Source organism: Canis aureus, chromosome 26 (genome assembly GCF_053574225.1).
Source record: "Canis aureus isolate CA01 chromosome 26, VMU_Caureus_v.1.0, whole genome shotgun sequence".
NCBI lineage: Eukaryota > Metazoa > Chordata > Mammalia > Carnivora > Canidae > Canis > Canis aureus.
This window is the reverse complement of record NC_135636.1, coordinates 21,011,656-21,573,601: the sequence shown is the minus strand read 5'-3', so window position 1 is coordinate 21,573,601 and position 561,946 is coordinate 21,011,656. Positions and strand designations below refer to the sequence as shown.

Here is a 561,946-nt window from a genome sequence, read left to right as displayed (position 1 = left end):
AATTCTCCCTTCTCATCCACTGACGCCTATTCTAGGATAAATTCATGTTAGCCTAAATACCTGATTCTGGTTTCTGACAACACTCTTAGGGGTACGTGTATTTTAGTAAGAGGAAACATTTTAATTCAAAAGAATGGATCTCTAATTGTGGAATTTGCAAACCTCTCCTTTTAAAGAGAGATCTGAGGCTCCAAGAAGGCCAAGGAGATGGGCCAGAGGTTACTCTGCTGGTTGAAGCTCTTGGCTTCCCATCCCACTCCACTCTCTTTTCTTGCTACCCAGATGTCCTGCCATGCAGCAGCATCCACCAGAAAATGTGCTTGTATTTCATGGACCTTAGGTACTTGCGTAAGGAATCCTCCACAGATAGTTGTCCATTATTACTGAATTTCTCTAAGAAATACATAGTTCTGACAACTTTGATCAACCACTAACATGATTTCACATTTGCACCACAGGAAATATTGAACAAATATTTTCAATTCTGTAGAGAAATATTTGGAATGGATTTTGACTACTCTCTACTAAGGAAAAAGTTTATTTGACCCCATTTGCAACTCAAGGGTCAGTTTTCTGGACCTGTAACAACCAGAATGTTCTTTGAGCACATGAAAGTTTCCTGACATCCATCATGGACCCTACCGACACCCCCCACCCCAGTCTTGAGGTGCCCTTCCTTTCTTTCTCTGCTTTGGACTATCACGCTCTTGTACAGGTCTCCCCAGGTCCCGTGTCCCCTGATTGCCGCAGTTTACAAGATATGCCGGTATGTCAAATCTCACCACAATGTTGAGGAAAACTGAGTGATAGGAAAGGAAAGCTCTCCTGTCATTCCCAGATGACAGGAAAGATGTGATTTCAGATGAAGCTGTGCAAGAATTGTTCAAGGAAGAACTTTAGCAAGAGTTCAGTTCTTCACTGAGACTTCTTGTTGGCACACCCCAGTTCGGAAATCTGTACCCACCAAATCAACTTCCACTCTGTGAAAGACTCTTTCACTGCCATGCATAGCTCTTCTGCTCATTCAAACGTGACTTAGTCTTGGGTCCTCATCATTGTCCCCCCCATGAGTGGTTGATGTTTCTGAGACTGATTTATTGGGTCTGGGTCAACGCTTTGGGGGCATGGCTGTCAGAATGGTTCTTTTTTTTGTTTTAAGATTTTATTTATTCATTCATGAGAGACACAGAGAGAGAGGCAGAGACACAGACAGAAGGGGAAGTAGGTTCCCTGCGGGGAGCCCGATGCAGGACTTGATCCCAGGACCCCGGGATCACAACCTGAGCTGAAGGCAGTTGTTTAACCACTGAGCCACCCAGGTGCTGGGTCAGGATGGTTCTTGAAGGTATTGGTATTCCAAGTCCCTTCTAAGAGTCCAGCAGGGACAGGGGTCCTTAAGTCCTAATGCTGAACTCCAAATCTCCCTACCAGTGTAGTTTTAGATAAAACTCTTTATTCCCTAATTGCCCATCAGGGAGCTGAAGGCGCATACACACACAAACACAGAGTCTCCCAATGACCTATGTAAATTCTTAGTGTAAACCCAAAAGAAGGAAATAAAATATTTTCCTACACACCCTATAATTGGCATATTTCTCTCTCCCCAGTGAATATAAAATTTCATATTTCTATATAAGGTTACATTTCTTCTTTCCTTTTCTTAATCTGCCTTCTCTTCCCCTTCCCTCTTTCGAATTGTTTTCTCAGGCTTGTTTGGAATATGAAAGAGGTCTATGACTGAGCTGCTATATTTCTCAACAACTGCTCTCAGTCCCACAGAGACCCAGCTAAAGCTCTGAAATGTGTGTGTGTGTGTGTGTGTGTGTGTGTGCATGTGCACGAGTAGCTATTACTTTAGGCTATTTCTGCTACATATATTCTATTTCCTGTTTTTTAAAAAAAGCAGGGCTCAGTGGCTCAGTGGTTCAGTGTCTGCCTTCAGCTCAGGTTATGACCCCGGGGTCTTGGAATCAAGTCCTGCTTTGGGCTCCCCACAAGGAGCCTGCTTCTTCCTCTGCCTGTGTCTCTCATGAATAAATAAATAAAAAGAAATAAAATCTATATAAATAAATAAAATAAATAAATAAATAAATAAATAAATAAATAAATAAATAAAAAATAAAAAAGTCTTGTGACCCTCAACTGCATTCACAATGCCCATCATTCAGAGTAAATAGTGATATGCATCAAATCCCACTATTCTCTGGGCTATTGTGAATTCATTCAAGAGGTTTCCCAGGAAGAATTGTACAAGTGATAATAATAGGGTTGTTGGAAGGTATCAGTGAATTCATACATAATACAAGTACACATATAACCTAAAAGTAAAGTGCTGATCATGGTACCTGGCATACAGCAAGTGCCCTGTACATTTTGAGGATTATTGTGTATGTATGTATCTATGGTTTCCCCATGAGAGTTCAGTTTTTAAAAATGCCATTATGTAAAAGTCAAAAATCTTAGCTCTGGATTAAGCTTTGAACTGGTTGAAAGGAAGCCCCACACATTGTCCAGTAAAGACCTTTGTTCCTTTGAGGAACCCATGCTTCAATCAGGTAAATCAGCTCTGGGTTTGGAAATCCATATGAATCACTAACATCCATGGCACACTTCCGATGTGCTGGGTCCATTGATAATTTATTCTCCAGAACTACTTGAGGAAGGTTCTAGAGTCATCAGTGCCATTTTATAGTCAGGGAACTTGAAATTGACTTAGACAATAGAGTGAATTCTTTGGTTTGCAGGTTGAGAAATGCACAGGTAGGCTGACTTTAGATGTGACCTGGTGCAGATGTGGTTTGAGCCAGTGGTTCAAATCTTGTCATTATTTCTCAGCTCCACTTTCCCATGTTGGCTGTAATCTCAGCAAGCATCTCTCATCTTTAGATGCCTGTCGACAACTCAAAGACCACGCACTTCCTCATTTACATGTCTTCTGGTAGACCTTCCAGAAAATTAGGAAAGCTTCATTTTCAGGCGTCTTCATCAGACCTCTTCTCACGGTTTCATTGCCCTAATTCAGACATCAGTGTGGCCTGGGAATGGAGGAGCAGATGGGCTTTTCCAAATGCCTTAAGCCCAATGTTGAGTATGGAATAAATCACTCCCAAATTGCACCAAAAAAGTAAGAGAAGGAACTTCTCAAAGGAAATTTGGGTTTGTTGCAGATTTTTATTTCAGAAGCAGATTCTGAGATAGACATTCACATGCCCATTTATGAGTGAGTATCCTTGTGAGCAGCACCATTGGATGGGAAGGGAAGGAGGTAAGGTCAAGGAGAGGGAAGAGCTGGACTACAAAGACATTTCTTTTTTTTTTTTTTTTTTTTTACATACCTATCAATAACTACTTTATTTATTTATTTTTTTTAATTATTATTTTTTTTATTGGTGTTCAATTTACTAACATACAGAATAACACCCAGTGCCCGTCACCCATTCACTCCCACCCCCCGCCCTCCTCCCCTTCTACCACCCCTAGTTCGTTTCCCAGAGTTAGCAGTCTTTACGTTCTGTCTCCCTTTCTGATATTTCCCACACATTTCTTCTCCCTTCCCTTATTTTCCCTTTCACTATTATTTATATTCCCCAAATGAATGAGAACATATAATGTTTGTCCTTCTCCGACTGACTTACTTCACTCAGCTACAAAGACATTTCAATAAGAGTTTTGGCCAACTCTATGGGAGAGTCTGTTGCTGGGAGGACTCTTCAGAAGTACCTTGAGTTGGAGTAAGGTGAGTGGGAATGAGATGACCAGGCCTTCATACCACCCCCTTCTTTACCCCCTGTAAAGCAGACATCATTTGTGGGATGCCCAGGGAGGAAGCAGGGCTCTGTGGGAGCTGGCCCTTTTCAGGAGAAGATAGTTCCTGGAGAGAGATTTGGCTGTCAGCTGATAACGCTTCCAGCAGCTGGGAGAGTCCTTTGGCCCGAGGAGGAATCTAGGCCGTGCATTCCAGTAATCACAAAGCAATTATGGGAAGGGATGCCAGTGACCCAACTTCTAGAAGGAAAGCCCAGATTTGCACGCAGGCCTTTGAGATGGCCTTGCCCCAGCTCTTACCTTGTTGTTCACTGTGTGCTGATTTCTACACAACTGACTGCTGCTGAGTATTTCTGGAAAGAATCCCAGATACACAGGATCTAACTGTGTGCTTCCCATCCACGTGTGTCATATGAGTAACTAAGCAGGCAGGATGTGAGGAGGAAACCAGTGTTGCTACACCTCATTGGGTGGTTAGGGAGACAAAATGTCTGGCCAGACTTGCACCAGAGAACTTATCCAGTTTGAACAAGTGAGGAGTGTGAAGCATTTGGAAAGGTTACAAAGAAACCACTATCATAATGAATATTTTTCTGAACCAGCACCATTAGGGTTAAGAGAAGATGGCGAATCAGGAATAGCTTTGGTGATCTTGCAGGGTTCTTTACATTGTGATGCAAAATGCAACATGTACACATCTAAAATTTTACAATTCCAGCTGTCTGCTGGCCAATGTACCAAGTTATGTCATTCCCGACAAAATAATTGAAATGCTGCAAATATTAGATTTGTGCACTTGGCTATTTTATTTCAAATGTTTTGGATGTTCATGGGCAGTGAAATTAAAAACACACCTATCAGAAGAAAACACCCTGGTAGCTTTATAACACCTGGCATGAGGATGAAAACCTGACCCAGCTTTAGAATGTTGGTCCATGGAAGCTGCATTCAATAAACTACTTAATCATGTCTGGTTTCCATGGCAACAGGCACCGAAGCAGCCTTGCTGAATAAGACTGAATGTGATCAACTGCCAGCATGGAAATATAAATCCTCCTCTATTTCCTCTCTGTTTCCCAGCATTTCTTTCTGTGACACATTCTGTGTTACAAAGCAGCACAGGGAACATGGCTTGTACTCCCTCCTCCTAACACTCCCCAGTTTGCAGTGGTGAAGCCCCCATCCTCTGTGTTTTCAGCAAGGAACACAGAAATGGGGTAGTGGAGCATTGCATATATTCTAAAAGGCAAAGAAAGTAATTCCAGGTAGTATATTACCCATGTCCCTCACCAAGAGCCCTGTTTTTGTTTTTGTTTTCTTTCAGGCAGTAATGCCTTTTTCTGTTGGAATCACATCAAAGCGTATTTGTGCTCAGGAGCAAGACAGATTTCCTAAGTAACAGAGAAGCTAATTTTGGAGGATCTTCAGAGGAGGAAGATCTTGGAATCCACCTAAACTTAGATCCAGCCTATGGTGTGGTATGTCTCACAGGGAACACTTGCACATTTCATCTGGTTCATTTTAAACTGCCTGAGATGCACTTAAAGGCTCTGCTGGATGAGCCCGGAGTAGCCAACTGCAGCATCGCACAATCTTTTCCTTTAAAGCACGCTATATTCCTGCTCTTGGAGAGTTCTATGATATGGCCAATTTGTGCTCATTATGACCATATTGGTGGTACGTCTGGGCTGTCAATATTTTTGGGTGAGTTAGTTTTGAGGGGACAAAGTAATAGTTTGTGGTTGGGGTTAGCTGTGCAAATATGAATGTGAACTGTGAGTTTGTATCTCAGGTGTGTGGCCTGGGGTGTCTGAAAGCATGGACAATACTGTGTGGTTTGATCAATGTGGTAAGGGGTGAGCAGTCAATGCATATCATGTATCTTAATTTGGTACAAAATTTCAGTATTATTTTGCCAAGTGTGAACTCTGGATCTTGATTCAAACAAACTATTTAAATTATTTATGAGACAATGAAGGGCATTTGAACCCTGATGGAATATTTGATGATATTCCATCATCCAATGAAGTTGAGTGATGATGGGTGAGAGGGAGTTCATGGTATTGTTTTCTCTACCATGGTGTACAATAAACATGAAAACCACATAACCAGCCCTGGGGAGGGTAGTCTGAAGTTTTCTGGAGGAAGTGTCTTCTAAACTGAGATCTCAAAGATGGGAGGAGCTAACAGGCATAAGCAGAAGGTAAGGGGATGAGAATGAGGTATTGGGTGGGTAAATCTTTCAGGTAGAAGGAACTGCATGGGCATAGGTTGGAGATGAAAGAGCGTCCTCTGAAAGAAGCTCAGTAGGATTCCATCACACTGTGGCAAGAGAAGAGGCTTGGAAATGGATTTGGGGGTCTGCTTTCTGGACATCTTCAGGGCAATTGGAAGCCATTGAGCAAGAAAGTACCAGATTGGATTCAGGGTTTAGAAAATTTGCAGATAGGCTCGACAGTCCCAAGAGAGTCCCAACTCCAGAAAGCTTATGTTGAGTTCTTTAGCCCTTCTCTTTCTGAGCTATAGATCCCATCCTCCTTACCAATTGCCACTGCTTCATGCATAACACATTCTATGGTGGTTAAACTGAAAGTTCCAAGGTGAGGGGAGGGACAGACTGTGTGTTCTTTGCTAGGAGTGAACTGTGTTCCCCCACAAATGCCTAAAGGAGTCTTGACTCCTTATATGACTGTAGAGATAGCCATGGAGGTAGGGTTTTAGGAGGCAAATAAGTTAAGTGAGGTCAAAAGGGTGGAGTCCTGATCTCATGGAATTGATCTTGATCTAATAGAATTATAAGAAGAGGAAGAAGGATGCCTTTCTGTCCATACACAAGCATCGAGGAAAGACACTGTCAGGACACAGTGAGAAGGCGGCCATCTGCAAGCCAGGAAGAGAGTTATCACCAGAACTTGACCATATTAGGATCCTGATCTCAGACTTCCAGACTCAAGAACTGTGAGAAAACAGATTTCTGTTGTTTGAGCCACCCAGTCTATGGTATTTTGTTATGATAGCCCAAGCAGACTAAGACATTCTTCTAAGTCCCCCTCCATCCGGATAGATTATCCTGGGCTAGAACAAACCTTAGACACTTCAGAAACTCTTAATCCATTCTTAATTGATCATTAAAGATCCTCAACATTATACTCTTATTATCCTCACAGTTCCATGTTTATATATGCAAGTGCCTTCCTCAGCTGTCATGAAGCCATGCTATTATGTAAGGAGATGGTTCTACTGATGTCATAAACATGTATAGTAAACTGATGTTAACATAATCGTCCATCTCTCTGGTTTACCTTGAAAAGACTCTTTTTGGGTTGGTAGGGTTCCTTCCTAATTGAATGCTCTCAATCATCACATTAGCATGCAACTGCTAACTCCCAAGATTGGGTGAGCTGCATATGGAATTTAGGTTATTTATTTAGAAGAGGAGAGCCTTTATTTATATTGATGTAATACACTGTTATCTTCCCCTGGCTTCCTTTCATTGATAAGGCAACTCTTCCAAAAACATTGGCAAATGATGGTCTTTGCAAATTTGGACATGATGCTCAAGCTGACTTTCCATTTCCTACACGACAGACCACCAAAGTACGCTTCCCTGAAAAGTCTCTAAACCCAAGGAAATGAGTCTTTTTTAAGAAAGCAGGGTGAGAAGCACCAGCCTTTAGTAAGCTCCCAGGGGAGCTAGGAGCCCTGTTACTGCCAGGGCATTCTCCCACCACCTTCCTCAGTGTCAAAACCGCCTTTAGTTGTGTCCTTTTCTTTGGATATCCCATTTTCCCTAATAGCCCTCTATTAATATGATTTTATGTTCATATATATAAATCTGTATGAATTTGTTCCATGTGAATCAAACTCAAGAACTGTCACCTTCCTTTACACTCCTAAATGAAATTAAATTGGATTCAGTCTGTATTGGCTTCAGGAGTGGAGAAGTCCAATCCCAGACTTTTGGTGAACAGTTCCCTCCTCGCTCCCTAAGGATAGTAACAACACCCAGGTGTGTACTCAGAACAGATATCTTGCCATCTGATCTGTTGGAAGAAATGAATTAAATTCTACTTAATTCCTCTATTGTTTTCTCCCTTAATTTGGGTGGGGGCTCCTTGCCAAGGTCCCTGGGTAGCACCTAGGGGCCCAAACCCATCACATACTTGTAGCCATCCCACATAGAGGCCCTATCTCTGCAGATCTATAAACTCTTCTTATCAATTTTCAGAATTAACACCTCCACTCTGATTCTACCCCCCATCATTGTGCAATGTAGCTCAACTGTATGACAAAGAGTTTAACTGCCACCACAATCAAGATGTAGAACATTTCCACTACCCCAAAACATTCTGACCCTTCATCAACTACTGATTAGTTTTCTGTCTATACAGTTTTGCCTCTTCTAGAATTTCTAATAAGTGGATTCATACTGTGTATGCTATTTTATGTCTTAGTTTATTCATTTAGCATAATGCTTTTGAGATTCATTTATGTTTTATTAGTTCATTCTTTTTTATTGCTGAGTGTTGCTCCATAAGAAGGATATACCATACTATTCACTTATTAGTTAGTTGACATTTGGTTTGTTTCTAGTTTTTAGCTCTTTAAAATTGTGCTGCTAGAAGCATTCCCACATAGGTCTTGATGTGAACACATCTTTCTTCCTTTCGAGTTGTTATCTAGGAATAGTAATATAAATCATAGGATAGGTATGTTTCACCATGGTAAGTTTTCATTCAACGTATGAAAAGCTGCCCCACTGTTTTCTAAAGCAACTCTTCCGTTTTGCATTCCTACCAGCAATGTACAAGAGTTCCAATTGCTTTACATCCTTGTCAACAATTGGTTTTGTCAACTTTTGTGATCTTAGCTATTCTAGTGAACATGTATGGAATAAAATTTAGAAATAAATCTCCATTCTAAATACATGTAGAAACAACTCTAGTACAATGTCAATGCCTCTGAGAAGGATACAACTTAAGGTGCTACCATCTAACATCTTAGCTAGCATTTGCTCATATGGTCGTTCCAGTATAGGGCTGTTGGAATTCAATGACTTCCTAGTGGCCCTAACAATGGATTTTAAACTATTTGCATTCTGGTAATGGGAAAACGAACTATTGCTGTTACTAGAGAAGACAGACTCTTTTCAAACATGAGAAACCAGGTAAAGGGATTCTTTTCTGAGAAAATCTTTAGAGATCATAAAGGTGAGGACTGGGAGAGAGCAAAATCTGGAGGAAAAGATTACTCTTGTTACTATTTTGGATTACTGTGGTCATTAGACCCATTGCCATATCTTGTTGTTGAATGTATTAACATGGAAGCAAATACATTATTATATCACAGACTTGTTTTCTTAATATTTTGATTTCGCTCTTCCACTATAAGAGAGTTCCTTTGTAAATGTATGCATTTCATTTTACGCTTATAAAAATGCTATTCTGAGAAGGAGCCCATAGGTTTCCCCTAATATAACGAGGTCCACAGCATGTAAAAAATTCTAGTGTTTGGGCCTATTTAGTTGATCTTGAGTGATAAAAGCAGCTGTACATGTTTACAAAGCTACTACCTTGCCAGGGTGGGGTCTTGCAGGGTTGACATCTGTCATATAAAGGGTAGGAACCAATTCTACAGTCTCATACAGATGGGCTAAGGAGGGGATCCCTGGGTGGCGCAGCAGTTTGGCGCCTGCCTTTGGCCCAGGGCGCGATCCTGGAGACCCGGGATCGAGTCCCACGTCGGGCTCCCGGTGCATGGAGCCTGCTTCTCCCTCTGCCTGTGTCTCTGCCTCTCTCTCTCTGTGTGTGTGACTATCATAAATAAATAAAAAATTTATTTAAAAAAAAAAAAAAAAGAATGGGCTAAGGAATCAGCCTTATTAGGGAAAAGAAAAACTAGCAAACAGAAAGGCGGGCAGTCCTACCTCCTTTCCTTTCATAGCTCAAGGAAGGTATGCCAGGTCCAGAGCTTTTGTGGACATGCCATAGATTCTAATCAAATGGAGAAACACCCCTCCCTCCTATGGCATCAATTGGTGTCAAGTGGTCTGGACTTGGGATGTCAGCTGTTGTGTGAAGTTGCCAAGTGCTTTGCATCTGGGATATTTGGGGACCTTGCTGTCCAAGAGCTGTTGCATTTGCCCTGCTAGCTGAAGAGCCAAGTATCCTAGTCCAATGTGTCATAAGTTTGGGTACTGTCCTGTACTGGAATGAGCCACACTGGGTCCAGTCCTGACTTTGGCAGATCACTCCTTGATTTAAGGACAAATGAGGGGCAGCCCAGATGGCTCGGTGGTTTGGCACCACCTTTGGCCCAGGGCATGATCCTGGAGACCCAGGATCAAGTCCCACGTCGGGCTCCCTGCATGGGGCCTGCTTCTCCCTCTGCCTGTGTCTCTGCCTCTATCTCTCTCTGTGTCTCTCATAAATAAATAAATAAAATCTTAAAAAAAAAAAAAAAAGGACAAATGAAAGACCACGTGTGAGGCTGTCTTGCTGAATCTTTGCATCCCCCCCAAAAGTCATACACTGAAATCCTAGCCCTCAAAATGATGGTTTTAAGGAGGTGGGGCTTTTGGGAAGTGATTAGGTCATGAGGGTAGAACCTTCATGTGTCCTTATAAAAGAGCTTAGGAAGCTCCCTTGCCCCTTGTGCCTTGTTGGGACACAGTGAGAAGACAGCTGCCTATGAACCAGGAAGTGGGTTCTCATCAGACACCAAATCTGCCAGCACCTTAATTTTGGACTTCCCAGCCTCTAGAAGTGTGAGAAATGAATGTCTGTTGTTTCTAAGTCCCTGAGTCTAAGTAGTTTGTTATAGCAGCAGTCCCAATGGACTAAGATAGCTATAGACACAGATAAAGGTATAGGGGGAGCCTGATGTGGGACTTGATTCCCGGACCCCAGGGTCAGTACCGAAGTCAAAGGCAGATGCTCAACCACTGAGCTACCCAGGTGCCCTGCAAATATGTAGATTTTATATATTCTATTTCTTTGGAGAACGTTGAACACACACAGGTTCCTACCGGTGCATGATACAATGCTTTAAACTCTGGAATTCAACAGGAAAAACAAAGCAAAACAAAACAAAACGCAGACAATCCCTGCCCTCTGGGAATCTCTTGCCTAACTGGAAGTCTACTGGGAAAACAGAAAATAAGATAAGACAGTAAGTAAAATGTGTGGAATGTTAGATGGAGATAAAACTTGGTGGGAACAACTAAAGCAGGAAAAGGCAGGGGCTGACATTTTAGATAAAGATTTGCAGGTAAGACTCACGGAGAAGGTGACACTTGAGAAGACCCGAAGTAGGTGAAGGAGTGAGCGTGCAGCTCTCTTAAGCAAGAGCATTCCAGGCAGGAACCTTCCAGGCACACGCTTGCCTCTGGACTGCCTGGCACAGCCTAGGAACCGAGAGGAGGTAATGTGGGAAAGCAGTGTTGGAGGAGATGGTGCAGGTGATAGAGGGAGGATAAGGAAAAGGTTCTTGGTGTCAAAGGAGGGTTTGGTTTTCATTGTGGTAAAATATACATAACACAACATTTACCTTGTAACCATTTTCAAATGTACCGTTCAATAGTGTGAAGCCCAGTCACAGTGTTGAGTAACCAACTCCCAGAACTCTTTCGTGTTGTAAAAATGAAACTCTACATTCCCCACTGGCCCTGCTCCTCCAGCCCCTGGCAACCACCCTTCTACTTTATGTTTTTATAATTTTGGCTACTCTAGGTACCTCATATAAGTGGAATCAGATAGTATTTATCTTTTTTTTGTGACTGCTTATTTCACTGAGCATAATATCCTCCAGACTTATCTTTATACATTGTAGCATGTATCTGAATTTCCTTTCTTTTTAAGGCAGAATATCATTCCATTGTATGGGTAGACCACAGTAAGGTTTATCTCTTCATGCATTGATGGACATTTAGTTTGCTTCCATCTTTTGGCTATTGTGAATAGTGCTGCTATGAACATGAATGTACAGTTATTTTAAAAAAATTTTTGGCTATATATCCAGAAGTGGAATTGCTAGATCACATGGTAATTCTATTTAATTTGTTTTAGAAATCACTATACTGTTTTCCACAGTGACTGCATTATTTTACATTCCCACTAACAATGCATAAGTGTTCCAGTTTCTCTACATCCTTGTCAATACTTGCTATTTTCTGGGGTTTGGTTTTGTTTTGTAGCCATCCTAATGGTTATAAGGTGGTATCTCACTGTGGTTTGATTTGCATCTCCCCAGGGATTGCTGATGTTGAACATCTTTTTCATGTTCTTGTTGGCCATTTGTATATTTTCTTTGGAGAAATGTTTATTCAAGTCCTTTGCCCGTTTTTGAGTTGGGTTGTTTGTTTTCTTGTTGAGTTTCAGGGATTCTTTATATATTATGGAATATTAGCCTCTTGCCAGATATATATGATTTGCAAATATTTTCTCTCATTCCATAGGTTGCCTTTTCACTCTGTTGATGGTATCCTTTCGTGCCCAGAAGTCTTTAATCTTAATGGAGTTCAATTTGTCTATTTTTACTTTTGTTGGCTGTGCTTTTGGTGTTATATTTAAGAAATCATTACCAAACCCAGTGCCTGAAGCTTTTCCTCTGATTTTTTCCCAAGAGTTTTATAACTGTGGGAAGGTTTTAAGCAGAGAAGTGATGTGCCAATGGAATAGTCACAAGACAGAGATGTGGGAGGCTGCTTGCATTAGAGGCCCCAGTTCCTCACTTCTCTTATCCACATTCTTTGCCATGTCACATTGCTGCTCCTCCCAGCAAGAGGTAGCATGCATTTCCCTGCCACTTGGTTTGATTTCAGCCATGTAATTTGGAATAGATCACGCACTCTGACTCTGAGCTTAATCCTATTACTTGCTTCGGCTGATTGAATGAATCCAAAGTAATGGCAGTCAACCCAACCAGCTAACCACCAGGCATGAATAAGAGCCACCCAGCTGATCCCTAGTTAACCCCAGATGCATCATTGTTGTATGCCACTAAGGTTTTATGGCTGTTTCTTCATGCATCTTCATGATGATAATGGATAACTGATACAGGGAGTAAGGAAGATGTGTTAGAAGGACATTACAGTGATTTAGACAGGAGATGATAATAGCAATGGTAGTTAGAAGTGGCTGGATTCTGGATATATCTTGAAGGTGGGAGTGACAAGATTTGCTCTCATATTGGATATGGGTTATGGGAAAAGAGAAGAGTCAAGAGGGTTTTGGTCCAAGCGATTGGAATGATGGAATTGCCATTAGCTGAGATGAGAAGAGGAACAGGTTGGGTGGGGGGTGGGGTGGGGTGGGTATCAGACAATCGTTGTGGTCGTTTATGACTCTTGGGAGAGTTAACATATGACCCCTGGAATATGAGAGTTCTCATGAACTTAGAGATCAGTGCTTCTTGAATAGACAATTCTGAAAAAGGGAGGCTTCACAAGGCAGACTATACTATATAAGCAGTGACCATACTGTAGCATGCCTCAAAAGGAGAGGGTGGGAAGACTTTTACTTATCCCCATTTCCCTTAGCCTGCGGGCATGAAAGAGAACCTCAAGGGATCTCTCTTATGAGAGAGCACAAAATACGGTAGAGGTCTATACCAAGGGCTTCCCAAGTAGGTGTCTAACAAGGAGATGCTTCACCCAGAGAGAGCGTAAGGCCTGGAGGCTGAAGGGAAACATGATTGCCCCTGCCTGAAGTCAGTCTTCCATGGCATAAAGTGTTCAGATGAAATTACGCAGCACTCCAGAATTATCACATGTACCCTCTCAACAAAGCCCCCCAACTCTGGGGGCCCACCAGTGGCAGACCTTACCTGAAGGAGCCCTCCCAGGAAGCCAGTAACACAAGAGGAGGTCAAAAGTCAGAGACTCCTCAGAAGTCCCAATAGCAGAGAAGGAGGCTGGGAAGGGTGGAGGGTGTGAGGAGTGGGAGAGTTCTAGGTGTAGATTTCCAGCTCTGTGAGAGGGTGTGTCTAACTTTGTGATGAACTTCTATGTTAACCCATTGTTTGATAGTTTGTAACAAGTTATTTAAGCTATTTTGAGAGAAGAGGGGGAATTTCTTATACTTCTATAGACATAATTCACAGACCAGGAGTGGATGTAGGAGGGCTACAGGAAAGGGAGGGAGCCCGGAACAGGAAGCCATCTCTCCTCTCTGATTCTCTTGCCCACTCTTATCTCTCTCACCCCCCTCACTCCCACTCCCCAGACTGGTTTTCTTTGCGTCTGCACACTTGTGCACACAATGACCCCGCAGAGCTCCTGAATTCACATGTGAGAGCCCCAGCCTCCTACAAACACTAAACAATAGCCTCTGTGTTCCAATATGAAAATCCCATAAAGAGAATCCAATTGGCATAGTCAGGTGCCCACCCAGCCAGCTACAGTTAAATGCTGAGTATGGATTGTATAAGTATTGCTGTAGGCTTCCAATAGAAGCAGACCAAAACACAAGGACATGCACACAATTTATTTGGGAGAGGATCCCAGGAAGCACCTGTACGGGAGTAGGGAAGCAACACGGAGAAAGGAGGGAAGCCATGGATATGTTAGTAAAGAACGGGAAACTGGCCCTCATTCCCACAGGGACTTCTGGGAGAGCATGAAGAGCATACCTCAGAGTTGTCCTACTGAGGAGGAAGACCCCTGGGATATTCATCCACCAATTCCCATCTGTCACTGGTTGAGGGCTGCCTTCAGACATGTTAATTCCCTGTCCTCCTAGGAGTTAGCTCAGGTGGAAATTCCAAGTGCTTGCATCAAAAAGCACTTGGTGTGAAAGGTGAGAGCCATAGGATCAAGGTACTAATAGCTTTTGCTGTAGGTATCATTCAGGAAGGGAGAAGGACACTCAAAAAAGCATGGTTGAAAATCTGATTGGATAAAATAGAATTCTCTCTCTTTTTAAAAATTTTTAAAAATTTACTTAGAGAGAAAGAATGCAAGCAGGAGGGGGAGGGGCAAAGAGAGAGGAAGCAAGAGACCCACGCCGACTCTGTACTGAGCACAGAGCCCAACGTGGGGCTCAGTTCCAGGACTCTGAGATCATGACCTGAGCCAGAATCAAGAGTTGGCCACTCAAAGGACTGAGCCCTGAAAATAGAATTTTCAGTACCCCTCTACCTAGACTTCCCAATGAATTGGCAGCATACATGAATTAAAGCATGGCTGACTTAATAGCCAGAGAGAGATCACATGCAGAGACAGAAGTGAACACGTGTATTGGAATAGTAGTGCTTAACACACGCCAGTGAAATTCACCAGCATAGAAGTTGTCCTGTACTGTGTGATTTTAGGTGAGAAGAAGAAAATTAAGCTGTTCTTTTAAACATACTGCTTTTGTTGGAAGGCATCAAGAATGTGAAAACATGTGGCAATGGAGCAATGAATGTTTTCTTTACTTTGTTGTAATGAGGTTTGTGTGCTGATTGGACTTGAGAGAGAAGATACTTCTAAAATACATTTTCCCCCTGAAAATGTCCCCCATCTCTTAGTGCTACAAAGTCATATATTTTTCTAACAGCCTCAGGAGCTCAGTTAGTGCAAGTCCCCTCTGAAAACAATGGAAACTATGCCCAGCCTCTTTAGTGCCTGAAGCAAGACAGCAAATGAGACTCAGGAGAATTGGGGGCTCAGACAGTTCCAGATGATATATGAAGCATAAGTGCTCAGATGGAGCCTGTGATGGAGGGGTGGCGGGTGGAATCTAGCGGCCTTGGTTACCCACTTACAACACTAAGGGTAACAGAGATGTCTGGGGGTAGAGGGTCCTAATGGAGGCAAAGGCATCTTTCCAACAAATGCAGCTGCCTATGTTCCTCAGGATTCTTCCTCTCACCTTGAAATCGAAAAGGTAAATTCTACCAATGGCTTAAAAATGTCCCCTTTATATTTCTCCAGCCCAGATTGGCAAGGACTCAGTGTTTTCCTTGATATGTATTAGTTACCCTACAGTCTTGAGTATCTTAAAACATTAAACATTAAAAGATAGTAAAATCAGAACATTTTTATTAAAAAAAAACCATTTTTCTTTATAAAAAATAATTTATAATGTTAATGGGGTATTAATTTAAAATATCTAAACATTTGGGATCCCTGGGTGGCTCAGTGGTTGAGCATCTGCCTTCGGCCCAGGGCGTGATCCTGGAGTCCTGGGATGGAGTCCCACATTGAGCTTCCTGCATGGAGCCTGCTTCTCCCTCTGCCTATGTCTCTGCTTCTCTCTCTGTGTCTCTCATGAATAAATAAATAAAATCTTTTTTAAAAAAATAATTAAATATTTTGTTTTAAATGTTTAAATTTTTTTTTAAGATTTTTAAAAATTTTATTTAAGACTCCCTATAGGGGAGCCTAATGCGAGACTCAATCCCAGGACCCCAAGATCACAGCCTGAGCCAAAGGCACAGTCTCAACCACTGAGCCACCCAGTGGTATAATTATAACCCACCCAGGGGTATAATTAAAATATCCCTAATTTATAATATTAATAGGAAATACCCAAAACATTAACATTTTTTGGTTTGTATCTGGAGGATAGGATTATAACTTGTTTTTACTTTTGCCTTATCCATAGTGCAATAACCACATATTACGTCTTTTTTTTTTCTTTTTCCTTTCTTTTTTTCTAAAAGTCGAAAGTAGTGCTCGCTTCGGCAGCACATATACTAAAAGTCGAGAGTGAGGAAGACCTCAGAAACTAAAAGAAGACTGATGAACTTGTCTTTATAAATATGAAATACTTCTTGAGTCAAAAGATAGCAAAAATAAACGTAAAAGGCAAAGGATAGACTGGGAGAAAACAATTGCAGTACGTATAGCAGGACGAAAATTTTGATTGTTATGTGTATCACACAAATCAATTAGAAAAAGAAAACAATCTAATAAAAAGGTGGACAAAGATAACAGCAGGGGCGCCTGGGTGGCACAGTCAGTTAAGTGTCCAATTCTTGATTTTGGCACAGATCCTGATCTCAGGGTCTTGAAATTGAGCCCCACGTCAGGCTCTAAGCTGAGTGTGGAACCTGCTTAACATTCTCTCTCTCCCTCTTCCTTTGCCCCTCCCCACTGTGCTCTCTCTCTCTCTAAAATAAATAAAAACACCTTTAAAAAAAGATAACAGCAACTTATAGAAAGTCAAAATTAAAATGTCCAATAAACATATAAAAAGATCTTAATGTCACTAAAAATGAAGAAAATAAAAACTACGACCACTAATGAAATTTTATTATTGCCTAACAGTTTAGGAAACTACTAATATTAATATTGGTAATATCCAGACTTTGTGAAGGTATGAATTCTCTTAAAAACTGTAAAAGGCTAATAGTGCCCAGGGTCTGTGAGGATAAGTACTTGTAAAATTGGCAGAGCACCTATGTGGATATGTACTTGTAAAATTGGCAGTTCCTCTTCAAATGGTGCTTGGAAAATGGACAGCTATATGCAAAAGAATGAAACTATACTACTTTCTTACTGTACAAAAGAAAACTCAAAATGGATTAAAGACTTTAGTGTGAGATCTGGAACCATAAAAAATCCTATAGGAGATCACAGGCAGTAATTTGTCCTGATATCGGCTATAGCAACATTTTTCTAGATATGTCTCCTGAGGTAGGGGAAACAAAACAAAAATAAACCATTGGGACTACATCAAAATAAAAAGCTTATGCACAGCAAAGGAAATAGTCAACAAAGCTAAAAGATAATCTACTAAATGGGAGAAGATATTTGCAAATGAGATCTGATAAAGGGTTAATATCCAAAATATATAAGGAATTATACAACTCAACACCCAAAAAATAAATAATACAGTTAAAAAATGGACAGATGTTATGAACAGACATCTCTCCAAAGAGGACGTTACCATGGCCAACAGACACATGAAAAGATGTTCAACGTCATTCATCACCGGGGAAATACAAATCAAAACCACTACAATGAGATATTACCTCATATCTGTCAGAATGGCTAAAATAGAAAACATAAGAAACAACAAGAGTTGGTAAGGATGTGGAGAAAAAGGAACCCTTGTGCACTGTTGGTGGAAATGCAAAGTGGTACAGCTACTGTGGAAATATTATGGAGGTTCCTCAAAAAGCTAAAAATAGAACTACCCTATGATCCAGCAGTCCCACTACCAAGTATTTACCCAAAGAATACAAAAAAACTAATTCAAAAGAATACATGCACCCCTATGTTTATAGCAGCATTACTTACAATAGCCAAATTATGGAAGCAGTCTAAGTGTCCATCGATAGATGAATAAGTAAAAAAGATGTGGGGAATATATATATTGGATAATATTCACATCTTCTTTAGAATATTATCCAGGGATGCCTGGGTGGCTCAGCAGTTAAGTGTCTGTCTGCCTTTGGCTCAGGGAGTGATCCTGGAGTCCTAGTATTGATCCCATATTGGGCTTCCTGCATGGAGCCTGCTTCTCTCTCTGTCTGTGTCTCTGCCTCTCTCTTTCTGTGTCTCTCATGAATAAATGAATAAAATATTTTAAAAAAAGGAATATTATCCAGCCATAAAAAGAATAAAGTCTTGCCATTTGCATTAACATGGATAAAGCTAGAGAGTATAGTGCTATGCAAAATAAGTCAGAGAAAGATAAATACCATATGATTTCACTCATCTGTGGAATTTAGGAAATAAAACAAAGGGAAAAAAGAAAGAGAGACAAACCAATAAATAGATTCTTAACTATAGAGAACAAACTGATGTTTACCAAACGGAAAGTGGACTGGGGGATGGATGAAATAAGTACTGGGAATTAGAGTATACTTGTCACAATAAAAATAAGTAAGTAAGTAGATAAATAATAAAATAAAATTGGCAGAGCACTTTCTGAAGACAATTTAGTGGCATATGTCAAAACATAAAGTAGACGTACTCTGCATTCCGATTTTAACCTGAAGAACTAGTTACCCATGTATGTACAAGAAGAGGAAAGAGTCATAAAATACTGGAAAGAACACAAATCTTTGGCATCAGAGAATGGTTACATAAACTATGGTTAATCCATTCCATTGGAAACCATGCAGTATCTAAAAAGACTTAGGAGGACCTAGGTGGAGTGACATAACAAGATCTTATAAAGATAAAGGCAGTATAGCACAGAGGTACCCAATGAGGGCTTTAACACTGCCTGCCTGGATTCAAATCGTGGTGCTCACATTGCCTGGCTGTCTGGGCTCAGGTGGGTTTTCTTTTTTCTTTTTTTTAAACATTTTATTTATTTGTTCATAGAGACACAGAGAGAGAGAGAGATGCAGAGACACAGGCAGAGGGAGAAGCAGACTCCATGCAGGGAGCCCAACGTGGGGACCCGACGTGGGGACCCGATCCAGGGTCTCCGGGATCACGCCCTGGACCGAAGGCGGTGCCAAACCCGCTGAGCCACCAGGGCTGCCCTCAGGGAGGTTTTCTATGTTTCCACTTCCCCTTTTGTAAAATGGGGGAAATGATGGTGTATGCCTCTTAGAGGTTTTTGTTTGTTTGTTTTTTTGTTTTTAATGGGAATTAAGTAAAGCATTTGAATTACATTCATCTCATGTATCAACCAGTGCCACTAGCTCTTATATATTAGATGAGAAAAACAAGTTGTAAAAGACCAAGAATGATACCAAAGCTTTAATATTAGAGATAATATACACACATGGAAAATGGCCCAGGAAAAAACACACCACATTAATAGCAGTCTTTCTTTCTTTCTTTCTTTCTTTCTTTCTTTCTTTCTTTCTTTCTTTCTTTCTTTCTTTCTTTTTTCTTTCTTTCTTTCTTTCTTTCTTTCTTTCTTTCTTTCTTTCTTCTTTCTTTCTTTCTTTCTTTCTCTTTCTTTCTTTCTTTCTTTCTTTCTTTCTTTCTTTCTTCTTTCTTTCTTTTTCTTTCTCTTTCTTTCTTTCTTTTTTTGCAGTGTTTATTTCTGAGGAAGGGAGAGGCTTGGGTGGGACTGGAACAGACAAGAGGACTTGTCCTGTCAACTCTACACTTCGTGTTGTTTACTTTTTCACAGCAATAAATTAACTTGCGTAAATACCATGGAAAGCAATACAAATATTTAAAAACCTTAAAACTGCAACCACGCGTACTTAAAGGCAAGGCAACACAGCCTTTGACTCTGAGCTCTAAATTTTTGAGAGTTATAAATGTTTTTCTCAGGGAAGTTGACCAATTGTGTAACTTTCGATATTGTCTTGTGTCTATTTTGGCTATACAAGCAACTTCCTTAGCAACATGAGTTCAGGCTGTGGTTAGGACTACTTTGTAGAGATCAGACGATACAAATGATCTGTCTTTTTTTAAAGATTTTATTTTATTTTTTTAAAAGATTTTATTTATTTATTTTTAGAGAGCGAGAGAGAGTACACACAAGGGATAGGGAAGGGCAGAGAGATAGAGAGCAGGAGTCTGCTTCTCCATCTCACATTCCACATCTCTCAGGGCTCCATCTCACAACCCTGAGACCATGACCTGAGCTGAAATTAAAAGGCAGATGCTCAACTGACTGAGCCACCCAGGTGCCCCTTAAGACTTTATTTTTTTAATTTTTATGTATTTTTAAATATTTTATTTATTTATTTATTTATTTATTTATTTATTTATTTATTTGAGACACACACAGAGAGAGAGGCAGAGACACAGACAGAAGGAGAAGCAGGCTCCATGCAGAGAGCCCGATGTGGGACTCGATCCCGGGACTCCAGGATCACGCCCTGGGCCAAAGGCAGGCACTAAACTGCTGAGCCACCCAGGGATCCCCAAGACTTTATTTTTAAGTAATCTCTACACTCAACCTGGGGCTGGAACTCACAACCCTCAGATCAAGAGTTACATGCTCTACGCACTGAGCCAGCCAGGCATCCCTAAATGATGTCCTGTTAACACACTGGCTGTCACCCACCATGATGCCTTCCAGAGTTGAACGGGGGCTGATTTTCTTGTTTTCGTCATGTGTGTTCATTTTAATTGCACTTCTGCACTGTCTCATAACCTTCAAGCAAAGAGGATGGAATGTTCTCATCCAATTGTGCAGAATTTTTCTTGAGTCTTTGGAAGAAAAACTGGTGAAGAGAGATTCCAGGGTGAGGGAGAAGAATGTCCCATCAGGTTCAGCATGCCTTGGGCCCATGTTAACACTCTTGTGTAGATCTCTTTGAAGCAGCATCTCATTTTCTAAAGCTTGTTATTAAAAGAAAATATCTTGGGGCAGGGCGGGTGGCTCAGCGGTTTAGCGCCGCCTTCGGCCCACGGCATGATCCCGGGGAACCCGGAATCAAGTCCTGCTTCAGGCTCCCTGCATGGACCCTGCTTCTCCCTCTGCTTGTATTTCTGCCTCTCTCTGTGTCTCATGAATAAATAAAATCTTTAAAAAAAGAAAAAAGCAAACATCTTTAGAAATACTTAGGTCAAAATGTCATAGAACACTCATGTATTAATCACCCAGATTTCACTGATATAAAGTACTTACACATAATAGCTTTTGCTGTGATTTTTAAAATTTTATTAAAAAAAAAAAAAAACTTTGTAGAGCTAAAGTTCTCCCCTCCTCTACTCCTCCATCCTTAATTTTACTTCCCTTTGCAGAGATGACCTGTCTCCTGAACTGAGTGTATAACATTAGCAGGCATAGTTTTAAATCTTTCCACATAAATACGTGCCTCATTCAGGACCGTGGCAGGCACATGCAATAAGCTAACTGAGGTAGTCTAATAAAGATTCTACTGGCAAATGTGTAGACTGTGATGAGAAAACTCACATGGGATGGTGAAGTACCTTGGGGGTAGCAACTGAAGGGAGTCATCATCATGTTAAGACTTGGAGGGACTTGTTAGAAGTACCGAGATAGACCTGCCGTCCCAGGAGCTGGCTACCTGATGGCAGCTCTGGTGTTCAGTGAACAAATGCAGCCTGCTAAGGAGGCAGCAGGCAGTCGGTGGACAGAGTTAATCCCCAGCCTTCTTCTCCTCCTCCCCTCAGACTCCTATTGGTGTCTCCAATTGGATGAACCCAACTAAAGCAACAGGAAGAGAGCTCCCTAAAGAACTGTTTTTTTTTGTTTGTTTGTTTTTCAAGATTTTATTTATTTGAGAGTGAGAGAGAGAACAAGCAAAGGGAGGGGCAGAGGGAAAGACAGAGGCAGACTCCACGCTGAGCAGGCAGCCCGATGTGGGACTCAATCCCAGGACCTAGGGATCATGTCCTGAGCCAAAGGAACTTAATATTTTATTCGATTACTTACCCGACTGAACTACCCAAGTGCCCCCCTAATGAAGTTCTCAAAGTGTCCCATCGCCAGAGCATGGTGGAGAAGGCTGGAGGATGGATCTGACAGTGGAGCATATGTATCCAAAACAAAACAAAGTATTGATTGTATGGCTCACAAATGTACTTAAATGGTGTTAGATTTTTACATGTGCTTTTGCAGCTTGATTTTTTCATTCACCATTATATTTTTGATACTTTACCCATGCTGAAAAAAATGTAGCTCCAATTCATACATTCATTTCTTAACTGCTCTATAGTATCCCATCACTTTACAATTATAAGCAATACTGCAATCAATGAACAGGCTTACTTAGAGATGGCTGACCCACATTGGTGGAAAACTCGCTTGGGTATATACATAAAAGTGTGTTTGTTGAGTTGAGGTGATGTACACATTAACATTACTAAAGTATTGCAAAATTGCCCCCTATTATAATTATTCCAATTTTCACTTCCATAGGCCAGAGATGAAAGCCCCCATTTCTGATTCTCCACTCTTTTTTTTTTTTTAAAGATTTTATTTATTTATTCATGACAGAGAGAGAGAGAGAGACAGAGAGAGAGGCAGAGACACAGGCAGAGGGAGAAGCAGGCTCCCTGCAGGGAGCCTGATGCGGGACTTGATCCCATAACCCTGGGATCATAGCCTGAGCCAAAGGCAGATGCTCAATCACTGAGCCACCCAGATGCCCCTGAATTCCCCACTCTTACCACAGATGATTGGACTAGAAAACTTTGCCAACCTAATGGCTCTGAAATCATAGTTCCTTGTTATTTTAATTTGCATTTCCCTGTTAAAGAGCACTATTTACTTTGTTATGCCTCATAATCCCCAATAGTGACATTGAAGTCCCAACAGAATATTATTACTAAGAGGCACATGTTAACGCTACCAATGTTCATAGCAGTCATTACAAAATATGCCTTTTGTTGATTCCTCACATCTTCTGTTCCTTGAGTTTTCTACACATACAGCTCATGAAGGCCAGAGCACATGTAGGTGCTTTCATGAACAAACACTTGCTAACTTATTTATTCATAAGAAAACATCTAAAACCAGTCTTGGTTTCTCATGTTTCCTTGTCATTTTCAAGAGAGTGTATTGAAATGCAAGTCATTTAGAAAATGAGCTCCAAGATTTTTTTTCTATATAAGAAAGAATGGATATTTTTAAAAAGAAGGAAAAAAGAGAATATTTGGAAAAAAAGATACTCTGAAACCACAGGTGTTAGAAAGTTTGTGTTTGTTTAAAATTTTTAAAGCTATAGCATACTTATGTGCTCATGGGATATTTTAGAGACCATATTCTAAAACAAGAAATGGTTACCTCTTGGGGAGGAGACTGAGAATTTCAGACTTGGGGTGAGAAATAGATTCAGTTTCTATCATAGAACTCTTGGCATTCTTAGGGCATCGAGCAGGCTCAGTTGGAAGGGCATACAACTCTTGATCTTGGGGTTGTGAGTTCAAGCCCCATGTTGGGTGTAGAGATTGCTAAAAAAAAAAAACAAAAACAAAAAAACTAAAATACATTATAGACTCTTGGCATTCTTGGCATTTGTTTTACCACCCCCAAAAAATCAGAGAATATGATCTGATTAAAATCCAAATTTGGCGGCACCTGGGTGGCTCAGTCTGTTAAGTGCCTGCCTTGGGCTCAGGTCATGATCCCAGGGTCCTGGGATTGAGCCCCACATTGGGCTCCCTACTTCTCAGGAAGCCTGCTTCTCCCTCTCCCTCTGCCCCTCCCCCTGCTTATGTGTGCACACACTCTCTCTGCCAAATAAATAAATAAAAATCTTTTAAAAAAATTAAGATACAAATTTATGACTTTTTCATTCCAAATAATTTTAACTTGCCATTAAATTGATTATGAAATACCAGAGCTATATGAAAGGGAAATCACTCCCCTAAAATTGTAAAACAGAAATGTCACCACTTCGATGTTGTATTTTCACTATCACCAATTTCTAACAAACAGTCCACATTATGCTTTCAGTTTAAAGGTCAGTAATGGTTGGGGGCCAGTTTAATATCCTGGAAGAAGAGCAAACACCTGGCAGTGTTGCAAAACTACTCAGAAAACTGTAGGCCAGTTTCATGTTTTTATGTCAGAGAAATGTGACATTTGCTTTTCCATGTATAAGACAGGTAACGATGTGATTGTGCTATGTTGACATTTATTTATTTTTTTGCTTGAGAAAAGATTCCACTGTACATTCCTATCTCCGACGCATTTACGTAGATAGATAGCAAGTTGTTTTGTCATCCTGGGTGTCCTCACGTGTGACTACTTTATACTCTGCTGCTGCCTTAAGGCAACCCCTTTGTGGTGCTTCAGTCCTCTGCCCTGGTGGAGCCCTGGTCCCCAGAGAAGAGACACACACTTTCTGGATGAGTGACAACATTTTCCTCGGACCAAGGCAACGATCTAGATCAATCAAATGTCTTTTCCCACAGGCTCAAATAAAGAATTTCTACTGAATATTTAAAAAAAAATTTTTTTTTAATCAGTCAATACTCAAAAAAGTTGTTTTGATTTGGGAGTAAGTTGTATTTTGGCTAATTGGTTTTATGGGAAATGAAGTAAGAAAAAGAGTTCTTATAATAGTAGATATACTAGTTATAATAGTAGGTATACTAGTTACGATTATTATTTTATACACTATTTTGGTATACTTAAAGACAGAATTATACAATACTTTATAGAGTATTTAATATTTGAAAGAAGTTTCACAAACTTCCTCCCCTTCTTCCTGTATAACAAGTTCTTTTGGACCTTGAAGGACAATTTGAAAATCAAAATCCATGCAGAAGGGCACCTGGATGGCTCAGTCGGTTGAGCCTCTGCCTTTGGCTCAGGTCATGATCTCAGAGTCCTGGGATTGAGCCCTGCATCAGGCTTTCCGCTCAGCAAGGTATCTGGTTCTCCCTCTCAATCTGTGATCTCGCTTTCACTCTCCCTCAAAAAGATAAATGAAAACTTAAAAAAACAAAACAAAATCCATGCAGAAAACCATCCAGGGTTGTAAGTTTGAGCCCCATAACGGGTGTAGAGATTAGTTTAAAATAAAATCTTAAAAAATAAAATAAAATAAAATAAAAAAATAATATAAAATCTTAAGGGACGCCTGAGTGGCTTGGTGGTTAAGTGCCTACCTTTGGCTCATGGCGTGATCCTGGAGTCTCGTGATCGACTCCCACGTCGAGCTCCCTGTATGGGGCCTGCTTCTCCCTCTGCCTGTGTCTCTACCTCTCTCTCTGTGTGTCTCTCATGAATAAATAAATAAAATTTTTAAAATATTAAAAATAAATAAATAAAATCTTAAAAAAAAAAAAAGTCCATCCATTTACTCCCCTGCAGACATAACTCTGTCTCTCCCAATGGTAGTCCCTCGGTAATTCACTTGATTGGCGGTTTCCCATTTCCTCCCTCCTGTCCTCCCCCTGGGCTTCCTGGGATCACCTCCCACATAACTATTACTCTGAGTCTTCCTCTCAGAGTTAGTTTCTGGGGTTTCCACATTAAGAATGACCAATGTATTGGGTCATCCCAGGAATTAGACACCCTAGTCAGCCACTAAATAACCAGATGGCCTCAGGTTAACCACTTTGGAAAGGGAAGAGGCTGATTAATCTAAGATAGGATTTTTATTCCATATTAGGTATTAAACAGGCTGATTGGACTATTAATCTTTTAAAGAAATCCCCTTATTGTTCCTCTGATCATAAAGGTAAAACATGACCATTGTAAAATTTCAAGAAATAAAAGAAAATAAAAAGAAAAAAATTAACCAACCATAATTCTCTCCTCAGTGATTTATTATTATTACTACTTTAAGGATTTTATTTATTTGTTTATTTATTAAAAAGATTTATTTATTTATTTTAGGGGGCAGAGAGAAAGAATCTCAAGCAGACTCCCTGGTGAGTGCAGAGCCTGATGTGGGGCTTGATCCCCTGACCCTGAGATCATGCCCCAAGCCGAAATCTGGAGTTGGCTGCTCAACTGACTGAGCCACTTAGGCGCCCCTATTTATTTATTTTTAAATTTTAATTCCAATCTAGTCAACATATAGTTTTATATTGGTCTCACTTGTACAATATAGTGATTCAGCACTTCCATACATCACACCCAGTTCTCATTATGACAAGTGCACTACTTAATCCCCATCACCTATTTCACTTATCCCCCCCTTAAGGTTTTAAATCATGGCTCTTTAATCCTAACTTTTGTGTTTTATTGAGATATAATTAACATATAACACTGTGCAACTTTAAGGTGTACAACATAATAACTTGATTTACATATATTGTGAAATAATTACCAAGAAAGTTTTGCCAACACCCACTCATTTCATATAGTCATAAATTTTTTTTTGCTCTTGATGAGAATTTTTACAGATTTAGTCTCTTATCAGCTTTCCTATGTATCCTACAGCAGTGGTAAATACAGTCATCATGTTGTACATTACATCCTCAGTACTGACTTATCTTATAACTGGAAATGTGTACGGTTTGGCCACCTTCTTCCAATTTTCTCACTCTCCAGTCCCAGCCTCTAGGGACCACAAATCTGATCTCTTTTTCTAATCTGAGACTTGATCCCAGTATCCCAGGATCATGACCTGAGCCAAAGGCAGATGCTTAACCAGGTGTCCCTGTGGAGGCCGAGAAAAATCAAGGCCATTCCACCTCAGGTGTAGCATTAGCACAAGTACAGCCATCTTAGGCCCCTGTGAATAAGAGCTGAACTTTATAGGAAAAACTGCAGAATGTCCTCAATGTCCTCGCAAGGAATCCCATATCAGAAAGACAACAGAGCCTACGCCCGTGGTAGAAAGTCCCATATTAGAATGAGAACAGAGCTCAATGCCCTTAAGCCCCATATCAGAATGTAAACAGAACTTGAGAAATTCCTCCACCCCTTCTGAAAATCCCCTAGACCAGCCTATAAAAAACCCAGCTGGAACCCACCTCGGGGGTCCAAGTCCCTGCACCGCTGTGTCGGGTATACTTGGACCCAAGCTCGAGCTTGCTAATAAACCCTCATGCACTTACATCGGTGTCGGCTCCTTGGTGGTTTCTCGGATTCGCAATCTTGGGCACAACAGTCCCAACATAGTTACCATTTCTATGGTAAGATCTACAATTGCAGAAAGCTTAGGATCAGAGTCCCTCTGCACAGGTATAGTCTAAACACAGAATGTCCTCACTTCTACGTGGAAGCCAAATAGCAAAACAAAACCCAAACTTGTAGGGGCACCTGGGTGGCTCAGTGGTTAAGCTTTCTGCAATTGTTCTTTCGCTGTAGGTAGACACAGCTTGATGTAAACTGCTTGTACAGCATCAGGAAGAAATGGCTGCTGGATCCTTACGTAACAGAAGAGGAAATTCTGGCTGGAAACAGGGCTTTCTTCATCAAGCAACAGAAATTACCAGCCAGTCCTTTCAGGCTCAGGCCAGGAGTTTGGGGGTGGGGGTGGGAAAGGAAGTTACAGAATGTAATAGAAAAAAGTAGGAAATGAAAGTCTATAGCCTAGCATGAAGTTTATTTAGGTGATTGGACTATTTTTCTCAAACCGTGAGGACACACACGGCTGAAGCAGGACAGATGTAGTTAGAAAGACTGACTTTTGATCATAAGAAGGCCTGGGGTCTGGGCCATCAGGTAAGGCAGGAATGGGATCTGATTGTGTTTTGGATGAGAACAGAAAACATTTTGCAAAGGTGACATACTTCCAGATAGATTGAGAGCAGGGAGAAACATGGTGAGAAGACAACCCCAGCAAGTAACAGGAACAATAAGGAAAGCATTAGGTCTAAGCCCTAAGATAAAGACACAAGTTTAAGCCTTTTCTTTGAGAGGAGATCACAGAAAGCCCAAAGGAGGAAGTAGGGAAGGTGAGGCAGGGAGGGAGGAGAGGAAGACTTTTCAACATGGCTTCCGGTTGTGGGACTCTGAGGCTTTGTCTCACTGGCACCGCAGCAGAAGAAATGTTGAGCCGAGCCCAGTCCCAGCTATGGAATCATAAGGATGCAAAATACTTGTTGGTTTAAGCCACTGAATTTTCTTTAAGAAGAAATAGGTAACTGACAGAGTGGGGGAAGACGATGTGGTAAGCCCAACGGCCCCCAAAGATGTCCACTTCCAAATCCCTGCAATTTGTAAATATGTTACATTTCAAGACGAAAGAGACTGTGGATGGAATTAAGGGTAAGGATCTTCAAACAGGATTGTCTTGGATCATCTGAGCCTAACCTAATCATGTAAAGCCTTATAAGCAGGGAACTTTCTCTCGCTGGAATCAGAGAGACATAGCAGAAGAAGTAGGAGAGGTTGAAGCTATAAGGAAGATCTGACCTACTTTACTGCAGTGGGGGGGACGAGGTGGGGTAGTTGGAAAGCCTAAGTAACCCAAGAAGTCTCTCAAAGGAGCAAAGACTGGCTCTTGGGTGACGACCAGAAAGGAAACTGGGACCCCAGTCCTGCCACCATGAGAAACAACTTGGCCAACAACCTGATTGGGCTTAGACGTCAATCTATCCCCGGGCTCTCCAGAAGGGAATAAAGACCTGCCAGTGCCTTGATTGCAGCTTTGTGAGACTTGAAGCAAGGGATCCAGCTGAGCCATGCTATGCCTGGACTTCTGACCTACAGAACTGTGAGATAAGAAATGGGTGTTGCTTTAAGCCTCTGTGTGGTCATTCATTACAGCGGCAATAGAAACCCTATACACCCGATGTGTAAACTGACCACAGCCTGGCAATATGAGCCATACGAACTTCAAGGAGTGTGCCCCAGACTATGGGCAGAGGAGGGAGCAGCCAACTGTGAGGGAGAGTGGAGAAGTCTTTCTGAGGAAGGAGGAGTTTGAATGGTGTTTTGAAGGAGCAGTGTCTCACTTCAGACTTCCTGGGAAACTTGCCCCAAAACAAAGATTTGAGGGCAGGTAGCTGTTTTAGGTGATAATCCCAGGAAATATTAGCAGAGGAACAAGAAAGTGAGGCAGGGGAAGGTAAGAAAACAATAAAAATGAATCACCAAGTGAGTGACCCGTTGTAGGCAAACAGTGTTCAATCCTTTCAGGGGAAAGAGGAGCAGGGAAACAGTGTAGACTATGCCTCAGAACTGTCATATTTGAGGATCAATAGGACAGGAGGATGACCAACTCCTCTCATCATCAGCTAAGAGCTTTTTTCTGGGGGCATTAATTTCCTGATACTTCTGGTGTGTCGTGTATGTATGCAGAGCAGCTACCAGAAACTTCAAAAAGCTCTCAGGCAGAAAGTTGCAGGTGTTGGCCCCTTGAAGTGTGGGTGGCATGAACTTCTGAACCAGTCGGGGCCCAGAGGTAGGGGTAGGACACCTACACATGTGCAAGGGGTGAGGTTTACCAGGCACAGACCAGAGAAGGTGTTCCTGGCAGAGGTACACTACTCTATGAGTAGTCAAACTCATAGAGAAAGGAAGTAGAACAGTAGTTGCCAGGAGATGAGGGAAGGGGTAAAGAGGATTTATTGTATAATAGGCACAGAGTTTCAATTCTGCAAGATGAAAAATGCTGTGGAGATTATAGTGGTGATGGTTGCACAGTGATATGTATATACTTAATACCACTCAACTGTACATTCTCTCTCCTTCTCCCTTTGCCCCCCACCCACCTAAAATGAATAAATAAATCTTAAAAAAAGAGGCATATATAACAAACATTTGTTTATTTTTAAATGTTTTGGTAGGCGCATTTCAATATAATTGGTTTCCTTTGTATCCTTAAATATTTTGTTTTATGAATTTCAAAACATTATTCTAAGAAAGAGGTCCACATACTTCACCAGGCCTGCAATAAGTCCACACACACACACACACACACACACACACACAAAATAGGGGCCTCTGGGTGGCTCAGTTGACTATGCATCTGACTCTCGGTTTTGATCTCGGGTTATGATCACAGGGTCCTGGGATCAAGCCCCCAAGTTGGGTTCTGCACTCAGTGTACAGTCTGCTTATCCTTCTCCCTTCCTCCCTGTTCCTCCCCCATACCTCCCCCACTCACAGTCACTCTCAAATAAATAAATAAATAAATAAATAAATAAATAAAATCTTTTAAAAATAAGAAAGAAAGAAAAAGAAATGAAGGAAGGCAGAAAGAAAGTAACAAGTATAATCTGACACGTAGTTGCAGTTATAGAGGGCTTTATTAAGTGTGGCTATATTCTAGGGGTCATGATCTGACTTGTGTGGCATGATACACAATTATCTGATAATAAATTCATACAAGTAAAAGTTCTGACCAGATTTGCTTGCCTGGGTGATAAATGTACAGCGTGGTCCTCAGTCCTCTTCCACCCCACACATCCCCATTAAGAGCTGTGGCTCACCCTGGTGCTGAACCTCATTGAGTCAGAGCCAGGTTTCTTTGGGGACAGATATGCTATCTGTGGGGAAATGCATGTGTGGGTGGAAAAAATCCCTCGGGTTTTCTGATAGCACTCTCTTAACCTCAGCAGCTGCCCTTTCTCTATTCCTTGATAAACATTGTGAAAACAAAAATACTGGTACCCAAGAGGAGCTAGAGGAAAGGTGGTCACTGTTGCTCTTTCTGGAAAAGTAGAATTTGAGCAGACATATTCAAATAAGTGATTATGTTCATGATGAATCTATGGGGATGAATATAAATTCCAGTTGGGTTAGAAAGGGAAGGATTTCAAGCTAATGAGGCAGAAATGCCTAGCTATTCCTGAAATTCTTTTCCTCTACCTCCTGGGGCTTCCTGACCACATTTCCCAGTGTCTCCTGATGTGGGGTGGAACCCTGGGATTTTGGTCTGATTAAAGGAAGTTTGGCAGATGTGAAATCCATCACTTCCAGGCTCAGCTCTTGAAAGCTTCCCACAGGCAGACATCCTCGTTGCTTTCACTCCCTTTGCTGCAGTCTTGGTGGGAGGCCTATAATCGCAAGGGTCAGTGGAAGGACAATGGAGGCCACAGCATATCCCAGTTAAGGATGCATCTTTCCCATTAGCCCTGGGAGAGGCTAGATCCTGCCTAGATCATGTGCTTGTTCTTGCATGAATCACTGTGGCCTGGGACATGAATGACTAGGGCATGATCCCATCCCTGGGGTGACAAATTGGCCCAGTCAGTCTCAAATCAGATGGAGTGTATTGGTTTCTCATCACTGCTATGATAATTTACCACAAATTTAGTGGCTTAAAATAACAAGTTTATTATCTTACAGTTCTAGAGGTCAGAAGTCTAAAATAGGAAATGCTGGGCTAAAATCAGGGTGTTGGCCAGCCTTCCTTTTAGAGGCTCTAGAGGACAATCCATTTCCTTGCCTTCTCCACCTTATAGAATACTCTTGCATGTCACAGCTTGTGCCCAATTTTTCCACTTTTGAAGCCAGTAACATCCATGTCATGCTGTCATCTTTGTAGTTCAAGTTCTGTCTCCCTTCTTCCACTTAAAAGGACATGGTGATTACATTGGGTCCACTGGATAATCCAGAGGATTATAATCCCACTGGATAATCTTCCACATTAAAGTCAGCTGACCAGTGATCTTCATTCCTTCCACAACCTTAATTCCCTTTTGCCTCCAATGTACATATTTATAGGTCCCATGGATTGTGATATGGATATCTTTGGGGGACCTTTATTCTGCATACTACATAGAGCAAACACAACTACAATGAGAAGAGAAAGGTGATTCCCCATTGGAAGGACTGCTGGATAGACAAGAAGCATATGTCCTCTCCCACACCACTTCCAGATTTCTTTCTTTCTTTCTTTCTTTCTTTCTTTCTTTCTTTCTTTCTTTCTTTCTTTCTTTCTTTCTTTCTTTCTTCTTTCTTTTTCTTTCTTTCTTTCTTTCTTTCTTTCTTTCTTTCTTTCTTTCTTTCTTTCTTTCTTTCTTTCTTTCTTTCTTTCTTTCTTTCTTTCTTTTCTTCTTTCTTTTCTTCTTTCTTTTAGGACACACTTTATTAAGTCCCTCAAGCCTAGTTCTCCTTCTCCTGCACGTCTTGGTTCCCCGGAGACGCCCAGTCCGGCGGGCAGCAGTGAGACCCACCTTGCGGCCGGCAGGGGCATCTCTGCGGGTAGTAGAGGGTTTGCCCGTGTGCTGGTGGTTGCCACCTCCGGAGGGATGCTCCACGGGGTTCATGGCCACACCCCGCACACGTGGCCAGCAATTCCTCTTTGCCTTGTACTTGCGGTAGGCGCGGCAGCCTTCAGAAGGGGCTTGTCGGCGCGGCCCCGTCCAGCGACCACAGCCACCAGGCTCTGGCGGCGGAGAAATGACCTTCTTTGAACCCGACGGCAGCTTCACTCGGGTCTTCTTGGTCTCCGGGTTGTGGGAGATGATGGTCGCCTAGTTCCCGGAGGCTCGGGCGAGCTTGCCCCTGCCACCAGGCTCTCCAGACAGCACACGACGGCCCCGGGCACAGTGCCCACCGGGAGCACATGCCCTGCGGCGCTGGGCTTTCTTGCCGCAGCGCACGAACTGGCCGGTGTGTCCGCCCTCGAAGCGCTGAGCAGCTCCGTCCGCTCCTTCAACCGGTCCGGATCCCGGAAGACGACCTCGGCGAGGGGTGCCCCGCGGCCCGGGTGCTGGATGATGTCCTTCACGATGCCCTTGGTGTAGCCGCGCCGCTCGGAGCACGGAGCCGGCGCCCTTCCTCTGCCCACGGACGCCGCGGCCCCTGGCGGTCTCCTGCGCTGCTGCTGGGGACGTGACTGGTGCCGCCACTCGGGAAACTGTGCGGAGGCTCCTCAAAGAGTTGCAAATAGACCTGCCCTACGACCCAGCAATTGCACTGCTGGGGATTTACCCCAAAGATACAGGTGCAGTGAAACGCCGGGACACCTGCACCCCGATGTTCATAGCAGCAATGTCCACAATAGCCACACTGTGGAAGGAGCCTCGGTGTCCACCGAAAGATGAATGGATACAGAAGCTGTGGTCTATGTATCCGATGGAATATTCCTCAGCCATTAGAAACGACAAATACCCACCATTTGCTTCGACGTGGATGGACCTGGAGGGTATTATGCTGAGTGAAGTAAGTCAATCGGAGAAGGACAAACATTATATGTTCTCATTCATTTGGGGAATATAAATAATAGTGAAAGGGAATATAAGGGAAGGGAGAAGAAATGAGTGGGAAATATCAGAAAGGGAGACAGAACATGAGAGACTCCTAACTCTGGGAAACGAACTAGGGGTGATGGAAGGGGAGGAGGGCCAGGGGTGGGGGTGACTGGGTGGCAGGCACTGAGGGGGGCACTTGATGGGATGAGCACTGGGTGTTATTCTATATGTTGGCAAGTTGAACACCAATAAAAAATAAATTTATTATTTAAAAAAAGTGCATCTTGGTGCACTTCATCTGTACCTTTATTAAGCACTTTTAGCAGATGTTTGTGATGTCCTATGTCACACCTTCTCAACTCGCCTGATTTTAGCACGCCTTTGACAGTCAGTTTTCATGCTTTGTCAGCATTCTTTATAAAGCTTACGTGGAAACTACTCTGCTTTCTTGAAGACAATGGAAGTTCCCTTGGGAAAATTCAGGTAACTAGAAAGTGCAAGGGAGCTAATGCCCTGGGAGGGAGCAATGTTCATCTAAGGGGGGATGGAATCAACAGTTAAATGCCACAGCCTCCATCCTCTGGTAGAACACTTCTGATGTGCTTTGTCCATGGTTCTTCAGAAGGTCCCAGTGGGACTGAGCCTCAGATGCCCACAGCGGTAACACACTTGTGTGGGCTTTTTGCCCTTCCGTGTTTTTTTTTTTCCTTTCTTTTCTTTCTTTTTTTTTTTTTTTTTATTTATGATAGTCACAGAGAGAGAGAGAGAGAGAGAGGCAGAGAGAGAAGCAGGCTCCATGCACTGGGAGCCCGATGTGGGATTCGATCCCGGGTCTCCAGGATCACGCCCTGGGCCAAAGGCAGGCGCCAAACCGCTGCGCCACCCAGGGATCCCCCCTTCCCTGTTTTGTTCTCCCTACCCCTCACTCCTGCTTCCTGGGATCATCTCCCAGGCAGGCTACCCACACCCACGTCCTTCTTTCAGATCGTGCTTTTTTGGAGGAACCCAACTAAAACAGCACTTACACCTCATGTTTTATGGAGAGTCAGTGATGTAGGGCTCAGCAGGTTAGAGCCTCGCTGGTACAATCCAGCACAGCTGGCTTACAGGTACCTGTTCTGACTGGCTGGCATCCAGTGGATTGGTTGGTGCCCATGTCATATAAGTCACCTCCCACTTATGAGATCTCTCAGTGCCATAACATAAATCACTGTCCCTGACATGTCCTTCTTGGCTGCTTATGAGTTTCTCATTCAAGACATGTGGGTAGTGAATATAAATAACTTTTTTTTTTTTAATTTTTTTTTATTTATTTATGATAGTCACACAGAGAGAGAGAGAGAGAGGCAGAGACATAGGCAGAGGGAGAAGCAGGCTCCATGCACCGGGAGCCTGACGTGGGATTTGATCCTGGGTCTCCAGGATCGCGCCCTGGGCCAAAGGCAGGCGCTAAACCGCTGCGCCACCGAGGGATCCCTGAATATAAATAACTTAAATCATAGTCCTACTGGGCCATGTGCTAAAGTCTGTGTTCCATAAATGGGGAGAAAAGGTTATCCGAGGTGACTCCCCACTCCCCCCCTTCAGTTCAGGCTGAGGTCAGGGTTGTTTATTTGAATGCTGGCAATCACCCTGGGAATTTATTTAGGTGCCAAGGGAAACATGAGGACAGTGGACTCCAGAAAGATTGTGCTCCAAGGTACATAAGATAGCAGGCACAAACCCAGGAGAGGACACCAGGGGCTTGCCCTAGACACAACAAATGCCTGGTGACTTCTTGGTTGGCTAATGCAGACAGCATTTAATCTATGGGCCAGAGGGAGATGATGCAGAAGGCAGAGACACAGACTTCAAGAAGGCTTTTGTAGTCTCTCTGTGGTCCAGCACCCACTAAGCCCAGAGATGCAACATCTCTTATGAAACCTTGTCCCTCCTGCAGGTACTGGCAGAGCTAAGAATGAGGTCTTCGCACACTTAGCATGCCTGGCAGCCCCTTTCCCCGTGTCAAGGAAGCTGAGTCTGAAATGAAGAGCTCCATATGGGAAGTTTAGGGGGAGAAGTTTTGGGAACAAAATAGAGGAAGTAAGTGAGGGGGGTTGGGCAGATTGGGAAATGGCTGTGATGCTGTCACTGTACAGGTTTCAACCAAACCCACTCAGAGCTCTGGAATTGGGTGGCCCTTCAGAGCTGTCTTGACTGGAAGCAACCCATCTTTGGACTCAGGCTACCTCCAGGAAGGTCACATAGCCCTGGTTAAGGTAGCCACCAGGGGCCAACCCTCCTGGCAATGGAGGTGGTGAGTTTCTTGGTCCTGAAGTGAGGATCTTGACAAGACACCAGAGCACCTGTTACAATTACTGCATACCACTGCCCCCTTGGTCCCACAAAGGCCCTCACACCCTGACCCTCGTCTTTAGTGACCTTCAGCTTCCCTGGAAACTGAAAGAGCTGCTTTTACCTTAAAGATGTTAGTGGCTGGCTACACATACAAAATAAATACAGGTTGCATTTTAGTAAAATTATCCTGCCTGCCCTCAAATGGAGTATTTTAGAGCCTTCAGAGCAATCAGGCTTGGTTCTATTTGATGTTCGCATTAATGTTGACTTTAAGAATTAATATTAAATAGGGTGGGATAGTTTCCCATATGACAGATGAAAAAGCCAAGGTTTGGAGAAGGTAAAAAACAAAATGACTAAGAGAAGAGCCAACCTAGAGCCTAAGCCTCCTGACTTACTGTTTCCAGTCTGCAAGAGAATAAAATACCTTGAGCTGTCCCATGTACACTTGTCAGGGAGACACACTGCCCCCCCACCCCCATGATCCTGGCCTCACTTCAGGGCTACTAGAAAGAATGGCAATCTAGAAAGAAACTTCTTTATAAAGAGGAGAAGGCTCTGTTTAAATCCACATGCCATAGGAAGGAAGAAAGATGCCTATTGTACCTGTGGTACAAGATCCCTTTTCTCTGGGACAGTGGGGAGATTTGTGGAGGGAGGATACCAGGGAAGGTCAGGGCATGAAGGTAAAAAAAAAAAAAAAAAAGCTGAGCAGAAACGGGCTGTGCTTCAACTTGCTCCACAGTGAAGCAGAGCCTAGCCTCTGGGTGGTGTCCACCTTCTGCATGCTGGCTGTACTCTGAGTCTTAAAGGCATTGCTGTCACAGAGGTGTCCTCGCTCAGTGACTGTGGAAGGAGGGGACTCCATTTCAGTGCAGGAAACCTGGTAAGGATTGTGTGCGGGACTTGGGTCGAGACACCAGGACTCTCCCAGCTTCCCTTTCCTCACCTGAGAGGCAGATGGTGCTGGGAGAACCAGATTGAAACAATTGGGTGAATGGAGAGTTCTTTGAAGGGGTTAGGGAGCAGAATGGGGAGAGTCACTAGATGTACTTTCCTGGGTGTTGGTGGCTGGATCTTTTAAAGCAAAACCACTGATTTAAAAACCCTTAAGTAAGAAGTTCATGTATGGATATTCCCAATGATTCTGATGTGAGGTCTGGCGATTATGTCAGCCTGGGTGTCCTGGAAACAAAGTTGTCTTAGACTGTCTGCTCTTTGCAGTTTCTCTCTTCTGCTCCTGTGGCCACCTCTGTGCGTCTTCTCTGCCACAGCAGACTCCATAGCTTTGTCACCAGAGTCCCCAACCTGGCACTGCGTTTTACTCCCCCTTTTGTGCCCTCCCCCCCCCTTGGCTAGCAGGCCTCTGGGGACTGGAAGAAGGACTCCATGTAGGATGCAGAGAATGGAAGAAGCATCCCTGCTCATGGGAAAGCTAACCCGTAGGCCAGGATCAGGAGGCTGATGGGGTGGAGGAAGAAGGCTCCGTGGTAAGGAGGAGGATGGGGATGAAGGTGAGGAGGAGGATGGAGATGAAGGTGAGAAGGAGGATGGATATGAAGGTGAGAAGGAGGATGGATATGAAGGTGAGGAGGAGGATGGGGATGAAGGTGAGGAGGAAGATGGAGATAAAGGTGAGGAGGAGGATGGAGATGAAGGTGAGGAGAAGGATAGAGGTGAAGGTGAGAAGGATGGGGATGAAGGTGAGGGGACTAACATGGTTGCAGGCAAATGGGATGACCATGTTAACATTTACCAGGATGATCAGACAGCATGAAAGGAAAAGTTAAAGGAGACAGACAGACACAGAGAGAGAGACCTGCTTACCTATATTCACTTTCCACTTCCCATCTCAGAATCTCAATGTGGTCACCTTGGTGTAGGGTCTGCACCCCACCCTGCAGGCAGTGCCACCGCAAAGGTGAGTTGCTGCCCATCACCAAAAAAAAATCACCATGTGAATGTGGGACAGGGCAGGAGGAGACAACGGAAGTTCCAAGGACCTGCTTTTTTCCTTAAAAATACTTCGAAAAGGAATTCTTTTTAGTATTTTTAATTTAAATTTAATATTTTTAACATTAGAAAATATATGTAGCACTTTTTACTTACTAGCTTATTATTATTTTTTTTGACGTATACATATTTAACATCGCGTTAGGGTCAGCCACGCTTAATGACCTCCAGCAACCAAATAAGGCTTCAGAGTGCCTTCTGACCCACTTCTAACTTTACTTGTGGTGTGATCATGTTCATTACAATCTCAAGAGAAACACACACACACACACACACACACACACACACACCTTGTAAAAAGAGAAGCAAAACAACAAGAAGTCTTATCCCAAGCATTCCATGAACTTTTTTGTGTGTTTGTTGTAGAGGTCCATTTGAACCCCAGAATTAGCTTAAAGATTATTTTAAGCCTAAGACTTTTGAGATTCAACAGATGCAGAAAAAAGCCTCCTTGAGCTTCCCATATCTGAGGAAAAGCTGCAATTTCTGGGAAATGAGGCTACTATAAATCTCCTAGGAGGGAAGAGTTTTATGAAGATGGGAATACCATTCACACCTGTACAGACAAATGTTATCACAAAGTGCTTATTTCTCACCTGTTCTAAAAACTCATTCATCTTTCCTTTTTTTAAAAAAAGATTTTATTTATTCATTTATTTGAGAAAGAAAAAGTGCAAGCTGGGGAAGGGGCAGAAGGAAAAGGAGAAGCAGATTCCTCACTGAGTGGGGAGCCCCATGCAGGACTCCATCTCAGGAATCTGGGATCATGACTTGAGCAAAGGCAGATGCTTAACTGACTGAGCCAGCCATGTGCCCCCTCCTAAAGAAAAGAAGCTTTCCTAAAGACATCTGGAAGCCTTTCTCCTTCCTCCATTTCCTCTACTAAATTAGGTGCATAGGGATTTAACTTTAACCATTTGGTAAGTCAGCTACTTTTTCTGTTGGCTCCTATATGCGTGGGAGACAAACCTTTTTTCTCCTTTGTCAGTTTAGTTCACAGGCCTCTCAGGTACTGAGCATAAGAGGGTGGAAGAAAAGTTTTTCCTCCCCTACAATATCCTTAGCTGTCTTGTAAGTGGTTGGTTTGTACAAGATGGTTTAAAAGGTCAAAGACAAGATCTCTCCCACTTTTATTTGTCACTGAAGTTGCTATTTATTTGTTTGGCCTGTTTGATATATGTGTGAAACAATGTCTAACAATTAGTTGGATTCTTATTTTGCTGAATTGTTCTAACAATAACAGCAGTAGCAACAACAAAAAGTAATCATATTGGATAATAATTATAGTATACTCCCTAAATGCCAGGCATCATTCCAGGCCTGTTGATTCACTTATTCTTACAACTCCATGATGTATATAGATGCATTAAAAAAAAAAACAAAAAGGCACAGAGAGGTCAAGTAAATCACCCAAGGTCACCCACCCAGAGGGCATCTCTAATGGCCAGTTGGGAAATCCTGACCTTATCTAGAAGCATATCAGAAACTAGCCTTAAGGATATCAGATTCTAAAACCTTAGAAGCCTCTTCTCTTTTCCTTATGACCTTCCCAAATCGTAGATGTACAATCCTTTCTGTCGTTCTATTTTTGAAAACATTTTCTTCTTCTGGGTTTAAAGAGGAAGTGTTTTCTCTACCCCTTTGAATTCCAGGTTAGTCCCTTGTACTGTAGAATTTCCTGTCTCACTCCTCCTCATTCCTTTGTTTTGCTCTCCTCTTTTTAAGGGGGCCTATCTTTGTTTCTTTGTTCTGCCTGTATCTCCATACTGTTCTGGGAGTGGTTTACCTATGGTTTATCTTACCTCCAAGGCAAGAATGCCATGGAATAGACCAATACACAACTGTAATGTCATTTGGTTGTTGGAGTTGAATAATTTCATGCAGGCTGTAAACTGCTTAACGGTGTGGGTATCACCACACTTTTCTCCACCAGAGCACAAAAAATACTTATTGAATTGCACTGCAATGACAAAGCATGTGGGGAATGAAGTCACCAGAATAGGGCTGGCTCTTGGAGAGTCCTGGAGAAGGGGATGAGTAAGGCTCAGGTATCACAACAAATGATCACTGAGTTCACTCAAATTCCGGACTGGGCATTCAGCTACAACCTGGAATAATTCAACAATGCTAAAGTGTGAACTTTATTTATTCATGTATGAATGGACGCAGTCAGTCAACTTGTCATTCCATTCAATAAGCAGCCTTTTAGGTGTTTGGAATCACCTGGGATTTGGAGAAGAAAAGATAAAGAAGACTGTGGGCTTACCCTGAAGAATTTACAGCTGTAAAGGGAAGATCGATAAAGTAACAGGTAGGAAACACATGCAATAATCCAGGTGAAAATTCGATTCAAGAGTCTGAATCCTCCATGAAACCCAAGGACAATTCATAATCAAACAAACATTTGTTTTGTTCTTTAGTTTCATAATCCGTACCTAAAAGCCTTGGTTAAATGACTTTGCTGTTAATAAGCCATCATTCTTTGTTTCTTCATGAAGTGGTGGCCCAGTTGTCTTTCCCCCTTTATCTATATGTAGCACTATTTAGAAATAAGTGGGAAACTGGGAAACAAAGTGAAAGGGGGAGAGAGAGACACAGAGACAGAGTGAAGGTCTAATATCATAGCATACTGACCTGCAAGGTAACAGAGGTTCTTTCTCCAAGCTCCAGGACTTTTCCCATTATACAAAACCTTTATTGTTATATTCATGGTGATTTTATATTCACAGCAATACAGTTGCTGCCCTGAGTCTCTGGTAGATTTTCTAGCTGAGTGAGGAACTTCGTGCTGCAATAACCCCAAGCCAAGTCGAGCTTTCCCTGGGGAGCAAAGAGAATGAACTCCAGGAATGCCATACCACTGATGTTTCCATCACTTCAATCTGGAAACTTCATCATTGGTGATGATGGAAAGAAGATTCTCGTCTAAGCTGCACCTTCGACCGTGAAAGCAGCATGGAATCTTCCTTAAATGATTGTATGACTGTACTAAGCCAGAGCAAACCGCAAAGGATGAAGAGCATCCATCTAGATTAAGGGAGACTTAAAGGAGCCAAGGCCAATTTTTTTTTCACTTGCTTTGAGTGGAATTGTGTCAGTCTCCACTCTCTGGTTGTCAGGAAGAGGAAGCTTTTGCCACCAGATGTTTTCTCAGAAGAGAACGGGTTGAGTGCATAAGGAAACCGTAATGATAAAATGAATTTAAAGCTTTTTATCATTAAGCTATAGAAAAGAAGAGGTATAAAAGGACATTCAGTATGGCAAGATGAGTTACATTCCATGTAGCAAATGTTTTATGGTTGGTTTCAGGATGAAAGGAGTCAAGATACTCAAAGCCCTTAGTGCCAGCTCATAGGAAATATTATTACATATTAAGTATTTTTCTTTTTTTTAAGATTTTATTTATTTATTCATGAGAGACACAGAGAGAGGGAGAGGCAGAGACACAGGCAGAGGGAGAAGCAGGCTCCCTGCAGGGGGCCCCACGTGGGACTCCATCCCAGGTCCCCAGGATCACGATCTGAGCCAAAGGCAGATGCTCAACCACTGAGCCACCCAGGTGCCCCCTTGTATACCCTTCTATATTAGTTTTCTATGGCCACTGTGACAAATTATCACGAGATTAGTGGCTAAAACCAACACAATTTATCATTTTACAGTTCTGCAGGTCAGAAAAGATAACCTGAGGCATAATAAAAATTTTAAGAGTTGGAGCAAAAATGAGTTCAAATTGAGCAGTGCCAAACCAGAAGTGGGTAGAAGTGCTCTATCACAGGAATGAGGAGAAACATTATTTCTCTTTTGTAGAGAAAAAGTGGAAGCAAAGCAAGAACATTATTTGATTGGCAGTGGCTGCTGAAGCATTTGCCTCACTTGGGAGAGCCTAGTCAACTGTAATTGGTTTCAATTTCTTAACTTTGAGGCATGTATGGGTTTAGGGTTTGGCTTGTTTACATAGGCTAAGGTATTAGAACCACTTCATCTAATGGCCTCCTTGTTTAATTAATTTAAAAGAAGTTGACCATGGGTCAGCAGGGCTGTGTTCCTTCCACAGGCTCTAGGGGAGATCCTCCTACCTTGCCTTTTCCAGATCCTAGAGCCATATGCATTCTTTGGCTCCTGGCCCCACTACTTCCAAAATCACATTTCCTGTTTTGATTTTGACCCTCCTGCCTCCCTCTTATAAGGATCCTTGTAATGACATTGGAACCAACTGAACAATCCAAGATCATCTTTCCATTTCAAGATCTTTCATTTAATCACATCTGCAAAGTCCCTTTTTTCCCATGTGAGGTGATATATTGACAGGTTCTGAGGATTAGGATGTGGCCATCTTTGGAGAGGCAATTGTTTGGTTCACCATACTTCTCTCAGCTCCTGCCTCCACCTCCTGCCCCAACTGTAATGATAGTAATTTCTATAGGCTGCAGGGCCACTATGTGCAGGCCCTGTGAGGTGGGTTTTAGAGACAGCAGAAATGCAGCTGGGTAAAATGGTTACTGTCAGGGTCTGACTATATCCTCTCACATTTTACCATTTCTGGGGCCAGGGATAGATTATCAACTGCCCACATCTACAATTATTTGCCTGAGGGTCTGTCCTTCTCCTGTGGGAGCAAGGAGTAGGGGAGGTGGGACAGCCAGAAAGGCCAAGGAATTAATGCTCCCCCTGCCCACCCCAAGTAGCCCTCCATCAATAGCTGATAAAGAACCAACTCTTTTGCCCTGTGGTTGGGAAAATTCTTAGGTGCCTCAAGATCTGTTTCCAGGGAATCCAAACCAGGACACTGGAGCAATTTAAGTAACTTGCCCAATGCCTCATGGCTAGTAAGTACAGGGGTTGGACTTGAACCCAGATCTGCCTGCAAAACTCATGCTCTCAGTTATTTCTCTTAGCTGGCTTCTTGCTGTTATACCTGAGGAAGATGGCTGATTTGGGATGATCAAGATCAAGCTAGAAGGTATCCCCTTTCAGTTTCCTGATTTGGAAGAAGAGAAAATTCCCAGAAGGTGGGTAGAGGCTGCAATTCAGCCATTTGAGATCCAGAACGGTTGGGGGTTGTGAATCTCAGGCTGCAGCAACCTACTGAGCCCTAAGCACACTTGGGTACCACATACAGAATCATGGGCCAAGTGGGAGTCATTATTTTATTATTATATCCTTATTTTATTGTCATTTATTGTCACTGATTTCCAGTTCAACTGCAGGACATAGTAACAAGGAACTGGGCTTACAAAAATATGTACACACATGTACTTTATCAGTACTCACATGTGCTTAGGGTAGTACACATCAGGGCATGGACCATGACTCTAGCTGGAAGAGGTAAGTTTCTTAAATGTGGCTCGACTAGAATGTAGCGTTCCTGGAATATGCATTTCAGACCATAAGCTGCCTGCATTATTGAAGAACAAAATGAAATAGGTAAGATGTCTCTCTTTTTTTAGCCTTTAGGGCTGGTTCTGACGTAATTTGAAATGTGATTTCACAAGGACAGACACTCATGTGGGAGACTAAGACTGATTTCGCTGAAGTCTCTCTACTCCTAAGAGCTGTACCTTCTAAGAAAACCCTTGCCTGTGGGGCTTATGTGTTTTTTTTCTGTATTCAAACCCTGTAGTCTCTGGAGGAGAACTCTCTGGAACTCTCTGGTATTACGCTAAGTGAAATAAGTCAGACAAAGACAAATACTCTGTGATTTCACTTATATGTAGAATTAAAAAAACCAAATGAATAAACAAGCAAACAAAATGCAAAAACAGACCCATAAATACAGAAAACAAACTGGTGGTTGTGAGAAGAGAGGAGTGTGGGGAGATGGGCAAAATGAGTAAAGGAGGTGCCAGAGTTATCGGCTTTCAGTAATGGAATGAATAAATCACAAGGATGAAAGGTACAGTATAGGGAATGTAGTCAATGATATTAAAATACCATCGTGTGGTGACAGATGATTCTTAAAAAAGGGTCATATTCAGAATATTGCAAGGCTGCCAATTCACAGTAGATGTACCTGGCACATCCTGCTTAATGCTGGATGACACTTGGTTCTAATCCTGGTTTTGTTACCAACTCATGGTGTAAAACCGTAGGGGAATCTACTTAACCTCTCTATCAGTTACCCAATCAGTGAAACAAAGATAATATTACAGTTTTTGGCTGCACCCTTGATGGAAAGCCTGCAGAATAGTTCATGCTGGTATATTTTTGGTAAATTAATCTACCTCTACAGCTGGACTGTCTCAGGATGCCTAAAAAATATGAGGGTTTAAGAAATTGACTCATTACTGAGTTTTTCAGTCCTTGGAATCCTGTCATGCCTTAATTCTGGTTTTCTCTTCTATTATTGGTTTATAATCCTTGGGCTCTTGAATCTGCCATAACAACTTTATATTATATATCATGTGTTATAGTATATGTAATAATAGATATTATATTAGATACCATGTGTGGTTGCATAGCATTTATTACAAAATTATAATACAGATTTTATTTGAAGTATGGTTGAATCAATTTATTGTTAATAATACGGCAATACCAGTACTATTCAACAATAGCTAAGAGATATAGTCAATGTGACATTACCTGACCAAACTCTTCTTGACTTTTTATTTTTAATATTTTATTTTTAAGTAATCTCTACACACCACATGGGGCTTGAACCCACAACCCTGAGATCAAGAGACACATGCTCCACCAACTGAGCCAGCCAGGAGCCCTGATTTCTTTTAATCCTAAAGTGATTTGCATAGTGTAGCTAGTTCGAGAAATTATTTTCAGAAAAGATGATCCAATTTAACTTTATTCTGAATTCAGTAAAAAAATCTTGAACTATTGTTCGAAAAATGTTGACTTCATCTTGATCAAAGAGTTTGGGACCAAATGTTTTCCCCACCAGAATGATTTCAAAAGATTTATGTGGGGAAAGACAACCACACAGTTTCACAAAGATCCCTAAAACTGACTGTTTGGGCTTGGCTTAGGAAAACAGGGTGGCAGGGAATATTAGAAGATCGTGGGCAAGAGGGATCACTTATGTGCACTTAGAGCACAGTGGTGAAAGGCAAAGGGAGGGAAAGACTGTGAGGCAAATGGTCCCAAAACTGTCAAGGGAAGCTCTAGAAAACTTGGGAATTAGAGAATTCTACTCCCTTACGTGGTAAACTGCAAGAGTAGCCGACACCTTCCGGCTGTAGTTCCCCCTAGTCAGATGTTATTTGCCTGGAGCCAACTCAGTTACATTTAAAAAGGAAATGTGCACACTAATATAGCACATGCAAATTTTTTCAGGGTGGGGGGGGCATCTGTTGTACACAGGCTGGGATGTAGCTGCCTTTCTTGAAAACGGGTCTTTTTGGCTTTCCCATCATATGTTGTAGGTGTCCTTTTGTTGATCCACCCCACTGATGGAAGCAGATAAATCAGAATATAAGTAAGCCAATTGCTCAATTCTGTACAAGCAAAAGAATCCAAGTCATTCAGGTTAGCCTAAAACAGAACACCCCTGTAATGTGATCAACGTGGAAAAAAGCATGCATCAGAGAAGGGAGGACAGAATGAATAAGATACCCCTGGCTGGTAACCCTGCACAGACTTCCAGGAATAAGCAGGCAGCAGGCTCAGAAATGCCACTGATAGCTGGCAAGTCAGCTCTTCCCCAAAGCCCCGGAGATTCTGTGTTTCTTTTTGGCTTTTTGGGTCACTAAAAACAGACTCTTATAATAGCACAAGTTTCTGAAGAGAAATTGAATATAATTCCTTTAATGAATATGGGGATATGAATCTACAGGCTATGAACTCAGTGAAGGATTGGCAACAAGGGGAAAGAACAGGGTGCAAGGCCAGCCTGCCTGGGCACCCACAATTGCTTTGTCTGTTAGGCTACTCAGATGGTATTTAATTCTTTTGTTTATCATTGGTGATTGTGAATGGGTCTATCATTTATCTGATCTTCTGAGTTTTTCTTTTTTTAAAAATCTTATTTGTTTTTGTCTTCTATATTCCCAATAATGGATGTTAAATTTGACAAGAGTATATATAATGAGTCTGTGTCAAAGACAAGGCTCTCGCTTTTGGAAGAATGTTTAAACAAGTCAAACTGAATTTGCTAACTAATTTTTAGGTATTCCATCCTTACGGCTATAAAAATACTTTACTTCAAAAACAAAACAAAACAAAAAAAAAACTTGGGGTGCCTGGCTGGCTCAATCGGTAAAGCATGCAACTCTTGATCTTGGGGTCATGAGTTTGAGTTCCATTATGGAAATAGAGATTACTTTTAAAAAATAAAAATTAAAAAGTAGAAGACCTTTAAAAAATGATAAATAAATAAAACCAAATTTGATATTTTAAAAAAGATTTTATTTATTTATTCATGAGAGACACAGAGAGGCAGAGACATAAAGGCAGAAGCAGGCTCCTCGCAGGGAGCCCAATGCGGGACTCAATCCCTGGACTGAGTTCAGGCCCTCACCTGAAGGCAGATGCTCAACGGCTGAGCCAAGTCAGGTGTCCCCCAAACTTGAATGTATTTATTTATTTTTAAAGGTTTTATTTTATTTTTTAAGATTTTATTTATTTATTCATAGACACAGAGAGAGAGAGGCAGAGACACAGGCAGAGGGAGAAGCAGGCTCCATGCAGGGAGCCCGACGTGGGACTCGATCCCGGGGCCTCCAGGACCACACCCCAGGCTGCGCCACCAGGGCTGCCCCCAAACTTGAATTTAAAAGCTTAACTTTGTCGTTGCAGATCTGAAATCCATGAGCATCTAATCCCCATCATCCCACAAAAGCTCTTGTTTCTCTTTATATTTTAATTCCATATTTTTAGACCTTCTATGACATTATTATTTTTGTTTCTTATGTTGAATGTTTATTTGGACTTACACTGCTCTTCTTTCCTTACGCTGTCTCTAAGCTTTGACTTTTGTTCTCACCCTTTGACACTGTCAAAAATCACAGCTCAGTCCTCTAGCTGTTACTTTCAAATCAACAAATGATCTTAGGGCAAAAACAGTTCTGAGCACCATGCTCCTTTTCTGGATTATTGCCTTATCCTAGATTTTGGCTCAGTAATTCTTTATTCTGTTATCAACTCATCAATCATTTAGATATATATTTATGTATCAACCTGCTTTTATTTTTTTATTATTTTTTAAATATTTTATTTATTTATTCATGAGAGACACAGAAAGAGAAAGAGTGAGTCAGAGACACAGGCAGAGGGAGAAGCAGGCTCCATGCAGAGAGCCCGATGTGGGACTTGATCCCGGGACTCCAGGACCATGCCCTGGGCTGAAGGCACACACCAAACCGCTGAGCCACCCAGGGATCCTCAACCTGCTTTTAAATTGTATACAAGACTTAGCTTGTATTATCTGGCTACCCCTACCAGAAGTGAAGTCAAATAATTTTTTAGCACAGATCTTTACCAATGTGAGATTTTTGGAACTTAAATTTCTTTAAAAAAATTTTTTTAAAGATTTTTTTTATTTATTTGATATATAGAGAGAACACAAGCAGAGGCAGTGGCACAGGGAGAGGGAGAAGCAGACTCCCCAATGAGCAGGGAGCCTGAGGTAGGTAGGGCTCAATTCCAGGACCCTGGGATCATGACCTGAGCAAAGGCAGATGCATAACCAACTGAACCACCCCGGCACCCTGGAACTTACATTTCTATAAGAGAATTCTCACTGTACAGCTCTTATTTATATACAACTCTCTATCTATAGGTCCTGTTTCTCCCATATTTTCCTACTGCTAAATCCCCCATTACCTGCTTTGTGATTTCTTCATTCCACAGGCCATCCCTTTCCTGATTAGTCAATAGGAAGAGTGGAGGTGACAATAAATAATGTTTTTCAACTGCTTGAATGTTATGGTCCTTCTTTCTTCTAGAAGAAGGTAATATCTTTGATGAAGACTGGCAAAATAACTACGGACTCGGTGCAGAGATAAAAATATGGGAACACGGTAACAGCACATATGGCTTTTCTCTGTCTCTGACAGTGGGCAGGAGTAACTTAGGCCAGCTCACAAACATAGCTACAGGGCAGTATGTACTATTACCCCTCAACCCCACCCTCAACTCACTGTGATTTCCTGGGCTTTAATCTGCATCAAGGCCTTTGATGCTTTGAAACTACTTCTGCTGCCTTTGGTGCTGTTGCCATTGTTACCATGGCTACCGCCAAGATCAAGTGATACCTGGACCAGATTATACCTATGGAGATTTCCTTCCTGTTCCAACCCAGCCAAAGATACAACCTTTGAGGCGTATCCATGCCCTTTGTGAAGAATTGATATATGAGCCAAGGTTGCCAAAGAAGCAGGAAAACTTCCTTCCCTGCCTTTGTCTCACAGTCTATGACACTGATTCCAAAGAAGTTTATAAATGAAAATCACAACAAGACACTGTGTTCTACCTACGACGCTGGCAAGATCAAAATGTCTGATAAGATGTGTCAGAAAGGTGGTACAGAAGCAGACATTGCAGGCGGAATATAAATTGATATAATCTTTTGGGAGAATAATTTGGTCATATCAATCACAATTTACAATGCTCATGCCATTTGATTGTGCAAATTCATCCCTACTTTATTCTTTAATATTTGCAAAATGACCTATGTACGATGATAGTCAATGTGGCAGTGTTCCTCGGTCAAAGGTCAGAAACAATGGTAGAGCAGATTCTACGTGGCCTTTCCATATTCCCTTGGCTAACCTCTGAGTTCTCTGGCAGCCAGGGTGGAAAGTTCTGCACATACTAACAAAACTTCCCACCTCAAGCCACCTACAATGCCCTCAAGAGCAACCTTTACTCACTGGGAATGAAAGATAGTGCCTGCCTCAGTTTTCTTGGGCTGTCATAACAAAATACCACAGACGGTGTGGCTTAAAAAAACAGAAACTTTAGAGACAGGCACATCTATTTAAAAACAAAACAAAACAAAAATTCAAAAAATAAATCAATTACCTCACAGTTCTGAACACTGGAGGTTCAAGATCAAGTTCAAGATCAATTTAGTTTCTGGTGAGGGCTCTCTTTCTGACTTGCAGATGGCTGCATTGTGACTATGTCTTCACATGGCCTTTCCTCAGCAAGTATACACAGAGGGAGAGAGAGAAGGCAAGAGAGATAGAGAGAGAGCAGATAGGCACACTCTGGGGTCGCCTCTCAGAAGGACACTAATCCCATTAGAGCAGGGCCCTGCCTTTATGACTTCATCTCACCTTAATCACTTCCACAAGGGCCACATACCCATACATAGCCACACTCGGGGTTAGGGCTTCAACATGTGAATTTAGGAGGATATGGATGTTTGGTTTCTAACAGTGCATAAAACCCCGAGCTCCCTCACAGTGTCTTTTTTTGAGGCACGTTCTACAGTTTCTGAGCAGAGGGGTGTTCAAATTTGATTGTGCAAATTCATCCCTACTTTATTCTTTAATACTTGCAAAATGACCTATGTACGAGGATAGTCAATGCGGCAGTGTTCCTCAGTCAAAGGTCCACCCCCAGTGGAATTGAATCCAGTTTTGCCCAAAGTTATGATTTACATATTAATTTACTCTTTCACAGCTTTTCTCTCTCCCTTTTTTCACTGAGCTTCCTGGAGTCACCTCCTAAATAAATGACCAACATTCAAGACTGTCTTCTCACCAGACAGAGAACCGGTTCCAAACTCAGGGTCAGGTGCTTGCCACTCACGACCAATACTTGAGAGACAAGTCATGGTAGGAAAGGAAAGATTGCTTTATTCATGAAGCCAGCACCCTGGGAAGGTGGTGGACTAATGTCTCAAAGACCATCTTTCCCATCCAGGGGGAGCCAGAGGGCTTTAAAGGGGAAGGCATGAGGAAGGAGGGGGGCTGCGTGCAGGAGGAGGTGTTTGGGCAGTTAGTCCGATGTTGACATGACCCTGCACAGACTTGGTGGCATCCGGGGCAGCCTTGTTCGAATGTGGTCAGGCCTTACCTTCTGGGAAATCTGGGCCTTTGCTCCTCAAGGTCGGTGGTCTGCAAATCTCAGAGTAAGTTAGTCCTGCTACCGATCAAAGGACTTAGGTCAGCAACAGGGAGTGTGTACGCTTGAGGTTAGTTAACCCTTAACATGGGTTGGGGTGCTATTACAAGTAGAAGTGAAAGCATCGAACATTAAGTCTTTTTTTTTTAATATTTTATTTATTTATTCATGAGAGAGAGAGAGAGAGAGAGAGAGACAGAGAGAGAGAGAGAGGCAGAGACACAGGCAAAGGCAGAAGCAGGCTCCATGCAGGGAGCCCCATGTGGAACTCCATCCCGGGTCTCCAGGATCACACCCTGAGCCAAAGGCAGACACTCAACCGCTGAGCCACCCAGGAGTCCCTTAACTTTTTTTTTTTTTTTTTAAGATTTTAAAAATTTATTCATGAGAGACACACAGAGAAAGGCAGGGACATAGGCAGAGGGAGAAGCAGGCTTCCTGTGGGGAGCCCGATATGGAACTCTATCCCAGGACCCCAGGATCATGACCTGAGCCAATGGCAGATGCTCAACTGCTGAGCCACTAGGCGTCCCTATTCTTCAATTTTATATAAATAAAATAACTCGGCATGTCACCATTTTGCATCTGGCTTCTTTTACTCAATATGGTGCTTGTAAGGCTCATCCATGTTGTTGCGTATATACTGACTGTATATTAAGTAGCCTACTAAAAGCAATACAAAATTGATTACAAAGGCAAATCTTCATAATTTTATTCCTTTCATCTCTCATATCAAGGAAAAGAAATATAAGTAATCCAAATAGGATATGCCGTTTAAGGAAATATGATTTTCCACATAATTTTTAAATTATTTTAACATTATCAGAAATTCAAATTTCTATGGGAAATGAGTGCAGCTCCCCAAATCCCTCACCATTTATCTGATCTCTTGCTCAGGGAGAGAATTCTCTCTCCTGTGCCAGTTGCTCCACAAGGACTCCTTAAAAATTTGTTTCTTTATATGTTCCCTCCATGTTTCAATTTCGCAGGTCCTTCTCACCTCTTATAATCATGGATAATTGTCTATGTTTATATTGTCACCTTAGAAAAATTCTCTCGGTGTCTATGAGCCTGGCCCCTGAGATGAGAGGCAATTCAGTATTGCTTTTTGGTTAGATCTGCTATGGGTTCTACCCACTGATCAACCTTGCCATTTAGATATTTCTGTCCTTCAGTCATAAAGAAGCTGCACAGAAATTTAAGACCTTCTGTGCAGCAAAAAAGAAATCATCAACAAAATGAAAAGGCACTGGGAGAAAATATTTGCAAATCATATATCTGATAAGGGGGTTAATATCCAAAATATATAAAGAACTCATATAGCTCAATAAAAAACAAACAAACAATGCAGCTAATGAATGGACAGAGGATCTGAACAGACATATTTCCAAAGAAAAGAAACAGATTGCTAATAGGTACATGAAGAGGAAGCCAAAGGAAACATGGAAATCTAGGTCTTTAAGACTATATTTAAGCTGGGGAAAGGCCTACACATGATTTCAGTATTATATAAGTGCTTCTGGTTTACAGGAGACATCCTAATTTAAACACACATTCATACATTTTATATATATTATATATATATTCACATTTGTGTATTATTTATAAATGTATAATATATACATTTTATATATTTATGTATATACAAACATAATTATGGTCTATTCTTTAAGGTGGGCTTTAAAATTCAATAATCAGCCTTGATTCTTGTCTCCTTTCTCTTTGGGCTAGTTCCTCACCCTCTTTGCCTCTGTTTTCTCATTTGTAAAATGAGAGAACCACCACTTGTCTTTTAGAGTTGCTGGATTAAAAGAAGCAATCAGTCTTATGGTTCTTTGGGCAAACAGCACTTTTCAAAGATGGTTGAATAATACCTCCTGTCTTACTTATTTCTCTACAGTGGGACCTCACCACTACCTCATAAAGAGGTTCAGTCCAGTTACTTTCCCTGTGAATAGGGGAGTGGGAGGGTTGTGGCAGCTTCAACCAATGGCACACAAAAGTAATGATACTGTTTGACTTCTGAAGTTGGTTCATAAAAGACTATGCAGTTTCTGCCTTGTTAATTGGTAAAACTACTCTTAGAGTCTTGGGCTACCATGAAAGAATTCTGACAATGAAAGGCTGCCATGGGCAGCACATAACTAGGCCACACACAAGCCCTCTGGTTGGCAATCCCAGTCTTTTGAGTCAGCCTGGCCCAGAAGTCAGGCAGGTGAGTGAATAGAACTCCGGATGATTCCAGACCCAGCTATCCAGTCACACTACCCTTCAATCTTCCCGGTTGAGACTCCAGACCTCAGAGAGTAGAAACAAATCCCTCCCATTCTACCTGAAATCCTGACCCATGGTACCTGCAAACAGAATAAAATGGTTGTTTTGAACTGCTAAAATTGGAGATATTTTTTATGTAGCAATAGTAATTGCTAAAGCAAGGTATGACACATAGCTGTAGAAATTAGTTCTTTTCTTCTTTCCTTTCTTAGATAACTTATTAAGATACCAGAGAAAGCAACTGATAATGTTGGGGGTCTTTAAGAACAACAAGTTAGAAAGTAAGTAAAACAGATATTAAATCATATATATGCCACAGACAGAGGCGGAGTCAAGGGGCTGGATAGAGAGTCATTCCTGGCAAAGCTGCAGCACATTTCATGTCAGCAGGCAGGTGCCCAGAGTTCAGAGCTGGGCAAAGCTGACTCAGAAATGTATGGGTCAATATGCCACAATTTCGCAGGGAACTGGTCCCTGGTACTTGTCAGCCTCAATAGCATGACATACTTGGGTAAAGGGAAAGACTTCGTTTGGTTAAACCTGGGACATGGAGTATTGAGATGCAAGAGTGGGTAGTAAGGAAAGGGAGGAGGATGGGCTATAGGATTCAACCCAAGATGAAATAATACCCAGACTATTCATTATCCAAAGGAGCAGGGTTTACTCAGCTTGGTTAGCATGGCTGTTGGTATCCAAGATGATCAGAACCAAGGAGTGAGACCAGGCACATGTCTTTATAGATAGTGAGTCTTCCCTGAAATGGCTGTGTTGAAACTCCCAGTGTATTTCCCAGAAGGAAACTGATGTCACATATAAATGGGGTAATTGAGAAGAGTTTCATAGACTGTTTACAAATGTGGATGGTTAAGGGAAACCAAAATGCAAGATGTGGTGCAATGAGTCTAGCCAGAGTGGGGAGCCACACCTAGGCCTAAAGGGTAATAGGCAGTCGCAGCTTTAGTTAAAGAGAATGGGAGCCTCTTGGGAGAAGCTCTGGCTTTCAGCAGAAAAATTCAGCCAATCCACAGCCATCAGTGTGGAGGACTTCAGGACAGTAAGTTCTCCAATCTTACTCTCCCTCTGTCATTACTCTGCTTGGCTGAATCCAAAGGGAAGCCAGAGGAAGGGACCCATTGAAGCAGTCCACAAAGACTTCTAGCAGCCTTCTAGGGCACAGGACAGAGAAGAGAAAGGTAGAGATTGGTTGGAATCAGAGGGACAAATGTAAGATACCCTGTACATCGTTCTGTACATCCAATTGAGGGCAACACTCCTAGGCTGGAACAGAAGGAGGACAGTGAGGACCGTTGGAGGAGAGGTGGCTGGTAAGGGCTAAGCATGGGCTTCCAGTCCTGGCTCTGAACACCCCTTTCCATCTCCCTTCTCCCAGGGGAAGAAGGGGATGTGTAGGGGGCTATCACGTGCATTGTAGGATGCTTAGCAGTACCTTTGGCCTCTACCCTCAAGGTGCTAGTAGCAATACTCTATCCAGTTGTAACAACCAAAAGTGTCTCCAGACCTTTCCAGTTGTCCTCTTGGGGCAAAATCACCTTTGGGTAAGAATCACTGCATTCATCCATTCAAGAAATATTTGAGGAGATATTCATCATACGGTAGACATCATGCCTCTCCTCCTGGGGTAGGGAGACACTGTGTACCAGTGGATGTGGCCCTTGCTTTCTCAAACTTCGTAGTCTAGTGAGGGAGGCCAACATTAAATACACAGTTATACAAATGACTCACTTTTGAGGAAAGTTATATTTAATAGAAAATCTGAATGACCTTCAAGCAGGTGCCAGTTTTAGAATAAAAACCATAGACATAGAAATACCAGGCTGTAGGGGCAATTATTTTTATTGACCTTTAACTTTTTAAAAAGTTTTTCTTATACCTTGAATCTCCAAATACCACACACCTTGAAGCTGAAATTTAAATAACATCTGTTCAAATCCAAAAGTTATTGTGGTAGGTTGAAATGGCTGCAATTTCTTTGCCACTCTTTTTTTATTTTTAAGCAATCTCTACATCCAGTGTGGGACTCAAACTTACAATCCGGAGATCAAGAGTTGCATGCTCTACTGATCAAGAGTCACTCCTCTTTTCTCTCATCACCAAGAAGTGAGAATCTAATTTCCTCTCCTGGAAACCAGAATGACTTTGTGCCGGGCTTGACCAATGGAGTGCAGTGGAAGTGATGCTGTGTGGCTTCCAAGCCTGGGTCACAAGAAATTTAATCTTTGAGAACATGCTTGGGCAGCCCCGAGCCACCATGTAACTAGTCTAGCTATCCTGCTGGAAAGAGAAAACCTGTGGCCAAGCTGTGGATAGTGTGGAGATAAAGGCCAAGTAGAGATGCCTGAGATGCCAGTTGTGTAAGTTAGAAGCCATTTTGGATGTTCCAACTAACGGAGACTTTAGCCTTCAGATGACTCTGCCCCAACCACCATCTGACTATAGCCACATGAAAGTCCTCAAATGAAACCAGCAGAAGAACCACCCAGTTGATCCCAGTCAATCAACAGATCCATGAGTGGTGATAAAATCATGATTGTTTTCAGCTGCTAATTTGGGGGTGTCTTGTTATATAGCAGTAGATAACTAAGACATGGGACACCTGGGTGGTTCAGCGGTTGAGCATCTGCCTTTGGCTCAGGGCCTGATCCCAAGGTCCAGGATCAAGTCCCATGTCAGGCTCCTTGCAGGGAGCTTGCTTCTCCCTCTGCCTATGTCTCTGCCTCTTTCTGTGTCTGTCATGAATAAACAAATAAAATCTTTAAAAAACAAACTATCACTTCATCCTTAAAAAAAAAAAGAAAAAAAAGAAACTCAAGAAAGAGTTAACTTATCCAACTGCAGGAGTATTGGGAATGATATTTATTTTTTTATTTATATCTTTTTAAAGATTTTATTTATTCATGAGAGACACAGAAAGGCAGAGACATAGGCAGAGGGAGAAGCAGGCTCCCTGTGGAGAGCCCAGTGTGGGACTTGATCTCAGGACCCCGGGATCATGACCTGAGCCAAAGGCAGACACTCAACCACTGAGCCACCTAGGTGCCCCAGGAATGATGTTTAAGTATGGAAATGCCACCAAGGAATTTTCTCACCATCCCTCATTTCTACTTCTTTCTGTTGGTTTTATTCCTATCTACTGTGGACTAGCATTGTCTACCTAGTAGGAAACAGAGTTATGAACAAATCCCCAGTTTCACATCTTACAAATGACACTCTTGGAAAGAGACTACTTTTTTCATATGTGTTGTTTGAAAAATCTCAGGGATGAAATCCATTTGGCCAAACTTAGGTCCATCACCATTTCTAAGCCAATCAATGGTGGCTTGATGAAGAAAGGGAGGGAGGAAGGGAGAACCATGAAAGAAAAAGCAGTTTCCCACATAGCCATGTGGGAAGGTAAGGATGGGTGTCAGTCAATTTTGTTATAAGCCACCTCCAAACAGCAATCATTTTAGCTGCTCACATTTTTCTAGTCAAATTGGCATTTTGCCTGCTGAGCTAGGGCTGGATGGTCTAGGATTGCCTTACTTAATTATCTGGTGGTTGAGAGGCTGTTTGAGTTGGGAGTGGGGAAGTAGGGAGAGGCAGTTCACTCACATGTCTGGCACTTGGTTTGAGATCAGCTGGAGTGACAGGATGAACTGGCCACATGTCACTCATCATCTAACAGGCTAACCTGGGCTTGTTCACATGACAGCATAAGAGCCCCCAGCAATGAGTTAAGCCCCAATGTGATGTATTTTTCAAGCCTCTGTTTATATCCCATTTGCCAGCACCTTAATGGCTAAAGCAAGTTACATAGCCAAGTCCAGATTTGAGTCACACAAAACCTCCATCTATCTCTCTTTTTAAAGATTTATTTTTAAGTAATCTCTACACCCAGCATGGTGCTTGAATTTATAATCCTGAGATCAAGATTTACATGTTCTACTGACTGAGCCAGCCAGCAGGCACCCCTCTCCCACACCTCCCCTCAAGCCCTCTACCCCTTGATGGGAGAAATTGCAAAATATTGAGGCCTTTTCTTCTCCGAATCTATGACATTGTTGTGTGTGTGTGTGTGTGTGTGTGTGTGTGTGTGTGTGTGTGTAGGAGGGAGGCGGGTGGTGAGGGTGAGGTGAAGGTAAAGATTTTCACTGGAAGTGCTATAGACAAGGCAATTAATGTTGACAATATACATGAACTGAATTTACCCTATAATTATCTTGAACCTCCCACTTGGCCTTAGCAATAAATGTACAATCACAAAGATGGTGTTATGTAATTTTGTGAATAGAGATATGATGGAATGATATAACTGATCAATTAAGCCCTCCCAGTTTGCCTCAGATGTTCGTGAGAAGTTAGCCATTTCCTGCCCTCTACATATTTCTGGTGTGAACATTGCCCCAGGTTTTGTTTCAGAAGCCTTGGCAGCTTCTGAAAACAGACTGTGTCACTGGAAAATGTTGTGCAAACCAGATCCTGCTGTCTGCTAATCATAAACATGTCCTTTCCCAGAACGGATTCTCCAAAACAATATGTCCTAATGTTCTTTGGGTCAAAATTAACTACAAACGATTAGAATTATTGCTTCTGACTATTGATTAGCACATTAGGTGAGCCTAGAACAAAGACTAATTGATTATGCATCAAGCATCAGCAATTCGGACTCTTAGAATTTTTGTTGTGTAGTTCTTTTTATAATATATATAAATATTTTATTTATTTATTTGAGAAAGCAAGCACAAGCAGGCAGAGGGACAGAGGTACTCCAGCTGAGCAGGGAGCCCAACTCAGGGCTCACTTCCAGGACCCCAGGAGTATGACCTGAACTGAAGGTAGATGCTTAACCAACTAAGCCACCCAGGTGCTCCTTGTTTTTTCTTTTTAAATAAAGAGGGTTACAAACTCTCAATAGCATCACTGTGTAATGGCTAAGAGCATGGACTCTGGAATCAGAATTCAGACTTCAAATCCCGCCTTTCCCACTCATGATGACCTTGGGCAAGTTACTCAGCCTATATGTGCCTCAGTTTCTTTGTCTATCAAAATGGGGTGTTGTACTAGTATTGACCCTTAATAATTGTTACAAGGACTAAGTGGATGAATAATTCTGAAGTTCTGATCCCCGCTTGGGGTAGAACGAATGAGATACAATCTGAGGCATTCTTAGAAATGTCAGTGTGTCATGAGGATATTATTCATATCCCTAGTCATCATCAGAAAGGCCATCACCTTTTTCTTGCTAAATTACAGCAGCTGCAGCAGCTCAAGGAGAAGAGGGCAGTCACATAGCAATGAGACTATTTGCAAATTGCATTTGCGGTGCAAGGCTCAGGGAATGAGTGGGTCAATGTCAATACTGAGGTTTAGAGAATGTCAGAAGATTTCAATCATTCATGCTTTCTTAGCCTCCTCTTTCCATAAGTTGTGTTTTTAAGTGAAGTCAAGTGTTAACAAACTGTTATGAAAATCACAGTCTATATCTGTCAATCCACACATGCCAGCCAGCCTTGGCGTTCTTGAGCTATTCACCACAGAAAGCAGTGACATTCAAAAGAATAGTTGATGGTAAAGAATAAGTACCTGATGTAATTATTCAAGAGGCATGAAATAAGCCAATTTTCTCCTTCCCATTCTTTGAAAGAATCAAAGTACACAGGATACAGAGGAATAAGCAAACTCTTTGTTGTTGGCATTGGAGCACTTAATTAAATTACATGAGCTTTATTTTTAGGTTCATGAAAATATGTGTATGCCCCACCCCAAATGCCCATCTTAACCATCATTTCATCTTATTATCCCTCCTATCCACAGAGCCAACACAAATAATTGCTGAGTGAAATAATGAATAGCTTCCTCCTTATAGCTGATCTCACAAAACACTTTATCAGGAAACAATTACTCTCTAAACTCTGGGTCTACAGAAATTTCTGAAGGGTGGGCAGATATTTGAGGGGGACTGAGCCTATCAAAATAGATCTGAAAAAGGCTCCATGTGAGTAGATCTAGGACTGCTAATATTCTAAGAATGAAGAAACCACAAATAACTAAGAAATCGGATTTTTTTTTTCCTGATTGGATATCATCGTTTGCAACTTCATGCTCACCCTTTGTCATCTGATTCTGCCCTTCTTCCCTTAATACCATGCCACCTTCACCTCTCAAGAAAAGGGGTTTCCTCCCTGCTTTGTTGCCTTATTGATCGTATTTTATAAAAATTAATTTTAAGAACAAGGTGCGGTCTATCCTTTTAAATGGAATTTGTTTCTGCCTTCTATGAGGCCTCATGAAATCTCTAAAGCACTGAGTTCTGACCACATGAATAGTTTGGAAAAGATGAATTGCATTGGAGGGAGAAAAAAGGCCAGTTCTGGATTAGATTAATGCGGTTGACACATTTGTTTTTCTTCAGAAACAAGCTAGGGAAAAATGGTAAGATTCAGGCATCTTATTAAGGTTATAGGGTTTGCTGGCAAGAATGCCTGTGTCCTTTGACATTTGTACCAACCCAAATATTCCAGTTACTCTTGTGTGACATAGGCTGTGCCAAGCTTGGCATAAAACAACCACTATTTTATCAGGAATTCAGAAAGGGCACAGTGAAGACATCTTGTCTCTGCTCCTCAACAACTGAGGCCTCATTTGGGAAATCTCAAATAGCAGGGAGTGACTTGAGACTTGATGCTGACATCATCTGAAGGTCTGCTCACTCACACGTCTGGCAGTCCTTGCTGGCTGTTGGCTGGGAACTCAGCTAGGCTGTTGGCTGGAATGTCAACATTTGGCCTCTCTATGTCTCTGTTTGAGCTTCCTCACAGCAAGGTGGCTGGGTTCTAAGAGTGAGCATCCCAAGACAATGTGAGTGAACCTGTGCCATCATTTATGATCAAGCCTTGGAAGTCACACAGTGTCAATTCCACAATAGTCATAAACCCACCCAGATTAAAGGGGAGGGACTATAGGCTACATCTTTCTATGTCAGTTATACTGAGTATCAGTTAAGAAGAGAGGGAAGGGAAATGTTGTGGCCATCTTTGGTAAATACAAGGTGCCACGCTGGGCATAAAATATATTTTAACTTTTCTTATATTGTAGTGTGGAGGACAAAAATATCTCTAACCCTTGAATCTCTCTTAGCTTGAAAATAATTATTTAGTATCTTTTTTTTCTGTAGACCACTGAGGGGGAAAAATAACACAGACCAAGATAGAGAAAATGGGAATAATTGGTAAATATACAAACTTTGATAATAACAAGTCCTCCTTGAAATCTGAGAATATGCTAAAACTAAACAAAGAGGGTTAGAGTGAGTGGGAGAAAATGCTCCATCAGATCAACAGCACCCTCTGGGAGAAGCTGGAAAAAAGCCAAACTTGGTAAAGTCAAGTATCAATGAATCAAGACATCTTTCTGAAGAATCAGCCACAAGCTAATAAATGAAACCTTGGGTTTAATGTGGTGCTTATGCCTAACATCCTTTCTTCCCTTCCAGAACCAAATTTTGTGTTTCGAAGTCTCAAAGCAGACACTCTGCATCTAGGCCAAAGAAGTTTCTCTGCCCCAATTTCTCCTCCATATTTTTCTTCTTCTGCTTTCTCTGGCACCCAGTGTTATCCCAAGTTCAGCTTCAACTCCCCAAAGGCACATACTTCTGGTGAATTGCTGGGAGAGAATGCTTTTCCACTCCATTGCAGTTCTGTATTATAAATTTCTGCTGTATACTTGAGATTCTCCCCTGAGCACCAGGAGGTTCTTACCATGACTTGAAAATGTGTAAAGTTTAAAAAAAAAAAAAGTGTAGAGTGATAGAGATCCTCCTTCTTAATTAGATTGGGGTATTTATAAATTGTGGTACGAAGGGAATGATCCTAATAGCAGTAGTAGGCAGAATTATGGTTCCTCAAAGATATCTATGTCCTTAACCATGAGACCTCTGAGTATGTTACCTTACATGGCAAAAGGGACTCTGTAGAGGTGATTAAGTGAAAGATCTGGAAATGGAGAGATTATCCTGGATTACCTGGGTGGGACTGATGTAATTATAAGGGTACTTAGAAGAGTGAGGCAGGAGGGTCAGATTTTGGGGGGATGTGATGATGGATTAAGAAGTCAAAGAGAGAGAGGGACAGAGACAGAGACAGAGAGAGGGACAGGGAGAGAGAAGGAGACAGAGAGAAGGAGACAGAGAGAGAAAGAGAGAGAAAGTTGAAGATGCTAAACTGCCAGCTTTGAAGATGTAGGAAGGGGTCACAAAGGAATGCAGGCAGCCTCTTGAAACTAAAAAAAGCAAGGAAACTTATTCTTCCCTACAACCTTCAGAAGGAATCCAATCCTGTTGATCCATGTTGGATTTCTGACATCCAAAACTTAAAGATAATAAATGTGTTTGTTTTAAACCACTAAATTTTTTGTAATTTGTTACAGAAGTAGTAGGAAATTAATACAAACAACTTATTTTTCTTGTGGTTGCTTGTTTCAGAAATGACATGAGGCTTTTGGTTAAAGCTGCTTGGTAAAGAAATGTTTCTATAAATCTGTATGGATTGAGTTTGAATCAATACGAATGAAGTTTAAATGAAGCCCTGGACAGTGACTTCTGAAAGCTATACATGAAGATGTGGAGAAGAACAAAATCTGATATCACTGTTCTAAAAACAACTAACTTTCTTCTTGCTTAGGACATAACTACTCATGTGGAGCATAACATAAACATTATATTTGACACTTGAACTGATTAAGTTTGTTACAACAGGCCTGGTTCATATTTATGTAAATGAAAATATGTTTGAAATTTGTCCAGAAAATTATCGACACTTCCAACCCTAGGTTGTATGAAACAATGAGAAATGTCAAGTGTCAACAGACTATTCAAATCTCACGAGTAATACTATGAAATTAGACATGGCTACATGCTACAATTACTTATGACTAAAGAATGGAATTTTTTACTTTTTCATATCTGTGTTAGGGTATAGAAATAACACAATTCTTTTGAGAATCATCCAAATCATGTCTCCATTTGCCTCTTCAGATTTAACTTGGTTGCCTTCTCCACCCTGCTCTGTGCCCTGGAAGGCTGGCTTAACATGGTCCAATTCAATGGACTTTCTGGCCTTCCCTGCCTTCTGGCTTGAGACTTTGGCAGAGATTTCCAGCAGGTAGCCAAACGGAGTAAGAAGGGTGAGGTGGAAGTATATGTTCTTCCAATATCCTCCTAAATAGAGTAGTACTCAAATCCTTGATTCAGAGTCTGCTTTTGGAGATACAATCTAAGACAGCATGATATCTGGGAACTACCTCCTCCTTCAGGATGGACCCCTGGCAATCTTGCTTATATTTCCCACAGCTGGCTGGACTCAAGCTGCACCCATCAAATTCTCTTTCCCTGGAATCTTATATTAGAATAGAGAGGATATTGGTCAGTGTCTGCAGGAGGCTGCGGCTCTCACTTATGAACTCAGGAGCCTTTCAAGTGTACCAAAGGGTAAGAGAAGCAGAGAAAGCCAGTCTGCAAGACAGGGCAGGGGGGGTGGTACAAGGAGGCATGGGAGACAGAAAGAGAGAGAGAAAGAGAGGGAGAGAGAAGAGGAAAATGGCTCAGAGAAGAGACATGGCTTCTTGTTCCAGGCTCCCTCCTGTCCTAAAGTTCTCCTACACCCAGCTCTTGCTCTGTGAAGTATGCCAAATTAAGTACAATCTAGGTATAAATTCTCCATTGCCTCTCAAATAACTTCTATAACATGCCATCAAAGAATCAATTAACCCAGAAAATCATCTTAAAATTACACTCACACTCTCAGTGAGTCAGAAAGTTCTGCTCCACTACATTCCCTGTGAGAATTTCCTTCTTGAAGATTTGAAAGCACAATGATTGCTAATTTCCCCACAGGTGAATGAACAATTCTTCTACTACCCTCCGGCATTCATAAATCTGGCCTAAAGACCTGGTTGGCACATACAGGAAAGTGTTTGTGGTCCAAGGCAACCCAGAATGGAACAATTTATGCCCTAATGACCTAGCTGGAGCAGCACGAGCTCACCAAGCCACCCAGATGTAGAGATAGGTGGCAGTAGGAGGAAGTCAGAGAAAGTCAAATAAGCTTGAGCAAGAACAGACCATGTCAAGCTCCCCAGCTCCTCCTTACTGCCTGTCAGAGTTCTGAATCCCCAGCCTCCTGTGTTTACTACTGGGCCACTCGAATGTGTGGTTGGCATAGGCAGCTGCCCCTATAATGCTGCTACTGGGGAGCAGCAGTACCCTGACCAAAAGTATCCTCTTCCTACCCTCCTGGCAAAATTCATAAATTCTCATTATTGAGTTGTTCTTTCGGTTAAGATATTATTTCCAGAATGTCACTGCTACGGCACGGATGTACTATAAAAGTGCAGATAAAAGAATGGAAACATCACCATTACTTTGCTGTTCAGAGATACCAGAAAGGGATTGGAGAAGGAAGCATTAAAGGACCTTAAGCTCTGTTGGAATTAGATTCGTTTATTGAACAAATATCTGTTGAGTGGCTATACTACGCATTGGGAATATAAACAAATAGACTCCTGCTTTTATGAAACATAGAGATTAAGGAAAAGGATAGAGATCAAATTGTCACTCCAAGGTAGTGGTTCCCAACTAGGGGCCATCTGAGAATTTCTAGAAACATTTTTTATCACAACTGGAGGAGTTGCTCCGGGCATCTATTGAGTAGAGGCCAGAGATGCTGCTGAACATCTGTGCTAATGCACAGAACGACCTCTCCATGGTAAAGAATTATCTGATCCAAGATGTCAATAGAGCCTTAGTTGATAAACCCTGTACTAAGACATTGGTTCTCAGAGTACGGTCCCTGAGAGGCAGCATCAATGGCATTAAATGGGAACTCATTAGAGATGCAAATTCTTAGGCCCTACCCTAATCCTGATAAATCAGAAACTCTGGTGGTAAAAGGCAGTGTTCTGTGCTTTATTTAACAGGCCCTCCAGGGGACTTTGACGCGCACTAATGTTTGAGAACTGCTGAATTAAGGAATCTATCATTACAAGTGAAGACAAATACTCTGAAGGAAAAGAACTCTGTACCAATGCTACTCAAAAACTGGTTTACCCACTATTGGGAGCATCATCATAGGAGAGGTTGTTAATATAAATCCCAGGTCCCACCCTCGACCTGCTGAATCATGGAGAGATGTGTAGGGGCTAAATTGAGAAAAGCACTCGGGGCTATTCTAAGTAAGACTTCACATGACAGGAAATTGGAAATCTCTTGGCCCTGAGTGAGCCAAGTTGGACAATAAGCAGGATTTTGTTGGAGAAAAGATTAGCGGGAAACCAGATTGAAGGTTGTCAAGGTAGCTCCACGGGGGTGTGAATGAAGGCAGAGGCAGCAGAGATAGAATGAAGGAAGTACACGTGGGAAAACCTCAGAAGAAAGAGGGTACGGGATGTGATGACTGATTGGATTAGGGGATGAAGGTGTGCCAGGAATTCTTTTGACCAGAAGTAACCAAAAAAATGAAATTCCTATTTATTTATGTATTTATTTATTTTAAAATTCTTTTTTAAAATTTAAATTCAATTAATTAACATATACTGTATTACTAGTTTCAGAGGTAGATATCAGTGATTCATCAGTCTTATATAACACCCAGGGCTCATTACATCACGTGCCCTCCTTAATGTCCATCACCCAGTTACCCCTTTCCCTCACCCTCCTCCCCTCCAGCAACCCTTGGTTATTTCCTATGGTTAAGATTCTCTTATGGCTTGTTTCCCTCTCTGATTTCATCTTGTTTTATTTTTCCCTCTCTTCCCTTATGATCCTCTGTTTTGTTTCTTAAATTCCACATACGAGTGAGATCATGTGATAATTGTCTTTCTCTGACTTATTTCACTTAGCATAATATCCTCTAGTTCCATCTACATCATTGCAAATGGCAAGATTTCCTTTTTTTCATGGCTCAGTAGAATTCCATTGTCCATTGTGTGTGTGTGTGTGTGTGTGTGTGTGTGTGTATACATATATATATACATACTCACATCGTCTTTATTCATTCATCTGTTGATGGATAGCTCTTTTCATAGTTTGGCTATTGTGGTCATTGCTGCTATAAACATCGGGGTAATCCCAATTTAGAGTGGCTTGAACAGAGATAAATTTATTTTTCCCCATAGCAAGAAGTCTTAGATGCAGGCAACTGCTGCCTTTGTTTCATGATTAAACAATATCAAGGCTGGTTTCTGATTCTCTTGGCCTTTTCTTAATACTTGTCCCCACATGGTCACATGGTAACCACTGCAGCTCCAGATGCCTTGTTTGTGTTCAGTGATGGAAGGACAAAATAAGAAAGAGAGGATCTATTCCTTCCTTCCTTCCTTTTCTCTCTCTTTTTTTCTAACTTTTGTTCTTTTTTAAGTAGGCTCCACACCCAGCATAAAGCCCAATGTGGGGCTTGAACTCACAACCCTGAGATCAAGACCTGAGCTGAGATCAAGAGTCCGACACTTAACCCATAGAGCTACTCAGGCCCGTAGGGTCTGTTCCTTTCAATAAAAAAGCAAATTTTTTGTAAAATCACTCACAGACTTCTACTTATTGACCAGAACCACATCACATGAAAGTGTATATAAGTGTATAGTTACAAAGTAATGTGAGAAAGTGTTTATCATTGGCATCTCCATGGTGGAGAAATAGATTAGAAATTGGTGTTAAGCCCTCCAATCTATAGCATCCACAAGGGAGGAAGGAGTAAACTAGACTTGCTCCAGCTTGAGCTAATAGGGAAACACTGGCACTATTTCTTAGGATGGGAAAGACACAGGAAGAAACAAGTTTGGAATGGGAAGAACATTATGGTAGATTGTCTACTGCAATAATTTCATCTACTGTTGTATATATAACCCTCTGCTGTGAGACTGCTACTCCTACTATCAAGAAGTAGAATTTATTTTTCCACCCTTTGCATTGGGGCTTTGCTGTGTGACTTGCTTTGGCAAATGAGGCATTAGCAAGGGTAATATAAGCAGAGCCCTAACAAGCCCTTGCACACGGAGGCTTGCTCTCCTTCAGCCAGAGTTGGAACACTGAGACAATGAGGTGGTTATGTAAGCCTGGTGAGCTCGATACGGGAGAACTGAAGTACCCCAGACAGGAGCCAGCACCAACCACCAGATACATGAGTGAGCCCATTTTAGACCATGGAGGTCAAGATGAATTACAAGATGACTGCAGCTGCATGATTGAACTCTACTGAGATCAATTAAACTGCCTAGCTGAGTCCAGCCCAAATGTTCCTCCCAGAAATGTAAGCAAATCAATATCCTTGAAAATGTCCCAGAAGCTGAACTTTTTGATCTGAAGCTGGAGTTAGAGATGTGGGAGTTATCAAGCTCATACGGAGCACATATTTGAAATGCTGAAAAGGGATGAGGTAGCCTTGGGGCAATCTTAGGAGCACCAGTGAGAGACTGAAAGAAAAATGGAAAAGAAATGGGCATAGAGCTCATAAGAGGCTGTAAGAGGAATTTCTAGAAGAAGTAAAGTATCAACAGTGCCATGGACCAAGGAAGTGTTAGGAAAGATGAAACCTGAAAAGAGAACATTGGATTTGACAATTAGTAGGTCATCAGAGATCTTGACCAGAGCAGTTTCAAGAGACAGTAGGGGCCAGAGGTCAGGCTGCAAGAGGATTACAATGAATTGAAGAGTGTCAGGTGGGAAGTAAACTGTTTATCCTGGGAGTTTGGGCTATGTAGGCAAATAGAGAAGGGGGAGGTAGCTTGATGGAAACACACAGGCAAAGGAGGCCTGAACCTTGCTTTTGTCTTTCAAGATAGGGGAGGCTTGAAAATGTTTACAAAGTGTTGGGACAGGGAAGATAGAAAGAAAAGCCATAATATCCACTGGGGCTTGTTTCCAGAGAGGCAAGATTTATCTTACTAAGGAGAAAAGGTGCCACAAAACAGAGAATGAAAGAAAACAAACACACAACTAGAAGGTAGGCAATTGTGGTGAATGAGAGAGATAGGTTGTAGATTTGGGGATGGGAAACTGAGTCACATGTTTGACAGCATGCATTTCCTCTGGGTTGTCAGAGATCAGAGAGGCTATAGAAGAGTGGGGAAGCTCTGGAACAGCCTCTACTTACGGGGAGGAGGGAGCTGACCAGGCACCAGCACTGGATTCACCCAGATGCCAGATCCATCTGAGGCTTGATCACTCAGCTGGCCACTATTATGCAAGGCGTGTAGCCTTGGCAGTCTGTGTGTAGGAACTAGAAATGTAAATACTGGTTCAATCCATGGATTTCCTCCTAACTTCATTCCCTACAACACAAACTCTTCTTTTAATTCTTCTGATTATTAGGTTTAACTGGGCACATGGCTTTCCTCATCAAAGACTACATTTCTGGGGACTTGGCTAGGTCATTCGGTAATGTGGCTCTTAATCTCAGGGTTTTGAGTTTGAGCCCTGCATTGGGTATGGAGGTTATTTAAAAATAAAATCTAAAAAAAAAAAAAAAAAAAAAAGATTGTATTTCCAAGCTTTTCTTGCAGGTAGATGTGGCCACGTGACTAAATACTGACCAGTGGAATAAGAGTGCCAACAAGGGTCCTTAACTCGCCATCTTTCTCTCTTCCTGTTCCTTCCTGGCTGCAATGCATATACAATGGCTTGAACCTGAGCAACTATTTTGGATTATGAGAGAGAAGTCACATATTTAAATGGCAAAGCAACAAGGTAGAAGGGATACTGGTACCAATGATCATGGAGCCAATATATCAGCACTGGACCAGCTACCACCGGAAGTCATTTACATGAAGAAAAATATTCTATTATGTTTAAGTCAATTTTCTGTTTTATATAAGTGAAGCTAATTCTAAACTTCTATATTTACTACTCTCTTGGAGACCCTCACCTACATTGATAGTCTGTCAATTCAGATGCCAATGTATTCCTCAACTTCCTGTTTATGCTTCCTGTAAGATCTTTTTGAACACCTACGTCATGGTTTGACCTGGCATGAGCCCTGCTTATTCAAATCTCTGGCCAAAGGCTTATCATATTTGGGACACTTCTGTTTATATTTTACTTCTGATTAAATTGAAGTGGAAATACCCTCAATTCTTCCTCGGCTATTTTTAGTATTGTATTATTTTCATTGTGCTATTGAAAATCATGCCATCAATAAAGAGGGCAGGTGATGTAATGAACTTGTGTGTAGTATGCAACTGATGAATAACTGAAATCTACATCTGAAACTAATGATATACTTACTATATGCTAATTAACCAAATTAATTAATTTATTTTTAAAGATTTTATTTATCTATTCATGAGAGATACAGAGAGAGAGACAGAGACATAGGCAAAGGGAGAAGCAGACTCCCTGCAGGGAGCCCCATGTAGGACTCGATTCCTGGACCTGGGATCACACCCTGAGCCAAAGGCAGACACTCAACCACTGAGCCACCCAGGTGTCCCTAATTAATTGAATTTAAATAAAACAATAAAAAAAGAAAAAATCATGCCATCGTATATTACAGATTAGTTAATTCATTTATTCAACTGATCACTTTCTGTGTGCTTTGAAGTGATGGACACTGTGGAGACACAAAAATCAGTAAGATATGGAGTATTCCATCAAGAACCTGATAATTCAGTGGAAGAGAAGAATATGAAAGCAACTGACATAATGAAAATAGAAGCGAGGCAGTCATATTCAACATGTTTTGGGGAAGTATGCAATATTTAACTCTTTTGCATTTACTGCTGCAGTTTATAAGACTGGAATTAGAACTAGGGTTTCCTGATCCCCACTATTCTGGTCATAGTATCAGACTCCACCCTAAGCCATCAACCCATGTTTCATAAAAACCTCTTCTTGAGGGATGCCTGGGTGGCTCAGCAGTTGAGTATCTGCCTTTGGCTCAGGGCGTGATCCCGGTCCTGGGATTGAGACCCACATCGGGCTCCCTGCGAGGAGCCTGCTTCTCCCTCTGTCTATGTCTCTGCCTCTCTCTCTGTGTCTTTCATGAATAAATAAATAAAAATTTAAAAAGCCCTCTTCTTGAAAAACAAAATCTTATTTATTTAAAAGTTTGAAACAAGGACCATGGAAGAAATAGAGGTTGACTTAAGTTTATTCATCTGTTTACCATTGTCAGCCCCAGAGGTAGATGTTGGGATAAAATTGAAACAAATGATTGATGTGGTCTTGTCCTCATGGATAGTAAAAATAAATCTCCCATGTAAACATTAAATGCTAACTGTGATGACAACATTTCTGAGGGGAGATACATGGGGCCCAGAGAAGATATAATGAGAGTGTTGGTCTTTGTTAAAAACAGCGTGGCAGGGGCTGGGCTGGGGAGAAGAGGTGGAACGGGAGCCTAGCAAAGGGAGCATGGTATAGGGAGATGGATGGGAGAGATAAGTAAATACCAGACTATGGAGGTCTTGAGGAGACATTACAACTTTGGCTTATTTTAAGAGCAACAGGAGGCAAGTGAAGTGGCTTGATTTCAAATCGATCCCTCTGAATATAGGGATGAGGAAGAATAGGAAGCAGGGAGACCAGTTTGGTGGCCATGGTAGGAATGCAGCTGTGAGTTGTGAATAGCCTGGATGAGGTGTGTTGTGGGGAGAAATAGGAGAAGTCATCAAGAGGACTTAGTACTTGTTTGAATCTGGGATGTGGGAGAAGAGGTGGCAAGAAGGACACTTGGGTTTTTGGGTTTCTTCACCTGATGGATGATGATATTATTTAGTGAGATGGGAAGAAAACAAACAAGATTTGGGGATGAGGGTAACATGAAATGGGTCTTTCTTGAGTCCAGTTTTGAACATGCTGACTTTAAGATGCCTTTGAAATATCCAAGTGAAAATGTCATCTAGATTCACTTAGAAGTTGGAACTGGGGGTGGGGGGTGCAGAGAGGGGTGGGTTTACCTGTGGATTGGTTTGAATGGAAGCTGCAGGCAGGAATGAGACCACTCAGCACCTAGGTGGTGTATGCAGGGGTGGGTGGGGGGCAGTAAGTGGGAGAACCACAGGCCTGGGTGGCCAGGTAGGGCAGCAGGACCCTGCATAGGAAACAGGGTCAGACTGGCTAAGGTAGAGGGAGGTAAAGCAGGAGATGGTTGAGACTTGCAGGCCAATCAGAATAGCATTGCAAGGAGTGTTCGACAATGTCAAAAGCTGCTAAGGGAACAAAACAGCCATTTGGAAATTCTAAAATTGGATGCAAATAATTCTGGAAGAAAACACATATGAATTCCTTGATACCTAGAGGGTGGGGAAAAGTTTTTGTTTTCAGTAGGGTTTTTTTATTTTTATTTTTTTTTTTTTGTAACCTCTACACCAAATGTGGAGCTTGAACTCACAATCCTGAGATCAAGAGTTGCATGCTCTTCTGACTGAGCCAGCCAGCCAGGCCTTTTACATATGTATGTATGTATGTATGTATTTAAGTAGTTAGTAAGGGAAAGGTATTTTTAACTCAAAATCCAGATGCAGTAAAAGAAAAGATTGACAAATGTTATTATTTAGAAACCTTTGCTTGCCCCCCCCAACCCCCACAAAAAAAACACAATAAGGAAGCAAACAAAAAACCATTGTACAAAGTTAAAAGACAAATGACAAACTTAGAGGAAACATTTGGGGCATTTATAATATATATTATGCATGCTACAGGTAAAGGAATGGATATATAGATATAGATATGGAGAACTAGTAGAGAGGGAACAACTGGGTAGAGAAGGGAGGGGAAAGGGAAGGAGGGGGAAGGAAGGAAAGGAGCAGAGATCAATAGTGTAAGTGTCCCGTGAACAGGCCAGGACAGATGATAGGGCATAGAAAAACACCAAGGGACTATCAGCAACTTCTGTGTTAAATGGACAGAAAGAGGGTCTGATTTGGGTTGGGTGTTTAATAGCATTAGGAAGCAAGGTAGCAGCTGAGAGGGAAAGGAAGAAAATGTAAAATAATCTTGGTGGAGGGAAGGAACCGGCACTGACCAGGGACTGTTGAGTGAGTGTAGGTGGTGAGGGCGAACTTACAAAAGACCATTGTGCCCCACGAGGGACTTTTCCCTGGCAGTCCTTGAGAGTGGAGTTATTTGACTCTTTATTGTCCTCTTGGGGCGAAGGAGTTCCTTCTAATTTGACTCTATCATCCTGGGAACTTTTTCCCTACAAATCCAGGAAGTGGGAGGAAATGTAGGGATGGTCAGCAAGAAACAGTTGAATTCATATTAAAAATAGTATTGACTGGAACACCTGGGTAGCTCAGTGGTTGTGTGTCTGCCTTTGGCTCAGGTCATGATCCCGGGGTCCTGGGATCGAGTCCCGTATCGGGACTCCCACAGGAAGCCTGCTTCTCCCTCTGCCTATGTCTCTGCCTATGTCTCTGCCTCTCTCTCTGTGTCTCTCATGAATAAGTAAATAAAATCTTAAAAAAAAAAAAAACATTATGACCAACTCATTAAGTTTGTCAGGAAACATAGGTGAACAATGTCAGACATGGAGAGAGCAGAAAAATCCCAAAGGTTCTGAGAGAAACATTAGGGATAGGTACTAGGAGAGGTTTAGGAGTTAAGTTTATCTTACCACCTTAATTCAGAGCTTGCTCTCACTGCATTTTGTTATGTGATTGAATGAGTCAACCCTTGCTCATGTCTCAAAGTCCTAACGCTTCCTAATGTTGTTAATCTTTGAGATGGTTCTCTGAAGGGGTTGGTACAGGGGGTGTATCTGTCTCCTGACTGACTGGAGGTGCCACAGACATGTCAACATTGGTCTTTTGTTAGTTTCTTCTTCCTTGCCTGCCGCTTCCTCTCCTTCCCTCACTCCAGTTCCATTCAGTCTGCAAATTAAATATACATTAATAGTTTTCAGTCATGAAAACCTCTTCATAGCCAGGGCTGGTGGGACTGACCAAAGCTTATTTTTATTTTTTTAAAGATTTTATCTATTTATTTATTCATGAGAGACACAGAGAGAGGCAGAGACATAGGCAGAGGGAGAGGCAGGTTCCCCACGGGGTGCACGATGTGGGACTCCATCCCAGGACCCTGGGATCACCACCCGAACCTAAGGTAGATGCTCAACCACTAAGCCACCCAGGTGCCCCTGACCCTTAGTTTAGTGTCGCTGGTGCTCAGGGGATGGTAGTTTATACAGTAAGAGAAAGAATGTGACTGGAGTGAGTTTCTTTTGCTGAGGGGGTGTGGTATTCCTGTTTAGGACCTCGAGATCCTTAATCAGAGCAGAATATGGACTCATTCTCCATGGAAAGGATTAGAAAAATCTGTGATGACAGTAAAAACATTTAAAAGCAAAAACAAACAAGCCAATCTCCTGCAGGTCAGGTGTCCTGCTTGGAAAGACACGTTAGCATCTAGGCACTGCCAGAGTCCAGCTCTGTGTCTGTAGGGCCTCAAAGCAGAAGAGGGAAAGAATACCAGTTTGTCACCAAGCACAAAGTCCAGCTACTTGCTGGAAAATTGCTGTTCCCAGGTGGAGAGAGAGGGAGGTGACGTCAGAGGGAACCCAGCCAAAGTTTGACGTATTTGTGCAGTTGGAGAGTAGATGACCAGCCAGGCTTTGTTTATGTGGGACATATTGACCTGGGAAAGACTAGAGCTCTTGGAGTCTTGGGGTTGGTCCAAAAGCTGGGAATAGTAACTCTGATTCCTTTTAGAATCATCGAGTTCTTTGCAGTTTATTTATTTTAACATCTTTTTGTGTCTTTCTCCTGGGCAGGCTCCTCATACCTCCTAACTCGAGGACTGATGGGGTTTCCAGGGGTTACTTCCAATGACCGAACTTTGAACTAACTGCCTATGTGGAAAGCTGATATGAAGATATTTTCATTCTGAAGAACGACTCTAACAATTCAAAGGAATTAATTTGTAACAGTGGGACTTCAAGTACCTAACGTGACCAAAGATGTTTTGGGGACAGGAGGTTCTACCCTGTGCTGTTCAAAGACTAAGTAGCCTCCTACTTTGCCCTCTTGAGACTTTGGCTCTGCCCTTTGGAACTTCAGAAACATCCAACTCATTGTCATTCTCAGAGGCTAGTGGATTTCAGTCCACTCCACGGACCAACTGATAATGGGTATTTATAACTTGATATTATCAGTAAAAACAGTAGGTAAGTGCTTTTCTCATCACTTTGATAGCAAAGGGAGAGTAGGCTTCACACATTGCCTTCATGTACTGAGGGGAGATAGATTTTATTGCCTCCTTTTTTTTTATTTATTTTTTATTGGTGTTCAATTTACCAACATACAGAATAACACCCAGTGCCCGTCACCCATTCACTCCCACCCCCCGCCCTCCTCCCCTTCTACCACCCCTAGTTCGTTTCCCAGAGTTAGCAGTCTTTACGTTCTGTCTCCCTTTCTGATATTTCCCACACATTTCATCTCCCTTCCCTTATATTCCCTTTCACTATTATTTATATTCCCCAAATGAATGAGAACATATAATGTTTGTCCTTCTCCGACTGACTTACTTCACTCAGCTATTGCCTCCTTTTTATAGAACAGGAACATTAGGAACCCCAGGAGCTAAAAGTGCTGACTCTTGGAGTGTCACTACAGACGTGAAGTGAGCACTCAGCCTCTCTCAACGAGTCTGTCTGGCTATCCACAACAAAGGAGGTAGCCAATTTAAGATAATAAGCCCATTGAACAGGATGTCTTCACATTTTTATTTTCTACATCAATCAGTTTGGAGCATCTGAGCTTTGTAATTACACATTTCTCCTTGTTTATGCTCTTTTGCTAAGTGATTTTCCCTCTTGGCCATTACACAAGCCAGTTTAGCAACAAGGCTCTCTGACATGGGGTTTTTATAGTACACACAAGGGATATTTCTAAAGCACACAAAGGACTTATGTCACAGATACCCAGCATGAGGCTATGTCTGCTCTACTGTAATAATGTTTTTTAAAATAATTTATGTGGGGCACCTGGGTGGCTCAGCCGGTTAAGCATCTGCCTTTGGCTCAGGTCATGATCCTGGGGTCCTGGGATGGAGCCCTGCTTTGGGCTCCCTGCTCAGCGGGGTGCCTGCTTCTCCTTCTCCCTCTGCTCCTCCCCCCTGCTTGTGCTCTCTCTCTCAAATAAATAAATGAAGTCTTTAAAGAAGAAGAAGAAGAATCATGAGCTCCATGTGCTCCAATTCACCTTTTAAAATTAAAATTTAAGTCATTTTCTAAATTATAAATTATTTTTAAATTATTTTCGGGAGCTAGGAATAGTGCCACTGATTCCTTTTAGGATAATCATATTCTTTGCAGTTTATATATATTTCAATATCATCTTAGCCAGCCATTTATGAGCTCTATCACAGGTTACCTGCATTCTGTGTGTCTCTGTTTTCTCATCTGTGAAAAACAGACATAAAAATAGTACCTTACTCACAGCTTTGTTCCAAAGACTATACGAAAAAATCCATGTCATTAATGCCCTTAGCACAGTCTAGAGTGCTGTACTAAACTTAGCTATTGTTAGCATATTATAACTGTTTTGAATTACAAAAGTAATATGTACTCGCTTTAAAAAAATCCAAATAATGTAGAGGTTTATAAAGTAAAAAATGATAGTGTCCACTCTTCACTTAGCCCCATCCAGTCCTACTTTCTAGAGATAGCCACTGTATATTGACTGCAATTTTTCTTTTCTTTTTTTTTTAAGATTTTATTTATTTATTTGAAAGAGAGAATGAGCATGAGCAAGGGAGAGGGGCAGAGCGAGAAGGAGAAGCAGACTCCCCACTGAGCAGCGAGCCTGATGTGGGGCTCGATCCCAGGACTCTTCAATCATGACCTGAGCCCAAGGCAGACCTTTAACCAACTAAGCCACCCAGGTACCCCTTGATTGCGATTTTACTATGCACATTCATGCAACCACCTTAGAACTTTGCTTGTCCCATCTAACAACTGATTATGGACATTCTTCCTGAGTAGGTCCCCGGAGCCCCCTTTTTATGCAATGTGGGCATTAGCTCCTCGTCTAATTCATCCTTGGTTCCAGTATGTGTTTAGAGCAGCTTTTCACATTTCTGTACAGTCAAATCCTTGATCTTTTCCTTACGCCTCTTGGGATATGTACAATGCATAGGAAGACCTTCTCAGGGACCCGCATTTAGAAACACACTTCCCAGGAATGGAAAACAAAGACTTGCACAATTCAAGGGAACTTTTGGAACATTCGTTAAAATCTGTGATTCATTAGCATGAGTGTATTTTACTTTTTACTGGAGAAGTTCAAAGACCGAAATACTTTTAGGTGTCGAGGGGAATGCTACCTTCAGTTAAAGACAAGAAAAGCAGGAGTGAAGACACCCCACAATCTACATAGGCCTCTTCATGGCACCCACAGGCTTTTTATAGGTCATGGTGTGGAGTGAGTGGGGAGTAGAAGTCAATAATCTGGTGCTCAAAGTTGAACCTGCAATTTAACCAGTGTGGAGTCTAAGAAGGTGGCTTTTTTTTTTTTTTAAGATTTTATGTATTTATTCATGAGAGACACAGAGACAGAGAGGCACAGACATAAGAAGAGGGAGAAGCAGGCTCTATACAGGGAGCCTGATGTGGGACTCCATCCTGGGACTCCAGGATCATGCCCTGAGCTGAAGGCAGGCACTTAACCACTGAGCCACCCAGGCGTCCCAAGGTGGCTTTATCTTACCTAATTTCAGGAGGTCATTGTCAAAGACTGTGACAGCAAAATCATGTAGAGAGATTGAAAAATTACCAAAAAAACAAGCTGAAGCCAGTAGTTCTTGACAAGTTCCATCAAGTCCTCTGCATACTTGCTCACACGTGGGTATTGAGACACTATCTTTGAAAACATCACTCAAAGGTATTTGCCAAAAAGACAAGTGGATATTTACAAAGAAAAAGATTGAGTGATTGTTATATCCTTGACAGTGAGGTATTTCTATAAACATCTTACTACTTATGCTTATGAAAAGTATACTTTTCTTTTTTCTCAGTAAATGCATACTATGTCTATATAAAATCAACACAACTGGCTGAAAAATAAATAATTAAAAAATCTTTTATATTTGACTTACAGAATGCCAAATAAGCAGATCAATTAAAAAAAGAAGGCCTATTTTGAGGCTTTATAGACACTACTATATATAGAGTATACTATCTATTTATATACACTTTTAAATATAAATATTATATATAACATGCAATAAATAATTATAAATTTTAATTATAAGTTTACTTTAAAATTTTAAACGTAATTACAAATTTATATATACAATTATAATTATAAATTTTATAAATATATAAATATTTATATCTATTTAATTCAACAAACCTTTACTTAATACCCACTATGTCACAATAATTTTGTTAGGAGTTGTGAGATTTTGAAGATAAAAAAGATAGTCTCTACTCACAATATAGTTGTTTATATTCTTTTATATTTTCTAGACCTTTCAGGGAATAATTTAGAAGAACACCAAGCAATTAGGAGCAGACTATTTTATATTTTATGGCAAGGACAATTCTGTGTGGTCTATCATGTTAATCAATTAGTATGCTCCTCAGACATATTATTTTTAAAGGCATTGTGTAGCAGTCAGCCACCAGAATATCCTCTGATGATCCCTACCTCTGGCTTAGCCCTCAAACCCTTGGGTAGTCCTTTCCTGGAATGAATCATCCCTAATTGACCAGTAGAATACAATGGAGGGGATAGTGCACCACTTGGCAGGCTAGGACTTTAAAGATATGGCAGGTTCCATCTTGGTCTCTTGGGTTGCTTACTCTAGGAGAAGGACTGGAATTTGGGTTAATGGGCAAAATCCAGCCTGCAGATTATTTTGTCTGTGGGCTAAGGTTGGTTTTCCTATTTTTAAAATATGTTGTTGTTGTTGCTGTTTTTAAAGAAGAAGAATATGTGACAGAGAGACTGGAGGTGGTCCACAAGGCTTAAAATATTTACTATCTAATCCTTTCAGAAAGAGTTTGCCACCCCTGCTCTCAGCAATGCAGGTACCTTGCTGTGAGGACATGTATACGGAGTGTCCTGGGCTTCAGCTGGCCCTGTGGAGAGACTAGTATGGAGAGAAACTGAGGCCTCCCACCCAGAGCCAATGTAAACTTGCTAGTCATGAGTGAATCAGCAGGAAAGTGGAGTCTCTAACTCCAGTGAAGCCTTCAGAAGATCGAAGCCTTACCTGCCATCAGCCCAAGTCCTCATGAGAGACACAGCCAGAACTATGTAGCCAAAGTAATAACTGAAGCACAGAAACCATAAGAGATAATAAATGATAATTGCTATTTGAAGCCTCAAAGTTTTGGGGTAATTTATTATGCAGCCATTGTAAATGGAATATATTATATATTGTCTAAAGTCCCCAAATATGGATGCCTGGGTGGCTTAGTGGTTGAGCGTCTGCCTTTGGCTAGGTCATGATCCCGGGGTCCTGGGATAGAGTCCTGCACTGGGCTCCCTGTGGGGAGCCTGCTTCTCCCCCTGCCTATGTCTCTGCCTCTGTGTGTGTGTGTGTGTGTGTGTGTGTGTGTGTGATGAACGAATAAATAAAATCTTTTTAAAAAGTTCCCAAATAAAATGCTCATTCACTTCCTTTAATAATTCTTGGAGATGGGCAGAACATAAACACAACAATCTTCATCACCATATTTATTGTATCTGATGATTTGCAGGCTTTGCAGTAACTACTAAGACCTCAGACATCACATCCCAGTAAATGTGTAAGAATCAAATTATTTTGGGGTACCTGGGTGGGTCAGTTGGCTGAGAATTCTACTCTTGATTTTGGCTCATGTCATGCAAAGCCCCACCTCAGGCTTTGCACTCAGCAGGGAGTCTGCTTGAGGATTCTCTTTCCCTATGTCCCTCTTCTTGTGTGTGCTCCCTCTCTTAAATAAATAAATAAATAAATAAATAAATAAATAAATAAATAAATACATACATAAATCTTTTAATAAAAGAATCAAATTATTTCTTTAGTATTCATAAGCATCATCAATGTTTAAATCTACAGCCTCTACAAGCCCCATTTGTTTTCTGCTGACACAATACTTTTATTATACCTGGCATTGTTCAAATCATTTATTTGAGAGGAAAGTGAATTTAGAATTGCTGGCCATCAGTCTGTCAATTATTCCATCAAACAGTTGCTTTTAGAATTTTTTTATATTTTTATTTAATTTTTATTTATTTTTTAAGTAGCCCTGGAAGGCAGTTATTGTTCCCTCTGTACAGATAAGAAAATTAAGGCTTCCAAAGAGTAAATGACTACAGTCACATAATTGGTTAATATGAGGGCTAAGACTGAAGCTCAGCCTCCTGACTCTACACTAAGGGCACTTGTTTCTTCACCTTTGAATGTGGCTAGTCCAGAGTGGCTCTGAATTATAGATAAGATGTGTCTGTCTGTCCCTATCATGAAATGGCATGTCATTTGTTAAGCTCTCACTGGTGTGGGGTGCCAGGAAATGGATCCTTTTCCCTAGTGTCATGTGATGTCCATCAAGCAATATTTTTTAAGTCTTTACCATTGCGCTGATACTGAATTTAGAAACTAAGGTCCAAGCTCTTGTTCATTATAAATATACAATGTCCAAATGCTGGGTATCCATTGGCACAGAAAATCCATACCTTCACTTTCATGGATCTTCCAGTCTAGTCTGGGAGCTTATAGTCTATCTGACACTTTTTTCCTTGGTTATCTACTTATTGCTTAATTATGGTTTTATAATATTGTATGAATGAAAAGCAATAAGATGCTTTGAGACTCATCAGCTACTTAACCTTTGAACTTTCGTAAGATTTTCTTTCTTTTTTCTTAAAGCTAAATCCCCAGATGGGTGAGTAATTAGGTCAAGGTTCAGAATGACAAAGACAGATAAGGTAACTGCAAACAACATCATCCCACTTTGAAAGAGCTATTTTGGTCTTTCACCTAAAGTGACTTCTTTCTGCTGAAAGAGATTTGGCAGCGGTAGCAGCTAGCTTAGCTGATGGCAGAAAAATCAACCATGAAATAGAAAGGTTTCATAAGATTGTGACATGACCCAGATTTTACAGCCATTATATAATCAATCAAAACAGCAGGGGAACAAAAATAACTTATACCTTACTTTTGGAATGCGATAAAATCTCTATTTTTCTAAAGTCTAAAGTCTCTATTTTGTCTTGATCACGACTTCAATTAGTTTTCATCTCTTATGCACTAACCAATTGAAAGTGGTAAGAAAGGATGGTCAGAGGCATGCTCTGTGGCAAAGAAAAGTCACTTGAGACTTCAGAAAGTTGCTCTAGGAAGCCCATCAGAAAGATAAAACTTCTCATGGAAAGGCCACAGTATTCTCCTAATAAAAATTAGTTTGTAAGCAAATGGTTTTTCAGGGGAAGGGTGACAATGGCAAAAGGTTTCAAGGTTTGTCTCACTGATTAACAGGTCAGAAGAAGTTATTTTTTTTAAGTTTTTATTTATTTATTTATTTGAGAGAGAGAGCACGCACGTGAGCATAAGCTGGAAGAGGGGCACAAGGAAAAGGAGAGAGAGAATCTCAAGCAGACTCCCCCTGAGCGCAGAGTCCTTTACCCCAGCTTGATCCCTTGAACCTAAGATCATGGCCTATGCCAAAATCAAGAGTCAGCCACTTAACTGACTGAGCCACACAGGTGCCCCAAGAAGTTATGTTTTTGAGACTTGTTGAATGGGTTGAATTGGATAGGAGTGGGGAATGGGGGATACCTGGGAAATAACCATTCATGCATATAAAAATGCGTCCTGGGGTACCTGGCTGGCTCTGTTGTGATGAAGTTCTGGAATATAAGTGACGTTTGGTGGGGTGAGGTTTGGAGCTGATGGCCAAGAAAGAATTCTTGAGATGTCTTTGGTGCAAAATGGTGGTTTTATTAAAGCACAGGGACAGGACCTGTGGGCAGGAACAACTGCTACCTGGGGTTTGTGAGGAGTGGCTGATTATATACCTGGGAGTTGGGGGAGGTAAGGAAAAGTGAGATTTCAAAAGGATTTTCACATGCTAAGGAGAACCTACAAGATAGTGGAGGCCTTGCCATTGACAAGTTAGATCGTTTTTTTCCCTCTAGCAAGGCATTAACAGGAAGACAACTGGAAGCTTCCTGAGGAAAGCCACACATATCCCACTGTGAGCGGGAGATCGTTTTGTGGGATATCAGCCTGTGCTTTGTCCTCAGCTAGACCTCTGTTCCTAATCGGTTGGAAGGGCATGCAACTCTTGATCCTGGGGCCATGAGTACGAGCCCTACATTGGGGGGTAGAGATTACTTAATTAAATAAAACTTTTTTGAAAATAAAAAAAATTTTAAATCCTTTCTGACCACTTGCTTATGTGTGAGTAACTGGGCTGAGATCTGGACTACAAGTAAATGTGAGATAGACATGGTCCTTGCCCTCCGAGCAGTTACAGTTAGTGAGAAACAGAAAAGGCAAAGGAATTTTTTTTAAAAAATTATTTATTTATTCATAAGAGACACAGAGACAGGCAGAGACATAGGCAGAGGGAGAAGCAGCCTCCGTGCAAGGAGCCGATGTGGGACTTGACCCCAGGATCCCAGGATCACACCCTAAGCAGAAGCCAGACGCTCAACCACTGAGCCACCCAGGCATCCCAAGGCAAAGGAATTTAATCAGGGTAGATAGAGGAATGGAGGGATTCCTGGAAGGGACAACTAACTCACATTTGAAAAGTCAAGACACTTCCTGGAAGAATTCCTCAAAGCTGAGATCTGACAGCTAAGAAAGACCAAAGAAGAGTGTCCCTAAGGAAGGAAATTCCTGGTAATTCCAGGTAAAAAGCTCAGAGGCAAAAGAGAGCAAGTACAGAGTATTTAGGGAAAGAAAATCCTGTATAGGTGGAAGGTTGGGGGACAGTGATAAGAGATAAGGCATAGGGGTCCTCTAAGTCTTGTTAAGAGGTTTGAGATTTAGCCTGAAATTCAGGGAGTGGTATACTTACTATTCATAAAAAACAAACAAACAAACAAACAAATAAGACAAAGCAAAACAAAAAAAATCCCAAAACCCCACCTGGTTGCAAGAGAGTTGGAAAGATGTCATCCGGGTGGCAGGTAATGGTGAGCTATACTCAGAAAGTTGCTGCGAGGATGGAGAGAATGAATAGTTTAGTGGATAGTTCTTTAAGTGAAAGAATCAGCAGGGGAGGATTCGATTATGGATGGATACAGGACATGCTGACAAAAGAAGAGAAAAAGTTCCTGGCTTTGGCAACTAAATAGTCCAACTCAACTGGGACAGGAGACTGCTCTTGGGGTAGGAGCAGGTTGATTGAGACATGGAGGAAGGTTGAGTTAAAGGTGGCTGGAGGATATGTTGATTTGACTCTCGGGAGGACACTAGACTTGGTGGTTTGGGAATCATCTGCATAGATAGGAGAAGAGAAGATTTAAGACAGAATCCTGAGAAAAGGCCCACAATGGAGAGAAAGAAAAGCTTGTAAAGGAAATTTGGATGAATTTTTGAGAGAGGAAAGAGAAAAACCAGAAGGTAATATTAGGGAACACAAGGACAAGAATTTTCCAGAGGGAAAGAGTGACCAACGGTATTCAATGTCATTGAAAACCCGGTAGAAACATCAGACAAATTAAATTTGCATCAGACATTTTAAAATGTCAACAGCAAGAAATACAGAGAAAAGGTGAGAAATGGAGAATAAAGGAGACCAAAGGAACATGAAAACTGAGAATGCAATGCAGGATCTAGGATTTTCTTCTGCTGTATCTTCTATCAATTTTAATGATTATATAATAATCCAGATGATTAAGTTCATTCAATTATATTTGAGTTTATCATTTTATGAAACAAACAGGAAAGTAACTTAGTATTGTTCCAGGCTTTCTCTGCTCACAATCTATGTTAGTTTAGAAGAATGTTTTTGTGAGATACATTACACGAAAAAAGGTGAAAAGTGCATCTATACACTTTAATTACCAATGCTGGAAGTCAAACTGAAATTTACAGTTGCTGGGTTAGACTTTTCTGAATATGTTTTTACTTCTGACTTTATCTTTAAATTCGCCTTCAAATTTGGCATATGGTTTGACCAAACCTCAGCTAGCATTATTTAAAATATTCATGTCAAGTGAAGGATTCCTTAAATTTATGGGATTCTATCCTAAGATAGGCATCCGTAGAAGATGTGAATGTACAGGATTCTTTCAAGAAGATCGTGAAATGGGAGAATAACCTTCAATCTCCTTTGTGTGGTCATGCAATTCTGTCAGTTGTGCACGGCTAAACTGCATGCAACCTACTAAAATACTTGCGTTGTCTTTGTTAATTTCTCTCTACTCTTCATGTTTTTTAAAACGTAGACATTTAAATTCTTAAAATTTAAATTTTTAAAAATTTAAATGTTTTCCCGTTTCCTTTAGCGTCCACCAAGAGCATTTATCAGTAAGCCTTCAGAAATTGTCCGAACTGTTTGTCAAGAGCGCAAAACTTCACTGGCTGGGCGAATGCCCTCAGTCAAGATGGCCGCGACTACATTCCAGTGCCCTTCCTTGCCCTCAACAAACGTGGCTACAATGACTTCCTTTCAAACTGGCTTTTCCCATAACAAACATGGCGCCTCTGCTTCCGGATTTCGATGCGCTGTTCTTGAGGGCCGGTGAGTGTTAATGGGGACTTTGCAGTTTTTCTCAATTAACTTGTCTCCGTGGGCTGAGGCGTGACCTGGGATCCGGAGTAGGCAGAAGGTCTGGGCAACGCATCAGATCGTTCTCTCATACTTGGGAAGTTATGGCGGCGTCTCTTGACACGGTTCCAATTTCCTGGTGTCCCCCCTCCCTCCTTAACCCAACAACACGTGGCCTCTGCGGCCAGCTCTTTGGGGGACATCACCTAAATTTGCAGGCAGTGTGACCGGATGCCCTTCCGTTCTTATTCTCCTTTTTTTAAAAACCAGCTTGTTATTTTTACATATTTATTTATTTAAAAAAACAGCTTTCTAAAGATATAATTCACATTCCGTAAGACTCATCTGTTTAAAATGTAAAATTCAGTGGCTTTCCAGATATTCCCAGAATTGTGCGGCCATCGCCACAACGTGATTTTAGAGAACATTTTCATCACCCCGAAGAAGTCTCCTGCACCCGTTCGTGGGTTCCATTCACCGTGATCTTCCAGTCTTAGACGTATTGTCTAAGTAGTAGACTAGTCTACTTTCTATAAATCGATCAATTTGGAATTTGATAGAAATAGACTCATACAGCATGTGGTCATCAGATAAACGGAAGCATATTTAAAGTTCTGAGTAAGTAATTCGAGCCAGAAGCGATTCAAATTGGGCAGTGGCCAGTCTAGCAGGTAGGAAGGACTCTCAGGAGCCGAGCAAAATGAAAGACTTAGGGCCTCAGGGAGCAGGAACAAGGAGTTACACTAGGCCAAAAAAGCAAGTTGGTTATCACAAGGTTACTCCTCTGTAGGGGATGGCAAGGATCTATCTGGCAGATTACCTAAGGAGGGCTGATCAGGCGATTCCTGATTGGTTGTGGAGTTTAGCACAAGTGACACCATTTTGGATCTGTTGCCTGTTTTCTAACACTGGCTTCTTATCACTAAGTATCATATTTTAAGTTTGTCCTTGTGGCATGTATTAGAACTTAATATTTTTATAAAGCTGAAAAATATTCTGTGTGGGCATATATCCCATTTTATTCATCCACTCGTGTTGACGGACATTTGGATTGTTTCTACTTCTTGCCTGTTATGGATAAAGCTGCTCCGAACACTTGTGTAAAGTTTGTGTGGACATGTATTTTTATTTCTCTTGAGCATATGCATAGGAGTGGAATTGCCAGGTTAAAGTGTAACCCCATTTAAGCTTTTGAAGCACTATTGAACTGTTTTTCTAAGTGCCAACGACTTTCTCTGTGTGGATATCCAGTTGTCCCAGTGTTGAAAAGACCATCCTTTCCTTCTCCTGCGTAATTGTTTTGGCACCCTGTGGAAAATCAATTGACCGCGACTGTAAGATTTTACTTCTGGACTCTCAGTTCTAGTCTGTTGGCCTATATGTCCATCCTTATGCCAGGACTGCACAGTCTTGAGTATTGTGACTTCTTAGTAAGTTTTGAAAGAAAAAACTTTGTTCTTTTTTCAAGATTGTTTTGGCTATTCTGGATCCCATGTATTTCTGTATGAATTTTTTAAGCACTTTTGTCAATGTCTGCAAAAAAGAAAAAAAAGCCAACCGGGATGCAGCTAAGAATTACATTGATATGTAGATCAATTTGAGCCATGTTGACATCTTAAAATATTGTCTTCCAATCCATAAATGTAGGATATATTTTCATTCGTTTAGATTTTTCATGTCTTTCAACATGTTTAAAAAGATTTTATTTTTAAGTAATCTCTACACCCAACATGGGACTTGATTTTTTAACCCCAAGATCAAGAGTCATATGTTCTACTGGCTGAACTAGCCAGGCACCTCCTTTCAAAAAAAAAAAAAAAAAAAAAAATTTATATATATATATATATATATATATATATATATATATATATATATAGTTTATATATATATAGTTTTTATTGTACATGCCTTACTCATTTTTATTAATTATATTTTAAATATTTTATTCTTTTTGATGCTATTGTAAATGGAATTATGTTCTCAATTGTAGGATTGTTTATTGCTAGTATATGTAAATATTTACATAATATTTTCACACATTTTTTTGCTAGTGTAAAATCATTTGCATATACTTTTACTATATTGATCTTATATCCAACAGTCTTGTGTGGTTTTTTTTTAAGATTTTATTTATGTATTCATGAGAGACACAGAGGCAGAGACATAGGCGGAGGGAGTGGGACTTGATCCAGGACCCCAGGATCACAACTTGAGCCAAAGGCAGACACTCAACCACTGAACCACCCAGGTACCTCTCCAACAATCTTGTTTAAGTTGTTTAATGGTTCTACTGGTTTCTAAAGAGGATGCCTTAGAATTTCCTATCCACAAGATCACATCTTCTGCTAATAGAAATAGTTTTACTTCTCTCATATATGAAAATCTTTATGGAAGACTTTTATCTGATTTTCTTGCCTAATTGTGCTGGCTAAAACTGCCAGTATAATGTTGAATAGAAGTGATTAGAGCAGACATCATTATCTTGTTCCTGAACTCAGAGGGAAAACATTTAGTCTTTTACCATGAAGTATGATGCTAGCTCTGCATTTTTTTTTTTTTTCAAAAAAATGCTCTTTATCAGATGGAGGAAGTTCCTTTCTATTTCTGGTTTGTTGGGTATTTTGATCATGAAAAAGTATTTGACTTTATCAAATGCTGTGTGTTGTGGTTTTTGTCTTTTATTCTAATATAGTGTATTACATTGATTGACTTTCAGACATTAAAACAACTTGAATTCCTAGGATAAGTTCCAGTTCCACTGGGTTATGGAGTAAAATCCTTTTTATGTTTTGCTGAGTTTGGTTTGCTGTATTCTGTCAAGGATTTTTGTTTCATAATATTGATCTGTAGTTTTTTGTGATATCTTTGTCCTGGACTTAAATTGGGACATGTTCCCTCCTCTTCCATTTTTTAGTAGAGTTATCTAGGCGTGGGAAAGATAAGTGCAGTAGGAGGAAATGGGGCTTGTTGGAGAACTTGAAGGAAAGCCATAATGCTTGAAGCCTGGAAAGCAGTGGAGTATCCAGGCTAGAGAGAAATTTTTGGATGGTGATTAATGTCTTAGAGGAGGAAAGAAGATAGAGCCTTGGACTAAACGTGGAGGAAGTCCAGTTGGGGATGGAGGATGAGCCACAGAGCAGGCAGGAAGGAACAAAGGCAAACAGATGGGAGGACAGTCAGGAGAGGGGCTCCCTGAAAAGCAAACAAAGGATGGCAGAGTTTCTAGAAGTTATACAAGAGTGATTGAGTTGGTGGAGCTCAGAAAATGAGCCAATTTAGATTCTTGAGAAGTTTGTGGAAGGGAGAGGAGACTTGCTGTGGGGAGGGCAGGTGCCAAAGATTTTCTTTTCACTTTTTTTCTTTCTTGGCAACTTTTAATGTTGATGTGATTTTATACCTTCAAAAAATTGCAAGATTAGTATAGAGAACTCCCAAATAATATTTTCCAGGTCTACCAATTGTCTCTACTTGCCCCATCCATTTACTTTATCATTCTCTTTCTCTTTCACACACACACTTAGAACTATTTTAGAGTATGTTGCACACATCATGTCCCCCTACCAATGAATATTTGAGTGGCATTTTCAAAGAACAAGGACATTCTCCTATATACCAGGTTTTGTTGAAAATGGGAGTGATTTGGGCATATTGAAAAATTTAAGTGTAGGTCCAGTGGAGCAGAAGTGGGAGAGGGGGGTCATTACTGAAGGCTTGATGAAGGGTCCAGAGAGTGTGATTTAAGGAGTAAGTGGAAGCATTGGACTCTGCCCCAGGAGGGACAGCTCTCCATGGTGAAGAGAACTGAAGTAGTGGACAAAAGTGGGAGTCTTGGCTCTGTTTGATAGGGGAGTGGAGGAGGTTCCTCTCTGCAGGATTCCGTTTCCTTTGTCAGGAAGTGAGCAGATCTACTGAAAAGAGCAGAAAGGTATGTGAGAGATGGGAAGGGTCTGACTTGAAGAAGACTGGAGAAAACATGAGAGTCAAGGGGTTATGAGATAAACACCTCAAGATTCATGTGGCCAGACAGCCCATTTCAAGCTGATGCTCATTCATTTTAGGGTGAGCCAGCTTGTTCTATGTAGTGACTCAGGGCTAGCGCCTGAGAGTGGGTAGGTAAGTTGAGTTCATCTAGGCTGGTGTTTTGTCAAAGGAGTGTGATAAAAGGACAGAATGGCTAGGGAAGGGAAGTTTAGGGTACTAACCAGATAATGAACTATAGAATACACTGGATAAGGATGAAAGAAGTAATATGGGTGCTGAATGGGAAATAGAAGGGCAAATAGATGGTGAGGGTAGGCTGGGAAGATAGGAGCCTGTAAATTGTTTTTTAATTATTACTATTTCACTTATTGGAGCTAGACATTACTGAGCATGCATTCTGTACTGAGTATTTTACATGCATTAACTTCATATAATTCCTATGACAACTATATGAGGTAAGCATAGTCATCAAGGCATTATTTTAAAAGGTTGTATTTATTTATTTATGTATTTAAAGAGAGGGCACATGCATGAGTGTGAGTGGCAGGGGGAGGGGTAGAGGAGAGGGAGAGAGAGAGAATCTTAAGCAGACTCCACGCTGGTTGGGGCTTGACCTCAGGGCCTTGAGATCATGACTTGAGCTGAAATCAAGAGTCAGGCATCACCCTAGGTCATTGTTATATATGAGGAAACTGAGAGTGACTTGCCCAAGGTGACACAGCTAAAAAGTGACAGCAGGGGTGCAAACCCGAGTCTCTCACTTCAAAGGCACTACGCATCTCTGGACCTTTCTGCAGAGCTCCCCAGTTGTGTTCCCTGCTTCACTTATACCCTCTTCCAACCCATGCTTCATTTAGCTGACAGCGTGAGCATTGGAAACACAGATTGATCATATCACACACTAACTCAGAAGCTTTCAGTACATTTAAACGGAAATATATACACAAAGATGAACAGGTGAATAGAGAGTTGGGTAGATGGATAGTTTTGTGTTAAGGAAAATCATAGTAGTATGATAGTAGTATGAATGTTAATTGTAAATTCTAGACAGCAGGTATGGAGATGGTCATTGGATGATTCTTTCCACTTTTCTTCATGTTCGAACATTTTCATGTAAAATGTTGGGAAGGAAGAGCCGTGATTGGGAAAAAAGTTGAAGTTAAATGGTTTTTTAGATGGGACCTTGACTGACTAGGATTTGTAGGTCTGTAAGGGTCTGTAGTCACGGAAAAATGGCTGTCTTTGCTCAGCAAGCAGCTTGTAACGTACTGAGAGACTTTTTGTGCCTCTACCTCTCCATTATTGGAAAAGAATGCTTACATTGTGTAATTAAAGTACTTTTAAGAGAGGATAATAAGCTCTTCTGGAGAAGGAAGTAGAACCACCCATTGAAAGTTGTAGCGCAAAGATAATCATTGCATTCTATTTGTCAGCTTAGGTGTTTGCAGACCATTGAAAGGGTCTCATCTGTCCCTAGTACTTGGCTTTCTCCTGTGCAAACTCAGACTTCCAGGTATTTTGCATTCACAGGCTCTGACTTTGTAATAAACAGGATTCTGCCTTTCAGTAGGCTGGCTTTCTTTCTTTCTTTCTTTTTCAAATGCCCAGTTTGGAACATATTTGGCGTTTAATACCAAATGCTTCTAAAAGAAAAGATGGATGTCACATCACCGTGCTACTTGTTTTCAAGAGGGATTTTTTCCATTTGTTTCACTAACAACACTCTTGCTTGAGGGTCAATATCAAAGTCTTCTTTTCAGGCAGGCAGGATATACTGCTGTCCTTCACTGACCTGTTTTTTCCCTCCCAGGAGCTTCCAGAGCAGTGTTTGGTCACATGACGGGAGAAGGAAAAGACACCAATGCCTGTGGCAGAGGTGTCTACTGATACTTCAGGCTTGATTGGCTGATATAACATGTGTGAAGAGACAGGATGTTCTTGCTTCTTTGGGAACCTTGATCCCTCTGCTTCTTTCAGAAGCAATCAGCTGCTATCTTGGCTCACTCTCTGCCTAAGTGAATGTTCACAGCAGCATGTGACCGGGTGTCCTCAAACAAGAAGAATCTTGCCAGGCCTCACTGTTGATTTGTTTTTATACACCCCTGCCTTTGCCTGATCAGGTGGTACTTTGGGCTGTGCAGATGCAAGAGCCTGGGAGGTCTTGGAGCTGGGTTCATCCTAGGTTGGTACTTCTTAGATGAATTTCTTTGGGCAAATTACCCTACCTCCCTCTGGGTCTGACTGTCTGCTTGTGGTCATAGGGTAATAGTAGGATGACATGCTTCATAGGGCTCTTAGCACAATGCTTGGCATCCAACAAACACTGGATAAATGTTATCTAGTCTTATTATTATACTATTCATGTTTTCTGAAATTGCTTGTTTCATTCAAACATGTGTCTTTGAGATCTTTCAAGTTCCAGATGTCATTTTTCACAGCTGCTCAGTGTTCCATAGTTTGGATTACTGCCTCCTCCTAAAACCATTCCTCCTCTAGTTTTCTCTAACTCAGTAGATAAAACAAACCCAGCTGTCGAAGCTCTCACTCCTTGTTGACTCTCACTTTCTCTTTAGCTCCTTTATCCATTCAGTTATTAAGTTCTATTCTCATTTTAGTTCCTAAATATGTTACTTAATCTGTCCCCTGCTCTTGTGTACCTTGTCCTCGTACACAGGCTCCTCCTCTCTTACCAGGATCATGGCAAGTGAAGGAATTCCTGTTGCTTCTCAGATTGCCTGCCACTGGACTGAAGCCCTGCAAATCCATCTCCTATCCAGCTGCCAGATCTGTAGATCTGACCATGTAGCTCCTCTGCATGGTGCATGGTGGCCCATGGCAGGCAAAATGCTCTAATATGATTTGTTGATGACAGTAATTTATGAAACACAGAGTTGCAGAGGGCTTAGGATCTCCCTAGGCCCATAGTTATTTGATAGGGGTGGGCAGGGCTGAGTTCATTGTAAAGAACCCTCCAGCAGAGAAACCAGCATCCACAAGTAAACGTGAACAGGGGAGGGAGGGTAAGGAACACCTAATTTTATTTTATTTTATTCTTTTAGGAGCACCTAATATTTTTTTTTAATATTTTATTTATTTATTTATGAGAGACACAGAGAGAGAGAGAGAGAGGCAGAGACACAGGCAGAGGGAGAAGCAGGCTCCCTGTGGGGAACTCGATGTGGGACTCAATCTCAGGACTCCGAGATCACGACCTGAGCCAAAGGCAGATGCTCAACTACTGAGCCACCCAGGTGCCCCGGGGAACACTTAATTTTTTTTTAAAGATTTTATTTATTTATTCATGAGAGACCAGAGAGAGAGAGAGAGAGAGAGAGAGAGAGAGAGGCAGAGACACAGGCAGAGGGAGAAGCAGGCCCCATGCAGGGAGCACTACGCGGAACTCGATCCCGGGTCCCCAGGATCATGCCCTGGGCCGAAGGCAGGCACTAGACCGCTGAGCCATCTGGGCTGCCCTACTTAATTTTTAACAAGGAATGTCCAAATGTGAACCCAGTAAGCCACCTTTGTAGTCTACAACTCAGCTGGAGAGTGTGTATATGCATGTTGCTGACAGCAGCCAGACCATGCTGCCTTCCCAGAGCTGAGGTAGGGATAGGGGAGAGCCCCACGGTCATCTAGCTGAAACCACAGGGTTGCCCTTCCCCAGTTGCCCACACACAACTGTCCTTTGACTCTCACTTTAAACTCCTGACACTCATGCCACTTGTGGTTGCCCAAGCTGGTTCTACTGGTATTTATGCTGTCTGCTGGTCATGGTCTGGCCTGCCCCTTGCTTGGGGATAACCCCGTCTAGAAAGCTCACTGTCCCTTTCTGAGTTCTTCTTTGTCTTGTCCTTCTGTTTACATGGTATGTCTCTGTTTTGGATTGGCCCAAACTGTGAGCAACTTGAAGAAGGGTTTATTACATTCACCTTTGTATATCCAGGACCTGGCATGTTAAATAATTGACTAAATGCATGTTTCAGTAGGCCACAGATAAAAATACAAGTCACCTACAATCTCAGTGTTCAGAAATTAAACCCCTGGGTAGCCTGGGTGGTTCAGCGGTTTAGTGCCGCCTTCGGCCCAGGGTGTGATCCTGGAGACCTGGGATCGAGTCCCACGTCGGGCTCCCTGCATGGAGCCTGCTTCTCCCTCTGTCTGTGTCTCTGCCTCTCTCTGTGTGTGTCTCTCATGAATAAATAAATAGAATCTTAAAAAAAAAAGAAAAAAATTAAACCCCCGAATTAATTACCATTGAAATTAATTTGGAATATACCCCTCCAGATGCTTTTTTTAAAAGCTATAGATCTGTAGATCTCTCTCTCTTGCTCTCTCTCTCTCTTTCTCACACATAAACACACACATGATATTGTATTTTATAAAATCTGGATCAAATTCTACCTATTGTTTAGAAATCTTTTTCCACATGATATGTCATAAACAGTTTCTTTTCTCATTAAGTATTCTTGTAGTTCTTGGATTATAGTGCCGCACAGTGTTTCATCATTATCAGACATGCAGCTTATTCTCCAGCTGAAATTATTTTATATATTTTTAAGATTTGTTTATTTTGGAGAGAGAGAGAGTGCATGAGCAGGAGGGGCAGAGGGAGAGGGAGAGAGAATCTGCAAATAGACCTCATAATCTCAGGACCCTGAGATCATGGCCTGAGCTGAAACTAAGAGTCTGATGCTTAACCCACTGAGCCACCCAGACGCCCCTCCAACTGAAATTATCAATGGTTTCTTTCTGTGCCAAGAGCATTTGTTTTTCCTGATGAAGAAACGTGGTAAGCACATAGTAGGTCTAAAGTAGGACAGGGAAGACTGTTAGGAAAGTAAAGCCTTCTGGGACTTTAAGTGGCAGAGGCTGGAACTTTTGCCCTTCAAGCTGTGGCCAAAATGGCGGCTCCTCTTGCGCCATGCCTTTTGTATAAAATTGTTTTTTTCCATAGCAGGACTATGGCGACCCAGGAAGCCACTCCAGGCAGCCAGTCAGAGGAGAGCAGTGTGTTGGACTTGCCATCGGTTTATGACATAAGAGATTACATTCTGCAGAGACCCCAGCAGGAGGCCGGCAGCGAGGCTTTCAGCTCAGAGGAAGCCCTTTCTATTCCTTGCTCCTCTGATGTGGATTCAGGTAAGAAGCAGGGTTTAAAACAAGCTAACATTGACACACACACAGAAACACCCTGATAAATATGGGTACGTTGTTCATTTGTCTCTCTCCCTTCCGATAGCACCTCTCTGAGGAACATTCATTGTCTCAGGTGGAAAACATCTTATCTAGCACAGCTGTGGGGAGAGATTTCGCAGGACAAACTCTCTGGTATAACTAGGACAAGGAACTGTTTTCTGGAGGCCTATTTATTTATTTATTTATTTATTTATTTATTTATTTATTTAAGACACACAGAGAGAGGCACAGACATAGGCAGAGGGAGAAGCAGGCTCCATGCAGGGAGCCCGATGCAGGACTTGATCCTGGAACCCTGGGATCATGCCTTGAGCTGAAGGCAGATGCCCAACCACTGAGCCACCCAGGTGCCCCTCTGGAGGCCTTTTGTGTCTGAGTCCCTTTTTAATCTCTGTCCGGCTGCATTCAGAGACTCAACAGGGAGAGGGTGGAATTGTTTCTTGTTTTGTTCTTTTGAAACTTGAGAAAGTAGCAATGTGAGCCTGTTACATGTTACAGAGCATGTAATGGGGACTTTAGTCTTCCTTGCATGGAAGTATACTCTGTATTTGGGAACAACTTTTCTACAAATTTCCATGACTGAATTGCTAAAAAGCCTATTATTTAAGCTTAATGATGATTTCTTGACATAGTTAGTGACCATCTCTGGTTGCAAAGCCCTTATCTTCTTCCCTATTCATTGCCCAGCCCAGACCCTGAGGTCCACAGACCTGGACTCAAAGCCCTGCCACTTACTGGCTGTGGGACTTGGGGCACGTTTCCTAACAGCTCTGAGCTCTGTGTATTTGACATCATCTCTTAGATTTCTGTTAGACTTCTTAAATTTGATATATCCTAAACCAAATTGCTAATTCCTCTACCTGTCCCCAGTTCCTCCCCACCTTGTATATGCACACCTATTCCTCAAGGCTTTCTCATCCCAAAAAGCACTTTTATCCATCTGTTCACTTAGGCCCAAACCTAGGAGTCATTCTCAACCTCTCTCACATCCAGCCCATCACTGTCAGCTCCACTGAATATCTAGAACCTAAACAGTTTGTTCGTCTCTATGACCACCACACTAGTCTGGGCCACTTTTGTGTGTCTTCTGGATTATGGTTGTCTCCTAACCAGCTCTTTCCATACCCACCCTTCTCCTTCTACAGTCTCTTCTCAACACAGCCACCAGAAGATCCTTCTAAAATATAAATCAGTTCATGTTAGTCCTTGGTACAGAACTCCCTTGGCTTCTCATCTGTCTCAGAGCAAAAGCTGAAGTCTTTACCTGGCACTCATGCTGTCTGGGCCCTGGGCCTGCTGCCTCTCTAACCTCACCTTCTACCATTCTCCTTGCCTTTACTGGGCTGGGCCGCTGTCACACCAAGTGTGCATTCACTCTTCACAAGGTCCATCCTTACCTCCCAAGTCTAAGAGCCAGCCACCCTCACCCTTACCTTCGAGTCTAAGAGCCAGCCACCCTCCCTCCTGCTGAGGTTTTTTTTGTCATACTCTTCCCAGGCTCTATTCTTCTCCACAGCACGAGTACCATTGGGCACCAGGTATGACTCTTAATTGGTCTCCCCTCACTGAAACATCAACTCCAAGATAGCAGGTACTCAATAAATACTTGTATGAGGAATGAATGATAAATGTTAATTGCTATTACTATTTCATTATGAGATATACCTAGATGGATTTAGGGCTGAACTTGATCCCAACATAAAACATCTCTCTTCCCCCACCACCTACACCCCCACACGTAGCTTAAGGCTGATGATGAGCAGTTTTGGAAAGTTCCATGTATAAGGAGTGGGAGTCATAGTCATAGTCACTGAATTAGGTGAAGCCTGAATTTAGCCCCATAGCACCATCAGTGTTGGAGGAGATTGTCCAACTGTATGTAACTGATGGAGACGTGGCCAAACTGTCAGCCATTAATGTGTGCGTAGCGAGTTATCAAGTCATGTGCAATGGTATAAATCCTGTGCTGTTTCTGTCAAGATAGAACACAAGAGGTGTGTAATGTGCACCCCACACCCAGGTGAGTCCCTCTAGGTCCGTGCCCTTCATGTTCCCAGCTCTCATTTCTCCTCCCTGCTTGAGCCTCTGCCCCAACCCTGGGTGCCCAGGGCCTCCACATGTCACCCATCAAAGCCTCCCAAAAAATAGTTTGAAACTTGGACTGAAAGATAAATGACTAATTGTAGCTTCAAGTGTTAGCTTTTCCAAGAGGGTCTTTGTTTAAGAGTACCTAGCCCTAAAAGAATGGTTTAATTTCAGGAATCAAGGACAGGTAGAAGAGAGATTTGGAGGCTCTGTCTCTCTTATGCTCCTAAAATGCATCCTATTCATGTTTTCTTTACCTACACATTCTCACACACACCTCCTCCCCCATGTACCCCAACTTGACCTTTCCAAACGAAACCCTTCCTAGCATCCAGTTTTATCTCCTGTTCTTCCCCGGGGCTATGTCTCATCATCATCTGCAGCTTGTGTTTAAAACACTCACATTGGTTTGCATGTACTACCCCAAGGAAGGTTCTACAATTACTTTTCTCTGTATAGCTAGATGCTGGAATGTCTTAGAATATGTGGATACTGATCAGTCCCATTTATGGTGAGCTTGCTCCCTGTCAGATTTTGTGTCATTGGGCTCCATGCTAAGTGTTTCACAAAGATTGCTACATTTAATTCTTACCACAAACCTGAGAAGTAGAAAGCAACCCTATTTTATAAATAAGGAAATGTAGGGGTGCCCCGGGTAGCTCAGTTGGTTAAGTGTCTGCCTTCAGCTCAGGTCATGATCCCAGGGTCCTGGGATCAAGTCCCACATTGGACGTCCTACTCCACAGGGAGCTTGCTTCTACCTCTCCCTCTGCCTGCCCCTCCCCCTGCTTGTGCTCATGTATTCCCTCTGTCAAATAAATAAATAAAACCTTTAAATAAATAAATAAATAAATAAATAAATAAATAAATAAATAAGGAAATGTAGACTTGGAGACTTTAGGAAGCTTGCCAGTGTCACTTAGTAAATGGGGTAGCTGGGCTGAACCCCAAAGGCACTGTTCTAAATCACATTTTTATTAGAAAAAAGTTGCTTTTTCTTTCTTCTTAAAGATTTTATTTATTTATGAGAGAAACAAAGAGAGAGGCAGAGACACAGGTAGAGGGAGAAACGGATCCCCATAGGGAACCAGATATGGGACTCGATCCTGGGACTTGGGGTTGTGCCCTGAGCCCAAGGCAGATGCTCAACCACTGAGCCACCCAGGTGTCCCAAAAGTTGCTTTTTCTAACAAAAATAACCAAGTAGAGGATATCACTGCAATAAGGAGCTGCCCAGAAATAAATTTAGGCAAGTTTGTTAGCTTGGTATTGCAAACAACTCATTTTGGGAGGGGGTAATTTTAGGGAGGAATGTTAAATTTTTAGTACTATTTTATTCAGACTTAAATATTTATTTATTTATTTTTAAAGATTTTATTTATTTATTTGAGGGAGTGGTGGGAGGAGCAGAGAGGGAAGGAGAGGGAGGGGGAAAGAATCTCAAGCAGACTTGGCACTGACTGAGTGAGCAGCCTAACATGGGGCTCGATGTTATGACCCCAAGATTATGACCTGAGACAAATCAAGAGCACCGACTCTTAACCAACTGAACTTAATGGATTGAGCCAGGTGCCCAGAATTAAATATTTAAAAGCAATTTTATTTTGCTATGCAGTCCACCATTCTGCAATACCTTTATATGCTATGCCATCTATTACTCAACAGTACATATTATGATTACTTAAAATTGGACCAGATCCACCTAAAGCTTCCTAAGAACTAGTGAAAATTATATCTTTCAGCCATGATGGGAGCAGGGTTTATGCTAGGATCAAATGGAAGGCAGCCACCTTTGTATTTAGTAGCTTCATAGCTGATAGTTTATGGTAAGTGGAAATAAATCCACTCAGCTTTCGCCACCAAAAGGGAACTTCATTCTAATATCACTAGGTAAAGTTTACACAGCTTGGAAGACTATTTATTTTGTTGTAATATTTTTGAGTTGTGAGAAAGAGATTTTTTAAAAAGATTTTATTTATTTATTTGACAGAGAGTACGAGCACAAGCAGGGGGATCAGCAGGGAGAGGGAGAGGGAGAAGTAGACTCTCCACTGAGCAGGGAGCCTGATGCGGGGCTTGATCCCAGGACCCCAGGATCATGACCGAGCTGAAGGCAGATGCTTAACCGACTGAGCCACCCAGGCGCTCCAGAAAGAGATGTTTTACAAAGTAAATTGAGGAAGGGTTGTCACTGGTAATCTGGCCATTACCAACCAATGAAATGGTTCAGGTGGACAATCCTAAACTCTGGGAGAAGTCACTGCCCTAATTGCCAAAACTGATTTGCTCTGGGCTGATCATCTTCCACCTCCATGTTCTCAAAATTGTCCAGGGTCTTTAGTTTTAATTTTCTGTTTGTAAGTAGGATCCACCTTCCTACCCTTTATCGTGTTCATGGGTGGTTTTAGTTGTAGGTTCCCTCCCCCATGCCTTTCAGCAGATTTTGCCCACAGTTTAATCTAGTTCTGATAACACTGGATCTATTTGCTCAGAGACAGAGCCTGCGTTTACATTAGTCTCTCTTGGTGCTCTGGTGGCTACCATTCTGTCTCAGACTTTTCACATATCTAGCTCCCAAGCCTACTGCATTTTTGGTTTGCTCGTTTGCTATTGTGTGTTATTAGGAAGTTGATCTTCTAGAGATTGGTAAATACAGTCAAAGGTTTCCAGCTGATAGTCACCATTGGGCTGTACCCACCCTAGTACTCTCTTGCTGTTGGCTACTCTCATGTAGCTTGTGCTTGGCTCACAATATAATTGACTAAGAACTGGTAGAGTATGGCAGGTTTACTTACAGTGCAATGGAGGTCTGAAGGTGAACCCAGGACCTGGAGCTCTAGCTGCTGGGTGAAATAGGAGCCAGGAGCTGACCACTAAGACTCAGTCAAATTAGCCCAGTTGTCAAAATCTGCAGTCAAAATTCAGACACACAGTTAGCAAGGGGGTGGAGCCACAGTGGTAGTATAGGGTACCCGCTGGTAGCAGAGCACAGCCCTCCAAGGGGTAATGCAGCAAGAGTACCCAGAAATCCCGGGCAGGTGGCAGGCAGTGTGCAGGTGGCTTATCAATGAGTGGCAAGGTCCCAACTTCAAGGTTGAAGTCAGCATCACAGTTGTAACCCCTTGAAGAAGAGCAGGTAAGGGACAAGTGGTCTTAGCTTTGGGAGATGGCAGGGACCACTGGAAAAGCCAGGTTGTAAGGATATGGACCCGAGCTTAAGCCTCACTTTTGTAAAGCATCCCCCATTTCACTGTGCGGCCTCTGGGTTTGGCTTATCACTGACCTGCTCTTCCTGGTGAAGCTTTTTGAAAGGGTTGCCTATATTCCATCCCATGTTCCTCTTAACGATTGTTCCTCACTCCTGAGCACATGTCCTCTACCCCCATAACTCACTAGACCAAGCCTGCCCTTGCTCAGATGCCAGTGATCTTCCCTAGGAGTTAAATCTAATGGATACTTCTTTCTCTCTCTCTCTTTTTTTTTTTAATTTAAAGATTTATTTATTTATTTGAGAGAAAGAGCATGCATGTGCCCGTGAGTGGGTGGGGAGGGGCAGAAGGAGAGAATCTCAGGCAGACTTCCTGATGAGTGTGGAGGCCAAGGAGGGGCTCAGTCCCAGGACCCTGAGATCGTGACCTGAGCCATAATCAAGAGTCAGACACTTAACTGACTGAGCCACCAAGGCACCCCCCCTTAATGGATATTTCTCAGCTCTTATCTTGTATACCCAACTGCCATATCACTGTTCATGCCCTGGAGGAGGATATTAGTGGCAAGAGACATGAGACTTAAGAGCACTTTCTAGAAAATAATGAGTTGATAGCAATCTGAGATATTAGTCAGAAAAACCTCAAAGCCTTGGTCATTTCAGCCTGGATACCCAAAGGCAGGAGAGGCTGAACTCTGTCCAAATAAACACAGCTCGTCTGTCTTTTTTGTTTTGTTTTGTTTTAGCTCGTCTGTCTTGAACTGGTGTCTTGAGCAAGTGTCGTCTAGCCACTCTTTATGAAGTGATGGTAGAACAAGCCACTTGTCGCCTAAGCCAGGTACAAGAGTAGGAAACTGCCCCCCTCTGCCCTTCCTGGTGAGATCCAGCAGAAGACCACACTGCTAAAAAGGTCTTCTTGAAACTGCATATCCATCATATTCCTCTGAGTCTCTTTGAGATGTCATTGTATATACTTTCCTTCCAATTCTCATCAAAGCTCCTGTGCCTCATTTTCAGGGCCATGTGTAATCGCATGCCCAGGGCATTTGTTCAAAATATTTAATGACCAATTCAGCAGTATTTTGCAATATTTTAATAACTGGCAAGGTACCAGGCAACATACAGGGGCATGCCAGCTGAATACAGGCTCCTGTTCATGGGTGTCTAACTACTCATTAGCATAGGCCTGCCACTCCTGTTGGGCTTGCTTTTATGCTGAGTCAGGCCGTAGTGTCTCAGCTGCGTTGTTCCCATCCTTGAAATGTGTTTTTTCCTCTCTGGTCAACTCCAGGCCACTTAAGAGACTGCTGAATTAAGTCTGTCAGTTAATCTGTAGTACACATTTATTGATAGGCTTAGACTCCCTGCCTCTTAGATACTTGCTTCCTTTCTCTCTTTTTTTAATTGGGCTTAAGAAAAGTGTAGAGTAAACAGAAGTACCAAGTGAGGTGGTCATTGGTCTTGGATAAACCCTTCAATAGCAAAGTCACCAAGGTTTCCTGGCGGTGAAGTCCTGTGTGTACTACTATAGCGTGAGGAAGTCTGCATAGTTTGTGTTGGTGATCTCATCAGGGCTCTCTGCAACCTTTGTTCTGGAGAGCACCCCAGATACATTCCAATACAGGACAAAGAGCTCTTCTGAAGTTTTTGCTTACACATTGCAGTATGGAGGTGGTGAGCCCTTTCCTTAAACTTTAACTTCTAAGAGCATCTGTTGAGAAATTGGTTGAATGTATACAGCAAATTGAATGCTAAGCGTAATAATTCTTTGATGACTAAAAACCCTAGCTGACAGCCCTAGCTATATGTCTAAAGTTAAATAGTGGTTTAATGTCCTCTTATTTTTCTTTTGCAATCTGTCAACATCCCAATCTTCAAAGGCCATTTTGTAACCTGGATATTTAGGCATTTCATCCAAGGAAGTTGCTATTTAAGAATAGATAAAAATGTCTTTTTTCCTTTCTATGATTCATATACCTATTTGTAATTCTGGAAAATCTTATTTCCATAAGAAATTTTAAGCTCTTAAACCTAAAATCTCAAAATAGAGTTTATGTAATAATTATAGAATTCCCAATGTGGTGGTGTCATTTTATATAGGAGTCAGGATTTATTTTAGACATGTAAATAATGTTAAAGATGTTTTCCTTATAGTGCATTAAATGATACCCAACCTAGTGGCTAGTGACCCAGCGACCTCTAAACTGGACCTAAGGTATAGGGAGGAAGGGAAAGAAGGAGATTGATGAACTAATTCTCTGAGAAATCTCAGAACAAAATCTTGTGCTTACTATCCCCTGTCCAGCTGATGGGTTTTATTTGGAAAGTTTGAGTGTGCCGTCTGGCAGAGCTCCCTCAGGTGGCATCTGCAGATTTAGCCACTTAGGCTTCATTTTAGGATCCTAAACAGGATTTTGAACTCTTTGCTTGCTACTGTTTTAAGGCGGCAGTGTGTTCTCATTGTGTGACCCAAGTAGTGAAGCATAGTAAGTGCAGAGGACGAAGGCCCACAGAGTAAGAGAAAACCACTGGGCCAGTGGTTTTCTTTCTTTTTTGCCTTCTTTATTCCTTCTTCCTTCCTTCCTTCTAAGATTTTATTTATTTATTCATGACAGAGACATGGCAGAGACGTAGGCAGAGGGAGAAGCAGGCTCCCTGTGGGAAGCCTGATGCAGCACTTGATCCCAGGACCCCGGGATCACGACTTGAGCCAAAGGCAGATGCTCAACCACTGAGCCACCCAGGTACCCCTGGCCAGTGGTTTTAAAACTCAGCTCCAGGCCACTCTTCAGGAGCTGTAAGGTCAGGACTGAACATCTGGGGGCCCTGGCCTCTCCACTCTTGCTCCCCATATCAACTTATTTGTGTTATAGGCTTCCAGATGAGCAGTCATTGAAAGAAAGGATATCAGGGCCAAAAAGAGTTTGAAAACCCCCCAGCTCACCTTGATATGTCATTTTCTGCAAGGGACAGTGGGGCTTGATGATGAAGAAGGTCACCCAAGGTCACATAGCAACCTGGCAACTCTATCTCTTCAGTGACTCTCTGTACAGATTTAACTGTGACTTTTCCATCCCTTTTCTAAAAAGAGAAGAATACAGCTCTCTATTTTAGGCTGCTAAAGTGTAGGTAACACTAAATAGTCATTAGAAGTACTAGTTTAAGAGGAGAATTGTTTTCAAAGGCTCAAGTATGCCAGTTGCCATCTGCAACATCTCTCATTGCTCCTCTCTTTTGAGTTTCAAAGACATCTGCTATGGGAGAAGCTTGTTTGCTTCTGTGTACTTTGCCCGCACTTAAAGTTTTAAAAAGAAATCCCCACTGATTTGAAAAACAGGTTGTGTTCCTGTTGAGAGCCACGCCTACGGGCATTTATCTTTGCAGTTCAGGTGTACAGGGTCTGACCTGAGAGCTCTCTCTCCAGGCTTCTACAAGTAAGCATTCAGTCATGACTTGTCACTCAGCTGTGTCTTCTTAAAATATCAGAAAACAACTTGATTGAAGTAGTCAAATGTCACCGTCATCAGTACAATTCACTTTTATGTATTTGTAGGACAAAGGAGACTATATTGAATTGAGAAGACAGAAAGATTAATAGTTTATTGTACACTTACATTCCAGATGCTGTGCTGTGCTATGCATGTTTTATCCACCATTTTTTCTGATTCTCACATCTGCCCCCGAGAAACAAGTACTATCATGATCTCCATGTTTCCCAGGAGGAAATAGTCTTATAGAGGTTCTATATTGATATGTTTTCCAAAGAATAGTGGAAAACCAAGACTCAAATCTGGGTCAGGCTGACTTCAAAGGCATAACTTTAAAGAAATGCAAACATTCAGGTATGAGTAAGTGCTAAGTAGTAAGTTTTAAGTATTTCTCCTTCAGTCTCTGCTAGCTTCTTCCTGCTAACCCTGCTAACCCCGAGTATATCTTCAGTATCAGCACCATCCTAGGAGTGACTAGAACTCTGGATCATTTTGACCAGAGTTATGTCCACTGCTCCCTGAGCTTGCCTTTCAACCTCTCCTCTTCCTTTCATTGAAGAAGCTCTAACCATTGGCAGACTATTCTCAACACGAGGTAGGATCCAACTTCTTATGTTAAACCTGAGGGAAGAAAATGAGTCTTCTCACTTTGCTTGCTGGAGTGAGTACAACCCTTCATAACTTTTCTGTCCAGAAGAAATTTTCTCATCTGGCCCAGGAACTATTCTTAAACTTGGCTCTTTGCCCATTGAAGTTATAAATCATGCTGTTTGCCAAGTGGCTGCCCTTTATTTACCTCCAGGCTCCCTAGAGTTTTTTGTGGAGCTGGGTTTTGCTAACATGCTTGAAGTTACAGAAACCCAGCTTATTGGAACATATCTTTTAAGGGTAAGCACTTTATCCATTTTGGGTCACCCATGCTAGCCTTTCGAGATTCACATTTTGTTCTTTGATTGTCTCATCACACAGTGTTTGCAGCTGCTGCCTTTTAAACCTAGACCCTGACGTGTGAGCAGAGAATAAGGGCATATAGTGCCTGGCACATGGCACATAGTAGGTGCTCAGTAAAGGCTGGTTGAATGAATGCCTGAAAAACATATATGAGTGTAATTTTGATAAGGTATGAAAATGATATAAAGTCTCACAGTCCCTTGATTGCCACGTTAGAGCTTTGTCATCAAATTTAGCTTGTGATTAATCTTATGTGGACTCTAGGATGAGAAAGCTTCTAAGTTGAATACCATCTACTCTTACCTAATCCCTGCAGATTTGCCTGGCTCTCATTTGGGAAGTCTTCAGACTAGCCCATACTGGCCTCTCTAAAGCCCTCGGCTTTTCTCCTGATGAGACTACAGCAGAGAAAAGAACATCTGTGAGGAGATAACGTGCTTCTGAGAGCAGAAAATTATCATTCCATTTCGAAGAAAGTATGTTCCAAGCAGAGTTGTTTCTTTAACTCATTTTTCTAGGGAATATTTCTCTAATTATAGTGCATGTGGCCGTGGCTTTAAGGATATCTCTAACGACTGCTTTTTATTTAATTTGATTTTAATTTTTTTGAAGGTTTTACATGTACTTTATTTCTTCAATCGTGCCATATTTTAATGGGTGCACAGTGCTTTCACTTGGCATCAATCAGGAGTCATTCCTGAGACAATACAGTATTACACCAGCTGGGACGATTACTGATCTCTCCATTCCTTTGGGGTAACTCTGCCAACAGGGGATAGGTCCCCTTCTATTCCAGTTTGTGTTGCTGTATATGCAACACAGAAAATGGTTTCTTTAGCTAATACAGCCTTACCATATGTGTCATGGAAATCAGGTGTCCGTTTCTGGTGCCTCCGCCTTGCTATTGTTTGCTGAATCCTTTGAACTTGAAGATGACTTAGAGCATTTTTTGTTTTGTTTTGTTTTGGCCATGGGAACATGGGAAGCTGCAAATAGAACAGAAAGGTGGTAACTCCAGCTGCTGTCTTGCTACAACTTCATGCCAAGTTCCCTTGCAAAGCACCCTCTAAAGACTGCGTTTTAAACTGTTTTCTTTTTTTTTAAGTTTATTTACTTAAGTAATTTGTACACCCAACATAGGACTTGAACTCATGACCTCAAGATCAAGAGCCACACACTCTTCCAGGCACCCCAAGAAAACTATTCTTATTACATCCTATAGCATTGTGACTTTGTTCCTGCTCACAAAATAATGCACTTGAGTGGAAAATTTAAATAAATTCTAAAAACAGACAAACAAGCCAAGAGATTTAGCTCCATTTCTTTACAATATATTCAGTTGATAGATCCAGAATTTTCTTCTATTAAGAACTCTTGGAAAATATGGGGAATATTGAAAATGCTGGGAATATTGGGCACAGTATAAGTAAAAGAATGAGGAAGTTACCCATGAGCCAGTGCCATTTTAGAAGTCAAGTTTGAGGAAGAATGGGTTAAAATAATATTCCATGTTTTTAGCCAGTAAAAACCTAAGCAGCTGTTCTCAGTCTACAATCTGGAGATGGTGCCCGGCAATTGCTTGCTTTGGGGCAGTGTTTGAGTCTGCTGCCCTCTAGTGACAACTTTTTACAGATTCCTGAACCTTACCAAGAACAAGAATTTAAGCCTTTTTATAATTCATTCTTTGCAGTTTTTGTGCCTACTAGAGATAAAGCTTCCAAATTATTAGAGATTATTTTCTCAGAATCTGAGAAGCTAACTTGTCTTAAGGCTACCAATGTTAAGTCTAGTGACCGTACATGTGTTGTGTAATTTGTGGACACGTTTTCATTTATCTTGCTTGATTGATAGGAGGCTAGAAAACAAAGGTAGAAAATGATATCTGATTTTTCTTTTGCATTTGGCAAGAAAAAGTTGTGCTTTTCTGCAAAGATAAGACCAAAGGATTTAAATTTGCCCTATTTGATGAAGTTATAGCAGCATGAAAGGGTAATGAGATTTTAAAAATCTATTGGGATTTCTAATCTGACATGATGGCCTAGCCATTACTTCCTACTAAATACAACTATAAACCATGGAAACGTGAGAGGCAGTCGAAGAATATTGAGCAATGGTAAGAAGATGAATTGCTTTTTGGGCTCTAGGACCAAAGAAGGAGCAGCAGAGGCAGGATGTCTTCTGTCCTCCCACCCAGCAGAAGGAGGTGCATTTCAGCCTGCAACTCAGCAGCTAGAAGGGGCCCAGGTAGGCTCATTTCTCCCCAGGACTGACCGGTTGGTCATCCTACATCACCAGGAGAGCCCAGCAACCAACAAGAGGGAATCTGTAGAAAATCTGTAAGAGTAAGTGGCCAGAGGAAGCCCTCTCCTCTCAGGCCTCTGCTAAGACAGGCCCAGGTGGCCGGGGCGTGAGCAGCGGGATTCTGTTAACACAATAAGTGACCTGGCTGGAGAAGCCCCTTTGTCTCTGTGGACCTGAGACTCCCCTTGCTCCCTGTCCTCTTACATTCACTGGGCCAGCTGGGCAGCAGCTAGTGGCACTGGAAAAGGGGGCCTGAGATCAGCCACCCCCAAGAGACACCCACAGGCTGGGCTGGTCCCTCGGGCAGCACTAGCGGGGGCCTGTGGGAGCCTTAACTGTACCCAATAAATCAAGGAGACCAAGGAAACAGCAAAGGCTCTGAAAATTAAACTGTCCTTAGAACCACAACCCATAAAAGCAGCCCATGGCCTGTGTGCTAAACCTAAACAGGATGGCTCTGTGCTAAAATAAAGGGTTTATTTTTTTTTAAACTTTTATTTTTAATTTTTTTAATTTATTTATGATAGTCACACAGAGAGAGAGAGAGAGGCAGAGACACAGGCAGAGGGAGAAGCAGGCTCCATGCACCGGGAGCCCGATGTGGGATTCGATCCTGGTCTCCAGGATCGCGCCCCGGGCCAAAGGCAGGCGCTAAACCGCTGCGCCACCCAGGGATCCTAAAGGGTTTAAATAGGACCAAGATCACTCGTCTGACCAAGAGCCAAAAGTCACGAGTTGAATGAGTCAAGTCACTGAGACAAAGTAGGCATTGGAATTAACTGCTAAGAATTTAAAAGCAATCACCATAAAAGCTCTTCAACAATCAATTACAAGTTCTGTTGAAACAAATGAAAAAATAGAAAATTTCAGTGAGGGAATCCAAGTTATAAAAAAAGCAAATGGAAATGATTGAAATGAAATCTACAGTAGCCAAAAATTTGATAAATTGGACCTCCTCAAAATTAAAAACTTTCTCACTCTCTGCAAGCCCACATTAAGAGGTTGAAAGGGCAAGGTACAGACCAGGAGAAAATATTTGCATATCTGCTGTCTAACAAAGGACTAGTGTCTCCAGTATATAAAAAACTGTCAAAACCCAACTGTAGAGGGGCACCTCGGTGGCTCAGTCGGTGAAGTGTCTGCCTGCAGCTCAGGTCATGATCCCAGGGGTGGGATCAAGGCCCCATAGGGGCTCCTTGCTCAGGAGGAGCCTGCCTCTCCCTCTGCCCCTCCCTCTGCCCCATCCCCTTGCTTGTGCTTTCTTTCTTGCTCTCTCAGATAAATAAATCTTTTTTTTTTTTTTTTTATAATCTGTTGGGCATCAAAAAAAATCCTGGCCCTTTTTTCTTTTCTTTATTTTTTTTAAAGTTTATTTAGCTTTTTTTTTTTTAAATAATCTTTACACCCAATGTGGGGCCTGAACTCATGACCCTGAAATCAAGAGTCACACGCTCCTCCAACCCAGTCAGCCAGGCACCCCAGGCCCTTTTTCTTTTAAGTGCTTGTGAGATCACCTTTTCCTTGTTTTCCTCTGCTTCCTTATGTTTCTCTGAAATAATTGTGTTTTTTTTTTCTCCTGAAACAACTTTAGAAATCATTATACAAATAAACAGTTGCCTATGTTTGATCATTTTCATTGTTTCTGAGGTTTTGCTTTTATAGAGGGCTGTGTTCAACATCCTTCTGGGTAAGCCCTTATATTTATCTTAAATTATTCTTCAAGCTAAATTTCTGTAAGAAAAATTGCTCTCGTTTGTCCTCTAGAAAAGGGATGCAAATCATTTTTTCCAAGACTCTTTTCAACACTAATATTATAATTTCTTGAAACCTTGCTAATTATAGGGGGGGGAATTTTCATGTTTTAATTTGCATTTCTATGATTATAGTGTAAAGAAATACTGTATTTTCTTGGACATTTTCTTTTCTATAGATTGCCTGTTTTCTATTGGAATTGTTGTCACCTTACTAATTCATAAGGGTACTTTATACATCAAGAATACTAAATCTTTAGCGTTTTTTGCCATAATTTTCCCAGTTTTGCCTTTTAATTTTTATATACTCTGATTAAAATGTTTTCTCTAAAATGACCCAATTAATGTGTACTTTATTTTTTAAATTTATTTATTTATTTATTAAAGATTTTATTTATTTATTCATAAGAGAGAGAGAGAGAGAGAGGCAGAGACACAGGCAGAGGGAGAAGCAGGCTTCATGTAGGGAGCCCAATGTCGGACTTGATCCCGGGTCTCCAGGATCAGGCCCTGGGCTGAAGACAAACGCTAAACCGCTGAGCCACCCGGGCTGCCCTAATGTGTACTTTAAAAAAAAGTAAAATATCAAAAGGAAGCAAAAGAGAACATTTTCTCTTCACACCCTCCCTTTCTCCTTCCTAGTGGTAACCAGTAGTGTTGTGTATATTCTTAGGGGAGTATACTATAAATATATCTATCTCCATGTTGATAAACCATATATGTAAATATATGTATTTTAGTACAGTTGATTATGCATAGCTTTTAACCTGTCAAAAATTGAGAAAAATACAACAAAACAAGTAAAACTAATGAATCCCTGAAGTAGTAATTAGTAAAAGTTTATTGTACGCACAATAAAAAGACAGTTTGCAAAAACTGAGAGTGCTCAAACCAAAATATGGAATGAGGCTCAGAAGTATATTGTTATAAAGCAGTGTATGTAATGTGGAGACTGGGACTATTCATTGCAATAATTGGTTACAGTGTTAGAATTTTCTTAAATGTAAAGGAATTGGTTAGTGGTTACCACCTGTCAGTTGCAGGGAACAATTTAAGTTTTGCTCATGATTTTCAGAGGCATAAGTAAGAAGTGACCCAGGTCACATTAGCCTTTCTCATCTTGTAAAATAAACTAAATTAAGCTTTGCATGTATGATTAACTGGCTGTGTCAGCTCAGGGAATTTTCAAGTCTGGTCACTGTTTGTGTTTGATTTTAGCAAACCAGAAATCTCCAACAAAAACATATTGTTCTGCAACTTGCTTTTTAAAATTCCACATTATATCACAACCATTCTTTAGCTGTTAATACCTCAGCCAGTTTAAGGTGTGCGTAATATTTTGGAGTACAAATACACTACAATCTTTTTAACTTTCTCCCTATTAATGGTCATTAGTCTGTCTCCCATTTTTGGCTACTATAAGTAAATGTGGGTTTTTTTGTTGTTGTACAGAGATTTTAGATTTTTATGTAGTAATTTTATCAATCAGTGCCTCTGCTTTGGTGCAATGTTTAGAAAATCATTCTAATTCCCAACATTATATAAATAGGTATCTCCTGGTAATTTTACAGTTAAAAAAATTTTTTTTTAACTTTAAAATGTATATCTTGGTATAAGGTGTGAGGCAGGGTGATAGCTTTATTATTTTCCCAATGGGAGCCGATTATCTTAATGCTATTTATTTATTTATTTTAAAGTTTTATTTACTTGAGGGGGAGAAAGAGAGTGCGAGTATGTGGGGGGAGGGACAGAGGAAGAGGATCTCAAACAGACACGCCAAGGAGCAGGAAACCCTACCTGGGACTTGATTCCTATGACCCATGAGATCATGAACCTGAGCTGAAACCAAGAGTCAGAGGCTCAAACAATGGAGCCACCCAGGCATCCCTTAATGAATGCTATTTATTAGTGTAGAAGCACCCCTCTGGTTTTAAGTGTTGCCCTTCCTCTCAAAAAACAGAAATCATATTCTGTATTCTTATTTTTGACTTTAGAGCCAGACTAGTTTGGATTTGACCTTGACTGTGACCTTGGGCAAGTTGCTACACATTGTCTTGTTCAATTTCATCATCTGTAGATGAAAATGATAATACTGCCTGCTTCCTAGGTTGTCATGATGATTGAGGGAGGCAACGGAGCTCAGAACACTTAGTAAAGGCCTGTGGTCATTACTATTGCTGCTGTCACAGTTAGTGGTGCTCCCACAGGTGTTTCTAGACCTCTAGTTATCTGTTGAGCTCCTTTCAGGAGGAGATTTCTCATCCTTTATGTTGCTCAGTACTGGGCAAAAAAGTGATTTGTACTGGCACAGAGCCTTTACAGGGAAGTTATTCTGATTAATAATGACTCAGAGTATCCATAGAATTACTTCCTAGCATTTGCTATTAGTATATATGTTTTCTCCTAACTTTGTGTATAATTTTAGGCAAATAATCTAATCCTGTTCTCTTCATTGAAGGTGCATATGTCAGCAGATGGCTTCTCATTTGCCAAGTGCTTTGATTTGTGTTTGGAGATGCTTCCATGTAGTCTCCACAAATCATCTTATGATGAAGGATCTCAGTTAATATGAGGTGTCTTTAAGCAAAACCACATTTGTGAGAATTATGTTGGTGAGAATGTATTCTCTGGCATGTAAGATTTAATTTTTAAGTTATCTCTGCACTCAATATGGGGCTTGAACTCATGACCCCAAGATCAAGAGTTGTATGCTCCTCCAATTGAGCTAGCCAGGTGCCCCTATATGTCATGTTTGTTAGAGGTCCACCTAACCAGTGGAGTGGTTAGGTGGACCTACCTAACCATTCCTAATGCCTGGAATGAAACTTTTTTGTTGCTGTTGTCCTCTTCGTATCCAGCACCATGCTCTAGGTTGAGAGTGACATAAAACAGTGGGAACACATGATTTCTGTATGCAAGGAGCTGGAGGTCTAGTTGTAAAAATATGATACATAAACTTAAAATCAGAGTCAAGGTCAAACCCAGACTAGTCTAGCTCTAAAGCCAAAACTAAGAATATAGAATATGATTTCTGTTTTTTTGAGAGTGAAGGCAACACTTAAAATCAGGCAATGTAGGTTTCATAGATGCATAGAACAAGTAGATGTGCATATACTCATTTAAGGAAAAAAACATCTATTCAGGATGAGCAAATATCTTTATGTCAGAATCCTCTATAAAAAGAGTAGCTGTTGAAGCTACTACATTCTGAGTGATGCTAGGAAGATACAGCTTAAGGAATAGAAATTGGCATGTTATTTTATACTTACCAATGCTCCAGAGAAGAGCAATAATACAAGATTTAATCAGATCTTGGAGGAAACATTTTTATAACCGTTTATTACTAGACCTCAAGAGTTTTCTTATTGTGGGTACTTTCAAAATTACCTGTAGAGTTTTAAGTTATTTTTTTTAAATTGCCTTATTGGCCATAGTTATTTTATTAATGTTATTGATATATTATTAATGAAGTATGGAGAAATAGTCATAATAAGAAACAGGTGATTGCTCAATTATGATTTAAGGTGGTACAGTAGAATTTTTACTTTCATTGTACATCCGAGACATGCCCTACAGGTTCCCACTGCTTTATGTCTGCTATAAATTTTCAGCTAATTCCCTAAATTTGAATTTGAGTTACTTTGTGAAGATGAGAAGATCATTGGTCTTTGTGCCAAGTCTGTGGCTAATCGTGTCTTCTTCCTTCAAAGAATTGAGTTGATTGAAATATGTTGTCTCTCAAATCTGGACCTGATGATTATGGATTATCTGGTAACTTCCAACAGCTCCAAGACATAGCAGCCTGAGCAAAAATAGGGATAGCAAGATTTAGAAATTGGGAAAAACAAATTTGGAATTATCTACATGATGCTGTAAGGGAGAATTTTTAAAAATGTGTTTATTTGATGGAGAAAGAATGAGAAAGAGAGTGGGAAGAGGATCAGAGGGAGAGGGACAAGCAGACTCTGCTGAGTGTGAGACATGGGGCTCAGTCCCATGAACCTGAGACCATGGCCTGAGCCAAAATCAAGAGTTGGGCGTTTAACTGCCTGAGCCTCCCAGGTGCCTGTAAATGAGAATTTTCTTTATGTATTCAGGTGAATTTTGTGGGGTCAGTATGAACCAATAATATCAGATAATCCTACTTTAGTTATTTTAGACAGTGAACACAGTTGCCTAATATTATTTGCACACATTCATATTGCTGTCTATTTAACGCTTTTTACTCATCCAGTAAGCATTGAATAAGTGCATACTCTGTACTGAACACTGTGCTTGCTATTGGCTATCCAGGTACCTTACAGGATGGTTGAAGGGAAATGTCTCTTCTACTGCTAGAGTGTTACCACAATGCTTGCCACTACCTGCAACCTTTACATCAGTCTAGACAGATTCTTCCTACTTGTGATCTATTTCCTGATTTCATCTACTGAGGAGGTGACATGGTGTTTACCCACGTGGTGGGCACTCAGCAAACACAGGCAGGGTGTTAGGACATGGGAGGTGAGCTCAAGGAGACTTGGTCTCTGCCAGTAGTAAACTATAAACCACATATCACTTTCCAAATATTAACTTAACCTTCAACAGGCATGAGAAGTTGATGTGTGCAACTAACCAGAAAACTAAGAAGGATACTGAATGTCTTTCAGCATATTAAAAACTGAGAAGAAAGAGACACAAAAAAGAATGACATCTTGTCATTTGCCACAACATGGATGGAGCTAGATAGTATAATGCTAGGCAAAATAAGTCAGTCGGAGAAAGACAAATACCACAATTTCACTCATCTGTGGAATTTAAGAAACAAGACTAATGAATGAAGAAAAAAAGAAATAAACAGACTTTTAATTATAGAGAACAAACATAGCTACCAGAAGGGAAAGGAGAGGGGGAGGGTGAAATAGGTGAAGGGGATCAAGAATGCATGTATCATGATGAGCACTGAGTAATGTAGAGAATTGCTGAACACTATATTGTACACCTAAAACTAATAAAGCACTGTACGTTAATTATACTGGAATTGAAGAAAGAAAGAACTGGGAATTAAAAAACAGCTCTGGATTCTATTTTTTTGCTCAAAGTTATAACAGGAAACTTTCTTGCATCTAACAATGTGTGATGTGATTTAGAAAAACAATTTTTTTGTAAAGATTTATTTATTTATTTATTTATTCCTTCCTTCCTTCCTTCCTTCCTTCCTTCCTTCCTTCCTTCCTTCCTTCCTTCCTTCCTTTATTCATTTATTTGATATAGAGAGAGCACGAGCAGGGTGACAGGCAGAGAGAGAAGCAAACTCTCCACTGAGCAGGGAGCCTGGTGTGGGGCTCCATGTGGGACTGGATCCCAGAACTCTGGGATCATGGCCTGAGCTGAAGGCAGACACCTAACCAACTGAGTCACACAGGCGCCCCTGATTTAGAAAAATTTTAATGTTTAAAATAATACTTAATGTGCTGTAGAAATTACATAAAGTTCTGTGTTCAAAATCATTGTGCCTAGTAGAGTGCCTGGTACACAGTATATGCTCAGCAAATACTAATCAAATTGAATGGCAGCACTAAACTTACCATAGAAAAAAAGCAAACACTATTGTTGATGATGATGGTAGTGATGATAATAATCCTAAATAATCCTAAATCATTATCAGCACTGACATCAACAACATCATCCTGTTGTTCTGTCCAATGGATAAGGTGGGTTTTGGGGACCAGTCAGCATCCTGACTCCTTATGAGGTCACTTTCAGGAATTTCTCTAGCAAGCTGCGAGGATCAAAATAAGACACATGTCCATCATGGGGATTTAGATCTTGACTTCCTTGTTTTCTAGCTGAGTTTTCATTTTCCCTTGCAACTTCCTTGACCCACCCACCATGCCTGGTTTCCTTACCCTCTCAGCTTTGTAAGAGGCCATCCCTGGTCATTCAGCCCTCCCATTGGTGGCCTGTCTTCATTGGGTCTCTGAAGACAGGTTAGGAGGGTGTTCTGGGGTCAGACCTCCTGCATCCAAATCTGCCACCCACTCAACTCTATGACTTTGAGCAAGTTACTTAAACTTTCTGGGCCTCCTTTGCAAGACTTGAATACTCATGCTATGTCATAGAGTACTGTGGTGAGTAGTAAATGAGGTGATACTCTTGAGGACGGCTTTATTTTTTATTTTTTATTTTTTATTGGAGTTCAATTTGCCAACATATAGCATAACACCCAGTGCTCATCCTGTCAAGTGCCCCCCTCAGTGCCCATCACCCAGTCACCCCAACCCCCTGACCACCTCCCCTATGACTACCCCTTGTTCATTTCCCAGAGTTAGGTGTCTCTCATGTTTTGTCACCCTCACTGATATTTCCACTCATTTTCTCTCCTTTCCCTTTATTCCCTTTCACTAATTTTTATATTCCCCAAATGAATGAGACCATATAATGTTTGTCCTTCTCCGATTGACTTATTTCACTCAGCATAATACCCTCCAGATCTATCCACGTTGAGGACGGCTTTTGAATGGTACCTGGCCCTTCCTAATAATACCTGATCTGTCGTATGGACCATCATTGTTGCTGTCAAGGGCATCTTTCCCCTAAGCTCTAGCCCATCCAGCTCCCAGGACTTCTCCCAGGAGGAGTCCCCATCTCTCTGACCCACTTTTGCTGAGCTGGATGTGGTCTTTTTGAATTGGTGTGTTTTGTTTTGAGTCCGTTTCCCAATACCTCAGAGTCCCAGGAAATCATTTGTAGGGCTGGCTTCATGTCAGCTTATTTCTTGCTTTTAACCCACATTGTTCAAAAAGCATTATGTGGCTCTGTGCCCTGGTTTCCTTCTCTGTGAAATAGAAATAGTGCCTTTTTCTTCTCTTTTCTCAGAGGTTTTGGTTTGCTTTCTTTCTTGTTTTTCTTTGACTCTACCTTTATTTCAGGCCAACTTGTCAACTTCTCTGTGTCCTTAAAGCCACCTTCAGTCCTTGGTGGGATAAGGTACAGGTATAAATAAATAAAGAAGCACATAAATAAAATAAGGAGTAGTTATGAAAGTGCTGGAAGAAGGTCAAAGCATCATAACACACAAGACATTTTTAGCCAGAAAGCATTATCCACGGTGGAGATTGGAAAATCCATTTTGTCATTTTGTTGGCCGAGCTTAGAAATGTTCAAATCATTGTAAATTTGACTTCATGTGATATTTACAGAAAATGGAATATAAGAAAAATGTGGGGGCAGCCCAGGTGGCTCAGTGGTTTAGTTCCGCCTTCAGCCCAGGGCCTGATCCTGGAGACCCAGGATCGAGGCCATGTCAGGCTCCCTTCATGGAACCTGCTTCTCCCTCTCCCTGTGTCTCTGCCTCTCTCTCTTTCTCTGTGTCTCTCATGAGTAAATAAAAAATAATAAAATAAAATAAAAACCTTAAAAAACAAGAAAAATGTGGAGGAGGTGCACTTGCTTTGGTCCTTTGAAGATAAAAGTTCTGAAATAGGCAGCAAAGCAAAGGATATGCTTTTAAAACATGTGGCTGCAAGTACTTAAAGGGGAAACAACATAAAGATAATAATAAATCTCATACCCTCAGGAAGTGTTCACTGCAAAGGTCACACAAGAAAATGATTACAAAAGGAGTATAAAGTCTCCTCTAAATAGTAATCATGATCCCTGACATTTATTGAGTGTTTACTTGGCCTTATCCCAATAGGCAAGGGGAGATGTACTATTTATATCCCCATTTGACAGTTGAGAAAACTGTTGCCCAGCTAGGTTATTTAGCCAAGGCCATGTGGAAGTAGGCAGCCATCTCCAGAGCTTGGTTGATCACTGCTTGCAACATTGTCTCCCCCCCTCCACACACACCTAACCAGGTGGTTCCTTCAGGCCACAGCCTTGTCATGCAACCAAGCTCTGGAGATGGTTGCCTACTTCTTGAGGTTATATCATAAAATTCTCTGTCATGCATACTCCGGGCTAGGGCCAATGCAAAGACAAAGTGAAATGGGTTACATTTTGTTCTGGTGCCCATCTGGCCTGATTACCAGCCCTGGCTGTCCCTTCTTACTGTCCTGGGCTTATTCCTGCCCTCAGTACATACTCAGTTAAGCCCATAGCACTTGTAATTCAAGAGGGGCCGTGTCTTAATACAACATTCTTGAAGGCTTGAAGACATTTGTATTTTACCTTGGTTTGATTGCAGATTGCTTTGAGAATCTGATAGAATAAAAAGCTTTCCCCAGGCAAAAAAAAAAAGAGGGGGCGGCTTCAAATGTGGCCTGTGGTTTCAGAGGTATTCCCTGAGAAGCTGAAGCCTTGGATTTAACATTTAAAGGGATAAAACAAAAATAATAAGAGTAGGTGGTGGTGGGCTTGCTATTCGGGTATTGGGAGCCTGTCTCCTCCCTCTTCAATCAAAAGAGGAAGCTTCTGGCTCCTATGCTAGATCAATAAAATTAATGTGAGGGGCCCCTGGGTGGCTCAATTGGTTAAGCACATCTGACTCTTGATCTTGGCTCAGATCATGATCTCAGGGTCCTGGGATCGAGCCCCACATCAGGCTCTGTACTCAGTGGGGAGTCTGTTTGAGATTCTCTCTCATCTCCCTTTCTCTCTCAAATAAATAAATAAATCTTTATAAAAATAAATATAGGGGCACCTGACTGGCTCAGTTGGTTAAGTGTTTGCCTTCCACTCAGGTCATGATCTCAGGTTCCTGGGATTGAGTCCTGCATCCTCACCAGGGAGTCTGCTTCTCCCACTCCCCATGTTCGTTCGTTCTTTCTTTCTTTCTTTCTTTCTTTCTTTCTTTCTTTCTCTCTCTCTCTCTCTCTCAAAATCTTTTAAAAAATGTAAAAAATTTAAATTAATGCAAAACATTAGGATAGAGCAAGAAAAAAGTAACTAGTCAATAGTGTCTCCTTTGTGTTTTTTTACGCAACGTTATCAGTTCCTGCAGGCCAGTTTTGTTTGCTCAGGGTCTGTGAATTTTCACTATCTTACCCTTGATCTGTGGCTACACAAGAACATCTCAGTCATGGCCTGGGGAGCCTGGGTGGATTAGTTGGTGCCTAATGCCTGGTTTCAGCCCAGATCATGAACTTGGGCCCCACATTGGGCTTTGTGCTCAGCGGAGAGTCTGCTTAAGATTCTCTCTCTTCCTCTGCCCCTCCCTGCCATGCTCTTTCTCTAAAATAAATAAAACCTTACAAAAAAAAAAAAAAAATCCCAATCACGGCCTGACATAAGGTATACCCAGGAATTTCATGGCAGAAGTTGCCTGAGAGGAAGGTGTCCATCTATCAGCCATCCCTGTCACCTGGGCATGTGTCCCAGTGCCGCTTGACACTTTGTGCCTACATGGAAATACATGCTGGTGCATCTACGGGGAATTTGTGAAGAAGCAGGATTTTGTTCACTTTTGCACAAGATGTTTCCTGTAGACTTTTGGAAAACAAGGTGTTTGAAGGCAAGGGGGAGAACAAGAGCAAACAACCTAAGAGACTCCACATATTCAAAGACTCCCTGGCAGTTTGTTTGCCTGAAAGAAGGCTGTGTGCTGGTAGTGGGATAGAGCCCGTGCTCTACCCTGGTGGTGCAGGGTATCCCGGTGGGGTCCAGGCAGCAGGAACCAGGCAAGGCTCTAGCGATCAGCTGAGAGGAAAATAAAATCTTACAGCATGAAGCCCAATTGCCCTTTTTCCCTCTAAGAAGATAGTATTGTCCCAACCTAGGCAGGCTGTACCTTTAGTCCTTCACTTTTGGTCATGAAGGGTCATGAAGCTTCAGTGATAGGATGGTGTTTCCCGTTCTTATTCTTTTTTTTTTTTTTTTTAAGATTTTTATTTATTTATTCATGAGAGACACAGTGAGAGAGGCAGAGACACAGAGGGAGAAGCAGGCTCCATGCAGGGAGCCGGATGTGGGACTCAATCCCAGAACCCTGGGATCACGCCCTGAGTCAAAGGCAGATGCTCAACCACTGAGCCACCCAGGCGTCCCTCCTGTTCTTACTCTTTGTCAATCAGTGCCCCCAAGTTCCCTTTTGGATTCTTTAAGAAATTAGGATTTTCGGTGCCTGGGTGCCTCAGTTGGTTAAAATATCTACCTTCAGCTCAGGTCATGATCCTGGGGTGCTGGGATCAAGTTCCATGTCCTCAGCAGGGAGTCTGCTTCTCCTGCTCCCTCTGCCCCTCCATATCCACTCATGCTTTGTGTGTCTCTCTCAAATAAATAAAATCTTAAAAAAAAAATTAGGCTTTTCTACAGCAGTACATTGTATCACTTGCTTTTTAAAATGTAATATCTTTTTAAAAATTGAGATATGATTGATATATAACATTAGTTTCAGATGTATGACATAATTCAGTATTTGAACGTGTTGCAAAAGGATCACACAAAGTCTAGTTAACATCCATTCAGTTCCTTAAAAAAGAGTGAAAGGTAGATTATTAGGGACAGACAACAAAACAGGAATGTAAGTACTTGAACTCAGCTAAGTTTATGATAGGACTGAGGTGGGCCTAATGTGATAGGACAGATGACTGGGCCTGGTGACTCCCTTTCTCTGTCAAATGGGGAGAAAGTACAGCCTTTGGGGTTTGAAGGGCTTTAACACTTTTTATTTGGTGTCCTTAGGTATGTTAAAGAACTTCCCGGGGATCCCTGGGTGGCTCAGTGATTTAGCGCCTGCCTTTGGCCCAGGGAGTGATACTGGAGACCTGGGATCGAGTTCCACATCAGGCTCCCTGCGAGGAGCCAGCTTCTCCCTCTGCCTGTGTCTCTGCCTCTCTCTCTCTTTCCCTCTCTCTCTCTCTCTCTCTCTCTCTCTCGGATAAATAAATAAAATATTTTTTAAAAAAGAACTTCCCTATAATTCAGTCTTTTCATCTGTTTTATGGGGATAATAATACCTACCCAATAGAGTAGGGCACACAAAGTGTCACAGATGGCAGTCCCATCTCACACTTTAAAATCTTCAGGTATCAGGCTCAGTGGTCTGTAATGAATGCACTTACAGATTGTATCTTCTTCCACCCCATTGAAAATGAGAACATTTGCCTGTCTCTTTCTTCCAGTTCCTATGTGCCATCCCTTGTAATAGTTAGGAAGCACTGATTCTTCCCTGTATTCGTGTGAGGAAGCAGATTCTCTGCAGTAAATGTGTTCATTTCCACTCTTGTCAGGCGTGCAGTTTTGATAAGCAGTTTCCTAAGTGTTGAAGGAATTAGGTTTAGGCTGAAAAGAAACCAATTACCTTGAAAGAAGTGGCACTGAGGCCTGTGGTGGTATCCCAGGGACTGTTGAGGTTCCTGGCATCTGCTACCAGCCATGGGCAGGGAGGTTTCAGCATCAACATGTCACTGTAGAATGATGGGAGAGTTAGTTTTCCTAGCCATCTGGCCTGCCCATGATAAGCGTATCAGGCAAGGTACCAACATTCCTTAGTACATCCTGTGTTTGGGATTTGGTGCACCTAGGGGTTATGAACTGAGTGACCTGGGGTGGGGGAGATGCGGGAACGGTAGCTGTGTTGGTTGCCACACATTGTATTTTTCTATTGCAACACTTGCTTTTAGTGTCTGAGAGTGAGTGGTCTTGTCACCATTACCCATAATCTTCTGCTTTGAGTTCTCTTTTGCTCCTGGACACACTGGCTTAGGAATCAGTGGGCTGGCAGCTGTGTGTCAGGGCAGTGCCTACTGCTTTCAGCTAGAGCCCCACAGAGAGGTGCATCTCCTCAGCCAGCCTTTGCCTCCTGTCCCTCTCCTCTGCAGGGCTGAGGGCAGCTCTTGGCCACATTTGATTGTGCTTGAACTGTGATTCAGAACTGGCCCAGTGATATCATCAGTTTAAAAAAAGATTATAATCCAGAAATATAACATAAACTCCTAACTTCCGAAAGTATTTCTATAATATCCATCCATATATATATATATATATAAAACACTGCATTATTCAAAGCAGTTTCATAAGTTAGAGTCCTATTTCTGTGGAATGTTCCACATTTGGCAAGTCAAATGCCCTAGAATTATTTTGACATTGCTGGAAAAGAGGCACCCCTTCAACTTCCTTTTTGAGGATATAGTCTTTCTTTGTCAGGCTTCAGGATTCCTGCTCCCTAGAATCCATCCGGGATTTCAGGCAATGAGCTACAGAGAATAAATCCAAACTGTATCTTTCTTTTTGTTGAATACTTACTACTACTTGTCTTTGGAGGATGGTCCCCATTTTGGTATACGTAGGATGGTTATAATACTTATGATGAAGGCCATAGTCATCCTTTAATTTTTTTTTTTTTTTTTTTTTTAAAGAAAAGTTAGGGACACCTGGGTGGCTCGATGGTTGAGCATCTGCCTTTGGCTCAGGTCATGATCCCGGTCCTGGGATCACCTATTTTGTTCACTGTCAAGCACAGGGCCTGGCACATAGTAGATGCTCAATAATCATTCCTTGAAAGGATGAACAAAAATCTCTCCACTAAAGGAAATGTAATCCACAGAAAAGAATAACCTTGCTATCTTACAGGAGGCCACCCATTCACTTAATCAGTGATACCAGAATTTTTAGAATTGGAAGGAAGGGCTCTTAAATTTCATTCAGCATAATCTCTAAGCAATAGCTATTAATCACACTACTACCATCTATCATTTTATTTAAATTCAGTAAGTTAACATATAATGTATTATTGATTTCAGAGGTAGAGGTTAGTGATTCGTCAGTCTCATATAATATAATACCCAGTGCTCATTACATCACGGGCCCTCCTTAATGTCCATCACCCAGTTACCCCATCCTCTAACCTTCCTCCCTCCAGCAACCCTCAGTTTGTTTCCAAAGTTTGTTGCTTTGTCTTCCTCTCTAATTTCATCTTATTTTATTTTTTCCTCTCTTCCCCTATGATCCTCTGTTTTGTTTCTTAAATTCCACATACAAGTGATATCATGTGATAATTGTCTTTCCTTGATTGACTTATTTCACTTAGAATAATGTCCTCTAGTCCCATCCATGTCATTGCAAATGGCAAGAATTCTTTTTTCTTTTTCTTTTTTTGATGGCTGATTAGTATTCTATTGTATACATACACTATATCTTCTTTATCCATTCATCTTTTGATGGACATCTGGGCTCTTTCCATGGTTTGGCTATTGTGGACATTGATTTTGTAAGCATTGGGGGTGCAGGTGTCCCTTCAGATCTTTGTGTCAAGAAAGGCTATTTTAATTTGCAAAATGGAAGGAAGGCCTAATCCCAAAATAAAGATCAGCCTTCGGTGGTTGCTAGTTTTCTCACTTGGCCACGGACTGGTGAGAATTTCATCATGGCCTACCATGAGTCTAGAGGCCAGTGCCTGGGACACTTTGATGGGCATAGGGCATAAAGCACTCCTTGCGCTGCTCTGGTGCTTAATAGGCAACTGGAAGTTGTAAAGTTTGTGGATTATATTTTTAGTAGATTATGCCAAGCTTCCACTCAGTTACATTGTCTGTCTCTCTGCCTTTCAGTGTAAATCGTTATGTTGATGAGAGGCAACGTTGTCATATGCATCACTCTCACAGGGTATCATGCCCCAACAATGTACTGAGTTCTTTTCAGCTTTTTCTGTGCTCTTCTGGGTTGTTTACCTGAACTCTTGATGATTGGATTCTTTAAAAGGTAGTGAAGACCTTGACTTCAAGGAGCTTTTATTCTGGTTATTGTGGTCATGGCTGGAGGGGGTAGAGAAGGGGTACAGAGACAACAAAACAAAGATAACATATCAGCTGGTACTCTGAGGAATGAGAATGCAACATAAGAGATGGGGATGTGATTTAAACACCATGGCCAGGAAAGGCCTCTCTGAGAGGTGATATGAGTAGAGTCTGGAAGAATTTTCATAGTAATGGAGTAAATTAATATATTTTTCTTTTGCTTATAAACTTTAATCATGTGATAAAGACCTTCTGTACTTTTCTATGGTGGAAGAAAATGCAAATATTATAAAAGAGCAGCTGGAGAAAGAATCATATATTTAAGCACTATTTCCTCAAATTATAAAGGCAAAGAGCAACAAACAAAAAGAACTGAGTTAAGTGGTTGTTTTGGACTTTATATGAAGAAATTAGCCAACTTTTCTCAAAACACATATAATAGCCTCTCTTCGATGGCATCTTGAGTTTGATCCAGAAAAGCATCTTTAAAGGTGTTAAATATTTATAAACACTGGAAAAAGTAAATCTCATCTGTGAAATTGTATGGGACCTGAGAATCTGGAAGAAAAGTACTGAACACTCAGTGGTGGTTTATTTAGGAATATCTGTATATTTTTTGTTCCATGTTCCTGAATTTAAAATGCTTCTGAGTTCAGCCCTATGTGTATTTAATTCCTTAACGTAAATCCAATGTCAAAACAGATTAATGAATTGTCTACTCTTAGCTACAAGTTTAACTTGAGGCTGAATTTGATAACATCTTTATAAATACATTCTGTGTTTCCAGGATTACTTTTTTTAATGGTCCATACCACCAGGGGACTGGAAACAGACATCAAGAACTAGCTCTAATAGTTGTATGGTAACAGATGGTAGCTACACTTGTGGTGAACATAGCATAAGGTATAGAATTATGGAATCATAATGTTGTACACCTGAAACTAATGTAACATTATGTGTCAACTATACCTCAAAAGAAAAAAAAAGGAATTAGATTTAATGTTCTTTTTCATGCTCCTTGGGATTTTCTGTGATTCTAGAATCTAATGGTCTCTGAGAGCAAGTGGGCCTGGTTGGGGTATTGGGTTGCTTTCTCTGCTAGCAGATGAGCTTGATGGTTGGTTTGACGGTACTAAGTGAGCCTCTTCAGCCTTGATTCTCAGCTGTAGCCACACATTAATATCACCTGGAGGGAGCTTTAATGATATTGATGCCTGGAATCCACCTCTAAAAGGTCTGATTTAATGGGTAAGGAAGGCAGCCTAGAAATCAGAATATTTTAAGATTCTGGGTTCTAATATGCAGCCAAGTCTTAAAAACCACTGTCTTAGTGCAGTGCTTTTCAAAATGAAATACGTTTATCAGTCACTCAGGGATCTGGTGAAAGTGTGGATTCTAACACAATAGAGTATGAAGTGGAAAGACCAGTGATGTCTAAGTAAGACTGTAGAGCAGACGTTGGCAGACTAAGGCCGCATGGACCAAATCTGACCCAAGGCCTGATTTTACACAGCTTTCTGGCCCTTTACAGAAAAAGATTGCCAATGCCTGCTCTAGAAGGACTCTTTATAAAGCTCCCTGTAACCATTGAAAATCCCTTAGTATTATCCCACTTTATGGATCCCATGCGCCACTTTTCTTCCTATACTTAGGAATTTGACTTTATATAAAAATAATGGTGTAACTGGTAGATTACTTGCTGGTTAGCTTGATCCTTTCAAGGCTTGTTTCTAAACTCGAGAGGGAGATTTTAGGGCAGCTTTATTAACTCTATAGCTAGCTTAGGTTCCTACCAAGGTGTGATCTTTCTGGGTCTCTACTGAATACACCAGCTGTTCAACAAAGGCTCTCCATTCCAGCTATCAGAGCATGCATGTCTCCCAGCCCTGTGTGAGGTCTGAGATGTGCGTGTCCAGCTCACAGCTCCCCTGGCTTTGCCTGGCTTTATGGACTTTTGCCCTAAATATGCACAGCTTAGTAATCAGTGAAAGACTCAAAAATAATAAACTCTATGCTGATTTCTGGGGTTTTATCTCTGTGCAACCCCTTTCTCTGCAGGAGTTGACTTCATAAATTTCAGGCATCTCAAATTCTAATCTCTGTGCCCTGCCTGGATCCTCCCTTCTTGCACTGTGGTCCAGAAAGTGCCTCCAGGCAGAAAGTTGGGGCAGCCATAGGCACATCTTACTTGTTTTCCTTCTCCTAAACTTCCTGTGTTCAGTATCTGAAAACAGTTGTTTTGTCCAGCTTTCTCATTTCCAGCAGAAGGGCAGGTCTGATGCCAGTTACTCTGTCATTGCTGGAGGCTATTTACTTGTGTTTTTTTTTTTTCCTTTAATATTTTTCTGTAGTAAGTAAAGACACCATTTTATAGATTAGATGACGCAAGGTTGCCAAGAGTGAGTAAGAGGCTTGAAATCACATATCTGAATTGATAGGATGGCAGAATCCTGATCACATGATCTGACCCACCTCACTAAGCTGGATCCCACCTGCAGACCTAAGCACACCAGTGGGTGTTACTGGCAGAGACAAAAGCTGTGGAGGAAAGAGAAGAAAGGGTAAAACAGGATGGTGATAGAAGAGTGGGGGAGGGGAGAGAGAGCTCTCTTCAGCTGTGTATCAGGAGAGACACAGGAGACCCCAAAAGTTGCATCAGATACCACTCCCTGTCACCCATGGGAATATAGAAATAATACCCACCATGACTCCACCCTTACACTGTGCTGAGAGCTTTCAATGTATATTGTCTCATTTAATCTTTATTCTCTACCTAGAAAGACACTATGATCCCTATTTTACAGAGAAGGAAGGGTAGGCTCAAGAGAGGCAAATTACCGGCCCAGAGGCACAGGTGACATTGTAACAGCGCTGAGATCTGAACCCAGATCTGCAGACTCCAAAGCTTGTGCTCTTCATCAGAGGCCATCTTTCCTGCACTTGCTGACTTGCCTGATCATTTCTCCCCTTCTGTCTCATTCTACTTAAGAGTACTTTTATTTCCTCTGACTTTATTTAAACTCATATATGCTAATTGGAGGAGGTCTGGGAAATACAGAACGTTAGAAAGAAAAAAAAATCAGATGATTTTTTTACCCATATTATACATTATTTCCAGTCCCAAACTTTGCTTATGAACTGTAATGCTCACCCTTGTAACTGCCTTGCCTTCATCAGATAAAGTGCCCATTGAATGCTTTCAGGTACCGCAGGAACTACGTAGAATATTTAAAATATCACGTAGCTTGCTAAGGAAATCACACCTTTGTGTTTATGTGTAAGAACTACTGAATTCCAGTGGATTCACAAGGAGGGTGTCATAGTCTTTTTTTAAAATCCTTCAAGTATGTATATGCTATCTTACGTTTCATGGTCCTCACAGCTCCTGGCACTGTACTATGCCCATAGCAACTCAACAGATACCCTTTGATTGATTGATTGATTGATTGATAGGCCTTCAGAGATGAGGATTAAATTCAAATATTCAGTGAGCACCTACTGTGTGCCAGGCGCTTAGCTAGCTCCTAGGAATAGAGTGTGAGCTAGATATGGTCCCCCCTTTCTTGGAACTTCCCCTCTAGTGATAGAAAATCCAAGAAATCAGCCTCTGAAATGTTCAGATTAGAAGACATTCTCCCACAGTGGTATTTCTACTAGGCAAGCTTGGAGTTGTTTGTGGTGGATAGGCTTAAAAAAGAATAGCTGTGAAAGACCAGGCTAAGTTCATAAAATAAAGAATGGAAAATGTTACTTGAGGCTGACATTCAGTGATCGCTTAGCCAGCTGCTGTACTTTCTCGCAGAGGAAAGGTTTTATTTATGTCTCTTTTAGTTTCTTCTTCTTTTCATCTCTAGGTTTGATGTATAAGCTTCAGCTGGGGCCTTTGATTTACAGTGTTCTAGAGAAAGAGACCGGGGATGACAAAGCCAACCAGGCGTACCTAAGAGCCGGTGTGTTGTCCTAGATCTGGAGCAGTCTGAGAGCCACATGGAGGATTTCAGCAGGTGCTCAGGAAAAGCCTGCTGGGAAGGCAGCTCCCCTAAAGCCTCATAAAATAAAGAGCTTTCCAATCCTTCCCTGAAATACACAATTTGCTTGAGTATTGGAGGTTATGGCAGTGATTTGTAGTCCTTTGAAAAATCTTTTACTATCTGAGTTCAATCAACTGAGAAAAATTTTAAAAATATGGATCCATCAATTATAAATATATTAAAGAGGCAGCTTTAAAAATTATGTGAAAGTCTGTGACCAACACCTTTTAACCTCTAAAATATACTTTAGTAAAACTATAGTTACTGTTATAACATGCTGGATATTGAGAGGTAGGGAGTTTAGTTATCTATTGGGAGTAATAAATTATCCCAAAACTCAGTGGCTTAGAACAACATATGTTTATTTTCTCAAGAGTTTCTGGGTCCAGAGGTCTACTGGAGGGTTCTGGTTCTGGGTCTCCCATGAGGTTACAATCAAGCTAAAGCCTCTACTGGAACCAGAGAATCTGCTTCCAAGAAGATTTACTCACATGGCTCTTGGCTAGAGTTTTTGATTCTCCACATGGGCCTCTCCACGGGGCTGCTGGATGTCCTTGTGATGTGACAGTTGACTTCTCCCCGAGTGAGTAAAGAGAGTGTTGGAGCAGGAGGGAGATTCAAAACAGAAGCCACCGTGCGCTTTGTAACCTAATCTTAGAAGCGACAAGACCATCACTTCTGCCTATTTTTTTGGGTCACACAGATCAACCCTGCCACCCATGGAAGGAGACTACACAGAAATGTGAACGTCGAGAGAGAGAGATCCTTGGGGGTCATCGTGGAGGCTGTTGGGCTATTGGCCAGGCAAAAGTTCACTGAAAAGTCTATGATGTTGGGGCACCTGGGTGGCTCAGTGGTTGAGCATCTGCCTTCGGCTCAGGGCATGATCCTGAAGTCCCAGGATTGAGTCCCACATCGGGCTCCCTCATGGAGCCTACTGTTCCCTCTGCCTATGTCTCTGCCAATCTCTCTCTCTCATGAATAAATAAATAAAATCTTTAAAAAAAAAGTCTATGATGTTGGCTCAGGTGCATTGATACTTACTGATTCCATTGTTTATCTTCTTGAGAGATGTAAAAGTGAAAACCCTGGGCAGCCCGGGTGGCTCAGCAGTTTAGCGCCACCTTCAGCCCAGGGCCTGATCCTGGAGTCCCTGGATCGAGTCCCATGTTGGGCTCCCTGCATAGAGCCTGCTTCTCCCTCTGCCTGTGTCTTTGCCTCTCTCTGTGTGTCTCATGAATAAATAAATGAAATCTTTAAAAGAAAAAAAAAAAAGTGAAACCCAGAGCTGTGGGGCTGTATGTGTGTCCATAAGTCTCAGCAATGAGGCCGATTGTATAATTCCTTGTCATATTATAGGGCCAAAGAGCTGACACCTGAGAGGCAGGGATTGGTTGCCAAGACTTTTGAGTTTGGATGAATAAATCTCAACCTGAGTAAGACTAGGGATACAGTACAAAGGAAAAGCCCCTGTCTGCTTTGTTCACTGAAGGAAGCACTGACCAGGCTTAAGTTGTGGGAAATCTGAGGAGGGAACCTTTTTTCGATGGAACATCTGGGAACACCTTCTTTAAACCACTGTCTGGGCTCCCTTTAGCTCTCATTTTCCAAGAGATGCAAAGGGATCTAATGCTGTCTTGCTAGTGGAGCATCTCTTTTATTCTCCCCCCTAGCAGACCTGGGGTCTGGTCTTGAGCAAGTCACATGCTTGCTCTGGACATTAAATTCCTTAACAGTAACAAAGCCGTTGGACTCAAAGGAAAGGTAATAAATACAGTACCTTCTGGCTAAGTCATGCCACAGCTGGCATTTCACCAGCTATTGTTCAATGAAGAATTACCTGGGCATTCAAGCATGAAAGCTACTGGTTCCCAAATGGCATTTTATTTCAACCCTAGGATGAGTCAGTCCTGTGGCACGCAAGGGGAGATACCTGACAATAGCACTTGCTCCAATAACAAGTAGTCAGAGGGAATTACCAGAGCCTCCCAGACATACTGAGCAATGTACAAGTGATCTGCCTGTTTGCATCAAGGCTGCTTTTTCCAAAGGCTTATGGTTGTTAAAAGGATAATCGGTTTTCATTGTAAATATAGAAAATCTTAAAGAAGAAAGCTCAGGAAGAAGAAATTCTAGAAGGAAAATGATGGAAAGAAGTTGGGATAGTGCTAAAATATATCTCATGATTTATTGTCTTAGAACTTCACATTAGTAAACTCTGATTGGTGGGTCCATTGAGGTTTGCTGTATTCGCTTTTGTATGTTTCCTGCCTATTTGAATATTTCATTTATTTTTAAAAAGCAGTGCTGAGAAGAACATAGTCTCCTTTTTAAAACCTGGAGGTAATCATTAATCATTGTTCCCATTTTTGTGATTTACTTGCACTTTTTATTGTTAACCAAAGAAGGATCCCACTCTCTGGTTAATTGTGCATGCTGCCTTTTTTCCCCTATGTAGAATAGGGCCCTAGAAGGGGAATTGCTACATTGAAGCTCATGCACAGCTCCAAATTTGGTAGATAACTACTGATAACATTCCAAAAGGCTGTGCCAAAAGTGCCCCAAAGTGCCTATTTTCCCACATCCTTGATGACACAGGTGAAAAACAACAGCTCATTTGCATTTCACTTATTAATAAGATTGACCATCACCCTATAGAATTTTATTAGACATCTTTATTCTCCTGTAAATGACCTGTTGGTATCATTGGCCCTTTTTTTTATTGGATTATTTGCTTTTCTAATTACAACCTCCATCCAGATTCTCCCATTGTAAACATTTTGCCATATTTGCTTCATCAGTCTCTGTATAGTATTATTTTCTTTTAATCAAATTGAGAGTGAGTATATATATACATGATGCTCCATTACCTGTAAATACTTTAGTGCAGTGTATATTTCCTGAAAAACAGGGATGCTTTCTTATATAAGTACAGTATAATTATAAAAATCAGGAAAACATATTTATGCAGAACTTTGATCTGATCCATAGGCCCAATTCCATTTTTGCTGACTGTCTCAGTTTTCTGTAAACATACTATGAGCCTTTTAAAAATATTACTTAAATTTTTAAAAATGTATATATTTTAATATATACATGAGTTCAGCACAGGGCTTGAACTCATGATCCTGAGATCAAGACCTAAGCAGAGATCAAGAGTTGGGCGCTTAAGTAACTGAGACATACAAAGCTCCCCCAAAATATAATTTTTAATGACTGAAAAACATTCTATTTTACAGCCATGCCATGATTTATTAAACTTCTTTTTTTTACTGGTTGTTACTAATATTTTTACTCTTACAAATAATGCTGCTATGAACATAAATGTCCCCTCTGTTTTGTGTGCACCCTGCTGACACACACACCGCAGCTGGCACTTTTGAGAAGATGCGTGGTTTTTGGTGTGTATTGAGGGGCACCTGGCTTAACTGTTTTAATCCCCCCCTTTTCTTTTTTAAAAGATTTTATTTATTTATTCATGAGAGACACACAGAGAGAGGTAGAGACATAGGCAGAGAGAGAAGCAGGCTTACTGCAGGGAGCCTGATGCGGGACTCGATCCCAGGACCCTGGGATCACAACCTGAGCAGAAGGCAGACGCTCAACCGCCGCGTCACCCAGGCGCCCTCTAATCCTTTTAAATGATCTCCAGCCAGACCTCCTCCCTGTCCTTTTCCCCACCCTTTCTCCTTCCAGCCCTGCCTGCTGCTGATTGTAGGGTCATGTCAGATTCCGGCTGGGAAACTCACTTTTTGTGAGCCATCTTCTTTCAGCTGGGTGGAGTGTGGTGCACAGCATCTTTGGGTTTCATGCTCTCTCTCTTGCCCACTGGGCTTTGTAGCTTCCAGACATTGTCCCCTGCAAGTTGTCCACTGGTGGCACCCTCCTGGCCTTCCAGCGTGTGGTGGATTGGTAGGTATGCACGTAGAGATTCTGAGCCTGGCTACTGATTCTTTCTGGAGAATATTCTCCTGACAGATAAGCTATGAGGTTAAAGTATTTGAGTCCCATGGCTCTCTGGGAAAATGACACCTGCTTATCCTTCATGTGGCAGGCTGGGGTGGGCCCCCTCTTCCCACATCCCCATAACATTCACCCCTTCTACAGGTATTGGTGCCTGCTGTGTGTCCTCACTGAGGTTACCCTATGGGTTCAAAATGTCATCTCATTGTTCGGATTTATTTGCCAATGAAATGTAATATTTAAAGAATTGTGGTAAAATACTCGTATCACATAAAACTCACCATATTAACTGTTTATAAGTGTACAGTTCAATAGCATTTAACTATATTTCCAGTATTGTGTAGGCATTGCCACCATCTATCTCCAGAACTTTTTTTTATCTTCCCATCCCAAAATTCTGTGCCCATCAGACACTAACTCCCCGTTCCCTTCTTTCCCCAGTCCCCGGCAACCACCATTCTATTTTCTGCTTCTGTGGATGAATTGCAATATTTTCATATTATTGGCCATTCACATTTCTTTACCTGTCAATTCTTTGTAAATGTCCTCATCCTATATTTTCTGTTGGGACATTAGTATTTTTCTCATGGAGTGGGAAGAGTTTACTAGGAAAATTGAGAGTGAATGGATTAAGGATTTTTCATTTTTTTAAGTGTTGTTTAAAGATTGGTGGGTTTTCTCTGCCTGTTCTTGATTCCTGAGAGATTTGCCACCTTTTGACCCTGTCTGGTCTCTCAACTGTTTTCTCTCCTTACAAATGGGCTCGGTACTATTTTACAGCTTCTTTGAAGAATAATTGACAAAATTTAAACTGTACATGATGATTTGATTATATATGTTGTGGAATAATTACCAAGATCAAAATAATTTACATTTGTCACTTCACATAGTTAACTCTGTGTGTGCATGAAGGGGGAGCGGGGGTGGTGAGAAGGTTTAAAAATAAGATCTTGGGATCCCTGGGTGGCTCAGCGGTTGAGCTCCTGCCTTTGGCCCAGGACATGATCCTGGAGTCCCAGGATCAAGTCCCACATCGGGCTCCCTGCATAGAGCCTGCTTCTCCCTCTGCCTGTGTCTCTGCCCACCCCCCTCATGAATAAATAAATAAATAAAATCTTTAAAAAAAAAAAACTTTTAAAAAAATGCCCTAGGCTTATGGTGCTTATACGGCTACAAAGACAAGACAGTGAACAACAAAATAATTAACAGCATTAATTTAATGTTACATATTACATTGTTTTGCTGAAACTAAGTCACATCTCACAACATGAATATGACCCTGCAGTGACAATATGTAGATAAATAAATTTTTAAAAAACAGAAAGAGAGAAGGGAAGAAAAAGAAGTGGCTCAGCAGTCCTGGGCTGGGAGCTGGGCTGCCCGGTGAGCTTTGGCGCCCCCACTGGTCCAGCCTGAGGCGGTGTTGCTGGGGTCTAGAGGAAACTGGGTTGTTTCTACCTCTTCTCTTTTTTTTGTTTTTTTTGTTTCTACCTCTTCTAAGGCTCACCCCCTGAGCTCCCAAACCTTGCTTCTTGCTTCTTCTTTTCCTGAGAAACTCAAACAACAGAAAAAGAACTTTGCCATTGCCCTGCCACCTGCTCCTGTCCCCGCAGGACCCTGTCTGTCGTCTGTTAGAGTGGGAATGTTATCTCTGCTCCTATTTAAAGCCCGTCCCTCCGAAGGTATGCTGTCCGGCGTCCTCTCTCCAGGTCACGGTCACATACATCACACCTCCACTTATCTCCTCTCTCCTGCATTATTGATTTTCCCCTCTTGGCTGGCTTATTCTTAGCAACCTAAAACTTGCTAAAATATCCCTCATCTTAAAAAAAAGAGAAGTCCTCCCTTGACCCTGTATTGCTCTTCGCCTCCTGCCTCACTTCCCTGTTTCTTTTTACAGCAGAGGGCCCTGAAAGACGGGTCTGATTTGTCTATACTCACTCTCTCCATTCTTCCCTTCTCGATTTCTCTCCAATCCACCCCAGCCAGGCCTGTGCCTCTCCTTTCACCCACCCCTCCACTCACCCCCGCCTCCTCCTGCCACATGCACTTCATCACTGCATTCTGGGTTTAGACCTATGGCCACACTCGGCAGCTAAGGAGGCTGGCAAATGCAGCCTACCTGTGTGCTCCAATAGGGGGAAATCAATCAGAAGTTGGGGGTCGGGGGCACAGGTAGAGCAATGAGAAGGGGAAAGAGGGACCACTTGCAGTAGAACGGAGTGGGATGTGAATGGGTCCTCTCCTCCATATGAACCTTAACTGAAGAATGTAAAGAACCACAAGCGGCTCTGAACAGTGCAGGCCCTGCCCACGGGAGCAGGGCTGCCCTTTGTAGAGTCGGAGCCCAGAGGAGCCAACCAAAAGCTCTCAGCAGTCAGCTTCCCGATCTTGACTTTAGAAGATGAAGATTGCTTTTTGTTTTTCATGTAAGGAACTGGATTCTTTATTTGTGATATCCATAAATGTTGCTATTCTGTATTTCTGTCTAGGAAGGCAATTTTCTCCTATATCATTTTTTTGTTTCTTATAAACAGCTTGAATCCTATCACGTGGAAGGGCTACAATTATCCATTTGTTAACCAAGCAGAACACACAGATATTTTGCTTTACAACTTGCGCCTAAGATAGCAGTACAGCTGGTTCATTAGCTGTCATGAAGGTTGCATTTTTAAGGGGGAAATGTGTCCAGCATCCAGGAACAATTTTCTGATGAAATCTCCAGTTTTCTTTAATGTGGATGGAAGCTTGTATCTTTTCCAATTTTAATTGAAGATCCTAAAATTTATATTGTCTTTTCCAAATCCTAATGTTCACATTGCATCTTTCTCTTCTCTTTCTTTCTTTCTTTCTTTCTTTCTTTTTTTTTTCTTTCTTTCTTTCTTTCTTTCTTTCTTTCTTTCTTTCTTTCTTTCTTTCTTTCTTTCTTTCTTTCGTTTTATTTATTTATTCATGAGAGGCACAGAGAAGGAGGCAGAGACACAGGCAGAGGGAGAAGCAGGCTCCCTGTAAGGAAGCCCAAAGCGGCACTCCGTCCCAGGACCCCGGAATCATGACCTGAGCTGAAGGCAGACACTCAACCACTGAGCCACCCAGGTGCCCGCCCCCCCCCCAAAAAAATTGTGTTTTTCAAACCTAAAATTGTGGATCAATTCCTATGGCCTATCTTGATCTTCACGGTCATCAGAGGCCTTAGCTTCCTTTCCAAAACCGCTGGATGGCTTAGCCTATTGTAAATGGGGGAGTAAGTCTCCCTTGTGGGGTCTTCAAGGATGATTCCAACACAGCCACAGAGAGACATATGAAATGAAAGGATCTATTATGCTCATGGGGCCTAGAGGAGGGAGGCCACCTGGGGGGGAACACCCAGGGAGCAGACTTAACCTAGCAGGTGGGGAGCCATGGGCAAGTGCCCATTTGGAGGTCAGGGTGAGATAGACAAGTAGAGGTGGGAGGAGATTTTACTGATGTGTTTGCCTGTCACTCAGTCACAGTCGGGGAGGGTAAGAAGAGGAACTGTAGCAAGGACCAGCATTATCATACTGGTGTACCTGGGTGGATGCTCACAGCCTGTTTGTGGGGATGTTGAGGACTCAGAAAAATAGGAAGTTTCTAATACCAGCAATACACTTAGCTAAACCAATCCCTTTCAAAGTACTTCATCAAATCTCTCCTGCCATACCCAAAAGAGAGGGTGCACTCCTTTACAACAGATCAGTCTGAAGCTGAAAGGATAAATATTTGCATTAATGCCAGCTTTTCTTGGCTTCCTTTGTTTGAATGTATGGAGCATCACTGATTAACAAATGTCACCTGCCGGCTACTCCCTTTTGCACGGAAAAGCTGAGGGTATGCATAATCACGGCAACCTGCCCTGGATGTTGAGTGAATGACTGTAGAAATGGACCATTTTCTGCAGCCCTGTCTTTACTGTGCATGGGACCCAGCAAGAGGATGTTCAGGAAGAACAGAATAAGGCAGAGGCTGGTCAGTACGATTGTAGCTATTACTAAACACCCACAGTGGGTAGGCCCCCAGCCGGCCTTTGTGCGAGCTTGTTATTGGATTCCTCATTACAGCCCCGGCTAAGCTGGCATGCTTGGCAGCCCACGGTGCAAATGAAAAATATATGAGTCTGACTCAGGGAGCATTTCCTTTCCTCCCTTTCTCCTGAAGGAAAGGAAAGTGATTGCTGTGGAAGCTATTTCTCATATTAATAGGAACATGATGGTTTGGCTTTGCTGGCCAAAGAAAGACAGTCTGAGTTAAGATGGTGAGGTGCCATTTAACGCAAGTAATGAGAGGGACGTGCTGTCGTTACCTGTTCCTGGTGCTCCTCATTTTCCCTGAGCACTGTTGTTTTCATGATCTTATCTGCCAGAGACCTTACGCAAACATAACTGATTGATATTTCCCTTATGGTGTCAGCTTTCATCTCAAGAACGGGTTATTATGCACCTGCCCATGTGGGAAGCATGGTTTGCATTTTCTGGACTGAGAGGGGTTGTGATTTAAGCTCCATCGGAGGGAGCCCTGGGCTTTTCTTTATTGTCAGTGAACTTGGTGTGAACTTGGCAGCAGGTTATTTTCCTGTGCTGTTCCATGTTCTTTTTTGTTTGTCTGTGATCAAGCCATTCATAATTTTCAGATGGCAAAAAATGGAATTAAACTCTCCATTATCAAAGCTCCTACAGGAAAAATTATTTAGTTTTATCCATTCTCTGTAACCATAACTCCCCTTCCCCCATATTTGAAATAACTATTTATATATGTTTTTTGATAATGTGAGGTTTCTTAGGATCATAGTTGTGGTTTATAACTACGATAAGTGACTGTCATTTATTTGGATATGGCCCTTTTTTTCCCTTTAGGATTTCTGCCATTCTGATGTCCAGACAGGATTCTGCATTGTCACTGAGGCAGGGCTTATGTAGGGTAGCAAGAGTTTCTCCAAGTAGCTTTATTTCAGCAGTCTACATAGATAGCTGTCCCAAGAATTTTGTCATCAGTGCCTTGCTTCCTGCAAAATCTTGAGCTCTGAAGTCCCCTTCTTTGTCCCAGCCAGAGTGGTCAGTCTGGCACAGAGGTTGAGAACATGACTCTGGGTTTGAATCTAAGCTTCACCACTTACTAGTTCAGGACCTTGAACAAATCCCTAGGCCTTTCTGTGCCTCAGTTTCCTGATTCATTGGTGGGATGCTATAAGAAAGCTATAGGAGTTCAGTGAATTATGTTCAAGCCTATGGAATAGTGCCTGGCATGCAGTAGGTTTCACATAAGCACGGTAGTCTATGGCTAGCCTGTCAGCCCATCTCTCCCATCATCCCCCCTTCACCATCACCATGACCTTCCATCCCTCAGGCCACCCCCTTCTCCCACAGGCATCTCTCTGTCTACATTTGCCTCTTAGGCCTTCACCAGCACCCACTCCCTGAGACCCTTGCTGTGTGACTGCTACAGATAACACTGTCCAAGCAGGTAATTTGAGGAAAGCTTAGTAAAGGGATTATTTACAAAGCTGTGAGCAGGTGTGAGGAAAGCACAAGGGGAAGCCCAGTACCCAGGCCTAGAAACCCTGAGAGAGCATGCCCACAGGAGTTGTGTGGAGAGGGCTGCCTGATAGGAGCCATGAGCTTGATGGAGGGTTGCCCCAATCCATGGCAGGTGCCCTGGAAGAGCCAGGTAAGTAAGGAATCTGAACTCACCTTTCTCCCTCCTTGCATCTCCTGCCAAATGCCACCTCCCTGGTTCCCAACTCCAAGACAGAGAGAGCAAAGGTGCTGATCCATGATGTAGTCCATGTAAGTCAGCCTTCCAGGGTAGAGCAGGGTAGAGCCAGGTGGAGAGTGGATCTATACCAGAGGGAAGGGGGGGAAATATGCACATAGGGCCCTGAGGACCCCTGGTCTGCAGCCCCCCCTCAGCTTGAGTTATAGCCCCATGTAGGGCTCTGTGCTTGGTGGAGAGTCTGGGGATTTTCTCCCTTTCCCTCTGCCCTTCCCCTCCCTCCTCCGCTAGAGCTCTCTCTCTATCTATCTCTCTTTCTGTCTCTCAAATAAATAAATAAATCTTTTACGAAAATTAATTGCATTGAAATGACTAGTGGAAAGATACAATAAATACTACTCTCCTGGCTAAAGACGGCATTAGTTATGAATAATGGATTCAACATAGTTAATACTGGCTAACTAGAGCACATATGGTCTATAACCAAGTCATCCACTGACCCCCCTATTTCCGCATCCAGGTTTTGTTGCTGTCATATTCTCTGGGGGCACCCTATATGTCACTTTTTGGAATTTATCTGTGTAGTCATTTGTTCCTTGTTTTACCTCCTCTTCTAGATCTTTAGCTCCATGAGGACAGAGACCGGATCTGTGTGTGCATCACAGAATCTCCAAACCTTAGAACCTTAGTCTATGGGACCCGATAGATCCTTCACAAATATTTGTTGAATGAATAAACATGTTGATCACCATACTCCATGACATGTCATAACCTCAGGAGTCCAGCAGATGGGGATTCTAGGTGCCATGGAAGGGCCAGTGAAGTTTCTTTCCATGCCCTTTAAGTCATTACTGCTGGAAAGGGTTATTTCTTTATGACCCTCCCTCCCTGCCATTATATCAGCCACCCTTTCCACTCATATGGGAGCAGGTCTTGGACCAAGAACAAATTTCCTTTCCCTGCAATCTTCATAGGGATTATGATATTGTGGGAATTATTTTTCTGAAAGTATTCCATTTCTCATTTCTCTCCCCTGATCATGTTTATTTGTGGTTTATTAATCTGATGGTGCCCAGAAAAATATATTTGATTGTTATTGGGACCATTTCAAACCTAGTCAACAATCTAGAAAGTGTGTCATGGGGCATTATCAGGTCTTATAATTGAAAATTGGCATCATTTTATGCTATTCCCTACTGTGATAGTCTAACCAAATTTTATTATGAATGAATGACTTCAGGGAGTTCTCTCTAAAGGTCACAAATGATGTTTAATATCCTCAAAAAAGATTACTTTTTGGGAACAGGAAGTAGCAACACAGCCTGGAAGCCTTAATTTATTTAAGCTCTATCATTGCTCAGTAATCTTTTTATCTGCCGTTTTTCTGACATTTAATATTCTGGAGAAAAAAAAGTTCTGGAGAGGAAATTAAATTTGAGGGTTGAGATAACAGGACTCTTATGAAGCTTATATACTGGAGATGTTAGAAAAAGATCCTAATCCAAAAAAAAAAAAAAAAAAAGCAAAAAGCGATCAGTTTTGAGAGATTAAGTAGGATTGTCAAAAGTGGAAGCCTCAAGAAAACTGGAGAATATTAACTCTGGTGCCATGTTGTAACAGGTTTTTACTGAGGCATCTGTTGCAAACTAATTGCCTTTTTTCTGCCTGATAACCAAAGTTTAAGTTTGGGGCTTTTGCAATAGGAGCAATTAAAAGCTCAATGCTGTTATATTTTTCATTAATTTACCAGTGAGTGACTGGGTTTATGTGATGAATTGATTCATTTTGAAGATAATTATAGTTCTAAGTTGTGTTTTACTAGTTGGCTTGTCTTTTGTAATATAATTTGCCCTTCACTACAATATAATTTCTTCTGCCCTTCTGGTTATCAGCCTTTTCTTTGGCGGGGGGAGGAAGCATAGGCAGTATCTATGAAGATAATATTCTTAAAATAGATGAAAATAGAATGGTTTGGGACCTCCCAGTCTCGGATGACAGGAGGTCAGATTTGGACCAGGCCTGATATAGGTAGGATGTCCTAGTCAGAGAGCCAGCAACAGGCAAAAGCAGAGATGGGTTCTTAATCCTCACATAAACTACTCCATCTATTTGCAGTACCTCCAAAAGCTGAACATTTCTATCCCCTGTAACCCAACATTTCTGCTCTCAGATACATACCCAACGGAAATGTATCCTTAAGTTCATGGAAAGACATGTATGGGAATAGAGCAGCACCAGTTATAACAGCCATGACTAGAAACTGCCCACATGCCCATCATCTGTAGAATGGGTTAAGTGGTTGTGTGTTCTTACAACCTGGATGAGTCTCACAACTAAAAGGCTGAGTGGGAAGCCATCTAGGAGTTAGAAGTCAAAATGACAGTAACCTCTTTGAAGGGTAGTAACTGGAAGGGGACACGAGAAGGGCTCCTGTTCTGTTTCTTAATCTGGGTGCTTGTTATACTGGGTATGTTCAGTTTGTGAAAATTAATAGAGCCATTATTTAGGCACTTCTATATGTGATGTTATAATTTAGTAAAAAGTTACAGGGGCACCTGGGTAGCTCAGTCAATTAAGCATCCAACTCTTGATCTCAGGGTTGTAGGTTCAAGCCCTGCATTGGACTCTACTCTGGGCATAGAGCCTACTTAAAAAAAAAAGTTACAGGCAGCCCGGGTGGCTCAGCATTTGGCGCCGCCTTCAGACCAGGGCGTGATCCTGGAGATCCAGGATCGAGTCCCATGTCGGGCTCCCTGCATGGAGCCTGCTTCTCCCTCTGCCCGTGTCTCTCTCTCTCTCTCTCTCTCTCTCTGTGTGTGTGTGTCTCATGAATAAATAAAAAAATAAAATAAAAATAAATAAATAAAAGTTACAAATATATCGGTTTGCAAATTAGACATAGCTATAATTTTAAATACTTTATTTGAGAGAGAGAGATTGAGCACAAGTCATGGATGGGGGGCAGAGGGAGAAGGAGAAGCCAACTCTTTGCTGAGCAGGACGCCCAATAGGGCACATACCAAGAAAGCACAAAATAGCTTTCTTGGTATTTTTGGTTTAATGGGCACATTATTTTGATTTGATTCCAGGACCCTGGGATCATGACCTGAGCCAAAGGCACACGCTAACTGCCTGAGCCACCCAGGCACCCCTGGCCATTGCTATAGTTTTCAAGCTGACTCATTGCAAAGTATATTTATAGTGACACTTTGACAAAGGTTCAAGGGTACACGAGTACTATAGTGCTTTGTCTTTAGGTAGAACCATATTATCTTCCAGATGGACCCACTAGGACACTTCGGCCTAGCCGTGATTTTTTTTGTGGAGAACCATGGGAGCTTATCCAAACCCCCATTTCCTTTAGGGGCCCCTCTAGTTTTCCAGCTGAGTGAAATCTTTGTGGCACCTCTGACCTCTGCTCTGTTATGAGCTCCGATGACAGCCATCAGAAGAAGAACTGGGCTAACAGTTAACAGTGCTTTAGTTGTTTGATTTCTTTTGATTCTTGACTGTGAGTTTGTCCAGGCCAACAGCTCCACCCTTCATTTCTCCATCCAGGGTCAGGCATTGGTGGACATTTGATAAATATTTGACACATGACTGTTGCTCTTAAAGAGGCAGGACAATGAACAGCAGAGCAAGCATTTGCTTTTCAGTGGCAATAGATGTATTGCTTAAAATTGTCTCAATTTGATTTCTTGAATCCCTCTGATATCTCTCTCTCTTTAAAATTTTCTTGTTTATGTGTTTATTGTGGAAGATTGGGAATTATGAAAAGACACACCGAAGTAAAAGAGAAACACCCATAATCCTTCCACCCAGAGGAAAAACTTACTATTTTGCTGGGATTTTGTTGGTTGGTTGGTTTTTGTTTGTTTGGTTTGTTTTTTTGGCTATAATGTCATTGCTTTTATGCTCCCTGCCCTCCCCTCCACTCTCTTTCCTTTCTGAAGACTAATGGGAATGAGTTGAGGAAAGAGACTGCTCAACTTTTTTTTTTTTTTTTTTTTTTTGTTACTGCTCCCCATTTCTAAAGCGTTCTTGGATTGGGTAGAAACTGTGCACGTTAGTTACTACCTCTGTTTTTCTTACTCTTCATATGCTAAGGTGTGACTTAGCTTATGAGCTAGGCTTTCATGCCTTACCTTGCCACAGAAGAGTCTTAAGATGTAACTCAGGCTTCTCTTAGCCCTGCTTAAAATTTTTAGATTAGCTTGGCCAGTGCATACATTATATTCCAAATCACTAAAAAGAATTTAGAGTTCTTCCAAGATAGAACTAATCTGTTTACTAATATTCTGTCCTCAATCTCATCCTGAGAGCAGGATGAGAGCTTTTAAATCTCTTAGACTTCAACATCTTTCAGACCCTGAGAATCTCATTAATCCTAATTCTCTGCCTGAGAATCTAAACAGAAGAGTTGCATCTCTAGGTAGAGATTTCTGGGGTTTTGTCCTAGGCTGTACTGTTCCTTCTGTTTCTGGAACCACAAGATGATGATCCCCTTCCCTCCACCAGCACTGTGTGGCTGATGCACCTGTCTTCTTTGTCATGACCTGGAGCTCCCCATCTGTCATCTGGAGCACTCATGTACACATGCCAGACAGTGTTTGCACTCTTGCTTTTTCCTCCTAAAATAGACTCCTGTGCTTCTCTCCTTGACTTTCTTCCATTTTTTTGCTCTCGACTCCTCAGAGCTTTGTCCCTAGTTTCTCTTTAGACTTCTGAAGTATTTCAGTGGTATGCCTTTATTTTTTAAAATATCTTATTTATTTATTTGAGAGAGAAAGAGCGCAGAAGGAGAGGAGGAGAGAGAGAAACAGATTCCCTGCTCAGCAGGGAGCCCAACACAGAGCTTGATCCCAGGACCCAAGATCATGACTTACACCGAAGGCAGATGCTTAATCTTCTGAGCCATGCAGGTGTCCCTAAATGATACTCATTTAAATGAGATTATTCATTGGTGAGAAGAAAAATCCCTCCTGTAACACTGATAGACTGTTTCTCTTGACCTTTAAAATACTTTAATGGGCACATTATTTTGTTTGCTCAGTTCCGCCCTGGTTGGGGCCTGTGTGACATTCTGCATTATCTCTAAGCCTGTGCCTAACAGTGTTACTGCAAATGATTGTCCCGAACAGAGTCCATCTAAAGTGAGACCCCTGCTGTATGGTGTGTATGTGCAGTGTACAGAGAGACAGAGACAGAGAAACAGAGAGAGAATAATTTTAGAAAATCTAGTTACCAGAGTAGTTAGAGAAAAGAGAAAAGAAATATACATAGTTTGAATTTGCACCTTTATCATTTCCTTCTTTTTTTTTAAAGATTATGTATGCATGTATTTATTTATTTATTTGACACAGAGAGAGAGAGAGCACACAAGCAGGGGGAAGCAGCAGAGGGAGAGGGAGTAACAGGCTATCATCCCTATGCCAGGACCCTGAGATCATATCCTGAGCTGAAGGCAGACACTTAACCAACTGAGCCATCCAAGGCGCCCCTATCATTTCCTTTTTGACTAACTCTTGGCCTCTGTTCAGTTACCTGAAGTGGCCCTATAATCCTCATATAAAATGCACCTGCTGTCCTTGGCTTTGAGGAAACAAGAGTTCAGGTACGTTTCCAGTGGATTCCTATCAACTTGGTGACCCTTGGAATGCAGATATATGCTGAGGGCAAATTCATAGCATGATGTTTATGTTATGATGCTCGATATTTGGGAAAGCAAATGGGCAGCTTCCCCTCATGTCTGAGAGGAGGGAGATGTATGTATGGTGGAGACTTTCTGCATCAGACTTTGGGTGAGTGGTTCCCCTATCCTGGGAGTCCTTTTCTTCAAACATGACTTTCCAAAGTTAAAAAAAAAAATTTTTTTTGACAGAGAAATTAGCAGTGTATAACTTTTATGCAGAGGAAGAACTGGGAACGGGATCATTTCTATCACGATACAGAAAAAAAATATATTACAAACTTAGCTGGGTTGCATGCTAATTGGACTAGTTCTTTGAGTAAAATAGCTTTCTTGGTATTTTTTGGTTTGTTTGGGTTTTTTTTTTTTTTTTTTTTTGCTTTCTTGTTTTTAAATTAAAAGTAATCTATAGACATTATGAAAAAAATCTGCTGTGTCCAGGTGGATGAGAAGAGTAACAATAATGAAAACAACAGTTGGCATTTGTTGAGCATTCTGTTGTGCTCCCTCATTTTGCTTCATTTCATCCTCCTCCAGTTCTGTGGGTGAAGTACTATGATAAAGCCAGTTAATGTTTTTAACCCTGCCATCTTGAACTTACTGGAAAACCAAGTCCCCCGTTGTCGTGGAACACCTGCTGCCACCTGTCAGGACGCAGGTGGTATTCTGCAGACACGGGTCGGAAAAGGAGAGGTTCAGAGGTCTCACTAGCAAGGGCAGGAGCTGGGACCAGACACAGCCACCTGCCTCTACAGCCACCTCCCTCTTCCACAGCCTGCCTTTAGGTTCTTCCTGCTAGTTGTATTGTTGGTGATTTGGGATTGTCCTTCTACATTAAAACCTAGAGCAATATAGTAATTCATTTTTTCTGGTTTGCTGAAACCCATTACCTCAGCCCTGGTGTCCTACTAGAAATAGGACAAGGACCGTCTCTATAGGAAGTCACAATCCTTTAAGAAACTGGCCACACACAAGCTTTGGGGAGAGGAGGGCAGAGACACTAAATACCATGTATGCTCACTGCAGGCCTGGGGGGAGGGACCAGCCAGCTCCACCTGGGGAGGCTCCACCTGGGGAAATGGGGAAGCTCCATACAGGAGGGGCCAGGACATAGGGTCCCCCAGGAGCAGCAGAGTCTCCAGGTGGAGAAGGCCTGTGAGGGGAGAGTCAAGACCATATTTGGCAGCATGCAAGTGGCAGGGCTTTGAGCAGGGTGCCCAGCGAGGAGCACAGATGGTGTTTAAAGTCAGCTCTGAGTCACTCTTCGAAATTGCAGAAATTCAAGGAGAAGGATTTGGAAGCCCTCCAGCCCTGCTATGTGACCTTCTAGTCTCTCAATAATCATTTGGTGTCTAGCTCATAAATGGGAGTTCTCTGTAAAATTGAGTGCTTTGGGAAAAGTGGCAGAATGATTTCAAGAGAAGAAGAGAATTCTTGTGCCTTTGCCTGAGAACCACTGGATTTACTCTCATTCCCCTAAAGGGTTTTTTCCTGGCAAGTTGCCTGCCTTCCAGCTTTGACCAAGGCACCAGTGGGTTCTCAACTCTTTTCTTTTTTTTAATAAATTTATTTTTTATTGGTGTTCAATTTGCCAACAAATAGAATAACACCCAGTGCTCATCCCATCAAGTGCCCCTCAGTGCCCGTCACCCAGTCACCCCCCCCCGCAAGCCCCCTGCCCACCTCCCCTTCCACCACCCCTAGTTCGTTTCCCAGAGTTAGGAGTCTCTCATGTTCTATCTCCCTCCCTGATATTTCCCAATCATTCTTTCTCCTTTCCCCTTTATTCCCTTTCACTATTTTATATATTCCCCGTATGAGTGTAACCATATAATGTTTGTCCTTCTCTGAATGACTTATTTCACTCAACATAATACCCTCCAGTTCCATCCACGTTGAAGCAAATGGTGGGTATTTGTCGTTTCTAATGGCTGAGTAATATTCCATTGTATACATAAACCACAGCTTCTTTATCCATTCATCTTTCGATGGACACCGAGGCTCCATCCACAGTTTGGCTATTGTGGCCATTGCTGCTAGAAACATCGGGGTGCAGGTGTCCCAGCATTTCACTGCACCTGTGTCTTTGGGGTAAATCCCCAGCAGTGCAATTGCTGGGTCGTAGGGCAGGTCTATTTGTAACTCTTTGAGGAACCTCCACACAGTTTTCCAGAGTGGCTGCACAAGTTCACATTCCCACCTACCGTGTAAGAGGGTTCCTCTTTCTCCACATCCTCTCCAACATTTGTGGTTTCCTGCCTTGTTAATTTTCCCCATTCTCACTGGTGTGAGGTGGTATCTCACTGTGGTTTTGATTTGTATTTCCCTGATGGCAAGTGATGAGGAGCATTTTCTCATGTGCTTGTTGGCCATGTCTGTCTTACTCTGTGAGATTTCTGTTCATCTCTTTTGCCCATTTCATGATTGGATTGTTTGTTTCTTTGCTGTTGAGTTTAATAAGTTCTTTATAGATCTTGGAAACTAGCCCTTTATCTGATACGTCATTTGCAAATATCTTCTCCCAGGTTCTCAACTCTTAACCTGTCTCCACAAATGACTGGATAAAGGTTACATAAAAATCCCAATGCAGAGCCAGAAGATACTTGGCTTCTCCATGTGAACGTGCTTGAGATGGAAACTATATTTTCTGTCAAATGATTTTCTTGTTGCCTTGGCAACTGGTTGGGTTTTTTTTTTTTTTAAGCTTTTGATTTTTCTCCACAATGTGAGCTGCTTCCTTTGACTTAGCTCAAACCTGTGTACAGATTTCCATCTTATTCAGAAAGTCTCTAGTGTGTTTATGAGGTATGGATTTTTAAATTTTTCACCATCTTTACAAGGTTGAACAGTAATAAATAATTTCACATAATTGTTAGCCTACCTGATTAAACCAAAGCTAAATCAGAGTGATTTTTTTGTTTGATGTCAAATACTGTAACAATGGTTCAGATCGATTTTTATAAGATATCACTAAATATTTTAATGTTACTCTTTTTAATGTCTCTGACAAGGTCTAGGTGGAAATTTTTAAAAATATTTTTATTTATTCATTTACTTAAAGTGATCTCTACATCCAGCATGAGGCTTGAATTCACAACTCTGAGACTAAGAGTCGCACACTCCAACTGAGCCAGCCCGGTGCCCCATAGGAAATTGTTTCCATACATTATAAATGCATATCGTTCCATTCTGTCTCTGCCTTGCTCATTGGGCTCTGCCACAGTGGCCTCTTGACTAGTTCTTAGCCTTGTTTAACTGTTCTCATCTCAGGAACTCGGCATTTTCCATTTTCTCTGTCTGGACCCTGCCACTCAGATATTTGCATCACTTCCTCCCTCCCTCATTGCATGTATGACTCTGGGTAAATGCCACCTCCTCCAAGAGGGCTTTCTGGACCTTCCTGTCTAAAAACAGCATCTTCATCCATCACTCTGGCCAGTTTGGAGATGAGAGGATCCATTTCTGGAAAACCTGAATGAATTATCAGTCCCACTATATGAAGCCCACCAATCTGTAAACAGTACCCATGGCAGGGGCTTCAAATTTGCTTTTTAATGCCACATCATTAAATTATGAACGCACAGCCAAAAATATTTGCAGGAATCTTCCATCACAACATATAGAGACCAAGACTAATAAGAAATAAAGGAATAAAGCCTTCCTTCTGTGCACATGTCTGACAGAGTTTGATCTACATTTGATTAATATGAGATTTAGTCCAGCATGTGGCCAATATCCTTGGCGGGCAGGGCCATTTGTTTAACCAAATCCATTTTCACTTGCACACAGAATAATTAACTCAGGCTCACTTTGTTGGAAGTCGTGCTAAAGACATTTATCATTTCCTTCTACACTGTGGAGACCAATCAGACTATGACTTGGGTTGTTGAAGCTGTATGCTTATCAAAAATGGAGTGGATGCACATGATACTAAATTGAACTTTTAATTACTGTGATTTAATGACATCTCTCTGCCATGCACTTAATCTTCAGCAAATATTTACCCTTCCCAAACTGACAGATTTGCACGTTATAACTTGTAATGTCAAACGAAGCATTTCTCTTTCCCCTGCCCCTAGAAGGATCTCTTTAAAAAATTATAGTCTTTAAAAAATAGCTGACATATTCTCCTTTATGAGGAACTTTCAACATTTCAACAATTCCGTCAACTGAATTTCAACATTCAGTCCTGTGATTTGGAACTGACCCTTCTCTCTCTCAACCTTAGTCTATATTTATTGACATATTTATTTTAGATACAGTTTAATATTTTTATTCTATTATCTGGGTCATTTGCATAGAGAGATGGGTAGGTGGGGGAATGGATGAATGGATGGATGGAGATAGACAGATGGACAGCCTGAACTGTACTAAGGATGTGTGGAAATACAGTTTCAGATAATAGGATACATCACAAGCTTTAGTCTCATGGTTTCCAGTTCATGAGAGCTATGTAATAGCTTTCCAAGCAGAGGCTAAATAACCATCATTCTATTACATCCAACATAGTTTCCCAAACTTTTTGATGAAAGTAGAATTAGCTAGATGTTCCTAAAAGCTAGAAAGTCCTAAAATAACTTCAGGATACTTGTAAATGTTTTTTTAATTTGTACCATGGAACTAGTGTGAGGAGCTGGAGTTGGAGGTACTTATTGAAGCCTGGGCATGGATGTTTTGGTCACTGTTCGGTGAAAGAACCCTTTCTACAACCCTCTCTGCCAACACCTGAGAACACTTTCCAAACCAAAAATAAAATGGCCAAGTGAATTAATATATTTCTGAATTATGAAGATGAGAAATTGTGAGACTTAAATTCTAGAGGTGATGTCAGGATTAATGAGTATAGTCAACATGAGCATGAAAGTTTGTCAAGACCTAGAGACCTCACACCCATGAGCTTGCCTGTGCACTGTATTATTCTCTTATATGGGGCCATACTTGAGTTTGAATCCTGACCTTGCCACTTGCTAGCTGTGTATCTTTGACCATTCTTAATCTCTATGCCTCAGGTTCATTGTCTGTGAGTCTATCAATGAGCGCACTCAATGCCTATTCCAACCTCCTCCTCTTACAGGGGATGGAAGTTCCCATTTTCAGAATCTCTTATAGCTACTGTTGTGGATGTGAGTTAGACCTGCTAATCAAATACAGTCCCATAAACATTTGGATTCAGACCTAGATTATGTGGGAAGAGAAATGGGACATGGGACATTCATTTTCAGCTAGAACCAGAAAATAATGGCTTCCTTGATTGAACAGGCAGCTTCCTTTTTGGGAATCTTCCAGATTGTAGCAGAAACGGTTTTAACTTGGAACAGCATCTATAGCAGCACCTTTCTAATTGTTCAGGTTTCAAATAATGATAGAGCCCCTTTGGCTGATTTGGGGAGTAATTCCTCAAAGCTCAGCCTGGAGTCTGTTTCTGCATCTCTCCCAACAGCATTCTGTACCATGGTATACTTATAACTACCTTTCTTTCTTCTTCAAGTAGCCAAAGTGATTTATGTTGGCTGCACCTAAAGATCACCTTGTAGAGTTGCTGATAGAGTTAAAAAGATAAAACATTACAGTGCTTAGAACATCTGGCCCTTTTTTTCTTTTTAAAAATATGCTTAGGGCTTTTTCTGGCCCTAGTCAATGGTATACCTACAACCATGAATAACACAGATATTTATTAGTTTGTTGGTTCATTCACTCATTCACTCATCCACTTATTCATTCATTCGTTCTACATTTTTTGAAACAAATACTTGCTGAATGTCTATTCTAATCAAGAGATGTTCTAACTGCCCTAGGATGATGGTTACAACCTAAGTGAATATTAGAACCATCTGGGAATCTTTTTTAATTTCCGTGCCCCATCTGGGACTTATTAAAGACAGGGAGTGTGTGTGTGTGTGTGTGTGTGTGTGTGTAGGCTTTCTCTCTCTTTCTTTCTTTCTCTCTCTTTCTTTCTTTCTTCTTCTTCTTCTTCTTCTTCTTCTTCTTCTTCTTCTTCTCCTTCCTTCCTTCCTTCCTTCCTTCCTTTCTTTCTTTCTTTCTTTCTTCCTTTCTTCCTTTCTTCTTTCAGAAAGAGAGAATATGCCTGCATGCCTGGGGAAGGGGAGGAGGGGCAGAGACAGGGAGAGGAAGAGAATCCTAAGCAGGCTGTGTGCTGGGCATGGAACCTGACATGAGAGTGATCCCACTATCCTGAGATCACAACCTAAGCCAGAATCAAGAGTCAGACACCCAACTGACTGAGCTACCCAGGTGCCCCTGTAGATATTTTTTTAATTGAGATACTATTTCATACACTGAAGTATACAAACTTTATGTGTTATGGGTTGGTGGATTTTTACATATGTATACACCCAATTAACCACTATGCAGATCAAGATATAGAGAAACAAAAAATGTGCATGAAAGATTTGTTGTGTGTATGGATTTGGGGCAGAGGGCTTTATTTTAGAAGCTTAAGTTTCAAATGCATTTGAGATTTTGCCACTCAGAGGTCAAAAAAAATTTGGTCCTCTGGAATAACCAGTAAAATCAGATCACTTTTTTCTTTTTCATAGTCCCTTACAAATTTGTGTTCCTTTCTAGATTTATGGAAGAAAATAATTTCATTTACAGGTGAAATGAAATTAGGGAGGACCTTAGATAACAGAAAAATTGTAAAATATCAATAAGGCACTAAAAGTTACCAGTAGTAACTTTGTGAGTCAAAATCGCTGTCTCTGTTTATCTTCTTATGATTGGCATAGTTTTTTGACTAAAAGAAAATTTAACTGCTTTCTTAAAACGAAGCTATACAGTTTCTTTCATGTGATCTTTTCAAAGAGAGTGAATATCATGAGAGCAAAAATAATTATTTTCCTTTTTTTCAAAAGTGTTTGGAGCCAATGACTGCATAATTGGTATTGCAAGGCTGAGGCCAGTAGAGCAGCAGGCATGAGCTGAGTTAAGAAGATAAAGTTGGTAATTATTTGAAAAGCAAATGGAAATAGTTGATTACAGAAAAAGAAAATGTCATCTGCAAAACAAAACATTGAGAGCATCTACATTTTTTTAATAAAACCAACTAGAACTTTGAAGTTGAATTATTTTGCATAATTGGCTCATTACAGAATGAAACTTTGAGAAACAATGGAAGGTGGACATGAATTATACTTTTAAGACAGCCACATGTGATTTGGGATCAAAGTCTAGCATCAGGACCCTGTTTTGAGGATAGCTAGACTGTATTAGTGAATTAAACAGACTCACATCACCAGAGGAATAGAAAACATGAACATTTCTCTGTAGCTCATTTCTCTGCCTTCAGATAAAATCTCCATAATTGACCGAGGTGATATGAATATTATCCATTTTGAGCATTCTTAAAGAATGAACTTTGGACAGGAAAGCAATCTGGGTATGACATTTATTATTCTGTTGATATGGCCAGGTAAGAGAATGATGTCATAATTTCCTCACCATTTCCTGAGTGGTCCTAGGTTGGCAGTTATATTCTATTAGAGCTTGAAGGTATTATTCCTCTGCCTTCTTGCTTCTACTGCTGTTGTGGAGACATCAGCTGTCAACTGAGTTGTCATTCATTTATGGATAATCAATCTTTTCTTTATTGGGTGGTTTTAGAATTTTTATTTTTGCCTTTGATAATCTGCAGTTTTATCTCATGCGTAGCAATAAGGGTTCTTTTTATTTATCCTGCTTGCAAAACATTGTGATTGCTAAATTTGAGAATGCATTCTTTGCTCAATTCTAGGAAATTTCCACCCATTCACTCATTGCACATTGCCTTTTCCCCATTGCCTCTATTATCTCTTTCTGAAATTTCAATTAGATGCATGTTGGACCATTTCACTTTGACTTACATATCTCTTAATTTTTTTGTTTTGTTTTCTCCATCTCTTTGTCTCTCTGTGCTAAATTCTGAGTAATATCTTCAACTCTTATTTCTATTCCCTAATTCTCTTTCCAGTGGCATTTAATCTTCTGTTTGATCCATCTACAGAGGTATAAATACCTATTACCCTAATTTTCCATTTTTCTAAGTTATTTTTGTTTATTTTTCTAATTTACCGACAAATTATTTGTAAGTCCCTTGTTCCTACCTAACTCAAACTATCTCCTAATTTATTTCTTTAACATCATCAACATACTTGTTTTATATTCTGCAACAATTAACTAACATCTCAAGTTTCTGTGAGTCTCATTCTGGAACTGGCTCCAGTGTATTTTGTGAGTATTGTTTTTATTGTGAGCTCCTGTTCAATGGAACCTTATATGCAGGGTTTCTTTTGACTTTTGAGTGAAGGTACATTCCTCTGAAGAGGATTTGCATTTGCTTTCTCTAAACATAGAAGGGCACATTATTCTGGAAGCATACTAAAATAAATTCCTGGCTGGGGGTTTTTAGACTACAAAAATAGTATCAGTTCAGGCCACAAACACATGTGAGGTCAGGCTTATAGTTAAATCTCCAGAGGAATTTTCTTCTTCTTCTTCTCTCTACCCAGGGCCAAAGCCAAGACAAACAAGTTTTTTTACTGGGACCCTTTGCAAGGCATTTTTTTCCCTAGTTCATTTTTTCTCCAAGGGTGTTACTTCAGGGCTCTCAGCTTCATGCAGTGACCTCCTTCCAAACACCCCATCTTGCTGTGACCCTAGACTTGGTGTCCTGAAACCTGAGTACCATTTAAGTTGATTTGCTAGATCAGGACACCAGCTCAGGGTTCATTCACCTCTCAGAATGTCCTCTGGGATTTTGCTTTTGGACTCTGAGGACTTCCCTTCCTTAATTCCAGCTTCCTTTATTCAGTCATGCATCTTAAAAGACTAAGAAAAAAATTTTACCCAGAATTTTTAGATATTTGGTAACAAGAAGGATTTTCGGGTGCCTGGGTGGCTCAATGTTAAGCATCTACCTTCAGCTCAAGCTGTAATCCCAGGGTCCTAGGATTGAGCCCCCATGTCAGGTTCCCTGCTTCGTGGGGGGTTCCTGTTCTCCTCTCCCTCTACCCCTTTCCCCTGCTTGTGCTCTGTTTCTCAAATAAATAAATAAAATCTTTTTTAAAAAAGGATTTTCATAATATCTGTGCATCACTTTTTTTTGGTCAAAAATACAGAACTATCTCTGCAATCCTATCAGAGGCGTCCTTGTAAAGCTAGAAACTCAATTCCATGTTTGCCCCCACGACTAGCCCTTAATAATCCATGTTGGACTCATTTCAACACAAATACATCCTAAACCTCTCATGTCTCATATTTTCTGCCACTCAGCCAGCTCCAACTTTTATTTCTCTGCTGTCTCCAAGGCCTTTTCTGAATAGGTTGTATTATATTATGCTGTTTTTTAAATGTTTATGGCTTTTCCCCAGTTTCTGAGCTTTTTATGTTTCTGATGTTTGCTCTGGGAGAGAAGGCTCACAGCTTTGCCCTTCTTCAGATTCACCTGTAAATGCGGGAAGCAGGGGCAGGGTGGGTGTGTGAGGAAGGATTAACTCCTAGGACCATTCTCATTGCCTTTCTCAGTCTTGTCTTGCCTTTTAAAATTTAACTACAATTCTGACTCCGCCAGCAGCCATTCTATGAACAGAGATCTTTTCTGCCCAGTTTCCCGATCTCTTTTTTGTTGTTGTTTGATGCAATCTGTCTCCTTCTTCAGTGTATTTACTAACCTTGACTTTTCCCTGAAACTCTTCCCTTGATTCATAGTTTCCATCAACCATGAAACCATCACCACCATGAGGCTCCTGGAGGTTAGTCATTGCAGTCCCACCCACAACTACTGGTCCCCCTCCCCCGCACCCCCTGGGAGATGTTTGGGGGACAGCTGGAGGGCCCCACAAGCCTGGGCTTCTGTGTTTGACACTCCCACATGCTGAGGAACCTGCTGTTTCCACCCACACTGGGATCATGTTTGTTCTGCAGAGCATGCACTGGGGACCTCTCTGTAGTCAGTCCTAATGGTGAGATGGGTGATGTTTGCCTTGATTTATCCCATCAACACTGAGGCCAGGGTGGGGCACTAGCTGTTGGTAAAGGCGACGTTTCTTCCAGTTGGGAGAATGAACACTTGTTCATCTGGACTTCCTTTGTGATACGTGTCTATCACTGCATGTAGATATACAAGAGCATTTACAATTCACTTTTAAAAATCTCTGGTGTTAAATGACCAATACCTTAATATTTATATCACTGCTGCTGGTGTTGCTCTTGTCACCGTGATAGTAATTACAGAGTAGCTTTTATTTATTGGGTGTGAACTGTGTGCTAGGCTTTATGCTAATAAATCATTTCATTCTTACAACTGTCCTATGGGGTATGGATCATTATTATTATCATCCTCATTTTACAGATGAGAACGTGAAGATTCAGAAATGTCAAGTAACTTGCCCAAGGTCACATAGCCAATAAGTGGCCGTGCTGGCACTCAAAACTCAAGCCTTCTAAACCCAGTCCATGCTCACAAGCCTTTCATCTATCAGGATAGAAATATTCAGATTTCTGATCTATGACTATGAGCTGTTTACAGAAGCTAGAACTTAAATTCACGTTCATTCTGCCCTTTAAAGTAACACATCTGTAAGTATATAATACTATGCTACCTGCCATCATGCAGAATTGGTTTTGGAATTCCTTTGTAAGAACTGCTTTCAGAACCAGTGTGTGTAATGTAAGAAAAGCAATTTATTTTTGCTTGATCACCTACATTATTTCTCAGATTTTATTCTTAATGCCTTTTAACAATTTCCAAAATGGTAATTCTGTCCTCTGAGGATGGAGATTTGCCACCCATGAGGACATCCAGAAGAAGCTTCCAGGGGGAGTGGAGACACTTCCTAAGAGGCTCCAGCATGTTCTCAGCAATGTCAGCATTTTGAAAATTAGAGCTTGGCCTCCCAGGGTGATCACTTTGCAGGGGAAGCACTCAGCTATACATTTGCATTCTGGTGTATTTGTTTACAATTCAACCTGTTACTTCACAGATATACTTAAAGTTGATTTTGATGTGGAATGAAGTCTGTTTACACAAATATGCATCTAACAAAAATCCTTTTGCCTACTGCATAAAGGAAAACATCAGATTTTCCTTGTCTGCTGGTCTCAGAAAGTCTGCTGATGTCAACAGTGAAATTGGCTCTGTTTTGATAAGAATTCTGTTCTGTTCCTCTTTATATCTTAAAATTAGGAAATATTGACTTGTGGAATTGGACAGATGGTGAGTAGGCCCCCATTCCTCTTCAAGGAAAAAATAATCAGTTTTCTGCTTCCCCAACAAAGGGTGATGATCCCTCTGCTAAATACATCTCCAGCAACACTTCAAGCATCATTTTTAAAATGCTTATTCTTTTTTCTTTTCTTACAGTGAAGGTTAAGGTTAAAGCTTCAAGCCTCATCTTAATTAGCTGCTCACACTGAACTTAATTCTGCTGAAGTAAACAATCGTATTCAAAATAGCAGTGTTGCCATGGCAACCTAGATCCGGAATCATTTGATTTTCTTTTCTGCTCTTGATAGTGCCTTACTATCTAGGCCATGATATGAAATAAATCTGCTGAAACATCCCATGTAAAATGAGATTGAAAAAAAACATTTGTCAGCGGAGGGGGACTTTTTAAAAAAATATTTTATTTATTTATTCTTGAGAGACAGAGGCGGGGGGGGGGGGGGGGGTTGGCGAGGGGGGGCAGAGACACAGGCAGAGGGAGAAGCAGGCTCCATGCAGGGAGCCCGACATGGGATTCGATCCTGGAGACGCCTGGAGGGGGACATTTTTAAATGATTGCTTTAAGTGTTGCAGGAAAGCTCCTCATTCCCAATGGCTCCTGAGGGAGATACGTCTCCGGTACCCTGGTCTGACAGCCTTGCCTCTTAGTACCCTCTCAGGGCTCGAGGTGCCAAAGCACCCATGAGCTGTGCCCCAAAACCTGGACAGGGTCAGGGGATCCAAGGTCTTGGTCCAGCTCTAGCTATCATAGTCTGGTCCTGAAAGTGCAAGAGAGTTGAATCAGATCATTCCCCCTGGCTTTTCTAGCTGTAAAGGGGTCAGGTTCTGATCTTTTAATTTGGCTTTTACTTAACAAAATGCAAAACGAAGCTGTTTTAAATCGAGCCTCAGGCTAAACCTTCATCTCCTACTAAAGAAGAGAATTGTTAAGCATTTTTAGGATCTGGGCCTGTGATTCCTAAACTTGTATTACCAGAATCATCTAGGGAGAACCCCCTTGCCTGGCTTTTCCACAGCCAATGTGGAAAGCTATCATTGGTCCTAATTATGGCATATGTTAGATGTTAGCCACAGGAAGATCACTTTAGTTAAGAAAGTTAATTAGACTTTTCTGTGGTCTCTTCACCAACCCTCTCGTGAGGTGATTCTGGAGACTCGGTCTTTGTCTCAATTTTCTTGCCTGGAAAATGTGGCTCTGGTAAGCCGGCTGGTTTCCTTGCCCCTGGATCTGGCTTAGTGCGTGACTTTTTTACTAAATGGAGCAGAGACACAGCGGCGTCACTTTTTGGAAGCCATAAACTGACACTGTGAAGGTTGTCTTCCTTGAGAAGATTTGCCATTAAAACAAAAACAAACCTGGAGCTCTTTTGCCCAGCCTCAGACTGGGATATTCTAGTCATGAGATCAAGTGGAGAAAAGTCACAAAGATACTGTTTTTCTCTGTGATTCATCTTGCATGCCATTAAAAAGAAGATAGAAAAGAGACAAACCCCGTAGAAGAATGGTAAAGAATGTGAATTTTTCACAGTACAGGAAATCCATGTGGCCTCTAAGTATCAGAAGAGCAGCAGTTCAGCCATTTTGAGTGTGGAGGGAAATGTGACCCCGAGTAAGGAGATGGGATTGGAAATGCCCAACCAGATCAGAGTTTAGCAAAGTTACAGAGAAATAGGGAAACCGAGGTCCTGCTGGTGGGAGTGCCACGGCCACTTTGGAGAGCGATTTGGCAGGTTCTGGTGAAATTGAAAACTCATATTCCTTTCGACTCAGCCCTTCTGCTACTGGTCCAGAGAAAGTCTGCATGTCCACCAGGAAGTGGGTACTGGGGCTTCACTGAGGCCTTGTTTGTGATGGGAAGAATTAGACACAACCTCCATGTCCATCAGCAAGAGAATGAAATGGATGAAAAATAATGCCGTATGTTCTTATATTAGAATACTATAAAGCAGATTCACATGTATTATCAACAATGGCTGGAAGTAAAACTTCATAAAGTGGAGGGGAAAAAAGCAAAACTTTGTATATGGAAAATAAAATGACCATCACACAAAGCAACACTATAATATATGCAAAGTATAAAAATGAGCTGGAAAGTGTGCTTGGCTGGCTCCGTAAGTAGAGCCTGTGACACTTAGATCTCTGAGTTGTGAGTTCCAGTCCCATGCTGGGTGTAGAAATTACTTAAAAATAAAATCTTTAAAAACAAATAGTAAAAAATAAATAAAAATGACCTGGAAAGAATGAATTTCCATGTGGAAGTGGGCAACTTTGATTAAAATATTTCATTTTTTGTTGTTTTATTTTTATTTTTATTTCAGTGTAGTTAACAGTGTTATATTAATTTCAGGTGTATAATATAGTGATTCAACACTTTAACAACACCCGGTGTTCATCAAGACAAGTGCACTGCTTAATCCCCATCACCTGTTTCACCCATCCCTAAAATGTTTACTTCTTTAATAAGAAAAAAGTCTTGAAGCAAATATGACAATATGGCAGTTGTCATTTTGGAGTGGTGTGAACTTGGATATTCTAGTTCTCTGTAATTTTCAGAACACTTTAATTGCTTAAGAAAATATAAAATGCCAAGGTAAAAGTGAGATCGTTTACAAATCAGACGGCAGAGATGAGCCTTATTAATTTCCCTGGGCACTTAATTTTAGGGCTCTTCACCCATCACACATATTTTTGGGGTTTTCCAGCCCTCATTTTCTTTCTCAGCAGTTGCCTTTTAGAGGACCCTAGCTTCTGCCCGTTGCTTATGTTCACAATTAGGATGAAGGGTGACAGCATATGCCACCTCCCCTCTGGGTGATTCATCAGGATTAGCTTTCAGATGTAAACAAGTACAGGCTCCGACTGAGGTTTCAAAAGCACCTGAGCAGACCATCCATCCTTTGAAGTGTTAATTTGGATTAAATATCTTGCTAATCACATCCTGCCACCACCCCTCTGTCAGTCTGTGGGTTTTGTCCTTTAAAGGAATAGTTGAAAATTCTAAAATGTACAAGTTGCAGATGGCAGGGTTGCTATCAGGCAAAAGAAGGCAGTAAGCTTATTGATTTTTCTTTGTCATTAATTTTATGTTATTAAAGAGACAGAGAGTAAAGTATCTTAGAACGCTAATGCTGGTGTTATTATTTTTTTCTTTTTTTGAAGATTTTATTTATTTATTCATGAGAGACAGAAAGAGAGAGAGGCAGAGACACAGGCAGCGGGAGAAGCAGGCTCCACGCAAGGAAGCCCGATGTGGGACTCAATCCCGGGACTCCAGGATTGCGCCCTGGGACGAAGGCAGGCGCTAAACCACTGAGCCACCCAGGTGCCCCCAATGTGGGGGTTATTACACAGTGGTGGAAAACCACATGAAACCAGAAAGAGGAATCAGAGTAAGTTGGTATAGTGAATTGAGGCCCTTTCCTTGCAGAGCAGAAACTAAATAGTTCTCGGACAGCTGGCAGATAGGAGAAAAGACTGCTGTGAGCACAAAGAGTAAGGAAAGGAGGATTGTCTTGGAGTACAGTAGGAAGTTTAGGGGAGAAAAAAAAGTGTGTAGATACCATATTATTTAGCCCACAGCCTGGAATTATCTCTGGCACCAAAACTTGCCCCTCCCCCTCACAAGACATAGGGATGTAGGACAGGGGCTTAAATGTGATGGCTGTGTCATGAGACATGTATACATGTAATGAGTCGTGTGATCCAGGGCCCTTTTGAGAGTGAAAGAAGGTGCTATGAACAATTAATTGAGATAACAGGCATAAACTGGGATTGTCCTGGGCAAACCTAGTCACCGTAGTGAGTACTGCTCACCCTAGTAATCATGTGGGTTTACATCTTTATTTGAGAATGAAATTCATCAAGTAAATCAAAACATGAAACGTTTTAAATATCTGCCTTGTGCTAGCCCTGCTCTAGGCCATGGGGGTGCAGCAGGTATCAAGAGAAACAAATTCCATGAGCAAACAAATCATACATTATTAGATGCTACTATGTTTATATAGAAATATAGGGCAGATAAGGGATATGGGGACAGCCAGGGCCTGGAGGAGTGAGGGCAATATGATTTTATTTTTATTTTTTTATTTTTTATTTTTTTGCAATGTGATTTTAAATAGCGAGCTCCGGTAAGGTATGGAAGACTGAATTGTTGGTCACCAGTGCTCTCTACCTCCCCCTACAGGAGAAGTGTTCATCCTCGTTCCTTTGAAATCAGGCTTGGTGGTAGGAATGAACATTGGCCAATGACATGTGAACAGAAGTGACAGGGCTTTCCCGGTCACTGCCTGCTCCCCCATGCTCTTTGCCCTCTGCCGCGTCACGAAGCAGTGTGGAGGTAGTGGCTGCCCCGTTGGGACCTGAGGAGGTGACCGAAACGATCGCACGGATGTGTGGAGAAAGCACAGCAGGTGCAGAGGTTCTGAAGAAGGAGCTTGCAGGGATCAGAAAAGAAGCCAGCTTTCTGGAGGCAATGATGCAGGGGTGTTGCTCCAGTCAGACGTTCATGCGGCCCGTGGGGCTGGAGTTAGGACTTAATCCTGTTCATCCAGTGAACCTGATCACTCCTCTTTTCCTCTGCAGGGTATGGAGTGGGATGGCAGGAGTGAGAGGAACAGAAGAGGGTAGGAAGGAAAAGCAGATCTGGACAGGGAGGTGCAGACTGCAGATCAGGGCTCCAGATCCATGGGCAATAGACCCTACTGTAAAAAAAAAAAAAAAAGATAATGTCACCATGTAGAGATCGTGTGGGGCCTTTGAAGTCTGATAGCTGTCATAAAGGAGAGGAGTCAGTGCATCCAAAGTATGCTCCTCAGGGACTGTTGATCAGGACATGCCCCCACCCCCCACTTTGTTCTTTTACACCCATGACGTTCTTAGAGGCACACAGAACCCAAGGGGCCCCCAACAGATAAACCAAGGCAGCAGGGCCACACTTAGGAATGTACCGGGCACTGGCCTGCAAAAGGGGTAACGTTCCCTTTGAGCACCATAAAAGATGACCGTATCAGCCACAAGTTCTTTCTCTCCTTAAATCCTGATAATTCTCTATTCTTTTTTATTAAGTCTTTGATTTCTTTCAGCTCTATGCAGCCTGGAAACCACAGATCCTCCCAACTAGCAGTTGCTAGTAAAAGAGAGTCTGAACAACTAAGGCAGAGTGGGCAGCTATTGAGACTGATGCAGGAGGGAGACGGGATTCTAAATATCAAATCCTTTTAGGAAAAACGTGGTAAAAGTTGAAAGCTAAAATGTTCCATGGTGATAAAATGCTACTACGCGTTCATCAACCCCAGAAGTGGCCATGAAAGATTCTTTAGAGGAAACTCCCATTAAACATTTGGGTTTCTAAAGGCTAATGGCCTCTTTTGGAATGCAACTATTAATCTCAAATCCTCCATGCAAATTGATTGCCTGGATTACTGAACAAACTACCATCTATCACTCCTAAAGATAGAAAAATACTTTCAGGTTTGTAAGAATCTCAAACATCTGTATGTTAGCTGTTTTCTCTCTGGTTAAGAGAAAATTTAACAAACAATTGCTCTGGTAGATAGGTGACCCTGAAACAATGCATGCAAAAGCATGGCCATCCTCCTCACTTCTTGTCAATTCCTAAAGAAATTCTATTCATGATGGAAGCAAATTGGAATAAAAAGGGAAATTCTCCTCAATTTAGATATTGCCAAAATCATTGGGACTGGGGCCCTTGCTGAGAACAATGAAATGGTCTCAAGGTCTGAGAAGGGAGGAATGCATGGTATCAATAGGTGCCAGTAAGAAAGGCATTGTGGGGGTGTCTGGGTAGCTCAGTTGGTTGAGTGGCTGCCTTTGGCTCAGATCATGAACCCGGGGTACTGGGATCGAGCCCCACATTGGGCTACCTGCTCAGCTGGGAGCCTGTTTCTCCCTCTTTCTGCTTGTCTTCTCTATCTCTGTCAAATGAATAAATAAAATCTTAAAAAAAAAAAAAAAAAAGGAAAGAAGGAAGGAAGGAAGGCAGGCAGGCATTGTGCAGGGATCAACAGCAAAGGTGTCTTGGAAGTCCAAGGCAACTCAATATATTACAATGCAGTGGGACTCAGCATTTACCTCCTACTCTTTCCAGAATCCACCCTTTGAGCCACTGTTCCTCCCAGGGGTAAGAGGCATTATTGGCATTTGGGGGAGGATGATTCTTTGTTGTATGGGATTGTCCTATGCATTATAGGATGTTTACGCCCTTGACCTCACTCACTAAATACAAGTAGCACTTTCCAATCACTGACACAGAAACATCCCCAGACTCTCCCTAGAGTAGACATTACTGTCCCAAGTGAGAGCCCTATGAGTCTGGACTATATTAATACAAGAATAAGGTGCCATTTGAACATAGCTGTGAGGATGTACCCCTGCAGGAGCTGACTGAATCATCAAAGATGGCCATTCTGTCCACATGTAGGACAGGAAAAGGAAAGCAATTAGCTCTATTTGCTGGCAAAGAAATCCCAGATAATCAGAAAGGCTGCAACAGCCATACGATCAGAGAGATGGCTTTGTTGTTGGTAATAAAGTGAGTTTTAAAAGAAAATCAAAGACTGAAATGAGCTGGAGACAGTGTTCAAAAGAACTGATCTGTAGTAAATAACCCATGTTGTCATTGCTCTTCTGGAAAGGGGCAGGAGTGTTTCTTTGAAGATGAGTTGCAATCTGCCTGATATTTTCATGAAAAACAGAGGGGACATGCTCAGGTTTTAGGCTCATTAGGTTCAAATCAAAGTTATTGACCAGTTCCTTACTAAGTACATGCTGTGCTACTTAGAGGGTTCTGTGTGGACGGCTGCCTCGGGTGGCAGTTTCAGGAACTCCCCAGCGTTCTCTGTTACTGCTGAGGATCTTTCTCTCTTCCACTCTTCCCATTGACCCTTCTCAGCCCCTGACTTCCTGCCTTATGTCTCTGGGCCCAGATCATCTTTGGGGAGGGTGGGAAGCGACACCTCATCCTGCCATTGTGGGACCCCTTGCCTGCCCCTTCTTCCCTTGGCTCTATAATAGCCACAAAGACTGTTTGCCAAGCCCTGGGCTAGGGCTTTTTTTGTTTCTGTTAATATTAAAGTAGGTCACCAAAGGAAGTTTTAACAATTATTCCTCCAGAAGATTGTTTTCATTATTTTTTTTAAAGAATCTCAAACTCATAGAAAACTTACAAGTACAATACAAAGAACCTCTTTCTCCATTATTATTTGAGAGTAAGCTGTCAGCCTGATGCCCACCACTTCTGATTTTCCTATAAACGAGGACATTCAGCTACACAACCCAATGGAACTCTCAAAATCCGAACATTTAAATGGGTACATTATTACCGTCTAATCTCCAGACCCCATTCAGGCAATCCCAGGAATGTCCTTTTTTTTTTTTAGACTAATTTATTCATGAGAGACACAGAAAGAGGCAGAGACATAGGCAGAGGGAGAAGCAGGCTTTCTGCAGGGAGCCTGGGGTCACGACCTGAGCCAAAGGCAAATGGTCAACCACTGACCCACCCAGGTGCCCCCCAGGAATGTTCTTTATAGCAAAAAGATCCAGTTGAAAATCATGTGCTGTGTTTAGTTCTGTCTCTTTAGTGTTCTTCAGCGTAGAGCAGTCTTGTTCACTCTTACCTTGGTTCTCATGACCTTGGTACTTCTGAAGAGGACAGGCTAGTCATTTTGCAAAATGTCCCTCAATTTGGTTTTATCTGCTGCTTCCTCATAATCAGGGTCGGGTGATGTACCTTTGGCAGGACTACCAGAGAATTTGTGCGGGGTCTTCTTGTTGCCTCTGGTCAGGTGGCAACAGGATTTCAATTAGTCCCATCACTTAGGTCACTTGATTAAGGTGACATGTGCCAGATTTCTCCACCATGAAGCTATTCTTTTTCCATTTGTAACTAATAAGTATTTTATGGGGAAGTACTCTGAGACTATAAATAGCCTGTTCCTCAGCCAATTTTCAATTATTTTATGGATTTGTTGTTTTATATTTTCATAAATGGGCTATCATCAGTTACTATCATTATTTATTTTGATGCTCTATTTGTTCCAGATGTGGCCAGATGATCCCTTTCCAGCTGGCCTCTATTCCTCCTTGACAAGCCCCTATCACAATTTGAGCATTCTAGAACAATAAGATATACCAGTCCCATCATGTACTTTCCTATAACCACCCTGGAATCAGCCATTCTTCAAGGTGGCCAAGTGCTCTGGGTTGTTGGGCTACTTGAATGGTGGACCAGTGGATGTCTGTCCATGTGTGGGGCTACCTGTGTCTCATACTACATGTGTCCACATCCTTCTTGGATGCTTTGGATTATCTACTTCTCTGTTCCTTGTTTTACCAGAGAAATTCTAGAAGACAGACCATTTACTAAAAGTCTTGTAGATGGGGAAACTAAAGCTCAGCAATGTAGTATGATATCTAGCTGGTAGCAAAATTAGAGTCAAAACTCCAGATCCCTTCTCCTTTTCTAAAACCACCCACTGTATCATACAACTTTCTTCATCATTAGCAAGTACAAATATTTTTTATTATAGCTACTAATTGAGTTACTGGAGGGTGTGTGTGTGTGGAATTAAAGCTAGTAATTTATTAAAGCTTACATCAGAGCAGAAGAGGAAAATATAATATTTTGATTTAAAGCATAAAATTTTAAAGAATAAAACTGGTTGGTGTCTAGGGAATTCTTTAGATTCTTGGTGTGGAATCTTTTCTAGAACACATTGATAGGAAAGTCCTTTGTTTCAGAAGAGCTAAGAGATTCCTATATTAAGAATTCGAGTTCCCAGAGAGGTACAGAAGTGAGATCAATTCTGGCTTCAGGGATCCCTGGGTGGCGCAGGGGTTTGGCGCCTGTCTTTGGCCCAGGGCACGATCCTGGAGACCCGGGATCGAATCCCACATCGGGCTCCCGGTGCATGGAGCCTGCTTCTCCCTCTGCCTGTGTCTCTGCCTCTCTCTCTCTGTGACTATCATAAATAAATAAAAAATTAAAAAAAAATTCTGGCTTCATATTGTCTATTATTAAATCGCTCAGTTTATTTGCTACTCCTTTAAAAACACAAAGGTGGAGATTTTAATTAGAGATAAATAGTCTATAGGATTACTATAGGGAATAGAGAAAGACAGTGTCTGAACTGTGTAAATGCCCAGCACTGTCTACATTAAGGGGTCTTTACTACACTTGTGCCATGGATCCTATTAGCATATGCTGAAGCCTACCGACCTTTTCTCAGAATAATGTTTTTAAATGCAAAAATGAAAATATGTAGGATTGCCAAGGAAAAAAGTACTGAAATGTAGTTATTAAAATAGTTAAAGAACAAATGCAAAAAAAAAAAAGAACAAATGCATGATATTATAATGAATATATGCTTTTAAACTTTACTTTTTTAAAGATTTTATTTAAATTCAAGTTGGTTAATATATATTATTAGTTGCAGGGGTAGAATTTAGTGATTCATCACTTGTATTTAACACCCAGTGCTCATTCCATCAAGTGCCCTCCTTAAATGCCCGTCACCCAATTACCCCATCCCCCCACCACCTCCCCTCCAGCAATCCTTAGTTTGTTCCCTATGGTTAAGAGTCTCTAATATATATGTATATAAAAAAAAAGAGTCTCTAATATATGTTTTGTAAATTAATACTTAAATTATAAGATTAATCTAATAAATTAATACTTAAATAATAGTATCTAGTATCTAGAACTAATAACTGTGGTAATTTCAAAGCGCTGTGTATTAGTCTCCTTGGGTCGCCATAACAAAATACCATAGACTGGGTGGCCTACACAACAGAAATGTATTTTCTCAGCATTCTGGAGACCAGAAGTCTGAGATCACAGTGCCTGTATGGTTGGGTTCTGGGGAGGGCTCCCTGACTTAGAGAAGGCCACCTTCTCATCGTGTCCTCTCGTGGCCCTTCCCCAGTTCCTGCACATGGACAGACAGAGAGAAAGAAAGATCTTGTCCTCTTTTTTTTTTTTTTTTTTAATTTTATTTATTCATGATAGTCACACAGAGAGAGAGAGAGAGGCAGAGACACAGGCAGAGGGAGAAGCAGGCTCCAAGCACCGGGAGCCCGATGTGGGATTCGATCCCGAGTCTCCAGGATCACGCCCTGGGCCAAAGGCAGGCGCCAAACCGCTGCGCCACCCAGGGATCCCTTGTCCTCTTTTTATAAAGCCACCACTCCTATCAGAATGGCTCCCACTCTTACAATCCTAATAACCTCCTAAAAACCCTATTTCCAAATACAGTCATGTTAGGGATTGGGGCTATCACTTGTGAATTTTGGAGGGCCACACTTTAGTCCATAGCATAGTGATAGGCATAAATGATATTTTAAAACATCTTTTGCAGACTATCATGTGATATGAAAATAGCTGTGAGCTATTGGTAACAAAGTCATAGGTACCACTACTAATAGGTTTGTTGACTAAATTTATTATGAAAGAAAACGCTTAATTTCCGGTTGAGGTTAGAGAAAATAAATATGATTTTCCCCCCATCCAGATACACAGCCACCCTGAACTTTTATGCAAAGACCATAGATGAAGAACTCCTGAAACATACAAATAAGATATTTTTGTTTTGAGCTAACAGGTCGCATAACCCCAGCATGGTGGGAATCAGTTCTGAAATCAGCTAATTCTGACCATTACCAGTCACCTAAGAACAGTCAGTGTGGTGAATAGAAGAGACATCACCTGCTTTTGGCTTTTTGGAATATGTGTCCAAGTACTGGAATGTGTTTTGTCTTACAGACACCAGTAACCTCAATACTGAACAACATGATTCCGGGACCTCTGAGAACTTCTGGCTTGACCCTTCTGTGCAGGGCCAAACGGAGACCAAGGCAGAGGATGACGGGCTTCGGAAATCCCTGGATAGATTCTATGAAATGTTTGACCATCCACACCCAGCTGCTAGAAACCCACTCTCCACATCGGTCTGCCAGTGCCTGTCTCAGAAAATCAACGAACTGAAGGGCCAGGAGAGCCAAAAGTATGCCCTTCGCAGTTTTCAGATGGCCAGGGTCGTCTTCAGCCGGGATGGCTGCTCAGTCTTACAGAGGCATTCCAAGGACGCCCACTTCTACCCAGTGGGAGAAGGAAGTGTGCTTCTGGAGGACGAAAAGCCCACCCCGGGACTTTCAAAAGACATCATTCATTTCCTCTTGCAGCAGAACGTGATGAAAGACCTCTAAGTAGCTTCCCCCCGCCCGCCCCCCCGCCCCCCCCGCCCCCCCCCTGTGGTAAGAGCAGGAAGTGTGGAGGGTGCCCTGTGGCCGATGCTATGGGTGCACCACTCATATCCCCTAGGGCCTCTCCAGCCAGCCCTGTGTGTCCAGCCCCTGGGAGCCAGTTGGGCCAGTAGCGTTTGTGGACTTTATAGATCCTATGTCCACACTACCTCCCACCCCACCCTACCCGTCCCTTTGACTTCAGGCCAGTGACTGGCTGGGGAGCCCAAAAGCACAGCTTCCTTGCCCCAAGGAAGGAAGGAGGTGCTCTGAGGCATAATTTACTCTCCAGAGCTCCCCTCTGGATCAGGCCAAGACTGAGACTTCCCACGATATCACACCTGGCTCAGCCTCTTCTGTCTCCCTGTCCTCCTTCTTCTGCTCACCTACTGGTGTCTCCTGGAAGCCTTTCCTTAATAAAGTTCTTGTACCTGAATCCTTGACTCAGAGTCTACTTCTTGGGAGAACCCAACCTATGAGAACAGGCTTTCTCATTAGATGAGCTTTTTGAAGGATTTAAAGCTCTATGCCAAATCAAGTAGAAGAGTCATACCAAGTTGTAAAACTGAGACCATGTGATTGGGAATGTATCTCCCAAAATAATCTAAAGATTTAAATACAGTTTAAAATGCATCACATGTTAATCATACCCTTGCCTCTCCAAAGCCAGAATTCCCTGTTTTATAATCCTAGCAGGGTGTGGAAGGAACATTTGGACCCTTTAAAATAAAAGCTAAAATTTGCAAATTAAAAAAAAAAAAAAGAAGAAGAAAGAAAGCCTCTTTGTCTCCACCAGATTGCAAATGTGAAAGGTGTGAAGAAAACAAATATGCGCCACCGCCCAAAGTCTTGGAGGCTCAATCATGCCATGCTAGGCTGAGGAGACACGGCCTTGGCAGGCCTGGAGGAAGAGAAAGAGGATCCTTTGCCCAAGTGGGCTCCTTCCTATCATTTTTGCCTTCTTCCTGCCTGCTGCCAGCACCCTCTGTCACCCTCTGAACAGGTGGCCCCTCACCCCTGTTCTGTCCTTGCTTGGCCGGGCAGTGGCTTTAAATAGCTGGGAAACGAACAGGGGTGGTGGAAAGGGAGGTGGGCAGGGGGTGGGGATGACTGGGTGACGGGCACTGAGGGGGGCACTTGATGGGATGAGCACTGGGTGTTATGCTATATGTTGGCAAATTGAACTGCAATAAAAAAAATTTTTTTTAAATAAATAAATAAATAAATAAATAAATAAATAAATAAATAAATAAATAAATAGCTGGCACCGGCTTGCACTGGCAGATGCTTTGCTCCACGGCCGTGTCCTGAACCCCGGTTTGAGACTCAGGTGGTAGAATGACATCACCTGGCACCAAGCTCTCTCAAGCTGTAGTTGGAGGGCTCCTACTAATCCTTGCCTTGACAGCCCTGGGACTAAATTACACTGATGGAAAGAGTTATATCATTTGGGGGAACAAGAGAAGCTGGCAACCCTGTGCAGTTAGATTTTGAGAAACTTTAGGTGAAATTTGATTGGCCTAAGGCCCCATAAGTTTGCCAGAAAGCAGATTTTGCACTAGATCATCCTCAGAGTGTACATTAAGAGTGAGTGAGCCTTTTAAGGCAGAGCTCTTGGGGACTCTCAGGTAGAGAAAGGAGACTTTTAAAAATCAGGAATTACATAGTAAGTAAGGCTTCCAGTTCTGAGACGATCAGAGAAAGAACAGTATTTCACACTGAAGTGCAGAAGCACCGCTGGAAGGCAGTGCTTTTTTTCCTAAATGGTAGGAAATAGGAAATGAGTAAGTCTTTGAGAGATACTTGAGGAAACAAGCCTCCAGGTTTTTCTCTGATGAACAATCTTGTGACTCTCTCCCCAGGGGCTTCTCCTAGTCCCCTGGCCCCCAAATACTCGAAACCCGCAGGACTTGTTGAAAACGTGCAGGTTGAATTTTAAGGTAGGTAGTTTTATTGTTTTTTAGCATGAAACAAATTAATGGATGCCTCTGAAGGATGCTGTACTTTTTGCTATTATTCAGGCGCTGAAAGAAATATTGGAGATTAGTTTCCATGGCCACCAACAGAGGGAAACTGGGTTATTTTCTTCTGTTCTTACAGGACAGAAGATGGAAGCCACTTGAATCTCCATGCAGGAAAACAGCAGCTTTGGTTTGGCAGTGAGATTTTAGTATCAGTAATTTTTGTGACCTTTATTATTATGGGTGCTGAGGGTGCTCAGCAAGAGGTAGACTCTGAAGTGGGAGATTTCAGAAATCTAAAAGCCAGAATCACCTTAGCGTATAAAAAAAAAAAAAAAAAAAAAAAAAAGGGATCCCTGGGTGGCGCAGCGGTTTGGCGCCTGCCTTTGGCCCAGGGCGCGATCCTGGAGACCCGGGATCGAATCCCACGTCGGGCTCCCGGTGCATGGAGCCTGCTTCTCCCTCTGCCTCTCTCTCTCTCTCTCTCTCTCTGTGACTATCATAAATTAAAAAAAAAAAAAAAAAAAAAAGAAAAGGAAAAAGAAAAAAGAGTGTGCTGTGTGTTTGCTGGTATCTGAGTAAGTGCTTGTGACAGGTCAGTACAAGATATTTGATTCCCTGCAATCTCACTCTCTAATTTGATCTTCGTGAGGGTAGGATGGCATTTTTCCATTTATCTCTGTTTACCTTTAATAAAGACTAAGAGATAAGGATATTAAGGCTCTGGCCTTTGGTATAATCATCTATTTCTGCCCTACAGATCGCTTCACCGAGGTCTTATCATCCCATGAACATTCTGATTGGCCTACAATATCCTCTGTGGCCCTTTCCAGAGATCTGTGTGAGGGTATATTTGCTTGCAGGAACATCAGAACTCTGAAGAGAAACTGCTATCAATGTTTTACATTTGTGTGACTGCTACTCACTTCATTAGTCATTTCTTTGCATGACCTGTGTAAGAGTACATGCCATAGATCTTATTACCAGTAATTAGCACAAACAATATGGAGATACTTTTCAAACCTTTTGCTGAATTATCCTAGTCACACAGAAAAGAGTTTCTAAGTGAACACTTGATGATTTTCACAAACTGAACCCACTTATGCACCCAGCATCCAGCTCAAGCAACAGAGATCACCAGCTAACCCAGGTGGCTCCCTTCTGAGTGAGGAGTTTCATCTGGAGAACAGATGAGAATTGTTTGCTCAGACCATTTGTTTCTCAAACTGCTGGCAGTATGCTGTAGGTACTACGTGGACAATGTTTATTTTCATTGTTAGCTATAACATTTAATATGTTATAACTACTGCATTGAATCTGTGCTTTTACAGATAGCATGTAGGATAAGACCAATATAAATACTTAAAATTTAAAAGTGAATTGAATTAGGGGCACCTGAGTGGCTCAGTTGCTTAATCTGACTCTTGATTTTGGCTCAGGTCATCATTTCACAGGGATTGGGAGATCAAGCCCTGTGTAGGGCTCTGGGCTCAGCAGAATCTGCTTGAGATTCTCTCTTCCTTACCTTCTCCCCCACCACCCCCCACCCCCACTTGCACTTTCTCTCTAAAAAAAAAATACCCTTTTTAAAAAAAAGTAAATTGAATTTGCAAAAAAGTAATAGTGCAGACAACATATAGATATGTCAAAAATTATACAGGCATTATACCAGAAAATGATGGAAATTTGGAAGACAATCAGATAATCTATCCTACATTATAGTATCCCACCATCTCTCTCCTGGAACACTGCAAGAAACTTCCATCAGGTCAAGCTACATCTTCCTTTGCCTGTCTTTACCTGCAGACATGTTGCAAATCCTTTTAGAAAGCAAAACATATGTGAATTGCCAGCAAATTAAAGAGAAGGGACTAGCCTTGTCGAATATGAAAACATTTTTAACTCTACAGTAACTAGAGCAACAACAAAAGTAGACCAAAGAAAAAGAGTTCAGCCCATAGATATAAATGCACATATAAGTTGAGAGTTTGATGAAGGTAACATTTCAGATTTGTAAGAAGGTAGAATTTTTAGCAGATGGTTTTAGAATAATTGGCTCCCCAACTAGGGGACAAGAGTAAGAAAGGCTAAATTCTTCACCTCAGTCTTGATATCAAAATGAATTTGAGATGGATTAAAAATGAAAAGTAAAAAAGATAAAATAATAAAAATGCTAGAATAAAAAATGCATGATATACATACATCTGCACTAGCAGTGCCAGCAGGCCCAGCGTCTCCCAGCCCATGCAATGGCCAATGGTGACCTAGGGCATTCCCCTACATCTGCCCGATGATATCCATGTGGGCACATCACATGCAGGGATCCAGTGGGAGCTTACGCAAAACCAGAACAAAGTAGACCAGAACAGCATTGCAAGGGCTCAAAAAACTGTCATTGAAACTATAGACTACAAAAGGAAACCTTAAAAAACAACCCCAAAACTTAAACAGAGTGGCTGCCTACTAAAATAGAAGATTTATATAAGATTAAGAGTATCCTAACATAATTTGCAAAATGTCCAGGATACAGTGAAAAAAAAAAAAAAGTAACTTGTCATACCAAGAACCTGGAAAATCACAACATGAGTGAGAAAAGATAGTCAACTGACACCAATAGTGAGATGAATCAGATGTTGGAACTATCTGGCAGAGATTTTTAAAGCAGTTACCATAAAATGGTTTCAGCAAGTAATTATGAAATCCCTTGAAACATATGAAAAAATATAAAACCTCATCAAAGAAATAGCAGTTACAAAAAAGAACCAAGTGGAAATTATAGAACTGAAAAGCACAGCAACCAAAATTAAAAAAAAAAAAAAAACTCATTGGATGGGCTCAATGGTAGAGTACAGATGACAAAAGATGGCATCACTGAATTGAGAACAGTTCAATCAAATTTATTCGATCTAACAAACAAGAGAAAAGAGACTGGGGGAAGAAAAGGAATCTGTGGAACAGTAACAAAAGATATTAACATGGATATCAGAATCCCAGAAGGAGATGAGAAGGATTGTGGTGCTAAACAAATACTCAAGGAAATAATGACTGAAAACTTCCATTTGGTGAAAGACAAAACCTACAGTTGCAAGAGCTATGTGAACCTGAACTAGGATAAATTTAAAGAAATCCTCATCAAAACACAGCATAATTAAACTTCTGGAAACTTAAGGAAAAAAAAAAAACTTTTTTTTTTTTTTAAGATTTTATTTATTTATTTATGAGAGACACAGAAAGAGAGGCAGAGAGAGAAGCAGGCTCCATACAGGGAGCCCAATGCGGGACTCAATTCTGGGACTCCAGGATCATGCCCTGGGCCAAAGGCAGGCGCCAAACCGCTGAGCCACCCAGGGATCCCAGAAAAAAAAAAATCTTAAGAGCAACCAGAGGAAATGATGCATGCCTTAGTTCTACACAAGTACCAATTCAAATGACAGCAAATTTCTCATTCAAAATCATAGAGGCCAGAGGAAAATGACACATTTTTCAAGGGTTGAAAAAAAAATTGGCAACCATGTCTTTACCAGGCTCGTCCTGTAGTTCTAATTTTCCATGGGACATTCTACTCAGATGTGTCCTTGTCACCTTAAACAAAATGTATAAAAAGTCAAGTGTATCCTCTTTCCCACAGGCTAATAATACCCCCATTTGATGTATGTCATCCATCAGTGGCATTAACATTTGCTAAGTCACCCAGGCTTGAAGAAATTTGGACTCATCATGACTTTTACTTCTGAACAGTCCACAATAGCCCGTAGTGGTCATTAAGAGCTGAGACCTAGGAGCCCCCCTGCCTGGATATGAATCTTGACTTTAATCATTTATTAGCATGCGTCCTTGGGCATGTTACTTGAACTTACTATGCCTCAGTTTCCTCATCTGTAAAACAAATAGCAATTGTACCTAATTCAGGATGCTCAAATGAGTTCGGATTTGTATGGTATTTAGAATAGCACTTGGTAGGCAGTGTTGGTTTTTGAAGTTTTTTGGTAGGGGTGTGTGTGGTTGCTTAAAAATTGAAATTCTTAACTTCTGCTTCTTCTTTCTCTTCCTACTGCTATCACCTGTTCCAAGCTTTTATCTCCTTAAGGCCCTCTCAAGGTTCCTGTTTCCAGCTATTCCCACGCACTATTGCTGCCATATTGGTCTTCCTAAATCTAGTCAGTACTGGATCCCATCCCACCCCCCACAGAAAGTCCCCAAGATCCTTAACACTGCAAGGTGAAGCACAGACCCAGGCCCATGCTATTCTAACCTGAGTGTTCTTCCCTCTTCTCAGTCGTCAGACCTTATGCCCAAGCTCCATGGCCTCCAAACCATTCCATTCCTTCTCTAGCCCCCGTGACTCTCCCCATCACTCATGCTGTAATCTCAGGGCCTCCCTGTAGCTATTAACATGTGTAAATCTTCTTTCCCCAAAGAGATGGAAAGTTCCCAAAAGCTAGGGAGCTTATCTTAGCCAGGGTGGGCACAGACGAGTCCTGGGTAAATACTGATTATGACATGAGCTTGTTCTGTAGTCCCATCTTCTGTTCAGTCTCCTGGTAGAGCCAGCCTGACAATTCTTTCCTCTTCCTGCAACTGAAACCATATAATTTTAAACCAGGAGTAAGGAGGAGGGGGAAGTAGGTGGCTTTGTCCCTTCTGAGAAACTTCATGGCAGAAGGAGGAGTCCAACTGTAGGCGGCAGAGGCAACAATGCTGCCATTAACAAGCAGGATGTCCAGTGAGGCTCATCTAACTCCTCCAGGCCTCGTTTCCATCTGCAAAATGAGGCCATTAGCAAAGCTCCAAGTCCCCCTCAGGCTCAGACATTCTGTGACAAACCTCCACGAGGGTGGATTCGGGAAACTGATTTTGAAATTGATTGAGCGGTGTGGTGTTACTGCATGGAGAATTAAACTACGGTTCAGAGCAATTCATTTCCTGAGTTTCGCCGATCAGCCAGTATTTATTAGGCACCATTTACTCTGCAGTACCCAGCGTTGGGTCCTGTGGAGACATAGAAGTGGTATCTCACAGGAGCCGTGGCTTCAAGGAGTTTATTACATAATAGGAATTTATTATATAATAAAAGCTCACCAAGCTCGTGATCCAGGAAATTACTTTCTGTTTGTTTACCCACAATTTCTTCTGTAAAATAAAGTTTTATCTGAACCATCACATATAATCCCTATGTGCACCATGTGTGATTCAGTCATTTCTACACTGGTTTATTTGAAACACACACATATTACATATATGCTCTATGTGTAGACATAAGTAGATGAAGTATATTGAAAACCTACGTATTTAAAATATCTCCCTTGACAGACTAGATTTTCTTCTTAACTTTTTAGTAAACCAAATGATGTAGATTTTCAAACTGTCACGAGCGTACAGAGAACTGTGCTATGTGTCCATCACCTGCCTTCAGCAGCTGCCAGCTTCCTGCCCTTTTTTATCCACCTCCCCCACCCCCTCTGTGTGTGTGCTAGAGTGTTCTTAGGTTATCAATGGTGAAGGCCCTTTTTGTTTCATGCCCAGTTTGCCACGGCCCACTCCGGGACAGAGCTCACGCTCATGAGACGGGCAGCTCACTGTGCAATTCGACGACACCCAGACTGGGCTCTACCCTGGCCAGTGGGACACTAATCCCTCCTTGGATGCCATGACAGAGCAGTTTCTAAACACTTACTGTCAATACCTGCACTTAGCACAGACCAACAGCTCACAATTTGTAACCTGGCATCGATCCACAGACCACACTTGGAGGATTGCTATGCCAGAGTATTTTAAAGCAAATCAGGCATTCTTTTACCTCACCTGTGAATTGAGTATCTATCGCTGATGGATTAAGGACTCAACAGAACAAAACAAAGCAAATGACCCTGACCATTAATACCTGAAGATAATTGTCAGTAATTCCTTAATGTTATCTAATACTTAGCCCATGTTTAATTTTTCCCCATTTGTCTCAAAAACAACTTCTTACAGTTGTTTTGTTTGAATTAGGATTTAAACAAGGATCTACCATTGCATTTGTAGCTCTTAAACCTCTTTCAATCTGCACTAGCCTCCCTCTCCTGTAAAAACTATTTGGAACTACTCTCCAAATAAATTGATTTATCATTAAACTGCAAAAGTTTTCCTGACTCATTGTGATTCCAGTAGGTTTTTTCCTGCATCTGTTATAGTGTGACCATGGGAAGCGCTTCATGACAAATGGCCTTTACTCTTCCCCTAAAAATCCATGACCTATGCATGTTTCGACCACATTTCCCATTCTCCAGACTTGTTTTCATGGCTACAAAATTATTTATATTACCACATACATAAAAGTGCCAGTCACTCTGACCGTCTGATCTCTGATTGTCTTTGTCTCCCATGGGACCACTCATATAGCAGGCACTTGTGGACACTATTAAATGAACCATAGATGTTCTTGGCTGTAACATGCCCAAGGCAGTGTTTATCATGTACATTCACCCCTTTGGGGACCTATGCACACATAAAGTGGCTTGAGACATTCTTTGATTTTTTTTTAAAAGATTTTACTTATTTATTCATGAGAGACACACAGAGAGAGGCAGAGACACAGGCAGAGGGAGAAGCAGGCTCCATGCAGGAAACATGATGTGGGACTCAGTCCCGGGCTCCAGGATCACACCCTGAGCCAAAGGCAGATGCTCAACTCCTGAGCCACCCAGGTGTCCCTGATTATTTGATTTAGACCAGATCTATCTGTGGGCTTCACACGATGACATCTTTTTCCAGACACTCCTTCCCTATCACTAAGGATGCAGAAACCCAAGTAGCTTTGGGTCTTCACTGACCAGCACTTCATGTAGAATCATAGACTTTGAACAGTAAGGGAAACTTAGCAATTATGTAGTCAAGCCCTCTGTGGGGAAGGAGATAAAGACCCCTTTGTCTAGTTATCTAGATGCTCCCTGGACAAGATCCCAGGTCTCTGACTTCCAGGGTGATTCTGGTGTATACTAGGGGATGTCACTTTCTGTGCCAGAGTTCTGAATTGTACACAACAGAAGTGGACTCTAGCTTTTAGTAGAAGGCTAATGGGTGGCAAACAGAATTGACCAGAAGTCTGGATAATCAGGTTTTGAAAACAGGCAGGATCTGAAGGAGGCTGGACAGCAGGAACACAGCTGAGGTCATGCTGCAGGGATAGTCTGGTTGGAATGTTCCTAACTCTGGCCCTGCTGCACTCTGGCTGTTGAACACCACTGCAGCAATGGCCAGGAGCCTAGGTGCCACTGCTGCACTAAATTCTAAACTATCCCTGTGTCTAAATTAAGTCCTATGTGGGGATGTCTGATTTGCTGAGGCTAGATCATGTGACTGTCCTCTAGCAGCCAGGGGTCAGGGAAAGATCCATCTGGTCTGGCTTCCTTCTATAGTAAAAGGTGAATCCTGCTTCTCACCATTTCCCACATCATAGAGGAAAAGGAATTAGGATGCTAAGCATTCCCCATAACAGCAAAAGACCTGCCCGTCTCCCCACTTGAACTTCTGTTACTGTATAGAGACATAGACAACAGTAGTTATTTTATTTCAACAAAATATAGAGTTATTTCCTACCTACCCCCAAAATGAATTTCATCAACAGAAAAGCACTATAATTTTTTAAAGATTTATTTATTTATTTTAGAGAGAGAGCAGGGGGAAAGAGAGAGCAGGGGAATGGGCAAAGGAAGAGGGACAGAGTCCTCAAGCAGACTCCCCGCTGAGCATGGAGCCCAGCACAGGACTCAGTCCCAGGACTCTGAGATCATGACCTCAGCCGAAACCACAGGTCCACCACTTAACCAACTGAGCCACCCAGGTGCCCCTAAACAGCTTTTAAACAAGAAGTGTACAAAGGCTTTAATCTCATTGAAGAGGTAACAGTTTCTTCTGTGTCTTAGTGTTTCAGTGATTGTTTCCTGGCCTAATCTCTGGGGAGAAAAACCAAAGATCAATCTGTCTACTTGACTTTTACTCAGATGCTCCGTGTAAGCACAATGGCTTCCAGGGCCATTAAAACTTCTTCTCCAAGGGTTCCATTAGTGATTGGACTTGCACTTGAAAGTCTTCCATTGCTGCTGTGTATCAGGCTGGGGCAGAGATGAACCGAGACCTAGGAGATTTGTTGAGGCAACAGCCTCTGTTCCCTCGGTGTATTTCTGATGGCTCTCAAATTCCAAAATGGGAGGTGGTGGTGCGTGGTTAAGTAATATGAAGCCAGAGCTGACACTGTGACAGCTGTTCCCAAAGGCACAGAATTTCTTTGTTACTAGGAAAAGATGCCCTTGAGTTTTCTGGGCTGAGGTAAGAGTGTTTGGCAGGCCCTGTCTTCTCTGCTTTCTGATTGCCTTCATGGATTACAAGATGGAAAATAATGAGCCAGAGGGATCTTCAGAGCATTTGTCCACTGCCTGTGTTTAGGCACAGGCTGAGTTTAGGTTCCCTCAGCAACAGACCCTGGGGCACATAATTCAAGTGCAAGTAGTTCATTTGAGTGGGGGAGTGAGATGGAGTGAGAAAAGGAGGCCAGTAGGGGTGCATCATCAAGCAAGCTGCTACTGTGGAAACTGGAACTCAGCCCCACTGCAGAACTCGGGGGTCGGGGCAGAACATAAGCCTCAGAGTTGTCCTGCACAACAAGTGAGAGAGCGAGGGTAATGCGAGTACCAGTTCCCATCAGTCTTTTGTCAAAGGCTGCAACCGGGAAGGCACTAATACTGCAGCATGTCTGGTGTGCAGTGTGTATGGGCAGAGCGGACCCCAGCCACCACACAAAGCCCTCAGGCAGATGCTGGTGGTTGGAAGTCACGGTATACATGCAATGTCGAGGCCCAAGGAGATCCAGGCTGGGCATCTACAGCATCTGCTACTCTGTGTTCTCTCATCCTCTAGACTTGTGGACAGACTTTCTGTTCCCCACCCATCTGTGCCACCCCCAGACCAAATTTCTAATTGGTATTCACTACTTCTATTCGCTATTTACTATTCAGTAGCTCTCCACCCATGTCACAGTGTCGCTCCATATCTAGTCCTCTTTAGCTCTGCCTGGTAACATGTTGGCAGCTCAGACTGACCATAGCCCTCTAAAAACTCAATAAACTTGACAGATTGACACTCCCTTCCATTTAGTAAATGTCTTATAGGATATTTGGAAATGCTGCAGTCCATAGCCAAGGTACTTCCAGCAGGTTCTTGTCAGCTTTGATGTTTGGAGAGATTTATAATTTACTAAACGTAATGAGTTTGGGGGTATGTAGAGAACTGTGATTCTGAAGAATACAGTATTGCTCATTTCTAGGGACGAGATCAGGTTCCTCAGGACTATGAATAGCATTTGCTTAAACGGTGGATCAGCCAGCTGCGAGTTGACAATTTGGCCATGTCTGTGAGAAAGGCTAGGACCTCAGTGAAAGCAGAAACATTTACTCAGTTGTTGTCTTGCATATGAACATCCTACCAAGATTTACTGAAGAGGGTGCCTGGTTGGCTCAGTCCGTTAAGCGACAGCCTCTTGTTTTCAGCTCAGATCATGATCTCAGGGTTGTGGGATCAAGCCCTGTGTCGAGCCCCACATGGAGCTGCAGGCTCAGCATGGAGTCTGCTTGAGAGATTATCTCTCCCTTTGCCCCTCGTCCCCGCTCGTGCTCTCTCTCCCTCTCAAATAAATAAATAAGTGAAGTCTTAAAAAAAAAAAAAAAGCTTTACTGAATGAGTTGAGAAACCATCTGAGGCTTGTCATGTGATCTTATACTAATGAATCTATCTATTATCTTGAAGTCTAATGTCTTTCTGGTTTTGTCATTTATTTTTTTTTTCTTTCTTCAGTCTGAGTATCAGTCTTTAGTCAAAAATGAGAGACCTCAGAATCAGATGGCTCTATCAAAAAGGACCTTCATAGATCTCAGGGCAGTTTCTCTGCCTTCAGGCAACACCACACTGAAAACCATTCCTGACAGGAGCTGCTTACCTGTGGTTTGAAAACTCTCCCAAAGGAGAAGTGAGAGAAACGCACAGCCTGCGTGTTTTCAGTGCCTCTCCTCAATAAACTTTGGGCTTATCCTTGCTTAATTTCAGCTTCAAATTTTTAACAAATGTCATGATGATCTACAAAGGTTTATTCTGCAAAACATCTCAGGTGTCCTATGACCATCCTAGGCAAGATGATAGTATATAGTTATAGGAAGTCAAAAGTAGTATGTGGGGGAATTTAGTTTCCCAGGGAATCAGTGAAAAACACATGGAGGACTTACTCTGAAATGCATCAACAAATAAGATGGAATAACGGATGGAGAGGTACATAGATGTGAGTTAAACAAGTATATAATATTGTAGTAAAGGTAAAGTAAATGTTTTATAGTAGAGTAAGTTAAAGATAAAGTCTAAGTGGTGGGTATATGTGGGTCTTATTTGTACATTTTTTTCAAGTCTTCCGTATGTTTGAAATTTTTCATAACAAAATGTTGGGGAAATATATGCAGGATATGTTTTGAGTATTTAAATGTCTATCCAGGGATCCCTGGGTGGCGCAGCGGTTTAGCGCCTGCCTTTGGCCCAGGGCGCGATCCTGGAGACCCGGGATCGAATCCCACGTCGGGCTCCCGGTGCATGGAGCCTGCTTCTCCCTCTGCCTGTGTCTCTGCCTCTCTCTCTCTCTCTCTCTCTCTCTCTCTCTCTCTGTGACTATCATAAATAAATAAAAAAAAATTTTTAAAAATGTCTATCCACATACGTTTATTTATAACTTGGAGTTTTAAATAACCACAAACTTTCCTGAAGACAATATGTTTTCTTAATTGAAAACATACTTGAATATAAGAGATAACTCTATTGGCTCTTAGAGAGTAGAACTAATTAAACAATCAACAGATCATTAATGAGTACCTCCAAATTGCTCTGGGAGATATGAATATATATATATATGATCCCCATCTTCAAAAAACTTAGATTCACATTGGGAAAATTCTTTTTATATTGATCTATCTAGATATCTATCTCCTATACCTGAACTCTCGTTATACCTAAACTATATCATCTACATCATCAACACCAGTATTTTTCTGCCCAGATCATAAAACTTACCTTTATACCATCAACACAAGCCACGTCACATATGTTATCTACACCTATGTTTAGAAAAATAGCATTTACATCTCGACCCACATCATCTCCTCCATTTGTATTTAGATATTCTTTACCAACATCTACATTTGTATCTATATTACCTACAACTATGCTTTCTTGTTTATCATCTGCATTGTCTACATCTATGCTCACATTCACATCAATGTCTACCTGACATTTACATCCATCTACACTGTGTAAATCGGTAGTTCCCAAGTAGGGCAACTTTGTACCCAGGAGACATTTGGCAACATCCAGAAACATTTTTGATTGTCACAACTCAGGGCGGGGAAAGGCATGCCCTTGGAATCTAGTGAGTAGAGGCCGGAGATGCTGCTAACCATTCTACAATGCACAGGACAGCCCCTGAAAATAAAGTATTATTCAGCCCAAAATGTCAATAGTGCTGACATTGAGAAACTCTGATCTACATGTTTGCAGCTATGCCAATCACATCTACATCTATATTGGCATCTACTCTATGTACATCTATATTTATGTCAATATCAGCTACATCTGCATTTACATCTATGTCATTGACAGCCTCATCACAGCATATACAATATCTATATCAACATCACTGACTTCACCATATACAACATCTGTATCTATATAATGTGCATCTTTTACTTCTACATCTACCTGTATATCGAATTAGCAGCTCAGAGCCTATTTATTATATCAGAGTGAGAATTTTAATTCTCCCCCCCCCCAGCCACATAAAAAATGTGAGTGGGGCAGAGGTCAACCATGGTCTATCACATTCCTTCAAGTGTAAAAGGCATGAACTCTTTGCTGGCTTTGTCCTGGCTTCAAAGGACAACTGGTTCCTGCTAGTGGAAGCCAAAGAGGCTTCCATTTTGAGTGGGATTGAAATGAGAAGTGAAGGATGTGCTTGCTGAATTTCATTCATGCCCTCTCTTTGGTTGCCAGTCTCCCAGGACTAGAGGGCATCTGGTTCAAGCACCATTATATCTAATAGGGTGATACAGAATAATTTCTTCTCAAAAGAACAATTAAGCTGAGGACTTGACATGGTTTGATCACATCTAGTTCCACCTGAACTCATCTGGGCTGGAACACATGCAGTTGGCATAAGGGAAACTGCAGATCCTGCTATCTGACTGAGTGTTTCGGGCCACAGAGTAGTTAAAAGACCTCAGTTTCTGGACCAAACAGCATCTCAGTTACCACGTTCATTTAAGCCTCCTTAGGCATATAAGCTGACTTGTCAGCCAAGACAAAAGTGAAATGATGTTTCTAGGTGAAATTGAGAACATGACAGATAAGACAAATAAGAGCAAATCCCTGTGGCTTCTGTAGCCTGTGACATCTACCAAATACCTTTGCTTCCCTGCAGAAAACTGTGCCTCCTAGAGACCATTATTTTTCCTCCAGGAATAAGATTGGCCCTAGGCAAAATTTCAAAACAAATTCCCACCACCCTTTTAAATCCTTATCCATTCTCAAACACATATTAATCATTGAGATTTGTTATTAAAATATCAGGAATTCTTTATTTATTATTGTGGATTTATGTTTTTTAAAGATTGATTTATTTAAAAGAGAGAGATTGTGTGTGTGTGTGTGTGTGTGTGTGTGTGTGTGTGTGTGCACAAGTGAGGAAGAGGCAGAGGGAGAGGGAGAGGGAGAGGGAGAGAGAATCTTGTGAAGACTCCAAGTTGAGCACAGAACCTGATAGGGGTGAGGAGTCTTGATCCCAGGACCCAGAGATCAAGATCTGAGTTGAAACCAAGAATTGGATACTCAACCAACTGAGCCACCCAGGCATACCTCTATGGATTTTTTAAAAAATATATTGTTTAAGTAAGCTCTATGCCCAACATAGGGCTAGAACTCGTGACCTTGAGATTAAGAGTCACATGCTTTACTGACTGAGCCAGCCAGCCTCTATTTCTTAAAGTATTTTTACTAAATGAGAAATACACAAAAACATTGTAGCTTATAGCAAATATCCAAACACTATAAAAGTATAAAGGTATTCATATTTATTTTGTTTGCAAGTGTCTCTAGGTTAGCAGCCAGTAGGACCACACGTATGTAGGAACACAACACAGTAACAGCTACACACAAGCAGGCAGATCAAACCATGACAACTCTGAAATGCTCTAGAAATATTTACCTGAATCTTCAATGCCAAGCCTAGTGCTTCCTGTTCTTTCAGTGGATACCCTCAATAGATCCCTTCAGACAGTATCTCTCTGCTTATGGTTAAGCTTTAATTCTCACAGGAGAATTGTAATACCTTCTCCTGTTTTCCCAATTTCTCAATTTGTTTCAGAATTTGATATCTAGAAAGTACATAAATTGTAAGAAGGGATGCCTGGGTGGCTCAGTGGTTGAGCATCTGCTTTCGGCTCAAATCATGATCCTGGGATTCTGGGATTGAGTCCTGCATCAGGCTCCCCACGGGGAGCGTGCTTCTCCTTCTGCCTATGTCTCTGCCTCTCTCTCTCTCTCTCTCTCTCTCTCTCTCTGTGTGTGTGTGTGTCTTTCATGAATAAATAAATAGAACCTTAAAAAAGTTGTATAAGAGATGCTGGGAAGGAATTCCCTCATGCAAACACTCCACAGCAGCTCCTTAGTGCATACCACCTCTTATGCCCTCAGACTGCCCAAAGTCCCTTTCTATCTGGTCCCACTAAACCTGCCCTTTCAAGCTTTAGAGAGACACACTCCCTACTAGCAAAACTCCAGTTCTCTCTGGGTTGACTTTAGGCTTCAGGATGGAAGCAATCGGATTGAAGGATTTCATCCTGAGATGTGAAGAACTATTATGACTCCCGTGGGGAACAGAAGCATAATTAAGAGAGTGGAGGCATTTCTACAAGTGTGGGAAAAATTGTCCAAGGCATTCCTTCCAAGGATCGTAGAGGCAAATGTTTCCAAGGGCCACATACATGACAAATGGTGGGAATTGGGCGAAATGTAAAGATTACAAAAGTGGTAGAGACTGAATGTGGCCAAACAGGAGAGTGCAAACCTCAATGAAAACTATTCAAATTCAAATATTTAAAACAACCAACCAGTAGAAGCCAAACCACCACTGAGGGCCATGGTGGGCCAGGTTGGGATCTCTGCACTGAATGCTGTGGTGAGGCCTAGACTGCTTGGGGTAGGTGCACCCTGCACTTGCAGTCACACCTCAAAACAAAATTGAGGATAGTATTTTCTCAAAGGCTAGAATATAGTCAGTGAAATATAGGCATAGCCTTTTATTTGATATACCTAATGGAAACCAATTCCAGTTGCTAGGCCAAATTCAGACTCCTAACAGTTAAAATCACAGATTAAAAGATTCTAACCAACCACAATTTAGAAGAAATAATAATAATTTTTAAAAATGAAGAATGCAGGAGCATTTGGTGCCTAAGTTGGTTAAGTGTCCTACTCTTTATTTTGGCTTGGGTAGTGATCTCAGGGTCGTGACACTGAGCCCCAAATCAGACTCTGCCCTGAGAATGGAGCCCTGCTTAAGATTCTCTCTTTCCCTTTGTCCACCCCACCATGGGTGCTTTGTTGTATAGGACTCATTATATTCCCTACCATTCAATTATTGCACTTATGTTAGGAATGTTCCTTTTTATTAGATAATTGGTTGATTATCCTTATCAGTATAAAAATTCAAACACAATCCTATTATTTCAACTTCAGGCTAGGATGCCAAATAAAAGGCAGGTGTGTGTGTGTGGGGGGAGGGGTAAGAGATTCTAACCATCATGGATCTCTTCTGATTGTGATGGTGGTTTCCTTCCATATAAAGCATCTCAGTGCTTTATAGCATTTTTCTTAGTATGTCTGTGGGTATTTAAAATTCTATTTTTTAAAAAGATTTTATTTATTTATTCATGAGAGACACATGCAGAGAGAGGCAGAGACACAGGCAGAGGGAGAAGCAGGCTCCGCGTGGGGAGCCCAACTCGGAACTTGATCCCGGGACCTGGGGATCACCACTTGAGCCCAAGGCTGATGCTCAACCACTGAGCCACTGAGGCATTCTAAAATTCTAAAATTCTATTTTTTAATGACATCTGAATCTTTCTACCAAATCGAGGTGATCTTTGCAGTGCAAAAGGTATTGAACTCTACTTGGATCCTAAAATATCCTTGCCCTGCTTCCTTGATATAAATATTGAGGATTTTAATATCACTGACTCTATCATTTGAGATGTTGAGATGGCTCTTGCCCACCTGAGAGAGAACGTCAAAGAGGTAGAGTGTCACAGGGGAAGGGAGATGAGAGTTAAAAGCCAGACAAGTTTGTTTTTTAGGTTATTAATAGCTATGTGTCCTGGAGTAAGTCACTTAACTTCTCTGAACTTTGATGTTCTTATCTTCAAAATGAGGATAATGAACCAAAAATGATCCCTACCTCATAGGATTGTTTTAAGGATGAACAGAAATGAGGATGCCTGGGTGGCTCAGTTAAGTAAGCATCTTCCTTTGGCTCAGGTCATAATCCCAGGGTCCTGGAATCGAGCCCTGCAGCTGGCTTCCTGCTCAGATGGGAGCCTGCTTCTCCCTCTGCCTCTGCCCCTTTCCTTGCTCCCCCGCTCTCTCAAATAAATAAATAAAATCTTTTTTAAAAAAAGGATGAACAGAAATGATGCTGACCATGCAGCAAGCACATGATAGGAATGGAGGAGGCATATAAAGGTCCTCAATAAGTGAATGACGATAGTTCCTATTTTTCCTCTCCTTTAATCTTATGCACAGCCCTACCTTATTCTCTTCGTTCATGTAGTTCTGTATTAGTTTCCCAATATGGTAACCTAGCTCCTAATATGGTAACAAATTACCATAACCTGGGGGGCTTAAAACAGCAGACATTTATTGTCTCACAGTTCTGGAACTAGAAATCCAAAGTTAAGATGTCAGTAGGGCCATGCTCCCTCTGAATCCTATTGGGAAGAATTTTTCCTTGCCTCTTCCTACTTTCCGGTGGCTGACAACAGTCCTTGGCATTCCTTGGCATTCCTTCAATCTCTGTGTCTCTCATCACATGCCTTCTTCCTGGGTCTCCTTTGTCTCTGTATCCAAATCTCCCTCTCCTTTTTATTTTTTTAAAATTAAAACAAATTTTTAAAAAATATTTTATGTATTTATTCATGAAAGACACACAGAGAGAGGCAAAGACATAGGCAGAGAGAGAAGCAGGCTCCATGCAGGGAGCCCGATGTGGAACTCGATCCAGGGACTCCAGGGTCATGCCCTGGCCGAAGGCAGATGCTCAACCTCTGAGCCACCCAGGTGTCCCTCCCTCTCCTTTCTCTTATAAAGAAACCAGTCGGGGATCAAGTCCCATGTCAGGCTTCCTGCATGGAGCCTGCTTCTCCCTCTGCCTGTGTCTCTGCCTCTCTCTCTCTCCTCTTTGTGTATTCTCATGAATAAATAAATAAAATCTTAAAAAAAAAAAAAGGAATAGAGTATAGAATGAAAAAGGCAAATAAGCCCCTGCTCTCATGGAGCTTGCACTCTAGTAGAAGAGGTAGGCAACGAACAAATAAGTAAAATACATATGTTGTTTTACTAGTGGTGATAGGTGCTTTGGAGAACAATAATACAGGAGGAAGAATAAGGGAATGTCTGCAACAGGGGAGGGAGAAGGTTTGGGAAGCCCTCACTGAGAAGGTGGCATTGAAGCAAAGCTCTCAAGGAAGGAGGGGATGTGTGGATCTCTGGCTCTGTATATAGACACAGCAAGTGCAAGGGACCTACGGCAGAAGGATGCTTGGCATGTTTTAGAAACAGCACATAAACTAGCATGGCTGGAGCACAGTGTGCAGGGGAGTGTGGCAGGAGAAGTGAGAGAGGTAAAGGGAGCCAAATCCTAAATGGCTGGTATTCAGTGTAAGGATTCTGGTTTTGTGCATGAGATGGGAGACATTGGAGCACTTTGAACAGAGTAATAGCATGGGCTGAATAGACATTGTAGTGTGCTCTGTGTGGCTGCACTATGTAGGATGGATTATCAAGAGACAAGGGGAGAAGCAGGGAGACCAGTGAGGAAGCCATTCATTTAAATAGCTGAGAGAAGATGGTGACTTGCAGCAGTGGCAGTAGGAGTTAGAGTTGGAAATAAGCAGCCAGATTCTGGACATATTTTAAAGCCTGAGTCTTCAGGATTTGCCAAATCCCGATCAAATGTTGGATGTGAGAGGAAGAGGAGTTAAGGGTGACTCTGAGGTTTGTGGCCGAGCACCCAAAAGTACAAAGAGACATCCTTTACTGGGATGAGGTCTCAAATTCTTATCACACATTATGTAACCTTGGGCTATAGTAGAGGTGGCTCAGGAAGGTCAGAGATGGATCAGAAACAAGACTAGTCACAGGAAGTCAGATTCCAGATTGGGCCTGACCAGTAAGAAATATGTGGCCTAATGCTGAACTCTGTGTATCTCTCCTCACAGAGGTTGAGTGAGACCCAAAGACTCAGGCAAGGTTGATTCCACAGGCACAGGGTAAAGAGTGTGAGTTGTGGACAGAGGAGAAGGACAGAGGCAGTCAAAAGACATCTTCCAGATCCTACCTCAGTGGAGGGTGGGCCAAATGCTATCAGGGTTACCAGAGATTAAAACAAATAAAAAAGACTTGTACCCTCTTTCCAGGAGTTCTGGAAGGTCTTCCAAACCATCATCCACTCTGCAGTGTTCACATAAATGTCCACTTCAGCAGCAGTCCCCAACTCCAAAAATGTTACCATGGGAGCTATTGCTTTTATGTGCACCAAGCAGAGTTGGTTCACTGAGTGGGCCATGGCTCTCAGGTAATGTGTGAGCTGAGAGATCCTGAGAAGGTTCTTAACTGAAGTGGGTTTCTGGGGGACCTCTGCACTGTGCTGAAATTCTACTCATAGATTTCCACCCCTCAGAAATCTTTAGGGACAAGTTATTCTGAAATGGTTCCAGGAGTAATATTGGTTTGGAGTCCCCCACCATTCATTAGCACCTTGTAACAGTATATTTTGTATAAGTTACCTCTTCACTCTTAGATCTGACATGGTGGGATGTTAATCATCCTGGAAAGAGAAGTAGATGATGGAAGCTGGCACATTTGGTTGCTTACTCTAGAGGGGAATAACAAGAAGACAGAGCATGGTGCCTTATCTCCCCAAGTTCTTTTGATTTCTCTCTTTTATCTGGAGGGACAAGGATAAATGGAAAAGGGTATGGTAAGGGGAGGATTGGGACCATTGACTGACTTGACATTTTGATGCCTGCTCTGAGGCTTCTGTTACCTCCTTTCCCCCAAATCAAGAAGTAGCAGCATCCAAGAATACCAATGTGGGCTTACCCAGAGAGCAGAGAATAGGAACTTGTGTGTATGATACTCTGTTTCTTATATACTCTTCCTGGTTTTTTTCTCCCTCCACATTCCTATTTTCAAAAAAATGTCCAGAGTATCATAATAAAACTGAATTATTATGCAAATAAATCATTGCTCTAGATTTTGAAGAATGTTGTCTATCCATTTCATGCAGTCCCTGGGTGAATTCAGGAATTGAAGGATTCAGGTTCACTTTTCAGTGACTAAACCATCTCCCTTGAGGTAATTCCTATGCTGCTCTTACCTATCTCCAACATTTCCTTTGACTATAGATTCAGTGAAGTCTTTTGGATGCCCTTTTGCTTCCTCTTCCACCTCTGGGCTGGAAACTGGCCCATGTTCCAGAAGATTCAGGCTCAATGAACCTTGAGGCTTCTGCTTTAGTCTGCAGGACGTAGGGTACCACTTTGCCTCTTGGGTCATATTCCAGCAAAGGTTCTTTCTCTTTTCTTAAGTTAGCTATGAGGTGTGCCTCCATTATACTCCTAGGGGGAAAGGACCAAATTAGGTAAGTGTTCCAATGCTTATTTTCATGCCTGATTGGATCAAATGCCTTCCAAAAGACGAAAATATTGAGTTGAGAATAGTTCATCCATTGGTAATTTATAGTTTCAGAGAGTACCATGTTTATATGGCAGTATAATATCTTTTGGTGCTCTTACCTCAACCTTGTGAGTACAAAAGAGAGAAAAGGCACCTAGAGGAGAGTAAGAAAGAGATGGAGAGCAATCTTTTAATAAAACTTATGAGAAGTAGCCCACCACACACACACACACACATATGTATATACACATATATATATTTGTTACCCAGTACAAAAATATGGGCAATTACATCTTAGGAGGTTTGGGACTGTATGTATTTACTTAATAGTAATGGCTCCTCAAGGACCATTATGAATGATTGGGAAATAAAATATTCATAGGTGTAAAACCAAAATTAGCCTACATGGAGTTTTCCCAGAGTTTACATCCACAGAATACATTTTTGTAGAGAAGAAGCCTGCCTGGGAGCTGATATGCTCTAATATTCACCATAAATAATTAAAAATTCTGCATCAGCAGAAGAATGCCTCCTCCCAGAGCAAAAACAGTTTTAAGTTTGCCAGATCTCTCAGAATCACAGAGGCAGAAACAACTTACCTTTCATGACTCCTGAGGATGAGTGCAGAGAGGAGAACCAGGGGAATTCAGCAGACAGCACAAGAGGGAGATCTCAGAATGGCCTGCAGAGGACTGGTCCGGTAACAGCCATGCTGGCCTGAAGGTGGTGTGACTTCAAGGTTATGACCACCGTTCCTAGCTTGGTGCTGGAAATTCCACAAATTGAGCTACATATTTTGGAATGAGACCAAATTTCAAAAAATCTCTATGAAGAGTGCCATAGAGAGAAGGCTTTTTAATGGGAAAAAGAAAAAGAAGCTGCAGGAATCAAGGTATCAGAGGTGGAGGGAAGTTGCTACTAAGAGATGAGAAGAACCCAACAGCACAGGGCGCAGGTCTGGGCATCTCTGCTACCTACTGCTGGGCCCAAGTGCTGGAGGAAGGGAGGGCCATATATCCCAAGCACTTCCACCAGATACCCCATACCCCTCAACAGTTGCCCACAGATTCCCTCCTGCTTCTGGGCTTGGAGGAACTCCAAAATTCATCTGACCTTTTGCATTAGTTCTATCTTATTACAGGCTGTGAATTTTCTCTTTCACTCTGAAACCATCTGCTTTTATCTTTTGGGGACTCCTCAGGATTTCTGGTCCAATTGGAGCATTCCCTCTTATTACTATAACACTCATGTATGTAAACAATGTGGAAGCATTTTTCAATCTTATATTACACATATATCATTTTGAACATACTGAAGTTGGAAGGTACACTCAGGAAAACAGCTTCAATCTTCTCCTACAACTGCCTCTGTCAAATCTCCTTTCCTGATCCTTGAACAATATCTCAGGCAGTAACGACAGCTTTTCATTAACTCTGGACCCTTACAACAGTCCAGACTTCTATTTTTCACCCACTTCAAAGCTCCTCCAGCACCCAGCTGCTGCCTGACTCAGAACCAATCATGGAAAAGAGGGTAAGTCTGGCTCATTCTTTTGTTCTCCTTGTTTCTTTCTTTCCTATCATAACCACCCCCTCCCACAGTCCCCTCCACCCAGCTCCTTCTGGTTTGGAACAAGGCAGCAGATCAAAGAAGACTGAGAAGGGATCAGAGGTCACCAGTGTCCTCTGTAGTTCCCCCAGGGAACCTCTAGATGCTGGCTTGCCCTTTCATAAGAGACCTTTCTCGATTCTTTAGAGTCCTCTATGGTAATCCTCAACCCACGAACCCCTGACAGGGGTGATGCTCCCTGTCTGATCTTTTACAACACCTCTAAGCTACTATCATCAGTACATCCCTGGGTCCCCTTGCTTCATCAAGCAGGGGACTTTTTTTGGGTGGCTTATGACCAGTAACAATCCATGCAGTCCATTTGGCCCAAGGAAAAACTCCAGATGCACAGATGCTCCAGCCACTGTCCTCCCCGGTTTGCAAGCTGCTCCAGCTGACCTCCCACTGCCTCCATCTTCACTTAGCTCTTGAACTCTCAAATAAAATTGCCCTATGGTCTCCTTCCCACTTTCCTCTTCTCCTCTAGTAGCATTATAGGAAATCTTTGGGAGCCTGCAGCTCAGCAAGCATCCAGCTGGGAAATGAGATGTCAGTCTTCCTTCCTGCAAGCAGCCCCACTTTTTGTGAACTGTTCTCTAGGGGCCTCTCACTTGGCTGAGATAGGAAGAAGAATCATGAAACAGTACAGGGCTCCCTATCAAACATATTCTTTCTCCAATCAGTCCCCTTTGCATTTTTAGTTCTCCCTCACAGATGTTGTGATAGTCACTGTGCCAGTTCACTGTGCCTGTTAGTGAGTCCCGAAGAGATGTACCTGACTCCTCCTTGGAAGAGGTGGACACTTAAAGCCCATGTTCCCTAGTTATGAGGCTTCAACCAAAAGTCAGACATAATAAGAAAAATTATATTTAATGGTCTGTAATAGGTTTGTGAATATATGTGTCATCATTCAATTTCCTCCAGAAGTTGACCCTGAGATAAAGAATTTGACTGGAAAGAATTTATTTTGGAGATATTTCTAAGAAACAGAGTCAAGCAGTGGAGAAGCAAAATAGGGAAGGAAAGGCAGCCCCAAAGAGCTTGCTATCAGGAAAGTTCCATTGTGGATAACTAAAGCTTAGTCCCACTGAGAAACTCTTAGAGCCTATGTGAAATACACACCTCAGAGGGATCTGGGAATCTGGGGGAAATCTCAGCATTCTGTAGATGTACATTTGCAGGGCAGCAGTTTCCATGGTACTGCCATTTTCCTGACATGCCTTGCTTTCTCACCCTCCTCTGCAGACCTGGAGTCTACCCTTCACCACTCCCACCTCTTCTCCCTGACTGGCTGATGAACTCTGCTAGAGTAGATGGAGCACATTTCCTTTTGCCACTAATGTTGGGATTAACCATGTAATTTGTTGTAGGCAAATATGCATGTACTACACAGAGTGCTTGACACGTAGTAAATATTTATATATGTTAATGAAATTAATTAATGCGTTTGGAGAGAAAACCAAAATTTAGTACCTGTATTGCTAGGTGATTCTGACCTATATGCCATTCACTTGTTTGTTTTCTGGTTCCTTGCACTATTCTGTATCATTGGAGGAATTGTTCCTTGCAAACTACATTGCTCAGGCTTCCCTGTCAGTCTTACCCAGTTATGTTCAGCCAATAAGAGGCACGGGTGCTGAAAGAAAAGGGAAGCCAAGATAATTCTCCCCCTTTCTCTCCTTGGGAAGAGGATGATGCATTGGTAGCAGTGGCTGCTTCTCTTCTTTGTTTCCAGCTCCTACCAGACAATCTTTCCTCCATGGCCCCAGAATCTGCCTTCCTAGCCTGCAGAATTTCCCACTTTTTACCAAATGGCCCATGTTTCTGGGCTCCAGTGAGGACACAGCATTTCTTTATCCTTCCATTCCCTAGGGATGTAGCAGCTGCCTGCATTTACTAATCTCTGGGATTCCTCTTGTTCCCCTATTTGCTCTTTCAGCTTTCTTAATCTCTATGTATTTTTTCCTTATTAAATTCCTTCTAAGGGTTTCATTTTCCTGGCCAGACCCTCATGGATAACCTATTTCAGGAGCCATGTACAAAACGATGGTTTATTCTAGACCCTGGTTCCTAAGGGAGATATGTTTTCCTCCTTAATTTTTCTTTGAAAGCATTCCTGACAAATGGCTTCTTTTCTTCTCCTGTGGTAATAGTATTTTATGCTACTTAAGATTATATCCAAAGTATTATCAGTAATGAAAAAGCTAAGCCTGCCCAATATCGTGAAGATATCAGCTGCTTCCAAATTGATCCATACATTTGATTCAACTCTTATCAAAATCCTAACAGATTTCTCACATGGCAATTGGCGACTGATTCTAAAATTTGTATGAAAATATAAAGGCCAAGACTAATCAATGCCCTCCAGAAGAAAAAACAGGGTGGGAAGACCTTTTACATCAAATAGCAAGACTTATTAAAAAGCTGTGGTGGGGACGTCTGGGTTGTTTAGTCGGTGAAGTGTCTGCTTTTGGCTCAGGTCATGATCCCAGGGTCCTGGGATGGAGTCCCACATCAGGCTCCCTGCTCAGCAGGGAGTCTGATCCTCCCTCTCCCTCTGCCTGCCACTCTCCCTGCTTGTGCTCACTCTCTTGCTCTCTCTCTCTCTGTCAAATAAATAAATAAAATCTTAAAAAAAAAAAAAAAAGCTATGGTGATAGAGAAAGTGTGATACTGCTTCAAGGATAAATAGAAAAATGAGACAGAATGGATCAGTATTCTGGAAGAGTCTAGAAACATACCTATGCACATATGAACTCTAGGCTTTGTTTCTTGTTTTTGTTGTTGTTGTTGTTTCAGTGACACTACACAGAAGGTGAGAAAGGATGGTAATTTCAATAAAAAATTCTCAGGACACTGAGAATTAAGTGCACGTTAAGTGGCAACGTGGTAAAAAGTGTGACTATATCTCTAACTCATGCCAGGTTTATTCTAAGCTCTGGTTCCCGAGGAAAATATTGGTTTTCCCCTGTCATTCCGCTTTGAAAGAATTCCTTGGAAATGCTCTTTCCAAAAGCTTTTCTTCCCCCCTAGTACGTGGTGATCTAAATGCAAAAGGCAAAATAATAAAAAGTTTGTAAAATAATGAGAATGAAAAAAAGTAAGCCTGAATATAGGAACTGGCTGTGGGCCAATTCACAATAATGAAAAGACTGTTCTTGATGGGTAATAAACTCAGCCCAAGCCCTGTCTGAGAAGCTACAGAATGACGTTAACGTTTTTAACCCTGTGTTTTACAAGAGAGCAAGTCAAAAGGGAAATTGCTGAAACATTGGAATGTAGATGCTCCTGGAAGGTGCCAATTTCTAGGTACTATTGGCAATTGGTGCCTTTTAAACAGCAGTTGGAACCCTTATACAATTTTAATAATAGCCAAAGAATTTCCCCTAGATCAGCACCCAAGGAAGGGCCTTCCCTCATTTTTTTTTGTATCCACTTCTTTCCAGAGGTTTTATATAGACTCTCTTGTGCCAAGAATATTATTTTCTGTTTGTTTTAAAACAATATCAGATTTCAGAAAAATGAGAAATAGTATTAAAAATTCCTATATACCTTTCACCCCAATTTCCCAAATGTTGCCCTTAGTGTTCCCTCTTTTCCTCTCCCTAAATTTTTCTAAAACATTTAGGGGTAAGTTGTACATATGACACCACTTTATCTCTAGCTATTTAAACATGCATTTCCTAAAAAACAAAGACATTCTCTTACATATCCATAGTACAATTCTCAAGATCAAGAAATTAATATTGATACAATATTTATCATGCAATCTACAGATCTTATTCAAATTCTACCAGTTGTCCCACTAATATCCTTTTCAGGACTATTCTTTTAAATATTCTGTGGCCATGGTCTCAGGGAAATCATTCCCAGCTTTTCAAGATGTAGTGCATGCATAAAGAATTTGAGCGTCATTGATTTTCAGGAAAAAAGACACTGAAACTTCCGTTAGCTGTGCATGCAGACATCTGCCTTCCCTAAAAAAAAAAAAAACCTCAAATGAAGGTTCACTCTATTGCCCAAAGCCTGTGTTATCAGAGAAGATTCTGGATTGTTTCATTTCGTGTTTCATTTGCCTGCTTCTTTTTCCTGATTCCTCATTAGGCCGAAAGAACTCATTTAAAAAATATCCTGGAAGATGTTTTCACCTTCTTTTCGCACATAATAATGAAATACCTTCCTATTTTGTTTTTAAAGCGAGAAAGGATGCACAGTGCTTATGGGATGTACTAGACTAGAGTCTACAAGCAGTAGACTCTAGTATTTCATTACCCACTCCTGTCCCTAGGCCTCTGTTATAAAGGAGTAATTAAAGGCCAAAGGGTGACTACCTAAATAAATGTCCATCAGAAAGGGGACTAGTTAAATAAATTCTAGCTAATACAGTCAATGTAATATAATGCAGCCATTCAAAAAAAAAAAAAGATAAAGCTGTGTATGTTTCAAAATAAATTAATGCTAAACAACAGAAAGTGGTTAAGTAGTATAGACTCTGCAGAGGATAATTAGGGAACCTGGGGAAATAGAGGTAGAAGGGAGACATTTATATTAAACCCTATGTTATGTGTTCAGAGGGAGAGAAAGACAAAGAATCACAAATAGTACATAGGTAGGTAGGTAGGTAGGTAGGTAGGTAGGTAGGCAGACACAGAATAATGGGTAGGTAGACAGATTTAAAACTAAAAATGTGAAGGAACAGCAGGCTTCATATTTTCCAGCTGCATCTTTTGCTTTTAAAGCCCTTATTTCTTTTGCCACGTCCCCCCACCATGTAGTCCTCTTCAGTTAGCAGGAGTCTTATCCTCCGCTGGGCAGTAAAGACACAAAACAGACTTAGCCCTAGACACATTCTCAACAAAACCGCATACCATACACAACCTCAAACACACGTTTTCAGGTTTGGAGGTGGGATGGACCAAGATGACCAAGCTTGGGCAATCTAAGAGGGACCTGCGTCTCTCCTCTCGCGTCACATTTGCACTCTCTCCTCACCCTTTCATTCCTACGCCCGCCTTACTCCCCAGCCCCGCTCCAGACCCCAAGCACCCAGGACACTGAACTGGCGTAAATTTCCTTCTACTTGCGCCGAGGCCCGCGGGGGGGTGGGGGTGGGGGTGGGGGTCGTGACGTCAGTGCTGAGCGAGGGGGCGCCGCCTCCTGGGTGGGTTCCCACCCCTCCTGGCCCTGCGGGCCCGGCTCGGCTTGCCCTTTAAAAGAGCGGGTCCTGCGCCAACCGCGCCACACCGCGGGGACCTGGACACACAGCTGCTTTCCCGGAGCATCTTTATCTTGCCTTCTGCCCGCATCTCACTCACAGGTGCAGCCGCCATCCTCTTCGTGCAGATTCGGGCAAGCGGAGCCATGCAGCCTGCAGTGTTTCTCTGCCTCCTGGGAGCTGCAGTGGTGGCCGGTGAGTGGGCTCCGCGGGCTGATCAGCACCGCGGACAGCGCTTGCCGCGTTCTCTCGGGCGCTGGGGACCGTAGGCTTGTAGATAGATACTGGGGGAGAGGAAGGGTTGGGTGGAAGATTTCTCCTTCTTGCTTGAGATGATTAATTCCCGAAACTCTCTGCTTCATCGTCTGACTTGGAAAAAGCCAGAGGGCTTCCTAGCCCAACCAGAAGAGTCTCAGTTTTTTTTCATATTTGAGTTTTTCTGTAGATAGAAACGTGCCTGTGCCTCCAAGGAAACCCCACATTTTGTGCTTACTTGTAAAATGTCACGCTCTCTGCCTTCTCTACCTGTCTAAAGAGATGCTCCCAAAACCTTAATATGTAACTGGAATTAAGTATCTGTTCGATTTTTTTAAAGCCAGGGAACTACGGAGACACAGGAGTACTTGTATTAGTTGGCACCTGGGATATAATTTCCCTTATTATTATTATTTAAACATGAGGAGATGAAAGTAAGTCTCGTATGTATTTAAGATATCATATCTTTTTCTTAACATATTCATCTATGTGTGTGTGTTCATGTATATGTATGTACAAGTTTAATGTCATTTTGGGGGGTATTTTATAGTTCCATTTCTGAGAAGAGGTAATCTCATACCCAAATCCATCCATTTTTAAGTTATTAATGGAAATTGCAGTAGATATTTTGACTTTTGTACTTCAAGAAAATAACAAGGATAAAATAACCACAAAGATATCCTTGAAGAAGTAAAAAAAATCTTTTTAGTCAATTGGGAGAAAGAAATTTTAAGTAGTAGATATTTGACAGTATCTCTTTATGTATGGAAGATTGTAGGACTAATCTTTCAAACTACTCTGAATCTTGAAGAAATTATCTCTGGAGATTTGAAAAAATGTGTGTGTGTGTGTGTGTGTGTGTGTGTGCATTGAAGTAAAATCACTAGACCACTGAGAAGTATGTATGCTATCACCAGATTAAACTGGAGATTTTCGGTGGCTGTTTTAATAACCTCATAGGATATTGTTCTTATCTGAGATTGAGACTCCTAACTGGAACTGAAGTATTGCCATCCATGAATATGAAGCTTTCATTGACAGCAATTGCTAGATTCCCAAATGTAAAGACACAAAATGAAAGCCAGTGGTAATTTATTTTCTTGCAAGCCACACACATTCAGAAATTTCTAACATTCTTGTAACTTATAAATTGCCTATAAGTGTTCTTAAAGAAAACTAAATGAATATTTAGAGTCCTTTCCGGTCAAAAATATTTTCAGAAAGAAATCACTTAAAATGCTACAGCTATACATTGTGCTTTAGACTGCAAGACAGTGTCATTTGTGAGACTTACTTAATATAGTGGCAGAACATTTAGAGATCCTTTATGCAAGAGAATATTTTAAGAAGGGCTCATATTTTAATATCGGCTAAAATAGATATTATATTCTTTAAAAAACTATTGAACTGTAATTCACACACCATAAAACTTTTAAAGTGCATAATTTAGATTCACAGATTCTGTAATCACTATCAAATGTCAGAAGTTTTTCATTAGCCCAGAAAGAAACACCTATGCCCATTAGCAGTCATTCCCCATTTCTGTCTTCACAAATGCCTGGAAATGAAACATGGTAGCCATCAAGCAAAGTTTATTATCTAGCAAAATCACAAGACTGAAGAAAACCTCAGGAAACCATCTGGCTCATTTCCTACCCTGAAGAGCTTCTGAAGGGAAATCCATACCTTTCTATAATAGCTACTGGGCACTCTAAAAATTTAATATGAGTGAAGTAGTTATGTGACACCCATATTGTACAGGGTAAAGTAGTTTCTGCCCAGATGAGGTTGCTTAATTTTTTAAATTATAGCTATATTTTTATTCTGGAATCAAACCTTAGTTTGATAGTCTTGTGGTATATAATACTTCAGAAATTATTTTCAGGTTTATCATACAATATAATTTGAAGATTTTCTACCGCCTGACTATTTCACTTTTAGAATCCTTGGGTTTTCTTTCGTGCCTCCTGAATCTTACTTTATACAAAAATAAGTTAAACTACTTTTGGGGATTTAATGTGTCTTTGGCTAGTACTTTGCTGTCACAGATTCAGTTGGAAGAAATACAGAACTTAAATGTCTCACTGAGATGCATAATGCACTTTTATAAGGAAACCTTAGTTCCTTTCCATCAAAAACAGGTCTGAAAAAATCTCAGAGAAACAGGACTGTCCTGCAATAACAAACATGAGCTATAAATTATTTAGAGTGATAAAGAAAAATATTTCTGTCTGCCCAAATCTGATGACTATTAATACTTTGGCAATGTTAGTAGTTAATAAAAACACTGATTTCACATTTAAAAAAATTTGTTCAATTATTTTTTAAGGATTTTATTTATTTATTCATGAGAGATACACAGAGAGAGGCAGAGACAGGCAGAGGGAGAAGCAGGCCCTTCACAGGGAGCGCAATGCAGGACTCGATCCCCAAACGGGGGATCACGCCCTGAACCAAAGGCAGACTCTCAACCGCTGAGCCACCTAGGTGTCCTCCGATTTCACATTTGTGGGGAAAAAAGTTGTTAGAAAGAAACTGTATTACCAAAGAAGGTTTAATAAAGCTAGATTTTAAAAAGGCACCTTCTAGTTTATGAGAGGAGTAATTCTCTGTTATTTCTTTCTAGAGAATTTTACAGATTCAGGTGCAAAGAAAAAGTGCCACAGTGGGAATGTTCCCAAATAACAGCCATTTGAGGGATAAATAATGGCCCAGCATACTGAAGCCTGGGTGCCAAAGGGAGGACATCTGGATCTTGTCTGAAGTACCTTTTAGAAAGATTTTGGGGGTCTTCTTACCTGTTCACCATTTCTTAAACGGTTTACAAATGATTTTAATATGCTGGATAGCTTTGGGCTTCTTGAAACAATTGAAGTAGATCCCTGGCCATGTTTTAAAAAAGGAAAATTCAGTAAGGTGAGTACATGAAATAGGTGCTTTATTTCTAGATTGAGCCCTACGATCTGTAACTGATTAGAGGCAGGCAGTTAAAGAGGCTTGGAGAGCAAACATTTTGTGAGGAGAGGTCAGGTTGCTGGTTAAAAATAAACTACATTTGAGTAGCTTTCATCTCTGATGTCTGAGAGTTTTGCTCTTGCTCCAGCTAGCTCTTCTCTTGCTCAAGGACCTAGAATTTCCTGCACTGAGCTTCTTCAGCCAAAATAGCAGTTGTCTACTCCAGGGCGTACCAGGAGAACTGTGGAGATGGGCCTACATGTAAATGCTTTAGCTTCTCCAATAGAAAGGGCTTAGACAAGAACAAAGTCAAAGTGAAAGATGAAAGAAATCAAAGCAGCTTGGAGAAAAAAGCGGGGGGGGGGGGGTGCTTTGTAAAATTAAAAGCATCTAAAACATCTCCTAAGAGGATAAAGTATTTGAATTGCTGGTTTAAAACAAGCAGAGCTTCATGAAATTTAATTTGAATAAATTAAAATTTATTCTTTTAAAATATCTTCATAAGCCAGTTGTTAAAAACCTATTTGTACATGGTATTATGGACTTGATGCTGTACTAGTAGAATGAGATCCCTTCCCTGCTCTTTACACATGGCTGCAGACAACATGGGGAAAAGGAAACAACACTGATATAAGCAAGCTTGTTCAGGCAAAGGAGTGGGGGTAAAAATTAGGTAATTAGTGATATAAGATAATCGCAACCATGTCTCTAAAAATAAAGTGAGTTTTGGGAGGGGATAATTTATTAGAGACAGGACTAGGTAGAGGATAGGCAGAAGAGCTGAGGAGTGTACTCTAGTTTCATTTAAACTAGGTTTTAAAAACTTTTTACTTAAGTATAATATACATTTAGAAAGCTGCACAGGTAAGTATACAGCTTAATGAAGTTTTCACTGAGTGAGCACATTTGTATAATCAGTGCCCTCATCAAGAAACAGAATGTTGCCAGGGTACCTGGTAAGCTCAGTTGGTTGAGCATCTAACTCTTGGTTTTGACTCAGGTCATGATCTCAGGGTCATAGTATCCAGCCATGCTGTGGGCCCTGCGCTCAGCAGGGAGTCTGCTTGAGTTTCTCTCTCTCTCCTTCTGCCCTTTCCCCCACTCGTTTTCTTGTTCTCTCTCTCTCAAATGAATAAATCTTAAACAAACAAACAAAAAGAAATAGAACGTTGCCAGTATCTCAGAAGCTCTCTTTGTCTGTGGTCTGGATTTGAATTATACTGCATATAAGATAGCATTCATTTCCAAATCATGTTTAAGACACTGCTAGGGAAAACATCTGTGTGTGTGTGTGTGTGTGTGTGTGTGTGCGCGTGCGCGCAACTGGGGCAATTATGGCTCCTGAACTAATTTTCTTCAACTATCTCCATTCTGCTCAGCTGTGATTCTGCTCCTCTCTCCAAATAATGTACGGAACGTAGGGGTAATTTTGTGAGTGTGGGGTCACACAACTTCCAAAAATCAACTCAAGTCTTCCCATTTCTTTTTCTCCTTCAAAGCAGTCAGTTCTGTGCCAGTGGATAACAGGAACCACAATGAAGAAATGGTAAGTTGGATTGGAAGTCTAGAATCTCCCACTACTTACCATACCAAACCAAAGCAAAACAAAACAAAAACAAATGACAGCCACAAGAAACCTACAACATAGTCTTACAAAGCCAGGTTTTTATCCCTGAGGGAAGGGTGGCAGAGAATGTCCTTTCTGCCCTGGGGTCTCACTTCCTTCCTGGATGTGTTTAGTGCCCCCTGAGGGTAGCTGTCATCACCATTTTCCTTCCAACCTGCAAGAAATGGATGTTTGTTTTTTAAGATTTTATTTATTTATTTATTTATTTATTTATTTATTTATTTATTTATTTATTTATTTATTTATGAGACAGAGATAGAGACAGAGAAAGAGAGCAGAAGCAGGGTGAGGGGCACAGAGGGAGGGCCTCCCCCGCTGAGCAGGGAGCCTGATGTGGGGCTTGATCCTGGGACTCCAGGATCATGACCTGAGCCAAAGGCAGATGGTTAACCAACTGAGCGACTCAGATGCCCCAAGAAATGGGTGTTTATTTCTCTTCTCTTGTGAAATCTTGACCCAATGCTGTTTTGCATTGTTCTGTGGAGAAGACTGGGAGATTTCACTGTGGTCCTATAACTCTACATTTCTGCCCCAAGGATTCCACACCAGTCTAGGCCACAGAGCCAAGCCTCTTGCTACAGCAGCTCTAGGTTGAGTTAGTGTGTCATCCTAGTGACACCAGCTTTTGCCAACATGCTTTTGGGTCTCCCTCCAGGTGACTCGCTGCATCATTGAGGTCCTCTCAAATGCCTTGTCAAAGTCCAGTGCTCCACCCATCACCCCTGAGTGTCGCCAAGTCCTGAAAAAGAGTAAGTGTCCTACACTGCAGGAGATTTTTGTCTCTCACATGGTCCTTCCTCCTGCTCCCTCTACTTCACCTACTACTTTACCTCCAAATGAAAGGGGGCAGGGGAGGGCATAATGAAATGGAAAGAATATAGGCTAGACTAGGATCTGGGGAGACAGAAGATATGACTTCTAGTCCCACTCTGCCTCTTCATAGCTGTATGGCCATGGGGAAAGATCTCTTGACTTTCTGGGCTTATTTTCTCAAAGTAAAGTGAGGGAGTTGAACTCAATGATAGCCTTTGATATATCTATCAGTTCTTAAATTCCTTGGTTCCAGAGTTTGGATTTTTAGAACAGGTTTTCATTTGGGTGGAGAGAAGTGTGGGGAGTGCTGGTTTGTGATTAGGTAGCAGGAGTTAAGTATTCTGGAAATGTTGGGAGATGAAAGGATAGAAAGAGAACTTAAAATTATTTGCCTTCTGCTCTTCTGACAGTGAGAAGTTAGAAGCTTGAAGGATGACTTGGAAACTTCTGTCCTCTTTACATGACAGATTGCTCAAGCCATTTTAATGTAGAGCTGATTAGAATGGGAGGTACCGCCAAATGGTGGAGAACTAGAGGAGGAAAGGAGAAGTGGAACATCCAGTGAGTCAGAGCTATGACCTTCTGAATCTAGAGTGGGATTTTCTATACAAATTTCAACAGTAATGCAAGCGGTATCCACTGGGAGTTGACATTAAAAGACCAGTTTTATAAAACTATGCCGTCTCTTTTATGCATGAAATCAAACTGATTCAAACAAATCCAAAAACCACTGTTCTCTCCAACAGTCTCTGCTTTTAAATTTTTAGTTAGGCTGGCAAGACTAGATTTTTGTTTTCTTGTCACTTCCAAAATCTCTTATTGCAAGATAATAGTCTCTTGCTATTGCTGCACATGAGCCCTCATGCATAAAATGGTAAAAACAAATATTGACAACTGACCAAAAGACTGACCTGGCAGGACTCAATCCACCACTGGGGGCTTCAAGGTAATCACAGATGTGGGGACCTGAGCCTCCATGAGTCCCATGAACAGTGGGAGGAAGCTTCCCTATCAATCCCAGCTTACACATGTTTTTCTGAATTTCTCCCCAACTTTCTTTTCCAGCCATTACAGGGAATGAATACAAACAGAATGAGTCTTCAGGCAGAGACTAGAGCCAGCTCCTCTGGACAAACCTCACTATCTCCCTTCCCCTTCCTTCATTTACCAGATAGATGCAAAAGTGTGGGGCCTGCCATAGTAGGTCATCAAAGAACTGTGACTGCTTAGGAAGAGCTGTTGAATGCAGGGCCCTGCTTAACTGTCAAGATCAGACTCAACCTTTATATTGTGGCCATAGTGATTCTAGCCTCTGTTTATCACTGACTGTGCCCTGGGGCCATTTGATGTCTGTTGAGAGAGGCCCAGGGAAACTGGCTAAAATCAAATGACTCATGTCTATCGGACCCTGGTGACACTACCCAGAGAACTATATATAATGCTGAGATCAGGAGGGTTTAAGAGCTCCTCTGGGCTGCAGACTCAGACAGCAGCCAGGGCCTGACAGCATAAGGAGTAAAGCAGAATAGGAAGTGACTCAAAAACTAGAGGATACATGTCCTTCTGGGTGGGAGTGGGGGGCGGGGGGTGGAGGGCAGATGTTTTGTAGCTCCAACCCTACTCTGGAGAAATACAGACTTTGTTATCAGATCTGGGATTTTTTAAAAGAAGTTAAAATTTGGATTTGTAAGCAATATCTCCTGGTACTTAGTATTTGCCTCTGAATTTGAAATGAGGTAAAATGAGATTTAGGGCAACCAGAACTCACCTCTGGGTTACCAGTTTGTGGCTTCTGCCTGATTCTAGTTTTCTCTCCTGCTGATATGTCTTAAACAGAAGATCAGTTGGAGCTTTTCAGCCAGCTGGATGGATGGATTGATTCTCTCTCCTACCCCTTGCCCATCTCCATCCCCACTCCCCATTCTCTCCAGGGTGTCTGTGGAGCAAGCATACACTTATTGGGTGAATGAGCACTTGGGGGAATAGAGGAGAATCATTGTTTTATGGCGTGAAGAGACCTTAGGGAATACATAGCCCAATTTCTTAATAGGCATAAGCCTCTCTTTGTCCAGGTTAATCTTGTCATCCTTGCAACAGAGTTAAGGATGGAAGGTACATTTCCTCCTTTTTTACTTGAAAGTAAGAATGAGCTTCATACCTTGGTTTTACAGATTGACAATGACTATGTGCTGCTAATCACAGTCCTCCTCTGATCACACCTGCAGGGACTTAGAGCTAAATTTAGGAGGAAGTGCTAAGACTCAGGCACAAGCTGCTACAGAGAGCACAGAATTAGCTGGGAAAAAATAAAAATACTCTGTTACTGACCGGTAAGCAGTAGGAAAGGGGTGGCACAGCGCCTGCCCTAGAAAGCTGAGACCCTGTCTGATTAGGGCTATGTCAGCTTACCTGTGCCTACCTGGACGACCTCACTTGCTTCAATGCTGCACTGGCTCTTCAAAGACAAAAGGGAGGGACCAGCTCTCTGGATGTGAAAGGTCAGAGACATTTCAGTTGATTCACAAAACATGAGAATGTTATCATGCCAGGCTAGGATTTAAGGAGAAAGGTACAGACCATCCACTATTTCTTGAGTATTTTTCCAATGACCATTTTTTTCCATTTTGCAAATGTCAGTTCAAAATGACTCATCAGTGCCATTTCATAGAAATATAACGTGAACCACAAATATAATTTCATATTTCTCTTTTTAAAGATTTTAGTTATTTATTCATGAGAGACATAGAGAGGCAGAGACACAGGCAGAAGGAGAAGCAGGCTCCCTGAGAGGAGCCCAAGGTGGGACTCAATCCCAGGACCCTGGTATCACATCTTGATTCAAAGGCAGACTGACCCACCCATGCATCACTAATTTCACATTTCTTAGTGGCCATGTTAAAAAAGTAAAAAGAGATAGGAGAAATTAATTTTAATAATGTATTTTATTTTTATCCAATATATTTTATTTAGTAAATAATTTTTACCCATCTAATAGATTTGTGTATATATATACTTATAAAGTTTATCTTTTTTTTTTAATAATCTCTACACCCAATGTGAGGCTTGAACTTACAACCCCAAGATCAAGAGTCACATGCTTTTCTGACTAAGCCAGCTAGGTGCCCCCACACCCAGTATATTTATAATATATATTACCCAATACATCCAAAATATTATTTCAATATACAATCAATATGAAAATTTGAGATATTTTGCAATTTTTTCATACAAAGTCTTCAAAATCTGGTAGGTATCTTAGACTTATAGCTCATCTCAGTTTGGACCAGCCACATTTCAAGTACTCAGGAACCATAAAGGGCTGGCAGCTCCCACAACAGACAGTATAGATCTAGACCCAGAGCTATGAGGGGCCTTGGCTTCAGGAGTTCTATATGAACTCAGTGACATAAATTGAAATTCAAGCCTTTCCAGCTAACAATCAGACAATGCTAGCTGCATGTCTTCTTTCATGAAATGCTCTTGCATTAAGGAGGATTTAGTAAAGGAGGTATTGACATTTGGAAGAGATAGGAGAGAACACATTCAATTAAAATATCAGTTGTACCATCTACTGTTGACTAATGAAACAAAGATAACTCAGTATACTGATGTTTATCTTCAACATCTGAGAATACGTTGGGCAGATGGGATCTGAGTGATGGAAGAAATGGTTCTTTCTACTGGTATGCGGTTTTCTCAGGGAAGAAATATGCACCCTTCTTACCACCAGTTACTAGGTTACATGGTCTCTTACTGCTACATTGAGTCTACACAGTTGATTAGATTAAAAGGCTGATAAACTAATAATTTAAAATTTTAAATCCTCCATTGATACTTCCTCCTGATACTTCCCATTTTGGCTATTTAACTTTATTTAGTTGGATTTTAGTTAGAGCTATTTACATAAGGCTAACTTTTTAATCCTTACTCAGAACAAATATGGAAAGAAGGGTCCCTAATTATACCTCTCTGAGTCTCAATGTCTTCATTTGCAAAAAGGAGAGGCTGAAATAGATGAATTCTAAGGTTTCTTCTGGTTCTAAATTCTAACATTTCATAAATCTCTATTTGGATTTTAATTTGATCACTAGTACCAGTGAGACATGCTGGTTGAGTGTTATGGAAAAAGTAAAAGTAGAGTTTATTATTAAACACAACTAACGAGCTTTCATCCCATTTTCTTTCAAAAGGAGTCTGACTATACTTTTTATTAACTTTAAAAAGTATCCAAGTGATTTTTCAGGTCCTTCAGTTTTGTAGTGCTCACTGAGGCTGGTGCACAATTCTGAAATTACACTTAAGCTTCTTTATTTTCATATAGGTAGAAAAGAGGTCAAAGATGAAGAGAAAAGTGAAAATGAAAACACACGGTTTGAAGTAAGATTGTTAAGAGACCCAACTGATGCCTCAGATGCCAACAGGCCTTCTGGTAGGGAAGAAGCAAGACCCCCAGGAGAGGGGGGCACCCAAGGCCCGACAATGGCAGACACAGAGGGTGGGCACAGCCGAGAAGGAGCAAGTGAATCCCAAGGGGACCTATACCTCCCTGACAGCCAAGTCTCTAAAGAAGCAAAGACACACTATTCTGAGAAAACTGAGGAAGAGGACAGGAAGGAAGAGGAGGGGGAGAAATATCAGAAAAGGGAGCATGGAAGAGATGGCAGTGAAGAGAAAAACCTGGAGGAGCCAGGAGAGACACAAAATGCCTTTCTCAACAAAAGAAACCAGGCTTCAGCTAAGAAAAAAGAGGAGTTAGTGGCCAGATATGGTACACACTCTGCCAGCACCCCTGAGGAGAAGACACACAGCAGAGAAAGGAGTAGCCAGGAGAGTGGAGAGGATACAAGAAGCCAGGAGGAACACCCTCAAGAGTCTAAAAGCCCAGTTGGGAGCCGGGAAGAATCTGAGGAAAGTGAGGAAGATACTGACCCTGAGGTGGACAAACGACACTGGAAGCCAAGACACCACCATGGGAGGACCAGGCCTGACAGGTCCTCTCAAGAAGGGACACCTCCCTCTGAGCAAAGAGGACACCTCCGTGAGGAATCCGAGAAGTCAGACATGGGCATGGCCAGCTTAGGGGAAAAGAGGGACCACCATCCAGCCCACTACAGGGCTTCAGAGGAAGAACCCGAATATGGGGAAGAAGTGAGGAGTTACCAGGCTCCCAAGGACCTGGAGCAAGGACAATATGGTGGCAGAGGAAGTGAGGAGTACAGGGCTCCAAGGCCTCCCAGTGAGGACAGCCAGGAGGAGGACAAGAGAAATCCCCCCGGCTCAGAGTTTGACCACACGGCCCACAGATATAATGAAGAAAGTGAGGGAGAGAGGGGCTATGAGGAGGAACACCACCACAGAGCCAGGGGAGGGGGACCAGGTGCATATTCCATTCCAGACAAAGAAGAAAAACGGTTCTTGGGTGAAGGATACCACAGTGTTCAAGAAAGCCCAATGGACAAGGTAAGGAGGTATCCACAAGGTGAGTGGAAAGAGCAGGACAGAAATTACCTCAGCTATGGTGAGGAAAGAGGTGAGGAAGGAGCCCAAGGGAAGTGGCAGCAGCAGGAGGACCTGGAAGATGCTAAAGAGAGCAGGGAGGAAGCTAGGCTTCAAGGTACACAGTATGGTCCTCATTACACCACTGACAAGAGGAAGAGATTAGGGGAGCTGCTCAACCCATACTATGATCCTCCCCAGTGGAAGAGCAGGCATTTTGAGAGAAAAGACAACATGGATGACAATTTTCTTGAAGGGGAAGAGGAAAATGGGCTAACCTTGAATGAGAAGAATTTCTTCCCAGAATACAACTATGATGTGTGGGAGAAAAAGCCCTTCGAGGACGATGTGAATTGGGGATATGAGAAGAGAAATCTCTCCCCCAAACTGGATCTGAAAAGGCAGTATGACAGAGTGGCTGAACTGGACCAGCTCCTTCACTACAGGAAGAAGTCTGCCGAGTTTCCAGACTTCTATGACTCTGAGGAGCAGATGAGCCCACACCATGCAGCAGAGAATGAACAGGACAGGGCTGGCCAGGGAGTTCTGACGGAGGAAGAGGTAACGTGTGGGGCTTTTGTTTAAAATTAAGATGGTTAATATTAATGTCTTCAAGACTACCTGAAATTAATGTGGTGAAACTGGTGGGAATTAATTACCTTGAGAATGTATCCTCAGTAAGAGAGTGGGGACAACCTCTGGGTTTGAGTTCCATTGTCCCTGCCCACTTACCCTACTGCAGTGCTTCCCAACCTTGGCTGCACACAGGAATCAGCTGCAGGGCTTGAGTAATTACTGATGTTTTGGATCCACCCCCAGGGATTCTGTCTATTTGGTGCTGGGTGCTACTTGGGCATCAGGATTTTTCAAAGCTTCCAGGTGGTTTCAGTGTTCGGCCAACGTTGACAACCCCAATTTGGTATCTTCCTGGTCATTTAACTTTTCATCACTATTTCACAGGATAAGAAGGAACACATGATATAGAAATTAGTTGCTTTAGTCTTCCTTTATCAGCTATTGGACTATAAAAATTCATTTACATCTCAGAGAGTTAACGTGATTAGAACGGTTCCTGCCTAAACAATGATTTTTCCTAATTTGATTATGCTGGTTGCTGTTTCTTAAACTTGAATGTGCATCAGAATCTCAAGAGATTTCTAGCCTTCAGAGTTTCTGATTGAGTAGTTTGCAGGTGGGGCCCAAGAATCTGCATTTCTGACAGGTTCCTTGGTGATGCTGATGCTTCTGATCAGGGGACCACACTTTGAGAACCACTGATGTAGAGTGTCTCATATGGCTTCTGATATCAAAAAATTCCCTTCTATTCATACTCCCTCAGACCACAATAAAATTTATTGATCTGGGACCTCATGCCTCCACTTTTCTGTATTTTCTAGGAAAAGGAACTTGAGAACCTGGCTGCAATGGATATGGAACTACAGAAAATAGCTGAGAAGTTCAGTGGTAACCGAAGGGGCTGATGGCTGTTGGAGCAAAGGGCGGTTTTAAGAAGCAGCCCTCACATTATTTTCTGCCACTTCACTGAAAGACACCATTTATTTACCCAAAAGCAGAAAGTAGAATTTACTGTTCATTCAATGTTTGACACAACTGGAAATGCTTTAATTTATGCCAGAATGCTATTGAAAATATGAATAGCATGACTTGTAGTATATTCTTTCTCTTGAAATAGACATATTAACATGCTTGTGATAATGATTGTGCTGTCATCCTTGAAAAAATATGTTTGTCTTGGTTTGAAATAATAAAAGATTCACCTGAGGCCAAAGCTTCATGTTCTTAGCCTTCTTTGGGCTAACAAGGAGGAGTGTGATTTTCAAATCCATTCTCTAAAGTAAATTTTAAAAGATAGCACTAGGATTTGTTGGTCTTTGGATGCAGAATTGGGGGGGGGGGAGGGAAAGTGCAAAACTTTGAAGTAAAAGAATGTCCAGGATATAAAGCGAAAGAGTACAAGAAAAGACATCTTTTTCCCTAGAGTAAAGAAAGATTGTTAAATAGACTTGAACAATCTATTTCAAAAGTGACCATAAGACATTTACTTTTTAAATTCTATTATCTGGAAATCTCTGAGAGTAGCCAACTAAGGATCATTTTTCAGGGCTAAGGAAGAGAGAGCCTAGATAATGGGATAACTTTGGACTGGGAATCAGAACATCTGGGCTGATCCAGACAGATCCCTGGGCCCTCAAGGCCTGATTTTTACTGTGTATAAAAACAGGACTCTGATTCTTTTTTTTTTCTTTCAAGATTTTATTTATTTATTCATGGGAGACACAGAGAGAGAGGCCGAGACACAGGCAGAGGGAAAAGCAGGCTCCTTGCAGGGAGTCCGATGTGGGACTCGATCCCAGGACTCCAGGATCACGCCCTGGGCCAAAGGCAGGTGCCAAAACCGCTGAGCCACCCAAGGATCCCAACAGGGCTCTGATTCTATTACTAAGTAGTTGTATGACTTTGGACAAGTTGCTTTCCCTCTCTGGACCTCAGATTCATCAGTAAAACAAGGATATCTGCCTCATTGGATTGTTACGAGGATGATATGAGTACGCAAAACACTTAGAATAGTGCCTGGTATATAGCATGGTGCAGGAAATGTTGGCTGCTACCATTATTAACTCGGCAGCTAGCTTCCTATGGCAAGACAGGTGGAAAATTTCCTGTTCTCCTTTCTTTTTCTGTCATCTCATTCCTCACCAATGGTGCCTCCCAAGGGATTGAGCCCCAGGTGCCATAGCAGTGAGCTTCTTGGTAACACCCTTTCTAGGATATCTTTATCTCCCTGCCCCACTTCCTACTGGTAACCTCAACTGATGTTGCCTTGAGTCGCCTCCCAAATCAACTGCTTGTCCTCAACTTCTTATTTCAGGGTCTGCTTCTTGGGGACCTGAATCTAAGAAACCATCCAAAGCCAAGCTAGTCTCATGGTAAATATATTTAATATACCACCATTGTAACCCTTTGTATTATTGCATCTTGATACAAGTTACTAAGAAATGCTTAACATATTGCAATAGACACGTCTCTCCTTTTTCTTTATTGCAATTCAGCAGAAAACAAAATCACTTCCTAATAAAAAGGATTCAAGGGCCCAAGATGAAAAGGATTTACTCACTGGATAAGGGAGGGCAAAACACTGCAAAGCACCAAATGCTAGTCTGGCAAGCCACACACACACACACATGCACACACGGCACTGCTCATGAGAGGCTGCTGGCTGCTGGCAGGTGGAACATAGCACTGCATGGTCCTGGCCTCCTGTTGATGTCCTATGCACTAGCACATCTTTTTAGTTTAGTTTGTAAACACTTCAGGGCAGGGGAATGTGTAGGAACAGAAGACCTATCAAGGATACAAGAGACATTCAAGAGAATTCCACCCAATCCATGGTGCCAACAGAGTGCAGTTAGGATCTCTGGAGATGCCATGCCACCATTTCTTTGAGATGAACTCAAGGACTACCTACACCACTAATTTTCCCTCTTTTGAGAAAAGTAATATATGTTGATGGCAAGACATCAGGTTGTCCTGAAAAGCATATGGTGGATGTGATGGGTTGAACTGTTGTCCTCCAAAATGATACGTTGAAGACTTAACCCCTGGCACCTGTGAGTGTGACCATATTTGGAAATAGTCTCTACAGATGCAATCAAGTTAGGATGAGGTCATTAGGGTGGGCCCATATCCAACATGACCAGTGTTCTTGTAAGAGGAGGGAGATCTGTGTAGACACCAAGGAGAATCTCATGTGAAGACCTAAACACAGAGGGAAGATGGCCATGTGAAGGTGGTGGCAGAGACTGAAGCTGGGCTGCCACCAGCCAAGAAACATCTGGGGTCACTGGAAGCTGGAAAAGCAAAGAAAGATTCTCCCCTAGGACTGCAAGGGTGAGAATAGCCCTGCTAACACCTTGATTTGGGACTTCTGACTTCCAGGACTGTGAAACAACACATTTATGTTGTTTTAAGTCGCTCAGTTTTTGGTCTTTTGTTAAGGCGGCCCTAGGTATCTAATATGATCAGAAACAAATGGCCTCTGACCCTTTCCTTCCAAATCCTTCTGCAGATGTAATCATCTGTATTTTAGAGCTCTTCTCCTACTTGAATATTTTATTTTATTTTTTAAAATAAATTTATTTTTTATTGGTGTTCAGTTTGTCAACATATAGAATAACACCCAGTGCTCAGCCTGTCAAGTGCCCACCTCAGTGCCCGCCACCCAGTCATCCCCACCCCCCGCCCACCTCTGCTTCCACCACCCCTAGTTCATTTCCCAGAGTCTTTCATGTTCTGTCTCCCTTTCTGATATTCCCCACTTATTTTTTCCCCTTTCCCCTTTATTCCCTTTCACTATTTTTTTATATTCTCCAAATGAATGAGACCATATAATTTTTGTCCTACTCCAATTGACTTATTTCACTCAGCAGAATACCCTCCAGTTCCATCCACGTCGAAGCAAATGGTGGGCATTTGTCGTTTCTAATGGCTGAGTAATATTCCATTGTATACATAAACCACATCTTCTTTATCCATTCATCTTTCGATGGACACCGAGACTCCTTCCACAGTTTGGCAATTGTACTTGAATATTTTAATTGTCATAGTCTCTAATATTTTATCAAGGAGGAGTTAAAGCACAATTATGGAACAGGAGGGGAAAAGGGTCCCAGCATTACAAAATGAAAATACACAACACAACACTGTAAAATATAGTATAATTGGGAGATCACAGATGCTAAAATAATTAATTGACTACAATAGTTACTACTCTGTGGTCCAGAAACCAGTCATTTGGGTATATAACAGGCCTCATTGAGAAAATGAAACCCCTAAAAAAAGTGAGGATGTGAACCATGTGGACCCCCAGAGGAAGGACACTTCAGGCAGAGTGAACAGCAAGTGCAAAGGCCCTGAGTAATGTGGTTGGTATGTTTGAAGACAAGCAAAGAGGCCCATGTGGACATAAGTAGTGAAGTGGCATGGGCCAGATTACACAGGGCTTTGTACACCCTGGTAAAGACTTTTGCTTTTGAAATTGAAAAGATATCAGTAGAGGCCTGACATGATTTGCTTTATGTGATAACAACACTCCAGCTCCTGGGTTGAAAGAAGACTGTAGGGGAAGTGAGGGTACGAACACAAAAACCAGTAAGGAGACCACTGCAAAATTCTCAGTGGGTCACTGTGATGGCTTGGACCAGCGTGTGGCACTGGGGATAAAGAGAAGTCATCTGACTATGGGTCTGTTTTGGAGACAGAGGACAGGTAGGGCTGAGGGATTTGGTGTGGCATAAGTGAAAGAGAGGCATTGAGGATGGAAGCTTTAGGCCTGAACAACGGGGAACACTAGAGCTGGGGAGAACTATACGAAGGACTGGCTTGGGAAGGAAAATATGGGGAGTTCAGATCAGGCTATGTTAAATCTGAGATGTGACCAGACACTCAAGTGGAGGTGTTGAGTTGGGTATATGGGTCTGGAGCTCAAGGGAAAGGACCGCACTAAAGACATCATGTGGGAGTCATCATCATAGAGATGGCATTTAAAACCTTAAAACTTGAAAAAAGATAAACAAAGTCCAGGGTTAGTAGAAGGAAGAAATAACAAAGATCAGAGTGGAAATAAATGAAATAATGACTAAAGAGACAATAGAAAAGATCGGTGAAACAAAGAGCTACTTCCTTAAAAAGATCAACAAAATTGACATACTTCTAGCTTGACTTACCAAGAAAAAAAGAGAGGGCTCAAACAAATAAAGTCAGAAATGAAAGAGGAGCTGTTACACCAGACACCACAAAGAGACTACTATGAATAATTTTTTAAACTTTTTTTGGAAAGATTTTATTTATTTATTCATGAGAGACCCAGAGACATAGGCAGAGGTAGAAGCAGGCTCCCTATGGGGAGCCCAATGTGGAACTCAATCCCAGGACCCCCGATCATGACCTGAGTCAAAGGCAGACGCTCAATCATTGAGCCACCCAGGTGCCTCTACTATGAATAATTATATGCCAACAAATTGGACAACCTAGAAGATACGGATATATTCCTAAAAACATACAACTTTCCAAGACTGAATTATGAAGAATTAGAAAATCTGAACAGACTAATTTTTAGTAGGTAGGTTGAATTAGTCATCAAAAACCTATCAACAAACAAAGGTCCAGGACCAGACAACTTCACTGGTGAATTCTACCAAACATTCAAAGAGAAATTAATGCCAATCCACCTGAAAATATTCCAAAAAATTGAAGAGGAGAAAATCCCTCCAAATTTATTTCTATGAGGCCAGCATTACTCTAATACCAAAACAAGGACACCACAATAAGATTACAGGCCGATAGCCTTGATGAACATAGACACAAAAATCCTCAGCAAACTGAATTCAACAATACATTAAAGGATCATACACCACTATCAAATGAGATTTATTCCAGAGATGCAAGGATGGTTCAACATCTAATAAAGCAATTAACATGATACACCATATTAACAAAATGAAAGATAAAAACCATATAATTATCTCAGATGCAGAAAAAGTATTTGACAAAATTTAACATCCATTTATGATAAAAAGCCCTCAACAAAGTAGGTATAGAGATATAGGTATAGGTGTTACCTCAACATAATAAAAACCATATATGACAAGCCCACAGCTAATATCCTACTTTTTTTTTTTTGCTAATATCCTACTTAATGGTGAAAAACGAAAAGCTTTTCCTCTAAGACCAGGAATAAGACAAGGATGCTCACTCTTGCCACTTTTATTCAACATAGTACTGGAAGTGCTAGGCTAAGCAATTAGGTAGGAAAAGAAATAAAAGTCATACAAATTGGAAAGAAAGTAGTAAAACTGTTGTGATTTGCAGATGACATGATTTCATATATAGAAAACCCTAAAAACTCTGCCAGTAAAGCTACAGGATACAAAAATCAATATACAAAAATTTGTTGTATTTCTATATACTAACATGAATTATCAGAAAGAGAAATTCAGAAAAAATCCCATTTACAACTGCATCAAAAAGAATAAAATATCTAGAACTAAATTTAACCAAGAAATTGAAAAACCTATACACTGAGAACGATAAAACATTGACAAAAAAAGTTGAAGAAGACACAAATAAATGGAAAGATATTCTATGCTCATAGATTGTTAAAATGTCCATGTTACCTAAAGCAATCTACAGATTCAATGCAATCCTTACCGAATTCCAGTGGCATTATTCACATAAAACACAATTCCCAAACTTGTCTGAAACCACTAAAGACCTCAAATAGCCAAAGCAATCTTGAGAAAGAAGAACAAAGCTGGAGATACCATCATCCCTGATTTCAAACTATATTGCAAAGTTATAGTAATCAAAACAGTATGATATTGGCATAAAAAGACCTATAGACCAAGGGAACAAAATAGAGTAATAAACCCACGCATATATGGTCAATTAATTTACAATAAAGGATCCAAGAATATGTAATAGAGGAAGGACAGTTTAATATAGAACTACCATAGGATCCAGCAATTCCACTTCTGGATATTTATCTGAAAAAAAAAATAAAAACACTAATTTTAATTTTAGTGTTTACACGCATCCTCATGTTCAGGGCGACATTATTTACAAAACAACCTTAGTGTCCACTGATGGATAAATGGATAAAAAAGATGTTTTATATATATTTTATATATGTACATATATATACACATACATTATATATATTTATATCAAATGTGAAACTACTCAGTCATAAAAAGGAATGGAATCTTGCCAGTTGTGATAACATGGGTGGACCTTGAAGGCAACTACACTAAGAGAAATTAGAGAAAGACAAATACTGTATGATTTTACTTATATGTGGACTCTACAAAGAACAAAACAAACAAATCAAAACAAAACCAAAAAACCAAGCTCATAGATGCAGAAAATTGGTGGCTGCTAGTGGGGTGGGCAAAATGGGTGAAAGGGGTCAAAAGGTACCAACTTTCGGCGGCCATCGCTGAGGCGCTCGCAGCCAACATGAAGTTCAATCCGTTTGTGACTTCTGACCGGAGCAAGAATCGTAAGCGGCATTTCAATGCGCCTTCCCACATTCGCAGGAAGATCATGTCTTCCCCGCTTTCCAAAGAGTTGAGGCAGAAGTACAACGTGCGGTCCATGCCCATCCGGAAGGACGACGAAGTGCAAGTTGTGCGGGGACACTACAAAGGTCAGCAAATCGGCAAAGTAGTCCAGGTTTACAGGAAGAAGTATGTCATCTACATTGAACGAGTACAGCGAGAGAAGGCAAATGGCACAACTGTCCACGTGGGCATTCACCCTAGCAAGGTGGTTATCACTAGACTAAAACTGGACAAAGACCGCAAAAAGATCCTTGAGCGTAAAGCCAAATCTCGCCAAGTAGGAAAGGAAAAGGGCAAATATAAGGAAGAAACCATTGAGAAGATGCAGGAGTAAAGTAACCTTATATGTGACTTTAAATAAAAACTTAAAATGAAAAAAAAAAAAAAAAAAAAGGTACCAACTTTCAGTTATAAAGCAAGTAGGTCCTGGGGATATAACACACAGTGTGGTGACTATGGTTAATGATATCATATTGCATATTTGAAAGTTGCTAAGAGAGTAAATCTTAAAAGTTCTCATCACACACAAAAAATTTTTTCACTATGTCTGCTGACAGATGGTAACTAGACTTATTGTGGTGATCATTTCTCAGTGTATACAAATACTGAATTGTAATGTTGTACTCCTGAAGCTATATGTTATATAAGGTTATAATATGTCAATTATGCCTCAGTAAAAACAAACAAATCCTTAAAACTAAGTAAGATCACCTGTGGTTATGTGAAAGATGGCCCCTATGCATTGGCTGCAGAGTGGTTATTTCTTCATTATAGGCTGAGAACTGTTAGCTCAAAAGCCTGCTGGTGCCAAACTCAAACTTTACACATCTACTTCTTTTAAACAGAGCCCAAATAAGTAATTTTTTAGACATTTAGGGTCCATCTGCTTTGCATACCTTCAGCATATACCCAGCATCTGCTGACCATTGATCCCAAGTCTTTTAAGTTATAAGACTCTTGGGATCCCTGGGTGGCGCAGCGGTTTGGCGCCTGCCTTTGGCCCAGGGCGTGATCCTGGAGACCCTGGATCGAATCCCACGTCGGGCTCCCGGTGCATGGAGCCTGCTTCTCCCTCTGCCTGTGTCTCTGCCTCTCTCTCTCTCTCTCTCTCTCTCTGTGACTATCATAAAAAAAAAAAAAAAAAAAAAAAAAAAAGTTATAAGACTCTTGTCCTTCAGAGCAGTCAGATCCAGAGACTCCACTCTCCATCCAGAGACTCCTCCACACAAGAGGGCCTTCTCAAATTCCCCTTTCCTTGGGGGTTCCCTTGCCCTCCTCTTCTGAGAAGTACTCCCCATGGTGTTGCTTCTAGATAGATTCTCACTGTGAAAAAACATCCCCTTCCTTGCTAACCTGTCTGGGCAGAACCACCACTCAATAAAGCATGTGGGTACTACTGCCACCTCATGGTCATATCTTTTTTGATCAGACCCCAGATCCCTCCAACACCTATACCTAGCAGTGTGTAGACAAAAAAAAGGAAAGGGTGCAACTGCTAAGCCTTGGAGTGCCATTGTTGTTCTAAACAATCACCTCAGAGAAGAGGAATGAGCAGCAGAGATGGGGGAAGAATAGCCAGAAAGATAGGAGGGAAATCAGAAGAGATAGTGTCCTAGAAGCCAAGTAAAAAAACTGTCGCAAGGAAAGAGGTCAACCATGTCAAATTCTGTCTGTAGGTCTAGAGGACCATTAAGGAGCTCTGGATTTCACTTTACATCTTTTGTTGCTGCTTGCTCCAAACCAGCTCTCTGCTGTGGCTGCTCCAAAGTGCTGCTCTCCTGGTTTCTTCACCCCCACAATTCCTCTCACCATTTCACTTAAATCCACGATCAGCATATCTTTTGGATGGCCACATAGCATGTATTTTAAGCTTTGAGGGCCACATGGTATCTGCCACAAATATTCAACCCTGCCCCATAGCACAAAAGCAGCCACCAACAGTACCGTTTTCCACTAAAACTTCAATTATGGGCACTGCAATTTGAATGTCATGTAAGTTTCATGTGTCACAAAATTATTTTTCTTACTTGTCCCAACTATTTAAAAATGAAAAAGAAAATTCATTCCTACCTGCTGCCTGAAGATCCTGCCACTAATCAGCCTGCTTCTAGGGGCTGATAATTCTCCCCTTTGAAATTCTCCCCTTTCGGGATCCCTGGGTGGTGCAGGGGTTTGGCGCCTGCCTTTGGCCCAGGGCGCGATCCTGGACACCCGGGATCGAATCCCACGTCAGGCTCCCGGTGCATGGGGCCTGCTTCTCCCTCTGCCTATGTCTCTGCCTCTCTCTCTCTCTCTTTCTCTCTCTCTCTCTGTGTGACTATCATAAATAAATAAAAATTAAAAATAAATAAATAAGTGAAATTCTCCCCTTTCAGTATCCTTTGTGATACTGGCAGGTCTTGGCACACTCTCAATTACTGGGGACCACTCAGAACAAAGATGGTGGTTTAGATAATCACAAAGCCTTTTTTCTTTTGGGGGGGGAGGGGCAGAGGAGAGAGACCGTATTTTAAGCCAGCTCCAGGCCCAGTGCAGAGCCTGATGCAAGGCTCTATCTTACAACCCTGAGATCACAACCTGAGCTGAAACAGTTGGATGCTTCACCAACTAGCCACCCAGGTTCCCGACAATCACAAAGGTTTGACAGACAACCAGGAGCTCAGACTGAGCTGATTGGTGAGGCTTATCTCCTGCACAAGATCAATTTGTCAAGACTGAGAGAGATTGCTGTCATATCTAATATGCAAGCACCAGTAGAGTGAAGAAAAAATAAACCAGATGAATATGTTCCAAACAAAAGACCAAGATAAATCTCCAGAAACAGATCTTAATGAGACAGAGATAAATGATTTATTCTATAGAGAGTTCAAAATGATGGTCATAAAAGTGCTCACCATGGTCAGATCATGAATGAAGTGAGAATTTAAAAAGACAGAAAATATAAATAAGTACCACAAAGAAATCATTAAGCTAAATAATACAGTAAGTGAACTAAAATATTCAATATAGGGGTTCAACGGTAGATAGATCAGAGAGAAGAAAAGATCAATGAACTCAAAGACTGGGCAGTGGAAGTCATCCAATCAGAGGTGCAAAAAATTTAAAAAATGAACAAGAGTGAAGATAGCATAAAGGACTTATGAGACACCATCAAGTGGACAAACATATGCATTATCTGGGTCCCAGAAGGAAAAAGAAAGTGACAGAAAAGTTATTTAAAGAAATAATGGCTAAAAACTTCCCTAACCTGGAGAAAGAAACAGACATCCAGATCCAAGAAACCCAAAGAGTACCAAATAAGATGAACCTACACCAAGACACATTATAATTAAATTGTCAAAAATTAAAGACAAGGATGCTCTTAAGAGGAGCCAGAGAAAAGCAACTTGTTACCTACAAGGAAACCCTTATAGGACTATCAGTGGGTTTTTCAAGAGGAAATTCTCCTCATCAGAAGGAAGTGGTATGATATTATTCAAAGTGCTGAAAAAAAAACAAAAACAAAACTGCCAATCAACAATACTCAATGTAATTAAGAATGCTTGGAGTTGCCCTTCAAAAGGGAAGGAAAAATAGTTTTCCAGACAAACAAAAGCTGAAGAAGCTCATTACCACTAGACTGGCCTGACAGGAAATGTTGAAGGGAATTAATTAAGCTAAAATGGAAGCTACTAATCAGCTAATTGGTAGTAACCTGAAAACAGTATAAAACTCACTGATACACAGTTAAATTCAGAACATTGTAATAGTGGTGGGTAAGTCACTTATAATTCCAGAATAAAGGTTAAAAGACAAAAGGATTAAAAATAACGATTCAGTAGTTTGTTAATGGATATACAATACGAAAAAAATCAATTGTGAAATAAAATTCACAAAACACAGGAAAGGAGTATAAACTATAGATCTTTTGTGTATGGATATGTTATCTGAAGGAAACAAAATCAGTATCTTGAAGAGGTAACTACACTCCCACATTCACTGCAACATTATTCACAATAGGCAAGATATGGAAACAACCTGTCAATGGATGGATGGATAAATATGTGGTAGCTATACACATGGAACATTATTCAGCCATGAGAAGAAAGGAAATCCTGCCATTTGTGACAACCTGGATACTTGAGAGCATTGTGCTATGTGAAATAAACCAGACAGAGAAAGATAATGTGTTACTTGTATGTAGAATCTAAAAAAACCAAACTCATAAAAACGGAGAGTGGAATGGTGGTTGCCAGGGGCTGAGGGGGTGGGGTGGGTACTAAGGAGACACTGGTCGAAGAGTATAAATTTCCAGTTATAACATGAACAAGTTCTAGGAATCTAATATACAGCAGAGTGACTATAGTTAACAATACTGCATTACATATTGAAGATATATGCTGAGAGTAGATCTTAAATGTTCTCACCGCGAACAGAAATGGTAATTATGTGATAGGATAGAGGTGTCAGCTAAGGCTATGGTGGTAATCACTTTGCAGTATATTAAGTGTATCAAAATAACATGTCATATACCTTAAACTGACACAATGTTGTTACTGGTTTTTAAAAAATATTTATTTTAGAGAGGGAGAAAGAGTACACACATGACTGGGAGCAGGGGCAGAGGGAGAGAATCTTAAGCAGACTCCCACTAAGTGCAGAGCCTGACTCGGGGTTCAATCTCAGGACCCTGAGATCATGACTTGAGCCAAAACCAAGAGTCAGATGTTCAACCGAGCCATCCAGGTGTCCCAATTTACACAATGTTACATGTCAATTATAATTTGACAAAGGTGGGGGGATATGCTTCACACAATATTAGTGTACCTCTAAGCTACAAAACCATCTAATTGCCACCACTGTATATTTCCAAGATCCTAACCCAGTGAAGAAATAAGGTGGACATTACAAAATTTTTGTCTTTATTTTCTGATTGCCACTTATTAAAGTGTTATTTCACATAACTCTCCTGGTGGCTAGATGTTCAGAAGTCATACAATTATCCATTCATTTGCTCCAAAAATGAATATCTACTTTACAAACAAGACAAAAGCATCAAGTATTTTGCCAAGCTCTTGATGTGGGTGCACACACAGGAGTGTTTCTCAAGCAGTGGTCCCTGGGCCAGCAGCATCACCTGGAAACTTCTAAGAAACGCAAATTTTTTGCCCCACCCCAGATCTACTGAATCAGAAACTTTGAGGTGTTACACAATTTGGGTTTAATAAGCCCTCCAGGGAATCTTCGCACATACTAAGTTTTCAAGTTATTGAATTAAGCATCAGTCATCAAAGATGAAGTAAATTTTATGCAAGAGAAAAAAATAATGCAGGTTAACACACTAACTTTTGCTGCTGGCATATGAGTTCACAAGTCAACTCCAGGGGCAGCTACATGAATGCACAAGGCCTTGGTGGTGCAGACTTCCAGAATGAGTGAAATGAAATGGGACTTGAAAACTGGATGAATCCCAAGTAGGAGAGGATTCTAACAGCAACCAGTGGAGACCTGACACTACTGAATTCAGTCTGTGCACACGTGTTCTCCTTGATAAAACTCGACTGATTGTATGTGGATGATGACTGTTTACAAGGACGTGTTCAGTGAGGTGTCAATTTGGGCACGTTTTCTTCGACAGATCACATACCACAATCAGCTGAAAGCCAGTGAATGTGGTGTCACTGACCACATCATTAATGGAAATCAGACAAATCATAATAAGAAACACTTTTATTCTTTAAAAGCAATTGTTTTAAGAAAAAGGAATCAAAACTAATCAAAACTCTTGGTAATCACACTGACCATTATCAGGATAGTACATGCTACTAGGAAAATGTAATTTTTTTTCTGAGATGTTCCTTGCTGGATGATCTGCATCTATGCTATAATGTTGTGAACAACACGCAGTATGAGCATGTTTAGTGAGCAAGACAAGAGCTGTGGCTTACTCTAAATACTTTCCTTGGCTGCAGTAGATGACCAAATTTGATTAAATGTTTTCAGAGCTTAGAAAGGCTAACCACCTAATCATGCCAGAGCTCAACAAACCAGCATTAATAATCACCAAAAAAGGCACTTTAAAATACATTTGACAAGGAGTGACACTAATGCAATGAGAACTGGTCTAAGCCCTGCACTAGACTTGTCATAGATCATATAGATAGTGCATTGTTTCCATATGTATATATACATATATATACATATATATATATATATATATATATGTATATATACCAACAACCACAAACGTGTGTGGGTGGGGGTGTAGCTCTGTAAGTCCGTGGTAGGGGAAAAAAACCTTCACTGTTTCCTTTAATTCAATAGTACACAAAAATTATAGTCACTTGTTTTGGAACAAAGAATGAGGGGATGAGAAAAGTAACACAAAAAAGTACCCTACTACACCTTTGTGTATCGACAAAAAAAAAGGCAGTAAAATAAATACTCAGAACTTTCCTAAGTTGTCAACTATTAAAATAAAATAAAAAAAAAAACCTAATGTTTAAAAAAAAAGTTTATTCCACTGGAGGGAACAGGGAGGACATTTTTGGTACTGTAAATCTCACACACTCACACAGCCATATTGCTTCAGTTTAAGACAGTGGAATGAACACGAGAAATTTCTTCCACAGATTCTGGCTTTCAGTACCCAAGTTTTAGGTATGTTGTGTTATTCCACTTAGCTTAACATATAAACAAAGTCTTGTATAAATATATTTTTAGGAGGTCTAAATTCTCAAGATATTTTCAGAGTACTAAAAGTACTTAGAGGATTTTTGTGAAATAAACAGAATTGGCCATACATACCAGTCCACTGCATACACCCCAGACTTGGGTGTTTTGGCTTGATGTTCTGACAGACCAAATTTATCTGTGTCAGAGGTGGACAAAGGCTTACTTGTTCTTCCCAGGAACAAGTGTATAGACACATTCTTACTTTCAGAATATGAGAAAACGATTAGTAATGGCATTTAAAGTCAAATTACTAACTGTATAATGCCTGAGGACAAAAATCAGAGCAATTTTTGAAAGGTTAAGAGTCAGACTCTGGGCATTTCCGTTTTTTCGCTGCTGGCTCTTCAGTCTTGTTTGATTCTAAAGTGCTTGCGTTGGATTTGAGACTGGGGTCTGCTTTAAGGTTATCCATGGCAACAGTGAAGCCTGAGAGGAGGTACCCCCCACCTCCACTCATCAGTAGTTTGGGATGACTTCGATCTGGCAAAACCTAATCAAGACAGAAAGACATTCATGTTTTCCTAAGCAGATAAAGCACATGCTAACAATACACAGGCCATACATCTGAATTTAAAGGACAGAGATTCTCTTAAAGATTTAATCTGACCACTTCCTAAAGAGCTCCTTTCCTTCACCTGATAGTGCAGATGAAAGTGTAGAAATTGGCTTAAATGATTTTCTTTTGAAAAATAAAACTGAAGCTGTGGCTCTCAAACCTGAGGCGAGTCTCTGGTGGCAAATGAGCAAATGTTTTTGTAGTTCACTGGGCCTGTGCATATCTTTCTTTCTATTGGCTCCTGGAAGCTTCATGGCCAACGGTGGAGCTTGGGTCCATGGAGAAGTAGTTACTAGACATATATCCAGAGCTTCCTTTCCCTGATACCTTGTTAACTCTAACGGGCAGAGTCTGTTCAGGGCTTTGAGTATTCTGGATTATGTAGTACCATGTCCAAGCAGCAGGGCAGGGCCTGTGGCAGCCATGGAGGTGCTCCTTCAAGAGGGAACTGGCTGTGAGGAGTTCAGGCAGCAGAAAGCCTCTAGCTGCTGCTCTTTGGGATCCTCTGCAGCTTTAGACCCAGGGAGGCCATGGGCTGCTCCAAGTCGATTACTGAGCATGGGTACCCAGGACCGCAACATTTCTGCCCAATACAGGGCTCCTTTAATGGGCAATCTTTGCTCTAGCTTTCCCCATCATCTTGGCTGAGACTTTCTGAAGGCAGGGCTGCAGGTCTTCCTCTCCATCTTCCTTTGTCTCCCTTCTTTATAGCAATCAGACATCTGCCATGGTCTGAGGGCTTTCCCATCTGATCCTGCTCCCTCTCCCCCTCATCTTTCAGAGGCATCCTCCCCAATAAATCCCTTCCCACTTCTAATTTCATCTTAGCACATGCCTTCCAAAGGACCTGAACTGACATGGAGCCCACCAGTAAATCCTGAAAACCTGCTACAAAGACATCCCAGCAAAGAGGAGAGAGTCATTTTCTTGTTGACCTAGGGATTTTGCTATTATCAGTTATTCCCTTCCACAGTGATCTCAAGGCCTTGGAGAAACAAGAACCATAACTGTTTGTGTTTCTGGACTGGAGTTACAGAGTGATAGACTCTGACATGAAAGGAGGAAAAAGGGTCAGGAAAACCCAGGGCACTTTCTCTGAGTTATAGGCAGGAGAGTCTTTCATCTCTGTCGACAGAAATAGGGGTATCTCTATTTAACAACTTCTGGCACTACTGCAAAGAGCCAGAGCGACTCAGGAGAATCAGCTCTCTGGAACTGCTGTTAAGTACACATACCTGGTAATTCCTAAGCCAGGTTTCAGACAGCCTGAGGTTGATGACGCCTCCTCTTTCCCGCAGTTTTGTGTAGCATTCCAACAGAGGCTAAAGGCATAAACAGAGTTCTATTAAGAATGACTTCGAGGGCTGCGATTTGAGTATTAACATGCAGATGAAAGAACTCCCGTCCGTTCCATGTCAGCATTACCTCTTTATACTGACAGTAGACCACAAACGGTCTTGAAGGGGCCACGAAGTCCAGCAAAGACAGCAGTAGTGGAGTGGGATGGAAACGACTAGCTACAATTAAACTGCAAGGAAAACATTAGACAAATTACTTCTCTACTCGGCAAAGCAGTGCATAGATTTTAAAATGCACTTAAAACGATCATCTATTCATTTGCCATGACTCATACAGGGAAGACCTTTAAATACAATATTCTCCAAATTCCAAAAAATAAATAAATAAATAAATAAAATCATGAGCTATTACTTTCTAAGAAACACAAAATTAATTAAAAGCTCTTGTGGTAAAAAAAAAAAAAAAAAAAAAAAAAAAGCTCTTGTGGTCCTTGGCAACTCTAGGTAGCATTTAATGACATTCTTGATTATAAAAAAAAAAAAATCACCTGGAAACAAATCCAACACTGTAATTCTGGCTTGGCAGATCTCTGAGTCTACACCTCCTGTCAGGTTTTCCTTAGCCTTTACCTAATTAGCCATTAATACATCAATTTGAATACCCCACTCCTTAGATGTAGCAGGACTACACAGACCCATTTGATACACTGTCATTAGAGAAATTTCAAATTTATTCTAAAACTCTGAAACCAGCACAACCAATTTCCCCACCTCCACCAGATGCAGCCTCCTTTCTTTAAAAAATCAAGACAGAATCATCATCTCTGCTTCAGCTATAATCAAAGCAGACAGGCAGAGAATTCTAAGCTGTTTGAAGCAGAGCCCACGAACACCCAGATATCTGCATTCTTTCATCAACGCACCCATCTGCGTTTCTTTCACTCAGCAGAGCAGCAGCCTCTAAATGTCTTTTCCTTTGCTCTTCTTGTCTCCTTTGCTTTTCCTGAATCTTCAAGAAGAAAAAGAAAAAATTAATGTACTTAGGTCATTCAGTCAGGTTTATGAAAATGCTGGTCTGTAAACATTTCAACGTATTTATCAATTTGGACTAAAGCAAGAAGGTCATTCATGAGGAGGTTGAAAACACAAACCCATTTGTAATAGGACCATCAGAACCTGCCTATACAATGTTTCTGGATCCTAAAGCTCCATCCCAAAGAATACACCACACACGTGTGTACACCCACACACACTTTCTCCACCTGTTTTGGCATTTATTACCTTGGGCACTGATGCTCCAAAGTCAAACCAAATCTGTGCTTAAATGAAGTTAACTGAAACTCTGGAATATTATGAAGGTAAGGGGGACTCTTAACACTTACATAATCCTTTTTGTTTCCTCTCTCTTTAGGCTCCTTATATTCTGGATCTTGAGAGACGATTTCCATTGTTTCCTGTTCTGGTGGGTGATGGCTCTCTGGGCCTTCTGCTACACTGTCTTCATTGTCTTGTTCCGAAGTCTGTTTTTCCTCCAGAGTCCCATTACTTTCTTCAACTGATGCACTGTCTTTAGGCTCTGAAGCTAACATCTCCACAGAAAATGTTCCATTTAGGAGACTGTCCACTTTGTTGAGTGGAAACTCATAAAGACCACTGAGGAAAGATTTGGGAAATCCAAAACATGCTGTTGCTGCCCGAACAGGTCCACCTCCAGGGTACAACTGAATAATGGAACCAAAACCTGAAGAGATTAAAAAAAAAATCTGCTTGATGGAGGTGACTCTAGACTCTGCAAATACTCAAGAGTCCTCCACAGAATGGAGACTAAAGGTCTCTACTCTGTTCAGGGGCTATAGGATGATGTAGCTCCTCTGCAGGTCTTTCCAGTATATGAATATTCCCAGTGAAGGAAATATCATCCCAAAACATATGAACCCCCACTTGACACTATGGTTAAAACCCTGAGATCACCCAAAATTTGGGTGTCACATGATTGGTGACTGGCTCTTAGCTTTCTGCCAATCCAATCCTCATTCAGAGCAGCTGAAAGTTCTCATCTGCCACAGGGTTAGAGGGAGGGCAGGCAAACCATGCTGTGTTGTGCTCTTCCAGGACGATATACCCCTTGTGTTCTTCTCATCCAATTCCCTCAATTCAGGCCAAAAAAATGAGCACCAGCTATCCAAAAATTTACTGAAATCACAGTCCTGGAGGTCTAAGCCAGCCAAAGGCTTCAGAAACATCCCCACTGATGTTGAAACTGGAAAGGGTAATTGCCATCTAGGGGCACCAACACAGCACTGGCAGGGAGATGTGGACTCTATGGGAAGGTCCCAGGGACTGGGGCTGTGTGGGCCCACACAAACCATGTCATTAATCTTGCCGGAACTCAACCTCACTCTCTGTGTGTTTGAGTTTTTAGGCCCTTCTACTCACATCATGGTGGTGCTTTAATGAACCTGAAAATGTTACATCTTACCTCCCATCCGTTCCATCATTGCACCCAGCACCAAGCCTGCACAAGTTTCCATTACAATCATTTTATTGCCAGCACGGACATTTCCCAAGGTCAACATCTGGGCTAGTGTATCATATCTCATGTGGCTGAGGAAAAAAGAATGATTCATTTATTTTTAGCTAAGCAGAGTCAGCTACTCTAATCATTTTTTCAAGTTTTGTTTGTATGTTTCACAAAAATTATGTTGATAAGATTATAGATTGCTTTGGAGGCACAGTAAAAAGAACTTACAGTTTATGAGGTAGGAGGACACTTTATGCAGGTGAACAAGTTTTTCATTTTACTTAAAATCATGACTTTTCTTAAAGATATATTTTCCCCCAATTATATTTTTGAAAGGAAACAAAGCGTACTTAATTTTTCCAGGTTCTCTTGCATAATACATAATTGAAAGAATGCGAGTGGATGGCTTCACAACAGTAATGATGGCTTCATACCTGGAAGAAGAAAACAGCAGATGTTAGTTTTTAAAAACTGGCTTAAAAATATTTTATTTTGAAAATTTCAGAAATTTATAATGATTTGACACTTTCATTCTTTTCAAACAAAATCCACTTACTTCTTTTTCTTCTTTTTTATATATTTATCTTGAGCAAATTCTGTCTTGTCTCGAAATGTTGTACTATTTTCAATTAACTGCTGAACTATTTCCTACAAGAAAAGGAACAAGTGGATTTTCTGAAATTTTATTTCCACTGAAATGATAACTTCAGAGGTTTCTTACCCCAGAATGTATCCAAAGGTCTGATTTTCCAGTCCCTTTTCCACAGAAGTCCAAATGAATAAACCACATTTCTTTTTACTCTATCTAGAATTTGTATAAAATACAAGTACTTTGTACCTGCACTTAAAATAGGGTTAAAAAAACCCCCACAAAACAGAGATACATGATAAAGGGAAAAGGGGAGTAAAAGGAACAGTCATTTCTGAAGACACTGGCTGAAAACATTACTGAAAATGAGCCAAGTTAAGCTCTGATGTGCCCAAAATTATTAAATTCTCTTTTGCTAATAATATCAGTAATGCCACTCACTTACATTCCTGCATATAAGAAATGAAATCTCCGATATATGGAATGGCATGTACATGTCAAACTATTTCTAATAGAAAAACAGTATTTTTATGTTTCACCTTAAGTAAATCCTGCTTTAAAAACCAAGCAATTTCCTCAATACCAAAAACAAAAACAAAACACAATGTCCTTTGAACATTACCTCTCCTTTAATGCCTTTGTCCTTTAAAGCTTTTATGTCATCTTGAGTAAGTTTCTGAGATTTCCCATCATCAATTATATTTCGATTATCAGTGCCTGCTTCTTTGGTCTCTAAAGAAGGAAATTGCTTAATGACACTTCTGATCTGAAGTTATTTAAGATCTTTCTTCCTCTAAGGTCATGTCCACATTCAGCACATCAGCCACTCAAGTTCCACTGTCTCCCCGACCCACCTCTCATCCACTATTCTTTGTTGCTGTGACTGTTCCACTCTCTAACTCATCTTTTTGCTCCCACTCTTGCCTTACAATCCACCCAGACACCTAGAGTATTCTCCTTGTAAAATGCAAACTGGCTCATCGAATCCTCCCATGCACAAAACAGTGGCTTCTTACAATTACAATACATTCTAAAGATATCTGCAAGGTTGTATATGTTCTGGCCCCTGACTACCTTTTCTAACTACCCCTGTACTTCAGCCACACTGCCCTCCTGTTCCTTAAACCAAGCACAGGCTCACCACAGGGCTTTGGCACTTGCTGCTCCCTCCACTTGGCACTGCTTTCATGACAGATCTCTGCCTAGGTCCTTTCCATCACTCAGGGCTGAGCTCATTATCTCAGCCATGTCTCACCCAATCAGCCTCCAGTATACCTCCCTGTTTTACCATCTTCACAGCACATATCACCATCTGCAAGTATGCTGTTTGTCTACTCATTCTTGGTGTTCCCCACTGCTCAGTACATTTAATAAGATGACTTGGACAGTGCCTAATCATGCCTGGACCATATTTAGTGCTAAATAAAAATATGGAGGTTAGAGTAAAAGCATTTTATTAACTGGTCTGAACCAAAACTTTGATTTGGTTAGTATTTTAGTTGTTTGGTTCTAAAAGTTAATTATTTTATTTTATTAATAAAATATTTCAGGTACATTTATTTTAACAAGTGTTATAGTATTTAATTAACAATGACAACTAAAATTATGAGGCCTTTGCTATAGGCAAAGCATGGTTAAGACCTTTCTATGTGTTACATGACTGAACACTGGCTATAGCCTTGACATAAAATGTATTTATGGCTCCATTTTACAGATGAAGATACAAGCCCTAGAGAAACCAAGTAACCTGCCTAAGGTTACAAGGCAAGTGATGAACTTGGAACTTAAACATAGTCAGTTAAAGTCAAAGCCAGACTCTTACTCCTACCCTACATGCTAACTGCCTGCAGCTGTTATGTAACTTCTGGGCACTGAAAGGACTCTACCTGTTCTAGCACCGAACTAGCAAGGATTCTTCTAGGATTAAAAATTTGGCCCAATGTCAGAAAGCCAGTTAGTGATGGGCTGGAGCCAGAATCCAGGGACCCAAAGCCAAAGGCAGACCTTGCTTCATTCCACCAAGCTACAGTTCTTAGATTATAAGTTTACATTTCTTTGGGGATAGCCTGGGTTAGCATTTTAAAATTGGGGTCGACAGGTTTCTGACTAGCCAGCTCAAGAGCACCTATTTCATATATCCAAAATAGTGTACCTGAAGTAGGCTCTTCCTTCTTCTTCTTAGGCTGAAGACTTCCTCCATTGGTCACTTCAAATGTGGTTCCATAGCTATGGCCAATGATGTTATCCAGATAGAACCACTGTTTTTCAAAAGTTACTTTTCTGGGGAAGAAAATGCAAATAGCTGAACCTCATTTGCATTCAGTATAGAAAAGATAGGCTCAATCAAGTTTATTTCAAAACTGGTCTCCATAAAGAATGATCAGCGTTATCTCTGAACATAAACTGACAAGTGAACTAGAGAGAACTGGGCTGGGGCAGAGACATAAAATTAGTAAGAACCCACAAAAACACTGAACTTGGAAGGAGAAACAAGGACAGAAGACATTCCTCTTCTGAGGCCTTGTTCTGACTCCAATTTGCACTGACAGGACATCCAAACTCACAGCTTTGTGGATCTCATGAATAGCATAAAGCATAAAGTCACTGTCAGGCCACTGGACACACAGTGTTAACACCCCTTGCAACTCTAGCGAGAAACTCGCAAAATTGAACAGTCATTGAGATGACAAGGATTTAACAAATTCCCTGGTCTAACTGGCTATTTTTTAAAAAAATTATCTAGTAAAACCAGGGTTAGTCAGTAGAGCATGAGACTCTTGATCTCAGGGTCATGAGTTCACATTGGGTGTGGTGACTACAAACAAATAAAATTACCCAGTAAAGGCAAATATATTTACAAATAAACATTACTGATATTCTATATGTTTGGAAATGCTGCCTAACACTGACAATGCTCTACTGAGGATCAGGCAGCCTCAGCTTTCCCCATTACCTGGATTTTTATCTTATTATCATTTAAAAGGAAAGTCCTACACACACATAAAAAGAAAACTAATATCTGCTGAGTGTTGACCAGTAGCTAGGCAGTACGTGCCAGCGTGTTTCATTTTTTTTTTTTTTTTTAATTTAATTCTCACAGTAATCCTAGGACATAGCTCTTCCCAGATGAACAATCTGAGGCTTAGGGAAAAGTATCTTGTCCAAGATACATTGTTAGAAAGTGGGAATCAGGATTAAAATCCAGGTCTGCCTGACCCCAAAGCCTGGTTCCTTCTACTCTACCACACAGTCTGCTCCAGGAAAGACCAATGGATCTCACAAAGCCCCCCTTAATTTTAGGATATGGCCCATGTCCACAGAACTCTGAATCCTGGAAGACACATACTGGTTAATTTTGTTTGTGCCCCACCCCACACCTTCTTTCCCTTTCTCTGTGCTCCAGGAGTCTATGACAGAACCCATAGATCACATCACCCAGCCTCCCTTGCCAAAAGTTTCCCACCACGGATAGACCCCTGGGTGCATTCCCACTCTCTGTTGGTTCTCTAAATCTTGCCACATCACTGTATGTATATGTGTCACATCTTCATTAAATCTCTTCACTTGAACCATCTGAGTGAACTCCATGAGATCCTAAGTGATCCAGATATAGGATCAATTCTGATTCTTTGCTAAGTGCCTTGTTTCTAAAACATAACAGAACATAACGCACTCTCCAAATATTTGCTGACATACATCCAGTCAATCCAAGTTGAAACTCAGTTTAGCCCAGATATACATCCCATACTCTCATCCCTTGAGCATCCTGGTGCTAATGAAACACTGAGGCTGAGCTGGGTTGGATTTACCCTTCTGGTAGCTGGTCTGATATGGAAAGAAGAGTAGGTCACTCAAACTGATATGTGACAAGAGGTCACTGCCCCAATCAGGAAAATGGGGACCAGGCAGAAGAATGTGGTGCCATGTTTTCACTGAGAAGGAGTAAGATTTGCTAAGTCTCCTTCTCAGTGAGTCAGGATTGTTTCTGCTCAATCAGATGTGTACAGACCCAAAGAAGAGTGAAGGGAGAGTCTGCCTTGCAGTGTAGATGAACTCAGAGCGTCATTTATTGAATAAAATGGAAATTAATGTACTGGCTTCTGCCAAGAGAAGTAATGAAAAGTGTTTCCAAATAAATATGTCTAGTATGGTTACAAAGTACTTTTTAGAAATGAAGATGCTACTATTTGCCTTGTTGGTAATGAAAAAGCTCTTGTCTAAAAGAGCACATTAACAATCACATTTTAAAATCAAGCAACTTAAAAGGGCAGTATGAAAAAGGAAAGAAGACCAAAGTTTCACCCGTATGGCCATTGTACAGCTGTATAAACTCTGGAAGCATTCATCAAACTTACAAGGACTTTGCTGCACTGCTGTGCTGCACTGTTCAATTATAAAATTTAAATAAGTAGTATCGGCTCTTTCCAAAAAATACATACTTGAAGGCTGGCCCAGGCCCATATTTCTAATTGGAAATTCTAAAAAGAAAATGGTGCAGATATTACATTTCTGGACTAAAGGGAACTCCCCCCGCCCCCACCACCACCCTGTATTTCTTTGTCTTTACTAAATTGATTCTCGTGCAATAAAACTTGGTTGTCACCAGTATGGTGCTTTGGGAACTGTTACTTGACTATTTTCCAATGATACCTGTTTCACTTTAAATACCAGTCAACAGTTTGATTCACACAGGAGTAAAATCATTCATCTCACGTGCACTCTTAGAAACTCCAAATCTACCACTACCAAACCTATGGCCTGCAGAAAGCTGTTCTCCTTACACTGAACTCAACTTATTTCATTGTCAAAAGTACTATAATAAGCTAACTCAAAAGAAAGCTTGGTTGTACTTTTCAGATAACTAATTGAAATATCTCAACAGATTTTCAGCATGAATGAGCTGTTGGGGTTTAACAACCTCAACATCCCTGTCGTGAAGTCACGAAAAATTCCCACTTCTCTAATATTAAAACAGAGTTATAACTAACCAGTAGGCTCACAAATCAAGCCTAATTTCAAGTTTTGAGACCCTGAGCGAATTGCTTTTGGGGAATTTAACTTTCCTAGACCTCATATCCCTTCCCATAAAGTGAGGGAACCCTAGAGTGATCCTACGTGCTATGAGAAGTTGTTCTCCGATATAATTAGGTGTAAACAATTATTCCAGTTTGGATAGAGAAAAGAGCCTACGGGGCAGAAAAGGTCGCAGAGGTTTCATTTTTGTGGGACTGATCCTGCCGAGGGAACAGGGTGAAAGGATGGTCTATGGGGAAACGGTAGGGAAGGGGAGAACCCTGAGAGGCAAGGATATCAGAGGATGATTGATGGGTTCTGTGAGATAAGAGGAGAGAACGTCTCACGGACCTGGAAGAACCCTGGACAGAGGGAGAAGGACGCGGGGGGAGGGGGGGCGGCGGGGAGAGCACCTGAGCATCCGAGGGGCAAGGATGGGAAAGGGGCCCCGCGGAACGAGATGGATGCTGAGGGCAGAAGGCCAGGCTTGAAACCAGGTAGGGGGCACTCTGCGGGAAGACAGGGGGGATAGGGGAGAATGGGACGCGGAGGGCCGAGAATGGGGCTTTGGGGGAAAAGGCCGCTGTGGGAAGACCAAGGGAAGGAGGAGGTTGGGGAACTAGAGAATCAAGAACGGGGCCCTGGCGGGAGATGCTCTGTGGGAAGACCTGCAGGGAAGGGGTATCTAGAAAGCGGGGACGGCGACCCCGAAGGCCAGCCACCTGACTTACTTTCTCCGCTGGACTTGCACCGCTTTGAACACATCTTCCCGTTTCAGCACCACGAAGTCGCCGTCACGGATGCGGTGGTCCCCGGGATGCGGTGGCTGTGGGTCCAGCGGCTCTCCTGAGTCCTCCATGGAGCTCAGCCGCTCTCCCCGCGCTTCAGCGCCTCTCGCGGCCCCCGCGCCCCGCCCCTCGTCCTCCGCGGCCGCCGCGGCCAGCCTCACTACCACCAGCCGAACGGACGTAGAAGCCTCCGGCCGGCACCGCCCCCACGTGCAGCGCGCCGCTTCCGCTTTCCGGTCGGACCCTCCCGACAGTTTCCGGGAGCCTCGCAGCTTCCGCCTGGCCGAACTCCTTGATTGGCTGCACTCCGTTCCCTCTCGTCTCGCCGCTCCTTGGGCGGAAGTTACGTCACAAAACGCGCCAAAAAAGATTTTGGAAGCAGGTGAGTTCCGCGTGAGTAGCTAAACATCTTCCCGAGAGCCTGCGAAGTGTCGTGAGGAACGGAGGTCTCCGAGCTGCTCCGACACGGGAGACTTGGCCCCGCGCGGGGACGTCAGAAGGACTGCGACGGAAGGGACTTGGGCAGGCGTCACCTGAGGACGTCGGACTTCAGTCTCTTCCTGGCCCCGCCTATTTCCTTTCCCCCTGGAATAAGGGAGAGCCAAGCGGAGTGCACCTGCTGCCACCCGGGAGCCTGCCCCGCTGAGAACTGAGCGCTTGGAGACCTATATCCTTTGCAAGTCAGAACAGCTTGAGGAGATGTAAATGAAGGAGGGTATTTAACGAAGCACAGCGGACCCACCCGTGGGTTCAGTTCTACAGTCCTTCTTGAGTTTGTTTTTGAATTCTTTACTAGGTATTCTCACTCTTGTCCCATTTCTAAAAGGTATGGCATGTAGTCTTCTCAAAGTAGCGCTTCACGCGGGAGTCTGAAGACGGAGTTGGGAGCTCAGTACTGCTATCAAACAATCTGATTTTTTTTTTTTGGTAAGATTTTATTTATTCATGAGAGACAGAGAAAGAGGCAGAGAGAGAAGCAGGCTCCCCACAGGGAGCCTGATGTGGGACTCGATCCCAGGACCCTGGGATCATGCTCTGAGCCAAAGGCAGACAGACACTCAACCATTGAGCCACCCAGGTGCCTCTCTTATGTGGAATTTAAGAAACAAATGAGCAAAGTTGGGGGGGGGGGAGAGAGAGAGAGAGACAAACCGAGAAACAGACTCTTAGCTATAGAGAAAAAAAAACCCTGATAGTTACCAGAAGGAGGTGGGTGGTGAAATAGGTGATGGAAATTAAGGAGTGCACTTGTGGTGAGCCCTGGGGTTGTATGGTAGTGTTGAATCACTGAGACATACTACACTGTATGTTAACTAACTGGAATTTAAATAAAAACTTAAAGAGAGAGATGGAAATAAGTAACTGTTAAAGTAACTGGAGTGTCTGAGGCTACACTGTTGCAGGCCTGTTTGTTAATCTCATATTAGAATATGTTAATTTTGTATTTACTATGTTACTACATTCTTAACACTATTTTCACTGTAATTTTGATGAGGATTTTTTTTGGTCTTTATCTTTTAGAAAATATGAATGGAGACTATAGAGGCAGAGGATTTGGACGAGGAAGATTTCAAAGCTGGAAAAGAGGAAGAGGTGGTGGGAGCTTCACAGGACAATGGAGAGAAAAAGAACACAGATCTGATCTGAATAAAACCATGAGAAAACATACTTCTGGTAGAGGAGGTCAAAAATTGTTCAATTTTTTTTTTCCTTCATGAAGGAAACTGCCTGTCCTACAGAGAACAGTTTAACTTAGAGTCTTATATGATGTTACTCCTTAAAATAGTATTTAAACATTAAATCCAACGTTTTTACTGAAACCTCTAACTTTACCTGCAACTAGTAATACCATATCAATTTCTCATTGTTGGAAGGAGAAGCAAATTAGAAAAAATGTTCTATTTCTACTGAGCTAGTGCTTGCTTGGCAGCACATATACTATTTCTACTAATTAGTGTATTCTGTTTTCTTCAGAACAAACCTCACAGTCTTCGCTACTACAATCAACATTGGACCAGTTCATACCATATAAAGGCTGGAAGCTTTATTTCTCCGAAGGTAGAGTTAAAAGTGCAAAAAGTATTGTAAATTCTATTTTCTTAACTTGTCTTTGGATGTTACATCTCATATTATTACTATAATTCATTTGGCTTATTGATAGATACCACCTTCTTTAATTTTAATTCACTCAAACAATTAAATGTTGTTGTTTCAAGAATATTTTTAGGTTTTATATCAATTAGGAAAGCAGAAACTACATTAGGTATTTCAAAAAGGGATTTAATACGGGGAATTGAATATACAGATGGAAGTCTAAAGAGCAAAAGAGGAGCATTGAGATAAGCCCCCAGCTAATGGTAACTTCTGGAAGCAGCATCTATTCTTATGGCTGAGGGTACAAAAGGTAAGAAGTTCTGAGGTTGCTAGGACCTAGGAATTCAGAGGAACAGCTGTTGCTTCAGCTACTGAGGGGCCCCCTCAAAGTAGTACTTGGACCTCTAAAGGGTACCCTTCTAATCTGTGCTCAGATCACTGCAGTGAATGAAGCTAGTTGTTGCCGGTAACTCCAGTGGGAGGATTGCACAGTTGATGCTTATAGCTGGAGGCTGGAACTGTAGCTATTTTCTGCAGCTGGAGAGATGCTGCAAAGAATTAGAAACAAAAATAAAATCCTCCTTTCTTGCCACCTTCCAATCTTTAAAGTGGCTCCAGTTGGCAGAGCTTAAAAGAAGTCTGGAAAATGCACTGTGCAGATCTCAATTACAGCATCACAGAGCAGAAAAATAGGAGGGTGGGCTTGGAACTGAGATACCACCAACACAGGTTTGTGTAGAAACACACTTAAGGAATCTCCCCTTTTATAATCAAGAACATCAGCTAACATACACATATTTAGAGGTTTGGAGACTAGTTTTTCCTGGGTTTTTACAGTTTTTATGTTTATTATGTCTTATGAGTTATGGGTTATGTGTACACTAGGCTGTGTATTTTAAGGGCAAGGATCTTGCTCCATATGAAGCACTCAGTGTTCATTTGGTGAATGAATAAAGTGCTTTACAAATGTTTTCTGTATTGAGAGTCTGTTTCTACTATATACACAGATGTGTTTCCTAAGTGATATGTCTTTTGTTGCTTTAGAATGCCTTAGCTACCAACATGCAGTATTTCCCTGGCAGTTAGCCCAGAACACTAGAAGTGATCTTTAGACTGATCCTAAAGATGGAGTTCAGGAGATGCCTTGGGTTTAATCATCTCTACTTCGAAACTACTTCATGTTATTGTATCGCTGTGGAAGACCAATTTGAAAATGTTACAGAACTTTATAGTATAAAGGTTTTAGGACTGGAGTGAAGTAAGTAGTGGTCTGTCTCCACTGATCGCAGGATATGGCAATTTGGACTAGTAGAATTTACTTTGCAAAGACTGATTGTTGTTAGCTCTGTTTCTAAATAAGAATTTAGTTCATGTGTCTAGCTTTGGCTTTGTTATAGTTTTCATTTTTTAAGCTTTATTATGTAAGTTATTTGAACTACTAGGTCCTATTAAGTATCAGCGGTTCAGTCAAAGATTTCCAGATATTGGTGCTTTTATAGAGAGATACTTCTTATTTGCATTTAAGACTATGCAGACCTAAACTTGCTTTAGAATCTTAACTATTGGGATCCCTGGGTGGCTCAGCGGTTTGGCACCTGCCTTTGACCCCGGGGCATGATCCTGGAGTCCCAGAATCAAGTCCCATATCGGGCTCCCTTCATGGAGCCTGCTTCTCCCTCTGGTCTCTGCCTCTCTCTTTCCATGTCTCTCATGAATAAATAAATAAAAAAATCTTAAAAAAAAAAATCTTAATTATTCACTCAGTACTTATGTATATTCTTATGTAAATGTAATCAGAATGCAAAGTAGTTAAAAGTCTTCTACCATGTATGTTAAGTGTTTCTTCCGTCTCATGAAAGATATGCCTGTACACATGTGATTATTAGTGCTAATGCCATTTTGTTGGATTAGTTTACAGCAGTAGCTCTCCTTTTATTCAGAAGATTCAAGCATTTGAAAATTTTTTCACAAGGCGTATTGATTTCTATGATAAGGTAAGATTCCTATACAACAAAGCTACTAGTCTACCTTTATCTATTATCTTCTTGAACAATGTGTTTGAGATGCTATTAATCAGGAGATGCTGCAGCCAGACAGCCTTGATCCAGATCCCAGCTCTGCCACTTAGCTCAGTGTGGACTTCGGTGTATTACCTACATTCTTTGTACCTTGGTTTTCTCCTGTATCAGTTGGGCATAGTAGTATTAATACCACAAAGAGTTGTGAAGAGGCATAAATAAGTTAATATATTTTAAATAGTGTAAATATGTTTGATGTAAAGCTTATTATACCCATTGTTTTCACCATATAAACATATTCTTTTTCAAAGTATGTAATTGAATGTTTAGTTATGATAGTTGGCTCCAAAAAAGGCATCATTGTGTTCATGCCTTAATATTTTATAGGATGAAATAGAAAGAAAGGGAAGTATTTTGGTGGATTTTAAAGAACTAACAGAAGACAATGAAATGGCTGACTTGGTACCAAATATAGCAAATGAGTTAAGGGATACACCTGAGAAAACCTTGGCTTGCATGGGTCTGGCAATACATCAGGTAAATATTTATTTTGTGCAGACTTCTGTCAAAATTTTAAAGGAAGATTTTGCAGTAACAATATCTTCTCTAAAAGATACTTAGTTTTTAACCAACAGATGTTGGCTAGGACTGAAAGCTTACAATCTTGTCTTAATAGATACCATTTATTTTATGTAGAATAGCTTATCTAAATATAGCATTTATTTTAATTTATTTGAATTAGTTTAGTCTATTGAAGATAATACAGAAATTAAAGAGTTCCTTAGAAACAATTTCAGGGAAGATAAGACTAGGATCATATTATCTGTTGCAAACTTAGAAAGCAACTCAGATTTAGGTTCTGTGGCATGAGGCCAGTCACTTACACTTCCTGAGTGTCCCTATATATAAACTGAAAATAACAATATGTGCTGTGTCTGCCTGAGTTTTTCTCAGGATCAATTGACACAATATATGTAAAAGTATTATTTAGGCTGGCAAAGAGATAAATGCTTCAAGGAAAAGACTAGTAAATCTCAGAACAAGCACAGATAAAATACTGGCTGCATTCAGAGATAAAGAGTTATTGGGGAGAAATGGAGAGAGCTTAGAGGACTTTGTAGAGATGGTAGAGTTATTATGGGTCTTAAAGGGGGTACTGAGAACTGCACATAGAGCAGAGGAGGTAATGGTAGCCAGGAGCAGGAATAATTCATTACAAAGATGTGTCCACTGCTGGTACCTGAGACTGGAAACCTTGGTGTTGTCTTCAGTCTCCTCTCACTCATTAGTTCTCTGTATCCAAGTCACCACATGCTTGCATTTCTATTTCTGAAACATCTCTTAAATCTATTTCTTTTCCACCTTTACTGCCTCAGTCTTAAACCTTCATTATCTTTCCTAAACTATTGCTATACCTGATAAAACATGATCTGTCTTTGGAAACTGTAGTTACTTTTCTACCGAGTGAAATCTAAATCCTTTTTGTGGTGTTATAGGCTTCAATGATCTGATTCAACTTCCTCCCCACTTCCACTCACTACCCTTCAGCTTAGCTGAGCTCTCCTCAGGAGTCTTTCAATTGTCTGATCTCTTGCACATGCTATCCCTTAACCGTGGAATGCCCCTTGCATTGCATATCCAAATTTGGGGGGCCTGACACTATTGTCTCACCAGGAAACCTTTCTCATGACCTTTTTTTCAAAACTTGCATAGTATTTTGTCTCTAAATCTTTGTGGTCTTTATAGCAATTATAGCTGTATATGTACATCTCGTTTTCACTTTTAAGATTGTCAGCATACTGCTTTATATACAAGACGTTATTAACTATTTAATATCAAATGCCAAGGGAGTGCGTATTGGATATTTCAGAAGTTATCTCTATTTTCTCTACCTTAATAAATCACTGAATATGGAGAAGTAGAAAATATGTTATCACCAGAGCCTGTCCAAAAGTAATAGCTTTGAGGACTATTGCAAGGACTTTTACTATTAAGCTTAGTTTGAACATAAAGTAGTAGACAGGAATGCTGGAGTTTTCCATTCCAGACACAACAAAACCCCAGGTAAAACAATCCACTATAAGTAGTCACAATTAAATATCAGAGTTTTATTTATTTATTTTTTTTATTTATTTATGATAGTCACAGAGAGAGAGAGAGAGAGAGGCAGAAACATAGGCAGAGGGAGAAGCAGGCTCCATGCACCGGGAGCCTGACGTGGGATTCGATCCCGGGTCTCCAGGATCGCGCCCTGGGCCAAAGGCAGGCGCCAAACCGCTGCGCCACCCAGGGATCCCCAAATATCAGAGTTTTAAAGGGCTATTACAGTTTTGTTAATATTCTGCTCTGAACTGTTTATATTCATAAACTTCATATTTTCTAAAAAAGAGTTTTGCTTCAAGAGGGTATTTTGTTCCAACTTTTGAGTAAATACCTGTTTTGTTTAGGTATTAACTAGGGACCTTGAAAGGCATGCAGCTGAATTACAAGCCCAAGAAGGATTTTCTAGGGATGGGGAAACAATGGTAAATGTGCCACACATTCATGCCAGGTGAGGATTTGCTGTTATTAAGGTATTATTTAGAATCTGGCATTTAAGACTGTTTAAGAAGGAGAACCTCATTTTATAAAACCAAAGAAATCAGTAAAAAGGGTACGAGTTCTTTGCCATCTATTGGTTATCACACCTAAGTGAACCCACTGAGAATTCTTCAAAGAAATCATGACAAAAATAAACTTTTCCTGCCTAAAATGAGATGATTTCCTAACCTTCACATTTTGGTAAAGATTGATTATGGGTGTGTCCTTATCAAGTCCCTGCTATTTGAAAAGTAATACATTAAGTGCTTGATTATATTTTGTTAAAATTTTGAGGTTTCTACTAGACACAGAACAAATGGAATTTTGTTTTTCTTTAATTCATCTTTAAGATTTTAAATTCTCATTAGAAGAAATGAATAAGGTAATCATCAGGGTTTTGTTTTTCTTTTCTAGAATTTATAGAAGACATTGTGTAACGGTTCTTGAAAAAGAAATTAGAAACTGGAAGTCATTTTTTTGTTGCCAAAATTTTCCTGTTGGCATTTTTTTTCCCCTTTTTTCCCCATCAGAGAACAGCCAGTGAGACAAGAAGAAAAGGGGAGATTTAGCATTTTTTAATTTTTAAGGATGATTTAATTCTTGTGAAATTTCTGATATATAGGGATGATATGGTTGGAGAACTCCAGTTGCTCCTAAAAGGAAGTTGTGAAAATATAGATAATGTTCACTGTTGGTTCATTTGTAAATTCAATGATAAATACATTCTTGTTTTTGCTTTTAGGGTGTATAACTATGAGCCGTTGACACACCTCAAGAATGTCCGGGCAAATTACTACGGAAAATACATTGCTCTGAGAGGGACAGTGGTTCGTGTCAGTAATATAAAGCCTCTTTGCACCAAGATGGCTTTTCTTTGTGCTGCATGTGGAGAAGTTCAGAGTTTTTCTCTTCCAGATGGAAAATATAATCTTCCCACAAAGGTAAGCTATTCTTTAACTGAATTATCTTGGCAAAGAAGGCAGATCATTTTACAGAAAACATTTCCCAGTGTTTCTGTACACGGAGCTAATTTTTATTTTTAATTTTCAATTTTTAAATTATGAAGTACTTTAGGGAGGAGATCCCTGGTGGCTCAGTGGTTTAGCGCCTGCCTTTGGTCCAGGGCGCGATCCTGGAGTCCTGGGATTGAGTCCTGTGTCGGGCTCCCAGCATGGAGCCTGTTTCTCCCTCTGCCTGTGTCTCTGCCTCTCTCTCTTTCTCTCTGTGTCTATCATGAATAAATAAATAAAATCTTTTTTTTTTTTTAATAAATAAAATCTTTAAAAAAAAAAAAGAAATAATTTAGGGTATAGAAAAATAGGTAAAATATTTCTCCAGTCACCACCCAGAATGTACATTTTGCCAGTTCCAGATATATATATATTTTTAAAGATTTTATTTATTTATTAATGAGAGACACAGAGAGATGCAGAGAGAGGCAGAGACACAGGCAGAGGGAGAAGCAGGCTCCATGCAGGGAGCCCAACGCGGGACTCAATCCCAAGTCTCCAGGATCAGGCCCCTGGGCCAAAGGCGGCGCTAAACCGCTGATCTACCTGGGCTGCCCCCCAGATATATTTTTAAAGATATAAAGCATAATGATATAAAGATATAAACCGATATTAGTATCTCCTTTGTACCCCCTTGCTTGTACCATTCCCAGAGATCATTATCCTGAAGTGAATGTGTATTCTTTCCATTCATATTTTTATATTTAGACTTAATAGGTATACACGTTGTTTCCTTTACTCTGCTGCTTGAAAGTGATGTGTTCCTTTTTTCTTTTTTTTTTTTAGACTATTATAGATTTTTTTTTTAAATATTCTATTTATTTATTCATGAGAGATAGAGAGAGTCAGAAACATAGGCAGAGGGAGAAGCAGGCTTCATGCAGGGAGTCTGATGTGGGACTTGATCCCAGGACCGCAGGATCATGCCATGAGCCAAAGGTAGATGCTCAACCACTGAGCCACCCAGGCATCCCAAGATTATTATAGATCTTAAAGCCATAGAAAAGTGGAGAGAATATCTGTATATGCACCATTATGAGTTGACAAGTACTAATATTTTGTGATTTTAGCTTATTTTTTATTTTTTTAAAGATTTTATTCATTCATGATTGACACAGAGAGAAAGAGGCAGAGACACAGGCAGAGGGAGAAGCACGCTCCATGCAGGGTGCTTGATGTGGGACTCGATCCCAGACTTCAGGACCACGCCCTGGGCCGAAGGCAGGCGCTAAATTGCTGAGCCACCTAGGGATCGCCATTAACTTAATTTTTTAAACATAAAATATTATCAAAGTTGAACTCTCTCTGTTGCCCTCCCCAGTTCCACGCACTTTTTTGTTGTGCTGTTACATAAATAGTATGCTGAATGTAACACTCTGCCAACTCTTTTTTCACTTGGTTGTTTTAGACTACCTATTTCAATACATACCTGATTCTTTCATCTTTACCATTGTGGAGTATTCCATTGAATGAATAGCTACTATTATCCATTCTCCTAGTGGACATTTGTGTTATTTTCAGTATTTTACAGTTATGTGATGCTGCAGAGAACATTCTTGTACATTCCTCCTTAGCAGAGGAATTTCTCAGTTGTGGGATATAACATTGTTAACTATTAGATGTTGCCAAATGACTTTCCAGAGTGTTGGTCCCAGCTTACCCCTCTGTTGGTAGTGTTAAATAATTGCCATTTCCCTGTATTCTCATTAACACTTGGTATTGTTAGACTTCTAAAATTTTGCCATTCTGATGGGTGTAAATGGCATTTCATTTTTAATATGAATTTCTGTTGCAGTTGAACATCTTTTCACATCTTTTTGGCCATCCAGTTTCCTTCTTTATTGAACTTTCTGTTTAAATCTTCTGCTTATTTTCCTGTTTATACTATTGATAGGAATTCTTTATGAATTCTAGGTACTAATCATTGATTATGTATATTACAGATATGTTCTCCCAGTAGTTGCTTTATCTCTTTGTGGTATATTTTTTGTTCTACAGTTTTACATTTTGACAGATTAAATTGATCATTTTTTTCCCCTTATGACCTTTATGTTTTATGCCCTGCCTAAAAAGCCTTCTTCATTTGAGCGTTATAAACATATCTCTTACATTTTCTTTTAATACTTTTAAGTTTCGTTTTTATACTTGGATTTTTGCCCATCAGGAATTTAATCTTGGGAATGGCATAACACTAAGGACCTAATTTTGCTCTTTGAAGTGAAAGCCATTTGGCACCATTTATTAATTAAGTCCTCTATTATCAGTCCTACTGATGTGTATTGTTTCTTCTATGGTGCACTGTCCTATGGACATGTGAGTCCATTTCATTTTGCTGGTCCTGTACAATCCTATTTATATTGATCTCATTAAAGTTTTTGATAAGGCAGGGAGACTACCATATCTATTCTTCTTTTTTGGAATTGTGTTTACTATCCTTGGATTTTAATAAATTTTTACATTTATTACATTTTTACACTAATTGAAATTTGTAAGGTTTCCTTCTCTTCTAGGAAGAACAGGATGTGTGAGATTTGGCTATTGATTCTGAATAATCAGTGGTGTTGGTCAATGAGTGTCATCTACTCTTTGGGCTTAAGGTTCAGGCTTTGTCTTTAGTTCAGAGGCTAGAATTTCAATCCTGATTTATTGGATATTTTCTGTAAACTATATTTGGTCAAAGTATTCCCATGCTCTCCAATGTAGTGGGTAGTAATGCTGACTCGCAGGATGAGCATTAGTGTGAAATGTTCTGCATGTGTCTGAACTTGCATGAATTGAAGTGACAAGAAAGATGTTTGTTCAGGAGATCCATATTTTAGTCACTATTTTTGTTACTATATAACAAATCACCCTAAAACTTAGTGGCTCAAAATAACAGCAGTCATCTAATTCTTTCTCAAGACTTCTGTTAGTCCAAAGTTTGGAAGAATTGCTTGGCTGGGTAGTTACCCATTTAGATCTCTTAAGGAATTGTAGTCAAATAGCAGATAGAGCTGAACAGCAAGAGGCTGGAGTGGCTGGGGGCTGGCTGGGCATCTCTCCTCCATGTGTCTTTCTTGCCTGGTTTTGGTTTCTTGTACATGGTATGGCAGCTAAGGGTACTCAATCTGCTCACATGGCTGCTGATAGCTTCAAGAGACAGGTCCAGCTCTCAGGAAAAAATGGCTGCCTCTTTTGAGCTAGCTTCAGAAAACAGGTGGCATCACTTCTATTGGTTACAAAATAAGTCATAAGCCTGTCCAGATTCCAGGAGAGGGAAATCAGACTCCATCTTTTGATGGGGGAGTGGGAGGGTTCTAGAAAGGCTCATGGAAAAATACTGTTGCAGCCATATTTGGAAAATACAGTTGGCCACAGTCTCTGAATTTACAAATGCATCTTGAGGTCCAAATAGCGGATAAGTGATTTTTAAAAACTTAAACACATTTACATTTTGAGGACTGTCTCTGTGGACTGTCTCACAGTGCAAAGGCAAGTGAGATAGGGGAGCTCGGGATCAAAGAAGACCCAGGAAGACTTTAGAAAAGGGGAGGATTGGTGCTGGATATTGTGAATGCGAGAGGGCATTCAAGATTCAAGGATCAGGAGACTGAATGTGCACAAAGGAAGGAATATGTGCTCAGTGTGAGAGGCTTGTGAGGAGCCTTGCACACCCACAGTAAAAGGAATAAGAGCAGTAATCAAGAGGGACTAGCTGGAAAAGTGCCTCAAAAGCTTGTAATATAGAATCAATGTAGAAGAAAGTAGTCATTATGCTCACACTGCATTTTATTATAACACCATTCTGTGACCAAGTAAAAGTAGTATTAAATGAAGCATTTTAACTTGCATTTTCCTTAGATGTGATTGTAGTTTATCAAAATGTGGATGTGAATTAATCTTCTTGCAGTGTCCTGTGCCCACATGTCGAGGGAGGTCATTCACTGCTCTCCGTAACTCTCCTCTCACGGTTACGATGGACTGGCAGTCAATCAAGTAAGCAGACTATAAATAAAACACAGGTTTTAGATCTCACGTTATAGATTTACTAGGCAGTAAATCTATAATATTCATATATTATATTGGGAGTCTTATCTGTAGACAATGGTAAAGTATATAGTAAAAGATTTATTTGTTTGAGAGTTTATATATTGAAATGATTAATTGTCTTTATTTGAAATGTGTTCTATATCAGATTGCAGAAAGGATTTTAATTATAAGTATCCTGTCCTTTTTCTACTGAGGAATAGTTTATTTCTCATGTGATTCATTGAACTGGATGTAGACCAACAAAGCTGTATGATTTTCTTTCCATGAGCTGTGATAGAAATGTTGTCAGAAGTGTTAAAACAAAGAATGCCTTAGAAATAGATATGTTTCATTTTATATTCTCACTATCTATGAGGCATTTTACTATGGGGTTTTTTTTAAGCTGTTTTTTGTAGGTCATATGGTTTTGTGTGTGTGTGTGTGTGTGTATGTGTGTGTGTATGGTATTTTTAACCCAACAAATTACTGTGTTTTATCTGACCATCGTCCCGTAACTCATCCCTGAATATAAAATAATGGGTGGTTTGAAGTCAGAGTGCTACCCAAGAAACCTGGCTAAGACAGCAGAAGGTATTTAAAAAACCAAGAACCTAGAGAAACAGTGAGATGGATTGCTACCAAGCCCTGTCCTAGCTTTACCTCCTTCTGTTCTGCGAAAACTAAGACTGACATATATAATAAATGTACAATATGCTGAGATCTTCACAAACTCCATTTTATAAAATAAATGTTTGAGACTTTTACATTTTATTTAAAAAATTTTTAACTCCGACGTAGATAACCTACAATATTATGTTTATATATATATATAATATAGTGGTTGCTTAGTGCCCATCACAATAAGTATACTCTTAATCCCGTTCATCTGTTTCATCCATCTCTCACCCACCTCCCCTCTGGTAATCAACAGTTCTCAATAGTTAAGAGTCTCTTTCTTAGTTTGTTTCTCTTTTTCCTCCTTGGTTCATCTTTGTTTCTTAAATTTCACATATGAGTAAAATATGGTATTTGTCTTTTTCTAATTGGCTTATCCCACTTAGCATTGTACCATATAGCTCCATCCATGTTGTTTCAAATGGCAAGATGTCATTCTTTTTTATGGCTATGTTAAAGACTCTTGAGCATGGTCTTGTGCTCTTTTAGTTCACAACAGTGTGCAAAGAAAGTGTAGGAGTTTCACCTCTGAAGAGAGTGATGAGGGCCTCTCAGGAGCTGCAAGGTTCACAATAGGGTAAGTTCACAGAAGGTCCAGGGTAATTCACTTAATTATACAAAATCTCTCTGCTTTTTTGGTAAAAATAGCGGACAAGAAAATAGGCTCAAATATTTTAGTTGGATTTGAATGATGATCTCTTGATATTAGATCAGACTTAGAAAGGGAGACCATTTAGGGGAGGCTGAGAGTGGCTCAGGCATTTAAGTGTCTGACTCTTGGTTTTGGCTCAGATCATGATCTCAGGGTCATGAGAATGAGCCTAAACTTAGGCTCCATAACCAGGAGGGGAGTCTGCTTGAGATTCTCTCTCTCTCTCCCCACCCCGTGACCCCTCCCCAGCCTCTAAAATAATAAACAAATCTTAAAAAAAGGAGAGGGGAGGCCATTTAAATCCTTTTCTTGAATCTTTAAAAGTAAGATATTGCTAAAGTTCATTTTGAATGAGTTATAGTAAAACTTTGTTAGTACAATATTATCTTACATTATTGTTTTATTCTACCAATGTGTAGATATATAAAATGACTATCTGCCCTAAGTGAAAGATCTTTGGGCTTAGATTGGAATGTTCATAAAGAATTTAATTATTTTTTCTCAGCTAGTGCTTTGAATAACTTGAATGCATCAAGGTGAAAGCCTTACAATGTATATCAAAGGCCTTGCAGTTGAAGCAGTCCCAGTTTTAGGGGTTTACTTGATGAAAACAGTCACAATATGTGAAGAAATAGCTTGCTGAAAGTATGTTTTCACTGTGTGTGTGTGTGTGTGTGTGTGTGTGTGTGTGTGTGTGTTTTAATGGGGAACAGCCTAAACATCTGAAGAAAATATTGTAAGTAGGATGGTACAACGGATTATTGTGTAGCCACTAAATATGATGGTGCAGGAGAATATTTTGAAATGACATAAAAAAACCATGTACAGTGTTTCTAGTGACAAAACTGGCAAGAAATACATGTTAAGAATATACTCTCTAGGAAGTGAGATTGGAGTTGTTTTCTTCTTTCTGTTAATCTGTTTTAATAAGAAAAGTATTAATATCTAATTTCTTAAAGCAAGACATCCTTAGCATGTTGTGTCATTCTGAGGCTTCTCATTGCAGTCTGGCAGTGTTTTGAGTGTGCACGGAGGGTGAAGGTGGAGGGTTGGTGGTGGTGAAGAAGGAGCAGGGTTTGAAGTAGTGCAGGTTAGGTGGATACCTGGCTGTGACCTCAGAGGAATTGAGAGGCTTACCTAGATGTATAATGAATGTATTCCAAAGTTATTATTTTAACATTCAGTGATTTTTACTTACATTCTTTTTTTTTTTTTTTTTTACTTACATTCATTATTTAAAGAAGTTTTAAAGACTTCAAGGGAAGATGGCAGAGTAGGAGGATCCTAAGCTTACTTGGTCCCACAGATATAAGTAGGTAATACCCACATCAGTGTAAATAACCCCAAAAGCAACCTGAAGACTGGTGCAACAGATTCCACAGCTAAATACAGAGAAGAGGCCACATCCAAGAGGGTAGGAAGGTGGAGATGTGGTTAGGAGCCAAACGGATCCACGCGACTGTGAGAGGGAGAGACTTAGCAGTTGTGGGGAGGGGAGAGAAGCAAACCTCCACAGCAGGCACCCCAGGCACCGGGAACCTGCATGGGGAAGGTGACGACCCATAACATTTGGCTTTGAAACCAAAGGGGCCTAATTTTGTGAGTTCTTCCAGCCTGAAACTTGAAAAAATCAGTGGCTCAGCTCTAGGAGAGTTGGTGGTGAGAGAAAACGGAGTCCCTGCCCTTAAAGGGAGAGCACAACAAACAGCTCTGCTAAGATACAGTATAGAAGCAGCAGTTTGAAAAATGCCTAGGGTTTACATGAGGGAAATTTGTTGGCTAATCTCAGAGCATGTACTAGACTGGAGGGGCAGGGCTTTTTCAGAGACTTCTCCAAAACAAAAGAGCTGATTGGTGCTGTCTCCCCTCCGTGGACCCCCAGCCTAGTTAAAGGGACGCCTGTGGGAACCAGGACAGTAAAATACTCTCCACTTCCACTTAGCTTGCTAATGGACACCACACCCCTGTACTTTTCTGTACAGTAGTTTTCCCAGCAGCTACAACTCCCCTCCTACAGCCAGCTGGTGTGGACCTTGCTGGTACTGTGCACATTGCCCCTACGTTCTCCTGCAGGAGTCCATCCAAAGTGGCACCACAAGCATGGCAGTGAGCAAGCAGCCCTGACAGAGGTCAGCAGCACTCCAAAGTGACTTCTACTCTGGGGAGAGGGGAAGATAACCACTCAGCCAATCCAGCTGTCTCTCTGCAGTGGGCTGGGGACAGACATCTGGTCTGACTGTAGGCCCTGTCCACCAACAGAAACTTCTCAGGGTATAATACAGGGAGGGCACCCTGTAGTTTGGTGCTCCTGCAGTTCTGGCAAACACCTGGCGAACTTCCCTCAAGCCTAGGGCAGCCCACACTGGCCCACTAACAACATAGGGACCAAACACTGCCCACAACAGGCAAAGGGAACCATTAGAGACGACTAGACTGAAGACAGACATGTCTTAGCCACAGTAGTAGGGCACATGCAACACACATACGAGACACCTCTGAAGCGCCAAGGTCTTAAGAATAGGAGACATTGCACTGCAAGGCACTATAGGACCTTCATAAGGCTACTGCTTTCAAGAGAAGGAGACATGGCTGACTTTCCTAACACAGAAACAGACATGGAGTGTTCGTCAAATGAGACAGGAGTATGTCCCAAGTGAAAGAACAAAAAGGACAAAATCACAGCAGGAGACCTAAATGAAATGGAGATAAGTAATATGCCTGATAGAGAGTTTAAAGTAATAGTTATAAAGGTACTAGATAAACTAGGGTGAATAAATCGAAGACTCGAAGAACAGGTCAGAGATCTGGAGGACAGAGTAAAGAAAAGCCCGCTTTTACTTTTTCCCCTTCTACCACTAGATTTCTTTCAGCCAAGATGTGAATTTTACATTGTCAAGGTTTATTTCTCTTTTCCAGTTATAACTGTCTTCCTTGTTTAATTTATAGGTCATATGTAACAAAAACAAGAGCATTTATAATTTTATCTTTGTTCCACAAAGTAACAAAGAAAGTGATCAGATGCTTAGAAAAGGAAATGTAATTTATGTTACCATGTTGTTTTGTTTTCTGTCCCTTAACAGAAATGATCCAAGTCTCAAAATCAAAATGAATTCTCTTCTACTCCCTTGAATTCTCCCGTTTTATATGCTTCGTATTTGGACTACAGCTTTGTTGTTTAGTGCTTTTCCTACTTTTTGAAATCCTTCTATAGTGTTCTGAATAGTGAGAGTACATCTAAACGTGTCTTCATCCTGTGTGACAGTGATCAGTCCTTTTCTTCTGGTGTTGTCTTGGACTCCCGAATATCTCTTTTCTCTCTTTGAGCTTCCAATCACATACATCCGTTGGACTGTTCATTCGTCTTTTAACTTGTTTTCACCCTTTACTTTCTGTGTGCTTTTTGTGTGTTTGTTTCCCTCCTATAAATATTTGATTTATATATATATGTATATATATATTTAATTTTCCCGATCTCACAGTTTTCTAGTAGTTCCCTTTTTATAGCCGCTTATTCTTGTTTTTATGATGGTAAAGTTTTCTCAAAAACTCTTCAGCAGGTTTTGTTTTTAATGCCCTTCTCTTTCCTGAATTAATGCCATTTCATCCTGAAATATCTGATGAACACTGAGAAATTATCTGGACTCCTTTGATAGGTTTCCGTTGCTATTTTATAAGTAGGAGTTTTTCCTCATGAGGCCTCTCTCCCTCTTTTGATGATCAGATTTTGCTATATGAATATGTTTTTTTTTTAATTTTTATTTTTTTATTTTATTATTTTATTTTATTTTTTTAAAGATTTTATTTATTTATTCATAGAGACAGAGAGAGAGAGAGAGGCAGAGACACAGGCAGAGGGAGGAGCAGGCACCATACAGAGAGCCTGATGTGGGACTCGATCCAGGGTCTCCAGGATCACGCCCTGGGCTACAGGCGGCCCTAAACCGCTGCGCCACCGGGGCTGCCCTATGAATATGTTTTTGAATTGGAGTTGAACTTCTCAGATGCCAGAATGAGGAGACTTTTATTCTGGAGCTCTGATGCCTTCATTAGATGCTGTAGCTCCCCTCACACAGTGGATGGATCCATTTCTCTAGAACAGTGTTCTGGTTTTTGTTAAACAGTAGAGCGTGGTTTGGTGGAATGCCCTCTTTCTTCACCTACCCACCTATCCACCTACCTACCAAAAAGTTGAACGCTATTCTGTGACTTATCTTTCAGTTGATTATCCTGTTTCCTTTTAGCCATCCACCGAAATGAGGAAAAGTTTCACCTGTGTAAGAAACCAAGCATCCCTACTCTGCATTCCTACCAACTCCAACCTAGAAGGCTCTCAAGGGCTCTGCTGAAAATACTGGCCCCCACTTCTCTTAGATCCTTGTAACTTTTTCCTGTGTGTATTTTGAATTTCATTTTGTTCTATCCATCAGTATTTTTCCACTTCCTGTTTTCTGAACTTTTAAGAGCTTGTGTTTATTGATAACACCTCTGCACACCCTATAACCTGTCTTATTTAGTGGCTACCATTTTGGCGGACATTTTGGAGAGAGGGTAGGCAAATGTACATGCTCATCCTGCCATTCTTTTTTTTTTTTTTTTAATTTTTTTTTTTTTTTATTTATTTATGATAGTCACAGAGAGAGAGAGAGGCAGAGACACAGGCAGAGGGAGAAGCAGGCTCCATGCACCGGGAGCCTGACGTGGGATTCGATCCTGGGTCTCCAGGATCGCGCCCTGGGCCAAAGGCAGGCGCCAAACCACTGCGCCACCCAGGGATCCCAATTTCTCATCCTGCCATTCTTAATTGGAAACTACTGAAGTAATATTAGATATACCATTGAAATTTTTTTTTAACTAATCTGCCTTTTAGCTCTGTATCTTGTGGGTCCTGAATAGTTGACATGTTGAAGAAATAACTTAAAGTCAGTATATGTACTGACTGAAAATTTTTTAACATTTTAGAATCCAGGAGCTAATGTCTGATGATCAGCGAGAAGCAGGTCGGATTCCACGAACGATAGAGTGTGAACTTGTTCATGATCTTGTGGATAGCTGTGTCCCAGGAGACACAGTGACTATTACTGGAGTTGTGAAAGTCTCAAATGCTGAAGAAGGTATTGTATAATTCTTTTCTTATTTTGATTGTTTCTCAATAATTTGTCAGGATTCATCTTTTTTCAAAGTACTTTTGAATTTCCACAGATACAGGGAATTCCTTGTTTCTTACATAGGTGAAACTTTTCCTTTAAAATACAAGTTTATATGTATTTTACTGTGCCTTTCTTTTTCATGGTATTTGAGTCTTTGTAGGGAAAATGAAAATACCAATTATTATATTTCATACCTTGAAATTTACAGGTTCTCGAAATAAGAATGACAAATGCATGTTCCTTTTGTACATTGAAGCAAATTCTGTTAGTAATAGCAAAGGACAAAAAACAAAGACCTCTGAGGATGGGTGTAAGCATGGAGCATTGATGGAATTCTCACTTAAAGACCTTTATGCTATCCAAGAGATTCAAGCTGAAGAAAACCTGTTTAAACTCATTGTCAAGTATGTATGAGGTTATCTGAAGTTTTATTATGTATAAATAATAAATACTTGTGCTCTTGGCTACAAGTAACAAAAAATTAGTCAAAATGATTGCAAATTACAGTTCGCAGGTCAAATCCAGCTAACTGCCCATTTGTATATGCCCATAAGCTAAAAATGGTTTTTACATTTTTTTAATGGCTGAAAAAAAAGAATATTTCATGACACATAAAATTATATAAAATTGAAATTTCACTTCCTGTAAATAAACTTTTATTGGAACATAGCCATAATCATTTATTATGTAGGCCTGGCTGCTTTCCATTTATGTAGTGCCAGTGCCTGGCTGCAGTGGCAGAGCTGAGTAGTTGCAACAGAGAATAATAGCTCACAGATATTTACTGTCTGTACCTGTATGGAAAACTTTGTTGATGTCTAGTTTAATCTATAAAGAAAATTTACTATCTCACACTAGAAGTTGGTTACTCAACAAAGAGTGATGGGACTGTGAATTCCAGTCATTTCAATTAGTTGTATGTAGGGTGTTTACTTTTATTTTATTTATTTATTTTTGGGTGTTTACTTTTAAAAAACAAGAAGGAGATTCACATAGAAGTCACTTACATTCACTAAGTATTTCATAATATTCTTTTATTTTCATGTTATTGCCATGCAGTAGAGAAGAAGCACAGTAGAGGCAATTTTTGCTTTAGTGGTTAAGAGCTTTTTTTTTTTTTTTTTTTAAAGATAAGCTAAGTTAGAATCCATCCCACTTCCAATGAGGTTGGGAGCATGTTACTTATTACCTCCTTCATTTTTCTCAAAATAGAACTAATTCTTGCCCAGAAGGTTGTCCCAAGATTACATGAAATTTAATAATGTATTTAACATAATTAACACAACATACCATTATTTTAAAACCTTTTAAACAATTTTTTGGATATTTTGAAGAAATAATAGGAAAACAAGAGAGACTGAAAAGTAGATGTACCTAAGAGTAGTAAAGAACTGAGGTTTTGAAATGCATTGTATTAGAACACTTAACCCTGTCGTGTTTCCTTTATTTAGGCTTTGGGCACTAAAAGAACTTGACTGTTTCTGCTTTTAATATGTTAGTCAATTGAGAAAGGATAGAGTTCCTCAGGGAGTCTTTAAACCCTCAGAGACTTCTGAATAGATAGCCATCCATACCTACCCTGGGAGAAGGGGTGCTCTGAGCTAGAGTAGGGTTGTGATCTGTGGATTAGGGACAGTGTGATGAGTGGGCTGTGAGCAGGTAGGGAAGAACCACCTGGTTGAAGATCAAAACACCGCTTTGGTTCCTTTACCTGTTTCAAATAAGAATGAACCTGTACAGTGGTCCTTCTGCCATACTAGAAATGTTTTCTTTTCAGAGGTTGTTCTTACCCTTTAGTCCTAAATTTGTGATTTCAACATTAAAACTCGAATTTTTTATGGTCGTCCATTATTAATCTTGCAGGGGTTGGCAGGCTGCCTGGTTTTGTAAATAAAATTTTATGGGAATACAGTGCCATCCATTCATCTACATAATTGCTTTTGACAAGTTGGGTAGTGTGACCCAGACAGTAAAACTGAAAAGATTTACATTCTGGCCTTTTAAGAAAAAGTTTGTCTACCTTTGCTAGGTAGAAAAGGTATGAAAGGAGAATGGAGAAGACAATGGAAGGTTATGTTTTAGTTTTGGTTTCTTTAGAAGCAGTAATTTGGGTAAGCATTTGTTTGGGAGGTGATCCCAGAAATACTGGTAAGGGAATGGGAGAGTGAGAAGGGATGGTAGTCAGTGTATGGTGCCTCAAAGAAGAGGTTACTACAAGCATCTGAGGCTTAATCCTCTTGAGGCCTCTAGAATACTAGATTGTGTAGAACTAGCCTCAGTATTTTTCCATCGAAGGGCCTAGTTTTACTAGGTGGTACTTTCAGCCTGACCCGCCTGCCTACTGCTGAGGCTTCTGCCTCCAGAAAAAGCCCTTCAGCAGACAGGTGCAGGTGTGTGATCAGGAGCCACTAGAGATTATGTGGGAACATGCTTAACACTGAGTACCAAGGGATGTGGCAGGACACTATCTTCTGTCTTTACAGATATTAAGAGGGATAATGATCAAGCCTTTTTTGCTTGATCCTTGTTTTTATAACTGATAAATGTAAATATACTCACGTATTCATATATGATCTTATCCTGATCCTTTGAATTAATGTGAAGTAATGACATTTTGTCTCATCTTAAGATATTATTTACTCAGTTCACCTGTTAGCCTCCTTTCAGTGACTTGGCTACATAGAAAATGTGTGTTTGTGTAATGTACAACATAATTCTGTATCCCGAAGGAGAAGACAATGATTATGAGGTATTTTAAATGCTTGTGATAGATAACAGTCTATTTGGTTACTTTAAAATGCTTTGCAAAGGGGCGCCTGGGTGGCTTAATCAGTTAAGCATCCAACTCTTGATTTGGGCTCAGGTCATGATCTCAGGGTCCTGAGATCTAGCCCATGTTGGGCTCCATCCACATTGGGTGTGGAGCCTGCTTAAATTCTCTCCCTCTCCTCTGCCCTCCCTGCCCCTGGTCTTGTGCTCTCTCTCAAAAAAATGAAAATAAAATGCAAGTATTTCGTCTCCTTTGTACATGTAAAATTTTTTAAGTGTTCTTCCCTTTATGGATTAATCAAGAATTTTGAGAAATTTACAGAGTAAAATGTCTTGAGTTGTTTGAGGGATGTAAATTTTATGTTTGTCTTTTTCTTTTTTTGATGCTAAATAAAGCAAGTTAAGCAAGTTGTAATGTAGATCTTCTAGTGGATTGATGAAGCATAAATAGGGATTTATAAATTGTATTCTGTTTTTCAGCTCACTTTGCCCTGTCATTTTTGGTCATGAAGTAAGTACTCTCCTTCATCTTTACTCAAAAACATATAAAGTTGGCAAAAAGCTAATTGTTAGCCAGTTACTTGTATTTTAATATGTCATTATTCTCCATAAATGATGTGAAAGCCAGATTTCAGCTCCTTGTATGAACGATCTGCTTACTAATCTGAGCTAATAGGAATGAGGTACTCCTACAGTGACTTTGGGCACTAAGTGCTAAAGCGACAGCTAGCAGGTTATTTCCCAGTTTTGTGGAGTAGATTCATGCCTTGCAATGTAGGTCTTTACTCAGTGACTTTAAAAATACCTCTATGATTTTATGTGCTTCCTAATTTTTGCTTTTTAATCATTTACATTATGGAAGTTTATATTTTAAGTTAATTTTCTTAGGGGAAAAAAGTTCAATCATGCTTCAAAAAAAATTCTCAATTAAATGTAAATATAGAAGAAGCATCCCTTTTTTTGCTAGTCATCTTTATGTTTTTCTCACTTTTGAGGTTTTTCTTCCCCCTTCCCCCCTTTTATACTTGAGCTTGTTAAAGCAGGTTTGGCATTAGCACTCTTTGGAGGAAGCCAAAAATATGCAGATGACAAAAACAGAATTCCTATTCGAGGAGATCCACATGTCCTTGTTGTTGGAGACCCAGGCTTGGGAAAGAGTCAGATGTTACAGGTAGGAAATTTCTCATCTAGTATTTGATGTATTCCTTATGAAACATATAACTGATTCACAAGTGAATTTTCTTAAACCATGTAGTATTTTTATTCCAGAAGAAATAGTTGGTATGGGGGTAGAAGTGAATCGGGGTTTGTTTAAGTAATATGTCACTTCTGTCCAGGCATCCTTTCAGATAGAGCCTATTTTCTGTTCCATAGACTGTGCAGACATGATGGTCTGTTGAGATGTCAACCATTGTGAAATGTTAACCATTTCTCTAACCCCCTTTTTCTTTGGTATCAGCTTTGCTAGCAAAGCTAGGTGTTGTGACTTCACCTATGAACAAAATAGTTTGAGAAAGTAAAGAGCAGGGAAGCAGGTGTCCACACATCCTGTCTTCATACAACTACATAAACATTGTACTGAGCTTTAGGAACAGTCTGATAAAGGTAAGAGATCTATCTGTATGCATCTCCACTGCTGCTCTCTGATTTTAAAGCAAGGCATCTTCTTATGACCGGCTTCTTGCTGATCTTCAAGAAGATTCTGCCTCTGCCAGTAGAGCCTAGTGGTTCTCCTGTCCAGGGCTTATGATGGCCCTAAAAGGTTTTGCCTGTTGGAGTAGTTGTGGTTACCTTGGGAGTGACACTTGGTAAGCCAGTCATGGTGTCCTTTCAGAGAATGCCCATATGTCCTATTCCCCACCCCCCACCCCCGTGTAGACAAATGTGACTAGACCAGGGGTCTCTTTGGCAAGTTGTAGTCCTGTGGCTACTGAATCTTTGTCCAGGGGTTAGACCTTTGGCTGCATATCAGAATCACCTTTGGGACTCAAAATCCTGAGGCCTTCCCTAGTCTAACTGAACTAAGAGCCTCTGGATTAGGGTCCTAGTGTCTGTGTGTGTATAACCTTCCACAGGTGATTGTGCTGTGCAACCAGAATTGAGAACCGCCTTGACCTCATGATTGCATTATAAAACCACTGTCTTTCATGTCAGAGTTACTATTTATTCCTTATGCTTTATTGTTAAATCAGTCATCATTTTACTTCTACTCTGACATTTCATTTATATTTCCATGTTCCTTTGGACCAACTGGACCTATTTAAAAAAAAAAAAAATTCAGTTCTGAGCCCTTGCTACAAGCCTGACAACTGAGGCACAGAGCACCCAGTTGTTAGGGAAACAATTGATAATAATAATGAAAACTGGATACCTAGCCAGATTGTGCATGTAAAAGGTACATGTGGGGACCTGAATTGTTATAGCTTTTTTTCCTCTCTTTTATGTCCTTGCATATGTGTTTGACTTTTTAATTAGTGTATTATAGGTAGAAGCCTGGTTTAACCTCCACAGTATTTGATTATCTATACAAATAAACTTCTATTTTTCTTATTCCTTTTTTTTAAGATGTATTTGAGAGAGTGCAAGCACATGTGCACATACATGTCTGTGACTGCTAGCACAGTGAGGAGGGGCAAAGGGAAAGAGAGAATCCCAAGCAGACTCCTCACCAAACATGGAGCCTGATGTGGGGCTCAGTCCCACCACCCAGAGATCATGACCCAAGCCAAAATCAAGTCAGATACCCAACTGGCTAAGCCACCCAGGTTCCCCTTTCTTTTTTTAGTTTAAGAAATAGATCTTGGCAGATAATGGTTTCAAAATACATTTAATAGTAGTGAAAAAAACTTAATACCAAGAAATGACATTGGCAATTTTTCATGTTTTTTAGGCCTGGAATAATGGCATTTATTCTAAAAATAAAAGCTGTAATATTAGCAGAAATTAAATGTTGTAAACAGTGGATTGTATTGTATGTAAGTCTTTTAGCCCTGCTAAACCAGTTTTTAAAAGTTAGGCTAACACTAACAGTTCTGAATTATTCACGTTTATTATTATTATTATTATTATTATTATTATTATTATTATTATTCACATTTTTAATCCTGTTTTCCTCTGACCATTTTAGTAAGCCATCATCATCCTCCTAGACTAATAAGGAATTATAAATAACAAAAATAACGACAGCTACTGTGTATAAGCTCAGCACCATAGGTTCACTTGGGTTAGGCACTGCACATGTCCAGAGTGCATTGTCGACATAGTAGTGTGAATATTGTCTCCTGCAGTTGTGCAATGCACTGCATACACAGTGGCCTTGCATTGGGCACTTATTTGTGCCAGGTACCAGATTAAATGCCTTATATACATAATCTTATATATTTCTCAGGGATATATGTGATAAAACATAAAGAAGTTGAAGCTCAGAGAGATCTGAGAGCAGCAGAGCCAATAAAGGGTAAAGCCAAGATTTAAACAGAGTCTGCCTGACTCTGGAGGTCCATGCTTTTAATTCTTGTGCTATTTAACCACTATTCTGACCTGCCATAGCTTGTTTACTCACAAGGAATGCATTATTAAGCCATCTTATTTCCTGATGTATATAGAAGCATTGAAGCCTTTGCGATCGATTGGCATTCATGTTTTGTCTGTTTGAACTTGGAAACAAAGCATAAAATGAAACTGTAGTGTTCACATGATCACAGGCATCAGAGGCAGGCTGCCTGGGTTTATTTGAATTCTCACTTCATACTTTCATAGCATTGTGAGTTACTCTGCAGGCCTTGGTTTCTATGTCACTAAATGGGGATGTAATAATACCTTCCTATTAACTGTGGTAATGAGGGTTGTACAGTAAAGCTATTAGAACAATATTGACTTGGCATATAGCTGACATTTGTGAAGCAGTCACTATTTATCTTTTCCCTTTTACTTTGGCTGATTCTTTTTATTATTTTTTAAAGATTTATTTATTAGAGAGAGAGCACATGGAGGGGGCCAGTGAGGGCCAGGGGGAGATGTAGAGAATCCGAAGCAGACTCCATGCCTAGCATGGAGCCTGACATGGGGCTGTCTCACAACCCTGAGATCATGACCTAAGCCAAAACCAGGAGTCTGACGCACAACCAACTGTACCACTAGGTGCCCCTGGCTGATTCTTTTAAACCTTTTGTTTCTTTAGGCAGTATGCAACGTTGCTCCACGGGGTGTGTATGTTTGTGGTAATACCACAACTACCTCTGGTTTGACTGTAACTCTTTCAAAGGATAGTTCCTCTGGAGATTTTGCTTTGGAAGCTGGTGCCCTTGTACTTGGTGATCAAGGTAAGAGACCAAATTCTCCACTGTTTATAATATTTAATTTCCATTAATATTACAGCTTTTATTTTTAAATTGAGCCAAGGGTTTTAAAGGAATTATTCCAGGTCAAAATAATTAGTAATTCTGGAGCTTTGGAGTTTTGTTTTAGAGCCTTTTCCTTTCTAAGTAATTTCTTTACATTCTGTTCAGATAGCACTGCATCAACCAGTGAGTTGAGAGTGAATGCCAGAAAAAAATCACTGGAAATACAGGTTATTACCACAGAACTGAAACTGGTACTTATTGTCATTCATTTTCAGAATCTTGCAACAGGCACAATTATACATAAAAATCAATCAAGTCAAATAGGTATAGCTCGCTCCTGTACTTCCCATTTCATAACCACCATCACATTTTGTGATCTTGTTTTAAGCCTGTTTTAAAACTTTACAGTAAGTTCTCTGTGAGATGGGATTTGGTCATCCTGTTGACTGACATATTCCTATTGCCAATACATAAGGTGCATAGTAAATACTTGCTGAATGCATTGCTATTACTTAGCCTACAATAGTTTTAGATGCCTTGGAACTGAAAATAAAGTGAATGTTATCCTTTTACTCTCAGAGGAATTAAAATAAGAATTTAGAGCTATTACTTTATAATTAGAAGTTTTGCTATATTTTAACCCATCTTGTTGGATATTTTTCAGGATTTGACTTACAGTTTATAAGAAATTGAGTTGAAGGGCTCAGCAAGAAGGGATTTCTAATTAAGCTTTGCTACCTTTGTGATGCTATAACCCTATTGGAAAACATGTTCCTATGTATACATCAGGCAATGCCCAGATTACAGTTCAGTTAAGGTCATTCATTCGTTTGTTTGCCAGTGACCTCCACTTCTGAATCCAGATCCTCTTAGCACCTTCACCTGCCCCCTTTCCTTGATACCTTCCCTCTTTGGTTTCCAGGACATTACACTCTTCTGGTTTTCTTCTTACTTCATTGACTGGCTTCTCATTCTTGTTCTTTATCTCCCCAAACTTAACTGATTGGCACCTCTAGGTGCTTCATTTATGTACCTTTTTTCTTCTTAGTCTATGCTTACCTTCTTGATGATCTTCTCTAGTCTCATGAATTTGCCTATTTGCTGAAAATTTCCAAATGTATCTCCCTTCTTCCTTAAACTCCAGGCAGTGTTTCTTATTGCCTGTTATTTTTTTTAATAATAAATTTATTTTTTATTGGTGTTCAATTTGCCAACATACAGAATAACACCCAGTGCTCATCCCGTCAAGTGCCCCCCTCAGTGCCTGCCACCCAGTCACCCCCACCCCCCGCCCTCCTCCCCTTCCACCACCCCTAGTTCGTTTCCCAGAGTTAGGAGTCTTCCATGTTCTGTCTCCCTGTTATTGCAGTATCTTTATAACTTCCTCAAACTTAACATGTCTAAAACTGAAATCCTGATTTCCCCTTCAAACCTATTATCATCTTTCTCATCTCAGTCAATGATAATTCCATCCGTTTGCTCAAATCAGAAAATGTGCAGTCATCCTTGACTTTTGCTCATACCTCATATCCAGTCTATCAATAAATATTGTAGGCTTTACCTTCCATTTATATCCAGCATCCAGCCACTTTGCCACTGCTGCTATCATCTTTTACATGGATTATTAATGTGATCTCATAGTTGGAAGCCTGGGACCACCCTTGCTCTATTGTTCTTAACAAGGCAGAGCAATCTTGTAAAAACTCAGATCAAGTTATTCTGATCAGAACCCCAGTGGCTCCCTATCTCACTCAGAGTGAAAGCTCAAGGTGTGTGTGTGTGTGTGTGTGTGTGTATATATATATATATACACACACACACACACACATTCTCTCATCTGTTTGAATGTAAGTCTTTAAGCTTTTTGAGGTTCACTCTCATATCTTCATTTTTTTAGCCCTCACAACACAGTGCCTTGGTTATGGAAAATGTTGAATGAGAAAATATTACATAAAAGTTAAGACAAGTACTTTATTTGCTGTAAAACAAGCACAAAATCACAACTGTATGACATTTTACAATTTTAACTGCTAGAAACAATTGTAAATAATTCTTTATTATGGAACAGTTTTCACCCTGTAAGATTTGGAACTCGATCAAAGAAAACTTTCTGTCTGTATTATTTTACTGTGATTGTAGGTATTTGTGGGATAGATGAATTTGATAAGATGGGGAATCAACATCAAGCCTTGTTAGAAGCTATGGAACAGCAAAGTATTAGTCTTGCTAAGGCTGGCATGGTTTGTAGCCTCCCTGCCAGAACTTCCATCATTGCTGCTGCAAATCCAGTTGGAGGACACTACAATAAAGCCAAAACAGTTTCTGAGAATTTAAAGTAAGTCTCTTCAGATATTTATACCATAAATCAATAAGAAAAAGATAACTGAGGATATAATAGTTCACAGAAATTATAAGTTCCAGTAAATGTACAAAAACATGTTTGAGCACTACAAATTAAAACAATGAAATACTATTGATAGCTACCAAATTGGCAAACATTTTAAATATTAATGATCATTTTGGCACAGGGTTGGGGAAATGGATTCTCACATGTTCAGGTTAGTATATTGAAGAACAATTGACATGTTTTTCACTTTTTTTTTTTTTTTTTTTAAGAGAAAGAGCATGAGCAAGTGGTGGGGGGTACAGAAGGAGAAGGAGAGAGAATCTCAAGCAGGTTCCATGCCAAGTGCAGAGCCCAGCTTGGGGCTCAATCTCATGACCCTGAAATCATGACCTAAGCTGAAATCAAAAGTCAGATGCTTAACCCACTGAGCCACCCAGGTGCCCCCATTTATCACTATTTTAAATGTACATTCCATTTGTTTTTAGCCAGTTCTACTTTTGGGAATCATACCCACAGAAATAGTCACACAAGTGCACAGAGATATATTTACAGGTTGGGTATTATGGCACTGTTTATCACCCACCAAAAATTGGAAACAACTTAAAATGCCCTTTGATAAGGAAGTGGTTAAACTATGGCAAGGCTGTATAGTGGAAAGTAGCAATTACAAAAATGGAAGTAGCTTCATATGTGCTGATAGCTCTGTGCTTTACTGTTAAATGAAAAGAGCATATTATATTCTTCTAAATGGGGTATGATCACACTTTTCCAAAAACAAAGTTTGTATTTGTATGCACATATGCTCTAATTTGTTCTGTATAGATTGGACAAAAGGTATAGGAAAGGGGAAATAAATTGAAGTAATGCAGAATTGAGAAAAAGACAAAAGAATGCCTCGTGAAAAATTGGGAGCTTAAATTCTAGAGAAAAAAACAAATCTCCTAATGTTTGATAATGTGTACCTTTAATATAGAAACGATGCATAGGAAAATATATAATTGTACTTGGAGATGCTATACCACCACCACCAAAAATGTCAATCTATCAGTTTTTCTTAGTAAAATGAAAAAGTGCTTTATTGGAAAGATCAGAAAGAGCCTATTGAATATGGACTTGGATTCTGGTTTTTAGTGGTACCCAAACCTGCTTTGGGGCCTTGGCCAGATTCTTGAGTCACTCTGGATTTTCGTTTTCTTGTCTCAAATAGAAGGATATTCTGATTGGTGGGATCAGGGAAGATGACTAAGTAGAACATAGCATTTTTATTATAATGATTATAATGACTTATTTTTTTTTGAAGAGATGGAGAGAATGGGGAGGGGAAGGAGAGAGGGAGAGGGAGAGAGAATCTTAAGCAGGCTGCACACCCAGCACAGAGCCTGATGCAGGGCTCAATCTCACAACCTGAAATCATGATCTGAGCTGACACCAAGGCAGGTGCTTAACCAACTAACCCACCCATTAACAATGACTTTTAAGAAAAAGTGAGGTTTCTAAGTGATCATATATACATTGAGAGACTGTGTTTTGGTGAAAGAAAACACACAAAGGGCTAAAACCACCCAACTAGATAATTTCTGATGAATCATATGGCATTTGTTTTAAAATTCAAAGTCACTGCAAAGCTCACCATCAGGTAGTAACATAGAACACAGAGATGGTGTAAGAAGGGGCCTTATTCTCAACCTACCAAAGGTAGGTGCATATATTGCTTGTTCGCCTGTTGAAGGGTGTGTGGCCTGGTGTCTCTCCAGAATTGAGAGTTGGTGGGTGTATTGAATCCAAAAGCTGTTGCTTGTTACTTTAACCTAAACTTTATTTTTTTTAAAAGTTCTACATGGAACTCGAGTAGTAAACAAGTGAGGAAACGGTTTTCTATTTGTTTAGATTCCAATCATTGTTGCTTCTTTCTTTTATGCCTCTTAGAATGGGGAGTGCCCTGCTGTCCAGATTTGATTTGGTCTTTATCCTGTTAGATACCCCAAATGAGGATCATGATCATTTACTCTCTGAACATGTGATTGCAATAAGAGCTGGAAAGCAGAGAACTGTTAGCAGTGCCACCATAGCTCGTATGAATAGTCAGGATTCAAATACTTCTGTACTTGAAGTAGTGTCTGATAAACCATTATCAGAAAGATTAAAGGTAGGTTTCTGTTTCTTAATCTTTATTTCTGTTCTATTTGAATGTCAGTTCAGTATGTTGCTTATTGTAGAGCAGTAATATATAGCTTTCATATCAAAACCTTTTATATTACAGTAGTAGGCTTTATACAAAAATTTATACTATTTCATTTGAAATAATTTAAGTCGGTTAGACTCAGAGCTCGAACAACAGTGTTTTACTTATTTGGAAAGTCTTTTAGAATTTTATATGTATCTAAAGTTATTTTAACAGAAAGACTTTATTTCCCATCCTTGTAATCTTGGGCTTTTTTATCCTGCTTTAGGTAGTTCCTGGAGAAACAATAGATCTAATTCCCCACCAGCTATTGAGAAAGTACATTGGTTACGCTCGGCAGTATGTCTATCCAAGGCTATCCACAGAAGCTGCTCAGATTCTTCAAGATTTTTACCTTGAGCTCCGGAAACAGAGCCAGCGGTTAAATAGCTCACCCATCACTACTAGGCAGCTGGAATCTCTGATTCGTCTAACAGAGGTTTTTTTTTTTTTTTTTAAGTTCATGCTTTTTTGCCTTAAAAATGGGAGCAAGAAGTGATATGATTTCTCTCAATTTCCTGCATAATTACCTTGATTTTTCTTCCAACTGAGAGACATTTGAAATGAATGTAAAAATTTTTAAAAATTGTTTGGACATATCTGTATCACAACCAAAGTATAGCTACTTCTTTCTAAGCACAGGACTAGTTACTTATCATGCAACGTTCTGTCCCCCTTTTACTGACATTCAGGCCTCCTGGAGTGTGACAAGTGGTTAGGTTATTTAAGGATTCTGAGACTCTAAGTTGAATATATGGGAACATGGAATTTGTCAGTATTTGATTTGATATGACAGGTCTATAAGGATAGTATGTATTTTTCTAATAGTAATAACATTTATTCACAGGTTTGGAATGCAAAAAGAACTCTGGCAGTTAAAATTAGCTGGAGCTTGGGCTTTTTGCATTTAAAATCAGGGCAGCCCAGGTGGCTCAGCAGTTTAGCGCCGCCTTCAGCCCAGGGCGTGATCCTGGAGACCTGGGATCAAGTCCTGCTTTGGGCTCCCTGCATGGAGCCTGCTTCTTCTTCCTCTGCTTGTGTCTCTGCCTCTCTTTCTGCAGCTGTGTCTCTCATGGATAAATAAATAAAATCTTTAAAAAATAAAAATAAATAAAAATAAAATCAGATTAATCCTTCAATGTTGTTTTAACAAAATGGTTAGGCATGATTTCCCGAAAGTAAAAGACAAGGAGAAACCATAACCAAGTTTTCTGAAATGAACACTCCAAAAGATGTATGTTAGTAGATACAAATAGGTTTTCATTCATATTTTAAATGAGTGATTATTTTCTTTTCTTTTTTTTTTTTTAAAGATTTTATTTATTCATGAGAGAGAGAGAAAGAGAGAGAGAGAGAGGCAGAGACACAGGCAGAGGGAGAAGCAGGCTCCATACAGGGAGCCCGATGTGGGACTCAAACCTGGGTCTCCAGGATCATGCCCTGGGCTGAAGGCAGGCACTAAACTGCTGAGCCACCCGGGCTGCCCGAGTGATTATTTTCATACTCAAGTTTTCAGATAATTTTTATTCTTTTTGTGTTACAGTCCCCTTTCCCCCCAAAATCAGATTTTATGTAAAATGAATAAATGAAATAAGCTTCAACATTCCATGCCCTCCTCAAACAATGTTAAATATACCTACTTTTGTTATCTAAAAATGCTTCTTTTTTCTTCCAAGGCACGAGCAAGACTGGAATTAAGAGAGGAAGCAACCAAAGAAGATGCTGAGGATATAGTTGAAGTTATGAAATATAGGTAAGATTAAATTTTAAATGCTTTTTTAAATGAAATACCAGTCCTCTTTTCATCTCAAATTATAAATTTAATTAGGCCAAGTAAAATTATTTTTACTTAGTCGATTTGTTCTCTGAATAAACTATACTCTTGGTTTAAAATATTTGTATGCATAATCTTTATATTAAAAATGTGTTTTCGAATGGGTAATACATTCACATAGTTCTAAACTCAATTCAGAAGTACATATTTTGAGAATGTTCAAAAGCAACAGTCTCATATGGGTAAAATCATTAACACTTGATGACTACCAATCCTTTCAATCAATTCCTAACATTACCTTTTATCTATTGTATTGGTTTAATATTACACAGAGCTTGGACTATCAGTTTTCTCTTTTACATGATTCAGTACTAGGGTTTGTGGGGTCTTGTGGATGAAATTTTTACCACGCTGGCATCATTCTCTCCAACTGACTTCATTGTGTTGGAGACCCTTCAGTTGCCATTTGTAAGCACCCAGATAACCTAGGAATGACTGTCTCATAAAAAAAAAAAAAAAAAAAAAAAAGGAATGACTGTCTCAACAACATGCTGCCAGGAGTTCAGTGTACTAGCATATGACATAAAGGAATAGCCACAAATACCAGTTGTCTGCCTGACTTCTGGTAAACCAGACTAATAAACCTAGAGATTGCCCCAATAGATACCTTCTTTTCACTAGAAAACTAAGTCAGTGAATCTAACCAAAATTCCGGATTCTAACTTTTTTTCCCCAATTAAAACCAAGGACCAATAGTAAGGACTTCTTGTTTAATGACAAAAAGTTGCCACTTTGTTTACAATCTTTCTGAGCATCTTGCTCTTAAACTCTCCATCTTTGAGGGTGGAGCTAACATTGTTACTCCTGGTTTCCTTTTCCATTTAACGATCTCTCACCCTTTGGGTCTTCTGGTGCCTGGCTTTACTGAACAATGTTGTATGCACTACACTTTGGCTCTCTAGCAAAATCAGGGATCCAGTTACCTTGTCACCCTCTCTTACCTGTAACATTCTGTTTTTGAAGCTTTACCCTTACTTACTTCCCCTAGGCCTCAGATCAGGCCCTAGACACCGACTCAAGCAGTCATCTGGTATTTCTCCACAATAAGTCCACTGGTCTGATTTGTTCTCATATCTGAGCATTATGCTTAAGATAAATTATGCTTTAAACCATTTCAATAAAAATCTTGTATTTCTCATTTATAATTGGTTCTGTGTGTCTGAAATCCTGACATCAGACAGTGTTTATATATACTTTTCCATCCAAGAGGAACTCTTCAGCATTTCTTGTAGAACTTTGTATTTGTTTCTACTGCTTCTCAGAGTTGCCTTGCTTGTAACTGAATTAGGCTGTCAGTTTACTTCTGGGCTTCTGAAAAAAAAAATCTCATTGTTAAAGTATAAACAGTGAGATATGAATTTGTTTCCATGAATTCAATGCGCTTTACTGGCTTTCATAAAAATTTTCAGATAATGAGAATAGGTTGATTCCTAGTGATTAGAATTACCTGCCATTAGTTCCATAGTAGATTTCGAGACCCAGTTAAACACGTTGAGACTAGATTGTGAATTATTGTTTGTTACACTTACCATGCTTTCTGACCTTAGTCTATACTCTGTGAGAGCAGGGCCCTTATCTGTTGTATTTACCAGTATACTTCCAGGATCCAGGATCATACTTTTTAGCACAGTATGCCCTCAGTAAATGTACTGCATTGATAGTAAAGTTGACCTTTAGTAATCATCTTTTATTTATTAACTCTTCCATTTCAGAGTTTCTTTCTCTTGAGTTTTTGAATGTTTGCCCTTAATGTGGTTTTGGACCTGTAAAATTACATTTTAACTTGGAAGCAGAGCCAAAATAAGAAAAGTCAAAACTGTGAGATACAGTTCATCATAGTTAGTAAAGCACATAGCTATAAAAGCTAAATGTTTATGAGCAAGGGTAAACATGTTTTCTTTAAAATTAAAAATATACCAGGAAGTACAGGAGAATAGATCCACCTTCAAAGATGAAAGATAATTGAGTTTTTTCTCTTTTAGGAAAGTGGCTCAGATATTTATAAATCTTCACATCTGAAGCCATATAGTTGAGATTCAGATCCCAGATATGCCACTCATTGGCTGCATAACCTCTGGCAAGTCACTCACCTTACTAGACTTTGCTTTTTCATTTGTAAAATGGGAATAAGAATAGTCCCTACATCAGGGGATTGTTGTACTAAATGGGATAGCATATGGTGATTACGGTAAATATTAGTTGTTAATAGTTAACTTAGTAGCTTAAAGCATTTTTGAAAAAGTAACTTAAGAGGAATAAGCTCTTCATAATATTTATTTACATTAATTATATTAATTATTTATTATAGTCTTATTTGGATGACTCATTCCTATTTGTATAGCTTTCTCTTTCATGTAGGCTCTTACTATTCACGAACAAAATGAAGCTGATTTTAGTAATTCTGTAAACTCATTGCCTTAAGCTCCTTAAGGGCAGGAATTATTACTGTTTTATTCACCACTACAAGTCTATTGCCTAGCAAGTGACCAATTTATTTTGATTAACCAATTCCTGATTAAATAACATCTTTGCCTGTAAGCCTTGCTATGAGATTGTATCTGTTCCATTGTACAGGCAGGGAATCAGCCATTAAGCTGGGTTACAGATGATGACTAACTGTATCTCTGGTGTTTTCAGACTTCTGGCTAAAATCTACTACAAAGTACATATGTCTTTCTTTGATGATATTGTGAAAATAAGATTAAGCAGAAAAATGGAGATAATAGGTAGATCCTTTCATCATTACTGCAAGTCTTCTAGTTCATTCCCACAGTATTTTTAAACATCTTTGATTTGTCAGATGCTACACTAGGAGCTGGGAACATACCTTTATCCTCTAAAGCCTAGATTTACTATGTTTAGAATTTCATTTTTTTTTTTTTCATGAATCAAAAAGAATGCTCCAGGTATTTATACCCTAGTGTATCAACTTTGTATTCTTTGGCCTTTCTCTTCTCATATGTTTCTTAAAAGTGGTAACTGTGTCCAAAAATGTTTTTATCTCCACATAGTTCATACCATAGTGAATTTCATAGTGGCCATTTAGTGAATACATGTTTAAATCTTTGCTATATGAGAGCCTCATGGTTACTTCCACATTTTTCTTTTCATAACCTGGAACAAAGATTTCTATAGCCATGCCACATGGGGTAACTTTGTTTTTCTTTCTTTTCATTAAGCATGCTAGGAACTTACTCTGATGAATTTGGGAAACTAGATTTTGAGCGATCCCAGCATGGTTCTGGAATGAGCAACAGGTCAACAGCAAAAAGATTTATTTCTGCTCTCAACAACATTGCTGAAAGAACTTACAATAATTTATTTCAATTTCAACAACTTCGGCAGATTGCCAAAGAGCTAAACATTCAGGTATGGTAAACCAAATACTTAATAAATCTTTTTTATGACAATTTCACGAGGTCTTATATTAAGTATAGAACTTCTAAATATCAAAAAGATTTGGGTGACTATAGAAAACAGTATGAAAGTTCCTTAAAAAATTAAAAATAGAACTACATTGTGATCAGGGTGCCTGGGTGGCTCAACCAGTTAAGCATCTGCCTTTAGCTCAAGTCATGATCCCAAGTCAGGCTCCCTGCTCAGTGGGAATCTGCTTGTCCCTCTCCCTCTGCCCCTCCCTGCCCCTTGTACTTTCTCATGTGTGCTCTCTCTCTTTCCAATAAATCTTTTTTTTTTTTTAATATGTTTTTTTTTAATTTTTTTAAATTTATTTATGATAGTCATACAGAGAGAGAGAGAGAGAGGCAGAGACACAGGCAGAGGGAGAAGCAGGCTCCATGCACCGGGAGCCTGACGTGGGATTCGATCCCGGGTCTCCAGGATCACGCCCTGGGCCAAAGGCAGGCGCCAAACCGCTGCGCCACCCAGGGATCCCTCTTTCCAATAAATCTTTTAAAAAAATAGAAAAGAATCACCCTATGATCCACCATTCACACTACTGTGCAGTTACCCAAAGAATATACAAACACATTCAATGGGATATATGCACTGCTGTGTTTATTGCCCCATTATTTACAATAGCTAAATTATGGAAGTGACCTAAGTGTCCATCAATAGATGAATGGATAAAGAAGATGCAATAAACACACACACACACACACACACACACTGGAATATTACTCAGCCATTAAAAAAATGGAATCTTGCCATTTGCAACAACATGGATGGAGCTAGAGAGTATAATGCTAAGCAAAAGAAGCCAGTCAGAGAAAAATAAATACCATATGATTGCATTCATATATGGAATTTAAGAAAACAAACGGAAAAAAAAAAAAAAAAAAGAGACAAACCAAAAACAGACTCTTAACTATAGAGAACAAACAGTAACCAGAGGGGAGGTCAGAGGAGGAGATGGGTGAAATAGGTGAAGGGGATTAAAAGTACACTTTATGAGGGATACCTGGCTGGCTCAGTTGGTGGGGTATGCAACTCTTGATCTCAGGATTGCAAGTTCAAACCCCATATTGGGTGTAGAGATTACTTAAAAAATAAAAATCTTTAGGAGTGCCTGAGTTGCTCAGTTGGTTAAACATCGGACTCTTGATTTTGGTTCAGGCCATGATCTCAGGGTCCTGAGATTGAGTCCTGCATTGGACTCTGCAATCAGTAAGGAGTCTGCTTAAGATTCTCTCCTGCCCCCTCCCATGTGTGTGCTCGCACACATGTTTTGTCTCTCTCTCTAATAAGTAAATCATTAGAAGAAAAAATCTTAAAAAAAAGAGTACACTTATCATGAGGAGCACTGAATAATATAGAGAATGGTTGAATCACTCCATTGTACACTTGAATATAACACTTAACTATACTGGAATTAATAAAATGGAGATTGAAAAAAATAAAGATTTGAATGAAAAGGTTGGAATAGGCTTTTCTGGAGTATTTCAAAATACAGCAAGATTCACTTTCCATGTTTTTCTGACAATCCCTTGTGGGCAAGTCATCTTAACATCTTTGTGGGGTTGTTTTGTTTTTACATTTTTAAATTTAAATTCAGGGCAGCCCCGGTGGCACAGCGGTTTAGCGCCACCTGCAGCCCAGGGTGTGATCCTGGAGACCCTGGATCGAGTCCCACGTCAGGCTCTCTGCATGGAGCCTGCTTCTCCCTCTGCCTGTGTCTCTGCTACTCTCTCTCTGCATCTCTATGAATAAATAAATAAAATCTTAAAAAAACAACAACACTGAGCATACAAGGAAGAAATTATTTAAAAAAATTAAATTAATATATATAGTGCATTATAGTTTCAGAGGTAGAGGTCAGTGATTCGTCAGTCTTATATAACATCCACTGCTCATTCCATCACATGCCCTCCTTAATGTCCATTACCCAGTTACCCTATACACCCACCCCCTTCCCCTGCATCAACCCTCAGTTTCTCTTATGGTTTATCTCCCTCTCTGATTTCGTCTTGTTTTATTTTTCCCTCCTTTCCCCTATGATCCTGTTTTGTTTCTTAAATTCCACAAATGAGTGAAATCATATGATAATGGTCTTTTTCAGATTGACTAACTTCACTTAGCATAATACCCTCTAGTTCCATCCACATTGTTGCAAATGGCAAGATTTCATTTTTTCGATGGCTCAGTAGTATTCCATTGTGCGCGTGTGCGCACGTGTCTGTATATATCACATCATCTTTATCCATTCATCTGTCGATGGACATCTGGGCTCTTTCCATAACTAAGCTATTGTGGACATTGCTGCTGTAAACACTGGGGTGCAAGTACCCCTTTGGATCACTACATTTGTATCTTTGGGGTAAATACCTAGTAATGCAATTGCTGGCTCATAGGGTAGCTCTATTTTTAACCTCTTAAGGAACCTCCATACTGTTTTCCAGAGTGGCTGCACCAGCTTGCATTCTAACAGCGTAAGAGGGTTCCCCTTTCTCCACATCTTTGCTGACATCTGTAGTTTGCTGACTTGTTAATTTTAGCCATTCTGACTGGTCTGAGAGGTCATAGCTCATTGTGGTTTTGGTTGTATTTTCCTGATGCCGAATGATGTTGAGCATTGTTTCACGTGTCTGTGGGCCATCTGTTGTCTTTGGAGAAACGTCTGTTCATGTTTTCTGCCCATTACTGATTGGATTATTTTTCTTTGGATGTTGAGTTTGATAAGTTCTTTATAGATTTTGGGTAGTAGCCCTTTGTCTGATAAGACATTTGCAACCATTCTGTTGGTTGTGTTTTGGTTTTGTCAGCTATTTCCTTTGCTTGATGAAGTCCCAGTAGTTCATTTTTGCCTTTGTTTTTCCGTTGCCTTTGGAGACGTGTCTAGCCAGAAGTTGCTGCAGCTGAGGTTGAAGAGGTTGAAGAATTCGCTGCCTGTGTTCTTCTCTAGGATTTGGATGGATTCTTGTCTCACATTTAGGTCTTTCATCCATTTTGAGTCTGTTTTTTGTGTATGGTATAAGAAAATGGTCTAGTTTCATTTTTCTGCATGTGGCTGTCCAATTTTCCCAATACTATTTGTTGAAGAGACTGTCTTTTTTCCATTGGATATTCTTTCCTGCTTTGTCGAAAACTGGCTGACCACAGAGTTGAGGGTCCATTTCTGGGTTTACTATTCTGTATCATTGATCTATGTGCCAGTCCCATATTGTCTTGATGATTACAAGTTTGTAATAGAGCTTGTAGTCTGGAATTGTGATACCACAAGCTTTGGTTTTCTTTGTCAACATTCCTTTGGGCTATTTGGGATCTTTTCTGGTTCCATACAAATTTTAGGATTATTTGTTCCAGCTCTGTGAAAAAAGTTGATAGTATTGCATTGAATGTATAGATTGCTGTAGGTAGCATAGACATTTTAACAACATTTGTTCTTCCAGTTTATGAGCATGGAACGTTTTTCCATTTCTTTCTGTCTTCCTCAGTTTCTTTCATGAGTGTTCTGTAGTTTTCTGAGTATAGATCCTCTGCCTCTTTGGTTATGTTATTCCTAGGTATCTCACGGTGTTTGGCATAATTGTAAATGGGATCGACTCCTTAATTTCTCTCTTCTGTCTCATTGCCAGTATATAGAAATGCAACTGATTTCTGTGCATTGATTTTATATCCTGACACTTTGCTGAATTCCTGTTTGAGGTCTAGCAATTTTGGGGTGGAGCCTTTGGGTTTTCCACACAGAGTATTTTGTCATCTGTAAAGAGTAAGAGTTTGACTTCCTCTTTGCTGAATCGGATGCCTTTTATTTCTTTTTTTTTGTCAGATTGCTGAGGCTAGGACTTCTAGTACTCTGTTGAACAACAGTGGTGAGCGTATATATCTGTCGTGTTCCTTACCTTAGGGGAAAAGCTCTGCATTTTCCCCATTGAGAATGATATTCACTGGCTTTTCATATATGGCTTTTATGATATTATGGTATATTTCCTCTACCTCTACATTGTGAAAAGTTTTAAGAAAGGATGCTGTACCTTCTCAAATACTTTTTCTGCATCTATTGAGAGGATCATATGTTTTTGTTCTTTCTTAATGTAGTGTATCACATCAGTTGATTTGTGGATGTTGAACCACCTTTGCATCCAGGAACAAATCCCACTTGGTCATGGTAAATAATCCTTTTAATGTATTTTTGGATTCTGTTGGCTAGTATCTTGGTGAGAATTTTGGCATCCATGTTCATCAGGGATATTGGTCTGTAATTCTTTTTGGTGAGATCTTTGTTTCGTGTTGGGATTAAGGTAATGCTGGCCTCATAGAGTTTGGAAGTTTTCCTTCCATTTCTATTTTTTGAAACAGCTTCAGTAGAATAGGTATAACTCTTCTTTAAATGTTGGGTAGAATTCTCCTGGGAAGCCATCAGCTCTGGACTCCTCTTTGTTGGGAGGTTTTTGATTACTGCTTCAATTTCCTTGCTTGTTATGGGTCTGTTCAGGTTTTCTATTTCTTCCTGTGTCAGTTTTGGTAGTTTATACGTCTCTAGGAATGCATCCATTTCTTCCAGATTGCCTAATTTTTTGGCATATTGTTGCCCATAATATGTTCTTAGAATTGTTTGTATTTCTGTGGTATTGGTTGTGGTCTCTACTTTTTTATTCATGATTTTATTTATTTGGGTCCTTCCTCTTTTTGATAAGTATGGCCAGAGATTTATTGATCTTATTAATTCTTTCAAAGATCCAGCTCCTAGTTTCGTTGATCTAGTCTACTATTCTTTTGGTTTCTATTTCATTGATTTCTGCTCTAATCTTTATTTCTCTTCTCCTGATGGGTTTTGGCTTTCTTTGCTATCTTTCTCATTTAGGTATAAGGTTAGTGTACTTGAGACCTTTTTGTTTCTTGAGAAAGGTTTGTATTGCTATATATGTCCCTCTTAGGACTGCTATTGCTGCATCCCAAAGGTTTTGAATGGTTATGTTTTCATTTTCATTTGTTTCCATGAATTTAAAAAAATTCTTCTTTAATTTCCTGGTTGACCCATTCATTCTTTAGTAGGATGCTCTTTAACCTCCCATGGATTTGAATTCTTTCCACATCTCTTCTGATTGAATTCAAGTCTCAAATAGGCAGGAAATGATCCCAGTCTCTTGCTATCAGTTGAGACCTGATTTGTGACCAGTATGATCTATTCTGGAGAATGTTCCGTATATACTCAAGAAAAATATGTATTTTGTTGCTTTAGGATGAATGCTCTGAATATCTCTGTGAAGTCCATCTGGTTCAGTATGTCATTCAAAGTCCTTGTTTCCTTGTCGATCTACTGCTTAGATTGTCTATCCATTGCTGTGAATGGGGTGTTAAAGTCCCCTTCTATTATTGTATTATTATTGATGTGTTTCTTTAATTGTGTTACTAATTGGTATATATAATTGGCTGCTCTCATGTTAGGGGCATAAATACAATTGTTAGATCTTCTTGTTGGAATAGACCCTTTAATTATGATAGAGTGTCCTTCCTCATCCCTTATTGTAGTCTTGGGTTTAAAATCTAGTTTGTCGGGATCCCTGGGTGGCGCAGCGGTTTAGCGCCTGCCTTTGGCCCAGGGCGCAATCCTGGAGACCCGGGATCGAATCCCACATCGGGCTCCCAGTGCATGGAGCCTGCTTCTCCCTCTGCCTGTGTCTCTGCCTCTCTCTCTCTCTCTCTCTCTCTCTCTGTGACTATCATAAATAAATAAACATTTTTTAAAAATAAATAAATAAAATAAAATCTAGTTTGTCTTACATGTGGATTGCTACTCCAGCTTTCTTTTGGTGTTCATTAGCATGGTAAATGGTTTTCCACTCCCTCACTTTCTATCTAAAGGTGTCTTTGGGTCCAAAATGGGTCTCTTGCAGACAATATATCCATGGGTCTTGCTGTTTTATTCCAATCTGATACTCCGTGTCTTTTGATTAGGGCATTCAGCCCATTTACATTGAGAGTAACTACTGAAAGATATGAATTTAGTGCCACTGTATTACCTGTAAAGTCACTGTTTCAGTTATTATCTCTGTTCTTTTCTGGTCTATGTTACTTTTGGGCTCTGTCTTCCCATAAAGGATCTCCTTTAATATTTCTTGCAGGGCTGGTTTAGTGATCATAAATTCTTTTAGTTTCCGTTTGTCCTGGAAGCTCTTTATCTCTCCTTCTATTTTGAATGACAGCCTTGCTGGATAAAGTATTCTTGGCTGCATATTTTTCTCATTTAACACCTTGAATATATCATGCCAGTTCTTTCTGGCCTGCTAGGTCTCTCTGGATAGACCTACTGCAGTCTAATGTTTCTACCCTTTTAGGTTACAGACCTCTTGCCCCAAGCTGCTTTCAGGATTTTCTCTTTGTCTCAGATTTGCAAGCTTCACTATTACATGCCGAGGTGTTGACCTATTTTTGATTTTGAGGGGGTGGTTCCCTGTGCCTCCTGGACTTGAATGCTTATTTCCTTCCCTAGATTAGGGAAGTTCTCAGCTATAATTTGCTCCACTGTACCTTCTACCCTTCTCTATCTTTCCTCTTCTGGAATCCTCTTCTTCTGGGATTATTCTAATATTATTTCACTTTATGGTATCACTTATTTCTTGAGTTCTCTCCTCGTGATCCAGTCGTAGTTTCTCTTTTTCTCAGCTTCTTTATTCTCCATCATTTTGTCTCCTAGATCACTCTCTCTTCTGCCTCATTTATCCTAGCGTTTAGAGCCTTCATTTTTACTGCATTTCATTATAGCCTTTTTGATTTTGACTTATTTTATTTCTCCAGAAAGGGATTCTCTAGTGTCTTCTATGCTTTTCTTCAAACCCAGCTAGTATCTTTATAATTGTTATTCTGAACTCTAGTCCCGACATCTTACTTATATCCATACTGATTAGGTCCCTGGCAGTCAGTACTGCCTCTTATTCTCTTTCTTGAAGTGAGGTTTTGTTTTGTCATTCTTGCAGAAACTGGTTGCTTTTCTATTTGTAGAATTGCAGTTCTTTTCTTAGATCCCTGGCTGAGTTCACAGGTGTTCAGAATGATTTGATAGCTGTAATTCCTGGGGCCAGACAGCTCTACCTACTTAAAAGTTTTAGTGAAGATGGATGTAATACAACTTTAAGCATGTAAAAGTTTATATGGAAAATTGCCTAATAAATTTCAAAATTGAAGCTACTCTAATTTTGTTTTTGAAGCTAATCTAAAACAAATACAAAAAATACTCTAGATAATGAAGTTTCTGCTTTTTTTTTATTAGCTCAGCTAATCAACTAGAATATAATCATAATAAAATTAAAGACTTATATGTAAGCAGTTTTCTCTATGAGGAAGTACAAATAAATGTATTTGCCCAAGAAACTTGAGAAATGTTTATTTCTGTTTGAGTGATTCATTTTATAAATCATATTTTTGCATATTACTTAATGGGCTGTTTTTTTGATACTTTATTCCAGGTTGTTGATTTTGAAAATTTTATTGGATCACTAAATGACCAAGGTTACCTCTTGAAAAAAGGCCCGAAGGTTTATCAGCTTCAAACTATGTAAGTGGACTACCGAACCAGGACCTCCTAGGATTATTAGCAGTTTAAAACCATCTCATAAATAAATAAATAACCAAACAAACAAACCATCTCATTAATAAACAATATGTTAAAAAAAAAATACTGTTCTCTGGAAAATGATGTCCTAAAACTAATGTAATACGAAGAGACTGTTGATTTTTAAGAAGTGATAAAGTTAGGTGTTTATTTTTTACAGCTCCTCTGAAAGATTAAAAATGTTTATATTTTAATGATGTAAATATATATTATTCATATTGTTATTTTTGACCTCTTTTATTCTTATAAATATTTCATAGTTTTTCATATTAAATGTCCATCTGGGTAAGTATTTGCAAAATTACATCTTAATGTTTAATTAGTTCTGATACACAAAAACTGAATACCTTTAGAAATAAATTGAAACCAACTTTCAGTTCCAAAAAAAATTGGAGATAATTTTTATTGACATATTTAACATCTTAGCTACTAAAAAAATTTTAAACTATATTATGTTGTATTACCAAAGTTAAATATGTACTTGTTTTAAGTCAATAGCTGTGCAAGACTTATATAAAACTAAGGAGCCTCATTAATTTAGCACACAGAAGGTGAGATACTCTTCTCTAAACCCTCTGCACACGTGCACGCACACACACACTTTCCCATTTCATTCCAGTTTAGTTATATGTCTTGGTTTTTCATTAAATCTATATTTAGCCGTAACGTTATTATGACTATTGAATATTACTCATTTCCTTTCTGGTACTGGACTTTTGTTTTCCTTAGAGTTAATAATTAATTTGTTTTTCAGCTATTTAGCTTTCTCTGTATCTACCACTAATTTGGTCCTGAGGCTCCACTGTACGTCTAAGTCTCCTCTCAGAACATGCAAACAAATCAAATCTATTTTAACTTCTTTGAAACCTCTTCTGGATTTCTCTAGCATTTTCCAGTCTGAACTACACAGCTATCATCTTGAGACTTCTCATTTTCTGTCCCATTTCCTGGCTTTTATGTCATCCTCTTTCTTGTTTCACTGACTCCTTTTGGTAGAACCCATCTTCTAGTAGCTTCCTGAAAACAAGTTCATAAGGCAAATTCTACCCTTACCCCTGAATTGATAGTTTGGGTATAGAATTTTAGTTTGTAAAACTAAAAATAGATGTTGCTCTATTGTTTTTAGTTTTCAGTGTTGCTGTTTAGAAATCCAAGGCCATTATGATTTTTGTTCTTGGCATGTGAACTTTTTTCTCTTCTTGGGAAGGTACTTGGATCTTTCTTTTCCCAGGTATTCTGAAATTTTATGTTTAATAACTATCCTGGTGGTTTCTCATGCCAAAAATATTGGTGTTATCTTTACCTCTTTTTTTCTTTTATCTTCTTATCAGTCCATCAGCAAATTCACTCAGCACTTTTAGTTACTTCCAGTTCCACTACTCTGGACCAAGCTACCATCTCTTGTTCTGCCTTGTAAGGACAAAGATTTTGCTTTATTCTGCTGCTTCTGTCCCAGCAGGTAGGACTGATTTTGACACATACCCGTATGCTGGATACACATACAGTGGGTGATTATACCACTTATAAATGGGGACACAGAACTTAAAGTAGGTAACCAACTTTATTTAAGAATACGAAAAATAACAAGAGAATAAAAGGTTTCTAGCAACAAGATGGAGGCATTCTCCCCTTTCGCTCCTGTGAAGTTGCTCAAAACTAATAAGGAAACTGAAAGATAAAAATATATAGTGCATCTTCTATGAACCAGGAAACAACTGAACCCCCAAACTCTAACATACTAGGAAAAGCTGCCAAAAACTATGAGGATGATCTAGGTAGCCTTACAAGAGGGAAGAGGCTGAGATGATGTCTGGTGGTGAATACTGTAGAATAAACCAACAAAGTATTTCTCTTAAAATAAGCTATATACTCCATTTGGGGCAAAAAGTAAAACCCTGTGCAATAGTGTGAATATGGCATACAGGTTGACAGCAGCAGCTTCTCAGGATCTTGCTGGAGTACAGAAACAGAAGAAGAGAGGTTCAATGAGAAGTCACACAGATAAGCTACCTTGAAGGAGAAAAAAAAATCTGGCTGTTCTCAAATTTCTCTAAAGCAATATTTATCAGTAAAACAATAGAGCAATGCCTACAAGGTTTTTAAGAAAGAATTTATACCCAGATGTTTTAGTCAGATTTCTTAATTGCAAACCAAGAGTCCAACTTTTTCTGTACAGGGCCAAATAGTGAAAATTTTGGCTTTCTGGGCTCTGGTCTCTGTCGCAAATACTCAGTCATTTTAGCTCTAAAGCAGCCATACATAATAAATGGGTGTGGTTGTGTTCCAATATAACTGTATTCACAAACATTGAAATCTGAATTTCATAAAAATTTCATTCTGAGAATGCTAAATATTCTTAATTCTTAAGAATTACTTAATAGGTAGTGGGTCAGACTTGGCCCACTTGGCTATAATTTGCAGCATCTGGGTTGCAAACAACAGAAACTGACTGACTTGATTAGGCAGGAAAATGAGGGTTTTTTTTTGTTTTATGGTTTTTGTTTTTTTTTTTTAAAGAATTTTGGTTAGCTCACAGAATTATTGGAAGATTGGTGGACCAAAATTCTATGCTGCAAGGAGCACTTTCTAAAGCCATGCCTTAGAACTGACCTGAAGAGGAAGCCACTACCACTCTACTGCCGCACACCCTAGAGGAAAGTACTGTGCCTCCACAGCCCACTGGTGCCACTTCTATACTAGAGACACTGGGAAATGACTGCCCCTGCAGAAAAGTGGAAGAATGTCCCCACACACACACACACCAAAAGAGCAACAAAGTGTTCTTCATGGGGTCTCCTTAAATTGCTGCATTTGAAATATAAATCTCATTTAGAAACATCTGATTGAAGAAGGCTAGATTAAATGTCCCTTCCATAGAATGCTAGGGAAGTTTTTGGGTTCTGCTTTAGTGAGGCAAGACCAATAAAACCAAGCTTTCTCATTTGTTAGGAGAGTGTTCAAATGGTACTCGATTGCCAGACAAATACCATTCATGTATAAAGCCAAAAAACACTTCCTAACATACAAGAACTCAGAAAGTGAGCCATTCTTGTAGAATCTACTAAAATATGACCAATAATAGCAAACTAGATGAATAGGAAGAAAAACCGGCAATGTACATTGTTTACCTGTCAGATAAAAACTAGATAAATGTGGGAATGATTGCCATAGAACATAATGTAAATATGAGTCTGAAAAAAAGGAGGGAGAAAATGGTATAAATACGATTTCATCTTTAAAGGCTGGGGTGGGGCTTAAAAGATACATAAAGCTGATAAATCTATTAATAGAATTAAAAGCATATTTCACAAAAGACAACATCAAAATAAAGTGGTAGATGAGACAGGACAAGGATATGTAATATATAGTTTGTTCATGTGTGTGTGTATATATATAAAGTATAAATATATTACATTATATTAAAGAAGAAAACTACTGTTTAAAAACTCAAAGGTTATAACAACTATATAAAATTATAGGGAAAAAGATGATAATAAATTATCAGGAGAATCTCTTCCAGTTTTCTTCCATATTGGGTTGTCTATTTGGCCTCCATTAATCACAAGACCAAACTTATTTACATCTCCTCTGTGATCCCAGCTTTTGCAACTAACCCTCTAACCACAAACCCCAACATTTTTGTTTCACTTCCTGCCCAGTAGGGGATATCCCCCACCTAAATACTTCCCACAACCACAGCAATAAAGGCCTAGCGTTCCCCTCCCTCTTGCCTCCTGACCAACCTGGGTGCTTCCCCATGTGGTCCTTTGTGGAACAGTATGCCCCCTTCCGTTGGTAAATATAATTAATGCTTTCAAAAGCAATTGTCTTGTGTCTGTGAACTTACCATACCTGATTAAAACAAATCCCAGGTACAAACTTTAGAAAAGAAACAAAAACAGAACAAGAAAACATTACATCAGGAAAAGTTTTAAAATAGCCCAACATATTCACGACAAAAGTCACCTTAAATATGTCACATTAATAAATGCAAATGGACTCAACTCATCTATTGAAACAAAAAGACTCAGATGAGTTCACAAACTGTTGTATGCAAGATACGCCTAAAAACAAATGTCATGTATTACCTGTGAGCTAACATGAATCTCAGGAAACTCAGAATACCACTGTAGATTAGAGCTGTGTGGAGGTGGAGGTGGGTGAGTGGGTGGAGCTAAGGGGAGCAGCTACTAAATAGAAAAATGTCTTTCACACCTTTTCCCATGTTCACACTCTAACCTCAATTCTCACTGCTCTCATGTTCCTCAATCACTCTGTTTCAGCCACACTGGTCTCTGCTGGTCCTAAAACATGCCTGGCATATTTCCTACCTGAGGTCCTTTGCACATGTTTCTGCCATCCAACATGCTTTTCCACCAGAGAGCCACATGGCTCATCCTCCCAACTCCTTTGGGTCATTACTCAAATGTCACCTTCTTAGTGCCATCTTTCTTAGACACTGTTCAAAACTGCACTCCCCCCAACTCTATCATCCTTCCCTGCTTTCTCTGTAGCAAACAATACAATCTAATATACTAGGTAGTCTTTTTCATGCCCGTTTCCTTAAGTCCCACTAGAATGTAAGCCGTAGGGATGGGAATTTTTTTTTTTACTATCATCTTCACTGTTAAATCTCCCATTCCTATAGCAGTACATGGCATGTAACAGGCACACAGTAAATATTTGCTGAGTGAAAGTCAGTCTGGGGAAGAGGCGTGTGAATGAGCTTCTCAGAATATGCTCTGAGCATGAGAATATCTCAGTCCATGTGAATGCTCACTAAAGGAGCATTGTAAAGGAGCTTCACAATTCAATGGATTCACCTACTCCATGAATGTCAGCTAGTCATTTTCTCTCGCCTCCCGAGTCCTTGCTCAATGAATTCATGAACATAGTGACCATGAGGCCAAGGTTGGCTTACGCTCACCAAGCCTGAACCTCCCCTCACCAAGGGTGACATATACTATCACCATTGCTGAGTATCTAATCAGCCAGTGGAGCAATCTATCCTGAAATAACAGTACCATGCTTCAAGGGGACTAACTTGCCACTTGGTGTTTGATCAATTACACTGGGCCTCTAGGAGGCAGCAATTTGTTTTCACTGGGGGTGAGCAGGGAGCTTATTTTGGATGTCCTTCCTGCCTTGCTTCTCTGAACAATGCCATATGTGAATTTATTCAATTTATTCACCACCATGATATCCCACATAGTATTACCCCTGATAAAGTCACTTTACAACTGAAGAAATAAGGCAATGGGCTGAAGTTCATATGCTACTGTCTTTACTATGTACCCCATTTAACCAAAAGCATCTGGCCCTAGGGAACATTGGAACAGATAATGAAGATTCTGTTATCATGCCAGCTAGGTGCAACACCTTGTAAGTCTGGGGTACTGTTCTATGTGAACTTCTCCAAGCTAGTGACCACTCTATGGTTGTTTCTCCCACAGCCAGAATACGTGGGCCTAGGAAACAAGATGCAAATTTTAGAACAGTTTCACTGTTCTTCTAATGACCATTCATAACGTTTTTGTTTTGAATCCCCATAAAATGGGGCTTTACTAGCTAGAGGTCCTTCTATCTAAAGGAGGAATACATCTGTCAGAGGACACAGCAATGCCTGCACTGAACTGGGAGTTGAAACTGCCACCAAAACATACTGGGCTCTTATGCCTATGAAGAAGAAAAAAAGAGGATTAATGCCAGACCTGAGAATGAGGGGGGGAACTGAGTCACTCCTACAAATAGAGGCAGAAATCTCTAAGATTTCTGAATCTTAAAGAATCTTCTGGGGCAGCTCTTACTATATACACGTCCACCAGCAAGGAGTGGTGGAAGGCTATAGGCATGATCTCTAAAGGCTCAGACTCCTCAGGAATGAGGCTTTGAGTCATTCTACCAGGTAAAGAATCCAGAGCAGCTGAGATGGAAAGGGAGTAAGGAATGGGAATGGAGGAAGACCGTTTTAAACGTTAACAACCTCATGTGCAGTTGTGGAGAGGCCTGCACTGTACATTACTCAATTTGCTTCCCACCCTCTTATTTTCCTCTAGTGTTTTAAATGCATCGGTGATAATTAACTTGATAATTTAGTCCTTTGGAAGAGGTTATCAGGGTGAGAATGTAGCTGAAACAGAAGAGGAATATGCACCACACAGTGATGGGCTTGCACAAACAACTCTCCTTTTATAAAGGAGAGAAATGTGGTTCTTGCATGAACCTGTTGTAGTTGCTCTTGTTACACAGGTTATGAATCGGTAGAATTTTGTAGATGTATATTGCCTCGCCGAAGTGATGAATGTTGTAAATACAGTGATTTGATACTAACTTTCATTCCTCCCTCCTCATGTATCTGCCATGCAGAGCCTGGGAAGCAAAGAAATGACACTTCCCAAACTCCTTTTGCAGCTGGTGTTCTGAGTTTGAGTTGGATTGCAGGGACTGGACATCCTTTGTGAGATTTGGAGGTGGATGTGAAGAGAACAATCTTCCCCCTGCCTGTTGTTTTCTGGTGGCATGTGTAGTTGAGGAGACATTTAGTTTCTCTGCAGCAGAATTCTACCAACCATTGAGAAGCAGCTGTGGTGTGATGGCAGTACACCCCATTCTCCACCTTTCTCACTGCTGTGGGGGTAGAAGCTTCTGTGGCAAGCCAGATCTGCAACATTTTTCTGAGAGTCAGTTCTGGAGACCCACCATGAAGCACCCACTCCTCCGGCCCTTCTGACAATATCACAAGCACCCAATTCCATTTTGCAATCCTTGTTTTTACCGCGGCTACAAGGGATTTGTATTTCCTGCAACTAAACCCTCATGCATACATCCTATCCAAAGCACTCCACCCAGATCATATACAATACTTCTAGTTATGAGTATAGATACTTATAGTGAATTCACAAAAACTCCATACTGGGGAGCCGGCCTGAGATAATCAGAAGGAACATTAAAAGTGGCAGAGGGAGGCAGGAGGGGGACAGTGTCAGAAGATGTGACTGCAGGATAAAGGGCTCTTGGCTACAATCATCATCCTTTAAAATTTTATATGAAATTTGTGTTGCATATTTTTTTAGAGTTTTCGCCAGTTTATATAGGAAAACATCCCATGGAAGGCTTTTTTTTTTTTAATCTTTTAGGGGCTAGGGTCCAATAATGTAAGTTTTCTGAGAATAGAGACATGTGCAGATTGCCTAGAATCTAGTACCTGGCTGGCATATAACAGTTTTCTAAGTATTTGTGGGAAAAAGGGAAAGAACATATTTAATCTAATTTTCCTCCCAGGAAATGGACTTGGAATGGACAAGAACAGAAGAGAGAGGGTGGATTTATTTTTTTTTTTTAATTTTGTTTATTTATTCATGAGAGACACAGAGAGGCAGAGGGAGAAGCAGGCTCCCTGCAGGGAGACCGATGTGGGACTCAATCCCAGAACTCCAGGATCACTCAGGATCACGCCCTGAAAGAAGGCAGGTGCTCAACCACTGAGCCACCCAGGCATCCTGAGAGGGTGGCTTTTGTACCAGAAAATCCATCCCAAACTCTGGCTGACAGCTATACAAGCTGACCCTACTTTGGTAATACCTAGTTCTACTGAGTAAAATCTCAGTTTTAATGAGAAAACAGTGAAAAATATTTCAAAAGGGATCCAGCCCTTTACTTTTGCTCATAACGTCAGAAGGGACCTAGTCTGACTCCAATGTTGTCAGGAAACACAACTATGTTTAATGCTATCAGTACCAAGCTGCCCAGCATTACACCCTCTTTTCCTATGTATCAGCATGTTTACCAGAAATAACATTATTAAATAACTTGATTTAACTGAAAAAAAAAATTAATGCTGAGCTGTATGGAGACATGGTTTATACAAATATGAACAACTCTGCTCAATTCTTAAGGAATATGAAGTGTGTGCAGGAAATTAATAGCTGAAGAGTATGCGTCATATTCAGAAACACTATTTTTTTAAGATTTTATTTATATGAGAGAGAGAAAAAACTATTTTTTTAAAGATTTTATTGATTTATATGAGAGAGAGAAAAAGAGAGAGCGCGCATGTACCGAAGCAGGGAGAGAAAGAAGCAAACTCCCCACTGAGCAGGGAGCATGATGTGGGGCTCTATCCTAGGACTCTAAGATCATGACCTGAGCTGAACGCTTAGCTGACCAAGCCAGCCAGGTGCCCCCCAAAACACTTTAAAATATAAAACTCTCATACTTGCATTCCATTTTCGGTAATTACATGAACCCCTTTATTTTTTTCTTATATAATCTTTACACACAATGTAGGGCTTGAGCTCATGACCCCAAGATCAAAAGTCACATGCACCACCAACTGAACCAGGCAGGTGCCCCTATGTGAACACTTTTAAAATTAACTAAGGTGCTTAGGATTCTGTGGAGGAAAAAAAATTGTACTCACATTTGAAGGTTTCTCTCAGAAGTAAAGCACTGAAGGAGTCCACAGCATTGGTTTAATTTTTTTCCAGTGGGGAGTGGGAGTGATTTCTCATTTTCCAAAATTCAGTCACTTGTCCTGAAATGGAAAGGATAGATAATAACATTAAAACAGCATTGTGATCACCAGAAAGCTGCCAACAACAGGTAGCTTTGTCTCTAAGCTACAAAAAGGAAAAGAATCTTAAATTTTTGACAGCAAAGGGGAATAGAATGGAAAATAAAACAAGTCATACACTAATATTAAAAATCCCTTTGTTACTTTAAAAATATTTATTAAGGGCAGAGGTTTAAATATATTAAAACCATTATTACCATATATTAAAACCATTTTACTCCCTTATTTGTAGATAATGCCTGCCTACGTGAGCATTTTTATTTCTTTTAGAGGTTCCTACAAGAATGGACTGCATAAAAATTCTTAGGTAAAGACTTGATAGTTCATATATTCTAGTACCAGCAGTACTCTTATTGGGAGGAATGAGGAAAAGTTGGCACTAGAAGATGACGAAAAAAGAATTAGTTTAGATCTCTTAATACTTTAAACTCTTAGTAAGTTAAAGAGTAAACTAAATTATAGAGTATAGGTGGAGCTAATCTCTGCAAGTCCCGAGGAGCTTTGCCCTATAACAAATTCCCTCTCCTGTTCTGAATCTAAACCCAATCATTTTATTCCTTCCTATTTAAGGCTGTTGGTCTATCTGTTACAAGGATTTAAACCTGTACCTTATTTAAGTTACTAGTTACTGGCTTTTTTGTGTCAATGATTATGGCTCACTCCTACAAAGTTTAACTTGATTCCTAGAGAAATAATGTCAATTTTCTGGTTTGCTTTAACTCCCAATCATTATTACTTATATGAGATCCATTTGCAAAGCTACTTTGCATTATCACTATTTTCTTCTGGTCTCAAGAAACAGAAAGTGACTCAAGTTTAGTGTGTCCCACACTGAAAACTTATAAATAACAAACCTATGCCTCATTGTATGTCTGATATATGAGGAGACAAACACGTTTCTAGTTTGTCAATTTATCAGTAGAAAATAATAGACTTGGCACAGTTTTTTTTTTTTCAAAAAGCTTATGCTTCAAATAGAAGTGACAAGTGAGAAAGAATGGGTTGCAGAATTTTCAAAAGCCTAAGATGTGTTGATATTTAGCACAACCAGACCCTTCAGTGCTTTGCAACTTACCAAGGAAAGCATAAAAGTGGCAAGATATTACTACTCTCTATGGGTGGGATTTTTATTTCTAACAACTTCCTCAGCAAAGAATCAATTAAAGGATAAGGAACCAAACACAGTATAGCTGTGATTGCACAATAGCTATTAGTGGCTCTAAATGGTATTTACGTTTTCAAAGCACTAAAGTACACTGTCAACTGGCTAATTATCCAAGGTTAATTATTTACAATCCTTTTTCTTTTCATATTCTTTTGTTCTCTTAATATTAGCACTTACATGATTGACTAGATTACTTGGGATAAGATACCTGACTAGTATATTTTGCTTTTTAAAAAAATTATACTAATAAAAAGGGTAGAGATATAAAAATTCGAAATTAATTTCAAGCATGAGACCTAAGAGTTTACTTACGGATTTTTGAAAAAGATTTTATTTATTTCAGAGTGTGCATGCAGGCGTGCAAGCATGAGGGCGGGTGGGGAGAGAAGCAGACTCCCCGTTGAGCAGCAAGCCTGACTCACGGCTCCATTCCAGGACCTCAGGACCATAACCTGAGCTGAAGGGAGACGTTCAAATGACTTAGCCACCCTGGGGTCCCCTACATATGGATTTTTAAAAAAGATTTTGTTTATTGATGAGAGAGAGAGAGAGAGAACGGGCAGGGGGAGAGGCAGAGGGAGAAGCAGATCACAGGACCCTGAGATCATTACTTGAGCCAAAGCCAGACACTTAACCAACTGAGCCACCCAGGTGCCCCTACATAATGAATTTTTATTTTTATTTGGATTTTTGTTAGACTTATTTTTCTAATTATTTTTCCCAAATTTGGGACAGTTCCAGGGATAGAGATTCCCAATCCCCTCAGACATGTAAGCTGCTCATCTATTCATCCCATTGGTTAGAAATGAACAATTACAGAATTTATAAAACAGAAAATGAACTTATTATAAAACAAATACTATCTGTAGAATTTTTAGGTATCCTCTGCCCTCCTCCAAACAATGTTAGGAAATATAGTTATACTCTTTATTTACTATATGTACCTAATATCTTATATCTGTAATTATTTTCCTGGGTTTCTGCATTTTCTCCATCCTTCATCCCAGATTATCCTGTTCATTTATTGACACCTGTCACGTTCTAGAAAATGAAATTGGACTAATATTTGGATATTCTCCTGTCTGAAAATGTTAGGGAAATGCATTGCTAGAAGCACTGTTACTCATTATTTTTTGTTTATTTTTAAAAGATTTTTAAGCAATCTCTACACCCAATATGGGGCTCAAACTCACAACCCCAAGATCAAGAGTCACACACTCCACTAAGTCAGCCAAGCACCCCTACTTTCCAGTTGTATGTATTAAGCTGTCATTGTCTTTTAGGCCAAAATGCCAGATACTTTACCGTCCTACTTTATAATTAGCTGTAATATCAGTAGTCCATAGTAAAGGTGGCTTTTTAAAAATATATATATATTAGTTTGCTATATTTTATTAAAATTTTTCCAGCTTTGAGCTATGATTGACATACATCATTGTGTATATTTAACTTGATGATTTGAAACAAGTATATATTGGCAAATGATTACCACAATAAGAGAAAAGATCGTGTTATACCAACTACTACAGGCAGATGCAGCAAGAACATCTGTGGAGCAGAGAGAAGAAAAATCCCAAGAAACAATGAGAAACTGTTTTAAATTGGGAAGAAGTGGAAAGAGTGAATAAAGGCAATTCAGTGAGTGGAAAGCAAAGGAGAGGCTGAAATACTGCCTATTCTCTCTCACTTGACAGGATTATCCGATGTCTGTGTATGAGAACTGTAGATATTTGGTTTCGAGATGATTAAAAAAAATTAATCTTTTTACATTGCTGGTACAAAAAGTCTAAGTTTCAATGTCGGTATTTCAGCATATGCATGAGTAATTAAAGATTTCTTTTGATAAATACTCAGATCTACAATGATTCTCAAATTCAGTTGGTCTTTTCCTCTCCTGAACTAAGAGTTTAAGGTGGGTCTGTCATCACAGACGGGGGTGGGGGGGTGGGGGGGGTGGGGGGGGGTTGGGATGGTGGCGAGGCCGCAAAAACCATTCAAATCCAGTTTGACACAGAACTCAATTAAGAAAACAGTTCTGCAACACTGCGATGTTAATGCATAATAATACATCAGTAATTAATATATAATTGCAGTATTAATGTATAATGATACTAATCAGTCAACAACGAACTGATTCTTAGTTATTCTGCATATTCCTCTCAGAAGCAAGTTTCTTAACCTCTCTAAGCCTCAATTTCCTTATCTGTGAAAGTAAAGGTAATAGGGCAGCCGGGTGGCTCTCCGCTCCGGTCTTGCTCCCCGGGTCCTGGGATGGAGCCCCGCATCCGGCTCCCCCAGCGAGCCTGCTTCTCCCTCTGCCTAGATCTCTGCCTCTCTCCTCTGTCTCTTATGAATAAACAAAATTTTTTTTTTTAAAGTAAAGGTAATAAAAAGGAACCTATTTTGGAGTTGCTGGGAGGATTAAATGGGAGAGTGCACTAGAATCTAGCTGTACGAAGCACTTTCCTGGCACACAATCCGTAATCGCCACTACTGGCATCTCCAAATACCCGTCTTTGGCTTACGAAACGTCCAGAAGAGGCAAAAGGGCAGGGAGCCTGTATTAACGACCTCACTAATATTTAACGTCCCACGAGGGCCCCGGGGCGCCCCCCACACCTCGGAGGGGGCGGTTCTGCAGGAGGGCTTCAGCCTGAGGCCCGAGCCACATGGGGCCGCGCCGCCGCCCCGCCCTGCTAGTCCCCGCCCTGCTAGCCCGCACCGACCTCAGCTCACCCCCGCGAGCCGAGAGACGCCCACGCCGCCGCCGACCCGCGGCTCCCGGCGCACCCCAAGGCGCCTAACGGCACGCGCTCCCGCGACCGCCGGGGGCGCCGGGAAGTCCAGCGCCGACGGTGTCGCAAAAGCGTCGCGAAGCCGTCGGTCCTTGGCGGCTGCCGGCCACCTGTATAAGCGAGGCGTGCTGGGGTTTGAAAACTGCCATGGAGGCTCCCGAGCTTCTCCGACGCTGCGGGGACTCTGCGGAGCGGGGGCTCGCCGGCGCCCCAGGCTGCTGAGCGCTCGCCGCCTGTGTCCTCGCGGCGCGGCGGCAGGGCCATGCTGGCTTCACGCGTGGCGCGCGGCTCGTGGGGGCTCCTTCGCAGCGCGGCCTGGGCGCCGGGGGCGCGGCCGGGCAAGGGGCGCGCCCGCGGGGCCGTGCTGCGCTCGGGGCCGGGCTGCCGGGGCTGCCTGGCGGAGCGCTGGTGGCTGCGCCCGGCCGCGCTCGGCCTGCGGCTGCCTGGCGTCGGCCCACGGGGCCACTGCTCCGGCGCGGGGAAGGCGGCCCCCCGGCCCGTGGCGCGAGGGGACGCCGCCGCCGAGGCCCGGGGCGGCCGATGGGGCCAGGCGAGCGCCGCCAGCTTGGTAGGTACCGGGGAGGCGCGGAGGGGCATCCCCGGGTGGGCGCGCGGGCCCCCGCGGGGGGATCGGACTCGGACGCGAATAACGCGGTCTGACCGGCCCAAGTCGGACGTTTCGGTTCCAGAACCTGTCGGCCGTGCCCTGAAGAGAAGCCCTGGGATGAATTTCAGGGGTGCCAAAGGAGGCCACCGTCAGCCTCGGCGGTCGGGTTAGAATCCCTCCTCCCCTGACTCCCCTTTCCGTCCGCACCTTTAGCTGGACCGGCCTCTGGTTATTGCATTGGTAAAAATAGCCTTCGCTTGTCTTATTAAGTGTGTTTTTGATTCTCTGAAGCCATTCCTCAACGTTTAGGACAAGTCAGTAAGAATTTCTAGAAAAGGAGACAAGCCTCTTGGCTTGTGTATTGACTGTCATTTGACCTTTGTTAACCTTATGTAAGATGAAGGATACTTGAATAAGTCCTACTACTAATTCTTTAATCTCTAATTATAGAAAAAGATTACAACTCTCCTCTTGAGGTAATAGAACAAAATATTTCTCCACTTACCTGTTGAAGTACTGCCCGAGCAGAAGACCCCGGAGCATGAATGTGGGAGAGGTTTTGATGTCATGTTAGCAGGACTCATGCAATTATTACATCTTCAATTGTTAGGTCTTCAGTGGGCCCTTGGACCGCTTTCATCAGTTGTACAGCATGGGTTGAGGTGGCCACATCCTGGCAGGGGTCTCAGCTCCACTAATAGCTAAAGCATGTCAGGGTTTGAATGCTGGATGCTTTGAGGTTGCCATATCGTGGGTGAAGACCTTCCCAGAACGGCAGTAGTTGGTCGAGTATGCCACAGGTTATCTGGTTGGGTAATCTGAGATTAGCTCTCTTAATTTTAATGTAGAAACTTTTACAAATTTAATGATTAGAAATTAATGAGGTGCTTTAAAGTATTTTATGTGGAGCTAAAAAGAACTTTCTTTCACGGTTCCGACAACATTATAGTTCTGTCGATTAGTTCACCAGATGAAGCGATCTGGCTGTTTGCACCGTGTCTTTTAATTTTGCCCTATGGATATTTCTGACATTCATCGGGGGGCTCTCTCCTGACCTTTTGCTTTGTGATTCGTGTTTCTCAGTCACGAACTATGTGTTTTTCTTCCAAGTTGCTGCAACACTGGATCAGTGTTTGACTAGCTCTGTACCACGTTATGGTAAACAAACTTCTCTTTTTCTCTGGATTCTGAGACACTCTGGCCTTTGAACTTCAATTTGGAACGCGTTCCAAGAATGTTACCATTTAATTACATAAGGTGGCCTACTTTCAATACAGGGTCCCTGAGTAGAAGTTTGTGCTGCTTCTTGTTTAGTGATTGTTTCCCGCAGAATGTGAAGTTTTCCTGTAGCTTTCCGTGGCAGTATTCTGGCATCTGACCTCAACAGTAACCTCCAAAACTAAGCTGAATGTTTCTTGCCAGTTTGTTTATACACACAAATTTAGTATCTATAGAGAACTGCTTTTTCTTATGGGATGGTTCATGGAATTTTAAAAGATTTCTTTAGAAATAGAAACTGTCACTTAACTTGAACCTCGACGCTGATTTTTTTTTTTTTTAATTGATTAGTGATTAAGAGTAGGGTTAGTCTTGTGAGGAGATAGTCCCATGGGTTGGCAGCCTTCACCAGTGGAGAAAAAGTCCAGGCTTTAGGGAGACATTTTCTTGTAATTATTTCTGTATCCTGTTGGGCAGGGTATCCTAGCTCCACTAGGGCGAGGTTTTTTTAAAATTGAAATATCCTCATGAAACAGATTTTGTTTGGCAAGGAAGTAACGTTTTTCATAGTAGCTGCCAAAGAGCCCTTTTGTTAGTGCCAACTTCAAACAGCTTGGCTCCAAATGAAGTTTCAAGGAATCCTAAAACCCTCAGATTTTAGGTGGGAATCTTAACATTTCATTTTCATGGCTATTGGGAACAGATTTACATTTCTCTTTATTTCCTAAGGCTCTCAATCCCTATTTCTAGCTCCATTTTCTTCCACCAGTTATCCATTTAGCCATGAGATTATGGAATTAAATTATTTTTCCTCTTCAAATGTCCATACACTGTATATAGCATTTAGCCTTCTTTTAATGGGTATGTGCCGAGGAGAGAGGGAGGTTATTTGCAATAAATGTTTTAAGCCAAAATGCCTGGGGTTGATAATTTGCCTTGTTTTTTTTTCTGACATTTCCATCTAGACTGTCTACTTGAAGTATAAGATCTTGAAGTTACATTTTTAAAAGCAGAGTGTTATAAAGTTTGAATTCTAATCATAAAGTCCTATATTAATGCCTTGACCTATATTGTAAATAATACATCTTTGTTCTTTTCTCTTTTTGGGAAACATGTACATATACTCTGTTCTCTATATATGTGTCTCTCCCCACCCCACCCCCGTATACACACACACACACTGTATATACTGTCTATATATATAGCAGATACTTTAGTTTGTGGACATATGACATATCTTCATCTTTTGTATTCTGGACAGTTTTAGAGCTATGGTCTGTAAACAGTGGATTTTAAAACTCAGAGTACTAAATTTAAAGTTTATGTAGCTTCTGACTCCTAAGTTGATGTATTTTTCTAATAAGTTACCATTTAATATAAATTTTGTTGTCTTTGTGTTTCAGTATGAAAACCCATGGACAATCCCAAATATGTTGTCAATGACGAGAATTGGCTTGGCCCCAGTTTTGGGCTATTTGATTATTGAAGAGGATTTTAATATTGCACTAGGAGTTTTTGCTTTAGCTGGTCTAACTGATTTGGTAAGTTGTAAATGTACTCCCCCCCCCCCCCCGCCCCGCCCCGTTTTGCTTTCTTTTCAAATCCCAGGGTCTCTGGTACACTGAAATGGCAGAGACTTAGTCTGTTTTTTCCTAGAAGGAAATCCTCAAGATAAATTTAACCTAGTACTTTGTATAAAGACTTGTCTTTAGCATCTGTGTGGGACTCCAATTTTTTAAGTGATCTAAGGAAGGAGGTGAAAGTTGTTGGGAGGCATAGGAGGGGCTGCTTTTTATTTTTGGTTTTTAACTTTTTTGTAAAAGAAAATTTGCCTTTAGAAATTCCCAGGGAGCCAAGTGTTTGCTTTAGGAATAGAAATAAAGGAGAAACGTTGTGAGACTATTTTTCTACTTATTGTGATAGAAATACTCTGATCTGTAACAACACTTAGTTTTACTGGTGGAGGGGGAAACAGTGGGTCACCTGTGACCACGGAGCTTGTAGAAGTCAGAGCTCTACTCAGGTTTATGCTGGTAGGAGGCTATAGGCACACACAGGATTTGGTTTCTGATCCCGCCTCTGCACCCCTCTGAGTGCCTAGCAGAAGGTCCTGTCCTGGGTCAGGCCTTAGGCATCCTTCCTTCTACTCTCCCAGTAGATGGAAAATGAAAAAAGAACCCCTTTATACCACTTTGTCAGTTTTGAGAAAGGGAAGTATTTATTCAGGTTATATCAAATTAGAACTTGGAAAATAATTTTATAGCAGAGGACAAAATACGTGTGAAATAGGCTTTTGGGGCTAACCAGCCATCAGTATGTATGACATTACTTGTATTTATCACCCACCTTGTTGCATAAGGGATTTGAAATGGTTTTTAAAATTACATGTCCTACAAAAACCCAGTAAAGGAAACTGGTGAAAATAAGGAAGAAAAATTTAAAATCAGGGCAAAGTTAAATTGTAGAAATAAATACATTATATCCTCATACAAGACTGGTCTGAGATCCATGTGAGCACTCAGACAGGCAATAATGATTTGGTGCCTCTTCAAACTGATTTATGTTTTAAAAGTATTGCTTGTGATACTTATTTAGTGAGAATGAAGATTAAGTTTCTGTAAATTACAGTTGTACAGTATCTGTAATGTCAGCTATTCCCTTTGAGGTTCACAGAAACAAAATTCCACTCTCCCATTAGCATTGGTGAGCAATATAGAAATAGTGAAGAATTTGCAGGGTAAACAGAGGAGGACATTTGCATTATTATATAGCATTTCCAAATATGCTTTAAAAATAATCTCTCAAAATAGTTCCCACTTCTTTTTCCAGAGTTTAGCTTCTGTTTGTTACTATTTCTCCCCATTTTCACAGTCTTTCTTTTTTTTGGTTCCTCCTTTTATCTCTTCATGAAGCCTGAAGGCCTCCACTCAGACACACTCCAGGTCTGTCAAAGGCCATTGTATTGATAATGGATTTTTTTTTTTTTTAATGTAACAAGATCTTTTTGTTACTGGATTTGCTCTTCTTTTGTTTGTACCTTTTTTAAGCTGCCACAGGAGACTGCAATATTCACCAAACTCAGGCCTCATTTACATTTTTCAAAATCCGTGTGGCAGTGTATGTGAAAACCTAAGTTATTTGGCACTGTATTTCACATTTACTTCATGGAGGTTTTGATGCCTCTAGATTGCCCACTGGGCAGATGGCTGGAGTCATGGAGGGTTTAAGCAGGGGAATGACCAGGCCTGATTTATGTTGTAAATGGGAAAGAAGTTGTAGGAAGGCAAGAGTGGAAGCAGAGAGGCCAGTTAAGGAGCTTACAGTTACATAGGGGAGTGGCAATGATAGTAGCTTGGACTGGGGTGGGAGTTTGGGGAGAAGTGAATGAATTTGGGATATGTTTTGAAGATAGAGTTGATTTGTCAATGGATTGTTAATGTGTAGTGAGGGAATTATGTCTGATAGGCTGTTATTTTTATTTTTTAACAACTGGTGAATGAAGGTAACAGTTTTGTGATGAACAACACTCTGTAGGACAGAGTTAAAAAGTACCAAGCGTTGTTGTGCCTGTCGACAGAGAGAGGTATTAGTTGGGTAGTAGTAGTTTGGAGTTGGAAGAAGTCAGGGTTACAGATAAATGTGAGAGTTATCAGCTGTGGATGGTCAAGTCTGGGTGAAGTCAGGCCGGGTTACAGAAGAGACAGAGTCAGAGAAATGAGCAGTTAAGTGGAGCAAAAGTAAAGGAGCCAGTAAAGGACACTGAGAACAGCTGGTGAGAAAGGAAGAAAATTAGGCCATCAGGTGTCCCAGAAGTTAAGTGAAGTCATTGCTTCAATTGTGTTGAGGTAAGGTATGCTAAAAGTGTAGAATTCATTGGTGATCTTGATGAGAACCCTCTTGAGGAGTAGAGACAATCAGAGTGGTTGGCAACAAACGTGAGGTATAATGACAATTATAGATTTCAAAGATACTGTTTTGAAAAAGCTTTGCTTTGTAGGGATATAGGGAAGTAGGGTCAAGGAAGGCTAGTTTTTAAAGCTATATATCCTGGGGAAATTTTTGTTGTTAATTAACTGGTTAACTAAATGATCAAATAGAAAGGAGGAGCTTGATGCAGGAGACATGGGGGAGAAGAGAGGCAAATCACAGAAGGTGAGAGGGCCTACGATCATGAATCAGGGAAAGGCAGAGAATGTGTATGGATGCAGCAGGTAGGCGGTGGACTTGTGGGTGGGAACAGTGCTGACAATCTTGTTTCTGTTTTTCCAGGAAAGTATAGATAGGATCATAAGAGTGAGAGGCTTTGGGAATGAAGGAGGAGTAGGCTTGAAGTGAGAACAGACAGTGTGAAAAGAGAAGGTAAACAAGCAGATGTGGGATTGCCAGGCAGTGCTGAGTGCCCATGGGAGATTTATAGTCTTGAATTGGAAGTGAGACACCCACTTAAGTATTCTTGAGCACTGGTCAGTTGATTAGGTGCAGGCCTGGAGTTAAGTACATGGATAGCTGTGTGTAAGCAGGGTGGATGAAGAGTGAAGTAAGGGAGTTACAGATATTTGCAAAGGAGCAGTGATGTTGATGACCTTGGAATCTAATGTAGGTAGAGGAACAGGGAGATCCAGATGGGAGTGCTAGTAAAAAAGTGGAAGGTGTTGACGTTCTTTGAGATCAAAAACTGAACTGAAACCTGGATCTACTAAGGCCCTGATGCCAACCAAGTTCCAGGTACTTTCTGTTAGACATTGTTACATGTATATTTATAAGAAAGTAGGTTCTTTCTGTTGCTGTAGTAATAGCTAGTTAAGTGCTCTTGAGGATTTACTAAGTACTAAAGAAGTATTAATCCCATTATGTCCTGAAGACAATCAACCCTTTGAGGTGGGCTATACAGATGAGGAAAGGGATGCTTAGGCCAAATAATTTCCCCAAGGTCATATAGTAAATGGTTGAGCCAGGACTTGAACCAGTTATGTTCTGCTGCCAAAGAGCAAGTTCTTAACCATAGTTCTTTAGTACTACTATCTCTAACTCACTACAATACTTACGATATGGTTCTGTAGTACTGCTATCTCTAACTCACTACAATACTTAGGATATAGAGGACTTATTTATCCTTTAAAATGCACATGTTTAATTATGTCTAAGTTACTTTCTCCTTGGAAATAGGACTAGAAAATTCAAACATTTGTTAAAGCTTGAAGTTAAATAAAATGAATAAAAGTCAAGTAGAGACTTGGAAAGCCAGAAAATAACCCCCCTTATTTAATGGGAATAGGTGATAGATACTTGGTTTCAATTCATCTTGTGGCCCCAGGTGATTGGCTCTTTCCATTTCTCAAGTGAAGCTAGAGATCTGGATTTTTGTGGTAAGACTGTGACTATTTAAATATTGGCAACTAATTTACATTTTTAAAAGCTCTGGGTGGGTTAAACAAAAAGCTACTGCCAGGCCCCAATTGGCCCATTGGTAACCATGTGTGACCTCTGCTTTGAGATATAATTTATTTCCAGGAATAGTGAGTAAGCAATTTGCGTATCAAAATTTTTAAGTAGGCCAGGTACAGAAGACTGATTTTTTTGTTTTTAAGAGATTTATTTATTTATTTATTTATTTATTTATTTATTTATTTATTTTAAAGGAGCGAGAAAATGCGCACATGCCTGTGAGGGGAGGGGCAGAGGGAGAGAATCTCAGGCAGGTTCCTCAGTGAGCCTGGAACTGAATGTGGAGCCTCTGAATGTGGCTTACTCTCATGACCCACGAGATGATTACCTGAGCCAAAACCAAGAGCTAGATACTTAGCTGATTGAGCCACCTAGCTGCCCCCTGAGGATTGAGTTTTTTATTCACGTACAGTCAGACATGGAATTAACAGTTGGACTAAACAAAAAAGAAAAATAGTAATAGTGAAAACTTAGAGTATTGGGTCATATCTTAGAAAAGTAGGTAGGAGTAAAAACCAAAGTCTAACAGTTAAAAGGTAGGCCTCGTGAGCAAAAGCAGCCATTTTGGCTGTAGTGAAATAGCCCAAGGAGGGGCTCCTAATCCATGCTCCTAATCCATGTCAGCCATGCTTTCAGTGGGATTTTTTTGGGTTCCTTAAATCTCTAAATTTGTGTTTGGGTTCAACCCACAAAGAGGCCTTATGAAAAGAAAAGAAATACCGGGAGGCCTTGAGAAAGAAAAGTACTGTAGAAAAGTGAAATTATTTATAGACTATTTGGCAATTTGAAAACTAAACATATACCAGTAAAAGAATGAGAAGATTTGGGGGTAAGAAATAGAAGAGGTTTTATTAACATTTTAAAACAGAGTTGTTATCCTGGTATCTATTAACCTTCAAAATATCTACTTTGTACCTATTATGACATTTATTAAAAAAAACTTCTATTTTCAGTTGGATGGATTTATTGCTCGAAACTGGGCCAATCAAAAATCAGCTTTGGGAAGTGCTCTTGATCCACTTGCTGATAAAATACTTATCAGTATCTTATATGTTAGCTTGACCTATGCAGATCTTATTCCAGGTAAGAACGCCATCATGCGTACTTTTAAATAGCATAGCGAAGAATGACATTAGTCAGTTTAGGATTTCTCTTGATTGAGAGATGTTTAATTTTTGTTCCAAAAGTATATTTTTCAACTTTAAACTGTTTCCCTAATTTTAAACTATTGAACTGTTTTGCTTGTCAAGCTGTTATTTTACTTTAGAATTTGTGTCCTTGTTTTATTAGTAGAATCTGTTTTCTTAGATTGTTTAAATTTAAGCAAATATTATTTCACATTACCAATTCATATTAGTTTAGAACTTTTTGAAACCATAAGTTTATATTCTTAGTGCCTGGCTTTTTGAAAGCAATTTAAAGTTTTCTTAAATCTATTACTTATTAAGTATAGTTTCATCATAAAAAATGAGAGTTCTGAAATCCTGAAAATGTTTATAAAATTCTACATCACTAGTTTTACTTAGAAATTATTACACAATTTCAAATCATAGATACAGTTTGTACATTATCTGAATACTCTTAACAAAATTTTACGATCTTCTGCTTTGTATTTTGCATGTACTTTTCTGGTGGTTCATTTTATACTTAAGCTGTATTTCTCAGTTTTTCTCCCTTTGTTTAGATTAACCTGTTAATTTCCAAGTATTAGAAATAGAATCCGAGAATAAAGCAAATGCTGCCACATGGTCTTTCAATAGCATGTTATTATTGTCATTTGATAGGAAGAAGTGTAATGGGGTTTCAGTCTAGTCTCCTCAGTCTACAGGTTCTTTTTCTCGTTTACTTTTAGGCTTTTAAATTCCCATACTAAATTTAAAAATTGGGTTAATGTTTCTTTCCTTTGAAAGTCAGAATTTTGGTGTGTATATGGTTGGGGGTGTTGAAGGGGCAGGGGTACTCTCATTCTAATATAATTTGTTGGGGGGAGAAAGGAACCTAAAGAGCATTCTGTTGACATTATTCAAAATCCAAATGATCTTGTATGTGTGTGTATATACTTTCCTGCCTCCAGTTTTTTGAGTTATTTTGTATTTTGTTACATTATTATGCAAAGGTTGGTCAGACATTTCCCTTTTGAACAAAGAAACTGTATCCAGGTTTTAGTATAATAGATACTATTGCTGTGAGATTTACCTAAATAATTGGTGTAGGTTGCTTTGCAAGCTGAGAATTTTCTTTTGCTATTATTCTGGAAATTTCTGTCGTCTCTCTTCTGTGTTGGGTCTATTTTTCTAAGCTCCCATGGCTTCCTTTTGGTGGAGTGCGATCTAGTTTCCTGTGCAAGGATGCAGCGTGGCAGCCAGAGTTTTAGAGTCCACAATGTCTTTATTCTAAAGACACTTAAAATGTGTTTATTCTACCTCCATACTTGATTGAGATTTGAATTGGATGTAATTTTCGATTGCAGATCATTTTTACTCAGGATTTTTGAAGACCCTGTCCTATAGACTTCCAAATTCCATTTTGCTGTTGAGATGTCTCATGCCATTCTGGTACCTTTTCCTTTATATGTGATCATGTTTTGTATTGGAAAGTTTTCAGAATTTCTTTTGTTGTTTACATTTTTCTAGTTGATATTTTAGAAAAAAATTATCTTTCCTAAAAATTTTCTAGCTATTTCTGTGGGTACCAGATTATCCCAGCACTTTTTTTTTTTTTTTTAAAAGATTTTATTTATTTATTCAAGAGAGAAAAAGCAAGCAGCTGGAAGGGCAGAGGGAGAGGAACAAGGAGCTTCTGTGCTGAGTGTGAAGCCTGATTCAGGGCTCAGTCCCACAACCCTGAGATCACCACCTGAGTGGAAACCAAGAATTGGATGCTTTAATGACTGAGCCACCCAAGCACCCCTATCCCAGCATTTTTTATTGAAAAATCTGTACTTTATAAACTCACTGCAATGTCCATATATACATGGGTTCATTTCTGGGTTGTCTTAGTTGTTCCCCATTGAGTTGTCTACTTTTGCACTAGTACCATTGTAATTATTACTGCTTTGCTAAAAGTCTTGATATCTAGTAGAATAAATTCTTCCATCTTTGATATTCTTAGCTGTTTCCATTTTGTGTATAAACTTTATTTTTTTAAAATAACATATTTTAAGTTTATTTCAGCAATCTCTGCACCTAACATGGGGCTCAAACTCAGGACCCTGAGATCAAGAGCTCCATGCTCTACCAACTGAGACTGCCAGGCGCCCCTGTTTGTCAATTTTAGAATCAGCTTTTCAAATTCCCCAAAAAAGCCTGTTGGAATTTTAATTGGGATTGTATTGAGTTTATAGTTCTACTTGAAAGAATTGATATCTATACAGTATTGATCTTCCAGTTCACAGACATGACATATCTACTCTATTTAGTCTTTTTAAAATGTCAGAATGTAGGGCATCTCCGGTGGCACAGCGGTTTGGCGCCGCCTGCAGCCCGGGGTGTGATCCTGGAGACCCAGGATCCAGTCCCACGTCGGCTCCCTGCATGGAGCCTGCTTCTCCCTCTGTCTGTGTCTCTGCCTCTCTATGAATAAATAAATAAAATCTTAAAAAAAAAAAAAAAACCAAAAAACTATTTAAAAAATAAATAAATAAAATCTTAGAATGTTTTCTTTGGAGAGGTGGAAACCAATTTATTAGTTTTATTCTGTGTTGCTTGTTAATTTTGATGCTTTACTATTTCATTTTGTAATAACTGCCTGTTGTTGATAGGATAAAAATCCTTTCTATTTCTGATGTTGATTTTTGTGTCTAGCAAAACTTGTTAAACTCTTACTCTAATATAAATATAAATTCTCTTGGATTTTCTACATCCTCAATTATATAATATCTGTAATTAATAGTATATTTCTTCTTTTTCAATTGTTTTCTTTTCCTTTTCTATACTGCACACTATAGTGTTGAATAGGAATGGTGTCTGTTTTGTTTCCAGTTTCAAAAGGAAAGTTATCAACATTTCACTGTTAAATGTTTCCTGTAGGGTTATATAGATATCCTTTTTTTAGGATACAGAAGTTCACTTCTATTTGGAGTTTGCTAGGCGTTTTAATTAGTAGTAGATATTAAATTTTATCAAATTTTTTTCTTCATGTATTATGAGAGTCCTGTTTATTCATTTTGAGCTGTTAATGTGTGGTGAATTATGTTATTGATTTTTCTAATGTTAAAACAGTGTGAAATTCCTGGTGTAAATCCAATTTGGTAATGACAGATTACCAAAATATTGCTAAATTTGGTTTCTACTATTTTGTTGAAGATTTTGTTTCAATATTTACAAGATGGGCCTGGATTTTTTTTCTCTGAATATCCAACAGGTATACTTTAGGTTTTATTATCAAATATATATTAACCTCATAAGAGTTAGGAAGTCTTTTTTTCCCCCATTCTTGGGAAATATTTGTGTGAAATGCAGTATTCCTTCTTTAAATGTTTGGTAGAACTTATTGAAGCACTGAGGACTGGAGTTTAGGAAAGACTTTAAATGTTTGGTAGAACTTATTGAAGCACTGAGGACTGGAGTTTAGGAAAGAGTTTTCAAATAGGTGATGCCTATTTTTTTGTTATAGGATGATTCAGATTTTCTGGTTCATCTTTTGTCTATTTGGTAAGTTACAGTGTTTTTCTAAGAACTTGTCCATTACAACTACGTTTATAAAGATTTACTAGCAACTCTTTATGGTATCCACATTAACTTTCTGATATCTGCAGGATATGTAGTAGTGTTCCCCTCTTCATCCTGATTATTAGTTTGTCCTTTCTTTGTTTTTTTCCCTTGAATTGTCTTAATAGAAATGTGTCAGTTATGAATCTTTTCAAAGAACCAACTTTTTCTGATATGCTTACTACTTTGTTAAATATTGCTCTTTTCTTCAGGTTTCCCTTGCTGTTCTTTTTCCAACTTCTTTAGATTGCATTTGTTTAGTAGAAATATAATGGGAGCCAAATATATAACTTAAAATTTTCTAGTAGCCTATTAAAAACAAAAGGGAACAGGTAAATATACTTTTAATAACACTTAACCTTCTAGATCAAAAATATCATTTCATTGTGTAAACCATAAAAAATTAGTGAATTTTTCTTCATACTATGAACTCAAAAGCCAGTGTCTAGTTTTCACTTACAACACCTCTCATTCAGACCAGCCACATTTCAGGTGCTTTATCTTCCCATGTGGGTAGTGGCTGTTTTATTGAACGGCACAGCTGTAGATGAATATTTAACTCATTCCTTTAAGCTTTTCTAAAGCTGGCATTTAGGGCTGTACATTTTGTCTTAAGTATTCCTTTCACTGCATCTCATATGTTGGTAAAATATGCCGTTGCCATTATTGAGTTCAAAAGAATCTATTTTCATTGTAATTCTTTCTTTGACTTAAGGGGGTTAATAAAAGTTAATTTGTGGACTTTTCTAGGTATCTTTTTATTATTAATTTCAAGCATAATTACCTTATATCCAAAGAACATGCTCTGCTTTTAGCCCTTTGGCCCAGTATACAATCATTTTATAAACATTTTACATGTGCTTCAAATGACGGTGTATGTGGTAGTTGGGCATGATGTTATTTATATATTTATTCATTTGATCAAATTTTAAATCCTGACATTTAAATCTTTACTGACTTCTGTTTGGTCTACTTGTTCAGTTACTGAGAGAGAGAGTAGGTTAGTTTCTCACTAGTTCCTACCTGTGTAGTTTTCCATTATTTTTCTTTGTGTCTCATTTTTGCTTTGTGTCTTTTGAAGTCATGCTGTTAAGTGCATACGAATTAGATTTCTTTGTCTTCTTGGTAAATTGAATGCTTTATTATGAAGTGTGGCCCTCCATATCTTCAGTAATGATTATTGCCTTAAAGTCTTGTTGAATATTGCTAGAACTGCACTAGCTTACTTGTGGTCAGTGTTTGCCTGATAGATAAATCACTTTCAACTTCTCCATATTTTTATATTTTAGATATTTCTTGTAAATAGCATAAAGATAGATGGGTTCTCTTTATCCAGTCTAAAAATATTTTCTTTCAACTAGAACATTTAATCCATTAACGTTTACTGTGATTACTAATGTTTGTGTAGCAGTCTTCCATTTTCTGTGTTTCATTTGGCTCATATGTGTATTTCTACATCTATATAGATTTTATCATTATACTTGTTTTCCCTGTGTGCCAGTTGGCAGTGTTATATACTGTTTCCACTTAGTTATTCTCAAAATTATATCATTCATCCTTATCAAAATTCAGTGTTAATGAATCTGCACCATGGGCCCCTGCTTTACCTCCATTTATTCTTTTCTCAACTTAGGTTATTGTTGCCGTACTTTACTTTTATATACTTCTTAAACTCACATGATACTGTTTTTCCAGTGTTCATTTAGATGTATCTTCATATTTACTTTTTTTCTGGCTTACATTGTTTGGTGTATCTCAGACCTTCCATCTAGGATCATTTTCCTTTTGTCTAAAGTCTATCTCTAGAAATCTCTTTAATATTGGTCAGCTGGTGGTAGGTACATTCCTGTCTTTTGTGTCTCTGAAAATATTTTTATTTTACCTTTATTCTTTTGTGTATATGAGAACATTTTATTCTTTTGTATGTGTGAGAATATTTAAGTTCCAGTCTCCTAGCAGATTTCAGTTAATACAATACAGTGAAATCAACTCTAGTCACCATATTATACATTAGATCCTCGGACTTTATTCATCTTAAAAGTGAAAGTTTGCACCCTTTTATCAACCTCTCCCTATTTATCTGGCAACCACTTTTTTACTTGCCACTCTGGCAACCACTTTTTTACTTGCCATTTCTATTTCAGATTTTATTTTATTTTTTATATTCCACATATAGGTGATACTGGGCAGTATTTGTCTTTCTTTGATTTTCCCTTTGTTCTTAAAGGATATTTTTATTGAGTGTAGAAGTCTGGGTTAGTAGTCATTTCAGCATATTTAATATACTGTTCAATTTTCATTTCTGTTGGTATATAAGAAGCCAACTGCTAATCCATTTCTATTTTGAAGGTAAGTTTTTTTTACTCTGGCTGCTTTAAAGATTTTCTCTTGGTCTTTGGGGTTTTCCACAGTTGCATAGTGATATATCTTGGTATGAGTTTCTTTTTTATTTATCTTGCTTGGGATTTGTTGGGCTTTTAATGATATTGTTAATCAGTTTGAATTAAAGTAGCTCTTACTAATAAACTTAGAACTGGGAAATTTGAGTTCTCTTCCCATTCTCTTTGTGACTTTTTCTTTTCATTCCTTCACTGTCATTTTAGAAGGGTTTTAGGGGAAGAGATGGTATATATGCTGTCTTGCATCTTATTTTTATACTGCTTGCATTTTTGTAAAAGTTCCATCCACCTTGATTTGGATAGCTTTGTTGTCTTCAAGAGTAAGAAATGTGCTTTCTTCCTCAGCTAGGATAATAAACAAGTCTGCTTTTCTCTTTGCTCTTTCTATGGGAGGAGAGATAAAGATGAAAATAACTTATTTCATTTGTTATAACAGTCTGGATGTGAGCTAAGTTAATTTTTACTTATGTGCGTTTGTTCTGCTATATTTACTAAATTACAGTTCCTTTCTATATCTTGTATTATTTTTGGTTTACTGTATAGCAAATTCTTATTGCTGATTTGAATTGATTTCTGGAATAATTATTGTTATTTTCAATGTAATGTATGATATTGATAATGACCACTTGTAATATGTAAAAGTAACTTTGTCTTATTAATTTCCCTTGAATGCTAATAAAATTTGCCTGTAATGTACTCCTTTGTTGCAGACATTACCTATTTCAGATAGGATTAGCAAGTAGGGAGGAAAACCTTGGGGCAATCCTTGACACATTTTACACCCTTCTACCCTCACTAACACACTGACATACTCTGATAGGCAAAAATGAAAACTGTTTTAGCCCTGGAAATAAAGGGAAGGGAAGGCTGGAGAGAAAGGAGGAATAGTTAGAAGATGCAGAAGCCAGGGAACTGAATAAAATTGTCCAAAGGACCAAAGTAAGAACCTGCATATAATACTGTCAGTTGGCAGAGGCCTTAGAGAGCACCTGGTGAGGCAGGGTCCTAGCCTGGCTCTGCATGCGAATCCTCCAGGTAGGTAGCTTCTTTCATCTGTGCTTCTATGATGCTCTTCCAGAGTGATTGTGTGGTGGGCAGTCAGTTTGGAGAACACTTCATTTCTGTTAACAGTTATTTCTACCACCAGACTGTTACAGATGGTAAGCTGAGTCCAGAGATGCTAATCGCAGTTCACACTGCTGGTTTGAAGCCTCATACACTGACCAGAGCATAGGCTATGAATTCCTTAGACCTAGGTTCTATTCCTAGGTTTCTGGCTATATGTACTACTTACTCTACTGTACTGCTGTACTACTTGCTAGTACTAGTATTGGCTGTACTACTCACTAACTGGTGACCTTGGCCAGATTATATAATCTGCCTAAGGCTGGTTTTCCTTATCTGTAAAATGGGGGTAATGATGGTCCCTGTTTTGTGGAGTTGATATATAGATTAAATCATATGTATGAAATGCTTAAAACAGTGCCAGATAATAAATGGCAATTTGGGTTGTTGCTAGTTAGAAGAAGAACCCAAATCTTTGTAGTTTATTGAATTGCCTCATCTCTTTTGCAGAAACTTCTTATTTAGGATTAAATCCTAGCCTCTTTTCCCCTGTGACTAAATACACTAACAGGTGTTTTTTGTCTTCTAGAGTTATGTTTAGCAGGCTTACTCTATGTAATTTGCATGAGTTTGCTACATCTTAAAATCTGATGGTTAGAATTTGCTAGCTAATGATTGCTGTAGAAAAGTCTGTTTTACAGACACAAAAATGCTTCTAAAAATCATAGCTGACTTGTTTTGTTACTTGGCTCAGACAGCTGTGTCTTTTGTGTGCTCCAAATGCCATGACTTGAGTGGTAGATAAGTATTTTCTCTTTCAGATAGTCATGTCATTAAGGATTGGCCAACGATCTATACTTACATCATAGCCATAACCAGTAGAGATTTAAATTATAATCTGTAATTAGAGTCTACTCAAGTTGCAGAATGAATAGAATGTCAGAACTGGAGAGGATCATAAATATGATCTCAAAAGTAATTCATAAAAGAGCTGTTTGGAAGTATTATGGAAGGGATACACATAACCCTCTTTTAATTTGAAGCAATTTGAGTGTCAGGACCTTTTTCTTTTTTAAGAAATATTTTTTCTAATAAAAGTAATGTATGTTCATATTTAAGACTTCCTACAGTGTAGAGAATGTGAAATGAAACAGAACCTCTGCCATCCCATTATTATTCAGCAAGGGAGCAGGGGTTCTTTGGGTATCAATCTAAAATATTTGGGCAGCCCAGGTGGCCTAGCAGTTTAGTGCCACCTTCAGCCCAGGGTTGTGATCCTGGAGACCAAGGATCGAGTCCCACGTCAGGCTCCCTGCATGGAGCCTGCTTCTCCCTCTGCCTGTGTCTCTGCGCCTCTCTCTCTCTCTCTCTCATGAGTAAATAAATAAAATCTTTAAAAAAATAAATAAAATATTTTGCTTGCTCTGGCTTTGGGGCCATGCTATAGAATGTTTTAGGGGAGGTAAGGAGGAGCTGAGGGAAAAGGGAGAGAGAGAATCTTCAGGGCCTGGATCTCATGACTCTGAGATCATGACCTGAGCCAAAATCAAGAGTTGGATGCTTAACCAACTGAGCCACTCAGGCACCCCCAAGCTATAGAATCTTAAGAATAATGAGAAAACTATCAACTGATTGAATTCTTTTTAAATTAAAATTCATTGAATGGCGGGATCCCCGGATGGCGCAGCGGTTTAGCGCCTGCCTTTGGCCCAGGGCGTGATCCTGGAGACCCGGGATCGAATCCCACGTCGGGCTCCCGGTGCATGGAGCCTGCTTCTCCCTCTGCCTGTGTCTCTGCCTCTCTCTCTCTGTGTGTGACTATCATAAATAAAATTAAAAAAAAAAAGGTATTAAAAAAAAATTCATTGAATGGGGTAGGAGAAAAAAATAGCAATTTCCTGGATAGGAACTGGCCAGACAATAAAAATGTCCAGCTTCTTCACAAGTGTTACATATAGCAAATTTTACTACATGTAAAATAGTCTGGAAGATAGAAGCCATTAGAGCTCCTGAGTCAGCATGATTAGAGTCTTCCATTATCTTTTCTGATCCCTACTGTTTCATTCATTCCATGTGAGCATGGTGATCATTTTTCCAAATGCACAAAGCTGAAGAGTAACAAAGGAGAAAATAGTGGCTGAATTGAGCTGACACTAATATAATACTAATAACTACAGCTTAAAAACATGGGTAAGAAAAAAAAATGGGTAAGAAGGAAAGCAGGCAAGAGGATAGACATTCTGAAAGGCAGGCTTAGACTTTAAAAGCCATAATCTAGGGGGCATGGGGTAACTGGGTGATGGGCACTTGATGGGATGAGCACTGGGTGTTATACTATAGGTTGGCAAATTGAATTTAAATTAAAAAAAAGGAAAAGCCATAGTCTTTCACTTAGAGGGTAGGTTAAAGATGAATATAAAAATCAGTGGTTCACTCTAAGGACCCTAAAACATCAATAAGTATTTTGTTAAAACATTTTTACTTATGTGAAACACCAGTTCATGATAAGGCTGAATGTGGCTTTATTGTATATGTAATACCAGTAATTTTCTAAATCCCAATCAAAATTATTTTACATTTGATTTTCAGTTCCACTTACTTATATGATAATTTCAAGAGATGTAATGTTGATTGCTGCTGTTTTTTACGTCAGATATCGAACTCTTCCAACACCGGTGAGTCTGTTTAAAAAAAAAAAAAAAAATTCTTTGGATGCCTGGGTGGCTCAGCAGTTAAGCATCTGCCTTCGGCCCAGGGTGTGATCCTGGAGTCCTGGGATAGAGTCCCACATAGGGCTTCTTGCATGGAGCCTGCTTCTCCCTCTGCCTGTGTCTCTGCCTCTCTCTCTATGTCTCTCATGAATAAATAAAATCTTTTTAAAAATTAATTAAAAAATAAAATTCTTTTATTATTACTTATAACTTAATGTTAAAAGAAAAACCCACTCTGTTGTATCTTGAGTTTAACTTTATGAGACTAATTTATGGCCATTATTTTTTATCCTTTTTCCAAGAATTTTTAAAAACCATACATAACTCTCATCTTGCTATTTAAATCACCCACAATGGTAGTTGTTCAGTGAACACATAAATGATCAGTTTTGAAAAGGCATGTTTATGAGTCAAAACCTTTTTAATTGACAGCACATAAAACCCAGACCAACTTGCCCTATCCATAGTAGCAAACTGTTAGGAGTGGTTATGTAACCAAGCCTCTTTTGCTGCCTGGTTTAGCTTCTACTGTGGACTGTCTGGAACTAGTTTTTAAAATCAAAGTTGTATGAGCACATAATGGTTTGTTTGCATATTAGTTCATTGCTCTACAGATACTTGAGCATTTAGGGATAGCATAATAACCTCCTCTTTAGTTTCTCAGTCCAGTGAAAATAGCAGGATTTGATTCATTTCATTTTTTCGTCTATGAAAGAAAATAACAAGGGAGATTTATTGAGTTTATTTAGAAAATGGATGTGGTCACTTCAGGATAGTTACTGTGTTAGATTTTTCTAGGAATTGAGTAATCTATAAATTAAAATCTGTTTTCAGTAACCTGTGTATGATTTGAAAAGAATATAGACACTGTTCCTTTAGGGTATTAAAAGAAGGTGCAGATAAAGGGCTTGTCTAGCATAGAGCCAGGCATGCAGTGAATACTCAGTCACTATTTATTACATATAATAACAAAATGTTTGTTTTAAACTTGAATGATAAATTGAATAAACTTTATCTTTTTGTCCTCTGCCAGCGAACACTTTCTAAGTATTTCAATCCTTGCTATGCCACTGCTAGGTTAAAACCAACCTTCATCAGCAAGGTAAGAGACACACACATGCTTTTAAGTTACTGCCTTGTAAATGTTTATTATAATGAATATAAACCTTAGTCTGGAGCAGCTGAAAATGAGACCTATTTCATGCACTGAGACTGTAGGAGATAGTGAGGTCATTAACCCAGTTCTTTTGTCCTTTGAGCTTTTGGGGTCTTTAAGCTATGCATTATGTTTTGCCTTTGATGGTCTGAATAGTTAAGTCTCTGCATGAGGTCTTAAGGTCACCGTTTAGGGAAGGGGAGGGAGTGGAATTATAATCTCATCTTGATTGAGATACAAAGAAATTATGGAGGCTCCTTTGTAGTTTCATTACCCTCCTTTCTGTGGTGTAAACACCATAAAATCAGGCTCTTCATTTTCACAATTATTACATGGAAAGGATAGGACAAAGTTTTACTTACTAATAAGCAGCTGCTACTCTTAGTTTTCCATCGAGTCTTACTGAGCCCTTTTCAGGACAGCACCTGTGCCACTCTTTGCATACAGAGAACACACAGTTAATGCCTTAAAGCATGTTTATTTTTCTAGTAGCCTTGGTAAGTTCATTCTAATCATCCTTTTGCCCTATCCTTTGTGACAGAAGTTTTTAACAGGTTAGGGACCCAGATCATCTTTGAGACAGAAGGGTTATTAGTATTATACCTAAAACTTCCTGGGGTGGACTTTTACCTACATTTATGGGTTTGTTTGTTTTTTTGAGGTTCAAGTGACTTATATTTGTATCAAGTACAGTTTGAGTGTAGCACTGCTTAGAAAATGACCCAAAAAGGGCAAGAAGTTCTCCAGTTTTATTATTTAATTTTTTAAGATGAAGTGGAATCCTTGTCTTTAGTTGCAGAATGGACGATAGAGATGCTTCTGTGCACATTTCCCACTGCTTCATACTTATCACACTCTTCCCCAGTACGCTTCTCAGGATGAGTAGGCAGTCTCCAATGCATTTTTGGTTCTGTGTTCTTCCTGTTCTCCTCTGTGGCTTGTAGGGTACGGAAACATGCTCATTTCCTCCAGAGCCTCTCTCATAGAGATAGATGCATTTCAAATTACTGATACCCTAGTGTTTGACCTTTAGGCAAGTGAGGGAGCACTAGATGAAGCGCTGGGTAACTAGGTTCTGGGTTAGGTCCTATAGCCTGCTATAACTACAAGCAAGTTACTTAACTCATTACATTTTCATCTGTGAAGCAGTAACTTTATTATTGCAATGTTCACAGGGCTATTTTAACAGAAAACTGAAAAAGGCAAAGAACTTTGCAACATTATTGAATTGCTATGGAAATTCAAGGTAGTAGTTTTTTCTGACAGATGCCCCTATCCTCACTGTAAAGGGCACCTGTGTAGACAGATGAGTGAGTCGGTTAGTGAAGTTCACATATTACAACACCAAGCACGCTGAGGTTATGTCATGTTACAGCATTGTGGGCTGTGCCCTTGTCTCTTGAGCTTGCAACAGGATCTCCTTGGTACCACTCATTTATGCCTTTTTTTTTTTTTTTAGGTAAACACAGCAGTCCAGTTAATCTTGGTAGCAGCTTCTTTGGCAGCTCCAGTTTTCAATTATGCTGACAGCATTTATCTTCAGATACTCTGGTAAGCTAAATGTAGAATTACTCTCTGAGAATGTCAACAAAATGTCTTATTGTGACAATTTTAGAATTAACTTGGTTCTTACCGTGTTTATTGAGCACTAACTGGGTAAAGCTGGGGGGTATATTTTATGACTGATACTCTTCTGAAGTTTACTATCAAGCATGGGATATAGAAATTACAGAAGCTTTCATGCAAATTAAAAGTGATGAGAGGTATGGATAAAGTATTGGGGTTTGGGGGGAGGGAGGATACTTGTTTCCAGGTAGGGAGAGAAGGGAAAACTTCAGGAAGAAGTGCCATTTGGGGTATATATACAGGGAGAAACTGGGGTAGGCCACTGACGTGAAGATTGGCCCTGAGTAAAGTCCGGTGTAGGAGAGTAGGTTAGGGGAAAGTGCATCCAGCATATTGGCAGAGGGGCATGGTGGGAGGGAAACTTAGAGAAAGTAGTTTTATTTTTATTTTATTATCCTTAGTTACAGCTTTGAAATATATCACCTTGAAATCGTGTCAAATTTAAACTTTTGGAGTCCAGATGTGCCCCGTTGAAACCAAAGCACTATGTTTTAGTATACTTTAACTAAAACCTTGCTTGATGCAGTCTGAGCCAGAAAATGGTTAGTTAACCAAAGTCAGTTAAGCTAAAGAAGCTTTAAAGATGATACACATGCTAAACATTTTATTTTCTAAAATACATGTGTACATTTTTTCTGATTCATTCTACATCTTTTGATAGAGGACTAATGCCTTTTCTTTAAGTATTGATCTGTCGTGGGAGTGTTCTCATTCTTGACTAAACTATATCCATAGTACAACCTCTCTGATGTTTTCTGCTTCTTAAAAGTGATATAAGAACTTAAGACATTTGTAAAGCAATCTTACCTAGAAACTTTCTATATTTTTACCATTTTTCCAACCTTTCAACAATCATTGCCTATGTTGACCGTAGTTTTTAGCAATTTACCTTGTTATAAAGTATTTGCAAAATATCTCACTTAGTTCTCAGAAATAGCAACTCTCCCTACATGTATGTTTCATTGGTTCAGGTGGATTTAGATGATCAAACTGGCACAAACAGCTTTGGTAACAAACGAAAATAGTCTCCGGGACATCCCACTCAGCTGGTGGAAGCAGACATGGGTGCACTATAGAAAGTAAGCCCCTAGGCCACGAGTACTCAGCAAGCGATGAACATCACCCATGGAACTTCTAAGGGAATCTGGTTAATTGGCAGTTCACTTAAGGGAAAATCATTAAAACAAACAAAAAACTGGATTTTATTTAAGATGACTCAGATATTCGAATTTTGCTGGGTATTAGCCCAATACCCTAAGCAGCATAGGGCAGTGGAAAAAGCACATGGGCTCTAGAGTTGGAACCATGCCAGGCTCAGACAAGATTCTGTGGCCTGTAGCTAAGTTCTCTGGGGATCCATATGCTGCTCGGTAAGAGAAGGTTGTTGTGAAAATAAGATGATGGCATAAGACACCTAGAATAACGGCTGGGTAAAAATGACAATTGCTAGGATTACCTTTTTCAGGCTCATTAACTAGATTCTATTTGACATGACTAATTCACATGAAATCTTAAAAGCAGTAGCTTTAGCTTCCTATAGCTAAAAGAATTACGCCCGTAGTGTTGTTGCTTATTAAATAGTTCTTACTAAATGTATTTTTTGTGATTCTCATGGTTACTGTGTTTTTGACCTGACAACTAAATTTTTGTTCTCTTCCATAAAAGGTGTTTTACAGCTTTCACCACAGCTGCATCAGCTTACAGTTACTATCATTATGGTCGAAAAACTGTTCAGGTGATAAAAGGGAGATGAAAGCCATCTATCATCATTAGCAAGGAAGCAATATACATCATTGGTGGCAGGGCAAGTGGAAATCTACAGGAGTTTCCGTATTTCGGTGTTCAGCTTGAAAAAGGACTTGTCAGAACAAACCATGTCATCAAAATTTAAGTAATGTGCATTGAAAATAAGCTTGATCATGGGCATATGCAGAATTTCCAATGTATTTTTAAATACAAATAAAACTATAATTTAGAGTTTTTTATCTTAGGTTTCTTGATTAATTTATAAGGTACCAATTATTCCAATTATCATCAGTCACTTTTTAATACATTTTTTAAAAACATAGTCTAGAGCATGGAAACTGGAGTCGCCACTTCTGTTTAACAGAGTTTAGATTGCTTACAAAGCACTAGGGAATTTCTTGGGTTTAAGTATCTATCTTACACAACTTGGCTACATAATCTTATGTTTGATATTTAAACTGTGTACACATTAATAGTTCATTTGGTTAATATTTGATCAGTTAGGATAATGACAAGGTAGCTTAGCTATGGATGAAGTAAACTTGTAAAGAGATTGAAAATGCAGTAAGTTTTGAAAATAATTAAGATCACAACAGAAGGTATTGAAGTTCATGTTCAGTAGTCTTCCAAACTCTCAGGTGCCTAATAGTTTATGTACTAGGATACCAAGCGACCAAGGTGGTAGAAGTACAAAACCATGTCCATTAGCCTACACCATCCAGGAAGCAGTGAATTATATTATATCTTCCACTGTTTCTAACATAGCAATGTTTGTATGATATTGGAGCCTGTACTCCCATGTAAATAATATGAAACTGTATATTTTTCAAAGGTTTTTAAATTTTTGGGGTATCTTTTGTTAAGATATTAAAGGAATAAAAGAGCTGGAAAAGTACCTTCGGTGGTGGTGTTCTGTATAGCATGCTGTGGTGCTTGCTGTTGTGTTAAGTTTTCTGATTCATAAAGTTCATTCAGATACATCACTTGCAATTACATTGTAAAAATAATTTGTTTGGGACCATCTGACAAAGTCCTGACTGACTACACTTCAATATTTGAAAGAGTGGGAGATGCAGAGAGAGGGAAGAGGAAAGACAATGGCTGTTGCTGGTTGCTTCCTCTTAGCAGTGGAGGCCAGCTGCTGCCAACTGTTGGTATACAAGTGAAAAGAGGATGTAGTAAGACATAAGTGTAATATGGAATGATGCAATGAGATTATCCAGACAGCTTGTTGAGCTGTGTTAAATTAAGATGGGAGTTATAAGAAGCAAAATGCATGCTTCTTGGCAATGGCATCCTTGGATCAGTATGCTCCTTTGTTGCATTTGGTCTTGACTTCCTTGTTCCCAGGCTGGCAGCTGAGTTGCCCTTGGCTTGAAACATACTGAAGCTTGCAGCCAGGGACACTGTCACCAAATCAGACGGAGGGTGGTGTGAGGGAAGAAAAGGATGGCCTCTAGCAGCTGGCCAGTCTCCCTTTCTGGAACCTCCTGTGTAGTGTCATAACTTGGGAGGGAGTAAGGCTGGAGGTGGAGTTCCCACCCAAGAGACACATTGAACATGTCTTGGCACTAGCAAAGTGGGAGCACAAAAATGTTTTAAAATGAGAGAACTCGAGATAGAGTGATTATGGGAAAAATTAGGATTTTGCACTTCATATGTTTATTTCATGGTTTAGTGTTGATGCTGTTTGGAGTTACTTATGTGTTGGATCCAGAGTCTCTTTAATATGAAGGTCTTCATCTGGCTCTGGTTAATAAACCTCAACCCTTAGAAAAAAATGGGACAAGTTTCTTGAGGGTTTTGGATATTGGACAGTTGTAAAACATGAATTGTGCTAGTTTGCAAAACACTGGAATTCTATTAGGCATGTTTGAGTGTACATTCATGCATACAGAGTCAAGCACAACAAATTTCATTTTGGTGCCTCCTTTATAAAATAGGATTCGGTCCTGATAGCTAAAAAAGGCATTGAGAGGATTACATGTCTGGAGTCTATGCTAGTCACAATTTTGGCTTTTGCTTTCCAATTTTTAATCACGAGCTGGTAGGTATCTTAAAAGATTGCTTAATCCAGTTCTCATGGGTTACATATGTGATGAAACTTGGAATCACCTTAGAATTTTAGAAAGCCTTTTCAAAACTTCAAATACCTATTCAGGTCAAACCTGGATATACTGAATTTCTGCAGCATGTGTTTTTTTTTTTTTTTTTTTTTTTTTTTTTGGTGCTACAGCACATTTTGGAAGCAAGATATGTGAGAATCAAACTTGAATTTTTTTTTTTTTAAACAAATAAATGCTGGTTGGGTTGAATTGTGTCTCCCCAAAAGATATGTTCAGGTTCTAAGCCCTGGTACCTGTGAATGTGACCTTATTAGAAATGGAATCTTTTCAGAAGTAACCCTGGATGATAAAGTCCTATTGGATTTGGGTGGGCCTTAATAAGATGAGGGAAGTTTGACTTTGGGTATATACTGGAAGAAAATGAAATCATCTTGAAGAGGAGATCTGCACCCTTATGTTCACTACAGCATTATTTATAATAGCAAAGACATGGAAATAACCCAAGTGTCAATGGATGAGTGGATAAAACGTGTGTGTGTGTTTATAAAATTTATGGCTGAATGTTACTCAACCTTAAAATGGAAATCCTGCCATGTGTAATGATAGGGATGGAACTTGAGGGCATTATATCAAGTGAGATAAGGCAGAAAAGGACAAATTCTGTTTGATTCCTCTTGTATATAGAATCTAAAACCAAAACCCAACTCCTAGAAACAGCAGTAGATTGGTGGTTCATGCTGGTGGAAGATAATGGATGAATGTGATAAAAGGGTATAAACTTTCAGTTACAAGATGAGTAGGTTCGGGAGATTTAATGATCCTCAGAAGACAGCATGATGATTATAGTTAATAATGTATACTTGAAATTTGCTTATAAGGTCTTAAGAGTTCTTAGCACACATCAAAGTAACCATGTGAGTTGAAGGATGTGTTGACTAAGTATTTTGTAATCATTTCCCAATATATAGGGGGTATCCAGTCCTTACACTGTATACCATAAATGTACACAAAGTTATATGTCAATTATATCTCTGGAAAGATGGAGGGCAATAATTTTTAAAGAGGGAAATTTGGACACAGAATGCCATAGACAATGATGGCATAGAATGGATTTATCTGCAACCCAGGGAACACCAAGGATTGCCAGCAACAAGGACTGATATGGAATAATTCTCAAGATTCTCCAGAAGAAACCAGTCCTATGGATACCCTCCGTTGTGGTTTTCTTGCCTGGACTGTAAAAATGGATTTCTGTTGTTTTAAGCCACCCAGTTTGTGATAATTGTTATAATAGTGACAGAAAAGTAAAATAAATGCTGATGTAGAAAATTAAAAATCTGGAGCCACATAATTTTTATAAAATCACTTTTTTAAAGTTGGTATGCAAGTGAAAAGAGGATGTAGTAAGACATAATCCATACTCAGATACAAATCATGAAGGCACTGTTTGATGGAACTGAGAGCAAAATGCTTTGGCCTCTAGCTAGAGCCTTGAGGTTCTTTTTTGTTCATTTCTTCTCAAAAAAAAAAAAAAGATCCTGAAAGTCACCTTATTATGCTTTGTTAAGAAAAGGAGTTCATAGTTTCTTTGACCACTTAGACTGTGAAGTACAGTAAACTGACTTCAAAAAGGACAGCTTATCCTTGCGTTTCTCAGATGCTCCCAGAAGACTGCAGGAAGCTTGACCGGGACCAGGACCGTACTTCCCTGCAATGACCTGAGAATGTCACCTCGAATGGCCAAAGGGGCTGAACTGCACGAACCGTTCCGTCTCCTCCCACTTTCACACCCAGTCTATCGTCGCCGACCCGGGGGCGTGCGAGCTCCAAGGTCTCCGGAGGAGCGGGAGGCAGGGAGCCCGTGGTTCGTCGCCCGAGCCCGCGCGTGGCCGGCTCCCCGTGCGCCCCGGGGCGCGGGCCTCGGCCGGCCGCAGCTCCCCAGCCCCCCCGCACAGGCGGCCGTTGCGCACAGGCGGCGCGAGGCGGGCGGGAGCAGGGCGCCGGGCTACGAGCGGCTCCGGGGCTCGAGCGGCGGCTGGAAGGCCGGGTTTCTGTAGGCCACCAGGTGCGCGGCGCGGCGCGGCGGGCGCGGGGCCCGGCGCCGGCGGCACAGACACAGCGCGAGCAGCAGGCTGGCGACGAGCAGCAGGCCGCAGGCGGCGCACAGCCCCGCCAGGACGAGCGCGGAGCTGGGCTTGGTGGTGAAGGCGGCGCAGGCCCGCGGCCGGCCCAGGCCCGAGGCCCGCGGCAGGCTCAGGCCCGCGGCGTTGGCGGCCAGGACGCACACGCGGTACGCGGTGGCCGGCGAGAGCCCGTGCAGGGCGTGCTGCCGCGCCGTGGCGCAGATGCCGGCCACCACCGACTGCGACCGGTTCCCCGCGCCGCCCTCGGCCGAGTAGCGGATCTGGTAGCCGCGCACCGCCGAGTTGGGGGCGCACCAGCGGACGAGCGCCGACGTGTCGCCGACCTCGGTGACCGCCTGCAGCCGCGGCGGGTCCGGCGCCGTGTCCTCCCCGCTGAGGCCGGGGCACCGGCACCGCCAGCGCCTCTGCAGCTCGGCGCACGGGGTCTGCAGGTGCCTGCAGGGGTGGTAGTCGCAGGGCGCGTCCCGCGGAGGCGCCGCCGCCGGCCCGTGCTGCCCCGCCCCCGCCCCCGCCCCCGCCTCCTCCTCGCTGGAGTCGCCCAGCAGCAAGACTGGAATGGCGCCCTCGGAGGGACCCGGCTGGGGAGCCCGAGGGGGCGCCTGCGGGCCGCGGGAGGCGGGGGGCAGCCCCGGGGCCTCGGGGACGCCGCGTCCGGCTCCCGCAGGCCGAGCGGGGCGGGCGGTGCTCCGTGGGGCGGCGGCGCGCGGGGCCGGCGGCGCGTGGGCGAAGGGCCCAGGGGGACGCGTGGCCTCGGGGACGGCGGCGCTTCGGGCCCGGGGGCAGGCGGCGGGCAGCCGGGACAGCGGGAGGGGGGCCGCGGAGACGCCGTGGGATCCCGAGGCTGGTGCGCACGCCGTGTCTGCTGCCCTGGAGGGGACGCCAGCAAGTTAGGAGGTACTTGGAGGCGGGGCTCCTCGGGTGCTGGGCTTTGCGGGCGCCACATGCTACCCTCGGGCCGCCCTTCGCCTCGCTGACCCTAGGGGCAGCCTGTGGAGGAGGCGCCCCTCATCATCCCCGTTGGGCAGAGAAGCTCAGCAAGAGGAACTAGCTGCCCAACACAGCCGCTGGCGGAACCCAAACCCAGGGCAGGCCGGGGGGGGGGGGGTCCCCATTCTCCGAGGCAGTCTGCCGTTTGGTGGCCGACCATCTGCTTCCTGGCTGACTACTAGTAATAATACTCAATACTAGCTAACATTTTCTGAGCGCTTGTATTGTATGAACTAATTTAATCCGTATGACCCTATGAAGTAGCCACTATTATCCCATTTTACAGATGGGGAAGTAGAGGCACAGAGTGGTCAAGCAATACAGCCGAAATCAACAGTGGTAAGTGGTGTGAAGAGGCAGCACTCTCAACCTCTTCATTAAAACTAGAGTGAGACCCTTCACTGCAAAGGATCTGGGTCCTTCGGAGGTAACATGAAGGGGATGGGAGCCCCACTTCACAGCTGGGTTTGGGTGGGACGTGAAAAAACAACCACACATGATGCGGGGAAGGGTCTCCTGAAGTGAGCTGCAAGGAGGAGAGTTTTGCTTGTGGAGCTGGTGTGAGGGTTCTCGTCTCCGGAGGTGTCCCTAGCTGCCCCCATTCTCTCCTGGTGGCCAGTCTGGGCATGGCTCCCCACTGCAAAAACAGCTCATCTGGCCAACACCCAATGGGAAGTCTTTGAAGGACTGCTTTTTCCCCTGGTCCACAAGAGCTCTGTAAGCCCATTGGCCTTAGACTGAATGATGCAGGAGACCAGCTGCATCTTGGGGAACTCACTAGGGGGGCCCAGTGGTTAAGAGCACAGTTTTGAAGGAAGACACATCCTGCCTCCTTCATCCAACAGCTGCTTGACCCTAAGCAGGCACCGCCCCCTTTGGGCCCCAACCCACTTGTCCATAAAATAGAACAAAGATAAAACTATCTTGGCAGAGAGGATATAGCTGTTCACTTAGCCCATTTTTCCCCCTACTGGGCACAAAACTAGACTATCTTTCCCAGCCTCCCTTGTAGTGGACGTGGCCTGCTGACTGACATTGAGCCACTGAGTTGAGAGTAGAAGTGATGAGCCCCACCTCCTGGCTTTGCCCCTTTGAAACTGCCGTGTCTGTTCCTTCCTCCATGCTCTGTGCCACTCTGGCTGGCTGGAATGAAGAGCCTCCCTCACTGGGGGGCCCTGAGTGTGACTACATGGGGGATGGCCACCCTGCCCAAGATGAGCAAGACATAAGCTGTGAGAACTCAGCTCGCCTCTTAGTCCTCTGCTCTGTAAATGTATTACCTGCTTAGGATGGTCCTCTTTGCATCCCTGAGGAGCCAGGACAACTCACAGCTGCAAATGAGGGGGTTGCCAAAGAGGCTGATGGATAGGACCTGGGAGGAATGCAGGTTCCAAGGAGGGAAGGAACTCAAGTTGCAGCTGAAACACAAAAATTAATTAAGTCAGGCCTTAAAAATCAAGTCAAAACTACTCCCAGAGAGCCATGGTGGTTTCACCGCAAAATCATTTTGTTAGGGGTTAGATGACACCACTTTGGACAAAACTCTTTAAAGACCTTAGACTTCACTTATCATCTGTCAAGATACCAGCCCAACTCAGTCACTATCACCCCTCCTATCAAATGGAGACAATACTCCCCTGCCCGTTTGTTACATCACAAAGAGTCTGTGATAATGAAACTGCTTAAAAGTGTAAATCTCTACATAAAAGTGAGATACTGTTATTATAGACCAGTCACAAGAGATGGAAGAAGTTGTTTATTAATGAGAACACTCTTGAATATATACTACGGCAGTTGAACTGAGTGCTGATGGCACTCAGCACCAGTCCTTTGGTGGAAGATGCCTCACTGAAGTGTATCAGTTAAGCTCTGGCTGAGTAGAAATTTCCCCAAAACTTAGTAGTTTTAAATAACAAATGTTTGTTCTTAGGAGTCTGTGGTTCTTGTGGTCTGGGTCAGGTCAGCTGGGGCTGGAAGACTAGGCTGGCCTCATGTCTATGGAGCCTCAGCTAGGTTTGCTGGGGCCCCTTCCATGTACTCCTCATCATTCAGGAGGCTAGCCCAGGCTAGTGTACATGGTGGTGGTGGTGTGGTGGGGGTCCCCACCAGCCAGGAAGGGAAAGCTCCAGTGCTCAACCACTTTCAAGTCTTTGCTTATGTCACTTTTGTTAATGTCTCACTAGCCTAAGCGAGTCACATTGCCACGTCCAGGTTCCAGAGGTGGAGAAAAGACTCTACTTCTTGATGGGAGGAGCTGCAGTCACATTGCAAAGGGTGTGTCCGCAAGGATGGGAGGAATTCCTGGGGCCATTTTGCAAAGGGTCTAGCACACTCAGCAATGACAGGGCCCCTCTCAATCCTCCGTTCTTTCTTCCCTAGAGTCTTACAGAGCATTTGGCCTGAACTTTCTCAATTCCTTGAGTCTCCTGGCTTCTTTTACACATACTTATAATTCATCTTGAGCTACAGGTGCTGTACTTGACTTTCAGGTTTCTTCTGACTAAAGGCTGGCTTTCTCCACCTGCCTGGGAACCTTCTGCCTTCCTCAACTACCCTGGGGAGAAGCTCATGTGCTAGGTGAGTAAGGACCGACTCCTCAGATCTGCTCTAACACTCCAGGGTGATGGAGACCTGACACTTGTCCCCTCTGGAACACCAGATACATGTGTGTGCTATTTATATTGATTCTTAATGCACATATATGAGTATATACATATATGCATGCTTGCTTTCAGCAGATTTCACAGAGCTAGAGTGGAATCTTAGGATGAGAGTTTACTTAGTACTTCAGCATGCCAGGGAAATATTTTTCTTTTTGCCTGAAGGGGGAGAGGGAAAGGATTATCATATTTTTGAACAGGTAACATTGCCCAGTACTTTACATTCATCATCTCGTTGACATCATTCTGACAATATAGTGACATAATAATATTCTGCTCATTTTTCAGGTAAGGAAAATGAGTCCTTTCCCTATCTGGTGGCCCTTTCTGCCACCTGTGCAACTTGCATGTGATAAAATCAAGTTGAATCACCACCTACTTGGGGCTACAGGAGGGCCTGGCTCACATCCTGGTGTGTGTTGCATGTCTCTCCATTTGAACTACAAAGACCTAGTGTGAAAGAAGTTTTATTTGCTCTCCCAAATAACCTCTTTTCACTTCTTTGCTGAAATACTGCCCCTCCCTCCTGCATGTCAGAGGGGACTGTTGGAGGGCTTTGGGCACACTGGGTTGGCAGAGCAGCCAGGGAGGTGGCCATCTCCTCACCAGTGGGTGCTAGCTATGCTAGGGCAGCCAAACATGACTGGGTATTTAGAACAGCTTCCCCGGGGGAGGGGGCGGGTGGGCTAAGGAGAGCCAAGAGTAGACCAGGCTGAGAAGAGGGAGAGAGGGCCCAGCAGGGCCGATGGAGAGACTTGAGAGCACAAGAAAGCAAGTGGCTCCTTCCCCCACGCTGGAGCACAGGTGGTAGAGTTGGGGGGAGAGGGGCCTAGGATGAGCCAGAAGGGGTTCAACCTTCTCCTTCAGGCCATGGGAAGCACTGCAAGGTTTTCACTTGGCAGGAGGCTCAATCAAATTATGATTTAGACCGACCTCTTGCCTCAATGGGGTGACAGGGTTACAAGTGTTCTTAACCTGGGGTCTGCAGAGACTGTGAAAGTGGGTGGAGTCAGGATTTGAGCTGTGGCTCCTCATCTGATACCTTATCCACAAGTCTGAAGCTCAGAAGAGGAGTCAGAGCCAGAGAGGATATCACTCTCACCAACATCACCACCACCACCACCATCATCATCATCACGATTACCATCACTATCACCAATTCACCATGACTACCAACATCAACACCATTACCACCATCACTGTTGCTGCCATTATTCCCATCACCTTCTTCACAGCCACCATATCATCTTCACGAATGGTAGAGCACGCACCATGTGCCAGACACTGAGCTAAGTGCTCTTGCATGTTCTGTTTCCTTTTCTCTCATGACAAACCTCAAAGTGAATATTCTGGTTGTGGCTGGAGCTAGCAGAGAAAAGAAAGAAGTGTCTACACTGAAAGTGATGATGGAGGCAAAGGTGCTTCCCAGGGCCCAGATACGGGCTCCCATGAAAGGAGGTGGCTTGGGGTCATCTGCAAAGGGATTCTGCTTCTCCTGTTGAAGTCAGGACAGTAGCTGCTCTTGATAAGGAAGGTAAATACAGTGACACTCTGGACAACCAGGCCTGAAAGGACTGATCCTGGGTCCCAGCTGCAAGTAGGACCTTTCTACTCCCTCACCTTTCCTCCCTAGACACGTTCAAACCTTGAAAGGGCTGAATTGCATAAATACCTGGGGTGGCAGAGGGGAGGTGGGGGGAGGCAAGTGGATCCAGAAATAGAGAAGAACCTGATGCTTCATCCCCTCTTCCCCCAGCAAGTTTCTCAGCCTGGGCTTAAAGGAAACTTTACATGCATGAGAGTTTGTTGCACAGTTATTAGGCCAATGTACTATCTGGTACCTGACCAAAATATCACCCAAAGCACGAGGAAGCACAGAAATCCAGAGAGGATGCGAAGGAGCAGAGGGAGAGGAATTAAGGTCTGGTTAGTGCTATACAATGCTTACACGTGTTCAGCTTGGTGCAATGGGCAGAAATCAGTTATGTGATTCACATGTGTTTTAGAAACACTTACTTCTGGAGTAGAAGGACCTGTAGGCAAGGAGTGTCTTGGAAGATGTGCGTGTGGACAGAGCTAAGTGCTGAGGAGTCTTGACAATCCAACTGCCGCAGGTTTGGGTTCATCTTGAAAATGTCCCCCTCCAGGATTCTCAGCCTGGGCATCTTCCTCAGGTAGAGAGATGTGAGGTTCTGCAGGTCTTTGATCCACCCTGACTGCACTGAAATACAGAGGGGAAACTGCCCACTACCCGGGAGGGCACACACCCGAGAGGCTGACACAGCATTACAGAAACGATGAAAGGGACAGGGTGAGTTGTAAAGGCCATTGCTGAGTATGGGCACAGTTAGCAGCTTTGGGAAGCTCAGGAGCATGGACCACTTCAGCTGGAAGAGCCCTCAGAGGTGACCAGTCTGTCCTTCCTTCCAGCCCCAGAGGTAGCCAAAGTCAGAGAGGAGAATGACAGGCCCAGCGCCACACAGCTGGGAAAGGATGGAGCGAGGACTTGAAACCCAGGATAGGGTCTCCAAGGCTTCTCCTGCCTCATCCTCTTGCTGAACTCCACAGTGAACTACCCCAGGCTTCACTCTAATGGCTACTGAAAGTGGTGACATTTTTGAGAGAGGTAAGGAAGGAGCAGAGGAGAAGCAAGGCTGGATGAGGCCCAGAAACCTAATTTTGTGGCTCCCCTAACAAATGGAGGATGTACCACTTCCCCTGTTCCCCATTCCCGCTCCTCCTTCTGTCTGTAGTGGAACAGGTTATTATAGGCACGCGAAGTGTTTTTTAAAGAAGTAAAAACCAACCTTGTGAATCAGTCAAAACGTGCCAGGTACAGGGGAAGTGGTACTCCCTTCCCCCCTGTGTCTTATTTGAAGACTCAACGTTCACAGAAACAATTTGGGCCAAAGTAGAAAAATCCATGAATTCATCCTCAGGGCACCTGTTGCTTCAGGCTAACTGCATGCTTGGTGCCAAATTCATTCAATGGGCCCCAAAGCCATGCCTCCCCCGCCCCCCCTCCTGCCAGCACTTGCGCGCTCTGCTGGGTAGTAGCAGAGGAGCAGAGGCTCAGGCTGGGCTCTGGACCCCGGATGCCCGGTTCGAGCTGGAGCGGCGAGACCGCGGGCCGGACACTCATCGTTCCGTGCCTCGGTCCCCTCCCCTGCAAAGCGGCGACGAGGAATCACAGTCCCCACCTTCGAACAAGGCCCGCTGCGCCCCAGAAATCGAGGTGGGGTTATTTTCGAGCCGCAGCGCGAGCGAGGAGCCCGGTCGCCACCCTCTGGGGAGGCCCCCCGCACCCCCCGCACCCCCGCCCCCGCCCACCGGGGGCGCCCTCCCAGCCCGGCTGCGAACTCACCGCGCTCCAGGAACGTGCCGCTGAGGTCCAGGACCTCGAGCGCGCCGCCCGCTCCCGCGAAGGCCCCGTCGGCGATGCCGGCCCCGGGGTCGCGGCCCAGCGCCGTGCTCGACAGGTTGAGGAGGCGCAGCGCGGGGAGGCAGGCGAAGGCCCGCGGCTGCAGCGCGCGCAGCGGGTTCCCGGCCAGCCCCAGCGAGCGGAGGCCGGGCAGCGCGGGCCCGGCGCACGGCGGCAGCGCGGCGAGCCGGTTGTAGCTGAGGTCCAGCGTGTGCAGCGCCGCCGGGCCGCCGGGGCCCCAGCGCAGCGCGGCGATGCGGTTGTGGCTCAGCGTGAGCGCCCGCAGGCGCGGCAGGTGGCCGAGCTCGGCGGCGCTCAGGGCGCGCAGCAGGTTGCGGCTGCCGTCCAGGCTGCGCAGCGCGGGCGGCAGGCAGCCGGGCAGGCGCTCCAGGCTGCGGTTCGCGAGGCTCAAGGTCGAGGCTCCCGCGGCCGGCAGCCCCTCGCAGGCCGAGGCCGTGGCGTTGCCGGCCCCGCTGGCCCGGGGGTCCTGCGGGGTCGGCCGGAAAGGGGGGCCCCTCTCCTGGGGCGGCCCTGCCCAGCCGGGGCGCAGCGCGGTGGGCAGCAGCAGCAGCGGCAGCGGCAGCGGGGCCCACCACATGGTGAGCGGCTGGGGAGACAAGAGCCCCGCAGCCTCGTGAGCCCGCAGAAACCCTCCCCGAAGGGGCAGGTAAGCCCCTCTACTCTCCGGCTCCGAGGGGCGCACAGGCCCTGGATGTTCCCCGAAGGACGCGGGACGCTCCTGCCGCACCTCCTGCCCTTCCTGCTCCCAGTGATGCCTTTCCCTCTCATTCGCCGTGGGCTAGCATCCACAGGTGACGTCTTGCAGGAGGCCTCCTCCATCTGTCCCCTCCTGCCTGAACCTCCAAGGAACCTCCTCCCTTGTTCCCATTGCATGAGCTTCTGGAGCGAAGGGACCGTGTCCCTTATTGCTCTAAACTTTCCCCAGGTGCCCAGATGCTGCTCCAGAAACATCTATTAATAATGAGCCAGTGAATGACCTCAGTCGGGAGAAGCTCTGCCGGAATAGAAGCATGGGACTTTCAGAAGACTTTGACAATTCCAGCAAAACTCACTTGCCCCCGTTTTTCCCCTTAGAAGGGTTCAGCCACAAGTGAGTCCCATTTGCATTTGACCTGGTTTGCAGGTCATATTTTAAAATGAGTTCAGAGGGCAGAACTTCCTCTTGAGAGGGCACTCAGGGTTGCCTTTGGGGAAGAAAAGAGCCCCCAGAAAATTGTGAGGCATGGGAACCCAGAGTCCAGCGTTTCCTGGTCTCATGCTGGTTCCAACGACAGCCAGGACCCCTGAGGTCAACCTTGCCCTAGGGGGTGGCTGCAGGCTCCTAGGTGTGGAGTTTCTAGAGCAGCTGGGGAACCGGAGAGGGGTAGATCACAAACCCGGGGGCTGGTTTGGGAGCGGCAAAGCTACTTCCCACCAGGCCTGGCCTTGAGGTCACTGCTCCATGTGGCCCCAGTTCTGCAGGGTCGTATTCCCCAACCCCACTGTCTCTGCTGACCACCGGGTTTCTGAGCAGCCACCCAGGCTTCTCTCTTGCCAGTTGAGGGTCAAGGTGATGGGAAGGATCCTGGAAACTGAGGCCAGGAGGCCACGGGTCTGGGAGAATGTCATACTCACCCTAAGCTGCCCTGCGGGAGTATGGCACCCCTGGATGCTCTTCACAGTCCTCTGTCCTGTCTTATGGATTCCAGAGGTCGGTGACTTAGACAGCCAGCCGTGCAACTCTGAATTCCAGAGGGAGGCCTGTTTCCCAGGTACCCCTGCTCCTGGCCCCACCTACTGAGAGAGCCTGAGCTACTCCAGTCCCTGCAGCCCCTCCTTCCCCACCAAGACTTTGTGGTCCTTAGCCAAGGCTCTCACTGCCTTTTTCCCTTCTCCCTGGTGCTGGGCCTGGCACCTCCTTCCTGCTCTCCACCATTGTTACCTCTTCCTGCACTGCCTTTCCAAGGCCTGACAAAGGGAGGGAGTTGGCTGGCCAGAGAGAAGTCTGAGGGCTAGTGGGTGCAGTGAGGCAAAGGCAGCACTCTCACCTCTGAAGAATCTGAACCTCCTGCTGGGTGATTCCCACTTCCTGGGATAGTTGGAGGCTGAATGATGAGCTGGTATGAGGAGGAAGCCCCTTTCTCCAAAGGAGGAAGGCACCTCTGTCCATAGGAAGGCTTGCAGGACTTTAGAGGAAAAACTGGCAGGAGAGTGGGTCCTCAGAAGAGTCTGGAAGCAGGGCCAGGCTCAAACTGTTAGGAGTTAGTTGGACAGTTCGGTAGTTAGGGCCGGGGTCCCCCACAAGAAAATACCAAGTCAGGACAGCTGAAAGAAAACAGCACTGACACCCTGTTTTGCAGTTTAGACAGGACCGGATTGACATTCTTTTTTTGCAGCCTTTGCAGAAATGACTTCTATCCTGAAATAAGACAATGAAGCACAAGGCATTTGTCCCTATCACAGGGAGTGGGGTGGTTAAGACCTAAGCCCCCAGGTGTCAGCAAAAAATGACCATCAGCACAGAGACACTAACCTAATAGGCAGACAGATAACGTAAACAAAGCCCTGAGTGGTACGACTCAGCACCCCAGGATTGCTTACGATAGTTCTGCAAAACAGCTTGCAAAACTCGGTGAACTTAGAAACTCCGGGGTCAGCCCTCTCTGGCCTCCCTCCCTCTCCAGGAGCTTCATACTCATGCTCGATAAACTTTGCTTTGCTGCTGCCACTTTCCTCTGGTCCACCTCTTCATTCTTTGAAGCGAGAACCGAGAACCGCAGGCACTAAAAGGCAGAGTAATCCTGCAACAAAACCAAATCCAGGAGTCCCCAAGAATGGGTTTCGCTGGGGTGACAGAGTGGATATTTGTCTCCGTTTATCTTGTGAAGATAAGTAAAGGGGGCGGAAGTGCAGAAAGAACATTGCTGCCCCATGGCTGGGGTGGTGGATGCGCATTACTAAGAGCAGCGATGATATTAAATACACTTTGTTTACAGCTGACAGTGCCCTTCTCTCCCAGAGTTCCAAGACTAGTCATCTTGTCTGAGAGGCTTTGATCTGCATCCCCCACCTCCATCCCCTTCCCACTGCCGCCCCCAGGCTGAGGATTAATCATCCCCAGCATTGTGTATACAGACAAGGACCAGAACTTCATGGATCTTTCCTCCTGTCAGTCCTTATCTGAGCAGCCCTGAGGAATTCCAGGACGCCTTGGAACTGGTGTGTTGTGTTAATTGGATAATTGCAAGTCCCCTGAGATCTCCTTTGAGGCCTTCTCAAAAGCCTCAAAATATCAGCCTAAGAGCCAGCCTGGGGCCTTGCTGCTTAGAAGCATTCCTTCATCTGCCCCAGCTGGCGGCAGGAAGAGGCCTGTTCTGTACAACCCTGTCTGGGGCAACGCAGTCACTATCCAGGGGGCCCAGGGCCCAGACCCCAGAGCCCCTCCCTGCCAACCTTCTCACAGAGTTAAACCAGCCAGGTCTACTCTATAGGCCAGGAGAGGTTTGAGGAGTATAGGCAGGGCTCCCCAGATGAGAGGGGTCAAATCTATTGAAACAGCGACTCTGAAGAGGAAGTTGGCCCCCCATGGAAGCCAATAAAAGAGGATCCCAGGAAGCAATGTTGGGTGCTCTTCTGCACAACAGTGGGGCAAGGAGGCTGAGGAACCCAGCTGAAGTCATTGCCCTGTACTTACCCAGAGCCCCAGGCCTTTTGAGCCAATATCTTGTCCTCACTGCTTGCTGGCTAGTTCACCAATGGCGGCCTGGACAGCCTGGCCTGGACAGGATGACCCAGTGTCTGAGCTTGGCTGTCTGGTTTGCTCTTGTCATGCCCAATCCAAGCAGACACACCCTTGGTGGGCTTCCCAGTTGGGCTTTTGAGTTGGGGAGTCTGATGGTAAATACTTCATGGCAGAGTTTGCTTACTGGTCTTGCCCAGGTGGCTGGTTGGCTTTGCCCCAGTGGGTGTACTCAGCTTGTCACCACTACCACCTTTTTTAAACCAAGCATCTACTATAGTCAGAGCCTAATGCCGTATGTATTATCTCATTGAGTCCTCCTCAGGTACTATTATTCCCATGGTACAGATAAGCAAATTGGGAGGTGACCCTAAAGAGCATGGAGAGGGATTAGGAAGTGAGACAGGGGAGGGAAGGCACCGCGGCTGTGTTAATGAGCAGGTCACTCGATCCCGTTGGGACCCCGTGAGACTCCGCGAAGCACACCTCAGGATGAAGTGGTGAGGAATTGAGAGTTTTACCCACCAGCTTCTGCTTCTCATTGGCTTGAGGTTTCCTCCTGTGGTTTAACTCCCTGACACCCCTGGCCTGTCCTGAGCATGCATCGAGCAACGTTGATAGGAGGGGGCATCTATAGCATCAGCAATAGCACCCTTCAAGATTTTGCCCAGGCAGGCCTGCCCTTGATGTTCTCTCCCAGGTGACCCAGGCTAACTGCCATCAGGTGGACTGGCAAGGCTTCTCCTTAATGAATGGATTCAACTTCTTTTTTTTTTTTTTTTTTTTTTAAGATTTTATTTATTTCTCCATGAGAGACACACACACACAGAGGCAGAGACACAGGCAGAGGGAGAAGCAGGCTCCATGCAGGGAACCTGATTTGGGACTCGATCCTGGGACTCCAGGTTCATGCCCTGAGCCAAAGGCAGGCAGACGCTCAACTGCTGAGCCACCCAGGAGTCCCTGGATTCAACTTCCTAAGAACTGGGCCACTTTGTTTTTCTCAGTATCCCTTGGGAGAAATGTTCAACAAATGAATGAGAAGAGGACGCAGCAAGTCAATGTCCTCTGCAGTGCCCAAGAGTGGATGGGGCAGGACTCAAAACCATAAACATTGAATTCTCAGGCCCACCAGCATCACAGCATTGAACAAGATCAGGTGGGGGTGGACAAGGGGTATGGGGGGTGGGGTTGGGGTGGAAGTGGAAGGAGAGAAATGAGTCACAGAGAAATTTCCAACCCAGATTCCCAGTACTTTCATGGATTTGGAGGGGAATGATCTCATGGAAGAAGATCACAAGGTCAGAGTGTTTAGTAAAACCAACGCCTGCAGGGAAAAAAAAAAAAAAAGCACCAGCAATCAATTATATACTTGGCCATACTTCTTTTCTGAACTTAGATCAAAATCCAACTTGTAGATTCTTCCTTAAATGTGACTTTACAACTTGTCTGGTTCCACCCTTCCCTGTCCACTTTAGAGGGAGAACAGTGGTCCCTAAAGAGGAAAATTGGCTTGTCTGAGGTCACAGAGGTGAATCCTAGTAATCTAGTGGGAAGGAAAGGTGACCTGATTCTCATTAATCTATTCTGGGCTGTAGGCTCTTTTGCCTAGTTGATTAGGTCTCTCCTGCCCTGGCATCAGCACTGTAGGTCTTTTCCCGTAGGTGCGGCTAAGTAAACATACCTGATGAGCATCAGGTCACTGGGCAGAGTCTCCAGGGGTTCTGACTCTGGCTCTCCCCCTCCTATCCCCAGAACTCCAGAAAGCAATACCCCTAATATGGGTTGTCCCCGAGAGACAGAAGTGGTGCTCCCCCAGGGGGTCTGTCCAGCTCTGTTCGCAGTTGTAGCAGCCTGGGACGGGCTGAGGACGGCTGCGCTAAGCGGCAGGTGGTTCTCCAGCCAGATGTCCTGGCCCTGGCCCTGCTTTCCAAATGCCAGAAGGCTCTGCTGAGGGTTCTTCCCCTAAGTGCTGGAGCCGGAGTGCACAAGCCTGAGGCTGCATTCTTCTCTGACAGCAGAGATAAGCTGGAGGAATGGGAGGGTGTCTGGGGGAGGAGTCGGTACCAGGTTGTCAAGTCTCTGGGCAGCCAGCTCTTGGGGAATGGTATGCAGAAAAGAGGCCTTCAGGTGGTGGGGACTGAGATGTCTGAGTGGGCTCCGCTGACGTGGCTGACCTGCCTGTGAGGAAGTGATCCTCAGGGAATGAAATAGTCATGGGTTGCGACTCATGGTATCTTCCTCTTGAGGCATCCCTCAATAGCAGTAAGTTTTCAGCATAATGATTTGTCAAATGCATAGAATTTGAAAAAACACCACTTGAGATTCTGTTAAAACCCATAGTGGGTAAGATTCAAACTGAAATGAAAGGTCAGGGCAGCCCTGGTGGTGCAGCGGTTTAGCACCTGCCTTTGGATCCTGGAGACCCTGGATCGAGTCCCACGTCAGGCTCCCTGCATGGAGCCTGCTTCTCCCTCTGCCTGTGTCTCTGCCTCTCTCTCTCTGTGTCTCTATGAATAAATAAAATCTAAAAACAAACAAACAAAAACACTGAAATGAGAGGTCGGACTTAACCCACCACTTTATTTTGCATGTAGGAAGTGGGACAAAACAGTATGTGGGCTTTTTTTTTCCAAGGCACAATCTGGAATTTATTACAGACTGCGGTAGTGCGTGTTAGTAAAAAGGTCCCAAAACTGGGACAAGATACTGGGTTTGCATTTTAACACTGCCACTTTTTAAATTGGGTATAATATCTGTATTCTTCAGCTTCGCTTTCATATTTTTCATCTGTAAAGTAAACACATTGGTTCAGCACACACATCCTGAGAAGATGCAGTGCATGCCCCAGGTGCTGAATATATAAAATGGGGATCCAGAAATGAACGAGACCTGGACCGTGCCCTTCAAGCAGTTCTCAAGTCTAGAAGGTGTGGAAGACAGGGAACAGTCACCAACAGTGTGAGCCTACTGTCTTGGCATATAAGGCTGAAACACAAGCTCTGTTAGGCCAGGGTGTGTGACTAGCCTGTTTGCTGCTCTATCCCAGTGTTTGGTGGCACCTGCCTACAATGCGTGTTTTTAGGAAATATTTGCTGAGTGAATGAGTGTTTATGAACTGTATCCTCCCCTTCTTTTGTTTATGATCAGTTGTATTTCCTTATTTGGGATTTTCCACGGAGCAGTGACAGTTTGCCTGTATATTTATTTAGATTTTTGATATGTTAAAGAAAATTCTTCCCAAAGCAAAAGCATTCAAAATGTACAAACAAGATGATGATTTAGAGTCTTGTAGAACTTGGATGTTATTTATTCCTCATTGCCACAGTGACTTGCACACACAATAAGACTTTGTTGAAGGAAAAAATACATGCTATCCAATAAGCATATGAGCGTGTATTTAATGTCATTACTTCCCACGGAAGTACAAATTCAAACCACAATGAAAAACAACTATGCCTCCACTGGAATGACCAAAATTGAAAAGACTGACAGTACGGAGTTTTGGGAAGGATGTAGAGCAATAGAACTCTTATACGTGTTGGTAGGAGTGTCAAATGGTACAATTCCTTTGGAAAACTGGCATTTTGATGAATGCTAAGCATATAGCTATGTAATGGTTCAGCAGATGCACTCTTTATACTCAAGAGAAATGAGCATATATATCCACCAAAAGAAAGTTTATAACAACTTCATTCATAAAAGCCTCAAACTGAAAATAACCTGAAAGGCTAAAATAGCAAAATGAGTATATAAATTATGGTATATCATAGTATAGTCACACAATTGGCTACTACACAGTCACAAAGCAACAACAACAACCCAGATGAATCTCATGGACACTGTGTTGAATAACAGAAGCCAGGCACGAGAGTACATATTATATGGCTCAATGTATGTAAAGTTCAAGAACAGGCAAAACCAATCAATGGTCAGAATAGTGGCTATTTTTGGAGAACTTACCAAGTAAGTATATGGCCCAGTAAATGTGAGAGCTGGAGGTATGACAAGACATGGTGCGTTGAGGAGATGGGCAGTTCAATATGGCGGGAGGTGTGTGGTGGAGGAGTGTAGGGAGAAGACATTGGAAACATTATTTGAGATCATTTTGTAAAAGGTCCTGTGGTGGTCATTAGAGCCGTTTGCCACATATTCAGCTTTTCTCCCTCTGGTCACTCAGTAAGATTGTACTTTCTGGCCCCTTATGATTGAATGTTCCACATTTTGTTCTGACCAATGAGTTGTAACAGGAAGCCATGTGCATCACTTCCAGACATTGCATTTAATTGCTGATGTCAGATCCTCCAGGGCTCTCTCTTCCCCCTCTGGCATTGGCAGTATTTTGGAAGGTGGGTGCTATCAGCCTGGGTCCCTGGGAGTGCCAGAACTCCCCTGATGTTGCTGTGCCTGTATTGGTGAATAGAAATAAGTAAATAAGTGAATAAGATAATTGCAGATTGCAGTTAAGAATTAGAAAGGAAATAACAGGCTGATGTGATATATAAAGGAATTGGGGAAAGATCTAAATGTGAGACAAGATTCCATCAAAATCCTAGAGGAGAACACAGGCAACACCCTTTTTGAACTCGGCCACAGTAACTTCTTGCAAGATACATCCACGAAGGCAAAAGAAACAAAAGCAAAAATGAACTATTGGGACTTCATCAAGATAAGAAGCTTTTGCACAGCAAAGGATACAGTCAACAAAACTAAAAGACAACCTACAGAATGGGAGAAGATATTTGCAAATGACATATCAGATAAAGGGCTAGTTTCCAAGATCTATAAAGAACTTATTAAACTCAACAGCAAAGAAACAAACAATCCAATCATGAAATGGGCAAAAGACATGAAGAGAAATCTCACAGAGGAAGACATAGACATGGCCAACATGCATGTGAGAAAATGCTCTGCATCACTTGCCATCAGGGAAACACAAATCAAAACCACAATGAGATACCACCTCACACCAGTGAGAATGGGGCAAATTAACAAGGCAGGAAACAACAAATGTTGGAGAGGATGCAGAGAAAAGGGAACCCTCTTACACTGTTGGTGGGAATGTGAACTGGTGCAGCCACTCTGGAAAATTGTGCGGAGGTTCCTCAAAGAGTTACAAATAGACCTGCCCTACGACCCAGCAATTGCACTGTTGGGGATTTACCCCAAAGATACAGATGCAATGAAATGCTGGGACACCTGCACCCCGATGTTTCTAGCAGCAATGTCCACAATAGCCAAACTGTGGAAGGAGCCTCGGTGTCCATCGAAAGATGAATGGATAAAGAAGCTGTGGTTTATGTATACAATGGAATATTACTCAGCTATTAGAAATGACAAATACCCACCATTTGCTTCAACGTGGATGGACCTGGAGGGTATTATGCTGAGTGAAGTAAGTCAGTCGGAGAAGGACAAACATTATATGTTCTCATTCATGTGGGGGAATATAAATAATAGTGAAAGGGAATATAAGGGAAGGGAGAAGAAATGTGTGGGAAATATCAGAAAGGGAGACAGAACGTAAAGACTGCTAACTCTGGGAAATGAACTAAGGGTGGTAGAAGGGGAGGAGGGCGGGGGTGGGAGTGATTGGGTGACGGGCACTGGGGGTTATTCTGTATGTTGGTAAATTGAACACCAATAAAAATAAATCTATAACTTTTACTTATTACCTCTATTGAGAAAAAATGAACAGAAAAATGGGATTGGCAAATAAAACAAATATTTTATTTTATATGTCTACAAGCTTCTTTCCAAATTGGTGTACTTTGCAATGGAGAGCAGATTGGGTTATTAAAAGTTGCCCACTAAAAAAAAAAAAAAAAAAAAAAAATAAGTTGCCTACTGCTAAAAAAAAAAAAATCTAATAACCTTGTATTTCCTTAAAAAATTAACTACCATATGTCAAAACAAATATCATCCAATATCCAATGAGTGTTTCAATTGTTTAATAAACTTTTATTTTACTTAGGAAAAAAAAAAGGAATTGGGGAAGAGAGCAGGGCTGGTCTTGGGGAAAGATTGCTTCATTTGCATGGAGGCCTAGGGATGAGATGGAGTTGGCATGCAAAGGGCCATGGAAATAATGTTCCAGGAAATAGCACGGGCAAAGATTTGAACCCAGGAAAGAGCCGGCTGTATATGAATCACAGAAAGCACATCTTTGTGGTTGGAGGATAGTGGGAGAGGGGAGAGGTGGGCAGGGACGTGATTATGCAACAAGGTTGTGTTAAAGGTCCCTCTAGTTGCTTTATCTATTGTAGGCAAGAGCAAAGCTAGAGAGCTACATTAGGGGGGTGTTGAAAGTGTTCATGGGGGAGGAAATGATGCTGATTCAAGAGTGATGACAGTGAAAATGGAGATAATTGTTCACATTTGAAATATGTTGTGAAAGTGGAATCCACAAGATTTGTTAATGGATTGGAAATGAGGTGTGGTTGGCTGAATAATGGGCCCCCAGTGATACACATATCTCAATTCCTGGAACCTGTATATGTTACTATATTTGGCAAAAGGAATTTGCATATGAGATTAAGTAAGGATCTTGTGATGGGGAGATTATCCTGGATAATCTGGGTAGACCCCGAGTGGAATCACAGGTATCTTTATAAGATGGAGGCAGAGGAGAGTTACTACAGAGAAGAAGGTCATGTGGAGACTGAAGATGCTATGCTACTGGCTTTGAAGATGGAGGAAGAGGTCTAGAATGCAAGAATGCAGCCGTGGAAGCTGGAAAGGCAAGGAAATGGATGGTCCCCAATCCTTCCTGAGGGAGTATGGCCCTCCTGGCACTTTGTATTTGACTCAAGGAAACTGATTGCAGAATTCTCACCTCCAGAACTCAGAATAAATGTGTATGTCATCAATATTTTTATTGTGGTACAATATACATAACAACATGCATTATTTTAAGCACTCCCTAGGTGTACCATTCAGTGGCATTAAATACATTTGTAATGTTGTACAACCATCACTGTTATCTATGCTTGAAACATTTTCTTCATCACAACAAAAACTCTACCCATTAAATAATAACTTCCCTCCCCCACCCCAACTCCTGGTAACCTTGTTTCTATTTTCTGTCTCTATATTTGTCTATTCTAGATTCTTCCTATCAGTGGAATTGCATGATATTTATCCTATGTTGGGCTTATTTCACTAGGCATGATGTTTAATGCCAATGTCCATCATACATCAAAATTTCATTCCTCTTTATGGCTGAATAATATTGTATGTTGTTTTAAGCCGCCAAATTTGTGGTGATTTGTTATAGCAGCCATAGGAAACTAATACATGAGGGAATAGAGAAAAGGTCTCAAGGACAATCCCTAGGCTCTTGGACCTGAAGACTATTTACTGGGAAAAGAGAAGTCTAAAAGAGCAACAGATTTAGGGGAGGAAAATTAGACTCTGTCTTGGTCATATTAAGTTTGAGATGTCTGTTAGACCTACAAAGAGATGCTGAGGGAGATAACTGGACATCCAACTGTGTCATTGTGGGAAGAGGTCAGAGCCGGAGAGTTACATTTGGGAGGCATTATCATACAGATGGTACTTAAAGCCAGCAGACTGACTGAGGCTACCTAGGACAACGGTGTAGAGAGGGAAGACAAGAGGAACAAGTCAACATTTGAAGGTAGAGCAGAGCGAAGAGGAATCAGCCTCGTAGGCTGAGAAGGAGCAGCCACGGAGGTGGGAATAAAATTTGGAATCATGGAAGTTGAGAGAGAACAATGTTTCATTAAGGAGGGCACAGCCAGCCAAGTTTTAACAGACTGAGTAATGGTGGATATTTATGACCTGGGCAAGAGTAGAGTTTAGGGAGGGGAGGGACAGAAGCCAAAGAGGAATGAGTTAAGGGCATGAGAAAATATATATAAGCCTTCTTAACTATTTGGAGAGTTTTTACTGTGAGCAGGAGCAGAAAAATGGGGCAGAGTTCAAACCTTTTATAAGGCGGGAAATATTGTTGTAGTTGTCTATGGTTACCAATAAGTATCCCCAAAACTTAGTGCCTTAAAGCAATGGTTATTCTATTCCATGATTTTTGAGGGTCAGGAATGTGTCATAGAGGGGCTGGATGATTCTTTTGTTCCATATAGCACTGACTGGTGGTCAGTATTCACTGGTAGTATTCAGCTGTTAAATGGGCTGGTTTTGAGGCTTCAAGGTGGTTTGACTCATGGGTCTGGCACCTGGGTAAGGCTGACTAGAGGGCTGGGTTCTGCTGAGACCGTCAACTGGAGTGCCTAATTGTGGCCTCCCTAATATGGTGGCCTCGGGGCTCCAAAAGGGAGTATCCTGTGAACAAAACAGAAGCTACATGGCCTTTGTGACCTACAGTTAGAAGTCACATAGCATTATTTTGCTGTCCTCTATTGGTCAATCCAGCCACAAGCCTACTCAGGTTTAAGGGATGGGGACATAAATCCCATCTCTTGATGGTAAGACATCCAGAGAATTTGTAGCTATGTTTAAAAACCCGCATAGACAGAGAACATGTTTACAGTCTGGATAGGAATGTACCAGGAGATGGGGAGAGGTGAATGATGCCAAAGAGAGGAGAAAAACTTCAGGAATCAAATCCTTTGGAGGTCATGAAGGGACTCAGAAGGCTAGGGATTGGGCATTTTTCCACCTAGGGCAGAAGGGAAGAATGACATCATGAGAAGATGAAGCTCTTCCCATCTGGTGACATCACTGTGCTCAGTAACTAACGTACAGGTCATTATGCTACAAATCATCAGCTCATGGTAGGTGTTGAGGCAGGTTGAGAAGAAAAGAAGGTACAAAAATAATTTCAGAGACTTGGAATATTAAGTATTTTTTTGAAAAGCAAATTTTAACAGTGATTGGCTTTTTGTCATCACCAAAAACAGTATAGATTTTAAGTACATGATTATAAATCCTTAATAATATATTAGTAACAAAATTGCCTTTTTACTTATTATTAATTGTGCCAAGTGTTTATGGAATCTATTTGAGATCATCTAAATTCTAGGAAGTTGCTGACCAATTCTTTTCGATGGGAGCCACATAATATTATATTTCCATTTTGTTGCTGGAGGAACTAGCATTAATTTCATAAAGTAAGTCTGGGAAAGAACCCAAGATTATAACTCTGAGATCATTTCCTTTTTTAGGAGAGCTGAGAACATGGAAAATACTTGTTTATTTTACTTGAGGGGGATATTTGAATCATCAGCTCCTGAGAATGACTTAAAAAAATTATCTGGCAAGGGTTGGTCTTGAGCAAAGTTAGGTAGTAGATCATGTCCTTTTGCAAATGATGCTTTCAGGTGTTGAAATCCGTTTGTAATTCTTGTTCTGGAATTGCTTTCAGAATAAGTTTTTTCACACACACAAAACAATCACCAGGGCTACTTTTGTTTGTTAAGTTGTTCACCAAAATATTTTATTAGTCACAATCTCATAGCTCACTTTATTTAGTCTTGGGTAGTTCCAAAAATTGAACCCCTTATGAAAGTACTGAAGATCTGTCAACAGCAAGGACATCCCAAATAAGGCAAACTAGGCTTTGCTGAGAATTTCCAAAGGGTAGTTCTGAGGATGTTTAGAACAGCACCATTGCAAAGGTCCACACACATACTTCATAGAATTACACCGTGTCAGGAGAGATGGAGATCTTAAGGTCACTCAAACCAAACTTACCATCTATGCCCACTGATATCCCCTCTCTCCAGTATCCTTTATATTTATTTACTGGTTGGATTTCCATCCACTGTAGGTCAGGCTTGACTCTCTTCTCTGTTCCTCTACAAATTCACTTCCTTATTCTTCACCACAATCCGGAATATATTCAGCGGCAGGTTACAGAAAACTCACTTAATAGTGGCTTAAATGCATCTGTTTATTCTTCTATAACAAAGAATCCAGAATTAGGCAGCTATTGGTAAACAAACTTCTTCTGTTTTTAGGCTCTCTCATCTTTAGTGTATTTCCTTTATCCTCAAGCTTGTTGCCTTCTGGTTGTAAGATGACTGCTGTACCTCCAGACTTCGTATCCAGACATTCAAGGCTGGTAGAATGGGGAAGGTGAAGGGGAAGCCAGCTGCATCTCCCTTCTCTCAGGGTAGAAAAAGCTTCCCCAGAAATCTCCACAACATTCTCTCCCTTAGACCTCATTGGTTAGAACTGGTCACACAGCCACCTCTATCTGCACAGGAAACTGAGAAGTTTGGGAAGAGGATTGTCACAATTGGTGTAGACCATTAAGATCCGTCACTGGGAAAACCAAACCAAAACAAAAACCCAAAAAATCCATCACTGGGGCTGGACATACTGGCTCAGCCCAAATCAGGCTATGCTAGTAGGAAAGAAGAAATTGTTTTGGTAGGTAAATAATAGCATTGGCCACAATTGCAGTGTGCTGATTTTACTTCTGAAATGGCTCTCAGTTCTCCCTACCTCACTTTCCACTGGCTTAGCTCTGGTCCTCAGAGTCTTTTAATTTGGCTTGGAGGCAAGCTCTGAACTGATCCATCAATTTCCAGCCCATTCTCCATCAGCTGCCAGACTAACACTTCTAAAATGCAAGTCTGATCATGGCACCCCAAGGATAAGAACTTTCACTGGCTCTCTCTCTCTACTAATGGCCCTTCTTTCAAGCTTGACTTTATTCCTGTCCTTCTCCCCACTCTTACTCATCCTTCAAGACCAAGTCTAAATGTCCCTTTCTCTGGGAAATCCTTCCTTCATTGATCTTGACTAACAAAAACTACTACTCTCTCCTTTTTGTTCTCATAAATCTTTTTAACATATCAAGAATAATGCCTGTTATATAATATTACAGAATATTTGCTCAGATGTCTGTCTCTTGCTGGATTATATTACCCTTAGCAGCTAGTGTAATACCTAGCACATAGTAAGTATGTGCTAGGCAGAAGGAGCTACTTGTTTCCTAATATCTCCTTATGGCAGAAGGAGCTACCTGTTTCCTAATATCTCTTCTCACCCTCTTTATCAGTAAAGGAACTCTAACTTTTAGTTGAGCCTATGGTAACTTTGAATAAGGACCAAATATTTCGATCTCCCTTATAGTTATTTGAAGCCATGTGACATAATGCCTAGAGCCAAAGCAGCCATATTGGATCATGAGATGACTTTGTGAATAGAAGCTGTGCTTAGTGGATAGAAAAGATAAAAGAGTGTGGGTCTTGACGTGGTATATAATGCTTTATTGGCCTAGGCCTGCTTTTGGAGTTTCAGGTGGAAGAGAGAAAAACCTCTGTTGTTTGAGCCACTATTATTTTCAATTTTCCATCATTAGTAGCTAAGCAATTTTAACTGGTAGAAATATATGTACATGTATAAGTTACATAATATAATATGTAAATAGTACTTAAATATACAATAAATGTAATAAATTATATCAACTATATGGCTTATATAATACAAAAAATATATATGTGTGTGATTGTGTGTATATGTGTGTTTAACTGAACTGGTTGAAACACTGTTGGCTGGAACCTAGCATGGCTTGACAACTGTAGGTCCATAGGCTACATTAGGTTCTCGGATATATTAGATATGCATTCATATATTTTAAGCTCTGTGAATACTAGGCAGGGCATACCTTCCAAACCCCTGTGGCCTCATATCTGACTGAGTGTGCCTGTGCACACTACCTACCCCAAGTGCATTAGCATTTTGCAGCCCGTTGTCCTAGAATGAACTTTGCTAAGCTTATAAGGAATGGATTATTCAACAGCTTCTTGCCGAGTATTTGGCTGCCCATTTGCTCTTCTGATGTCTACCTGATTCAAAGAACCATTTATAAAGGGAGGAAAAGGTCAGAATAAAAACATTTCACTCAGCCTCTAAAAACAGAGTTCAGTCCCTGAGGGAAAGTTGCCTCTCTCTGATGGAATTGGCACTAATCACTTACATGCAATGGCAGGACCAAGGCCAATCATTTGTGGGGTTGGGGGTGGATGGGGTTGTCTCCGGTCATGGGTTGGTGTTTCCTCTGCTGGGAAGAAGGCAGAACTCTCCCACCCTCCTGAATGCCACCTCTGACCCAGATGTGCAGTCAGATGTCATATTGGGCAAGTGGGCCATCCCACATCTTGGGATCCGAAGGTTATTTAGTAGAAATTTTCACTATTTTGACATTCGAAATCTGGTATAATGTAAATGAAGGAAAAAAATGTCTATGGAGTTTTGTAGGCCTTACCCAAATACGTTGGGGGTGGTGATGGAAATCACCTCGGGGGGTTATCAGAAATAAAGACAATCTAGGGCTCTTTTTTTAAAACAATTTTATTTATTTATTCATGAGAGACACAGAGAGAGAGGCAGAGACATGGGCAGAGGGAGAAGCAGGCTCCCTGTGGGGAACCTGATGCGGGACTCGATCCCAGGACCCTGGAATCATGACCTGAGCCGAATGCAGATGCTCAATCTCTGAGGCACCGAGGTGCCTCAATCTAGGGCTCTGGACCCAAGGGGCCTTGCCACTCACATTGGATTATCAAGAGCAGTGGTAAAGAGCACAGCTTAGGTCAGAAGGTCTGGGTTCAAATCCTTGCTTCCCACACTCTAGCTTGGTGACCTTGACAAGTTGCTTGACCTCTCTGTGCACAATAGATCTGCTGTGTGTTAGAGCTGGCTCATCCCTGTCAGAGGGCAGGGTGTTTGGATATCTTCCCAATTGTGTTCACTGATGCCATGCTGGCTATGGTGGGAGTTTTTAGACCAGTGAAACTGGCAAATCCAGTCTCCGCTTGCTAACCCTTATACCCTTATACCCACAGAGTATGAAACATTTGCCAGCAACCACATTTCCTAATTTGTACGGTGAGGCTGACAACACCTCTCTCTCCCAGAGGCTGAATTGAAAGGACTTATGGGAAGCACAAGTGATAGCCCTAATACAGGTTGGCATTCTAAGCTCTATTATTTTTGAGGATATTCTTTGGTCAGGGGCAGAAGCAAGATTTGACTTAATCTGGGACACCTGAGTGGCTCAGCAGTTGAACGTCCGTCTGCCTTTGGCTCAGGGCATAATCCTGCAGTTCCAGGATTGGGCCCTGCATAGGCTCCCTGCATGGGGCCTGCTTCTCCCTCTCTGTGTGTGTGTCTCTCATGAATGAATAAATCAAATCTTAATAAAAAAAATTTAACTTGCTCTAACATTGGTTGGCACTACCATTTAACCTCCTGGTATCTGTTTTGCCCCTGGGGCTTATTTGACTGTCATGACAGCCTGTCAACCTGCTCTGAAATTTGAGTTATAGAACTATGTGTTCGGACTTAGAAAATGGGCCAGTATTGACAGAGTGATGCCAGAGTTTTGGAAGAAAGGCATGGCATGATGCACAGGAGTGGGGGATGTACCTCAACCTGACTGTGGGGGAAAATGGATCACAACCAAAGAATGCTGGAGTGCAATGGGCTCTAGGAAATCATGCAATCCAAACCCTTGTTTTACATACAGGAGACCTACAACTCTCAGATGGAGGCTTGGGTTTTCCTCTGTTATTGTTCCAGTTTCCTCCCCCATCCCTTTTTTTAAAAGATTTTATTTATTTGAGAGAGAGAGCATGAGCACGAGTAGGGGGTGCAGACGGAGAGGGAGAAGCAGACTCCATGATGAGCAGGGAGCCTGATGCAGGGCTCGATCCCAGGACCTGAGCTGAAGGCAGATGCTTAACCAACTGAGCCACCCAGGCACACCTGCAGTTTCCTTTTTGACCAGGCTGATGCAATCACTGTCTTGAAGAGGTATCTGCATCCCCCTGTTCACTGCAGCGTTATTCACAATAGCCAAGATATGGAAACAACCTATTGCTGGGTACATGGATAGAGATAAAATATATGGGCAGCCCCGATGGTGCAGCGGTTTAGCGCCACCTGCAGCCCGGGGTGTGATCCTGGAGACCTGGGATCGAGTCCCACATCGGGTTCCCTGCATGGAGCCTGCTTCTCCCTCTGCCTGTGTCTCTGCCTCTCTCTCTCTCTCTCTCTCTCTGTCTCAATAAATAAAATCTTAAAAAAGGATAAAAATATATATGTGTATGTATATAGTGGAATATTATTCAGCCATAAAGACGGAAATCCTGCCATTTGCAACAACATGGATGGACCTTGAGGGCATTATGCTAAGTGAAATAAGTCAGGCAGAAAAAGACAAATACTGTATATTCTCACTTATATGTGGAATCTAAAAGAAACAAACTGGGGCACCTGGGTGGCTCAGTGGTTGAGGGTCTGTCTTTGGCTCAGGGTGTGATCCTGGGGTTCTGGGCTCGAGTCCCACATTGGCCTCCCCATGGGGAACCTGCTTCTCCCTCTGCCTATGTTGCTGCCTCTCTCTCTGTGTCTCTCATGAATAAATAAAATCTTAAAAAAAGAAAAGAAACAAACTCCTAGAAATAGATTGATGGTTGCCAGATGTTGCGGATGGAGGATGAAGGAAATAGGTGAAAGTGGGGGGAAAAAAGAGAAAGAAAATGTTTTAAAAGAGGAGGCATGATATTCCACATCAGAAGTTTTAAGCTGCCTTTGGGCAGAATAATCATGGCCCCATACTTTGCATTCAGCCAGCACTTAAATAGCTCCTTTTTTTTTCTCAGTAAATATCTCATGAATTAATTTCCATGAATATAGAATGACTTAATTGATATCATATTAAGATACAAAAACAAAAGCCAGCATACGAGATGGTATAAAGGCTGGAAAGACAAAGTCCGAAATGCCAAAAATGTGTGTCTTTGGATAGTGTTAGTAAGACAAAGCTGGCTTTGAATTCTGGTTTTGCTTACTGGTGGTGTGACCTAGAGCGAGTGCTTCACCAGCTATCTGATTCTGTTTCCTCCTTTGTGAAATGAAGAAGGCAAACCATTCCTGTCCTCCAACGGGTTGATGTGAGACTTGTATGAAGGCACATCTATAAACTGCACATCACTGCCTGTTATGGACTATCTACCACTAAATCAAAGAACTGTCCTGGACATTCATCCATCAGATCAGAGGCCCTCTGATGCTCCTCCACCTATGGATATTTCTTTGTTCTCTGGTGCTTTTTCCAAAAGGTACTGGGAAAAAAGAGCTCATGTCAGGAATCTAGGGATACCTTCAATGGGAAAGGAATTAAAGTGAATGGTTAAGTGAGGTTTCTAGGTCAACCTCACTGGAAAGAATGAGCTCAAATCTCGGAATTGTGAGGAAAAGTATGGATTAAGCCTGAAAGTTGCATTCCTTTTTCATGGGGGAGAAAATATTCACCTTTTTTCAGAGACAGCAGAGTGGAGAGGACACCACCAGACCATACTCAAATCTATATAAAGCATTTAATTAAAAAAGTCCTATAAAATAATAATAAATGCAGATTTCCCCATCTAGTGTAGTTAAGAAAGCGTAGGAGGCTGAAAGGCACACATTAATTTAAAATTTCATCATAGGAAGTCACATGACCTTTTGCACCCAATATAAAAAAGTCCTCAAGTTGCTCTTTGGAATAGCAGCGTTTAAGGTTTTTCTTGACACACTTGTTTATTCCTTTGGGATGTGGCAGTGTAGTCACGGGAGAAATGTTCCCCGGAAAGTTTGGTTTAAAACTCCTTTGAATGTTTTCATGGCAACGTCAGACAACCATGAAAAGCTAAGAGGGTCACACTGGAGGTCTAACTTTGGTAAATGATGCAGAGCTGTACTTGGTAGGAGATAGGTAAAATGTGACATCAAGGAGCATTATTTTGTTGTAGGGTCTGACATACTCGTAAAGACCTGACTTAGGTTGTAAAAATCATGGAGCCCAAGACTACACAGAAATGACCAACACCAAGTTGAACAGTATGCTCAGCACTAGTTTCCATACAAAACATTTCAAACTAAGTTCTTTATGATGTGGACCAGATTTTCCAAGGGCCTGAGTTGCCTTCAAGCTTTAAACGAGGCCTTGGAAGCTCACCTTGGTGCCTGGGGGGTTTTCACGAACATTTACCTCAAAGGAGAGTCTGAAAGAGGAATAACAGCTTCCAGCTCAGGGCCTGGGGTTCCCTAGACAAGGCTGTCTTAATGTGGCTCCTGGAGCTGTGAAGATCTCTCTTCTCAAATGTCTTTGTTGGAAAATATAGCAACAGATGATGAATGGGGGCATCTGAGCTCTGGCCAGGCCCCCAGAGCTTTTGTATCCTAAAGGATTTCAAAATGGAGATGGAGCCTCTGCTTTACCCTGGCAACCCAAGTCCTTTCTGTGACAGCAGAACGTTTATAAAAACATAATTAAATGCCATCTGATATTTCCCTCTACCCCCCATATCGCTTCTTTCCTTCTCAAATCCCACTCCTCCCAAAGCTGAAAAACTAAAGCAGAAAATGACAGGTGAGATGGCTCATGCTCATGTCTTGAGGTAGAGATGACAGAGCAAAAAAAAAAAAGCAGAGAAAACAGAAGTCTATCACTGGCTCCTGATTTGCAAAATGTAGACAGAAGTCAGTAGGGGAAACTGTTAGCCCTTGCACTTGGTGGTCTTTGAGAATGAGCTTGTTCTTCTCTTCCTGACCAGCTGGTATAGAGACCCCATGGTAAGCCTGGAGATGTGGGGAGGATGGTTTTTATAAACAGAGAGAACCGGACCCATCTTCTGGAGCCCCAGCTTAGAAGACAAGCAGCTGAGACATGCAGCTGGGTGAGGAATGGATTTCCCTGTACCTCTGTCACCTGTGTCATCAAGAAAGACTTTAAAGGTGGGTGACGGATCCCCAGGAATGGACTAGGACTTACAGTGGCAGAAGTGACCCAAGGGGACAAATGTCCAAGACCAGATGGGTCAGTAGTCACTTCTGCAGAAGTCACTGTGAGCTGATGACATTGAAAGCCACTGCTCTGACCCTTTGTCACCAGGTAGTACCAGTAACTCCATCTTCCCCCTCCCTACCCCCAGGGAAAAAGTATATGTGTATGTGGAGACTCCCTCTGCATGTTCACAAGATAGGAGCTAAAAGTGGTTCTGTTAGGAAAGACAAATTACTTTTTATACCTGAGTTGTAGAATAAGATATATCCTTGGTTACATGTGCTTTTCTGTCTTTTGCTGATTTAGCAACGAAGCAGAAAAACACACTGGTAACTTCTAGCCATATCCTTGTGGGTTCTGAAGTCATAGAACTGTAGCCACATGCTGGGCCATGGTGTAATCTTTGAGTACTAGCCTGTCTCCTACCCACGTGTTTTACAGAAAAGGCAACTGAGGCCCCTTCCATCACTGGTAGGACAGGGTAAAGAGAGGAAGAGGATATGCTAGGCAGTCTGTTTTGAAATGAGATGAGGATCTTCATCTGAGTGACCAGTGGTGAGCATATGTTGTCCATCAGTCTGCAGCCTACACACTGTGTGAGCCAACGATGCCATCTGTCCAGGGAGGACCACATTTGGCTCACCCTCTGCGTGTGGGCAGGTCTGCTTTGCTTCATTCCTGTCCACCAGTTAGCTTGTGGAACAGGTCCTCGTCGAGTGTCTCATTCTGGTCCTTAGACCGAGTGGACAAGAAAATGTAGCCACCAATGTATTCGTGCACGATTTTGCAATCGGCACTCAGGCAGGTGAACGCAATGGAGACATTCTGGTCAAATTCAATTGCCACCTGCAAGAGGAAGGCACAGGTAAACTCACACTCTGGTAAGGAAAATGGGGAAAAAACTGCCCTGTTACGGCCCCAGAGCTGAGGACTGCATAGGTGGCTTACAGATGATCTCCCTCCGCTGCCACCCGCCCAACAAAATCCACAAGAAACCCAACCCAATCACCATTTCCATTAAATGCTTACAGAAAACAAGTCTTTGCTCCCTGCGCCCTCTTGTGGTGTTAACTTTGCTGCACACCTAGCAAAACATTCTAACTCCCAACACAGAGATACTTTTGGCTGCTCTTGTTTAGATGTAGGAACTTCCTAAGCATTTCCTCTCTCAAGGGGCAGGGTGCTTCACAGACTTTTTCATGGAGAATAAAAGGTTTAGTCATAAATTCTAAACACTAGAAGAAACAGATTTCAGGGGTTCTCAACCTTGGTTGCCCATTGGAATCACCTGTGGTCCTTTAAAAATTGCTGCCAAGGCTCCCACCTCCCGAGATTGGGATTTTACTAGTCTAGTGTGTGGCCAGTGCAGTGGTGTGTGACAGCTCCCCAAGTGGTCCTAATACGCAACAAGGTTTTAAGGCCACTGCCATAGAGGTCACCTGATCTCAAGCTTCTATTCTATAGAGGAGTGCCCACATGGTTAACAGCCCTGCCGAGAGGAATCCATGGTTCTTTAAAAAAAGGTAAGTCTCTTACCATCCCTCTAGGGTAGATGGCTTTCTACTGGAAAAATGAGAAAAAAAAGGAGGCAAGGTTCTATACCAGCAACATTGGAATGTTTTAAATCAGCTGGATGCTAAGGTGCCCCTGACTTGATCTAGAATTTCCCATGCTATAGCCTTGGCTTGAACTTAGCTCCTAGGGTTCAACTGATAGGAGGCAGAGGTTTTGGGGGTTCCTTAACTAAGGAGGCAAGGCTTTTCTCAGTCATCCCTGCTCATATCACTTGCTTCTCTTACCAGTTTTTCCCTTTGGGGACTGGAATGTTCTCCAGGTGGGCAGTTGAGCTGTTGAGTCCTCAACTAGTTAGACCTCTTGACAGCCAGTCAGATGAAGCTTTTTTTGATTCATTTTAGATGACAGTCCCATCTCACGTAATTTCTGCTAAGTAATTACTAGCCTATGTCTTACATAATCCCATGGTGAGTTGAAGGAAACTAATCAAACTGCTCAGCAATTTTAGAGTATGTAGAGTCTATATGGAGACTAAGCCAACTTGTGGTGTTAATTCAAAACCATTTGGCCTATACCTGTTAGTAAATTGTCCAGAACTGCATGTGATTATTTTAGCAGACAATTACCACATGCTTGTGGTTTCTGAGTTCTAAATACACGAACAGAGTAATCTACAATTCTGATGGAACACACATTTATAGCCTCAACACTGAAGATGCCAAAAACTTTCACTGTACCTGCCGGATTTCCCAGTTTACGTTCCACTGTTTCATATTTGTGAATCTCCAAGTTGTAATTGGAATCCCAGTGGTTGCATCAATTCTAATCAACCTATTATATGAAACTCCCAGAATATCATCTTTCTTACTTCCTTTAAATCTACAAAAAAAAAAAATGAATTAAAAGAAGCAACTGCTTCCTATAATATGAGTTTCATTCATACACTATTTTTCATTCATACACTACATTTCATTCATACACTATTTTTTTTAAAGATTTATTTATTTATTCATTCATTCATTCATTCATTCATGAGAGATAGAAAGAGAGAGAGGCAGAGATATAGGCGGATGGAGAAGCAGGCTCCAGCAGGGAGCCAGATGCAGCACTGGATCCCGGATCCTGGGATCATGCACTGAACCTAAGGCGGACTTTCAACTACTGAGCCACCCAGGTGTCTCCATACACTACTTCTTAAAGATAATATGAACATTTCTAAATGATATCCAAAGAATGGACAGTGAGGGATTAACTTTCTACAGAAGGGCATTTTTATTGTGATATGAAGATAATATGAAGAATGGAGGGAATTAAGTCTGTCCCATAGACATCCTTTACCTGAAATTGACATCAGAGTAAAGCAAAGTAAGAGAGGGTCAGGTCAATTAATTTAAAATCAACTGTAGGGGTTCCTGTGTGGCTCAGTTGGTTAAGTGTCTGCCTTGGGCTCAGGTCATGATCCCAGGGTCCTGGGATACAGCTACACATTGGCCTCCCTACTTGGCAGGGAGCCTGCTTCTCCTTCTCCCTCTGCATGCTGCTTCCCCTGCTTGTGGTCTCTCTCTCTGTGTGTCAAATAAATACATAAAATCTTAAAAGAAATAAAATCAACTGTGTATGCCAGCCACCCTTTTAGGCACAGGGAATATACACTAGTGACTTAATTGGAGAGCAACTATCTAATTCATGGAGCTTATATTTTGGGAGGGGGGTGGACAGGGTCATGAATAAGTGAAATATATATGGCAGATAAGATCATGAAGGAAAATCAAACAAAGAAGGGAGCAGGGAATACTGCCAATGAGGTGGTGACAGTTTTAAAAAGGGAGTCAGGGAAGATTACAGTGAGACAGGACATTTGATTAGAGATGTCTGTGAGGGAATGAGCCACATGGGAATCAGGGGAAAGAGCATTGTAGGCAGAGGGCACAACCAGTGCAAGGCTGTAGCTTTTTTTTTTTTTTTTTTTTTTTTTGTGGCATACTCAAGGACCTGCCAGGAAGCCAGTGTGCCTGGGCACAGTGAAGAAGGGTCAGAGAATGTGAAATCCCCAAGCTAAGGTCTTATAGGGCCATTGTAAGGATTTGGCTTATACACTGAGTGAATCAGAAGGCTTTCAGATTGTTCTGGGAAGATGCCCACTCTGGTTTGACTCAAATCTTAAAAGGATCACTCTAGCAGCCAACTTGAAAATTTGGGGGAAGAAGGGGAGAAGCAGGGAGCCCAGATAAGTACTGAAGAGGAAGTGTGGAAGATTATTACGAGCAGCCAATGTGTTTGGGCCATTTGTGAGAGACCAGTTTTTTTTTTTTTTTTTAAGATTTTATTTATTTATTTAAGATAGTGATAGAGAACACAAGCTGCAGGGAGAAGTAGAGGGAGAGGGAGAAGAAGACTCCCTGCTGAGCAGGGAGCCGGATGTGGGGCTTGATCCCAGGACCTGTGATTGTGGCCTGAGTCAAAGGCCGACTGAGCCACCCAGGTGCCCCAGAGGACAGTATTCTAAAATTAAAAAGAGTTCTACATTCTAGACTGAGAATAAATTGGGGTCCAAGAAAGGCACTTAGAAACACACAAAGTGAGAGAGGCAAGTGAACATTGTAATCACCTGACAAGGTAGTAGGTGAGGCCAAATTCAGGTAGTGATTGCCACGCCTGGATGAACCTCAGTTTGGCTTCGACCAGTGGCATCTGGGCCACATTCTGGTGGGCTTCTAGAATCCGGGCTGCCAGCTAAGAAGAAGTGGTAGACACTGAACCATCCTTAGCATACACGTACTATACTATAATCATCCCTTTAACTCAGACCCCCAGTGAGAAAAATAAATGCAAGGCCCAACTGTAACTCTATGAAGACAATTCATTTCCATTCATTCATCCTCTGTTCCTCTCTGTCCTACTATAAAAGACGTAAATCGCTGGGGAGAAGAAGGAGCAACACCAGCCAACACCTAAACTTCTAAGGTTCATGGAGATGGAGAGTTCTAGGTCTTGTTTCTGGGATCTGTATAGGGTCTGTGGACAATGGTTCTACTTATACCAGTTCATTTGCATAACTCCTAACCCCCTTGAATGGAAGTATAATTAAAATTTTTAATTTATGGGGACTAAGTAATTGTAATGAAGCCTGGGAATACTGCCATGTTCAGTTAGCTCTAACAAAATGTAGTCTGCTCTAACAAAACGAATGATGATTTCTTAACATCGTCTAATACCGAGTCCAGAGTCAAAAATCCCCATCAGCCGATTTTGCATGATGGTGGCCTTGATCATTTTAATTCATTTTACTTCAGAAAATACAGAATTTACTGCAAACCATTGCTCCAACAAGATTTAGCAGTACCTGCTTAGACTTCTGTTTTTTTGCACATCTAGGTGACACGAAACATTCAGGGTTCATGTCCATGCTTTCAAGATTGGAAGCCACCTGAGATGACACGTTTCGGTTTTTCATCCTCAGAAATGAAAGGATGTTGAGGACCTCTGGCTGATAGGAGCTGTCTGCCATGGTTTTGCCCTTCGATGCCAGAATGCAGGCAGCCATCCACTGGGCATACTGATTCTCCTGCAGCAAACATCAGGGGGCTGAGACACAAATTCAAATGCAAAGCCACCCGGCTGTGAACAGAACAGGACGTGGGCTTTCATCTCTACAATATACAAAACTGTCACCTACCAAGCAAGGAAAGATGTGAAGGGGCACATGTTTTAAGTGGCTGTCAATCACCTAATTTAACACCCAGCAAAAGCTTTTGAGTCCTGTGTTGAGTTTCTCTACACTAAGGGGCTAGAGAATAGGAATGTCAGTTGTCATAAATTCCATGCTGGGAACTTGGCATTGAAAGATGAACTGAGGACACAGGAGTGCATGGCACACAGAAAGGTGAAAACCCAAACTACCTGACAGCCCTCCTTGATACATATTTCCATTTTCACGTCATGTCTGATCTCTATTACAGAAGGAAAAGAGGCAAAAAATCATTAACTGATTTCTCATATTATGTCTACCCTGACCTAACCTTAGTAAAGATTCTAATTCCAAAGCAGAAATCAGGTCCACTGATGGGCTCTGAACCAGTCAGTGGTGGCCTCTATTGCTCTGTAATGTTTGTGTTCATTCTTTGCCTAGGGGAGCCAAGAGGAGTAGTCCTAGAAGCAGAGGGGATGCATTTAAAGAGTGGAATTCTAAAGAGCAACAGCAGGTATGGTACACTGAATTACTGGTATCAGTCTTCATCTTCCTGGTATTCACACTTTTTGCCATGTAATTTTACAATCTGTCTCATTGGAGCCAGAGTGTAATTTCCTACCTCTTGACTTTGAGCCCCACCATGGACTTCAGCCAAAAGAATGTGGGTGGAAATAACAGTGTACTACTTGCAAGCCCAAGCTTTAGGAGGTCTTCCATATTTGTAGTTCCTCTCTCGCATTTCTGCCATCACTATGAGCAGAGCATCCCCAGGCAGTCTGGCACCCAGAATAAGTGCAGTGAGCTTTACTTCCAGAAGGCCTAGTCAGACCTACTGCTAGAAGCAGGTCTGTCCAGGTGACACTAGGCTGGATCATCCAAGCCCCAGCCTACCCACCTGTGTTTCGGAGACAAATGTTTATTGATATAGGTCATTTGATTTTGTGGTTGTTTGTTACAAAGCAACAGCTGACTGATGAGTGCTCTGATTTGAGACAACATCTCAGCTGGTTTGTCCTTAGGCTCAATAAAGGGGAAAGGACTTAGCATTTTTGTGATTTTACTTACATGGTCACATCTCAGATACACTTCATTCATACCATCAGCAACCGGGATTAGTAACTTGATTCCAAATTTTCTCCCTGCTACATTGACATCTGGCACAACTTCACAGCCTGGATGATAAAAGGCAGGGACAAGACCAATTTCTGAGAAATCTGTTATGTAAATCAGATGTGCATCTAAAAGAAACACTTTGAACATAAGCCCTTCAGATTTGGTTCTCCTCTGAAAAATTGAGAAGCAAGCAGACAACATTAATTAAAGGATAACTAAATAAGACTCATGAACAATTCGCTTGGATAACAAAAAAATATTTTCTGTTGTGGTTTTCTTAAATATGTCATCAATTGAATTCATTTTTCAGATCAATTTGGCTATGCTAACTCATAGTAACATGGAGTGATGAATATGAACTTTTAAATAAACCAAAGCAGAGGGAATTCTCTTACTGTCACAATGATAAGGGAATTGAGTGCACTGGTTAGCTAAATATTTCAGTTGATGGTGTTACCAGTACACTCATAGCCACTTTCAGAAATTAGAATGGAAACTAAAGTGACATTGAATTAAATATAACCATTCTGGAATTTAGACCAGACCCTACAATGCCTCATGTACTACATGGATGACACCAATTACCACCACTTTGTAGACTTGGACATACGGGGGAAGAAGGGACAGCAGAAGGCAAATAATCACAGTTATTGCACCACATTTCAGGTCCATGCTCCGTGGGGAAGAGGATCTGCAGGCAGGCTGCCATGTGGATACCAATGAAATTGAGAGGTTCCTCTGGAAGTAAGCCCTGCTTCATTGGGTCTTGGTTGGGTCATGACAAGCCATACCCATACATAGGACTTTCTTACCTCTAAGATTTAGTTTTTCTATTGGTTCTCCTTGCTCAAGTTCCTTATTTTTAAAGTAGGCTATAGATGTGTCTTTAAAGATGAACCAATATTGTTTGAAAGCCTTTAGCATTAGCTTCTTGGGCCTGCAAATTAAAGTACAGTAAGCATTTTAACATCTAGAAGGCATCCAGAAATGTAGGGACACACTGCAGATTTCAAGGGGATCAAGATGCTCTAGAAAGCTATTCAAACAACATACTCTTTATTTTTGAAAGTAATTTTTAAATTGTGAACTCACTTCTAAAAACTAAAAGTGAGGTTTTTAATAAGAGATGTAGAAGTTAATGCAGAATCTCAGGATTCAAACCACTTTGGCTTTGCTACTGCCTAATATGTGACCTTGGGGAAGACACGTCATCTGCTTGGGCCATGTGTATTGCCTCTGTGTGATGGGGATAGTACCAGCCTCCAACTCACAGGGTTTCTGTGAGGATGAGAAGAGGTAATCTCTGAAAGTGCTTATCACAGGATCTGGCATAACTGAAGTGCTCAATAAATTATTATTATTATGATTATTGAAACATCCATGAATCTGAGGATCTCTGTAATTTCAGTATTCTTTTTGGATCTGAAAAAGCTGTCCATATGGACAGCACAGCTTTCAAAGTACCAGGCATAAAAACTAGATCTAAAAGTAAGCAACCTTTTCTATAGTTTCCTCTTGATCCTTAAGAGAAATAACCAGAGAATTCCCAGTGAATCATGGAAATCACAAAAACCAACAGCTAATAATCTATGTAGATTCTACTGTTACTAAAAAATGTTTTGGGGGAAGATCTCCAAAAGTGATATCTGTGGGGGCCAGAACACTTTGTACTCTGGGTTGGTGGTGCCAATGACAAGTGTTGGGTCATTCAAAATAGAAAACATGAGAGAGCTGGGGAGTAGGAAAGGGAATACAGCTGGGCAGAGAAAAGATAATACACGTTGTCCATGGTTCCATGGAGCAGTCCTGGCTGTGGGGATGAATCAAGGTATCTTATGCTAGAGCAGTGGATTTCTGCATTTGAGAACGAGAAAGAGAGGAAGCCTATTTTTAACCCCACTCGTACATAATTTGGGGCAAGTTTTTTTAACATGTCAGTCCTAGACTTTTCTTAGCTAAAAATGCATTGTCCTTAACACATGTATAAGGGAGAAGATGTTCATTTAAAAACCAGTGTGTTACATAAAAAGTATAGAATAAAATTGTAAAACATCATATGCAGTTAATATTACCAGGATTTAGAAAACCCCTGCATTTAAATAATATTTGTCATGTTGAAAGTTGTAGTTATGATCATTCTAAGGAACATATTTAGAAGGTTATTTGTCTAAGAATCAGATTCAGATTCTCCAAAATTAATAGTATTTTCTTTCTTTTTTTTTTTTTTTAGTATTTTCAAAATAAAATCTAAATACAAGCCTAGAATCAAAAGATAGTAAGATCTCGGTTTAGTCCTAGGTATTTAAATATTTCTATCCAGAATTAAGAATGAAACTCTTCATCTCCATTTCAACTAGACTTCAAGAATATTGAAAGATTCCCCCTGCTATCGTCTCCCAGTTTAGTTCATCTTTCAGGCTGCTTCCATTCATTCCCAAAGCTAATGATGATTGCTCCTATTCCATGTTGCAGAGGCTGGGGCAGGACAGGGTTGGGGAAGAAGTGGAGAAGGTGGCTGGATGGAGCGTGATATATCCAGAATGAGGCAGTCATTTGAATCTTAATGGAGTCCATAAGGTCAAGAGGGAAATGCACACATTAACTAAAAAAAAATACACCAAGTCACATGACAAGGATGTGTAGCATGGTGAGTTACAGAGGATATAGCATTTAAACAGAGAATGAAGGATGGATAAGAATTTGACTGCAGGAAAAGGGAAGAGAAATTTCAGAAGGTGGTAACTGAATATACAAAATGTAAGGTAAGTCAGAGCTGGGCACTCTGTGAATAAGAATTGGGTCAAACACTTCTTGAACACTGTTTCTCATACTGGGCACTGTGCTGAGCAATGGAAATGGGGGGGGTGCTTTTCTGTGACTGATGATGGGGATCAGGGATGATGGAGACAGGGATGGCACAATAAGGGTAGGGCCAGGGTGGGAATCTGAATGTTCTGCTAAGGCGTCAGACCTTATTTTCTAGAATGAAGGTTCTCAAACTCTGGTGGTTCATCAGAGCTTGTTAGCCATACCCAAGCATGGCCCTAGTCCCAGAGACTCATAATTAGCAGGTCCAGGTTACAGCCTAGGGTCCTGCATTTTAAGTAAGCTTTCCTAAGGTGATTCCCGAGGCCAGTAATCTCCAAAATAAAACTGGGTACACCTCATCTTTAAAATATTTTGAATATTTTAATATATAATGTTACTCATATGTATTATGTGACAATAATAAATACCCATCCCCTAACATATTTATAATTATTTCTGTGTAACATTTGCAATATATATGTAAAACCTATATAAATATAGAAATTAAAAATGAATATGAAAAGTTCAATTTGGTTCAAAAAGGGAGGTTGTTACTCAGTGACATAAGCCCCAGATGAGGAAGTATGCTGTTGGCTATGCTCATGAAATCACAATGTCCATTGTATGATGCCATCTACCTAGTTCTGGGGTTTTTTGTTAGAACAAAGCTACTGAGTTCCATTTTCCCCAGTGTCAATCACTCACTTATGCAAATCAATCAGAATAGGTTGCATTTTTATATTTTTAATAAGTGGGTTTCAAATACAGGATTGCTTCATTTAGATGATGTTTAACACAGAAAAACCGTTTCCAAGTTTCAAAGGTATGCTGACAACCTTGTTTTATTTTATTATTTTTTAAACTTTGAAGATCTAATTGGCTTTATTAAGTGATTCATAAATTGGGCAGTATCCCATCTGGCAAGTAGAGGGGAGCTCTGAGGAGTGAGTGGTACAAATTGGAAGGTTGTCATAGGAAGGAAGGTGGGGTGAGAAAGTTATTTGCAAAAGAAAGGACAGGTTCAGGCAAGGTCACCTTCCTTGTGGGGAAGGGCAGGAGGTCTTATTAGGGGATTACCTCATCTTTTGGGAGATGGAGGGCCCAAGAGACAAATGACCTCATTGGTGCTGATCAGAAAATTTCCTTCTGACTGGTTAAGACTAATTTCCGGGGGAAGCTGAAATTGCAATTAGTTAGGTGTTAAGCCCCAGCTTGGTGACTTGGTCTAAGTGATGCCTTTGGGGCCTATGGTTTTCAACAATTCCACTTCCCCCACCTTTTGAGCAGATTCACAGCTTAAAGGACAAATGTAATCAAAATTTAAGGCAAGAGAATATTGTTTTAGTAGGCAGTATCATTATTGGCAACACTGTGACAATGGAAACATTTCCAAATAAGTGCTTTTAAAATGCTCTCTTCACACCATTAGTCTCTTTCAAATACCAATTAGATTCTCACTCATTTCACAATTTCTTAAAGGAGAGGTTGAGTATTTATTCTTTTGAAAGCACTCAGAGGTTTACCACTGACGGCCACTTGCCATCACAGACAGGTCATAAATTTGGAACACGTTCTTTTGAAAAAACAAGAAGTGCATATTCCAGGTATTTTTCCATGTGATAACCAGGGTGTCTTAGGGAGATCAAAGATTTTCATGGTCACTCTCTTTTTCTGAAGTATCATGAAGATTCCACTGTATTTTGGGTGTCTTGTATTTATAACATGAATCTCAGTGATAATCTCCCATACAGCACATTGTGTAAATCGGCCTGGGACGTCTTTGCTACAGTAACTTGCCTCCTTGCCTATACTAACTTACCTGTGAATGAAGCAATGAATGAATTTTATGTGTGGCTTCTCTCCCTGTAATCCTCTAATGGAGCCGTTTTATTTACTCCAAAAGTAATCTCTCCAACAGTGGTCACACCTTACAGTTTGGACATAAATCATTCTTTTCATGAAGTATGTAATTTGGTAGTAGGATTGTATCTTGTCTGGTTTATATTTATGGGTTTGCATAATGTAGAATCTTGAAAGGCTGGTTGGGCAGAAAGTTCTAGATTGACTGTGATTTTCTCTTCATACTTTCAAGAGATTTCCTAGCCAACAAGAACTCTGCTCCCACTTAACTGCTTTTCCTTGCTAGGAAATCTGTCTTTTCTCTCTGATCTAAAGACTTTCTCTGATCAATGGTTGGCCTTAGTAAGATGTTCATTTATGGTGGTTTATTTTGCTTGGGATTTACATTTCCTGAGTTTAAGGATTTTTGTCTTCAACAATTATGAAATATTCTTAAGTTTTCTTTTTTTTTCTTTTTTTTTTTTAATTTTTATTTATTTATGATAGTCACACACACACAGAGAGAGAGAGAGGCAGAGACATAGGCAGAGGGAGAAGCAGGCTCCATGCACCGGGAGCCCGACGTGGGATTCGATCCCGAGTCTCCAGGATCGCGCCCTGGACCAAAGGCAGGCGCCAAACCGCTGCGCCACCCAGGGATCCCAAGTTTTCTTTTTTGAATACTTGCCTGTCTTCCATGTTTCTCTCTAGAACTCCTAGTAGATGTACATTGAAACTTTTCATCCTACCTATAGCATTTTCCATTTCTACCTTTTTGTGTTCTTTATTCAACTGAGTTTTTATTTTTATAACTTATTTTAATTTTTTTTGAGAGTGCATACTTGTGTGAGTGAGAGGAGGGGTAGAAGGAGAGGGAGAGAGAATCTTAAGCAGGCTCCACGCTCAATGTTGAGCCTGAGTTGGGGCTCGCTCTCACAAACCTGAGATTATGACCTGAGCTGAAATCAGGAGTTGGATGCTTAACCCACTGAGGCACTCAGGTGCCCCTTAACTGTGTTTTTCAACTTGACAATCAGTGCGCTTATTTAATTTTAAATTTCTACAACTAAGTTTTTAATTTCCAGAGTTTCTATTTGGTTCCTTTTTAATATTGCCTCTTCTCTTTCACGATGATGATTTTTATCTTTTAATTTCCTTAAGGATTCTTTTTTAAAAAATATTTATTTAAATTCAATTTGTCAACATATAGTCTAACACCAGTGCTCATCTTAGTGCCCATCACCCTCCTTAAGGATTCTAAACACTGGGCAGCCCTGGTGGCTTAACGGTTTAGCGCCGCCTTTGGCCCAGGGCGTGATCCTGGAGACCTGGGATCAAGTCCCGTGTTGGGCTCCCTGCATGGAGCCTGTTCCTCTCTCTGCCTGTGTCTCTGTGCCTCTCTCTCTCTCTCTCATGAATAAATAAATAAAGTCTTAAAAAAAAAAAAAGGATTCTAAACACTTATTTTATGGCTTTTTCAGATTGTTCTATTACCTAGAATTACTGAAACTACTAATCTTCTTGTTTGTTGGGTCTTCTGTCTTTCTTTTATGGTGGTTCATGAACTCCCATGGTTGGTAGTTTTTATTGTGAGCTCATTTTTTAGGGGGTTATTGTTTTCTCTAGAAGACCCATAGATGCTAGATTGTGAGTACTTCCCTCCAAGTATTTTTGTAATTACATTTGGTAGGGCTTCACAGGTTTTGTGGTCCTGGGCCAGTTTCTATTTTATTTTTTTCAGAATTCACTTATCATACAAGACATTTAAATTTAGTTCTACATTCACATGTGGCACAGGACTTGGCTCCAATTTCTCCAGAGAGACTTTTCATTTCCCCACATAGAATCCCATGCAAGGATGAACTTCCTTACGGCTTCCTGTGGCAGATGGACAGTTTTTATACTCCCTGTTAAACAGAGAAGGCGTCCCTTTCAAGTTCCTGCCTTGAGGCATTGGCCTCAGTCCTGTGTCACAACCTTACAATAGGCCCGAAGCTTCATCTCCTAGCTCTCCCAGGGATTAAAATCCCAGTCCCAAACCATGAGAATCTACATTGTGGCCCAAATCCTTCTGTGGGTTGGAGGCTTCATTTGTAGATTTAGATTCCCTCTGTATTTCCTGCAAGCTGGACTTTCCCAGTCTCACTTTAACACTGGTCTCTATTTTTACTTTATCTAGCTCTCAGACATATTTATAGCAAGACCGAAGTTTGGCTTAGATCAGATGCATTTAGATCAGATACTGGAAACCAAAGTCCATTGTTTATATTGTGAGTTCAATAGATTTTGTTTAGAAAAAAAGAGCTTCACTGTTAAAGACAGAAAGATCCATTAAAAACCACAGGACTAGCTCAATGCTTTTCTACTGGTAAGAAAAGGAAGCCCAAGGAAATGGAAATGAAGAGTTTTTAAGGGTCACAAATGCTGAGGAGAAGGAGTAGAACTCTAGTCTCCTTTCTCCTTCCCCCCTTCCTGTTTCCTTTCTTCTTTAGTTCTTCCCTCCTTCTCTTCCTCCTTCATTTCTTTCTTCCATGAACTATATTATCTATTAAAGTCAACATCTTCAGACCCTGGCAGATATAGTGACCACTGTGAAACATGAGGACAATTCTGTGGGTTTCAGCAAAGCAATCGCACCAGAGCGAAGGGGATGTAGGGCTTAACCCCAGAATGTCATCTCCTTCACTGAAAACATCTATATAAAGGGAACTGTCATTATTTAGTTTGTGAAGAGCCAGATTTCCTCTAGGCAGAGAATATGGCAACTTATTCTCTTCATCGAATGATTACTAGGGCACCTGAGTGGCTTAGTGGTTGAGTGTCTGCCTTTGGCTCAGGGTATGATCCCGGGGGATGGGGATTGAGTCCCACATCGGGCTCCCCACGGGGAGCCTGATTCTCCCCCTGCCTGTGTCTCTGCTCCTCTCTCTGTGTTTCTCATGAATAATAAATAAAATGTTTTAAAAAACACTGATTATTAAAAAATTATAAGGACGTATTCGTGCATTCAAATTACTACCGTTTTTTTTCTGTAGCTCTGATGATAACAGTATGTATGGTTGCAACCATTTATGCCACAAAAGCTAAATTAAGGATCCTATTGTATGAGACCACATTAAAAAAAAAAAAAAAAGCAACCTGTAGTAACCCAGGGAAAAAAATTGTTACCTTTGGATGCTTGTTTCTCATTTATACTTTATTTACTGTTCACTCTAAGTCTTTCTTTGCATCATGTGTTATCAACAACAACTTGTGTTTCTTTTCAAGCCAACTGGCCTACTGAAGTGTCTGTTTGTTAAGAAAAGTCAACGAGCCATAAAGTGACCTGAGTAACTGATAGAACTTTAAAGGAGCCTTATTCTTTTCATCTTAACACACCCTGGCACCATCACAAATGTGGCAGTCTTTTCTTTCCAAGAAATAAAAAACTCTTCAGCCCTTTTAGTAGTTTCAGATTGATCTGATGTGACTTGGGTATTTATCAGAAACATTTTAACAGGCAAAGGTAGATAAACCGAGTTGACTACTCTGTATAAGCCCAGCACCAAAGTTCTAGAGACAACTGATTTTTAAACCATGGAAGAACCTTCACGTGGTGTCAAATCTTAAGCCTCAGGGATGACTAGTCTAGTCTAGCATATATGTTCACTAACTGCTGACACCAGCCATGTTTACACCACTGTTTATTGAGCACCACTGTTTACTATGAACCAGGTACCATGCTCAGTGCTTCATATATGTTATTTTATTCAATCCCCCCAATAAACCAAAAAGCAGGTATATCCCCCATTTTATAGTTCAAGAAACTGAGGCTCAGGCACATGACAATGCCCAAGGTAACTTAGCTAGTTAGTGTGTGTTGTCAAGCTAGGATTCAGCCCATTGTCTGTCTGATGCCAAAGACATCATGCTTGTTTACCTTACCTTTGAACCAGGAAGCTGTCTAGTGCAGGTTCAATTTAAATTCCTGGACTCTCTACCTGCAAGGCTTTGTTAAGAATAATTCCCTTCCCCTTTAAGGGTGACTTACCTAAATAACTTGAGATTATCTGCAAGTTTAGGGATATCAGTAATGTCCTCCTAAGGAGAAATAGATAACATTTCATAAGCAGTTAATTAGGTGGTGTTGAGACTCTATACCTGCACTGTCCAATACTGTAGCCAGTCGCCACATGGAGTTATTAAAATCTGAATTAATTAAAATGAAATTAAATGAAAAACTCAGTTCCTCAGTTATACTAGCCAGATTTCCAGTAGTTGCCCCAGCAGGTGGTGAGTGGGCAGGAGTGAGATGGGGCACACACAGGGCTTTCTGGGGGACACGCAGAGTTCTCATTCTTGATTCGGGTGGTGATTTGGGTGATAATACACATTTGTTAACCTGTACATTTTTGTTTTATTTTTTTCCTGCTTTTCTGTATGTGTCATGTGTCATACCAATGAAAAAAGAGATGAAAAAAAGTGACCAGGCACTACCATTCAAGTTAAAAAGCTGATTTAGAAAAACTACTTTTATGTATAAAGTATTTTACAAATTTTGTCTCAGAGCCAGTAAATCTAGCTACATCTAGTTCACTGATTAACTTCTCAAAAGGAACTTGGCTCAAAGTTCATTCTGCAGTGTAGGTTGGTGCCTACTTTCTAAATGAAAAGCCTATTGTTTAGCATCACATGAAAATTTTGAAGAAGGGAGGAGAGAATTTTTTCATTTATTCTGAGAATATGTATATTCTCAGAGTATATAAATATTATATCTAGTTAGTGGAGGAAGTCAACAAAAGAGAACTCCAATTTCATGGGGCCTGTGTCTCCTATAAATGTGAGACAGGCTCTGAATTGCTATAGAATCTTGGCATTTAGTTTGTATGAAGTATTTGCTTTTGCATGACACCAACTTCCCATTTTAAGGAAATGAATCATAAGGAAGCAGGCATTAAATACATAGAATATAGTGATTCATTTTTTTCTCTTATTTATATCTAATTATAATAGATCCACCTATCTAATTCAATGTGGATTAAACTAACAGTGACTCCCACGAATCCCAAACAAAAGTATGGCACTCAAAAGATGACTCAAACAAGAGAGGCATTCCGATTATAAAGCCACCCTTTGGCCACATTTCATGGATAAGGAGATGATAAAATAGTTGTATTATTTTTGTGTAACTGGAAAGTTTTTGTCTACTTCCTGAAGTCAAAAAGGTGTCCCAGAATAAAGGCCCCCACTGTGTCAACCTTGCCCAGTTGTGGGGCATGACTAGGTCAATAGAGAATAGGCTTTATATCTGTGAAGCATCTTCTCCAATTCTCATAGCCAGCCATACAATAGACTGGGTGGTTCTCTTTGATCTGAGTGAAGGGACAACTTCCAGAATCCCTATGAGTAAAAAAAAAGCCTTTGGTGGTGGTAGTCTTTCCCTCATATGCCACAGCTTATCCCTAAGAAATACATACAAAGGTACTGTCATTAATAGCACTGAACATATCTCACAATCCCTTCCAGAACTGACCTGAGAAAAGCCAGTCAGTTCTTGTTAGCTGTAAGCTTGTGACAAGTATGTTTTCTTTTTTCAAAATCAGGTCAAATATTCTCTTATTTATGATAAAGAAGAGCTCATTTACATTTGTCAGAGTCCATCAGAACACAGCCACAGTTCTGAGTTACCAGAGAAGTTCATACCAAAGTGTTGTCCGTTTTTCCACCTTCTAGGGTCACTTCCAAATTAGAGAGTGCTGCTTCTACTTCATCCACCTCAGACTCATTTGTAAAATCCTGTGTTTCAGCTGACAAGGACAGTTTGCTAATGTGATACTACAATGTAAACAGAGGTTGTGGAAATGTTATAAACACAAACGCATCCATTAGCCCTTTCCTCTTTTTGCAGACAACTCCCCTGTAGTTCCAAACACCTCCTGGAAAGAGATTTCCCTCCTATGAAGGGGAAATGACATTTTAATCTGAATTATTTTGAGATCTATGGTTAGCCAATGTTCCAACTTGATTCTTCGCCATCACTGGTTGAACTGGTAGGGGGGATGACATAAGAATCACAATACCAATGCCTTATATAAGAGGGGCACCTGTGTAGGTTATGAAGAATATTTTAAATTTAAATTGGCTTCCTTCACAGTTCTTTCCTTGAAGAAAACAAAAACAGTATGAAGAAAATGAAACTTTCAGAAAACAAATTTGCTTTGTTTTCTTCCAGAGAAAGGGTACTGAAATTTCTATACCTGCAGTGCTGCAAAGATCAACATTTCTTCTTCCGTACAGTCAATTTCTTCTAAGAGAATGGCCCACCTGGCTTGTTCATAGAGTTGGTTTATTCGGACAGCGTCGTACTAAAGAAAGAAACAGGTAGATAGATGTGTGTTGGTTGGGAGCGGGGGCACATATTTATATTTCTCAGTACAAAAACTCTGCAATAACTGAAGCCATTCCTTGTTAATTAGATGCAAGAAACTTTGCTCAGGTAAGTGAAACAAACACCTATCTTTCCACTGCCCCAGCTCATTTTGCTTCTGAACTTAGAACTTCTGTTGTCAAAATATTTTCCAGAGCCTCTTCAAGAGGCCAAACAGATTCCATTGTTTCTTCCTCTCTTTTATCACACTTCCATTGGTAGGAAAAAACCATTGTCCCCACCTATCTACAGGACTCTCTTCAGTTTCTTGTGAAACTGTAACTCTGTACCCATTAAACCATAACTCCTATTTTTTTCCTCCCATGGGTACACAATTTACTATATCCTTAGGAAAAAAAAGAAAATGACTGTGAGGGAAATATGGAGGAGGAATAGAAAAATAGATTGTCTAAACAGATTTATCACGGGTTGGTTAGCATTAGTTTATTTTTCCTTTTGCACTAACCTTATACACACTAGAAAAAAGGTGAGATAAGGGGTATAAAGATCCACAGCAAGCCCAAACCAGTAAATAGCACTGCTACAAGGTGCAGGGGGAAATGGAACCTTCCATGGAGGCATGTTCCCTCTCAGCAGTGCTCAGGACACGGTCAAGGCAAGACAAATGCAAACTGAAATGTGTGGCAGGCTGGGAGCTGTCAGTCTAAGGACCTTAAGAAAGTCTGTCTTTGCTTTGGGAACTTTGCCAGGTGGCATGGCACCCCTCAGGAGCTAGCCCCACTAGCCTCCCCAGACAAACCCAAGCAGAACACACGTGAAAATATTCACAACAGCATTGTTCATGACAACTCCAAACTGCAAACATTCCGGTGTCCCTTGACTGGTGACCGGATAAATGGGGCTCATGCACAAGCGGATGTGGTGCAGCAGTAAGAAGGAGCGTGCTCCTGGGGCACGTGAGAGCACAGGGGGGCCTCAGAAACCTGCCCAGTGAAAGATCCAGATGTGCAAGCTTACACACTGTATGATTTCACCAATGTGAAACTTCCAGAAAAGGTAGGGCTGGAGACAGAAAGCAGAGACCAGTGGTGGGCTAAGGCTGGGGGCAAGGATTGACCACGGATGGGGTACGAGGAAACTTTTGGGGTGATGCAAGTGTTTCACAGTTGGACTGTTGCACAACCATATGAATGTACTACAACCATTACATTAGAATTTTATAGCATGTAAGTGACATGGCAATCAAGATGCAACAACTAAAAAAATGTACACCATACACACCAAAACCCACAACGCCTGCCCCCCACAAAGACCTCTGCTTCACAAACAGTTTAAAGACAACACCTAGGGTCGCCTGGGTGGCTCAGTCAGTTAAGTGTCTGCCTTCAGCTCAGGTCGCAATCCTAGGGTCTTGGGATCAAGTCCTGCATCAGGCTCTCTGCTTAGTGGGGAGCCTGCTTCTCCCTCTGCTCTTCACCCTGCTCATGCTCTCTTTCTCTAAAATAAATAAATAAACTCTTAAAAAAAGGACAAAATCTAAATAGTGTGTGTGCTGCCAATAAAATCTGAATTGGCCTGTACTGTCTGTCTGTCTGTCCACCAGTGAGTCTATAATCCTCATTCTGTAGTTTTAGTGAGAGTAAGTTAAATCACTCGATAAGGCTTTTCTCTCAAAGGTACTCAGTAAAGATCTACAAAAAGTAATCGCTTCCACACCTGAACAAACCTAACTCCCCTGCCACCCCCCCAAAGCCAAATAAAACAATTCCTTGAGAGAGTACTGGTTAAACAAAAGTTACTTACATTACAAATTGACATGGGAGAACAGGATCTAGTACAAGGTGTTATAAAGGACAGGATAAACCTGGGCTCCCATGGAGGAACACTGGCTTTCTCTGGGGCAGCCAGCGGAGCTCTGCAATTTCTTCTTTGGGGCCTTCTTCACGTTCCCCCTGAGACTCTAGAACATCACGAGGTCCTAGGTTTTCAGGGGTCACTTATTAACAGGCATTCTGATAGGTTTTTTTTTCTTTCTGAAAACTCTGTCAGTGGTTTCCCCAACTTAGAAACAAATTTTTCCCTTGGTGGGGATTGGCTCCTCTTCCCCTTCCTTAGCCCTAGATTTCTTTTGTCATCTGGTTTACTGAAAATAGAAATCCCAGACTGGAAGCACATGGTTTTTGCCACCTCTACTGCCTGAATCCCTGTTTCTCCTCATCCAGCCAATTCAGTAAACCCCTCTCTCCTTCCACCAACCAAACCAACAAATAACAAGACCTGCTTCCTATAACTCTCTCAGTAAAGAGTTATTTAGATCTAATCACGGAGGATTCCCTATTAGCTGGGAGGAAGCTAATTCAGTATTATATATAAATATATATATATATATAAAGTATATATACATATAAATATAAATATATATGTAAATATATATAAATCCAGTATTCTCTAGGACTCTTATTAAAACCAATGTGTCTGGGGCACCTTGGTGGCTCAGTGGTTGAACATTTTTTTTTACTCTTATAATTTTTTTAACTAAGTAGTCCCCCCAAATACAGGAGGTAAGTGTTAGTATCCCCTTTTTACAGTTTTGTAAAGCTGTGTTAGGCAAATTCAGAGAGGTTAAGGAGCTATGGATGATCTCTTAGGGAATAAGAGATGGGTTTGAAATTAAAGTGACATTGGATCAAACCCAAGACTTTGCTCTTTGGCTTTGGTTGTGATCCCAATGTCCCTGGAATTGAGTTCCTCTGCCTGTGTCTCTGCCTCTCTGTGTCTCTCATGAATACATTTTTTAAAAATCTTAAAAACAAACAAACAAACTGATGTACCTTTTCTCTATTGAACTTTTAAAAAATACTATGAATTATTGGAGTTATAAAATTTTTTATTCACATATTTAAATAACAGATAATAGATACTGAAGGAATTAATTTTGAATGAATTCTAAAGAGACGAACGTATAATAAAAAGTCTCCTTCTCTTCCTTGTTCCTTACAAATGCTGGTTTCTCTATGGACTGTTTTGTACCTTGTTCTTTTTCATTTGATAAAACACCTTGCATTTGTTCTACATCAAAAGAAAGTTGATTCATTCTTCTTAGCAACAACACTATATATGTATCATAACGTATATAATCACTTCCCTATTGATGGATGTTTAGGGAGTTTCCAATTTTCTTCTTCAAATAATGTAGCAATAACTGTTCCTGGGTACAGACATATTGATCCACATATTTGAATGTAACTGTGGTATAAGTACCAAGGATTTGCTATGTCAAAGCTATGTAGAATTGTAATTCTGATAGATATTGCCAAATTGCCTCCCATAAGGATCAGATTAATTTGCACTGTGATCAATAAGCAGGGTATGAGAGCCATTTTCTCCACACTCTTGCTAAGATAGTGTGTGAAGCTTTTTGATCTTTACCAATACAAGGCTAAAAGCCATCCTAGTTCCTTTTCTCTTAACTATGTGTTCATATTCTTTGCTCATTAGGCTACTGGGTTGTTGGTCTTATTATTGATTTCTGGGAGCTCTTTATTAGGAATATTAGCCTTTTGTTTATAGTATGTGTTGCAAAGACTTTTTCACTTTGTATATAGTTTTTGGGTGTGGATAAAATTTTGATTTATGAAAAAGTACCAATATTTTATGGATTCTGGGTTGTATATTTTTAAGATATATTATTTTTGAAATTTTGTATATTCTAGTATTTTGTATATCTGAGATTTTAATCAGTACCTGTAACCGGTGCTACAGCCTCCCTGCATCTCTCTTCTGAAAGCTGGAGAAGCTCCCTGATTCTACTATCCACTTTGGTTCCCATTTGTAGGATGTCTTGTCTGTTTTACAATGGCATTATGGGTGCTATCTTTGCTCTTCTTGATTTGATTGTAGATTCTATGAAAACATGAACTGCATCTTAAGTTTCTGTATTCCTCTATCTACTCAGCACCTAGTAGAAACTTGGAACTAAACTTGGTTATATTTATAGCATTCCATACTCTAGAAGAGAGGGGAAAGAACTCTAAAGTGGTTGGGGATCACTGTTCCTGTGCCCTAAAGCCATATCCCCAAAGCCTGAGTCTTCCTGTTACTTTTGGGTTGACAGCTTCTATTTGGCTATTAGATTCAAATAGGTTTTGTTTGTGAGCCATGTGGAGAGAACTCCTTACCAATTGAGAAAACATGATCATTCATAGCACCCTTGAAAAAAATTAAAACAAAACCCCCCTCCTTTTTAGGAGAAGCTGTAGTTTCTCCTGAAGGTTTTATCGAGGAGCCAAAATTTGCTCTTTTGCCATGATTTGGTGAAAGTTACATGCTCCAGTCACAAGCTAGGTCCATGGGTATTAAGGTAGATCTAAACCAAAGACTGGGAAGGAGCTGCACAGAAGTGACAAGGAATAAGGCTTATTTTGAAGAAGAAGCCAGTTGAGGAAGCAGTGCAACTTGAGATGTACCTTTGAAGATCATATTTAAAAATCAGGGTCAAGGAGAAGACAGTGCCATGAGAGGCAGAATCACTGTTGTGGATGAGAAAGGAGTTTACACAGAAGAGGTGGCCTGAGGCAGGCTCCTCAAACAAGTGCCTGGCAATGAATGGAAAAGAGCAACAAGCATATGGAACTGGGATAAAATCACCCTGTGCACTTGGAGGGCCTGTGGCTCAGTTTATATTCTCTGTATTTGGCCAGCTGAGTGCTGACTCACAACTCCACAAACTGGCCAAACAGGGGCAAGGAAGGGGCAGAAATTCAGAGGATTTATTTCACCACTCAGTTGTCCCAGTACACTTCAGGTGGCAGATGTGTACTTAATGAGAATTGATAATCAGCTGGGGTCCATCCTTTTTTATTTATTTATTTATTTATTTATTTAATTTATTTATTTATTTATTTATTTATTTATTTATTTATTTATTATCTATCTATTTATTTATTTATTTATTCATTCATTCATTCATTCATTCATTCATTCATTCATTCAGATGGTGCCTCTTTCTCATCTCCAAATCAGCCCTGTGATGGGGAGTGTGGTATGCACCATCATGGGGTCCTGGCTTATTCACAGAAACCTGCTCTTAACCCTGGCTCTGATGCTCCTTCCTCCCTAAGCATTAAGGATTCCAGCTCTCTGAGCCACTCTCCTTTTTCCTTTGTTCACGTGGATGGATGGGGTGGCACGAACCATGCTGGGCAGCTGACCATGCTTGTTAGAAACTAAAAGATGAAAATCTAAAGACAGTTTACATTCATTGGTCTAACCTTGCAGAGTTACACAAAAGATTAAACAGATTAACCCTAATTCTGATAACTAAATGACTCAATTTTACGCTTCCAGGCCTTGACATTGAAAAAAGGAGAGAGAGAAGAGAGCAAGGATCTTACTTTGGGATTCAAGTCAAAGAAAGTGTAGTATTTAAATCGTAACAGCAGCTGCTCATCCTCCTGGATGCCTTGTTCCATAAGTGAACGTGAAGAGTCCAGCCAACTAGAAAACAATAGGATGACTTTTAAAAGTCAATCGATTTTACACACGTTATAGTATTACCTAATGTGTTTATATACATACTTATATACATATATACATTTATACACACACATATGTAAATGTAAGTGTGTGTATATTTCTTTGAACAAAGCCCGAGTAATATACCCAAAAACCTGTAAGGGGGAGGACTTGATAATAGCTTATATTTGCATTTTATATTATAATTTTTATGACGTTCCAAGTGCTTTTTCTATATATATTTTGTTTACATTGATTCTTTAACCCAGTTAAGAAGCCAATGCAGTTGGCATTTTCTCAGTGTTATGGGTGAGAACATGGAGTCTTAGTGACATTAAGTGCTGTGTGCAAGGTCATGGGCCTTGTCATGGAACCAGAATGAAAATCTGTACTTGTTGACTTCCTGCACTGCCTCTTGTCTACACCAGCTGGTCTGACTCAATGCTGTGTCTATCTTACTGGCTAGAACTTTCTGCAACAATGGAAATATTCTATATTGCCTAGTCCGACAGAGTACTCACAGTCACACATAGCTACCGAAGATTTAAATGCGGCTGGTGCCACACTTTAATTTTAATTAAATTCAAATGTATATGTAAATATCCACCTGTGGCTAGTGGCTCCTGTACTGGATAGTACAGTTCTAGAGTTGAGAAATAAATACTGCATAGCGGGGAGGGAGTGGGAGAGGTGGGGAATAAGAGTGAACAACAGAATGAGGTGGGGATGAATGCCATCCAGTCCCATGGAGAAGATGGCCTGAATGTCCCTTCTATCAGGCCTTAGGGGGAAATAAGGATGACTGAGATACAATCACTGTCCTTAAGGAATGGACAGTCCTGTGAGGGGATGGTGAGCCTCATAGTAAAGGAACATGGTGTGGGAGCAAGTAGAGTGTCACAACAACTACAGGGAAGTGAGTCCTCTAGAATCCTGTTATCTGAGAAGGAGACGGATGCAACTGGGTCCTACAGGACAAGCAAGGGCCAGCTTGAGCAGGATGAAAGGAGGAGAGGCCTGGAGCAGAGCAAAGGTAGTGACAGAAGAGTGTGTGTGCACCAAGGGGGGATGGGGTATGTGAGCACACAGGACGGGGACATCTGCTGGGCCAGCTCTCACAGGGAGTGGAATGCTATGAACAAACGACTTTATTTGGTGAACGGGGGGAGTGAAAGAAATGGTGATTTGAGAAGTGGTCTGGGTATATGTTCTAAGATGACTTCAGAGCTGAAGGACTCATTAAAACACTTAAAGGGAGATGTGATGTCCCCTTGGGGGATGTTGGCCCGGTGAGCCACCTGGATCTCCCCGCTGCCACTTATAACTGATCTCCATCCCACCAAATGCACTTTGCACATAGATAGGGACAAAGAATTTGTATTCACATACGACAATCCATTGAGTTACCTGAACACAAATGTCACACCTTAAATGTATGGCAATGACCAAAGGCGGCAGTTTCCCCTTCTATAGCTAAAAGCGGCGTTGACTTTTGCTAATCGTGTACAATCCCCAGGCGTGCTAACTTAAAAATTAAATAACCCCCTCTCCCCAACTTCTGTGGCATCTTCTTACTGTATCAACATCACTTCACAGATGCTGTGAACACAGAGAAGCAAAGCGGAGCCCCGTCCTTACCCTGCGTTAAGCTTGGCTTTGTCAACCAGTGACCGAGGCTGGTACATATCAGCCAGTGCTTCTGGTGACTGCGGGGGTTGGCTGAATGCCAGGATGCTGCAGTTTTGTTCTGTCAAAGGGCTGTCACTGAACCAAGTCATGGTGGATGATGCTGGCGTTCCACTGATGGGGTCATATGTGGGAGTCATGGTTTTACTGTATAAGCCAGGACTTACTGCAAAGGCGAAGGGAAGCATACACAATGAGATGAGGTTCAAGGGGAGGAATCTTTGGAAAAATAAGGACTAACATTGCCATACTAAAATGGATTTTGAATTTGAATTTGTGTACCATTTCAACTAAGGAGATGAGTTATGGCTGATGGGAGAGGACTCATGGAAGGGCAGAGAACTTACAGGCTGTAAAAGCTTATAAAAACCAACCCAGACAAACGTTGGGGACCATCTCCTTGTCAATAATTCAAAAATTTGGGATGCCTGGGTGGCTCAGCAGTTGAGTGTCTGCCTTTGGCTCAGGTCGTGATCCCTCAGTTCCGGGATCAAGTCCCACATCGGGCTGCCTGTGAGGAGCCTGCTCCTCCCTCTGCCTCTGTCTCTGCCTCTCTCATGAATAAATAAATAAAACCTTTAAAAAATAATTCAAAAATCTGTTTCAGCTGTGAGTTTTGGCACCATCAGAGAACAGAGGATCTCCCAAGAGTGTAGGTACAGGCTATATTTTTGGGCAAATCCTTTCAACAAATAACAGTACTTGCCAATTTTAAGAACCCAGATAGTTGGGAGTTTATACACCATGCAGTCTGTGTAAGGAAAATGGGAAAAGTGCCCTTTATTCTTTGCATTGGAATATACTATGCAAGAAGACTCTTGCTGCAAGCAAGCTAGGGATTGATTTGCTTTTGTATAAAAAGACAAGGATTACGTCTTTCCAGAATTTTTACCTGCCCTCTCATTACATGCCCAATGCAAAATAAAATTGAATTCAGGAAAGAGTCACCTGAAGATAGAATCAAGAAGAGATCCAACTAATTTCTTTTCCTCCCAAATTCACGGCAAATTTCCCTAAAGTTTTGCATTCATCAGAATATAATATACAAGGTTAAAACAATGAGGTATACAGTCAGTAGAGTCTGTGACTCTTGATCTCAGGGTCATGAGTTCAAGCCCCACGCTTGGCATGAAGCCTACTTAAAAAAAATAATGAGCTACAAAACAAACCTAATTTAAAAAATTCTGTGAGTTCTAAAATTAATTGCATATCCTTTCTTCATCACAGAAATCCTGCAATTTTAGTCTTTTTTTGTTTGGGGGCGTGGGGAGGGGAAGAAAAGGGAGATGAGGGAAAGAGGAATAGAGGGGAGGGAGATTTCTTGGGATTTAAAAAATCCTTGGATTCAAGAATGAAACACAACAATAAAACATCTGTCATGAATCATACCTGGTGGACCTACAGTCGTTGGAGAACCCTCCAGGTTTAAAATATCTTCAATTATGGGCTCCTTGTTACTTTTGTCTTTTTTTTTCTTCTTTTTAAAATAGTCACCAGAAGGCTTTAACAAGGAAAGTTCTTCTGATCTTCTAATATCTAACAAACAAATAAATATAAAGAAGAATGAAAACCTATCAAAAAGTAAAAAAGAGGGAGTGCCTGGCTAGCTCAGTTGGAGGGGCATGTGACTCTTGACCTCAGGGTTGTGAGTTTAAGTCCCACGTTGGGCAAAGAGATTACTAAAAATAAATAAAATAAAACTTAAAAAAAAAAAGTAAAAAGTAAATTACATCTAAGACTCAAGAGTCATGCTAGGCATCTGAAATGATTGCTCAGGAAATTCCTGAGAAGTAAATGTTACTAGATTACATCCCTTTGGTAGAAATAGAAGGGGAGGGATGTCTGGGTGGCTCAGTGGTTGAGTGTCTGCCTTCGCCTCAGGTCATGATCCTGGGGTCCTGGGATCAAGTCCTGCATCAGGCTCCCTGCAAGGAGTCTGCTTCTCCCTCTGCCCTATATCTCTGCCTCTGTCTCTGTTTCTCTCATGAATAAATAAAATTTAAAAATCTTAAAAAAAAAAAAAAAGAAATAGAAGAAAAAGAAACAGACCAGACTCCTAAAACGGTTGTGTGTGTGTGTGGGGGTGGGGTGGGGGGGGAGCAGTGGGTGTGTCAAAGAGTGGAGAAAGCTTTAGTCCAATAAAATTTCTAGTTGTTTTTTTAATTTATCATGAAAATATTTCAAAGATACCCAAAGCAAAGAGAATGGCCCCCTCATGTTTCCCTCATGTTTTCATCACGCAGCTTCAACAACTACCAGTACTTGCTGTTCCTAGTCATCTACTTACTACCAATTTTTCCCTCTTTTTCTTTTTTAGTTTTGTTTTTTTTAATAACAATGAAGAACCCCACCTTTTTCTTTATAGATCATAGTTCCTGAGACCTGTCTCTTATACTGTGCCCAATTGCTAATTTCATCCCTGTGGCAGACAGCACTGGTGCCCTGCCCATCTCTTCTTGGCCCTCACCACTTCAGTGTACCCTGATCCGACTTCTAGTGGCAGCTAGGACAAGTGTCTTTCTGCCCGAGGGCTTGCTCTGGATGCCACAGTCTGCACTACCCAAATGTTCATGTAACAGGCGAAATAAGTTCAGAGAATTAACATTTCCCAAGAGCAGCCCTCCATGACTGACAAGACTCCTGCTCCCTCACCCCCTGGCAGGGAGAGCTCTGAAGCATGTTTACATCATCTCCCAGAAGCCCCCGATTGCCCCAAATGCAACTGGATTGGTGATACTCTCTTATTGGTGGCCTTGTCTTTCCAGTCTTACTTCCTCACCCCCAACCAGTGTTTTCTGGAATCACCTCCACACCCCAAAATAAATGTTTGTACTTGAATTCTTTTTTTTTTTTTAAAAGATTTTATTTATTCATGAGAGACACACAGAAAGGGGCAGAGACACAGGCAGAGGGAGAAGCAGGCTCCCTGCGGGGACCCTGATGCGGGACTCAATCCCAGGATCCTGGGATCACGCCCTGAGCCAAACCAAAGGCAGACACTCAACCACTGAGCCACTGGGTGTCCCTGTGCTTGAATTCTTGTCTCAGGGCCTGCCTCTGGAGCACTCAAACCCAAGATAATTCCCATTTTTCCCATTCATCAGATATGTTTATAACTGCCATTGCCAATCAGAATTCCTGGTAACCATTAACCACACTGGGCTGCTTTATGATTCCAAGTAAAAGCCAAGGAAATGTGGATGTTAGTCTGAAAGCAGCTTTCCTGGAGGCAAATGTACTGATTCCATAGGTGCTGCCATTTTTCAGTTTAAATACTGCTTAGTGCTGAGGCTGAGGCTAGCAGTTTAGCTCCATCCTCTTCCCCTGTAACCAAGGATGCTCAATTGTCAGGTTGCAGTACACACCTGTGCCCATTCCAAATGCATAATTTATGTATGAGACCACGACATGAATCAGAATTTCCAGCAGGAGCATTAGAAACAAAACAACAAAACCAAACCAAACCTGCATCTCCAAGCCCAAGATTTGTGTCTTGTCTTCTCTTTTTAAGAAAATCCATCATATTGCTAAATTTGATTTAGCTTCCGTTGAATAGATGTAAAAAAAAAACAAAACAATGACTAGCAATGCCAGGTTGAGGGGCACTGGGGTGGTGAGCTCTGTAACAGCAGGTTCCATTCATTTGTTCACTTAACAATTAATGAGCAGTGAATGTGTGCCAGGCATTGTTAGGAACACGGGCATGCTCAATTAATGGTTTCTGCCTTCACCCTATTTCATGCCATCACAGTCTCCATTGCCCAACACTGGAACTCCTAATCCTGCGTATACTATTAGAGCTTTACTTTTCTTTTCCTCTGCCAAATATCTCCTTTTAATATCTTATTTTTCTTACTTTTAAATTATTTTTACATTCATTGTTTATTTTCTGTCTCTGCATCCTAGAATGTAAGCTCAAGAAGGGAAGGGGTTTGGGATTATTTTTATTGCTAACCAATCCCTAGCACTTGCCACAATGGCTACATAATCAATATATATTTGTTGGAAGAATGAATGAAGAGTTGATAGTTTAATGGGGAAGACAGATTACTCACTCGTATGTTGTAAATACTGTATTCAAATGCCAAATCTTTGTCTTGGAGCCAGAGAATGTGCCTACACACTTTCAAAGAATATAAAACAAGAAAACCTTCATGACACAGCGTTCACTTCCATTATAGAGGTTCCCCAGATAAATGGTTTGGGCAGTGTTGTCCTTAATGATTGTTAAAATCGTAAGAATTAGTTTTTAATCCCTAATTAAGTGTTCCTTCCTGCTTAAAATAAACTCCTCAAATAATTTTTGTGGATACGGTATTTACTGTAGTGAAGTGTTTGTAAAGCAATTAAGACATTGCAACACCATTATCTCAAAAACAATAAAGATACATCAGCTCTATGGTGATGACGATTTAATAGAACTTCTTATTTGTCTTAAATATAATGATATTAGTATGGCTTAGAGGAATGATTTTTTTTGGGGGGGAAGTCTTAATGAGTTTGTTTTTTCTGTCTACAGATCTGTTTTGAAATAGTGTTAAGCTGGGGCACCTGGGTGGCTCAGTGGTTGAGCACCTGCCTTTGGCTCAGGTCGTGATCCTGTGGTCCTGGGATGGAGCTCCGCATCCAGCTCGCCACAGGGAGCCTGCTTCTCCCTCTGCCTATGTCTCTGCCTCTCTCTGTGTCTCTCATGAATAAATAAATAAATAAGCTTAAAAAATAGTGTTAAGCTCTGGGGAAATGAATCTGATTTACTCCAATGATGTTCCATTTGGTTTAACTCTACTTACATGGCTGAAGTCCCCAGAACTGGGCTTGAAAAGTATGCTTACTAGGGTAAGATAAGTGTCCTGTAAAACCAACCGCCTGTAGGCAGAAAGCACATATAATTTTCCTGTCCTCCCTTACTAACAGTCCAAAGGGCATGGGGCCTCTCCAGGGTACTCACTCAGGATTTTGCAGATATCACTGACAGCTTTAAAAACCACAGCGGAGAAGCTGACTCGCAATCGCACTGTCTTCACATTCGGCAGGCGGAGGCGAAGTATTTTGTGCTGAGGGGTGAAGAGAAGCTTTGCATCTGCCTGGACTCCATATTTGTCCAGAGTCCAGTGCGTTTTCAGAAGCCAGCAATGTTTCTGTTCCCACCAAAGGGCAAAGTCTGACCAGTCTTGGGATATTTCTGCAAAAGTGGAAAATACGATGAAGTGAAACAAGAGAGAACTCTAGGGTCCATTCCATTGTGTGTGAGAGCTGAAACACAAATGGTCTTCGGCTCCCTGTCTCCTTTGACAGTGGGCTCTCTAAGGTGGGGCAGGTAGAAAACAGAGGCTGAACCTTCCTTATCATGACTGTATTTAAATACAGTGAAAGAAACAGACACAAACACATTTTGTTCTTGTTAAAGTAGCCTGAGTTCTTTTCCCTAAGGCCCTTTAGTGCCATGGTCCTTTCTAGGAAAGCCAGGGGCATTTGACTTTAATCAAGATTATTTCTCCACTAGAAACCAATCCTTCCACGTTGGATCACAAAGGACTATCAGTAACTCCCAAGGTGTGCACAGAAGGAATTTAAAGTTGACACTTCCCCCTCTCTATAATGTCCAGCTCTTTTATCCCAGTACCACCCGATTCCCAGTTTCCAAAGTGTCTACACCGAGATAAGCTGAATATTCTCTCTCTCTTGATGTCAGCATCAACTCTTTTCTCTCCTTCAATGCTGACATTGAAGTTGAATCTTTTCCTTTTGTCAATGTTGGAACCAATATTCAATCTTTTATTTGTTTTGTAAAAAAAAAAAAAAAAATTTCTCTTTTTCTCACTTTATGTCAGAAAACCTTTCTTTCAATGCTGTTAGAAGTATAAATGCTGTAACTATTTTAGAAAGTCCTATTACACAGTCATTCCTCTCTGAGCTATACCCCAACAGCAATGCCTCTATATACTCACCAAAGACATGCAGTATAGCAGCCCTATCTGTAGGAGCCTGAAAATGGAAACAACCCAAATGCCCATCAATAGGTAAATGGGTAAATTGTGGCATAATCATATGATAGAATATCACACAGCAAATGAAAGTAAATGAGCCAAAACTTTATGCAACAATATGGGTAAATCTCACAGACATAATGTTAAGTGAAAGAAAGCAGATGCATTAAGAGTATATCCTACACGAGTCCACCTATATCAGTTTAAAAACAAATAAAATTTTTCCTGTGGTGTTAGAATTTAGGATAATGGTTTCCCTTGGTGGGGCAGTGACTGGGAGGGGTCAGAAATGATACTTGGGTGGGGGAGTCAGTAATATTCTATTTCTTTTCTTTTTTTTGTTAAGATTTTGTTTATTCATTCATTGAGAGACCACAGAGAGAGACAGAGACATAGGCAGAGGGAAGAGCAGGCTCCCTGCGAGGAGTCTGATGTGGGACTCGATCCCAGGACCCCAGGATCATGCCCTGAGCCAAAGGCAGACACTCTGAGCCACCCAGGCATCCCAGTAATATTCTATTTCTTGATCTGAGTGGAAGTTACATGACTTTGAAAATTTGTTGATTGGGACACTTATGATAAGTACACTTTTCTGCATACATATTATACTTCAGTGAAGACTTACTTAAAAAATCTCTATCTCATTAGTGTAAATGAAAAGTCAACATCTGGACAACCTGAGATAGAAGATAAAACAAATCAGAGAAAATAGAACACTACTAAGTTCCAGGTTAATCACGTTGATTCCTGATGTAAAGACTCTGACCCTTAAGACTTCTCTTTCTTTCTTTATACCGAGAGAGTAGTGCATAGTGGATATATGGTAAAAGACCCATTAGCACTGAACTGACTTTATCACTGAAAAATCAAACATTAACAAGAGAATTGACACAGCAATCGAAGGCCGTGCCACCTGAAGTCACCTTAGATGTCACCAGGGGGATAGGGCTGTCGAAACATGGTTTTATACCCACTGGGGAGCTTTAGTTTGTCACCAAAGACTCAAGTTTTTACAAGAGTGGTTGGGAGGCGGGGTTCAGTTTATGGCTTCTGCAGGATCCTCTATTTTTCTTTCTCCTGTGGGAGGGGGCTTACTCTCTGAGCTATTACAAGAATCATAAGCAGAACAACTTAGATGGTCAGACAATCTGGATTAGCCATTTACTGTTAGCGATAGAGAGGTTTTTAAACATAGGGAAACCATAAATAAACAGTAACTTACTGATCTGTTCTACTAACTTGAGCATCACTCCCCCAACATGCAGGTCTCCGGACACTCTCAGCGTGACATCTTTCTGCTCCTCCTCATTTGGATCGTCAACTCTGACAATGAGCTCCCAAGAAGCAGATACAAAGTCGCTGGATGAGAGCATCGTGGCAAAGGCGGGTATCTGCCACACAAAAAAAGCAGACACAGATTAGAATGTGAGAAGGAAACTGGAGCTTGTCAGTAGATATTAAATTTAACATCCTAACTTTAAAGACAAAAAGTCCTATAGAAATGGTCTCCGGCCTTCCAAATTAACGTGACTTTATCTTTCCATTCCCCCCAGGAGCACTGGCCTATTGATTTTCTGTGGCTGCCCAATCAATGCCTCAATCTTTGCTTTGTGTCTGTCTACTTCTCTTGGCTTTCTCTGAACTACTATTGTGACAGCAGGCAACAAATCATGGCAATCCTTGGTATCTTAAAAAACATCAACTTCACTGAAGTGTAATTTGTGTATAACAAAATGCATAGATTTTTTAAGAAGTAGGCTCCATGTTGGGGGCTTGAACTCATAACCCTGAGATCAAGACCTGAACTGAAATCAAGAGTCAGGCACTCAACCGACTAAGCCATCCGGGTACCCCTGCAGAGATTCTTCTTTGAGTGTAGTTGACACACAATGTGACATTAGCTTCAGGTGTACAATATAATGATACAACAACTCTATATGTTATGCTGTGCTCACCACAAAGATGCACAGATTTTAAAGGTATAGTTTGATGCCTTTGTTATATGCAAATTATGCCTTGATAAAGTTTACTTTGGAAAAGGATGCCGTTAATATCTTCCTCTATTTTATTATATTCCTTCCATAAATATTGATGACATCTGATATGAAAATTCAAACAATGGAAGTATAGCAAAATAGTTTTCTATTTCAGTCATATAATATGTAGGTTTACATATGAAGATATAGGGCATTAATAATTATTGTCACGTATTTGACTTACTTGAGCTATCATTTTATATCATATCAAAGTTGATAAATTAAGTGCATCATTTAAGGTTTCAGACATACCTCTGGCAAAAGATTTAAAATAGGAGTGACAGACATACAAAGCCCACTCTTGAAGATACAGATGGGGTGAGAACTTCAAAACCAGAATTTTCCTCCTATCAGAGGAACAAAAATAAAACAAGCTAAGCAGTATGAAAACTGAAATGTTTCAAGGATTAACAGGAACCGTGGAATCCAAAATTGGCAGAACTTTAAATGATGGCTCGGTGTTACTTTTAAAAGGAAGCAAATGATACTACCTCTCCTATTTTAATATTTAAAATAAAAATCGGCCATTTAAATGATAATAACACATCCTTTTCACTTTACTATGTAAAGACAGCTTATGAGAAATCCATGTTTTCATAAGGCCTATTTTTGAGAAACATCAGTGCACTCAAACTCCTAAGAAGGGCCTTCTCTGATGGAAAGTGCATGAGTCCCTTGGGGATCTTCTTAACCTCAGATTCTGCTCAGCAGGTCTGGGGTGGAGGTGGAGACCCTGCATGTATAATAAGCTCCAGGTAACACTGATCTATGGCTCACACTTTTGAGTCTAAACAGCCATGTGAAAAATTGACTTCAGAACTCAGTTCCTGCCTTCCATCTACCCAAATCAATATTAAGCCAGGGACTGTGGTGACACCTGAGGATCATTATTTTTAATAATCAATAATTACACCACCAATGTCATACTAGTTTTGTGCGCATTTGAAACTGCTCACATTTGAAAGCATAAGAGAATCTCAAAATATACAAAAAGATACACTGCAAATCTGAATGGGCTCAGGACAGACTTTATTTGTTCAAATCAAATTCAAGGTTCAGAAGTAGCTCCTTGTGTTTGTGTGAAGGATGTAATGCTTGCACCTCCCCAAGCACAGAGGCACACTTGGAGACCTGCATGAGCAGTGAATGCTACTTAATGACTATATGGGGCCTACCCACTCGCTTTACTGTCATCATCAGGCTCAAGTATCTTGTTATGTTATACACTTAGCTGGTGCTGTGGATATGAACCACTAATTTGTGTTATCTCCTTCCTCGGCTCAGCAATCCCATTAGAAATGAGGAAACTCAGGCTGAGAGGTTAGGCAACTTGTTGGAAGTCATGCAGCAAGTTACGTGGTGGAGCCCAGACAGAAATCCAGGTCCTTCGAACTCCAAACTCTCCACCATTACATTGGGACATGTCCTTGATAAAACTGCAACACCAATCTGAAACAAACCTCTTCAAACCGCATGAGCTAAACTCTCTTAGCATTTCTACTAATATCTTTCCCAGTGAGGAAGCAATAAAGATAACCCCATAATGTGGCACTGAACTGATCTGACTTTAAGATCCTCACAATTTCTAAAATGCTATGCTGTGAGGTGTAGCTATTTAAAAAGTTTGTACTTTAAAGTGACTCCTTCCTGGGTCAGACATTGGTTTTTTCCTAACTTGGGCAATCAAAACACTTCTCTGAAACCAAAAACCCCCCACTTCTCATGTAGGCAATATATAGTGACTCCCTTACAGCGAAATTCAAGCTAAAATTAGACAACCTGGTTTCCCCACATTCCTCTCCTATCTTTCTGCACCTTCATTTCTGAGTGAACTTCTCATTCGCAGCAAGCTGTTACTTGTTGAGGGGAGCAGCGAACTGCAACCCGGAAAGCACGTCGAAGGAGACCAGAACAGAAAGCAAAGCGCACCGGCCGACCTGCCTTCCCTGGGGGAAGCCCAGCCGTCCACCTCCTCCTGTCCTCCCGGCCTACAGAAAATGCAACAAAGGACAGACAGAGAGACAGGCAGCCAGACAGCCAGACAGAAGGAGGAGGGACACGGCCCCTGACGCTTCCCCTGGAGTTCAGAGTGTGTCTGTCAAAGGCCGCCCCGCCTGTCCCTGGCCAGTTCTGCAGGGTCCTGGGGCCAGAGGGAGTGAGGTGGGTTGGACCGAAACCCGTCCTTGACCCCTAAGGGCAGCCCCGGAGGCTAACTGGAGACTTTTGCAAGGCCAGACAGGTAAGGCCGGAGAAAGCGGCCACACGCCGGGGACGTTATTTGCATTTCAGCAGCTATTCACGTGCAGGGCGCTGCGCAAAGGAAGCCGCAGGGAGCTCCAGCCCCCCGCCCCCCGCCCCCCGCCCCCCAGCCCCGGCACCCACCTGCTCTCCCGCGCCCGTGGCCCGCAGCCTCGCCGGACGCCTGCGCCCCCGGAGCCCCGCCGAGAGGTGCCCCAGGCCCGGCGCGCGCGAAGCGGGGTGCGGGGTCCGAGCTCGCGGCGGCGACGGCGCTCGGCTGGGCCCGCGGGGCTGCGCGCGGCCGCTGCAGGGAAGCCGCCGGCTCCCCGCCCCGCCCCGCCCCGCCCCGCCCCCGCCCCGCCCGCCGCGGTCTCCGCCCCGCGGGGGGTGAAGGCTCGCCCGGCCCGGGCCTGCCGGGTCTCGCTCGCCCCCGGGGAGGAGGAGCGCCCCGCAGCGCGGAGAGCACCCGCGGGGCCCGAGGGCTGCGGCCGGGAGAGCGCGACCACCTGCGCGCTCCGCCCGCGCCCCTCCGGCGACCCCGGCACCCCGCCCCTTGCGGGCGCCTCCAGAGCCCGGGGTCCCCGAGGCACTTCGCGCCCTCCCCTGCGGGAACGCCCGTCACCCCCGCGCGGGGGCCTCTGCCCGGAGACTCCCGCCTCCCCTTTAAGGAGCCTGGGGGCGGACACGCCTGGGGGCTCGGCGCCGAGATCGGCCTTGGCCCTGGCCCGGGGCGGCATCCCGAGGTCCGGGATCCAGCCTCGCGTCGGGCTCCTTCTGGGGAGCCCGCTTCTCCCTCTGCCCGTGTCTCTGCCTCTCCCCGTGTCTCTCATGAATAAATAAAATCCTAAAAGGTAAAAAATAAAGAGCCTGGGGGACCTGGGACGGCCAGGTGGAAGAAACAAGAGCGGCTCACCTCTGAGTAAGAGGGTGATGTCAACTCCCCCGCCCCACGCTACACCCATTGAAGACCCGGCAACGCAAGGCCACGCCTAGGCCGGCATCCGGTGGCTCACCTCAGGCTCAAGCTGGTGTCCCAGGTGGCCCTCCGGTTGGATTTGCTCCCAAAGAAAGCTGGGCACCCTGGAAGGATGGGTGACTTTGGGCAATGTGCACAACCTGTCCAAGCTTCCTTGGTTCATGTTACACATACCTGTTGAGTGTTCACTACGTGCCAGGCATGGGGCTGAGGTCTAAGGATGCAGGAGTTTAATGAAACAGTCAAGGCAATGATAGTTTCCTCATCTGTGAAATGGGTGGAGAGATGGAATGTCCATCACCATTCCAGGTGGGATTTCATTCAGCCCATGACAGAATTTCATGCAGTGTAATATATAGGCTTTAGCCATTTACACCAAGTGCGTAAAGCTTGTGATGACTTAACTTAAAATGGAATCAAATTTAGAAGTGGAATCCTTCTTTTTGCTTGAACATTAACATATTCAGCCGTTATAACGGTTTTGAAAGTATTTTACATTCATTTTTTAAAAGGTCAGTTGACTGGGACGCCTGGGTGGTTCAGTGGTTGAGCGTCTGTCTGCCTTTGGCTCAGGTGGTGATCCTGGGTTCCTGGGATGGAGTTCTACATCCGCTCCCTGCAGGGAGCCTGCTCCTCCCTCTGCCTATGTCTCTGCCTCTCTCTGTGCGTCTCTCATGAATAAATAAAGAAAACCTTAAAAAAAAAAAAAAGGTTAGTTGACTCTGATTTCAAGGTTGTAAGTTCAAGCCCCACATTGGGTAGAGAGATTATGTTAAAAAAAACCTTTAAAAAGATCAGTTAAATAGTTGTTAGCAAATGTGGGATTTTTTTCTTTTTTTTAGTTTGAATTCCAACTTGCCAACATATAGTGTAACACCTAGTGCTCATCACATCTGTGCCCTCCTTGATGCGGGTCCCCCAGTTACCCTGTCCTCCCCCTTACCTCCCCTTCAGCAATCCTTTGTTTCCCAGAGTTAGGAGTCTCTCATGATTTGTCTTCTTCTCTGATTTTTCCCCACTTAGTTTCCCCTCCTTCCCTTACGATCCCTTGCACTATTTCTTATATTCTACATACGAGTGAAACCATATAATTGTCTTTCTCTGATTGACATATTTCCTTCAGCATAATACCCTCTAGTTCCATCCACATCAAAGCAAATGGTGGATATTCATCCTTTCTGATGGCTGAGTAATATTCCATTTTGTGTGTGTGTGCATATGTGTGTGTATATGTGTGTGTGTATATATATATATCACATCTATATTTTTACCACATCTTCTTTATCCATGCATCTGTGGAAGGACATCTCGGCTCCTTCCACTGTTTGGCTGTGGAAATTGCTGCTATGGACATTGGGGTGCATGTGCCCCTTCATTTCACTGCATCTGTGTCCTTGGGGTAAAGACCCAGTAGTACAATTGCTGGGTCATGGGTAGCTCTATTTTTAACTTCTTGAGGAACCTCCACACTGTTTTCCAAAGTGGCTGCACCAGCTTGCATTACCACCAACAGTGTAAGAGGGTTCCCCTTTCTCCACATCCTAACATTTGTTGTTTCCTGTCTTGTTAATTTTCACCATTCTCATTGGTATAAAATGGTTTTGATTTGTATTTTCCTGATGGTAAGAGATGTGGAGCATTTTTTCATGTGCCAGTTGGCCATGTGTGTCTTCTTTGGAGAAATGTCTGTTCATGTCTTCTCCACATTTCTTGACTGGATTGTTTGTTTTTTGGGCACTGAGTTTGACAAGTTCATTATAGATCTTGGAAACTAGCCCTTTATCTGATATGTCATTTGCAAATATCTTCTCCCATTCTGTATGTTGCCTTTTAGTTTTGTTGGCTGTTTCCTTTGCTGTGCAGAAGCTTTTTTTTTTCTTGAAGTCCCAATAGTTCATTTTTGCTTTTGTTTCCCTTGCCTTTAGAGACGTGTCTTGCAAGAAGTTGCTGTAGCTGAAGTCACAAAGGTTGCTGCCTGGGTTCTCCTCTAGCACTGGAACAGAATAGAGAACCCAGAAATAGACCCTCAACTCTATGGTCAACTAATCTTCAACAAAGCAGGAAAGAATATCCAATGGAATAAAGACAGTCTCTTCAATAAATGACTTTGGGAAAGTTGGACAGCCACATGCAGAAGAATGAAACTAGACCATTCTCTTACACCATACACAAAGATAAACTCAAATGTGGGATTTTATAATTAAAACAAAATAATTAAAACTTGAAACTGAATTTCCTAATTTGATAAAGTTTGTCAACTATGGGACTGGTGTCAACTGTCATCTGGTCCCACTTCCGTATGTGCACAATACCAACTATGGAATTACGTTATCTTGGGCAGAAGGTGTCTAAAGGCTTGCTTTGTGGAGACTGCTTATGGCTGCTTAGAACACAGACATTCTTTAAGATCTCCTGTGTGATCCTAAAGTAGTAATGGCTTTATTTATACCAAATTGGTATCTCATATTGGTTGAAAGTTTCTGGATTTTGCTGAAGAATGTAACTGGCTTTAAGCTTTCTGCTTGGTCTGTGTTATTTTTTAAACTTTTAATTGAAATATTATATACTTTATATTTATATTCAGGAGCACAAATCACGAATATATAGATGATGAATTTTTACGTACTGAACACACCAGTGTAATGAGCATCCAGATCAAGAAATAGAACCTTATCAGTCCCCAGTAGTTCCCTAGTCCCCTCTTTTAATTACTACCACCTCCCCACCAGCAGCAGCCACTGTCCTGACTTTCAACTCCTTACATGGCTTTTGTTAATCTTTGTACTGTATATAAGCAGTACCAGACAGTACGTGCTATTTAATGTCTAGCTTCTTTTGTTCAACATTATGTTCATTCTATTTTTGAATTTCATCCATATTGTGTGTCCTAGGCTTTTTTTTCTTACTACTTGGTTATTATCATTCTTTTATTTTTTTTGAGAGAGAGAGAGAGAGAGAGAGAGAGAGAGAAAGTGACCAGAGTGAGGGGCAGAGGGAGGGGGCTCAATCCCATCATAACCTGAGCCAAAATCAAGAATCTGACGCTTAGCCAACTGAGCCACCCAGGCACCCCTGGGTTATTATCATTCTTCTAACACAGGTCTAACACATCACTTAAGGACCTGGGTTAGAAATGAATTAAAAAGTGTATTCTGGGGATCCCTGGGTGGCGCAGCGGTTTGGCGCCTGCCTTTGGCCCAGGGCACGATCCTGGAGACCTGGGATCGAATCCCACGTCGGGCTCCCGGTGCATGGAGCCTGCTTCTCCCTCTGCCTGTGTCTCTGTCTCTGTCTCTCTCTCTCTCTCTGTGTGTGACTATCATAAATTAAAAAAAATTTTAAAAGTGTATTCTGGACTTTAAAATTTCAGATATATATAAATAAGCAATACTCTCCCTTTCTCTCTCTTAAAAAACAAGCAGAATCAACCCTTTGAATCAGTTGTTTAATTAATTTACACATATTAATTAGGTAGTGAATTAGTTTTTTAATTCATTCAGCCATTGTATTACTGTGGGCTAGACACTGTGACATGTGTGGAAGATACTCAGATTATCTAGGCACAGACTTTATCTTCAGATCATAATTATGATGCTGGGGAATACAGAAGAGGGGTATCTACTTCACCCAAGTTTGCAGAATTGGGGGAAGTGTGATAAAAGATTTTGGAAAGGAGGTGATTTTTGAGATGGACTTTGAAGCATAAGATAAGAAAGTGATTGTTGCCTATAATAACCTGTAGTCTCTAGAAAACTGCTTTAAGATATTTTTAAGTTAGCAGATTGTTATTGGTAGCTTCAGTTGTCAGAAGGTGGAGAATAAAGAGGAGCTGTATTTCCTGACCTCAAAGTATTATGTGTTCATGGTACACATAAATATTGAAACAATAACTGTTATCAGACTCCCATATGCTGAAAATCTGACGTGAGGATTAGTATCTTCCAGTTATACGTTAGTCATGTCTGCATTATCATATGGAATATGAGTGGGTTGGACTGGGTGAGAGCTGTGACCACGTTCTTATTCACTGAGCAGGAAAAGGAAGTAAAGAAGTAAAGGATCTCTGATAGTCCTAGTTAGCTTGTTAACCACTAGCAACTTTCTTCCTCTAGCGCCTTTCCATTTCCATTAGATGAGCTCTCAGAGCTTAAAACAATTTCTACATAATTAATTGAGAGAGAATGAGAAAATGCTGCTGGGAATAGAAAGAGGGTGGGATTTTCCCTTGATTGGTGGTTTTATTTGACCAGACAGAGTGTTGTACAATGTAAACTTCTTTATTAAGTATTAGAAACATGCTAAATGTCTAGCAACTAAGTTATGACAACAGATACCTAAAATGTATTTTTATTTTCACCCAGTCCTCAGGACTCAGGGGCTGTGTTCATGTTTGCTGGCGAACATGTTCTGTTCAGTGCAAAGAAGCCGAATGTGCCTATTAAAGCTACACCCTCCTCTCCAGCTGGATGGATAATGAGCACTTTCTATGCCCAGGCAAGTTCTATAATTTTCTCTTTGCGAGGGTGGAGAGGGTGTGTCCTGATGTATCTAGAGGCCCTCCTATATGGAGAAAGAAAAGTTAAGAAGGTCTTGCTGGAGACCACACTAGGGCCCACCATTGAGGATGAGAGGAGCAAGAAAGATGGTCATCCTTCCCTCATACCCTCCTTCCTCCGCTTTCCCTCCTTTCCTTTACATCCCTCTCAATCAAAGCGTACAAACGAATATACACTGATAATCAAGTCTTCCTCCTCTTTGATAATAAAGTTCCCTTCCCCAGAGAAAAGGGTTACTTATTTCCCCTAGAACCTTCTGGAGATAGTCTCTGCATGTAGGCTATTTTTGCTTTTTATACAAGTAGTTGTATTCTATACATATTCTGTGTTTTTCTTCTTCTCACTATAAAAAATAGTTGTGGTTGTAGTGGACGTCATGATTACCTACCATCCCTGGAAAGCGCTCTTTATGTTTGTAGAAATCCTTATGTTAGTATTCCAGTCTAGAAATCAGAACTCAAATTCCTCACCTCCTCTGCAGCTGGGGCACAGGCCTGCAACCTGCCCTCTGTCACTTGGATACACACAGAGAGACTTATTTGGAAGTGAGTGAGATGTGGAAACAGGATGCCCTTGGGGTTTCCATTGAATCATCATAGCCAAGAATCACTGATAGATAAAAAATTAGTGAGTAAAAAGATGATGAGAAACAGGATATTTGCAGTTTCAAGGTATTTTCCTGCAAAGTATTTGTCAATGACCTAGAGAAAGATGGTAGGAGCACCTGGGTGGCTCAGTGGTTGAACGCCTGCCTTTGGCTCAGGTTGTGATCCTGGAGTCCTGAGATCCAGTCTCGCATTAGGCTCCTTGTGAGGAGACTGCTTCTCCCTCTTTCTATGTTTCTGCCTCTCTCTGTGTGTCTCTCATGAATAAATAAGTAAAATCTTAAAAAAATGATGGTAACATTAGAATGGAAAAAACTGGCAGCCATCCCCTTAACCAAGTGATCAAAATGAACATCATTGGTGATAATGCATGTTGACCTCACACACCTCCTGATGTGATACAATGAGAAGGGCACAGCATCACTTCCATAGTATTCTTGCTCAAAATGTATAACTTCTATTTAATCTTTAGAAAATATCAGACCAACCCAAATGGGAGGGCAGTTTACAAAATAATTTGCTAGTATTCTTCCAAAGTATCCTGGTCATGAGAGCAGACAACCTGAGGAGCTGTCTCAGGTCAGAGGAGACTGAAGAGACTTGGCCACTAAATGCCATGTGAGTTCCTGGATGGAATCCTGGAGCAGAGAGAGGACAGCAGAGGGAAAATCTTTGAGGTTTGAATAGGGCAGGAGATTAGTTAATAGTATCATTTCAACACTCATATCTTGGTTTCTGTAATTGGACTGTAGTTATGTATGATGTTAACAAGAGGAAGCTGGGTGAAGAGTATAAAGTTCTCTTTGTGTACTATTTTTGTGACATTTCTCTAAGTCTAAAATTATTTAAAACCAGGAGGAATAGGAAGAGGAGAAAGGAGAGGAGGGGAAGGATAGGTGTATGCCCTGACCCTGAAGCAACTCACTAAGAGGGTAAGGCAGCTTGGGGGTACTGGAGCCAGCCATGACCTTCCAGTGAGTAGGGGGAGGGGAGACTATGCACAAAATGATTGTTTTTGAAACCCATAGTTTTCAAACTCAGTAGTGGTTTGGAGACCATGTCTAGTATTCTTACACCTGACAGTGACTTTTTAACATGGTGGTTTAGGTTTTGGAATCTAACTTAATCTGATTGATTTTTGGTTAAAGACGGTTGATTGGCGGGAGGCCTGTGTTGTGCCCAAGATTGCGAATCTGAGAAAACCACCAAGGAGCCGACACCGATGCAAGTACATGAGGGTTTATTAACAAGCTTGAGCTTGGGTCCAAGTATACCTGACACAGCAGAGCAGGGACTTGGACCCCGAGGTGGATTACAGCTGGGTTTTTATTTTATGGGCTGGTCTAGGGGTAAGGTGGGGTTTTTCAGTAAGGGTGGGGGTGTGAGAATCTCCAGTAAAGAGGTCTCACAAGCTCTTGCTTCCTTATTCTGATAAGGGTAGGCTTTGTGTTTTTTCTGTAGCCGGGGTAAGGTAGAGTTCAGTACCTGGTCACAGTGGCCTGGTCACAGTGGCCTGAGATGGCTACTGAAGCTGCAGTGGCTGTACTTGTGCCAATGTTAAACTTGAATGACCCTAATTTTCTCGGCCCTCACAGCCTGGGTGGCTCAGCGGTTGAGCACCTGATCCTGGGGTCCCGGGGCCAAGTCTGCATCAGTCTCCCTCCAGGGAGCCTGCTTCTCTCTCTGCCTATGTCTCTCTCTCTCTCTCTCTTTGTGTGTGTGTCTCTCATGAATAAATAAATAAAATCTTAAATAAAAGAAGATGGTTGATTGGTTACTCCTATTTATTGTTTCTCCCTATTGAGTTCCCTGCCAAAATAATAGTATAGGAATAAAAAGATATAAACCTACCATGACAAAGGTTAACAAGACAAAGGCCATAAGTCAATGAGAGATTTAAAGGATTGGAAAAGTAGGAAAGAAAATTGAAGGAGAGGTTGGTGATGAGAAGAGTAGTGTAATCCATAGTCTAGAAGTATGATGTCCTCAGAGACATCCTGAGGCCTTCCAGAATATTTTCGGAGAAACATAGGACTTGGAAATGCCAAGCATGACAGACAGGGGAAGAGAGATATGTTGCCAAAAACAAGGGAATAAATAGAATGTCTCTCCACAGGACAGTCAATCTCCCACTATCATATTTAGGCTCAGAGTGTGGATGCCACATCTCCACCCTGCTCACCCAAATCCAGAGGGCTCTACTCTTAGAAGTTAAATGTCTCTTTTGAAAGGTTACCTGGTTTAAAGGCTAAATGTCCACTCACTTACCCTAAAGCAAACATTATTGGTAGAACCTTGGACACTGAGCTTCCAAACAGCTCTAAAAAAATATCTCCTGGGTAGCCTGGGTGGCTCAGCTGTTTAGCGCTGCCTTCAGCCCAGGGCCTGATCCTGGAGTTGCGGGATCTAGTCTCATGTCGGGCTCCCTGCATGGAGCCTGCTTCTCCCTCTGCCTGTGTCTCTGCCTCTCTCTCTGTCTGTGTCTCTCATAAATAAATAAATACAATCTTAAAAAAAAAACCTCCTGATTCCCAAACATTATCAAACATTTAAGGAAATCCTCCAATATGCAAGAGAGACAAAATTTTTTTTGAGTCTTTGTTTTACTTTTTTTCCAGTTTTATTGACTTATAACTAATACGACAAAATATAGCATACAACAAAATGAGTAAAAGGATGAGAAACCTGGAAGATTAATATAAGAGAAAAGCAAAATAGAGTAGAATAAATTATTACAGAAATAATATGAGAAACTGCCCAGAGATAAGGAACATTAATCTCTAGTTTAAAGTGTCTTCTGGATAATCAGCAAATGAATAAGAACAGCATTGTGAAATGTAAGATCACTATGGAAAAAAAAATTCAAAAGCTTTTAGGAAGTAAAACCAGGTTACTTACAAAGGAACACAGATCAATATCCTATACCCAGACAGTTTGTTAATCAGGATATTTTTCAGCATATGAGGACTCAGAAAATTCAATCTCACATTACCTGCCTTAGAAATGTTTTCAAGGATGAACTCTAGAAACCAAGCAAGTAAATCAAGAAAGGGGAATACCCAGGAAACAGTAAATCCAAATCCAAAAAGAGTAGAGTGGGAGAACTGAGGACCCTCCAAAGAGGTCTCCAGGGCAAATAAGACTCATAGAAAATCTGGTATTATAAGAAGTTTGGGAAAAAAACCTAGTGAAAGGAAAATTCAGCAAATAAAATAAAATAAAATAAATAAAGTCAGAAAATTCAGGAAACCAAATGGCTGTAGAAAAGGAAATAAAATGATAACCCTTTCAATTTTAAAATTAATCTATAAACAAAGTAAATATGAATTATAGTTATGAAACAGTGTAAGCATTGTCATTGTGGTATAATAAGGAAGATTCTTGGTCTTTGGCTGGTTCCTGACACAGAGCTCCTAAAACCCTTGGAATTTCCTATATGGTAAAAGTGGCAGGAGTGTCTCTTGCTCTAAGGTGGTGACTCTCTAAGTGGCAGGGCTCTGGATAGCTTCAGGATGGGGGCTGGTTGCCAGAAAGACTAGACCTTGATTAAAATCCTAGAACTTTCAGCACCGCCCTCTCATCTCTGGGGAGGGGAGAGAGACTTCACATTGAGTTAATCACTAACTGCCATAATCATGCCTCTGTTAAGAAACCTCCTAAAAACCCTTAAACTGTGGGTTTTGGAGAACTTCTGAATTGGTGAACACATCCACATGTCAGAAGTGGGGTGAATCCTAACCCCAAAGGGACAGAGGTCCCTGCCTTTGGGACCCTTCTGGACCTCACTCTAAAACTACCTCTTTCATCTGCCTGTTCATTTGTACCCTTTATAATGAACTGAAAGAGTAAATACAGCATTATTCTGAGTTCTATTAGTTGTTCTAGCAAATTATCAAGTCTTGAGGCTCGGGGAACCCCTGACTTTGTAGCCAAATCAGAGTATAGGTGGTCTAGGGACACAATTCTTGCAAGTGACATCTGAATGAATACCCTCCCTCCCATGTCAACAGGCAGAATGGGAAACAAAATAAATTTTTAAAATTACACTGCATAAATCTTGCTTAGTTAATATAGTGAGGATACATGTATTTCTATAATACTGAACATGATTGCAAGCTTTCTATTATTTGTATATACATAATTTATTTTAACCCATTAAATCTACTGTTTTGAATTGTCTCTATTTTTCCCTAACTTAAGGCTGTCCTTGGACATCTTGGTAAATTGTTGTGCATGTGCACAAAAATTTAAAGAGTATTTTTCCAGAAAGAAAGATTGTACCCATCAATATACTTTCCAGGAATATTTCAGAGTTCCTCTAAGATTATTATTTATTGTTATCAGGCACTGTCTTGTGTTAGTTAAACTGTGCTAAGTGCTTTGCCAGGCCCTTAGGATACCTGCCTTTGACACAGAAGTGAAACAGTGACGGTGCTTATGGCAAACAACTGTGCAATAATGAGAATGTATGTGTTTATTGCTGTAGAGTTCATAAAACATTTTCATATGCCTTTGTCCAAGGCTTCTCAAAGTATAATGTGCATACATGTCACTTGGGTTTCTTGTTAAAATGCAGATTCTGGTTCAGTGGGTCTGGGTTGGAGACTGAGAATCTGCATTCTAGCAAGCTCCCAGGTGATGCTGATGTTATTGTCTCCAGACTACATTTTGTTTCTTTTCAAATTTTTATTTGAATTCTAGTTAGTTAACATACAGTGTAATATTGGTGTCAGGAGTAGAATTCAGTGATTCATCACTTACAACACCCAGTGCTCATCACAACAAGTGCTCTCCTTATGGACCATCACTCATCTAGCCTACCCCCCACCCTCCTCTAGCCCACCCCCCACCCTCCTCCCTCCATCACCCCTCAGTTTGTTCTCTGTCTTTAAAAGTCTCTTATGATTTGTTTCCCTCTTTCTTTTTTTTTAAATTTTTATTTATTTATGATAGTCACACACACACACAGAGAGAGAGAGAGAGAGGCAGAGACAGAAGCAGGCTCCATGCACTGGGAGCCCGACGTGGGATTTGATCCCGGGTCTCCAGGATCGCGCCCTGGGCCAAAGGCAGGCGCTAAACCGATGCGCCACCCAGGGATCCCTGTTTCCCTCTTTCTTTTGTCTGTTTTTCCTCCTCTCATATGTTCATCTGTTTTGTTTCTTAAATTCCACATATGAGTGAAATCATGTGGTATTTGTCTTTCTCTGACTTATTTCACTTAGCATAACACACTCTAATTCCATCCACATTATTGCAAATGTCAAAATCTCATTCTTTTTGGTGGCTAAGTAATATTCCACTGTGTGTGTGTGTGTGTGTGTATATATATATATATATATATATATATATATGCCATATCTTCTTTATCCATTCATCAGTGGATGGACATTTGGGCTCTCCCCATAGTTTGGTTATTATTATAATGCTGCTGTAAACATTGTACCCCTTTGAATCTGTATTTTTGTATTCTTTGGGTAAATACCTAGTAGTGCAATTGCTTGATCATAGGGTAGTTCTATTTTTAACTTAAAAAAAAAAGATATATTTATTTATTTGAGAGAGTGTGTGAGTGAGGGGAGGTGCAGAGGGAGAGAACCTTTCAAGCAGACTCCCTGGTGAGCACAGAGCCAGATGTGGGACCTGAACTGAAACCAAGTGTTGGAGGCTAAACTGACTCAGCCACCAAGGCACCCCTATTTTTAACTTTTTGAGGAACATCCATACTGTTCTCCAGAGTGGCTGCACCAGTTTGCATTCCCACCAACAGTGCAAGAGGGATCCTCTTTCTCCATATCCTCGCCAACACCTGTTGTTTCTCGTGTTGTTGATTTTAGCCATTCTGAAAGGTATGAGGTGATATCTCATTGTGGTTTAGATTTGTATTTCACTGATAAGCGATGTTGAGCATCTTTTCATGTGTCTGTTGGTCATCTGGATGTCTTCTTTGGAAAAGTGTCTATTCATGTCTTCTGCCCATTTCTTAACTGGATTATTTGTTATTTAGGTGTTGAGTTTGTTAAGTTCTTTATAGATTTTGGGTACTAACCTTCTATCAGATATGTCATTTGTAAATATCTTCTCCCATTCTGTAGACTGCCTTTTACTTTTGTTAATTGTCTCTTCCACTGTGCAGAAGCTTTTATCTTGATGAAGTCCCAATAGCTGATTTTTGCTTTTGTTTTCTTTGCCTCTGGCGATGTGTCTAGTAAGAAGTTACTACAGCCAAGTTCAAAGAAGTTGCTGCCTGGTTCTCCTCTAGGATTTTTTTTTTTAATTTTTATTTATTATTTATGATAGTCACAGAGAGAGAGAGAGGCAGAGACATAGGCAGAGGGAGAAGCAGGCTCCATGCACTGGGAGCCCGACGTGGGATTCGATCCCGGGTCTCCAGGATCGCGCCCTGGGCCAAAGGCAGGCGCCAAACCGCTGCGCCACCCAGGGATCCCTCCTCTAGGATTTTGATGGTCTGTGTCTCACATTTAGGTCTTTCATCCATTTTGAATTTATTTTTGTGTATAGTCTAAGAAAGTTGTCCAGTTTCATTTTTCTGCATGTGGCTGTCCAGTTGTCCCAACACTATTTGTTGGGGAGATTTTTTCCTTTGGCTATTCTTCCCTGCTTTGTCGTAGATGAGTTGACCACATAGTTGTGGGTCTATTTCTTGGTTTTCTCTTCTGTTCCATTGATCTATGTGTGTGTTTTTGTGCCAGTACCATTCCATCCAGAATACATTTTGAATAGTTAGCTTTACTGCATCTTAACTCCTGTAATTCCCTAGCAACGTAAGTTTTAGCATTCCCATTTTAGTGATGAGGAAATTAAAACTCAGGTTAAGTAATTTGCAGCACTAACAAAAAAAAAAAAAAACTGGTTTGGAGCTTGTTGCTTTCATTCATTTGTTCATTCTCTTATTTATCCCCTCTGGCACTGGGTTCAGCAGTGAGTGAAACCAACCCCTTACCTTTGTAGAACTTGTCTTCCAGTGGAGAGGGCTGACAGTGGGTAGGTAAATGAATACAAATAAGGCATAATTTCAGGTTACAGAGGAAAATAAAGCAGGATAAGGGACTGATTTTAAACTGAAGGAGTCTTTTCAATGGAAAGTTTACTGCTTGATAATCCTCATTTGGAAATATGGGCCTTCATTAATGTGTAACACTTTGTAGCTGATGTTTTCTTTTAAAATCTTTTCCCTCTATTTGTCACAATAGCCCTGTGATAAGCTTAGGCAAGAATTCAACACAGTCTAGCTGGTGAACTATCCAAACTTCTTGAACTAAAATAGAGAGGGAGAGAGATGCCCTTATAAAAAAAGTAACTTGGAAAAGCCTTTTGTTTTCTTTTTTTTTAAGGTTTTACTTTTTTAACTTTTAATTTTTAAAAAAGATTTTAATTACTTATTTGAGAGAGAAAGAGTGAGACAGAGAGCATGAACAAGGGGGAGAGAGAGAGAGAGAGAAGCAGACTCCCCACTGAGCAGGGAGCCCAAGGCAGGGGCTCGATCCCAGGACTCTGGGATCATGACCTGAACTGAAGGCAGACACTTAACCAAGTGAGACACCCAGACACCCCTTTTTTAAGTTTTTAAATTTATTTAAATAATCTCTACACCAAATGTGAGACTTGAATTCATGACCTGGAGATTAAGAGTCACATGTTCCTCTGACTGAGCCAGCCAGGTGCCTCATCCTTTGGTTTCATTTAAGTTGACAAAGAAACCCCTTGGCCTCTTCTTGCTAAGCTCACTCTTCAAGGTCCAAAGGGAACGGAGGTGGGAGAAATGACGCTGTGTGTGTGTGTGTGTATGTGTGTGTGTGTGTGTATGTCTGCCCCACACTCAGCCTTTTTGTCTTTAAGGATTGGGTTCAGCTGTTAGCATACTTTGGTTGTAGGCAACATGAACCATTTCTGTCTTAAAAGGGTAAAAGGACAAAATTAAAAGGAGTTTATGGTAAGGATATGAAGGTATAGTTCATTGAATCAAGGAAGGAAAATCTCCCCATTAGACTTTGGAAAACATAAGGACCAAGTCACATCAGGGACCCAGGGAGTCTCTTCAGTTCCTCCCTTTGGATGAATGAGTTCCATATGGTTTTAGACTTCATGTCTATTATGGATTGGATTGTGTCCTTCCCCAAAACATATGTTGAAGTTTTAGCACTCCATACCTGTGAATGGGATCTTATTGGGAAGAAGGATCTTGGCAGATATACTCAAGATGAGGTCCTGCTGGAGGAGGATGGTGATCCAGCATAACTAGTATCCATACAGGGGGAGAGACAGAGGCATGCAAGGGGAAGATGATGTGATGATGGGGGCAGAGACTGAGTTGATGCATCTGAAACCTAAGGTATGTCAAGGATTGCCAGAAAACACCAGAAGCCAGAAGAAGCAAGGAAGAGTTCACATGTATAGATTTCAGAGGGAGCATGTAGGCCCTGCCTAGCTCCTTGATTTTGGAATTGTGGCTTCCAGGATTATGAGACAAAAAGTTTCTGTTGTTTTAAGCCACCCCATTTGTAGTACTTTGTTATAGCAGCTCTAGGAAATGATTAGTGTTCTTCTGCTCCAGGTTCAAATTCCAAGGGGCAAACATCTGGGTAATCCAGCTTATGTCATGTGCCCACCCATGAGATCATATTTGGAGGAGGAAGTAATTCTTCAAAGGGTGAAGAGATGCTATTGCCAGGAGTAGGGAAAATGGTGAGGATAGCAAAAACAGGAGGTGTTCCTGGCACCGACCCATGTGTGCTGCTGGAGCCTCATGACCTGGGATGACAGTTTAGCAAAATGCAGGCCACTTCCTGGCCGTGGGCTGCTCCAAAACCTGCTGGTGTTTCTGTGATATCTTCCTGACTGGAGCAAATTCAAGCCTCTACAAACTAAACTTTATTATAAGTATCCTGGTCACTGTACTGAAACTTATCATTTTATTCTTATTTTTTAAAAAGATTTTATTTATTTATTCATGAGAGATACAGAGAGAGGCAGAGACACAGGCAGAGGGAGAAGCAGGCTCCCTGCATGGAGCCTGATGTGGAACTTGATCCTGGAACTTGGGGATCATGCCCTGAGCCAAAGGCAGATGCTCAACCACTGAGTTACCCAGGTATCTCTGAAACTTAACATTTTAAAAATCACCCACATAAGCTCTAAACCAACCATGCATCTATTCATCCACTCATTCATGTCCCATTAGCCTATCCCACCTTCTACCTGTCCATCCACCATTAACTCACCTATACAGTTATCCACTCATTTATTCCACCACCTGTTTATCCATCTAACTATTCACAAATGAGGGCCTACCATCTGCCAGGCAACATTTCTAGTTTCATTCATTTATTCATTCATTCAATAAATTAATATTTGTTGAGTGCCTCCTAAGTGCCTGTGCCTAAGTGCCACTGTTCTAGGTGCTGGAGATAAAGCAGTGAATAAAAAGATATGGCCCCTGTTCTTATGGAGTTTGAAATATACTGGCAAAGGCAGATTTTAGACTAATAATTAGGAAGATAAAATCTGAAGCAACTTCTTTTCTGCTAATGCCTTTCCCCTCGGTGCCTTTCTTTCTTCAGTGTGTGCTGGAAGTTTTGATTTTGGAAAATTTGCAGAGCATTTAGCATAGAAAAATGACAAAAGGAAATCATGTCTAGAGGTGGGTGGGATTTAAGTCCACTAGACTCTCAGCTCCTGTATGGCAGGAAGAGTGTGTGTTTTAATTCATCACTTTCCCCCAGGGTCTGTCATATAGAAAGCACCAAACAAATATTCACTAAATGATAAAGAGGGGTCAGACTTGAGTTTTTATCTATTGAAATGTTTAAAGAGAAAACTTTTAGGGCAGCCCAGGTGGCTCAGTGGTTTAGTGCCGCCTTCAGCCCAGGGCGTGATCCCGGAGTCCCCAGATCGAGTCCCACATCAGGATCCCTGCATGGAGCCTGCTTCTCCCTCTGCCTGTGTCTCTGCCTCTCTCTCTCTCTCTCTCTCTCTCTCTCTGTCTCTCATGGATAAATAAAAATAAAATTCTTTAAAAAAAAAGAGAAAACTTTAAAAAATTTATTTAGAAATTAGAAGACCTTAAGTAATATCTTTATAGATTTCACAGCTGTCCTGTGCCAGCTGTTGTGGAGGGAGGAATTCAGCCAGGAAACTGAGAGGATGTGTAGACTAAAGAATCCGGAACAGATGATTCAAAGTTGATTGAATTTTAAGGACTCCCAAAGAGCAAAAACAAATGCTAGGGAAAAAATATTCTCAGCACCACGAAGTTTGGCAGGATGCAAACCACTTCTTCCAGTATATTTTCAACATATGTTTTAATGCTTTTATTGAACAAATATTTGCTTTTAAAAAGCATTTTTCTCTATTATAAGATACATGCTGGTGGTAGAAGATGTTGGAAGGAGAGCCCCTGAGTGGCACCTCACCCTTTTCACCCCAAAGGACCATGAGAGTTCTTCCACATGGAAGAGCTCCCTAGTGAGTGCCCCTCTGACAATACTGCAAAGACACCAAATGGAAGTAAGATGGAATTTTATGGCACCACTGGGAGCCTTCAGTCTAGCAACTTAGGACCTATTGGGAGACACTGGGACGGGTGGCCACACCAAGGGATATTAATAAGTCTATCTATCAGGGATCCCTGCACAGAGAGGAATGGTGCCTGGGACTGCCCTTCCTCTGCAGAGTGGATCTGCCACAAGTGTCGGCACCTTTAGGTCTAAGGGCAGAAGGCCCTCACTTTCTTCCAAACTCTATTTTACTCCTTCCCCTTCCTTTCTTCTTGCACAGCCCTTGCATTATTTCTAAGGGACTTTGGGTTTGTTGGAGGAAGGAAAAAGTAATGATCACTGGGGACAGAACATGGAAGTAGTCTGGGGAGTTTAGCGCTTGCCTTCGGCCCAGGGGGTGATCCTGGAGTCCCGGGATCGAGTCCTGCGTCAGGCTTCCTGCGTGGTGCCTGCTTCTCCCTCTGCCGGTTTCTCTGCCTCTCTCTCTTTCTCTCTCTATCATGAATAAATAAATAAATAAATCTTAAAAAAACCCCAAATCTATCTATCATCTATCTATCTATCTATCTATCTATCTATCTATCTATCCTGTTTTGTATTGGTATAGCAATAAAATAAATAACACAAGATAGCATTAGAAGAGTTGACATTACAATTTAAGGAAGAATGTTGACTTGACATTATCTCAGCAGCATTGTTCATTAAATGATTCTGTCTCACAATCATCATCTGTCTCCACATCTACAAGACGAGAATGAAGATTAAAAATAATACCTTCTCTGAGAGGTTGTTTAGGGGGTAAATAATAATAATAAAATAATAATAAAAAATAATGATAGTCATGGTAATAGTAGACACTTCTATGGATCTTACCACGTGCTGGGTACTGTTCTAAGAATTTAACGTACATTAACCAACCAAACATTATGGCTGCCTCATGAATAAGGAACTATGATTATCCCCATTTTACAGATGAAGAAATTGGAAGCACAGGGAAACTAAGTAACTGGCCTAACATCATACAGCTAAAAAGTGGTGAAAGTGGGATTTGAACTCAGGCAGTGTAGCTCTTATCTTGACTATGCATCTGAAGGAGGCTTTGCAATTGAGAAGTCCACAGGTGGGACGCCTGGGTGGCTCAGTGGTTGAACTTCTGCCTTTGGCTCAGGATGTGATTGAACTTCTGCCTTTTGCTCAGGACGTGATTCCAGGATCCGGGATCAAGTCCCACATCGGGCTCCCTGAGGAGCCTGCTTCTCCCTCTGCCTGTGTCTCTCATGAATAAATAAATAAATAAATAAATAAATAAATAAATAAATAAATAAATTTTAAAGAGACGTCTAGAGGCGTGGCTAGGTGCAGGATTTCACCAGAGCTCTGCCTCTTTCTCATCATGTCTTGGCTATATTTTCTTCTGCAGTGGTGTCATTCTCAAGCTGACTCAACATGGTGAAAGGATGACCTTCACCATGTTCATTATAAAAGCACGGTTGGCAATGCTGAATAATTCTAACAATGCCCTGGGAAGGCTTCCCATCAGCCTTGCTAGGGGCATGTGCCTGCTCTTGGGAGGGTAGAACCAGTCTCAAGTGAATCACATGGAATGAGGTGGATTCCTAGGGAATGGGAATGGGATGGGTTCTCTAAGAAAATGGAGTGCCAGGCAGCTGGAAATCGTGTCTGCTACAGCCTTGCTACTTGAAGCAGCAGCACCTGGAAGTTGTTAGAAATGTATGTTCTTGCTTCCCCTTCAGACCCACTGGATCAGAATCTGCATTTTGACAAGTACCCAGGTGATTCCTGTGCACAGTGAAATACGGGAGGAGCTGTACTCCAGAGGGCTTTTAGAAAGGGAGGTATGGTCGATCTCTCCCACTCCTCTTCCACATTGATGGTATGAATGCTTAAACAGTTGCTGCAGTCATGATAATGGTCCCAACTGGGAAATGTGGGGGGAAGGAAGTACAGGTAAGAGCCACAGTACCCTTAAATCTTGGAAAGAGCTCCCTTCCCTCCCCTATGGTTCTCCTTTGGCTTCTCACTGGCTGAGGAGTCCATGGAGGCTAAGAGGAGTGTCCTTGGAGTCTCCCTCTGCCCTTGTAGACCTTGTTTTGGGTACCTGAGACTCAGGAATTCTTTGTACAAATGATCCCAAGCATGTCTCTGCATGGGCCTCTCCTTTAACCATCAGACTGTGGGCACCCAGGTTCCAAAGGATCTTCAGCCCGCAATGGGGTACAGGACCCCAGCACAGAGAGGAATGGTGCCTGGGACTGCCCTTCCTCTGCAGAGTGGATCTGCCACAAGTGTCGGCACCTTTAGGTCTAAGGGCAGAAGGCCCTCACTTTCTTCCAAACTCTATTTTACTCCTTCCCCTTCCTTTCTTCTTGCACAGCCCTTGCATTATTTCTAAGGGACTTTGGGTTTGTTGGAGGAAGGAAAAAGTAATGATCACTGGGGACAGAACATGGAAGTAGTCTGGGGAGTTTTGAATGACTACACCCCTAGGGTCAACATCATAACCTACCTGAGTGTTTTTCTTTGTCCCTATGAACAAATATCCCTTGCCTAGATTTGGTAGTCTCCTACCTGCATGAGTTTTTTCTTTGGCACTGAATCTCCAGACACTTCATTTTAGAAGGTTAAGAATAGCCAGAATCATTTTCTTTACCTACCCTGTGTCCAGGACTTGGCTAAGGTGTGTACACATGAGGCCGTTATGGTGTGGAATAGAGCCAGGAGAGGGAAAAGAACACAAGTGGGCTGCTGGCCTGGGCCCAGAGATATTAATCCATAATAGGTGCTCAATAAATGTTTAATGAGTGTGGCTCTCTGTGCTTGCTTCCATCTGCAGCATTTCTTGGTAGGTACTTGAGGTGCCCACTAGATGTCCCTGTTGTCATGCTTGCAAATCCTGTGTCGCTTGTATTCCCTCTACCCTTCCCCCATCCGGGTTTGATTTCATTAGAGAACGCAAGTACGCCCAATTTTAAGTTAGAAGGCAGATTTTCCTCTATAAATGATTGGAATCGTTGCTTTATTTGCATGTTGTCACTGACTTTCCATTACGTTTGTTGTTTTTCTTGCTCATATTGAAGGTCTCTGTACCAGCAGGTGCTAAACAAAATTTGAATTGAAAGAACTTTGAGGAGATAGTGTCCTACTTCAATCTACTGAAGTACTATTTCTTTATTTATCAAAAAGATTTTTCAATTAATTTTTTTATGGGAAAGGTAGGAGCAGAGGGAGAGGGACAAGCAGACTCTGTGCCGAGCGTGGAGCCCATTTGAGGCTCAATCATGGGACCCGGAGATGGTGACCTGAGCTGAGATCAAGAGTTGGATGCTTAACCAACTGAGCCACCTAGGTGCCCCCTATTCATTTCTTTTAAATTAAGTAAATTCCCCACCCCCCCAAAATAAATAAATAAAGTAAATTCCTTAATTCTACCAGGGTCTTAACCAGATCTTAAGCCAAATTTGGTGTGGCTTTTGAGTAGGAAAAAAAAAAATGACTAACCTCTAACAGAAAAGTAGCATTTCCTTTAAGTATAAATGTAGGCAATGAGCCATAGTGGCTGTACTACCTAGGACTATGTCACCAATAGAAATCATTATTTTTATAATATATGATTGCAGATGATTTTGAAATAGCACATATACATCATCTCCACTTTGAAATTAAGATAGTTACTGGATTCACCATTAGATCTTATAATGTGTTAGGAAAGAAGCACATGTATTACTATATCACACATTTGTTTTTAAAGTATTTTGATAATCGTATTTAGTGGGGTTGGTTTCCTTTGTAGTCATATGTATATTACTAAATGGCTGTAAAAGCATCATCCTGAGAGGGGCTCCATGGATTTCGCCAGACTGACTAACAGTAGGCCAGAATAATGTCTCCCCGAAGACTCCACAACCTAATCCCTGGAACCTGTGAAATATCATGCCACAATGCAAAGGGAGAATTAAGGTTGCAGATAGATTTAAGGTGGCTAATCATCTGACCTTAAAATAGGAAGATTAGCCTTAGAGAGTCCAGGTGGGCCCATTGTAATTACAAAGGTCTTTATAAGCAAAAGAGGGAGGCTGACTTGGAATCAGAGTCAGGAGGGAATGATTTTGTGATCGTGGAAACAGAGTAAAGGGATTGCTTTGAAAATGGAAGGAGCCGCAGGCTGAAGAATGTGAACAGCCTCTAGAAAGTGGAAAAATTAAGGAAACAGATCCTTCCCCAGAGCCTCTCTGACACCCATGCTGGAAAAATCAAGGAAACAGATCCAGTCAGAAGAGTCAGGCAATGACTCTTATTTTTTTTTTAATGCACAACAATGATCATTTAATATTTAAAAAATCTTAAATTCGGCTTATGCTATTTCTGAGCAGTAAAACATACTAGTGGGATGACTGAAGACCCTGAAATTGCAGTTACCACAGCACGCCACAGGCATTCCAGTAAAGCCAGGGTTTCAGTCCCAGACACTATTAATTTTGGGCCAAACATATTCAGGAGGACAAGGTTAAGCAAGACAGGTGTGTAGGACAAAGGGCGGCAAAAAGAAGCTTAGCGAACCTCACGCGTGGCCTGAGGACTCAGGAGGCATGCCTCTCTCGGCAAAGAAACAGATCTTCCAAGGGTTTCTGCACTGCCATTGGCTCAGGCTCCAGCCAACAATGGGAGCAGACCTGGTGTTCCTCAGGACAGAGAAAGCAACAGCCAGAAAGAGCAGAACAGAGCCCTTCCTAACACCATCACTCTTCTGGAACCTCCCTGACACCCAGTGGAAAAATCAAGGAAACAGATCCTTCTCCAGAGCCTCTCTGACACCCAGGCTGGGGAGAAATAGGAGTCGATGTGGAAACCATATTCAGAGAGATTATCACACAATATATAAAAGTTGGAGCTGGGCTTCCACGCTGGCCTGTCTGAATCCAGATATTGACTGCTAACCCCCTGTTTCCAGAAAGAAGCAGCATTGCCTACACATTGGTTTTAGCCCTGTGAGTTCCATATGAACTTTGGACCTCCAGAACCGTAAGGCAATGCATTTGTATTTTTTTTAAGCAATTAGGTTTGTGATAATTTGTTACAGCAGCAGTAGGAAGCAAATACAGTGACAAAGAGGTCTATAGCACAAAAGAATCTAGGAGGCCCTGTGTCTAGACTAAGGGTCAGTTAAGGACAGTTCTATCTGTGGTGGAGGTGGGTGGTGAACCAAGGAGTTGTCTATTGCTGCGTGACAAATTACCCAAACCGTAACAACTTAAACAATAAGCATTTATTGTAGTTTCTGTGGGTCAGGAATTTGGGGGTGACTTAGCTGGGTGGTTCTGGCTCTGAGCCTTTCATGAATCTGTGGTCAAGATGTTGGCAGGGGCTGTAGTCAGCTAAAGGCTGACCTGGGAAATCTAAGATGGTGCATTCACATCACAGTGGGTGGAAGGCCTCAGTTCCTAGCTGCATGGACCTGCTGATGGTGCCTCTAAAGTATCCTCCCAACACGGTGGCTGGCTTCCTTGAGAATGGATGATTTGAGAGAGAGAGAAGAGAGAAAGGCAGAAGTCACATGCCTTTTACAACTTGATTTCTGACGTCACATCATCACACCTGTCACATATATTCCTTAGAAGTGAAGGGGCAGGAATTTGTTCCACCTCATATATCAAAGAATCTGGATTTATTTTAAACTACCATACTACTTCTGTCTCTTTCTTTCTTTTAAAAACTTCCATGAACAGATCCATACCAGGAGCTGAAACCAGGAAAATTGGGATAAGGAGTGTAAATTACTGACAAGACCATGTATAGAAAATTTCATTTTAATTTATTTATTAAAGCCCTAATTTAATCATATTAATGGTTGAAGTCATAAGCCAAAGAAATAGTGTCTTTCCTTGTAGAAATTCTGTTACTACCAACTTGGCCTGGAATAGTATGTTTCTTTTAAAAAATAAACTTGATATTTTAGAATAGTTCTATGATTACATAAAAGTTGCCAAGATAGCACAGAGAGATCTTGTATAGCCCTGCACTCAGTTTCCCTTATTGTTAATATCTTACATTACTGAGGTACATTTGTGACAGCTAGTGAACCAATATTGGATCTATTGGTTCAATACAATTATTAACTAAAGTCTGTAGTTTGTTTTTGTTTTGGATTTCCTTTAGTTTTACTTAATGCCTTTTTCTCTGAGCAGTACATTTTTGGGTAGGTTTCTTCCCTGTGTCTCTGGTATCTTACTGGTACTAGCCCTTTTGGAAATGGCAACAAAAACAAGTAGGTATGGTGAAGAGGACAGAAACTCTAGAGAGGGATTTGGATATGAATCTTGCCCGTATTATGGGCTGAGGGTCTCATAAAATTTTCCTTCATGACCTCAGTTTCCTCATCTGTAAAATGGGAATGATTCGTCATAGGAATGTTGTGAAGATTAAACAAATCCATTTATATAAGCACTTTGGATAACATTTGCCACATTAGCTATTTGGGGATAGCTATTTTTATTGTTACTATCATTACTATTTTTAATTTGGCATTTTATCAGGTAACCTGACCCAGAAGAAGGTATTTCTTATACAACATGGGAAATGCAGAGTCCCTGTTAGTGTTTGGGGATGCTTATAAGGCCTTCTGCAGAAGTGATTTGAATTGAGTCTTCAAGAATGCGAGGTGTTGAGCACCTGGGAGGCCCATTAGTTGAGCATCTGCCTTTGGCTCAGGTTGTGATCCTGGGATTGAGATTTGCATCAGGCTCCCCACCAGGAGCCTGCTTCTCCCTCTGCCTATGTCTCTGCCTCTCTGTGTGTGTGTCTCTCATGAATAAATAAATAAAAAATCTTAAAAAAAAGGAGGAGTGTTGGTGGAGGAAGGGTCCACGAGATAGGAAGAAAGATTTTTGAGGAGGAGGGATTGTGGCATGATCCTCCGTGAGGTGGTGTGAGTCAGCTGGGGCAACTTTAGAGAAGATGAGCAGCTCTGTGTGTGAGGAGTGAATGGCCAGGAGCTGGGTCAGGGAGACTCATAGGCTGTGGTGGGGAATGTGGATCTTTCTCTTTCCTGTGGGCAATGGGGAGCAAATGAAGGTTTTCAACAGGTGAATCACTCAGTCAGATTAGGGTCTTATAGAAATGGATTTGATAAGAAAGCAAATTGGAGATAGGCCATCTACACCTTTTATGTATCACTGTGTGTGTGTTTTCCTTCTAGTAGGCTGGTTGGAGTGGCAACCACCCACAAGCAACTTTTAGAGACTAGATGTTGAAGATGGCAGAGAGGAAAATTATTGACTCCCACCTCTCCCCTGCCCAGGAATCATTGCTTGGAGTAGAGATTGATGAAGTTCTGGAATATAGAAGAGGTCTAGAGCCAATGACCAAGAAAAAATTCTTGAGACATCTTTAGTGCAAGATAGTGGTTTTATTAAAGCATGGGGACAGGACCAGTGGGCAGGAAGAGTGGCTGCCCCGGGCCTGTGAGGGGTGGCTGATTGTATACTTGGGAGTTGGGAGGGACTTGAGGATAGAATACTCTCTAAGGAATTTTGGAAGCAAAGTTTCCAGGACCTTGAGGGGGCTAGCTGTTGTTGGGAAAAGGTCATTTATTACTGTCTAATAAAACCTGTCATGAGACCCTTCAGCTGTATATTGGTGGGCCATGTGCTTGGGGGATGATTGCCAATATGTATCTTGGGTGTTTAGAGATAAAGGAAATTTCGTTCTTTTTTTTTTTTAACGTATTTTTTAAAAGATTTTATTTATTCATGAGAGACACAGAGAGAGAGAGAGAGAGAGAGAGGGGGGTGCAGAGACACAGGAGGGAGAAGCAGGCTCCATGCAGGGAGCCCAACATAGGACTCGATCCCGGTACTCCAGGATCATGCCCTGGGTCAAAGGCAGGTGCTAAACCGCTGAGCCACCCAGAGATCCCCAACAAAGGAAATTTCTAAAGGAATTTTTATATGTTAAAGTAGACTTACAGGATCCTGGGGGTCGGGCTAAGATTGCCTTTTGCCCTTAGCAAAGTATGAACATTGAGGCAGTTGAGTGTAGAGGAATATTCCTCTGCCGGTTTCAAGGACTTGTTAATGTGCTTCCCTGGGCTTGTGCTTTGTCCTCAGTCCTGTTCCCCAATCAGAGATGCTTCATAGTAGGAAACACTGTTTTTGGAGTTTACATAAATGAGAGATACTTATCTTGTGTTCAGGCACTGATCTTTAAGGTTATTTGTTACAGCCATTAGCCTACCCTGACAAATACAGCCACTATGGATAGATCATATGGCTGGGAAGAGTTTCAAATGCTAATGGACTCAGGGTTTTAAACTTCTGACATAAATGTGTAAAACTCTGGAGGTAGCGTCACCTGGCCTGTTATATAGGTCTATAAAGCAAGCCATGGTATCTGCAGGGGTGATCACAGCTGAGTAATTCTAAAGCATTTTCGACTAGAGAGAAATGAAATGCAGAGGCTTTATGTTCAAGCCTAATATATATTTCATCAAAAAAAGAGACTGAAGTACACTGAGTCTTCCTTGAAAGAAATTGAAGTATAGAAAGAACCTACTTCCTTATAATAATAAGGATAATAAACTTAAGAAAGATCACTTAAAGAGACAAGCAACAGATTTATCAGACCCAAAGTCACATCTTGAGGCTCAACTTTGCTTCACAAGTGGGCAGGTACATACGGTTTACAGAAAGCTTATTTGATTACTTATTTACAAATTAAATTTTTAAAAAATATTTTATTTATTTATTTATGTGAGAGAGAGAACACATGCTCTTCTTGCACAAACAGGGAGGAGTGAGGAGGGGAGGGGCAGAGGGAGAAGCAGACTCCCCATTGACCAGGGAGTTCCATGTGAGGCTCCAATCCAGGACCCTGAGATCATGACCTGAGCTGATGTCAGATGCTAAAATGACTGAGCCACCAGGTGGTCCTCAAATCTTAATTTTTTTAAGAGTAAGATGTTTTGTTGGTGTTTAGAAATATATTAACTTAATATTTGATGTCCTAATTTTAATATCCTCTCCTTTTTATAAAGAAATGCCTTTTGCCCTAGAGTATAGAAGCAGAGTATAAATATAGTAAATATAGTATAAATATAGTAAACTATAACATTAGTTAAAATATAAAATGTAAGTATATAATATAAAATATAAGAATTATAAATAACATTAATATATAAAAATAATATAAAAATATTTTTAAAATTGAAGTATAATAATAGAATATCTTTTTTTTCCTGGTCATGAAGTTACTTCATTACTCACTGTAGTAATAATTTAATAAATGCTCTCTACATGAACTAAAGGAAAAAAATGCTTTTTACCATTATGTTTTCTTAATTCTGTGTCCTGTCTGATGAGGAAACTTACTGAAATCTATTACTTCCTGTTTACTGACTTTTCAAAGCAGGAAACAAACTTCCTGACAAAATACATCCACTAAAGCTTGTAAATATATGTTAACTTTTGTATATGAGGGATCTTTTTGGGATAACATATGTAGAAATGAATGAATTGTGTGAAGTCTGAACAAAAAAATTTTTAAGGTGGCTATTTAAAAGCTAATCTACCTTATGCAACTCACAATTTTTCCTGTGCAATTCAAAGTTTTAGTTTTTGACCTTATTGTGTATTTTTTATTTCCCTTTTGAAAACATCTTGCTGAGAAGATTTTAACTAAACCTTCCTTTGAAAAATACTTGAGCAAAATTTCCTTTTTAGTATCTGAAATTGTAATAACAAAAAATAAAATAAATTATAACAACAAAATAATATGGTGTAGGAAAAAACCTGGAGAATGAATAAAAGATCCCTCTAGCCTTTATTGGCTGTTAAGATGCCATATAGCCCCATTACCTTTCTAAACTCTCGCATTACCTTCCTGGAGTTCACTCTAGTCTAGCCCATCCCAGCTCCCTTGCTTTTCTCTGAGCGTACCAGCCCCACACTTGACTCTGGACCCTGCCTCTGCCTGGAAGTCTTTTTCTCCTAGTCTCCATATGACTGTCCCTATGAACATTTTTGTCTTCGTCTGTAAAAGGCCTGTCAGATCTCTAAAGGCTTTCCAATCCCAAACCGCTAGGATTTTGGGACTTTTCTGGTGGCGCATGTAGCTTCCAGGGTACAAGTGATAAGAGAGGGGTCTTGGCTTGTTTTTATTGTATCTCACAAATCTGATTATGAAGAATTCATTGGTCAGTATCTTTTAATGTACTTCTTTAGCTCTTGAGTATTATAGTTAGTGTTCCTTGATTAAATGGTTCGCTTTACCATTTTGTTGGGTAAAGTTGGTGCTGGTTTAATCCTTGGAGCTTTAGTGAACATGCTCTTCTCAGCTCTGCCGATTACATACTGTGTGGCCTTGGAAAAATCCACCTAACTTCTCCTCTGAACAATGAAGGGGTTATTTAGAGTTTTTCTTTTTTAAACTTGGACCCTATTGGAGCTCCCAGGGTACTCAGGGGTAAATACCATAACAACTAAAATTGTAAATTGTATGTTCTGTCCACTGCTCCCATGGTGGGAGCTGTTTTTAAGGACATAGTCTTGAGAGAGCAGTGTCTTGGTAGCCAGCAAAGTCTCTTTATTGAACACTGAAATGTCTCTACTGAGAAAAGCTGTGCTCCAAAACAGAATGACCTTGGATGTTATTATTGTCTTGAGAGGAGGCACGAATACCATTATCCAAATAGAATGTTGTGTGTTCATACTTGATGAGTCTGCTAGTGTATCATTTTTGTTAAATTACACTAGGACACATGTGTATACTCTGAGTGATCCAGTCCCGAGCCCAGGGGATCTAATAATTAGTGGTTCATTGAACCACTAACAAATCAGTGGTTCAGATCATAGGGCACTTGGAGAAAATTGTTATTTGTTTTAGGAATCACTATCTCAATCTGTGTTTTTTTCTTGCATATGTGCCCATATCAATCCAGCGCAGCCGGATCGCTGCCAAAGGAACCACCTCCATGCTAATAAAACTGCTTGCTGACCCGCAGGGCACAATGTGGAAGAGGGGGCATTTAAGATTGTAAGAGCAGGTCATGAGAAGTAGAGTGTTGGAGGATATCATTGAAAGGACATGACTGCTGGTTCACTTCCACAGATCTACCGAATTAGAAGCTTTTTGCCCTGACCCTATCCTGAAATGTGTGCCCACCCACGGTGGGAGAGAGAGAAAGAGGCAGAGACACAGGCAGAGGGAGAAGCAGGCTCCATTCAGGGAGCCCAACATGGGACTTGATCCCAGGTCTCCAGGATCACACCCTGGGCTGAAGGCAGCGCTAAACTGCTGAGCCACCTGGGCTGCCCTATTTTCTTGGTTTTTTTTTTTTTTTTAAATTTAAATTCAATTTGCTAACATAGAGTATAACACCCAGTGCTCATCCCATCAAGTGCCCTCCTTAGTGCCCATCATGCAGTTACCCCATCCCCCCACCCACCTCCACTTCCACAATCCTTTGCTTGTTTCCCAGAGTTAGGAGTCTCTCATGGTTTGTCTCTCTCTCTCTCTGATTTTTCCCCATTCAGTTCCCCTCCTTTCCCTTATAATCTCTTTTCATTATTTCTTATATTCTACATATGAATGAAACCATATGATGATTGTCCTTTTCTGATTGACTTATTTCACTCAACATGATATCCTCCAGTTCAATTCTTGCATCATTTATTTTGATGCTCTATTGGTAGGTATATACACATAAAGGATTGTTATGTCTTCTTGGAGAATTGATTTATCATCGTGTGATATCCTTTATCCTTGATACTCTTCCTGGTTTCAAATTCTGCTTTGTTTCAAATTAATAAAGTAAGTCCAACTTTCTTTTGATAGTGATAATGAGATGGATCTTTCTCCAAGCTTTTACTATTTATATACTATCTGATTTTGTGTTTAAAGTGGGTTTCTTATAGAAAACATAGTTGGGTTGTATTTTTATATCTGTTGTGGCCATATCTTTTACTAGGTGTGTTTAAACTGTTCACAATAACGATTATAATTTGTTCAACATCTATAATCTTTGTAATATTTTCTTAATTACATTTGTTTTTTGTTTCTTTCCCCCTTCTACCTTCTCTAGTTTTAGCTGAACATTTTATATGATTCCATTTTATCTCCTTTCTTAGCATATCTTTTATATTTCTTTAAAATTTTTTTAGTAGTTACCCTAGAGTTTACAATATACAGTTTTAAATAATTTAAGTACATTTTCAAATAGCGTTATCCTGCTTTACAGGTATTCCAGTTATCTTAGAGTATCCCAATTCCATTCTCTATCCCTTGTGTCATTGCTGTCATTCATTTCTTTTATCTAGATGCTTAAAATTACCAAATATGTTGTTACTGTTATTGCTTTAAACAAACTATTTTAGATCAATTAAGAATGAAAAAAATAGTTTACTTCATTTGTTTCTTCTCTAACACTCTTTCTTTCAAGAGACGGAGAGGGCATGAGAGACTGAGCTGAGGGGAGAGACAGTGAGAGAGAGAGAGAGAATCTTAAGCAGGGTCTACTCTCAATTCAGAATCCAATGAAGGGCTCAATCTCACAACCTTGAGATCAGGACCTAAACTGAAATCAAGAGTTGGATACTCAACCCACTGAGCCACCTAGGCACTTCCTATTTCTTTCTTTATGTAGTTTCTGATTGACATAATTTTTCCTTTGCCTGAAGAATTTTTGTTAACATTTCTTGCAGGGAAGGTCTGATGACAATAATACATTTTCTCAGGTTTTTTTTTTTTTTTTGGTCTGAGAAAGCCTTTATTTCTCCTTGCTTTGGAAGGACAGTTTTGCTGGATATAGAATTTTGGATTGGTGATTATTTCCCCCCAGATTTAAAGATTTCACTCTTTTCTTGATTGTTTGATTTCTGATGGGAAGTCCATAGTAATTCTTATCTGCATTCCTCTATATGTTAGTTTCTTTTTCTTCTTCAGTCTTCCTTCAAAATTTTCTTTGTCTTTTTTTTCTGCAGTTTGAAGATAATTTAACATAGTATATAAATTTTTATTTTGTATTTATCTTATGTAAATACAAAGCTTCCTAGAGCTGTGGTTTGGGGTCCATCATTAATCTGGATAGTTTTTGGCTGTTATAACTTCAGCATTTCTTCGGCTCCATTATCTTTTTCTTCTTCTACCATTGGAATTGGATTGGAATACTATTCTAGTTTACTTTTATGTTATACCTGTTGAAATTATCCTACAATCCTTAGATGTTTTGTCCTTTTTTTTCCCTACCTTTTTTCTCTCTGCATTTCAGCTTGAGAAGTTTCTATTGACCTATGTTCAAGTTCACTGATTCTTGTCTCTGTTGATGCTATTACATTGTTAGAGACATTCTTCATTTAAATATTTGTGTTTTTGATTTTTAGCATTTCCTTTGACTTTTTCCTAAGAGTTTCCATCTATCTGTTTACTTTATCCATCTTGCATGTTGTCTTCCTTTTTTAAAAAAATATATTAAAGCCCATAATGTATTAATCATAGTTATTTAAAACTCCATGTCTGATAATTCCAACACCTGTGTTTTATCTGAGTCTGGTTCTCGTGATTGCTTTGTCTCTTTGGACTGTGTTTTTTTTTTTTTTTCTTGTTTTTGAAAGCATTGTGGTTTTTATTGAAAGCTGAGCATGTTGTATTGGGGAACAGAAACTGAAATAAATAAGCTTTTAGCATGAGGCTTAATGTTGGTTGGGCTGGGATTTGGACTGTGTTTAATATTTATTGTAGCTATAGGTACCAGAGACTTCAAATTCTTCTAGTGTCTTTTTTTGTCTTTTCTCTTGGCTTTGGAGCATGTTTATGTTCATTCAGAAAGAGTCTGTGTCTTATGGCTCTTTCAGCTGTAACCCTCTTGTTTTTACCTGGTAAAAGGTTGTAGCAAGGAGAATTTTCTATTATCTGGTGGGAATTCTCCAACTTCAGTGGGCTTGTGGTCCTTTCACAAATATGACCTGCAGAAGCATAGCCCCCCCACCTACAATGTCCCCTAAGTCCTTTCATGGGGCTCAGCAGCATTCCTGATCTATTTCCCTGAAGTCCTAGGCCCCGTTGACTATGGTCCCCCCACTCCACTTTTGAAGAGACAGGGGAAGGAGGGTCTGGAGTATGATGCAGATGTCTCTGAGTACATTTCCCTATCATTACTCTTCCCTCTGCAGGGGCCACAAGGAGGTTCTGCTCAGATCCTCAGTCTGAGAACCTGGTGAGGTTCCCGGAGAAAACCTCATGGCAGTGTAGGGGTCCCCCCTGCCTGCAGCTCCAGCAGTTTCTTACTTTTACACTGGTCCACACTCAGTCTCCAGATATTCATCACAACTGTCATTTAAATATTCCTACCAGTTTCTACCTCCATGAGCTTCTGCTTCAGTTAATAATCTCTCAGTTGCTGTATTTCTCTTGATGTGTCTGTCTCTTCATTTAAAAAAAAAAAGATTTGATTTTTTAAAAAGTAATCTCTACATCCAACATGGGGCTTGGACTTCCAACGCTGAGATCAAGAGTTGCATTCTCCACTGACTGAGTCAGCCAGGTGCCCCTGTATCTTCATATTTTGAAGTGGTAGTTTGCCCTGTGACTTCAGTTTCCTGAGGAGTCTACTAAAAGTGTTGATTTTCTATTTATCCAGCTTCATCTTGTAAGAACAGGAGTGATGTCTTTCAAGCTCTTTACATGTTGGGGCTGAAATCAGAGCCACACTAAAGTTTGAGCACATCAGGTTAGACATTTAGGTTCTAGGAAGAGGGTGGTCTAATGCACACACTGGCAGCATCTCAGAAGACTGGGATCTGGCTTGAAGGAGCTCTTGCTGCCTCAAGGGCCATAGTTTCCTTATTTGTTAAATGGGAGCAGTTCCACCTGCCCCCAGAGTGCTGTGAGAGGACAAATGTGGCAGCTGAGAAGTGTTGCAAGGTCCTTCTGTCAGTTTTAAGACAGCCACACTCCACTTGCCTGGAACCTGTGGCTCTAACATGTCAGAAAGGAGACTCAGCTTTATGGAGTATTTGCTTTCTCTGATGTCCTTCTGTCTCTTTTGACTTCTTGACTTGCCCCATGTTTATAAAACATCAGGCTGAGACCTGGTTTCTCTCAGCCTGCTTCTCTCTCTCTCTCTCTCTCTCTCTGTCACACACACACACACACACACACACACACACACACACACACACACCCTGCTCCAGCACTGGCAGGCCTCCAGCCATCAGAAACATGCATCCTGTCAGTTTAAAGGGGAGTTGGCAGGAATCATTGGGAAAACACACTTGTTCTGGGATCTGGGCTCATTGGAATTTGCTCCTGCTGGACATTCCCTGGCCCCGGAGCAATGCCAACATAAGGCAATGCCACAAGCCTCCTCTCTTTGCCTGACTTTTTCTTACTTCATGCCTATGGGCCTTGGAGAGCAGCTTCAGGGGACTGGTTGACCTCCAGAGGCAGCTCCTGTGAGCTAGCTGCCAGGGAATTCTCTCAGATGGGGGCCTTCTAAGGGATGGACATGTTTCTTGGTCCTAAAGCAGAGAAATTAGAAACAGAAAGAGATGTGGAAAGATATTCTATTTAAAATAAGCCCCCTCAGTCTCCACAGACAGTTGAATAAAAATTCTTTCATTTGGGTATATTTTATTTTTAAAAGTTCAATTTAATAGCTTTGAAAAACAAAGTGGAATAGGTCAGAAATTTGGAGGCAAAAAGACAGTGGGATTTTTTTTCTACAAGTCCTTCCTGGTGAGGCTGCTCTTTGAAGCACTTAGAGTTTCTCACAATTCTGCTTGGACCATCTTCCCAAAAGCAATAGCCCCCAGGTGACCCAATCACCCCCATTTCCTTTATTTTCTGCATTTGTGTCATTCTTCCCATGTAAACCACCTCAACTCAGAATAAGGGCACTAGGATGCCTCAACTGATGTCATTTAGGTGATAGAGGACTCCTTTAGGGTCCAGGCAAGAACATGAGATGGCCTCTTCATATGGTTTGGGAATAGGTATGGCCTTTTCAAGGTATTCTGTTTTGGGGGGAAACTCTTGACCAATTTTCTGGGAGGAGTTGGAGTAAGAACAAATCCCGTGGATGCTAATGTGACCCATCTACAATTATGGGCCTCCCTAGCTAACTACTTCTTCCAGGGGAAACATCATATGGAAGGAAATATGGCTTTCTTGCTGCATCTGCTTTACACACATGTTCTGAAAATCCATGCTGGCATCTTTGTCCTTTTCACTTACTTTGTCTTTCATGGAAATGAGTGGTCTTTATATATCTGTTTATGTGACTATTTTTTTAGGGTGTATCTCTCTTGTTCTGGGCCCAGTGAGGTCACTCACCATTACTGAATTCTTAGGGCCTACCACAGTGCCTGGCACAGAGTAAACTTAAGAATACTTGCTGGCATTATTATTTTTAAAAATTTTAAACTTATTTTTTAATTTAAATTCAAAAATAATTTTTAAATTTTAAAATTTTAAATTTAAAATTAATTTTAAATTCAAGCATAATTAACATACAGTGTTATATTAGTTTCAGGTGTATAATATAATGATTCAACACTTCTGTACCTAAGTGCTCATCATGATAAGTGTACTCTTGATCTCCTTTCCCTATTTTACCCATTCCCCATCCCACCTCTTCTCTGGCAAATACAGAGAACAAACTGGTGGTTAAGGTCTGCTTTTTTGTCTCTTTTTTTTCTTTGTTTATCTGTTTTGTTTCTTAAATTCCACATATGAGGGAAATGATATGGTATTCGTCTTTCTCTGATTATTTCACTTAGCATTATACTCTCTAGGTCCTTCCATGTTGTGGCAAATGGCAAAATTTCATTCTTTTTTTTATGGCAGAGTAATATTCCACTGTGTATACATATATATATAGACACACACACATGCACACACTGTATCTTCTTTATTCATTTATCAATAGACAGTGGGGTTGCTTCCATATTTGACTATTGTAAATAATGCTGCAATAAATATAGAGGTGCATATATCTTTTCAAGTTTGTGTTTTCATATTCTTTGGGTAAATTCCTAATAGTAGAATTACTGGGTCATGTGATAATTTTATTTTTAACTTTTTGAGGAACCTCCATGCTGCTTTCCATAGTGCTGAACCAGTTTGTATTTCCAATAGTGCATGAGGGTTCCCTTTTACCTACATGCTTCCCAACACTTACTTCATGGAATTACTTTAACTTAATCATCATCACAACCCTATGGATAAGCTCTATTATACCATTTGACAGAGGAAGAAATTGAGAATTTGCACAACTCATTCAAGTCCCCCAACTGGAAATCCAGATCTGAGTGATTGATTCTTAAGCCCATGCCTTTAACTGACATATTATAAATCCTCCTGCTAGGTGAAGGAGTGAGAAAGAAAATGAATATATGATGCATCTTACAAGAACTTAACAAGAAGAAAAAGAGGAAACATGCTTGAGGGACCTGTAAAAAGGAAGGTTAAAAAAATGTTTCAGGCAAGAACTCTCTGGAGGTGATTTTGAATGCCAAGCACTGGCTCTGGAACATGTTTGGTTGGACCAGTCTCATTAATGTTTGTTTTGGCAAATCCGGTCAGAAACTTTCTCTTTCACCGGTCATTGGAATTTGAAAAAAATTTCTATAAATGGATCTAAAAATTTGATAGTTTATTTCAATTAAATGACTTTTTTGTTTAAAAATGTGAGTAAATGACCTGTTTCAAATTTGACATTGAAATGATATCAAAATGATAAGTTACCAGCTAGAATATAATGTTTTATTGGGAAGCAGGGTTGGCACTACTATTTTTTTTTGAACATGTGTTTTATGGTTGGTTCTTCACACTGAGTCATATGATAGCACCTTTGTTTGAAGACAAGTTGTATCTCTTCCTTTGCTTTATGGGTCCTATAGTGGCCAATAAATGGCTGGGGTTGGGAGGCCTAGGGTCTGTTCTGGGTTCTGCCTTTATGAATCTCAGGTAAAGCCTATGATCTACCCAGTTTGCCATTTTGTCCTGACTTAAATGCAGGGGGATGGGTTAGACAGGTTATTAAGGGTTTTTCTGGGTTAAAAGTTCAATGAGTCCATGACTCCAGATGGGTGTTCTGGTCCCTCTTTTATAGCCCTCTCTCTTTAGGAAAAATGGAAGGGCCAGAGAGGCGAAGCCACTGTTTAGCCAACACCTGCACAGCCTGTCTGACAGGTGGGTCCTGAGAATAAGCAGTCTCTGTGTGGTGGCCAAGTGCTGAGCCTGCAGCCTGCAGCTGGCCTCCTTGGCTTCTGTAGACCCCTTGGCTCCTACATTAGTCTTTGGAATCTCTAAGTCTCCAGCAACTGCTCAATAGTTTGCTTTTTCTCCTCCTAAGAGACAGTCAAGGGCATTAGGGGCCTTGTTACTTTGGGAGGTCTGCCACATTTACGAATGCCTTGTAACCCCTAATGAGTGACAGATTTATTTGACAATTTTTGATAAGTGGGTTGTTTGCGATTCACCAACGGAAGGAATGATTTGTCATCTTGACTTGAAAGGCTGACCATCAGAGCAATGACTGAGTGTACATATTAAAAGGTCATTCATCGTTGCCTAACATCCTGTCATATATCATCTTCTGATCTTTCTGTTTTTATTGTTTTGATCTCAAAAAAAAAAATCTGTTTTAAATGTGGAAGCTGGAAATTGGGAAATGACAGAACTATTTATGGTCCCCATGAGCAGCCGGCCCGTTTCGGTGACAAACGTTGTAAACATGTTGTGTTAAAATCCCAATCCTTTGCTCTTGATTTTAATTGCTTGGAATTCATTGAACTTGAGGCACCCTGGATTCTGTTTCCTGCTGAGATTCGGTAATGGTGACATTCTGACTTGGCAGAGGGAGCATCGCTCTGCTGAGTCACGGTTCTCTTAACTCTGTCCAGGTCTCCAGGAACTGAAGAACTAGAATGTGGTCACTTTGCAGGTGTATGGAACTGTTCCCAGTGCCTCTTGCCAAATAAAGAGAATGACTATAAACTTTTTGCTTTAAAGAAACGCAAAGCACTTTTTTCCTTTCCCATTAGGGCCACACCTCTGATAAAGTGGTCATTTAATGGCCTATACTATTAAAGATGTGTTCTGTGATTAGTTCATCAGTTGAACAACCAGTCAAGCTCTCAGCATTTTGTGAAGTTTTTCTCATTTGATCCTCACAATACTCTTTAGAGGTAACTGCTATTATTCTTCCTATTTTCAGGTGAGGACTGGTTAACTAACTTGGCTGTAGCCACTCAGCTAGTAAGTGACAAAGCCAAGATGTAACCCGGGGAGGTCTGATGCCAAGGCCTGTGTTGTTATTATCCATGATTCATTATAAGTAAGTGACTCTAGTTCTTGGCCACTTGTATCAGCAAGCCACCTGGGAGATGTGTAAAACTGGTTGTGGTAAGGGTAGGGGAAAGGTGTGACAGGTACTGATCAGATGGCAGAAAGGGAGCTACCCAGAGCAAAGTCTTCCAAGTTATAGAAAAAGAAACCAAATGACCTTAAAAAAAATCAGGGAGAAAAACTCACCAGTACATAGCATAATATTTGCAAATGATACACAATACGTTGGGGTTCAAAGACCCCCAAATAATATGAATATCTTGTTCTTAGGAACAAATGGACAAAGGAAAAGGATGAAATTTCAAAAGTGAAAATTGGGGCACAAACAAAGACCAAAACTTTGAGAGACCATTGATATTGATGGTTGATTCTCTTCTTGAAAGATACGTACTTCTATTGAAATATATTTTCAAAGGCCTATGGCAAATAATGTCTGAGAAAGGAACAATGGAAAGGTAGTGATGAAAAAAAAGCACATCAATTCATGAGTTTACCAAAGGCAGCTAAAGGAATAATGTCTTGTGGGTATACTTGCTTAAAATGTACAATATTTAAAAACATACCTATAGAGCAGGAAAATAATGGCAGAAAGTTTATCAGTATTTTTAGACATGAAGTTGTAAGGAGCAAACCTGTTCAGAATTAAAGCAGGGGGTGGTGTCTGGGTGGCTCAGTCAGTTAAGCGTCTGCCTTCAGCTTGGGTCATGATCCCAAGGTCCTGGGATCCAGTCCCACGTTGGGCTCCCTGCTCAGTGGGGAGTCTGCTTCTCCCTCTCTTCTGCCCCTCCCCCAGCTTGTGCTCTTTTCTTTCTTGCTCACTCTCTTTCAAATAAATAAATAAGTAAAATATTTTTTTTTAAAAAAGAATTAAAGCAGGGTCTTTTGTAGTCTCAGAAGGAAAAAAAGAGAGTTCTACAACTTATTTTTTTTTCTCTATGATATATTCTAAACATCTATCCATGTTAGCACAAAAAAATCTGTGTGGTTCCTTTTAACTGCTGTATGGATATTCTACACTGTGGATATTTAGTTATCTTGTTACCTCCTTAGCAATAGACCATTGAGGCTGTTTACATTGTTTACTGGTGCAAATGATGTCACAAAGAGCGTTCTTTGTGCATGCCTCCTGTGGTGGCTATCACTCCTTAAGAAAGCCTGCTTCTGGTGGCATTGCTGATTGTCACTTCCAGCTGCCACACCTCTGCTTCCAGCCGGTGGCAATATGACAGAGGTGGTATACTTGCATGATGTAGGATTCCAAGGCATCTTTGGCTAAGGGTCTCCCCAGTGACCTGGCTTAAATTTTCTTAGAATTGCATTGTGGTCTGAGGATCATCCTATCCAAACCTTCCTTCCTTTTCTCCTTTCATAAATGTTAGAACTTTCATAGTTTGAAGGGTGTCCCTGCCTTCTGTCCCTCTCCCTTTATTCTTTACAGGTGTTTCCTCCAATAGATCTCTTGCATGTCCAATCTTGTCTTGGCATCTGCTTCTCAGGGGACCCAAACTCACTTACTCCTTGAACACACTGGTAAGCACTTTTCTAGGAAAACCTCAGAGAAATAAAAATTAGGCAGCCGTGAAGTATGTATATGTATTTGTATATCTGTCTGTTTTTACCTTTTATTGTTATGGTGTAAAGAAGGGCACATAGTAGCTTAAGGAATTTCACAAACTGAGCACACTCATGAAGCTAGTACCCTTATCAGGAAATTGAGCATCATCAGCACCTCAGAAGCCCCCTCATGCTCCTTCCAGTCTTCCCCACCTCCTCAAGGCTAACCACTATCTGACTCCTGACACCATAGATTTGTTTTGACTACTGTTGAGTTTTTGTAAATGGAATCACACAATATGTTCTTTAGTGTCTGCCCATTCTATTTGTGAGATTAATCCATGTTCATTTATTAGCACTGCTGTGTAATGTTCCATTTTATGGCTAAACCACAATTTATTCATTTGATTATTACCATAATTTCTAACTTTGGCTACATCAAAACAGTGCTGAAATGAAAAATCTTGTGCAAGTCTCCTGGTGAACTTATGTAGGCAATTCTGTTCAGTGTATATATAGAAGTGGAACCACTGGGACGCAGCGTAGACATAGATACTGCCAGACAATTTTCCACAGTGGTCATACCAATTTATCCTCCCTCCAGCAGTGTCTATGAGTACTAGTTGTTCCTCTTACTCTTTAACACTTAGTGGATTTCATCTTTATTTTAGCCATTTTAGTGGGTATGTTTTGGTATTGCATTATGGTTTCGGTATGCTTTGATCTGATGACTAATAACATTGAGCACTTTTTAATGTATTTATTTGTCATTTGAATATCCTTTTCTGTAAAGTGCCTGCTCAAGTTTTGCCAATTTTTCTATTAGAGCACTTGACTTTTTTGTATTGACTTTTTAGGAGTTAGTATTTTCTAGAAATGAAGGTATGTGTACATTAATTTTAACTTTAATGTGACTAAAACACATTTCAACATGATTGAAAAAATTAAAATGCCAAGAGAGACACTTTTCATTGTATTGGAGGAAGGCCATATACTGGGTTATATTGAATTAATGTAGGTTTTAAAGGAAATAACCTCACTTACATGGTTAACCTTGCCACCACAGTTTCTTTCTTTTTCTGATGAAGCCAATTCTTGTCCCCCTTCTTTCTGTGTGGTGAGCTTATGATAAAAAGAATTTTTGCTAAATTTTTCTCTTTGGGAATTAGAAACCAAAAATCTAAGCTCCTTACCCATACATATGGAGACAGCCATCCCTTGTGACATCTAAGTAGGGATATCTGATTCTCAGCTGGAGTAATGCCATGGTGACTTCTACTTTGAGTTACTTTGCTCAGTGAGCTAACATCACAAACTTAGGAAACTTCCTTTTTTAAGCATTTGCTCATTTATATTTCAGTGTTACTTTTAAGATGCCAAAACATGTGTCAATAATAATCCAGAAGGTGAGTGGAGTGAGATGAATTGAGCTTGCAGTTATGATGTTAGTGAGTCCATCTCTAGGACAGTGGTCCTCAATCTTAGACACACTTTATAATCACCTGGGGAGCTTCTAGATATCCTAATGGCAGGCCACAAGCCAGACAGACCAATTAAATCGATCTGTGATGGTACGACCCAGATGTCATAATTCTATAAGCTCCCCAAGTGATTCCCCATTGGATTCATTCTCAGTGTGTTGATTGAGCCTGAAGTAGGCTAAATGCCAGGCTTGACCTTATGAGATTCACAACGATCATGAGCATATCTCTGTGAGAACTTTGAGTGTAGAGCCAGACAACCTTTTCTGTAGACAGGAAACATATACTACCCAAACAATCCTATTGACTAGTCCCCGGAAAGACTCCATAACATTTTGTGTGATGTTAACCCAAACTACCTTAGCTAAACCACAACGCCCTCTCTGTGAGATTTGCAAGCAACTCTTGGCTCTGCTTTCCCAAATAACTGGACTGAATGGGTAGGAGGTGGGTAGGCTGGAGTTAGAGCATCAGACGGGGACAGGAAATGGGAGAGATGGTACATACTCTAGCCCTTGCCTATTGATCCTCTTTTTCCCCAGAAGAAGGGTGCCTCCGAGGCACCGTTCTCATTCTGAGGACTGGCGGACTGTTCTTCAGTTAGTTTCTCCAATCCAAATTGCAAAGGTGGATCTGAGCATTTTGTAGAACTTCAGAACCTCTTTCTGAGTCAGAAATTGTCCATTCCAGCTACCACATATCCAAGTTACATCCCACTTCAGCACTCTTTGTGGCTTTAGCCCCTCTGCATGAACTCTGCCTGTTGGTGCTAGGGTTGCTGGGCTGCTGGTTTTAACCCTTCATATGCTGCTGGCCTCAAGTCTCAATAGGAGGAGCGAATTTCTAGGCAGCCTTGAAGAGCAGAGGCAAATGTGAAAATCTTCACCAAAGGAGGCTTCCTAGGAATGTTCTTTTATGTGACACTAAAATATTCAAACAGGATGAGGAGATAGAGAAGGAGGGTGGGAGAAGAGGGAGAACAAATAAAAGTCCATCAAGACTTTAAAACCCAGTGACTGGGGGATCCCTGGGTGGTTCAGTGGTTTAGCGCCTGCCTTTGCCCAGGGCGCTCCTGGAGTCTGGGGATCGAGTCCCGCGTCAGGCTTCTGGCATGGAGCCTGCTTCTCCCTCCTCCTGTGTCTCTGCCTCTCTCTCTCTCTATGTCTATCATAAATAATAAATAAATAAATATAAAAAAATAAAACCCAGTGACTAGTCAGTTTCTAACAGTATTAAGATCAAATTAGGCCAGGAAGTGAGGAATCCCCCTTTCAGTTGAAGTACAATGAAAAAAATGTCAATACAATTTCTATAAGATGGAATTCAGCCAGAGGCTGGACTTAACTGCTTCTAAACCTAAACAGATCTGCAAAGATTAGGCAGTCTAAGAAGACTGCATTGAGAGGATAAAATTGGGCATATAGAAAATGTTCATTGAGTTTGGAACCTGAATACCTTTTTCTCTCCAAAGTTTATCTATCTTCCAAGATTTCTTCACCTTATGCTTTACAGGTGACCTATGAACAACATGGGTTTGAACTACATGGGTCCACTTATATGTGGATTTTTTCCAGTAAATATATTGGAAAACAGTTTTTGGAGATTTGTGACAATTTGAAAAAACTTACAGAAGAACCCAATAGCCTTGAAATACTGAAAAATTTAAGAATATGTAGGTATTATAGGAATAAAGTATATAATACACACAAATATGTGTCAATTGATTCTTAATTATTGGTAAGGCTTCTGATCAACATTAGGCTCTTAGTAGTTCAGTTTTTAGGTAGTTGAAAATTGTACGCAGATTTTCAACTCTGTCAGGTCCCCCCCCCACCCCTCAACATCACCACTGTGCTGTGGCCTGTTGTCCAAGAGTCCCCTGTAGTTTGAGATGGTTCTATCTAAAATGAGAATGATGGCAGTTTGATTGCTCCCTGGAGTTTGAAGTCTTCTGACACTAGGATTTCAGGCTCACACCCTGTGTGGCCTTTTTCTCTTCTGAAGAGAAATGTGAATGGTAGGCAAGTGAATGAAGAAAGTTGGTCTTTTGTGCTGAGTGGAAAAGAGTGTTTCCCAGTAGAGGGCATCCTTACATAATGAATTTCTCTTTACCCTTAGAATTATTTGCAGATACTGATGTGCATTAGGAAACAGAGTTTTCTTCTAAAGGCTTTACAGTTTAGCTTGTTTTTGGCAAGTCATTTATATATAAGGTGTTAAAGTGTTAAGAAGTTTTGTTCCAATATTTTTCTTAGTTGGGTAAGTGATAAGTTGTACTAGTAGTGATAGTAGTAGCAGATCATAAAATGGTTTAAATTTCTGCTGATTTTATTTACTTGTAAATCCAACCAATATTGATTGTGTACAAGGCAGAAGGATGGGGGTGGATCTACAGAGGTGAGCCTGAGTCAAACCTTCCTGGAAGAGAATTTATGAAATACAGAGATAATAAGACATAAATGCAGGAAGTTAAAATATAATACAAAATATTTATTCTTGTTTCAAATACTTGCTGACTTCTCTAATATTAATTATTGGTGGGTTTTAGAATTCTTTCCATTTCCTGTTGTAGATGGTGGCCAGAATATTCAAGTTGTTTTAAAATCTTTTAGCTTCTGCCAAAATTGATTTGTTCAAGCCTCCTTTCTTCCTACTTTTGAAATCCAGCTACATTTTAGGAGGAAATTAATCTGTACATTGCAATTCTACCCATGATTTTTAAAGTAGATTATTTGGAAAGACTTGTTCATTGTCTTGGTTTCCTCTAAAGTCTTTCCATTTCTAGTGAAAAAGGGGAATTGTTATAACTCAGCTCTCCTCGACCCAGAGGAAATCTAGAGTGAAATTTGGAAGTGGAGAGTTGCTTAACCTTTTCCTATCAGAGTGTTGGCAGTGGAAGGTTTGTTGAAAGTGTGTGGGTTGAATGATATGCTGTAGGCTTAAGACCAGGCCCCAGGTTCTGGGTGATTCATTTGATCCCTGCAGGCTGATGTCACTAGATGAGAAACAAGCCGCTCCCCCAGTTCAGATGCTTTCTCCACCTCAAGTATAGGACCACTCAACTTATAAAGAGAGCCAGACCAGCAGTTTCTGAAGTTTGTTATCTTAATAAAGTGGCTTCTAGAACCTTCCAGTGGTGGACAGAGGGGTACAGCAGAGCAGTCATGAATATGGAAATGCTTTTCATCTTGGGTTCCATGTTCTATAAAACCTCTAGAAGTAATACCTGGAACCCAGGCTGTAACATGGGGAACTAAGTGCTGGACCGTGGGACATGCTAGTAGTTTTGGGCTCTTCCAGAGAAAACACAGGGGCTGACAACACTTTCTATAATTGTCCTGTTTGGGAGAAACCAGAATGGCCCAGCGTGCCAGACATCTTCTGCAGAGCACCATTTTGGAGGCTGGTTAAGGTTTTTCAGTCGTTGAGTCTATTTCCAGTGGCAACTTCTATGGTGTGCATTGTTAGTGCTTCATTCAGATCCCTTTTAATAGACTGTACACCCATCTCAGATGCTGTGAGTGTTGGCTGCAAATGACTCATAGCTATGTCTTTCTCTAGAGAGTTGTCTCTCATTGAAAAGAGTCACTTTGTCATAAAGTTTATGCCCCTTTCAACAATTCACAAACAATGACTGACTGAAATGGGGTACAAAAGGTCAACTTCCTTTTCTTAAAGTAGGAATCAACTTTGTAGTATGACTTATGCTTAGGGGCTCCCCATGGAATCAAGCTGTAGGAAATGTCTAGCTGAGATAGCCTCTTCCTTGCTTAGCAACTTTTCTTCCATCCTGCTTCCTTCACTCTCCTTTTCTAAGGGCATTCCTAAAGTAAATTATCTCAGGCTCTGCTTTTTAAATTTTTTAAAAATTTTATTTATTTATTTTATTTTTATTTATTTTATTTATTTATTTTATTTATTTATTTGAGAGCTAGTGAGAGCAAGCAGGGGGAGCAGCAGAGGGAGAGGAAGAAGCAGGCTCCCCACTGAGCAGGGATTCAATCCCGGATTTAGGGATCATGACCTGAGCCAAAGGCAGACATTTAACTGACTGTCCACCCAGGTGCCCCTCAGGTTCTGCTTTTAGGAAACTTGCCTGAGACAACACCTCTTTGGACTTGGTAGCACAAATAGTCTTCTTTGCCCTATATAATGTGTTGTTTTCTATCAGTAGTCACTTCCTACTCTTTTTAAGAACACATTTTATTCATAAATCGGTGGCTGTGTGCTTCAGTTCACCCTAGTCTCCAAGGGTGAATCTTAAGTCCAAGCCAGTCATGATAGTTTCATTCTCCTTTCCAGTGAGTTAAGAACTACATGTGACCCTTAATCTATTATAAATGAGGCAAGAATATACAATAGGGGAAAAACAGTCTCTTCAATAAATGGTGCTGGGAAGCTTAGACAGCTACATGCAAAAGAATGAAACTGGACCACTTTCTTACATCTTACACAAAAATAAACTCAAAAAGGATTAAAGACCTAAAGGTGAGACCTAAAACCATAAAAATCCTAGAAGAGAATATAGGCAGTAACTTCTCTGACATTAGCCACAGCAATATATATATATATATATATATATATATATATATATATATATATATATTTTCCTGGATATATCTCCTAAGGCAAGGGAAACAAAAGAAAAAATAAACTATTGGGACTCCATCAAAATAAAATGCTTTTGCACAGCAAAGGAAACCATCAAGACAAAAGGCAACCTACTGAATGGGGAAAGATATTTGCAAATGATGTATCTGATAAGGGGTAATGTCCAAAATATTTAAAGAACTTATAGAACTCAACACCAAAAAAACAAAAACAAAAACAAAAACCCAACAAAACAAAACAAAACAAAAAACACAAACCAATCTGATAAAAATGGGCAGAGGACCTGAACTGACATTTCTCCAAAGAAGACATACAGATGGCCAACAGACACATGAAAAGATGTTCAACATCACTAATCATCAGGAAAATGCCAATCAAAACCACATTGAGATATCACCTTACCCCTGTCAGAATGACTAGGATCAAAGAGACAGAAAATAATAAGTGTTAGTGAGGTTGTAGAGAAAAAGGAACCCTTGTGCACTGTTGGTGGGAATGTAAATTGGTAAAGTACTGTTGAAAACAGTATGGTAGGGATCCCTGGGTGGCGCAGTGGTTTGGTGCCTGCCTTTAGCCCAGGGGGCGATCCTGGAGACCCATGGTTGAATCCCACGTCGGGCTCCCGGTGCATGGAGCCTGCTTCTCTCTCTGCCTGTGTCTCTGCCTCTCTCTCTCTCTGTGTGACTATCATAAATAAATAAATAAATAAATAAATAAATAAATAAATAAATAAGAAAACAGTATGGTAAAATTCAAAAAATTAAAAATAGAAATAGCATATGATCCAATAATTCCACTACTGGGTATTTACCCAAAGAAAACAAAAACACAATATATGCACCTGTGTGTTTATAGCAGCATTATTTACAGTAGCCAAGATATGGAAGACACCGACATGTCCATCCATAGATGGATAAAGATGGATAAAGATGTAGTGTGTGCATAAAAAATGGAATGTTATTACTCAGCCATAAAAAAATGAGATCTTGCTATTTGCAACAACATGGTTAGACCTAGAGAGTATTATGAGTGAGTGAAACATGCCAGACAGAGAAAGACCAATACCATATGATTTCACTTACATGTGGAATCTAGAAAACAAAACAAAGAAGCAAAAAGCAGAATCAGATCTATAAATACAGAGAAAAAACTAAGTTGCCAGAGGGCAGGGAGGTTGGGTGTGATGGGCAAAATGGATGAAGGCAAGGAGATACAGTCTTCCAAATACATCACAGGAATAAAAGGCACAGCATAGGGAATATAGTCAATGGTATTGTAATAGTGTTGTTTGGTGACAGATGGTAGCTACACTTGTGGTGTGAGCACAGCACAACACACAGAGAATTGTGGAATCACTATGTTGTATACCTGAAACTAATGTAACATTGTGTGTCAACTATACTGAAAAAAAAAAAAAAAGGCACAAGACTTAGTTCTAGTCAATGGCACCTCAGGGAAGACTGTTGAATTCTTGCTATCACTCTCCTTCAAATTTCTTTCTTTTTTAAAAAAAATTAAATTCAATTAACATATAATGTATTATTAGTTTCAGCGGTAGAGGTCAGTGATTCATCAGTCTTCCTCTTAAAAGGACCTTTGTGATGATATTGGGCTCACCTGGATAATCCAGGATAACCTTCCCATCTCAAAGTCCTTAGCTTAATCACACCTGCAAAGTCCCTTTTGCCATGTACAGTAACATATTCACAGGCTCTAGGATATGGACATCCTGGTGTGTGCGGGGGCAGTATTCAACCTACCATGATTGTGGTAATATAACTAATGTTATCCAATATATGGCTCATCTCCATTGTGAAGCACATGAATAATTAAGATTCTCTGTCCCCTTCAAGTTAGGTATGGTGATGTGACCAGTTCTGGCCAATGAAAGGTGAGTAGTAAACATGAATTTCACTTCTGGATGGAAGCATTTAATTGCCAGTGCTTGACTTCCACTCTTCTTTTTTCTTGCTTGGCAAATCATGCAGACTTGTTTTTGAAATATGGCAATTATAAAAGAATGGTGCCTCTGTCAACTTGGGTCCCTGAGTGAGGACATGAAGCAGAGCCAGCCCAAACCTGCCTTAGATGTATAGTGTTAAAAAAAAAAAAAAAAAAAAAGGAAAAAAAAAATCCCAAACCGTTGTTTTAAAGTACTGAAATTTTGCCCATCTTGTTGGATATAATTTTCAGCTTTGAACCTTCCACTGAAATTCTAAGGCAAGAGGAAAGCCCTATTCAACATGCTGTCACCCTTAGAACTGAGTTTCCGTTTGGGGTATATTTCTATGCATTTCCTGAGAGTACCCATTTCTTAATCCTATAATGCTAAGATAACTTTAATAAATGGATTTTTTTTGGCAGCTATTCTATAAAGAAATCCCTTGAGAAAATCTTTGAGGATTTCTTGGGGAGAAGGTCATCATTAGAAAAATCTGGTCTTATCTGGCCTGTTTAGCCTCACTGCCTCCTTTCTCCAGTCTGAACCTCCATACCAGTAAGGGCTCTGGGCCTACTTGCTCGTTTTTTACCTCTGAAAATTCATCTTAACATATAGTCACTTTTCCTTTTGTCTCTCTTCTTCTGTGAATTTAAGTCATCAAAACAAATGCTAATATTTATTGAGTATTGTTTTAGATTGGATTCTCCCAGATGTAGGCTTTAAGATAAGGATTCTAGAGTAGGTATTTATTTGAGAGAGAATCTTAGGAAACAGCAACAGAAAAGTGGGGAAGTGGGGATGAGTTGGGGACATATGGGGTTATTACCTAAGAGGGCTCAAACCTACTGGAGCCCTCTTGGAGAATGTGTAGAACAGAGTTCTGCAGAATTGTTCTACCAGAGAGGCGAGGGTACTGGGGTATTACTCCACCAATCCATGACCATAATTGGTTGAGGACTGCTCCCAGCGACATTTATTCTCCAATTCTAACTTTTCCTTGGGAGGGCTAGCACAGTCCAGCCACCAAAGAGATCCTGTGGGGCAGATTTACGGATGCATACAGTAGGAACACTAGGAAGTCTGAACCTGTAAGGGACTGGGGAATGCAGAGAGCCCTGCAATATCTACCACGATCCTGTCGTGTGCTCAGAGTGCTGGTTGGGTGCCTCCAGTCACAGGATTGAGAAAAGGAGGCAGGCAAGCACCCGTTTACTATACCATGAGGCAGGATGTTTGTTAATAGATTGGCTAAAAAGAAGCACAGGAGCATGAAGAAAGGGGAAATTGATTTTACTTAGGGGGAGCAGAGAAGATGGGTTTTGATTTGTCCTTAGATGATGGAAAGGATTAAGCTAAGAGGAGGAACTTAATTCAAGTTGAAGGACTAGTGTTTGCACAGCTGTGGCTACTGCAGCATCAGATTGTTTGGGGACAGTTGTAAGAAGTGGGCTTGAATGGGACATAAAATGGCTGAGAGGAAGTAGGAGATCATTTGGAAGAGCACAGGGCTGGACTATGGACCGAGGGTTCAATTTGTGATATTTTTCACAACAGGGACAACATATTACATTTTTAAAACTTGCAGATGGACTTAAACCCTTGCTCTGGGCCAGGATTCTTCAGGTAAAGCCTGATCCCCCCCATTTACCTGCTTCTACTTTCTCCTCTTTGAGTTTGCTTTTTTTGCTCTATTTTTCTAAATGTTTCATTCCTAATTCCTATAGCTGATCCCCCCGTAGTTCTTTCTAGGTCTAGTGTCCTGGACATGGAGTTTTTCCTGGGCTTGGTTTTCAAGTGCTCAAATCAGTGGCAGCCTTCTTGTGTCATCCCCACCTTCCTCTTTTGTGTTCCATCTATTTCTGATTCTAAAGTGCTCTGTTTGACTTTTTGACTTCCTTTTCTCATCAAATAATTCTTCCTTTTATGCTATAATGTGGGCTATTAAACTCTTGTTTAATAATTGCAGTGCTTTTAAAAGAACTCTATGTCCTTCTGAGTCTGTTGTAGCTACAGACTCATGACAAAATTTGCTTGTACCTTCTGGAATTTGTTCAAAGTCACAGAAAATTTATGCAGTTCCCTCATTTGATAGATCACTGTTTCATATGCAGTACTTGAGAACAAGACTGATAATTGTATTTATAATAAAAAAGTAAGTAAATAAATTGGGTTATTTTTCTTAGCTTTACTAGTGCTCTGAGTAAAGCTAGTACAGAATTAATTTGTCTTCCGTAGGCATTGACATTAACAGCTGACACTGAGAGAACTTGTACAATTTGCTAAGCACTGTTCTGTGCTTTTTATCTGTATTAACATTTTTAATCACTATGACAACCCAAGGAGATTATCCTGTTATTATCTTCATTTTGTAAGTAAAGAGATGGAAGCAGAGAGAGGTTAAGTAGCTTGCTCAAGGTCATCCATTTTGGAAGAAGCAGAGTTGGGTTTTAAATAAGGATACTGGCTCAGAGTTCCAGCTCCTTTATGTTAGGTTAGTGTTACCCACCATGCTACACTGCAAGGGTTCTCAGTGTGCAGTCCTGGCACTAGCAGCAGCAGCAGCAACACCTGGGGGCATGTTAGAAAAGCACATTTTTTGGCAATGGCCCAACCTACTAAACCAGAAATTCTGAGGATGGGATCCAATAATCTGTGTTGAAATTAAACCCTCCAGGTAATTCAGTGCATGCCAACATTTGACAACCAACTTCTGGACTGCTGTCCACATAGCAAGTAATTTTTGATTTACCCTTTGAGTTATGTCACCTTTTGGATAAGTGGGAGAAACTTCTGCCTAAGCATTCACATGCAGAGTAGGTTCTAGTATGCTCTTTTTAGGTAGGAGGATGCTACCAATAGTCTCCCTAACCCTTCATTTTTTCATTTGTTGATAGGTAGGGCACTGTTTTCTCACCTTCCTTGGAAGCTCTTGAGGAGTGGGGGATGAAGGAAAGGCTCTATGTGATTGGCTTTTTATTTTTTATTTTTTTAAAAAGATTATTTATTCATGAGAGACACAGACAGAGAGAGAGAGAGAGAGAGAGAGAGAGAGAGAGTCAGAGGTGCAGGCAGAGGGAGGGAGCCCGGTATGAGACTCAATCTTGGATCCCGGGATCATGACCTGAGCCAAAGGCAGGCACCCAACCGCTGAGCCACCCAGACATCCTGTGCTTGGCTTTTTTAAAAAACAGATCACACTGATAAAATTTAAAGTTTGTAGGTAAGTCATAAAGCTGATTATCAATAACTGAGGATTAGCCATAATTATACTGCTGATAACGAAGTAGGATAGGAAAAAAGTAAGAAATTTTGTTTTCTTTCTTTTAAATCAAGTTTTGTTAGCACATTTACTATAGACAGAGAAGGCTAGAGTAGAGCAGTTTTTATATTCTTTTCACAAAACCTCCAAAGCCTTACAGTGAGTATAGTATTTCCTCTGGCCTCAAACCAATGAGAAGTAATTTTGCTGTCTTTTTTGATTTTTGTCTCTTAAGGCAGGTCCTCTCTGACATCCTAATTTTTACTGATCACTCCCTGGAGTTCTTTATTTCTCTTTGACACTGAGAGAAGTTATTTGTTCCCTCCTGCTTTTCCCACCTATCTCTTCGAGTTTTCATTCTTCCTGTCTTTTTGATATTTTGAAGAACCACTTTGTGAAATGCTAAACTTGGTTTGTCTCTATGCACCCAATTTCAGTTCCTGCAGCGAAACCATATGTGCCAACCTATTTGATGTTCAGCTGCTACCTATCACCAGGTGTGGCCTGGGGAAAGGATTAGAGCAGTGTTTCTCAAACTTTAATGTAGTACAAGGCATCTGGGCAATCTTGTTGACATTTAAATTTCACTTCTCACATCCTCTTGGGCCCACACTTGGAATGGCTATGCTCTACCTGTGGTTCTTGACCTTGGCTGCACATTGGAATCACCTGGAAGGCTTTAAAAACTACTAATGCTTGGGTTGCGCTCCATAGATCTTGCCTCAATTGAACTAGAGTGCGGCACAGGCATTGGTAGAAGTTCCCCCTGTGAACCTAATATGCAGCCAGAATAAGACAAAGGCATATCATTCAGTGGTTCCCTGAAACTGTATCTCATGATGCTCTCAGAAATATATTCTAACTGATCTGGGGTAGAACTCTATAGTGTTAGAGAGCAAGACACTGGTTCTTGACCTCCTGGTTGGAATCCCCATTCCCATGCATATTAGCTGTGGGAACATAGGCAATTTAATTAACCTCTCTGCACCTTGGTTTTCCAATCTGTAACATGGGGGATAAGATAGTATGTTCTGTTCTACCAAAGAGTTAATTCTAATGCAAAGTGCTTAGAACTATATATCAGTTCTCTATTGCTAGGTAACGAATTAGCTGAAACTTAGTGGCTTAAAACAAGTATCTATTACCTTACAGTTCCTATAGGTTAGGAGTTTGGGAGTAACTTAGCTAGCTAGGTTTGGCACAGGATCTCTCCTGAGGTTGCAGTCTAGATGTCAGCCAGATATGTGGTGATCTTGACAGGGGCTGGAGGATTACTTCCAAAATAGCTCAATCACGTGGCTTTGGCTGGAGCCTTAGTTTTTCACCACATGGGCATTTCCATAGGGTTGCTAAAATGTCCTTACAACATGGCAGCTGGCTTCCCTCAGAGTGAGTGATCTGAGAGAGAGGGAGAGAGAGAGAGAGAGAGAGAGAGAGAAGGAAGCCACAGTGGTTTTCTGTGATGAGTCTCAGAAGTCACAACATCACAGCTGTCACATTTTACTCATTTATTCATCTGCACTCAAAAGGAAAATGAAGTTCCATCTCTCAAAGGGAGGAACACTGAGGGATTTATTTGTGGATATAACTTAAAACCACTACAGACAGTTTTTGGCTCATGCTAAGTAATATGTTAAATATTAGTTATTTTCATTTGCTGGTCTCATATCCCTGTCTGAAAAATACCTAATGGTGCCATGTTGTCTTTTAGAATCAGCCCTGACCAATGGAACTTTCTGTGATGGTGGAAATGTTCTATTTCTGCACTGTTCAGTATGGTAGCTACTAGTCCCTTGTGGCTATTGAGTATTTGAAATGTGGTTAGTGAAACTGAGGAACTAGATTTTAAGTTCTATTTGATTCTACATAATTACAGTTTAACTTGCACTAGTGGCTACTGTATTGGGTATTCTACTGTATTTGACCACCTTGGTATTCAATAGTATGCTGCTCAGACATCAGCATTGACATTCTCTGGGAGCTTGTTAGAAGTGGAGAATCTTCAGCCACATCGCAGACCTCCTGAATCTGAACCTACCAAGATTCCCCAGTGATTCTTATGCACATTAAAATTTTAGAACCACTGGCTTATCGTCCTAAATCTTTGACTTACAAAGCCCTTAAGAACCAGGGGCTTCCCTCTTTTCAAGTGTGTCTCTACCATCCTTTCCATTCGTTCCACCCATTGTGGTCTCCTGAATTAAGGTCTTTGTGTGAGTGGTTGCCTCTGCAGGAGTGTCTAAACCTGGCCAGCCTTACTCATTCTCTAAGATCTGGCTCAACTGCCACCTCTTAAGTGACTTTCCCCTTCATCTCACTCAAGGAGTAATTGCTCCTTCTTTTGCATTCCCAGAGAGCTTTATATGCTTTTTTTTTTTTTAAATAAGGTTTCCATATTGCAATATGATTGTTTTTATGGGGGTTATTTAAAATTTAAGACCACATCTTGATTTATTTTTCTGTTGTATGCATATAGCATAATGTCTCTCTTATCTCAAACCCTTGGATTTTAGGAAGCTGTTATGGTATACATATTGTATAGTTTCTAAAACTGAAGCAGCAATATACAATCCATTACATGACTATTTCTGCAGAGACATTTAGGATTATTCACACTAAGTGAGCTGAATGAGGCTATTAATCATCCCACATCAGCCAAACTCAGATTTTGCCATGAAATGGATCATTTCAAAACTTGTTTTCAGAACTTTATGGATTTCAGAGTGTCAAGAAAGTTAAACCTGTAGTTGCTTGAGACTCTAAAAAGAATTTAAATCACATTATATATTTAAAGCCAAACAGAAACTCAGAAAGAACAACTAGTTTAGGTCCAGACCCATTATGCTGTTTCTACCGTGAATGGGAACCCCTAAAGGGAAGAAACCTTATGGATGGCCAATGTAGCTCTCACAATAGTTCTACAGCTGTGGTTCTCAGGCTTTTCTGCATATCTGAATCATGTGGATAGCTTTAAAAATATACAAAAAAAAAATCCTAATGTCTAGGCCACAATGCATGACAATTACATCAGAATAATCTCTGAGGGTGGGACCCAAGCATCAGTATTTTGTTTTGTTTTGTCTTCTTAAAAATATTATTTAAGTATAGTTGACACACAATGTTATATTAGTTTCAGGTGTACAGCACAGTGATTTGACAGGTCTGTACATTATGCTGTGCTCACCACAAGTGTAGCTATCATCTGTCACCATACAACACTATTACAATGGCATTGATTATATCAGGCATAAGTACTTTTAAGTCTCCCCAGGTGATTTCAACGTGCAATAAAGCTCAATGTGCAATCCTTAGCAAAGCAGATTTTTACTTGCCTTACTGACATAAAACTTGTATGTGGCCATCAAAGATTCAGTAAGAAAGGAGACCATGTCAAAATTAAATACATGCCCACACTTTCCCATGGCATTATTCTTTACAAATGCCCTGGGTAGCCTGTACATACTGTCCTTTTCCCTGGGAACTTCATAACCAGGGAAACAGCATTGGCTACCAGCTTGGGAGATTATGGAACCTTGTCTATGTGCAGGATAGAGAACAGGGACTTACAGTTTGACTAAATCCCTCTTGTTGACAAATGGTCATCACTTTCTGACTATTTTCTAGTGTGTTCCTAGACTGTATGGAGCATAGACATTATAATGTAGCCAGGGAAGGACAGTCCAGTTTGCTCTTCCTTGAGGCTGCTTGAAGTTCTCAGAAATGTGGCCAGGCTGGGCTCTTCTTAGCTTGTTGATATCTGGTTTCTACCATAAAACTGTATTGTATGCTCAGACCTGCTGGTGGCTGAGGAACAGGACCATTTGCAAGCATTAGCCGTCAGTTATTCAGAACCCATATGACTCACTCTAGAAACAAATTGAGATTTTCCAGGTCAGGAATGAGCTGCACTTGTTACTGGCAGATGAATGGCAATGTATTACCTTTTTTTCTGCTGATCCTCACATGTAGGAAACCCACACAGGGGGTGCCTGTGGATCAGGGGCAGAAATTGAAGAACTGGGAAGGCCTGAACAGCCAGCTAGGGAACTGGGACCTCACTCAAGGCTGATATTTCCTGTTGAGTAAGTTTCCTTTTGAATGAAGTCTTGAATCTTCTCTTGTTTAGGAGGCAAGTGGTTGGGATTTCACTCTTGTTTTCAGTTGATTCTAAAAGGGGAAAACTGACATATGTGGTCTGGGGGGGGGAGGCATACTTCCAGTGTTTAGAAACCAGGCAAAAATTAGGAGGAGAGTTAAGCAGTGCTTTCAAACAGAATACTCTTTATTCATCCTAACATCCATATGAATAAGATTAGTTCTTATACTCTTATTAGCCTTAAAATATCATACTACCTTTTGTTCTTAAGTACTGTCCCTTCAATTCTAGCATTTGTGAAGGTTCACATTGTCCTTTATTTATTTTTTTATTGGAGTTCAATTTGCCAACATATAGCATAACACCCAGTGCTCATCCCGCCAGGTGCCCCTCCTCAGTGCCCATCACCCAGTCACCCCAACCCCCCGCCCACCTCCCCTACCACTACCCCTTGTTCATTTCCCAGAGTTAGGTGTCTCTCATGTATTGTCACCCTCACTGATATTTCTACTCATTTTCTCTCCTTTCCCTTTATTCCCTTTCACTAATTTTTATATTCCCCAAATGAATGAGACCATATCACATTGTCCTTTAAAATTTAATAGTGATCTCCAGAATCTTCATGTTTTTATCAACTCCTGTATGTACTTCTTGGATATATATCTTGAGTGATTAAGTTCCATTTACTAAATTTTAATCTTGAATGCCAATCAAGTTTTTCTTTTACTACCCCTTTCTTTGGCATGTATCAAACAGAGGTCAGATGTTAGTGAGAATGACATCCAAGTAAGAAGATTTAGCTTTCTACTCTTTGTCAGTTGCTGCTTTAACCTTAATATCGGTGCTATAATATGCAGACATTATTTCACAGGTTATAAAATGTCCATAAAATTCACTTAAAAGGAGCTTTTTTGGAGGTACTAGCAGGGGAGTAGAGCTACTCATGTACTTTTGACCGAAAGAACAGTCCTCCTTTATTGGGGATGGTCTTCCTCTTCTACCAATCATGCAGCTTTGGGAGGGACACACTGGAGCTCTGAGGGAAGAAGGGGACACCCACCTAGCCAGCCAGATCAGCCGAATCAACCCTGGCGATCAATGGGGTGACAGATGTTGCAGCCAGATTGCCCTCACATCCAAAATTCACTTAAAAGGAAATGAGACCTATATTGAATCCAATGCCTGAGTTTCTGAATAAGCACGAGAGTATAATTAATACACATTATAATCAATTTTCTTAGGTTATGGTAGTATTATAAAATTAGAATATTCAAATTTGAACACTTAGGGCCCTTGGTAGTCCAAGCTGACCGATGGCTCCTTATATCACCAATTATCAGATCTTCCAACTAAACATCAAACGAGTGAAACCAGATTGTTTAAAGTGGGAGGCCAGGGAGACAACTGCTTGAATAGTGACTTAGCTTAACACCTGCCTAGCTAAAAATATTGCTCATTCAACTACATTCCTAGGCATTCACAGCTCACAGGCTCTCATTTTACTCTTCCTTCAACTTATACACTAGACTTCTAGTTCTTTATTCATGGTACAGACATCTTCCCTTAGTTCCAGATGCTCACCCGTCTGCCTGTTGGCATCTTTAGCTCAATGTCTTACTAGTGTCTAAAACTCAATCTGTCCTGTGCCAAAGTCGCAGTCCTTCCTCCACTCTTCCCAACATGGGAACCTTCTAGATACATCCATCTCACCAAGACTCCTTGATTATTAAGACCTTAAAGTAGGGTAAGAAATAGTGCATGCTATCCTAGACTTTGCCAACTTGTTTGCCAAAAATTATTGTACCCACTTATATTCCTATCAGAAATATATAAGAATTTCTGTTTTTCCGCATCCTCTCCAACATTTGGGGTGTTAGGTTTACATTTTTATCAATTTGTTGAGTATGAAACAGTAACTAATTTTGGTTTAATTTTGAACTTCTCTGATTAATTTCTATTCTCTGATAATTTTGCATGTTTATTGTACATTCATTTTTTATTCTGTCAACTGTCTATTAATATCTTTTGCTCAGTTTTCCCATTGAGTTGCCTCTCTTTTGGGGTTGAAGTATGTATTCTGGGTACTAATCCATGTTGGTGTATGTATGGAAAATAAGTTTTCTTAGTTTGTTAGAATTGTTGAAATCTTCAGATTTTTATTCTCTCATCAGAGATGAATTTTTAAATTTAATGCAGTAAATGTATCAGTCTCTTATCATCTCTATTGTGCTGTTTTAGGTCTTGTTTAAAAAAACCCTTTCCTACCTCAAGATTATAAAGAAATTCTCCCATCTTTCATTCTAATTTTTTAAAAGTTTTGGGTTGTGTTTTTATGTCTTTAACTCAACTGGAATTCATTTTATATGAGGTAGAAATCTAATCTGCTTTAAAAAGTTGGCAACCATCCCAGAAATTGTAGAATAGTTTGTTCTTCCTTGTATTGATTACAAGTCCATTTCTATAAAAATATTGTTTCTATGTATGTGTGCATCTATTTCTGGGCTCTTTGGTTTGAACTATTAGTTTATCTTTATGTCAAACACACATTTGAGATTTCTATTGCTTTAAAATAAGTGTTAATATTTGATTAGGCAGGTTTCTGTACTTGTCTTCAAATGTTTCTTGATTATTTTTGGACCTTTTCTGTGAAAATTTTAGAATCAGTGTATTAAGTATAGTGAAAATTTATAGATTAATTTGGGGACTATTACATTTAAAATATTAAGCTTTCCCATCAATACTGTATCTTAATTAAAATGTGGATTTTTGAACTCTATTACTCTTGCATAAAAATGTAATTGAATTTTGTATATTGATGCTGTTTCTGGCAACCTTGCTACACTTTCTTATTAATCATAAGGAATTATATGCATTTTATTTTGGATTTTCCACCTCAATAATTTAACTTGTTTTAAAAATGTGCACAGATTTCTTGTTATTTCCCCCTCCAAGAAGTGGAGCCTAAACCCCCTCCATTGAGTATGGGCTGGGCTCTGTGATTTCTAACAAATAGACAAAAGTGATGGTGTGTCATTCTGAGATTTGGTTGTAAAAGACACTGAAGCTTCCATTTTGCCCTTTATGTCTTTTTTTTTTTTTCTCTGATGATTCACTCTGGGGGGAGCCAGCTGCCATGTCACGAGAACACGCAGACAACCCTGTGGAGAGGTCCACGTGGAGAACTGAGGGCTCCTGCCAACAGCCAAGTGAATGAGCCAACTTGGAAATGAATCCTCCAGTCCCACTCAAGCCTTCAGACAATGTAGCCTCAGCAGATATATTGATTAAGACCTTTTCAGAGATGCTGGGCCTTTAAGCTGCTTCTAGAACCCTGATTTTCAAAAACTGCTTGACATAATAGGAGTTTATTATTTTCAGCTCTTAAGTGTTGGGATAATTTGATACACAGCAATAAATAATAATACAGTGATCATATAGTTTATAATAAGAACACTTTTCTTTCTTTCTAATGCTCAGGCCCTTATACTTTTCATTTATTTTTTTGTACAAGATTGAACAGAAGCAGTGATAGTAACTTACTTATGTTGGCCCTAATTTTAGAGGTAATGTTTCCTAGTATTCCACCCTTAAGTAAGATGTTTGCTATGGATTTTGGGGAAATTCTTATTTTTGGGTTAAGTCCATTCCATTCAATTTCTTTTTATTTAAGAGATTTATTTTAAAAATCATAAATATATGTTGTATTCAGAAAAGGCATTCAATAAAACATTTTGCAATGATCCAATAGCATTTCTCCTTAATCACTAATGTAGTGAATTATAACCCACTCCATTTTTTTTTAAAGGTTAAGCCATTCTTTCATGTCCAGCTTGATCACGCTTTGTCTGTTGTTAATATATTATTAAGTTCAACCTGAGTCTATGTTTAGGATTCTTGTATTGATGTTCATAAGGGACATTGTCTTGTGGTTTTCCTTTCTTTTGCTTTCTGAGTCTGATTTTGATTTCAAGATTGTGATAGTCTCAAAAAAAGAATTAGGGATCATTTCCAATTTTTCTATTTTCTGGAAGAGTTTATATAATGTAGAATGAAATATTCTTTGACTATTTGTACAACTTGTATCTAAAACCACCTGAACCACCTGGACATGGTATTTTTTTCCACAAGTATTTTTTTTTCTTGAACTGCTCAGTTTTGTTTTTTTTTATTCTTCTCAATTCTATTTCTTTAGTCTATTTTGGTAAGTTACATTTCTCTAAGAAATGTCTATTTCATCTAAATTGTCAAACTGATTTGCCATAAATTTTGTATATTTATAGTTTTTTAATCTTTGTTTTATCCACAGTTTTGCCAACTTTTGAATTCTTAAATGGATTACTTTACCTTTTCTCCTTTTCCTGATAAGCCATTCTCTCTATTATATGTTCATTTTAAAAATGATATTGGCTTTTTCTCTTTGCTTTACTATTTCCTTCCTTCTGCTTTGGGTTTATTTTACTCTTTTTCTAGCTTTTTAATTGGTGCTCATCATCTTAATTTTCAATTTTTTTTCTTTTCTAAGATAAGCAATTATAGCCAAGGAAATAATTTTCTTGTATAATCATAATACATACATTCCTAAAACTTTGGAATGTAGTATTCCCATTATTGTTTAATTCTAAGTATTTTCAAAATTTTTGCCATAATTCCTTCTTAAAAAATTATTTAGAAGTGTGTCTTTAAATCTCCCAAACATTTTACTTATCCTTGTCTGTCTTAAGGATATCGTGGTAAGAGGATATGATCAGTATGATGCTTTGAAACGTACTGGACATTGCGTTAGGGTTTGGTATGTGGTCAGTTTTTGTAAATATTCCAAATGTGTTTTAGATAAATGTGTATTTAATGTGGTTTTATATATGTCTGTTAGATTAACCTTATTAATTGGGTTGTTTGTATGTTTTATATACTTTTTTTCTTGCATGGTTTACTGATTACTCAGAGAGCGATGTTTGAATCTCCATTTCTCCTTGTTTTTCTTCCATACTTTTTGCTTTACATATTGTAAGGCTCTGTTTTTAGGTTAAGGTTAGACTTACATAACTTCCTGATTAGGTAAATGACTTATTATCACCATTTCATCTTTTATTTTTTATAAAAATTTTATTTATTTGAGAGAGTGTGTGTGAGTGTGCATACGTGCAAGGGTGTTGGGAGTTGGGGGGTTCAGGGGAGACAGAGAAAGAAGTAAACTTTCTGCTGAGCAGATAGTCCAACATGGGTGGAGTTTGATCCCAGGACCCATGAGATCATGATGTGAGCCAAAGGCAGCTGCTTAAGCCACTGAGCCACCTAGGTGCCCCATCACCTTTTTATCTTTGATAATACTTTGTTTTAAGGTCTATACCATCTGATGTTAATATTACTGTACCAGCTTTCTTCTAATTGGTGTTTACTTAAGATGAACTGTTTTTATCATTTAACTCTCAATATTTCTGTATCCTTATATCTGATACATGTCTTTTGAAAACAGCAGATAGCTGAATCCAGACTGACAACCTTCTGTGCTACTTTAGTCCAATAACATTAATTATGATCACTAGTATATTTATTTTTACCATCTTAATTTGCATTTTGAGTATGAATTGATTTTTCTAATTTGCTTCTTTTTTGGCATGCTTGTCTTCTTTTTGATAAGTAAACTTTTAACATTTTTTCATTACTCTTTGAAAAATATATGCTTTTTCTTTTAATGGTTATTATTAAAATACTAACATGCATACTTAGACTCTAAAGTTAATATTTCTACCTTTCCCTACACATTTCAAGGATCTTAGACCACTTTCACTCCAGTAACCCCCACCATCACACATTTGTTGTTTTCCAATATTTTATTTCTATTTTAATTTTAGCCCCAGCTTAATTGTTATTATGATTATTGCATACAGTTTCTGTTTATAGGGATTTGTATATTTATCAATTAGTTTGCTCACAATTCCTTCCTGTATCACTGAACTCCCATTATGGATTCCTTTTCCTTTTCTCCAAGTACATTCTTCTGTGAATGCTTCTAAGTAGTAAAAAATCTCAATTTTGATGTTTTACTTTCATTCCTGAATAAATACAACCAGGTAAAGGACAGGTTAAGAAGCATTTTTTCTTAGCACTTTGATCACATTGTGCTATTGTCTTCTAATTTGCACAGTTGTTGATATGTTGACTTTTAAGCAAATGATTATTTTTATGTTGATAACCAAAAAAAAAAAAAAATCTTACTTGATTCTTCAGTTTCCTCAGGACACCAGGAAACAGGGTAATTTACAAAGTGAGGACGGAGATGGAAGTGCAGGAGGTTTGAAGAAAGGAGAAAAGATAAGAAATAGCCATTTGACAGAATCTCATCTCAGGAGCATGGAGGGTCAAGGAAGTGTATGTTTACTAGCTTATCTGAGGTCCATCTACAGGTGCCAGTTAGTATGATTGCACATTTTCTGTGTCCTGTGTTGGGCAACCTTAATAGAGGCTCATAGGAAGTGAAGAGTTAGATTTAACAAGAGATGGGATACTACTAAGTGAATTTATTAAAAAAAAAAAAAAAGATAGCAGGAGGAATACAGGACTTGGGGGTAAAGATGGTGAAAGAGACACAAGGACATGAGGAGCGTGAGGGACAGTGAAGAGGTGGTAAAATAAAACAATTCTAGGTCCCAGCAGGTTTAATGGATTGTTTTAGTTGGGGGTACTGGAGAGAGTGAGCTGACAAGATAAGAGGTGGGAGATATTAGTGGGATGCTTAAAAGTGAGATTAATTTAAAATCAGATGTGTTTTTATTCCTATGCTAATACAGATGATTTTAATTATTCTAACTGTTCAATAAATCTTAGTAAACTTTATTATTATCTTTTTACCCTTCAAAATGAAGTTTGGGTCAGCTTGCAAGTTTCTTGAAAAATACTCTGAGATTTTGATTGGAATTATAGATTAATTTGGAGGCGAAATGACTTTTTTTGGGATATTGTCTTTCTATCAAAAGTATTCCCTTTAATTTATGTAATCTTTTCTAGCCTCTGACTACTTATTCATTTTCCCATTAAGGACTATCATTTCTTTTGTTAAGTTTTTCTATTCCCTGACATGTAGTTTCTGTTGCTACTATGAATTGTATTTTTTTAAAGTTAAGTCTTTTGAGGGTTCTTTCTAGAATTAAGAAGGCTGTTGATTGTTGCATATTGTTTTGTCAGCAATTTTTCTGAATTTAAAAACTTTTAATAGTTTGGATATTTTCTTGTATTTTTTTTGTGTAGGCCAATCATATGTGGCATGATCTTTCTTCCTACTTAACACCTTATTTCTCTTCTCATCTTATTATCCAGCTCAGAAATCTAGACCAATGATGAATCAAAGCAATGATAGTGGGAATCCTTGCTTTTCCCCTGTTAGAGACAATGCATCTAATCTATTTCAATTGTGAGTGATGTTTTCTGTCAATTATCAGGGAAGATACCTGATTACTAAGGTTTTTGTCTGATATCCAAGTCTAACTGTATGTAGGTTTTCTTTTGGACTGTATAAATTCCCCAAGGTGGAACATTTGATGTCCAGCTTGTGGGTTAGACCTGAGAGTCAATGCTCTCAGTGCCAAGACAAGAGTACTTACAGTCTCATCATTAAATGATCTTCTTGTTTCAGGTTAGCATGTCACACCTGCCCCCTTGCTTTGCTTGTTCTTCCAGTTATGAGCCTTTTGGGTTGAAAGGTGCTGCATGTTTGGAGAGGGGAAATCATTTCTTATGCAGAATTTCAACCAAACTTCCTCTTTTCAATGTTACCCTTCACTGAGCTTTTAGGGCAACTTGATGCCTCCATTTCAGGCCCTTCTGGGTTTCTGCTATGTGAGTCAGACACTTCATATTGCCTTCTTACCTCCTGCAGACTGGCTGCTGGGTTTCAGCTTTCTCTGCTCTGCTGAGTCAGTTACCACTTACGTCTGCTTTTCTTCTTCCAAAACCTTCTTGACGTTTCTCATCTCTTCTGTTGCCTTTGTGGGTTTATTCCTTTATTCCTTTTGGGGGCTTCAGAGGCAAGTAAGAATAAAGAATTTATTTAAATTTCTAATGTTTAACTGGAAGTCCTGATTTATTTTGTCATTCCTTTCTTTCATAATTTCTATATCATCTGTGCTATCATATCTCTTAAGAGTATCATATAGTTGGATTAAACATGATTACAACGCCAATCTGAGGATCTTCATTTTTTAATTGGAAAGTTTAACTTATTTATATTTATTGTGAGTATTGTTACACTTGGAATTTATTTCCATCATCTTTATTTTTTTTGTATACTATGATTTTCCTTCACTTTTTTTTCTTTTTCAGGTGCCTATTTTATTTTTTCTTCATTCTCTACTTTTTCCTCTCTATTGGTTTGAAAATTATTGATTCTATTTCTATGGTTTTAGGGATTACAAATTTTAAACTTGCATGCTTGATTTAGTACAGTCTAACCATAATCAGATCTAAACATAATAAACATTTCTACCTTACATTGATCATTACAAGTCCCTTAGAATGATTAACTCATATTATCAACTCTTGATTACTATCCTCTCCAATTTCTCAGGATTTCTTTGTCTTATGTTTGATATACATATTAGTCATCATTATTGTTGTCAGTGTATATTTAATAATTTCTTTGTTTGCAGTTGCTTTTGTATCTCCCTTTATTTCTGGGTTCAATTAACCTGTTATTGGAGAACATGTGTTGGTGTTTTTTTCAGTGAAAGGCTTTGAATAATATATTCTCTTTAGATAACTAAAAATATAACTATTTCACTTTCATTTTATATTTTGGTGAGTTGGTTACAGAGTTTCAAAGCCATAGTTAGCTCTTTCCATACACTGAAGCTATTTTTCATTATCTTTTGACACCTGTTACCGTGGAGAACTTTCATGTAGTTAATCTTGCAGCTAATTCATCCCTATTTTTGCCTTTTTTTGTCTTTTAAGATTTATTTATTTATTTGACAGGAAGAGGCCAAAGTAGAGGGGAGAGAGAGAATCTCAAGCAGACTCCCCACTGAGCATGGAGCCTGATATGGGGCTCAATCTCATGACCCTGAGATCATGACCCTGCCCCAAATCAACACTTATCTGACTGAGCTACCCAGGTGCCTCATTCCTATTTTTTTAAATAAGAATCTCTCTGTCTTTTATATCCTCCAGATTTATTAAAATATATCTAGATATGGATTTATTTTTAATTTTTATGCTTGTAATACTTAATAAATCTCAGTATGAATTATTTTTACTTTTGATGCTTACAAGTTTTTGTGTGTTGTTATTCTGAGGATTTATGTTTCTGATCAATTCTGGAAGATTCTTAGCCATTATCTTTTCAAGTGTTGCCTCTGTTCTCTCTTTCTGGAACTTTTGTTTTAGGTAGGTTAAATCTTCTCATTCTGCCCTATCTTTCACACCTCTTTTTTTTTTCCTTTTTATTTTGGGTAATTCTCTCTCTTCTCTCTCCTATGACACTAATTCTTTTTTCCTTTTTCAACTTAAATAGTCTGTGTTTTAACCCATTTGCTGAGATTTAATTTTATTGTCACTAGTTCTTTCTTCAGCTATTCTTTCTCAGAGTATTCTATTCTTTCATTTGAGCTTCCATTTCTTCCATGAGCTCTTTATTAGGAGTATACTTATTATTTAATCTTGCTCAGTTTAGTCTATTATTTCAAATTCTTGACATGATACATATTCCAGTTTGTTGTATCTGCCGCCTTCCTCCGATAGTGGATCATTTCCTTGTGTTCTGAGTAATTTTTGAATATGAGTTTAATAACTTCATCAAAGCTTAAATTTTTTTGGATATGTGTTTATGGGTGTTGTGTGCAGCCTACATAGGAATTTTGCTTTGCCTCTGCCTCAGGTCTTTGGGATTTTTAGGTTATCCAATCAGATTCGAATTCTGGCATCACTTAAATGGCATAAATTCTAGAATTTCTCAAGCTTGACGTTTTAATTTCTTATGGGAAAATTTTATTTTATTTCACTCAATTTTCAGAAAGGGCAAGCTTCCCTGATCCTTCACCAGGTGAAAGGGCTAATTTTCTCTAGTTCTTTTTTCACAAAACAAGCAGACTTTCTACTATTTCCTTCCATGCAGATATTTCAGAAGTACCTGCCTCATCTGTGCCAAAGATCTTAACTTTGTCTTCTCATAGGTGATAAGATCCTACCTTCCCACTGTGGATGTGTATAAAGGATTTTGAAACTAGCCCAGTGTCAACTTATGCACTTATTCTTCTTTCCCTCTTGCATCTGCAGATATGTTTTTCCTTTTCCTCTTCTTTTTTCTTTGTATTTTATCTATGTGTTTTTGAGTCTATAGAGGGAGAAGATTTGCATTGGTTTCATCTGCATTTAGTTTAGTTGCTACAAATGGAAATCATTAATAAAAATATAGTATGTTCTGTCCTCTTATTTTAAAGAACATGACTGAAAGTCTATAAAATGTCAAAGATGACAGATTTAATTATTATTGTCCATGTATTCTATTGATGAATCAAGTATATTTGAATAAGTAATAAAGATCTATATAATTGTTAAGTTAATTTTATAGAATTTATTTTTCTTGCCTTCATTCAGCAAAATCATTATGTTTTTAAATCAATATTTTCACAGGTGCCTAGGTGGCTCAGTTTGTTAAGTGTCTGTCTTCGTCTTATGTCATGATTCCAGAGTCCTGGGATTGAGTCCCACATGAGGCTCCCTGCTTGGCAGGGAGTCTACTTCTCCCTCTACATACCCCTGCTCAGACTCTCTGTCTCTCATGCTCTCTCTCTCTTTAAAATAATAAATAAATTCTTTTAAAAAATCAATATTTTCACAAAATTGATAGACTTCATAGAATTGCTATTGAATTGATCTAAAAGATTAAAAAATAAAATATAATTATAATCAGAATGCAGAATTTTTGTATTTTCACCAATGTGTAAATTAAACAATTATTTTTAAAAAGATTTTATTTATTTATTCATGAGAAACAGAGAGACAGAGAGAGAGAGAGAGAGGCAGAGACACAGGCAGAGGCAGAAGCAGGCTCCATGCAGGGAGCCCAACATGGGACCAGATCCCGGATATCCGGGATCACACCCTGGGCTGAAGGCAGCGCCAAACCACTTAGACACCAGGCCTGCCCACCAATGTGTAAATTAATGTAAAAATTATAAAATTGAAATTGTTTTCAAAAGTTATTTTTATTCTAAAATATTAAAAAATAGTTATCAAAATTTGTAGTAAAAATATAAATTATAGCTAATAGATCTCATCTTTATTTAATTTATGAAAATTTAATTAAAAGTTAGTTTTTACAAGAATAAAACTATTTTTAGGTTTACTGTTCAATGACTAGTTATCAATGTAAAATATCTGCATCAAACTTCATGTCTCATCTAGACCTGTGTATATACAAGTTCAAAGATAATATAAATTAATATTACAAAGTATTCCTCACTTCCTATACAAATGTGTTTTTTTTTAAAGATTCTACTTATTTATTCATGAAAGACAGAGAGAGAGGCAGAGACATAGGCAGAGGGAGAAGCAGGCTCCTTACGGGGAGCTGGATGCAGGATTCCATCCCAGGACCCTGGATTATGCCCTAAGTCAAAGGTAGACACTTAACTGCTGAGCTACCCAGGCGTCTGTCTATACAACTGTCAAAAATACCAGACTTAGCTCATGAATACCATTAGAACCCTGAGTTGTTTCTGGAGAAGAAAAATAGAAACAAAAATACTTAGGCCTTATGGGAAATGATTTTTTCATTAAACCAGGAGCTATTGAATGCATTTCTCTCAGAGAAAGAGTGTGACAAGGTGACTTGTTTTATTGCTCACCAAGTGTCTCTGCACTCAAGTCTTCTAATCATTCCCTCACTCTGACATACCTGTCCAGCATTTGGGTACATTATTTGCCTTTATTTTTGAGCATGTAGGTGAAAGATGTGGAAAATGATTTCTTGGAGCCTGAACATTGTTAATCATGAGAATTAATGTTTGGAGTTCTGCTTGCACTCTGCGCTTACTGAGTGTATCAGATTCTAAGTGATGGAGGCATGCATGTGTTCTTTGATAAATTTGTTCACTTGTGTGATTTGTGGAGCCTTCTAGAGCCAGGACAGAGTGCTGCCTTGCCTGAGTCTGAGGGAGGTACTGATTGTTAAGACCCTTAATTTATTTTATATTCCCTGTTTTTTTTTTTAATTTTTTTTTTTTTTTTATGATAGGCACACAGTGAGAGAGAGAGAGAGGCAGAGACACAGGCAGAGGGAGAAGCAGGCTCCATGCACCGGAAGCCCGACGTGGGATTCGATCCCGGGTCTCCAGGATCGCGCCCTGGGCCAAAGGCAGGCGCCAAACCGCTGCGCCACCCAGGGATCCCTATATTCCCTGTTTTTGAAGAAAAAACCTTACCTATCACTCAGTATTTCCTTCTCTAAGGCAAAGAGTCTAACTTCACTTAACCCTTTGTGTTAGCCATTTTTGTGATTTTCTTGTAGACAACACATATAGCTTTGCCTGATTATTATCCATTTCCCTTTCTTAGATTATAGCACTTTTCTTTGCTGAACTACCTCCTGACTTATAGTCACCTCCCTTATTACATGAAGCTCATCACACCCCTAATTCCAAGAGTAGACCTATGACTACAAATATTTGGTCATAGTCGTTTTCTGGAACTTCTGGGAATGAAGTTTTCTTTCAAGATTATGAGTGCTAAGGCCATTATGAGTTAGCAGTTCTAGCTGGTGGCCAACACTGCCATTGTTTGAATGGAAGAAAGCAGAGTCAAGACATCTCCTTCTACAAAGCACAGCCACATACACAGAGATAAAGCCTTTGTACAGATTACATTATTTGATTTTTTTTTGCATACAGCCACTTCTATCCTTATGTTTTTCATTTATATGAGCTGATAAATTTTCTTTTGTGTAAGATAGTTTCAATAGATTTTTATTACTTGCTACCAAAACAATTCTATTACCTACTAAATTTTTGACTAACTTAATTTTTCTTAAGTAGATGATTGAGTTTAATCCATTAGAGAATATTTTTAAAGATTATTTATTCATGAGAGAGACAGAGAGAGGCAGAAACATAGGCAGAGGGAGAGGCAGACTCCTTGAGGGGAGCCTGATGCAGGACTTGATCCTAGGACCCCGGGATCATGACCTGAGTCAAAGGCAGACACTCAACCACTGAGCTACCCAGGTGCCCCAATCCATGAGAGAATTACTTCATGTTTTCATAGGTCGGGTTCCATTAATCTAGAATCACCTTTCCCTCCCACTACCCCCAATGACAGCACTGCTTTGCTGACTCATATTCACAATTATGGTCTCTCCCTTGTATTCTGTTGTATTTATGTAATTCATATAGTTCCTTACCTTAAACAGGTGTAATTTGTTGTGAATAAAAATGTAATTTATTGAGAATAAAAATGAATTAGAGAAGAATGATTTGGAACTGAAGTTTCCTTTAGGTGTCAGCACATAGAAATATCATAAATAAAACAGAAGATTATATAGCCTCTTACAAAGAGGTAGAATGGCAGAGTACAGTCACTCTTGAACTTTACTGTGCATAAGAATCTTCAGATGAACCTATTAAATATACAGATTTCTAAACTTCACCTATAAAAATTCTCTTTCAGGAGATTGTGGTGGATACCAATACTATACATTAAAAACACAGTCTAAGGACAGGTAAAATAATTTTTGGTAGGAAAAAAACTAAGAACACTGGTTGCCTATTGGGTGGGGTGGGAATTAACTGAGAATGAATCTCTTGGCTGATGGTAATGTTCTAGATTTTGAGATGCATTTAGGTTGCGCAGATTTGTCCAAACTCATTGACTTATACACTTAAAATGTGTGCATTTCATTGTATTTCAGTTTATCTCAAAAGAAAAACAGTTGAACGTAGTGCTGAATTCTAATTACTGGTATGCATGCTGAAATGTGTATGGGTGAAATGTGTGAATGCCTGCAATTTTTTTTTAAAGAGGAAATCAAATGAATTAAACGTATTAGGATTAAATGGATTGTGCTGATGACCTGAGATGATAGTGGTCAAACATGTAGCTGAATGTCTGGTACTCAGATATTGTATTTTTGGAACAGTAGCTGCTACTAAAAGATAAGTATAAAACTTTGTTAGGGAGGCTACTTAGCATTAACTGCAATGCTGGTGTCCACTGTGGATTTGTCTTTTAGGCGGCTTTGCTGATCAGAATCATGAGAGGTTGTTAAGTGTCAATAGAGGAAAAGAAGCAAAGAGAGTGCATCTTCAGGGCTTTTTAGGGGCAGTGCTTCTCTGACATATTGTTTGGTGGTTCTAAGACTATCCCTTTCCGTAGTTCACTCCATTTCTGAAAGTCAGTAGTTGATGAGATTCCCTTGAGTTTTCTGGTTTATATTCTCCTCCCCTTTAAGCAGTTCTTCCTTTTAAAGATGCCATGACTGTACTATACATGGCCAACAACATCTTTAGTATCAGTTTCCACATTTTTGCTTTTGCTGTTTTGGCAACCACCAGTGTGATGTACTATCCCTGATGGCCACTCTCCAAGAATGCTATGTCTTATCTAATCTACATTTATCTCAATATTATTTAAGCCTCAAGACTCTTCTGACTCACCCCCTCTCTCCCCTTTCTGGTCTTTATTGTTCTTAGAATTCATAAAACACCATTTAGCACTTTATTGTTTCCTGCTTCTATGTCTCAAGTTAGGTGGGTAAACATCTTGAAAGTTGGGGCCATTTCTTAGAGAAACTTCGTGGTGCATACCAATCTAGTCTATGCTGTTGCTTGTCACAGATTTTCTTTTCTGAGCACATTACTCACGTTCCTCAGCATATCTATTAATAGTATAATTGTTAAAGTATAATATAGGTATTTTAAAAATAAGTGGTAGATGACTATGAATGTCTTCTGAGTGAAAGACAGGACTTTATTAGGACTACAAATACAATTTATTGAATTCTCTTACTTTTTCCCCTCTGTTTATTTGTTCTGTGCTAAGTGAAATACATTTTTTGGTAGTATGTGAACAATAAATGCAAATAAAGCAACCATTTTATGCTATAAATGATATTTGCCTGCAAGCCAGAGAAATGTGGAAACTTGTGTACATTAATGGAAAAATACCACTAGTTTTTATTTTTAAAGTTTCCATTTTAAAATTTATTGAGATTATCTCAGGCAGCATTAAACTTACATTCCAAAGATGGCCTTTTCTTTTTTTTAAATAATAAATGTATTTTTTATTGGTCTTCAATTTGCCAACATACAGAATAACACCCAGTGCTCATCCCGTCAAATGCCCCCCTCAGTGCCTGCCACCCAGTCACCCCCACCCCCCACCCTCCTCCCCTTCCACCACCCCTAGTTTGTTTCCCAGAGTTAGGAGTCTTCCATGTTCTGTCTCCCTTTCTGATATTTCCTGCCCATTTCTTCTCCCTTCCCCTCTATTCCCTTTCACTATTATTTATATTCCCCAAATGAATGAGACCATATAATGTTTGTTCTTCTCCGATTGACTTCTTTCACTCAGCATAATACCCTCCAGTTCAAGATGGCCTTTTCTGATTTTATTGTGGTCTTTTCGTTATACCTATTAAAGGATGGACACATTTCTGTATTTTTGTCACTAATAAAAGACAATAGAATTATTTCAGTACTAACAGGTATTTATAGAGTTGTATATATGTCTAGTTCACTTTTTCTTCTTATTAGACACAGATAAGATTTGAAGAGAAACAAAGCTCTAGACTTTATAGTCAAACAATTAACGTAAGAGCAGAATACATCAGTTTTTCCTTAAAAAGTCAGAATTTCTCCCATATTCCCCAAAGTCTGTTATTAATTCTCTTGGCATGTTGTGCAGCAAAATGAAAGTATTTATGAATATGGCTACTTCTTTTAACAAGTTCCAATAACTGCTTCCTAAACTTGTGTTTTTATATCAATTACATACAGTAAGCACTGAAATCAACCAGAGAACTGCAGAGGCCAACTTGAGATATTCACGTTAAATGAACACTGCAGCCTGCCAAAAGTAAAATGTGGATATAATTTTATAACACCATTTTATAATTAAAGTCATAAGTGAGGTTTCCTGCTATTGTTTAAAAATGTGTCATGATAAATTTAAATCAAAGATATGGGCAAGTAAAGGTCTGCAAAGTTACAGATGAAGGCAACTAAGATGGTACAGGAACATGGCCTGGTGCAGAAAAGAAACACATGCAAACAATTTTAGTGAAATAATTACATTTATTGTAGATGGAGTTCTGTTTTAGAAACTATAACCACTTAGAAATGGTTTTCATTCATGTCAGATTGAGGTTAACTTGTTGGTACCGTCTGTCTATAGAGAGATATTTTTATCAGCAGGGAAATTTAATACATTGATTTAGTGATAAGACCATGTCTTCTGACCAAATATCCACCAAAGTCCCTAAAAACCGAAGAATGTGACTGCAGTATGTGGAGTCCACAGTAGTTAATGTTGCCAGATTTAGCAAATAAAAATACAGGACACTAAATTAAATTCCAATTTTCAATAAACAACAAATGTATTTTTAGTATAAGTATGTCCTATGCAATATTTGGGACATACTTATACTAAAAAAGTATTTGTTGTTTATCTGAAATTTAAATTTAACCAGATGTCCTGATTTTATTGGCAAGTTTAACATTAGTAAAAATACAAATTTTGACAATAGATTTTTGTATTTTTATTTTTACTTTTTAAAAGATTTTATTTACTTATTCATAAGAGACACAGAGAGAGGTAGAGACATAGCCAGAGGGAGAAAAGGCTCCCTGCAGGGAGCCTGATGCAGGATTTGATCCCAGGATCCTGGGATCATGACCTGAGCCAAAGGCAGATGCTCAACCATAGAGCCACCCAGACCACCCAGACACCCTGATTTTCGTATTTTAAAACTAAAATTTGAAGGAGAGTAAATTTACATCATCAGAGTAGAGAATAAGGTAAATTTTTTTTTGCACTGTCAGCTCATTAAATTTCTAATATTCACAGTTATGTGGATGAATGGTGGTTTCTCTGTTCATTGATGGGGGAGATTTCTTTTTCTTTGGTAGTGAACATAACCCATTTAAAAGAACTGCTTCCCGAAAGAGATACATTGATTTACATACATGGATAGATTTACTCATTAGGACATTCCTGGCTTTAGTAAGTCATGTTCATCTAATGTGAAGGCAGTTCCCAATGTATCAATTCATTCATCTTGTCTTTAATACAAGCCATATGTTTCATGTAGGAGTTGAAAGGACATTAATCAGAATCTCCCCCTTCAACCAGTCCCAGGGATGCAAAGATCTTGGTTACATCTCAAATGTCAAGATATGGGGAAACGGAAAATAACATTCAAAGCAGATCACTTGTAATTCATACCGTTGTTACAATTGCTGTAAAATATGTTGAAGGTGGGCAGGCAATGTACCATAAAGCAATGTCTATTCAGTGGAAATTGTGGCTGGAAGGGGCTGGAAAGCTGTATCTGCTTTTCCTCAGAAGACAAAACTCCCATTGAATCCATGAGAGAGCAGGAATTGGAATTCAAACTTATGTATAGCTTGATTGTCCTTGAAGAGTAAGAGAAGATGTAGTCATATATGAGTTGATTTCCTTGTTACAGATCAGTGGTTCTCAATCTTGGCTGCATATAGGAACCACCTGGGAGCTTTTAAAATTCCCCATGTCCAGGCCACACCCTGGACCAATTAAATTACGATCTCTTGGGCTAGGACTCAAGGCATCAGTTGTTATCAAAACTCCTGAGGTGGTATCAGTGTGCAGCCAAATTTGAGAACCACTGTTTCATCACAGGAAGTCTGGTTATAGATGTAGAAACACCTACTGACTTGTTCACATTCATGGCATTTGATTTCATACCAACTTATCATGCTATGTTTGGCAACTGCTCTATATTTACAAAGTTTTGCTATTTCATCATCATCACCATCATATCATTATGATTATCATCTTTTATGCTTTTAGAGGAAAAACAATCATAAACAATTAAGATAAACAATTTGTAATGTAAAGTGGATGGAATGTACCAGGTGCTGGTTTAGAGAAGACGTGCTCTGAAGAGGATATTTATTTATTTAAAAGATTTTATTTATTTATTAATGAAAGACAGAGAGAGGCAGACACATAGGCAGAGGGAGAAGCAAGCTATACAAGGAGCCAAACATGGGGTGTGATCCTGGAGTCCCAAAGCCAAAGGCAGATGCTCACCCAGGTGTCCCCTAAAGAAGATATTTAAATAAAACTATGAAACAGTGGTTTTTGAAATGTGGTTCTGGGACTAGCAGCCTCAATGTCATCTGGAAACTTGCTCAAAATGCAAATTCTCAGGCCCCACCCCACTGCTCTTGAATCAGAGACTCTGGGAAAGACAGCAATAGATAATTGAATTGACATATTATTTTTACTTTTCTATTTGTTAAAATATTTGTAAATTTATATAGATTACTATAATAGCAAGCATTAATACAGTTATAACCTATAACCTGAGCAAGGCAAGATCTTTAACAAATTTATACTTAACCTCTTTCCCTCTTTTAGTTCTCTGGTAATAATATTGAGATTATTTATTATTATGTCTTATTGATTGATTGATTGATTAATGGAGAGAGAGCACAAGAGAGAGAGAGAGCACAGAAGGACCCAGGACTCTGAGATCATGACCTGAGCTGAAGGCAGATGCTTAACTGACTGAGCCAAACAGATGCCCCAAGAAATCTTTTATTAATAATTGCCTTGTATCTTATGCATATTAACAACAGGTATTTAGATTCAATTGCAAGTTTTATAGATTTCTTTTTAAGGATTGTTTTATTTGAGAGAAAGAGTGAGAATCAGCACAGGAGGAGTTGGGAGGGTAAGAGAGAGAGAGTCTTAACCGAACTCCACACTGAGCAGGGAGCCAGATGCAAGGCTTGATGCAGGGCTCTACCTCACGACCCTGAGGTCATCACTTGAGCTGAAACCAAGAGTTGAACATTTAACCAACTGTGCCACTCAGGTACCCCGATAAGTTTTGTGACTTTTGTTATATATCTTAGTATATACTATTCCAGGTATTCCATGTCTTATCTTGGATTTATTTTTTTATTTCACTGGGATAATTTTTCAGAGAGGATATATGAATATTGAACATTTTGATCCCTTGCCTATCTGAAGCTTTAATTTTGTCTTCACAGATAGATGATGGTTTGGCTGGGAATGGAATTCTCAACTCCAAATAATTTTCTTTCAGAAATTTGAAAACAGTGCTTTATTTTATTTTATTTTATTTTAATTTTGTTTATTGGAGTTCAATTTGCCAACATATACCATAACACCCAGTGCTCATCCCGCCAAGTGCCCCCCTCAGTGCCCATCACCCAGTCACCCCAACCCCCTGCCCACCTCCCCTTCCACTACCCCTTGTTCATTTCCCAGAGTTAGGTGTCTCTCATGTTTTGCACCCTCACTGATATTTTCACTCCTTTTCTCTCCTTTCCTTTTATTCCCTTTCACTAAAGTACTCCATTTTCTACTAATATTCCTTGTTGATGAGAGATCAGATGCCAAATCAATATTTGTCCTTTTGTTTATAAGGTTTTTTTACTTTGGGGATTTTTAGTTTATTTTTTAATGTAAATATTTTACTAGTTGGGACCTCTACATACATATCACTTAAAGTTATTTCCACTTATCTTTGGTGGACCATGTTAATCTGATGACTCAAGTCCTTTAGCTCAGTAATTTTTTCTTCTGTTATTTCTTGGATTATCCCTCTGTCCCTCATTTTCTTTCTTCCATCTTTCTTAAATTTTTATCAGATGAATGTTGGTATCTTGGAATTCTCTTCCGTATTTCTTAAGTTGTATTTTCACATTTTCAGTCTAGTTTCTTTCTTTCCTTCTTTCTCCTCCATTCATCCTATCCTCCTTCCCTTTTTGCATCTCTCCCTTCCTCCTTCCCTCCCTCACTCCTTTCTTCTCTTTCTGTCTTTCTTTTTGTGTTATAGTCTAAGAGATTTATCATCTAAGACACTATTTTGGCATTTTCAGCCATATCCATTATATTATTCAGCCCTTTAATTCAATATATTATTTTGGGAATCATGATTTTAATGCTAAAGGGCTCCTTTTCTTCCCTCCAAATGCCTCTTTTTTAGTAGCCTGTCCTTATTTTATGGGTCCACTATCTTCTCATAATTAGAATTTTAAAAAAGCTCTCATCTCTGTCTTATATTATTGATCTGTTCTTATATCCCTTGTACTTTAGTATCTTCAAATATCTGGCTATGGTGATAGCCACAAAAGGAGACAGTTCTCACAAGCGGAGATAGTCTCACAAAAGAGAACTAGATTGGTCACAATAGGTATCGTACATGGGTACCATCTGGAGATCTCTTTCCACGGTAGGCACATTTCTTTTTAACTTGCATGAACAGAGAACAAGGAAGAGAGACAAATCTGGATGAACCTCGGGGGGCGGTTGTCTCATTTCCTTTTGATAGTTTAGCAAAGAAGTGACTCAAAATATCTGAGTTAGCTTAACAGGTTGACAGCAGGAACTTAGCTGCTGAGATAACCTCTCCCAATTTCGTCCATCAAGGCCCATCCCTGGCCAGAAGATTCCATGTAACATAGTCTCATAGGTGTTTCCTTTCTCTGACCCTATCAACATATAGAACATTATGGGGTCAAAGTACAATCTATTAGAATGTTGATCATGTGAATACTTTATATATGCCTGGTCTAAGCTGTGGGTTAATGAGAGGTTCAGAGATTGTGTACACTCTTATTACTTCTCTACTTATAATTTTTTTTCACTTGATGAAACAGTATCACTTGATACTCTCTTTGGTGTCTGTACTACATGGTACTATGTTATGGATCTATGACCCATTTGTATGACAAGCAGGCTTGGGGAACTTAAGAAATCTCAAAATGAGCTGGCTTCACTCTAACTTGGGATATGTTTTAGTTTCTCTACATTGCTGCCCTTTGCTTTTCCTCTTCATGTTTATTGTGGAGTTATGGAGTTATCTCTTTGGGCCTATGTCTGCACTGGAGTCTTCTCCCCACACCTTGTTTAAAAGACATTTATTATAACTGCCCTAGAGGCAAATCGATAGCCAACAACTCTATACACAGGAGTCAGGACATATATACATTATTGCTTTTCATATCAACTATTGAGGGAGGAGGAGGAGGAGGAGGAGGAGAGAGGAAAAGAGAGGGGTGTGTGTTCAAAGTAGTACAGTGATGAGCCTTCTAATCTACTCACTGGTGGAGAGATATTGTGAAACTGCTGTTCCTTCAGTGTGATTCTAATGTTTAAAGATATAATTTTCTGTACAATGTGTATAGTTAATGCCAATCACAAACTTTATCTGGTGCTCAAGTGAAAAATTATGATCCATTTCAGTGCTGGAGGAAAAACTGTCAGCCTTATCAAGAGACAGTCTGTCTCTAGTCTCCATGTTGATTGAAGATATTTCAAGGCCAATAGTGACCCCAGGCAATTTTTACCATACATAATGATCTTAAAAGCAAGCTCCTTGAGGGTCTGATCAACCTATATGGGCTGGCCTTTATTTAAGCTTCTGTAGGATTGCTCCATTACCTGTTCCCACTCCTGCTTTATTAAATTAGAGCTTGGAGATTCTTTGGGGCTTTTTCGGGAATAAGTTATTTTACATGTATACATTCCTCTGCAATTCTATTGTAGGTGGGAATTTTTCTCTGTTCTGTCTTCTCACATTAACCTAATTCCATCTGCTTATGTTAAAAAAAATCTTGTTTTTGGAGTTATCCATTTATCCATTGATACATTCCCATTGGAAAGTTTTCAAACTGTAGAAGTAGAAGGCCATTTTTAATGTTCAATCTAGAGTAGACCTGAATCCTCATCTTTGACATCACTATGTTAAATGTGTATTCAAATATATATTTCAGATTCTAACCTTTCTTACCCATATGTGTATGTATGCTAATTTTTTTTTAGATATTTCAACTGTCTAGTGGTCTGTTTGCTCTATGTACAAAACACTCCAAACTCAGTGGCTTAAAAACATGTATGCTATTGTATCTCATGATTCTGTGGCTTGACTGGGGCTTAGCTGGTCTACTGACATTGCTTGGGCTCTGTAGATAATAATATTCATAACAATATTCTCCATTTTACATGCTATTCCAGAATCTTGTTACACTCCAATCAAATGGTGAAGTCTATGTCCCCTCCCCTTAATCTAGGTATGCCATTGTGAATTGCTCAACTAATAGAGTATAACAGAAAAGATTCCATGTAACTTTGAGGCTAGTTTGTTGAAGGTACAGCTTCCTATGGCTCTCTCTTAAAACACTTGCCTTTGGAAACCAGCCACCATGCCCTGAAGGAGCTCAGGCCATATGGAACCTTGGTCTTGGCTGAGATTCCAGCTGATAGGCAGCACCAACTTACTAGACACATAGTTGAGCCAGCTTGGATGTGAATCATCTAGCTCTCTGTCAGATTGACTCTAGTGGATGCCATATGAAGCATCATGTGAAAATGCCAAGCTCTGCCCAAATTGAAGATATAGAGTAAAATAAATGTTACTGTTTTGAGTCACTAAGTTTTGGAGTGGTCTGTTATGCAGTCATAGGGTAATTGGAATAGTCTCTCTTAAGCATCTGCAGTCAGATGGTCATATGGAGTTGGATATGTGTCGCCTTGGCACTCCTTGTTGTAGCCTCTCTTTCCACAATGAAAGTCGTACTCCTTACATGGCAGCTCAGGGCTTCAAAAAAGAGAACCTGGAAACTTCCAGGCCTTTTTAATGCCTGAACTTGGACGTCCCAGAATGTCACTTCAATCCATATTCAATTGGTCTCAGCAGTCACAGGCTCAACTCAAATTCCAGGGGAGGAAACACACACTCCACCTCCTGATGGGAGGAAGGTAGAACAGCATGTGCGTGCATATAGGAGGGGAAGGAATTGATGTTGGCCATTTTTGGAAACCAGCTGCTGCACTGTCCCTCACTAGATGATTAGGCCCATCAGGGCTCCAACCTTGCTTCTCCTGTTCACCTTTGGATCCTCAGCACCTATTGGCATGTGCTGTGGAAATATTTATTGCAAAAATGAATGGACACTTAGTGTAGAAGTGAAAGTGTTTGACTTTTGTAGGAGACTATTTTCTTTGACCAGAACACATTCATTTCTTTCTCCTCTTTCACTGCGCTGACTAATTCCCACTCCTCCTCAAAACTCAGTTTAAGTGTCATTTCCTTCATGGCCCCAGGCAGAGCTAATTACTCTCTCTTCTTGGCTCCTTTAATCTATTGCTCATGCTTCATTGTTGTGTTGGGCATTTCTCAGTTTCCTTTTGGGAGGATCTCAAAGGACAAAAATCATATCTTAGTCATATCTTTGAATGACTTCCAGTGTCTGGCAGGTAGTATGCTCAGAAATAGAGCCATGGCTTAGAACAGACGAACACTCAAAAATGGAATCAATTACTTCTAATTCTGGACTCTACCACTCAACAGAGAACTAAAAAAATTGAAGTATATTTTTAAGGAGAGGTTATAACTAAAGGCATTGGTATGGGGCTGGGACAGGCGAAGAAAGATCCTTTAGTCAAGAAAAAGAAAGTCATTTCCAAAGAAGAATAAGGAATTACTGAAATGTTAAAAACAATTACATGAGCTTGCAACCATAAGGAATCTCTAACCTTCCAGACTTTATGGAGATAATAACAGTAAAAGGGAATAGTAATAGTTCTTAAAATAATCTACAGTTGATGTGAGGAGTAAATGAAATAAAATATGCACAATGGATGGACCAATTCCTGGAATGGAGTACATACTCAATAAGTGGTAACTATAATAATGAAAACTTCAGCAATATTTGCCATTTTTTGACTGATCATTTTGTGCTGGGAGCTGTCCTCAGGGATAATACTGATGCCAAACAATGGGTGCTTCTTCACTCAAGTAATTTAACATGAAGCAAGAAAGGAAGGGTAACCTTTCTGGAAACATCAACAAGATTATTGCTCTTCAAGGAGCTCTTTCCTGCTGTTTTTCAATAGCACTACAGTGACTAGAATCCTCTCCAATGCAGCAGGGAAGAACATTTGCTGATTCTGCAAGTTGGTGAACAGGTGGAAAGCCTTATACGTGCTCAGCCATCATTTTGAAGAGCAGAAAATCCTACATCTGAAATGAAATCTCCAGTCCTAGGATTTCTAGATCTTGGGAATTTGAAGCTTATTTTATGTAGCACTTCCTTTCTGTTCAATTATAGAGCTCAAAAGGCTGTTTTATTAGCCTTCTTTTGAGAGTTATTCTGAATAGAAAGATGGCACAGACCTTACCTGATGGCCATGAGATGCTGATGAAGGATCCAGGAGCTGGCTCATGGGGATAGCCTCTCATGAATACTCCACAGCTAAGCTTTCGAGGTTGTCTCTGAGAATCCAACATCAGTTGAAATTGCTTTGTTTGCTATCTTAGATGGCCTGTTCAGGGGCACTTGGCCCAGACAGACCTCTTTGCTGGCTGCCAGCTAATTAATTATTTACCACCAAATGCAAAATAATGCTTACTGTTCTCTCTTTATATTTCTTCCTTCTTTTTCTCCACTGGGTTTTAAAAAATTAACCTTATTTTTACCTTTGTTGACTGAAAACAGTTTAATGGCCATCTCACTTATATACAAGTGAATTATTTGGAATGCAGGTAATTACGTGTCTCTGAATCTTTCTTTGACATATGACATCATGGAGATTTACAGTCACCTTTATGCAGTCCCTTACAATATTAGTAAATGTTCTGTTTTGATTGTTTTCAATATAAATGCTGCTTTTGGAGCCTGGGTTTATAATACAGAAATGAAGGCAGATGCCTTGTTGAAATAGGATGGCTCATTATACAAGTAGTACTAGGACACTGAATGATCTGTATGTCACAGATATTTTATATTTTATACCTGGAGATGCATTGGCTGAAGATACAATTAAGTTTTAAGCAGAATTCTTCAGTTAATATCAATATGTAAGTAAAAGAAAGTTACTTATTTTCTGAGATCTCTAGGGCAGTGGTTCTCAGCTGGGAGGAATTTTGCCCTCCAGTGGATGCTTGGCAGTGTTTGGAGACAACTTTGGTTGTCACAATTAGGGCAGAGTGAATGGAAGTGCTACTGGCATTTAGTGGGTAGAAGCCAGGGATGCTGCTCAACATCCTACAATGCACAGCTCCTTGCAACAAAGAATTATTTGGTTCAAAATATCAATTAATAAACCCTGCTTGAATGCTGTAAGTTCCATGACAATTACTCTGGATTGCACAAGTCAGTTTAAATGTGTCATTTATTTCCCTACCCTTACCTTCATACTATTATAGTGTTCTGTATTTTTGTAAGCCAATGTCAAAAAAAAGGCTGGCACATATTTTGGCACTCAAATATTTCTTCCTTAGATAAATATATGACTCTTGGTGCACATTTGTTCAGTGAATGAGGGGGCTAACCTTACCAGCTAATTGCAGTGTTCATGCAAAATTGCAGTTTTGCTCCTTCTTCACTGGTGCTCAGGCTTACAATTGTCAAGAGAGAAATTCTGTAGAGATATGGGAAGATAGTAATGAAGCTACAGGAAGCAGGGAGATAATTAATATTTCTCTGCTTCAATACTGAGATTACTAAGCCCTCTGAATAATAGTGGTTTATAAGGGCTTACACATTTTGTTGTAATATTTATATATAAAATATATTTATTTTTTTAAAAAATCACATAAAATAACTAATATTCACAGTGTCCTGGAGAAGAGCTTTTATTAATTTTTGTAGTTGGAAGCATTTATTGAGTGCCTTTTGTATACCAAGAACTAGTTATTTCCCCAAATTTTGGTGAGACTAAGAGAGTTTATATAATTAGCTGGTGAGTTTCTCTGAAAGTGTTGGCTTATTTATGACCAGAGAGTTCCATCTCTTTTGTGGCCTTGGCTAGATTTTATAAAGTGTAGCCTCTTATTTATTTATAATGGACTTTGAGATCCTTGGATGAGATGTATTACATATGTGTGAAGGATTAGAGGGCAGTTTTTAATAACAACAGGAATAATACTGCTTTGTGCTGCTAAACTGTAGATCTTTTCTTCTAAAGATTTAAAGCCCATTATAGACATAATTTGATTGTTGCTCTATTGCAACAGTGTTTTTCCTTCTCTCCCTGTCCAGTCAGATTTTTTCTTTATTAAAGATGGCATGAATACTTTCTCATGTTATGACCTCTTTGATAAACAGCTCAGGATGTTATAAAAGCAAAGCAGGAGATGTCTCAAGTAATTAGTGGTAGAAAGCTTGCTGATGCTCGGGTGTTAATGTTGCCAGAAAGCTCAGCTATTTGTGGGTTGCTCAGTATGTTTTTGTACAGATGTGTGTGAGGTTGAGTTTCAGCCATATGCCTGTGAAAGCATCAGGAAACATTTTGTCATGCTACTTCCTTGGGTGATCATTTATGACCAAAAGAAAAAAAAAAAAGCCATATTTCTGTCTTGTGAAATTGAGCTCGAATTCTGGGTAGTTTAGCAGTAATCAGTATATGCTTGGATCACAATTGCATGGGATGGTTTGTATTATATACCAATGGCAACTACTGCTCTAAATATGGAAATTAAATACTTTAGGTTCAGGCTGATTCGAATCTGTGGGTAGGAAACGTCTGATCTTTTCCAAGATAAGTTTAAAAGTGTGTGGAGTTTCCTCTAAGGCTACAACTTCTATTCATATTCATATGTATTTTTTTGGGGGATGGTCCCTTGAGGCCTCTTGGCAACCACCTTCTTTAATATGGGGAGAGACTGGGATCTATAGGAATGTCAAAAAAAAAAAAAAATCAAAACGTCCACAGAAGATTACCAAAGTGTGGTTGATCTAGATACCAAATCCGACAGTTCCAAGCCTCAAAAGATGAGTATCAAACAATACTTGGCTTCCTTCCCTTGAGGCATGAGACACTCACATTTACCCAGAATCAGCTCGTAATTTGGAAGCTTCTTATATTACTGACAGTCTCAGATCCTGCACCAAATTTCTCGTCCACTCCTAATCATAAGTAGTTATGTACAGTATTATGGTTGCAGTCTTGATGCTTCTATTATCAGCCTATCATTCTGGATATATTTCAGAGCCTCTGTAGCCATGGAACAATACTTTACTACATAAAGATGACCAAATGAAACTCACCTAGTAAACTATAGGGTTTCCTTAATGTGGCCCAATCAGTATATATTACAGTTCACTTAAATATTTGTAAATGGGGATGCCTCAGTGGTTCAGTGATTGAGCATCTGCTTTTGGCACAGGGCATGATCCCAGGGTCCTGGGATCGAGTCCCGGATTGGGTTTCCCACAAGGAGCCTGCTTCTCCGTCTGCCTATGTCTCTGCCTCTCTCTCTTTGTGTCTCTCATGAATAAACAAATAAATAAAATCTTTAAAAACAAAACAATGAAATTTGTAAAGGGATGAAACTGACCTGGTGTTTCAGAAATGATTTACTCTTGCCTTGCTAGATAATCTGAGTCTATGACCTTCTACTCACTTAGCAAACTGTGTTGTGCCATCCTTGCCCTCCCCACCCACCTTAGAGGCCATGTGCAACTCTGGTGGACTGTTTCTGTAACACCAGTGGCTTCTTCCCTCAAGCACTTCTGACTCTTTGCCCGAGGGCAGCTCATCCTGGTTTGGGCAGGGCACCAGTGCTGGGGAATCAGCACTCTCAGGATTGGCCCTCAACTATTGAAGGATGAAGGGTTGGTGGATAGGAATCCAGGTTTGCTCACCTATTGGGTCTGTCCTGAGCCGTATTTGGCATATTGTCTGACATGGTACCCAGTGGGATTGAACAGTAGTGCCCACAGAGGTGTACTATGGATAACACATTCCATCTCTTACCTGCTCTGGCCTCTCCCTTGTGATTTTCTGCTGTCACTTCTCAAATAAGCTACCTGCACCAAATTCTTGTTTTGGGATCTATTGTTGGGGTGACTCAAACTTAGCTGCATCCAATACAGTAGCCCCCTGAGGAGCCCTCCTTTTCTCTTCACCTTACATTCATTCAGTGGGTTACTAAGTGCTTTTGGACTATTTTCTAAATAAGCTTCATTTGTCTCCTTTTATGCTTCTAGAGCTTAGTCCCAACCCCTAGTATCTTATTAATTGTAATGGCATTTTAATGGGTCTCCCCATTTAATCTACTACCCCCATAACCAGTTGCCACAACACCACCAGAGACACTTTTCCAAAAGACAAATATGATCCTGCTACTTCCCAGCTTCAAACCTTTCAGTGGCTCAGGCCTTTCATCACCCAGTCCTTGCTTACTCACTCCATACCCTTCTTGAGCACCATAACTATTGCACATATTCCGTGGCTACAGGGTGGGGTTTATACTCCACTTTTGCCCAAACCTGTGAACTTCACAATTTTAAAGACAGAATAAACCTCATCTTCTCTCTTCTTTACTAACCATAGCCAGTGATGGCTTCTTCAGTGCTATCCCTCTGCCTTGGACATATCTACATGAAAGCCTTTATTCCTGTTTATTGTTGGGTGACTGTATTGGTTTTTACTGCTCAACTGTAAGTTCCTTGAGAGCAGGACCCCCATATGATTCCTAGTTCCTGACTCAGCAGTAGGCATGAAATCAACATTTGATCCTGACAAGGACAAATTGGCCAAAGACTTTGTCCTTTGGAAGTTTGCTCTGGAAAATATGGTTTGGGAAGGTGCTCTCTGCTTTGCTAACACCTAAGAACTGGTTAATGAAGAGAGACAAATTGGTGATGATGGTCACACAATCCAGAGGTTTGGTGGGAGAATGTGATTAAAATAATCACTAAATATTTTATATCAAAAAATGTGAGAGGCACCTGGGTGGCTCTATTCAATTAAGCATCTGGCACTTGATTTTAGGTCAGGTCTTGATCTCAAGGTCGTGAGTTCGAGCTCCACATTGGGTTCCGCACTGGGCATGGAGTCTGCTTAAAACAAGCAAACAAAAAACATGACTGGTGCTTCATTGTTAGGTCTATTTATTCTGCTGTGTTTAATTTCTTTTGAATGGATATACTTCTAAGCTCTTCCTGAACATGTATGATGGAACAGAGGCAAGTTTGCAGGAAACTCTAGTCCTTTGGGATTTATTTTGCCCCCTTTCCAGATCTGTTAAGTCCCAGAGTCATTGAAGTCAGTGAAAGAAAAGTTACAAAGTAAAATAAAGCCATGTTAAATTCTGTCTAATCTTGGCTTGAAAGTTAACTGGATTTCTACTGGTTGGTTGTACCTCTATGTGGAAACATGTGAATTGGCCAAAGTGTCCAGTTATGTTCCTTCTGAGGGAGGACTTGAGGGGAGGACACTGTTTTTCTGGTGCTTCTCCTCCCTTCCCTATGGAAACATCTCCATTCTGGAAGCCAGATTCCCATCTACTGTTCCGGAGAAGGGATGGGGCAGGCAGATTCATCAGTTTATACATGGTCTGGAATGGGATGTTGATTCTTATTCTTTGAAGCTGTAGTCCATGACTCAGCCTCATTCCCTAGAACTTCCTGGTGTCAGGGTAATATGGTGGAATGGAGAAAGTATGGCACTTCATGGGTGTCTCCATGGAGGCTCTGTGGACATATATGTGCTGAGAAAGGGCAGAGATACCAAGCAGGGTTGAGGTCAATTGTGGTCACCACAGCCACCTCCTAGCTGCATTGGAATACACAGCCACACTCATGGTGATGGCTGGGATACATCTCCCTGGCAGGATGGAAAGCTAGGTGTTCCCAGCCTCGCAAGGGGCTGGGAACTTCTTTTTAATTGGGTAGAGCCCTGAGGCCTATGTGATGGGATATAGGCGTACCCTGTAATATAAATAAAGCCACAGGTGTGGGTCTACCCCGAGGAATGGAGACAGGAGACATTGGCCAAGACAAGGCAGAGGGGAGGCTGGGAAACGACTGGCTGTGAGCAGGGCACAGGGGTCCAGTTCCCACGCACAGTGAGCGGCCTATATCTCTGAGTTCCCAGCAGAACAGCCCTCACTGACCCAGCCCAGGGTTTCGCTCTCTGGTATGGATTTCCTCACTCTTTCCATGGGGAGCCTGGTGTGCCCTGTCTCTTTCCTCTTGTGTTTTTTCTCTGCCTGCCCAGGCCTATCTGAGCTTGCAAGGTGGTGAGACCTGAGCTCGAGGCTGAGGCTTTTGCACTCTACATTCCATCTCTGCTCTCAGATAAAGTCTATCTTTTCTTTTCTTTTCTTTTTTTTTAAGTTATTTATTCATGAGAGACACACACAGAAAGAGAGACAGAGACACAGGCAGAGGGAGAAGCAGGCTCCATGCAGGGAGCCTGATGTGGGACTCGATCCTGGGACTCCAGGATCACACCCTGGGCTGAAGGCAGGCGCTAAACTGCTGAGCCACCCAGGGATCCCCAAAGTCTATCTTTTCAAAACTAAAAGCAAGGACTAAAAAATGGTATATTTCCATCAATGTTAATACTTTATTTTGATCCATTTTGTTAAAGTATCAGATATTTCTATTTTAACAATAACAGTTGTAATAGTTTATATTAAAAGAAAGTTTTCCATGTGATTCAGTCCTGTGTTCTTTGTTTCCATAATTTTGTTTAATCTTCATGGCAGGTCTTTAAGGAACATATTGCTATAAACTCCATTTATAGACAAGGGAACAGAGGAACTGAGAATTTTTTTTTAAAGATTTTATTTATTCATGAGAGACACACAGAGAGAGAGACAAAGACAGAAGCAGAGGGTGAAGCAGGCTCCCTGTCGGGAGCTCAATGTGGGACTCGGTCCCAGGACCCTGGGATCATGCCCTGAGCCAAAGGCAGATGCTCAACCACTGAGCCACCCAGGTGCCCAGGAACTGAGAATTTAAGCAACATGCCCAAGTCACACAGTAAGTGGAAAAGCTGGGATGGCAACTCCACTGCAGCATGATAAATATTTCCCATCACTCACTCCTTGCTTAATACATGCAAACAGTATGGGCTCAGGTTCTTTGTAGCATCTGGGAGACACTTGTGGTGGGTGCAATGCTGCTGCTGAGGCACGCTCTGCTTGTTACAACAGACAATAAATGTAGGTGTCCATATTTTTATTGACCTCTTACCTTCCCAGGGGCACTCATCCCTCTTTCGGAGGTATTCTTAGGTTCATTCCCTCCCATCATCAATTGCCAAATAAATTGTTTTCATGCCCCTCTGTCAGCCCAGAGAGTTGGCTTTTTCTCCTCACTGCCATTGGTACCCCACTTTCTCTCCCCCACAAGGTTAGAACGGTAGCTCTAACAAGACTAACACACATAACATATCCTCAGTTGTCTGTTCCACGGGAAAGAATGCATCTGTTTATTCAGGAAATCCCAGAGAAGTGTCACTGTGTTGAAACCTGCACCGCCTGATGTGGAAACCACCAGCCCCACGTGGCTACTGAGCACATGGAATGGGGCAAGCTGCAATTGAGATGTGCTGTGAGTGTACAGTGCCAAATTTCAAAGATGCTAACAGGTGAAAAAAATGTTAAGAACACTTGTTAATAACTTGTTAAGTAAGCATTGACTATAGGTTGAAATGATGGCTTAGATAAAATACATTATTAAAATTAATCTTACCTGTTTCTTTTTACTTTTTCTAATGAAGTTAGTAGAAAATTTAAAATCGCATATGAGGCTCACATTACATTTCAATTGCACAGCACTGCTCTAAATCTTGTGCTCACTGTTTGGGGCAAAGAAAGGAGGGAGGCACAGCACAGCCCTGACTGAGTTCCCAAACTTGTGGGGAGTTCACCTCTTTTGATGCTGAGGCTCACAGACCCTGTGGGTGTCCCTGCAGAGTGCATCTGCATTTTAATGGGAGGCAGATGCTTTCATCTGGTGGGAGTACAAGCATCAGTGACCAGCTGGATAGATCAATGTCAGCTTCAGGCACTGGGTTGTGGAGGCTGTGCCTCTCTGCTGTTCCCTGGCACAGCGCCTAGAGAGAGCCCTGAGCAATCAGTAGCTGTTCAGTGATTACACGTATTTGGGTCGCAAAGCTTTCTGCCTGGTGTCCCTCCTCACTTGGGCGGTTGTGTTCTCTGCTTGTACCAGATGGATTCCCTCCTCCCTGCCCCATCACCAGCCCTGCCAGGTCTCCCTCTTTAATTATTCTCTGAGTACCCCTTCTATGTTCCAAGTCTTCACCAGAGCCTCCCCCATCTCTCACTTAGATTCCACCTAGTCTTTCCACCTCCATGTTAGCTCAGGGATCCTCATACTCTAGTAAGAATCAGAGTCACTTGGTGGACTCATTCATACACACGCTGCTGAGCCCCACCCCCAGAGCTTCTGACTCACTGGGCCTGGGTTGAGGCCTGAATATGTACATTTCTAACAAGTTTCCAGGTAAGGTAGATGCTGCTGGTCCAGGGCCACACTTAGAGGATCGCTGGCCTAGCTTAATGATCTTCCTGAAACACAAATCTGATCGTGATATTCTTTTCCTAAGATCTACAAGTAGTAGTTCAGAGACAGAACAAGCAGGAGGAGCAGCAGGCAGAGGGAGAGGGAGAAGCAGGCTCCCCAATGAGCAGGAAGCCCAATGTGGAGCTCGATCCCAGAACCCTGGGATCATGACCTGAGTGGAATGCAGATACTTAAGGGACTGAGCCACCCAGGCACCCAGGACTTTCCTGATTCTTGACCAATCTCAGGAGCAACAATGCTACATCTCCATCCTAGGGTCTCTAGTTTCTTAGAACAGTATGTCCACCTCCAGTTTTTCAGGATCCTAGAAAGCCCATGTACTGTGTTTTTTCTTTCTTCTCTTAGCTATGTAGTGGATTCTTGAGCCTATCACTTCTAGATTAATATAACTACTTTTTTATAGAGCACCCATTTTTGCATGATTTAGTGCTAAGGATGACACAAAACAAGCCAATGGACATAGTAGCAATTCTGGTGGCTGCATAACTTGGATAAGTTAACCTCTCTGTGCCTATTTTTTCAATTATGAAATAGGGATAGTAATAAAACCTAGCCCATAAGATAGCTATGAAGGTTAAATATTGACCTTTTGTTAAGTGAGTACACTTACAATTCAAGACAAATATGTGATACCCAATATGTGGAAACTTGCTGAAAAGGAATTAGTAAAGTAGTAGTGAGTTTAGGATAGGCTATATAAAAATTCATGTGGATTTTGAGAATTTTCCTTACTGGAAAATAAATCCCATAGGCGAGAGCTGTCCCCTAGAGATCCATATCAGATTTCATGTTAAACTGAGTGTATATTTGAATCTCTGACTCTACTGTGTGCTGAATCTGATGTCTTTATGGATTCCAAGGGAAGGATCAAGCTTTGATAATCTGTTCAGTGTAGGTTAATCAACACAGAGAGCTGACCATCCCATGCTGGGATCAAGTGCATGAGAACAAAATTCAGTGGACTAGGGGCCCTAACCATGAAGGAGCATTGGAATGGAACATTCTGTGCCAGCCTTCCAGACTTTGCTTTCCTGACTCCTGGGTGATCTTCAAAACTGCCCACTGAACTTGAGCCTAATCTCCCTCTCTCAATCTCAGCTTGCAGATTTATTATCTTTTTCCCCAAGTGGCATAGCTTTATTGATTCCTAACCACACAATGGAAAAGGAAGATTCACTATGTAGACTTTCTAAGCTAATCATAAATCCCTCTGACATGGGATGTATAATAAGTTGCTTAGCATACTTACTCATAATTGCCAAAGCCTGGAAACAACCCAAATACCCTTTTGTAGGAGCATGGATATACACACACTGTGGTATATTCATCCAATGGAATATTACTCAGCAATAAAACAGGACAAACTGACACACACAGTAACATGGATGGAAATAAAAAAGATTTTGCTGAACAGAAATAGCTAGAGAGAAAGGAGTATGTACCATATGATTCCATTTATATGAAAACTTATTACAGTGACAGAAATAAGAACAGATATTGTCTCTGTTAGAGAATAGTTTAAATGCAAGGGACGCAGAGGAGCTTCCTGAGGTGCAGGAAAAGGGCCATGTCTTGACCTGGATAGTGTTTATATGGGTTAAATGGTTAAATTCATTGAGCTGTAGTATTATAATGCTACTGTATGCAAATCATACTTCAATAAAAACTATTAGCATTTTTACCTTTATAATGGGGAAAACTTATGAGAGAAAGGAAAGGGAATATTTAATAAAACTTACCAAATGAGAAGTCTTTAGGAGTGAGAATTCCTGTTTAATATGTCTTGCTGTATTGTTACCTAGAATTTATTTCAGAGGCTGATTAGCTAAGGATCTTTTGTTTCTTTCTCTTCCTTATTTGCCTGTGAGCCTCCTGATTTCAGTGCTTATTCACACCTTAAAAGAGGTGTCAGAGGAGAAAGCGAAGTGCCACAAGTTGCGATTCAAAGGTAATGTAGCATTCAGAAAAGGACAGATTTTGGGTGAGTTTCCTAAAGGCAAGGCTTCAGTGGGGATTCTAGAGCAAGTGATTTGTTGAGGGAGAGGTCTCTGGTGAACCTGTGAGGAAGGGAAGCAGGTTAGGGCATGGAAACGTGGGCAAAGATGTGTGCTGGGCTGAAATCCAGCCTCAGCCTGATCCCACAGAGAACTCCAGAGTGGGAATGGCACCACTCTGGAGTTGTTTCATCTGGAGGCAAGAGGGTTGGGCTTTCGTATCCCTGTGACTGACAATCCCCGGGGGGATTGCCCTGTGTGCACACGAGCTTGTGCATGCACGTGTGTGGCAACATCTAGGCATTTCTTGGCAAGGCAGATCTTGTCAGGCAAAGACACTTTTCCAGACACTGGAGCAGCTGTGATCCATCAGCAGAGATAGCAGCTGGGAGATGCAGCACCTAGCTAGTAAAGGGGAGCTTGGTGGGGTACCAACAGCTCCTGTGGGGAGTCATGTGGCTGGTGCAGCAGGTGTTGAAGATAAATTGGTATGCCATTTCAGGGAATCACAGGGCAAGGGAACTAGGGACCTAGTTCCCCCACAAGGGAAGTCCACAGAGCCTCTGAGCACAATAAGAAGATGGATAGGACATGGACTTCTTTTAGAGAAAGTGGAATATGCTGTTTGGAATTTGAAAAGCAACCTCTAAAGAGACAACTAAGTTATGTATTCCAATTATAGACACTCAAAATGCTCTATACTTTTTTTCTTCACTATATTTAACACAATTGCAATTAAAGTATAATTTTTCTGCACTTACTTAATTTTATCCCCCCCCCCCCCATAATACTGTAAAAGCTGTGGAAGCTCACAGTAATACTACAAAAGCAGTTCTGTGTCTCCATTGCCTGGCACCTACCTAGTAGGTGCTCAATGAATAGTGATAAATGATGAGTGAATGGGCTTAGAAAAACGAAAGAGATGCTCATAAAGGTGACATCTTTTATTAATTATTTCATTACCTGAAATACCTTCTCTGCTGCCCATACCTATCATAGTCTGTTCTTTAGTGCCCAGCTCACTACCTATCTGTTATATATCCTCCCCTCCAACTCCTTGTATACAATGTCATCTAACTAATAAATATGGAAGGCCTACAAACCTTGCTTTTCCAACTGTTTTTATGTATTTACCTGTAATCTAACTCATTATGGAAAGAGAATGGTTGGAATTTTTGTGATGATCACATTAATGTCTTGCTTCTGGTTTCTAGGATGCTTCTTGCACCATTTCTGTTATTTGCAAAGCACATCTCTCAACCATTACCTACATAAGTATTTTAAAGATCTGCTTAAAAGTCATGGAAATCATCCTTTTTCCTCTGAGTTCTACCACTCTGAGGACACTTACTTTTGCTTCTTTGTGTGAGAGTCCAGACCTGCTGGCTCCTTTACAATAAGAAGTAGTGCTATAGGTACACAAATAAATGTCTTTTGTACTGTTAACATAAATGTGTAGATGTTAGGCAGTCAATCAAAATTATAGATTGACTTAACAATAATAAGGTTGGAAATTGGACAGGAGGGAAGATGAATTCTTTATCTTTTTTTTTTTTGAAGTGACTCGAGTTCAGTATTTAATACCTAAAGAAGAGAGATACCAATGGGAGAAGTATATCTGAGAATTATGTTACTGCCAATTAATTGGTATCAAAAGCCACTCCAGTGTGGGATGGAGTATGGTTTCTCCATGAATTTTCTTTTCTTTCTTTTCACATCTAGTTGGGGTGATATATACCAAACTTGAGTGATAGAGACCTTCCCCTATAACTTCACCAGTCTCACATTTTACGGCAATTCTTCCCAGAACTGAGTCATGTGGTCTGTGGTCAGCATGGCCCAGCCTGTCTTACTGGATTTGGCACAGATGTTGATGATCACCCCATCAGCTTCGAAACAAGGGTTTATAGTGCCAGCAATTCATATTAAATGAAGCCCGTTTCCTCTATAATGTGAGAGCACTTTCCTGATCAGTCTTTAATCGAAACAGATGTTTTTAAAGAGGCCTAGAACAGGATATGGAAAATTTGGCCAACAATCAAATATGGGTTCAAAGGGAGATCTTTGATGGCACCCTTTGAGCTGTGGGCATTGTTTAAAAATAGCACATTGATATGATACTTTTTAAAAATGCAACTAACTGCTAGAAATTCCTGCTGAATTCTAGAAAGCAGCCATCTGATTTCACGAAGATTGTCCATATGTGAAGTGCCAGAAAGAATGTGGCATGAGCTTCTTTCCTGTGGAAGTGGGTTATGTCAATGCTGTGCTGTGTAAGACTGTAACTTACCTCTCATAACCTCCTTATGAGTTAGGAAGCAGAGTTACTTCTTTTAGCATATAGTTCTAGAGACACAGAGAACATGTGCCTTATCCTGAACCTGGTTTATACTGGGGAAACTTCTTCCAATGTTACAAATACTAATTAAGGTACATAATTGTGCTTACTACTATGCTAGATCTAAAGATATACAAATAAAGCAAAGTGGTGAAGCAGAGAATGTAGAATTAGAAGGGATTTTTATGGATTAGCTATTACAAATCCCTCATTATAATAGTGAAGTGCGAAGGGAAAGAAGAGAAAGTGAACATTTATTATGTGATGATTGTATGTCAGGCATGTAAATTGTATTATTTACTCCCCCCAAGAGCTCTCTGTGGGAAAAGATGATAATGTGAATATATTTAAATTGAGTATAATGGAGACATTGTGCCTTTAACTAACTTGAATTCTTACAAAATTCCTGTGAGATAGATGATACATTCTTCATTTTAGAGAAGAGGAAAGTGAAACTCAGAGACGTTAAATACCATTAAAAGCAAATGGTTGAGATTTGAATTGGTCTGTCTACAGTCAAAGTCCTTGCTCCTTCCTGATCCTCATATTTCAAATAAGGACACGAAGAAGCAGAGGGATGACACGTTTCAACCAGGCCTTCTGATTGTGGCTGTCTTTTTCCTATTTCATATCGAATGTGCCTATGACAAGGGACTAGGAAAAACAAGCATGAGCTTGCTGGGGGCCGAAAAGCCCTGGCCCCCAGTTAATTCCTCTTCCCAGATTACATGCCTTTTCTCTCTTTTTTTTTTTAAGTATATTTTTTTTAATTTTTATTTATGAAAGTCACACAGAGAGAGAGAGAGAGAGAGGCAGAGACACAGGCAGAGGGAGAAGCAGGCTTCATGCACCGGGAGCCCGACGTGGGATTCGATCCCGGGTCTCCAGGATCGCGCCCTGGGCCAAAGACAGGCGCTAAACCGCTGCGCCACCCAGGGATCCCTAGATTACATGCCTTTAATGAGTAGCTTTAATCTCCTATTTTCCAGGGGAACAAGTTCCAGAGACCAACAAACTTAATTTTCTTTTAAAGTGTTTCCAAAATCGCCAGTGAGACTACTTGGAATATTCTGTTTGCTTAACCCTATGTTAATTCTTGATTTATGAAATTTTAATCCACTCTTTCCTAATGAATTCATATTATCAGAAATCCGTTTCCAGTCTCCTATTCTGTGTCCCACATCTCTCTTCTCTCTTGTGACTACTTTGGATTGCTCAGGCTGGAGTTAAAACAGTTTTCTTATTCTCTCTTCAGAGCTGCTGGAAATGAGGCAATGATTATTCTCTGAACAACACCCATTGAATATTTGGAGATAGATATGGAATCTTCTTGCAGCTTTTATTAATACAAATTTTTCTTTTAGAGCAATTAATTAATTAAGCAAAAATTAATACAATTTTTTTTTAGAATGGGGTGATCATCCATACATGCTTTTAATGATTGGGGTAGGGCATGGAGGTTCCTTCACCATGTGTTTGAACAAGGTGGAACCCAAGTGTACTAGTATAGAACCTATACTTTGGTGGTATAATAACAGCTGAGAAAGGCTTTATAGCACTGTGTGAATTTCAGATGATCCTCTGCTCAGCTTAAGGGAGAAGGAAATCAGTCCAATGACAGTGATTAGGGAGCCAATATACATATTTGTGGTGATCAAACATGTTAATCTGGATTCTTACCTCTAATGACAAGGCACCATGGTCAATGAGATTAGCCGTGGCCAGAGACTTGACATATATGGTACCTGATTGTGTAACCAAGGGAGAGTGTCTTCATTTCTCAGGTTCTTCTTTCTCTTGGGTGAAATGAGAAAGTCAAACAGTAATCTCTAGGAACTCACCTAGATCTAACAATCTATATCTTGGAAGAATTTCTAGGATGGGCATAGCATGTTCTGCTCCATATCTTGGATAAGCCCAAAAAGGGTGAATTACTTATGGATTGGTGGGGGAAAAGACTGATATCCCATTGGAAAACCTAGCAAGAGAAGACAACATGGTGTCCTGAACCAAGAATCAGGGGCCTGTGACTGAAACTCAATCTTGGCTATTGCATGAACTTAACTGGATGACTTCGAATGAATGACTAAAACATTTGGATCTACACTTCCTCATTACTTATGAGACAATTCAAATTCAGTGATCCTCTGAATGCCTACTGTTGATGACTTCTACACGCTAGTCACTGAACTAGGGGTAGAAAGGTAAATAGGATATGATTTCTCTTTTTTTAAAGATTGATTTATTTATTCATGAGAGACATACAGAGAGAGGCAGAGACACAGGCAGAGGGAGAAGCAGGCTCCCCGCAGAGAGCCCGATGTGGTACTCAATCCATCCTGGGATCATGCCCTGAGCCGAAGGCAGATGCTCAAATGCTGAGCCATCCAGGCATCCCAAGGATATGATTTCTAACTCTGGAGGCTCACAGTTTGTTTGGAGAGCAGTAAATAAACCATTACAGTGATTATTTTAAGGGCTATAATAGGATTATGTTCACGTGCTGCCCAAATGAGGAGTTAGGAATTTATAGAGTAGGAGAAAGGACAGGGAAGACTGTGGAGGTCACATTTGGTTCAGTACTCTCAAGACAAGAGGATTGAGAAGAAGGACATTCTAGGCAGAGGGATGAGCAAAGATAGGACAAGGAGAGGACAGGACAAAGAAATCTGGGGCAGTGATTCTGGGTCAGTAGTATAGAGTGAGAGGAGATAAGGGGAAAGAGTGAAGAGGCTGAATGGAGGTTGTACTACACTTGTAATGGACATTTATGCTTTGCAAAAAATTTGAACTTTATCCTGCATGCAATGAAGGATCCATTGAAAGATTTTAGGGCATGATGTGATCTGTGTATTCTGGAGGAGAAAATAGAGGCAAGGGAGGAAGAAAGGCAAGTAAGTAGAGTAATTAGAAATTCTTTCAAACATTCTTAGAAGAGATGAGAGCCTGAACAAAGGTCTTAGCAGAGGAAGTGAAGGAGCAGGCTTCAGGTTGGGAATTGGCATGTAAGTGGAATCAGAATTGGCTACATAATTTGTGGAGCCCAGTGTAAAATAAAATTGAGGAGCCCTTTCTTAAAATAGTTGAAAATTTTAAGATGGTGAGAACAAAGCATTAAAGTAGCCCTTGTAAGCATCGGACCCTGAAGCTGATTTTGAGCAGAACAATGCTTACTTTATTTACTTCCAAATTTATTGTAATCTTAGGGTTTATAAGATTACACAGGTTAAGTGGGCCCATTTTGCAGGTAATTTCATTCTGTTTATTCTGTCACATGTTTAGACTTTTAGCTTATGTAATCTTTTTGAGTTGTCATGCCAGGAGGTAAGTCCAAACAAATGCCCCAAAGTGAGGCTTCCTGGAACCTTCAATAGGTTTTCTGGAGGAAAGTTGTTCTGTAAGTCACAAAACAGAGCAGGAATTTCTTATAGAGAGAGCTAAGAAAAGAGAGAATGAGGTAATGGAATAACATCAAAATAGAGCCTTATGATAGGGTGATGGAGAACTGAGGTTATTTAATCTGGAGACAGACAGAAATAGAGAAGGACTTCATTATAGTATTTGTATCAGTTAGCTATCCCAGAACAACACTGTATGGTAAACCAAACCATCCCCCAACTCAGTGATACACAACAACCATTTATTCTCATGGTCAGGGGGCTGCAGGAGAGTTGTGGTTTAGTTGGTCTACAGTGGGCCCAGGTGGGTGACTCTGCTACAGTCTGATTACTGGTTAGTCTTAAATCCAGGCTGTGAGTTGGGTTCAGGTCTGCTCTAGATGTATTTGTGTGTGTGTGTGTGTGTGTGTGTGTGTGGACTCAGGCTGAAAAGTCAGTATCCAGGGAGTATTCGTTGTTGTTGTTGTTGTTGTTTTGGATATTCAGTATCCTTAAAACTTTGCTCTGACCATCTTTTTATTGCAAATGGAATGAAATTTGCTTGGCTATTTATCAGACACTATGCCTATTTTTGGGTGCCATTGATATATGTGCTAATTTTAAATGGGCTATTATCATGTAGAGTCCCTAGACATCACAAAAGAAAGGTTTGTATATTATTCAACTGAAAGTCCAGTAATGTACCCTCTAGGACCGAATAGAATGATACCACATCTTTGTATTGTGTTGGTTTACTTTTATTGTTATTTTATGATGAGGCACAATTATCCATCTCCCCCTACTTTAAGATTTTGTTGTTTTCCAGAGGAGTCTTGGGACTTTGGCATAGCCCTCCTAACACAATGCTGAGTGGAAAATATTACTAATTAAGGGAAATGATCTTTATGTGCCCATTGCCTTTATATTATTTTTATTTATAAATTTAACCTTATCCAAGATTAGCTGTCTTGGGGTCACAACCTCAGAGATTTCCTGGGAATGATCTAAAACTGACCCCAAACAAGAGGGTAAGGAGAGACATAGGAAGGAGACAGGCCACTCCAGATGCTAGCTGGCAAGTTTAAAAAGCAAAGGAACTTACAAATGAGGCTCTTTGGCTGCAAGAGGAGTGGATCTCCATCCAGGACATGTTCTTGTCACAGCTGTTCCAGAAATGTAGGAGGCCAAGCCAAACTGTGGAAACATATGTAAGGCTTCTATTTGTATACTATCTGTTAACATCCCATTGCCCAAGGCAACTTATAGACCAAGCCCAATGTCAATGGAGCAGAGAAGTAAACTTCACCCACAAAAAAAGGAGGAAGAGGATAAATAGTTGCTGAATAAACTTTCACAGGATTCAAGAAATCACATTTTCTTTCACCAGCTATTGGGGTTGCTGGATAGTTACACCGAGGATCATATTAAAAGGAAGGGGGCTCAAAGAGTCTTGGTTAGGTATATAGTCCTTTCTGACAGGAAGCATTGCTCTTTGGTAGAAGGTGGGGGTTTCTGCAGATCTTCAAGGGAGGTTCATTCTGCAGCTGAGGAGCCTTTAGGTGAGGACCCACTGGCAGGAAGGGGCAGGGTTGAAGATAAGTCATGTGATCTTCCCAGATTCCTTCAAGTGTATATGGATCTAACAGTGGTCTCAAGTAGCAATGTCTCAGGATGAGTGGTTGATTCTCAGGGGGAGGAGACACTGAGTGTCTCCTGGCCTCTGTGAAACCACCTCTCTCTTTACTGTCTTTTCTCATGAATCAAAAGTGAAGATCCCTACTGTACTCTATTTTAAATTTGATGGTTCTCATTTTCCAAATCAAATTATTCAGTATTAATGTACATGCAGCTTTGTTTTTGTGTTTTGATATTGTAGTTTATGGTTTTTGGAAGAATTTGCTTGAGGATTTGGGGGGAATCTTTAATATTTTCCTTTAGGATTTAATACCCACAAACTTTTCAGAATTCTCATTCAGATCAAGAAGCAGCTTAGATCTTTGTGAACAAGTTTCCAGTTTGCAATTAAAATTACAAAAGGATGATATTGAAATATGGTAGGTGAAAAATAGTGTGCCAGCTAGTAAATGCAGAAAGGATGGTGGAATTAGAAAAATCACTATTTTGCAACCATCATTAGCAATAATTAACTCAGGAAAAATGTCTACTAAAACTAGTAAGTAAAATGTGATGAGGAACAATATATATTTATAGTCTTAAAGTGTGTCCCCACAAATTATTAATTAATTATGGGGGGAAAAATCGGTGAGCACCATCACATACCATGATCTAAGTTAGCACTGCCAGCATCATGTCTCTCTTAATGTGATGCACTAAGAACACAACATCATTTCTGTGATGAGAAAAGGCAAAAGCGGCATAGCCCCAAATAGGGGACTGTCTCTAAAACAGCTGGCCCAGACTCCTCAAAAAAGTGTCAAAAGTCATGAAAGATAAAGGGAAACTGAAAAAACTGTAAAACCACTCTAAAACAAAGGAGAACAAAGAGAACAATGAAGCGAAAGGTGTGAGTCTGGGTTGGATCCTGGGCTGGAATGAAAAACAGCTGTGTTTACAGCTGTAAACACATTATTGAGATCATTGGTGAAATTTGAAGATGGGCTGTGGATTAGCTAGATAGTAGAATTACACCAATGGTTTGTCTCTGAGAGTTTGGTAATTGTACTGTGGTTATGTAAGAGAATGTCCTTCTTTTAGGAAGTACACACTAATTTATTCAGGAGTAAAGGAGCATGATGCTTGTGATTTATTCTCAAATGGGTAGGAAAAAAATGATATATAGAGAAAGGGTGATAAAACAAATGGGTCAGAATTTTTACAGCTTACCCCATTTGGATCTGGGGGTACTGGTATGATCTTGGCAATTTCTCTGGAGGGTTAAAATGGTATCACATTAAAAGTTGTCCAAACAAAAACTTTACCATAAAATGTGAAGGTGCAAAATAAAATATTATGGAGGGTATAATTACAAGATACTGTGTTAACATGAAACCAAAACTGGATATACTTTTAAGCTAAGGCCAGTTAATGACAGTAGAAAAAAATGAAAAACCCTGCAGATTTAGCAAAAAAAAGATTGCCTGGACATAACTGTGTTCTCCCCAGTTTTATGTCCTAGTTCAGCCACTCCTCACTGTTTCAAAGGGAACCATGTATTTCTTTTTAGCTGTGGTAGAGAGAAACTGGATTTTACCTGAAAAGCATCTGAGACTTACCAGAAGAATAAAAGAGCAGAGAAGAAAAAAAAAAAGTTTCCTTGTTGGCACTTCTTAATCGCATATTGAGAGAAGAATAGCAACATCTATTGTGGTTGAGGTTCTAGAAATTAGACAAGAAAGTTTGCTGTAATGGAGGGGCGTTGATTTGGAGGGTTTGGTAGCAGTGGAAAAAGTCGAAACAAAAGAATTAATTCTATCGGAAATTATTTCTTGGATCAGATCCTGTGTGAGTGAGCCACGAGCAAAGACTGGGGAGGAGAAGAGTTGGATCATTTTGAAAGGAACATTCATTTAAAGACTTGGATTCTCTTGCTTCTCTCCTGCCTTCAGCTCCCATGTCACCATTTCCTTCAAATCCAGGCAAAACAAGATTGCACCGATACCATCAGGACTTGTGCTTATGAATATTTTACTTATATTTTAAAGTCTGTTCTTTCCCCAAAGTTGTGTGTTCCTTGAGGACTTCTCCCAACTGTCTCACTTTTCAGCAAATGTTGGCAACGATGTTGATAGATATTGCAAAACACTCAAACAATTCATTCCTTGCCTGTTTTTACTTCACACTCTTTTGCTTGTGATGTATAATGTATGGGCTATGTCTATTTGCTTCACCTATTAGCTAACTTGAGCAGAAAGCAGTTACATATATGAGCTTTGTATTGAAAAGAGAGAGCTGGTTCGCTGGACCCGTGTCTTTATTTTTCAGTGCTGAAACCCTGGTTGTCATCTTTGAAGAAGCAGTAGGTGGAGCTACAGGCTTTTTATCTCGAAAGAATTTGTTCAGTAGCTGCCCATTGCTGGAATAACCTGAACAAGCACATATTTCCAAAAATAACAGAGGCATTTCCAAGTATTCCAGAAATATATGCAAGACTGTTTAGTCATTCATAATCACTGCTTTGCAAGTACGAGAGAGATTCTGTAGAAAATACTTCAGAAGCAGCAAAAAGATTCAGAGAATTCCTTGTATTTTTAGAAAAGAGATTCTTTAAAAAATGGGACTCAAGAGGGAGGGAGCAGTACTTACTCTGTTCAATCATGTACCACTGTTTTTTTCCAGGTGGTGAAAGGGCCCAGAGGGGTAACTGGAGGTGGAAAAAAAAATCTTTTCCATTTGCGTCAGAACTCTGAGGAACTCTTCATTTCCCCACTACATGAACTTTTTTGAGGCTCTAAACTGTGGTTTCGATTTTCTCTGAATTACGGAGGGGTGGCCTAGGTTAAGTGATTCTGAGGAGGCCAGGAGGCACTTATAAACAGGTCACTCACAAGGGTCATTCCTCTCACTGGGTATCATGATGTTCTTGACCATTCCCTGAGAGAGGATAAAAAACAGCTTTTCATCACTATGGAAAAGGTAGATTCTCTCTGCATGTAAAAATCACAAACTCTGAGAAAACTCTAATGATTCTCTATATATCCCATGATATATACTGTTGGTTCTCCCTCTCTCTTAATCTATATATATTCTCTCATATAAAAATTTAGGGAATATTCTCTGAGAATCTGATGAAAGAATCTGATGGACCCTAACCCCAGAAAAAAATACACATAAAACAATTTCACATATAATTTATATATATTCATGTTTAATACATATTTAACAGATACATATTTATAAATATACTTAATATGTAATTAATATATTTATATATGTAATTTGCATATGTATATATGAGGGAAAGATTTTTTTAAGGCATTGGCTCATGTGATTATGGGGCCTGGCAAGTCCAGGATTCATAGGGTAGACCTGGAAACTGGCATAATTTCTATGTTACAGCCTTTGGGCAGAATTCCTTCTCTGGGCACCCCAGTCTTTGTTCTTAAGGTCTTCAGCAGATTGAATGAGACCCACTCACATTATGAAGGGTAATCTGCTTTACTTAGCGTACTGACTGTAAGTGTTAACCACATCAACAGAACACCTTCACGGCAACATCTAAACTAGTGTTTGAGCATTTGGTTCCCATGGCCTGGCCATGTTGTATCTAAAATTGACTATCACAGATCCCATTGTGATGCTCCATCCTCAGAGGAGCCCCACAAGGAAATGAGGGAAGATACCTCAAGTGCACCATTGCCCTGGCTATTGCACAGAAAGCCACGGGATGATTGCAGTGGAAGATCCGAGTCTTTAAGTCCAGCCTGCTTGCTCTTGTCCACTAATGGAGATGGTAGATTACAACACAAAAGTAATAATGAGATAAAAAATGAGACATTGCTAGATAAAAGGTTGCAAACCCCAGGTGGCTCTGCCTTCAGCCTTTCCAGATGCTGTTGTTAATGATGACTTGTGCTTTGGCAAAGAGTAACCATGGAGCTGTATGGCCAGAGAGAGTCCTGGACAGCCAGCCCCATCCTTTATGTTGTGTTCTTCACAGCAAATGCAGCACATCTCTCATTTATAGATGAGAAGAAAAAGCTTGAGACTCAGAAAGTTTCAGTGGGTCATCAGATACTGAGCAGTTGCCATATGCTGGGCATGCTCTGGGTGCTGGGAATATATACAAGCGTTGAAAATGCAGTTTTTTGTTTTTGTTTTCTGTCATGGCTCTAACATTCTAATGGGGTGACAGAAAGCAAAGCAAGGAAATAGACAAATATAAAAGTGCAAGTTGTGGTAAGTGATGGGAAGGAAACTAATAGATGGGCTGAGATAGAACCCACTGGGGAGATGGCGGGAAACTAGGTATTTCACAAGGCAGTCTAGGGGGTGGTGGTGACGTGTAATCTGAAAAGTTAATGAACCTGATGGGTGTGGCTAAACCCTTCACTGATAAGTGATGGCTGGAACTGGGATGCATATTCAGGTATTTTTGACTCCAAGCTATTATTCTTTATCCTAGCCTAGAAGTTGTTAAGTTGCATCAGGCAAAGAAGGTCTGGTATTCCTTCTCAAAACAGGAGAACTGTGAATGCATAAGCAAGGGCAGATATGCACATGCAAATGAAAATGTTTCTGAAGCCCAAGAAAGGAAATGCTAGATCACCTTAAGCAACTGTAGCCAGAGTATTTCTATCACTCTTATTAGGCAGTTCTTCCTCCCTGTAGCCTAAATTTTTCATGCTGTATCTGAAGCCTTTTTCCCTTTGCTTGTCCCTGGTTCATGTGGACAAACATGCTGGTTTTTGCCTTTTGGATAAGAGATGCTTGTCATGCTTCTCACTTGAATTAATATGTCATGTTTCTTTAATTAGCCTGTTCTCCTGGATTTTATTCTCTGGCTATTTAATGATCTTCTAGGCTCTACATATGTGGTGTGGGTTGTCCTTGGGACAATCACACAGGGCACCATTCACATGTAGACATTATAGTTTGATATAATCACAATTGGCAAGTGGTATTAAAGAATCTAGAGGGATTTAGGGTGCACTTTCTCTGCTTTGCACCAAGCAGCATTACCAGCTAGAGGTGGCTGTACTGTCTTAGTTACCAGTCTTCTCTTCTTTTCTTTTCTTTTTTTTTCTTTTCTTTTCTTTTCTTTTCTTTTCTTTTCTTTTCTTTTCTTTTCTTTTCTTTTCTTTCTTTTCTTTTCTTTTCTTTTCTTTCTTTTTTCTTTTCTTTTCTTTTCTTTCTTTTTTTTCTTTTCTTTTTTCTTTTCTTTCTTTTCTTTCTTTCTTTCTTTCTTTCTTTCTTTCTTTCTTTCTTTCTTTCTTTTTTCTCTTTCTTTCTCTCTCTCTTTCTCTCTCTCTCTCTCTCTCTCTTTCCCTTCCCTTCCCTTCCCTTTCTTATCCAGACACTTAGGAAGATAAAAAGTAAGCTCAAGAATCTTTTTTTTTTTTCTCCTCTTGGCACTGTGAAGTTTAGAGACTTTCTTATAGAAAGTATTATAAACAGGCACTGTCCATTTCTCTTCTTTTTACTGATGGCAATATTGATTTTCATTTTGAGTCCAGTAACCTCCTGAAATTATATGTGAAACACAGTTTAGAGTGGTTTAGTAGTTATTTGTGTTATCCATTCCAGCCAATAAGATTACTTTTACTAATGATAATATGAGCAAATAACATTCGGAAAGTAGTCTCACCTAAGAAAGATTGGTACCATAAGCTAAAAGAGGAATGTCCAGTGGGAGAGTCAGTCTGGAGAAGAGAAGATAATGGACAGATAATGTTGTAGGTGCTTCTCAAAACTTCAACCTCTGTGTAGAATTGAATGAGCTAGGGACTTTCCACTTCTTTCTTTTATTAGGTCAATGTCCTCATTGGAAGGGATTCACTCTATCTTATTTATTCTCTAAAAGTCCAAGTTGAAATCTTTTTTTCCAAGTTGAAATTTTTAACTGAATAGGATTTCTTTTTTTTTTTAAAGATTTTATTTGTTCATTCATGAAAGACACACACACACACAGAGGCAGAGACATAAGCAGAGGGAGAAGCAGGCTCCCTGTGGGGAGCCCAATGCGGGACTCCATCTCAGGACCCCAGGATCATGACCTGAGTCAAAGGCAGACATTCAACCACTTATGGGCCCAGGTGCCCCATGAAGACAAAAATTTAATCTGATGGTGGGATTATAAGGACTTTTGATTCTTGGGATGGTGACTTAGTCAAATTGCAGCTGAACCGCTTACTAGCTTTTTAACTTCGATCAAGTTATCTAACCTCCTCAAGGCTCAAAACAGGAGAATTTATAAACTGCAGATAATTTTAGCTCTTATCTCATAGGGTTATTATGAATATTAAATAACATGATTCACATAAAACAATTAGTATATTACCTTGTACATAATAAATATTAGCTATTAATGTTACATATTTCTGTAATGATTGAAGTTCTTGAAACAAGTATTTATTATTTTTATAATCTTAAAAATTAAGACTAGCAAATCAAAAATAAAGTCTAGACTGTTCAAGCTCATTTTAAATTTGTTTTTCATTCTAGAAGAGATCATCTTGCATTTTGAAGTGTTTCTAATATTGAGCAGCTATTTAAAATATTAGAGGTAGTAAGGTTAAAAAAGAGTTAAATTGCTTGTTTTCTATAAGTTGAATAGGTAAGTTTTGTGGTTGGTAAATGACACGGGAAGAAAGGTTTTTGTGAAAACTTTAAATGAACGAATGGAATTTTAAGATGTGAAACCCAAAGTATATTTAGAGAACCATGAATCAACTCTTTTGATTAAAGCAAAATGTTCATTGGGGGAGTACTTGCAGATAAAGCTGGAAAAAGAAATTGAGCTGGAAGCACTTTGCTTGCTTAGGCAAGAGGTGTGGGCTCATATTGAGCCACTGGGAAGCCCGCAAAGGTTTTCAAGGAGCGGGATTCAACCACAGTGTGAAGACACCTGTGCTTACTGCATGTATGAGTTGGATGGGGTGATATTAAAGCAGGGGGCAGTTGCAACAGATTAGGTAAGAGGAAAACAGAGTGTGAGTGCAGGAGCCTCTGAAAAGTTAGAATTGACAAACACTTGGGAAAACCTTGAATAGGATCAAAGGAGAGGGAAACATGGACATTGATGCCAATAATAAACAGTGAATATAAGACAGCTTGGGACTAGCCATGGCGACAGTGTGTTCAGCTTGGACATGCTGACAGAACACCCAGGGAGAGGCCTTTAGACCATTGTGAAGTGCTCAGAAGGGACATCAAGCTGGTGACTTAGTTTGATACCATTAGAGAGGTGATGTTTGAAGTCATAAGATGGAATGGAGTTCCCGGCAGGGGCAGGAAGAAAGTGCAAAAGCTTGAGAAATGTTACATTCAGGGAGGAAGGAGGTGGACAAGGAATCAGTGGAGATTGAGGAGGAGTGGTGAGAAAAATACCAAGAGTGGTAAAGAGTTACAGAGGCCAAAGGAAAAGGGCATTTCCATAATGAATGAGTAGTCTGACAATGACCAGGTCATTATCCATAGCTGGATAGTTTCAATGCAGGAGTAAGGAAGAAGGCAGCTGAAATAAGTAGAGATGTGAGGTATGATGAAAACAGCCAGGAAACAAGACATTTAGTGGGGCAGAGCATAAGAAATTAAGCTCAAGATAGGGCTGGATCAAAGAAATGCTGGCACTGGAGGAAAGAAGATTGAGAAGAAATGTGTGGGAAATATCAGAAAGGGAGACAGAACATAAAGACTCCTAACTCTGGGAAACGAACTAGGGGTGGTGGAAGGGGAGGGGGGCGGGGGTGGGGGTAAATGGGTGATGGGCACTGAGGGGGGCACTTGATGGGATGAGCACTGGGTGTTATTCTGTATGTTGGTAAATTGAACACCAATAAAAAATAAATTTATTAAAAAAAAAAAAGAAAATACCAGGAAGAAAGAATAATTAGGTAGAACAACATTCCAGATTCTAAGGTGGTATCCTATCATTGATAAACAATATTAACTTTCTCAAGAATTTTGAGACCTATTTCCTGTCTCTCTTGCTATATTTTCAATCTGTATTTGATATCTCTCTTTTTTGGACATCTATTGGATGAGTCTGATTCTTTGTTTTCTCTCTTTTGAGTATTTTAGTTGTGTTTCTCCAACTTAAATTCTCCCTCCTTAAATATTGAAAATATGCTTCTGATAAATTGAAATAATCCACATCCTTGGGTACATATCCATTAAGTTTATATTGAATGACTAATTATTTGAATTTTTGTATATTGGCTGCTTCAAAATTCAGGGGGTTGGTCAGATATCCTACTTTTACTGCTGTTTCTAGAACCAACAATTTTTTTAATAATAAATTTATTTTTTATTGGTGTTCAATTTGCCAACATACAGAATAACACCCAGTGCTCATCCCGTCAAGTGCCCCCCTCAATGCCCGTCACCCATTCACCCCCACCCCCCGCCCTCCTCCCCTTCTACCACCCCTAGTTCGTTTCCTCTAGAACCAACAATTGGTTTCTCAATTAGTTTTCCAATAAGCATGCTAGTTCAGATGGCATACAGTATTTGACATTGGCTTTCATATTTAGTTGGTAATCATTAAATGTTTGTTGACTGGTTGAAATGGTCATTTTTGTTTAGATGCATAGGCTTGATTTTATAAAATGTATCTTGTAATACCTGACACTTATTACTGGAATTAATCACTTAAAATAATTTCATGTAGTAAAAACTTCTTGAATTTATTCTTTAGTCTTCATGACAAGTTAGCAACTTGAATTTTCTTTTTCTTTACTTTACTTCTTGAAAGTAGGCATATGAAGTAGGTGTTATTCAGGTTCATTAACATCTGGCTCTCCATTCTGGCTGCACAGGAGACTATGTTCCCAGCCTGTGTGCAATTAGGCAGGATCATGTGACTTAAGCTGGCTAATGAACCATAAGCATAAGTGAAGTATATGGCTTCTAGCCCCTCTGCAATTCTTCTGTTTCTCTTTTCCTTTCTTTGTCTGGTCATGGATATATCTTCATGTCATGATGACTTTATCTCACAAATCAAAGCAGCTTGGCTGGCAGGGGCACCAGATAGAGGATGGTTGCCCTGGTGAGTCACCTGAACTTGAAGTTTACTTTTCTGAGTGATAAAAAATTTTGTGGTGTGTAAAGCTACTGAGATTTGTTTTGTTACTGTGGCATAACCTACTTTATCCTGAATATTACTATTAAAAGCTAATGGTGTGCATAATAGCCTTCTACGCAATTAGGAAGTTGTTAACTATCAAGTGATGATTGTGTGGGTACAATGTCTAATCTCAAGGAGCTTTACCTCTCTCTCTGTCTCAAAAAAAAAAAAAAACAATGCTGTAACTAAATACAAATATGGAAGAATGACATAAACTATACACAGTCAACTATAACAATGTAGAGATCTAGCTACTTGTTGAGGATATGTGCTTATAAGTGCTGATTTAACATGAAGGTAAAGAAGTTAAGGAATGGGTGTTTTTAGAGACATGTGAGTCAGATTACCTGGAACGGTTGCCTAGAAAAATCTTTAAGTTGAAGAGAAAGGATGGGATTAAAGAAAATAATTTCATATGCTAGTTTTAAGGCAGTAGATGATAAGTTTAAGGGTGACTTTTTTATGTAAAGAAATTAAGGCAAAAAAACCATTCAATTAGAATATAAAATACATGATTGAAGATAAATGGAGTCAGGGAAGAAATAAAGGTAGAAAAATTGTCTAGCAGGAGTAAGAGAGATTAACAGGTAGCCTAGTGGCCAAGGCAAAAAGAGAAATACCATCAGTCATTAAGAATGACAGTGTCTATAATATAAGAAAAAAGCCAGTCATTAGGAAAAGCAGAGCCATTCCTGACCATGAGGTATGATGGAAATTTCTAACATGGGTCTGTAAAATGAGGGGAGTGTGATTTAGGGACTGTAAATAAGTAGGCAAAAAAATCTTGGCAGTACTAGCCAGCTAGGAGAACCTGAGAGCTATTTTTTTTTTCAAGCAAAAATAGAACATAAAAGCTGAAAAATAATGTATATGCATTTATTGTTTGACCCAAAAATCACCTGTGAGGGGAACCCGTGATTTAATATTTCTAGTATATAAATAAAAGTACAAGAAAATTTGAAAAATAGTTTGTAGATACTGCATTGGCTAGACAACACTTTGTGGTGTTTGGGAAAAAATGTTTGAGTTTTACTGCTATTTCACTGTGTGTTTGCATGAATATATAAATTGCAATTTATATATTCATGCAATACCTGATATATGTCTTTTAAAAACTCCTCTCCAACCTTAAGAAAGATATGCCAGTAGTAATCAACATATTTATCATGAAGGACTGATAGGCGGCCATGGGAGATAGTCTCAAAGGATCAGTAAGCTCACTGAGACAGTGAGATAATTTTATAGTTGGACCAAATGACCAGAGAGCTCTTTTACAGCTACTTAAATTAAGTTAATATTGATTTTATGATGCTTTTTCTATTATTTTATAAGGGAAAGTAGTGAGAATATGAGGTGTTGGAGTCTGTTGCCCACTTTTATGAACTGGCCTGCTTGCTTTTTTTTATTAACCATTTCCTGCTCTCCAAGGCAATTGAGCAAAGTATTCATGGGCTGAACACTAGGTCAGAAAATAACTTTTCTTTTACTTTTTTTTGAGAAAAAAAAAAAGAAGACAAATAATCAAATAGCCTTGAGACTCTTACATCTATTTCTACAAAATTTTGTCCTGAACTTGGATTATTTTACTTATCTGTCAACAAAAGCAGGTCTCTTGTTGAAATACTAATTGAAGTCTTTCAGTGAAGTCTCAAATCATTTTCTATAAAGCCATCTTTGCCCTGTGGTGTATCCAGAACATTCTCAGTTATTGCTCTCTAAATATTGCCTAAACATGTGACCCACAAAAAACCATGACTGTGGCCCTGGTTAATGCTGCTATGCAAGTCTCCTTTCATACTGATCCTTGGGGGCCATGCATGACCTGATTTAGCCATTGGCTTAACTATCCTTACATCTATAATTTTCTTAAGAGTCTCCTTCTGTTTTAGTTATAAATCTCCTGAAATCAGGTCCTGAGTCACTGAAAATATGAGGCATTTGGTACCATTATGTGCTTAGATTTGTATGTCCTGGGTATTCAGTTTCCTCCAAATTTCAGGATCTCAGGCGATGGTATCAGTGTATATTTTATACTCTAACCTCTAATATGGTTTTCCATAAATCGTCTTGACCTGGCAAATCTTTGGGTGAGCTGAGGGCAGGCCTCTGAAAATGGATGTGAAGTGCCCCTGGACTGATAGTCATATAATTCTAAGGAACTGGGTTTCAATGGAGGTAGATGGATGGATCCAGTTTGCTTTGTTGTCTAATGTTGAGTCTTCCCAAAGCCTTTTTATTTTTTTCACTTAGATCTTGTGAATTCTTAAAAAAAAAATCAGTTCTGGTGGGAAATTTTAGCTAAAGAATTTTTATTTTGGGGCTTTGCATTCAACATGTCTTTTCTGGCAAAGCAAATAAAATTTCATCGGGCAGGAGGGCATAGGGCTTACCCTTAGATATACGATGATTGCATTTCCACATGTTAGGCTGATGCTGGATGGGGGTTGTTTCAGATTGCGGGAGTGGATTGTGGCATCTTGGTATGAATTCAACAGGCCCATGCTCCCCTAACCTCCCTGGCGAGAGTGAGGCTAGGAGATAGAAGGAGGCCTGTGTATTCCATGTTGGAATATTTAAAAGTTAGAAATCAAGCTAACAAACCATTAAAAGGAAACAATTTAGTCTCTTCTCTTGATCAGTGTATCTTCATCTTTACCTGGAAGGCAAGGTTCAAATTTAGAATTCTTAAAATCCTTGGATTCGCTGTTGCATTCCCTGTTGCGTTCCCTGTGCTGTTGGAGAGAGCTGCCCTCAGCCCTTGTCTTCCCATTATCAGTTCCTGCAGGCACAGAGGCCTCTCCTGCGCAACCTGATATATATTCACTGCTTGCACAGCTGCCCCTGTTCTTGGCACTAGAGGGGCATACATCAGGGGCACATTCTGCATTTAGGAGGATGGGCCTTGGGAAGAGGGGCTCAGGAGATCTGGGGCCCTGGGCACTGGCATGTATTCTAGAAGGAGGGTATATTTGTTTGCTAATAATGCTGTAACAAAGTATCACAAAGTGGGTGGCTTGAACAACAGAAATTTATTGTTTCACAATTCTGGAGTCTAGAAGTCTGAGGTAAAGGTGTCAGGAGGATTGGTTGCTCCTGGGGCTGTGAGGGAGAATCTTTTCCATGAACTGTCCTAGTTTCTGGTGGTTTGCTGGAAAGTTTTGGCATTTATTAGCTTACAGATATATCTATCACCTCTATCTCTGCCTCCACTTCACATGGCCTTCCCTCTGTGTTCAAATGTCCCCTTTGTCTAAATACCCCCTTTTTATCTAACACTAGTCATATTGGACTAGGGCCCATCCTTATGACCTTAATTTGATTACATCTGCAAAGACCCTATTTCCAAATAAGATCACATTCCAAAGTCCTGGGGATAAGGAATTCAACATGAGTTTTTGGAGGACACTTTTCAACCAGTAACAGTGGGGAAGTATGGGCTCCCAGTGGGCATTTCCCCTTGGCATCCTGGGTTTCTCCTCCTATATGGAAGAATGTAGCTGGACAAGATCCAGAGTGGGATTCTCTAAAGCTTGGGGTCTATGGCAGGGGACCCCTTCCCCCCCCACCCCCAAGCAAGTGCTTGGTATAAATTCTTTATCATCAGTATCACTGTGGTCTTTGACATGGGAAGACCCAACAGTTTAAAAGGCAGTAGAAACAGCACGAACTTTTAACTTTCTCTGGATTTCCCCAGTTGGCCACATTAATGAAGGCTCTTCCTTATTCTCTGAATAGTCCTTCCAGTTTGGCCTACCCTATCAACTCGTTCTCTCTTTACCCCTAATTCCCATGGCAACTTCTCACCCCGGTCACATAATGGAGGATGAGTTTCTGCTTTTTACTTCTAGTTAGAGGTATTGGTCTTGAGCATAATATCAACAGTGTTGCCAGTCTTAAATAAAAATGTGTTGGTTCTCTAGGCCTCTGACTTTTGTTGATCCCATTTTTAATGTATTAGCTTTGATTCTGGACAGTATATTTCTAGTTTTAAGGGCAGTCAGGCCTTCGATGTTGTGTATGTGGGTTATTTCTGAGCCTGCATTTTAAAAATAATCCATGGCGGGAAGGAGGGGTATTCAATTCTGTGACTAAAAACAATCTCCTGGGAGCCAAAGAAACACACAGATAATGTTTATTCTCCATGCTAAAAATAGGTGGGCTGGTATTTTTAGTCATTGCCCAAAATATGGTGTCTGGACTCAAATTCAGCTGTGGGTGCCTGTCTTTATGGGATCGAATGAGACTGGTAGTGTGGGGAGGAGCTGCTGGGGTCAGATGTTAGGAAAAAAAATGTTTCTAGGAGAGAAGCTGGGCCTTGCTACCAATTTAAGGTTTCCAGCTAATGAGGGTGTAGTTCAATTTCAAACATTTTTAGAGTTAAAAAAAACAAAAACAAAAACAAAAACAAAGCAACCTCAAGGAATTATCCAAAGCATAAAGACCAGCAGTTGTTACATTGCAGGCTGTAAAAATGAACTACTTCTTCCCTTAAGATGAGGGCAAAAAGTGGTCTGGAATCACAACAAAATTAATTTGTTTGCTTGGGTATAAATTTAAAATGACTTACCTGATTTTTTTTTCTTCTTCTGTAATTTGCCAGAGTTAATTCAGTCCCAATGGATTTGTTTTTTACCACCTTACTATAAAATCTGATTTAGTTTCATATAGTACCCCCCCACCCCAATCCCCAGACTAAATGTATGCTTTAAGAAAACACGAGGCCTATAGCTTATGTTGTCATGTTCTTGTATAGATTTTTCTGGGATTCTAGGTGTGGGAGAGGGATGGAGGTACTTCAGGGGCATTTAAGTCATTTAAGAAATCTTTCCAAATCAACATGGTTGGTTCTTCCACTTTCTCTACGAGCCGAGGTCTAGGGACCATTTCTCTACCTGGTCTTACATCTGCCAAATTACCACTAAGGTTGAGAATAGTTGTGAGGTTTCTAAAGGAGTAGAAAGAAACATGCTTAGTGAGAAAGTGCTGAAGGTCAGATGTGGCAAACTTAAAAATAAAAGCAGAATTTGAGTTATTCCTGCATTGTATGACAAAGCCATCTTCCTTGCCTCGTGAGTCTATGACTAGGAATGCAATGGCCAAGGTGCTACCTCCAAGTCATAAGGCTATGTGTGGGATTTAAACTAAACCCATCCCACAGCAGGAGCATTTAGAAGATGTTTAATGTGACTCTGAAAATAGTAGAGTGAGTAGCAATGATCCCACTCAGTGCATAAGAAACATGTGTGTCCTCATTGCACCAGGCTGTGTACGAGGGCACTAAGGTACAGCAGATGTGTTAGGATGTAGTAATGCATCTCTGTGTCTTGTTTTGAAGGCTTGTGTTGTAACCACGAGTGAGTTCAATATATTCCTTATATAGGAATTAGAAAGTAGAGTTCGTGGTTACATAATTGGTCATCTCATCACATGTTAATAGCTTGGTAACACTGGGGGAAGGCTCTATGGCCAAAGGATCGGGTGACTGGAAAGAAATGCCATACATGGCATGACCTTGATGCCATGTCATTTGCTGAGCAGATGTGAATTTTTAAGATGGTATCTTCTGATTTCATCTCAAATTAATTCCCCTGTCTGTAGTGAACCATTTCAGGTTTCTTATGATGGGAGAGCATCGGCATTTTGAGGGATAGTTCTGTATTTTCCAGACTCATTCTTTTTCAAGTACACTCTTTATATTATAACCATTCTGAGATTAATGGCCATAATTTCTCAGCACACAATTCCTTTTCTTTTTGGCTTCATGAAACTAAATGTCTCTGAATCACCTACTCTAATGTAAAGATGGAGATAGTTAAGGCAGGTCACACAAATTGTGACAAAGGTGGGAACCCACATATTGTGGCCGTTTTGCAAGCTCTTCCTTGGATCCTGACAATATGCTATCTATTGTTTTTTATCTCTTGCAATTAAAATATAGAGTTGACATTTTTCTCTGCTTGGTATTCTCCTCACAATCTTTTGGGCGGAGCTTGAGGATTTTTCTGGACTCCTGGGGCTTGTCTGGCTACCTCTCCTGACAGACCTGGACACAGCCCTGTGTGTGTCTGTCGCACTCAGCAGGGAAGCAAATGGCAGGGTCCTGCTGTGATTTCACAGTCCTGCCTTTCTTCTCGGGCATCCAGGCTGGGATATATATATACCATTACCACATCATTCACAGCTTGCTGTCAGCAAGCCAAGAATCACATCACCTTATCCCACACTCACATTAGCACGAATAATTTAAATCAACATTTCTGTTGGGCGGCATTGGGGGATACTGTTGTTTGGGAAGTCGGGTGCATCTACAGGGCCAGCTGACAGTGGTGGGTTTTTCTTGCTCTTGGTGGGCTCAAATGCTTGTCTAAATACAGCCCCTTAACACTGCCTTGTTGTCTCGACCCAGCAGGCAGCGATTCTGGCTCACTACATCACAGCCTCCCATGTCAACAAAGCCTTGTCTTTGCAGTTTTCCTGGTGTTAGCCTGAGGGGTGTGTGTCTCTGTGAGTGTGTTTGCTAGGAAAGTTTTCCTCCCCGATGGAAGAAAGGGAGAACAGAAATAAGCCACAGAGTTCTTTGGAAATGGCCTGGGACTCATTCAGATTTCACTGTGAGGTTACATGCTCTTCTTCCTATTCCAACCCCTTGAGGCCCCATATTGGTGCATCCTGGTGTATCACAGATTTTATTGACCTCTAACTTGGACAACCAGCTAGAAGGCAACCCAAATCCAAATACTCTTCCAGTCTCCTTGGCGCCTTTCAGTAAGAAGAATAGCAATACATGCTCCCTGAGCCTCTTTCCTCTCCTGTGCAATGGAGACAGGACAGAGAAGGGCATAAGACCTTCAAGATGTCCCCTCTCCTGGTACTTACATCCTTATGTTCTTTTAGAATTGGGACGTAACTGAAAATAATGCCAAGCACAATAATAGGCACATTAGTAATATATATGTGAAATACAGAATGAACAGTTTTGGGAAACTTACAGGGTAGAATAGGATAAACAGAGACTTCATGTTAGAAAAATCACTCTCTGAAGATGCAAGTAGAATAAATGACATTTGATTGACTGGCACACTATGCCTCCTGCCCCTATATAGTCATGATTATTTCCCTGCAGTTAATAGTTTACATCACAGCCTTGCCATGGTCTTATGGTGGACAGAGTGGATTGATTATCTCATGCTTTGGTTTTGCACTTGGCCTTTTTACTTATTTGGTCAATGGGATGTTAACTGATATGAGGCCTGAGCTATACTTGGGCTGATGGACTTCCTTTTGGACTTATGCCAAAGCTATGAGAAGAACATCCCTGTCTCCCCACCTCACAATCTTTTGGCCTTAGGGGGATGAGAAACATGGAGCAGACGGGAAACCAACTCTGGCCTGAAGCCTAGCCCGACTGAACCAGCTGAGATCAGCTAAAGGTGAAAGTGAGTGAGCAAGAGGTAAATGCTTATCACTGTGTGCCTCTGAGCTTTTGTGTTCATTATGTAACAACTATCAACTTCACAAGGAGACTGTGGTTGGTTGTTACATAGTAATAGCTGACTATTACATGCCACCACTACCATTGTTACTAACTTCCATTTCACAACAACCCACTGAGGTTGTTTTTTATTTTTCTTATTTTATTTTATTTTTTTATTTTTTTTAAAGATTTTATTTATTTATTCATAGAGATGCAGAGAGAGAGAGAGGCAGAGACACAGGCAGAGGGAGAAGCCGACTCCATGCAGAGAGCCTGACGTGGGACTTGATCCAGGGTCTCCAGATCACGCCCTGGGCTGCAGGCGGCGCTAAACCGCTGCGCCACTGGGGCTGCCCCTGAGGTTGTTTTTTAGAGAGAGGTTGCTGATAATCCTGGAGCTCAGCCAGTGTCTTTGTTCAAGCTGAGGAAACTGAAGCTCAGAGCTTGACACTTAGCTAATGTAACATGATCTGAAAAGGTCCAAAAGGAATCCTCTGACTGAACCACTAGTGTGGTCTGTCTACTCTCAAGCTTCAGGTTAAGATGGTAGATGATAAGACAGTGGCTGATGTTGTCTGTGACTCTAAATTATGATTGAGCAATTATACAGCTACCTTCTGTTTACATGACATAAGGCCCATCCATATTTGAAACCCCCTGGGAAGATAAAGATCTATGAATGAGATGTGACAGTCATCTTGTCTTATGTACAAACATCACATTTCCAGACTTGACTACATCCCACAGTAACCTTAATGACAAATTGGACAGGGTGAAGTAACTACAACCAAAGTACTCAAGGAAAAATTAAGAGGAAAAAAAAAATGGAAGCAACCCCAGAGTCCATCAATGGATGAATGGATAAACAAAATGTGAGATATATATATCCATTGTTTTGTTTATCCATTTTGGACATCCATTTGTTGATCCATGTTTTCCTTCAGTTTAAAGATTGAATAATATTTCATTATATTCATTATATATTTATATATATAATACTATGCATAATATTATATATAATATACATATTATTTATATTATAATATGTATATTTATATATTATATATTATTTATATAATGAAATATTATTCAATCTTTAAACTGAAGGAAATTCTGACACATGCTACCACATCGTTGCACCTTGACATTAGGCTAAGTGAAATAAATCAATCACAAAAGATAGCATACCTAAGCAGGTCTGTACACAGGAGAAAATACCTGGGGAAAATTCATTCTCATATTGTGGCAATGACAGCTGCTTTCCTCCCATGACTGTCTTCCTCTTCTTGGATGATGGAACCTCTAGAATTTTAGTGGGACACATGGATTACCAGAATAGATTACATTTCCTAGCTTCTCTTGTACCTAAATATAGTCATCTGGCTAGGATTTCGCCATGGGAATAGAGTAGTTGTGAACTCCCCAAGATGGTTCTTTAGGTGGATGAGATTTGTGCTTTATTTTATTTTCCTCCTGGAATGAGTGCTTGATGGTAGAAAGAAGAGACATTTTGTACCACAAGATGGAAACATAATTTTGAATGAGAAAGCAACAAGACAGAAGAAATACTCTTTAACATCATTAAATCACCTACAAAGGCTTCATCTACAAACCAGCACTTAAGGATGAGTACACTTGTATTTATTTTAAATTAGGATAGTTTTGTGTTTTGTCACAGCAGCCTAACCTGTGTTCAATGCCCATGCAGTTCTGTGAACTAAAATGTTCTTCCCAGTTTCTGTTATCTAGAGAATTTTGACATACCTTAATTGCTTCCCCAGCCCAAGGTCCATCTTGAAAAACCCCCTGACAACAAGCTCACTCCATCCAGCACATCAAAACTGATTTCTAATTCATTTAGACTCTTATATAGGTTTTATATAGCCATAGCATTAATCACATTCTATTTTTGTTAGTAGATCATATCCCCCCTTCTTAAAAAAATTGTATTATTCTACTTGTATGAAGTATCTAAAGTAGTCACATTGATAGCAACAAAAAGAATGGTGGTTGCCAGGGGAACCTGGGAAGGGGAAAATAAGGAGTTGTTATTTCATGGGTATAGAGGTTCACTTTTGCAAGATGAAAAAGTTCTGGTGATTGGACAAAAATATGAATATATGCAATACTACTGAATTTTACATTTAGAAATGATTGACATAGTAAATTTTGTGTTGTGTAGTTGCTATGCATTTGTTTTTTTTATTTTGTTTTGTTTTTCTTTTTCACCAGAGTTGCAAAATAAAAAGTGAAAAAAAAAGTTGCTGTTGTAGATTGCTGGACGAAGACCCACTGGACCCTCCTCATTGCAGAGCTGGCCAGTTTTTAGCCACCTTTGGCAGAGTCTGTGTCTTTCATTTGACTTCAGTTTGTCCCTCACTCTCCTCCTCATCTTATGCATAAACTCTCCTACAAGTAGTTTGATGATCAGTAACCTCAAGAAATACCAGGCTTAAATCTCCTGTTAAAACCTATATGAAGGGGATGCTCAGTGGTTGAATCTCTGCCTTTAGCTCAGGGCGTGATCCCAGAGTCCCTGGATCAAGTCCCAGATTGGACTTCCTGCGAGGAGCCTGCTTCTCCCTCTGCCTGTGTCTGTCTCTGTCTGTATCTCTCATGAATAAATAAATAAAATCTTAAAAAACAAAAAAACAAAACCAAAACCAAAACCAAAACCCATATGGAGTTACATTATCTTTTTTTCCTCCCTCCCTCTTTCTGTTTTGAAGTTTTGTTCACTTGCAGTATGTACACATCATATACAAAATTAAAATATCTTTTTGCTTATTATTCTCTCTTCTAGTTCTGTTTCTGTTTCTGTTTTGGCTCACAGAGCACTTAATTTTTTCCCCCTGGGAATCCCTGCATTTAAGTAGAAACTCTGGCTTTATTTCCATTTATTCAACAAGCATGTGTAGAAGGCCTACTCTCTACACTGATAGTAATCCTATTGATGATCGCAAAATCACAAATGCCTATGGACTGCACAGTGACAACAACAGCAAAAGTAGATTAAGTTACAGTTTGGCTGTGGTTAGTGTCATATATACTTAATTGCAGACTCTTTCTTAAAATAGATTAACCAATTGTATAGTGATTTTACTGTAATCTGAATATTTGACTAGAGTTCAATTCTCCATTCATGCCAGAGACACTTTACAAATCTTAGGGCAAAGGAAGCTATAGACAAAAGTGGGCAGTGTCAGTGTCAAACTCTGTCTCCTTTTAGGTTGAACACAAGTTATGGACATTTATACACATCAATGGAAGCTGTAACTCCCTGCGGCCCCCCCCCCCCAAAATGCTTCCTCACCATAGATACAGCTGCTAAATAGTTCTGGCCTGATTCTGTCACCAAAAGGTCCTCATACTTTATCCCCATTATTTCTTTCGTGCTTGCATAGGGTTTATACTTGTGCTAAGATCTTTTTCTCTGCATATGTGTGTGTGTGTGTGTGTGTGTTTCTGCTCATGCCTTGATTTTATTTCAGGCAGATTTTCTCATGTTGGGCCAACACTTTCTTTAACCTCCTTCATTTTTAACTCTTTCTTTCAACCCTTGTGTATTAATATCGAGAACATTTCATACAAGCCTATGTCTCAGTGTGTCTGTCTTTCTTTCTAGATGCATTTAAAATAAACATCCCAGGTGATTTTGATGCATGTGGCCTGAGGATCATTCTTAGAGAAAAGTGTTTATTTTTTGGTATTAAACACACCTGGATTTTAGTCCTGCTTCTGCCACTTGGTGGCTGATATATTGAAGAACTAAGCCTTAATAACCACATCCATAAAATGGAATTAATGAGAATACCAGGTTGATTTATGTTTGTCTTTTGTCTTTGCCCCCTCCTTTTTTTTGGTGCCATTTCTGGTAGATGGGATATAATGAGCAAAATGAGGAACTGGCTGAAGATAGGAGCACAAATAGTTTGTCAGTAGTAGCAGTCAGGAAGCACAACTATGGGGCAAGGCATGACTGTAGTCTGGAGGCTTGGTGGCAGTAGTCTGCAGAAGTCTCTTCTGAATCCTGAAATTTCTCAGGGAAGAGGAAGCAAAGTCAAACTGTGCATAGGGAGGAGGGGGTGTGGAAGTCAAAGGAGAAGATGTGAGGTAGACATTGAATTAGTTTTTTTAACATTGGTATAACAAAGCACTGCAAACTAGATGACTTAAACATTAGAAATTTATTGTCTGACAGTTCTGCAGGCTGGAAGTCCAAGATCAAGGTGTTGGCAGGCTTGGTTCCTTCTGAAGGCTACAGAGAGAATGTATTCTGTGCTTCTCTCCCAGCTTGTAGTGGTTTACTGGCAATCTTTGGCATTTCTTGGCTTGCAGAAGCATTTCCCTGATCTCTGTCTTGATTTTCTTTTGTGCATATCTGTCCTTATGTCCAGATTTTCCCTTTTTTATAAGGGTATTGGTCAGATTGGATTATAGCCCAATGCAATGACCTCACTGTAACTTGATTAGCTCTGTAAAGACTCTCTTTCCAGGACACCTGAGTGGCTCAGCAGTTGAGTGTCTGCCTTTGGCTCAGGACCCCAGAGTTCCAGGATCGAGTCCCACTTTGGGCTCCCTGTGAGGAGCCTGCTTCTCCCTTTCTCCCTCTACCTATGTCTCTGCCTCTCTCTTGTGTGTCTCTAATGAATAAATAAATAAAATCTAAAAAAAAAAAAGACTTTCCAAATCATGTCACATTCTAGGTGCTGGGGATTAGAACTTCTACATAGCTTTTGGGGGACACAATGAAACCCATAAGAAGCATACAGGATAGAGAGTAGAAAAATGACTGAGGTGGGCCTAACTTGATTACAGACAATATCTAGGCAAGAATCCAATTGACATCTGTGGTCATGAACATAAAATGAGGCCAACGAAGGAGGTATATATATATTTTTTCAGCTATGTTAAACTTTTTTTTAAGATTTTATTTATTTATTCATAGAAACAGAGAGAGAGAGAGAGAGAGAGAGGCAGAGGCACAGGCAGAGGGAGAAGCAGGCTCCATGCAGGGAGCCTGACATGGGACTCGATTCAGGGTCCCCAGGATCACACCCCAGGCTGCAGGTGGCGCTAAACTTCTGCACCACCGGGGCTGCCCTCAGCTATGTTAATCTGTACAAAACAAATATCTTCAGACTCCATTTAAAAAAAATTATTGGTCATTTTGTGTAGATATGTTTGCAAATATCTACTATTTTGGTTACATTACATTTCATTGGTTAGCTGTCATGTAACCACCATTTTTAGCATTGATGATACAAGAAAGTGACTTCTGGGGCATCTGGGAGGCTCAGTCAGTTGAGTGTCTGACTTGATTTTGGCTCAGGTTGTGATCTCAGGGTCATGGGATTGGGCCCTGTGTCAGACTCCACACTCAGCCCAGAGTCTGCTTGACTTTCTCTCCCCTTTTTCTCCCCCCAGCTCATGTTCTCTTTCTTTCTCTCTGTAAATAAATAAATAAATAAATAAATAAAATCTTTAAAAAAAGAGAAAGTGACTTAAAAATTAAGTATCTGGGCTTTTTGTACTGAAAACAGAAAATAATTGTTGGTGTCTTTGTAGGTCAGGGGAATGTGGCACCTTGAGGAATTCATGCCTGGTGCTCACCCAGAGGCAAGACATGATGAAATTTCAGTAAAACAAATAAAATATTTTTTTAATGGGAAACTTGCAACATGTACAAAAGTAGAGGATAATACACTGAACTATCATCCTGCTTAAACAATCATCAACACATGGCTAACTCTAAACTCTTTTTTTCTAAGATATAACCCACTCATAACATTGTATTAGTTTTAGGCATACAACATAATGACTTGATATATGTGTATACTGTGAAATAATTATCCCATTACGTTTAGTGAACATCCATCACCACACATAGTTACAGATTTTTCTTTCTTGTGATGAGAACTTTTAAGATCTCTTGTAGCAACTTTCCGATATGCAATACAATATTGAACTGGTGGCTGATCTTGTTTCATTTGTATACTTATCCATTCCTTTTCTCCCATACTATTTTGAAGCAAACCCCAGACATCAAAGTTTTTTTATCTATCAGTATTTCAGTATCTCTAAAGGATTAAAAAAAATCCACAATACCTAAAAATTAACAGAACTTTCTTACTATCATTAAATATACAATGTACAATATTCTTATAATTGTTTTATAGTTTTTTAAAACAAGATTTAAATAAGATTGTTGGGATTTGTATATATATGTTATAAATTTCTTTTAATATATAAATTCCCCCTCCATCTCTCTTTTTTTCCTTTAAAATTTATTTGTAGAAAGAAACAGATTGTCCTGTGGCGTTCCTGACTCTCTGGATTTTATTGATTGCATTCCATGGTGTGGTTTAACAGGTTCCTACATCCTTGTATTTCCTGAAATTGGAAGTTATATCAGCAGGCTTAATCAGCACTAGTTTGGCATTTTTCCAAAACATTTCATGGAAAGTGATGATTCTTCTCTCAGGTGGCACATATGTCTAGTGGTCTCTCCTTTCATAATATTGGCTCATTGGTCATGCTCAATGACCAGATCCATTAATTTATCAGGACTTGGAAAACAATGATATTGTATCACTCATTCTTCACTTCTTAGGTGGAATAGTTCTATAGCTGCTATTTGGTTATTTGCTGCTATAATTTATATAGAAAAGACAGGATAAGTGCTTATCTCTTTTCCTTTATTTTTATTTGTCTTTTCCTTGATTTAGCATCCTCTAATGGTGACTAATTAGTCTGCTAGGTATTTTTGAATCTCATATATTTAAACACTTGTGTTTCAATCTATTGCAGCTATTATCTTTATTAGTACTCAAATTGTTCCATCTTTGTCCAGAGAGCATCTCTTTAAGTTAGCTCCTGAGTGCTTTGGATATGACTTTAGTGGTTTTGATTGTGCTTTCTTCCTTCGCAATGTTCTACTTATCCCTAAGCAGGAAATCCTGAATACTGAGGGGAGATGCCCCTCTATATAAACAGAGAACACACTGAGCTTCTGAGAGAACAAACTTACATGGAAATTTCAGGCTGCATCAATGCAGGCTCCCATCTCCTCTCTTCATTATATTTGAACAAATTGCCCAAATATATGTGAATCTATTCAGAGAAGAATAATCAATAAAACATGGCTTTATAGCATGCCTGCAACATGGGCTCTGTGCATAGACTACCAATAAAAAAGAAGACAGTAAACAAATAGCACGAGCAATTCCTAGTTCAATTGTCCTTGCTTTCAGGATGTCTCCTCCCATACTTCCCACTGGCCAAGTCAAATGAGTCTTCTTTGCATTTCCATATCCTCCATGATATATCTTTTCCTAACCCATCACACTTCCAAATTTGGTTTACATGGTTACTGCCTACTAGACTCTAAGATGCTGGAAGACTGGGGATATGATTTATTTCTACACCCTTAGTAACTAACATAGTACTTGGAGCATGCCAGGCAGAGATAAAAGTTTGAATAAAAGAGTTAAAAATTCAATTGACACCTGTTTAGATAATACCAGGTTAATAAAAAGCAAGGCATGAATCTTTTATTCACTGACTGGCTTCCCATTCCAAAACTTAATCGTTGAATTAAGAGCATTCTGTGTAGGTCAGGGTTGTCCTATAGAAATAGAATGAAAGCTACATACGTAATTAAATTTTTTAAAAATTTAAATTCAATTTTCCAGCATATAGTAGATCATTAACAAATTTAAAATTTTCTAATAGCCACATTAAAAGAAGTAAAATGAAATGGGTAAATTTAATTTCACCAATATATTTTAGGTTATCATGTCTCAAATATTATTTCAAAATGTAATAGATATTAAAAGTTACTAATGCATTTACATTATTTTTGTCATGCTAAAACTTTGAAATTAGTATAAATTTTCCACATAGAATACATTTCAATTTGGATCCTAAATTTATACCAGAAATATATGATCTGTACTTTGAGTTTATAAAAATTTAAGGTTGAAAAGTAGATTCACATGTCAAGTTTTTCTAACTACTTAAGTTTTCCAATAATTGAGTCAATCATAAGCCTAAAATGTTTAATTTAAATAAAGTAAAATGAAATAAAGTTTAAAACTCAGTTTCTCAGTTGTATTAGCCATAGCTTAAGGCTAAATTGCTATGTGTTGTGCTGAACAGTGAATTTCTAGATAGTGCAGATCCTAAGTCATGAGGTATGTGAATAAAGATGGGTCCTTACCATAATATTAATCAATCAATTTTTTTCTTTGTTTAGTATTCAAGGAATTACATTAATCATGTTTGCCCATTAAACTTGCAGACATACTACTGTTAAAAGGAAAAGTGCTTTTCCCCTCCCTCAAAAAATGGGTCAAATTCTTGATTTTTCCTATGAGACTGAATTTAGTCACTTTGCCTGCTGTAAATGGTGTACTTTTATATATATATATATATATATTTTTTTTATATATTTTTTTTAAAGTTGTCCTTTGGGGATCTGAGTGTTTTTCAGCTTGGAGCTGCACTATTGATAGGTCAACAATTAGCCTAGTCTTTTGAGATGCATAACAAATATACCAACTCCTAAGAAATGAATAATGTCAGGACAAACTTATACCAATTTAGGTGGAATCTCCTTTAATGGGTCCTGTTTTGTATTTTTAAAATAAAATATGGCTATAAATAATGAGGAAGGGTAGAGAGGGAAGTGAGACAGAGGGAGAAGCACAAGCAGGGGGAGCAGGAGAGGGAGAAGCAGGCTCCCTGCAATGTGGGACTCAATCCCATGATCCTGGGATCATGACCTGAGTCAAAGGCAATCACTTAACTGACTGAGCCACCCAGGTGCCCCATAATGTGGACTGTTAAATATCATTTTTCAAAAAAATTTTCAAAGAGAGAAGAATACAATAAAGAATAAATTCCAATAAAGGATTAGAATTCTCTTTCATATCAATATCCACTGAGAAAAGGTCCAAACTTGGAAACTAGAAAGGTCTTAGAACTGAACCCTGGGAGTATAACTGAGTTTAAGCATTAATCAAACTCTACCACTCTTCATAATTCCAGATGTCCACAAGTAGGACAAAACAAGGAAGTCACAGGCAACTTAAAAGGCCAATATATGAAAAGCTCACAGCTAACTTTGTGGGTTAGTAATTTGGGTGGGTTCAGCAAAGTGATTCTTCTGCTCAATGTGGTGTTGAGTAGAATCACACTGTGAAATTCAGCTAGTGTCTGGGTTCGCCTGGAAGGTCCAAGATGATGTCACTCACATGCCTATGCCTTGGCAGGGAGGTCTGGAAAGCTGGGCTCAGCTGTGTCCCTCTCTCCTTTCACATGGTCTCAGGGTCTCTTGAAGGGGATCTTTCCAGCAGACCATGTGATGACATGGCAGCTTATTGCTTCCACAGTCTATTGACTAAATCAGAGTCTTTTTTTTTTTTTTTTTTTTTTTGGGAGAGAAAAAGGACTTCCTCACATATGCACCCTCCCTCTCCTCTCTTTCCTCTTGTAATTCTGTCTACTATTGAGAAAGGGCACAAAACATTTATGAAAGGCCTCTAAAAACAACATTTATTGTCTTATTAAGGACTAAATGAAGAGACAAGTTCCCAGGCTGATCCTTCAGCTTTCCTAAGGCCATATGGTCACGGCTCATGGTTCAAAAGTAGCATGTATCCGGGGTGGGATAGGGGAGGACAGCATCATTCTGGAGGTCTCCACCACCACAGATCTCCATCTCTGGGGGGTGTGTCCAGAGCTGGATGGATGTGGCTAAGAGCCAGCCATGGCAGGTAGCTGTCCAGTGTTCTGTAGTACCCTGTTCTCTGGGGGCTGTCTGACTCCTTTTGGCTCGTGGATGATGGCTCCTATGCAGACAGGTCTAAGTCTGGCTCCAAAGTGTTCTGAGCTCCAGATGAGTGGCTGTGTTGAGGACAGGTCTGGCTCAGTAGCCCACACGGACTAGAAAGTAGTTCCCAGTTGAAATATATACTGTCCCACCAGGGCTCCCCCAGCTTAGGGTAGAAAGGGAGAGGCCATGGCCCCAAATCTTTTGAGCTCAGAGGCAAAGGCAGTGGGGGTTCTAGCACCAACTCTGCAGATTCCCAAGCAGTCACAGGGTGTGCCCTGATTCCAGGGGGCAGAATAATAGACTCTACCTCTAGACGGGGAAAGGACAAAGTCACATTTTAGAAGAGAATAGGAATGAAAGTTACTGTTGCAGGCATTTTTGGAAAATAAAATCTACCCTTACAGGCAGCAGAAAAGTCATGGAATAGAAAGGAAGAAAAAATGTGACTTAAATCCCAAGATAATGGACTCCAGACAAAGGATGATCGATTACCTCAAAATGTTATGATGATTTACTAAATTAGAGGAACAAGGGCTACTTAGTTCCTTATTTTTAGTCTGATCTTATTGTGTACCTTTTGCTTATTTATCGATTGGCATCTGCTTTGTTTTGTTCAAAAAACTCATTTTGTTTTAGGGCTCTAAGGTGCAGAATTTGACTTAGTGATGTAAATAAAATTTTGTTCATTTTGACAAGAAAGGTTTCATCCATCCATGCATCCATCCCTTCATCCATTGCTTCAGTATGAATTTAGTGTCCACTATGCCCTAGACATTGTTTTAGGTGGTGGAGTTACAGCATTGGGCAACACAAAGTCCTTTGACTTATGAAGTTTACATCCTCCATATTTCTCTCTTGAATAGTAGCGCAGAACAAGGCAAAGGGACAGTTATGACTAATGAGAATTGGGAATAGAAAAAGAATGTCTGCAGGACCCTAATGGTATGAGAAGAAATACTTCCCTCTTAACCAGCACATAAACACATCGAGGGAAGCCCATTTCTTTTGTACATGTGGGGAAAATAAAATCTATTGGTGAAGGTTGAGAAATTCTTCTGGAAGTCTGGAGTGACTTTAAATTTGCCAGGAGGCTGTAAATGAAATTAACTGTTGTGTTCATTGGGTCAGAAAAGAAAACTCAGATCAGGAAGTTCCAAGAAGCAATTATTATCAGCCTAGGTGACCTTAGATCCTGTTCATTCTCCTGACTGTTGGAAGGCTATTAAATATGGAATGCTTCTGATTTTATGTTATACTAATTTTAGAAATATCAGAAAAATATCAAAGAGGAAGGTAACAATGATTCATAATTTCACTATCCAAAGATTAGCTCCACAAATATTCTGAAATATTTTGTTTCTTTCTAACTAGCCATACCTATGGCTAAAGCCATGTATCTAAGAAAATTGGGATGACATGCTGTAAACGATTCTGCCTTTTTTATTTAACACCATAAAAAATGTGCTTCTCCCTATGTTACAGAGTATCTCTGGGGTAGAGAGGTTCTAATGGCTGTGTAAGATTATATTGTATAAATAGACCAATCCCAATTTTGGATATTTACAGTTTCCTTTGTTATTAATACTATTGTAGCAAACATCTATGTGCATTGATATTTGTGTACATCTCTGATTTTTTTTTCCTTAGGATAACTCCTAAAAGTGGAATTTCTTGGTCAAAATACCAACTTTTTTTTAAAGGTGACCACCTCTATCTTCTCCAGGTAGGTAAGGGAGGGTACTTGAATTTCCACTAATCAGAGCTAAAATGGCATCTGATGGTTGAATAGGTGAAAGTGTCATATTTTGTTACCAGAGGTAGTATTATAATAGCTGTCTTACACAATTTCTTAATGAGGAAAAACCTCATTATAGCATTCTTGAAGCTGTTTTAGACCAGTTCAGGAGCAAAATTCTCAACCAGTCCAACCAGAGTGGCTTTTTTTTTTTTTTTTTTTTTTAATGATTTGCTTTTTAGTTCTCAAGTAAAAGCAAGACAAGCAGACACATCAATTGGAGGTTGCATCCATCACTTACAGCTGCTCCTGATAAAAGACGAGCAGTTCCAAGTGCCTTCGTGCTGGCAGCTGCTTCCTTGCCAGCTATCATTCCTTCCCCTGTATCATCTCGAGTTTCTCATTTTGTCCAAAGTGCAGAGCCAAGAGGGCGTCTGTTCTCAAGCCTGGGACCCACTCACCTTATCATTCCGGCATTGCATCCCAGGAAGAGAGGGCCTTTTCTGTTTCCTTCCCCCATCCTCCCCTGCCCCCACCTTTTTAGCAGTTTATAACAAGTTGCTCTCTTGTATACAGAAAAAGCAGGCCCTCAACAGGATCTGACTATGCTGTTTGGAACTGTTTACTACTTATTTTGGACTCTCCAGGCAGGGCCATAAATATACAGTTAATCTGCCTGATAGCGAGAACAGCCACCTTGGCCCCAAGAGATTAACCACATGTGGAAACACAGAGACCCCATCTTTCCTGCACCAGCCAGCTGTCCACAAGGCAGGCCCTCTGTGGATTGGATCCAGGATGGATGCTCCATCTGCCCCCTCTGGCCATTTCCTTTCCCTGAACAGTCTTTTGAACACCTGGTGCCATCCTTGCTCCTTCCTGGCCTTTGGGGGAAAAAAAACTATCAATTGTTGAAGCCATTGGTTGTCTCTTCTAACTTCAGTTTGGAATGTAATCCTATCACTGTGACCTGGAAAGCCTTGTCACGTCTTGTTTGGTCATTTAAGGCTGCACTGGTTAATAAGGCTGCACTGGTTAATAAGGCTATTGGAACTTAAATGAATTAGAATGCTCTAAAGTAAAATAATTCAGTTTCTCACTCACACTAACCACCATGTGGCTTGTGGTTATTGTATTGAATAATGCAGATGTAGTACAATATTGTCATCACATTATTGTCTCTTATTTGGCAGAGCTGATTTATGACATCCTCCCCTGGGTAAGGCAGAGGTAGGAAAAATGGCCTCCTCACATCATATTTTGGACTTTTGGCCAGTCTGAATGTAGAAAAAAAATAATTATAGTAGCTGACATATATTTAGCTTTATTTATTTATTAGCTTTTTCTACATGCCAGGTAATATGCTTAGCACTTTATATACTTCATTGAAACCTCAAAATAAATCAATAAGGTAGGAACTATTATTGTGCCTATTTGACAGATGACAATAAGAAAGACTGAGTAACTCTCCCAAGATCATACAACTGCATTTTGAGCCTGTTCTGCCTTCCTCTCAGCCAAACTGCCCTCTGTCACTGTGAGGAGCCTCATGTCTGGGCTGCTCCTAGACTCTTAGACTCCTGGACAATTCGGGCAGTTCTGAAACTCTGTAGCTCTCCGGAGTGAGGGCTTGAGGCTGGAAGTCTATTCAGGCCTAGAGTCAGTACCTTGGTTATGTGCTTCCAGATCCAGCTATAGGAAGACTTCCCTTCTAGAAAACACTATTAACTTCAGTTTTCTGGCCCTTTGAGTGAACAAAAGCTGGGAATTCATTGAGTATCATCTTGATAGCGGTTGTAGAAAGTTCCTGAGTCTTTCCAACTTACGACAAAAAGTGGCTTGGAGGCTAAAGGTCCTCAGAAGGCATGATTTGACCTGTTCCAGCTTCCCTAGATACTGTCAGGTGTTAGAGACATGCTTTGGGTGGGCAGTCATGTAGAGAGGCATAGGGGCAGTGAAAGGAAAGGAGGAGTGAGGAGGTAGCACTACAGAAGATTCTGTATTGTGTCCCCAGGACCTTTGCTTATAACCAGCCTCTCACTCATGATTCTGGTCATTGTCCCTGTTGCCCCACCTTTGGCTTCCTCTCTTTTGGACGCCTGTGGGCATCGAAGTTTTCTCTTCATACTGGATGTGAGCCAGCACCCCAGCACTTTGTGAGTTGAGTGTCAGGACAAGGTGCGACTTGATTCTCCTAGAAATCTCCCTTGTTCTGGAGATAGCCTGTGGGGCCAGGGAGCTCTGAAGGGCCAGAGTTCAATTTTCTCTCCTCTCATCTCACTCGAATCTCAGAAGGTGCAAGTTCCACGTTTCACAGTGGTGACAGATCAGAGGGGGGCCAGACCTGACAACACAGCTGCTGCTGGAGAGGCTGAGAGGTGGGCTGATTAGGTGAAGCCTGCACAGTTGATGGCAGGCTGATGGCAGGGGCTGGCCTCCTGGAGGAAGCACCCATTTCAACCTTCTCAAGCAATGAAGCTTGTGCCTAAAGCCTTATTTATTGGGTGGAAACATCTTTGCAGACATTTCTTTGTGTGCACGAGTACTCTTTAATCAAATTGTGAGTTACTAGAGAGTAGAGGGTGCACCTTACTATTTAATATTAGTATTTATGAAGTACTGGCTTATACCTTTATGGCTATGATTAAAAAAAAAGACTTTAGAGGGAGACAATGGCAAGATGGTCACCAAATTCTGTTATATTAAAAATGAACGTATCAAGTAGTTTATATAATCTAGCCACTTTGGGGGAATAGCTATATCTCTATATAACCTGCCTTTCTGCCTTCCTTCCCTTTCATCTAACTGATTCCCTCTCTCTCTTTTAATCCTTACAAAGAAGAAAGCCAGGATGTTATCCATAAAATATTTACTGCTGGTTATCTCTGGGTGTTGGGATTATGCTTCAGTAAAGCAATAACACCAGGGAACTTCGGTAAATATGGATGTCTTGGAAGCTGTGGAACAGGTCAACAGACTTGAGGAAAAACGCAATACCAAAGTGTTGGAAGGTCACTATCTAAGTGAACTTCCAGACATAGGGACTGGGAAATTAAGGAGAGCCCTGGTGCTGGAATTTATCTGCTCCAGGTATTTTCCCCTCCATACAAGCCTTCCTTCAAGAGTCAAAATGCTTGAAGAGAAGAATATGACTGGCCTAGATTGGGTCACATGACCATTCTTGGGTGAGACACATTGGCCAGTTGGAAACCCGTGCTCTTAGCAAAGAAAGGGGGAGAGGTGGTGAGAGGGCAAAAACACATGGCTGTTAGGGATCATGGGTACTTTCCTTTCTGTTCATCTGTGGTTTCTAATTTTTTTTCAGAAAACATTAAGATTTATTTTTATATACTTATATATTTTATAATAATTTTTAAAATTTGTTATTTTGATACTAAAAAAAGATGAAAGGACTAACTATAAGAGAGAGCTGATACACTAGGAAAAATTAAGAGGTGAACATTTGGGGAGATAAAGGGATAAGAAACTATGCACAAAGGATTTCTGGGAGGGGCCTGTGATGTTTTAATCAGGTGTCAGGGAGACTCAGGTGCATAGGGGAGCTTCTTCTACCACTTCAGGGAATATCAACCTATTTGGTAGGGATATTCTGCAAGGTTCCAGGGGTGCTTCTGAAGGCTGTTGCTTTCCAGAGACTGGAGCAGCGGCCTCAAAATCTCACATATGACCTCACTGAGGATATCTGTACAGGGGCTCAATAATTCATGCTGCAGTTGGTTTAATTGGGTGAGAGGATTCTGACATCCCTTCCAACTCTGATTCGTAGGGTTTCATGACTCACCGTCACCATGCGTACATTGGTGGCGGAAGCATGAAAGCCAACTTGTTAAAAGTCAATGGAACAAAACCCATGGATGCATGGGAAGAAGTATAGAAAGAATATAGTTTAAAAATTTTTGCATATTCAAACATATGTCCAAGAATATATTAAAGATTCCTATCTTTCAGGATCCTTCTCTCTGCTTCATCTTCGGTCCACAGTTTCTTCTTCTCTTTATCTCTCAGTCCCCTACTGTAGTAGAGGAAAGAAGCAGCAGAGACAAATTGAACATCCTTTAAAAATATGGAGACAAAGTACAATTTTGTCAAATATAACTAGATAACATATAGAGAAGGTGAACTTAGAGAATTGCTCACTTGGTGACTTGATGTTCAGGGAATTTGCTTGTAGTGAACTGAACCTCAGTTTGGGGGTTATTTTCTGAAGCTATTGGGATTTGAATAGAACTTTCCTGATTCTCTCAAGCTCAGAAAGCTGATCTACACTGGCCTGTCTGGGGACATACCAGTCTTCAGAGTCATCTCTGATTATCTCATTCCTAGGGTAGGTGGGGACTTTTCTAAGCACAACAGACTTTAGGTTGCCATGGGTGTTCTGGATGGTTCTGAGGGGTCTATCATTCCTTATCCAATTTGGAGCTGCTCTGGAAGGATTTGGAGGCCAGCTGTATCCCAGTCAGGAGGACTCCTGAATCAGTCAGGGTTATTCTAAACCATTCATGGGGCTCATAAGTCGATGCTGTGTTGAGTTTCTCAGATCCACTTACCTGGAAAAGGCATTTATTCCTATAGCTGCTAAAAGTGCTGCCTTGCGATAGTCATCAGTGGCCAGAACCCTTTCAGAGCCCTGGTTGAAGAGTGCTGCCTTGTTCCAGGCCATACCCCTTCCCAGGTGACCCATATCCAAAAACTGAAAAGGGTTCTTGCTCCAACTTGACAAGTCTCAGTTCAGGTGCCCTGTGGTCCCTGTGGAACATCCTAGTGGCTCTGAAATTCTTCATGCTTTATCATCTGCCTCACCCAGAATATATTATAGTAAATTATTATACCTTGATGCACATATGATATTCTTTTTAGGTATTTATATGTTTCTCAAGCCCAGAAGCTATGTCCAATATTTATTTGTATGGGTTCAAGTAGTTTGCACATAGTAAGAACTCAAAAATATGAGTCAGTTATTCTACTTTTAGTACTAATGATATTTGCTAGCATTTTTTTTATGGCTTATTATATACCACTTATAGAACAAAGAACTTTGTGTACAGACTTTCAGTTAGTCCCATATATATCCATTTAGCATATGGTATTATTACAATTTTAGAGATAAAACCCAAGGCCTAGAGTAGTACAGTAACATGATCAACATCATTAATGGTAACTGATGGTTTTGGTATAATTAACATATCTTCCTTATATATAACATACTTAGTTTTTTTTAGGGGTCTTTAGTATTTACTTTTTCATTTTGTTTTTCTTATATCTGTGTGAGTAAACCATGATAAACACACACACATATATATATACATATATACATGTGTATATATATACATGGATATATACATATATACACATGCATACATATATACACATGTACATATACATACATACACACATATATACATATACATATATACATATATGCATAAATATATATGTATATATATGTATATATACATAAATATAGGAAGGGATGAAACTGGAATGAATGTTGTGGGTTTAGGTTTGGGATTGAAGGTGTCAGTCTGAACTCATGGTTTTCAATATATAGAAATGTATTTTCCCCAACTGTCCAATGAGAGTGCCTGGGAGCAGCAATCCCCCAGTGGCAACAAGCACACCCTGCATCCAGATCTTGATTTCTAATCATTCTACAATAGAAGGAACCACGGCTCCTTGGAGGAATAGCTGGTTCCTGGACCAGCACAGGGAAATTATCCAGTAAGCCTGGAATATCTTGTGTCTGAAAGCAAGGAGATGCTAAAAGAATAATGAAGACATGAAAAAGGACACACAAACCACCTGGAGAGGTGTCTATTGGCCAAATACAGGACAAATTAGGCATCAAAATATTATAGTAATAGATTTTGAGCCACTCAATAAAATTGAAACATATGGGGTTACACTAATATAAACGAAGGTTTGATGAGGAAGTAGATAATTAATTACATGGTTTCAAAGTACCTCCCTTTAAAATATTTATTAATTTCAAAGAAAAGTGGGTAGCCTTGCAATGAATAAGCCTGACAGATACACCTTCAAATGACCCACCTGAACATTTCCAGCAATGGGACAAACTGAAACCATGTGGCCCCTGGCAGGACATGAGAATAAGATGAGGAAATAAAAGTTTATACTATTTAAATCCCAGTAAAGTCATATAAGTTTGGTGAAAGACACAGCAGGGTGTGGAGTCAAAGCTCCTGATGTATGTCAAATCTGGTGGTCTTTCTAGTAATTGTGTTGACAGTGAAAGCTTTGTGTGAGTTCAGGTCCCAGCCTTTCTTCTGTTGACTTGGACTTGAGATGCACTGAGGAGTCTCATGGCTCCAGAAATGTTTGTAGGCTTCCAAACTCTTGGATCATTTTATAGTTTCTGAGAAAGCCCCAGATGATGCCACAATCTATTGGTGCATCATTTAATACAAAGTAGAGATAGGAAAAAAGATGCATGGGAGAGAGAAGAAAGTATTCCAAAAAAATTAATGATTTTCTTGGTTATGACCAAGAAAAGACTTTAAAAATTTTCCAGTACAACAACTGGACAAGTGGTTAGTCAAAATTAACAAAAATCTTCATGCTTTTGCTCTGCTAATGTAAGACAAGGGCCACAAATCTGTCGCTGGAAACTACCATGCATTTTTCACAAACGAACAAAAAAATGCCCCCCTACCAAAAGAAGAGTGTGCTCACGATATGTCTGGAACTTCACATCCATCCTCCTCTGAAGATTTACAGCAATTGTGTCTGATTTCTTAGTAATTTTTCTAGAAGCTACATCACTACCTCCAAGTATGTTTACTGCTTAAAAATAAACAGTGTAGACAGGAAGTCAATGTGGGATAAACACGATCCTTATGTTTTACTCCTGCATTTCAGAAGAGTCAATATCTTAATGTGACTTCGTGCTGCACGCTGTCAGTTTAGTTTGATTATTCTTTCCTCTGCTTCTTGAGGCAGAATGGAAATAGGATGAACAAAATATGTGTATTAAGAACCAAACTTTTGAACTTGGTCGGTGACTGGCTGGCCTGCTTTGATAAACAAGGTACATTTTTGTCATCAAGAATGTGGCTGATACAGATGAGCTTATCTTCACATTAGGGAAGTATACACAGCATAAGGAAAAGCCAGATTTTAGCAGCTGCTTGATTTTACTTTGAGTTCTGGTCAACCAAGAGCATCTGGGACTTTCCTCCATTTCTTAATAGGGTACGAGGTGTCCACCTCACAGAAAGACCCATCAACTGACAAGGTCTTTCAAGGTCACGTCTTCCTCCCATCACTAATTAGGCATTCCTCAGTCATGCAGGATACCTATGCTTATGATGGGTCAAGATGTCATGGCTGTTAAAGGCTGTAGTTCAACTGGTCTGAAAATGAGAGCATCCTTTACTTTCGTTGTTCATTTCTTTCATCCTTCTATATCATCCTCCATCCCTGCGCTTCTTTCTTTTCTTGGTGTGTCAGATTCTTTAGGTTTGGGGCACAAAATTCTAATCCTTGAGAAGTTCAGATTCTGCAGGGAGATGGATCATCTTTTGGGGTTTAACCAACAAACATCTTAAGTATTTAAAACAGAGGGTCTTTAGTGATACATGGAATAATAAGAGCAGGGAATTGCAGGCACAGGTTACAGAAGAGCTCAGAAGCCAAACAGGGGTTAATGAAGACACTAGAGATTAGCAACAGCAAGAAGTCCTCGCCATCATTTGGTAGGAGGGAAAGAGGTAGAGAGGATGAAGAGTTAGCTTTTCAGGGATTAATTCTTAGAAGCTGGAAACTGAGATGGATTTCTTTAGTGGAAGCAGAATCACTGCGGGTCTTGGCTGTGCTGGAGATAATGCCCAAGGCAGAGGAGAAAGACCATGGCTTTTCCCTTCCTTCTGCTCTTCAGTCCTTTCCCATTGAGCAAACCCAATCATTCTGTTGCAAATATTGCTTACTTGTGACAGCCTCAGACTGGTTTCCCCTCTGAGTCAGTTCTCAGCTGTCCTTCTCTCTGTTCGGAATCTCAGGGATTGACAGAGCCTGGGGAAATACAGTCCACAGGGGCTAGCCCCGGACATTTAGTACAGAGAATGGGTGGGTTGAGGATGGCATGTGATGAATATCCACATGTGATCAATATCCACAATAGAATCCTGCTACTGCCTGCTTGCCTTTAGAATCCAGTTCAGCATCACCTCTGGAGAGCTTTCTCTATGTTGCTAGTCTGAAGTCTTCCTTTGTTTTGTGATCTCAAAATGTCCCAAGTATACTTCTACTAGGGCATGGATTACAGTGAATTGTAATAGACAATTTTTTAACTTTGTCTTTCTCCATCAGCCCCAAATCTTCTTGATGGCGGGGACCATATTTTATCCCTCCTCCTGTCCCCAGTCCCTAGCACTCCTTTTTAGTAGGAAGTCAATATACAAATGAAGAAATGCCTGAATCTTATGAACTGAGATATGTAAAATATCAACAGATATCTTCACATGCTACTCACTTGCTTTATAAAACACAAAAATTGTGCATTTGAAAAATCGTCTGATTAGCTTTTGTCATTCTTTGAGAATTTACAAATAGTTTTATTTTTAGAGCCAAACCTAAACTCCGTAGGTTGGGAGCTGGATATCCTTTATCATTCCTTTTGGATGCTAAATGTGTGTCTTTGGCAGATAAAAACTGTTGACAGATTGCTGGAAAGGCAACCAGAGATGACAGAAGTGTGAAATAAATGGTCTTGGGAGCTGAAAATTGATCTTCTGAATGCTCCCTTCTTTTATACTGATGGTTATCTGCTAGGATAATATGTCAATTAGTCTTTTTGTCTTTTTTCCTTTTACTCCATCATAAACAGAACATTGCTGCTATAGACGGGACAAAAGAGAAGAGTTTTTATTTAATCACTGGAATGAGACAGTGCATGATCTTCATGTTTGAGAAGAAAGGACTTTATCCCATTGTCCTTTTCATTTCCGACAATCACTAACCACTCCCCCACACACTTTTTTTTTTTTTTTTTTTTTTCTGACTTTGGTGAATTTTTTTGTAAGTCAGATGACACCCTTTCTGGCCAAAGTAGTTTGGCTCCTGTCCTCCTTTTGGGTGCCTGGAGAATGAGTTCACATAAATTATCATAAAAATTCCTTTCAAGCCTTTGTAGAATTTGCCTATTCACAAAGTAAGTAGCAGTTTATGCCATGATATTCGTTTTTTAATCTAATTAAAAAATTTTGGCATATGTAATACATTCAAAGGCATAGAAAATTTTAATTAAGTTTTTAATTTTATTTTTTTTATGATAGTCACAGAGAGAGAGAGAGGCAGAGACACAGGCAGAGGGAGAAGCAGGCTCCATGCACCGGGAGCTTGATGTGGGATTCGATCCCGGGTCTCCAGGATCGTGCCCTGGGCCAAAGGCAGGCGCTAAACCGCTGCGCCACCCAGGGATCCCAAGTTTTTAATTTTAATTCAAGTATAGAGGATAGTGATAATATTAGTTTCAGATGTACAATATAGTGATTCAACAATTCTATACTTTACTCAGTGCTCATTATGATAAGGGTCCTCTTAATCCCTCTCACCTATTTCACCCATTCCTCCACCTGACTCTGTTCTGGTAACCATCAATTTGTTCTCTATAGTTAAAGAGTCTCTTTCTTGGTTTGTCTCTTTCTCTCTTTTTGTTTCCTTTGTTCTTTTGTATTGTTTCTTAAATTCCACATATGAGTGAAATAAAAGGCTATTTGTCTTTCTCTGACTTCATTTAACAATATACTTTCTAGATCCATCCATGTAGTTGCAAATGGCAAGATTTCATCTTTTTTATGGTTGAATAATATTCCATTGTGTGTATGTATATATACACACGTACTGTATAATGTATACTCATATATGATATATTGTATATAATTGTATATTTTATATATATATTATATATATATACACATACACACAGACACTACATCTTCATTTTAAAAATCTTCAAAGAGGAGATAATTGCTTAAAATTCCAGTATAGTTAACATGCAGTGTTATATTAATTTCAGGTATATAATATAGTGATTCAACAATTCCAGTGCTCATCCCAAGTATATTTCTTAATCCCTGTTGTCTATTTTACTCTTACTCCAACTCATCTCCCCTCTGGTAACCAACAGTTTGTTCTCTACCATATCTTCTTTATCCATCTACTGATCCATCTACTGATGGAAACTAGAGCTGCTTCCATAATTTGGTTATTGTAAATAATGCTACAATAAATATAGAGGTGCATGTATCCTTTTGAATTAGTGTTTTTGTATTTTTGGTGATCATTGGATCATAAGGTGGTTCTATTTTTGACTTTTGAGGAAATGCCAATGTTTTCCACAACGGCTACACTAATTTGCATTCCCATTAATGGTGCAAAAGAGTTCTTTTTTCTCCACATCCTTGCTAACATTTGCTGTTTTCTTGTGTTTTTGATTTTAGCCATTCTGACAGGTGTGAGGTGTACCACATTGTAGTTTTGATTTGCATTTCCATGATGATGAGTGATTTTGAGCATCTTTTCATGTATTGTTGTCCATCTGTATGTCTTCTTTGGGGAAATATCTGTTCATGCCTTCTGCCCATTTTTAGATTGGATTATTTGTGCTTTGGGTGTTGACTTGTATCAGTTTTTTGACATATTTTGGATACTAACTGTTTATTAGATATGTCATTTGCAAATATCTTCTTCCATTCAGTAAGTTGCCTTTTAGTTTTGATGATTTCCTTTGCTGTGCAGAAGCTTTTTATTTTGATGTAATCCCAATAGTTTATTTTTGGTTTTCTTTCCCTTGCAAAGGCATAGAATTTTTAAGGCAAGAAATATTTTATATTTCATCCCAATATATAATGAAACATATAATTATGTAAATGTATTTCATTATATTTCATATTTCAGGTATATCTTTTGCTTGTTCTTGTCTACCAGGCATCTAGTTTTCCTCTCAAAAATCAAGTATTGTTTGTATCTTTGTAGAGTTATTCTATGCTTATAAGAGCAAAGTACACATCCATATACACCACACCCCTTTTCCCCTATGTTTGGTATAAACGGAGCATATTGTACCTGCTGTTTAACACTTGCCGCTTGCATTTTTTTTTTACTTAAAGCTACACAATCTATAAATTTGGAAATATTAGGAAAGGTTCTCTTTTACCTAAATTTTCTAAATAGGCCTATTTCTGATGCTTAGAAGTTACATTTCTATTCGATAATAGATTTTTTTTTCATGTATAAAATCAGCATCACTGAAGAGACAGTGCATTAAACTTTCTTAGGCATTTCTTTTTTTTTTAAAAGATTTTATTTATTTATTCATGAGAGACACACACACAGAGGCAAAGACATAGGCATAGGAGAATCAGACTTCCTGCAGGAAGCCTGATGCAGGACTCAATCCCAGGACTTTGGGATCACGACCTACGCTGAAGGCAGATGCTCAACTACTGAGCCACGCAGGTGCCCCTTCCTTAGGCATTCCATGCTTAGTATGAATTGATTAATAACCTAGCTTCCTAATCTGCTAAGGGGAGGGGTTGATGAAAACATGTGAAGTTTGGGATTTTGGGGAGAAAGAATGCTGTGACTAGGAAGAGAGGTGCTGAGAGGAAACTTTTCTTGCTCCTGTGATTTGCAGAGTGCTCTTCTGAAATATAAACAACTCAGAGAACATTAAGTCATGAAAGGCAGAGGGCCAAGGAGAGCAATACTTGAATCAATATTGCAACACCAATGTGATTGTCAACGACAAATGTAATCTAACCCTGGGAGATAAGGATTGCTTTATAAATGCTGTTAAGACTGGCTGGAAAAATATATTAATAGAGATGACTTCAAGGAATTTATTCAAAGGATCTTAGATGTGCTCAATGACTTAGCTATAAGAATGTTCGATTATACAGTACTGTGATGAAATAGTGAAAAAGTTTAAATGATATCAATATTCAACAATGGGAAATTCATTGTATAATGATGATATGTCCATATAGTGAATGATCATGTCAGGCAGCTTTTAACGACACAGAAAGGGTTTGCAATATCATGTTAAGTAGATAAGTGAGCATTTAGAATATTATTCAAATCTTATTTTGGTGAAATAATTCACTAGCAGTATATGAGAATATGTGTTTAGAAAAAGCATAGAGGTATATAAAATGCATCTATGTGGTGGGATTAGGGTGATTTTTAATTTCTTTTTTTTGCTTTCCTGTATTTTCAAAATTTTCTACAGTCAACATGCATTCCTTTTTCAACAATACTTTTTAAAACTGTAAGAACACTTAGCTGAGCAACATGCAAAGTAGTTTATGTTATCAATTTCAACCATACTTCTACTTCTGTTTTGCCATATGTCCTACTTAAAATTCTTCATGAAGTATAATGTGAAATATGTATGATTATCAAAATGATAGGCATTATAGGTCCCTGTGGAACCTTGAAGTAAATCCAATCAATGTTCATTCTTGAACTTTTGTTCTAAAAATTCTATTCAGAGCCAGTATTTTTTCCCTTTTCCAACTTGGAAAATACTATTTATCCCATAACCAGTTTTTCCCCCCTTTTCCAACTTGGAAAGTACTATTTACCCCATAAATGACATCTAAATTTGTGGCCAGTGTCTATTATGAAATAAAGAATTTTGTGATGCTCACTGATTTTTGGGAATTATACATAAGATCAGGTAGCTTGATCTTACTCCCACTGTATTTTTTGAGATTGAGCTCCTTCTTGGAGCTTGGATCATGTTATGTGTGTTCTTTCTAGAGATATGAGTATTTTCAAAAGAGGCTGCTTTTTTACTAGTCCAAGGCATGTCTGTGGTGGGCATGGCTAGGTCCCTAAGTTTATGTTGGACTCTGTTGATCCATGTAACAAGGGGAGCCATATTTGCCTTTGTGGCCATCAAATGTCTGAGAACATAGATGACATATAGATGTGTCCCTCAATTTAAGTCTCACATAATACTTATTAGGAAAGTAGGAAGAAAAATTATTCACCCTGCCACATAGACAAACCAGATACAAATGCATAGAACTATCAATAAAGCAAAGATCTTTCTCAGCAAAATAGAAGTAGGTTGATGTCAAAAACAAATATATAAATGAGTTTCATGAAAAGTGACTTTACTTTCAGCACAATAACTGTTTTGGAAAAATTTCCCAGTTAATTATTGTCACTATGATGCTACAAAAGAAGCAATCACAAAACTTCAGTGCCATTCAACAATAAATATTTCTTTTTCTCTTGAGTCTGTGGGACAGCTGGGTGATTGGCTTGGGTAGTTTTGTCTGTGTGTGTCCATGCATCTGGAGTCAGGCTGGCAGTTCAGTTTTGTTCCATGTGTCTCTCATACTCCAGCTGGCTAATCTGAGTTTGTTCTTATGGTGGAAGCAGGTGTCTAAGAGACAATGGAAGTGCGCAAGGCTTCTTAAGTTCTCAGAACTAACACAATGTAATTTCTGGTATATTCTATTGGCTACAGCAAAGCATGAGGCAAATTCAATTTTGGAGGGTAGGGAAGCAGACCGGTATCTTGATGGGAGTTGGTGCAAAGACGTATTGGAATAAACATGGATCAAGGAGAGGTAGAGAACTGATGCTATATTTTAGCAATCATTATGCACAGGGATTTTACATTTTGAAAAATAAGAGATTGCCACTTGATAACACTGATGAATTCTGGTATTAATAGATTGACCACCTGGTGATACAATTTTAATAGTTTTTCAGTTCATGTTTCACAAAACTGAAGTCTATATGAATGAATTGTACTCATGATCTGTATTTGTAGTTCCTACAAAGGACAAGAATAAGTAAGAGGAGGGGTGCCTGGGTAGCTCAGTTGGTTAAGTGTCTGTCCTCAGTTCAAGTCATGATATTAGGTCCTAGGATTGAGCCCTGAGTGGGGCTCTCTGCTCAGTGGGGAGTCTGCTTCTCCTTCTCTTTCTACCCCTCCCCTCTATTCGTGCTCTCTTGCTCTACCGTCTCTCTTTCAAATAAATAAATAAATAAAATCTTTTAAAAAAATGAATAAAAGGAAGCAACATCTTAATTTCCCAGTTTGAACTTGTGCTTTGATTAAAAATTGTGATGGTCTTTGAAGCTAAATAGTTTTTACCTCTCTCTGTGTGTCTGATTTTTCATAAAATGGAGAGAATTTGTATAATCAGAATTCATAAAAAAAGGATCTGAGATTCTAAATTGTGCAATTCCATCAATGAAGACAGTGGTACCCAGAGACACAAGTGACCATATTTATGACTTCATTTTTCCAAAACATGACATCCAAAAGCATAAAATAAAAGCCCCTAAAATACAAGAAAAAATATTTAAAATAGGATTATCTAGATATTTACAGGTTAAATAAGATCACAAGTGAAAAAGGCATTAAAAATTTGAAGATCATAGTAAAAAACTCACTTTAATAGATGTAGGGATATGGAGAAAACTTTGTGTCCTACCTCACAAACAGAAATTATGTCCTCTTTAGTCCAAGAAATATTTTATTAGTTAAAAAAATAGCATTTGGTTATGTCTGTGATCTTTAAGCTTTCTTTATAGTCTACTTATTTTCTGCTTTTTATCTTTACTATCTATTTTATTTTATTTATGTTTACTCTGTTCTTGTATTTTTGTTTTTGTTTGTCTAGTTCCCTTAACAGAAGGTTCAGCTTTTTAATTCCCAACTTTCTTGTTTTCTAAAAATATGCCTCTAAGGATATAAATTGCCTTCTTCATTTTTTTTTCTGTGTTCCACAATTTTGTGCCATGTTTTGGGTGATTTCCTCATATCTATATTCTAATTCACTAAGTGCCTTTTTAGCTATGTCTATCTATTGTACGGCCATTTCACATTCTAGTATTTTATTTTTTTAATTCTAGAATTTCCATATGGCTCTTTTTAAATAATATCCTGAAAAAGTACAGAGTAGTCTCAAGTAGTGTATATAATTCTTATTGAATTACAGTTGGAAACTATGGTCCTGGTTTGGCTTTGTTTGCTTTCTGATGAGAACAGCTAACATGGTGAATAATCAAGTTTATATTTGGAGTTAGCCCAAGTCAGAAGGCTACTGGACTTCACTCTTTGACTTAAAAACTATTTGGTGTTTTATTGCTCTGTTGTAATTAGCTGTGAAATTGGGCCCACAACTAAGAAAGAAAGTCTCTTGCAATTATTAAATTTTAAATTTTTTTCTAAGTTTTATTTTTAAAAATAATAGTATTTTTAAAGTTAGACACTTTATTTCTTATCATGTAGTATTTCTACTGAGCTAGGCAGAGTAGATATACTTCTTAGGCCAATGAACCTTAAATTCTGATGAGATCAATCTGGTAACTATTGTAGATGTCTGTCCATAGAATCCCGGCATTTCCCTATTGATAACCTACCATGCTCCACATAAAAATGAAACAATAGTTACTTTCATGATAAATGTTTGGAGGTTGCAAGTTATAGGAGGAGGACAGCATGAAAAATGAAAGTTATAGTAACTAGGGTATCTATTGTGAATGGGCAAAAAGTTCTATTCTTATTTTATAAGTTATATCCCTTTCTATATGTCTTTAAACATTTTTAAATGTGTTAATTTAAAGACTCTTTCAGATTTAGGTTTATGATCTCTGGTTCTTCATGGGTACATTCTCCACGTGTTCCATCTATTGATTATCTCGAATGATGGTGGGTTTCTTTGGTGCATGGTGGTGTGTTTCCTTTTTGTGCTTTGTTATTTTTGAGGGAGTCTTTTTTGGTAGGAAATATTTTATTCCAGAGTCTCCTGAGTGCCTTAAATTGTGTAGGTGTCTTTAGGGTGATTTTACCATATCTTTTGATAGGGTTCTGCTAAGTTTACTGGCTCTAAATTAGTTTTCATACCAGTGTGTTCACTTAGGTTTTATGTACCATGTAAGTTTACATGTGTGCAGCATGGCCAAGAGCTTCGAAACTCTCTGGTAACTTTCTTTCCCAGCAGAGTTGGAGTAAAGGCTCGCTTCTGCACCATAACCCTAGGCAGTGGTTGAGTTTTCTGAGAATCTATTCAAGGATGGAGTGTCTTTTGTGGTTCCTAGAAACCTTAAAGCATCTTTCAACCCATACATCTTCAAAGGTCATGTGGTTTCAACTCTTGCTCAGCCATGTGGCTTTGGATATGAGTTTCCTTATTTATGCACCTAAATTTTTTTCTCTCCTATTTTTAGGCTCAGCCAGGTATTTTATTTCAAGTCTTTGTGCTAATTGGACAGAAATTCTGTTGATGGTTTATTTACAAAGAATGTTCTTTTCCAAGAATAAAATATATAAGTATCATTTTAGGCAGTAATAAGAACTGTAAAGATAAAACAGGTTAAAGGTCTAGAGAATTGGGGTTTATTTTAGAGTAAGATCATGGGAAAACCTCTCTGAAAATGTAATATGTGAACAGAGGCCATGCAAAGATCTTGGGGAAGAACATTCCAAGCTGAGAGACAGCAACTGCAAAGGCCTTGAGGTCGAGATAAGAATAGTGTGCATGGGGAACAGGAAGATATTCCGGTGACACCAGAGCATCATGAGCAAGGTGGAGCATGGTAAGAGATGAAGTCGTAAAGATGGGAGATCATATATATAAACTTGAAGCCATGATGGGTTGGGGATATGAATTTTACTGATAGGAAACCACTGGAGGATTTTAGGAAGGGAGACACAAATTTCTATTTATGTTTATAAAGGGCATTCTTGCTACTGTTTGGTGAAGAGACTGTGGGGGATGAATTGGAGATACAGAGATACATTGGAAGATTATCTCTATTCTCCAGGCAAATGATGATGGTGGTTGGAATCAGGATGGTGGCAGTGAGGAAGTGAGAAGTGGTCAGATTAAGGATGCATTTTTAAGAAATAGGTGAATGGATATGTGGAGTGTAAAGGAAAAAGAGTAATCAAGGATGACTGGCTTTTGCTCTGAGCAAATAAGTGATTGGTAGTGTCATTTGCTGAACTTTGGAAGGATCTAGGGTGTAGTGTGTGGCATGATGTATTTCAGATGTCCAGTAAGCAGTTCAATTACAAGTCTAGCACTTAGGAGAAAGTGAATATGAACTATAGTCAGAGCATAAAACAGTTTCACTCTATGGTAAACTAGGTAAATTTAATCCCTGGGAAACTAGTTCATAATATGTGGTTAGCAAAAAGGGTGGAATGAATATATAGAAATTTAGTAGAAACTAAATTCTTGCATGACACATTTGTATTATTCAGTAAGTAGCAGAGTTGATGAAGAACTGGTAAAAGAAGTAAATAAATGGAGAACCATGGCAATTGGGGAAGCCTTTGAACTGGTAAGGTTTTTTATTTTTAATGGTGTGAATGATTTTGATTAAGATATAAAAGTATTCTATGTCTATCATACCAAGTGTACATGAGTGCTTGTACTCAGCTTTTACTTTAGTCTGCGCTTACAGATAGGCATTGAAACTCTTCTTTTAAAGGGTAGCCTATGTAAAAACCATGTAGTTTGATTGAAATGTATGCATCATAAAGCAGTACTGGAGGTTGCCAGTAGATGGAACCATCGATTTTAGAAATTCAGGTTGAGATTTCCTTCCTAGTAAACAATGGTAATATAACAGCTCTAAAAAAGCATAACCTTTGTGAAAAAAAAATAACACTTTCCTGGACACATATCAACCAGACTAAAGAGCAGCAACCTAAGTAAACTTGTAACTATGAGATTCAGTCTTTGAGGTTATTTGTTTAAGGGTAAGTCTTGTCAAATTTTTTAAAAAAAAAATTTGGTATCTATAATGTAATGCAAATGTTAAGATCTAGAAAATGACTATGTACCCATCAAATAATGTGAATAATATAGGTAGTGGAGTAGGAAGGCATGGGTTACATTGCTTGTTCAAAAACTTTTTTTTTTTTTTTAAAGATTTTATTTATTCATTAATGAGAGACAGACAGACAGAGAGAGAGAGAGAGAGAGAGGCAGAGGGAGAAGCAGGCTCCATGCAGGGAGCCGGGTGTGGGACTCGATCCCAGGACTCCAGGATCATGCCCTGGGCCAAAGGCGGGCACTAAACTGCTGAGCCACCCAGGGATCTCAACTTTTTTTTAATTTAAATTCAGTTACCCATCATTAGTTTCAGATGTAGAGTCCAGTAATTCATTAGTTGCATATAATACCCAGTGCTCATCACATCATGTACCCTCCTTATTTAAATCCTTTTTTGCTTGGTTGGAGAGGAGGCCTATGGCTTATGCAGCTGGTATAGTATTCATGCCTGATTTTGTGTTATCTCAAGCATTACCTGATTAATACAGCCAGAGTTTAAGAAAAGTAAGTTATAGAAGAGGCAACATGTCAAGCAGTTTGGTATTAAATGGAGATTATATCTTTTTTTTAAAAAAAGATTATTTATTTATTCATGAGATACACACACGGGGGGTGGAGGGAGAGAGAGAGAGGCAGAGACACAGGCAGAGGGAGAAGCAGGCTCCATGCAAGGAGCCTGACATGGGACTCGATCCCGGGACTCCAGGATCACGTCCTGGGTGGAAGGCAGGGGCTAAACCGCTGAGCCCCCCAGGGATCCCCAAGATTATATCTTTTAAGTGTCTGAAGTTTTGAAAAATGATGTATGGGGAGGAGTTGGTTGCCACCAAGTTTAGTCCACAAAGGGCTGGTCAAGATTTGAAGGGTGCCTACTAAATGCTGTATTGCTGACCAAGTGTTTCTAGGTGCAACATGCCAACGTTTGTCACATGTTTTCCAAATGCTTTCGGGGGTGTCCCCTGCGTATTCAAAGGCACAACTTTCTACCAGCCCTGTTATTCTAACTTCCGTCCTTTCCTTCCTTCCTTTCCTTCCTTCCTTTTTCTTTCTGCACTTCCCTCCCTTCCTCTCTGCCTTCCTTCCTTCCTTCTCTCTCTTCTCTTCTCTCCTCCTTTTCTTTTTCTTTTCCTTTCTCTTTCTCTTCTCTTCTCTTTTTTTCTTTTCCTTGAGTATGATTCCTAGACTTTGGCCCCTCAAAGGCAGGTAAAGACATGTTATCTCCTACATTCTCTTTGCTTAAATGATGATATGAAAAACCACCTCAAATCTGGTTCTTTCAGTTTCAAGGGAGACCACACCCTTGAAAAAATAACTGAATTAGTACTAACTATACCAGTGGTAAATGTTTAGAAGACAGCTGTGTTTGGACAGGAATATTAAAAGCTCTTTTTTACTTTCTTCTCCATTGTGATCTCTATGTTCTTTCTCTAGTTTTCTCCCCATAAAGCACAATCTATTGGTAGTTATGTTCTACAAACGCCTCCATGAACACGAATTAACAAATATGGAACAACTCCTCCAAAGAGAAATACGTGGTTAGGTTCCTGAGAGCCTCTGGTCCTATTTTCATCAACCCATCAATACATAACCTTGTTTTTATGTGGGTTTCTGTTTAAAGGTACTTACTTGATAGGCATTGTTGATCCATTAACATTGGATTCATGTTGATAGCACTATAACTTATGCTGGAATAAAGCTTAGCTAGCATACACATTTTCTCCAGAAGGCACATCACAGCCTTCTTGCAATTAGAAATAGAGGCAACACTGCAGCACCATGCTGGGGGTGGGGGTGGGGTGGTGTGTGTGTGTGGGAGCATCTGAAACAGGGAATCTCCAACAAAAAGCACAAAAAAATGAAAAATGTGGCACTCAGTTCGTGGTGAAAAGGACACCTGTTTACAAAATAAGAGCTGAAATAAGAAGATAGAATGTTACCTTTTCCTACCTCAGTTGGGAACGTAGGGATGGAATGATTCAAATATGTGGCTGCCCTGCACATGTCCCTGAATGATGAAATGGTGAAACTGTTGTGAGTATTGATTTGAGGCTACAAATTCTAGTGAGTAGGGGAATCTACAAATATGGAAACCGTGAGTAGTGAGGATTCACTGTGCTGTTCTCATTAGCAAATAACCGCTAAATAGCTAAGTATGCTTGCCTCTAAACCTATGACAAGATATTTTTGTTTTATGTAATTTAATGGTGATTCTCTGGTCCCACTTACCTGTCTTTTTAAAACAAACGAGGCCATTAGTAGATTAGAAATAGGTTTTACGGCTTGCCATGACAAAGCCAGGACTAGAATCCAGATTCCCAGATGTATGGTCCGGTGGTTTGTCAAGCTCCCAAGCATGGGGAAGTTTCTGCTCTGTCAGGGGTTTGTACTGAACCTGACTTTCACAGCCTGGGTAGCTCTTGTAGGGGAAAGGGGAATCAGTAATTTGGGGATTGCCAAGGACACTCCCCACCCCCCAGCCTTCATGTTCTAACTTTAGTTCATGAATCCTTTTGAATTAAAATGTAGATTTCTCCCTTTAAAAATTAACATGGGTATGACATTGAGCAAGATTAAGTATTAATTAAGTATATGAGAATGAATTAATGTCACGTGAGCTAGCTCTGGGGTGACTAGAGTGAGGCCAAGTGAAATTGAGAAGTGGTTCTCAGTAAGACAAGCAAGAGGTGGGAGAACCTTCTAAGAGACTAACCACCTGGAAGAGAAATTGCTCAACATGCTGATTCCTCCACACTAGGCTTACCTGGCTGTTGACTTACTAAGACAAAAGTGGGAGCCATTGGAAAAATTGTCTTATCAAAGTCCAGGAATTCTGTCTTGTAACTTAACATCTTTTTGAATAAATAACCCGCTCTGGGATTTCCTTTCCAGTTTGGCAGTGTTTGTTTGCATGATATCTTTGATTCTTATCCCTTTCTCTTGTTTATGGGGATCTTCCTCTTTTGTGCTTGGCTATGGACTTCTCAGTTTGAGATGTCCTCCCTGTTTCATCTTGTTTGGATATTAGTAACCTCACTGCATGGAGTTTCTCTTCTGCTTTTAAGGGGAAAAAAAACTTCATCTCTTCTATGGAAGCAAATTTTTATGATTAGAATGTTAGCTTTTCTCTAGTTTTCTCAAAAGCCAGTCTCCTACTGAGATTTAAGAAATATGTGTGTGGCATACATTTAAAAAATATGCTTCCTAATTTCTCTAAAAGGAAATCTTGAACATTACCAGTAAAAGTACAGTTCTGTATCCCAAAAGATATTGTTGATAATTAGGGTGACCATATGCATTGGTTTGCCTGAAACAGCCCTGGTTTGTGCCAACATCATTATTGATAGCACCTCCTTTCACTTGTAGATGACAAATTATATGGTTATGCTATGGACAATACCAATGTAAGAAATTAAAAAAAGTAAATACTAATACAGTTGGCATTTCTAACCCCTCCTAGACCAAGTTTACACATGATATCAATTAGTATTGAATTTTCTGGCATTTGTGTCATCCTAAAATATGAGTTACTTTTGTTTCCTTCTGAACAAAGGAATCTCGTAGAATTTGGTGACTTATTTTATGATTTAAATATATTTTTAAAATTCAAAGGTAACATAAATTTATTGCAGAAATTTTAGATTTCTAGTACTTTAGACTTATTCTATACTGTTAATATATTTATTAAATTTTAAAAGTAACGTGTTTATTGCAATAATTTTAGAAAGTGCATACAAACTATAAAGAAAAAATACAAGGCATCTGTAATCTTTTCACTCACAGAACCACTGTTATCTATTAGCATTTACTTATATTTTCCATGTTCTTTTCCCTTAGAAATCATATATCAGACATATTGTATCACATATATGTATTTTGTAATTAGAAAAACAATTTTTTGAGGCTGCTGATTTTTAACATGCTTTTCCACTGGCATATTATGATTACTTTTCTGTTATTGAATATTCTTCTATGACAGTAAATTGAACATTTAAAAAAAGATTTTATTTATTTATTTGACAGAGAATGAGAGAGAGAGAGAGAGCAGAAGCAGGCAGAGTGGCAGGCAGAGGGAGAGGGAGAAGCAGGTTTCCCACTGAGCAGGGAGCCCACAACTGTGGGGCTTGATCTCAGGACCCTGGGATCATGACCTGAGCGTAAGGCAGATGCTCAAGCAACTGAGCCACCCAGGCACCACAGTAAATTGAACACATTATTGAACACTGTTAATTATTTGAATTTACCATAATTTATTTATCTGAGCAAAATCTCAGGCCTTTGAGATCCTTCCCAAGAGAAGGTAGAACTTAAAGCTAGATTTAGGGTAGACATAAGAAAGAGCTTGCATGCTGCAATTACACTGTGGTGACAATGTGAATATTCTATCCTGGATGGTTGCATTGTTTACTTGCCTGAATGTAAGGGGCCTAATGACATGATTTCTTGAGATTCATTTCCCTTACTCATTTGATATTTCTGTCATGGTTTAATACTTACAGGAAGGAAACCAATGACTAGTTATTTTTATTTCAGATCAACTCTATTATTGTGCTTTCTAACAGCAGCAGTACATACTTTGTGTATCCTCAATAATATAGTGCAAATTTAAATAAATATATCCTTTGTTAGCTCTATAATCTCAAGTTGTGAAATTGTTGGAATGCACTAAGTTGTACGTTATATAAATATCAGAGTTTATGGTTTTAGATAATGAAAAGATTGTTTCATTGTCATCATTTTTAACTTCTAATTATTTTATTATACTTTTTTATTGTAACATTATTAACATGTTACTAAAAGTGAATTTTTAAGTTCACTACAAAGAGTAAATAATATACCCCTTGTATTCAAATCCAGCTCCAACAAACTATCAAATTTCCATGCTACTTGTTTCCTCTAGCCCCTTTTATGCCATGCATATTTACTAACAATATTTTATTGGGGCCCAATTTACAGATAGTAAAATACACAAATCATAGCGTATATAGTTCAGTAAATTTTCACAAATACAACCACCACCATAATCAAAATTTAGAATATTTCTATAACCCCAGAAAGTTCCTTGGTGCTCTTTTTCAGTTAATATCTATCCTGGTATCATCCCTGCTTCTACTCCTTGGCCCAAGGCAAACATTTCTCTGATTTCTGTTGCAGCAGATTAATTTGGGCTATTTTAAAACTTCATGTAAATGGAATTGGGTGCCTGGGCGACTCAGGCAGTTAAGCGTCTGCCTTTGGCTCAGGTCATGATCCCAGAGTTCCAGGATCGAGTTCCGCATCAGGCTCCCTGTTAAATGGGAGTCTACTTCTCCCTTTGTCCCTCACCCTGCTTATGCTCTCTCTCTTTCTCAAATAAATAAATAAAACTTAAAAAATAGAATCGCTTTTGTGTCTTGTTTCTCTTAGCATATTTGTTTAAGATTTGCTGGGTATATCAGTAATCTGTTCTTTTTTAATTATTGAGTAATATTCCATTATGTGTATCTGCCATAGTTTGTTTATTCATTCTTCAATTGATGGCTATTTGAGTTGTTTCCAATATGGGGTGGTTATGAATAAACTGCTCTTGTGCTTTGTGGACTTAAGCTTTATGTCTCTTGGGCGTTACCTCTTTTGTTGGCATTATTTTTTTCTTATATGATTTCTTTCAGTTATGATTAGAGAGATTCTAGGGAGTATTTGGAGGATAAACTTTTTTTTGCAGGCAGGCATTTACCAAAATAATTTACGTAAGAGTTACTTTTTATATCAGAAAACATTTTACATTGAAATGTTACTCAAATTATTCTTATGTCAAAATTTAAGATTTGGGGCTAGTAAATTATTTTTCAAGCTTTCTGAATGAAATGTCCACTCTGAGCATCTTTTCAGTTGAGTTGGCTGTAACAGAGTTATCAAACAAACCCAAGCATTAAACATGAGTACTGTTAAAACAAATGTGGCTCTAAAAAAAAACAAAAACAAACAAACAAACAAACAAAAACCAAATGTGGCTCTATCATGGTACTTTCTTAGTTGTTTTTCTTCTTCTCAACAATGTGGGACTTATAATTTTGAAAGTTTGAGGGAAATACTATAATGAGTCAGTCATGGGGCCCATATGCATTCTTCTCAGGGTTTTCTTTGCCAGCATTTGGTCTTGGTTTCATTTAGCTAAAGATCTATCATAGTCACATTCTGTGAATTTTTATATTAAAGATAAATGAATCTGTTCCAAGGAAATGAGAAGCAATTCAAGTTTTAAAAGGATCTGAGCTTTCTCCTTTGAAATTCAAGAGGAATTATGTGCACTTCATCTTTTTCCTATTTCTAGACTTTGCTGGATATGGAAATGAGGCCACCACAGGAGGGTCAATAGTGACATTTCTAGTTATGCTTAAAATTGCATAGCAATTTTTAATCAATTAGTGGTTAAAGTGTTATTTTTTTAAAAAGCAGATTCCCAAAATTCATTAAAGGATGTAAATTCTATTTAAGCACACAGAGCACCTATTTGTGGATCACTATACAAAGCACCAAAAAGTTTAACATCAGTTTATATGCAGAGATCAGTTTTCTTATCCTTTTCTTATCCATGACTTTTTCTTTTAACTTAGTGAAATTTAAAAAAAAAAATGGACAGCCATTTTAAAGATTAAAAATGGCCTCTTCATTTTGTTTTATTTTTTTTATCAGGCAACAACTTAGTTGGTCCTTAAAGACATATTATTATCTCTTAGAAAACCTGAGACTTAGAGTTTCAAAATGGCTTATGACTGTGCAGACTTAAAAAGATCTAATCATTTTATAGTTGCCTCTTGACTCCTTTTCAAAGATCTGTTGGATTTTGCCTTTGTGATTTAAGATCTAAAATTCTTACTTTGGCATATATTTTTTAGCATATTAGCAGTTAATGGGAAAAATTCTTTCTGTTGTTTCTAGCCTTTGTTGCTAAAAATAATAGCACCTGTTATGCTTCCATGATATCTTTGAATAAAAGCACCACCTATATGGGGACACATGTAGTCTGTGTGTTCATCCCAAAGTTGTATTTTGAGAAATATGTTAAATAGCCACAATTTCAGGGGCCTTAGGAGGTAGGTCTTCTGGTTTTGATGGAATTCACTTTTCTAAGAATTGGCTTCATTATTTGTGTTTCTTTTATATAGCAAAAGTCTTTTAATAGCCCCATTGGGGCTATTAAAGCTACTATCCTACACCAGAAGAGGGAGAAATTAGATGTAATTCATGTTCTATCAATGATAAAACTTTGCCTAAGAGTTTATGTTTCTACTGAAAGTCAAACAGGAGATTTTGAGGAAAGTATTAATTGAGAACTAATTTCTTCCTGAAGTTGATTAGATGATGAATGATGAACCCTGAATTATTGCATCCCAGCATGTGTCATAGGCATGCTTAGTTCTTTGCAGAAACCACAGTGACGTTGCCAATATCGACATTGTATTACACTGTCTTGAAAGAAATATGTTAACAGAACATGGCAGATTCTGGACAGACTGTGATCCTAGCAATCTATCTTTATTTTCTACTTTCCGTGTTTTACCTTCATAAGGGTTTCCTTCTCCATACACCACTCTTGAACATTCCTGCCTTCCATCCTTTGCTGGGATCTCTTGTAAAAATTGGAAGTTTAAAGGTATATCTCTCTGAGAAGTATTTCTATTTCATCAGGGGTCAACATTTTCAGCTAAAGAAAGCCTAGGAATGGAGACTTCAGGATGAGGGTGATCTTGTTTCACAAGGGTCTCATAGACACTTAGTTAATGTGTGGGAGTGGTACTATCTTATTCTGCCTTTTAGAGTATACCAAGTAGATAAGAAATTCAGCTCCTTTTATTTGGAAATTTCTTAGCAAAGCCATTTCCTGTGTGTTGGCCATATTTTCAGGCTGATTTCTCTTGTGCTATCAAAATAGGTTTCATAGTTTTAAGCCTCCTATCTGGAAACCATGCCATTTAGAAGAAGGGAGGGGTGTCTCTGTCCTAGAATTCCCTTAGAACATCCTGAAATTCATTCCACTTAAACTGAGTTAGGCCACATGTGAACCTGTCAACTAAGTACCATGACTAGGGAAATGGAAAATTCTGAATGGCTTACATTAGGACAGGCCCTCTACACCTTGCTCTATGTGCAGAATGAACTGACCTGAATCACATGAAACTCCAAAGAAAAGAGAGAGTTAAGGGTTTGGGTAGGCAACTAAGAGGTTCTCACTGTAGTTTACCCCTCTGGTTACCCAACATCTATTTATACCCAACTACATAAAATAAGCTCAACCCATTCCTGCAGGAAGTCAATACAAAATCTATTCCAAAGACTGTATCATACTCTGAATTCAGGATCTCTAATTGACATGTAGTGTTCTATATCAGGCCCATGTACATCTTCTTATGGTTTGGAGACTTATAGTTAATGATGAGACATCCATCCAATGCAGCTAGTGTAGAGAGTGTAATGTAGGCAGACCATTATAATTATAGGAAAAACTCCCAGAAAAGGAAAGGATGGGGAACAATGAAGTGGTCACTGGTACCTTGCATATATTCTTACCTGCTTTCAGGAATAGTGTGGATTCCTGCTCTGGCATTGGAGTGATTTCCTTGGTCAGCCAATAGGCAGGCTATGATTCTTTCTGAAAAGAGTCTGCTTGTTCCTTGTCCTCCAGACTGTCTAATCCTGTACTCCGGGAGCATCTCTCTTAGCTATTATTATCCCTAACCATATCTCAATTGGACTAAGTGAATTTTGGCAGCTTATTCCTGCTTGCTTCTGGACTAAAAATGCCTCAAGGTAGAAGTGCAGGCAGGCACCAAACTCACAGTGTGAATCTGAAGGAGTGATGAAGTTTCTTGAATTGAGTAGGAAGCTTAAATATAAAATTCTAACAGACATGCATGCCCAGGGTAATTTTTCATGGCAGCCCTGGGAAACTAATATAGGTGTCATACTTTTATGTAATACAATAGATAATAGCATTTTATTAATGTGGCATTCTTACTGAACATAACACTTCTCTAACTTTTCTGCAAATTCATTTGAGTCATCAAAATTTATACTTCTAAATTTTAACTTACAGTTGATATCATTGAAAGGAACATTAGTTACTGTGAGCAAATGCAAGATTGCAAATAATTTTTTGATAATTTTTCATTTTGAGAAGGATATTTTGTTGGACCTGTTAAGGGTATTTAATGCTGTGACAATATTGGGATAACTTCTGATAAAGTATTTTGAAGTATGTATTTCTGTGCATCTTTAGCTGATGATTCTTAAAAAAATATTTTTTCTTAGTAGATCTAACTCTTTGTACAAATCAGTTTAACTTCAACTGAAAATGTATACAATGGCATTTTAGTGGTTTCTCTGCTATTTCCTGAACTTGAGGCTGTACAAGAAAGCAACTTAGTGATTTGTTTATAATTCAAAATGCCTTTTTATACCTTCTGTTACTGCATCTATGATTTTTTTCTTTTTTAAAAAGTTCTTAGTTTATTAATCCTCTCATGAAAAATCTGCGCAATCACCACAGATAAAGTTACTGCAGAATCTTTACTCCTTCTGTTATCCAATCTCTAGCTCACTTTTTGCCAACACCAACATTGGCTTTTGCAGTCTTCCTTTCTTTTTTCTATTCTTGCATTCCTTTTGCTGTTTTCTTGAGGACTTTTTCTTTTTTCAGGCCATGCCCTGCAAGTCTATGTTTGGGTTCTTTTATTTTTATTTCATAGCCCAAGGAATCATAAATCATGCCAAAGCCAGTTGTTTTGCCACCACCTAAATGGGTTCTGAATCTAACTACAAAGATGACATTTGGTGTGGTCTTGTACATTTTGGCTAATTTTTCCCCAAATTTCTCTCTTGATACTGTTGCCTTTCTGGGGTGAAGAATATCAGTGACCTTTGTTTCCACTGAAGTAGTTGGTTAATTATGAACTTCCTGGTCCAGATAGTTACTGGGTCATTCATGATGGTGGCTGAGCTTCATGTAGCCAGGGAGGGTGCATCTACAATTTTATGAAAAAATTAGAAAATTATATTCCTTGTTAAAAATTTGTCTGAAGCTTCATGTGTGAAAATAGTGTTCTTTTCATTAAATGTGGCAATCTTTACATTTAATTTCTATTTCTAAGGCTGTGAATATTTATTTTTTAATGTTATAAGTAATTTTCAAAATTAGCTGTATCTATTGAAGATACAACTCCCTGATGTACTTTATTGTGTAATGTCTGTGTGTACTTTTTGTAATTGTTTATTGACAACATTTATTGCCAGATGACTGGTTATTCTATCCCTCAGGCTGGAGAGGCGGTTATTTACACCAGTACCTCAGGGTTGGGCTCAAAGGGTAAACCATGACATGAGCTGGCTTCCCACTAAGGGTCCCAGTGCTGTTCCACATTAGAGTGCCTCATCTCTTTCTACTTATGACCTCTGCCACCACTGCTTCTGCTGCTGTCACCAACAATTTGGGCCCAGGTTTCAGCCCAGCTGCCCCCTGCCAGCTCTCAGGATCACAGACTGTCCTAGACATGTGTATATGTATACCAGCAGGCCAGGCCAATAGCACAGCACACTATGGCTCCTGTCCCCAGGGGCTTGGTCCTGTGTGTGTATGCACAGCTGCCTGGCCTGTTTCCTCTTCCCACATGCACACTCCATTGTCTTATCAGATTTCACTGACAAAACACAGGTTCAGAGACAAAGATGGATTTCACGATGGTGATGACAGAGCATTAAACCAAGTGCAAGGCCCTTCTGCATGTGGGACCCTAGGTGACTGCACATGTCATGTCCACAAAGGTGGCTCTGAGGGAAGCCTCAGTGATACTCCCCTTGCCATCCCATATCTCTTGAGGTTAGCCATCACTGCATTACACATGCATTTGAATTGGCTGATTTTAGTCTGTGCTTTAAACAGCACAGTTCAGGTTCATTGGCTTTAGCCTGAGGGAGGAATCTAATACAGTGTTGCCTTGATTCTATGACTGAGACCAAGGAGATTTTGAAATCTCTTCTTGAGATTCAAAAGTCTCCTTATATAGCTGCCTTTCTAACTTGGAATGTAAAGTTTAAATTGTTTAGGAAGTGCCAATGAATGTGCATAAATAACACCCTAAATTTCTAATCATCCAGTCTTTAAAAATACAAACCGTTTTCAACTTTCCAGTTATACCTTATGGATCAGGTCCTGCCATGATCTATGTCATCTCTTGATGACATTTTTGCCCTTTATTTTCTGCATGTATATATCTTGTGTTTAGGCATCAGGAAGTCATATCTTATTTGAGTATCTGGGTATATTGACAGGCTCATAAAAATGGTTGAAGTTGTTAGGTTCAGAGATTCAGATCTATATGTTTATCTGTAAACTTATTCAAATCTATCTAATACTATTTAGCCTAATTTTGGAAGAGATAGGAAACAATAATGAGGACAGCTTGTTGAGTTTTTTTTTTAACATAACAGTTTTTTTAGTGATAAAAGAATATAAGGGTATGCAATCTTTTTATTTATCTTTCAAACTCTATTTTTGTTAAGATTTTATTTTTAGATAATCTCTATACTTATGGTGGGGCTTGAACTCACAACCCTGAGATCAAGAGTCTCAAGCTCCACTGACTGAGCCAGCCAGGTGCACCTATCTTTCAAACTCATAACATTACATACTGTAGTGCAGTATTAACATGTCCTAGTTATAAAATATGTATCATCTAAAATCTGTATTATAACTGGAGGGCTAAATATCAACTAGTTAACAAATTGCCCAGATGTTCTCATATGCCTTTATTTGATTGTCTAATTATACCTTTTGTAGGATTTGAGATGATTCTATATAAAAATACTTGGTAAGCTTGACTTTCTGCCAAACCCAAGAGATTCAAACTTACTTGAGAAATAAAAGCAACTTTTATTTATTAAGTGTCTGTGATTAAGGCAGAACTCCCTGCTTAAATCATAGCTTTGGGATGGGAATATAAATAGAAGTATAATTCATGTGTGGGCCCATCGTTTCTCCCCATTCTGGACATTAGCCGAACTTCAGTTTAGTGTTATCAGAAATAGAGAGCACACTATCATTAAAAATGAACTTAAACAGGGCTTATGTTGGGTTAAGATTTTATTATCCTTTTTTTTAAAAAAGATTTTATTTATTTATTCATGAAAGACACACAGAGAGAAAAAGATACAGGCAGAGGGAGAAGCAGGCTCCCTGACAGGAGCCCAATGTGGGACTCCATCCCTGAGCCAAAGGCAGATGCTCAATCTCTGAGCCACCCAGGCATCCCAGATTTTATTATCCCTTTAAAAACTTCTGATTTAGTTGCTATTATTGGTGAGCATTTGGGAAAATGGAGTTAACTTTTTTGAGGTAAGAAAGGAGACAATCTGTTATGTTGAAAACTCTGATGGGGAAGATCCACTTTTGTGTTGGATTGGTACTTCTGTGCTTGTTATTGAAATGATTGATTTGGACAAAAAAAAAAGGTACCTACTTATTTCTGTGCATTTCTCACATGGCTCAAAATTTAAAATTATTTCCTTTTATACACTGCTTTTACGTTAAAAAATGATTGGACATCTCTCTATGGGTCTTTGAAACCGAACAAGGCATTGAGGCACTAGCCTTTCATCTTTGGGGACTTTGGTTTAAACCTGGCTGAGTCTAAGTGTAAACAAGTTTGATCTTGTCACCTGCATCTCTCCAAGCTCTTAGGGTGAGCAATAATTATAACAAACTGAAACCATTCCAAAATATTTTAGCATTTTGTTCTACTACATGAAGAACAGTAACAAAATACTCATTGTGCAACTAGGAAAGATTAGTATTATTATTGAATATCATTATATTGTAGCCTTAACCAGAAGAAAAATAAGAACTACTGGACCTTCTGTCACAAGATATTCTAGAAAATGGAATCAGAATTCCATTTTCTAAAATGGAATCAGAGTGTTAAGTAGGATGCTCTTCACAGCACTGTGAAGGAGAGACCAGTGTCTGGTGATTTTGGGGGGCTGCTTTCTACTCCTCCTTGACAGAGCAATTCCCCTTTCCCTGAAGCCATCAACTGACAAGAAGTCTTCTATCACTTACCAAATTCCACTCTAGTAAGCTGCCAACCTTCATTCCCCTAAAGTTCCATGTTGAAGATACCAGGTTAAATTTGAATCCAGCCTTAAAACATTAACATTTTAAGATTCATAGTTTTAAACTGGAGAACGAGGCCTGCGAGTGGGAAGTTTTGGTAGACAGAAGGAGTATAGTTTCATGATCCTCAGGGGAGCCTTTGAATCTCCCTGAATTCATACTGGAACTCAGTATTTGAGGTGGGCCAAAGACGGAATGAGGATAGCAAGGTGGTATTTTCACCAACTCAACTCATTCTCCTGTCTTTCTCCTCAAAGGACACAGAGCATCCCGTGTGGCCTGGAGCAGCTCTGTTGCTTCTTAGCAGTGGAAACTTGGAAAGTGATTGCTGTCTCTATCTTGGGTTCAGGTCTCTGTACACCCATGGAGTGTCCTTGACCTATTCCTAAGAAGCCCTCAGTGTTGCCTTGACACTTAGGGTGGTCCAATTTGCTGTGCATCCCGTTTCCTCCATGCAACTATGGCAACTCTCCTTCTGGGTCTCCACAGCCAATATATATCTAGCTTCTTGGGGAAATTTCAGCTTCTGCCTAGGGCCCCCACTTGCTCCCCATGAGTCAGGTGCGAACTTTTACCTGTGAGTATTGAAAAGCCTGCCGGTACTTTCAGTGCCAGAACATATTGGTGGTTTACAAAACTTGAAACCTAAAATGTATTCATGGTTTCAATTTTATCCCTCCACCTTGTAACTGGAAGAGAGAATAACTCATATATGATTAAAAATGCTCCAATTTTAATGCTGGAGGTCTCTTAAAATCCCCTGATTCTGGTCCTATTTGATTTTCTCAAGAAGCTCATTTCATCACTGCCACTTGGTCTCCATATGCATCTATATGTGTTGATATTAGATGAGAGATAATGAAGTGAGGTCAGATGCCTCCCAGGGGAGGCTGCCTAGGCCTCTGAATGACCTCATATCCTATCTATTCAGAGAACATCAGGCTTCAAGACACTGATCCTTCATTACTAAAAACTCATGAAGCTAAGAGTGATAATTTATTTATCCATGGTGAGAAATGGAGCTGTCACATGGACCAGGACAGTGGAGATTTACAACCAGCTCATTTTTCCTCTATCATCAAGCTATGAGGTTCCTGCCCTTGTTAATTTCCTACAGGAAATCACTGCAATAACCAGAAATGCTCATGTTCATAGGGTCAGTTTCCTCTCTTTCTCTGTAACTGACTGACTTGGAAATTGTCTGGGGAATAGGTCATCAGAACAAGGGGGACTAGAAGAACAAATGATTGGTAGCAGTGGTCCAAGGTGGTCTGATGCCTCCAGTATATAACACAACTAGCTTTGCCAATAGTACCAGATATAACTAAGTCTGTTGACTTCATGTTGCGTCCATTTCTGCCCCAGGAGTAACTTGACCATTGGGGTTAGAAACATACCAAACTCCATTGGCTAAGCCTTCTCTCTTGGACTGTGCTTTGACACAGCTGGGTGCTGTCAATAAACTTTCCAGTTTCATTACTCCCTACTTCGATGGACACATTCATTCACTTTTTGAATGTGTTAATGTGTCCACCTGGTTATAGTCAAACCTATTGGCCAGAAAGCCAATCATGTAACTTGATATATCTATGAATTATCTCATAGTATGCAGTTCTTATATTTATCTCCAAAGAAGACCAGTTATTTCTAAGTTCTTGGAGACAACTTACATTAGCCTCTATGCATTAGCAGAAAACACATGGAAGCAAAAATAAAGCAGGTTTAAAAAAATTATTTATTTATTTTGAGAGAGCATGTGCAGGGGGAAAGGATAGAGGGAGAGGGAGAGAGCCCAATGTGGAGCTTGATCTCATGACCCAGAGACCAGGACCTGAGCTGAAACCAGGAGTCAGATGCTCAACTGACTGAGCCACCCAAGTACCCCATTAGGCAGATTTTTAATCATCAATAAACATTTCTTAGTTACCTATCAAGTTTGATGCAGATGCAGTATATAAGACATGATTTCACCATAATTATTTTATCCAAGTACTTTTAGCTTTTACTTTTCTGAAAAAAAAAAAAACCCTTATAATTATTCTTTTTATGAATTAAACTAGAATATTTCCTAGTGGGTTTCCCAAGTTTGGATTTCCTGGTCACCAGAAGATGTGCTTTCAAGGATCATCTTAAATAGAAAAGTGAATTTAAAATCTAAAACATTTTGCTCAAATGGCTTTGCAAAGTCATTTGAATGAAGCTATTTATGAGCCATTTACTTGTGCACCATCTATTAAATTTATGATGGTCAATTATTATTATGAAAAAAAGTCAAAATATTCTTCTGGATATATTTTTATGGCATTTTAATTTTGCTCTTTCAGTAGCTAGCCAAATTGTACTTATCAGAGAATGATCAAAGGGCATTTGAGATCAGATTTTGGTTTTCATATTCTATTGAATATAAAATTGCTGGCTTGGTTTTTAAAATCCTTTAAATATCCTGGAAGTATGCATAATGTGTTACTATATGAAAAAAGCAGCTTTTAAAACAGTATGTGACAATGTGGCTCCAATTTTATAATAGATTCATGTATGTAAATATATCTTGTTGAGAAAATTAAAAAATGAATCAGTAATTTATTTTCAGGGTAAGGGAAATATGAGTGAATATTTTAGTTTCACCACCCCTCCCAAATTTTGTGTTTAAAAATTTATTTAAAAATATAACTAGAATGTTCTGTTTACTCTAGGAAGGAAATAAATTAAAAAGCACTCTAGGATATTTGTTCTTTATTCTAAAATAGCCATGTATTTAGCAATTATCTCACCATAAAGCTGGTCTCATTTTTTTTTCTAATTAATTTTGGCACTTTCTTTTTTCCACTGGCTTCTCCTCTTTGTGACTAATTTAAAACTATTAATTTAAAAGCTACTTCTCTAATCTTGAGCTAGTCACCAAGATATTTGATTTTTTTCTAGTGCAGAAAAGAAAGACATTTCTGTATCTCCTCCCATTTCACTTATCCAGTGACATCACTGATTAAAATCTCTATTCTTTGAAGGGAAAATTTTGAGCTACTACTAACTAGAATATTCATCTGCTGGAGAGATTGTTAAGGGGCCAATCTCCCTTCTAGATGATAGCTAGCTTGCTAGATAAAGTTGTCATTACATTTAACTTGGTCTTTAATTATAAGCAGATGGATGAATTATTTTAATCACTGCTCTATTTCTTAACAGTAGTTCATACATTGACACAAAGTGAAGAACATCAAACAAAAATTAAATGCTAGGGCAGGAAAGCAGCCAGCCTTCAAGGGAAGTGATTGATCACAACTTGTCATCTTTAAAGGCCAGAAGAATGCAAAATAAACACTTGGGATTAGTGTACTAAATATGGTTCATCAGTCTTCAGCCCTGCTCTCTGATAATTTATCTATCTCATTTATTCTAATGCTTTATCATGTAACTATCCAGCTCTGTAATTAGCTGTTCAGGTATTCCCTTTTTCTTCCTGCCTTTGAAATTGTGTGTGGTGAGATTCTGCAAGGAGAGGATATTATTACCATCCCATACAAAAGAAGCAACTCTTAAAATGATTCTGTTTTATAGCTTACATGCTAGAATTCTTGCTAAAACTCAGAGGGTGTGTTAGATTTGCTTTAAAGAGAAGGTCTTAGCAAATTTACTATGTTCTTTTAAATAAAGAGTTTGCTTTGGCTGTAGGTAAACGGTTTGATTTTATAGGAGGAGTCTGGATTTAGATTCACTAAACCCAAAATGCTGGTTTGATTTTTTTAAAAATAAAAAATACCAAAGTTAACTTCTGAATTAAAGTCATTAAGTGCTAGCATTTTACTGATTTGTTTCTGAGTAAAGAGTTTGTTGCTCCGTGACTCAAAAGAACATCATTAATAATCCATATTTTCTCTTATAGTGATGAATATACTGAGATTATATAGTAAATTATGTTTGGGATTTATACTTGGTCATAAATTTTCCTGTATGACAGAAGCATTCCCACAGATCTATTACAGGATGTAGATTTATTACTTTATTCATTAGTCTCAGAATATTAACAATGGTGAATCATTTTGATTATTTATTATTAAGCATTGAAAACCTAAAACAATATGCACAGTCCAAATTGAGGCACTATTTTCACCTTAACATTGTGAATATGAGATGGCTTCTGGTACTTTGAGTTTGGACAAAATGTCAAAATATTGAGTTATCATATGCTTCTTTACAAACCCAAAAGTGTGTGATTTTCTTTTTTTAACTTCACTTTAAACTACACGTGGTTCATTCATTTTTAGGTTATCTAAGGAAAAGCTTTCATCCTATTTGACTTCCTGTTGTAATGTCTCTAGGCTACTTCCCTTTATAGGGTGTTAGAGAGTTCCTGTGGGCTCAAACCCTCCTTGGAATTAACCAAAGACCAATATCATTTGGAATTTCCAGTGGCAGATCCATGTTCCAAAGTTGGAAATGATTTTTGTTTTAAATGTTCTCTGAGGAACGCCTGGGTGGCTCAGCAGTTGAGCATCTGCTTTCGGCTCAGGACATGATCCTGGAGTCCTGGGGATCCAGCCCCACATCCGGCTCCTCTTGGGGAGCCTGCTTCTCCCTCTGCCTATGTCTCTGCCTCTCTCTGTGTCTCTCATGAGTAAATAAATAAAATCTTTAAAAAAAGTTCTCTGATGTGTTAGTTTATTGGCCAGCATGATATACAGCTGTGTTAAAAGAACTGACTTTAACATTTTAGGGGCATATAGATCTTTTACTATATGGACTAGAAACTCACTTTTTATTGTCATGTCCTGCTTTGTGGAGTCATTATTGTCTTCCACTTTTCCTGCTTCTAGATCTTCTATTAGCTTCCAGGAGACCACACAATTTACTGATTTTGAATATGGGCTTTAAAATTACAATTGTTTCTGGTTCCTCAGAGCTATGTAATCTTGGGCATCTTCTCTATAAATAGGTCTGTTATGGGAACTCAATGAGATTGTATCTGCAATATGCTCAGCATAGTGCCTGATGTGTGTAACTGTACAATATTATTAGCCATTATATATTAAAAATAATCAGTTGATTTACTACCATCCCAGGGTGATATTGGGCTATGTTGTTCAGAAGTTCCTTGGGATTTTTTTGCATTATATATTGCCTCTTAAAATTCTCATTCTTTCTAAAAGTATCTTTCCAAAGTGCTCAATCAGAGACAGGTGGTGAAAGAAGAAAGGGGTAGGCAATGGTGTTTTTAAGCAGAGTAATCCTGCCATGCCCCCAAGAAACTTCCAGTCTCTGATTAGGGAATGCACTTGGGAGGGAAGTTTCTCTCCTGCAGGGTTTGGGGTTGTCCTAATGAAAAAGGGGCAGAGTTCTCTCTTTATAGAGACACGAGGATGGAAAATTAGTCTCATCAAACTTACTATTTGATGATTATCGACCCTGTGTCCTCTCTGGGTTTCTCATAAATACCATTAAAACTATGACCAATCAAGCTAAGGACTGCAGGGTAGTGTTTTTTTTTTTTTTTGTCTTTGTTAGAACTTTCCCTTATCCTGCTTGGGTGGAGGAGGGGATGTTTATTCCAGACTATGACAGTCTTTTTGTTTTAGGTTATATACCACTCACCCAACCCCTCCTTGGACTTCAGTGCTAATCATGCAACCATGTGCCACTATATGTTACCAGTTATCCTAGTTGTCCTCTCATTTGCTCCCCTGAGTGAGATCAAACATGGATTTGAACCTCAGCTGTACTTATTACCTTAGACAAATCACTTAACTTCTCAAAGCTTCTGTTTTTTAATCTATAAAATGGTAGTAAGAATGGTTTTACTTCTCCGGGTTGTCATGAAGATTAAATGACATGTATGGTTGTGTAATAAAAGCTGATATTTTCACAAATGAATCACACATATGTAGAAAACACTCTTCAACATGGATTTTTCTATTTCAACTATTCTCTATTCATTTCACCAATCAATTCAAGTTTTCAGTTTTTTCTACTTCTTCTAACTCCTGTATTTCCTTGCAAATATAGGTTCCAAATAACTTAGTAGATTCCACTGTTGCCTGGAATATTCAGCTTAATTCCCTAGAAACTTAAGCAGTGCCAAAAGCCAGCTGAATGTATTTTTTTCAAATATGTGACTACAGGAACAACAATTTTGCATCTCACATTAGGCCAAGAAAAGGAAGGAAGGGAGAGAGAGGAGAGAAAGAAAGAAGGGAAAGAAAAGAAAGAGAAAGAGAGGAAAAAGAAAGAAGAGAAAGAAAGGAAAGAAAGAAAGAAAACCACCATTCATGCTTCAGAAGGTAATGAAAGAGGAGCATGGTGACACGAAGGTGACCATGGTGGCCCATGTATTTTGATGATGCCAGAACTGACAAGCCAACTGGACAAGAGAGACACTCATAGGCTACCTGCCACCCCGAATGTTTTGTTTCTGTCTCCTTGGAGGGGAAACTCAGAGGAAGCCTTTAGTAGTCTGGTGCCTAGACTCAAACTCATCCTTGTCATGTTGGTGCCACATCGCAGCACTGTCCATGCTTGATTTTCCTTCCCTCCTTCCCCACTTCATCCTAAAAATGTAATTATTTTCACTGAATTGATTCCCTCTTGCTGCCCCCGCCCACCGTTACATATACCTTGATGACTCAATCAGTTGATAGCTGTAGATACAAATCAAACTTGCTACCCAATTGAAAACTTTCCAGGGACATATCAGCAATGATGATTTGATAGAAATATGCCATATAGTATTGTCATAAGGGTAATTTTTTTTTTTTTCACAGAGAAGTTTGGTTTCTCCTCCCCTGGATAACTTTATTTTTCACCTGAGATATCTGTTATTATGAAAGATGGGCCTGTTAATCTTTATTAATTGCTTACCATTCAGCAAGTAATTTTATTGAGCATCTATGGAGTTCTGGGTTGAAACTATCATCAGACTTGGAATTAGGATAGATAAGGTAAAATCTGTGGCCACGGAGCTTACAAGAGGTAGACTACTAAACAGACTGGTTTAATATTGTCTGCTGGGAAAGCTATATAAATCTTTGCATAAGGACTATGGAGCTACACGGAGCAGGAGTGACAGACCTGCTTCTGAAAGGGGCTGATTCACATGCCAGGTTTTGAAGAGTTTGTGTGGTTATTACTTATTCCTCTTTCCACTGCTCCCGGATCCATTCTGCACTCTTTTTTGCCTAGGAAGCTGATCCCTGCCATGGTGGATACTTTATATATCAACCAGATTCCCATTTCAGGAGTGAAAGGCTTATTCCGTCAGCTGCTGGAAGACAAACCTCAGGTGTTAGCCCTCTTCAGGTATACATCTCCTGAAGAAAACTGCCTCCCACACATCACGCCTCCTTCTAGGAGTAGCCTGTGTCCAATCACTGATCATTACCAGGGTGTAAAGACAGCCTGCCCACCCCCCAACTTGAGAGAGCTTGAATGATCATATCAGCACTAGATCCTCTCTGGTGAACCTAATCTATGATACTGTGGACTGCTGTGCCCAGGCTTCTGAGATGGCAAGATTCTTGATGTTTCAATTGGTGGTATACGATTAGCAGTGGGAGGATAGAGGGAAGTATTTACTCCATGTATACTCTCTGCTTCCATGCTGTTCTCTGTCAGTAGCTGGTCCCTCTAGGACTATAGCTCTTGCCCAGGCAGGCCATTTTCCCTGACAGTTGCTCTCATTATTCCCTTCCTTTCCTCCTTCAGGCCTAAAATGGTAATCTCTATTAATCTCCAGAGGCTTCAATATCTCCAGTTGGTTTCCTTACCACAATCAGATCCTTTAGTTCAGCCTTCAGTTGAAGCAGTGCTATGCTGGTAAATGCTTAACAACTGGGTCTCTGGAAAAATAAAAATAAAAAAAACTTAGAGCATTTTCTGACTTCTGTAGAGTCTATATGTCCATCATGGCTCAACTGTTGGATATAGAACAGGAGAAAGATGCTAGCTAAATTGTCTACCATACTGGTACAGTAGATGTAAATATTTTTAAGATTGTACATAATAGTAAAATGTAATAAAATAATGCATTTGAAATATTTACTGCATTTAATGCAAAAGGATGCATTTTGAATATTTACTGCCTTTATTTTAATATAATTTAAGAAATTGTAAGTTCATTTAATTTTTAATAATGACTGTGTTTAACAACTAGCTTGTGAAATTCCTGAGAATTAACAATCAACTCTTGCAAGTCAATATAAGTGGGCTCCAACATACTACTGAGTTGAACTGAGTAAAATTTGGTTTTAAGGTGGGACCTGCCTGATACAGGTAAATAGCAGTTAACTAGGCAAGTTATAGGTGGGGCTGAGAAATGAGTGGTAGGGGGCAAGCATAGACCTGAGTTCTGTGTTTAGAGAGTGTTGGTATGGCTGGTTGGGGAGAGGAATTGAGTTCAGAGGAAGAGATGGAATCCTATTGGTTGAAAAGTCAAAAGACATTGAGTAGACAGGAGTGAGTTTGCAAATAAGGATTTCTTCTTTTCCTTTTAAAGCAAGTTCTCAAAAAAAAAGTTCTCTTCTAAATTTCTGAATTTTTATATCTATACTTACCTTGAAAATATGGGAAGAATCATCAGTGTTTTGGCAAATCTATTAACAACAGGACCAGACCAAAGAATGCAGAAATGGGGAGATAATTGATTTTGAAAAGTTATTCTTGCCCACATTTTCTGGTAGGGTTGAGATCACATTTTCAACACACTTATATCCTGGGATGTGTTGTCCCTCAGAAGATGTATTAATAGAGCATCTGTAACTGTGTTCCAGATAATGATGAAGAGCCTCTTGAGACTGCATGTTCCAAATCTGACATCAACCATGCCAGTATTCCAACAGAAAACAAAACTTCTATCCCTCTTCTGTAGTGAAAAAGTTCCATGGGTGGTTCTCAATCCATGAAATGTGGGCTACATAATTGAGAAGGAAATTTGATCTTCCTTACTTGATCAGGGAAGCCATAATTTCAGAACTTGTAGGTGGACAGATTGGTCCTTTCCCTAGACATTCTGGGACCAAGAATTCTGCACTGAGTGAATTCAGCAGGTAACTCATTCTTAGGAACTAACTAGGAAATTTTCAACTAACTAGAAACTAATGGTAAGTGGCTGAGCCCTAATTAATGATGGGTGTGACTTAAGATCACATAAAAACTTTCACAAAAAATAGAGACACTGCTTCTACCGTGCCCTCTGAACAAAAACTGAATATATTTTATTCCCTGGAGTCTATATGATTTTAAAAAGTTCTCTTTGAGTGAGTTAAAACAAAATTCCTTTTGGGTAAGATTTTATCATATTTATCTGGCTCTGGGGTATCTTTTCATTTTTTAAGGCCTTCTTCCCACCTAGAGAAGGAAAGATGGGGTGACAGTAAATGGAATTTCATTTGCTTTTTCTGATACATTGTCTTTTTAATCAGGAACATTTGATTCCATCTTATATTGTGTATGGCACTTGATAGCATGTAGTGTAGGATCTTTCTTTTTTTTTTACCTTCCTCAATTTCTAATCCAACCTCTTTACTATAAATAGCAGCAACTACTACTATTTGGGTGGAGTTTTACAATTTGTGTAAGTCTTATGTTATTTCAGTTAATTCTCACCGTGACCTGGCAAGGTGTTTTTGTTAGTAATCATATTTTATGCCAAGGAACCTGGGTTGGTGAGTTTCAACAAATTGCCCAAGGTTAAGCAGGTTGGAAGTGACCTAAGTGAGAATCAACCTTTGTCTGCCTCCCTATCCCTCACATTCCTACTTATATATCCTGCCAGTCACCAGTGGGATTGGCTGACCACATCTATGGGCCATTTTATTTATTTATTATTTATTATTACTTTTAAATATTTTATTTAAATTCAATTTGCCAACATATAGTGCAACAACCAGTGCTCATCTCATCATGTGCATCTGTGGGCCATTTTAATAAAGAAGAGTCTCTGTATCTTGTCTCTGGCTACATTTTCCTGTGAGGACATTGGTGTTCTGTGACCAATAAAAGCACTCTAGATGCTGTGAGAAGAGAGACCTCTCTACTCAATGAAATGCCATCTCAGATCCTGTCTTTTTCTAAGTTACAGCAGGGGAAATCAAATTTCTGTGAAAGTGGTTCCACATATCATATTTGGCAACTCTTGTTATTTTTCCCTCTTGCCCCCACCAACAGTTTTATAGGTAAGAGCTCATCTCAGGTTTAACAATAGTTCTGGCACATGTCCCTTTGGATGCTGTGTAGTGACAGGCACTGGGGAGACACTAGGCTCTTCAGAGTACTGAAAGAGAAAAGGTTGAGATGATAAATTTCCCATTGAGAAAAGCTTAGGAAGCAGGAAGTCATAGAACAAAGAGCAAATAGAAGGAAGAAGAGCACTGTCCGTATACCAAGCTAAGTGTTTTATTTAATCATTGTTTAATACTCAAAACTGTTTTATGAAAGAATTGCTATCATTATCTTCAACTTGCAGGCGAGAAAACAAAATGAAGATATTAAAAAACTCACCCAGAACCACCTGTCATAAGCAGCTAGGGAGTGGTAAAGCAGAAATTTGACATAATGTTGTTGTTGTTGTTGTTGTTTTTTATAACAACACTATGCTCTTCTATCTCTTAGATTATAATCCAGTTCTGAATAGTAGTATAGAGAGATACAATCTGAATCCTTAGCATGCTCTCTGGGCCTTTATAATGGACTTATCTCAAGCCTGTCCACAGCCTTTCCATATTTCCCACTTCCTTCCATGCTTTGTTCCAGCCATAGTGGGTGCGGTATAGTTTACAGAATCTTCTGTGATCTGTCTTCCTCTGAACCTGCATCTTGCCAAGTCTCTACTCCATCTTCTTGGATAATCTTGCTCTTGTTCTATGTCTTAGCTGTATACGGGAGACCTACCATATCCTCCCAAGTCTGGGTTGGAAGCTCTGGACTTCTCAGAACATCCATATTACTCCTCAGTGGAGCACACACTGTAATTTTTACTTGCCTCTTTCCTCTACTACAGGATAAACCTCATAAAAGCAAGGACTGTTTCCCTTGTTTGCTGTTGTTTCTGTGACATCATTAGTCAAAACACATTCAGTAGAAGCTTGCTGCAAAGTGAATGAGGATTCATTTGCCTCCTGGCTTTTGTACTGTGATGCTCCTTCTGCCTCACCTTTTTCTCTTTTTCTGGTTGATTCTTATTTTATTTTGTGCCTCTGTTAAAAGCTCCCTCCTTCTGAGGCCCTCTGGATTAGGTGCTCCTCTTAGTTTTTATGACATCTTGTTCTTCTCTCAAGTCCTTCAATCATCATCACTATCATCAATGTTTCTCACTAACTCTGGACTGAAAAATCCATGAGGACAGTGTTTCTGTTCTGATTATCACAATGGTCCCATTAATCAATACAGTGCCTAGCACAATGTAAGTACAATTTATGGAATGAATGGATACATTGTTTTGGACACAGTTAACTAAGGGACTGTGATACGAGTAATATTCATCTCACAAATATTAATTGTACGTCAATATTTTTCCAGATATATGACAGGTGAAGGTACAATAATGAACAAAACACACATGTTCCTTGCTCTCATAGTTCTTCGAACCCAATGGTGGGGATAAGGGGATGGTGGTAGGAGAAAAGAGGTAGCATTGAACCTAATTGCTGAGCAGTCCAGTTGGAATGATAGGAAGTCTTTATAAAGAATTATATAAAGTATCATCCCATAATAAGTAGGTTACTGTTGAAACTATGGAGGTACACACATTTTGTATCTTACAATTTCTGCAGATCTCCTAGTTTTAATGTATCTTTTACAATTGTGGTAAAGTCCTTCGTAAGTAGCAGATAGTTTCCCACTACCTAAACTGAAAAGCTCTTTATGCAGAAGGTTTGTCTTCTGTATCCCTTACTTTCAAAGCATCCTCCTTCTGGCCTGGTTTGGGTATCATATTGCCTGAGTCAGGTGAAGGATGCCATGACCTCATGAAGTTCCTATCTACTCAATGCCTTTCTCTGATTATTTTAATCAGGTGTAAAGTTTGCCCTGTTTGGAGAACTAAGCAGGATGTGATGAGAAAAGCATAAGCAGACTTATTTGATTGAAGTTATCACTAGAAAAGATGGGATTAATGCAGATTTTTATTGTAGGGGAGGCACCAATGTTTGGATAATTAGGATTATGCACAGAGTACTGGTGAGCTTGAAAGAAACAGAAGAAATGCATTCAAGAGGACATGAAAAGTCAACGGAGCATTTTAGATGAATGAAAGGAAGAAAAGTGCTGGGGATGATAAGAGGCAGGGAAGCCTTTGTGTAAAGAGTAAATAGATGACACAGAACAGGAGTTTTAGAAGTATCATAAGGAGAAGCGTGTAGTTGGGGAGAAAGAGTGAAGAGCTTTGGTATGGGAGCTGAACTGTGGTCCTGGCTTTAGAACATAAACTCTCTGAGGTTTTTTTTTGCCTTATCTGTTAAAGGCCCCAGATTTCTAGGCACTTTCTACTGCTGGGTCCACTTTATTTCGGGAAGAGATAACACAGACAAACTATAAAGTAGAGCATTGGGAAAGTCCAGATCCGGGATGGCAAATGGGTATATATATTCATGTGCTACCTTTTACCATTTGGTGGTTGGCCACACTGGGAAGGATTCTGGTGCCATGCTTAGGCTGGAGAGGAAAAAGTGCCATGCTTGACTAGTAAGGTCTGTGATGGGCACAAAAGTAAGCAGTAATGGCCTTTGTGTCAGCTATTTAGAATACCTGCTTTAAACAAAATGAATGCGTTTAAGATATATCTCTGTGACTTACAAAATGAAAGAGTCCAGCGTTTAGGCCTTTGCTTTCTTTGAGCTACATAGCTTCTGCGAAGACATTTCTTGCCTTTCAGTGATTTCCAGGATATATAATAGTGATCATCATGACAAGCAACAACGATTAAAAATAAAAATCTTGGTTTATAAAGTGGTTTCAATTATCTTCCATTTGGGATGGTCAAGATATACCTGCACTAATGTGCATCATCTGATATTTATTGCAGAATAGCTCTGTGTAGTGCCATGTTTCCAAGATTCAGAGAAATGAAGCATCATTAAGTGATTTTTAAATGTTTTAGAAATAGGCCTACATGCAACAAGTTAAATTTGGCAACCAATGCACCTTTTTTCTCCTTTAGGTCAGGTTTTCCTGGATATATGGCTACAAAATAGTCCAAACATATGAAGCCAAAGAAGAAACCAGAGAGAGAAGCCAAGCATACATTCAATTTTTTTTAATTGAAGTAAAATTTACATACAGGGAAATGAAAAGATACTAAATGTACATTTGACAAATTGTAGCAAATGTGTCTATCTGTGTAACATATGTTTTCCTTTATACTGAATAAGTATCTAGGAGTGGAATTTTGAGGTTATAGGGTAGATCTATGTTTAACCTATTGAGAAACTAGTTTTTCAAAGTTCTTTTATTGTTCTACTCTCCCACTGGCCATTGTACCCCCCTCCTCTATTCATATGTTAAAGTCCTAACCTCTAGTGTGACATTATTCAAAGGTGGTGTTTTGGGAAGGTAATAGGTTTAGAAGAAGTCATGAGGGTGGGACCCCTATGATAGGTTTACTTCCCTTATTTTTCTTTTTAAAAAGATTTTATTTATTTATGAGAAAGAGAGAGAGAGAGAGAGAGAGAGAGAGGCTCTCAGGCAGCCAGATGTAGGACTCGATCTCGGGTCTCAAGGATCAGGCCCTGGGCTGAAGGGGGCACTAAACCGCTGAACCACCCGGGCTTACTTCCCTTTTGAGAAAAGGAAGATAGAAGAGATCCCTCTTTTCCAGCCATGTGAGGACACCGTGAAAAGGTGTTCCTCTGAAACTCGGGAAGAGAGCCTTTACCAAGAACCAAATCTGGCAGCATCTGGAAATTGGACTTCCTAGCTTCCAGAAATGTGAGAAATAAATTTCTGTTAAGTCACCCAGTCTCTGGTATTTTGTTATAGCTGCCTGAGCTAAGACAGACTTCCTCAGAATTTCTATTCTCCTGTCTTTATTAGGAAAGAAAGTTAGCTTTCTACTTATTGCTCAGTATTGCCCACTATAGCTTAGAACCCTCATGTAATACTATCTTAGAAGGCCAAGGTCTGCCTGCTTGTTATGTGAAAATACTTCCTACATGTGTAAACACATGGACTTGATAACAGTCACTAGAAAAGGGTGGCCTAACAAGGCTGAGCCCATTCTCTCCTAGATGAAATAATTTATGTAAGTCAGGATTAAGGAGGGAATTAAGTCATGAGCTGTTCCTATGTCATGAGAAGTTTTGCATGTTAGTTAATATATGAACTGTCAGAGAACAGAAGAATTCTGTTTCTCAGCACCTCAAGTGAAAAAGGAAAAGTGGTAATTGGATAGTATTACTGTCAATCTTCCTGAGTGAAACAGAGGAGATAAGTCACTTTCCAGGAACTCTGAGAGTGGCTGCTTCCATGCTTAGACCCTTAGCCAAGGAAGTAAAGGCAAATAACTTATTTGGAAGGTGATCTGAGGAAGAAATATTTTTGAACGTTTGGATTATTTCCAAGTTTTTACAATTACAAATAATTCTGTACAGGGCAGCCCGGGTGGCTTATCGGTTTAGTGCCCCCTTCAGACCAGGGCCTGATCCTGGGGACCTGGGATCAAGTCCCACCTCCAGCTCTCTGCATGGAGCCTGCTTCTCCCTCTGCCTGTGTCTCTACCTCTCTCTCTCTGTGTCTCTCATGAATAAATAAATAAAATCTTAAAAAAAAAAAAGAAATCCAACTAAAAAAAAATTCTGTACCTATATATGTGTTTATATGTGCAAGTATTGTAGTAAGAAACATTTCCAGAAATGGCCTTTGTTGACTAAGTGTATACAGACTTAAAATTTTGATGAAAGCCACAAAATTGTTTTCTAAAAAGTTTGTACCCACTTATACTTACCTTAAAAGTGTTTGAGTACCCAGTTCTTTTTTTTATTTTTAATTTTTTTGTATTTTATTTAAATTCAATTTGCCAAAAATAAAAAAAATAAAAAATAAATAAATTCGATTTGCCAATATGTAGTATAACAGTGCTCATATCATCATGTGCCCTCCTTAATGCCCAACACCCAGTTACCTCATCCCCCCATCCTCCTCCCCTTCTGCAAATCTTTGTTTCCCAGAATTAGGAGTCTCTCATGGTTTTCAGTACCCATTTCTTCACCCCCAGTTCAATTTGGATACATCCAACTTCTTAAGTTTTTTTTTTTTTTTTTTTTTTTTAACTAACCAAGGAGTTAAAAAAATGATCTCATTTTTTAAAAGATTTTATTTATTTATTTGAGAGAGATACTAAGAGACAGAGAGTATGAACATGGCAGAAGGAGAGGGACATGCAGACTCCCATCTCAGCCGGGAGCCCAACATGGGGTTCCATCCCAGGACTCTGGGATCGTGACCTGAGCTGAAGGCAGGCACTTAACTGACTGAGCCACCCAGGCATCCCAAAGTGATCTCATTTTAATTTGCATTTTACTATTGTCAGAAAACACATCTTTTTCACAGATTTATTGACTAAAGTTATTTCTTCTTTATCTTATTCATAGCCTTTGCTCACTTTCATATTGGCTTATTTTTCATTTATAAATTGATGCATAGGAATTATATAGCCTGGATATGAATCTTTGGTCTGATATATGTGTATCGATATTCTGCCCCTGAGGCCATACTGCTTTACTCATTTCTGACCTCAGCACCTGGATCACTGTCTCCTTCTCCAGTATTCCTCTTGTTATTAGTTTTGGTGCCAGATGTTGACACAGGGGATTCTGTCTAACACATGGCCTCCTCAATTCCTTGACCTCTCTTATACAGTGGTCTTTTCCTTTATCCTTCCTCAAACACCCATCACAATCATTAATGAGATCTTGTCATCAACAGCAACAGTGACGCTTCTGAAATCTCAGCATTGAATCATTGATATTCTGGGCATCAGCTTTTACCCTTCCATCTTACCTTTCCTCTGGACTTCTTTTCATTTGTCATTTTTCATTACCTGTGCCCCTTTTCAGTTTCTTCTTTCTTTAACTTAGATCTCATGGCATAGAATTATAATTATTCTCAGGAAGACATCCTAGATTTTTTTATTCACTTTCCTTCATCATACCCTTCTACAAACTCCACCCTAGTTAAGCCCGATTATCTATTCATTCCTTCCTTGCACTCAAGTAGCTTAACATGGCTGGAGAATATGGAACACCATTGCCATTTGGACTCACTTCAACTATGACCACAAATCTCAAATGGGCACTCAGTTCTTCCAGACAGTTCTACTATACATCCCTAATAAATTGAGTTTCTAACTCTCAGAGATGACTATTTCAAATCTTCTCAATGTCCCCTTCTCACCACATGCATCTTAGCTTATGCGGTTGCCTCATATTTTACAGAGAAATTGGATATATTCTAATGAGAATGGTATCTTCTAAATGTAAAATTTGCCAATCCATTTGCTATCCCACTAATATACTCTGATACATAAGGCGTAACTGCTCCTGTGTTAGACCAATCCTTTGTTCCATCCTTTTACCTTCTCAAGCAACCTGCTTCTAAAATTATTCCTACTATCTCCTTCATAATGAGTTTGTTCAATTGTTTGACTATTATAGATAGTCATTTGGAATGTTTCTAGCTGTTTTGTCATCAAGAACAATGATACTATAAATTGCTTATATATATATATATATATACATACAATTTTATATATATAAAATAGTGTACTTATGCAAAAGTTTGGCAAGTATGGTAGATAGCTAGAAATGGAACTGCCGTGAGAGGCAGAATTTGCTAGTACTCATCAATATCTGTGTTCTTTGGTTCTTCTTGTGACTATAGACTATTCTATTTTAGATTCTCTTTCAGTTAGACAAGGCCTTTGACTGAGTTCTGGCCAATGGGTGTAAACAAATGATGCTTGCTACTTCTTGGCCTAGCCCATGAAAACCTCCATGCAGCAATTTTTACTCTTTCCCCACATGACTGTGGATTAGTTATCACCCCTCCCCCTGCCCCATGCTATTCATATGACTATGTTGTGAGCAAAAGATTAATTTTTATTTAGAATAAATTTGATTCTGAAATTTGGGTTTGCTTACTACAAAATTAACTCACTCTGATCAGTCAGTACATTGGGTCATAGAGAATAAAATGTTGAATATTATTAGGTAATAAAAAATCATTTTTCACACCACCTGTTTTGCAAATAAAGTTTTAATGGAATATAGCCATGCTGATTCCTTTACATATTGTCATTTGCTTCTTTCACTACACTGGCCGCATTGACACTTGTGATAGAGACTGTGTGGTCTACCAAGCCTTAAATATTTATTGTCTGGTCCTTTATAGAAAGATGTAGCACACTGTCAGTTTTCATAAATGTTCCTTGTGTGCTTGGGGAAAATATGTATTCTCCCATTTTTGAGAAGAATATTTTTCCATTAGATGAAATATTAAATATGCTATTTAAAGATATTTATTTACTTTTTTGGTAGATCTATCACTTACTAAGCAAGTATGTTAAAATATTTTACAATGATGGTGGATTTTTCATTTTTTTCTTGAGGTTCTGTCTGCTGGCCCACATAGCAGATTTTGGGCTTTTCAGACTCCAGAATTGCATGAATCATTTCTCTCTCTCTCTCTTCACACACACACACACACACACACACACTCTCTCTCTCTCTCTCTATTGGTTCTGTTTCCCCAGAGAAACCTAACTATATATTTCTTGATTTTTTATTCTTTTGGGTTCTAATGCTATTATTGATTTACATTCTTTTTTTTTTTAATTTTTATTTATTTATGATAGTCACACAGAGAGAGAGAGAGAGAGAGGCAGAGACATAGGCAGAGGGAGAAGCAGGCTCCATGCACCGGGAGCCCGACATGGGATTCGATCCTGGGTCTCCAGGATCATGCCCTGGGCCAAAGGCAGGCGCCAAACCGCTGCGCCACCCAGGGAACCCTGATTTACATTCTTTAAAATCTCCCTTTTTTTTAACTTAAGGGGGAAAGTAGACATATATTTTCACTTCCACATGGATCCAATTCTTCATATTCTTTTGTTACATTTTTAAACAGTATCATTTAGGCTTTAAATCCATGTTTTCATTTCTAATTTGTGTATTTCTTGTTTCATTGATCTTGCTCCTGATTTGACAACCAAATTGTCAGAGGATAACTCCATACTCTTGTATGGAGACCTTAGAATTATGCTCACTTGGCTCCAAATGTTGTGATTATTGGAAATCAACTAGGCACAGAGAAGGTTCCAGGCTCAACTGTAATCTACTTGTTTTAAAACTTGGTTAAGCCACTCAAAATCTCTAAGATACACCTACTAAATAGCTTTAATAATTCAGTACCCTGTATTTCCTGTGAATAATATGGATTTTGAATTTAAATAGTCCTGTGTTCAAGCCATGCATGTGCCACTTTTGAGATGTGTGATCTTAAATTGCTTAATTGCTTTAAACCTCAATTCTCTCTTTAGAAAGGGATAAATAATACTTTGAAAGATTGACAAAAGAATGAAATTAAGCAGCTGATTAAGCACATAGTAGAGGGCTTAGGACATAATAGAATTAAGTTAATTGTTATTAATATTATCATTTTTATTCATTTATTCTAATATCATTTTTAAAATTCATTTATTCATTCATAAATTCAGTAAATATTGATAGAAAACCTATGTATCAGGTGCTCTCTCGGTACTGAGGAAGCATCAATGACCCACATAGACAAGATCTGTGCTGTCATGGAATTGATGTTCAAGTGGATATAGTGCTATTGAATGGGATTGTGTATTATATGGTACTTTGCAAGCTATTGTGTTAATAACAAACCACCTAAAACCTATGGCACTGAATGACATGCATTGAGTCTACAGATTGGCTGGGTGGTTCCTCTGGTCTTTGGGTAGACTTGCCTACAAGTTGGGAGAATTTTGGGGTATCTGATCTAGGATGGCCCCAGCAGTGATGTCAACTCAGATCCTTTCTGTGTCTCACTCTCCATCTTAGCCCACGAATATTCTAATAGCAGTGGCAGAGAAGTAAGACTGAGAGTGGACACACGCAAGCGCTTTTTAAAACCTTTGAAACATGTCTGCCAACATCCTATTGGCCACATGAAGGAACTTGGCTAGCCCAAAAATCAGCGTCAGAAGGCACTTCAAGGTTACAAAGGACACAGGTACAGGGAAGGGTGAGGATTAGGATCATCAGTGCAAAAAATCTACCCCACCTATAAAACAATTTGGTGTACTAATTGCAGGTGTGGATACATACATGAGACATTACTTCCTATACTATTATGTGAAGTCTTAAAAAGGTAGTATATAACATTTATTCCTACGTGCCTAGATATTCTGCTGTAAGCCCATTAAAAAATATATTTTACTTATTTATGAGAGAGAGAGAGAGAGAGAGAGAGAGAATGAGCTGGAGGGAGAGGGGCACAGAGAGAGGGAGAAGCAGATTCCACACTGAGCAGGGAGCCCAACGTGGGGCTTGATCCCAGGACCCCAGGAATACAACCTGAGCTGAAGGCAGATGCTTAACTGTCTGAGCCACCCAGGTGCTCCAAGCCCAATTTTGAAAACAAAATTTAAAAGAAATATTAGGCCAATGTTATCAATCCTATGCAGCATGGCACAAAAAATACTGGATTAAAGAAAATTTAATTTAAAAGACCTAGAAAACTTGATAACAGGTAGAGCTTATGGGTCATACAAATATTTGACAACCAGTCTATGGTGTTGCAGGAACATAGTGTGGCAGACCAAAGAGTATAGGTCAGCTCAGGCAGCAGTAGATTGGGCAAGCAAGTGGGAGCAAGGCGAACACTGTTTCCAGAGGTCAGGGCCAAGTGATGGGTCAGGAAGTTCAAGAAAGGCAAGAGGAGCTAATAAGTGTCCTGATTGCCAGGAGCCCATGACATCACCTTGATAATGAAGCAAGTCTCTGGCCCAGAGAGTAGTGTGGAATGTTCAGAACCTAAATGTGGGGTCAGGAAAAACATTTGGATGGAAAGAGGGACCATGCAAAGGCAGCTGAGAGACACAGACATATTTTAGTGGTGGTGGTGGGGGGGGTGTCATTTTATCTCTCATCCATGTGCCTTTCAGCTCATTCCTTTAATGACTCTCATGTGTACACATTATCTTCTATCTTCTTGTTTATTCACTAGTGACTCATTCAAAATCTGCTGCTCTTGTCCCTAAGCGTTCAGTTGATGATCTTGTACCTCCCTAGAATTTCTAGGAGGTAGTTCCCTTGAAACTCCCAGGATGGGAGTTTTAATGGTATACCTCTGCACAGGTGTGCCTCCAGTGACTTCATTTGACCTTTTGATTAGTAGCCAGGAACAATTATGATTCACATCTATACTCCCTTTCTCTTGATATCCAGCATATTGGAATCGAAACCTCCTCCTCTGTGTTGTCTTTCAAAATTCAGAATTTTTCTTAATAACAATTGTATATGTCTCACAGTGATTGTTAAAGCAAATATTTTGCCCATAAAGTGTTGCATATGGCCCATTCCTTCCTTTTTTTTTTTTTAATTTTTATTTATTTATGATAGTCACAGAGAGAGAGAGAGGCAGAGACACAGGCAGAGGGAGAAGCAGGCTCCATGCACCGGGAGCCCGATGTGGGATTCGATCCCGGGTCTCCAGGATCGCGCCCTAGGCCGAAGGCAGGCGCCAAACCGCTGCGCCACCTAGGGATCCCATGGCCCATTCCTTCTGCTCCCCTCCTCCAAGAATGTAAACTTCTTAATCTACATGGAGAGGGTTTTTTCCTGCTTAATGGTTTGACCAGACAGTGGTCCAACCAAGATAGAAGTTACAAATGAGAGGACTCAATGCATTGTGTCCATACTAGGGAAAGGCCTGCCATTACTCAAAAGAGGGACTGGTTTGAGCCCTCACTTCGAATTGCTGTGGCTAAGTTAATCATAATTTACATTATGATTGTGATATAGTTGGAGCAGCCCCAGACTAGAAGCCCAAACTCTTAGATGAAAATGCTAACGTGTAGTTGCATACTTACCTGGTATGCATTGAACTGTGTCCCCCTCCCCCACAAATTCTTACCTTGAAATACTAACCTCCAGTACCTCATCCTGTGACTTTATTTAGAAATGGAGTTGGGGATATAGTTATGATGAAGTCATACTGGAATAGGGTGGGCTCCTAATCCAATATGACTGCTGTCTTAATAAGAAGGAGGGAAATTTAGAGATAGACACACACATAGGGAGCAAGCCATGTAAAGACTGGAGCTTGTTGTGTTACGACAAGGAAGATCTGGGGCTACCAGAAGCTAGAAGAGGCAAGGAAGAATGTTTCCCCTAGAGGTTTCAGAGGGAGCATGACCCTGCTGACACCTTGATCTGGGATTTCCAGCTTCCAGGACTGTGAGACAATTCATTTCTATTATTTAACTGCTCTGTTTTGGTACTCTATTATGATAAGCCCTAAGAAACAACTATGTTATCCCTGAGCTCCTGACATTTGGGTAATGCATGCTATGGCATTCACCAAACACAAGAATGTTTGTTACTTGATGGACAAAGACTGTGGATGGTGGATCCATGGCTTCCCCTTGGAAATTCATTCTAGTCAGAGCAGCTATCCTCTGCTGTTCAGAGGCTCACCAGTCATGTAAAAGTGGGTAGTGTTAGTGCTCTGCCCAATTTCCTTTACTGGGTTGGAATTTATTTCTCAGCAGCTGTGTGTATTGTTTGCCTTTCCAGAGGATTGCCCCCAGCCAGTAGGAGCCCCATTATCAGGGAAGCTACACCTGCCTTCTTCCCTTTTAGCTTGCAGCCATAACAGGGTCTAACCCAGCAATGTCATTACCCACAGGATCAGGATGAGGCTAGACTCCATCTGAGTATACATTCTTGCTCAGCTCCTTCCTCTGTCTTGCTTCCCCTACACCTCTTCTGAGAGCACACCCTCACTAAATCCCTGTCCTTAAATTCTTCTGCCCTTGAGGAACTTGACTTTGGACCTTAAGCCTCCCAGCCCTCTTTCCTGGACACATTGGAAAGAGCAGGGTCATCTCATTTAATACAAGAGATTAAGGACAAAGAAGACCTGGTGCACTCTTGGGCCATATTTGAATGAGGTTATATACGCAGGTGTGGCAGGCTGAGTCTCAGGTGTTAGAGTTGACATGTGCCCTCTCATCTGCTGCCCTTACAATGTTGTCAGCCAACAAGCATGTCTGAGTCTGTGGTCATTATGGGTGTATTGACCTTGTTCCCATAGACATCTTCTCATTGATTCCATCCCGAACTTTCCAAACTAGGGCCAAGTATGTGAGAAGACTTGTGAAAGACACCCTTTCCCAATCAAGTGAGTGATGGGAGCTGGTCTGGCCAGGGCTTGCTCCTCAGAAGTGTCCTTGTCTGCCCTCTTCTTTTGGCATTGGCACTCACCAGCTAGGCCCACTCAACTTGACAAAGGCTCCCTTGGTGACCACCTTACCTCAGGTGAACCCTCAGCAGGGAAAGAGTGGAGGAGGCAGGGCTGGGTGACTCAGGCATATAGTATGCATAGTTTAAAAGAGAGATGGAACATTTGGGATTTACAAAGGCAGTAAGAGGTCCTAAAGACAGATGATATAAGAACAACAGAAATCTGAGAAAAAAATCTGGGCAAGAACAATCTGGAATAAATTTTTCTTGGGCACATTTTCTTTTCAGAGACTCAGTTTCACCTCATGTCTTGTCTACCTGTTGTTAAGTGAGCCTCAGTGAGTGAAAACTCTTTGTCACCTCTTACCCTGTCCCCATTCATTTAGTTCCTCTTCTTAGATGGAAGCTTTCTTATAGTTTCATGAGTATCCTTCCAGTGATAAGATATTGCATGCATTTCTAATATGTGCATGTGGGGTGGGGGTATGCACGTACATGCCTACCTAAATGATAACATCTTTTATGTCCTATCCTCAATCTTGAACTTTTTCCCTTAATAGTATACCTTGGAGTTCATTCCATGTTAGTAAATGGGACCTCCCTATTGTCTTTAACAGTTGACTATTATTCCACAGTGTAGATACTTTAAAATTGTCTCCAATTCTTCTGCGTATTATTTCACGTATGTGTGAGTATACTTATGAGCTATAGGCCTACAATCAGAATTGATGGATCAAAAAATGGTGACATATAATGCCAGACTACCTTCCATGAAAGTGATGCCCATTACAGTCCCAGTAGCACTGTATGTGAGTGCTTGTTCAGCTACACCAGTGGTAGCCGAACTATGGCATCCTGCTTTTATAAATACAATTTTGTTGGAACACCACCATGCCCATTGTCTATGGCTGCTTTCAAACAGCAGAGTTGAGTAGATGTGACATAAAGCATATGATCCACAAAGCTGCAGATATTTACTATTTGGTCCTTTAGAGAAGAAGTTTGCTGACCTTTGCTCCATACACTGCCAATACAGGAGATCAAACTTTTTGATAGTTGTCAATCTAATGTAAGAAAAAAAGGTGTGTCATTAAGACTTGTATTTCTTGGGAATGCCTGGGTGAGTCAACTGGTCAAGTGTCTGATCCTTGATTTCAGCTCAGGTCATGATCTCAAGGTCATGGGATCAAGCCCTGTGTCAGGCTCTACACTCAGAGCAGAGTCTGCCTGAGATTCTGTTTCTCCCTCTGCCCTTTCCCCTGCTCATACACATGCTCTTTCTCTTGCTCTCAAATAAATAAATAAATAAATAAATAAATAAATAAATAAATAAAATATTTAAAAAAGACAAATTTTTATCTTTGTTTTATCTTTATCTTTAAAAAATAAATTTCTCAATTTATAAGTGAGATTGGAAATTTTTCTTCTTTTCTGCATTTTTTTCTCCCCAGTTTTCTCTTGAGGACGTTAGCTTTTCAGTGACATGAGTAGAAAATATAGTCTCCTGTTTGTTGCTTTTCTTTATGTTTTGATTTTGGTATTTATTTTTGGCATGCAGAAATATTTGATTTTTATGTAACTGAATACATCAATCTTTTCTTTTGTGGTTTTAGATTTTCTAACATAGTTATAAAGTCATACCCACTGTTCTTTTATTCTTTACCTTTAAATGTTTGTATATTTGATATATTTTGAATTTTATTGTAAGGTGTGATGTAGTGATGCACTATTATTGTATTGTTTTGTTTTCCTGGACTAATCAATAGCTTGAAGCCCATTTACTGAATAATTCATCTTGGGAAAATATATTGGAAGTGCTATATTTATTATGAATTAAATTCCATTTTTGGGGGCTCTATTTCAGCATATTTTATTTTATTAAACTGATCTTCACTATTTTAATGATTCTAGCTTTACAGTATGTTGTATTTTCTGAAGGAGCTGGTATCCCCTTATCCCTTTTCTTTTTTTAGAATGGATTTTCCTAGCTATCCTTCCTTTTTTTTTTTTTTTTTGTTTTTTTTTTGCTATCCTTCCTTTAAATTTTTTTTTCCATAGGATTGTTAGAATGAGCTTGTATAGTTTTTTTTTTTTTAAGCTTGTACAGTTTTAAGATTATTTGGGAGAGAGAGAGAAAGAGAGAGAAAGAGCGTCTGTGCTTGCCTGTGTATGGGGCAGAGGCAGAGAGAGAGGGAAAGAGAGAGAGAGAATCTCAAGCAAACTCCACATTGAGCATGGAGCTCAAGGCTTGGGAGCTGGACCCAGAGCTTGATATCAAGACCATGAGATTATGACCTGAGCCAAAACCAAGAGTCAGACACTAAACAGACTGAGGCACCTAGGCATCCCTAGCTTGTATAATTTCAAAACAGGCTTTGATGCTTCCTCTTTTTCTGAAGCCCCTGCCTGTGTCATGAGAACACACTTAAACCCTAGTCTGTTGGAGGACAAGAGACTAAGTATAACAATGCTGTATCACTCTAGACCACTAGCCCCCAGCTGACTTTACAGCTGACCACAGCATGGGAGTAAGCCCATCAGATTTTAACTAAACCTGTCTTGTGTTGGTAGAATTTCCCAGACAACCTATAGATTTGTTAGCAAAAGAAAATATTTATTGTTGTATGCCACTGAGATTTCATGGTAGTTGTTGACAGTAATACTGTGGTAATAACTGATAAAAGACCCAATGAGATCACCTAGGTTTTAGGGAGATCATACAAATACAGACAAAAAGGTGGCCTAAATTGGAAACTTAGGGCAAACCCTATTTAGAGGCTGAGCAGAGGAACTCAGAATGTGATCTTACCGGTGTTATCCTCTTACTTCTAAATAACAATACCTATATAACAATTTCTTATGCAGAATAAGTAACAACATTTAAAGCATATGGACAATAGCCTGCACAAATAAATCTGGAGAGTGACAAAATAGTTTCATTCATTTATTCATAAACATTTAATAAGTGTTACTTCATGCTAAGTTTTACATATTTCTTAAGATCTTATTTATTTATTCATGAGAAACAGAGAGAGAGGCAGAGACAGAGGCAGAGGGAGAAGTAGGCTCCCTGTGGGGTGCCTGATGCAGGACTATATCCCAGGACCCTGGGATCATAACCTGAACCAAAGGCAGATGCTCAACCACTGAGCTACCCAGGTGCCCCTTTGCTAAGTTATACTTTCTTTTATTTTTTAAGATCTTATTTATTTATGTGAGAGAGAAAGAGAGTGTGAGTGCAGGAACATGGGGGTGGGCAGAGGGAGAAGCAGACTACCCACTGAGCAGGAAGCCTGATGATGCGATGATGCAGAGCTGGATCCCAGGACTCTGAGATCACAAGCTGAGCTGAAGGCAGATGCTTACCTGGCTGAGCCACTCAGGTGCCCCTAAGTTATATTTTCAAAAATATAACTGTTTTACTATAAATAATATAGTCATGTCACTAAGGAGCTCACAGTCCAGTGAGACTGCTAAGGAGGAAGTGGGGCATTTGCAGAGAGAGGATTCATTTTTGTTTTTGTTTTGATATCAAGGATCCAATGACCTTTGATTATTAGCTATGGAGTAACTACATTTTTGATAAATCTTTACAGTAAAGGTATTACAGGGGATGACCTGTGGTGCCTTCATCACATCCTTTCAGGCTACTTTGAATTGTAGCTGCAGCTGTGGGCAACAGTTCCTTCAGCAAGCAGCATCAGCACCCTCTCGTGTGTTATTGATCTCTATCCCAGGACCTCCCACACTGAGAAATTCCAAGTGAAGCCCCAGCATGTAGGATTGCTGTGCTTGCTTAGGGTCAAATCTTAACCAGTGGGGAAGGCAGCGGGAGGATAATACCCCAGGTGTTTATGTCTTAGATGGACAGTCCTATGAAGCATTCTGAAGCTTCTCAGGAGGGCCTAGAGGAATCACTTCCACTTACATACTGTGGCAGCATTGATAATGCCTCCTCTGTGGGCGTTGCTGGCTCCTTCCTGTCTCATTCTCCCCACCGCTCACTCCCACTTCCTGGGGGCACCTCCCAAATAAACTGTCTGAATCCAAGTCTTTGTCTCAGGGTGTGCTTTTAGGCAAAGCCAAACTAAGGTACTATGAGTAAGAATTTCTGCAAGTCTTTTCTACCTCTGAAACAAATAAATCCAAGTATCAATTTTTGCCTTTGGAATATTCTTTTCATTTTGTTGGAAGCACCTACTGGATATCACTCCTAAGGCCAGCTATTGCCTCTCTTGGAAGTCCAAGATTTTACAACATTATATCTAATCATTGTGAGTGAAATCTTATTTAACATTTAACACACAGACACACATGTAAATTATTTACAATTTTGAGCCAATAATTTTTTGAATAACTTTTGGATACCAGGTACTATGCTTGGCACTGGAACTTCTTTCTTGTTTATGCAGCTTTGTGACAATATTCCATTACTTGTGCTGCTGGAGAGCTAGACATGTTCTTTGCAAGAAAGCATATCATGCCTCTGGAAAATATATGCTACTTTTTTGTGTGTGTTTTCAATCCTTGTAAAATTATTTTATTTCTTCACTTAGATATTTCTCTTACTCTTTATTATCATTACCACTTTCTTTTTTTTTAATTTCTGAATACATTTTCTTTACTTTGTCAGAGCTCATTCATGATCTGCTAATTATTGATGTGGGATACATAGTGTGTCTCTTAAAGATGAAGTAGAAAATTATCTTTTACATGTTCGTTAGCTGCTCAACTTTTTGTTGAGACGAACTATATTACAAAAGGGTTTTCATATGATTACCTAAGAATCAAATCTCTTTGGGTACAGTGCATGATTTACCCAAATTCTTACCTGTAACAAATTAGCCGAAATAATGTTGAGAGCCCTTGGGGTCACAGTGAGAACCTACTTTTCCTTTATTTTCTGATAACAAACTGTAAAAGTTTCAACAGCTTTGAGTGACACAAAGATAGTAGAAATCTCTGATGTTCCTCGATTATGTTTTTCTTCTACCTGGTGAATTCCCCAGGAATTTCACAGGAGCCATCTGTCCCCTCTCCAGGCTGTCACTGTCTTAGGATGCCACCTGACTGGCTCTTCCCAGAAGTGACTCATGTGTGGCAAGCCTCCTAATAACGAATAGCACTTGCATGTTTGGTTCTGTTCACTTATTTCTCATTAAGCCCCATTTTACAGATGGATAAAGTATAGAGAGGTCAATGGCTTGCTCAGTGTCACAGAGCTAGTCAGTGGTGAGCTGGGTTTTGAGTTCAGGTAGTCTGCCTCCAGAGCCCATAGTGTCTGGCAATGTACTGTATCTAATGGTGATTCTACACCCTAGAAGTCTTCCCTATTGTCAATTCTATTCTGCACTTTCAGTTAGCCCCCAGTGAAATTCTAGATAATCTATCTGTAACCTATGTGGATGCAATAATATTATTTTAATCTAGTCCAGGACCCTGGTGGTGGGAATTTCAGGCACCATGGTGGTCCAGTGGTTTATATATTTTAGGGGAAAAATAAGTTCTTTCAGTGTCTTTAAGTCTTAGCTGATCCTGGGCCACCTGCTTATGAAGTGTTCGGACTAGTGGAGGGGATTACACAAGAGGCCTAAGATTTTGACTGGCAAAGATGCTCAAATCCTTCAGTTGATCTGACATGACATCTATTAGTCATTAGCAGATCTGTGACTTATTTAGAAATCTAGCAGATAAAGAGAATTAGAGCATAAATATAATCTGTAGAACATTGAAAATTCCCTTATCTCTCACTGTGAACCTGTCTCTGATGTTCATGTTCAGAATTTCATGTCTAGAATTGTGCCTTTGTCCATGATGTTTTTGGGTCACTCAGAAACAGATACTCATGCCATTTGGCAAATGTGATGAGGTATGGGCACTAATTAGGCATGCCAATTTCCTACTAGTTCATTGGCTAAATAAATATTTATTGGACACCATCTGATGGAAGGTCTGGGGACACACAATGTAGCAAATAGATATAAGCTGGTCTGTGCTTGCATAGTTGTTGGCATCTGTTTTGCAGAATCTAATTCTACAAATTCTTCCTTGAGATTCTGAACTAGTTGAGAAATAGATGCAGAATAAGTTTAGGATAAAATATATCAGTCTTATTGCTGGTCAGTATGCACTGGGAAACATGGCTACATGTTGCTGCAATCTGGCTTCCTAATTTACTCACCTTCTTATCCAGTAAACACATGCTTTGCACACAGCTGCAGGCACATGCCCCACCAGAAAGCAGATATACTGCAAGTTGGCTGCTCCCAGACGGAAAATCTCTGAAAGGTTAAAAAGTGGTTTAATCTCATTGACAATCTGGGTCACTCCATTTCCTCTGGGAGAAGAGTCGGGGTGGGGGGGGCAGTTAAGAGGAAGGAAGGAATACCAATTTCCCAGTGCCTCCCAAAACCAGAAGTTCCCATTTTATTAGTCAATGTAAAAATACAGAGATGGGAAGAAAATGGTTTCTTTTAACCTATCCATGAAAACATAATTACTGGTATCTTTTACAACATAAGGTAGTATGCAATTATGTGATTATCCTTTGAAAGTCTGTCCTTACATTAACAACATCACCCAGAGTTCTTAGTGTTTTCACAGAGATAGCTATACAAATTTATAATTTTCTTTGGATTTTGTTTTGCTCTAACATCCTCTTTATCCTGCTAGATTTTTCAGCAAGTCAAAGCTCATTTTATAAAATTTCTGGAAAATGTGTTTGTTAATGTAGAGTTTTTTTTAGAGGAATGAGTTTCAAATGCATTGCTGTGGAAAAACATTCTCCAAAGAGAGTTTTGTGGAGTAACTCCCATGACAGCAATGAGTATTGCATACGTATGTGAAACAGAAACAGTAAGGAAAAGCAGAAAAGGTTGCCTTGCTGCAGGACTTTTCAGAGCCTTTAATGGACAACTGTGAATTGTGACGTTCTAAAGCGTGGATATAACAGGGAGCATTTCTCAAACTGATTTGTTCATGGAATGCTTCTGCAGAATTAAACTGCAAAATTAAACTAAAGAATTAATGTGCTGTGGAACATACTTTGGGAAATGTGGTAGTAGGAATTCAGAGATGGGCGATAAACACTCTGGGGTGAACAGTCAGTAAAGGCTTCATGTTGAATGTGGAACTTCACTAGGCATTGACAGATGGGAGAACCTAGCAACAGAGAAAGAAGTGGATACTCCACATGGGGAAACAATACTAGCTCAGCGTTACTGGAGGGAAAGTGAAAAATAAATCTTTCTAAAACAAAGGGGGTAAATATCACTGACTATAAGATTGGTGCTTTAAAAAATAATGTTTTGTTCATTACAAAAGTAATATGTAGAAATTTGAAAAACATAAAAAAGGAGAAGGAAGGAAATACATACACTATAGAAGTTCCTCCAAAAATTAAAAAAGAAACACCACATGATCTAGGAATTCCATTACTGGGCATTTACCCAAAGAAAACAAAAACACTATTTTGAAAAGATCTGTTTATTGCCGCATTATTTACAATAGCCAAGATATGGAAGCAGCCCAAGAGTTCATTGATAGAGGAATGGATAGAGAAGATGTGATATATGTGGGTGCCTGGGTGGCTCAGACTTTGGCTCGGGTCATGATCTGGGGTCCTGGAGTCAAGTCCTGTGTCAGGCTCCACGCAGGGAGCCTGCTTCTCCCTCTGCCTGTGTCTCTGCCTCTCTCTCTGTATCTTTCATGAATAAATAAATAAAATCTTAAAAAAAGATGTGAGATATGTAAATATATAAAAATATTTATAAACATATATACACAATGGAATATTACCCAGCCATAAAAAAGATGAAATCTGGCCATTTGTTACAACATGGATGTAAACCAGAAGGGTATTACGTTAAGCAAAAAAATCAGAGAAAGACAAATATTGTTTGATTTTGCTTACATATGAAGTCTAAAAAACAAAACAAAGGAAAAAACAAATAAGAGAAAGCAGAAACAGACCCATAAATACAGAGAACAAGCTAACAAGCTGATACTTACCAGGGATGAGGAGTGAGGATGTGGGGAAATGGGTAAAATAGGTGAAGGGCAGTGAGAGGTACAGACTTCCAGTCATGGAATGCCTAAGTCACAGGAATGAAAGGTACAGCATAGGGAATATAGTCAGTGGTATGATAATTGCATTTGTATGGTGGCGGTAGCTTGTAGTCAGCATAGCATAACATACAGAGTTGTTGAATCACTATGGTGTACACCTGAAACTAATGTAACTTTGTGTGCCAACTAAACTTCAATAAAATAGCTTTTAAAAAGAAGGGAAAACACATAAGATATAATTTCAGCACCTAAAAAAATATTTTTTGATATTTTTAGCAATTTAAGTTTCTTGAAATTTTGGCCATTTAAACAAATGAAAGAAAGGAACAGATACAGTAAAAGTGCATGCAGAGGAGATAGACCTTTTTTTTTTTTTTTAGATTTTGTTCATTCATTTGAGAAAGAGAGAGAATCCAATAGTGGGGGTTGAGGGGAGAGGCAGAGGGAGAGGGAAAAGCAGACTCTCTGCTGAGCAGGGAGCCCAACTCGGGGCTCCATCCCAGGACCCTGGGATCATGACCTGAGCCAAAGCCAGATGCTTAACCAACTGAGCCACCCAGGTGCTCCATGATAGACTTTGATGAGCCAAGTAGTAGTAGTGTTTGCTGGGACTTCTGCAGCCATGCAGGCCTCTATCCTCTGCTGAATGATGTTTGTATTCTTTAAATAGATCCCAAACAGTGGCTGCCTCTTGTATTTTCCTACCATTTCATTTCCCGTGTCTTATTAGGCTGCTTTCAGCCCCATTTCTATTGGATTTTGTTATGAGTTTGCCTCTTTCCTGGCCATGACTTGGGTCCATGTGGCTTTAGATGCTTGGAGAGGACTGTTCAGTTTGTTGGCATTCCAGAAAATATTTTCAGAAAAAAAGTAGGAACTCCTGGCCAAAGCCATGGTTTGCTGACTGCTGTCTGTGGAATGGAGCTCTCTCATCTGTTTTGGATTTTAATTACTTAGGGGTGATGGGTGCATTCAAATTACCTCCCTCTTCCATGAGCTCATCCTGGCAGTACAAAGCAAGCCATTCCAGAGAGATAATCACAGATAATTGTCATGGGAACCCGATGGCAACAAATGTGCTTCTGAGTGATTGGGCTTTGTACTGACTTGGAACCAGACCGTGTCCATTCATTGTGAATACCCCTGGCTCAGGTAGATGCAGTCACCACTGCTCTGGTGTTAATTTTGTCGTTCTTTTGGATTTGCATAAAAATGCACATAAATTAATAATACTTGGAGTGTTGACCAGCCTCCTCAATTTTTTTCTCTGTGTCTATGGTTAAGGGTGATAAAATATTCATGCTGTAATGTGAGTTCAGGTAATGGATACTGATAGTTTTTTTCTCTTTGCAGTATTTTGAAAATTTCAGAAATGATATATGTAGTACTTTGCCTCCAGAATTTTCATACTTAGATTCAGATGACATTTATTAAGCCCTCACTACACATTAAACTCTGTGCTAGATGTTTTATGTTTGCTTTCTCATTTAATTTTCACAAAATCTTTGTATCAAGTTGTTGTTTCCATTTGATTGATGAGGAAACAGAGGAGTTCAGTAAGTTGCTCAGAGCCAAAAGCCTGAGGTAGGTGGAGGGGAGACTGAAAATCAGGTCCTCTCAGGGTTTTCTCACACATCCCCCTGTGCAGCAGGCAATGATTAGAGGCTAGTCAAAGCTCACACAAAGTTTCCTAATTTCCCTTTTTGGATTTTTACAAAGAAAATTGATGCTTTTTTGGTGGTTTGTGTTGAGACCATGACGGAGTCACTAATATAAGTATTGAATGAATTTTTAGGGGAACACTCAGGGTTCAAGATTCCCAAGAAGAACCTCCTTCAGTCCCTCAGTGAGATTTCTTAGCTAACCAACATCATGGCATCCTTAAGAATTCTTCAAGGATTACTAAATGCTGAGACCTGCCTACTGTTTCACCTGTCCTTGAAGACATTTATCCTGGCTCCTCCTATTGAATCAAATCCAAACTCTTCCATCTAGAATTGAAGATCCTTTAAAACATGGTATATTTTTTTAACCCTATTTTGGGTCACTTTCCAGTGGTTGCTTTCCATTCAGAATAGGTGTAACTGCTATTTCCCCTGAGACCCTCCTCCCTACAGTTTCCCTTACTCAAGTGCCCAGTGTTCCTCTTTGCCTATCTGTATCCTCCCCATCCTTCCAAACCCAACCGAAGTCCTATTTGGTCTTGGAAACCTCCCCCAAAGATAGACCTTTTTCTGATACTTGGTTTTCCAGCAGTGCCTCTGGAGTTTGAGACCTTCCAGAAGCTGTGAAAGGGAGACACAGAGCTCCGCGCCCCCTCCCCCCCCGCGCTTCACACCAGCTACCCCTAGAGCAATCCTGCTTTTTTTTGTTTGATACACAGGAGTTCTTTCAAAAGAGCTTCCCATCCACCATTTTGATAGTGCTTGAGCATCAGGGGATGGTGTTTCTGATAGGGTTCCTTAGCATCAGGTATTGGATTGGGGTGCTGGCTCCTGTCAAAAACATTCTACAGGTGACTGATTTATAAAAATCAGAATGCTAATTTAGCTTGGGAAATACAGCCAACAGGACTGGAATACTTTAGTCAGCCCAGCTAGCCACTTGTTCCCTGAAAGCAAGCTAGTTACCTGGGAAGCCAAATTATCTGCTGGGTTTTTGGAGACCATGGAACAGAACCAAAAGTCATTTTATCCTAGCAGTGCTTCTGAGCCAAGGTAAATCCACACACTAAACCAGTGGTTCAGAATTTAGTATGTATCAGAATTGCCTTGATCTGGGTTTCATCTTCCCTAGAATTTCTCGTTGTGTGTGTGTAAGAATTTGCATTTCTTTTCTTAAATTTTATTTTAATTCCAGTATAGTTAATATACCGTTTACATTAGTTTCAGGTGTACAATACAGTGCTTCAGCACTTCCATCCAACAGCCACTGCTCATCATGACAGGTGCCCTCTTTCATCCCCATCACCTATTTTCCCCATCCCCCCACCCACCTCCATTTCTGGTAAGTGCCCAGAGGAGGCTGATGCTGCTGGTCTGGGGTCACACTTTGAGAACTATTATTTTCAGTTATTATAGGAGACAACAGTGCTGTATGTATAAAGCTAATGTCAGCTCTCCTCTGGCCTTCTTCGTGGGTCCTGCCAGTTTGGGATGACTTTTTTTCATGTGATCTAAGATTTACTAACTTGCAATTCTATTATTACCTTTCTCCAAACTTACCAGTGAGAGTCAACATAATCTCCTGACTTTGTTACAATGGCACCTCAGAGCTGCATCACTGAAATTACTCTCAGTCCATCCATTTTCTTACAAGTTTGGGCTTTCTCAAACCTTTTTGTCACATACCTTTAGACCATGTTTTATTCTCTGACATTCTCTCCACATGATTACATGTAGCCAGAGGGCTCAATCTCACACATTTCTTTGATTCTATTTTTCCACCCTACCCCATATATATGAACAACAGTGCTCTTCTTCTGCCTATTTTTGTCATGAGGTAATAAAGTGAAAGACACTTGGTTGTAATTTGCTACCAATAGAGATTTCCTGCCTGAAGCTCAATGAGAGCATGAGTCACAGTGTCATGGACACATGAAAATAAGCTGTGACCCATGTCCTGGGAGTAATTGGACCCAGGCTAATGAGGACCAAGTGGTTGGTGTGCACAGCCTAAGTACAATCATTGATGCTTTCTGCTTTTTCCCCATTATCTTTTGGGCTTCCTGGGGAGCTGGCTCAGATCCCCTAGGGAATCCAGGAAGCCTCAAACTATGGAATCCGTTATGGGAGTGGTATACTTAGGCGACCAGAACAGACACAGCTGGTGACTAGACTTGAAAATGAGATCAAGTACTCAAAACATTGGATAAGGTTTTTGTTTTTTAGTTTAATGATTTTGGAAGTCCTCCTTAAGTCTAGGATAAAATATTTATCATATACTCACCTGGCATGTGTTTTTTGAATGGCATTACTAGGACTTCAGTCTCAGTAGATATGCTAAGTCAGGTGATGAGGACCTCCAGATCCTCTCTTTCCCACTGGATGATCTTAGTTTAATAGATAATTGTTGCAGATTAGAGAGTGAAGGTTGGTAGGGGTCACAGCAGCCTTTTATTTAAGATGTTCCAGTGCACTGAAGTTTGTTCCAAGTCTGGGCAGTTATCTTGCTATGCTATCACTGCTTTATGTGATAAGAAACCAAGAGGCTCTTACTCTTTCTTCTTGTTTTGATCAATCTGGATAGTGCACCTTGCCTCCTCTTACTGTTTCTTTCTCCCCTTACTTCTTCTGTGCTCTTCTTCTCTCCCTTGCCTGTCATATAGCAGAAAAGACAGTCAAGTGAAGCCAGCTTGGCGGGTGAGGTAGGTACTAGAAAACCAGTCAAGATGGGGTAGGTTTGTATTGTGTTAAGTTAGCTTGGCTGGATCTACATTTTCCACAATTCTGTTCCTTGCATAGTTCTGGGTTAAAATAGCCACAAGAGACTTTTTATGAGAGGTGTAGGAAGCAGAATGAAGCAACAGCCATATTATTTTTATGTTTGAAAGGTGTGTATATGGCACAAGGCACTGTTGCAGCTCATGTATACCAGTAGTTATCCTTAGGCTCATCCTGATAGCTGGTCTGCTGCTCCTGCTGGATCCTTCTTCAGCTGTTCTACCTCCTGGGAGGTGGTGGGAGTCTAGTTTCATGATGAATGATCATCTCGTCTTGCAGGACACTCTGTCATTGAAGGTGGAGGCTTTGAGGAAATGGGAGAACAATCTGTTCTTGAAGCTCATCCTTGTAAGCTCCAGTTTGTCTTTGTTTTCTCCACTTGATGTCCACACTTCCCTTCTGTCTGCTGGCCCTGCCGACATTAGGTCTCAGCACCAAACACAGAAGGTAAAGCTTTATGTAGGCTGTTTAACCAACTCCCACCATTGTGTTATGTCAAATCCCTGTAATAAACCCTTTATTAGCCATCTCCTGGTAGTTCTGTTTCTTTGATCTAATCCTGGTTGATATATACCTCAAGTCATGATTCTTAGGCAGGGGGACCAAATGTAGGCTCTCTGGTCGTAATCAATTCACAAGGAATTTGGCCAATGGATTTTGAGATCACCAAGCACCCAGTGGTTATTGGTGGCAGCTCATTTAGGACACTCAAGTATGTGGTTCTGAATGAGCAGGTAGATAGAAGTAGTCGTTTCCACTGTGAGAGGCATTATACAAACCAATTCTGGGAGGAAGATTCCCAAATCCTGCTGAGCCAGTCTGAAAACTGGCCTTAAGACTCAGGAATTTTAGGGGATCCCTGGGTGACTCAGTGATTTAGTGCCTGCCTTCAGCCCAGGGTGTGATCCTGGAGTCCCAGGATCGAGTCCCACATCAGGCTCCCTGCAAGGAGCCTGCTTCTCTCTCTGCCTGTGTCTCTGCCTCTCTCTCTCTGTGTCTCTCATGAGTAAATAAATAAAATCCTTAAAAAACAAAAAGACTCAGGAATTTTAAAGCAATATAAGAATACACCGTCTTCACTAGATTGCTTCTTGGGTCCGTAAACCTCCCAAAGCAGGTACTGTCCATAAAGTTATTGAGTGTTTTTCTTTCTGTGCCCTTTCCTTCTCCTTTTTTTTTTTTTTTGTTGTTGTTGTTTTGTTGTTGTTGTTGATGTGAGGGGAGGTAGGCAGGAAGAGAAAAGGAGGAAACTTTTCTTGTTGCTTTTCTTCATTTTCTCCTTTACAATCTCATAGTTCATGGTGCCAAACCACAGGCATGTGGCCATCAGATGGTGATATTGTCTCAGTGTTAAGAAATTTGACAGCCTTGGAAAAAAGAATGCAACTCAATGTTTATGGAATTCTGTTTTGTACTTGGGCAGTGGCTTAGGATAGTGATATTTCTGACCTCCCTTAGTTCTCCTCTGTCTGCCTAGACTCAAGCTTCTAGCTCTTTCTAAAGAAGCCACCCAGAAAAGAAAATTTTATTTTAAAGCCAGTTTTTCTCCTGAATTCCATCTTTGGGGAGAAAAGTATTTTTTGAGCCATGGTTTAGGATTAAATTATATGTCTTTAGCCCAACTTTCATTATTCAGAAAAGCCCAATACAAAAAGCTCTTCAGATTTTTCTATTCTAAGGGGAAATTTGACTCTTCACAGAAGCTTCTTTTTAAATTTAGGCTATGACAAGTCACTACAAGTCATTGGCAATGGCATGAAGCAACATGATTGAAACCTATGGTTATATCATCCTTCATTGCTTTGTATCTTTCTTCTGAATTAGCATTTCTGGTTCTCTCTGTTTCTGGAACCCCCTTTGGCCTGGGGACCCTGCTGCCTTGGCTTTTTGTCATACCTTTTTGTATGGCTCAGTTAATCCTTAATTCATACTAAAGTGAGAAAGTTTGACCACCACTTCTCTTGGCAGGGAGGTTAGGGGGAGATGGGAGCTTCAATTTAAGAGTTTGATCTTTAAGAAGAACACTTCAGGTTTCACCTGAATGTTTGGGGAAATATTCTTTGGAGATTCAGTTCCTTTCTCCTACCACTAAAATCACTCACATTAGATAAATAATAGTGCCACTTATTACACAATCTCTTCTGCTGTTTTCCCTTAATTTTTCTGCTGCACAGATGAGTCTTAATGGCAGAAGTAAGAGAATCACCAACGTTCTGTTTGTGATAATCCTAGACATGGAGGCAGGGAGATAGGATAGCTTATATGAGTGGGCCATACATCCCAAATGTGCTTCACACTTTTTCTTTTCTCCATGCAGCAGTGTTAAATTTGCAAGCTCTTTGGAATTTCTCATATTAAGAATTAGAATCTATTTTCCTTCCCCTTGTATCTGGGTAGGCTTGTGAGTTTTTTGACCAAAAGAGTACAGCTGAAGTAATAATGTGTTACTTCTAAGGCATGATCACAAAAGGCCATAAAACTTCAATTTTAGTTGTCAGGAACATTATCTAGGAGCCCTGATACCCTAAGGCCACCATATTGTGAAAAAACCCAAACCACCTGGTGGATAGTATTATGGTATTATTTCAACTTCATCCAGGATGAAGCTATCCTTGCCTGTGTTGAATTTTGTTCTTATTAATTACTGTCTTATTGCCCAGTATAGATGTTATATATCTACTTGATAGGCTGAAAGAGAGAAAGAAATATGCATCATGCCCACTAATACCTTTCTTTCCAAGAGTAACCTAAATTCTGACTTCCTTCACCAAAGATTAGTTTTGCCTACTTTTGAACTGAATATAAATGGAGTCTTTCAGTGTATGCTTTTGTTTCTGGTGTTTTCTCTGCAACATAATATTTCTGAGATTTACCTATGGTATTGTGTATTTTAGTAGTGTATTATTCAGTATATAATTGAATTTTAAAGTGACCATGAGTTCAGAAATTAAATATAAGTTCCTTGAAAGCAGGGATCTTGCACTGTACTTTGTGGCTTACCCTCAGAGTTTAAAATAAATACTGGCTGAATAAATTAACATAGTATTTCTCTTTTAGTCTTTCTTTTTAACCTATCTCCATGTCAATAACGTAAAATAGAGCACATTTCTGCCTTCCTGCACCACCCAAGGTAGTAGCTTATTGAGCTGGTTTCTAAAAGATAATAGAAGTAGTTTCTAGCAGGTAAATACTTTTTTTAGTGACTAAATAGGAAGATTGCTGACTTCAGAATTGTTAATTTTTTAAACAATAGTAAAATAATCAGAATCATCTGGTTCTAAATAGGTCAAGCTACCATACTTTGATCTAAGTACAAATTATATTAATATTAAAACAATATTTGAATTCTGAAAGTCTGATTTTGAAAAATATCAGGTCTACCTTTATTTTATTAGACCTACTCCACAGGGAAAGCCTTTTTCTACTCTCTTATACTATTTTGTTTACTATTTAATGCTGTGTATGTATTTATATTTTTCCAGTTTTATTGAGACATAATTGCCATATAACATGTAGTAGTTTAAGGCATGCAATATAATGATTTGATATATGTATATATTGTGAGTTCCTTGAGTAAGTCTTTGACCATTTATTTTGCTGGCTACTCAATGACTTTTGGCCTATAGGTACATGCTTTCAAGTTCTAGGAAATTTTCTTGTATTTGATAAAATCTCTTTTTTTCTTTGCCTTTTCCTTCTAAAACTTCTATCGGTCTGAAATTGAACATAGTGGATATTAAGATTCATTCACAACATATATTTCACCCCATAAAGTGAGTCTCAACCAATCATAATAAACTTAACCTTTGTATAAGTCAATGTTTCAAAGATAAGCAGCCTAAACTAGTTTGGGATAATAATAAAGGAAGAGAAATTTCCACAATATTCTGGGAGAGATAAGACCGG

General features: G+C 40.3%; 9 protein-coding genes, 4 long non-coding RNA genes and 1 pseudogene across 46 annotated transcripts; 7 read left to right on the top strand and 7 right to left on the bottom strand.

The window, feature by feature from the left end:
- Positions 1-29,180: 29,180 nt before the first annotated feature.
- LOC144298911 (large ribosomal subunit protein uL2 pseudogene) lies at positions 29,181-34,295 on the bottom strand (annotated as a pseudogene).
- A 47,025-nt stretch (positions 34,296-81,320) lies between these two features.
- On the top strand, positions 81,321-160,434 carry SHLD1 (shieldin complex subunit 1). 6 transcript variants are annotated; one of them, XM_077872295.1, is made up of 4 exons: positions 81,433-81,462; positions 83,613-83,737; positions 90,428-90,612; positions 159,520-160,434. In XM_077872295.1, the coding sequence occupies exons 3-4, from the start codon at positions 90,435-90,437 to the stop codon at positions 159,960-159,962; spliced, it is 621 nt and encodes a 206-aa protein (XP_077728421.1). In that variant the 5' UTR covers positions 81,433-81,462; positions 83,613-83,737; positions 90,428-90,434; the 3' UTR covers positions 159,963-160,434. The 6 variants fall into 6 exon arrangements, with proteins under 6 accessions (XP_077728417.1, XP_077728418.1, XP_077728421.1 ...); XM_077872291.1 differs by lacking the exon at positions 83,613-83,737 and having other exon boundaries at positions 81,321-81,462; XM_077872292.1 differs by lacking the exon at positions 83,613-83,737 and having other exon boundaries at positions 81,342-81,462; positions 90,431-90,612.
- A 12,043-nt stretch (positions 160,435-172,477) lies between these two features.
- Positions 172,478-280,110, bottom strand: LOC144297990 (uncharacterized). 18 transcript variants are annotated; one of them, XM_077872275.1, is made up of 5 exons: positions 279,742-280,079; positions 275,688-275,801; positions 257,452-257,568; positions 256,064-256,111; positions 236,012-236,245 (listed from the first exon to the last, which is right to left on the bottom strand). In XM_077872275.1, the coding sequence occupies exons 1-2, from the start codon at positions 280,062-280,064 to the stop codon at positions 275,789-275,791; spliced, it is 336 nt and encodes a 111-aa protein (XP_077728401.1). In that variant the 5' UTR covers positions 280,065-280,079; the 3' UTR covers positions 236,012-236,245; positions 256,064-256,111; positions 257,452-257,568; positions 275,688-275,788. The 18 variants fall into 18 exon arrangements, with proteins under 18 accessions (XP_077728409.1, XP_077728401.1, XP_077728404.1 ...); XM_077872288.1 differs by lacking the exons at positions 236,012-236,245; positions 257,452-257,568 and adding exons at positions 251,813-252,154; positions 268,572-268,678 and having other exon boundaries at positions 279,732-280,079; XM_077872285.1 differs by lacking the exon at positions 236,012-236,245 and adding an exon at positions 251,813-252,154 and having other exon boundaries at positions 279,732-280,079.
- CHGB (chromogranin B) lies at positions 187,740-200,731 on the top strand. Of its 2 annotated transcripts, none has more exons than XM_077872258.1 (5): positions 187,740-187,991; positions 192,506-192,552; positions 193,289-193,382; positions 197,768-199,503; positions 200,340-200,731. In XM_077872258.1, exons 1-5 carry the CDS (start codon positions 187,943-187,945, stop codon positions 200,421-200,423), a joined length of 2,010 nt encoding a protein of 669 aa, XP_077728384.1. In that variant the 5' UTR covers positions 187,740-187,942; the 3' UTR covers positions 200,424-200,731. The 2 variants fall into 2 exon arrangements, with proteins under 2 accessions (XP_077728384.1, XP_077728383.1); XM_077872257.1 differs by having other exon boundaries at positions 187,787-187,991; positions 192,509-192,552.
- Positions 189,138-200,693, bottom strand: LOC144297984 (uncharacterized). Its single transcript, XR_013364996.1, has 3 exons — positions 195,215-200,693; positions 193,839-193,976; positions 189,138-192,787 (listed from the first exon to the last, which is right to left on the bottom strand). It is a non-coding gene; the product is annotated as an uncharacterized LOC144297984 (long non-coding RNA).
- LOC144297982 (large ribosomal subunit protein uL24) lies at positions 206,942-207,469 on the top strand. The gene has a single exon (XM_077872256.1). It carries the CDS (start codon positions 206,977-206,979, stop codon positions 207,412-207,414), a length of 438 nt encoding a protein of 145 aa, XP_077728382.1. The 5' UTR covers positions 206,942-206,976; the 3' UTR covers positions 207,415-207,469.
- On the bottom strand, positions 211,961-224,769 carry TRMT6 (tRNA methyltransferase 6 non-catalytic subunit). Of its 2 annotated transcripts, XM_077872264.1 has the most exons (11): positions 224,503-224,769; positions 220,911-221,038; positions 219,381-219,490; positions 218,726-218,817; positions 218,520-218,603; positions 218,128-218,252; positions 217,031-217,389; positions 216,572-216,657; positions 215,776-215,878; positions 215,586-215,672; positions 211,961-214,284 (listed from the first exon to the last, which is right to left on the bottom strand). In XM_077872264.1, the coding sequence occupies exons 1-11, from the start codon at positions 224,628-224,630 to the stop codon at positions 214,093-214,095; spliced, it is 1,494 nt and encodes a 497-aa protein (XP_077728390.1). In that variant the 5' UTR covers positions 224,631-224,769; the 3' UTR covers positions 211,961-214,092. The 2 variants fall into 2 exon arrangements, with proteins under 2 accessions (XP_077728390.1, XP_077728391.1); XM_077872265.1 differs by lacking the exon at positions 219,381-219,490 and having other exon boundaries at positions 224,503-224,642.
- MCM8 (minichromosome maintenance 8 homologous recombination repair factor) lies at positions 224,582-267,492 on the top strand. Of its 4 annotated transcripts, none has more exons than XM_077872260.1 (20): positions 224,582-224,941; positions 226,081-226,242; positions 226,534-226,617; positions 228,565-228,647; positions 229,059-229,208; positions 231,119-231,222; positions 231,994-232,192; positions 236,151-236,236; positions 242,556-242,707; positions 242,952-243,147; positions 245,993-246,023; positions 246,543-246,683; positions 249,693-249,834; positions 251,995-252,190; positions 254,129-254,352; positions 254,657-254,862; positions 256,100-256,176; positions 259,437-259,626; positions 263,755-263,824; positions 267,123-267,492. In XM_077872260.1, exons 1-20 carry the CDS (start codon positions 224,629-224,631, stop codon positions 267,128-267,130), a joined length of 2,814 nt encoding a protein of 937 aa, XP_077728386.1. In that variant the 5' UTR covers positions 224,582-224,628; the 3' UTR covers positions 267,131-267,492. The 4 variants fall into 4 exon arrangements, with proteins under 4 accessions (XP_077728386.1, XP_077728385.1, XP_077728388.1 ...); XM_077872262.1 differs by lacking the exon at positions 263,755-263,824 and adding an exon at positions 225,386-225,486 and having other exon boundaries at positions 224,912-225,260; XM_077872259.1 differs by lacking the exon at positions 263,755-263,824 and having other exon boundaries at positions 224,587-224,941.
- Positions 279,879-303,377, top strand: CRLS1 (cardiolipin synthase 1). 5 transcript variants are annotated; one of them, XM_077872267.1, is made up of 7 exons: positions 279,879-280,368; positions 283,029-283,166; positions 288,024-288,153; positions 297,833-297,918; positions 298,988-299,056; positions 300,570-300,661; positions 302,402-303,377. In XM_077872267.1, the coding sequence occupies exons 1-7, from the start codon at positions 280,063-280,065 to the stop codon at positions 302,487-302,489; spliced, it is 909 nt and encodes a 302-aa protein (XP_077728393.1). In that variant the 5' UTR covers positions 279,879-280,062; the 3' UTR covers positions 302,490-303,377. The 5 variants fall into 5 exon arrangements, with proteins under 5 accessions (XP_077728393.1, XP_077728395.1, XP_077728394.1 ...); XM_077872269.1 differs by lacking the exon at positions 279,879-280,368 and adding an exon at positions 281,039-281,196; XM_077872268.1 differs by lacking the exon at positions 279,879-280,368 and adding an exon at positions 281,041-281,207.
- Positions 303,378-306,423: 3,046 nt separating this feature from the next.
- On the bottom strand, positions 306,424-315,788 carry LRRN4 (leucine rich repeat neuronal 4). The gene is made up of 5 exons (XM_077872263.1): positions 315,396-315,788; positions 313,704-314,367; positions 312,356-312,560; positions 308,960-309,097; positions 306,424-307,559 (listed from the first exon to the last, which is right to left on the bottom strand). The coding sequence occupies exons 2-5, from the start codon at positions 314,356-314,358 to the stop codon at positions 306,554-306,556; spliced, it is 2,004 nt and encodes a 667-aa protein (XP_077728389.1). The 5' UTR covers positions 314,359-314,367; positions 315,396-315,788; the 3' UTR covers positions 306,424-306,553.
- On the top strand, positions 307,448-313,599 carry LOC144297993 (uncharacterized). 2 transcript variants are annotated; one of them, XR_013364997.1, is made up of 6 exons: positions 307,448-307,586; positions 307,966-308,018; positions 309,863-309,953; positions 310,169-310,256; positions 310,628-312,650; positions 312,770-313,599. It is a non-coding gene; the product is annotated as an uncharacterized LOC144297993 (long non-coding RNA). The 2 variants fall into 2 exon arrangements; XR_013364998.1 differs by lacking the exon at positions 312,770-313,599 and having other exon boundaries at positions 311,328-312,135.
- A 9,618-nt stretch (positions 315,789-325,406) lies between the features above and the next one.
- On the top strand, positions 325,407-366,221 carry LOC144297981 (uncharacterized). The gene is made up of 4 exons (XR_013364995.1): positions 325,407-326,255; positions 339,909-339,981; positions 341,250-341,327; positions 366,050-366,221. It is a non-coding gene; the product is annotated as an uncharacterized LOC144297981 (long non-coding RNA).
- Positions 332,800-369,338, bottom strand: FERMT1 (FERM domain containing kindlin 1). Of its 2 annotated transcripts, XM_077872253.1 has the most exons (16): positions 369,203-369,338; positions 367,073-367,167; positions 366,007-366,175; positions 363,746-363,979; positions 360,187-360,333; positions 358,750-358,963; positions 356,991-357,093; positions 351,467-351,574; positions 350,913-351,044; positions 349,261-349,310; positions 341,396-341,520; positions 340,536-340,642; positions 339,123-339,344; positions 338,388-338,512; positions 336,517-336,658; positions 332,800-335,110 (listed from the first exon to the last, which is right to left on the bottom strand). In XM_077872253.1, the coding sequence occupies exons 2-16, from the start codon at positions 367,106-367,108 to the stop codon at positions 334,937-334,939; spliced, it is 2,088 nt and encodes a 695-aa protein (XP_077728379.1). In that variant the 5' UTR covers positions 367,109-367,167; positions 369,203-369,338; the 3' UTR covers positions 332,800-334,936. The 2 variants fall into 2 exon arrangements, with proteins under 2 accessions (XP_077728379.1, XP_077728380.1); XM_077872254.1 differs by lacking the exon at positions 367,073-367,167 and having other exon boundaries at positions 369,203-369,332.
- Positions 369,339-519,435: 150,097 nt separating this feature from the next.
- On the bottom strand, positions 519,436-534,264 carry LOC144298804 (uncharacterized). The gene is made up of 3 exons (XR_013365692.1): positions 533,956-534,264; positions 530,835-530,906; positions 519,436-519,937 (listed from the first exon to the last, which is right to left on the bottom strand). It is a non-coding gene; the product is annotated as an uncharacterized LOC144298804 (long non-coding RNA).
- Between the last annotated feature and the right edge of the window lie 27,682 nt (positions 534,265-561,946).

Coding starts and splice junctions, on each gene's coding strand:
- SHLD1 (XM_077872291.1), top strand. CDS start 81,326: ATGGCCGCGACTACATTCCAGTGCCCTTCCTTGCCCTCAACAAACGTG. Junction 81,463..90,427: donor TGCGCTGTTCTTGAGGGCCG/GTGAGTGTTAAT, acceptor TTTTTTCCATAG/CAGGACTATGGCGACCCAGG. Junction 90,613..159,519: donor CTCCTCTGATGTGGATTCAG/GTAAGAAGCAGG, acceptor TTTGTCTTACAG/ACACCAGTAACCTCAATACT.
- CHGB (XM_077872258.1), top strand. CDS start 187,943: ATGCAGCCTGCAGTGTTTCTCTGCCTCCTGGGAGCTGCAGTGGTGGCC. Junction 192,553..193,288: donor GGAACCACAATGAAGAAATG/GTAAGTTGGATT, acceptor GTCTCCCTCCAG/GTGACTCGCTGCATCATTGA. Junction 199,504..200,339: donor GAGTTCTGACGGAGGAAGAG/GTAACGTGTGGG, acceptor TGTATTTTCTAG/GAAAAGGAACTTGAGAACCT.
- LOC144297982 (XM_077872256.1), top strand. CDS start 206,977: ATGAAGTTCAATCCGTTTGTGACTTCTGACCGGAGCAAGAATCGTAAG.
- MCM8 (XM_077872259.1), top strand. CDS start 224,629: ATGGAGCTCAGCCGCTCTCCCCGCGCTTCAGCGCCTCTCGCGGCCCCC. Junction 226,618..228,564: donor GAAGCTTTATTTCTCCGAAG/GTAGAGTTAAAA, acceptor TTGTTGGATTAG/TTTACAGCAGTAGCTCTCCT. Junction 246,024..246,542: donor CTGTCATTTTTGGTCATGAA/GTAAGTACTCTC, acceptor TTTATACTTGAG/CTTGTTAAAGCAGGTTTGGC.
- TRMT6 (XM_077872264.1), bottom strand. CDS start 224,630: ATGGAGGACTCAGGAGAGCCGCTGGACCCACAGCCACCGCATCCCGGG. Junction 218,604..218,725: donor ATAAAAAAGAAGAAAAAGAA/GTAAGTGGATTT, acceptor TTCTTCTTCCAG/GTATGAAGCCATCATTACTG. Junction 215,879..216,571: donor AGTGAAAGAAACGCAGATGG/GTGCGTTGATGA, acceptor TTTTCCTTGCAG/TTTAATTGTAGCTAGTCGTT.
- CRLS1 (XM_077872267.1), top strand. CDS start 280,063: ATGCTGGCTTCACGCGTGGCGCGCGGCTCGTGGGGGCTCCTTCGCAGC. Junction 288,154..297,832: donor CTATGCAGATCTTATTCCAG/GTAAGAACGCCA, acceptor TTTGATTTTCAG/TTCCACTTACTTATATGATA. Junction 297,919..298,987: donor ATCGAACTCTTCCAACACCG/GTGAGTCTGTTT, acceptor GTCCTCTGCCAG/CGAACACTTTCTAAGTATTT.
- LOC144297990 (XM_077872283.1), bottom strand. CDS start 280,064: ATGGCCCTGCCGCCGCGCCGCGAGGACACAGGCGGCGAGCGCTCAGCA.
- LRRN4 (XM_077872263.1), bottom strand. CDS start 314,358: ATGTGGTGGGCCCCGCTGCCGCTGCCGCTGCTGCTGCTGCCCACCGCG. Junction 312,561..313,703: donor CGGCACGTTCCTGGAGCGCG/GTGAGTTCGCAG, acceptor TCTGTATTTCAG/TGCAGTCAGGGTGGATCAAA. Junction 309,098..312,355: donor CAGGTCCTTCTACTCCAGAA/GTAAGTGTTTCT, acceptor TTTGTGTTTCAG/CTGCAACTTGAGTTCCTTCC.
- FERMT1 (XM_077872253.1), bottom strand. CDS start 367,108: ATGTCTGTCACTCCTATTTTAAATCTTTTGCCAGAG. Junction 363,980..366,006: donor CAAGTTAGTAGAACAGATCA/GTAAGTTACTGT, acceptor CCACTTTTGCAG/AAATATCCCAAGACTGGTCA. Junction 358,964..360,186: donor AACGACTGTAGGTCCACCAG/GTATGATTCATG, acceptor TCGCCTTTGCAG/TAAGTCCTGGCTTATACAGT.